Source organism: Lissotriton helveticus, chromosome 4_1, assembly GCF_964261635.1.
Source record: "Lissotriton helveticus chromosome 4_1, aLisHel1.1, whole genome shotgun sequence".
In the NCBI taxonomy this organism is placed as follows: Eukaryota; Metazoa; Chordata; class Amphibia; order Caudata; family Salamandridae; genus Lissotriton; species Lissotriton helveticus.
The window spans coordinates 569,574,314-570,151,029 of record NC_136063.1 but is presented as its reverse complement, the minus strand read 5'-3'; the positions used below and the strand labels follow the sequence as shown (position 1 = coordinate 570,151,029).

The 576,716-nt window shown below is 45.1% G+C and overlaps 1 protein-coding gene across 10 annotated transcripts; it reads left to right on the top strand.

The window, feature by feature from the left end:
* The first annotated feature begins 218,699 nt into the window (after nucleotides 1–218,699).
* On the top strand, nucleotides 218,700–531,141 carry SULF1 (sulfatase 1). 10 transcript variants are annotated; one of them, XM_078687184.1, is made up of 22 exons: nucleotides 218,850–219,161; nucleotides 296,903–296,969; nucleotides 365,002–365,224; nucleotides 382,522–382,761; nucleotides 395,121–395,272; nucleotides 410,458–410,627; nucleotides 440,475–440,625; nucleotides 443,436–443,611; nucleotides 446,670–446,798; nucleotides 451,093–451,149; nucleotides 456,671–456,800; nucleotides 463,781–463,997; nucleotides 472,753–473,011; nucleotides 474,958–475,054; nucleotides 475,146–475,240; nucleotides 477,641–477,706; nucleotides 479,508–479,680; nucleotides 487,241–487,383; nucleotides 487,483–487,606; nucleotides 500,459–500,492; nucleotides 520,849–520,955; nucleotides 528,853–528,989. In XM_078687184.1, exons 3-21 carry the CDS (start codon nucleotides 365,053–365,055, stop codon nucleotides 520,952–520,954), a joined length of 2,691 nt encoding a protein of 896 aa, XP_078543310.1. In that variant the 5' UTR covers nucleotides 218,850–219,161; nucleotides 296,903–296,969; nucleotides 365,002–365,052; the 3' UTR covers nucleotide 520,955; nucleotides 528,853–528,989. The 10 variants fall into 10 exon arrangements, 9 of the variants coding, with proteins under 9 accessions (XP_078543313.1, XP_078543310.1, XP_078543304.1 ...); XR_013610526.1 differs by lacking the exon at nucleotides 487,483–487,606 and having other exon boundaries at nucleotides 218,848–219,161; XM_078687185.1 differs by lacking the exon at nucleotides 520,849–520,955 and having other exon boundaries at nucleotides 218,855–219,161; nucleotides 528,853–531,141.
* Nucleotides 531,142–576,716: the final 45,575 nt, after the last annotated feature.

The window sequence follows — 576,716 nt, the reverse complement described above, 5'->3', positions numbered from 1 at the left end:
GGAGTAGATAAGTAGCAGTTTAAGTTAAGTTTGTTTTGCCAAGGGACTGACTCAAGAATTCTCTGCAAGGGGTTATTCAGTTCTGTACCTGAGATCTAGAATGGTGGAGGGCTGGTATCTCTTATCCCAGGTCTTGATATTCCAGCTGCCTGCGAGGGCTGCTTGGAAACGCCGGAGCTGGATTTCTCGGCAGGAGAAAGGTAGCATCTCTTACTCAGCGCGTCAGGAAGGCGGGGCAGCGCCTGTGGGCTTCGCTCTCTGCTGGGCTCCTCGGCAAGTCTTGCTGCTCCAATCTCGTCACCACCGCGTGTGTTTGCTTAAGGCAATGTCGGTAATATTTATACCTGAAAGGTGCCGAGATTGACGTAAGGATGGACATATATACGTCAATAAGGATGTCATACGAACGGGTTCGTTCGCACATTCTTTTACTGAAGTTCTCGGTGAAATCAAAACAATGGCTACGGGAATTTCCCAGGTCGCTGTAGGTTTGATTTACAACGCCTCAGAAACATCGGAATACAAGGAAAAGCACTCGAATGGATCACCTCGTTCCTCACCGGAAGAACCCAGAGAGTCCGCCTTCCACCATTCAAGTCCGAAGCCACTGAAGTCATCTGTGGCGTACCACAAGGATCCTCACTCAGTCCCACCCTCTTCAACGTATACATGAGCCCCCTCGCGGCCATCGCTCGCCAACACAACCTCAACATCATCTCCTACGCGGATGACACTCAACTGATCCTTTCTCTCACCAATGACCCCAGCACCGCCAAAACAAACCTACACGAAGGAATGAAAGAAGTTGCCGAATGGATGAAACAAAGCCGTCTGAAACTGAACTCAGATAAAACAGAAGTCCTCATCTTAGGTACATCCCCCTCTGCATGGGACGACTCTTGGTGGCCGGAAGCCCTTGGAAAAGCACCCACCCCGACAGACCACGCACGGAACCTAGGCGTTATCCTGGACTCTTCTCTCACAATGAACAGACAAGTCAACGCCGTATCCTCATCCTGCTTCAACATTCTTCGCATGCTCAAAAAAACATTTCGCTGGATCCCCACCGAAACCAGAAAAACAGTCACCCATGCTCTGGTCACGAGCCGACTGGACTACGGAAACACCCTCTACGCAGGTACTACCGCTAAACTCCAGAAGAAACTCCAACGAATCCAAAACGCCTCAGCCAGGATCATATTAGACATCCCGCGTAACGAACACATCTCTGGCCACCTGAAAGACCTCCACTGGCTACCCGTCAATAAGAGGATCACTTTCCGACTGTTAACCCACGCACACAAATCACTCTACGACATCGGACCAGAATGCCTCAACTCACGACTGTCCTTCTACACCCCCTCCCGCCAACTACGTTCTTCCAGCCAAGCCCCCGCCACTGTACCCCGCATCAACAAGACCACCATGGGAGGCAGATCCTTCTCATACCTGGCAGCTAAAACATGGAACTCACTCCCCACCTACCTTCGCCTTACCCAGAACCACCTAGCATTTAGAAAGCAACTTAAAACGTGGATATTTGACAAGTAATCCTCCTCCCCTCCTCAAGCGCCTTGAGACCCTCTGGGTATGTAGTGCGCTATATAAATTCTTTGACTTGACTTAACTTGAATTTGTTTTGAGAACTCCGTATGCCTTATCAGGGGCTGGAGGAATAGTGCTTGCCTAATTAGATGGCATGCTTTATGACCTAATCAGATAAGGTGCTTCTGTGCCGTGGTGTGGCTTAATCAGATAACGGTTTTTGCACCGTTGGATGGCTGCTAGTTAATTATTAACCAAACCAGGGTCAGGAATAGGGGGATCGATACAGTACCTATAGAAATACATCACACCCACTCCACGTAGACTATGTCCATATTTACAAATCTAGGTATAGTGAAACTAGTAGCGTTTGTGTATACCGTACCACCCCAAAATACATTCATATGCATTCTGAAAATTGGAATTATGAAATATACGAAACACAATCACATGTACTATATGCACAAGCAGTATAATAATGCTAAACATATAACGCATATTTCAAACTCAGCATGAATAAATTGTGAAAACTACACATGAAATGGCTCTTTTATACAGAAGAAAAGTGCGAGACCATTTCATCACAATCATAAGGTTTTGTATGAAAATGCTAGAGGGTAGCTAATGTCTCTTGACTACCTAAAATAGAAATTCAGTTCTTTAAGAATAATGTCTACTTTAAGCAGAAGATAAGTGTCCCAAAAAATTGAAAATATTTTGGAATTGAGGGAGGTGAGAGAAGAAAAAAAATATTGTTCCATTTCATTGCTCTACTTTTAAAGTTGAAGGCCAAATTCAAGTTTGCAGGGAACTCCGTGTGCTAGCTTGCTCAAAGTCATTCCTTCTGCTCTGGTGAAAACATCATATCATTTAGACTGTCGAAAAAACTGTCAACAGCTTCTTGCGAAAGTTCCACTAAGTCTGAAAAAGTTGTTATCATGCATTCGTGAGCATGATTGCCTTCATTGATGTTTTGATCAGCATAGCAGACTGAAGGTCGTACCTGATCGATGCTGCTTTCATCTCGTACTTCACTACCCCTCAATCGTAGTGGTGAAATCTCCACGAATGCCGTCATCAGGATAGGTAGCCGCTGGGGGCAGCACAATGCATGAGCCGTTACCGGACCCAACAAGGTTTCTGCGTCCAATGGCACATCCGATTGTAGTGTCAAACAGGTGTCCAACACGCATTCTTCGCCGCATAGCAATCACCTTAATACAGGCATAACACAACGTTGCCACATTGGTCTAAATGAAAGAAACCAAGTCATGTTCAAGTCCCGTAGCCGTGCTAGTCCAAGGACTCTAGTTATGCGGTCCCGGTAGCCAATGGCTAGGATCGTTTCTTCCCTTGTCGCAGGTGTTTTGTCTGTGACATGGTTTGCCATAGCGAAATAACAGGATCAAAAATAGGATGCCTGCCACCAGTCCCAAAAGGAGAGGAAGTCCTCCAAAGATGGAATGGACAAAGTCTGGAAAAATACCCAGGATGGCTTTGAATGGGGTTAAAGCTCCTGAAAACACTGTCTTAAATACATTTGAGACACCACTGGTATCAGAAATATTTAAGATTTTGTTCAGTATTTCTGCGAAATGTATGGGGGAATCTCTGCCGTTGTCCTTGCAACTTGGAGATCATACGTTTCTTTTGATGACATTAGCCTGGTCGGCGTCTGTAGGAGCACTGTCTTCATTCTGCTTAAAGTATCAATTCGAATAGAAGCAATTTTCAAATTGGGCCATAACCTTGCCTCCCTGTCTGGAGAATCGTTCGGGAACAATACTCGTTCACAGCACATGACCTTCCTAGTCACGGTTATGAGATAAGGTTTTCCGGGCAGCAAACTACAACATCTGCGATCTACTATTAGAATGTAACTCCCGTTCGAGAGTCTCCTAAAGAATGGTTCTATTTGTGTTGCAGGTGTGCCTAGCTGGTAACATGAAAGGTTATTAGAAGTCCCCTCACAGGCTCCATGCAAGCTAATACCCTGACACAGAAGTGTACCGCTTAGTGATCTTGCACAATTATTGCCACTAAGAAACACTTTCTGGCCTTTATTACTGACACATTCGTGTGTATAGGGCAAGTTCCATGTTGACTTAATGTACCCTTTACCCAACCTTTCATACTGGCCTGCCTGTATATATTTTTGGCAGTATTGAAACCTGAAAGTAGATATCGGAATATTTATTATCCCATGTATTATCCATTCAATGACAGGTCGTTCTGACATTGTTAATGGTAATCTTTCTAGTTTTTCAATGCTCAGGATTGTATAATCAGCACCCTTCTGTGCCATACTGATTTGTTTATCAGTAAGGTTAAAGATATTAAATAATGACGTTGTGTTGATTAAACGCCAAGGCACATAGCCTGAACGCAGATTTTGTAACGTCCAGCCAAGCTGTACAATAGAACGCAATTGTGACTGACCGTGTTGTAACATCAGTAAGTCTTGCGATATTATATCGATTGCTGAAGACACAATGCTGTCCAGAGAATATATTCTGGAGGACAGAGTCATTAACCCATTGTCCACCACAGAAAGTGATTTTTCCAAATTAATACGGTCAATTTCCCGTATTTTCTCTGCTGTCTCAATTTGAGTTTCTTTCCAGGCTTCGTTATAAGCTGCATATATAGAGGCCGCTATGAAACGTTTTTGACGCTGTTTGCGTGGTCCCATAATGAAATCACGCAAGTCAGCACCTTCTGTAAGTAAAGTTAGGTGTTGCTTAATTTCTGCCAGTGTGGACGTTTGTAGCCATTGAAGGCAGAGCTTGCCCACGCTGCAGGTGGTTACTATCCCTGGATGTTGTCTTTGGGAATATCTAGGGTCTGGCCTGGTCAATGTGAACCCCTGTACTTTGTTCAGGAATCTGTCTTGACAGTTATTTGTATCTGTGAGCCAGATCAACCATTGTTTCCATTCAGGATGTGTTCTCTTTTGGTTTAGTATATGGTTTACGTCTATCTCAACATCTATAGAGCGTTCACTGTTGGCTTTGGAATAGACGGTTTGTTTAAATCTTTGATTTTGGCTAAGCCAAAACAGGTAGTTTGTTGAATAGTGTCATTCAAAAATATAATTTGTTCTGGGATCATGCAGGCTCTAAACAATGATTCTATACCTTGTACTTGCCAATCTCTTGTACCCCAAACAGTTTTTGCTTCAATATTATTGTTCCAGAAATCAAAACCAAATGTATTCATTTGCTCAAAAAATGAATCTGAATATATCAATTTTGTATTTGTAAGCATGGTCTTCATACCTGTCTTATTTGACAATTTGAAATAAAATGTTTCTGCATTACTTGTGTTAAACCCTGAAAAGTATGAATATTTATCATAAAATGTTTTCGAGCTACTTTTTGGAGCAGTAGCACAATGTTCCCATTGGTTATAATTTAAAACATTTCTAGGTTGTGCAGATTTGTGTAGATAATGGTTACCATAGTGGTTGTAGCAGAACATCTGATCATAATTAGACGAACCCTGCAAATAATCATGTTCTGTAAATTTAGACCCATGCAGTAAGGATCGACTATCCTACAATATCCGGGTCGAAACGTAGACATCTACAATCAGGAACTCCTAACCCTAGTTTGATATATCAATCACTATAGGAGTATCTTTTATGTGCAAAATTTCTGTTATGATATATGTCATTTTCTATGGCTTTTCATGTATGTCAAATTATGTTTTGAATTGTGGATTTACGCTCAATGCTGTTTGAATGTTGACTAGTGATGTATAATTTAGTGAAATATATCCCCCTCCCTTCACCTCCCCCTCCCCCTCACTGTGGGCGCATTGAATTTTGTATATTTTACGTCTGATTTTTCTAACATTGATTGCTTGAATGGTACAGTGAATATTAAAAACACTGGTCACCTTCATTCAGTGTGCTTTTGAATTCATCCAAATAATGTGTGTTTTAAAATAAGAATTGTGTTTTGGTCTGGGACCCCTTATATACAACGCAATTGATCACCCAGGTCCCACTGACTATATGGGTATAACCCCCCTTGTTACAACATGCCTAATTAGATGGCATGCGTTATGACCTAATCAGATAACGCGCTTCTGTGCCGTGGTGTGGCTTAATCAGATAACGGTTTTTGCACCGTTGGATGGCTGCTAGTTAATTATTAACCAAACCAGGGTCAGGAATAGGGGGATCGATACAGTACCTATAGAAATACATCACAAACCTGTGCCCAATGGGAACAGTCCAGCCCGATCTGCTAGGCCTGGTCCTCCCTGGACTGGAAACAAGCATCCCAGGACCGGTTTCGGGGTTTCACCCCTCCTCAGCCAGGATAGCTTGACTCCAGTGGCATGGAGAGCACAGGCCCACGTCTGGGCATACCCGACCCACTCAGGGGGACAAATGCAAAAATAATTGATGGACAGAATGCAGAACAATGTCAAAACATTCACCCCAGTACAGATATCTGGGCCTAAATCCATCATTTTTTTAACTCACCATGCCATTCCAGTTTGAACCCACCCATATGCAAATCAGTCTTGACCCTGTGCCCATTGGGAACAGTCCAGCCCGAACTGCCAGGCAGGTCCTCCCCGGACTGGAAACAAGCATCCTAGGACCAGTTTCAGGGTTTCACCCCTCTTCAGCCAGAATAGCTTGACTCCAGTGGCATGGAGAGCATAGGATCCACGTCTGGGCATACTCGTCCCACTCGGGGTGACAAATGCAAAAACAATTGATGGACAGAATGCAGAACAATGTCATACAGTCACCTCAGTACAGAGATCTGGGCATAAATCCATCGATATTTGCTCACCATGCCATTCCAGTTGGAACCCAGCCATATGCAAATCAGTCTTGACTATGTGCCCAATGGGAACAGTCCAGCCCGAACTGCCATGGACAGACCACAATTACGGTCCATCATAATACTGAGCTGGACATTGCAAACATTACGTTCTGGCCACGTGACATGGTGTTACATCATAAGCACAAGTCTGTTTTTGGCATATTATCTAACTAAAAGGCAGATTGTGATGGCACGAAGAGATTCAAAATATACCATGTTGCACATTGAAAGATTAGACCAATTACCTTTCACTGTGGGTGAGATACCATCCACAGACTGGATAATCCATGGTTACATCACCCTACCGGTCACGACTTTCTAATTCCAATAATGTCTCTAATACCAACAGGTAGGCAGATATAAAGCATTAGGGGAAGGTTATGTGCATGAGTATTGGGAATTACTGTTCAGGTTTAGATGCAGGAATGGGGACACAGATGTTTTCCTTAGTGGTTCCGACTGTGAAGATGCTTTAATCGGGTCATTAGTTTGCAAATACATTTCTCTTCACAGGGTCTGCAATGCTACAGTATCAAAATTGTCTTGTTATCTGAAGTGTAGGAAGGTGTAATCTGACTATATGGTTACCCCCACTTTTTTCCTGGTGTTTTGCTGGTTTTCGACTTAGTTGGCCTGGGACCCTGCTATTCAAAGCCCCAGTCTATCTGCTTTCTCTATAAAATGGACTCCATGTACTTTAGGTACATACCAGATTTGTTACTCGGTCACCCCTGTGAGCCCCTGTACAGTGTACCCTAGGTACCCAGGGCATAGGTGCACCGTAGGCCTACCAGGGGCTGCAGCATGTATTGTGCCACCCCTGGTTTGGCTTCCAAACTGACACCACAGGTCTGTTCACATAGCCTGGGTAAGGTGGTGTAATCACCCCTTACTTAGATATGGTATCCCTATATCTACCTATACATATAGACACATATACACCTATAAGTCACTCCTATGGTAGGCCTCGACAATCCTGGAGGCAGAGTGCTTGGTTTTATGGGAGAGGGTGCCCTAGCATGAGCTGAGCACCTCTGCAGCTTTCGGAACCATCTCCTTAAAGCTGTTCTATGATACAGCCATACCATATACTCTTAAATGCATTATAATCCTTGCAGTTAATGCTAACTTTGGTTTGGCTTTATCAAAACATGTCGTGTAAGGTGTAAAACACTTTGGAATACTACCCCCCCCCCCGCCAGTCCTGGTGGCAGGGGTAGCATTCCACCCTTCTAGAGGGAGAGGACATGTAGTTACTGCTTTACCCGGTTAAAGTTAAACAGAGGCTCAGCATCACAAAATAGATGCTGCTGCCACAGACACGAGTCTGACCTCCTGTTGCTGGATGAAACTCCGGCAAGGGAGGCCTGGACAATAGGTTTCCTGTCCAGGGAGGTGCTGGCACCTCCCCAGACAGGGGTTTTGTGTATTGGGGCAGGGAGGGCTGCATTCAGTGAATGCTTCTAGACACTGCCTGGGACACACAAGGTGCTCCATGCATAGCCCGGTTCAAACCAGTTGCTGGGGCACACAGCCCCAGCTCAGGCATGAAACTGGACAAAGGGAAAGGGGTGTAACCACCCCCTTCTCAGGTCCACCCATAGGAGGGACCTAGCCAGGTAGTCCAGCCCCCATCCTTAGTATAAGTACAGGAGTTGTGTCCCTAGGACTTTAGATTACCCTGGACGACTCTTTGAAAGACATATCCTGGACCTTCGACATTACATTCTGACTGGAAGACGGAAGATATCTCCCTTGTGGTCAAGGAGTGATTACCCTGTTCAAACAGGCACCAACGGCAACTTTGCCAGTCTGCATTTTCGAGGCTCCCGCCGGATCCCGAAGAATCTGCATCACAGGAACTGGACTTCCAGACTTCTCTGACTCCGACCCACAATCACAGCAAAGCTGAGACCCGTGGCAGACACGAGAGACGTGGGACCGGAACTCCTGGACATCCTGCATTTTGCAAGCTGCACTCCTTCAACAAGGTATCTCGAAGTTGTGCTTCGGGGTGCTTCAAGCCCCAACCACGAGCACCATTTGCACCGGAGCCCAGGCCCCCACACTCCACGAGTGTCCCGTGGGCCCCGCTTTTACATTTGAGCTTGAAGCGTCTTCCCAGTTCCTAGTCCATTGGCTAGTGAGCCCCCTGAAGACCTTTCATTAAACGTAATTTGCTTTTCTGGTTGCTCCAGGTTTGCTCCAGCTAGTCTGCAACAGAGCCAATCTCGACATCCTGCGTGGGTTGCGGTTGCCAAGGCTGGTTGGGTCCAATCCAGAAACGGACACCGCAGTCAACTAGATACATTGTGGGACAGCTCGAATCCAGCGCCTGGTCAGCGTCAATGCCTCCTGGACCTCGTGGCTGAAGAGACAAGTTTGACTACTTTACCTGAAATCACCCGACATCGCCTGGTTCCTTCCTGGTTCCTTCCTGGTAACTGGCCAGTGACCCAGACTCTGTGCCTTCTGCTTTCAGGTTCTTCAGATCTTCGATCCACCCTTGGATCCACCCGCACACTTTTCCTCTGGTCGCCTGCAGCACTTCTTTGCAGCTCTCCATAGAAAATGATGACGAAACCCGACACGAAAAGACACCTATGCACCCGGCTTCCCTAGGTGAGGTAACACGAGTACTTTGGTGCTCCCTTGGGTCTTGACTCTCGAAGTGTCCTAGTTTAAAAGGGTTCCATCTTAGTCCATCTGGAAGTGTCCTTAAATTGTATATTTGTAACTTTTACGATCTCCATAGAAAGTCAATGGTAACCCGCGCCTGTGTTTAGACATTGCACGCGTCTCCCGTGGGCTTCCTGCTTCCTAACCTTTGGTTGATTAGTGTAGCTCCAGCGATTCTACATGCCCTAGGCCTGCTTTCTAATTCTCTTGTGGTTCTCATACCACTTTCTTAGTATATGGTTTGTGAGGCCCCTAGGGCATAAATGTAAATGTACAGGAATTTATATAGCGCAAATCACCGAGCGGTTTCTAAGCGCTTGCTTAGGGAACCTGTCCTGGTATTCCCCTGTGAGATAACCCCGGCAGGGTATCCGCAAGGTGAAAGCCAGGCATCCCGCCGCGAGGGGCCGTTGTGGAGATTAAGCAAGCTATTGCCCAGAGTCGCAGAGTGTGAACCCGTGAATCGAGTAGGCACCGGAGCGAGAATTGGACATTTTAGGACTCAAGACCCCGCCCAGCCGGGAATTGAACCCTGGTCCCGGGCTGACCTCTAGCTTCCAGGTCTGCCTCCTCTAACCAGTGAGCCACACTTCTCCACTTAACGGTAAACAAACTACTTAACGACCGCATCACGGCTGCGCTGGACCAAACGGCCCCTTTAGACCATCCAAAGAAGGGTGGTCGTAAACAGAGATCGGCACCATGGTTTAACGAGGAATTGCGGGGTGCCAAGAGGGAGTGTAAGCGTGCGGAAAGGCAGTGGAGGGAAGCCTATGACAATCAGGCGAGAGAGAGATATCTCATCCACAGACGAGCATATCACAATCTTATCAGGATAACGAAAACTGCCCACTATGCCGAAAGAATTTTGGATGCAGAGAACTCAGCGAAAGAACTGTTCTGTGTATACAAATCTCTTGCTGTCCCCAAATCCTCAGCGGGATCAGAGGACTGCTCTATGGCTGCCTGCAACCGCATTGCCGACTACTTTAGCGACAAAGTGTCCAAAATCTATTCCGCCTTCCCTGCCCAACCAGCGGTAGATGGAAAGTTCGAGGCGTCAGTTAGAGAGGAAGATGGTCACAAGCTGTTGCTTAATTTCTCTACCCCGCCAGCTGAAGACCTGATCAACATATGTAGATCAGTGAAATCAGGTTCCCCACGGGACCCAGCATCTCCTAAACGGCTGGGGGACAGCCTGACAACACTAGAGCCATATATCAGGCACCTGTTGGACATTTCCTTCAGGTCCAGCACTGTGCCTTGGGAATGGAAACAAGCAGTGGTGCTCCCCCTCCGCAAGAAGCCCAATATCAGCTTCGATAAGCTGGAGAATCTGCGTCCCATCTCCCTCCTTCCCTACTTCTCGAAAGTGGCGGAGAAGTTGGTGAATCGGCAGCTAATGCAGTTTGTGGAAGAGTCTAATCTCCTTCACGCCACCCAGTTTGGATTCAGACCTCGACATTCGACTGAGTCGGCACTCCTCATGGCTTCCGAATCCATCAGGCAGGGGGCCGATGAGGGCCACACTATGGCCCTGATCCTGCTGGACCTCAGCGCTGCGTTCGACACTGTAGCACATTCCACCTTGCTACAGTGTCTGAACAAAGCAGGGATGGGTGATGCAGCGCTAAAATGGATCCAGTCGTTCCTATCGGGCCGAGGTTTCCAAGTCAGGCAGGGCGACTGCTATTCCAGGCGTGTGGCATTGGATCAGGGGGTTCCACAGGGCTCGTCCCTAAGCCCAACGCTTTTTAATCTATATGTGGCCCCGGTCGCCTCCATAGTGGAGAGCTACGGTCTGCGCATGGTGTCATACGCTGACGACACGCAGCTGGTCATCTCCCTATCGCGTGCACCCGGCCTTGCGGCAGACATCTTCAGAGCATGCATGCAAGATCTTGCTGCCTGGATGTCTGCCAACTGCTTTAAACTTAACGGCAACAAGACTGAGGTGCTGGTGGTAGGGGGAGACCGGGCGGCGTGGACGTCAGCGTGGTGGCCTCCTTGCTTGGGACCAGCACCTACCCCCTGCCTGGAGGCGAGGAATTTAGGTGTCTGGTTCGACTCCGATCTTACCTTTGGCCCCCAGGTCAACCGGGTGGTCGGCACCTGTTTCGGGATCCTCAAGACTCTCAGGAAGGTTTTGGAGCTCCTTCCCACCAAAGCCCGCCGAACACTAGTGCATGCTTTAGTCACGTCCAAGATGGACTATGGCAACCTTCTCTATCTAGGAATCCCCGAGAAGAATCTGAGCCGCCTACAGGTCTTGCAAAATGCCGCTGCCCGGCTAGTTCTCAGACTACCTAGAAGATCAGCCTCCAAAGCCGCGCTCCAGGCCTTGCACTGGCTTCCGGTCAGGAGCAGGGTAGAATTCAAAGCCCTCTGCACCTGTCATCGGATCATTAATGGCAGGGCACCCCTTCCTCTTCAGGGTCTACTGACACAATACGAGCCATCCCGCGCGCTAAGATCCTCTGGCTCAGGGCGCCTAACTATTCCAAAGGTGTCCAGAGCAAGGATGGGTGGCAGATCCTTCAGGTACCTCGCCGCATCCTGCTGGAATAAACTTCCGGTAGCTTTACGTCTGGAACCATCAGAGTCTATCTTCAGAGCCAAGCTGAAAACATATCTCTATACCAGATAGCGGGCCCTCCCCTCAGAACTCCCTCGGAACACGCTCACATCTCAGCGCGGGGACACGCCGTTGTGCGTCACCATTGCGCTCTACAAGACCGACTATTATTATTATTATTATTATTATTAACGTATACTGTGCAACTTATCATATATTAATTGCGTGACTTGTATTGTATTTTTACCTCTAACCTCATAAAGAGTGCAGAGGGGTTGTGTTTAGATTAAATACATATATATTTGATATATACCTTGTGTGGTGTCCTTTCATTTGGTACTCAAGAGATTATAATTGGTAAAACAACTTGATTACCTCACCTACTGAAGTCTTAGCCTGAAGACTGCTGGTTCATGCTACCACTAGGATAGCTTTCTATAAGGTTGACTTTACAACCACCATCAATAAGGGTCGATTAGACTGGTGCAAGATGCTCACTAGAACTAGTGGACATCATATGCCAGGCTAACTTCTCACATGAAGGGTTCACCAGCTGCTGTGGTTCATCCAGTGTTCAAGCTGCTCTCGAATGGGAGCTATTTAAAGCTGAATGATCAAGGTTGCTCTGGGAAGGAACCGGGCATCGCTTATATAGTAACGGTTAATCCCATAGTAACTTGTTGCCCACAAGTACTGTTTCCACCAGCCCGCACAGTTAGGGAGGCAACACTATGGCCTTCGATAAATGTTTCCAACATACAGTTTGATTCTCTGAGCAAACTGAAAGCCATGCTTTTTCAAAAGGATGTGGCCTTAACTTCAGCCAGAGAGACATCCAGGTTTCAAGGTCCTCGTCTGAGATACAGACACTACTCCACACCACTGCATTTGGGGAGCTGGTCAACCGTATGTTTAATATGTCTAATACAAAGGGAATGTATGGGCTCTGGACTGGTTAGCACCATTGAGACGATTTTTGGAATTATACCATCTTTCATACACTCCGTGTTGCGAAGTGTTTTTGGAGGGCTCCTGCTTGTCCTGCTACTTGTGACGGGAATACTGATGTACTTTAAATGTTCTGCTACACAATGGACTTCCAAGTTTAACCCAGAATGAAGGCAGCACTGCTTGTGCTGCAATGCTGTGAGCGCATGGTACACTGCTTTGGCACACCTCAGCTTTGAGAAATGAATGAGCATTGGTTCTTGTCCTTCAGGCCTGTTTGGCTTCGTTGTGTACAACCTGTAATCCGATGCCTGCTTTGCAGCCAAGAATGTGTATTGGACCTATGCCTAGGATCACAATCGGTTGTGCCACTAGATGCTGAGGTACTGATGGACCCCTTAAAGGCCCATGGGCATTGTTGTCCCCAGTGTATTCCATTTCTGATTAATGCATTCTTCGAGCCTCCCTGGGATGCTTTGTCTCCTAGTGAAATGGACACAGGCTCTACGATACGCTTACAGGATGCAGTCCCTCCCTCAGCAGCTGCTGTGGGAACTGGATGGAATCACTTTTGCTCCACAAACATGCTTTCAGGTGCACCTCTGGGATCGTCTCCTGCGGTTGTGGGCAAAAGCAATGTTGCGTCTACCACTCGGAACACATAAACAATTGGCTTTTGCCTTGTAGGAACAATTTGGCCTGTTTTTAAACAAAATTAACCAAAACAGCTTTTGCTTTCTTTTCTAGGCACCATGGCTTTCTGAGTGCTTGGGAGTTCAAATGGTATAATGACTTAAAGGCTTTTAACCCTTTTGACATGGGAAGAATTCCACTATGGTGTGGGGGAATTCAACACGTGCGCAAATGGGACGCACACGCCCACCTTGGCGGCCAGGGGCAGTCCGACCAATGCAACAGGTTAAAATTAATATTTTAAAGGGAAGCTTGCTTTTAGATGCTAATTAGAGTAGTTCTGAATATTTTTTTTAATGGTCTGCTGGCTCTTTTAGATAGGATTTAGATATCGACCCTTTATACAGGACGGGGTGTTATATTCCTAGGTTAGGCCCACGTGGCGAAGCAGCTTATTTCTTACATTGTCCTCACAATAAAATTTCAGCCGTGAACTTTTGCACATATTTGCGTGTGAGACAATGTTGGATTTGTTTCTCTGAAACTAAACTTGTTTAAACATCTAGCTTCGCACAACATTATCACAATGCCCTGAACATCATGTACACGGTCTGTTTTCACACTATGTACAAATGTCATCTCGATCTTCATCCATGGGGACAGGGCTATCTATATATCCATAGCATCACTAATCTATATGAACATTGCAAGGCTGCTTTCTATTATAAAAGCGGAGCCCGATAGTTCAGGAGAAAAAGCACTTCAGCTGACACCCAGAGTTTCTTCATTCTGAGACTTCATTATGCAGTGGTATGACATCTCCAGGAGGGGATGTCCAATTGGTGAACAAGACAGACTCCTACATTCTCTCCCATCAGGTAATAGGGTTGTATCGTCCCTTGGGAGGATTCTTGGCTCCACACCTAGGTACACTTAGAGTAGGGTTCTCATAGTAGGAGTACGCTTGATTACTGCCTTGTTATTTATGCCTGCGTATATAAGCTGTTTTAGCACCATGCTAGAGCTACATCTACTATTTATGCTTTTGGTGGTCGTAATTACTTTAACTGCTTCTGTCTATTAATCATTGCAGCACACATATTCTATACAAGAATAACGTTGATTCAATAAACCTATTGAAAATGTCCCAATCTATATTCTCTGTATACTTCTCCGAGAATAAGCGAGCAGGAGTGACTGATCGAAAGGTTCTATACTGTTACCACGATCCATGGGGGGTTCAGAATTGTCATGTTTGGTGCTTGTCAGAAACCATTTGCTCCCTGGCAAGGTAAAGGGGCTTTTGGTGGCCCTGTGAGCTCGGAATCATGCATAAGCACCTCACCCAAAGTGTATGCTGTCCAAACAAACGTGCAGGTCTTACGGATCAGTAGGAACAACAGAACACTTCAATACCCGAAAAAGAATGGTATTCATTGTGGAACTAAAAGGAGCTGTTATACCTTGATACTGTAGCTGACACACTATCCACTGGCAGTTTAAAATAATTAAATTCAGTTATGTCTTCTCGTGGCCCCAAAGAACACTACCAGTAACCAAATCCAAATTTTTAAAAACACTACAAAAATAGCAGCATGAAGATAACCCAAAAAGGTACTAAAACTTTGGTAAGAAGATAATTTTTATAATATTACACCACCTTATCCGGCCAATCGGGTGCCAATTCCATTTACTTAATTGGATTACCATTTTTGTGAGTATAGGCTCCTATTTGTATCCTACTACTAAGTCAATATCTCAAGCGAGTTTGACTCTTAGATATATAGGCAGTTAGACGGCTTGGACCTCATCCTTGTTCCACTCTTAATTGTCTCCACAGAACTCTGGACTAGGACCACGAGCAAAGAGTCACCTGTAATACACCTGGAAACCTGCACCTGGCAAAGCTTTCAAGGTGTACCATTGGGAATTTTGAAGAATACACAAAAGTGATATCTGAACCCGCTCATAGACATTAATCAACAGGTGCAGATTTAAAACTAATTTAAAACTCAGGATAGCCAGATTTATGTGGGCTATAGTATCCTACCCAGCAATATCAGCAATATTCCATTGGTGTCCAAAAGAGACTAAATCAGTAATTATTTTATTAACCATTATCACAAGCATTTTAAAAATATTTTCAGCATTCATAAGTGATATTGACCTATAATACCCAGAAAGTTTCATGAGTCTTTCCAAGGGAATATCATGGTTTTAATTTCTTACTACAACATAGGTGTCTTGCAATCATCAACAAAGGTTTCTATTATTGGGATAGAGGAAGATTCCCTGCATGGCTGTAGAGCATGTGCGCCTTTTTTTAATACACAGTAGCAAGCTGCAGCTTTTTGACCCCTGGCTCAGCACACATGATGATCATGCAGTAATGACCCCTGCCGGGTCTGGTGGCTTAGTGGACTAATGCATCCACTGTAGTGGCTCTGTGTGACCTCATGGTCATAGGTTCAAGTCTGGTGGGTCCACTCAACCTTTCATCCTTCTGAGGTCAATAAAATGAGTACCATTGAGTTGGCTAACTATAAACATCTGTTATTCATTGAAAAGATACCCTTGGGTGAATATGGGCTTAAAAAAGTGTTATGTGTGCTGGTAGTGCTTTTTCAGATAGAGATTCACACCCAGAACAGGGTTCTAAGGTCAGAGCCATGTGCACCTTCATTTGGATGAACGTGACTGCTGTTACCTCACCGGCTTGCAGATAGCCCTAGAGGACTCACAGTGGTGGTACCAATATGATTTCAGTTGCATGACAGGACTTTTTTCTTTTTGCCTCTGGAGACCATGACCTACCTAGTCTTGTAGTTTTAAAAATGGTCTGTCCGTCCCCTGAAACTGGGTCCTTTGCCCATCCATGTGGTGCATGGATGTCGCATGTGTGTACTGTTTAGTGGATGCATAGGATGGGTGTTAGTATGGGTGAATATGATGTCAATGTATAGATGGAGGCCTGACAATGGCAATACCAATAAACACAATGTCCATGTATGCCATAAACTATGCCCGTATACCAGTGTCAGTACCTGTAGAAACAATGTCAATGTAGGTCATAATCTATGCATGCATAACAATTTCAATATCAGTAAAAACAATATCGATGTACACACAATACTGAGGATGTTGATAAAAATTATATCAATGACCACCACATTATTTGTAGAAGTTCTAAAGTTCTAACAAAGTTGTATCATTGCTGCCGGATTCACCCACGGTTTCCTCTATATCAACCCTGAATCAAAGATAAGTGGTCATACAGGCCCTGCGACCCCAACCCACACCTATCGAGTGACAGGTCATAGGTGGGGTCTCCCTTAGCCCAAAGATAAACACACACCCAGTGAAAACCCTGATCGATCCCACAGATAGACAGTTGCACCACAAACAGGTCAGAGGATATTGACGCCAATAAAACATGTTTGGCCAGAGCACGCATTCCCCAAAAATACAAGCCTAGATGCCACATGTAGTTAGTAACACTCAGCACAACACACATAGTGATCACATGCTCCCCACATCAGACACATACACACTGGCCCACACTAGCTCTCCCTGAGGTCGAGAGCCACCTGTGTACCATTATCAGATGACTGTACTTGTTATTTATGACTAAGATGCTTTTCCAAGAATGTGGAATTGGTTTATTGTACCGCACAAGATGTATATATTGTTGTTTGAAATTCTGTACGAGAGACTTTTTTAAGACGCAACTCTGTCGATACTGTCCTGGCCGCTACCTTTAATTAAACCAACTTGTTCATGTTTTGCCAAACTCCTCTTGTCTTTTCATTTCTTTAAGGTAATTTCCTAACCAGCAACATGGGCATACGGAGTGGGTATCACACAGGTGGCAATACACACACTGGGATCTATTTTGCATTTGCTACCTTCTAGTGATACCAAAGATGGAGAATGGAATCCTTTGCAGTGGGTCAGACTAAGGAGTGTTAAGGCGAGAGGGCTAGTTCCTTTGATGCTAGGGAGTTTCCCCCTGCCTTTCGTAGCTCATTGTTCTCGAGAAAGACTATCCTTCAAGGTAAACTGGTAATTAATTGGGGCAACTTCGCATACATTTGTGCCTTTATAGTGGGTTTCTCCTGACATGAGACTCCCAGTTGTACCCCACCATACTGCTCACATCTTCTTTTGACAAAGACTTGGGTAAGTCCCATGTGAATGGAATAAGAAAAAGGGCAAGACTACAGAACAAGCTGTTGTAATACAAAACTACTGCCTGCAACATTAGCAGAAAGCAAGTATGGAAGGATTTATCTACTTGAATCGGGAGTTCCACACCCTGCAAGGAAAAGCGGCCTTAGAGCCCGGGGTGGGCGGAACTTGTGGAGTTTCAGTCTGCGGAACTCCGCAGAGTTACATATAACTCAATGAAATTCCATGGATTTTGGTGCGAAGGCGGACATTGGTACATTGCGCTGATCATTTTTAGCGCAGGGAGCTTGTTACATACTGCACAATCAATGTTAAAAGCACCACACAGCATGCCAAAGGGTGCTGCTTCTTTGTTGCTGCTCGAGTAGATTTTTTACTCGAGTGGCAGCTTTCTCACCATGAACAGTGCGACTGCCCCGTATTTAGAAAATGTCATCAGGTGCTGTTCTAGTGCCCTAAAATCAAGCTATGAGGTGTCAATTCTCGCTCACTAACTTAATGTTAGCAAGCCATGTGCGAGAAAAAACTCTGCCACATTGAGTTTGGCAGAGTTTCGCCAGAACTCTGCTTTACAAGCGTAACACGGAGTGCGCAAAACTCCCTACTTAGAGCATGTCTTAAAGAAAGGAGCTGAATGACTGTTGTGGAGGGGTATTGGAGGTGTCTTTGCATGAGGAAGATACGTCCTACAAGAGGACAGCGAAGGAGCTGAAGCAGTGATGAAATGCAGTAGGCACTGTGACTAGGGGTGGACCTTTACCACTCACAATGATGGATGATGTCCAAGTGACTAGAGTGGAGCATGTGCTGTCTTATAGAAGGGCTTGAGAACATTAGACTTGCTGAAGATCCATGAGCTGATTTGTAGAATTGTGATTTACTGATCAACTTACGATTGCAGTCAACAGTTGCACTGGACTGAACTTTGAGAGACTGCTTGGAGAAGGGACCACCCCTGTCTGTGGACCAGGATATAAATTGGCTCACTGCTGTATCTGGATTGGGCTTTGAACTTTGGGTTTGATGGTTGCTATTAGGACATGAGGAAAAAAAGGAATGCAAGACTCACTGGCCAGCAAACAAGTAGCAAAACTTCCACACAGCCACTCCACTGCTGGTACTGGCACTGTCCACACTGTCCTGACTGCGTGTCCACTGGTGTGTCTACCATGGAGGGTATTCACCATGGTATCAGGCTAGGAGTAGGAGCAGATAAGTCATGCTCAGATAGCCATACACTCTGCACACCACATCGAACACAAGCCCGCTGGCAACAATCTTGAAGTGTGGCCTGCCCAAACAATACCTGAGAGACAGAAAAGTACTGTGCCATTGTGACTCCAAGTGGAATGGAAGCAGAAACTACAATTTCTGAGGGACTAAAAGACAAACTGTTAGACACAGGGTATTCTGTAGGCCCAGGCAAAAGTTTCATCACATCACTGTAATCTTACAACATTTCTGGTTTTTCGTGTTATGCTTGTTACACAAAATAACTAAAATTATACCATTATTTCACATTGCGTAATTTCAAGTCCATTCAAGTAAAAATCCCATTTTGAGAGCAGGTAAAAAACAAGAATGAACAGAAAATGAGAAGATGTTGTTTGGGGCACTGGTATTTTTTGCGCTTTTTACTGTGAAATGATGCAAGGACGCTTTTGAGCTAAACTTTTGTGCTAAATGACATATTTGCATTATGCGTAAAGGGAAAGTACACAAATGTGCACACTCCTAGTAATCTGAGCAGCAGAGGCTCCCACAGACAACTTCTCCACAAATAGCTGTGCACTAAGGCCCTATGGGTATTACCACATAAAGACCTGACCCTAGGGCAGTCTTTTCTGTTGACAGAAATTGCATTGGTCACTGTAACCAATACACCACTTGCAGTACTCTCTGGCATTTCTGTGCAGCATTGGATGTAGAGATAAAGTAATTTTTTGTTTCCTAAAGTTCTTGCTCGACCATGATTTATTAATTGCTGTTGGATATTGTATTGAGTTATGACTCTCTAACCTCATATCTCCTCCCTGCTCTACTTCACTACCACGAGTGTCATGTGATAAAGGAGTGCACATGGTGCTTGTACTCATGTTCAGTAATAAGGTTTAACCCCAGTGGTAAACATCTCTGATTGACACAGTTTGAGTCCAGTAACAAGTGATTGCCCTGGGACTCATGACAAATTTCGTATAATGTTCATGGCTGCAAGGCAGTTGCCAATTGTTCTTTGTAGAATTCATTGGAGATCACAAGCCTTTTCACATCTTCTGCCATAAAGAGATATTCTGGAAACTGTGCATCCTCTAAGATAAGGATACCACGTTCTGCTTGACCTTAAATATCTTTAAGGAGAGTTATCATATATAAAGGCAATAGAATTCTGGACATCCAATTCTTTAGTCTTCCGCGCCAAAAACGTACCCATGGACCCACTTTAGTTTGCATAGCCATTGGATCCTTGCTGCCTTAAAGTATGTTTTTTGCTAGATACATGGACTCCTTCCCCCTAATCCAACACCAATATGGTGACTATCTCTTGATGTTTCTAATGTGCCTCATACACAGGAGAATGGCAATGCTAAGCCCAAGTTCTGTTTCAATTAACTGCCGTTGCATCCCATCCAGCTCCCTTCTTAACATGTTGTTGAATTGTAAAACTAAGATTAGCCCCCTGGATGACAGCCTTAGGGGTGTCCAAATTTTGTGGCAGAGGCTGAACCCAAATCTGTGTCTATGAATTTGCTCGGGATATCTGCCATTCTCTGCCTGCTTGCTGGATCTGAAAGCAAACACAGAGTGAATATCCACCTTTGGGCTGTACCATGACCAACTCTTGGACCTTGTCCTAATACCAGAGAGGCCCGATTATGATATGAGAGAATGTTCGCATGCAGATAAATCTGTACATGAATCTGCAATCAATTTGTAAACAATATTAGGTCAAAACATGAGTAGTGTTGATGTAGTGCTAAATAATCTATGTAACCAGACACCATTACCCTTAAAAATAGCTACCTCTGCTCTAAACTCAAGACCTTCATATATTGATGAACAGCTGCTCATACTCACATCATTCTATTATATACTGTGTTGCTACTATTATCAGTAGCCAAATTTATAATCACATTAAAATCCGTGCAAATCAAACAAGACAAGCATTGGAAATGCAATAGGTCTCGCATTTGTTGGAGCTGGAGCTACTGGCATTGTAAATGACAATGTTTTGTACTTTGCAATAGGTCTTGTATTTGTTGGAGCTATTCACATTGTAAATGGCAATGTTTTTTATTTATCCTTGGGGTTTTATATAGCGCGAACTTAACAGCCTCAGTTGTGAACTTCGATTCATCAAAGTTTTGTGAGCCCTGAAATTTGCACAAGTAAAGTGCTAACAGTATAAATATTGGCGCTGTTTAATAAACGAAGCACTGCAATACAAGAGCAAAGGTGACTGAGTGACTGCTTCTGGGTTGACGGAGTTGCTTACAGTCACTTCCCGTTAAAGTTAGCAGGCCCACTACTATGAGTTTATCAAACTTAATGCTATGTTTTCTTATGTTATGCTATGCTATGTTATGCTATGCAAGGCTATGTTTTGTTGCGTTTTGTTATGCTATGCTATGGTTTGTTTTGTTTTGTTATGCTATGCTTTATTATGCTATGCTATGTTTTGTTATGCTATGTTTTGATGTGTTCTGCTATGCTATGTTTTATTTTGTTATGCTATGCTATGTTTTGTTTTGCTATCCTATGCTTTGTTTTGTTATGCTATGCTGTTTTGCTATCCTATGCTTTGATTTGTTATGCTATGCTATGCTTTGTTATGCTATGTTTTGCTGTGTTTTGCTATTCTATGCTTTGTTATGCTATGCTATGTTTTGTTATGCTCTGCTATGTTTTGTTGTGTTTTATTATGCTATGCTTTGTTTTGATATGCTATGTTTTGTTATGCTATGTTTTGTTTTGCTATGCTATGTTTGGCTATCCTGGTGTGTGGCTGTGTGTGTGTGGTTGTGTGTGTGTGGGGTTGTGTGTGTGGGGTTGTGTGTGTGGGGTTGTGTGTGTGTGTGGGGTTGTGTGTGTGTGGGGGGTTGTGTGTGGGGGGTTGTGTGTGTGGGGGGTTATGTGTGTGGGGTTTGTGTGTGTGGGGTTGTGTGGTTGTGGGGTTGTGAGTGGGGTTGTGTGTGTGTGGGTTGTGTGTGTGGGGTTGTGTGTGTGGGGGGTTGTGTGTGTGGGGGGGAATGTGTGTGTGGGGGGGAATGTGTGTGTGTGTGGGGTTGTGTGTGTGTGTGTGGGGTTGTGTGTGTGTGTGGGGTTGTGTGTGTGTGTGTGTGGGGTTGTGAGTGTGTGGGGGGGTTGTGTGTGGGGGGTTGTGTGTGGGGGGTTGTGTGTGTGGGGTAGCATAGAAAGCACAGGTGTGTGTGTGGGGTTGTGTGCGTGTGGGATTGTGTGTGTGTGGGGTTGTGTGTGTGGGTAGGGGGTTGTGTGTGTGTGTGGGTTTGTCTGTGTGTGGGGGGTTGTGTGTGGGGGGTTGCGTGTGTGGGGTAGCATAGAAAGGACAGCAAAAGTGGGCCTTGCACAGTGTAAATTAGACCGGGAGCAGTAAAGTTTTGGTTACACTTGAAACCCCATCAGCGGCAACAATAAAGCATTATTAAACTGAACCGAAAGTGTGGGAGAGAAGGGACGTGAGAAGCAGGGGCACAGAACAAAGATCTAGGGTGAGGAGAGGAGGGGGAACAGGAGAGCAGAGAAGTGACAGAATGAGACGAAGGGATAGAGAAGAAAATGCAATGACAAGGCGAACGAAGGAGAGAGGGGAGCATGTAAAGGGGTCTAAAGGGACGTTAGTAAGAGAGACAGAGAACAACAGAAGTTAGTGGAAGGCAGAATGCTGAGAGGAGGAGAGAAAATAAAGAAATATGAGGTGTTAGTGGGAGAAGAAGGGAGGGGACAGCAAGGCAGAAAGAAGGAAAGAGGAATAAAAATGGAGCACGTGGGGGCTGGAGAGAAATCGTAAAAGCGAATGAAAAGACATAAAAATAACAAGTATGGTAGGTAGCTAGCTGAGAGCTGGCTCTCAGTCAGTCAGCCGTCTGTTTAAACCAGAACCCAAAAGCCAGCCAATAAAACGCTTTCAGTGTGCACAATATCCGCAAACACTTGCAATACATGTCATTTGTGTTAACAATTATGCTGAGCTGATTCTGAACTTCAATAAAAAACAAGCTTTTGTTCTTGTTGTGACACAACGTTGCATGCTATGTTCAGTGACTTCAGGCTATAATTCCTTCTGTCTCCAAAGGCTTAGTATTTCTTAATCAGTGACTAAACATCTCCAGATGCAACATTTTGCACTGCAACAGAAAGGATGATTCCCATTCAAAATGTAACTTAAGACCTGCCTGTATCTAAAAAAGTGAATTTGACCTTGTGAAATGTAATCCAGTGCTCTTGTAAAAGTGATCTACTGCACCAATGTGCAGGGGGGCACGTAGGGAGGTATAGCAGAAGGGGAGAAGACAGCCCGCACACATATACTCTTGTAGAGTGCTTGCAAAAAAGCAACAAGAATAAGTAAACAAATGCTGTAGGGAGTCCTTGGTAAGCTCCTACCTAGTTGGTGCAAATATTGGCATAAAGAAAAGACTCGCATTGGGTTAGATAGAATAAAAGTGAACACATAATGCAGCCCACAAAAACCAAGTATGATACCGGTAAGCCAAACTTCAAACAGTGGTGTGGGGTCTGGAGCAACGGAGCAGGACGCAGTCACCAACCTCTTGCATTTACGGGATCTCTTACAGCTAGACAAGGACTTCCTGGGGAATAAGAACTAGGTAGTGTCTTTCCAGGTCTGGCCATTTTTTAATAATAATTAGAGTTAGAGCAAAAGAAACCGAAGTAATAACTCTGTAAGATTTACTAGAAGAATCAATGTAAAAACAGAGCATTAGCATGCTGTGAAAGAGCCATTTAGCATTCTGTGTAATCGGTAAGAATATTATGTCGAAATTCAATGATGCAGAGTGGAACTTATGAGGAAGTATGTAAACTCCCAAGATTCGGCCAACTTGTACTGAAGTGAGTAAGCACAATGGGAAGGATTGGGCCGAAAGGTAATTACATTCAAGCGATGCACAGACGGTGAAAGGGGCGCACCGAAAACACAAGCAGAAAACAAATAATAACAACCAGCGATGGGCGGGAGGGGGTGGTGGGTCGGCAAGGCAAGGGTGATTAAGTGAACTGCAAGCGGTGACGGACACCAACACTGAAGACATAAGCAGGAAACAAATAATAAAATAAATTAGGGAGGTATAGCAGGAGGGGAGAAGACAGCCTGCACACATATACTCTTGTAGAGTGCAGAGACGGCCTGAGGCCGTCAGCCGAAAGGTAATTACATTCAAGCGATGCACAGACGGTGAAAGGGGCGCACCGAAAACACAAGCAGAAAACAAATAATAACAACCAGCGATGGGCGGGAGGTGGTGGTGGGTCGGCAAGGCAAGGGTGATTAAGTGAACTGCAAGCGGTGACGGACACCAACACTGAAGACATAAGCAGGAAACAAATAATAAAATAAATTAGGGAGGTATAGCAGGAGGGGAGAAGACAGCCTGCACACATATACTCTTGTAGAGTGCAGAGACGGCCTGCGGCCGTCAGCCGAAAGGTAATTACATTCAAGCGATGCACAGACGGTGAAAGGGGCGCACCGAAAACACATGCAGAAAACAAATAATAACAACCAGCGATGGGCGGGAGGTGGTGGTGGGTCGGCAAGGCAAGGGTGATTAAGTGAACTGCAAGCGGTGACGGACACCAACACTGAAGACATAAGCAGGAAACAAATAATAAAATAAATTAGGGAGGTATAGCAGGAGGGGAGAAGACAGCCTGCACACATATACTCTTGTAGAGTGCAGAGACGGCCTGAGGCCGTCAGCCGAAAGGTAATTACATTCAAGCGATGCACAGACGGTGAAAGGGGCGCACCGAAAACACAAGCAGAAAACAAATAATAACAACCAGCGATGGGCGGGAGGTGGTGGTGGGTCGGCAAGGCAAGGGTGATTAAGTGAACTGCAAGCGGTGACGGACACCAACACTGAAGACATAAGCAGGAAACAAATAATAAAATTAATTAGGGAGGTATAGCAGGAGGGGAGAAGACAGCCTGCACACATATACTCTTGTAGAGTGCAGAGACGGCCTGAGGCCGTCAGCCGAAAGGTAATTACATTCAAGCGATGCACAGACGGTGAAAGGGGCGCACCGAAAACACAAGCAGAAAACAAATAATAACAACCAGCGATGGGCGGGAGGTGGTGGTGGGTCGGCAAGGCAAGGGTGATTAAGTGAACTGCAAGCGGTGACGGACACCAACACTGAAGACATAAGCAGGAAACAAATAATAAAATAAATTAGGGAGGTATAGCAGGAGGGGAGAAGACAGCCTGCACACATATACTCTTGTAGAGTGCAGAGACGGCCTGCGGCCGTCAGCCGAAAGGTAATTACATTCAAGCGATGCACAGACGGTGAAAGGGGCGCACCGAAAACACATGCAGAAAACAAATAATAACAACCAGCGATGGGCGGGAGGTGGTGGTGGGTCGGCAAGGCAAGGGTGATTAAGTGAACTGCAAGCGGTGACGGACACCAACACTGAAGACATAAGCAGGAAACAAATAATAAAATAAATTAGGGAGGTATAGCAGGAGGGGAGAAGACAGCCTGCACACATATACTCTTGTAGAGTGCAGAGACGGCCTGAGGCCGTCAGCCGAAAGGTAATTACATTCAAGCGATGCACAGACGGTGAAAGGGGCGCACCGAAAACACAAGCAGAAAACAAATAATAACAACCAGCGATGGGCGGGAGGTGGTGGTGGGTCGGCAAGGCAAGGGTGATTAAGTGAACTGCAAGCGGTGACGGACACCAACACTGAAGACATAAGCAGGAAACAAATAATAAAATAAATTAGGGAGGTATAGCAGGAGGGGAGAAGACAGCCTGCACACATATACTCTTGTAGAGTGCAGAGACGGCCTGCGGCCGTCAAAGTGAAATGCGACACGGCGGGCAGGGGAGGGGGCGGAGCGGGGAGAGCGGCATGAGGGTGTGAAGCAGCAGGGGCCTGAGACGAGGCCGCCTTGCCTTTGATGTGGTAATGCGAGGCAAGTGGCTGGTGGCATTGTGCACGCGCTTTCACGTGCACTGGAAGAAATCGCCTGGGAATCGCCTGATCTCGGTAAGCTCTGTTTAAGCCGCAATAGATCGAGCTCCCGCTCTCAATGCGCATGCGCATTGAGATAGGTCGCTCGACCTAAAAAGGGCTACTTCGAAAAATAAGAACAATCTGTATAAACATTGTTAAACTTTGCAGGACAATGTCAGAAACAGTTGGCACATAATGCCTAGAATGGGTCTATAATAAGCCTATCATTTTGAGTAAACTCCATCTGTGCCCAATCACTGTGTGAAAAAAGTCTGCACTAACTTAAAACCAGATTTTAGCAACAGTTATTGGCCTGTGCTTAACTATTTTCTCTAAACAGACTATTAATACAAATTAATATGGCTCATGGTTCGGTTTTCCTTTTGAATCCTTCCTTAGCCTAAAAGAAAACTAAGGGTCTTGCTGGATCAGACAATCTCTACTTTCTTTATAAGCCTAAGAACTGCCTCCTGGAAAAGCTGACCATAAAATGGAGAAAATTAGTTTGGATGGCACCTTTTGAACCTAAATTACACACAAATTATTGGAGCGCTCATTGGTCACTTAATCCTAAAATTTCCATTGCCTATGAAGAAACTTTTTGTCCTGCTCTTGTAGGTGCTCTGTCAAAGCAGCATTTACTATTTCATCCTCTACTTTCTGTTGTCCCAAATCAACCACTCTCTCCAAAATACTTCCCACATGCTTTGCCATTATAAAAAGGGCCACGTGTGTTTCGATATTTACTTCTTTAATAATCAGGTGAACCTTACAATATTACTCATGATGTGTTATTAGCAGGGCATCAATCAAATACTATGAGGGTGCATGTTCTTTGTGCCACACATACAATGAAGAGTTTCCTCGCTTACCACCGGAATGTGACCCCTTATTAGACTTGGCTTGGTTTAGTGAACTTGTTTGACATCCACTGTCCTATCAGGTAACTCCAATTTAAACAGGCCAACAAATTTGATCCACTGTGGATACATTATTTCTATTCAATGCTGTGACTTTTACCCCTATTTAACATGTTAATAGTCCAATACCATGCCCTCTCCTACTGGACAAGACCAAACTTGAGTGTAATAGCATTAATTGTTCTACCATTGTCCTATAGCCAAATAGTGCCTTTGATCATTAAGTCATTTCTTCCAAAACCCACATAAACCCAAGCCTGTTCCCCTGATTTATGTGGATAGTGGGAATTTGACACCAAAATGCCTGTTATGTACTTTGGACAAAATGTATTTTCCATTTGTTGATAGCCAAATTAATTCCATGACATTTCAACAATATAGTGGGTATCTTCTAACCTTGTAACATTTTCAACAATTTTAATTCAAGTTCTGTTCATTTTTAGAGGAATACACCAATCACTGTTTCGTCTTGTTTCATGCAATTTCCTAGATACATTTCTCCTGGTGTTTCCTGGGAAATGTGACCATGAAGTAATTACTGCACATCTCAAAACCCATATTTGTGAAAATACTTGTTTGCACTCAAATTGGAATTTACCTAAATACTTAGAAAACGTCCTTTTTCCCAGCTATATGTTAAACCCTACAGTAATGTAATAAAACTTCAAATTTGATTTGAAGACTGAACCGAAAGACATGTCATTCCATTATAGTTTAAAAATGCCTCCAGTTCAAATCACTTACTACTCACAGGAATACTGAATGACGTATCCCTAATATGGATGGAAATCATTTTGAGAGAGCTACATAACTTTTATCCATTTGGTGTGATGAGCAAATAGAGCATCCATCTTTGGGAATATCTGTTGTCTGTTACCACCAGATTAAAGGTCATAGTTACCCTGCAGGGGAAACGGGTGTGTAGTAATTATGCAGGAAACCAAGGTAAGTGGAAGTTTTATTGTAAAACTACACAGTTGTGGAGACAGTTAAGATGACCTTCACCATAAACAGATTTACAATTAATTGTCATTATAATTCAATATATAACATTCTTAGAACACCTAGAGCAACCCATCACCCAGCAACCCAACCATTCTGTATCAGAATGTAACTTCTCAAAGCCTAGGAGTAAGCAGTGAACAGATACAGACTCACACAGACAACAAGATATAGCATATACCTTATCTTCTTCCTAAATAAACACACAAAAACATAACAATAGAATATAATTAATCCAGAAACGTGTTGGGAATAACAGGAACCCTTGAGCTCCTTCTCAGAGCGGCTTGAATGATCCCTTTATCTTTGACAGGATATTTGTCAACTGAATCAGGTTTGCCCTTGGTAGAGGACTTAACCTTGACAATTTTAGAAATATTCCACTAATGTCCACCCATGACCTGAACAGCATTGTTGCCTATCTTAATAACTTTAATGGGTTTACCATATTTACATTCTCCTTTTTTTACATGAATGGGAGTTTTAACCCTGATCATGTCACCAACAACCAAAGGAACAGTTTTAACACATTTCTTATTATCGAACCATACTTCTGTTTCATTTGAGATTCAGAGAGATTAGTACAAGCAATTTCCATAAGTTTCCCAACACCAGAACCAACTTTTAACCATTTATTCATCCAACCAGGTTTGAAACTGGTGTTGGCTCTTCCTCCTCTGAGTAACTCAAACTGAGAGACTTTGGTTCAAGAATGTGGGGTAGGTCTGTAAAACGACAACATACTGTTTACAGATTTGACTATATCATGATTTCCTGACTTAGCCCATTTTATGCAATCACCAATCACTCTGTTCATCCTCTCAACCAAACCATTTGTCTGGGGATGATATAAAGAACTTTTGGAGTGTTTTATACCACATGAAACAAGAAAATTCTTCACCTCAACACTCACAAATTGTGTCCCATTATCTGAGACAAGTGTTTCAGGGAAACCTTCTCTCAAGAAAACATCACTCAAGAATGAAACAATGTTAAAAGCATTCGCTTCTTTCACAAACCCTACTTCAGGCTACCTAGAGCTGTAATCCATAAGTACAATAACACATTTGTATCCATATGATAAACTGTCAAAAGGACCCATGACATCAATGCCTAATTTCATCCATGGTCCCGTAGGACACTCAATGGGTAACAAGGGCAGGGTCATTATTTTTAAACATTTATCCGAAGTGCCACAAACACAACAATTAGTGGCAATATCTTCAATTTCTCCGTCCATTTTTGGCCACCAAAAACTTTCTCTAACACGTCTTTTAGTAAGAGTTATGCCTAAATGCCCTTCATGGCATGTTTAATAATGATGGGACATAAACTGTGAGGAGGAATAAACGTATCACTTCTCAATAAGAAACCATCTTCAATAGATATTTCTCCCTCAACTTTCCAATAAGGTTGTAACAAAGGTGACGGTGCTTTTTCATGAGGCCCCCCTTTTCTCACAAAATCAAAAACTTCCTGAAGTAGATCATCATCCTTTAGGGCACTTTTCCAATCCTCCTCCGAAAACAGAAAAAGTTCTAGTAAATCTAAAGCTGCAAAAAAACAATCATCATAATCATCTTCACAAAGTTCACTAAAGCAAACATCATAACTTTCATCTTTTTTGTGAGGGAAACGAGACAAATAGTCAGCACGAACATTTCTCCCACCTGCAATGTGAGATATCAAAGTGATATTGTAACAGCTAGCAAGAGAACAACACAAGTGCCAGTACTGGACTATATTAAACAATATTTCCAACAACCTTTATGAATTAAACATACCGGTCCGTCTTTTGAATTTACGTCACTGAATTTTATTAAATAATTTTTTTAGTGGTGAAACCATATTACTTCATAGAGACTTCACTTTTTTTGTTTTGCATGAACAAACATTTAGAACAAAGATACACTTCAAAATTACATGTACTAAATATACATTACATTTACATATTTACAACACATCCTCCATCCATACTGAAATTCCATTCGTACCTCTAATATCATTACACACACACACACACAACCTAATTTAAGGTCCTAATGTCAAAGAAACAAGTTAAACGTCTCTATTAATGATGTCCCATTTGTAATTTGGTCAAAAACAGTCTTACTTGGTTGGGCAAGTCATTGAAGGAATAAAGCCTAGTTCTTCAGAACAATAATTTCTTTGTCTTAACTCCAATTGACAAAAGGTACCAGCAGACTGGTCAACAAACTGGTCAACGCGTTTCGAACCCCCAATTGCGGGGTTCTCTTCAGGACCAACACTTCTAATTGTGGGTCAAAATCCCTCGATGTTAATGAATGGGGGTAGACACAATGGACAATCTATTGCCGCATAGCAATCTACATTCGCATGAGAGCGTGTTAGTCAGAACAGGCTACTGGCAGAGAAGTGCAGCGACAAGTCGCAGACCGCCAAAGCCGCACCGAATATTAAACTCAAGGAGTCAGCGGTGATTATTTCACGACGCGGTTGCAGGCTCGACTACTCTTAATCTAGAATCCGGTTCCCCAAACACGCTCTCATGCGAATGTAGATTGCTATGCGGCAATAGATTGTCCATTGTGTCTACCCCCATTCATTAACATCGAGGGATTTTGACCCACAATTAGAAGTGCTGGTCCTGAAGAGAACCCCGCAATTGGGGGTTCGAAATGCGTTGACCAGTTTGTTGACCAGTCTGCTGGTACCTTTTGTCAATTGGAGTTAAGACAAAGAAATTATTGTTCTGAAGAACTAGGCTTTATTCCTTCAATGACTTGCCCAACCAAATAAGACTGTTTTTGACCAAATTACAAATGGGACATCATTAATAGAGACGTTTAACTTGTTTCTTTGACATTAGGACCTTAAATTAGGTTGTGTGTGTGTGTGTAATGATATTAGAGGTACAAATGGAATTTCAGTATGGATGGAGGATGTGTTGTAAATATGTAAATGTAATGTATATTTAGTACATGTAATTTTGAAGTGTATCTTTGTTCTAAATGTTTGTTCATGCAAAACAAAAAAAGTGAAGTCTCTATGAAGTAATATGGTTTCACCACTTAAAAAATTATTTAATAAAATTCAGTGACGTAAATTCAAAAGACGGACCGGTATGTTTAATTCATAAAGGTTGTTGGAAATATTGTTTAATATAGTCCAGTACTGGCACTTGTGTTGTTCTCTTGCTATTATAGGTTTAGCCTTACTGGGTCTGAGCCACGACCCTGTGTTGTTTTTTCAATTGTAACAGCTAGGACACCATCCTTAAAATCCTGGGCATACAACATTTATTGACCTCAGCACTCAAAATAGATACCAATGGCTTGTGGTCTGTAAGAAGACTAAAATGTTTACCCCAAATATATATGGGTGAAACTTTTCTATAGCGCAAAGACCAGCTAATAGCTCCTTTTCAATGACTAAATATTGTTCTTCAGCAACCCTTAAAACTCTAGATGCAAATGCCACCGTATCCTCACCATCACCATTCTTTTCTGTCAATATGGCTCCCAAACCCACTTGATTTGCATCAACTGTGATACAACAAGGAACACTAGGATCAAAAGGTTTAAGTGCATTACCTTTACCCAAACAGAGACTTAATGAGTTCAAATCCTGAAACACATTCTTCAGACCAACAAAACTTTACTCCTTTCTTAAGTAAGTTGCTGATGGGTCGAATTATTGTGGCAAAATTAGGAACAAATCGAGAATAATATTCACAAAATCCCAAAAGCGATTTTACTCCAACTTTGTCAACCGGTGCATGTACATTTACGATTGCTTCAAGTAAACCTTGTCTGGGTTTGATACCTTCCTGAGTAAGAAGATGGCCTAAATATTCACCCTCAGTACAAAAAAATGTACACTTTTCAGATTTTAAAACAACTCCTTTTCTTTGAAATGTTTCAAGGACTTTGGATAAAATAACATCATGAGAAGAATCATCTTTTGCATAAATTAAGACATCATCCTGGAAGACCAGAACTTCTTCAATTTCTTTCAGTATCTCTTATATAGCCCTCTGAAAAACAGATGCTATGGATGCCAGACCGAAAGGCATCCGTCGGTATTGGAACGTACCTAGAGGAGAGACAAATGGTGTCAGATGGCGTGATTCGGGATGTAACTCAATCTGGTGGTAGGCACATGCCAGATCGAGCATAGAGAAGTGCTTAGATCCTTTGATACAGGCAAATAGATCATTGATTTTTGGGAGAGGGTAAGAATCTACCCATATCACGTTATTTAAAGACCTTAAGTCCACACACACACACACACACTCTAAGGTGTCCACAACGTTTTCTATACACAACCAAAGGAGATAACCACAACAATGACTCTATGGGCTCAATGATCCCTCTGTCACACATACTTCTCAACTCAATATCTAGATCACCACTCACACTGAATGGAACTCCCCTTAAATTGTGTTTCACTAGTAATGCACTATCTATGACTATGATTTTATGTTGGAAACCATGAATCTTATCTCCCAAAACTGAAGGAAACTTATTTTTCCAATACTGACCGCTTTCATCACAGCTGGCAATTACAATCATTTCAGCTGCGCCTGGTTTTAATATTATACCAAAAAGTCCCTGGTGAAACCATCCCAAAATATTGAGACCTTTAACCGCAACATAAACTTTTCTTCTAATCTTTTGCCCCTTAAACTCCATCTCATCTTCAATATACCCAAGTAATTCTATGCGACGTCCTTCATATGATACAGGACACCGGTCTGGTGGTTCTAATTTTCTACTACCCCAGGTCTCTTCAAATAATTTTTCTGTAATCATGGTGATTCTGGCCCCAGAGTCAACCAACAAATTTAGTAATTTCCCACCAACACACACTTTTTTTGTTTAGGTCTACTAACACCAACCGCACCTATAATTTCAGAAGTTTTGTCTTCAAATTCTTTCAACAAAATAATAGAAGTTTCAATACTTTTGGCCACTTTTATGGTTTCATCTAATGACGGGTTCCCCATCAACAATAGTTTTTGTCTAATTTGTTTCTCTCTATACATTGGCAGACAAACTGACCACGGATTAATTGATCAGTGAAACCTTCAAATAAACAAACTGCAACAAGTCTTCTTAATGCAGAAATATAAGTATCAACATCTTCCCCTTCGTTTTGCTTTCTCATAAAAAATGTATGGCGAAGAACAACTATACTTGGTTGCTTATCAAATCTGTTTTTTAACTTAATAAGAGTTTCTTGATATTCATCTATATTTTCTACTTCAGTTCTTACAATGTCAGGAAGATGTTTAAAAATAGACCTCCTTCGAATCCCAGAGAGTGTAGAAGTAGACATTTTTTCCTTTCGGCACAAAATCTAGATGCTCCTATGGCTCCCAAATAAGTCTGAAATGCATCGAAACAAACCTCCCACCTCACAGGAGGTGCTCCAGGATTGTCTAAGAATGAAGGCGGTGGTGTTACAGATTGCGTCATACACATTATGTAAAACCAAGTATTGTATAAAATAGAAGGTTACTTGAAGAAAAATAACTTTCAAATTAGCAGAAAAAATGTGGATGCCAAATGAGTAATGAATTATCATATAAGTTGAAGATGTAATACAGAGAAAGGAAAATATTTCCCTTCTTCTGTTTTTTTTTTTTTCTTTTTTTTTTTTAGGTTTCTGAATCACTGTGATCCACAAAAATTTGCAACAAATGGTATACTTAAATATGATAAGACATGCATATCGGCGAAAATACGTTGTAGATTGTAGAATATGATAAACCGTGTGTATCGGTGAAAGTACGCTGTAAATTGTAGAAATATGTGTTCTTGAGTATATCCAATGTTAATAAATTCTTAAAATAGCCATGCGTATCGGCGTTGACATGTTTACAAAGTCATTCACTACTAAGCAAGATAATGAAAAACAATTGCTGTGCGTATCAGCGTTGTTGAAAGGAATGTGTTGCCAGGATAATCTACATAGATCTTGAATAATGGCCGTGCGTGTCGGTGTTGCTAAGAGAATGTTGCCAGGCGGCGTAAAAATTTATAAACAAAATAGCTGTGCGTGTCGGCGCTGACACGCAAAGTGACATAGAAGTAAATCGTTATGCTATTTTCCAACAGCATTGCCCATGCGAGAACTATGTGACTGAAAAGTTAGAAACATCTGATGGAAACATCGACAAAATACAAATCACAGCGGAATAGGCACGCAATGTCGCAATGTCGAATCTCTTCAAATCGCCACCTCCAACTGAGCACAGACAACAATTCGGGTGCCACAAGAGATAGCAGACAGGAGAAAGGACAAGAAACGTGCACCGAAGTAGCGGAAGGCAGAAATAGGGAGGATGTTAAACTTTAACGAAGAACACATGAAATAAAATGTACGTTTTCGGTAGGGTGGGAAAACTTACGGTAGTCACGCTTCAGGCTCAATTTTGTAAAACAAAAAGTCAACTTGCGTCTGTAGAACCAAATCATAGCGCGTAGAAACGGTGAAGAAAATCAAGGCAGAAGATGACAGGTGGTCTTCTTGAATCCTCTCACAGCGGTCGTTGAAAATAGCAAGCTGGACAGCAACAGTACGCTGAAAGGCTTGTCCGTGTAGTAGATCATCGCCAACAAATTGTAGTAAGTACGCAGGGAACCAAGGTAAGTGGAAGTTGTATTGTAAAAGCACATGGTTGTGACGACAGTTTTCTTTTTTAATACTGTATTTTTCCGTTTCATGCATACATGAATAAAATATACAGTACATTGCGGTATATGGCATCGGCAATAACAATAAACATATGTAATATGACACGTGTTATATGATATCTTACTGGTACAGGCGTTCGATGGAATGAGGGCCAATAAATCAAAGACATATAATAAGGTGTTCAGCAGCGTGACTTGCAAGATATGGAAAACACAAGTACCCCGAGTCTCAACCTAGCACTGATAACATCACAATAAGAGTGGAGGATATCAAAGACTCTTCGACCTAGAGTACAGACGTTCCATGTCATGTGTCTAGCCAACCCCCTCAGGGACAATACCACTAGCTATCTGAGAGGCTTGTTCGGATTGTTTCTTAGCAATGTAATTCCTGTATGGGCCCCAAATGTCCACTGGTCGCGCTGAGCTAGGGATCAGTGTAGAGTATTCCTCTCAATTAATATTGCAAAACGCTAAGCTGCGAAGCCATGATTGTAATGACGGGACCCGTTTGCTGCCAAACAGTAGAGCAATCTCACGTATGGTTAACAGGAAACCCAATGCTGCCAATCTCCTGACCTTCTTAGGGAAATTAACCACGTATCCCAACAGTGCGATCTTAGTAGTGGGTATCAGCTGCATGGAAATTATGTCGCCTAACGTGGTATGGACCTGGGTCCAATCTTGGTGTATATTAGGGCATGTCCAGGAGAGATGGGCAAAGTCGGCAAATGGAGCCAGGCATTTTTGGCAGTGGTGGGGCCTAGTAGGGTCTATCCTATGGGATCGTGCAGGCGTGTGAGATATTCTGCGGCGAAACCTAAAATGAAGCAGCTTATGCCTGCTGTTTAACGATACCTCTTTGGTTGCCCTACAACATTGTTCCCATTGGTCATCGGTTATCGGCCTGCCCAAATCTACCTCCCAAGCTGTGCGTACTGTAGTGTCAGAGAATGGTCTGGATGTTCCACATTGCTTGTAGAGTTTGGAGATCAGATGTGTGCCTGTAGGGCTTTTGATGAGCAGTGTCAGTGGTGGGGCTGGCAGGCTCAGGGGTCGATGGGAAGGAAGGGAACGTGGCTCGAAGCATAGAATACATACGTGTCAGAACAAAGGTGTCCATAAAGGAGCGTTCACTGAATCGGGCTTCCTCCGACACCGAGAAGACATGGTCGTCAGGAAAACGATCGCCTATTGTGTGAATGTGGAACTTCTCAAGTGTGCGTTGGATCAAGACCTCACCCGTTATGGGAAGCAGTGAAGGATTTGGCAGGGGCAACTCTGGGGAATACAACTGAGCAAGGCCCAGCAGTCTACGCAGCCTGTCCCATGCCCAGCAGGTGGTGGAGACAGTTTGAAAGTCGCGGGGATCCCTAGGGAACCCTGTGGGTAAAATGGTGGAGAGATGTCGTGGGAGCATCAGGTCAGCCTCAGGCTTCAAATATGGGACAAGCGCGTCCGGATGGTACCAGGAAGATGCATAACAGCATTGTGCTGTCAGGTAATACATATACATGTCTGGAACCCCAAAGCACCCTATCTCATAAGGCAGAGTCAAGGTCCGCCTGCTCACACGTGGTGTCTTGTCCCCCCAAATGAGACGCAAGAGGAGTGTACACAATTGAAGAAAAAAAGTCTTGGTAAGAGGAATGGGAATGTTATTGAAAAGGTATAGGAACCGGGGGAGGACCACCATTTTAATTATCGCCACTCTCCCGGCCAGTGACAAAGGTAGCCACAGCCATTTTACAATCTGCGATTCCAAGGAACTAAGAACCCTACCATACTTTTGCCTGATCATAGTAGCGGTGTCTAGATAAATATATAGACTCCGAGATATGTGACCTCATCTTGGCTCCACTCAAGCGGGAGTTCACATTCCCAAGGAGTCGTGCCAGTGGTTAACGGAAAAATAACCGATTTGTGCCAGTTGACACTTAGCCCAGAAAAGCTGCAGAATCAAATAATTTCCCTAATCAGGGGTTCGAGATTAAGATGGGGCATTCTAACATACAAAATAATATCATCTGCGTAGAGAGAGACCAGAAGGGGCCCGGTGCAAAATTGTAGGCCACGGTGTAGATGTTTTTCCTGAAAGTGTCGAACTAGAGGGTCCATTGCCAATATAAAAAGTAACGGGAACAATGGGCATCCCTGCCTCGTGCCACGAGACAGAGTAAAAGGGTCAGAAAGAGTACCATTCAGGCGTAATATAGCTGTTGGTTCAGTATAAAGGAGAGCAACAGTAGAGACAAAGCATTTGGGCATACCCATACGTTTCATGATAGACAGGAAGAAGGGCCACTCAAGGAGGTCGAATGCCTTCTCCGCATCAAGGAGAACAGTGGCGGTGGGCGTGCCGGGATCAATTCTGTGCAGCACTGTGAATAGGGTCAGCAGATTAAGTGACGTGGACCTATGAGGCACGAAACCCGATTGGGCCGGTGAGATGATCGATTCCATTAATAAAGATAATCGTATTGCAATTACCTTTGCCAATATTTTATAATCAAGGTTCAGTAGGGACAACGGTCTATAAGAGCTACAGAGCTTAGGGTCTCAGCCTGGTTTGGGAAGAAGAATAATGATCGCTTTACTGAATGTTGGAGGAAGAATGCCCACCTTCAGTGCCTCAGCAAATACTTTCACCAATCTCGGGACCAAAATGTCTTTATAAGCCTCAGAAAAATCAGCCGAGAAGCCATCCAGGCCAGGAGCAGAAGAGCCCCGCAATGTCTCAATCGCCTCCAAAATACTGTCTTGAGATATGGGAACGGACAAAAAGTTCTGCATATACCGCTCTAGAAAGACCATCGCAATTTCCGCCAGGTACTCCCCCTGTTCCTGCAGGTCACCCGTGACTCTGGAAGTATATAATGTTTTGTAGTATGAAAGGAACGAGTCGCATATGTCTGGGGTAGAATGTAATAGGGTGTCATTTGGCCCAACAATGTCAGAGATGTAAGCTTTATCCCGCGGAGGTCGGAGGGTGTGTGCCAGGATCCTTCCAGGTCTTTCGCCCTTGCCATATCGCCTCGGAACATGTTGTTTATTAAGGAACAATAACTCTCGCTCCACTGCTTCTCTAAATTCGAGCAATAAAGCTAAGCACCGGGCCTCCCCGGTTTCGGATGTCGTTACCATTAAATCTCGGTCCGGAGCAGCGATATCCGCTTCAATGCGATTTAAAGATCCCGCAGAACCCCAGCATATTTAGCAATACAGACACCCCTGATGTAGGCCTTGAACCCCTCCCAGAGTACCGCCCCAGTGTCCACTGACCCAGTGTTTGTTTCAAAGTAGTCCTCTATAGCCTGTCTAACTTCCTCTTGAAAAACCTGATCCAAAAGCGCGCTTCCAGGGAAGCGCCACTGTCTCTCATAGCCTCCCGGTCTGGGGATGTTAAGCTGAAGTACGACTGGAAAAATGTGTTTTTATTTTTATTTATAAAGTTTTATATAGCACAAACTTGATCCCGAAGGATATCAGAGCGCTTTACAATTTGAGGCAATTAAATAACTTCCCACCCTATTCCCCTATAAACCCACATACCACTATGGAACTAAAAATGCAAAATTAGAACACAAAAATGTAATAACTACTACAATTTTTACACAGATAATAAAAACAAAAACAAATCTGTGTATTAGAGGTTTACTGTGTTGTGAAGGTCAACCGTTCTTTGATTTGGGTCCTGCATCTGTTGGTCCACTTCAAAAAGTATCCACACAAAAATAACATACAGTGCACAGTTCTTATTGCGGCCACATTAATACAAGACACCGTCACCTAAAAACGTTTGCACGTGCAACCTCTTTTGGTGTAATATGTGGAACCATCTCATAACAACCCAAAGTATGAGCTGATGGTTGGCCTGCTGTTCGTATTTATAGATGTACCATAGTACCACTGTTCAACCTTTATTCAAAGGTTTCAAATACATTCTCAGTGTCTGAATCGCCAGCCTTTGTTCTTTCGTAAGATTTTTCTTTACATAATATTTTTGTCCTGTTTGGGCCCTAAGTTTCATTAAGTCCTTAACTACTAGTTTTTACAATGTGTCAGTGTTATGAGTCATGTTGGGAATAAATGTGGGGCGAGGTCTGAAAGGTCTCTTGCATGAATTGTCCACTTGAACACCCATTTTAGGAAGGGAATCCCTGATTCTAATGTGGATGATGTGTCCAATGTTAATGTCCTTAGTCCCTAGTGGAACAGGTGCCGCGATCTCGCGCTGCCCCCAGGGCAGAGCATTCATGTGAAAACATGGAGCAGCTGCCTGCACTTTCAAAGGGGTTTAGAGATCCCATTGCAGGCGGGAGCAGTCAGTGACTGCACCTGCCCGCAAGGGGATCTCTGGGGGTCCATGGAACACCCTATACCCCCTGCAAAGGGCTGCTGTCAGGAGGGACACTGACAGCGCACCACCTTTTAAATGGCACACCGTCAGTGCGTCTCCTGAGGGCTTCTTTGACTCTGCGCCCGCATCTGTAATATGGCACGGGCGCAGATCAAAGGAATTCCCTTGTTTGCATAGGGCATACCCCTAAGCAAATGAGGGAAAGCCCTCTGAAGGTAGCACTGGCGCTTTCTGTGCGCCAGGGCTATTGGTATTATAGAAGGGGATGCACAAGCATCTGTGCCCCCCTCCGTAATACCAAAGTGCCCTGGGGGTGTGCAATTTTTTTTCATAGCTGTACGAAAGGACTTGATCGCTTCACTGCCTTGTTCCATTTGTAACTCATCATTAAGCTTTTTTTTTTTTTTTTTAGAGTTTTATATAGCGCAAACTAGACCCGAGAAATCAGGTATCAGAGCGCTTTACATGGGCTCTTAAGAGGAATTATTTCGAGTACGAAGAGCAGATATACCTGCAGATTGGAGGTACATCGATGGGCAGTACATTTGCCCCAAGTGTGGCGGGCTTATATGTCCATGATTTTGAGGAGAAATACATCCTGAGTGACACCAACCCCTATAGCGCAAACATCGTGTTATGGAGACGGTACATTGATGATGTGCTGACGATCTGGAAGGGAACTGAAGAATCCTTATTGTCCTTCTTCGATTGGATCAATGCATGTGATGATCATCTGAAGTTCACATGTGTGAAAGATCCAAACACGTTGGTCTTCCTGGACCTAACAATAACAAAAGAGGATGGGAGGCTGACAACAGTCACTCACTATAAACCCACTGCTAAAAACAACTTACTACGGTTTGAAAGCTTTCATCCTACACCACTACGTGAAAACCTGCCCTACGGCCAATATCTGCGCATTCGCAGGAATTGCAGTGAACTTGTTGACTACAAAAGACAGGCCCAAGATCTCACTGTCAAATTACAGGATCGGGGTTACCCTGAGAAGATACTGCACAAAAGTCAAAAACGCGCCCGTAATCAGCCGAGAACTGCTCTTCTGGAGAATCAAACTAAAAGAATGGAGGAGCCTCCACTGACCTGTGTAACGACATACAACACCATCTCCAACACGGTTACCAGAATAATAGGTAAGCATTGGAGCATATTGAACACAGGAAATCTGAGGTGGGAGAAACCCCTTTTCTCCTATAGAAAAGCACGAAGTATAAAAGATGCTGTAGTCAACACCAGACCCAAAAAAGAGATGAGAGAGCAAGAAACAGTCCTCAATGCATGGGGTTTGCCAAAAGTGACAGGCCACTACAAATGCAGGAGCTGCAGCGTATGCCCTTTCACGCATAACACGAAGACTCTACAACTTGAACCCAACAAGATCTGGACGATCAAAGGGCAAACTAACTGCAACAGTGAAAACGTAGTGTATAGAGTGACCTGTCCATGTGACCTACATTATATAGGTATGACAAGCAGAAAGGTCAAGATACGTATTGGAGAACACAGGAGCAACATTCGTTGCAAAAAATCCAACACTAAACTGACTGAACACTACCTGGCAAAGGGGCACACACCGGACGATCTGCAATGGACTGTTATTGAACAGGTCAAACCAGGAGCCAATCTGAACCAACGCCTGTTCGAGAAGGAACAGAGATGGGTGTATAGGCTCTCAACCCATAAGACTCGTTTGAACGATAACATCCCTTGGAATACGGTGATGTGATAGTTAATTTCACGAACAATCCGAACTGTCTGTGCCAGTATTATAGACTGTGAATTATGAGTAATTTTTAATGCAGTATAGCTCTCTTTTTTCACCACATGAGCTATGAGCTATGTTAATTAATGCGGTAAATCGCTATTATTCCGTCGTCCCACAGAGACTCCTGATACTCCTCTATTCCTGCCCCGTTAAATGACTCCCTTTCACTACCAACGTGTATGTTGCCACGATTCCAATTGCACAATCCCCAGTAGAAATGCGCGATCACCATGGTAACCAGACCGCCACACGTCACACTGCCACAGTCACGTGCGCGGAACCCAAGGATAGGCACACCCCTGAGGCGCGCTAGGATTGGCTATTGAGACGGTGACGCTTCGCGCCACGCCCAACCAGGAAATACCGATCAGTTTATTTTACAAGCATCCACCGAAGCACCGATCACGCTACGGGGCTTCCGAAGCAGTAACCAAGTAGGTTTACCGCTAGATGACTGCATACCGCAAGTAAGTACAGACTCAGCAGGCTCGGGCTCAACGAGATGTGCCTGCTCTGCACCTGAGTACTACGTTTGTGAGTCTGACACGAGCTTTGTCATTGATCTGTATATGCTTGTGTTTTTAAACTTCCCCAGATGACGGACATTTGCCGTCTTGGTAGCTAAGAAGCCCATGAAGCGACAATCATCGCTTCGAGTGTAAGCATTGCATGAGTTGGGTTTTTCTTACTAGCACTGAAAAGCTACTCGTAGCACGTAACAATGAATTTACGAGTCGAATGGTTATCGGCCGGTTACTAGTCTTATTTCTATCGGCCGTTATCATTTTCATTGAGAAACTCATGAGCATCTCGTTTCACAGCACTAAAACGATCGTTTTTCACTCCTCCCCTGCCAGCTTAAATAAGCCCAGAATCTCGTCGCTCATCACGGCACTTGTCGAAATGCGTATTGACACTAGAGCACATTTCGATCTTGCACGAACAATGTACCTATGCGTTCGCAATCCATAGGCTGTCACCTATTGGGGGTGACCGCACCCAGCACTTTATATATTATATGTTAAGTGTGCACCCTCGTTTATGTCTGCCCATGTACGTAATCCCAACCCAGTTTCCCCATTTTCTCCTTACAGGTTTATCCCGGAACAAGGACAAAAGACACACCATTTTAAGTAAGACCACAATTTTGTGGTCTTCATATTGCGCGAGGGCTGGGCGCACCTTAGCGTGTGCGTACCACCCCGTGCAATTTCCACGGTCCTGACGAAAACCATAGAATTTTTACGATGGTTGAAACATGTAGACCTTACTAGTTTTCTTTGTAAATATACACATAGCACACTTCGCTATTTTTAATAAATACACTACACTTTTTGAGACACCAAAGCCTTCCTAATTAGGCACAGGTGCCACACTGGTTTTATAGGGGTTCAGGCACTCAGGAATAAAGTCTTGAAGTGAGTAGTACTGGCCCCTTTTTAATACACCTGTTCACTATAATTTTAAGCACATATAATAAAGAAACAATAACCCGCTCCACTGTAGTCAGGTGTCATAGCACACCCTATGGGCACTCGGCCTATGGGGTGGGACCCCGATGATGAAGCATGTCACCAACTAGGTTGGTGAGTGAGGGGTCTTCTCAAAGGACATATATTGTCCGGTAACGGGTTGGAGCACATTGTGCTAACCTGGGCCTTCTGAAATAAGTAGAGAATACGTCTGCTTCTTTCCCTACGGGGGGCACTCCTTCTTTGTTGTTAACGCTTTACATGAGCATCAGGTTCGTTACAGATGGACACATTCATTTTTTTGTTTGCCCAGAATCACAGGATATTGAGCGTCGTTGCTAAGACTCAAACCCGGTTCCCCAGCTTAAAAGTTGACCGCTGTTGCCATAAGGCTACATCCTCTTCCCACTTTGCTATATGTGCACAAATTGCGCCCAATTAAATTTTTGCATATTCAGTTTGGAGCCCCATCATACTTTTACACTTTCTTCCTAACAATTCTGCTCATTCTTTGAGTATTTTAGGATTCAGATTCTCATATGTGGGTATTATGAAAATATGCAAGCCTTGAGGCACTCTTCCAATTGCTATATAGTTGCCCAATTAGATAATCTCCCGCCACCTGTTGATCTCCTTGCAAAAGAGTTTTTCCAATAACTGCAGTGTTTTTTTAAGGAGGATACTTCCACATTTTTATCACCTAATATGTTTGCAGCCCCATCACCATCAGTTAAGGTTTCTATTCCATCAATTATTTGTGCAGCAGTCTCTCTTCATTTCAGAATTGTATCCCCTGTATTTGAAATGTTGCGTGCTTGCCATGCCAGCCAGAATGGCCCGAAAAAGTGCGAAGGAAGGTACGCAACCCTCCCAGCCAGCCAGCAACACCCGGGGAAAACAACCAGTAATCTATCCTGGTCCATGTATTGTGAAATACAGAATAGTGCGTGTGTTCCGTGAGATGTGAATGTAATTTGTTTTCAATATCTATTAAGGAGAAATGGTGACAAATGTCGTAAAGCGCCTGTCATGAACGGGGTTTAGTGTCAGGAGAAGTGGAAGTGCTGTCTCTGGCTGGATCCAACAACAAATTGAAATCACCCCCTAGTATCAGAAGTCCGGGGTCGAGTGTCAATAGCCGCACCTGCAACTCGTGGAAAAAATCTGGGGAGTCCACGTTAGGGCCGTACACACAAACCAGGGAGATCTGGTGACCCATCAGTGAACCAGTAACAATCAGAGTTCGGCCCTCGCCGTCGACCAAGACCTTGTCTAAGGAGAAGGGGACTCTTCCATGTAGGAATATAGCAACTCCCCTCGCATAACGACTGTAATTGGAAAAAAATCTATGGGAGCACCAATTTGTTGCGACAGGTGTGTGGTCAAAATAGGACAAATGTGTCTCCTGCATGAACACAATATCAATATTATGTCTGGCGATATAGTTAAGGACTTGCCTACGTTTTCTAGCATTGTTTAAACCTCTAACATTCCATGTAATCAAAGAGAGCCCGGAAGGACCGGGCTGGCACCCTAGCTGTACCATTGGAAAACCATCACCTCAATCGCACCGCAATGCATATCAACCACACGCCGAATACCAGCAACCTGAGCACTGACTACAAAAGCAACATGGAAACCAAGCAAATGTCACCCCCACCACCCCCCACCGAGCCTCCTACCAACCCCGGAGAGGCATACCCCAACTGTCTTAGCTAAATGCCCGTGCAATGGAATCAACCACATTAATGTAGGAAATAAATATGTACATTACAAACTAAGCATGAGAAACAAAGAAACCTTGGTATTCACCATGAGGCACGGCAACGCCATGCCGGTCGGGCAGTAAGAAATGTAATAGTATCAAATATGAAAAAGATGCATATACGAATTAAGCACCGCAGCACACAACAATAAATGCAATAACAGTTCAACCAGTCCCTGGATTAGAGAAGAGTTCGACACTGGTCTGCGACCCATTTTGTGGCGGGGAAGGGGGGCGCGGAGAGGCCGACGCCCCAGAGTGATTTTTCTTGTATCCTTGGCAAAATTCCTGTGCCTCCGTCGATGTATCAAATATACGGAATCTGCCATCCACATCCACTTTTAACTTTGCCGGGTAGAGCATGCTGTAACGAAGACCGAGATTTTTCAGGGGGGTTTTGACTCCATGGAATTTGCGTCTCACCTCCTGGACCATGATGGTGAAGTCAGGGAAAAAAGACAACCGACTCCCCTGCCATTGGATATCCCCACGGTGACGAGCTGAGCGGAGAGCTGCATCTCTGTCCCTAAAGTTCATGAGTCTGGCAATGATGGGGCGAGAAAGAAGGCCAGGACGAGGGCAGGGGGCCAGCGTCCAATGAGCGTGTTCTACTACAAAACCCTGAGTGAAGGCTTCTCTCCCAAACAATTGGATAAATAGCTGCTCCACGAAGGTGTCCATTCGCCCAGTATTGGTTGCTTCCGGCACTCCAATAATTTGAATGTTATTTCAGCGGCTGCAAGCCTCCAAATCTTCGTTTTTAATAGCCACATCCTTAAGGATCTTCTCTACCCTGTCCAGCCACTTCAGTGAGGCTGATGATCCGTCTTCGATGTCAGAGACCCTTGCCTCCACCACATCCAGCCTTTGGTCATGTGCTTGAACTTTTGCACCCATATCAGCCAAATTCATATCAAGCGCATCAAATCGACCGTCCAGTGCCCTGAACCCAGCTCTCATCTCTTTCAGCATAGCTGCGGTAAGGGAGGCAGAGTCATCCGCGTCGTCTGAGCCCAGTGCCCCATCTGCCAAGTCAGGAGGGTCGACTGAGGTGGGGCCGGGGGCCTTGTCAAATTGCAACGTGCGTTGTTTAGGGTCTTTCCTCCCCATGGTACAGAGAGGGAGATGGGAGTTATCGTTTTCGAATTAGTCCAGCAAATACCACAAAACCAGAAGGCCTATGAAGTGCAGGGTCGATGCGTGGGGTCACCCCCCCAGAGAAAGCCACTCAGTGAGATCTCCAAGTGGCAGCCAGTGTAATGGGCCTATGTGGCTGCATTTGTCCTATGATGGGACGCAATTAGAATCCCAGTAAGGCGGGGCAAAGCCCCGCAGGCCAGGCCGCTTACCCAGAGCAGAGCGCCAAGAAGAGCGTGGGATGACAAGTCCACGCGGTGAACCCAGCCCAGTTCATGCAGAGAGTGCCTGGAAATGGCGGCAAGTGGAGGCGACAGAGCACAAATGGTAGTCCAATATTTGAGGAGGCAGTACCGATGTCTAATGTATCTTGGAGATATAAATCCCCAGTGGCAGCCGGTATGCAGGGGGGATTAAAGTGCCTGGAAGCAGGCGGCGTATCTGCCACGACGACACGCCGGTTAAAGGAGTCCTGGCGTCGCAGGTATTGTTGCGCACCTCACTATTAGGCCAGGCTGCAGTCCCCCATCAAGATCGAGAATCCGGGAGGGGTGGAGTGTGAAGCTGGCCCACTCGATGGGGCACAGCGCCAATGCAGCTCCCAGTCTGAGCGCCAGGGCCTCCTCACTAGCCCGCCTCGCCAGAGTCGGTACGCCAACAAGACCTGCATGGCCTCGGGAGTGCCCCACTCGCAGCGGGATCAGCGGCAGCCACAGCAGGGGGCACCGGGGGGGAAGCCAAGCAGAAGGAGGGGGAGCGTAATCAGCGCCTGGCACCCACCTGGGCCACACTCATGGCACCTCCGTTGTCAGCTCCTCAGTCGGGGAAGGCCGCAGGGCCGCGCTTGTCTAGCGCACAAGTCCGCCGCATTTCAACCTCATCTCCCACAGCAAGTCGGGCCGGGCATCGGGATGCTCCTCTCGTCCTCCCGGAACCAATAGATGGTGTCTGCAGGTGTAAAAGACGCTCCTACATCATGTAAATCTGAGTTTGTAGAGCCCGGCCGGCGGAGCTTCAGGCAAAGGCGGCCATCTTGGTCGCCTCCGTGGCCACACCCCCGGTTGTGGAGACAGTTAAGATGACCCCCACCATAAACAGATCTACAATCAACTGTAATTATAATTCAATATATAACATTCTTAGAACACCTAGAGCAACCCATCACCCAGCAACCCAACCATTCTGTATCAGAATGTAACTTCTCACAGACTAGGAGTAAGCAGTGAACAGATACAGACTCACACAGATAACAAGATATAACAGGGTGCAACAGCTATTTGACAGTGAGTTATTCCACATTTCTCTGGTGCACACCCTAAGTAGTGACATCCTATAGACATTAAAAACATCTGTGTAATCATTTAATTTTCCAAAACAAACCGCCCTGAAAATATATTGGTCGGAATAGGAGAAGTATTCACTACACATTGACATTACAATTTCGCCAGGGTTAGTTATTATAGTGGCTGAGGTAAATAGCTCTTAGTTTCTGTGTTCAACCAGGAAATGAGGAATACCATGACGAATCAGAATTTAAAACATCAAATTCTGCATGTTTTAACTGCCAAAATCTAGCGTTCTTTAGCTGTAGTTCTTAAAACAAAAATCAACGTTCCAGTTTGCGCAGGGCCCAGAATTCTCTTCAGAACCAGGGCCTAAACAACCCTCGAATTTTCTTCAACTCCTTTCAAAGAATAAGAGACATACAAAACGGGGGCACTTTAATAGAGTGATAATACAACGAAGGATGCAAGGCTTAGACGGGCATGACTGCCAAAAAGGATAGACACAACATCAGAGATGTTCTCAGAACCTGCCCAGGCGCATCACCAGGTGTTCTTAAATGTTGTCGATTTTTAGTCATTGGTTTTCATACACGAGTCAAAACCTGCTCACTGAGCCACTGCGTGATATGTGATAACTTCAGCAGTCTGCAGCACTAAATAAAAGGATCAGGTTGTGTTTGGAGACAACACAGGGAGCTATGCCAGAAACTAGGGGATTAGTTTAAAACAGCTGAACATGATTCTGCTACACAACATCTCAGATTCCCAAACCACTATTAACATTTCTACCACAGTGTTATGAGTAAAGCAGAATTAACACGAAGGTACTAGCTTAGAAAATAATATTATGAGAATTGAGATCAAACTTTAAACAGATGTCTGAAAAAAAGTATAAAAAGCCAATATGGGTTAAATATTACTAAGAGACTTTGCGGGCGCATTTAGGACTTTAAAAGCGCGTATTTCAACGTAAATGCTATGGTTTGGGAACTGACTGCTCCGAAGGGGCTTGGGGAGTGGTGTACAATTGCAGCACTTAATGTTCTTTTTCAACAGACCTGCTAACTCCTAAATTCTTTGCTGATAAGCTCGCTCCCAATGTACATTTAAATCATTTGAAGCCCCGGTTGAATACAGCTGGGTTCTGTAATCTGTCATACTGCCTCACTTAAAGCTTCAAAAGAAAACAACTCGCTATGTTGTCCAAACTGCAAAAAAGAAGGTATGACTTTAGATAGGGCCGTCGATGCCCTGCTTAAAATACAGGGCTGGGAGACAGAACTTTAATTCACCTTTCCACTGACATTTTTGTGATCATACACTACGGGAGAACGTGAGCATTTTTTCAGGAATGAAGTTTAAAAATAATTATATAAAAGTACCTTGTGGTGAACAGAGGCGCATGAAGGGCGGCTAATGAAAGTTTTAGTTTGATCTACATTTCTATGTGGAGGCAAATCAATTACATACAGTGAAACACCTCTTGTCTGCACTGTGAGGGTTGAAAAGGTTGTACAGTTTTCCTCAGCCAATCTACTAATGTGTCCAGTCCCCCCCCCCGCCCCTCCCCAAAAGGTTACAAGGCTATATAATTGGGGAAAATAACATCCAGCAAAATCCTGCTTTTCTGAGAAAACATAAATTCAAAATTAGGTTTACTGTCAGAGAATTTAATGGCAAAACATTTGCTGGAGGCAGAGACTTTTCAGAGAATTCTTTTTGCCTACATTACTGCTTGCTACCAAAGTTTCGGAAGTCTTCAAACCTCTGCAGCCCGCACTAACTACAGGTGGCAGACTTCACGAATTGTGAAGACTGAAATCTTTGCAAACTTTGCGGTCAAAATGTAAATTTTGCCCACGACTAGTCTAAAGACAAAGGAGGAAAGGGTAAGGAAAGCATGCTGACCAGCCATTTGCCGCTGCTTTGTGAGAAGGCGGCATGGCAGTCTGTGATCTGGTTGTGCCACAGCGCTCTCTCTTTCCTCTTGTCAGAGTGTCCAAACATTAGTTTGTATGATACCATAACAAGGATCCTGTTACAGGGGCCTCCAAAATATCATTTTGTTGAGCAAACAAGAACAAGCAAGAGATTGATTGAAAGCAAACACCCAACAGGTAAATCCTGAGACAAGTAACTGCTTTAAACTCAGCTGATGAGTTGTGGGTTGGAAGTCATGGGTATTCAATGAATAAGACAGACGTTTTTGAATCATGAATAGGAAGATTCAAGCACAGGGCAGGGAGCCATGAACTGGTGTGATAGAAACTGGAGTACGGCCAGTCTCCCTTACTTATGTGGATCTCTTGCAGTTATGTTTACAATGTGCATTTTAAACCATCCATATCGACCTTACATATCTGCAACCATGATATGAGGCTTTGTACTTGGTATACCTGGCATATTCGTGACGGGAAAAGAAGAGAATTTCAAGATTCAAGTGAAGTAGGCAAATTCATAATGAACTTAACGGACAACAAGATGTATGTTGTAACACCCACACAAAACACGACCGAGCCACTACTACCATGAAAAATACCCCTACTTGCTACAATATAGAAACAAACCCACCCCCACACATGACAGACACACATAAAGTTAGATCTGAAGAACAAAATCCCTCAAAATGAAAAGATATGTCCGGGCCCCCATCAAAGGCATGATGTTGAACACATTCTAATATTTGCCTACTACAGAATGTGAACCATACTTTGAGGCCAATCAGTCATTATCTGTATTAGGCACGCTCACAGGGACTCAAACTACTATCATAAACCCATAAAATTCAACACGTAAACATCCTCCCATTTCATGGTGTCACATTTGCAAATAGTAGGCCTCTTGCTCCCAGTGGTCTGTAAACATGGTGTTATATTTATAACAGAAAAATACAGCCATTTGTTGAAATGGAAATAATTTAACGTGAAGAAACATGCTTCATAACTATTTTTCTTCACTTTAAATTTCTACCATTTAGAAAAAATGATTGTATTTTTCAGTTATAAATATGGCACAGGGTTTACTGGCCAATGGGAGCAAGAGGCCTGCTGTTTGCAAATGCAACACTTTGAAATGGGAGAGAATTAAAATGAAGAGTTACGTTAACCATTAAGTTAACTTTTCATTTTTTATTTTCACCCATTTAAAAGCATTCAGAAACACCATTTTGTTCTTATGCTCCAATATTGAGTTACAATGATTTTTTTTAGGAATTAAATACCTCAGTGCCTCAGTTCTTCAATTCTGTGCCCCAGTCTGGGTCATCATTATGACTGAGCACTACTCATTATAAGGCCCTGCTATCTGCAGCCTGATGATAATAATATAAAATAAGCACAGCCTTCCCTTATCTTAAAAAGGAAAATGTGACTCTGTGCTTATTGAAAAATTAACTCAAGGCTTCAAGCTACTCTGAAGGTGTTTCTGCAAGCTACTGGTACCTCGGGATCGACGCGTTGGAGACACCTGGTTTATGATGAGTTACTTCCCAGTGAATGGTACCTTGTTTATGCTTTAGAACACTTGACACCGACTTTATAGAACTCCTAGACAGTACTTAAGTTTCCTATTATACTTACTCTATTGCTCTGGCCTATGTCCCTTAATTCCACCTTCGACACTGTACAGCATCAAGGTCAACTTTTGCAACTATGACCCTTCACTCCTTGGATATTACCATCAGGAATCTAAACAGCTGGTTCCTCAATGTTAAAGGCCTGCCATCATTCATTAAAAGGAAGAAAATACTAACATACCTAGTGCATGGAAAATCTCACATTGTCTTAATACAGAAGACACAACGCACACAGGAGGAATCAGGTAAATGGAAGAGAAACGAGGTGGAAAGGGTCATCTTCTCAGCAGGCACCCATAAGCAACAGAAAAAGAGGCATGGCCATGCTCCTACATGAACATTACAGTCCAGAATACTGAAGACATAAACTGACCAAGAGGGACAGTGAATTTGCCTATTCAGGGACACAGTTGGGCCTGTGTTACCTCCAAATATCAACAAGTGGGCTTTCTTCTCCAAACTCAATTAATTAGGCACAGAATTTACTTAGGGTCGTGGACCAGGGTCAGCGGACTCGACAATTCTCGCCTCGGTGCCTACTCTAACCTGGGGTCCCACTCGGCAACTCTGGGCATTAGCTTGCCTAATCTCCACAATGGCCCCACCAACGCCGGGGATGCCTGGCTCCACCTTGGGGATTCCCAGTAGGGACCATCCCACAGGGAAAGCCAGGACGGGTTCCCCAGCGGTATACAGCGCCGGGACGCCCCTTTGCTGGGGCAGCTGTGCGCTTTACAAGTATACAACATTAAACATTAAACATTAACATCGTGCTAGCAGCACGTAATAGAGGCCGTTTATGACACAATGATTTCTTAACTTTGAATGATGTAAGCATGTATTTTAAAGAATCTATGAAATATGTACAATGTGACTTGATGGCATCGTCTTCGGTTGCAAAGGTTTTAACTAATCATGCAATAAAGTCTTAACCTATCACAAACAATTACCAATTGGAGAAAATTGAAACATAACAATCAATCCATTACTCAGCCACTCTGAAAAACCTGACCTCAGTAACAATCAAGATAGAAATATGATCAAAGACCTGATGGATCATGTTATGAGAGACCCTTGACATATGTACCACCCCACAATGCATATTTTGCCTGTCTGCATAAAACGGAGATGAGAATTGACTTCTCTTTAACAAATACCATACTACTCCCTGAGGTATGCACCTCGTATTCGAGCAGCAGACCTTTCAAACCATGTACTGATAGCAATATCATTGGATCTTTAGATCATCAACCCCAAACAAAGTGTGTAGGTGCAAGTTACTTACGGAGGCCGCAGAGACAACAAGAGGTTCAACGCAGACACTGACCGAAAGTTTCGTTCCACTCCTCTGCCGGACTACTCCATGGGGCTAATTTGGCAACAAGCCAACTAATGATCTAAGAGGGAATCCCCCTCACACCTGTAAAGCACCTTAGCGAGTTCTACACATTTTCAAAATTACACAATCACTTAAAATTAAGTAACTTGCACCTACACACTTTGGTCCTGAGGAAAGCCAGTTTAAATCATAAAGGCCTGGCTGAAACATGTAGACCACACCTGGATGTAGGAGACCCTAATTAACACTCCTATAACATCCAACAGCCTTTTTTTAATGCTACCAGTGACCCAGTTATGAAAATATAATTTACCCTCGGGTACTGGGATCCCTGTATAACTTTTAAACTTTCACCTTCACGTCACTACACTGCACTCTCAGAAACATACCTGCTCCGCCTTATTCAGGCGTCGAAGCACACCCGGGACACACTCGGTGTCACTGGGTGGGCCCGATGATGAAGCATGCCACCAACCAGGTTGGTGGGTGAGGGCTTCATGAACAAACGAAAGGGTTTGTACCCTGTCCTACAGTCTTGAGTCTATGTAAATTCACAAATAGGCTAGTCCTTATTGATTTCACAAATTGTATTCAGATACAGCCTCCCAACCATAGAGGTGTACTAAGGTGAAGCATTATTACATGAGCCATCAACTATTGCAACCAGCACATCACTTTCAAAGTAGTCTGGAAATCCCTGAATGGGTCCTTATTAAATTATACCATCAAAATGGTGTGACTGGCATATAGATGCTAAATAGAATGCACAATGGAACTAAAGTCCTACCAAATCTGATGTTACAATACTTGATGCAAATTAGGAGCTCTAACCAATGTTTAATTAAGCAGAATGGTTTCTTGAACCTTGAGACTCCTACATGGCACAATGCAAAGCTATACATTATTAATTCCCCCTTCTGATGGGAAGATTGGGATTCCAAAGGCATCCAAAACCTACACCAAGTCATGAAACATGGGATATTAAAATGCTTCTCTACTTTGCGGAAAGAATTTGGACTCAGAGCGAAACAACCCTTAAGTTATCTACAACTGAAAAGCTATCTTGACAAAAAATGTGGGCAAAACACTCTCTGACATGCAACCCTCAACCTTGCATAATTATCAAGTGGAATGGGCTGTATAAAAAAATATATTTGGGTGTTCAGCTCAATCATAGAAGAGGTATACTAAAAGTCCACAAGGTGTCAACTTCTACACAAATGGTTAACATCTACCCAGCAAGACTATATAGATGAGGGGTGGGCCCACCTCCTGTCCACATATAATAGACCCCTTGGTGAAGCAAGGCTGAAATTCAGCTAATTTAAGATATCACATCAATGCTGCTGGATCCTAAACAAGCTCCATAATGCAGAGTTTGCCCCATGCACAAATTGTTGGTGCTGTGGACATGCAGGTGGAGACCTCATACATATTCTGTGGGCCTGTCTGAACCTCGCACCTCACTGGGAAGAGATTTGGAAGAAGCTTCGCCCCAGTAAGTGCATGCACCATGCAGCCCTTAATAGAACTAACATTGATACATGATACTGAAAACATTGTAGGAATAAACTCCAATAGCAAGAGATGGCTGGACTCCTCTCTAGCAAGCTATATCTTGTGTGTAAATTGAAGTCACTCACTCCACCGCTTATACTTAAATGGTCAGAAGCAATGGCAACATTGGCCTCCTTTGAGAAATCAGTTGTAGGAAAGTCATCCTTTTTGCTCTGATAACCCACATTTTTTGACTGATGTTGGTGGATACGGTCTCTGAAAGTACCCTGGGGTCTGCTAACCAGGCCCAAGGCCAGTGCTCTCTCCTTAAAAGGTATATGGTAATTGGTATAATTTTAATTGGCCAATACAACCTATCAGTAAGTCCCTAGCATACGGTAGGGCATGTAGGCTTAGAGAACCCAGTGGACTTAATTCACTTAAGTGTGCACTGCTGTGGTGTCTGATGTCATTTAAAGCCAGGCCTGCTATGCGGGATTGTTTTCATTTGGTGTCCAGATTCTACTTTGAAAATAAAATTACTTCATAAGTACAAAACATCCTTTTTAGGTCTCGCCTGAGCCAATGTGCTTGCGCATTGCTCCGGCGAGATTATAGTAAGCGGAAAAGAAAAGTCTACCAAAACGGCTGCGGATCGCATACAGTTCATGTGATCTATGCACGTGCACAACATCGCCAGACACATAATACACCACTATTTGTCTGTGCCTCGGCATCAGACTTCAAAGGCTGCCGCTCCCCCCCCCCCGCCACAGCAATGCCGAGAGCTTGTTTCTGGACGAAAGTGAAAGCCTACTGTGCTTGTTTACAGTAGCCTTGCTCCTCAAATGCTGTTGCTGTGTTGCCATCTCTCTAGGGACACTCAGCTTAAAAACACTCGACTTGCTAGCTGCAATGCTACATCCGCTATGCTTTGCCTCTAGACATGTCGATCCCTTGCAGACTGTGCTGTCTCTGCCCCTCCTGATTCTGAAACTGACCAACGCAGTCACCACACAGTCTCTTCTCTCTGTCTTATGATGTCTGCCCTGCCACCATTTACTTTGGACCCTCACCCTCACACCTCCTCACCCTCACACACCCTCATCCTCACACACCCTCACCCCCATCACCCTCACCCTCCCTTACCCTCAAATCCCCTCAACCTCAGACACCCTCATACACCCTCACTAACCCTCACAACCTCACACCCTCACACCCCTCACCCTCACAACCCTCTCACCCTCACTCAACCTCACCCCCTCATACCCCCACACACCCTCATCCTCACACACCATATCATTCAGGAACACCACCACATCACTCAGGGACACCACCACATCACTCAGGAACACCACCACATCACTCAGGAACACCACCACATCACTCAGGGACACCACCACATCACTCTCGGACACCACCACATCACTCTCGGACACCACCACATCACTCGTGGACACCACCACATCACTCGGGGACACAACCACATCACTCGGGGACACTACCACATCACTCGGGGACACCACCACATCACTCGGGGACACCACCACATCACTCAGGGACACCAACACATCACTCAGGGACACCACCACATCACTCAGGGACACCACCACATCACTAGGGGACACCACCACATCACGCGGGGACACCACGACATCACTCGGGGACATCACCACATCACTCGGGAACACCACCACATCACTCGGGGACACACCAACATCACTCAGGGACACCACCACATCACTCGGGGACACCACCACATCACTCGGGGATACCACCACATCACTCGGGGACACCACCACATCACTCAGGAACACCACCACATCATTCAGGGGCACCACCACATCACTCAGGAACACCACCACATCACTCAGGGACACCACCACATCACTCAGGGACACCACCACATCACTCAGGGGCACCACTCAGGGGCACCACCACATCACTCCGGGACACCACCACATCACTCAGGGACACCACCACATCACTCAGGAACACTACCACATCACTCAGGGACACCACCACATCACTCAGGGACACCACCACATCACTCTGGAACACCACCACATCACTCAAGGAAACCACCACATCACTCGGGGACACCACCACATCACTCAGGGACACCACCACATCACTCTGGGACACCACCACATCACTCTGGGACACCACCACATCACTCAGGGGAACCACCACATCACTCAGGGACACCACCACATCACTCAGGAACACCACCACATCACTCAGGGAAACCACCACATCACTCAGGGACACCACCACATCACTCAGGGACACCACCACAACATCACTCGGGGACACCACCACATCACTCCGGGACACCACCACATCACTCTGGGACACCATCACATCAGTCTGGGACACCACCACATCACTCTGGGACACCACCACGTCACTCTAATACACCACCACATCACTCTTATACACCACCACATCACTCTGGGACACCACCACATCACTCTAATACATCACCACATCACTCAGCCCAACCACATCATCACTCAGCACCACAACAGCACTGTCCTTGCTTGCTATCAAAAAGCATTGCCATAGCCAATAGGACTCGTATTAGGAAAGTGTAAGCTATTGGCTTTGTGAATAACAATGCTATTAATTTATATATTTTCAAAGCCACCACATATTAAAACTAATTTTCATTTACAATTGCAATAGCTCTCACTTTCCTAATGTGAGACCTATTGCATTGCAAATGCTTGTTGTTGCATATAAGCCATCCCCATGGCCTGCCCTAGGTGCCCGAAGTGTATGGTGCCTTGTAATAAAAAGCAGGCACAATGTAAACATTTTTATATGCCCTGGTGGGGAAATACAGCCAAAGTCGTTTTTTCCATTGTAGTGCTGCTAGCCCCATAGGCTAACATGGGAAGGTTTTATTAAACTTAATAAAGTCTAACTTTTGATGGGAGGTAGCTAGCAAATGCTTGTTGTTACATATAAGCCATCCCCATGGCCTGCCCTAGGTGCCCGAAGTGTATGGTGCCTTGTAATAAAAAGCAGGCGCAATGTAAACATTTTTATATGCCCTGGTGGGGAAATACAGCCAAAGTCGTTTTTTCCATTGTAGTGCTGCTAGCCCCATAGGCTAACATGGGAAGGTTTTATTAAACTTAATAAAGTCTAACTTTTGATGGGAGGTAGCTAGCAATTTCGCTCAAAGTATCAAAACAATGTTTACAATAAATCCAGCCACTTGCAAAGGTCGTATATATTATAATTAGTACAGGAAAGTATCTTTAAAACGTACTATCCTGAAGTTATCCAAAGCAGCCCTGTAGCAGCCATTTCTGGTTGGTCAGCCTATCGCAGCCTGAGGCAAGCTGCCATCTGAGTAGGTGTTAAGAACCCTGAGCTGCAACACTGCAAAATTCTGCCTAAACTAAAGTATGTGTCACTAATATGCTGACAATTAAGTGTTATATGTTGTATGTCACGTGGTGTCTCTACACGAGAGCTTTTCGTTATGTATCTAACCACTGATTTATTACCAGGCGTTGCGAGTGTGAGTTTCTTAACACGCTGGATGTTCGCACTAATTATTACTTTTAATTACACCCACCCACTATTGAGGAGTACATTGATTAAGTTAAGATGCCGCATGGGTCAAAGACCTACCAGCCTGGCTAGGAGGAAAGAGCGTTTTTAATTCTTCATTGACTTTATATCCTCAGCTACTACGTATCAGTGATGTATTACGTGTTAGGTGTATACACAGTAGGTGTGCACCTCATAAATTCCTAATTATAGGTTTGCTTAGGAGTGGCATGCACGGGGCTGATCCTCGTCTGGTCCTGAAGAAGAATTCTGAAGGGACAGCTTAAAACATGTTGTCCCAATACTAGGGACTCTATACTCATTATAGTTCGACTTTCCCTATTATTAACCCCTGATTTTAGTCATACCAACTAGGTGCAGGAATAAAATATTAGACCATTAATTACGTATTTTTAACTTTTTGTTTTTCCACTCCACTTTCACTGCACTACACATTTTCCACAATTTAGATCTCCTACGTAGTTCCGCATGTCGCAGCACGCCTCAACCCACAGCGGATTGAGAGGACCCCAATGATGAAGCACGCCACCTAGGGGAAACCCTGGTGGGAGAGGGGACTCTAGAAAATAATTTTTCTTTCTGGAAAGAGGATTTTCATACATGTTCAGAGAAAACACTGTTCTTCCCCACGGTTAGGTTTTTATTCTGGTATTCCAGATTTTTTAAAACTTCATTCAGTTAGGAGGGTGAACCTAACCTCAACCTCTATCTCCCCCCATCTTTTATTTGCTGCAACACTACAGCCATTTGGTGGGAGGAGATCTGCTTCCTGAAAAGACAGGGAGAGGAAGAGGGCTAGGGAAATAAGCTGGACTTAAAAAGCAGGAGCACAGATGTCACAGCTCCCACTTCCTGGATCCCCAGCCAGTTGGGAGCCCCCATTTGATTAGATAAAGAGAGGGCCTGGAGGAGGGGTGCAGTTCAATGTTAGCCACGCCTTTGTGTTGAGTTACACTGACACAAACTCCAAGAAGAGAATTTCAGATTTTTGATTTTGTCACAATAGTGCATTCTGGGTCACAGATATGCCACACTTCACAGGAAATGTTCATAGCAGAGGTGTCATAGCAGAGGGTAGCAAATTTACACCTATTCACTGGGGTGTCCAGACCCCCTCTTGCCAGCCCAGAATGGAGAATAAATATGAGAGATCTGTAAGAGCCCCTCAGATCACTGCCTGGAACACCTCAAGAAGATGGACTGCCTTGCTGGACCCTTGGACTACTCCACAGAAGGCTTGCATTCAGTAGGACTGCAACTGCTACACTCTCAAGGCTCCACAAAGAAAGGACTGCGCCTGAATCAAGGAAAAGGAATGGACTCCCGGAGCAGCAACAGGTAGAAAAGTGCTGGAAGAAGACAGAGAGAATACTACTCCAGCTGACCAGCTTCAACAGGATTTCCCTGGACTGCTCAGGTGTATTGAGTCCAAGACCCCAGGAGGCAATCTAGAGCTTTTGAACCCTTGGCTGGTGCTGCTGGACACTTTTCAACACAAAGGAAACACCCAAGAAAAAGTTCAGAAGGTTTGGGAACTATCTACAAAGTTTGGTAAAAAGTTCCAGAAGAAGACCGGCTCGACGTGGGGAGTCAAGGAAATGTCATCTACTCGAGAATTTGTCTGACATCGCTGGTGAAAGCTCCAAAGCTCCTCGCCATTGATGCAGAGAACAAAGACTTTCAGGGACTCACGAGGGCCCGATTTACAGAACTAACTTAAGACAAAATCCTAAACTTACTACTTTTGGTATTCATAGAATGCACTTACAACTTTTGGCATTCACAGAATGCACTTACTACTTTTGATATTCACAGAATGGATTTACGACTACTAACTTTATGTCTGCACTCGGGCCGGAGATTCCGGCCCGGAGGCAAAGATTCAGTCCCGAAGGTGGGACATCCGGCCCAGAGGTGGTGATTTTGGCCATGCCTAAATCTCTACCACCAGCTGGAATCCCCACCTACGGGCTGGAAGTCCCACCTCCGGGCCGGAAGTCCCACCTCCGGGCCGGAAGTCCCACATACGGGACGGAATCTCTGCCTCCGGGACGGAATTTCTGGCCCGCGTGCGGACGTAAAGTTAGTAGTCGTAAATCCACTCTGTGAATACCAAAAGTAGTAAGTGCATTCTGTGAATACCAAAAGGAGTAAGTTTAGGATTTTGTCTTAACTTAATTCTGTGAATCGGGCCCCAAGGCATCAGGCGGCATCAGCCAGTTGCCGTAAAAGCGAACTCCGGAACTGAGGAACCCAAGGACTCGACATTAAGAGAAAAGCTCAAAGAAAAAGACTTGGGGTCTGATTTTGGCGGTCTTGGAGCGGCCCACTGTGCCAGGGTCCCGCTCCAAGACTGCCAAACCCTTAGTCAGTCTGCCCATCAGATTACAAATTGTAATCCTGATGGGCGGTCCTGCAGCAGTGGTCCCACTGCAGTGCCTTTCCAAGGCTCATAGGGTAGCCTTAGAAAGGCATCGCCGTAGGAGCGACACAGCCCACTCCTGCACAAACAGAAATGCACACTGTTCTGCATTTCTGTCCATGCAGGAACAGGGAGTGTACAAATACAGGGGGGGACAGCATGTGCCCTCCTGCAATGCAACCCCATGCACAGAGGCAATAGGTGGCCCGGTAAGGCCCCCTTAGTTTACTCACTGCCACCCTTTTCATGGCGGGCTCACCACCATGAAAAGGGTCGCAGTGAGGAATCTCGTAATATGCTTGGCGGTGCCGCAGCGGCACTGCCAACATAGCTGCGGCACCACCAACATATTACAGCCTCACACCGCTGGGCCATCGCCGAGGGATCAGGGATTCCCTGCAGTTGCAGCGGTCCTATTGCGGTCCCACTGCAGTAGTTGTAATACGGCGGGTGGACCGACAGTTGGGCGTTCCAGGAACCACCACCATCGGTTTGTCAGTCCCAGTTCGAAGGCAAAATCTTGAACAGGACCTAGCGCTCAACCTATCTGATCCCTGGCTCCATCGTGATCGGCCTAAAACTTTAACTTTATGCCTATCCAGAAAACCAGAAAGCCCAAAGAGGCACTTTAAGCTTTTGGCACTAGAATGCACAATTTTTAAATGTAATCTTTAAAAATTCATATCTGTGATTCCCTAAATTGGATTTTTATTGTTTTGGTGTCATGTTAAAGATAAAATATTCTCTATGTTTATTAATTGGTGCAGGGTTTTTATTGTGTGGTTTCATTTACTTATTTAATGTTTTGGTGATATTAAATGCTTTACACTTACCTGTTTCCTAAGTTAAGCCATTACCAGGCTACCTAGGGTTGAGGAAGGATTAATGTATTGAGACTTGATTGGACATTATTAGTGATTGTGGTTTTGTGTTACATACCTCCTCCTACTAATAATACACTTCCCTACATCAAACTACAAACTAAACGATCAATTATACAAATCTAAAGCAATATGGACCCCCTTCCTTGAGTACCATCTATGACTGCAGATGCAAGTGCAACAACTGACACACTGTCAGTTCTTCTTCATAAGCCACTAACCTCAGCTATTTTAAATTACCTGGTGTAATTCTAGTGATTTTAACCAATCACATTGCATCAGACCATATATTAGAACATATGGCAGAGATCTTTCCTGTGGAAAATTATAGATCACTGTAATAAGCATTATTAACAGAGACAAAAACTGGTTTAGATAATCTTGTGTCACTTACCTTTCTAGTTAACTGTTTTTGCCATCCTCTCAATTCTTTAATGCATAATAGGTAATGTTTTTTAATATTGTTTCTTGCAATGTTTGGTCCATAATTCTGTGCTTTCTGATTACAACAATACTTACAATTGCTCAAATGCAATGGTTTTCAATGTATTATTATGTTATATACTACCAAAAAATATTCAAACAGACATGCGGTGCTGCAGCTAAGAAGGTCTCCAGTAGGTCATACAAAGGATCTCTACTGAAGACTAAAGTCCTATCCCTTCTATATTCTCCCAGATGCAACAAATCCCTTATCTCACTATTTAAATTCACCCAGAAAGGTATCAAGAGATTTGATGGAAATTGTTCCAAGCAACCTGGCCTTTCCATTAGCCAAAAACAGAGAGCAATCTTTTACACTGTTAAAAAACGAAAACAAAATCCAGACAGGGAGAGGTGGGAAAAGAAAATGACAAGCTGGTGGGAGGATGGGCGGGTAGTAGCATTAAAAGGGCAGAGGTTGAGAATTGAAGGTAGAAGCAGTACACTAGGGAGGGAGCAAGAAAATACATGCACTCCTATGGGGATGTGAAATAAAAAAGAACGTAATCAGTGGAAGGATACAAGTCATCAAATGAAAATGATGGCAAGGAAGCTATGCTCCAGGAAAGCGAGAATCACAAGTAGAGAAAGTAAAGCCATCCACCAAGAAGTAAGCAAATGAGAATAAATAGAACACCAACCAATGGAAAGCAATGGGTCGACCCTAATCCCACTGCCAGTATTGGTGCTGTCCATAAGAGGTCTTTAGCAATAGTGTTGACATTAAGTAAAAACAAGCATTGGCAAAGCCAAGAGGTCTCGCTTATGAATGAGCTATTAGCTTTGCCAATGAGTTTTAGTTAGCCATGTTGTACACCAGCATGGCTGCTGCTGTTCTGCAAGGCTAAAGGTTAGTGGCATAGAGGAGAGTGTTGTGGAGTATCGTAGAGTGGAATGCCGAAGAGTGGAACAGAGGGTTGTAGAATAGAGTGGCAGAATGTGATGTATATTGTTGTGGCATAGAGTGGTGTCGCATAGAGTGGCGTACAGTGGAGTGGTATTGAGTAGCGCAGGTTAGTGTAGCGTGCATTGATGTAGAGTGTTGCAAAGTATAGTGGCACAGATCCGCGGCACAGAATACAGCAGCGTACAATGCAGTGTCGTAGAATGAAGTGGCCTAGATTAGAGTGTTGCATTGTAGAATGCAGTGGTATAGAGTGCAGTGGTGCAGAGTGGAGTGGTGCAGAGTAGATTATAGTGGTGTAGAATCATAGAGTGCAGTGGGGTAGGGTGGAGTGCTGCATAATGCAGTGATAGAGTGGAGTGATGCAGAGTAGAATGGGGTAGAGTGGAGCGGCATAGAGTGCATTAGCACAGAATGTAGCAGTGCAAAGTAGAATGGCGTAGAGTTCAGTGGCATAGAGTTCAGTGGCATAGAGTTCAGTGGCATAAAGTTCAGTGGTGTAAAGTTCAGTGATACAGAGTAGAGTGTTATACAGTTCAGAGTTGCAGAGTAGAGTGCCATAGAGTTCAGTGGTGTAGAGTTCCATGTTGCAGAGTAGAGTGTCATAGAGTTCAGTGTTGAATAGTTCAGTGTTGCTAAGCAGAGTGGCGCAGAGTTCAGTGCAGCGGCATAGAATTCAGCGGTTTACAATGCAACATTAAAGAATGCAGTGGCGCATTAGAGTAGATGCAGTAGAGTAGTGTATAGTAGAGCGCAGTGGTGCCGAGTGGACTGTTGCACAGTAAAGTAGCATAGAGTACAGTGATGTAGAGTAGAGTGGCATAGAGTAGAGTGGTATAGAGTAGAGTGTCACAGAGAGGTGCAGAGTTCAGTGGCAGAGAGTGGAATGGTATACAGTGAATTGACATAGAGTGAAATGGTGTAGAGTGGAGGGATGCAGAGTGCAATGGCGTAGGGTGCACTGATGCATAGTAGAGTGGTGTAGAGTGCAGTGTCATAGAGTGGCACAGAGTGCAGCGGCATAGAGGGCAGTGGTGTACAGTGCATTGGTGTAGAGTGAAATTGTGTACATTGCATTGGCATAGAGTACAGTGGTTTTGTGTAGAGTGTTGTAGAGTGCAGTGGCATAGAGTGGAGTGGCGCAAAGTGGAGTAGTATGACATAGAGTGCAGTGGCGTAGAGTAGGTCATTTCAGAGTGGAGTGAAGTGGCAAGGGTAGAGTGCCATAGAGTGGAATGGCGTAGAGTAAAGTGGTGTAGAGTGTAGTGGCATAAAGTGCAGTGGTACTGAGTGGCTTAGAGTGGCATACAGTGAATTGGCGTAGAGTGCATGAGCGTAAAATGTACTGTTATAGAGTAAAGTGCACTGGCCTAGAGTGTTTGGCATTGAGTGCAGGGGTGAAGAGTGCAGTGTTGCAGAGTAGCATAGAATAGAGTGGCGTAGAGTGAAGTTGTGCAGAGTAGATTGGAGTGACCTAGGCTAGAGTGCTGCAGAGGGCAGTGATGAAGAGTGCAGTGGTGTAGATTAGTGTGGCGTAGAGTGCATTGGTGTAGAGCAGTACCGAGTAAAGCAAAGTGGTGTAGAGTGCAGTTGCATAGAGTGGAGTGATGCAGAGTGAAGTAGAGTGCAGTGGTGCAGATTGCAGTGGCATGCAGTGGTATAAAGTGGAATAGTGCAGAGTAGAGTGCAGTGGGGTCGAGTGGTGAAGAGTAGAGTGGAGTGGCATAGAGTAGAGTAAGCATGATGTGGTAGTACACTGCCATTACATTTTCGATTGAAATGGCCATTATATTTTCACAGACATACAGCTTTACTAATAAACCTATACAAAGCACAAACGATAATCTATGGAAATGGCATCAGCTAGTGTAACGATTTGTTTTGACCATATTTAAGTATTTGTTTCCAAATTAACAAAAAATGTGTTTCATTTGTGTTCTCAGTTCTGATATATTCTGACATACTTGCACAGTTAATTTAAATGTTGAGCGATAGAAAAAAACACCTTTCCTTCCTGCAGCTCCCAGGATTATCACATAAAACCTCTCCCTTTGAAGTCAGAGAAAACAAAAGTAAAAAAGTAAACACCAAGTCCCTGAAGACAGAGTCTGAAATTCGACCTTGGTCTTTGAAAGTATAACAAGTACAACAAATGTGACAGGATAAGATGAAGATTTACAGGTCTATTTAAAGAAAGGACCACTCATGTAAGAAAACAAGGGGAGTTGGTGTGAAAAGGCTTTGCTCCTTGGGAGGGACACACTCACCCTGGACAGCCTAAAACAAATAAAGCCAGCAAACAGAAAGCCAGAAAATGTGAGTTACAAACCACAAAGCCAATGGTAAGCAACAGGCGGAATGCAATCATAGGGAAGCTTTCTGAATGTCCCCGAGATGTCTTTAGCAAACTAGACAGCACTGTCTGGTAGGCTTCGACCAAAAAACAAGAACAGGGTGTGCAATGTGGTAGAAATTAAACGTACTTGTGTTCCTGCAGGGAAGCAAGTATTTTCCAAAGGCGAGATTTTCACACATAATTACTTTTACAAGCAAAGCATTGGTTCAGTCACACAAGCAGTGGTCCTTTGAATTCCTCACAAATGAACAGCAGGTTTTTCTGATCCTCCCATTACTGCTGGCAGAGATGAAAACAAATACATCCACTGCTTTACCCAGCCATCCCAGGCTGCCTACAAAGCTGTTCAATCACTTAAAGCGATGTTTCTACTTGCTCTGTATGTTTTTTCAGAAAATATTCCGTGCGATTTATAGCATTGTCTAAGTATAAAATACAGCAGGAGTAATCCGCGTGCAGATATTGCCTATTTACACTTCTCTTCAGCGCGCCGTTTGTTGGCATCTTACCATGATGGCAGAGGCCTTCGAGTTAACATAGTTTGTGCATTGGCCAGTGATACAAGCTATTTAACTGACTGTTATCGTTCGTTGCCAAATCAGTCGACATCTAAAAAAAACAATATTTAGAAGTACCGGTCTTCACTTACAAAAATCGGTTCTGTAAATTCACTTCAAGGAAATGAGAACTGAAAATACCTAAATAAATCAGTTCATATCATCAGCCAGCTGGCCACGACTAGAGTGTGTCATTCCTTATCTGGTTTTTCATGTCACCAGAAAACACCACTCCAAGTTCAGGACATTCATCTAAATCGGTCCATTCTGCGGGTTGTAGTGATAGTTCAATTCGGATTGTCTCATTTGACTAAATCAACAGATAACAATTATTTGTAAAAGAGTAACTCTGCCCTTAACTACCAGTAATTTAGCTCCCTGTCTGAGAAATAGCATTTATCTAGTAATGATTGGGCTTTCGTTTTCAAATGTTCTTTTGTATGTTGGTCCAGTTTCTAAAAGGAAATACCTGGATTAGATAACTTGTATCCTCCTGATATGGAATGGATTATGTAGCAATTGGCAGCCCTAACTATAATAAAAAAACGGTTCCAAAGTTTTCAAAATTATTAACTCTAGGACAGTTGTTCTTAACCTGTGATGTGCAGGTCCCTGGGGGTCTGAACGCCTATTCAGGTGCTCCACGAGTGTTTACATCAGCAGATTCGTGAAGTATATACACATAAAAAATGCCAAATAGAAATTTGTATTACTCTGTACCTATGAAGGTATGTGAAATTGGAGGTTTAAAATGACGTTGGTATCCTATGTTGATTAGTGGCCACAATTAAAGCACTAGTATGCACCGACAAAATAAGAGTATGCATCTATCATATTGCTTTGCTTTTAGAAAGAAAAAAAATTATGAAAGGCTCCAACCTTCCTGCTAAAACTAAAATTACGATGTCTGTATATTGTTTTGCTTGTGGATGAAAAACATTAGTTTAGGATCTGTATATTTATTTAATGTATACTTGTTTCTGTAGATTTGTGTTAATTTGTTTTTGAGGTTCAACCTATAGAAATTGCTTAGGCTAGGGTCCCTGGCTTTCAATAGTCATTCAGTGGGGGTCCACAGAAGTCAAAACATTAAGAATTGCTGCCCTAAAGGGACCTCTCAAGAACCAGCTAACCATTATCGTATAAGAACTTTATTGTTGGTTAATTAAAACCCTTGAAATATAAAAACACTTGCAACATATTCTTAAAAGAAACATTAATTAAAATTATTGAAGTTACAATTAACATTTTGCTTAAAAATCTGCAAAACTTCTCAGCAGTTAATGTTCAACTCGAGGGCCGGGTTCTGGTCAACAGTTTATTAATGGTCGACAAACTGTTACTGCGTCCAATGATGGGATATCACGCTGCTGTAGTAGGGCGTGGTTAGCGGCACCGATGACTTCCAACAGATTTAACGCCTTGATAACAAATTTTGTTAACCCGATATTCAACTTCATATTGTCTGGGGTTAAAGGCTGCTATTATGACTTAGCGGCATGATCGAATTCAGAGCCTTATCCATTCTTCTTGCAGTAAAAATCGTCTAGGGCCAGGAGACCTTCGGGTAGCAGTTTGAGCTTTTAAAAATACTACAACATAACATAACCTAAAAGTAAGCATTGTGGGGCATAAGCAAACTATATGTTCCAATCCTTCAGTGTGGTAGCCGCACAGCCTACATTGAGTATAATTGTCTTGGCGGTGCCATTCTGGGAGATTCTTTAGAAAAGGCCATTCACTCAACCTCAGGGCCAGGAACTTTCATTTCAAATAAAGTGCGAACGTGCTTATAAATGAAGGAGTACAACTCCTGGTTTAAAGATGGTAATCACTGCCCAAGCATGTTTCCTTCTTGACAATATTTCCCTATCTGAGTGAAAGAACCACATCTAACACTCTTCTTGATAACTGCTTTTAATGCTAGCTGGGAGGGGTTTGTGCCCCGGAATTCTTTAATACCAAGTAGTTGTAAACTGTGGTCCAGGTGGAGCCGATATTTGTGACTGCCATGACTTTCTGGATTTCTTGCCAGTGTCTGGCCTCCAAGGAACCCTCCTGGGTGTGAAGCAATCTGTTGCAAAACTTTATAAATGCTCCAGCCTCAACGCCGTGATGGTCAGATAGACCGAGTTTGAGGCGGACTTGTGACGGTGATGCTGATTTTGGCAGGTGAAATGCACGTTTAAAATTTTTGATTGTTAGTTTATTTAGAAGAGTATTTGTGGTTCCCTTCATGATCTTGTGTCCATGAGTCAATGAGTTAGTTATCTTTGCCTTCATCACTTTCAACACTGGGATTAACTGGCACCAAGTAGTTTTTTGGACAGTTTTATAGCAGGGGTCTCTAATACCAGGGATTTGGTCCTCAGTACTACTTTTTGCTTGACAAATGAGCTTCTGGTGTCAAGGAATATTCCCAAATATATGCAGTGAGGTGTTGGATTGAATTTTACGTTATTAAAATGCCACCCTCCATGCATCTTCTTTTGCTTCCCAAATGTAATTGTTTTTGTTTTTGATAAGTTCAGCTCTAGGAGTTTGTTTTTAGTGTAAGGGAGCAGTTTATCAAGTAGCCTCTGTAAGCCCACCTTCTTCGGCGTATAGGAGGTTACTGATATGTACTCCGTCTAATTGGGGGGATGGCAATTAAGGCTATCAAGAATTGGCGAAAGATCCGATATGAACAGATTAAAAAGGAGTGGAGCCAGCATGCAGTCTTGTTTTACTCCGCTGCTGGTCTTGATCTTCCTAGAAACATGGGAACCTTCTCCCAGCTTGATTCTTATCCATGTTTCGGAGTGGAGTTGGACTATTGCAAGTATCAAAGATTGGGGAACGCCCAGCCCTTTAACTTTTGCCACAGTAGGCCCTGGGGCACACGGCTAAAGGCCGCTTTAAAGTACACAAAGCAACAGTGCAATTGAGTTTGTTGAACTGTTCCTTTCTCTATTAAAACGGATAATGTTAGTAGATTGGTTATTGTACCAGAATTGGTCACAAAGCCCGTCTGATTGAAAGGGAGGCACTTTGTTTCGTTAGCCCAGGTCAGCAGGTCTTCTAATAGGGTACTGGCATAATATTTGGACTCTACATCAAGGAGTGCTATCATTCGATAGTTGCTGGGGTCGTTTCTCTTCCCTCTTTTATGAATAGGATGTTGTTTAACCAACATTGAGAAAACAGGGGGGTCAGATGGTCTGACCAAAATTTGGCTTCTGATTTAAACATTGCTTGGGGGAGGCCGTTTGGCCCAAGTGCACCATCTGCCCTGGCTTTCTTTTTTGAGCGTAGGATCTTATATTTTAGTTCTTCAAGGGTCACTATTGTCGCGGGAGATGAGTCCATGTTGTTCCCTCTGGCCACGTTTGTGGGCTCTTCAGATGTACTAGTGGATGAGGAACTGGGGCACGGCCATGTTGAATTGGTAGGTTTCCAGTAATAATAACTTTGCATTATTTATGCTTGGGAGGTTGGGGCAGTTATCTTTGTTGTTGGCAATCTCGAAATGGGATGATAAAAAGTGGGTCCATTCATCAGCACTAATATTTGCGCTGCCATAGCCACTTCCGCCTCGCTGACCCCTGTTTACCAGGGACCAGAATTGCTTTGAATTTGATTTCTTACTTTTTTAGAAGAGCTTCAGCCACAATTGATCGTTTTTCTCTGCGTACAGCAGACTTGAGGATTGTATCTATTTTTATTTTTCATTTTAGAAAAGGTACAACAGTTACAGTCACACAGTAGGGTGGAGAAGGGGGGGTGCTGGGGGTGAACGGGGGAGAAACAGAGTTATACATATACAATTTACATACAAGTCAAATAACCGCTCATGTCTTTACATATAGCACCTCTAATACTCCCTGTGCCCCTCCCTCCATGTATAGTTCTTATGAGTCAGGCACAGTATCTGCAGTAAGAAGGAGCACCCGCAAATATATTGGGCAGGTAAGCTCCCTAAAGACAAATATTTCAGGCAGGGTCCCTACATCTTTTCAAATTTGGGCAGTGTGGATCTACTACCGCTGTCAATTTGTCCATGGCTAATAGATCCCAAAGCTTGCGTTTCCAGTCTGCATGTGTGGGTATGGTATCTGTACCCCAACGCAATTTTGATGGCTACTATTCGCCCCAGCCAGGAAAGTGGGCCCCCATGGCAGGATTGTATTAGGGAGCATGCAATATTCAGTAGGAAGGCATAGTCGTGGGACACTGCTTACTCTGTGGCTGAGAATAGTTGAATGCCTAAGTAGGGAATTCCCCGTGTAGCCCAAGTGAATGAAAATGTCGTGGCTAGGAAGGCCTGTTCAGTCTGCGTGATGGTAAGGTGGAGAGCTTTAGATTTGGTGTTATTCATTTTAAACCCTGAGGCCTCCCGAACTGCTCGAGTACCTCCAGCAGAGAAGGCAGTGATTGACACTGCTTAGTAATGGCCAAAAGCACATTGTCTGCATGTAGCAGTATCTTATGGGACTGGCCCCCATTCAAACCCCTTCAATAAGGAGGTGGTCCTGCACACGCTCCGCCAGCGACTCCATATAGAGCACGAACAAGAATGGCAAGAGCGGGCACCCTTGTTGTGTCCCCCTAGATATAGGAAAAGGTTGAGAAATCAAGCCATTATCACGGACCGACGCCACTGGGTTAGAGTAACTGGCCCATATACACTTCCAGAACTGGGACACAAGGCCAATATTCCCTAGAACTAACTGTAGGAAAGGCCAATGCATGCGATCTAATGCTTTTTCAGCATCGATTGAGAGAAGCATCAGGGGACCTGGGATCTTACATTTTTATCTATTAGGTGGGAAAGGCGTTAGAAAGCTGTGTGTAAAACCGGCCAAATTCCATCACTATTTTTGAGTCTCATGTGAGAGGATGGGAGGTGTGACCTAGTATGTGGGAAATACGCTGTGTGTGAATCTGTGCACGTAGTCTATGTGCCAAGAGTCTTCCTGGTTTGTTTAACCTTGCATAGTATATTTGTTTTGTGCAGAGTAAGGCGTATTCTGCTGAGTTTATATCTAGGGCTGTGGGTTCTGTTTCCTAGCTAAAGAAAGTTGGCGTTATGGGAGCCCACCCGCCTATGTGATACTTTTTTTTTTTTTAAACTTTATTTTTGTTATTTTCGTGGACACACAGATTTACATCAGAATATGCAGTAACGTTACACAGGTGAGGCACAGGCACAGTACAAACAATGCATGAAAGGAAGAGGAAATAGTACATTTCGTCCAAAACACATCAAGGTTGGCATAACAATCAAAGGACTCAGGGCAGTCAAGTAGAGTTCGGAGCCCAATGGTTCCCTTTTCCTGCATAACGCAGATCCCAGGAATCTCTAACAATTCAAACGTACACAGTGGATCACAAGGGCAGTCCCTTCAGCTGGGCCCAGAGTCGCAGCATGGTGTGCGAAGGTGAACCAGTCGCCAGTGTTGTCCCTCCCACCCCGCAACCACAGCACACGTTAGTACCTCGCACAGGCTTAGCATTGGTGTATCTATCTTGATGGTCAGGTATGACGTTAGGTGGGTGCCCCCTCTACAGAGTTTGCATCATTCCTGGCGAGGTATCCACATAGCGGAGCCCAAATGTCACATGGTCTAGAAGCAATCGGCAATAATTCCGAATATGTATTTAATTGATCTTGACAATATATTAAATCATTCATCCAGTCTTTAAATTTAGGAGCTCTGCCTCTGCCCCAGCGACACGCCACCCTCTTTTTGGCCACCAGAAGGGCCAGCGCAACAAATCTGCGATGTGTCGCAGCTACGACCACTTTCGCAGACTGTTAAAGACCCTTCTGTTTCACTCGGCATTTGAGTAAACCTGTTGCCCAAGCTACCGTTTTATCAAGAGCGCCATGAAACCGCTTGGTGAACGTGCGCGGTATAAATGCTTTTAACGTAACGTAACGTATGGGCTCTACGTATCCCAGTAGTGCCAGAACCGGGGAAGGATGTATTGTAGTGTGAGTCATCTCAGAAAGTGCGTTAATCACCTGAACCCAGTATTGGTTTATTGTGTCACACGCCCAGGCGAGATGTAAGAAGTCCACCCCAGAGGCATGGCATCTATCACAGTTGTCCGTTGCTCGTAGCTGAAGTCTGCACATTCGGGCTGGAGTGTAGTATAGGCGATGTATGAATTTATAGTGTATAATTCTGTGTCTACTACTAGCCGAGATGCGTTCCGTGTGCTGTAGGGAGAATACCCATTGCCTGTCCGTGAGGGGGCTACCAAGCTCTTGATCCCATCTTAGCCTAGCGGGTAGAGCCGTGTAGTCCATCTGCATGTGTACTGTCCTGTAAATTGTCGATACCAATCTATATAGAGCATCCAGTTGGAGCAGGGTCTGCAAGGGGGCCAACACCTCCGGTTCCTGTGGAAAGTCAGGTGTAAGTGCCTTCACACCTTGACGGAGCCGGATATATAAAAACACTTCAAGTGGAGTGGGTTGTATCCCTTCATATAATTGCTCCATGGTGCAGAATGTACCGTTGCGGTATAGACCACCCCAGATCAAGACTCGTAATTTATGTAACAATTTACGGAAGCCAGGTTCTTGCAATAGGGGCATGTCCGGATGATAGCTCAACGGTAATGACGGAGCATATAATAATGTCTTGCCCATTTTAGCCAGTATTCGGGCCCAAGCAGTGACCGTGCTAAGTACTGTCGTAGGTGTTTTGTCCCTGCCGGAGACCCCCGCGTAAAGTGCACCATCTATGGGGATAGGGTGGGCTAACCAGTGTTCAGCGGCTAGTTGGGGCATGTACCTGGGCTGGTGCACCCAAAAATAGGCATAGTGGGCTTGCGCCGCTTGATAGTACAATTCAAAATCGGGTACTCCGAAGCCTCCATGTGAGTAGGGGCGAGTCAGGGTGTCCCATTTGAGCCGCGGCGACTTCCCCCCCATACCAGTTTGATGAGTTCAGAGCGAAGCTGGCTAAAAAAGGATCTACCCGGGTAGAATGGGATGTTCAAGAATAGGTACAATAATTTTGGAAGGATTACCATTTTTATCAGGGAGGTCCTGCCTGCCATCGATAAAGGCAAGATGATCCAACGCGCCACATTATCCATTATGCGATTCATGGCAGTGCCATAGTTGGCGCGCATGAGCTCCTCTCTGTTCTGCTCTATGTGGACCCCTAGGTATTTAAAGTCACCTTCGCTCCAGGTAAGAGGGAAGTCTAGGTCAAACCGCTCAGTGGAGGGTGTAAGCGGAAAAATGCAGGACTTACCCCAATTAATCTGGACCCCTGACAGTCTACCGAAGCGCACAAATTCTCTGAGGATGGGGTTAAGATTTACACAAGGATTTCGGACGTATAAAGTGATGTCATCAGCATACAGTGAGATTAAGATTTGTCATTGAAAGCAGCGGAGCGCACTGTCATTATGATGTTGTCTCAGTTTAGCGGCCAGGGGTTCCGTGGCAATCGCAAAAAGGAGAGGGGAAAGGAGGCATCCCTGTCTAGTCCCCCTCGTGATGGGGAATGTGGCAGACAGTTTACCATTAATAAGGGCTGTGGCCATAGGGCGTTCATATAGGAGTCGAATCCAGGCGATGAAAATTGCCGGGAATCCCATTCTCTCCAACACTCGGAACACATAGTCCCATTCCAGGGAGCCAAACGCCTTGGTGGCGTCAAGAAAGACGGCCGCCATGGGCAGGTCTTCATGCACCGAGTTGAGAACAGAAAAGAAGGTACGCAAGTTGTGGGAGGTAGCCCTGCCAGGAACAAATCCAGACTGATCTGGGAGTATCAAATTGGGAAGTAGAAGGCTGACGCGGTTAGCAATGAGCTTGGCTAGTACCTTAACATCGCAATTTAATAAGGACAGGGGGCGGTATGAGTCACACATATGTGGTGGCTTGCCTGGCTTAAGGAGAGAGACAATAAGAGCTGTTCTCATTGAGGGTGGTAGGTGGCCCACCTCCAGGGCATCCTCATAGACCTCTCGGAGTACAGGTGCCATAAAGTCGATGTAGGTTTTGTAAAATTCTATCGGGATTCCGTCCAATCCCGTGGCTTTCCCTGACTGCATTCCCATAATTGCGTCTCGCACCTCATCCAGCTCAAAAGGCGCACTCAGGAAGGTTCTTTGGGCCTCACTGAGCCAGCCCAGTGATACGTCTGCTAGATAATCCTGTAATTGCAGTTCCCCCACTCTAGAGGAGGTATATAGTGCGCTGTAGTGGGAAACAAAGGAGTTGAGGATTTGTGTCGTGTCCCGAACCACCATACCATCTGGACCTTCAATTTCAAGTATGATGTTGGGTTCACGCATCAGTTTAATCGTGGAGGCTTGCGCTTTCCCAGGACGGTCGCCTTCCCCGTAGCGGCGAGCAGTCCAGTACTTGCCCCGGAAATTAGATTCTCTTGTCGCTTCGGTCGTATATTCAGAGATTTTATCTCGGATCATAAGTAGCGTAGAGTCGGATGGGGTAGTGGCCAATGCCGTCTCCAAATCTTTAAGCTCTTTTTCGATAGTTCGGATGCGGGAGGTAATGTCTTTTAACAACCCAGACCCTTTAGCGATGCAAATCCCCCTCAACGTCACTTTGAATGCATCCCAAATAGTCTCAACATCCCTAACAGAGTCTTTGTTCCTTCTAAAAAATTCTAAGCATTCATCACGGAGTTCCTCTTGAAACGTGTCGTCTAGTAGTAGTGAGGGGCGCATCCGCCAAGCAGTAGAAGGGGGGCCTAGTTCCGCTGAGCGCAGTGTGATTTTCACAGGGGAATGATCCGAGTAGGTTCTCGGGAGATGGTGTGCACGATGAAGTGATGTGTAGAGTTGGGACGTCAAGAATATATAATCCAGTCTGGCCCATGATCGTGCTTGTGCAGTGAAGTGGGTGCCTTCCCTGAGATCTCCATGGAGGCGTCTCCAGGCGTCCACTAAGCTATAATCAGTAATTATTGCGCGAAGCTCCGCACGCGCCTTGGTATAGTGGTGTGGGGAAGGGTGTGACCTATCTAATGTGGGGTCTAGCGTCGTATTAAAGTCCCCCCCCATATGATTTGGTGCGGTCCCGTCCCCATAATGGCTGCCCAAAGTTCCGTAAAGAATCTCGGGTCATCAATGTTAGGTCCGTAGCAGCACACAAGGGTGACTGCCGTGTGCTCCAGTCTTCCCCATAGTATACAGTAGCGTCCCTGAGCGTCCACTTTGGAGCCAGCCATGACAAATGGTGTGTTCCGCTTTACCAGAATCGCCGCCCCCCTAGCGTATGTAGAGTAGGAGGAAAATACAGCATGCATTGCCCATCTACTGGCAAAGGTGTGAGTGGTGGACCTGTTAAGATGCGTTTCCTGCAGAAAAGCTATGTGTATTGAGTGCCTATCTAAGTATGATAGTATTTGCCGTCGCTTCCTGGGATCCCCGAGGCCCCTAACATTCCAAGTTAAAATATTGAGATCAGTGTCACCCATCAGTACTGTGCAGCATCATCCCAAATGTCATCCCCATTGTTATGTCTCATCCATCTGTAATCAAGGAGATCTTGAAACGTACCTCAGTGTGTATAGGTAATCTGTGACCTATGTGTGCAACCTGTACCGCATGCCCTAAGTCTCGCATACAACAAGGTAAATTAGTCAAATCACCCGTTAGTGATAATGCAATCTGTATCGCAATCCTCAGTAGAACAAACCAAGTTAACCAAACAATCCCATCCCCCTCCCCCCAACCTTGCAGAAACCGTAGTGATTTAGCGTTAGCAACTGGCCAAACATGAGGGATATACAGTGCATTATATTCCGCTGAAGTACATACTGCGCGGCCCCACTTCTCCATTGAGATACAAGAGCCCTCAAATATATCGGGCAGCGGCATAACAACAGGGTTAGCATATAGGCATGTATTATAGCAGCCTGGAAGTGCCCATAGTAGTCTGATCATACAGCAGATGAAATGAAATACCGAAGCCTTACGTGTATAGCACGACATGGATACAGCACTAGAGACACTATATGGCACAGCAGAAACTGACCAGAGCCCGCAGCAAAATTAGCCAAGCATAAATATCACAGTAGATAGGTGTCTACAGAAGGGCAGAACACAATTAACAGTCCAAAGCGCATCAACGTTAGCGCCCCCACCCCCCACCCACTGGAGCAATCCCAACTTGCCAGTAATCCCTTCCCTCCCTCCTCCCTTAACAAGTCCTAAACTCCCCAACATTTGTATCAGTTGCAGTGAATTCAATGGGGTACACCCTGCAGGGTGCAGTCTAGTAGAGCACTTAGCCTCCCCCCACTCCTTGGCCCTGTTTCTGATACCCATACCAGTCCCGATTAAGGTAGGGGGAGGGAGGGTGCCTGGAATACGTTACCACCATCGTCTAGTGATCATCTGGACAGCAAATGTAGTGTGAGGCTAAACAGCAGATTGGGTCCCATACAGCCATGTTGCAGCCTCCACATTAGTGCAGGGGGACTCGCATTCAATGAGTAATGTCATTCATCTTCGTTAGCTGAGTGAAAGTCTTCTTGCCTGTCTTCTCCATGTCGTCTATGTTCCGCGCGTTCCCATTTAATTTGTTTTACAAAGTCCTCGACCTGCTGCGGATTAGTAAAGAAGTGCTGCTTCGCTTGGTGTGTCACTCTTAATTTGGCAGGATACAGGACCGCATAGTCAATTTCAAGGTTCCGCAGCTTCTTCTTGACTTCCAAAAACTTTCGCCGTTGTTCTTGCACCACTGGCGTAAAGTCCGGATAGATGGAAAAATTTACTCCGTCACAGGACAGCGTGCGCTGGGTTCGGGCTGCCCGTAACGCAGCGTCTCGATCTCGATAATTGAGGAGGCGGGCAATGATGGGTCGTGGGGAGGCTCCAGTAGAGGGCCTCGGCGCTAGTGACCGGTGCGCCCGTTCGACAATAAATTGTTTGGAGAACACCTCAGGGCCAATCGCAGCATTAAGTATCTTCTCAACATAGTCTTCCATGCGCCCCGTGTTGGTCGTTTCCGGCACCCCTACTACGCGTATATTATTACGATGGCTTCTGGCTTCCAACTCCTCATTCTTCGCGGCTATGATCCTGAGCACATTGTCCATTCTCGCGATTTGGGTCGTGTGTGTAGCCGTGGTGTCATCATTGTCTGATATGCGTTGTTCTGTGGCGGTGATACGCTCTTCATGCACATCCACTTTATGCACTATTGCGTCCATTCTAGATGACATCCTGTCCACCTTATCAACAATGGTAGCGAACCCTTGTCGCATCTCTTGCATCATCTGCTGGAAGTCCGAGGTGCCAGCTGGAGTCTCAATGCCTGCCAGAGTAGGGGCTTGGGAGCTGCCCGCTTCTTGCATGTTTCGTAATCCCTTTTTGTTGGTAGTCGATTCAAACGACAATTTGGGCTGCCTGTTGTCCGGTTTACCCATGTTGAGAGTCGGACAAGGCCTGTAGCCGTTGGGAAGGTGTGTTGCTCGAAGCAGATAAAAGGTAGTTGTCGTCCCTAATGCTCACCAAACACAGCACTGATCGCAGAATCGTCAGTGACGTAGCTCCTGCCTCGGTCTTAAAGCCTGGGAGTGCCCATGACCATGTGGGTAGAAGTGTATCCCCTGCCGCCACTCCAGTGCCAATGTTCATCTACCAATTCCACAAGCAGCTAAGTATCTGGGTGCAGATCTGCCTCAATCAGACTTCTTGGCAAATGTCAGCGGGCAAAGGAAGAAGTAGAAGGGGAAGCAGCCAGGCGCTGCACAGCTTCTCACAGGGAAATTAGAAGTTAGTGCACCAGTGAGCACATCCACTGAAAAGTTGCTTTCCAGCCTTCACTCGTCACGCTGGGGAGGCAGCTCAGCGCATTGACAGCGTTTGCAACGGGTGGTGGGGCTTCAAATATACATTCAGTCACTCACCGTCACGTTTCCCGCGCTGTACCTTTGAAATGCAGGCCCGAGGCTGGTCACAGGAGAAGGCAGTCACGATCAGCGATCTCGCAGCGGTGTCTCAGACCCAGCCGCTCCGCGTGTGAGGGCAGCCCGCAATGGTGCAGGTTCGAGGGAAACAGCCGGCTCAAGCGCTCTTTTATTCTCAGTCCTCCGCCACCTCAGTGCGAAATGGCCGCCGTCCCTCTCGGCCGCCGTCAGCCAGCCAAGTTGGTGCGTCCGCCCTGGCAGGAGCAGCGGAGATCCCAGCGGCCGCCACACAGACCTCAGCGCCAGCCCATGCACAGTCGCTCACGTCGTGCGGTTCGGATCTCTCACCGCAGCCGTACCTGTGGGGGTATTACCTGGGTTGCAGCGCCGGGCCCACTTGCCTCGTGGCCCGCAGCGGCCTCGCGTAGCTTGGCAGGCCGGTTTCTCTCTCCGACCGCTTCGTGCTCCACGCCTGGCAGATCTGTCAGCAGATGTTTCTCCGGGCAGAAAGGTACTGGAGCGCTGCTACTTTCACCGAAGCCCAGGTTGGATACCCTCTCTAAATTAGCGCTGTCTCAACAATCCGAGATGGTGAAAAAGTAGGATAATTGGCGGATATTTATTCCAGGCTGCAGGAGCCTCACATCAGTGCGGCCATTCTGCAAGTGCGCCCTCTAGCGCCCCGCTTGGGCTTTTTTATAGTTGAAAAATTAGATTTTGTTGTCTGGGCTCTTCCTTAATTGGAAGGGCTCGATTTCTGCTGAGCTTTAGTTTTTTTTTTGTTGCTGATGAAATGTGTGGTTCAAATTCGTACTGCCCAGTTTTCCTCTTGAGTGGGGCTGCCTCTAATAGTTGTTTGATAAAGCTAGCCCAGCTACTGATAGCAGAGGCGTCAGTGTCTGGTGGATGGGTTAACAATGCTCTGCATTTTTCCATCAAGAAGGGAGCCATGTTGTCTGACCATTTAATTTGTTTTAAATTCTCTGTGTGGCAGCCTGCATGGGTATAGGCGAGCTCCTGGTGATGCAGGGATTTAACGAGAATTGTTATTATTTGAGGCTGATGGTTGCTCTCACCTTGTGGTGCTATGTAATAACTCTCAATCAGAGGAAGAATTTCCATACTCCCTAGGGAAAAGTCCAGAAAAGAGAAAGTTCAGCCGTCTGATCGTGTCCAGGTTGGTGAGGAATCCGTATGGAAACGGCTGTTCAGTACGGTATAGCCTACGCTGCTTAACTGGGTGACTGCATACTCCCCCAATTTGGATGGTCTGTTTCCTACAGGGATTGACTGTGTGGCAAGATGTGATGGAACCGTTAGGGGAGCAGTTTCTGGATCCTCAAAAGGGTTGCAGTAAAGATTGGTGTAAAAATCTCCTGTGATTATACTTGGTATACTGCCGTGCTCACTGAGCAGGTCGCACACGATGTTGCTCAGACAATCCAGTTTCTATTTTTTCTCAGTGGTGCGCGGTGAGATATAAACATTGAGGAAAATCAGCTGGTTGTCGATCTGTCGACTTCCCAAAAGTATTCCTCTGAGTCAATCTTCCCTGAAGTTTAGCTGCTTAATACACATAGATAGTTTGGTTAACACATAAATTGCCAGGCCGCCACTTGGCCTGCCAAACTTGAATGGTCTTGTTGCAAAGGACGCAAATTCAAGATAGCCTTTGATGGGTGTGTTGTCTACTGCCCAGGTTTCCTGCACTAGGGTGATATCATGCTCCTTTAAAAAACCACGGGTGGCTGCTCATTGAATTTTTTGTCCAAGGCCATTTATGTTCCAGGAACATATTGATATGCCAGGGTTGAGAGTGTTTCAAATATTTCTGGCTTCTAACTAGGGCCCCTGGGAGCCATGACCAGTTAACCGTGTCGGGGTTTTGCTGGCTTGTCTTGTACTTCCGGGTTGCTGTAGGTGAACGACTTCTTGCTGATTTTAATACTGAAAAAGGCTCTGGACTTGCACTGGGAACCTGGGCTTGATTGTTTTCTAAAATTGATGGGTAGCTGGGGCTCTGAATGGTGATATTGTTCTGCCCCAATTTTTAAATTGATCAACTTTTGACTGGACCAGTTCTCGAATTGCTGGGGTTGCCAGTGTTAGTTGGGTTGTTTCGCCTCCTTTGGTTCCTAATGATGGAATAAATTGAATGGCAATTATATAATTAGACTGCAGGGCGCTCAAGTCCGGGATTGATTTGAAAAGTCTTGGTTCCACGATTTAAAATGAAAAATGGAAAAAAAATGAAAATACCAGTATTTGTAAAGCGCACGGCTACCTCCTAAGTGGTGTCCCGGCGCTGGGGGCCCTCGGGAAGATTAAGCGAGCTATTGCCCAGAGTCACATGGTGCTGGGCTGACCTGCCGCCGGCACTGGGGATCGAACCCTGTAGTCCGGAGTCAGGCACCCTGGCCGCTGCACCACACCTCTACCACCCAATATCATGGGGGGCCTCTTGAGACGTACTCTGGGGTTAAAAGTAGTGTGGTGCCCAAGTTGGTGATTGGCTGCTTGGGAACTTTGTCGTCGATTGAAGACTTCGGTTAAATTGAGTTTTCGGTAAAAACCTGCATGGGCGTGCATGTGACTGCCGATGAGAGAGACGGCTCGCAGTAGTTATTAATTGGTGGCAAAGCGAGGGATCTTTTGCTTGTGGGTGCCAGCAGTTGACTACTTGAGACAATTGGAAGATTCTGGTGGACTGGCTGATTGACTGTACGTTGCAAAGCGTAATAATTGCACTCTGCTAATGATGCGCTGCTGAGGCAGGTGTCTAAGGGCAGTGTCAAAGGGTTTTCGATTCCCGATTGCATTGTAGCTAGTGCAGAAGCGGCTGTTATACATTTGCCAGATCATGTTATACCTTGCGTGGAGTGCTCTAAGGACGACTGTCGGCCTTGAAACGGTCCCTCTTGATGTGTATTTAATTGCGAGCGGTCGTGATGGGGGGTCAGGACTTGTACTGTTGAATTCGAGTTTGAGTTTGCTCCTGGAATAGGCAGCAGCTCTCGTACTTGGTCTGAGTTGATAATGACGGGGCTTCTGGCATTTTATGTTTTGGTGTCTTTTGTATATTTATTCCAACTCTTTCGTGTTTCTTGTTTTCCCCTTTTAGACAAACTGTGTTTATTGTGCTGTTGAACTGATTTAGTGGGGATTACTTTACAGTCTTCTAACTCTGAAAAATGCGGGTAGATGGATAGAGAATGATCTTCCATAGCAGCAGGTCCCTCAGCTGGATTTAAAGATGGAGGTGAGGGGACTGACAGCCCTGCTGACGGTAGCTTCTTGATTTCTGTTATCACTGATGAAAGAAATTGTGGAAGGGACGATAATGTATCGATAATGGGGAGCATCAGCATGCTGATTGGACCAATTTGGCTTGGGATTGGGCTTTTGGGATGAACAGATTAAGTGCCTCTAGTTTTTGGTCTATTTCGGTGGTGTACACCGCAAGTGTTTTCAAAAGATGCACCTGCAGGTCCATTTTGTCAGAATGATAAGTTAAAGCGGCTGCCGCCAAAGTTTGAAGAGTCTGCAATAGCTGGGACCAAAGATCGTTATGGTCAGTTGTTGAAGGAGTTTCATGGACGACAGGTTTTTGAGGTTCGTTTGAAAAGAACGAGAGGTCTAAGAGAGTAAGGATAATATTCTCTCCCGGCCCCTCTCGATGGGACACAACTTGAGGGATCATAACACTGACGCTCGTTTTTTGACTTTCAAATAGGGATGCAAATGAAAGTTTTGATATTATTGGAGAAAACTGCCTTAAGGTCTGTGCTGGCTGGACGGTTGGCAAACTAGCGTCTTTGGAATTCAAAACTTGGGTTGGGCCCTGTTCTGTTTTAACTGACTGTTGGTCCAGAGGGGGCAGTTCTGAGGCTTGAAGCAATTGGCAGCCTACTAAGGCTACTGAGGTGACCAAGTTATGTAGTTCCATCGTTGCCATAGGGCTTAGCTGCAAACAGATTTCACCTTCGTTGGCAGCTGCATGAATCATAGGCTGGATAAAAATTTGGTTAGGAGTTGCGACTGCCGCTGAACTGGAGTTATTCGTCAGGGCTGCCGATGGAACTAGGTTCCTAAAATAGTCCCTTAATGAGAGTTGATTAGTCGCTAAATTTGCGGGAGCTGTTGAACTCCGGTTTGGCACCTTGTTTCTCCTATGTGCCTAGAGGCCCATAGGAATCAATGTGAATTGCATGCGCAATTTGCGAGTGCCCAATAGGTACTAGCAAATTGTGCATGCAATTTCACGGGTGCGAGGGTGTCAAAAGGACACCCTGTTGCACCCATGAAATTGTTATGTACACCCATGTTGCGCACACACATGCCCCAAGGCAACTTAAAGTTGATGGTAATATGCATTTCTTATTAGCAAAATCTGATTTTTTTTTTGATCCATTGCATTAGGGAATCGCAATTTGCATTTCCCTAAATGCAATCGCAATTTAAGTAATCACACATTTTGCGATTACTTAAATAGCGTTTTTTGCATTTGGGATGATGCATCCCGAATGCAAAAATTGCTGTCGCAATTAGGGGTGACTTGTAAGTATTAAAAAATAAGGTTTAGGCATGGCATAAGCTTTGCCAGATTGAAATGGCAGTTCAAAATTACACCCCAATACCGCAGTGGTAAGCCTGAGACATATTTCACAGCGCACAATGAGTGTTGCAGCCCACTAGTAACTCTTAATGTACAGGCCCCAGGTACTTGTGGTAATATTTACTAGGGAGTTACAAGTGCATTAAATGTGCCAATGAGGAGTATGCCAATTCTAACATGTTTAGCGAGGACAGCACACATTCTTTACCACTGGTTAGAAGGAGTAAAGTGTGCAGAGTCTTATGGCCAGCAAAAAAGGGTTCAGCAAAGAAGTTAATACCTGGGGGAATACCACACTAAAGATGGTAATTTCCAACAAAAACGTTCTATCTACAGGATTGTTTTAGTAGCTGTTTAGAGTTTTACTCACTGGACAAGTAGCTTTGCATTCTTCTTTGCTTGGTACTGGCACCTACTGTACTCCTTTTTACTAACCCTAGCCAGGCAGCCTCATGGAGAACATGATTAAAACTTAAGACATCCAGAATTGCTCAACTCCTTTTAAGAACTGTGTTTGACCGGGGATCCCTGGTTGGCTGAGGTAGGTACCTTAGGCCAAAAAGGGACCCACGTTTCCACATAAGGGAAAAGAAGGTCACCTTCTGAGATAGCCCACGCTCATCCCTTGGTAGCTTGGCACGAGCAGCCAGGCTTATCTTCAAGGCAAATGTGTAAAGTAACCCAATGATGACACCACAAATAGACTCCACATGAGTTTTGTAAAAACGAGTATAAATTTTCTGTAAAAAGATATACGAGAAGACCACACGATATAAATCCAGCATATGAGTATGTTTACAAGTTCTCGTGGCCGGTTGTTAGGCCAGCCAGCCCTTGTAAGTTCTTGCGATATTAATGAGCACATCTAAACATTGCACTGTAATCCAAATACCATGTTATACAGTTCGTAATGCTAGAATCATGCACTTTTGCAATGTAAAAATAATGCAATGCGTAACACAACAATTAGGCACTTTGCAATGTAAAAATAATGCAAATGCGTAATACAACCACCAGGTATGTCGTTATGCAGAAATAAGGCAATGCGTAATAGACTAATCAGGTAGTTCGTTATGCAAGAATTATGCAATGCATAATACGCTAATCAGGTAGTTCGTTATGCAGAAACAATGCAATGCGTCATACGAAAATCAGGTAGTTTGTTATGCTGAAATAATGCTATGCGTCATACACTAATCAGGTAGTTTGTTGTGCAGGAATAATGCAATGTGTAATACACTAATCAGATACTCAATTATGCAGAAATGATGCAAGGTGTAATACGACAATCAGATACTCCATTCTGCAGAAATAAGATAATGCGTAATGCACTCTGGCACCGATCACGGTGCCTTAGGCGGTCTCTCCACCACTCCTTCTGACTCACAGTCAGCCTCTGTCAACAGTTGCCCCCAACAAGGGTATGGTGTAACAAAAAGTGCAGCTCCACACTCCGGCCCGGTACTGCCACTCCCTTGGCAATACGGGCCATGATATGACCAGAAGCAGAGGCTCGCGCTGCCGGAAAGAGAGAGCGTTTCTCTCCGAGCCCGCACCCCGTCCCAGGGGTCCACACATATTACCTGGGGGGGGGCGCAAACTCACTCTCCTCTCCTCAGCCAGCGACTTGGGCTTCCGATGCAATCTTTATGAATTGGCAATGGCAGGCTCGGGCTGGGGCCTCAGCTCCTCCAGGGCTGCCACTCTGGGCCACTACTGCGACGAAGGTGTCAGGCAGCCACAGGGCACATGCACACAGCATCACTGAGACTCCCTTGAACTTCGGTGGCACGATCACCCGGCACTCCACACGAAACGTCTCAGGCTGCTCGAAGAACACGCGCACAGCGTTGCTGAGACTCACTTTAACTCTGGGTGCACGTTAACAAGGCAATCCTCACAAAGGTCTGCTGCACAAAGCACACGCACACAGCATTGATGAGACTAACTTGGATTCCGGGTGTGCACGATAACAGTGCAATCCTCACGAAGGTCTAACGCTGCACAAAGCACACGCACACATCGTCGATGAGACTCACTTGGATTCTGGGTGTGCACGATAACAAGGCAATCCTCATGAAGGTCTCACGCTGCACAAATCATACGTACACAGCGTTGATGAGACTCACTTGGATTCCGGTGTACACGATACCTGGACAATCCTCACAAAGGGTTCAGGCTGCAAAAAGCACACGCACACAGCGTCGCTGATCCTTGCTTGGACTCCAGGTGCCCACGATCACAGGGCACGGCTTACGAGGGTCTCGGGCTGCAACAAGCACACGCACACAGCGCAGCTGAGACTCTCCTGGAAACTTTTGTGTTCCTGAGTTTTCGCAACGGGGAGCCATCTCACCTCGGGCCCTCTGGGATAATTTACTTCAGGACACTGCACAGCAAAGTCCTTTCAAGCAGGGGGACACAGCACACAGCAAAGTCCCATTGGCCTTTCCTTGGTTATAACAGCTAACTACAGGTCAGCCCCAGAACACACAGCAAGGGTCAGTCAGTCCTTTCCTTTCCATTCTCCAAAGTTCAGGGGCTTCAGCTCTCATAGTTATACCCCTCAATGGCTTTGAAGTCTTTGTGTCCAGGGGGGGTCCTGTTCTCAGTTCAAAACAGTTCTGGGTGCCTCCCTGCCAGTGACACCTTCTTCCTTTGATTAGTGGGGGGCTGGAGTCTCAATCACTCAGCAGGAGATGGGGCAATTGTATAGCAGCAGCCCAGGCCTCTTGACCTCTAGGGGCTACTCCTCCCCCTACACTCCAGATGCAGGTCATCCTGTTGCTGTCTCACCTACTTCCTTGGATCAAGACATTCCCCAGATCCTATTGCTTTCAAATCCAGACAGTCAATGCACAACCAGGCAGAGACACACATAAATGTTAAAACACAAAAACCCAGCCACTTCTAAAAGAGTGGCTTTTAAACACACAATGCAAAAACCACCTTCTTAAAAAGATGTGTTATTACATTGTGAGTTCAGGCATACTAAACTACACCACTCCATCTTAAGCCTTTGGGAAGATAGGCTGGAAAACATATTACACAGTCTTCCCATTCTATCCTATGGGCAAGCTGGCCTTTTAACAGTAAAAAACGAAATAGAGATTATTTCACTGTCAGGACATGGTACATACCTTGGTACATGTCCTACCTTTCACATGCACTGCACCCTGCCCAGGGGGTACCCTGGACATACCATAGGGGTGTCTGATGAGCATAGAAATGGAAGGGCAAGGTCTGGCAAGTGGGTGAGCTTGTCAGAACAACATGGCAGTTTAACAATCTGCGCACAGGCACTGCAATTGCAGACCTGCATCCCCTTTTTAAGGCTACTTGTGTGGGTGGCACAATTAGTTCTGCAGGCCCACTAGTAGCATTTGCATCACGAGCCCTGGCACACGTAGTGCACTTTACTAGGGACTTTACTAGTAAGCCAAACATACCAATCATGGACAACCAATTACCATTACACTTTATACAAGGAGCACTTGCACTTTGACACTGTTTAGCAGTGGGAAAGTGTCCAAAGCATCTAAGTTGGCAAAACAAAATCTATCACAGCACCAAAAATAGAGGAGGTAGAGGAAAAATGTCACGGGTAATCACGCCAAGAAATGCCAGGTCTAACAAACTGCCTACATCAAATGTGGCACCCCCTTTTTACACAAACCCTTTGTTGTTACCAAGACTTCAGTTGTTGCCCACCCTGTATTTCTATTGCCATCCCAACATGCCTACTCTGACTTCCTGTTATCCTTACACTTGTGAGGTCTCTCTAGATTAACACTGCAACTGTGCAAGGGTCTCCCCATGTGTCAGTCTTTGAAATGCAGATCAATGTCCCTGACTGTACATGTTCCATGGCTGTAATGGGAATTTGTGCCCAGTGATTTAGCTCCCAAGCACTTCGTATTATAGGAGGAGCTACAGATCCTTGAGCAGCCCTGTGTGTAATATCGAGTGTGTAGACACATTTTGAGCCTCTGCAATGCCAGCTACATGGGAAAATTGCCCTCACTTGATGGCCACATCAGAAGAGAAGACTTTAGGCACACATAAGGACAGAATTGTAAGACGAAGGACTGCTGGATCTCTTTCTTAGCGTTGGAGCAAATCCTTTAACACTCCATGTTCTCCCTCTTTTGTCTCTAGTTTTTCCTCCCATTATTTTCTCCCTCTTTTCTCTCTTTCATCACCTTTATTTTACAAATTTTGTTTTGGTTGCAGCTCTACCAGTTTTTCCTTCTTTATTTCACACTTTTTCCATGTGCTTTCTTTTTAGAGCACCGGAAGTGAAGCAATTTTTTTCGTAACGTCATAGAACTCTGGCTTTTCCGAGGCAGCCATGAGATTTGAAGACAACTTGGGTAACAGGAACGGACAGTGCAAATTCCTGGAGTCCCTTGTGTCATTATATAGTCTGAGGAACAAGACAATGATATAGAAATAGCCGGTGATGATGAAGACATCATCAAGCCACAGGAAGTCTGTTAACTACCCTAGTGCAAGGTAAAGCACAACAGCTGCATAATCAACACAACTACCTACTGGAGACACAGCATTCCCACCATCACCGCAGAAGACGCAGAAGAAGAAAAGGATGTTGAATAATTGTATGTCACAAAATCAACCAGAAAATTATTGTGATACAAAAATATGGTTACCTATTTATCACCTACAGCAATAGTGACATTTAATACCACCAGCACACATAGCCTAATAGCGAGAACACAAATATTGACCCCAAAAATTGTCAAACAAAATGATTGACAACAAAAATATTGAAACCAAATTTTCATTTTCCAAACATCATAACATCAAATACCCAAATATATATATATAGCTATATATGTGTGTGTGTACACATATACATCTATGTGTGTTGGTGTGTGTGTGTGTGAGTGTGTAGAACACTATCTTACACATGAAAATGAGAGAGGTAATGAATCCTAAACTCTTATCCTCCCATCACAAATAAACATACATCAAAAGGGTCCACAACTTTCTCAAAAATAGCCATCAATCCACACAGAAATCTCACTGGGAAAAGCAGGGCCCCCTCCCACAGTGAGATATGGAATGCTTCATCATCGAGCTTCCCACACCCTGGGCCCAAATGAGTCCATGGTGCACTTTACCACACAAAGTGGGGGAGCAAAGGTTTTTTCGTATTTAGGCAGCGTATTAACTACAGGGTACACACTCTACATCAACCAGAGAGGTGAAGAAAGAAGGTTAAAACTACCTAGAGCTATCCTTTTTTTTTAAAATATTTTTATTTTTGCAAAGGATTCAAACACAGGTTGTACAAACACAATTGAAACCTTATTACATACTCTTTCGTGTACATTTCGTTTTCCAAGGGGGACACAAAAAAAAAGAAAGCCTACGAAAGAGAAAAAAATATATTTAACACATTAACCCTGATTCATACCATGCCAAATAGCATTACGTTTCCGTAGTACCTTAAGACCCCTAATCTTAGCCAAAGCTTTTTCTTGTTCAAAGATTTCTATAAATATGCTCCACCACTCCATTACATTGCATGGCTTCGAGGAGATCCATGCCCGGGCTATAGCCAATCTAGCAGAGACCATGGCTACAGTTATTAAAGCCCACTTCGCTCTATTAGTATTCTCTCTGTAGCCGAGTATTATCTCAGTTGTAGTAAGGTCCACGTCCAAACCAAGTCGATTTCTTAATGCGTTCAAGACCTCCTGCCAAAAAGCCGCTAACATAGGGCACACAGCAAACACATGAACAATATTTACTCCATGTTCCCCACATTTAGGATAAACCGTCCTATTGCTTAAATGCTGATTAGTTGTTTTCCCCCATCTAGCAACTTTATCAGGTGTGTAATACAACATACATATGGTTTTAAATTGTTGGAGCCTCAAATTGATAGATCATACTGCATCTTTGGCTGTAATAAGTGCAGCCTCTAGGGTTGTAGCAGATATTTCCTCTCCAAGAGTTACTTTCCATTTCTCAGCTCAAAGATCAATAGGATCCAGTCTTTCCTGACTAAACATTTGATACACAGCACCTATTAATTTTCCCTGAAAAGGTTCATGAAAAAAAGTCAGTAGTTGGTGGGGTTCCAAAGTCTGAAGTCCTTGCGATCTTAGAAAATAATCCCTAAATTGGAAATACTTATAACAGTGCTGGCATGGTATAGAAAAATAATCTTACAGGTCTTGGAAAGTTCAAAAGCCCTCCATATCGTACAAATATTCTAGTTTATCTGCCCCAAGACTAGCCCAATATTTGGCTATACTATCTTGAAATATATCTGGAAGAGCTGGATTGTCCCACAGCAGAATTTTAGTAAAGTAAGTCGACAGAGAATAAGTAGTAGATATTCATCGCCAAACCATAATTATACCCATCAACGTCTTGAAACGTATCCTCTTAAAGTAATTAGGGTCCTGTTCTCGATAAAGAAATCTACCGCTATCCTGGTTTAGTAAAAGTCTATGGCAAAAATCTTGGTCTTAATTCCAAAGAAGACTGCGAAGTTTGCTTGTAAATGAGGCCCAATAATATAATTTAAAATCAGGAAGTTCCAAACCGCCTTGATTGAATGGATATTTTAAAAACCTAATAGCCCGATGTGCACGCCTATATCCCCAAATAAAACTACCTACTATCCCGTCTAATTTATTACAAAACAGATTTGGCAGTTTCAAAGGAATATATCTAAAAAAATAAAGAAACCTAGGAAGAATTGTTATTTTGACAATATTACATCGTCCAATAATACTGATAGGGAGCTTGTGCCAATTCTTAAGTTTCCTAGCAGTATCAGTCAGTAGCGTTTCATAATTTAATATAATAATATTTTGAATCTGAGGGGTGACATGAACTCCAAGATATATAGTTTCTGAGCAGTGTCCCTTTATAGGGGTTTCTGGTAAATAATTCAGCAAAATCTGAGTCTTATTAATATTCAATTTGTAACCCGAGAAGGTACCAAATCTATCAGCCTCCAGGTTAATTACTTCTACAGACCGTGTTGGATCTATCATAAAAATTGTGATATCATCCACATAGGCATTACGTTTTAGCTCATTAGGTCCACAAGATAATGGCCAAATGTTCTCATTTATCATAAGTATTCGAATAAATGGTTCAAGGTAAAGGGCAAACAGCAGGGGTGATAAAGGACACCCCTGTTGAGTGTCCCTATTTATCAAAAAAACCCTAGACTGTAACCCCTCATAACTTAGTTTAGCCTGAGGTGAACGATAAAGTGCCTTTACCCATGTCAAGAACGGATCAGAGATTCCCATTGCTGAGAGTGTGGGCCATAAATAGGCCCAGGCCACCGATCGAACACTTTTCGGCATCAAGAAGTATCATTCCTAATTTAGCATTGATTTGATCAGCCAAATCAAATGACATAAAGGCAATATTTATGTGAGTAGTCGTATCTCTTCCCTTGATAAAACCATGATGTTGCTCTGAAACCAATTTTACCATAAATGGAGAAAGGCGATTAGCCACAAACTTCGCAAACCACTTGGCATCAGCATTAATAAGTGAAATCGGACGATACAATCCACAAAGTGCCGATGACTTTTTCTTCTTTTAAAAAAAAAAATAGTGGGAGGGAGGGACCTCATCTGTTTCTCCCATTTCCTTAATAACTCTTACGAACAATGGGATTAGGATATTTTTAAAAACTTTATAGAATTCAATCGGAATCTGGTCTTCCCCCGTAGCCTTACCCATGGGAAGAGATACCAAAGCTGATCGTATATTCCCTACCGATATCTCTCGTTCTAATCCCACCTACCCAACATTCCCATTAGAACCGGTCTCGTTCCTTCCTTTAACACTACTTATAGAGAAGAAAGATAATGCACATGTGATATCCAAGCTATACAGGGCCACTGCTGCTTTGAAACCGGTGCACGATAGTAAAATTCGCAAGCACTGGGAACAGGACTTGGGTATTACTATCACGGATGAACAGTGGGCCCAGTGCTGCTCAGTTATAAAAGATGTGTCTCTGAATAGCAGGCACAAGCTCCTCCACATTAAATTCTTGCGTCACATTTATTTTACTTCGTTGCTTGCACACAAAATAGATCCCACTAAGCCTCACACATTTCGTAAATGTTCCGCGCCTTATGCTGATTTCGCACACCTCACCTGGACATGCCCAAGTTTGCATAGATTCTGGGAACGGGTGCACCACACACTTAGTTTGATATTGCATATTACACTGACCCCAATTCCATAGGTTGCACTCCTCGGATACACTGTTACATTCCCTAAGAAATTGCGCAAATTAGCCTCTCTATGGGCTAGATGTAGGTAAATGGCATTTACCGATTCATAAATACCGAATTTTACCGATTCTGTATTTACAAATCGGTAAAAGCCATGTAGGTAAATATTCGGTAACAATTACCGAATCGTTAAGATTCGGTAATTACCGAATCGGTATTTACCGATTCGGTAATTGCCATTAAAATTACCGAATAGTCAAGGGTGGCAGGGTGTCACTTTGACACCCTGTTACACCCCTGATTCAGGCTTGTGTGCCATGTGACATACATACATGTCCTTAGGGCATGTATGTGTGCCACATGGCACAGGTGTACATGCACAGATTTGCATCTACACATTTATAGTTGGTGGTAAATAACGAATCCTTAAGGCCCTGTGGCACTGTTTTCAGTGCCACCTACATCCCATATTACCGATTCGGTAAATTATCCGATTCGATAATTTACTGAATCGGTAAATTTACCGATTCGGTAAATTTACCGAATTTGTAATTTTTAGGCCCCCTACATCTAAAACTACAAATACCGGTCAGTAACGGCCGAAATCGGCCGTTACCGACCGGTATCTGCCCACCTACATCTGGCCCTATGTCTTCTATTAGCAAAACGTGAGGTGGCATTACACTGGGGTCGCCCCACGGCCCCTACGGTTCAAGGATGGTTGCACAGTATTGCATATTGTAATGTAAACAGTGAACTTTACGCTGGCATGATGCCAAGTACGTCCTGCCCTAGGGATGTCTGGGGCCATACAGGGAATATGTAGAGACGCTCAGGCAGACCAATAATTTGCAGCTGGAGCAAGGAATACTCCCAGAAGATGTGGGGTAAACTGGCCTGTGATGTTAGGTACAGACTTAAACACATGCAGTAGCATTTTCATCACTTTAAGAGATATGGGCAGTGGGTGACGTTAAATATGATTATTGGGAAAACATTGTTTGTTTTTTGTTTGTTTGATGTCTGCATTATGAGTGGGGCAAGGTCACGGACCCTATTGTGCTTTGTCTTTTCCTGCTGTTACTGGTCTTTTCAGTTGGTGCTATGTCAATACATGCTAAATATTGAGGTGGTTGTTACCACAAAGCTGTAACAGTCCTAATTGTGAAATGCTGTATGAACATGCTTATTTGCCTCACTGTCTTGATAAAACTGCAAAATAAAGTAAAGAAAAAAAATATATATATCTCATTCTAATTGGGAAGTCTCCTGAACTGTTAACAATGAGATTCAAGCCTTATCTAAGTATCGAGAGACCTCTCCTGGTTCTACTGGATTTGAAGGAGCATATAGTTCTTCATAAAAAAGTGTAAATTGTTCCAAGATCGCCTTAGCTCCAGTATGTGTCACATTATCCGCTCCCTTAATCTCAGTCTTTAGACTTTTTAACAGCAAATTTATAGGCTAATACTCTCCCCACTTGTTCGCTATATTCGTACTGTTCAGAGCGGAATTTATGGAAGACTACAGCCGTTCTTTCCTTAATAATCCCTAGTGCCTTCTCCTTTGCTTCCACAAGTTTAAAATGAATTGATATTTGATCCTCATCCTGTCTTCCAACAGATTGTGCATGAGAAAGCTCTAAATCCGTTAGAGTCCTGAGAGCCAGATTCACGGCAGCCGCCTTTATTCTTAGCTAGTATAAATTGCTGAGTAATACCTCTGATAAATGCTTCCATAGAATCCCAGATCAAATAGGAAGAGGTAGTACCAATATTAAAGCTCAGGAATTCGGCCAAAAGTTTTCCCATATGCAGAGTGTACTAATCATCAGATAGCAAGTAGGGTGGAAAAGTAAAAGGTCGACCTGTCTTAACACCGATTATCCGTTGGATTATTAATAAGATTGGGTTATGATCGGATGTGATCTAACTTAGTTCATATCTCCATCTTTGCTGTATTAAGGATTGTATTACTAACCCAAGCTATATCCAGCCTTGAGTATTGCCTATGTGGACAAGAGCAAAAAGTAAAGCCCGGGGAGTCTGGATATAAAACTCGCCAAGCATCCTGTATGTCATATGACCTTGCAAGTTCCAATATTGAATTCCATACTTTCATTTTCCTTACAGAAGGACGTTGGGAAGTAGTGTCTAAAGTTTGATTCATATTGCAATTAAAATTCCCCATAACAATTAGATTTCCCTGGAATTCAAGTAGATTAAGCAGAAGCGTATTTAAGACAGCCGGGTCGTCTATATTAGGCCCAAAGATCACCGCAAGAACATATTTGGTTCCATGCATCACTAGTTGGGCAATAGCCCATCTTCCCCTCCCATTGGCCATAACCTGATAAATTGTATACTACGGAAATTTTCGAGCTAGTATGGCCACCTCCCTTATTGAAACAGTTTGAGATGAGCAGGCAACAGTTTTATACCCTAATTGGTTAAGTAATATCCGATCCTTAAACACTATATGAGTTTTTGTTACCAAAACAAAATGAGGGCGATACATCTTTGACTTCTCCCGGACAAGTTGGCATTTACGTCTGCCATTCAGCCCAGATACATTCTAACATAAACATTTGATCACTGCCATTTTATAGCGACAAGCACCTAATTTAGTACACATTTTCTTAACCTCGGTCCAAACACCGCACCCCCAAACAAAACCAAAAAATGTCCTGTTTAAATCCCTTGCTTTTTCCCTGTTTAAATCCTGTTGCCAAGATTTCAACACTACCTGAGCCTGTTCCTCCGGAAATGCCAGGTTAGTGTGGCCATTCCTTATTATTTTTAAATACCCCAACCGCCTTCATGAGTTGACAAAGTTTCCAGCGACGATCCATAGTGTCCTTACAGAAGTCTGATCTAACAAACATTGAGAAAGATTCTGTACGTACTGGAGTAGTAGGCCTGGCTTTGATGAAAATTGCTTGCCATAGTAAAAAATTACCTAGACAGATTAAAATGGGTCTAGGAAAATGGCCAGGGGGTTTGTTAGTCAATAATTGTAATCTATGAGCCCGTTGTATTTGGCTATCCCAGTCTCAATCAGCCAAATCTGGGGAAAATTTCTGAAATAGATTAACCATGTATACATGACAGTCCGTTCCTTCCGTTCCTTCTGGCACCCCAAATACTCGCCGGCTGTTACGTCGTTGTTGATTTTCCAAATCTTCAACCTTTATCTGCACAGATCTTATTTGGGTTTCGTGCATATCTGTACGGTTCAATGATTAGCCCATATGATCTTCAGTATCAGCTACCCTCTGCTGGCGTTCAGTGATATCAGAAGTAATAGAATCTATCTGATTTTTCACTCACCTCTGACAGGGTGAGTTTAATAGCAGAGCTATCAGCTATAGCCTGAGTGTAGTATACTTGAGCTTCTGCTCTTTGTGCTTGTAGTGGCTTAAGAATTTCTTGCAGTGAGGTTTGTTCAGCTGGCTGGCTAGAGCTATCCGTCTGATCAATCAGAGCTTCCTGATTTTCTTGATTTGTAGTAGTACCCGGTGAAGGTATTGAAAAAGAAAGTGTTGTCACTTGCTTCTGACTACTAACATCTCTAGCCTCTTTTCTACTACTAGTACCAACACAGTTGTTGCCTTGCCCCCTCCCTATTACCAAGGAGGCTGGGATAGCCCGGGTAGTTTGAGGAGGCAGTTCAGGGCTTGAGCCGGAGAGACGCAAGATCATTCTCGTTACCTCTCCCTTCTTCGTGACCCACTTTCGAAGAGGGCTACTAGTTGTCACAGATTTAGCAGATTAAAGAGAAGTATCACATTGCGCAAGAGTCTTCTTTTTGTTTTGTCGCTGAGCTCTTGGTTTAGCAATCCCCTTATTCTGTTTGTTCGTCGGAGTTCCCTCTTCACCGTTCTCCATGATAGATTCATCACACTTAACCGTAATCCATTTGTTACTAGTAGGAAAAGTGTCATGCGGACTTACCTGAGCCCCAGAGTTGATTTCCAGAACACCCGCCCCCGTGACATATAAAGAACTGACATTTTGACCCATGTTTTGGAGGGCAGCAATCCTATTATCCTTGCTAGTTGAAGTAGCCTCGGGATCCCCACTCTCTAACACTTCGGTGGAAAGAGATATAATGGTAGGCTGATTATGCTGTTGCTGCGAAAGCTGAAGGGATTGTGGCAAGTGAACAAAATGAGAAACCTCAGTATTTACAGTGGAGGAAAGTTGGCCAGGCTCAGTCAAATTCTCCCTTAAGGTTATTAATACTGTTTCTTTCGTAGATTTAGATGCACTTGTGTCCATCATCTGTGTCTGTGTCTTCTCTCCCAAAAGTGGTGACACAGCATCAATTAGTTCACTAATCATATATGCTTATGTGTGTTTGGTAGCTGTGCCCCCTGTGTTGATTATAGAAGAAGCCTTATTAGATTGCAATACCTTTAATATGGACCGACCTACCCTTGAGGCAGAGTGAGTTGGGTGAGTTTTTTCTCCTTTCTCCTCTACTCCCTCGTTGATATTCTCAGCAGCCCCTGTATTCGCCAATACTACTGCTGCACCAGCCTACCCTCCCTTCGAGGAGTTTGCTTTTGGTGGCCCCATCTTCCGTTGCATACAGTAAAGGAGGCCAAAAAACGGGCTACAGTGCAGCTGGGAGAGACGGCGACAGGAGCATCCAGGATAGTGAGCAGCCAGCAGTAAAACCTGGAGTGGACTCCGGTGAGCCAACAAAATCATATGTGCTACCGCTGATATACACAATATCCTCCAGATTAGAAATAAATGTATAAACAGATCTCATGTCTTGTCCTTATCCAACTGTTTCACAATCTGTCAAAAGTCATAAGTCCAAAGGTCCAGCGGCCCGCCGAACCGCTAATCCGCTGAACCGCTAATTACCGCTTCAATCTCCTTCTTCCCTGAACGGCGGGAACAAGTCAGCGCAGTCAGCACAGAGCAAAGAGAAGCAGGAAAGTTATTAGTTGGTAGCAGGTAATGATAAGCGATAGACATCTCTTCACTTCTTCCAAACTTTAACCGATTTCTGCAGCTGCTGTCTTCATCGTCATGCCTTTAGCCGATATGTTTTCACGGGGCACCACTGCAGTGACTTCCCAGCAGCGGCATCACTCCGCCATCTTCCTTTCTGGTCACATCAGCGGTTATTGTAAATAATTCCTTGTATAAGTTACCTAGAGCTATCCTGATGAATTAATTTAATAAGTGGATGCCCTGATAGGATTACAAATATTAACAGGAGGATGAAATTGAGGAAATTAGTACCCCTGTCATCCCTTAATGGTCAACGACATCAGCTGGCCTAAAGTCTCTCGCCAGTCAAGTGCCAAAATCCTCTACTAGGAGGTCATGTACCTCTAAATCTGCCATCCTCTATATAGCCCTATGTGATTGTCTATTAGACCCTACACGTTTGTGAAATAAACAACATAAAATGTGTAAGATAGTTACTCTTACATCATTGTTCTCCGGAGATCAATGATCTGGGAAAAGGAAAACTTGACTAATCCGGGGAACCCAAGAGAGCGTCGCTCTTTTGTCACACTTACTCCAAGAATCTGCTGGTAATCAACAAGGTGTTCCCATTTCCCTTGCTTTTCCCAGAAAGATCTTTGTGTGGATTAACACCAATTTTCGAGACAGTTGCAGATCCCCTTTGATGTGTTTTTATAAATAGAACTCACCACAAACAATCATGGCTCTTGCCAAACCTACCTGAGAAGAGAAGAAAATGTAAACCTGCATGACAGGAGCAACTAACATTCAACCTGAAGCACACATTTATACATTTAACAATAAGAAATATGCTTAGTATAAGACCTCCTAAGAAACTAAAAATATGTTTGTAAAATAAATATACCCATATCGTATTTCTATTGCGGATACATTAGATGATTTCAAATGCTATCAAAGAAGATTTATAAAGACTGTATAATAAAAGTAAAAGATTAAGGACTCTAGAACAAACAGCAAGTAATTAAAGTGAATTTTAGCTAATTATAAAAACAAAATTAAAGGCTAAATCTTCTAATAACTAAACATACCCCATTAAATTTTTCTCATTCAATATGTATCATTTTCAGATCTAGAAATGTCTTGGCTTCTTGAGCGATGGTGCTGTTGTAGACATCCCACCATGGTATTTGGAATTTGGGTTGCAATCTGTACCCATAGCGGTTCAGTCTGCCAATCCAAGTGCCTCTAACGTAATCCCTTAAAGGATTTAGGGCCTGATTCCGAGTTTGGCAGTGTTGCAGCGTGCCACCACACCAGCCCTCCATTGCAACACCGCCAACCCCGTAGTCAGCCTGTCCTCCCGCTGTATTCTGACTGGAATAGAGTTCGGATGATCTTGTGGCGGCAGTGCCTTTCTAAGATTCATAGGAGAGCCTTAGAAAGGCACTGCTGTGGGGGCTTCACAGCCCATTCCTGCATGGACCAAAATGCACAATGTTGTGCATTTCTTTATGTGCCTGAAGAGAGGGTGCATACAGAAAGGGGGCACACTATGTACCCCCCTGCATGAACCCCATGCACAGAGGCAACAGGGGGACCTGTAGGGGCCCCTTAGTTTTGTCAATGCTACCTTTTTCATGGTGGGCTTGTCGCCATGAAAAGGGTCGCAGTGAGGAAACTCGTGATATGCTTGGCAGTGCCGGAGCTGCACTGCCAGCATATTACAGCCTCACACCGTTGCACCACCGGTGTGGTATAAGGGATCCCCGGTGGTTGTGCGGTCCTGTAGAGGTCCCACCGCCGTAGTTGTAATAAGGCTGGTGGACCACCACACTGGCGGTCCAGGGGCCACCACTACTGGTTCGACGGAACTCGTAATTAGTTAGACCTTAGTTTGTGTTCGTTTTGATGGTAGAATGGGCTTTTCAATAAGCAAATTGTAGTGGTTAGCTACCTCTATTACAGGGCCATAGGCTAGTGCAATCATTTCTTTTAATTTCAAATGCAAACTGGCTGTTTGTTGCATATTCTACACTTAGTGCAGATTGTTAGTGGTTTCTCCAAATGCTTTGGTTAAAATGGCAATAGCAGCCTTGTATGTGTGTGGTTAGAGCTTAAAGATAGATTTGATCACGGCTTATTCAAAGTAGGTTATTAATGTATGTGGGGAGTAGTTGTTTGTTTAAATTTTAATGGTAGTTTAGTAGTTTGTAGTAATGAATAATTTGTTTATTAGGTAGCAGGGAGAATATGAATGTTATATTAGTGTTTTGATAGTCACCACGTATGTCATCAGTGAAGTAATTTGAGATGTCATTAGTTATGTCCTTGACCCTGTCATGAGTGATATAACATGTGAGGTCATAAGCAGTGCATTGCTGGCCGTACGTTTTTTTAAATTCTATTTCTAAACTATAACACCCCTGTAACTAGGGCTGGGCAGTGAACTCTGCTCAGTTCATGGAGTTTGCAGATATTTCTGCACTTCGCAGAGGATGTGGAGTTCTGAAAAATAAATACCTCGATCGCCGTTGAGATTTTCCCTCACTCACGCTCACCAACTTGAAGTTGGCGAGTGTGAGCGAGAAAAATCCACCTCTCAGCGAGATTTCTCAAGGCGGGCAGTCGCAGGCAGTTGCAGGTGGTCGCGACTGCTCGCGTTAAGAAACCTTCTGTTTGCATTAAGTAAGCTGCTGTTCTAGTAGAAAATCTACACGAGTGGCAGAAAAGAAGCAGCACCCTCTTGCGCAGCCCATGGTGCCATTTGCATTGATTTTCCAGTGAGGGGCAAACACCCGGACCCTGAAAATCAATGTGAACTGGCGTGACCAAGCGCACTCCGCCGCTCAGGAACTCCATGGAGCTTGGCAGAGTTTTTTTGTTGCTTCGTGGAGTTCTGAGTAGAGGAACTCCACAAGCTCTGCCCAGGTGTACCTGTAACCATTGTTTTTTATGGGACTATATATATCCACCTCACATCCAATGCGTTACTCGCCGGTTACAGCAGGAAACCAACAAAGGAGCCGTGGCCACAATTTCAAAAGCGTGTTTATTTTGACAACGACTAGGTCCGACCCGTTTCGGAGTTTCCTTCACTCCTTTGTCATGAGCGATGTCACTGGCCATGTCATGAGTGATGTAATATGTGACGTCATCAGCAGTGCATTGCGGGCGCTCGAGTTAGAGTTAGCTGAACTAACTATAACGGGGGAATTTCTATGGTTTTGTACGACTGAAATGTCCAGCTAACTATAACACTCTTGAAACCTATGTTTTTTTCAGTGAATATATATATATCTCAGGTACATAGATGACCTATTTATGGTCTGGCAGGGTCCCCAAAAAGAGGTGCAGTCATTTGTAGAACAGCTAAATATCAACTACTTGAATTTATAATTTATCTCTACAATTGACAGGACATCTGTCTGCCTTTTGGATATAGAGGTGTACATAGAAAATGGGGGATTTGCTACCAGGTTACATAGGAAACCGACAGCGGGCAACACTGTCCTCCATGCGGCCGGCCAGCACCCCCACCACCTGATACGCAGCATTCCTTTTGGGGAAATGTTGCGTATCAGGAGGATCTGCAGCACTGAGCAGGAATGTTTTAGGGCGCAGGAAGCCAGTAAGAAGCGGTTTTAGGCCAGGGGATACTCAGAAGAGATTCTTTCTAAGGCAATTGATCACTCTAGAGCCATTACTAGAACACAGGCTCTAACATCCAAATCTTCCCATGAAGCAGATAACAAAGCTATCACATCAGAGCAATCTAGGGTAATTGTCACATACAACCGACAACATAAAGAAATCAGAAGGTATTTCGAACCCATAACAGTGACCCCAAGCATCTGCAATATTATGTCATCGATTGTGTGATGCCATTGAAACGGGGTGGCAATAGGGAAGCACTACTACGGGTCCTTGAAACCAGATACATACTAGAGCTCGATAGCAGAACCCCTGGGGGCCTCAATGCGAGTGAGGATCTCCACACTTGCTTGTAGTCTTCCAGGAGAGTCAACCTATTAGGGTGGGATGTATCTAGATCAATCAAAGGGCCATGTTAACTATATTTTTGACACTTAACATCTAGAGTCGTAGTGAAATGAAACAGTATAGATTGCCAATAGTAACGTCAGTATGAACGAATACAAACATAAGCTCCTCTTTATTCATAATCAATTCTCTTTTTTATATGCACAATACACTTTATGGCAAAAAAAATTGCACTATTTCTGCACTACTGTTCTGCATTAAAGGATGAGGTACGAATGGTTTGCATACTATAAGAACGTTGCACAGGCACTTTATATTAACCCACTTGGGTTATATGGATATTTCTTGCACTTGGAAATTTGTAAAAAAATGACAATACAAACTAAAAAGACGGCAATGTGTACATAGATATTGTTATAGTATATGATTATACATTTATTTATTAACATTGCGTGATTTGCACATATTTATTACATTGTATAAAATATGTAAGTGGTTGGAAGAAATTTTCAAGGATGTTTTTGCTATTATAGTTGTTAAATGGATTACCAGCCACAGTCTTTTTACAGTTTTCATGTTGCCAGTTTGAACACAAAAAATGGTGGCAGGATTAACCCCCCTTTTATGTTTACTATAAGTACCTCCCTCTGATGTAACAAAACACATCATGTGATCAAGTCTGTGGATACAGGCGAAACGTGTCATGGCGGACATGCTGGGCGTTGAAAGGCACGAATAAAGCACCTTTGTTTGGCACCAGATTGGGTTTCTACTCTTCGTCATTTCTTAACGGCAGGAAAGTTGATGGCGCCGTTGGCATCTGGTGAGAATTTGTTCATATATATATATATATATATATATATATATATATATATATATATATATATATATATATATATATATATATATATATATATATATATATATATATATTCACTGAAAAAACCATAGGTTATAGACCATATATAGTTAGGAATTAGCATTTACAAAACCTTGAAAATTCACTGAAAAAACCATAGGTTATAGACCATATATAGTTAGGAATTAGCATTTAAAAAACCTTATTTTACTCACACAAAACCATTGAAATTCCATATTTAGTTAGTTGCACTAACTATATATCGCGCACCCGCAATCCACTGCTGATGATGTCACATATTACATCATTCATGACATGGTCAGTGACATCACTGATGACATCTCAAATGACATCACTGATGACATCACTGATGACATCATCCAGTGACTGTGTGTTTCTGTAAAGTTTAAATATGTTTTACATATTGAAGAATGAGTAGATGTATAAGTGTCTGGACGAAGGATTTAGTAGGTGCATGACTGAATGTATGAGTGAGTGATTAAATGTGTCTCACTGAGTGCATGGGTTAGTGACTAAACTGTCTTAATTTGTGCATCATTATGTCTGTTGTTCTGTAAACTGCTGCATGTGTTGATCAGTAGCTATATGATTAACTATATGGGTTATTGATTGATTGTCCAAGTATTTGTATGGGAGACTGAGTGTGTGCGTGGCTGGCTGGGAGGTGTGTGACTCTCTGCAGATCAATGTGTACTTGTATCAATGATTGTATAAGAAAGTAAGTATGTGTTAGTATATGTTTGAAAATGTAAGGTGCTCTATGTTTAACTGTATAGACAAGAAAATGGAAGTGTGATTGATTCTTTACAGGACTGACTAGGTGTGTGAGTAACTCCATGGATGAGTGGCAGAGTGTGAGTGTCTGTATAGGTGTATGAGTGCATATGATAGTGTTGTAAAGATGAGTGATTGTATGTATGAATGATTGTATGGGTGAATGAGTGAATGTGTGTGTAGACGTAGGAATCAGTGAGTGCGTATGTAGTAACTAGTATTGGTGTGTCAATGGTTTCAAAAATTATACTCTGTATTTAACACTGGGTGAAACAGAGGTTATATTAAAATGTGAGGAGATGCATTGTATTGTCACATGAATGATATCATCAGTGATGTGGTCATTGATGTCAAATGAGATGTCATCAGTGATGTCATCAGTGATGTCATTTGAGATGTCATCAGTGATGTCATCAGTGATGTCACTGACCATGTCATGAATGATGTAATATGTGACATCATTAGCAGTGGATTGCGGGTGCGCGATATATAGTTAGTGCAACTAACTATATATGGAATTTCAATGGTTTTGTGTGAGTAAAATAAGGTTTTTAAATGCTAATTCCTAACTATATATGGTCTATAACCTATGGTTTTTTCAGTGAATTTTCAAGGTTTTGTAAATGCTAATTCCTAACTATATATTGTCTATAACCTATGGTTTTTTCAGTGAATTTCAATGGTTTTTTAATAGCAAATATCATAAGCTGTCGAATGTCAAGTACGTGGTAAGTGAAAACATTTTCGTGTTTATGCACACTGATCTGCTTTGAATGGTGCCCCCCCCCCCTCATTTCTATTAGGAGTACTCTCTCTTTGCAGATAGTGAAAGGTAGTTAACGCAGGCCTTTGCCCCCGTTGTAATACGTCGTGCCTGCTTCTCTCTCCATTTGATTGATTGTTATCCAAGCATTTACTGTTTTAGAATTGGTTCTCTTTGGTTCATTCTCTATTTACAAACAGACACAGAGTCGCAATACTCTGTTTAGTCTTTGCAGATAACGAAAAATCGTGTAAAAAAAAAGAAAAGGAATCGAGCAAAATCAGTAGGCCACTAATGGGATCTCTTTTTGACCTCGCTAAAATAGAAACATTAGGAACAACCCCTCATGACAAATACAAAACTAGTGAGATGAACTGAACTCCACACAATGATGGCTGCAAAACAGCTCGGCTCCGCCACCCACCCCGCCCAAAATAACGATAAAGAGCGGCTGCCATGATTGGTTGCGGAATGGCCACGACGGAGCTACGAAATGGTGGTGCTCTCATGCTAACCCCAGCTTCAGTCTGAAACATCCAGAAACACTGTAGACTACCAATTCGATCAGTTCCGGTAGCGCCCCAATGTAACCCGGTAGAGAAGAACTAGCCCTCCCCTCTTTGACTGATGGTTCTTGTTGCCTGTCCCTTCTGTTGTCATTTAACAGAACTATTTAGCCTGCTGAAAGGGGTTGTGTTCCGACCGCTGGTTGGTGGAGACATTTTGACTATATTCTGGACCTGCGTTGTCGCGTAATGCGTCATATGACGCGCCGCGTTAGCGCATCCGGAAGTCATCCGGGGCGCGACGCGCAGCGCGTAACGTAAGCATAACAAGTCATGTGACTTGTTAATAAAACTTTTCATTGGTTCATTTTACTTTTCTTATTCTAATGATGAAAGGCTTGGTCATATGACCTAAAAATTACGCTTTTTATTACTTCCGAACATTATTTTTTCTTAAATATATGTTATAATGTTCCAGGCTAATGTACTTTCCCGGAAAATTTACAACTGTCCTGCAAGTAAAATATATTCTTTTTTCGAGAAAAAGAGTGTTTCTTCGTCCCATGACGGAGCCGTTGAGCAAAAGAGGGTCGACCTGCTGTCTTAGTCGCCGATACGCCTGAATATGAGATTCTTATCGATCACTTTATGTTGCAGGAGTAGAAAACACAACAGCCCTTGACCATTTATCTTTACTGCGTTCCTGCGTATTATACCTTTTACCCTTCATGTAATTGGTCTGCTTTATTTCACTTGCCTTTTAATGATTCTAAAACAGTGACTATTATTAAAAACTTTACCAATGTATATACTACTACCATGTTTTCTTTTAAAAACCTTTATTGTGAAAATTTCATTATACAAATACGAGCCTATAACCACGTGGGCCGGCCACGGAGCAAACTGTAATCGTATATGATGAGTAGACATTTACACTGTAGAGGAACGTAACGGGCGGGCCATTAGGTTGCAAGAACTAAGGTGTCTAACAGTTGCGGAATCGGTGGACGTACATTGTATAATTAAAATACGACAGGGCCAGTTACAATAAAATTATCTAGATATACATTTGCGGGCAAGTACCATGGGTGACGTTAATTCGAACTTTCAATAGTACAGTAATCAATAACACATCAGAACTTAATATCAATAGGGATGTCGAAATATTCAATCAATTCTCGTCCCCGCCCGCCATATGCTTCAAAACTGCATACGTATCTCGTGATTTCAAGGTTCTGCAACCAGTACACAACAAGGAGTTACGAGTCCCATTTATTCCGGCGCCATTTTGGGCGAGGACGGGCAGGTCCAGGATATAGTCAAAATGTCTCTACCAACCATCGACTATGATGATGTTCATATGCTGTATTTATTAGAGTAACACTCATCTGTCCACATGAAATTAATTTGCCACAATCTAAACATGTCATTTTAATCTTTCCAAAGTTCTAAATATTTGGGACCATTTCCCTTGCCTCTGATGCTGTCAGTGCCACTTCTTTGATGAATGTACTGGCAGGTCGGGGGTTCTCCTCCAAATCTCTCTTTTATGCAGCACTATAATTAATTGGTGCCACCTCTCCATATGACGATGCATGCTATAGTTACCATAACTATATTTTTTTTCGGTTCCTCTGGAGAGTACATCGTGGCAGATGAAGCGTGTAACGTACCGGGCATTTACCTTTTTTTGCATGTACAGGAAAGGAAAAAAAAAAATCGAGCGTCCGAGTTCTAAAGTGTCCCAGGGCCATTTTAGTAGACCAGGCCCAAATCCAAAGAACAAGCCGCCATTTTGAGAGTCCTGTTGCAGCCGCCTGTCGCTGTAGCATCAAGAGCAGCCGAAACTCAGCTGAATGGCAACTGAAACGGTAAAGGGGCGCCCCACTACAGCAGACGAGCCTCCACCTAGGAAGGCCCGTTCACGCCGCCTCCCCCCCCCCCTTCGGGCACCCCACACCGTTATTCGGAGCAGTATTGTAGGATGGCCACACCAGTGCGGCAACTTGCTAGACATCACCTCGGTGGCAACCGAATCTCAGCGCCTTTTGGTGTCTTCTCTTCAGAAAATATTGTTGCGCTGCCTTTGGCCCCATTCGCACATCGGTCCGCTACTGAGGCCATCTCACAGGCTAATGGGGCGCCCCACGCCGAGTTTCAGCATTGTAGGATGACCACACCAGTACAGCAACTTGCTAGACATCACCTCGGTGCCATCCGGATCTTCGCATCTCAACGCCTAGTGGTATCTTCCATACAGAAAATATTGTTGCGCTGCCTTTGGCCCCATTCGCACATCGGTCCGCTACTGACACCATCTCACAGGCCAACAGGGCGCCCCACGCCGACTTTTACCATTGTAGGATGGCCACACCAGTGCCACAACTTGCTAGACACCACCTCGGTGCCATCCGGATCTTGGCATCTCAGCGCCTTGTGGTGTCTTCTATTCAGAAAATATTGTTGCGCTGCCTTTGGCCCCATTCGCACATCGGTCCGCTACTGACGCCATCTCACAGGCCAACGGGGCGCCCCACGCCGACTTTCAACATTGTAGGATGGCCACACCAGTGCGGCAACTTGCTAGACACCACCTCGGTGCCATCCGGATCTTGGCATCTCAGCGCCTTGTGGTGTCTTCTATTCAGAAAATATTGTTGCGCTGCCTTTGGCCCCATTCGCACATCGGTCCGCTACTGACGCCATCTCACAGGCCAACGGGGCGCCCCACGCCGACTTTCAACATTGTAGGATGGCCACACCAGTGCGACAACTTGCTAGACACCACCTCGGTGCCATCCGGATCTTGGCGCGTTGTGCTGCCTTCGGCCTATTCGCACATCGGTCCGCTACTGACGCGAACTCACAGGCCAACAGGGCGCCCCACGCGACTTTCAGCATTATAGGATGGCCACACCAGTGCTGCAACTTGCTGGACACCACCTCGGTGCCATCCGGATCTTGGCGCGTTGTGTTGCCTTCGGCCTATTCGCACATCGGTCCGCTACTGACGCCGCCTCACGTGCCAACGTATTTTCTCCGCATTTTATACCCTATGCCGCATAACAGGTCATGTGACTTGTTTATAAAACTTTTCATTGGTTCATTTTACTTTTGGTTTCCTAATGATGGAAGGCTTGATCATATGACCTAAAAACAACACTTTTCATTGGATGAAAACTTTTTTTTTTCCCCAAACGATGAAAGCCCCACCTTGTTTCTGGATGTTTCAGACTGAAGCTGGCGTCACCATGAAAGCACCACCATCTCGTGGCTCCGTCGTAGTCATTCCGCGAGCAATCATGGCAGCCGCTCCCCACCAGAAGCCTGCAGGAGTCGGGGGCCCCCAAAACTTTTGATGAATCCTCAAGGCGGAGGGGACGCTTTCGAGAATGGGGTCCAAGACCTAGCAGACAAGCATCCGATTTCCAAGGTGTCCCAGGGCCATTTCAGTGGACCAGGCCCAAAAAGGAAAGAGCCTGCCGCCATTTTGAGAGTCCTGTGACAGCCGCCTATCGCTGCACCGCAAGAGTGGGCGCAACTCAGCTGAATTGCGGCTTTTGACACAGTGGACCAAAAGCGGACGGAATGGCAACTGAAACGGTAAAGGGGCGCCCCACTACAACAGACGAGACTCCACCTGGAGAGTCCCGTTCACGCCGCCTCCCCCGGGGCGCCCCACGCCGTTATTCGGAGCAGCATTGTAGGATACCAAAACCAGTGCGGCAACTTACTGGACATCACCTTGGTGCCATCGTTCTGCTGCCTTGGAACTATTCGCACAACAGTTTGCTACTGATGACCCACCCCCCGCGACGCCCCACGCCGGATTCCGAAATCAGTGAAATCTGGACGTTGTGCTGCGTTGGGACTATTCGCACAGCCGACCGCTACTTCGTTGTTTTTCCCTAAAAATGTTTATATGTTATTACTGTTTTTGTTTTCTTGTATATATTTATAAGTTATTAAAGTTTTATAATCTTACTACTTTGTTGGAGTGCTATCTATTTTTAATGTGACACATAATTGTAAAAACTTTGATGTACAAAGAGTCATCCCTGGAATCTTCCGCTTCAGGCTCGGTCCCCTCCCCAATCACAATACAGGATGGTTTTCAGATAATAGGAACGCGTCTGCTGTGACGGATCTCATCGAGTGTGGGCCTTGATCTACTATAACTCCTTTGAAGAGGGGTGATTCTTTACAGCTGGGGCCATAAACTACATCTGCAGGGCTAGCTGATACCCTAGGACCGGCCTGGACAATCGGACACAGAGGAAAAGGAGTGTCAGAGGGTGCGGTAGTGAATAGGGCGAAAGGGAGGTGTCGGGCGGGCACAGGGTGTGATTCTCAGGGAAGAGCAGCGCAGATGGGGGGTGGTTTATTACCCATGCATAAGACAGAGAGCAGGGGTGACCACTGCCTGGGGGAGATGCTTGCGAGGGTGGGGAGCCATGCTAAGGATCGACAGCGTGCAGAGAGTGGGTCTGGTCAAGGCATCTAAAATGACTGCCGTGCACGACAAAAGTGTGGCATTTGAAAAAAGGCAAGATGGCGCAGACAATGTTTTTCAACACTTCCTGATTTCCTTCGAATCGAACGTTAACAGACGTTGGGGCATATTACCAAAGTTAAGCGATATTTATCCCTAACGATGCTTAGCAACGGATTTTTTTACCGTCAGAAATTATCGCAGATAAACCTTGCTATTATCAAGGTTTATCGCAAATACGATAAAAAACGACCGCAATGCATTAATATCGCTGAAAACTCTGCGATATTCATGCATTACCAAGCTAATGCTCTTAGCCATGTTATCCACCTCCCATTGGATAACATGGCTAAGAACTGCTCAGGGCAGGTGGTAGCTTTTGGAGATATTCGCGCTTATCGCGAATATTTCCAAAAGTTGGTAATAGGAGATAGCGATGTTAGCGACTGTTTCCAGTCGCTAACATCTTGGCATGCCCACTTTGCATGTCATTAGTGATAAATATCACTCACATGCAAAGTGGGGCCCAAGATGGTCGCTATCTCCTACTAGCCGTCGCTAACTGGTGTTAGCAACAGCTAGGTAATACAGAGATAATTTTATCTCCGCGAAGCGGAGCGCTGTTACAGATATATATCTTGTTTTTGAACGTTAATTTCTCAAAATCCACTGAAGCACATATATTGAGACCTAGCAAAGGCACATCGAGCTACCAGTCCCTACAATTTTGCCAAGTTTCGTGCAAATCCATTCAGCCGTTCGATTATTATTATTATTATTTTTTTAGCCCCGCGGGGCCCTTTTAAAACCTCCACATCAAACCTAAGAGGTCAAGGAGGATCTACTATGCCCCCTTATGGTCATTTGCCCCTTCGCTTTGACCTCCTCTTGTCTCTCGATCCTACCGAGAGACAAGATGGCGGCCGCTACGGACTGTTTGCAATGTTTACAGACGCCGGAGAACCAATCAGCTTCGCAAACCTCCGTTACGCGAAGCGGAGCGCTGTTACAGATATATATCTTTTTTTGAACGTTAATTTCTCAAAATCCACTGGAGCACATATATTGAGACCTAGCAAAGGCACATCGGGCTACCAGTCCCTAATATTTTACCAAGTTTCGTGCAAATCCATTCAGCCGTTCGATTATTATTATTATTTTTTTTTTTTGCCCCGCGGGGCCCTTTTAAAACCTCCACATCAAACCTAGGGGGTCAGCGAGGATCTACTATGCCCCCTTATGGTCATTTGCCCCTTCGCTTTGGCCTCCTCTTGTCTCTCGATCCTACCGAGAGACAAGATGGCGGCCGCTACGGACTGTTTGGAATGTTCACAGACGCCGGAGAACCAATCAGCTTCGCTTCACAAAGCTCCGTACCGCGAAAAGTACGCGAACCGGAGCGCTGCCCGGTCCGCTGTTACAGATATATATCTTTTTTTGAACGTTAATTTCTCAAAATCCACTGAAGCACATATATTGAGACCTAGCAAAGGCACATCGGGCTACCAGTCCCTACAATTTTGCCAAGTTTCGTGCAAATCCATTCAGCCGTTCGGGCTAAAAGTGAGGCCAACCGCCCTATGGAAAACTCAATGTTAAAAACACGTTTTGGGACCCCCCTTTTTTCTCGGCCCCCCCTTGACGAACCCCCCCCAATTTTTCAAGGGCTGCTCAGAAACAAAATGTGCCATTTTCCTGAAAATTTCAGCCAATTCCGTCCACAAACGCCAAAGTTATTAGACATAGAATTTTCAAAAATCCCATAGAGAAAAAATCCTAACTATATATACCTACTGGCGACCGCCAGTAGGTAATATATATATATATATATATATATATATATATATATATATATATATATATATATATATATATATATATATATATATATATGTGTGTATATCTATATAGGTAAGTGGATTTGTATTCTTTATAGGAGAAAATTTCGGTTGTTTTCATTTCTGATATTTATTCCCTCTTTGTCTTGGGGTGGGAGCACCGTTCAGGGTCCTGGTAGGTCCCCTGTTGACCCGGTTACTCAGTAGTGAATTTGGTTCCACTAAGGTTGTACAGTCAGGCAGTTAGAGGATCGCCATTACCCTCTTTGTTCGGTTTCGTTTTAGGCATCTTCCCTGGACTTCTGGTGGCCATCAGCTAACTTTAAACTCAGGCGGACCTCACCTACCCTTCGGTAGGTAATTGTGCTATGTATTCCTTGGGATAATTTTGTTTATTATTTGTTCACCTTTTATTTTTTGTTTTGCTGTGTCACGGACTTTACCGGGATTTTTCCTTCTGTCCCCAACTCTTTTCTTTTGCGTTTTTTCTTCTCTATTTAGTACACTAGTCCCCATTCTGTGCACACGGCTTATTTTTTTTCTCGGTCTTGGTGGTGGTGCTCCAGCAGCGTATTGAAGTTGTGATTATTGTCTTGTATTTCTGACATTGTTTTCATTGTCCCAACAGAGACTGTATTCATTCACTATTTCCAGTCGCAAGAAACAGCCCTACGATACCCTGGATTCTTCTTTTCAAAAGATTTAATATTGTTGAAATATTTGAAGTAATCCAATTAACCCAATTAATTGTATATATGATATTGTTTTCCTTGCGCCCTGACGAAGGAACTGTGGATAATTGTCCTCACCCAGACGCGCGTCGGCGCTTTCTTTTGCTTGTTTATTTTATGTCTTTTTCCCTTTTGCTTGTAACTATGTTTGTCATGATTATTTTGTTCCTTTATTATGATGTATGGTGTTGTGGTTGCTTGAGAGGATGCCTGCGAGTATGAGTACGATTGAGGGCTGTATGATGTTGATCTACTTGAATTAGTTTGCACATATTTGTATATATATCTTGTATGAAATTGTTGCTATCTATGGATCATTAAGAATAAAAATCATATGTTTTTCTAAAGAAACTTGCTTATGTGGGACTATGATGCTATATATAAAGTAATGGATGTTTCACCTATAGACTGATAATGTTCTAGGAGAGGTTCTTTGTTTTTTGATAGTTCTTCCCTGCCCTCCTCTCCTTGCATTGCCTTATTCAGGGACCCTCTTTTGTTTTTTGAATTTTTCAAAATATCTGAAACCCCCATGAAGAAGCAGAATCTTTGCACAATCAGAAATGCCAATGAGTATGTACATATACAAAACAGGGAAAAAGTTTAAAAAAAGCCCTATTTATATAAAATATCATACAAAATCAGATATATAGAAAAAGAATTCCTTGTTTAAAAGCAGGTCCTCCTAATGCGATTATAATATTGGTGTGCAAAATAGAGCAATATGCAATACAGAGCTACCCAAATGACATACTTTGCGAGCGTGTCCCCATTATACAGTTATAATGGCATAAATGCCTGGCTGATATGAGAGTGCAAAACATGTGCAAAAAAGTGCAAGGAATGTGTACGTGAATAAATATTTCATATAGATAAAAACTCATACTTAATATGTACATACTACTTCAAAAGCGGAACCAGAATAGTAAACGCAAGGGGAGAAACCTCAAACCAAATGACTTCCCAGGGCCAGATGGTTAACAGGGTGCTGGGAAGGCATTAACTAACTAATAATGCTCATATCATAATCTCAATGGTGAAGTGGATCACAATACTGATTACAGACATGTACAAAAATATTCAGTCGCATTGAGGCCTAAGGGGGTCTTAGAATCCAATTCCACGATGTATTTGGTTTCCAGTGCTCGCAGAATCGCCTCCCTATTACCACCCCTTCTCAGGGGGGAACAGCATCTATCACAAAGTACTGCAATAGCTGTCTTTTGTTTCCATGCTTTTCTTTAAAATGTCGAGCAACTGGGTACGCGGCATCGTTGGTGTATATATATATATATATATATATATTCCAGGAATAATCCGGTGTAGCGCAGAGCTCTCAGTGAGCTGGCAAAAACGGACTCGAACCCAAAATTCAGTGCAAAGATGATTTATTCAGCAAGTAATGTTCCCATAGTCATCACGACGCGTTTCGTGCTTCACTGAGCGCTTGATCACATGACACAGGTAATCACCTGACACACGTTTAAATACAATCTACCAATACAGGCCAAACTACAAATAAGATGGAAATAGAAGAGTTGGCTCCCTGAGAACCACTCAAGTTTTACTTAAATATCTGCGAATGCATTTATAAATTGTAGTATGCTGGAGTATATTTACAGCATTAATATTTTAGATGACCAATTATAGACATAAAAAAACGTGCGGAATAAATATTTGGTGATGATAAATTGAAAGTGAGTTAAACCAAAAAAAGTGTTTTCGATTTAAGACAAAAAAACAATTAAAATTCATTGTCGGTTAAAGTGCGATTTTCTGTGATGTTCGAGTTCTAGTAATCATATCAGTATAATATTTTTGTCAAAGGAACCCTACTGTTGTGGCAAGTACCCATGTGGAGCCCCACATGTTCATACAATGCCCAGTAATATGTGCAGACTTAAAAGTCATGGAGAGTGCTATAAAGTGCTAATGCAAAGTACCTGGACAGCTTCCAAAATTTCTGAGGACATATTCTCCACTAGTAGCAGCGATAATGCACAATAGGTAAAAAAATAATCTCTGTAAAATACATGATAATGCCCAAGTGCTTGTCGTCCTACCAGTGATAACATGGACAGTATGTACAGTACTAGAGAAAAATATATAACATCATTCATGTAAAATCACTTGTACAATATACCAAAGATGGCCCAGTGATCTAAAAGACATAAGACCATTCCTAATTCATACATGAACCTATAAAAACCTTAAAATGGTTGTTTTTATATAAAAAGGCTGAAATAAATAAGTATGGATCACATGCCTAAGATCTTCAAATAAATAGATTTGTTGAAATAACAATTATTTGATATTTATGGTAAAAAAGTACAAAAGGACATAAATAATCTAAAATATTTCTGTATGTTGAGGAGGCCCATAAGGTACTTGAGTATATTATATGTTAAGGGATATTCATATTATCTGTACATTTTTGTCATAGGCAGGTGTATAAATCCTCTGTGATATTTAAACCTGAGGGAGCTTGGTATTAAGCTCAATGATATATTGCGTCTCGAGGCGGCGTAGTTTGTCTTCTCTGTTGCCTCCTCTCCTACTGGCCTGTACACAATCAATCACATAATATCTGAGGTCACTACTTCTGGAGTTGTGTTTTAACTTAAAATGCCTCGCTACAGGATAAATGTTATCCTGATTCCCAATTGCCCGAAGGTGCTGCAAAATTCTTTTGTGTACTGGGAGCTTGGTGCTCCCAACGTACAGCAGATTACAGGGACATATTAACACGTAGACGGCAAATTCCGTCTTGCATGTTAATAATTTGGTGATTTTATGTTCCCTGCTGTCAAAGGGGGAATGGTAGCTCTTTTTGTTAGTAGCTTGTTGGCATGCTTTGCAGACTTTAAAATTGTAAAAGCCTGCATGGGTTAAGTACCAAGTTGACTCTTCCAGTACCTCAGGGCTGGTTTTGACCAGTTCATCCCTCATCGACTGCCCTCTACTGTACGTTATACTGGGTCTCTTAGGGAGATCCCTCCCTATCACTGGGTCACTCAGGACTAATGGCCAGTTCTTACAGATGATTTTAGCTATCTCCTTATATTGGGCATTGTACTGTACAATAAATCTGAATTCACAATTTGTAATGGCGGTATCCTCAGAAGCTGTTATTAGAGACGAGTTCCCAACCAATAGAATAGATCTGTCTTTCTGATTAGCTTTTAGGATTGCTGCATCTATGATTTTGGGGGAATACCCTCTGGCCAGAAATCTTGTTTTCCTGTCCCTCTGTGCCAAATCTAGATCAGTTTGCCTGCTGTGTATCCTTTTAAGGCGTAGCATCTCGCCATAGGGAATGCTGTTTATGAGGTGCTTAATGTGGGAACTGGTAGCGTGAAGAGTAGAGTTACCGGCTGTTGTCTTGCGATGTAATCTAGTCTCTATCTTATCCTGTTCTATAAACACCTCAGTATCAAGAAATGTAATGGACGATTTGCTCAATGTGGCTGTGAACTGGAGGTTTAGACTGTTGTTGTTGAGGTCAGAGATAAAATTTAATATATATATATATTACCTACTGGCAGTCGCCAGTAGGTAGTTATAGTTAGGACCTATTACCCATAGGAAATCCTCAACATTATATTCCCAATAACTTTGGCGCCTGTTTACGAATCTGCGCAAAACTTTCCACACTTTTGGCAAGTTCCGGTCCGCTCCTATCCTGAAAGTTTCACGATGATTCATTAAGCGGGGGCCAAGAAAAAAGGAGGTCCTAAAACACGTTTTCCCCATGCAATTTCCCATAGGACCTTTAGCTGCAGCTACAGCCCGAACTGCTGAACGGAATTACACCAAATTTGGCAAAGAGGTAGTCCTTGGTTCAGACTCGTGCATTTTGCTTATTTGGTGTAAATCCGTTCAGTAGTTCCTGAGAAAATGACAGTTAAAGTCATTTATATATCTATGGGCGCGGTGGATCTGCGTACCTATCCGCGTACCCTAAGCGCAGCCTGCACACACACTGCCGTGCACTGCACGAGCTGTATGCTAATTGGCTGTCAACAGTGAAAATCAGGAAGTGTTGGCAGCCATCTTGTGCCTTGGTAGAACTGAGGCACAAGAAACCCAAAACAAACGCCACAAAACGCGAAAAGGGGGCAGGGTAGACACACGATGACCCCCTAGGCCTGCTCAGGAGGTCCCACAAGAACCCCCAGGGCCCAGAAAAATTCTTTAAAAAAAAATAATAGTAGGATCCGCGCATCCTGGCAATAAAAAAAAGAACTGCGGTCTCTCGCGGTAAATGTGGTAATTTGCCCACTGGGGGGGGCAAAATCCCAGGGGCATTATGAAGAAAATAGTGTGGGGGTCCCAATCCCACCACACTGCCCCAGGGACCGCCACCACCCAGGGCTCTTACTTAATATATGTGGAGGGCTCACGGGGTCCCTGCAGCCCGGGGACCGCCAACCCCTGGGGCTTATTTCAAATGGGTGGGGGTCTCTTAGGCCCCCCAGCCCCGGGGTCCGCCAACCCCCAGGGCTTAAAAGCATTAACTGGGGGGGCTCTGAGGCCTCCCCAGCCCCGGGGACCACCCCCCCCGGGGCTCTAATTTAATATATGTGGGGGGCTCACAGGGCCCCCCAGCAGCCCCGGGAACCGCCACCCCCCGGGGCTTGTTTTAAATGGGTGGGGGGCTCTCAGGCCCCCCCAGCCCCAGGGACCGCCACCTCCTGGGGCTTAGTGAAATTGGGTGGGGGGCTCTCAGGCCCCCCAGCCCCAGGGACCAGCACCTCCTGGGGCTAATTTAAATTACGTGTGGGGGGCTCCGAGGCCCCCCCAGCTCCGGAGACTGCCACTCCCGTGGCTTGTAACAAATGTGGGAGGGGGCCACGTGGCCCCCTCCTGGAGCCTTGTCAAACCCCCTTGGGACCGCCACCCCCCAGGGCCGGCTCCTGCAGTGTCCCAGGGTGCCCACCCCAGGGACACAGCTGTTTGCAATGGCAGGGCTTGAGCCTTGCGGCTCCCATCCTGCCATTGCAAACTAGCTGCTCCCCATATGGAAAAGCAATGCCGGCTCCCACTGAGGCGGGGAGCCGGCGGGACCGTGGTGGGATTTGGGACCCCCCCCACGGTCCCCAATGGTGAGGGCCAGCCCCAGTGATGGGGTCCCCGGGGCTACCACTGGCCCCAGAGGGGGGCCATGCGGCCCCCCTCCCCATTAAAAAACAAAAAGTCTGGCCCCGGGGTATGGGGTCCCTGGGGCCTTGAGGTGGCCTGAGGAGGGTGGCTATGCAGCCCCCTCCATAAAAAAGAAAAAATGAATTGGCCATGCCCTGGGGGATGGGGTCCCTGGGTCAGAATTGCCCACGGTAGGGGGGCCACGTGGCCCACTTCTCATAAAAAAGTGAAAAAAATTATATTTGGGGGTCAGGCCCTGGGGGACAGGGTCTCCAGGGCCCAAAAAAAGTTGGAGGAAAGGGGGCCACACAGCCCCCCTTTCAAATCTTTTTTTTTGTAAAAAAAAGACGCGATCGACCATAGGCCCCGCCCCCTCAGAAACACACTGTGCAAACGCGCCCTGTGGCATGTTTTAAATTGGGGAATTAATTCCCCTTCAATACTAGGGATCCCTGGGTGCCAACTAGCCCACCAGGTACCTCCAGTAAGCGCAAAAGGGCTGCGTTGCAGAGTGGTGCTCCAGACAACTCTCCATTTTACACCTCTCTGCAAAGCAGCCTTGTGGCGCTTACTGGAGGTACCTGGTGGGTTAGTTGGACCCCAGGGACCCCCAGGATTCAAAGGGACTTAATGCCACAACTTACAACATGCCATGGGGGGCGTTTGCACAGTGTTGAAGGGAGGGGGCGGGGCCCGAGTTCACATGTGTGCAAACACGCCCTGTGGAGCAGTTTAAGTTTGGGAATTAATTCCTTGTCAATACTGAGGGTTCCTGGGGGCCAACTAGCCCACCAGGTACCTCTAGTAAGCGCCACGGAGCTGCATGCAGAGTGTTGTAAAAAGGGGCATGGCCCCTGAACACCTCTCTGCAACACAGCCTCCTGGCGCATACTGGAGGCACCTGGAGGGTTTGCTGGCCTCCAGGGACCCACAGGATTGAGGATGAATTCATTCTCTAACTTAAAACGCGCCACAGGGTGTGCTTGCAGACACATCACTTTAGGCCAAGCCTCCTTCCTTCACCACTGTGCAAACGCGCCCTGTGGCGCGTTTCAAGTTGGGGAAATAATTATCTTTCAATACTGAGGGTCCCTGGCGGCCAAATAGGCCAACAGGTATCTCCAGTATGTGCCAGGGAGCTGCATTGCCGACAGGTGTTCAGAGGCCAATCCTCTTTTTATACCTCGTTGCAACGCAGCTCTGTGGCGCTTACTGGAGGTACCTAGTGGGCTAGTTTGACCCTAGGGACCCTTAGGATTGAAGGGGACTTAATCACCTAACTTAGAACGGTGACAAGGCGCGTTTACACAGTGGTGAAGGGAGGGGAGGGGCCTGACGTGATGTGTGCAAACACGCCCTGTGGCAAGTTTTAAGTTGAGGAAAAAATTCCACTCCAAACCTGAGGGACCATGCGGGCCAAGTTGCCCACCAGGTGCTTCCAAGAAGCGCCACTGTGCTGCGTTGCAGAGACGTGGTGCAGGCCGTGCCCCTTTTTACATCTTTCTGCTACGCAGCTCTGTGCGCTTACTGAATTTATTTATTTTTTTATTTTTTTACTGGCTTGTATAGCGCTGGTCTCGACTCCCTAGGGAGCATCTCCGCGCTTTTGACATCCGCCACATTTGGAAAGGGAGCACGTATGCTGTCTATTGGCTGAAAAGAAAGGTCTTTAGCATTTTCCTGAATGGAAGATATTCTGTACACAGCCTTAGGGTGATGGGCAGGCTATTCCAAAGAGACGGTCCAGCTATAGAGAGAGCTTTGCTGCCCTGCCTTGCCTTTCTTGCTCTGGGCACTACTAGAAGGGCTTGTTCGCTAGAACGAAGTGGGCGTGGGGGTTTGTAAGGAACAAATTTGGTGGCCAGGTATGCCGGACCCATACCGTTGAGACTCTTGTATATGGTACAGCCTACCTTGAATTTAGCCCTTTGTCTGATAGGCAGCCAATGAAGCTTTTCTAGAAGGGGTTTGGAAGGTGAACGGGGGGGTGCGTTTAAGACCAGACGGGCAGCCGTGTTCTGGACCACCTGTAGTCTTGCCATGACTCCCTCATTGGCAGCCAGAAACAGGGCGTTGCAGTAGTCTAAACGACTCATGACTAATGCCTGTACCAAAGTTCTTCTGCTGTCGTCTGGCAGGAGGGGGAAGATCTTCCGTAGCATACTGATTATGTGGAAGCAGGATCCCACCACCTGGTTGGCATGTTGCTTGAGGGAGAGTTCCTGGTCCAGCCGGACCCCCAGATTTTTTACAGATGGTTTAGGCTCCGGTACTGGGCCAAGGTCTTGTGGCCACCAGTCCGGAGACCAAAGTTGTCTTGCCCCCCCAAACAACATGACTTCCGTCTTTCCAACATTGCATTGCAAGTAGTTGGAAGACATCCAGTGTGCTACCGCTTTCATTCCGAGGGAGAAGGAGTTCCTAACTTCGGGTGTCAAGGTTTTGAAGGGAAAGAGGAGTTGAGTGTCATCCGCATAGGATATTGGAACAAATCCATATGCTCTCAAGATGTTTGCCAGGGGTGCCACATATATGTTGAAGAGAGTTGGGCTCAAACATGAGCCCTGTGGCACCCCTTTAGTGATCTCAACTTCCTCTGACCGAAAATTGCCCATGGTTACTTGTTGGGTCCGATTAGTCAGGAAACTTCTTACCCATTCGAGGGCATCCTCCTTTAGGCCGATGTTCTCCAGCCTGGCCATGAGAATAGAATGAGATACGGTGTCAAACGCCGCAGACAAATCTAATAGCACCAGGATGACGGAAAACCCCCCATCCTGGTACATACGCAGATCGTCTGCGACTGACATAAGAGCGGTCTCTGTACTGTGCCTGGGCCTGAAGCCCGACTGTGATGGATCCAGCACTCCTACAGACTCAATGTATCTTGACAGATGTTTATTCACATGTTTTTCTGTGATTTTGCCCAAGAAGGGGAGTAGGGATATTGGTCTCAGATTGTTAAGCTCACTCCAGGGAATGGTGGTATTCTTCCTGAGAGGTTTGACCAGTGCCTTTTTCCATCCAAGCGGGACCTGCCCCGTACTAAGTGAGAGATTTATTAATCCCTGGATGGTGGGTCCTAGGGCTTTAGCTAAGGTGGGCATGATACGTGCAGGAATGATGTCTGAGGGGGAGCCACTCTTTATCTGCGACATGAGTGCTTGTACCTCCTCAATCTGGATGGGGGGAAATGCAGAAAGGGAGTTTTCAGGAAGGAGGGGGCTATCAGAGTTAGTTGTGAGGTCATTAGTAGCACTGTAAGGCAAGTTGGAAAGAAGGATTTTGGCATATATGGCGTCGATTTTATTCGTAAAGAAGTGGGAAATACTGTCGCACAGATGTTGCGACGCCACTTCTGGACTTTCACAAGCAGTGGGTTTAGTGAAGGTCAGTAATATCTGATACAAGGTCTTGGAGTTATTGCCAGCCGCCAGAAGCTGTGAGGCTATATGGCTTTTCCGTGCTGATCTAATCTCCTTGTGATATGCTTTCAAAGACTCTTTGTAGGTGTGTTTATCATTGTCTAGGCGGGAGATCCTCCATTTCTTTTCTAACCTCCGTGTGGCCTGTTTGGATAGTCTGAGATTTTCTGAGAACCATATCTCTTGTTTAGGGGCAGGTTTAGGTTTAAAGACTCTTAAAGGGATAGTCTTGTCAATTGTATGAGACAGCAATTCTTCGTATTCATGTAAGGCTTTGTCTATATTGTCATTCTCGCTCATAGTCGGCTTTCCAAATGTTTTACAGAACATTTCATGGGTTAATCTGTGCCAGGGTCTTCTTTTACATGGTAGGGTGTGGGGTATTTTGGCGTAAGGGATGGGGAGGGGGGTACAGAATTCCAGAACATAATGATCTGTCCAGTCTACATGGTAGGGGAGGGAACATTCGATAGCTAAGGAATTAGTAAGAATAAGGTCCAGAGTGTGGCCTGCCGTGTGGGTAGGCCCGATGTTGACCTGCCTTAAGCCCAAAGAGCTTAAATCACTAATAAAGGTGTTGACTTCGGAGTTGTTCTCGACCTCACTGTGAATGTTGAAGTCTCCTAAGAGGAGGAAGTCTGAGGTATCGCTTACATGAGGTGCCAGAGCTTCCATTAATGTCATGGAAATGTTTTTACATGGGCCAGGGGGTCTGTATACTAACGCTCCTTTCCTGCTAGCTTTAGTGGAATAGTTAAGATTAAAAATCATAAGTTCAAGTTCAGGGGTGCACATTTCCTCCAGAATTTTCACATTGATTTCCTCCTTGTGTACTATTGCAATCCCACCACCAATTTTCAATGGCCGATCCATCCTGGCTATTTTATAGCCTATAGGGATCCCCAATGTTATAACGGGTGTTAAGTGGGGTTTGAGCCAGGTCTCCGTCAGGAAGCATAGGTCCGGCTCCTTACTGGAGATCAGATCCCATACTTCGACGGCATGCTTTGATAGAGACCTGATATTGCAAAGCATGTTTTTGTTGGTGAGGGCGTTTTTACTGGTGGTGTTAGTCTTAATGTGAGTGGGATAATCAGATAGAAACTTAGTTTCTGGTTGGTTTATGTGAAGGCGAGGTTTAAAGATAGGAGCCATGCTCAAATGGGTTTCAAATTGAGTTCTGCAATGGCGACAGGAGAATGGGCCCTCGATATTGTCCTTCATCCTGTTAGGACAGGTATTGGAGGAATTATGTAGTATATTCAGTAGTACCTGTGAATGTACTACGAATTCCGATTTACTCACCTGTTATCAGGAGAGACCTCAGTGCAGCATCTTTGAGCCCTGTACTGATCCTGAAAAGTAATTCTAACTATTCTTACCAGTAACTTGAATTTCCTTCCATAGGCTAACATTGACTGGTTTCACTTGGAAATTCTTCTTAGTGTGGAGTTTTGCAACTTTTAAATATTCACCTAAAATCATCCGAACAACGAATTCCGATTTACTCACCCGTTATCAGGAGATAACCCAGTGCTGCATCTTTTAGCCCAGCACTGTCCCTGAAAAGTAATTCTAACCATACTTACCAGTAACTTGTATTTCCTTCCATAGGAATCCATTGTCTGGTTTTCACCAGAAAAGTTTCTAAGTGTCTATTTTTACAAACTGCAAATGTTCCTTAAAAAATCGCCTGTATGACTTAAACGCATTCTTTCAACTGTTTACAGGAGATGCACCAGTGCTGGATCCAGGATCCACCACTGCGTAAGAAAAAGTAATGATAACACTACTTACCTGCTACGTGAATTTCCTCCCATAGGATAACATTGGTGATTCCATGTGAAAAAGTTTCTGTCAACTTTTAAAATAGAATAATATTCCTTAATAATCACTACTGTAACCAAAACGCTTTTAGTCAACTGTTTACAGGAGATGTCCCAGGACTGAATCTAGGATCCAGTCCTGTAGTTAGAAAAGTAATCCATGAAGTAACGAGTTGCATTTAACTAGAAATTCCCATTTAGCTCAATTTTGCATTGTGTTTGAAATTGTGTTGCCCATTGCTACAACTGTAACTACTGTACTTAAAACTCTATTGCCTATTTGCAAAGAATTTAAACTAAAGTAATTCATTCTGAGAAAGTATATTTTGTAATGTAATGTAATGTATAATGTAATTATAATGTAATTTAAAAAATAAAATATCTAAAAATAAATAGTTTAAAAATATTTAGTAAATCAGTATCAAAAAATAAATATAAGAATTAATACATTTAAAAATTGGCATTTACAAAACCTTTCAAATTCGCTGAAAAAACCATAGGTTTCAGACATGTTGTAGTTAGGAATTAGCATTTAAAAAACCTTTGAAATTCACTGAAAAAAACCATAGGTTACAGACACGTTATAGTTAGGAATTAGCATTTAAAAAACCTTAGAAAGTCACAGAAAAAACCATAGGTTTTAGGGGTGTTATAGTTAGTTGGACATTTCACTCGTACCAAACCATTGAAATTCCCAAGTTATAGTTAGTTGTACTAACTATAACTCGCACGCCCGCAATCCACTGCTGATGATGTCACATATTACATCATTCATGACATGGTCACTGACATCACTGATGACATCACTGATGACATCTCATATGACATCACTGATGACATCATCCATGTGACAATCTAATACATCTTATCATATACTAGTATAACCTTTCAACACTCATTATAAAATATGGAGTACCATTTTTGAAACCATTGACACACCAATACAAGTTTCTAAAAACCCACTCAGTGATTCCTACATCTACACACACATCTAAACACGTACCTATAGATTTACTCATACATGCTAACAAAGATCAATAGAACACTATTAAATATACTTATACACCTACATCGACATTACACACCAGCACACATCCTATTCACTTATGCAGTCATCCTACTCACTTATGCAAACAATTGATCATACTTACATTTACTAAGCTACACACTTACACAAACACCACTTTATTTATTCATATAGATAGTAACTCACACTTAGGGGCCGATTATGATGGCGGAAGGACCTGAGTCCGTCCGCCACCATAGAGTAGGAGGGAACCTCCGCATGGTCTGCGGAGTTCCCCCCTGTGCAATTAGGATGTGACCGCCACCCTGGCGGTCACATCCTCTATTTTTACCATTGCGGCGGGTGCGGCTTCAAGCTGCATCCGCCGCAATGGTAAAAATGCATAGATTGCATTTGTTTGCAGAAAGCGGCAGGCACCGTGCGGTGCCTGCCGATTTCTGTATACAAATGCAGGGGGGTACCATAGGTACCTCCCATGTGCACCTCCCACCCCCCCTTCACCCAGGGGGCCCGCAACGGGCCCCCGAAGTGAAGGTCCGTATGCTTTTCCACGGCGGAAAAGCCGCCGTGGAAAAGCATACTTTCAAACTCCATCATAATATGGCTGGCGGTGTCTGATAGACACCGCCAGCCATGTTATAGCTTTTCCGCCGCGGTCGGAAGGCGACCGCGGCGGTAAAGCTGCTGACTGAAAAACGATCCCCCAGCCATCCTAATTTGGCGGGGGTCTTTTTCAGTCCGCAGCGGTTTTCCCACATCCTCCGGGCCGGCGGTGGCTTCCGCCGGCCCGGAGGATGCGGGAAAACCGCCATCATAATCGGGCCCTTAGTGTGTTATAAAATCACTATTACAAGTATACAGTTATCCATACATCACTCATACAATCACTGAGTCTTATGTATACTTATTTATATACAACTGTCACATACACTGCCTATTATATTTCTAGTTTGTTGGACATGTATCATTGAGAAATATATTTACTCATCACACCCATAAAGAGATTCACTCACCAAAACAACTGTTTACACATACAGTCTTAACCTTATATACCTACTAAATCAACTATTTACACATCTTTGGACAGTCACACACCTCCCACCCAACCACACACATTCATTCACTATCTCACTTAACTAATTAATAACTAATATAGACTTTCACATAGCTAGTAACCAACTTATGTAGTAGTTTACACAACAAGAGATAGAGTGATACAGGTATTCACACAGATTATTCACTATCCCATATATTTAGTGAGACACTTTAAATTTGTCACTTAGACAGTCAATCACATTGCTACTAAATCCTCCATTCAGACACTTATACATCCACTCAGTCTTCAAGGCAGATTGCTATATATATATAATACTTATTTAAATATCAAAGCAAACCACATTCACTGGATGATGTCATCAGTGATGTCATTTGGGATGTCATCAGTGATGTCATGAGTGATGTCACTGACCATGTCATGAATTATGTAATATGTGATATCATCAGCAGTAGATTGCGGGCGCGCGAGTTATAGTTAGTACAACTAACTATAACGTGGGAATTTCAATTGTTTTGTACGAGTGAAATGTCCAACTAACTATAACACCCCTAAAACCTATGTTTTTTTCAGTGAATTTCTAAGGTTTTTTAAATGCTAATTCCTAACTATAACATGTCTGAAACCTATAGTTTTTTCAGTGAATATATGTACATATAAAACAAATATTTTTATTCTCTGATATACAGTAACCGGTATCCTATGATATAGCTAATCAGCTGCAATATAGGCACCTACTAAGGTCACCTAATGCCTAACATGACCTAATCGTGATGCACAAAACCTTTTGAGTTGATTTGCGAGAACATCTGGAGGTTCAGCTTTGAGCAAGTGTTGGCCCGATACTATCATACACTTTGGCATGCATAACTCACTGATCACAAGCAACAGCATGTGTAAGCAACAATAGCCTGGAACTTCTCTCCAAAAAGGTAACTTGGAGATTCTGATAGGAAAGATTCATTAGAGGAAGGTATCATGGAGAGGATCACTTCACTGTCCACCACAGTCTCAACTTCATTTTATTGATGGTTTTGTTCAGAGTCCATTTCAAATTAGGCTTTGGTAAACTCAAACTTTCACATGTTGCTCCCTGCAAATCTAATGGATTCACTGTAGTCAGGGATGCAGAGCACTTGTTTCCAAATGCATAAAGTCTCCACAAAGGATACAGAAAGTAACAGCTTTTATTACAGCCCTGGTGCTCCCACCATCTTCTTCCTAACACACAGGAACAGTCTTACGAGTATTTGAAACATATCATTCTTTAACCTGAAAATAAGAAAACCCTTATACAGATTTATCAAGCACAAAACTAGCCACATACATCTTTAATGAGCAAAGTTTATTTTTGGCTAAAGAAAAGCAGTTAAGTTAGTATTTTGTCTTAAGTTACTATTTTGTCTTAAATTAGTATTTTGTCTTAAGTTTTGGTCTTAAGAAACAATCCTAACTTAAGACAAAATACTAACTTTACTACTACTAAATGCCTTCTGTGAATACTGAATGTAGTAAATTTGGGATTTTGGCTCTGATTAGTTCTGTGAATCGGCCCCTTTGAAAATAAACTAAGAAAATGCCCTAGGAAAACAACCTAAGCCCCAAGATGGTTTAACAGTGCTTGTTCCACAGTCTACAGATCACTAAAGCACCCTCTAAGCTTACGCCCGAGAGAAAGAGAGGGAATAGCCAAGTCTAAGAAATCCAAGAAAGATATCATGGCAAAAAAAGGAAACTGGAATTAGGAGAGAAGGTCTGGGAAGATCTAAAAATTGCATGTATGGCAAGTGATCCGCGAGCATTCTGGCAGGTCGTAAATTCCACAACTTTGTTGGGGGATGAACAGACTAAGCTAGAAATAGTTGTACCAGCCGCGGATTTGATAAACCATGTTTTTAAAATATTTTGTCATACGCCGCAGATTCCCACTCCTGACTCAGTAGGCCCTCTTGAAATGAGCACAGCCTTGACTCTGAGCCACTAATTTGAGGTAGGAGATATTGTTTTAGCCATAGAATGCAGTCTCTCAGAGAAAGCTCTGGGGTCCGATAAAGTATCAATGGACATTTATAAGCATCTTCAACGAGTCTGGGCCCCGATAATAACCAATGTTATAAGAAGTGGAATAGTAGGACCCCTAGTTAAGACCTGGCAGGAAGCCATTGTTGTGGCCATTTTCAAAAAGGGGGATTAGAGCCAACTACACTGCTACCACCCTATGTCCTTTCTTGACAGCACAGTGAAAATAATAGGTAGGGTCATTTTGGCCAAACTGGAATTATCCGCTACAGAGAACAAAGTACTGTCGGACTTCCAATTAGGGTTCCGACCGGAGTTGGGAATGGTGGAACAGACCTGTGTGTTTTGCTGTTCACTCTATGTGGGAAGGGTATGCCCAGACGTGGGTCCCGTGCTCACTAGGCCACTGGAGTCAAGCTATCCTGGCTGAAGACGGCTGATAGCCAGAAACCGGTCCTAGGATGCTTGATTCCGATCCAGGAAAGACATGGCTTGGCAGTTCGGGCTGGACTGTTCCCATGAGGCACAGGGTCAAGACTGATTTGCATATGGCCATGTCTGAACTGGGGTGGCTTGGTGATCAAAATAACGATGGATTAAACCCAGATCTGTGACTGGGGTGAATGTTTTGTTGTTGTGCAACATTCTGTCCATCATCTTGTGTGTTTTGCTGTTCACCCTATGTGGGAAGGGTATGCCCAGACGTGGGTCCCGTGCTCACTAGGCCATTGGAGTCAAGCTATCCTGGCTGAAGACGGCTGATAGCCAGAAACCGGTTTTAGGATGCTTGATTCTGGTCCAGGAAAGACATGGCTTGGCAGTTCGGGCTGGACTGTTCCTATGAGGCACAGGGTCACGACTGATTTGCATATGGCCATGTCTGAACTGGAGTGGCTTGGTGAGCAAAATAACGATGGATTAAACCCAGATCTGTGACTGGGGGTGAATGTTTTGCCATTGTGCAACATTCCGTCCATCATCTTGTGTGTTTTGCCGAACAGAGCCTTAACCTCTCCTTAATAATCCAAAAGTATAAAAAGGCTGTGTCCATCTAGCCTTTATGGATTTAACATGTGCCTTTAACACGGTGGATTGACACCAATTATGAGCATTCATGTCAACGATGGGGGTTGAAGGAGCCATTATTACACTAATTATCAGGATTCACAATTAAACATCAGTAAGAGTCCGTTATAGCAGGAATGGTGACCTAACAGAAGAATTTCCCTCTATGTTGGGGTCAGACAGGGGTGTGTGTTGGCACCATTCTTCTTCTCCCTTAATATTAATGGGCTAGGTGAGTATTTGTGTAAGAAGGGGAAGGATACTCAGAGGGTAAATGCATGCCAAATACCAGTACTCCTATATGCGATGATGCTGTTCTCATCACCAGACAGCAAATGGGCTCCAATCCCTCCTTGATGCTTTTAATATATTTATGACTGCTCTGGGGCTTAAAACTAATCGCACTAAATTATTTTAAATGAAATGTGGCCCCAAAAAAAGCTAAAACAAGGACGTTTATGTTAGGAGGGGAAGAAATTAGGGGAAAAAATCACTTTTGGTACTTGGGTGTGCCTTTTGATACAGATTTTAATTGGAAGTTTCTAATGAGTGTTAGGGCAATGCAATTTCAAAGGTCTATAGAAGCTGTTTTTAGATTTTCTAAAATAATTGGGTATAAGCCAATCAAGGAAAAAAGCAAATATATGTCTGTTGTTTCTTTTGGCACCATAGTCTGGGGAGATATAAACTGTAAAGCATTGCAAACAATAGAAAAGAAATTTATCAGAAGATTTCTGGCAGTGCTGCAATGTACCTCTGTATGTGTTTGTCATAAGGAGGTTGGGCTGGGTTACCTAGAAGGATATATAAAACTGCAACCCTTATTGTTGTGGGCAAGAATTTGGGAAAACCCGGAAGCCCAATTCGTCAGAGAGATACTGAGAGATTGTATAAATCTAGATAACTGCCTAGAGATCCCATGGCTCAGGTATATTAAATACACCTTTTTAAAGATGGGTACTCATGAGTATTTTTCTCACCCAGATACCCGTATTAATGTTTCTTCCAAAATAATGTATTATTTTTTTTTCATTACTCTCAGGCACACTATCTTGATGATATCCCTTTTAGACAGGCAGAGTTATACCACCATCCCAAAAAACAGCCTGCACTTTACTTACAGCTAAGTTTAAAGAGAGGCAAAAATTCCTGCTGACTGTCGGGGCACTGTACATAGAGGGTACACTAGTGGACCACGACAATTTCACCTGCGCTCAGGGGGTCCCCTCGACACTGTTTCTTCTTCATGCTACCATCATCCATTATATCAAACGCCATTGGTCCCCCGATGGGATAGAACCCACAAAGCACGAACTCGTATTTTCTACACATCTGATGGGTACCGGTCGTCATCTCATCCGGTGGCTTTACAGGGGGATTTGCGTACACTCAGAAATGTCGCTGACTCCACTACGGACTAAATGGTCACTGGGTTTGGGGAGGGAGCTAACAGACAGAGAATGGACATCTAAACTAGAATTTCCCAAGAAAGACTCCTGCAATGCTAAATTTAAATACATGGAGAAGTGTGGCTCAATGGTTAGAGCGGCAGACCCTGATGCAGAGGTCTAGCCCAGGACCAGGGTTCAATTCCCCGCCTCGGCGGGTCTTGGGCTCAAACATTCCACAGACCTGATAATTCTCGCCTTGGTGCCTATTCCAATCATGGAGTCCCACTCTGCAACTCTGGGCAATAGCTTGCTTAATCTCCACAACGGCCCCCACAATGCTAAGGATGCCTGGCCTCCACCTTGGGGGTGCCCAGGAGTGGACACCTCACAGGGAATGCCAGCATGGGTTCCACAGCGGTATTCATACAAGCGCCTTGAGACCCTTGCGGTGAGTAGTGCGCTATACAAGTATCAATTTACATTTTACATGATTCTACACAGGGCCTATCTTACCCCACATCGTTTGAATTGTATCTACCCGGATGCTCAGCTTTCTTGCGCCAGGTGTCGGGAAGTGGACACGGACCTGCTTCACATGCTGTGGAATTGCGAGCTTACTGGCAAACAATTGGTTATAGAATCCAGGAGGTCGCTGGTACGGCTGACTGACTGGCTGTGGATAGCTGTCTACTAGGCCTGCATAAACGACCCAAGAAACAGAAAGTTCAGTATAAATTTGCAGATCTGGCTGTACTTGTGGCGAAACAGTTTAGTTTGAGTTTAAAATTACTTATAAAGCGCACATACACCTGCGGTTTCTTGGCGCTACAACTGATAAGATCCGGGGCTAAGAGACAAGGGAAGCTATTGGGAATTTAGTCACAGGCCTTAGTGAACAGGCCATCACTATGAGATGGAAATCCGCCTATCCCCCTCCAGCACTGGCCTGGCAGACCGAAATTATCAGGTGGGGCTCTGCAGAGAGCGCAATCATTAGGCAGGAAGAATTTCGAGGCCACAGTAAGATTCCTATTTCTACGGAATGGGACCAAATGCTAGAAACATTTAAAGCCCTTGACTCACTTACCCCTCCGGTGTCCCCAGCAGGACCTGTGTCACTCACGGCTCCCACATCTTCTACAGTTAACCTTCCCGAAGTTGAGTAACATCATGCTACGTTCTGTTGTTATTGCCTAGGGATGTATGCATCTGTATGTAATATTGTATAGGTTTGTATATTCTTACAGCCAAACCAGTGAATGCAATTTTCTTTTGAGGTACAATACGCAGCATGGACCAGAGGACTAGGGGGGTAACTTTGATTGTTTTTTCTTCATCCTTTTTTATTTGCTTTAAGTGATGCACTGTTTAGCTCACCAGAAAAGCGCAAGTTCTCTCTACTGCCTGGATAGTCAAGTAATTTACAACAAGGGGTGGTGATGGACAGAGTCTCTGAATTAAGCAGAGTACTCTCACCCAGTCAAGAGATCAGGGCTAGATCCAACACCGTTTTTTAGCTCATTGCACCATCCCAGTTTCAGAACCTGGCTGTATGCAAATTAGTCTGTCCCTGGCCCAGTGCATCATGGGAACAGGGCAGACCAGACTACAAAAGCCAATTCTTACACTGGGAAGGAAACAAGCTTCCGGGGACCGGTTTCTGGCATTTCAGCCGTCTTCGGCCCGGCTTGGTTGAATCCTGATGGTGCAATGAGCAAGGGACTCACATCTGAGTATACCCTTCCACGCTTAGGGTGGACAAAATAATTTACAACAAGGGGTGGTGATGGACAGAGTCTCTGAATCAGTCAAGAGATCAGGGCTAGATCCAACACCGTTTTTTAGCTTGGATAGTCAAGTAGGCAAACGGCTCTGCACATTTCTGTTCCTTGAAGGATTTTTGGCTGTATCATATATATAAAAAGCGTGTATTATTGTATATAGAAGCTCAATAAAAATTATGTTTTAAAAAAAATACTATTCTTGGGGACTTTAACTTTCATCTAGATAATCAGCTTAACAAGGATTAGATTGCCCTCATGAGCCTATTAACCAGTGTAGGATCTAGCACAAATTACATGAGGCCCCACCCATAGAGCTGGTCACCTCCTAGACGCTGTCTTTTCAGACTGGCCTTTCCTTGAATTCAAAAATATCCTGCAGCTCCTCTGGTCCGACCACACAGCAGTTATGTTAACTCTCACTCTGACTGCTACAGCTGGCAATAGACCTCCTACTAGAAGTCTTAGGGGATACCTATGGTATCACCTAGATCATGGGTACTCACAAACTTTCTCTCGGGGCCAAATTTACAGTGTGGTTTGTGTCCCAGGGCCGCACCAGTGGGGCGGGGTCAGTGGGGGAGGGGGCAGGGCTAGAGCAACAAAAAACATGTGAGGTTGAACACAGGTCCCTGCAGCGGACGCCTTCGTCCACTGAGCCACCAGACCCGGCATAAACACATCTCTCTCTCTCTCCCTCTCTCTCTCCCTCTATCAACCTCTCTCTCCCTCTCTCCCTCCCTCTCTCCCTCCCTCTCTCTCTCCATCTCTCCCTATTTCTCCCTCTGTCTCACTCAGACTGTCTCACTCCCTCTCACTCCCTCTCTCTCCCTCTCTCTCTCCCTGACTCCCTCTGTCTCACTCACTCTGACTGTCTCACTCCCTCTCTGTCTCTCTGTCTCTGTCTCTCTCTCTCTCTGTCTCCCTCTCTCTCTGTCTCCCTCTCCCTCTCCCTCTCTCTCCTTCCCTCCTGCCTCTGTCGCCCTCCCTCCCTCTGTCTGTCACCCTCCTCCCTCACTCTGTCTATCACCCTCCTCCCTCCCTCTGTCACCCTCCTCCCTCTGTCTGTCACCCTCATCCCTCCCTCATCCCTCCCTCTGTCTGTCACCCTCCTCCCTCCCTCCTCCCTCCATCTGTCTGTCACCTTCCTCCCTCTGTCTGTCACCCTCCTCCCTCCCTCTGTCTCCCTCCCTCTCCCTTTCTCTCTCACTCCCTCTCCCTTTCTCTGTCTCCACCCCTCTCCCTTTCTCTGTCTCCCTCCCTCTCCCTCTCTTTGTCTCCCTCCCTCTTTCTTTCTCTGTCTCCCTCCCTCTCCCTCTCTTTGTCTCCCTCTGTCTGTCTCCCTCTGTTTCCCTCCCTCTCCTTCTCTTTGTCTCTTTCTGTCTGTCTCCCTCTGTCTCCCTCCCTCTCCCTCTCTTCATCTCCCTCTGTTTGTCACCTTCCTCCCTCTGCCTGTCACCCTCCTCCCTCCCTCCTCCCTCTGTCTGTCACACTCCTCCCTCCCTCCTCCCTCCCGCTGTCTGTCACCCTCTGTCTCCCTCCCTCTCCCTTTCTCTGTCTCCCTCCCTCTCCCTTTCTCTGTCTCCCTCCCTCTCCCTTCCTCTGTCTCCCCCTCTCCCTCCCTCTCCCTCTCTTTGTCTCCCTCCCTCTCCCTTTCTCTGTCTCCCTCCCTCTCCCTCTCTTTGTCTCCCTCTGTCTGTCTCCCTCTGTTTCTCTCCCTCTCTTTGTCTCCCTCTGTCTCCCTCCTTCCTCTGTCTCCCTCCCTCTCCCTCTGTTTGTCTCCCTCTGACTGTCTCCCTCTCTTTCTCTCCCTCTGTCTCCCTCTCTTTGTCTCCCTTCCTCTATCTCCCTCCTCCCTCTGTCTCCCTCCTTCCTCTGTCTCCCTCCTCCCTCTGTCTCCCACCTGCCGCTGTCTCCCTCCTCCCTCTGCCTCCCTCCACCCTCTGTCTGTTGCCCTCTCTCTGTCTCCGTCTGTCTGTCTCCCTCCCTCTGTTTGTCTCCATCTGTCTGTCGCCCTCCCTCTGTTTGTCTCCCTCTGTCTGTCTCCCTCCCTCTGTCTCCCTCCCTCCTTCTATCTGTCTCCCTCCCTCTGCCTGTCTCCCTCCCTGTCTCCCTCTGTCACCCTCTCCCTCCCTCTGTCTGTCTCCATCTGTCTCCCTCGATTGCTCTCCCTCTGTCTGCCACCCTTTCCCTCCCTCCCTCGCGCTCCTTCCCTCTCCCTCCCTTTCCCTCCCTCGCTCTCCCTCTGTTTCCCTCCCTCCCTGTCTCACTCCCTCCACCTCCTTCCCTCGCTCTCCCTCTGTCTGCCTCCCTTTCCCTCCCTCGCTCTCCCTCTGTCTGCCTCCCTTTCCCTCCCTCCCTCCCTCTCCCTCCCTTTCCCTTCCTCCCTTGCTCTCCCTCTGTCTGTCTCCCTTTCCGTCCCTCCCTCGCTCTCCCTCTGCCTGCCTCCCTTTCCCTCCCTCCCTCTCCCTCCCCTGCCTCCCTTTCCATCTCTCCCTCACTCTCCCTCTGTGTTTGCCTCCCTTTCCCTCCCTCCCTCACTCTCCCTCTGTCTGCCTCCCTTTCCCTCCCTCGCTCTCCCTCGCTCTCCCTAGCTTTCCCTCCCTCCCTCGCTCTCTCTCCCCCTCCCTTTCACTCCCTCCCTCACTCTCCCTCTGTGCCTGCCTCCCTTTCCCTCCCTCCCTCCCTCGCTCTCCCTCTGTCTGCCTCCCTTCCCTCCCTCCCTCGCTCTCCCTCCCTCTGCCTCCCTTTCCCTCCGTCCCTCGGTCTGCCTCTGTATCTGCCTCCCTTTCCCTCCCTCCCTCCCTCGCTTTCCCTCCCTTTCCCTCCCTCCTTCGCTCTCCCTCCCTCTCCCTCCCTTTCACTCCCTCCCTCGCTCTCCCTCTGTCTCCCTCCGTTTCCCTCCCTACCTCTGTCTCCCTCCCTCTACCTCTCTCTGTCACCCTCTTCATCTCACCCTGCCAGTGTGTGCCCGGGCTGACACAACTTCCGGGCACACACACACAGCCGCACCCGAGCACTTCACAGGTCTTTAAAAGACCATTTGTATGTTAATGAGGCTTTTGTATTTCACCTCTTTGCGCCCCTGCAGCTCCACTCTGACTATCACTGGAATGCCCAGCCCCCACAGAGCAGCAGAGTCTCTCAGAGTCACGGCACGCAGTGTTTGCAGACAAGGTCCGTGGGCCGCCGAGGAAGGCTTGCCGGGCCGCTGGCGGCCCGCGGGCCGTACTATGAGTACATGTGGCCTAGATAAAACCAAGTTCAACTCTCAACTAGGCATGAGCAGACCCATCCTATTCCAAGATCCGGAAGCAAGCATCCTTAGACTATCATAACTGGATTGGGTAAGCAGTTCAAGCAACAATTCCTCAAAAAGCAGGGAAAATCAAAAGGACGGCCCCCGCCGAACCTAGGTTTTCAAAACATCTTAGACTTCTTAAGAGAGCGATGCCACAGACAAGAGAGGCGCTGCAGACACCCATATGATATAAAGGAAAAAGAACAATACAATGAACTACTACTTCATTACAAAGGCATGATCCAGAACACCAAGATCAAGTATTTCTTGGAGAAAAATTGAAGAAACAAAGAATAACTCCAGAGAATTGTTCGCTACAGTTCAAAAACTCAGCAGAGTACAAGAACCTAGACATAATACATCAGACCAGGCCTTTTGTAATACCTTAGCGTCCACCTTTTGTCGTAAGGTAATGAGTATCTATGATTTGTTCGGGGCTCAGTCGATATTGGATAATTTTACCCAGTACGCACCCCCCGATGCTGGTAAAGGGGATTCTCAGGACTTTGGTATTCCCATAACCTCCTATCCTCACTCTTCACGCTCTGATGCAGAAAGAATGGGTCTTCATTACCCAATATTCTTTACTCTTCACATCTCCTTGAGTTTCCTCCCATAACGAGTGCGCAAGTCATCAAATTTCTTTCTGTCACCAATTGCGGTTCACCATTTGACCTGTGCCCTCCCAAGATTATATACTCCACGACCAAGTTAGTCGCTTGTCATCTTACTGAGTTATACAACCTTGACTTCAAAACTGGAATCTTTCCTAAAATGTTGAAAAAGACAGCCATTTTACCACTTCTAAAAAAACCTAACCTGGACAAATCAGACCAATGCATCTACCGTCCAATCACCCGACGGCCTTTACCAGCAAAGCTTCTGGAAAAATATATGAATCAAGTACTGGCCTCATTCATCAACCATAATCACATTCTGGACCCTTCACAGTATGGTTTCCTGAGTTGTCATAGCACTGAGCTTGCTCTGATCACGGCGTCAGAAGAAATCATGCGCTCTGAGGATAACGGGGGCATGACGGCCTTGATATTCCTGGATCTTTCTGCTGCCTTTGATACGGTAGACCATAGCCTCCTAATACATCGCCTCCATGAAATAGGCATACCAGGCCCTGCTCTATCTCTTTTCAAATCCTTCCTTTCGTACTGGGAACAATTTGTGGAAGTGGACGGTCCCAGAGTTCTAAACTTCCATGTGGGGTCCCTCAGGGCTCATCCCTAAGCCCAACTCTCTTTAATATATATGTGGTCACCTTGGCTAGACTGATCAAATCTCATGGCTTTGCCATGGTGTCATATGCTGACGACACCCAAATTACAGTTTCTATCTCAAACAACACTCGGGACAATACTCACAACTTTCATGCCTGCATGCGACAGGTGAGCAGTTGGATGTCTGAGAACTGCCTCAAGCTGATCTCTAATAAGACAGAGGTTCTCCTTTTTGGCAGAGATCCATCCATCTGGTCCTCGGATTGGTGGCCCTCGGAGCTGCCCCCCCACTCCTGACACTAAGGCGAAGAATCTGGGAGTCATTTTGACACCACCCTGTACTTCTTCCATCATGTGAATTTGATCACTTCATCCACCTGCTATACATTGAAGATTCTGAGGAAAATATTTCTTTACATACCGTCGGACGTACAGAAAACGGTGGTTTCTGCATTAGTCTTGTCAAGGCTTGACTACTGTAACGGCCTTCTGATTGGCATAAAGAAAGCAACATCTTGTGAAATTGCAGGTTTTACAGAATTCTGCTGCCTGTTTGCTCTTTCGTATCCCAAAATATTCTGCGGTCAAGCTGGCCCTCAAAGCTCTACACTGGCTTCCAGTGGAAAAGCGGATTAATTTTGAGGCCCTCTGCATCACCTTTAAGGCACTGCATAATCAGGGACACGCTTATCTAATCGACTTCTTCCGCGGGTATACCCTGATCAGAAACTTGAGATCCTCCTCACACATGTTAGTGGAGGTCCCCAAACCACGTTTCTCTAGCTGGGGTGGTAAAAGCTTTTTAAACATCACAACCAGACTTTGGAATCGCCTGCCTTACAAACTAAAAAACTCGCCTGACTTGATTTCTTTTAGGAAAGGCTTGAAGACCTGGTTATTTACTGCATAATTTCTGTCTTTTCAGACCCTGGTCTTTAATATAATCTCAGTGATGGCCTGATGTTGGTTGACAAATGCCTAGACGCCCCAGGGTATTAGCCGAGCTATACAAATAAATAAATAATGCAAGAACTTCCCGATCTTGTAGGATGCCTCTTGTAAAGGGGAGCTTTAAATAACTTGGGATCCATGTAACCAGAGATCCTGCAGAGTTTGCGACTAAAAACCTCCTACCACAGTTTGAGAGGTTGAGAGGGGATGAAAAACATTAGTTTACGCTGCCACTTTCCTTTATGGGAAGGACAGCATTATACAAAATGATGACACTCCCACAATTAATCTATGTGCTCCAAAATACTCTCTATAAAGTTCCACATGATTTTTTCCTAAAAATTAAATGTTAAGTCTATAGATTGTTGTGGCACGGCAGAGCACCGCAAATAGCGCTCTCTAAACTTCAGAGAGGGGCACATAAATACTACTGGGTGACCCAATTGCAGGCAATCAGTGACTGGGTCTTCACATACTGGCAGGATTCAAAGAACTAGGGTTTACCCTAAATGTGCCATCATCCATAGGATTAGTCAAAAGCAAGGGAACAAGAACAATAGGCACCTTTGGAAAAAGGCATTTTACAACAGGAACTCCAAGAGGGCCACTCAAGCATTCAACAGAGACCAGTTATAGTTGTTTTGCCAACCAGTGAGCTCAAGATTCTATGTGAAGCGCGTGCCCTCTCCAAACAGCGCACTTCACTGAAGTGATTTCCTGACTACGCACCTTATAGTTTTGAGTCAATCGGATTAGTTGTGAATTAGTTTACGTCGAGTGCTTCGTGTTTTAGGAAGTCGTCGCAGAGTGTAGAAATTATTCGCTGACCGTCGGGCTGTCGGCTTTCTTTATGTACCCATGTGAAGGAGCCACTCTTTGGAACCTGAACCTGCCAGCTGGGGAAGTTTCCCTTAATACGCATGTCAAGAATCAACTTCAGGAAACCGAAGGGCTTCTATGCTCTGAGCCTACCCAGAGGAGAAGCGTCTTCCTTTTACGCGCATGTCAAGGATAAATTCAGGAAACCAAGGGGCCTCTTTGCTCAGAGCCTGCGCTGAAGAGAAGCGTCTCTCTCCTTCTTCAAACTCACCTTTTTAGGTCGAGCTATTTATAGCTCTGAACTATTGTAGTTGAAACAACCCTCTTGAACAAGCGGATTTCTCCCAGTGCATGTTGTCTACTGAAGCGTGAAGCTTCGCAAGGCGCGCGCTTGTCCTCACTCACACCCCATATGCTTGTTCCCTCCCACTCGCTTGCTCCCCTGCTCCCCCGCCCCCCCACCCAACTTGAAAGGAAGCCTCGCACACCAACATTTGTCTCTCACACCACCAGACATCAAAGGCTGCTGCTCCCCCGCCCACCCACCACCCACAGCAATGCCCATATGCTCTCGCCTCCTGTCTCTCCCCCCTCTCTCTCATGCTCTCTTCTTCCCTCCTCTCATTTACTCTCCCTCACACACTCGCTTATGTTTACTCTCCCTCCTTCCCCCCTCCCAAATCCTCTCCCTCCAAGCCTGTGTCCTCTCATTAATGCCCACTTATCTTCCCTTGGCCTGCTGCTTCTTAATCGAGTGCGCTTAATTTACCTCTGATTTTTCTCTCACTCGCCCTTTCTCTCTCTCTCTCCCTATTCACAGCCCTCTCTCTAATTAATCTTCTGCTGTCTCTCAGTCTTGGTAATAAGACATGCTGCTGTTTTCTTTCTTTCTACCCTCCTTTTCTCTTCTCTCATTTTCTTTTCCCCTTCTATGTTTTCTCTCCCTCGCTAGTTGCTACGCCCTTCACCACCTTTCTTTTTTTCCTACATCTCATCTTTCATTCTCTGTCTTGTTTCCCTCATCTCTCTTTCCTTCCCCTTCCATTTGTGTAATTTCCTCCGGTTTCTTTCGTTCTTGTTAGTGTTTGTTTTTTAGACACGGAAAAATGAAGTGATTTGCCCAGAATCACAGGGTGCTGCTCAGTTTCAAAATCCGCGGCTCTGGCGTAAGACATCCTACGCTTTTATGCAAGAGACCAGAATCTACTACAGATTAGACAGGAACACTTTCCACTTGGCTATGATTTCTGTGGCTCGCTTTCCATTTTTTTCACCCATGCAATTCAATTTGAGAATGCTTTATTGACAATGCAGGGCGTTTAAAATTCACAAATAAGGGTATACTGCGCATCCGATTTTAACAGCCCTTTGATGGTGCTTCAAACTGGAAGGTATTTCACCTCTTCCTGCCTCCCTTGAGTTCTTATCAAGAATTAGACTGCTTTGGATTTACGAAAATGAAGGCTGGTGTCCCCGTTCTGCTTGTACTCGGACAGGATGTTGAGACGCCTTCCGGGCTGCCTGGCTTCTTGTTATTCACTCCCTCTCTCTCTCACACACACACTCTCTCTCTCTCACACACACACACACTCTCTCTCACACACACACTCTCTCTCACACACACTCTCTCTCTCACACACACACTCTCTCTCACACACACTCTCTCTCTCTCTCACACACACAGTCTCTCTCTCTAACACACGCTCTCTCTCTCTCACACACACACTCTCACACACACTCTCTCTCTCTCTCTCTCACACACTCTCTCACACACACACACTCTCTCTTGCACACACACTCTCTCTCACACACACACACACTCTCTCTCACACACACATGCTCTCTCTCACACACACACTCTCTCTCTCACACACAGTACAGCCTTCTACCGCCACCACTCTACCACTCTCTCCATCAACACTCTACCACTCTATGCGCCACCACTCTATGCACCACCACTCTATGCGCCACCACCCTATTCACCACCACCCTATCCACCCTCTAGCGCCCACACTCTAGCACCCACACTCTAGCACCACCACTCTACCCGCCCACCACTCCACCCTCCAACTCCACCCTCAAAATCCACCATCCAAGTACTACTACACCCTTCAAATACACCCTCCGACTACACCCTCTAACTCCACCATCCAACTCCACCCTCCAACTCAACACTCCAAATTCACACTCCAACTCCTTCTTCCAACTACAAATCCACCCTCGAAAAACACCATCCAACTCCACCCTCTAACTCCAACATCCAAATCCACCCTCCAACTACAACGCCAGCCTCCAAATCCAGCCTCCAAATCCACCCTCCAAATCCACCCGCAAACTACAATCGCGGACTCCAACTCCACCCTCAAAATCCAACTCCACCCTACAACTCCACCATCCAACTCCAACCTCCAAATCCACCCTCCAACTCCACCATCCAACTCCACCAACCAACTCCACCCTCCAAATACACACTCCAACTCTACCCTCCAACTCCACCCTCTAACTCTACCCTCCAACTCCACCCTCCAACTCCACCCTCAAACTCCACCCTCAAACTCCACCCTCCAACTCCACCCTCCAACTCCACCATCCAACTACACCATCCAACTACACCATCCAAATCAAAATCATACATCCAAATGCACCCTCCAAATCCACTCTCCAAATCCACCCTACACCCTCCAACTCCACCCTCCAACTCCACCCTCCAACTCCACCTTCCAACTCCACCCTCCAACTCAAACTCCACAATCCAAATCATCCCTCCAACTCCACCCTCCAAATCCACCCTCCAACACAACCCCTCAACATCACAGCACCACTCAATGCCACAGCACCACTCAATGCGACAGCACCACTCAGCGCACAGCATCCCTCAACGCCACAGCATCCTGCAACGCCACAGCATTACTCAATACCACAGCATCACTCAATGCCACAGCATCACTCAACGCCGCAGCATCACTCAACGCAACAGCATCACAGAATCACCCAGCACCACTCAATGCCACCGCACCACTCAATGCCACAGCACCACTCAGCACACAGCATCCCTCAATGCCACAGCATTACTCAATGCCACAGCATCACTCAATGCCACAGCATCACTCAACGCCACAGCATCACTCAGCACCACTCAACGCCTGTCATGGTTCATGGGGAGGTAAGGAGCAGCAAGCGGTATAATAATCCACATTTGTAAAGCGCAGAAGACGAAACGGAACTACAAATCCAAGTAGCGGCCCCGGAAGAACTACAAATCCCGGGATGCCGTGCACGGCGCATGCCCAAGCCCAGATGCGTATAAATCAATTGCGGCCACCTGAAACAACGTCGGATATTGTCGAGCTGGTGCCGAAGGTCTGGGAAACGTCGTGAGGTAAGGAACAGCGTTCCTTTCAGCATTCCGACGAAGCGTGCCGAGGTGCAGGAGTCCTACGAGAACGAGCGGCTGCTCCTACACGACCCGCCTGGTGCGTGAGTACTCTGGGGACCTTGTTTGTATGGTCTGACTGGGGGCCATTGTTTACCTTTGCAGGAATACTCGGAAATCAGTTGGTGAGAGCGGCTGCTGAGGCTACGCGCTTCCCTGGCTTCTAATTTTAAACTTTTATAACTTGAAATATTGCGCTGTGTTTTAATTCTATTTTGTTACTTGTATTGCTGGTTGAATTGTTGAGTTGAGAACAATCCTCCTACCTGCCTCAGATCGCCGCTCCTCGGCGCAACGTTTTCCTCTACTTCTTTGTTCTTTGGCTCCAGGCACCGATCCGCCACGGCTTGTGCCGTTTGCAGCGGCGGTGGCCACACGAGCACGAAACCCCTCCTCCGCCCCCTCATCCTCACTTCCGCCCTGCTGGCCGAGTGGCAGGTCAGCGGGCTAGTGGTTGGAATAGGTATTTAAAGCACTGCGCAGCCGGCACTCGGCGCTTACAGTTGGTGAGAGCGGCTGCTGAGGCTACGCGCTTCCCTGGCTTCTAATTTTAAACTTTTATAACTTGAAATATTGCGCTGTGTTTTAATTCTATTTTGTTACTTGTATTGCTGGTTGAATTGTTGAGTTGAGAACAATCCTCCTACCTGCCTCAGATCGCCGCTCCTCGGCGCAACGTTTTCCTCTACTTCTTTGTTCTTTGGCTCCAGGCACCGATCCGCCACGGCTTGTGCCGTTTGCAGCGGCGGTGGCCACACGAGCACGAAACCCCTCCTCCGCCCCCTCATCCTCACTTCCGCCCTGCTGGCCGAGTGGCAGGTCAGCGGGCTAGTGGTTTTCTTTTTTCCTGTACTTAATGACGCAATGGCGGAAGCGCAGCGGGAGCGCCGACTTCGCGCCGAAGTCGTGCCAAAGTCCTGCCCGTCTGCGCCCGTCCGAGCCAGGCCGGGACCAGGGCCATACCATCTTGCCCATGTGCGTACTTATTCCTCGCAAGTATTACACTCTTTAGACGCTGGCTATTTACTTGACCCCGCCACACTTGCATGTATTACAGCACACGGCATTGTCTGCCCTGGTCCCTGCTCGCCTGGGCTCCGACCTGCTCCCTTGTCTATCATACCGCCTGCCCCCAGCCCATGTGTCCCTGCCCCTATCCCTGCCATTTCTGCTGTTATGCTGAATACCAGATCCGCAGTGCGGCATCAAACTGAAATTTTCCATCTGTTGGAAACGGAGAGCCCCGACTTGCTCTTCCTAACGGAAACTTGGTACCGCCAGGACTCTCTCCCTGACGTCCTGGCGGCCCTTCCCCCTTCGTACTCTGCCCTCCGTGTCGACCGCTCAAACGGAAAGACAGGGGGTGGAGTTGCTCTAATATCGCGCGAGGGGCTACACTTTCAGACACTGGCTTCTTCTCCCTCGCCAATGTCAGATTGTCTAGTAGTACGGTCTACTTCCTTTAAAACTCCTCTTACCTGTGTATTGGTTTATCGTCCTCCCCAATCTTCACCTGGTTTTATCATCTCACTGCAGGAACTCCTAGGCACTCTGTCCATTAATAATGCCTCAGTGATGGTTCTCGGAGACTTTAATTTTTGGCCCGGTGATCCTGCTGAGGATGCAATATCTAAGGAATTTACTGCTTTACTCCTCAGCCTGAATTTTCTACAACATGTCCACACTCCTACACATAGGCAGGGGCACATACTTGACCAGATATGGTCCCTTAACATCCCCATCTCGGCGCCTTCTGTATTACCTTGCGCTTGGTCGGACCACTACCTCTTGTCCTTTTCGCTGGCCCTTAACACCCCAGTCCCCTCACGCCATCCTAAAAACATTTGGACCCGGAACTGGAGTCGAGTTAACATCTCCACCTTGTGTAGCTCACTCCGTTCTTCCCTCCCGACCTTTGAGGGTCTGACTCTACATTCTCATGCTACCACATTAGATGATTGGCTTGTTACAACTTGTGACCATATAGCCCCCCTTAAACGGGTAACCATTAACCGTGCTCACAACGCTAATAAGTGGTTTGGCCCAGCTTTAAAAGCCAAGAAACTTACAGTGCGACAAGCCGAACGCGCCTGGCGTCGTGCCTACTGTCCACTAGCCAGGCAGCTCTATGTTACAGTCCTGTCTGAATACAAGCGAGATATTGTAGCCGCAAAAAAAGACTACTGCACTGGACGCATCCTGGCGGCTGAGAATCAGCCTCGAGAGATTTTCGCGATGGTCCATGAGCTGGCGGCTTCCGACAGGACTCAGTCAAAAATCCCCCCCTCACAGATCCTATGTAACTCTCTCAATGAGTTTTTTGTAGAAAAAGTGGCTATTATTAAGGCAAATATTCCCTCCCCTTCATCTTCCTTTTGCGAGGGCCCTATTCCCATCAATAGCCGGTCTCTAGCCTACATTCCCCCTCTGACTCTGGACTCACTTCCCTCTCTTCTCAGACGGGTGAAATCTGGTTCCCCCGCTGACATTTGCCCAGCACATATATTAAGCCAGATCTTTCTAGACTGTCCTTCCCCTGCTCTTACCCTGTTAAACAAATCATTTGAACAGGGTAATGTTCCTCTTCCTTTTAAGGCCGCTACGATCATCCCCATATTAAAAAAACCCGGGGCAGACCCCGGTGTCCCGGCTAATTATCGGCCAATCTCCCTCCTCCCTTTCCTGGGGAAGATTGCTGAGTCCCATCTTACGCAGGTCTTAAGTTCCTTCATCGAGGATAGCAATTATCTTGCCCCCTGCCAAGCGGGCTTCCGCCCCCGCCATTCCACAGAGAAGGTGGTCATTTCAGTTCTGGACCGACTCAGGGAGGGATTGGACTCCAACGTGCCCCAGGCCCTCGTTTTATTAGACCTGTCCGCCGCCTTTGACACGGTGGACCATTCCATCCTTTTACGCCGTGTCAGGTTGGCGGGCATCGAGGGCCCTCCATTGGCCTGGTTGGAGTCCTTCCTGTCTGACCGCTCCCAGGCTGTCCATCTGGCAGAATTTGCTGCTCCTTCTCGTGAAATTACGTGCGGGGTTCCCCAGGGCTCTTCCCTTTCCCCTTTACTTTTTAATTTATACATCTTCCCTCTTATTTTTGCTTTGCAGCACATGGAGGTCGCGGTGTACAATTATGCCGACGACCTCCAACTTATTTTTGATTTGTCCCCGGCCTCGCCAGGTCAAACCAGCTTCCAGTCCGTGATGCTATTTATCCGTGACTGGATGAATACGAACCATCTCAAATTAAATCCGGACAAAACAGAGCTGGTTTTGATGGGCGGGGTCGCAAATCCATGGTCACCCCTTTTTTGGCCTTCATCTTTAGGCACCCCCCCTACTCCCTCCCCTTCAGTTAAAATGCTGGGCATTACTCTTAATCATCAACTCACTCTCCACTCACATATTAGCTCAGTTGTTTCTTCCTGTTTTTTTTCCCTACGGACTATTAGGAAAATCTCCCGTTTTTTTTCTGTTCCCGCCCTCAAATTGATCGTAATGGCCATGGTGCTGTCAAAAATTGACTACGGGAACATCGTTCTCAATGGTGCTCCCGCATATGCTCTCCATCGTCTTTAGCTGGTCCAGAACCAGGCAGCTCGCCTGGTTTATGGCCTGGCTAAGTCACATCACTCCACCCCCCTTTTAAAAGCCCTCCACTGGCTCCCTATTAAGCAGCGGGCACTGTTTAAATTGGGATGCCTTACATTTCAAGCCCGAGCGGGCACTGCCCCGGCATTTATCAACTCTGCCGTTACAAACTACTGCCCGCCGAGAGCTCTCCGTTCCTCTTCTTTGGGCTTGCTGGCAGTACCACGCTTTAAGAAGAAAAGAGCTGGTGGTCAGAACTTCTCAGTTCTGGCCCCCACCTTTTGGAATGCCCTTCCCCCTTCAATAAGACTTCAACCGTCTTAGAAGGAATTCCGCAGGGCCTTAAAAACCCTTCTGTTCCAGCAAGCGTTTATTGGTTAGCCACTTTCCTCTGTTTGCTTGTTTTTTACCACTGTTGCTCCCAGCGCCAAGAAACTGTCTAGTATATGAGCGCTTTACAAATGCTTTTAAATTCAAATTCAAATCCAGACGCTTGTCGAGCGGCTGCTCCTGCGCGTCCCGTCATTAGTTCTAGACACCTGAGGGCATACTTACTAACTAAACATTGATGGCCAAGTAAGTAAGAAGCCTCTTACAGTGTTGGTCCTTGCCTATGGATCACGAACCAGCAAAAGTCAAACCGCTAGACATTGTTGGGGAGCCGATGTCAATCGCTTCTCACCAGGAGTTGGAACACGGTACTATTGGTGTATTGCGAACCAAGGTATCACTGTACCCCTCGTTGGCGAGTGCCGGGACCGGCATTCTTGCGGGGAACGGCCAAACCAAGTATTTACCGGTAACTATTGTTAACAGACTGACAAGGCTCGAGTGGCATTGTCGGACATTTCTTAGCACAGTGCTCTCCATTGGGGAGTGCCAGGAACGGCATTCATGCGGAGGACGGTGTGAATACCCATGAGGTATATCGGGTGGCGAGAACCCGTTTCTTATTATTTTCATGACATTAGAGCGCGTTACCTGGAACATTATTGTTATTTCTATAAAGCAGTATAAACGCATCTGGCCTATTGGTGCCTTATTTCTGTATTTTAGTTCTGTGGTCTTGGTTCTACGGCCAGAACCCAATCCCGAGGTCAGTCAGGGATTACAAAATATCCGACCGTTCTTTCCATAATCAGCCTCCCGGTTGGGTTAGGAACCATGGCCTCAATGGACGATGTGTTAGCAGCCCTGCTTGCCGTCCAGACAGAACTAGCAGCCACCAGGCTAGGAACCGCGGATATAAGGGCTAGGATGGAGAATCTGCAGAGAAACCCATTTGATGCAGGGACACCAGTGGTGGTACCGCCTGCTGCTGTGGTGGTGGAGATGCCGGTGTCTATACCGCTTGCTATGCCTGAGAGATACAGCGGTGATCCAAGTACCGTTCAAGTCTTCTTAACCCAAGTAGCTGTTCACTTTTCATGCAAACCCAAATCATTTGCCACTGACCAGACGAGAGTCGCCTTTCTAATTTCCTATCTGGCAGGGAATGCCGCTCAATCAATGGGCAGTGCCGTTAGTGAGTAGAGATGACCCTCTCCTACACGATTGGGAATCCTTCCAAGAGGAGTTTGTCAAGGTGTTTGACAGGAGAGCAGATTCGTACACGGCAGACAGGGAGCTGCTGGAGTTACGTCAGGGCAACACCGGGCTTGTACATTACATGAATTTGTTCCGACGTTTGGTGTCAGAAACCAAGTGGCCTACAGCGAAGAGAGCGGCACTCTTCCATCAAGGTCTGAGTGAGGAATTGAAGGACGTAATAGCCCAAATCGACCCTCAACCTGCTACTTGTGAGGATCTGATTAGCTTGGTCCTTTGCCTAGACCACAGGCTGGGTGAACGCCGGGGCGATCACAAGAAAAAAGACAAACCCCTACCATTACACGGGCCAGCAGGGGCCATGGAAACACCACCTCCCACACGCACAGAGCCCATGGATATAGGGGCGATACGAGCCAGCCTGACGGCTACTGAAAAAGAATCACGCCGCAAGCAAGGACTGTGCCTTTACTGTGGCAAGAAAGGCCACTTTGTAAGGGAGTGTCCGGTCAAGCCGAAGATGGGTCGCTTCAGGAACCCAAGGATGACAACAGCAACCGTTGATAGCGTGGCGGAAAACTGAGGGACTCCAGGAAGAGAGAAGGGGACTCTGGGAGTCGTTGTTTTATCCCTTCCTTGCAGCTAATGACGCCTCCAAACCAGAGGCATCTGTTCATATCCATCCACCTTCTGGTTCGGGAGGAATGGATTCCGGTGGAAGCTATGGTGGACTCTGGAACCACAGGCCTCTTTATGGATGCAGAGAAAACCCGTTGCATACACATCGACCTTATACCCAAGGACGTTTCGGAGGATGTCTTTGCTGTGGATGGGCGACAGTTGGCCTCAGGGCCCATTAATCAACACACCGGGGAGGTTCGAGTGAGGTACGGAAAGGAGTACCTGAAGGTCATCGACTTCAGGATCACCCAAGCCCCCAAGTACGGCGTCATACTGGGGTTACCCTGGTTCCAGAAACATAACACCTCGATTGACTGGATATCTCAAGAAATACGCATGGATTCCGCTTACTGCGTACGTCATTGTGGTGTGTCCTCAGAACAAACGGTGTTGGCGTGCAACACGCCACAAACTATCGCCACTGCGGCGGAGAAAACCGTCAACCTTCCCAAAGCATATCAAGTCTACGAAGATGTGTTCGATGACACACATGCCGAAGTGCTACCCCCACACCGGATCTATGACTGTCAGATCGACTTGGTTCCGGGGTCGAGTGTACCCAGTGAACGACTGTATGCGTTGTCAGAACCTGAGAACGTACATTTACGCTCATACCTGGACAAGATGCTAAGTCTTGTATTCATACACCCCTCTAAATCCCCGGCAGCCTCTCCCCTGTTCTTCATCCCTAAGGCCAATGGGGAACTCAGCGCCTGTGTGGACTTCAGGGCCCTCAACATCATTACCGTCAAAAACCGGTACCCCTTGCCCCTCATCAACGTGTTGTTAGAGCAAGTAAAGACGTCCAGGATCCATACCAAACTCGACCTAAAGGGGGCATACCACCTAGTGCGCATGAGAACAGGGGACGAATGGAAGACGGCATTCAAGACCCGGTTCGGGTTATATGAATACATGGTGATGCCGTTTGGGCTCTGCAACGCCCCTGCGGCGTTTCAGTTCTTTCTGAACGATGTGCTACACGAACTCCTGGACGTCTACGTAGTGGTGTACATCGATGATATCCTGGTGTATTCCAACGACGAGGAAGAGCACATACATCATTTTCTACTGTGTTGCAGATCCTGCGGGAGAACCAGTTATTCTGTAAACTCAGCAAGTGCGACTTCCATGTCGCGTCTGTGGAGTTCCTGGGAGTCATGTTGAGCCCAGTTGGTCAGACGATGGCGGACAGAAAAGTCAAGGCAATAAAGGAATGGCCGCCCCCTCGGAACGTCAAGGAGGTGCAAAGTTTCATCGGCTTTGCCAATATTTATAGACGTTTCATTGATGGGTTTTCGGGATTGGTGTCACCTATTACGCAGCTTCTGAGAAAATCGCAGGAATTCGTCTGGACCCTTGAGGCGGGGGACGCCTTTTCTGCCCTGAAAGAAGCATTCGGGACCGTGCCTGTGTTGGCCCACCCAAACACGGATCTTCCGTTCATAGTCGAGGTGGACGTTTCGGACGTGGCTCTGGGAGCCATCCTGTCGCAAAGACATTCTGGATCCGGTGTGCTCCATCCGGTGGCCTTCATGTCTAGGAAGCGGAATGAGGCCGAGAGGAATTACCATATAGCCGAGAAAGAGCTGCTGGCTATCAAGGATGTGTTCTTGGAATGGAGACATCTCCTGATGGGGGCTAAACACGTGGTTTCTGTCTTAACGGACCACAGAAACCTACAATTCATGACAGCGGCCCGACATCTCTCTTCCCGACAGATGAGATGGATGCTTTTCTTCTCTGGGTTCAACTTTGTTATCACCTATAGACCTGGTGCAGAGAACCAAAAAGCGGATGCTCTTTCCCACCAGTCATCAGTCCCGACGACTCTCCCAGCACCGGTGAACTTGATCATCCATCCAGAGAAAGTGATTGGGGCAATACAACCTGACGACTTCCTAAAGAGGGTACAGAAGGGTATTCTCACATACGAGTGGAAAACATGGCTAAGTCACCACACAGAGTGGCAAGTAAAGGATGGAATCCCTATGAAAGGGAGTTGCATCCTGTTACCCACCCCACGGCTTCGGAAACAAGCGTTCCGGTGGTGTCATGAGTCGCCGAGTGCAGGCCATCTGGGGTCAGAGAAAACAGCAGCATACCTCTCGCGGCAGTTCTGGTGGCCTAGTCTATGGAACGACGTGACGGAATGGGTCGCTTCCTGCGACATTTGCGCCGCCATGAAAACTGATCATCGCAGACCGCAGGGTTTGCTGCAACCCCTTCCAACGCCCTCACGACCATGGGAGAACATATCCTTGGATTTCATAGTGGGGCTACCTGTGGACCAAGAGAATACCGCCATACTAGTGGTGGTCGACTACCTCACCAAGATGGGGCACTTCATAGCCTGTAAGGGGGTGCCATCGGCCGGAAGGTTGGCCTCAATGTTGCTGAAGGAGGTGGTGCGGATACACCGTCTGCCCAGCGTGATTGTGTCAGACAGAGGATCGCAGTTCACTGCACGGTTCTGGAAAACCTGGTGCTCCTCGTTACACGTCACATCTGCAATGTCCACCAGCTACCACCCTCAAACAGACGGCCAAATGGAGAGACTCAACCAAACCCTCAAACAGTCCTTGCGCTGTTTCATCGATCAGGGTAAGGAGGAATGGGCTGAGCAGCTATGGCTTGCTGAAATAGCCTACAATAACGCCACTCACAGTTCCACCAAGGTGTCGCCATTTTACGGCAACTAAGGACACCATCCTCGGTTTATTCCGTTGGTGCACCCAGCGGCGATCAAGGGCCTGCCCGAGACAACCAGGAGAACAGCCCGCATCAAGGAAACGGTGATGCGCACCCAAAAGTGCTTGGCGGAAGCCAAGGCTAGGTACAAGACACAGGCGGATCTACATCAGAGACCTGGTCCATTGTACAAAGCGGGGGATTTCGTGTGGGTTTCGTCCCGCAATATGCACTTCCAGAAACACAGCCTATTCCATCCTAAATTCATAGGCCCCTATCGTATCGAGAAGTGTATCAGCCCGGTGAACATGAAGCTTTCATTGCCCTCGACCATGCGGATCCATCCTGTGTTCCACATCTCTCTGCTGAAACCTTCTGTCTCTGGGAGGCCCCCTTCACCCTTGGCCATTCGGTTGGATGCTGAACATGAATACGAGTTTGAGGGCATTCGTGATTCCAAGTGGAAGAGGGGCAAGCTGTGGTACCTTGATGCGTGGAAAGGGTATGGTCCCGAGGAGCAGTCTTGGGAACCTGTCTCTGGTGTGTCGGCACCGCGTCTGGTTGAGGCTTTCCACAGGAAGTATCCCGCGAAGCCCGGCCCTTGTGGGGACCCTGTGTGAGGAGGGATGTACTGTCATGGTTCATAGGGAGGTAAGGAGCAGCAAGCGGTATGAGAACAACCGTACCGCAACAGAGGACGAAACGGAACTACAAATCCCAGTAGCGGCCCGGGAAGAACTACAAATCCCGGGATGCCGTGCGCGGCGCATGCGCAAGCCCAGATGCAGATAAATCAATGGTGGCCACCTGAAACAACGTTGGATATTGTCGAGCTGGTGCCGAAGGTCTGGGAAACGCCGTGAGGTAAGGAACAGCGTTCCTTTCAGCATTCCGACGAAGCGTGCCGAGTTGCGGGTGTCCTACGAGTCGAGCGGCTGCTCCTACACGACCCGCCCGGTGCGTGAGTACTCTGGGGACCTTGTTTGTATGGTCTGACTGGGGGCCATTGTTTACCTTTACCGGAATACTCGGAAATCCAGACGCAAGTCGAGCGGCTGCTCCTGCGCGTCCCGTCATTAGTTCTAGACACCTGAGTGCATACTTACTAACTAAACATTGATGGCCAAGTAAGTAAGAAGCCTCTTACAGTGTTGGTCCTTACCTATGGACCACGAATCAGCAAAAGTCAGACCGCTAGGCATTGTTGGGGAGCCGAGGTCAATCGATCCTCACCAGGAGTTGGAACACGGTACTATTGGTGTATTGCGAACAAAGGTATCACTGTACCCCTCGTTGGCGAGTGCCGGGACCGGCATTCTTGCGGGGGACGGCCAAACCAAGTATTTACCGGTAACTATTCTTAACAGACTGACAAGGCTCGAGTGGCATTCTCGGCCATTTCTTAGCACAGTGCCCTCCGTTGGGGAGTGCCAGGAACGGCATTCATGCGCAGGACGGTGTGAATACCCGCGAGGTATATCGGGTGGTGAGAACCCATTTCTTAATATTTCATGACGTTAGAGCGCGTTACTTGGAATATTATTGTTCTTTCTATAAAGCAGTATAAACTTATCTGGTCTATTGGTGCCTTATTTCTGTATTTTAGTTCTGTGGTCTTGGTTTTACGGCCAGAACCCAATCCCGAGGTCAGCCAGGGATTACAACGCCACAGCACCACTCAATGCCACTGAACCACTCAACACCACAGCACCACAGCACCACTCAACGCCACAGCACCACTCAACACCACAGCACCACTCAACGCCACAGCATCACTCAAAGCCACAGCATCACTCAGCGCCACAGATTCACTCAGCACCCCTCAACGCCACAGCACCACTCAATGCCACAGCACCACTCAACGACACAGCACCACTCAGCGCACAGCATTCCTCAACACCACAGCATCACTCAACGCCACAGGATCACTCAACGCCACAGCATCACTCAACGCCACAGCATCACTCAGCACCACTCAACGCCACAGCACCACTCAACGCCACAGAACCACTCAACACCACACCACCACTCAACACCCAGCACCACTCAACACCACAGCACCACTCAACACCACAGCACCACTCAACGCCACAGCACCACTCAACGCCACAGAACCACTCAACACCCAGCACCACTCAACACCACAGCACCACTCAACGCAACAGCACCACTCGACGCCACAGCATCACTCAGCACCACAGAATTACTCAGCGCCACAGAATCCGTCAGCACCACTGAATACCACAGCACCCCACAATGCCACAGCACCACTCAACGCCACAGCACCACTCAACGCCACAGCACCACTCAGCGCACAGCATCCTTCAATACCACAGCATCACTCAACGTCACAGCATTACTCAACGCCACAGCATCCCTCAATGCCACAGCATCACTCAATGCCATAGCATCACTCAGCGCACAGCATCCTTCAATACCACAGCATCACTCAACATCACAGCATTACTCAACGCCACAGCATCACTGAATGCCACAACATCACTCAACGCTACAGTATCACTCAGCACCACTGAATGCCACAGCATCACTCAGCACCACTGAAGGCCACAGCATCACTCGGCACCACTGAACGCCACAGCATCACTCAACATCACAGCATCACTCAGCGCCACAGAATCATTCAGCGCCACAGAATCACTCAGCACCACTGAATGCCACAGCACCCCAAAACGCCACAGCACCTCTCAACGCCACAGCACCACTCAGCACACAGCATCCCTCAACGCAACAGCATCACTCAACGCCATAGCATCACTCAACGCCACAGCATCACTCAACGCCACAGCATCACTCAATGCCATAGCATCACTCAGCACCACTCAACGCCACAGAACCACTCAACGCCACAGAACCACTCAACACCACAGCACCACTCAACACCACAGCACCACTCAACACCACAGCACCACTCAACACCACAGCACCACTCAACGCCACAGCACCACTCAACGCCACAGAACCACTCAACACCCAGCACCACTCAACACCACAGCACCACTCAACGCCACAGCACCACTCAACGCCACAGCATCACTCAGCACCACAGAATTACTCAGCGCCACAGAATCAGTCAGCACCACTGAATACCACAGCACCCCAAAATGCCACAGCACCACTCAATGCCACAGCACCACTCAACGCCACAGCACCACTCAGCGCACAGCATCCTTCAATACCACAGCATCACTCAATGTCACAGCATTACTCAACGCCACAGCATCCCTCAATGCGACAGCATCACTCAATGCCACAGCATCAGTCAGCGCACAGCATCCTTCAATACCACAGCATCACTCAACATCACAGCATTACTCAACGCCACAGCATCACTCAATGCCACAACATCACTCAATGCTACAGTATCACTCAGCACCACTGAATGCCACAGCATCACTCAGCACCACTGAAGGCCACAGCTTCACTCGGCACCACTGAACGCCACAGCATCACTCAACATCACAGCATCACTCAGCGCCAGAGAATCATTCAGCGCCACAGAATCACTCAGCACCACTGAATGCCACAGCACCCCAAAACACCACAGCACCACTCAACGCCACAGCACCACTCAGCACACAGCATCCCTCAACGCAACAGCATCACTCAACGCCATAGCATCACTCAACGCCACAGCATCACTCAACGCCACAGCATCACTCAATGCCATAGCATCACTCAGCACCACTCAACGCCACAGAACCACTCAACGCCACAGGACCACTCAACACCACAGCACCACTCAACACCACAGCACCACTCAACACCACAGCACCACTCAGTGCCACAGAATCACTCAATGTCACAGCATTACTCAACGCCACAGCATCACTCAATGGCACAGCATCACTCAATGCCACAGCATCACTCAGAACCACTCAACGCCACAGCACCACTGAATGTCACAGCATCACTCAGAACCACTGGATGCTACAGCATCACTCAGCACCACTGAATGCCACAGCATCACTCAGCACCACTGAATGCCACAGCATCACTCACCACCACTGAAGGCCACAGCATCACTCAGCACAACTGAAGGCCACATCATCACTCAGCACCACTGAACGCCACAGCATCACTCTGTGCAACCATTCAAAAACAACTGATTCTAATATGTTCTCTCAATGTTTCAAGATTTATTACAAATGTCACAAAAAGATGTTAATATTTCACTTCTGTTCTTGGATTTTCATCACAATAAAATACACTGAACATAATCTTCCCAAACGTTATTTACAAAAGTTTAAGCTATTGCCATTATAAATTACAATAACTTTTATTTAAGTATTAATTATTTAAAAAAATAAAAGGCATTGTTATTTGTAATATTAATACATCTAAGTCATGTAAATACAACACATATTGCATTAGAAATGCTATAGGTGTCACGTTTGCGAAAGTTAAAACTATTGGCATTGTAAATGACAAAGCTATTAATTTCGCTATTTTCAAAACCAACACATAAATAAAATATTTGTCATTTACAATACCAATACCTCAAACTCTCCTAATGCGAGACCTATTGCATTGCAAATGCTTGTTTCGAATTCCTCAGCGTTTCCTGAACTGCCGGTAGCGTTACAGCTGACCGTTTCAGAGTCTGCAAATAGAGGATGAATCACTGAGCACTGAGCAGTACCCTACGATCCTGAGCTGTCCAGCTAAGTACTTCCTTTATTGAGGAAAGTTTCATTTATGAAAGTTATATTTTTGCCATTGAATATTTAATAATACATTTTATGAATATACTGAAAAGAGGAAACAAGAGTGATACTAACCAGAGTTTCTTTTCTCTGAAGACTCTCCTGTTGAAGACATAACAAAAATAAATAATTATATAAGAATACTAAAGAAGAGTAGTTATTTTTCCATAATAATAAGACTACTATACACAAGATTACTATACAGGAAAATATCTTCTCATCTCAATAGAAGAGGAGCATATGTCTAGGTTTACTGAATATGGTAAAGTTGATAAGCAAACACTCCTAAATTGTAGAAGTGTAGTAATACACCTAGAATTCTATTGTTAATTCACAGAAGTCTAATCAAACTCTTCCTTCTGACTCTTTTCCTCAAAAACCCCTTTTACATATCCAAAAGCCTCCTCCTACTGCTATGACCTCCAAAAGAAAATCACACTCTTCTGTCCCTCCACTATCCTTTTCAATCAAAATAACAGACTAACATGTTCACTTCTCGATTTCCATATTCCACTATACTAATTCACCACTAATCCTTTATGGGTTCCAGAATAGCGTGCTACTTGACAATGAAGCGCCTCAAAACCCCATCAAGGGGTAGCAAGCGCTATATAAATACAAACCTCTTTCCCTCTTCTATCCCGCAACCTACCCTTCTGTATCCAAATAACTGAATAACATACCCACCACTCAAATTACTTCATACTTCACTATACTCATTTTCAACACTAATCCTTTATGGGTTCCAGAGTAGCGTCCTACTCACAAGAAAAGCGCTTCAACACCCATCAGGGGTAACAGGTGCTACATGAATGCAAACCTTTCTTCCCTTTTATCCCTCCGCTACCCTTCGCGCTCCAAATAACTGACTTATATCCACAACTCAAATTACTTTCATATTTCACCATACTAATTCAAGACTAATCCGCTATTAGTCCCGGAGTAGCGTGCTACTCGCCGAAAAAGCGCTTCGACACCTCATCAGGGGTAGTAAGCGCTATATAAATGCAATTACAATACAATACAATACAATGTCCATCAAGTGTTCTTTTGTGCATATGCCTTAAAACAATACATTTTCTGGCAGCCTTTCCCACCCAAGGTACGTGGTTTTAATCACTTTAACCATGGCCCTGTGATGGCTCAACATATCAAAGCACTAGGCACTTTATTTTATTTTGTACACTTTATACCCCTCAGAGAAGGCAATTCCTTTGGCCGTTGTTATTATTAGGAGAGAGAGTCAGGAATCACAAGACAGCTATGGCTTACCTATCATCCCTAGATAACATAGATACTATATATGCAGTTCTAAGTTATGTTTTAACAGTACTTAGGATAAGGAGTAAATTCTAAACAAGCATCATGTTCGCTCTCTTTTTAATGAAAGTAATATGTATTTATTTATACATTTTATGTGTAAATGGATGTAAATGAATTAGATTGTGTGCACACTTTTATGACTCAAATAGAGCCAAAAAAAGTATTTTGACTGACTGACACCCATTAGCAGTATGATTCACAAAGATAAGTTACACCTTTGATTAGGTTTACACTTTGTAGTAAGTTTACTGCTTCTGGTACTCACAAATTCAGAGTCTACACTTACTACAAAAGTGTATGTTACATTATTCCACCCCCAGAGTAATGCAATTTGATTACTCTATTGTGGATGGGTGACATCCTTCCCTAAAACCCTCCCTTAGACTCCATAAACCTCCTACTCCTCCCTAATTCCACCCCCTTTAGTATTAAGACCGACTATTTTCCCACCCACTCACTTCAATCCCGCCCTCATTAAGTACTAAAATGTATACTTACATGTCACATTCGGGGCGGAGAACACCGGACTTATAAATATAGACCATGAAGAGTCTTAAAACTCAGTATGTAGTATGTGAACTGCATTTTGTACAGCTATAAAACGTACTACAAAGTGCTGTTTGAGAATCTGGCCCAAGGTGTAATCAGAAAAAGTAAGGTGGAGTGAACACTGCATAATGCCATCAACTATCAGATTCAAAACATAATCATACTTCTTCAGATCCAATGTCAAATATGTGAGCATATACAAGCCTTTGTATCAAACCGGCTAGGATCCACCCTTCTCTGCCTTTACAAGGAATAGAAAGCCTATCTCTTTAAGATGCATCTTGTAACACTGTAATCAATTTGATGACAGATAGGTCCAGAATTTCATGAGTGATGTAATATGTGAGGTGATAAGCAGTGCATTGTAGGGGCATGAATTATAGTTAGCCTCAGGTAACTATAACTGCTGCATGTATGTGGTTTTGTACAAGTGAAATGTCAGCCTAACTATAACATCCGTGTCACATTCATTTTTTTCAGTGAATTGCTAAGGTTTCTGTATGGGTCTGTGACTTGGTGCATACATATCTGAGTGGATATGTGAGTGGGTGCATGAGTGTCTCAGTGGGTATGTGAGTGGGTGCATGAGTATCTGTGTGAGTATGTGAGTGGGTGTATGAGTCTCTGAGTGGGTATGGGAATGGGTGCATAAGTATCTGAGTGGGTCTGTGAGAGAGTGTATGAGTTTCTGAGTGGGTATATTTTATTATTTATTTTATAGTTTCTGAAATGGCTTGCTATTAATCTTCGAGCCAACTTCCGCACAGCCTGCCTCACACACAAAGCCCTCCATACAGGTAAACCGGAATATCTGGCCAATAAACTCAAGAGAGCCGGTCAGTCCAGGACCCTTAGAAGCTCCAACACGCTCCTACTCATACCTCTGAAATCACAGAAACGCAAAAGATCTAACAGGTCCTTTGCGGGAAATGCTCCTAAGATATGGAACTCCATCCCCCCACACATCAGGATGACAACCTCCTTCCTAAAATTCAAGACACTACTCAAAACCTTCTTTCTTGAGCGAGCTGGATCGTAACGAGAATCACCGTCTGACTTTAATAGTTCACTGTCTCTTTTGTCCCAGCGAGAACCTGATGACTCTCCCTTGTTCTCCGCCATGTCGCCTTCATGCTGTCAATGTATAGACATTTACTTCCTACTATGCTTTCCCATACTTTCCCTACCCTGCTCGACCTACCTGTTATGTTGATACTTATCTGTATCCGTTGTGAAGCGCTCTGATACCTTCGGGTCTAGCTAGCGCTATACAAAACTTAAATAAATAAAAATAAAATAAATATATGAGTGGGTACATGAGTCCCTGTATGAGTATGTGCGTGGGTGATTGAATCTCTGTGTGGGTACGTGAGTGGGTGCATGAGTATCTGAGTGGGTCTGTGAATGGTGCATGTGTCTGAGTGGGTACATGAGTCTCTGTGTGGGTATGCAAGTGGGTGCATGAGGTTCTGAGTGGGTATGCCAGTGGGCGCATGAGTCTCTGATTGGGTGCATGTCTCTGACTGGAGTCTATGAGTGGGTGCATGAGTCTCTGTATGGGTATGTGAGTGGGTGCATGAATCTCTGAGTGGGTATGTAACTGGGTACAAGAGTCTTTCAGTGGGTCTGTGACTGAGTGCAAGAGTGTGGGTGCTCGGACTACCATGGGGCCGCTGACACTGCCAGTGAACTGCCATTCCCTGGAGTGACACAGTGGTCTTGAGGCCACAATATGCTTGGTGGGACTGCTGTGGTCCTGACAAGCATATTACGAGTTTCCTCCCCACCAGGGTTTTCATTGCTGTTCCACCTTCAAGAAATCCCTGGAAGAGACAAAATAAAGGGGGCCTTACGGGGTCCCTTGTGCCTCCACCCCATGTGGATGCACAGGGAAGAATAACATGTGTCCCCTTTGTGTATGCATATAGGTTCCTCCATTGCATGAACTTTCGAGTCCATGTCATGCAGGAACCTTGTGGTGCGGTCCCATTGAGGTACTTTTTTCAAAGGCCATGCCGCCTTTGAGGGCACCGCTGTGGGACCGCCATGCCGCCCGCCTGCCAGGCAATGCCGCCTTTGATGGCACCGATGTGGGACCGCCACGCTGCCCGCCTGTCAGACTACTTAAAAGTCATAATCTGGTGGGCGGCAGTGCCCTTTGACCGAGCGGTGCCACAGCGGTTTGTACCACTGCACCACTGCTTCAACAAAAGTCTTAATTAGACCCTTAGTGTCTGAGTGGGTATGTGAGTGAGTGCATGAGTGTTTGAGTGGGTATGTAAGTGGGTATGTAAGTGGGTGCATGAGTCTCTTTGTGGGTATCTGAGTGGGTACATGATTCTCTCAGTGGGTCTGTGACTGGGTGCGTGAGTGTCTGAGTGGGTCTGTAAGTAGCTGTCTGAGTCTCTGAAAGGGGCTGTGAGTGTAACACCGACGAAGGCGAATGCCGAAACGCGTCTGAAACACCGTGAGCTGTAATAAAATCTGAAGCTCGCTACCGTGAGTGCTGGTCTTTTGTAGTAGACACTACGAATACTTGGAGCAGTCATAGAGGCGGGGGCACCACCCGCTCAAAGGCACCCGTTCGTGCGTGCTGGGAGATTGGTGCACAACGCAGGAGCAAACATATATATATATATATATATATATATATATATATATATATATATATATATATATATATATATATATATATGTATATATTTTCACGAATATTCGCAACGACGTTGATGACAGTACACAAGGAGGCCGCACTGACAGTCACGTCATTATCACAAATATAACGTGTGATTAAAAAAAGATTTTGGACACATAACTTGTATTACTAACATCCCCATTTCTCAAACACAGGGTCAGAGTACCACCACCCTGACCCCTTATGTTAGCTGTCACTGAAGTTTTCAGCCCCGGGAACCATTCCCCGATTGATAAAATAACGGCCACATCTTTCTATTCAGGTTGCGGCCACCCAATCACAGCATTCCTGTTGGCATGTGAATTTGCATTTTAAAGGGGAGGGGGGCTGAGGGCCTCCCTCTCCGAAAGACTCATTTAGCCCTGATGACCCCTTTTCCCATGGCTGAATTTATTTTAATGGAGAGGGGCCACGTGACCCCCTCTCCCCGAGTTTCCCCCAGGGCCAAAAGAAATAAATTGAAAGAATGCTGCATAACATATTGCGGCCAAGCCATGTGGCACCCCCCCCCCACTCTCTGAGCCATTAATCCCCCGGGAACGCAAACCCAGGACATAGCGGTTTTCCTGCATTGAAACTGTGTTGGCTCTCGCTTGGCGGGTCCATTTTTTAATTACCAGCCGATTTAATTACAAGCGAGAGCAAACACCAAGACTGCGCCCAGCGGGCGGGAGCTTTGAAAATGCTCCTGCCCGCTGGGAGCAGACTTCTGATCTGTCACCCTGCCCACACTTAAACAGGCAGGGAAACAGGTCCAAATATTGCTCCCACCCAGATGGAGCAGCGTTAGGAGCTGCTCCTTTAGGGGTGGATGACATGCTGGCTCGAACTGTATGCAGCGGTCACCAGTGATGTCATAAATGATATCATAGCTCAGCTAACTACATTTCTGTTTTTTTTGTTCAAAACATTAATGATGTCCCTGACATATTCACCTAACTATAACGTTACTTTATTTATCTATATATATCTATATATATATATATATAATACAAATAAGGTGTATTTACAGATTAAGATGGACAGAATGTGTAAAGCTGTGAAAGAAACAGCCAATGATTTTAATAAAAACCCAAACTCTTCTAAGACACCTTTGATATCAGTAGATTTTATTCTTAACTAATTTTCATTTTAAGCAACTAGTTTATTTTATTGATTTTTTTGCTGTGTGACTAAGAGCAGATTGCATACATAGTTGCTCTAGTGACCTCTCCCTCTTTCTGCCACATCTAGGCAAGCGTTTTCTTCACCATTCCTTTCTCAATATGGTTTAGATATCACCTGGCAGACTTGCATATCTCTGTCAGACTAAAAGCAGTAACTTCCTTGCACCTTTTATAATGACTATTAGAACATTGCAATGTTGAGCAGGCCATTGAAAACAATGGAGTGCTCCGGGCTTTCAATGCATTCCAATGTTTAACAAAGACCTCATGTTGTGAGGGGATTTCAACCCCTCAGGCTCATTGATGACTTTGTTTTACAAATTAGAACATTCTGACCTCTAGGGTAGGAAAGTTCTAATAGCCTTAGAGCCCTCCAAAGTGGCCCCTATGGGCCATTAAAGGCTCGCTCCCTTGCAGAATGTAATGCCCAGTAGAGCCCACTATGGCAGTCTATAAGGCTATAGTACTATACTGGAATGGAAAATAAAGGGAAGATAAATTCAACCTATTAACCCTGCAGGACTGAGGTTTCCATTACCAGGTGTTCCGGTAGACCAGAGAAGTGCATTATGGAAATTGTGATGCCATTATCTGGTGAATGCTATTTAACATTGACTACTAACAAATGTACCTTAGAAACAATCCCCTTCACTTTCCAACCATGGAAGGCCAAAACCTGGCATATCAGCTGGTCATGACTTATGACCATGGCATTGGAGCTGCAAATAGTAGACATAGGCGTAGGACTTCAGTTCCAGGAGGTGTTTCACATTCGACAGGTGCAAAACCACTCTTTAACAAAGTAAGCGATCACAAGCATGCTTTAATTGGTGAGCAAATCACCAAAAGATTGCTTTAGCTAGTCTAGAGATCGATTCTTGGACTTCAGCCATTAAGACGCAGGCTGAGAAGCTTGAATTATATGTTGTTCGTACAAAGCATTAACCAAAGAAAGCTCTAATTTCTTTTTACTCCCGCTCAACCAGAAACCCATTGTGAGGTCTGTTATTTTAAATTCTCCCTAGAGCTACCAATTTTTGTAAGTTTCAATTATTATTTCTCACTTCATCACCAAAGCAACAAATGTTCTTTCCCTTTTTTAGAACTTATTTTGCTTTAACAACTTCATTTTAACGTTTGGTGAGCTGGTTATTCCAGCACTTAACATAAAATGATCTGCATTGTAATAACATCATTTTTTTGTCTCCTAAATTGTATAGAAAAACCTTGATGCTCTGTCACATATTGCCACCACAATGCATAGGTTTGAGGTACTTAAAATGGATCTATGTTATGTTATGTTATGTTATTAGCACTTATAGAGCGCGTGATTACCCTTGGGTGTCCTGGCGCTAAGCATTTGTTTCCTGAAGCTAGCTGAGGTATCACTGTGAAAAAAGCCACGTCTTCAAGCTCTTACGAAACATGAGGAGATTTGGAGCGTTTTTAAGAACCAATGGAAGCTCGTTCCAGGCTCTTGAGGCGCAGTGGATAAAGCTCCTGCTTCCCCAATTGAGTTTTTTTATCCTTGGAGTTTGTGTTAATTTGGCACTGGCAGATCTCAGTGTCCTCCTGGGTACATACCATTGGAACTTATGCCTGAGGAATTCAGGACCAATACCTTTGATAGCCTTAAAGACTATACAAAGAACTTTAAAGCGATATCTTAGTTTTAGGGGAAGCCAATGTAGCTTCCTCAGCTCGCCTTTGACAGAGGCAAATTTGGGGATACCAGAGAGCAGCCTGGCTGCTGCGTTCTAGACTAACTGAAGTCTATACATCTGACATTTTTTGCAGATTCAAGTATAGACTATTACAGTAGTCCAGCTGCGATGTTCTCAGAGCCATGACCACTGTCTTCAGATTGCTTTCTGTCACTAGGCTAATCTGGTCCCCCATGATAAGTCTATCATCCACAACTACCCCCAGGTTTTTAGCCTTCTTGGTTGGTGTGGGACAGGGACCCAATTCTTCTGGCCACCATTCTGGTGTCCACACCAAGGGATTGTTCCCAAACTTTAACACCTCAGTCTTATTAGAGTTGAGTTTCAAACAATTGGAGGACATCCAACAGGATATGGCACTCATATACTCATGAAAGTGCTCCCCGGTCTCTTTCTCACCTCCCTTGCTTATGGACAACACAATTTGTGTGTCCTCGGCATAGGGGGTGAGCTGGAAGCCAAAGGATCTAATAACTCCCGCTAGAGGTGCCACGTAGATTTTAAAAAGTGTGGGGTTCAAAGAAGAGCCCTGTGGCACCACGCACGGGAGTATGAATGGCTTAGATGAATTGCCATCCAGATCCACTGTTTGAGACCTGTCGGCTAAAAAGGACTGTATGAGTTTCCACGGAAGTCCTGCCACACCGATCCCAGACAACCGGTCCATCAAAGTTTTATGATGGACCATGTCGAAGGCCGCCGACAGATCCAACAGGATCAAAACGGCACTTTCTCCTCCATCTATGTCCATCTATGTGCTTGGTTCTGACTTGGTGGTTTGGGTTAACGACTCAGCTCAAAGCCAATGATCTTGGAAGGAGCAGAAAACCTGAGATATATTTCCCATGACCAAGCCATCACAGCCTGTGTTGATAGTAGATGTGTATGCAATCATAAATGTCAACGGGGCAAATGCTAAAATCAATCTGAACTACTGATGATTGCTCTGAAATGCATTTCATACAATAATTTTAGCTCATCTGTTCCACTACAGACACAGAACAGGAATACAAAAAGTGATACAGTCAGTGTTGTAAACATTAGCCAAGAGATCATCAAGGTAAATAGAAGGACTTAGTTGCTTTTTCATATGTTTTATAAATCTAGGAGCCTCTATATTGCCCTAAACTTCTCCGGCAAGAGGTTCCAGATCATTCGCTCATCCAAAATGGACAGCCCAGTCCGGAATGAATAGCTGTAATATTATAGGAACTTGTGGTTTCTTGGCTGTTGGACAGGCCGCATGGTCGGGCTGCCCCCCCTCCCCGCAGTAGGACCTGGACCCTGGCTCTCCCTGCATCCCCAGCCAGAGTCCCTAAACGACCACCCGAAGTACCCTGCAATCCCTCCACTACAAGACACCAGCCCCGGACCCAGCTGGCCCGGGTCACCATCCACACCACGACATCGAACCGGCCGCCATCTTGGGGCACTGCAGCACGAGGCCGCGTGGCCTCAACTCGACCCTAACCCTGGGCCCGGCCGGCCCCGACATCGGGGCACCAACCTCCCCCCAGGAGGCAGAGTGACCACTTGGCAAATCAATGGGAGAAGGAATCGTCAACGGCTCCCCTCCGCCAGGTGTCGATCACCCCCGGCCGCCCTGGGCGCTGGCTCCACCCCCCTGCTGGGTGTCTGGACTCCCTCATCCCGGACCTCCCGGCCCCCAGGCGCGAGGGTCCGGACATCAAAGGGGACCAGACCTATAACTGGGGCAGTGCCAGACCAGGAAGGCAGTTGTATCCTGGAGTCGAGAGACCCGAGAAGAACTCATCCGTGACTGGCCTGCTGGCGCTGCCGCGGCCCTCTGCCTAGTGAAACCATCTTGGCCTGCTGGCGCTGCCGCGGCCCTCTGCCTCGTGAAACCATCGACTTGGCCTGCTGGCGCTGCCGCGGCCCTCTGCCTTGTGAGACTACCATCTTGGCCTGCTGGCGCTGCCGCGGCCCGATCCACAGACCCTCCAGCTCGAGGATTGTGAGCTCGCCCCTTACCACTACCTGTACCGATCCGGTACCAAGACTGTCCCGCTACCCCCTTTCCCTACAGAGACTAGAAGTGAGAGGACCCCCGGGTCCGAGATATCCTGTATCGCTGATATCCTTGCCTTAAGAACCTTATATAAAGCCTTGAACTCGACTTGGTGTGGTGCCTGTTTGTGGGGAGGGAGGTAACTTGTCTGTACGATCACCGGAGACGGTCCCCCTCGGGGATCTCTCCCTCAGTATCCGGCCGACCCTCAGGGTCCCCGTCTAACATTGGTGGCCAGCGACGGGATCCGAACCTACGCATAATCGTACAGAAAGTCACCCGACCCACGACACACGACCACCATGACAACAGAGAGCGGAACAACGGAGAAATTCCAGATGGAAAAATTGGAAGACTACAACCACCGAGAACTGAAGCAATATTGCATGGAACTTGGTCTCCCAACCATGGGTCTGAGTACGAAGGAAGACTTCAAACGAGCCCTAGAAGCCTGGGCGGAAACGGGTACGGCCGTACCCCGAACACAAACGACCGAAACGAGCCCCGCACCAACTAAAGAAAGAGCGGGTCTCTCCCTGGAAGAGATCCGAGAAAGAGAAAAAACCAGACTCCACGAATTAGAACTAGCCCGACTTCGCTTGGATGGAGAACTCAAGCTGGCCGAACAAAAAATAACCCTGGAACACTTACGGCTCAAGGAAGAGCGAGAAGACAAGCAAAGACAGAGAGAGCTAGAGGAAAAGAAACTAGAGTACGAACATGAGCGCGATCTCAAAGCACTGGAGATCCAGAAACAGAATAAAGACCTCGGGCTCCCCGAACGACCGACCCCGTCTGCCTCGACCGAACCCAAGGTTCACATCCCCAAAGAGGTCATCCGGGAATACCACAAGAACGATGATATACAGCAGTGGTTTAAAGCCTATGAGGTGGCAATGACCTCCCACCGGATTCCCCGAAGCGATTGGGGAGCCGGATTATGGGGGAGGTTTGTCAACGAAGGGCGGGACGCCCTGCTGCAACTCCCGGACCAGCTGATGACCTCCTACGACCACATGAAGGCCGCCCTCCTCACTCGATACGGGCTCACACCTGAGATGTACCGCCAACGGTTCCGCGACTGCAAACGGATTCCGGGTACAACTTGGGTGGAGTACGTGAACTTTTTTAGCCGAGCCTTCGAGGGGTGGATCAAGGGCAACAAAGTGACCACCTACGAACAACTCTTTGACCTTATCGTATGGGAGCACCTGTCAAACAACTGCTTCGTGGAGCTCCGGCAACACCTCCTGGACAGTAAGCTAACCGACCCTCGACAACTCGCCGTCGAAGCCGACCGGTGGGAAAGCACCCGGGTTGGCCGGAACGCACCCAGCGAATTATCCAGACCGTATCGCCCCCGAGGGGGAGGAGGGAGTCAGGGTCGGGGGAGAGACCCCGGCCCCTCGTCACCCCCCAGAAACCCCTCGACCCCGGTTGGCCGAGGAAGCCCTGCCGTCCGGGCCGGTTTCCGGGCCAACATTACGTGCCACAGGTGCCAGCGACCCGGCCACTACGCCAGTGATCCCAACTGCCCAAAGAATCCGAACACTACCCCCCGCCAAGTTGCAGCGGCGGCCCTAGGGGAAGAAATAATCCCGGAAGACCAAGAAGAGTACGAGACCGATCCCTCTGAATGGGCGCCCGCCGCCATGGCACTGGTCTGCTTAGGGGAGAGAGACATGATTCCGCGGGCCCCCCTTCCCGCCAACACCCAGAAGTACGGTCAATGGGTCAACATTAATGGCCGCCGGGCGGAAGCCCTCCGCGACACCGGGGCCAGTGTAACGGCGGTCCGACGCCACCTCGTCACTCCCGACCAAATCTTGCCGAACATTCTTTGCCCTGTCCGATCAGCCGACAACTCCGAAAGCCTATGCCACATGGCCTGCGTCCCCTTCGAGTGGGGAGGAGTAACAGGGATGTTAAAAGTAACTGTCCGCGATGATGCCCCCGTGGACTGCCTCCTAGGAAACGACCTTGAAAGCTCTCCATGGGCAGCTGTCGAACGGAGGGAGCACCTGGGGATGCTTGGCCTCCCCGAATGGGTCTGCGTCACGACCCGGTCCATGACCGCCCGCGCGGTCCCCAGCCCAGAAGAGCCCGAGTGGCCAGAACCTCCTCCCGCGCTCATCCCAGAGGAGGCCGCCCCAGGAGCCAGTCCATTGACCCAAACCGAAGAAGGATCCGACCAGCTTCGGGACGTCCCTGACCTGGCACAATGGCGGCAGGAGGGAGGCCCCACGCAGGAACAATTCCGGGCCGAACAGAAAACCTGTCCCTCTCTCGAAGGACTCCGGCAGCAAGCCCTGGCCCAGAGCACCGGGGATACCTCGGGGGCCCACTGGATCTACTGGGACCAAGACCTGCTCTACAGCGAGCAGAAAGTGGCGGAACTAGGGGCCAGTCGGGTGCTGGTGGTGCCCCTTCGCTTCCGAGACTTCCTCCTGAACTTAGCCCACGATGTCCCCCTTGCCGGACACCTGGGGCAGGATAAAACCTACGACCGCCTGGTGACCCATTTTTTCTGGCCCCACATGCGAAAGGATGTCACCAACCACTGCAAGGCCTGCCCCACCTGCCAGGCCAGCGGAAAAAGTGGCCGAAAAATCAAAGCACCATTGCAACCCTTTCCTGTCGTCACCACCCCGTTTGAACGAGTGGGAATAGACATTGTGGGGCCCCTCGACCCTCGAACAGCCCAAGGACACCGGTTCATCCTGGTCCTCGTAGACCGCGCCACTCGCTATCCCGAGGCCATCCCTCTTCGGACGGTGACGGCCCCCGTGGTGGGCCGGGCCCTGATGGGGATCTTCTCCCGGGTGGGGTTCCCCCGGGAGGTCGTCAGTGACAGGGGCACGAACTTTATCTCCAGATATATGAAGTCTCTTTGGCAACAATGCGGGGTCACCTACAAATTCACGACCCCCTATCACCCGCAAGGAAACGGACTGGTCGAGAGGTTCAACCGCACCCTCAAGGGGATGATTATGGGCCTAGAAGAACCCCTTCGACGCCAGTGGGACGTGCTACTTCCCTGCCTCCTGTTTGCCTATCGGGAGGTCCCGCAGAAGTCCCTCGGCTTCAGCCCATTTGAACTCCTGTACGGGCACCCCGTCCGGGGCCCCCTCAGCCTAGTCAAGGAAGGTTGGGAGCAGCCTCCCCAGAAAACTCCCCCGGACATCTACAGGTACCTCCTGGCTCTCCGCAACCAGACCCGGCAGTTCCGAGACACCGCCAAAGCCAATCTCGAGGCCAGTCAGGAGGACATGAAGAGGTGGTACGATCAGCACGCGTCCTCCATTGAGTTCGAACCGGGACAACAGGTCTGGGTGATGTCCCCGGTTGAACCCTGTGCACTCCAAGACCGATGGTCCGGGCCCTTCAAGGTAATCGAACGCAAAGGGCCCGTCACCTATTTAATCGACATGGAGACTGCCCGGAACCCCCTACGGGTCCTCCATGCCAACAGGCTAAAACCCCATTTTGTGCGATCCGAGCTCAGCCTCCTGATGGCTACCGATAATGGGACAGAAGAAGACTCCGAACCCCTTCCGGACTTACTGAGGGCCTTCGAGCAGGATGGCTCAGTGGAAGGGGTCCAGCTCTCCGAGGCCCTGTCCCCGGAGCAACGCCAAGACTGCCAAGCGCTCCTGAGGCGGTTCGCCTCCCTGTTCTCCCTCACCCCCGGAGTCACCCCCTGGTGCCTCCACGATGTGGACACCGGGGACAGCCCTCCTATCCGACACCGGGCATACCGCGTACCAGACCGGGTACGAGCCTGCATCCAGACCGAGGTGTCCAAAATGCTGACCCTGGGAGTGATCGAACCCTCAGACAGCCCCTGGGCAAGCCCAGTCGTCCTGGTTCCCAAGGCGGCCGCCCCGGGCGTTGCCCCTGAGCTCCGGTTCTGCGTGGACTATCGGGGGCTGAATGCAGTTACCAGGACCGACGCTCATCCCATCCCCCGGGCCGACGAGCTAATTGACCGGATGGGGGCCGCCCGCTACCTGAGCATCTTCGACCTAACAGCGGGCTACTGGCAGATCGGCCTCACCCCTCGGGCCCAAGAACGATCCGCCTTCTCTACCCCAGACGGGCACTACCACTTTAAAGTCATGCCCTTCGGCATGAAAAACGCCCCGGCCACGTTCCAACGGCTGGTAAACCAGGTACTGGCGGGCCTGGAAGACTTCAGCGCCGCCTACCTGGACGACATTGCTGTGTACAGCCACCAGTGGACCGACCACCTCCGCCACCTGCGGGAGGTTCTACACGCCCTCCAGCAAGCCGGGCTCACCATCAAGGCCAGCAAGTGCCAGGTTGGCCAAGGGTCCGTGACCTACCTGGGACACCAAGTGGGAAGCGGGCTAGTGGCTCCTCTCCAACTCAAGATTGCTGCCATCCAGGCCTGGCAACCCCCTATGACCCAAACGGAGGTCCGGGCCTTCCTGGGGCTCACCGGATACTACCGGCGGTTCGTGAAGGACTATGGCAGCATCGCGGGGCCCCTCACAGAGCTCACCTCCAAAAAGGGCCCCAAAACCGTCAACTGGACCCTGGACTGCCAATCGGCCTTCGAGAAACTAAAGACCGCCATGTGCACGGCCCCCGTGCTCCAGGCTCCCGACTACAGCCGGGAATTCATTGTGCAGACGGACGCCTCCGATCATGGTGTGGGGGCCGTCCTCTCCCAACTCAACGCCGAAGGGGTCGACCATCCGGTGGTCTTCATCAGCAGACGCCTCTTGCCCCGAGAACAGCGCTGGAGCACCATTGAGAGAGAGGCCTTCGCCGTAGTCTGGGCACTCAAGAAGCTCCGGCCATACCTCTTCGGCACCCACTTCCGGGTGCAAACAGACCACCGACCCCTGCAATGGCTGATGCAAATGCGGGGGGAAAACCCGAAGCTGTTGCGCTGGTCCATCTCCCTGCAGGGGATGGACTTCACGGTGGAACATCGTCCAGGCCAGGACCACGCCAACGCCGACGGCCTGTCACGCTTTTTCCGCCTCAGCGAGGAGAGTCCCCAGGAAGATGGCTAACTCTCCCCGCCTTCAGCTGGGGGGGACGCATGTTGGACAGGCCGCATGGTCGGGCTGCCCCCCCTCCCCGCAGTAGGACCTGGACCCTGGCTCTCCCTGCATCCCCAGCCAGAGTCCCTAAACGACCACCCGAAGTACCCTGCAATCCCTCCACTACAAGACACCAGCCCCGGACCCAGCTGGCCCGGGTCACCATCCACACCACGACATCGAACCGGCCGCCATCTTGGGGCACTGCAGCACGAGGCCGCGTGGCCTCAACTCGACCCTAACCCTGGGCCCGGCCGGCCCCGACATCGGGGCACCAACCTCCCCCCAGGAGGCAGAGTGACCACTTGGCAAATCAATGGGAGAAGGAATCGTCAACGGCTCCCCTCCGCCAGGTGTCGATCACCCCCGGCCGCCCTGGGCGCTGGCTCCACCCCCCTGCTGGGTGTCTGGACTCCCTCATCCCGGACCTCCCGGCCCCCAGGCGCGAGGGTCCGGACATCAAAGGGGACCAGACCTATAACTGGGGCAGTGCCAGACCAGGAAGGCAGTTGTATCCTGGAGTCGAGAGACCCGAGAAGAACTCATCCGTGACTGGCCTGCTGGCGCTGCCGCGGCCCTCTGCCTAGTGAAACCATCTTGGCCTGCTGGCGCTGCCGCGGCCCTCTGCCTCGTGAAACCATCGACTTGGCCTGCTGGCGCTGCCGCGGCCCTCTGCCTTGTGAGACTACCATCTTGGCCTGCTGGCGCTGCCGCGGCCCGATCCACAGACCCTCCAGCTCGAGGATTGTGAGCTCGCCCCTTACCACTACCTGTACCGATCCGGTACCAAGACTGTCCCGCTACCCCCTTTCCCTACAGAGACTAGAAGTAAGAGGACCCCCGGGTCCGAGATATCCTGTATCGCTGATATCCTTGCCTTAAGAACCTTATATAAAGCCTTGAACTCGACTTGGTGTGGTGCCTGTTTGTGGGGAGGGAGGTAACTTGTCTGTACGATCACCGGAGACGGTCCCCCTCGGGGATCTCTCCCTCAGTATCCGGCCGACCCTCAGGGTCCCCGTCTAACATTGGCTTTATGGAACCCGCCATTATTTAAAGGGGCCTGAAACAACCTTTTAATGCAGGTCACATAACTTTCATAAGAAGATGAGGCATTGCTTGAACACACATCCATTTCAAAGAAGCTGTTGTAATAGTGGAAGGATGTGATCCGTCATGGCATTCAAAACTGTACTTCACCATTCAATTAGATATGGAAAACCGCTTGGGACACCCAACTTAAGCAAAGGCAGCTATCTCGGAATTATGCCATCTAGGACATTCACCTTTACGCTGAACTCTACAAAGCCTTTTTTGAACCTGTGACCATAAATGGCATTGTAAGGCTTCATTCACAGACTGATCTCTACTGAACAGTAATATTGTAAGATGTATTGGGCGCTAGGACCAGCATGGAAGGTCTAGAAGTGGGAGGAGAATGGGAGGCGGAACAGGAGGAGTTGAGGGTCAGTAGTCAGTTCGGAGCAGGGAAGTAAGGTGATAAGTTGCATGCAAATAAAGCACCTCACCTTAGATGCATGTCGGTGTTGTCATTCATCCAAGGCGATACTACATCTGGCGACGAAGGTGGTCGTGGACCGTGGCTGCCTTCCTTGTGGTCTGCTGAGCGCTCCGCTGCCTCAGAGCTGCTGTGCCGTGCCGCGCACCAGGAGCTCACTCCGGTCGTGTTGTACCCCTGCAGCTGATGCGGCTACGTCCTATGCAAATGTGCGTAACGCACTAAACAGAACATTTCTTCTCAAAAGGAACATTGATTATAAAAGCTACACATTCAACCTGGCATCCCAAGAAAAAGATGAGCCCATGAGTACATTCATCACAAGACTTAGACACTTGGCTTGCTACTGTGACTTTGACTCGTTCACAACGGAAGACGGTCTTCGACTGCGAATAATACAAGGATGCCAGTCTGAGTCGTTACGCAGACGTCTATTAAAGAAAAGCTATTCTCTGGATGTAATCAAAGAAATGACGCGAGTACATGATCAGGCAGAAGAACATGCCAAGCGAATGGAAGCTGGAAGAGGCGAAAAACGTGAACAGGCATTCCGGCTCCAATCTCGCAACACCTAATAGGTCTTCCCTTACAAGGCAACGATCATCCAGATCCAAAGTTCAGTCTCACTACACAAGCCATCGTCGTCGCAGTAGCAGTCGGACTGACAAACAACAGGAGCGCCAACTTAAATGCTATCGCTGTGGATATGACTTCTTTCACACGGAGACTTGTCCTGCATTAGGCTAAAAATGCAGGAAGTGTGGCAGGGACAACCACTTTGAGAATGTCTGCGGAGCACCTCGCGGAGACACCCACAGAGACAATTACAGACAATCCAGACAATCTAACACTCACCATCATGCCAAAGCAGTGTGGGACTGCAGAGATTTGTCCACTGGCTCTTCACAGTCTAGCCGTCATTTTCATGGGACATGCCAATCCCGTCGATCACAATCTCGTGAGTCAAGGTCGCTGTGGCCAATATTGCAAGACAGTGATGAATATGTCTGCATGGTCTCAGATTCTGACAGGCTGAAGAAATATCTGCGACTACATATTCAAATGGACACACACTTGGCCAAGTTTGTTTTTGACAGTGGGGCATCTCTCAACTACATTTCCGTTGCATTATACAAAAAAATGAATCCGCAACCACACTTGCTCAAAGCTAACGTACGGGTATACACATGGATGTCAAAGGAACCTCTTCCTTGTCTAGGACAATTTCAGACTAATCTCACATACAAGGATAGGACTATTCCAGCCCGTATTCATGTCATTAATGGCCCTGAAGCAGATTGTCTTCTCAGGTTGCCCACGGCCGAACAACTTCGACTAGTGGAAATATTGTACAAAGTTGATGACGAACCCAACATAGTTCACGAGTTTCCATAATTATTCACTGGACTCGGAAAGATGGCTCATTGTCAAGTTCGATTGCATATAAATGAACGAGTGACCCCCCCATAGCACAAAATCACAGGAAAATCCCATTTCATCTTCAACAGTCTTTAGAGGATGAACTGCAGGATCTTCTCCGGGCTGACATTATTGAGAGAACATCAGGACCCACCCCTTGGGTCTATCCAGTGGTTATAGTACCAGAAAAAGGCTTGCCTGACAAAGTGCGTCTCTGTGTGGATATGAGAGCACCCAACACCGCCATTGAAAGGGAGAGACACCCAGGACCGCACATCAGTGATATGATTGCGTCACTCAATGGTGCGCAAATATTCTCCAAACTAGACCTCAACAAGGGCTATCACCAGCTGGAACTCCATGAAAAACCGAGATATATCACCACATTCTCGACTCACCAAGGTCTATTTAGCCTCAAAAGACTCCGTTTTGGGGTTTCATCTGCCGCTGAGATTTTTCAAGAGGCCATCAGGAAAGTAATCCATCACATTCCTAACACCCTAAACTACCGTGATGACATTCTCGTCTATAGAGCAACAATGCAAGAACATGACACAGCCCTGGACCGAATTTGCCATGCATCGGTTGGATGCCAACCTCACACTAAACAAAGACAAATGTGAATTTCACAAATCCACTCTAAAGTTCTTTGGCCACATATTCTCAGGCGCCAGCATGAGACCTAATCCTGAAAAGATCGCAGCTTTGAATGATACCCCATGACCCAAACTACTGTGCACGCTACATCAAGGATTATGTCTCAATGAGTTTTCTTCTGAGAAAATTGACCAAACAGGGCCATCCATTCCACTGAACCACAAGATGTGATCAAGCTTTTCATGCGATTATGGCTTCTGTTGAATCTGCCAACAACCTTGTGTATTTCAATCCTCGACGGAAAACTGAAATTACAGTGGATGCGAGTCCTGTGAGACCTGGAGCTATATTAGCTCAATATGACAAGGACAGTGATCAACGTTACATTGTAGCCTATGCCAGTTGGAGGCTCACGGATATGGAGAGAGCTTACTCTCAGCCCGAAAAGGAAAGCTTGGCAGTAGTCTGGGCCTGCGCACATTTTCACATTTTTATATATAGAAAACACTTCACGCTTATCACGGACCATCAGGCCTTGATAACCATTTTTGGAAATCCCTGAGCCAAAATGCCACCTCGTATAGAGCGAAGGGGCATTCGACTTCAAGAGTACACATACACCATCATCCACAAGCCTGGAAAAGCTGCAAATCCAGCTGACTATATGTCAAGGCATCCTAAGGAAACGTCCAAATCCAATCCATCGCTAGCCGAGGAATATATCCATTTTGTAGTGGCTCAAGTCAAACAACCAGCAGTCCCGTTGGAGGCCATCCTTGAAGCCACCAATGAAGATGTCATCCTACAAAATGTAAAACATTGTGTCCAGACAAACAGTTGGAGGCATCTGGAGCAATCCGACAGAGTGAACAAATTGACAGTCATGAATTGTACTCTTTTAGACATGTCAAGGATGAACTGTCCATCACCTCGGACGGTCTTTTACTAAGAGACAAACGGACAATCTTTCTAAAACAGCTGCGCCAAGGAGTTATTAACTTAGCACATGAAGGGCACAGAGGTATTGTAGCCATGAAGAGAGCGCTGCGGGAGCGAGTCTGGATCCATACACTTGATCAGATGGCTGAACTTACTCTGAAAGACTGCCCACAATGTCAGCTAGTAAGTCGAGAGAATCCCCCTGCGCCCCTCCAAATGTCGGAATAGACGGATGGCGTTTGGCATCATGTTGCAGTAGGCTTCTTTGGCCGATTGAAATCTGGCAAGTACATTCTGGTCATCATGGACAAATACTCACGTTTCCCAATTGCGCACCTCCTCGCTTCAACCAAAGCTGCCACCAATATACCTGTGGTGGATGAGGTTTTTGTAGCATGGGGCATACCGAAAATAGTAAAAACAGATAATGGCCCACTATTCAATGGGCAAGAATTTGCTGCATTTGCCAACCATTTGAATTTCAGACACCGGAAGATTACCCTCTTGTGGCCGCAATCCAATGTGATGGTAGAACGATTCATGACCACTCTCAAAAAAACCATCCAGCAAGCATAACTTTCAAAGTGTGATGTGCAAGTGGTTCTAACTGAGGTGTTACAAGCCTATCGTACCACAATACATAATACCACAAACAGATGCCCTGCAACTTTAATGTTGGGTCGCACAGTGCGCACAAGAATACCGGCTTGGGAAGATGTAGCTGGTGGTATTCTTCAAGGCTTTGATCATGAAAAATTAGCAACAAGAGACAGACTGAAGAAGGAGAGGATGAAGGAATATGCAGACTGACGGAGAAGAGCTACACAGCCATCTATCCAGGAAGGAGACTGGGTATTTATTGCAGCAAGAACAACAGAGAAAAGCAGACTGTCGATATCATGCATGCCCACTGCTGGTGACAAACCAAAAAGGAACCATGATTACAGCCACGTCATAGGACAAAAGGATCACAAGGAATGTGACACACTTTGAGAAATGTACGCCCAATGTCAGAGAAGCATTGACTGCACTTAGCAGTGCGTCTAAAGAGGCCACACCTGAGTTAGCAAGTGATCATCGGCCATCCACATCTCCTGATGAAGGGGAGCAGCCGACTCAGGAGGCAGCTCTCCGGCCACTGTGAATTCACAGAAGACCGGTTCGCCTGATTGAAGAACTGTAACTATGTTGTTTTATTTTTTGGATTAATCTGTGTGCACGGACACTGAGGTGTTTTCTTTAAGCTGTTTAAGAAGGGGGAGATGTAACATTGTAAGATGTGCTGGGCGCTAGGAGCAGCACACAAGGTCTAGAAGTGGGAGGAGAAGGGGAGGCGGGACAGGAGGATCTAAGGGTCAGTAGTCAGTTCCGAGCAGGGAAGTAAGGTGATAAGTTGCATGCAAGTAAAGCTCCTCACCTCAGATGCATGTCGATATCGTCATTCATCCAAGGCGACACTACACATACATCTTGTTATATTTGGCGTATATGTCCAGGTTTCAGATAAATTACACAAATGCACAGTAATATGCAGTGAAATCTACGCAAATCATAGATTTTCATGCCCACACCTTCAATTCCAAACCTATTCCTATGGGCCATCCATATGCCACGAGTTAGTTAAGTGGAAGTGCATACAAAGACCCTTTCCTCCATTCAGACACCCTTTCGAGGTGGAGTGTCCCCTTTACCTTGATAAAAAAGTTACTTTTTTAAGGGAGGGATTAGGTTTTTTACACCCAATTTACACAATTACCCTAGCATTTAAAACACTTACTGTGGGTGACTAAACTTGGTGTGAATTCCACTGAGTACGTTTGTGAATAAGAAAAAAATGCCTGCCTTCTCATAACCACTCCTGCAGCTCCCCAAGACGTTTTATGTTTGCCCCCTAACATTACACTGCTCCCACTGTGGTACATATGTCACGGTAGGGGGTTTAAGGCAGTAGTAAGTGGCACTTACAGAAAACACAGACACAAATCCTAGTTCTGTGAATCGAGATTGTTTCTTCTGCTTGCAGATCCAACTTTATTTTAATGCAACTAAAACTGTGGTCGGGGTGTATTGGGCCTTATAAACAATTGAGTGGTAACTGAAAAACCTCCGATTTGAGAAGAAACTGCAAATCAGGAGCAGACCTTCCTACATGATTGTGACAGCAAGCACAGTCGAGGAAACTGTGCTGGGATATTCTGCTTGCACCTTCGTTCCTAATCCCTGGCAGGCAGTGTAGCATCGTGCTACAATAATCACAGACACTGTGGATTGCTAACACTAGAGCTTTATTACTGCACATCCATGCTTGTCCCTGTCCCTACTCTGACTGCCCCTTCCTGTCCTGTCCCCACCTCTTCCCCTCTGCCCACCTAGCTCCGCCCACCCCAGCTACTGGACTGCTAACTTCTTTACATCTCCCCCTTTCTTAATAAAGTAACAAATGAAGTAGAGATTAGTCCATCTCTGCGATCAGTCTCTTGGGAGGCTGCACGTGACGGCGGGGTCTCGCTGGTGCGGACACGGCACCTTCAGTTGAGGGTTCCTTTACAGGTGAATGTCCGGTGTCGGGTGCAACAGATTCAGGGTTGTCCCGGTTTTCAGGTATGGGGACTGCAGTTGCACTTTCTTGGACTTCAGGGGAGCACTTCTTAAAATGAGAAGCGTTGCGAGTGACTCTCCGTGTTTCTCATTCCGCTGTCACCATAGTGCCCTTTTGTTGGGTAATTGTTAGAGGCTCATCCTTGAAACGACAATCAGTCTTTTGGCGTTGTTCCTGTCTGACAACGACTCTGTCGCCTTCCTTCAGGGAGGGGGATCGGGCTCTTCGTTTGTGGTCCGCATACTCTTTCATTTTGTCTTTGCGGTGCCGATCTGTTACGGCCATTTCTCTGTGTTGTTGATCCGACGGAGGCTTTCTCAGTGCTCCGTCCCATGTGGGGATCCGATTCCTCATTGTCCTCCCGAGCATGAGAGTCGCAGGGCATTGGCCCGTTGTGGAGTGGGGAGTGGTTCTGTAGGCACTAAGGACCTCGTTCAGCGCTGACTGAAGATCTTTCTTCTCGGCCGTGGCTTGCTGGAATGTTCTCTTAATGGTGGACATGAATCTTTCCACAGTGCCGTTGGCCTGGGGCCAGAGTGGCGTGACTTTGCGATGTTGAAAGTCCATGTGTTTCGCAAAGTCGCTGAATTCATGACTATTGAATGGGGGCCCGTTGTCCGTCTTGATGACCCTGGGGACACCCCAAGTCGCGAAGACTTCTTCAAGTACCTTGAGGGTGCAGGCGGCACTGGTGGATGATATGAACTGGGCCACTGGGAACCTTGAGTATTCATCCAGGATGACGACTACGTACTTCCCGGATTGCAGGGGGCCATAAAAGTCCATGGCAACTTCTTGCCATACCCCATCAGGCAATGGGGTCATCTGTAGAGGTGCAGGTGGATTACTGTGGCTGGTCAGTCGACATGGGTGGCAGTCTTTCAGCGTATCTTCAACCATCTGGTCGAGGGCTGGGAACCAGACACGTTCTCTCAGTGCTCTTTTGGTGGACACGACCCCTCGATGGCCTTCATGGGCCAAGTCGATTACTCCTTGCCTCAGTGCCGCTGGTATGACTAGTCTGTGATCTCTGAGGAGGAGGTCGTCACCGGTTACAGAGAGTTCGTCGGAGACATGTCGGAAGGCTTGGAGTTCTTTCTTGACGGCAGGGGTTTCCTCTTCCTCCTGCGGGTGGTATCTCCATTTGTTGGTTCGTGTACGCTTTATTACTGTTTGTAGGATGTTGTCTTGATTGGTCGCTTCCCGAATGGCGTGCATGGGGATGGCTGGTGGACGAGCATGACTAGCCACGAAGTGAATGTATTCTTCCGCGATGGAGGGCGCAGTCTCTGAGGAGTCCTGGGGGTGGCGGGACATATAGTCAGCTGGATTCTCATCCTTCCCCGGTTTGTGAATGATTGAGAACGTGTACTCTTGCAGCCGCAAGCCCCATCTTTCGATCCTGGGGGGCATCTTGCACTTGGGATTCCCATAGATCGTGACAAGTGCCTGATGATCGGTAATGAGTGTGAAGTGTTTCCCGTATATGAAGATGTGGAAGTGTTCGCACGCCCACACGACGGCCAGGCTCTCCTTCTCTGGTTGGGAGTACCGTTTCTCAGGGCCGGTTAGGCTCCGACTGGCATAGGCGATGATCCTCCTCTGATCCGACTCATGGTCGTACTGTGCCAGGATGGCCCCTAAGCCCACGGGGCTTGCGTCCACAGTGATTTCCGTTTTCCTCTTGGGATTGAAATAGGAGAGGCACTCAGCTGATTCTACAGCGCGTTTGATGTCCTTGAAAGCACGCGCACACTCCGGGGTCCACACAAATTGCGCGCCAGTTTTCGTGAGGAGCCTCAGTGGGTGACGCACAGTGGCGTAATCACGAATGTAGCGGGCGCAGTAGCTTGCCATCCCAAGAAAGGAGCGCAGGTCGTTGACGTCCGCCAGACTCTTGGTGTTGTTGAGCGTGGCGATCTTGTCTGGGTCTGGTTTCATGCCACTCGCTGAGAAGATGTGTCCGAAGAATTTCAGGGTCGACTGATGAAATTCACATTTTTCTTTGTTGAGAGTCAAACCAGCTTCCATCAGGGCGAGGCAGACACGATCGAGGGCGGTGTCATGCTCTTTCGTGTCCGATCCGTAGATCAAGATATCATCACTGTAATTAAGGGCGTTAGGTATGTGGTGGATGACAAGACGTATGGCCTCCTGGAAGATTTCGGCGGCCGATGAAACGCCAAAACTGAGCCGTTTGTAACGGAATAGACCAAGATGGGTGGCAAACGTCGTGATGGAACGAGAACTGTCGTCTAGCTCGAGCTGATGGTAGCCCTTGTTCAGGTCCAGTTTAGAGAACACGGTTGCCCCGTTGAGCGCCGTGATCATGTCGCTCAGGAGTGGGCCTGGGTGTCTCTCCCTCTCGATGGCCGTGTTCGGCAGACGCATGTCCACACAGAGACGGACTTTGTTGTGGGTCCCTTTCTTGGGGACGATAACCACCGGGGACACCCAGGGAGTGGGGCCCTCAGTGCGCTCAATGATGTCAGCGTCCAAAAGTTCTTGCAGTTCACATTCGACCGCGGATTGCAAGTGAAATGGCACTCGTCGTGGGTGTTGAGCCACAGGTTTGATTTGCTCGTTGATATGCAGATGGATTTGACGGCCTTTTAATTTTCCCAAACCCCGGAAGAGGGAAGGGAATTTTCCAACGCAGTCCGAACTGGCATGGACGTTGAAGAGGATGTGCACCAACCGAAGACGTTCAGCGGTGGGGAGACTCAGCAGACAGTCGGCCTCAGGTCCTTTAATGACGTGGATGACTGCTGGGATGGAGATGTCGCTATGCGTGAGGGTGGTGTCAAACTTGCCCAAACATTGGAGAGGTTTCTTCGCCATCCAGGTGTACACACAGACGGGCGCGAAACGCAAACGTGGTTTGGGGTCCATGCGATCATGTTCGGTAACTGATATGTAGTTGAGCGATGCTCCGCTGTCCATCATGAACTTGGCAGCGTGGTCGCCCACTTTGATGTTGAGACGTGGGTAGCGTTTGAACTGATCATGGTCAGCAAAGTTTACGTATTCAGTGGTGTATGACGACTGCCTGGATGAGGACGATCTTGATTCTCTTGACGGAGAACGACGGTCCCATCTGGAGCGTCGAGAGTCATGGCTGGAGTGTGAGGATGTGGGGGATCTAGGAGGCTCTTCTTGAACCGCTCTGATGTGATGACGCTTGGCCTCCGATCGTGAGGGCCGCTGTGATCCATCGTGTCTGTCACTGTCGTTGCGTTTTTCTTTGTGGTAATCCCCACACATGGCCTCAAAGTGGTTGGACCGTCCACATTTTCTGCACCGTTGGCCCATGGCAGGGCAGGAGTCGATGTGAGGGTAGTCGTATCCACACCTGAAACATCGCCTCGTGCGTTCAGGTCGGCGATCCCTCCTTTCGGATACTTTCCTCCTGTAGTCCGGGCGTCGCCTGGGCGAGAACTTGGAGCGCCGTGATCTGTCTCGCGGGTGGCGTCTTCCACTGTCGCGCCGATCCTGTCGTCCCTGCCGTCGTTCAGTAACACGGTTGGCGTGTTCACGGCTGGTGCTGGGTCCGGTTTCAATTTCCGCCGCGTTTTCTTCAGCTTGGTCATACAGTCGGGAATTCTCTTCGATGTCTGCTAGTTCCTGTGGTTTTCTTAGTAGTCGCCGCCTCAGCGATTCCGAGTGACACCCGGTGATTATTTGAGATTTAATGGCCGCATCAGGTGAGAAGTTTGTAAAGTCACAATGTTGGGACTGCCGTCGCAGTCGATGTATGAAGGAGCTTAGTGGTTCTTCCTTTCCCTGGCGCTGCTGGTGGAATTTGTGTCTCTCATAGTCGACGTTTCTCTTATGCAGAAAACGGTTATTTAGAACGTCTCTTACTTTGGCATAGGTGTCACCATCTGTGGCTGGGATCTCTCGTACGATCTTGCTTAGCTCGCGCCCTCCTAGATTGCGAAGGGCTATTATCTTGTCTTTGTCTGGTTCTATTTTGGACCCTTCAATGTAGCCCTCAAAGTCCTCTAGCCATTCTTGCCATTTCAGGCCCATGCTGCTTCCTGTTGTGACTGACAGTGGCTCCGGGGCTCGCAGGTGAGTGCCTCCCTTGACTTCTGTTTGCGCGGGAGGGTTAGACATCCTGGCAGTGAGTCTTAGGGCCTGTGTCTGCTTCTTGTTTCAGTGACTGGCGCGCGTTTCCAGAGGTCGTTCTCGCGCAGCTATCAATGCTTGTTTGTTTCTGGCTAGTATCTGTCCTTGTAGGCACCAATGCTTGTTTGTTTCTTGTTAGTATCTGTCCTGGCAGGCACCAATGCTTGTTGCCTTCCTTTTACCAATGTTCATTCACTTTCTGACTGTTGCCTGACTCCAAGATGGCCGCCTATGAATCACACAGGGTACGTCCTTGAAATCCGCCTGACTCAAAGATGGCCACCGCTATGGGGATCTCGTTTCCCACGAGATCTCAGTCTCATTCAAGCCTCCAGACTCACGTCTCTTCACTCGGCACTCACCGGCAGCCGACGTCTTCAGGCAGCTCACTCTCCGCTCCTCTCCAGACGCTCTTCGGACACCGGAGCGGTCAGACACGATCCGGGCGAGCTCCCGATTCCGCAGGCGATGTCTCACGCATCAGGGGTGAGCTTTTTTTTTTTCCGTTTTGGCGCGAACCACGCTCTCGCTTCTGGGCTCACACACGGGCTTCAACAGCGCTCCAGGCGCCGTCTTGCACTCAGGGCATTAGGCAGGATCGGGGTGGGCTCCCGATTCCTCCTTACTTTGAGTTCTCGCTTTCCTTCGCCGGCACAGTCCAGCGCTCACTGGTCTTTGCACGCTTCCTGCGTGAGTCGCGTTATGGCGCGAAAGGGTTCTGCTTCCTCGAGCGTTTTAACGCTCGGTGCCTCAGCTCCCTCTTGGATCCCTCTCAGCTGCTGGGGGAACAGGGTCACCTGCTACTGGCTTCTTGCTTCAGATAGCAACTTCGTTTTCCTCAGGCGGCACTTCCTTCTCCTCGAGGCTGCCTGGGGACAGGGCTCTTCTGTGGGGTTCCGTGGGCTAGGTTCAAGCCCATCCCACCCTCGTCGCCAGCTGTAGCATCGTGCTACAATAATCACAGACACTGTGGATTGCTAACACTAGAGCTTTATTACTGCACATCCATGCTTGTCCCTGTCCCTACTCTGACTGCCCCTTCCTGTCCTGTCCCCACCTCTTCCCCTCTGCCCACCTAGCTCCGCCCACCCCAGCTACTGGACTGCTAACTTCTTTACAGGCAGGAGCTGTGTGGTGTATGGACTCTCACAGGAAGCGTATGCTCAGTTGTGAAAGCTCTAACAAATGCAAAGATTTCCAAAGCTTTTCAAGAACTCTGGGTTCTCTATTTTTACTTCCCTTTTCATCACAAACTTCCCATGTGTCATGCACTCGGCCCCCAAGCTCAGTGAAAAATCAAGGAATAAATGACGAAACAGCATATCTCAAAAATTGCAATGAAATACTTCAAGATGCCGAGCTGCAGACATTTTCAATTTCAGCGTACAAAAGGAGAACTTCTGCACTCTTTTCTATCAGTGGCTATCACAGGAATTTTACAGTATGCAGACGTTATGAAGTTTTGCGCGATTTATTAGGGAAAGGTTTAGGAGGTCTTGTAATTTACAATCGTTTCCATAGTTGTTTTTGCTGTGAGGGCAAAAGAATAATCGCAAATATGTAGAAGGTCTCTTAAGCACTATGAGGCTTAAATTGTCATTCATCTGAATTGGCTGGCTGTAGAACATGTGATAAAGAAGATATGCCTGCTTAACTCTGGCTTTCTCCATTGCACTCAGTAACATTTAACTGATGTATTTCATGGTATCTACTTAGGATGTGTAACAGGACATGGATAATTTATAATTCCACTTATCTCTCTTTATATTCAAGAAATATGAATACTAGTTATGTCTGGCCAGAGTTCTAAAAATATTTGCTAGCATATGTTTAATTTATGTGCATAAATAATATTTGTGTTTCAAAATTCGACATTCTGATTCACAAAATAAGGGTTAGTGGAAATTTCGTAACATAAACTTCATTCATGAAAGCAGAAAATCTGACAGTATAGTGGATTTCCTATGGTACCTTTAGTTGTCAGGGGCACGAAAGACAGTATTTATGCAAAAATTACATGAAAACATTCATAAGCGGGTGGTTATGCTTTTCTTGCAGATCCTTAAGAACGGAATACTGGAATTGCCATGGTAACATTAAGTACAGGATTGGGCTCACAGGTGCAAGAAGCATTGTCACAGTCAACAGATTTGGCTTTTGTACAGTGAATGCATAGAATAGAGACACATTCACACTGAGCAACACATCTGTAGATTCCATAGGACACACAACCAATCCACATAATGCACTCATGCTTTCAGAGAACAGCATACTGACACTCATGCACACATTTTCCAAAGTTATTCCATATATTTCTCTCTGTTAATGTAATGATGCATTTCCTGCTTCAACAGTAATGACAAAATAGCAGACTTTATCAAACAGATTAAGGAAAATGCAGAATACGTATTCTGCGGTCTTGATGTCACCAAATAATCTGTGTTGAAGAACCTCAAAGGAAAGCTGTCATCTTAAATCTGCTGAGAAAAGACCCAACAACGGAAAGCACAACAAATGATGTGAGAAGGGATGCAGATAAAAGCTTTTGTGAAATAAAATACTTGATGTTGAGACAAAAGAGGCCTCAGACACAATTTATCTTCTGTATCCCGCTCTTCAGGCAGGCACTGCTCTGAAGTGTCCACAAACTGTTATAGCAAATAAATAATGCCTTTCATCACCCTGGCAATTTTGGGGACATGGACATAATTCCCACACTAGAACATGAGAAATCTGATACTAATGATGAAAAAGCTATACTGCACATGTCACACATTCCTCCCCCTCACACACCCTAAAATATTGCATTCTGGACCTGACTCCTTTCTTCTTATATCTTCAATAGTTTGGAAAGAATGGTGCAGAAGTACATATTAAAGTAACACCTATTGAAACATCGGCTTCTCAAGTAAAATAAAGAACATCTGAAAAATGCTAAGAGATCAGGGTTAGGGTTCACCGAGCATGTTTGCGAGGAGGATATAGAGTCACTCATGCCCCTGGTCCTTGGGGTACGCCTGAACATTCTTGTGGAGTTGCTTTGCACATACCAGATTTGGCAGCCCCAATGACATGATTGAAGGATTCGTCACAAACTCTAGTACTTCTTTGATACTTATGACGAGCACAGTCAATGGTTCATAGTAAGGTGTGTCTCTAAGACACTAAGCTGTCACACTGTGACGGTGTGTGAGTGCAGAGCTCTAGGGCTCCTCATTCTACAACTCTGACCTGTTACCGTACTTCTTGTCGTTTCTATGTGAACTTTGTAGACTTAAAGGTTCAATCTCTGATCAGCTACTTCATTCAGCAAATCCAAGCCAGAGGAATCTGAATCAATTCTGCTAACCCTATCAAGGCATTATGAACAAGCAAGCCCTAAACATAACTCATCAAGCTCAAGTTCTCAATACGTTTGTGGCTTTTTGTTTAGTGTTTTGCCACTACTGTCAAGAGGTAATTCAACATTAGCCAACACATATGTTGGACAGAAAATGAATCTTCTGGAAGAAGATATAATTTCTTCAGAAAGGTAAGGATAAACCTTTATGATCAACCCTTGAAAGTTTGCAGCACTAAAATCTTTATGTTCCATCTGAAACAATGGATCAGTTGCAAGGATTAATGTCTTTAGTACACAATGGACCTCATTACGATTTGGTTCGGACAGCAACCAACAGATTGTGGTCCGACCAATGCATTAGGATGCTTGCGGTCAGAGGCAGCATTTGGAGAGACCAACCACAGCCTTCCGATGGGCTAATGGAGCCTGTCGTAGTCGGAGAGACCGACTGACGCCTTCCGATGGGCTAATGGAGCCCGTCGTCGGAAGCTCCTTATAATCCCTTAAGGACAGTGTTTCCACCTACGGGAATATGATGTTGATTTCTGACAGCCTTTCCATGTCGGCCTTTCTGACATTGAAAGGCTGTCGGAAAGCGACCTTGACGGGCTCCTAGCAGGGCCCATTCTCCCCCTGGCCCTCCGCATCGGGGCCTGGGGGTCACTGAAAATCCCTGCACAGCCTGCCACACGGTGCAGGGATTTTAACAAACTTCCATTTCTCAATGTAAACTTGTGCTGCAGGCGGCTTCCACCCACCGCACAGGCTCCCATAAAGAAACGCGAGTTTGCGACTGCACCATATGCGGTCATATTGTAATCAGGTGTTCGGAACCGCCGACCTATGGTTGGGCGGTTCCCTCACTGAAACGGTGTGGCGACATCGTAATCAGGGCCTACATGTCACAATAGATTGTATTACTGATACTTTGCAGAACCACACTTCTGCACTTAGGTAATTCCAAATGTGCATTCACTTTTGACACTTAAAAAGAGGTTCCCGCTAGCCCTACAATTAATGGGGATCTGCTAAAGATTAAAGGACTTAAGGAAATACTTTGATTCAGTTTACTTTTATTTCAATGCAGTTTAATACTGATCATGCCAAATAAGTGTATCTGGAAAGTATATTAAGAAGAGCTGCCTCTCGTGGGCAACATCGATGGTAACTGCTATTGACCATAGTTTCAATTTGTATGCTATTCTTTTGGGCTAAATATATATATTTCTTCAATTAGCTTCCTACAAAGCCCTGTTGTTTATAAGAACACACACAACTCTCGTTTGAAGATCAATTGGTAAAGAAATAAAAGTTTAGTTGGAACACTTAATCCTGATCCGCACTATTTCCTGACGAAGTAAATCTTTGCAGATTAACCTTCAACCATGGAATGGAAGGCCAGAAAATATCAAATTGAGTTCATCCTCAGGGTCATGTCTAGCCAATCACAAGGGCAAAGGCAGAGTTAAAACACTTCAGCAGCTTCATTTTCTTCCAAAGAGGTAATGGAAATAGGAAGGGCAAAGGTGTCAATTTTTTAAAGATGCTGAGACATCGTCAGGGTTTGTTATGCCTGTAAAGTGGTCTTAAATGGTATATAATTCTGTAATTTCCTGAGAGAGAAGTTAATTATCCCACGGGTAACATCAGATTAGTTCAAATAAAGGGACAACATTCACTGCATTGTTTTAGTTACCATTTATAATTTAGGGGCTGATAACGGGGCGGTCGGAAACGGCTCCAACCATCGGTCGGAGCCATTCCGACCACATAGTAATCAGACGGTCGGATTCCTTTCTGACCAACCCATTACGATGGAGTTGGTCAAAAAGGAATGCGATTGTTCATTCCGACCAGAGAGCCCGTCCCCCAGTCGGAAAGCTTTCAGTAAACCCAAGGGCGGTTCTTTCCACCCAAGGGATTATGATGTTGGATTCCAGCAGCCTTTCTGTGCTGGCCTTTCTCGAAACAGAAATGCTGTCAGAAGTCTACTTTGGGGACCCCAACAGGGCCCCTATGGTTGCATGGCCTCCGGTTGTGGGCCGAGGGGCCACCTATGGTGCCCCCGTGTTGATCCCAGCACCCGTTGAAGCCACCTTGTCGTGCCTGCCACAGGGTGCAAGGATGAACTGTGCCTCCTATATTACAATGGGAGCATGCATTCCAGCCGGAATACATGCTCCCATTGTAAAGTATAGGCATGCGACAGAACAGTGTTCGGTCGCATCCTAATTAGTTGGTCGGGACAGCTGACCAGGTGTCGGTCAGTCCCTTGACCAAGACGATTTCCGAGGGAGGAAACTACGCCCGACATCATAATAGGGCCCTTAGTTGGATGCTGACTATTCTTTATATGAACTATTGTTGTTGAATTCTAAAGCTTCTCTCATCCAAGAGCTGTACCTCAGGTAAAGCTGCAGGCCATAATATATCAAATAGGTTCATCTTTCGCAAATGTCTATCATTCATTTAGCTCCTGAGAGAGATGCCATATGTTTTATTGTTGACATTTTCTGCCATCATAGCTTGTCTAATAACCATATATTTTTGGAATGAGAAAGCAGATGTGGTTTTTCAAGAGTTTCAGAAGACTTGCATTGTAGCTCATGTTTTGTTTTATTCAAATTCTACAAAGTAATGTGTTGTACAAATGCTTCGAAATGTGCAAAAAAATAGCATGGTGGATCGCCGTCAAAACTAAACTCGGTAGTCCACCAAACATTTTGTACCTTGACAGGAACTGCCATGATGGCAACTCCTGTCAAGGTACATAAATCACCACTAGATCAGAGGTGATCTCTAAGTTTGGTGCACTATAGTCATTCAAGTGGCAGGTGTAATGTCCTCTTTAAACCTCGCAGATGGAGTGCTGTCCACATAACTCCAGGTCTGGCACATTGGTTTGTAATGCTGCAGAGATAATTCTACCCTTGATTCAGTAATTCTGAAAACTGACCAGAACTGCTTTAGGATGAGAACTAATTTTGTTAAGCATGAAAGGTACTCCATGCACCTTGAAGATCAATAGAGCATCCTTTATAGCAGGTAATGCTTTTGTTATAATTAAATCCTCACGTGTTTCAATAGCTGAGAAGTTCAGTTCTCTTCTCTCCAGAATACCCAGGACCCAGTGCTTAGTTTGTAAAAAAATAAAGGGCCAGGGTTTTCATGAGGAGGCAACTGCAGCCTGCCCCTGCCATGCTGCCAATGATAGTAACAATACAACTACCAACCATCACTCTCCTGTACGTTTGACAATTCGGGCTATTCCAGGCCACCAAAGCTATAAAAATGGCTTGGGTGGCAATATATTTTGAATTAATAATTCACTGTCGCAAGCACCCATGTTGACAATTAAGTGGCGGTGCCAAGCTCCGGAAACCACCGGCTCAAATTAAGTACTGACAGGATCAATGGTTCTCGTGCTCCAATTGTTTGAATCTGAGAGTGCCCAGTTCCCTGGATTGTCCTTTACATTTGTTTTTGGACATTTCCATATTTATCATTTATATCTGAAACTCTCTGTTTCAGTTCGCAAAATTGAGACCAGTAGTTCTCTATATTTGCTTGAATATCCTGCACCTAACCTTGCAAGTAAGAGGCTGTTTTATTTTGATCGAGGTTGGTAGATTGGCTGTCTGAAAGAATATTTTGAAGAATTGTTAGTATTAATGAAACCTGGTTTATTTGATTCAATTCAGAAAGATTGTGTGTTGTGGTCAATATTTGAGTTTCTTTGGACAGACTTACTAACTTGTTTACCCTTGGTTCTCCCTTCTCTGTATATCTCTCTGAAGAATGGCAATCTGAATATTATGCTAAGGCCATATTTTAAAGCAAGGGCTATATAGTTACAGGTCTGAAAACCTTGCAAAACTACACTTTGGCTCAAGGGGCCTTTGCCCGATTGCTTGAGGCGTTGTATCCACGTTCACTGGTTATCCTGGCTGTTTGTATTTCATTCCTGGACTTAGGGAGTTTGTTTCAATTATTGACTGTGACTGGAGGCTGTGGCACCGATTATTAAACCAAAAATGTTAGCTAAGACTGTAGAGCTAGGCTGATAGCTGACTCCGGGTTACAGTGTGAAATGATTAATGGCACATTGTTACTGAGATCAAGTAACACACTTGATATTCCACCATCTGTTCCATTCTTTGTGATCTAGCCGTGTAAGAGTCTCTTGCATGCTTGAGATTCTGATGTGCTATTTAAGAGTGACTTAGAGTGCCATTTAGAATGGCACGATATTTAGTTGATGACTGCATTTAAAAATATTGCACACTTTCAGTGGAGTGTACAACTGAGCTCATTCATTGTGGCTAGAGATATTATCTGGGTTTTGATGGGGATTTTTCTCTGATGTCATACACCTTTACTGATGGCTAATGGACTGGCCTTTGTTCACCATATGGAGATAAATAGCAGATGATATGGCCAAGTCAATTTGTTTATATGTCTCGAAGGCACATGCAATCGATGTACTTTCATTCAGCTTCCATCCAAAAACTCTTTGCAAAGTATTATCTTTTCTCAAGTGCTATCAATGTTGTGTGGTATAGGTCAGAGCAGAGTTCTCTTTTAAGGAGCTCTGAATTATAGACAAGGGAAATAAGGGTCAATGTTGAAAAAACTACTTCGCTCCTAAATTTCGTGTGTGGTGCTCTGAGGGCCATGTCCATGCTAGAGCAAGAAGTGATGTGACGGCTCACCCAATCATCAAGCTACTTGATTTTCCTTTATTTTTGCAGCTGTTACCATCATTAATTGCTTACTAGGAATGTTTAACACATAATAGTGGTGTTCTGTCTATGAGTGTGAAGAGCAACCAAAGGTATTTATGTCACTCACCGAGGCTCCAAACATTTTAAGTACATAGCTGCACAAATATAGCAAATTGAGGAAGGCAATAAAGCTCAATGTACACTTTATGGGTCATTTAGGCCCCAGTAATATTATCAGACATATATTTCCACTAGGCATCTGACTTATGTTTGCATCTGATTAACAGCTGGAGTTAAAAATTAGTTAATAGTGGGTGTAACGTACCTGTGCAAAAATAGAAGGAAATGCTATGTTTTCAACATCTGCTGGCACTGCTGTCAAGACTGGTGAAAATTCGGTTCATGACTTGCCACCTGAGTGTAAATTATCCCATTATATGGACAGGGTCTGAACAGAATCTTGGTTCTCTGGCTCCACTTGCCACAGCTTATAACGAGTAGCATAGGCATAGTACTATGTTAGAATAATATGGTACATAGACCAATGTATATGCTGATGAACACTTCCTGTGACCATCCAAAGAGAATAGTTTAGGATGAACACTGATTGTAATGAGGCCAAAAATAAATCAATGAGTTGTGTAGAGTGTTTCACTACTTTGAGGATGTCCAATGAAAAAGAGAATCTTTATGGGCCTGGCCTATAACTAAACGACCTTATTTCAAAGTTGGAACTTGTAGTCTTGAAGTCACATATTCAGAGTAAACGACTCACATAAACTATTGTTTGCTACATTTGGTGTCCCCCAAAATATTGAATCAAAAATATAGTTTGACCATAATATTGTGGTGAAAATATCTTGAATACAAACATAATGTGCACACAAATAAAGATAGTAAGTATATATATATATATATATATATATATATATATATATATATATATATATATATATATATATATATATATATAAAGAGACGCATACCACACAGTTTAAGGGCAAGAAATCTTCCGTTTATTCGACCCCCAACACAACGCGTTTCAAGCCCTGAAGCCCTTGTTCACGTGTAAAAGCTGTACAAAACGCCATCTTACTTTTAAAGTTTAAAAGTAAACACACCCCCTGTTTGACATCACAGGTCACATGGTAGTATACATAAACAACAGACTGCTCGTTATTCGTTGTACTGATATATAACATCAGACAAAGCATCTAAACAACACTTATCGCACATTATTATTTAAAATACATGTAAATACTAATAAACACATGTTTATGTGCAAATAAGTGATATTAGTACCATATGTTAACGTTTTACTCTTTTAGTTGGATCAATCCAACCTAAGCCCATAACGAACAGTCATTAATGCTTAGCAAGTTTCTAACTGGATAAATCCACCCATGCATAAAAACCACCTGTGTGCCCTATTTACAGCGAATTCATTTTTGTTCAGTTTTTTCCTTTTTTTATTGCAATCAGTGTGTACTGTGCAAAATGGTGCAAATATAAATATAAAGTGCTAAAGTAGACGACATTAGAATTGTAAACAATCTAAGATCTGATCTTATATTTTAAAAATGCTGGTATAGATCTTAAATATATCTTTCCTTATGTAAAATGTCAACAAGGGACACCATACTATTAAAAACATATACAAATATATGTCACCATGCATTATAAAACCTCAAAAAATTCATTAAAAACCAGATCATAGGAGAAAAGAGAACACTGTGTTTATCTACAAAAAGTGGAAATAAAAAACAATTCATCAGAGTCAATACCTGTATACTAAATATCATTTATCTTTCTGTAGGATCTCACTGCATTATAGATATGCACAAATTAAAAACCATTCCATTGTTAGATTTATAAAAAAATTGTATATATCGTCAGTTGTGTTCAGACCGTTGGGCCATTTACAATCGAACTCTAAAATATATTTGGTTTCTAACTGCCTTAGCTGGCGTTCTCTGTTGCCCCCTCTTCGTGATTTGGCCACAGCATCAATTACATAGTAAGTGAGGCAGTTGATATTATTAGCATGAGCTCGTTTAAAATGTCTGGCCACAGGATAAGTCGCATCACTGTGGATGATCGCCCTTAAATGCTGCAATATCCTGACGTGCACCTGCTGCTTTGTACTACCAATGTAGTTTAGCGGACCCTTTTCGTGTGTAACATTCCCTCTTCCAACTCACAACCATGGTTTGCGGGAGATTCCCTGTGAGTGGGTGTGTTGTAAATTTGTACATAATAGAATTTTGTGTATAGAATTTTTGTGTTATTTGTATCTAATTGTATCTTTATGCACAAAAAAATCTTCAATTTTCGTAAAAGGTGTTATGATTGCGAAAAAGTGAATAAATCATTTAGTGACGTAATTCAAAAAACGGACCGGTATGTTTTATTCATAAAGGTCTTTGGTAAAAGTTGGTAAGTTTAGTCCAGTATTGGCATTTGTGTTGTTCTTTGCAAGCTGGAATCAGGCGGCCCACGTAGTAGAGGTATGCAAACTGGGTTGGGTTCCTGGAGAATCGGCAGAGGCATCATTTAATTTCCCTTGTATGCCAAGTGGAGTCCCAAAGTGTAGAACCCCCGTGGCTAACACTGCTGTCGCAAACAAGGATCTGCATTGCCTGCCGGGGCATGAAAGGGCCTGAGGGAGCCTGCACTGTGATCGCTGGGGAGGTGCTGCTGACTGCTAAGGCAGGCAGCCAGGGCCCGGGAGTTGGAAAAGGCCTTATCTTCCTTCTCCCCTTTTTTATGGACTAGGATTATTGCTGACTGTTGCAGGTGTGATTCGATGGAGGGCCCTGGGGAGGATGGGGTGCTCCCCTGAGAGCACTGGTTGGATCTGGACTAAACAACAAGATGCCAGAAAGACCTCAGGAGGAGGGGCAGGGTTGAGGCAGTTCATTGGCCTCTTCTGCCGGCAACACAACCAGGGGTTGGGAGACCTGTGAATCTGGTGGATGGTGGGGCCCTGTTGCGGTTACCTGGATACACACATTGCTGATTGGCCCTACTTTTCTCTGCATGGGTGACACACTGAGGCACTGACGACATCACTCTTGAGTGTGGCAGTAGGCATACCTCTGTTTAAGGGAACAAGGGTTGCTGTCCCACCTGTGACTGTCCAGACAGGCTGGGCCTGAAGTCCCAGGGGGTTTCACTGGCTGGAGATCACAGGGGTGGCATCTCACTACCTAGAAAGCGGAACCTGGCTGGGAGTGATTTATAGAGGCATCTTTCTGAAGTAACTTTGCTTAGAGGGTGCAAAGATGATCTAGCCCAGAGCAAGAGACACCGGCGTAGCCCTGGTGTCTCAGGGCCCGTCCATGACCAACGACACACAGCACTGGAGTGGCATGGAGCAGATGTCCCCTGCGCTTCAGCAGATTCTTGACAAAAACCTGTCTGCTTTCAAGAATTCAAAAGCCTCTCTGCAGGTGCAGATTGAAAATATCTCAGAGGAATTGGGCCATTTGTGGACTGACCATCACAAACTGGCAGATGGGTTCAGGGAGACAGAGGTGGTTATCGGAGAGCTGGGGCCAGCTCAACAATCCCTGCAGGAGCAGGTGACAGATCTTGCTGAGCGAATGAAAATTCTGCAGAACAGAGGAAAGGACGCTGAAGACCGCAACCCGAGAAATAACGTGCAGTTTATGAGACTGCCTGAGGGAACAATGGGAGCTGCCATGTTTGTGTACCTGGAAAACTGGATAAGGACTTAAGTAGCAACAAGAGAACTTACCGCCTTCTTTGCATTTGAACGTGTACATCGAGGCCTTGTGAGGCACTCTGCCCCGGACCGTCCTCTGCGTCCAGAGGTAGCCAGGCTGCTGCATTATAGAGACCACGATATACTGCGTTAGAAAGTCCATACTAACGCAGTTTTTTAAAAATCTTTTTATTGTGTAAACAAAAACGAAGGCAACACAGACAAAGAATAATAAAGTGCAGTGTAGTGCAATCTTCATCATTTTCAACAATCTCATTGCAGTAGTAACACAATTTTCAAAGCAAATCAACGGAACTATAATGCGGTCACGTATCACATGCATTACCTCATATGCAAGACATTACTCAACGTCGTGGTCAGCTGACAATGGGGAAGCGTCATTGAAAGGAGTTCATATCATCCCTCTGCTCACGTTCCATGGCCCCCAGATTCTAGTTCATTTTTGTGGGCATCCTCAGCCTTCATAAATCACTCTTTCGGCCTGCATGCACCAATCCATGTCAGATTCCCAGTCCCTGAACCTTAGCTTCGTCACTCCTTTCCAAGTTCTGGCTATGTTGCGTTTTGCAACCATACAGCCCAGGGAGACCCACAATCTCTCAGTTCTGGACAAGTCGGTAGCCTCCCAAATGTTAAGAAGACAAAGGCGTGGTGAAACTTCAATAGGTTTATGACAAGTTAAAGACAGCGCTGATGTGACCCTTCCCCAGTGCTTCTGAAGGATTGGGCACTCCCACCACGGGTGGAGTTAGGTGCCGGTGTGACCACACCCTCTGGGACAGGTGGGTAGCCGAGTACACCCATCTTGACTAGCCCTGAGCTAGTGTAGGAGGCTCTGTGTAATAGTTTAAGTTGGATCAGTTTAAAACGGTATTGAATCGCCACCTCGCAGGGAGAGGTCAGAGCTGCCTGCCAGTCTTCATCGCTAATGTCCCCGACATCGTCCACCCATCTGGCGCAAAGTTTCTCCAGAGTATCTGGTATGTTAGTGAGTATTTTGCGATATGTCAGTGAGATGGCTTTTTCCTGGAGATAATTGTCCAGCAGTCTATCTTCTAACGGTGAAGAGACCGGCGGGTCAGTACCTTTGGGTATCACTTTTTGTAGTGCACTTCGATCCTGTAGGTATCGCAAAGTTTCCCCGCTATGCAATTGTTAATCCCGCTGAAGGTCACTGAACAGGATCACCTTGCCTCCCGCCTACATATCGCCAGCCCTCAAGAGACCTATCAATTCCAATTGATCAAATCCCAGTCCTTTCGACAACACTCCCAGCAGGAGACGACCATTACAATTCGGTCTTTTACACCGCACTACCATTACGACGCGGTCATCACAACGCAAGTCGTTACAACGACATGTGCTGGATGGCGCTATATACTAAGGAATAGTATGATTTACTATTCCAACACCTTCCCATCTGTTATGTGGGCTGGAGTTGGAATAGTAAATCATACTATTCCTAAGTCCAGCGCCTACAGCACAAGTAGTTGTAATGACTTGCATTGTGATAACTGCATTGTAATGGTAACGCGGTGTAAACACTGCGTCGTAATGACATACACCCCTCCCAGCTGGTATGCGTTGAGCAATGGGGTGACTTGTGTGACAATACCTCCGTCGTACCAACTTTTTGTGAGTTTAGCCAAAGCTATTCGAGGGGTATCATTATTCCACAGCAAGGCACGTACTTCTGATTCAATGGCCTTAAAATATTGTGTTGGGACCAAATAAGGTGTGTTTTGTAGGTCATAAAGAAAACGGGGAAGCGCCATCATCTTATAGAGAGCGGCTCTGCCAAGCAAAGTGAGGGGCAGTGTTTTCCAATGTTGCACGTCAAAATGAAAACGGCGCAGAGGAGGAGCGAGATTGAGGTCATGGAATACTGCGGGATTAACCGTAATGTATATACCCAAGTACAAGAAACCTTCGGTAACTATTTTGGCCTCGCAGCCCGCAGGTAGAACTGGGCACTCCTTACTCTGAACGTAAACCAGGGATTTATCCCAATTAATAGTATAGCCTGAGTATTTCTGAAATAGGACAAATATGTGCAAGACATGGTAGATGTAGAAACTAGACCTGGTTAAATAAAGCAAAATATCGCCAGCGTAGAGGGAGATTTTGTCCATCCAGTCTGCCGTCCAATTGAAGCCCCTAATGAGGGGATCCCCCCGGATCCAGATTGCCAGGGGCTCCAAGGCTAAGGCAAAAATTACGGGGGAAAAGGGGCATCCCTGCTTTGTTCCTTTCTGCAATGCAAACGTTGCAGATCGCCCCCCTTCACTGTAATGCGGATTTTGGCTACTATTTTCACTTCCGGGTCTAGGGGGGAGAGAGGCCTGTACGACCTACAGTGCTCGGGAGATTTGCTCTTTTTATGTATAACGACAATGTTGGCTAGTCTCTGCGTTTCAGGCAGGACAACCCTGTTCACACTCTCCTCGTACATTTGTATGAGATATGGGGCAATCGTAGAGGCATTAGAATTGTAAAGTTCAATTGGGAGGCCACTAGAATCAATGGCCTTTCCGGACTGCAAGGCGCCAATCGCCTTGGACACCTTCTCGTTTGATAGGTCAGAGTCTAGGTCCTTTACATCCTGGGGCTCTAGAACAGGCAGTCCGAGAGTGGCTAATAGTTCTGCCAAATCTGTATGGGTGGAGGCCAGAGTGGAGGTATAGACCCGCACAAAGTGGTCCGCAAACGCTCCCACAATCTCAGACCTGTCCTGCCGTTTCGTACCGTCATGGCAGATAATCTCAGCCACCCATCTGTTGGATATTTCCCGTTTGTCCAACCAGGCTAACTGTTTGTTACCCGTATCACCAATATCGTAAACCGGATGTTGAGTGGCCCGTTATTGGACCTTAGCTACATCTTCCGCGATGTTCCTATACTCGGCTTGCTTCAGGAGCAGTTTGTGTGTGGTATCTAGAGTGTCCGATGTCGCGAGACTGCGTTCAAGAAGGGCAATTTTTGCTCTATCTCCTCCAACCGCCCTCGCTGTTCTTTCTTTTGACCCGCCACTGACGCCACCCCACTACCTCGTACCACCGTTTCGTATGATTTCCATAGCAGCACGTCTGAATCAATCGAACCGTCATTCTCGGTGAAATAATTGTTGGTAGTCTCTGTTAGTTTAGCTCTAATAGTCAACACCTTGAGGTACCAAGGGTTGACAACAATTTCGTGGCATGTGAGGGGAGGGGCGCCTTGGAGAATATGCAGTCTATGCAGGACATACTACCATGGACCCCGGAGAGGAAGGTGTATTGTCTGGCCACGGGGTTGCATACCCTCCAGAGGTCTATCAGGTCCAAAGCCCCAAGAAAATCTGTCAGTGGTTTCCCAGATGTCTCCCCCTGTCTGGGCGGTCGCCGGCCTAGGTCTCCATAAAGGGCTGCATTACAGTCACCTCATAACAGTAGGTCACCCCAGGTAAATTTAATATATGTGAACCTAGATCGGTCAGTGTCATGGAGTGAAGCCTGGGAGGCACATATAGGGAAGTCACATTAAGGGACCTACCCTCCCACAGGTCCGAGGCTGTGACAAATAGTCCCAGGGGGTTGCGTGTGACCGCATGGATTTGGAAAGGGAAAGTGCTGCGCATGAGAATACGGACCCCTCTAGACTCTCTAGCATAGCCTGAATGGGCCATCAGCTTAAAACCCCACCTATTGAGTGCACAGTATGTGGATCCCTGTATATGAGTTTCCTGTAACAGTACCACATCCGGGGCATACCTTTTCAGCTATTGCAATACAATCCCCTATTTAACTTGATCCTCTAAGCTATTTAAATTCCAAGAGAATAATTTAAAACGGCTCAGTGACAGAGCATTATAGTGATTATCACTCATTTAAGCACAGTGTAGGGGGCCATCCACCATTCAGGGCCTTAGAAAAGCAAGGACGAGAGTCAAAAGTACCACCCCCACCCAGCGACCGTATCCTAGACAGTTCAAACCTGTTCTGTGACAAGCTATTTCCTGCATTTCTGTCAATTATAAGTGCACCAAGAAAAACACAGCATTCAAGCCTGCATCTGACAAACAAATTCAAATTACAACTAAACCCCTTGAAACACCCCGGATCCCCACTCCACCCTGTCTCCCTGCAAAGTGGACATAGAACTGCCCGCCCCCCAATTTTGCAGAGTGCCTGTGTACCCCGAACTAGTATACTTAATGAAGAGGAACGCTACACAGCCAGAGCTTCCCAACTTGAGAGCCCTGTTTCCCCATATTCTCAACTATATGAGCCCGTTATTAAGCATGCTAACAACTGTAATCTATTTCTGTAACATAACGTATATGGCATCGGTAAACAGTCCTGTCTCCCAGAACAGCACGCAAAGCTAGGCCACGTGACCTGGTCACTTCTGGCATGTCTACGCAAATTAAAACCATGAGTCTAGTCTTTCACGTTATAGTCACCCAGTTCTGGATGGTACCAGTCTACGCTCGTCACCCATTCGGCACTCAATTCAGCTCCGTGGTTCGTGGAAGTTCGGCTAAACAGATGGTCACAGAAGGTCAACCGCCTTCTTCACGATTGGACCTGTCTTGGCGACTGTCGTGTCTTGGCGAATGGCTAGAAGAGTTATGTTTCTGAGCGCCGGAGGTTCTCCATCCCTCCAGCCAGTCCCAGGTTTCCTCTGGAGTCTGAAAAAAACAGGATCTCCCCTCTGCTTGCACACGTAGCTTGGACGGAAAGAGCATTGCGTATTTCAAGTTCTTATCGCGGAGTGCCCTTTTCACCTCCAGAAAGGATCTACGCATCTTTTGTACTTTTAATGTGAAGTCCGGAAAGAATGTAATCATCGAGTTTTCAAACTTGAGCGGGGGTGGCATGCGCTGTTTGAAGGATAATGTCTCTGTCGCAGAAATTGAATATCCTCACTAAGATGGGACGCGGAGGGGTACCTGGCTTCGGGTGCCTCCAGGCACTCTGTGAGCTCGCTCAACTGAGAAATATTGTGACAGGGTTCGGGGCTGGAGATTGGTCTGAATTAGTTCTTCGACCAAGAGGTCTGTGGTTTGCCCCTCCGCTCTCTCCTGAACCACCAAAATGCAAATATTGTTTCTTCGTGCGCGCCGCTCGCAGTGCTCCAGTTTAGCCTCCAGTTCCAAAGTTTGCGTCTGAAGCCGGTTGACCATTTTTTCTATTACTTTCGTGATATTTTAGAGTGTTGAGATTGAATCTTCGGTCGCTTTGCCCTGGCTCCCAGGTTGAGTAGGTCAGCGTGAAGGAGGGTTACCTCGGTTGTCACCGTGTCAATTTTGTGCTCCAGCGCCGATCAGACCTCCTATATGGCTTCCATGACATCCACCAGGGTTGGGGCCTTGTCACCCCCTTATTGTTTAGCTTCGGGCACAGCGTTTTTCTCCTCAGTGGTATCAGCCTTGGAGTGAGCGAATTTCGCTAGTTTCAGCAGATGGGTCTGCTTGGACCCTTTTGCAGTGGCCATGGTGGCAGTGGCGTCTGAAAATCTCTCCTGTGGCACGTGGGGCTCAGAGTCTGCAAGTGCGGGTGCCAGGGGCATCCAAAGTGCAGGAGGAGGTATTAATGTCCAATGCCCCGCTTCACTACACCAATGATCCTTCCGCTCACGGGATACCCCAGAAACAATGGCAGAGTTGTGGTAATGGAGCCCCCAACTTCACCCCAGATTGTGCTGGTACATTGCCTCATACACTCCCGCGCTGTTAGTACTGGGCCGCTGGCGATAACTGTATTGCCCAAAATAGTCACTAGCAGCCCTGGCCGCTTCATCGAACCAACGCACACAATGCCCCCGTTGGGGATGGATATGGCCCTCGCATTGTTAACCACTCTCGAAAAATCAGTCTCCTGCTCCAATCGGGCAGTTTTTGGGTGTGTGGTGCCGATTGTGGGGGAGGGGAACTAGCTAATGTTCTATTTTCGGCTTTTGGGGGGTAGAAGTAGGCTATAGGCCCCAGCCACCAGGCGCGGTGCTCAGGAGAGGCAGAACGGGGGGGGGGGAGGAATCAGCGCTTTCCCACCGCCGTGAAGTGTGAAGTCGCTAATGCAGCGTGGAAGGCCCTCCGCGGCCCGCAGAATACGTCGGGGGTGCACCAGGCTAGCCCAGGCTTACCCGCTGACCGCAGTGTCTCTTCCAGGGCCATCGCAGGAGAATCACAGTGGCTGTGCGGGAGGAGTGGCGGTCGTGAGCGTGGTGGAGGTAAGCGGGCCGCACCGCCGCGACATGATCCGGAGCTCGCAGGCCTTACTCTCAGCGTCCGATGCGATGTAAGGTGATGCCCAGCGCAAGCGTTGCCGGGCCCTCGCCTGTCTCCCAGTGCGTTACAATGCCGGCCGCAATATCTCCACTCGTAGCTGTCGGAAGGTGTTCGTTTCTGGGCCAGCTGTTCAGTAGACGTTCGGGAGCACAGAACCAACAGGTTTATCAGGCAGAAACTGATATTTTTACGGATGTGGGGGAATCTATCAAGCTGTCGAGCGGAGCTCTACTCTTTTGCGGCCATCTTAGGTGCCGGTTGAGTAAATAACGTAGTTTTGACCTTACTTCCAGGCGTCACCTCGGCTGTGTAGGCTAAAGGGTGTCCTTCTTGAAGGTTAAACGAGAACAGCAGGTAGTCTGCCTACCATACTCCATCCTGTTCCTTGCTAAACAGCAGGTCTTGATGGATGAAACCGCACACATGTTCCTGAACCCTGTCGATGCCTGAGCGAGTATAGGGTGGAGGGCACAAATCAGCGGCATGCCGGAAAGTCACTCTTTCCTGCGATGGTTTTCGAGGAGGAGACACCTCACTCAGTCTAATACGAGCCATGTGTGGGGTCCCACAAGGGCTCAGGTGCAGAAGGAAAAATGAAGCATCCTGCTGAGAGCAAAGGGTCTTACCAGAGGGCACACCTTGGACTCAAATACAGAGACTCACTCTAATCAACACTCTGTAAACTCTACCTCCAGAGACATTTAGATGAATATGGCACTTGTGACACCACAGATGGCGAATATCTAGCAATGCGCTGGTAATGCAGATACACGGATACATGCTGAGTCACAGGGTGCCCATACACCAAGGACCTTTAAGGTGCCACTGAGTGACTTTGTGGGGGCCCTCCTTGATATGGGCCACCGCCGTCTGGGACCCCTGTGTCATTGACAATAATAATGTTCTCCTTATCATGGCTTTGGGTCCTTGTTGGAGGGAACATGACCTACGTCATTGCTCCGGCAGCTCGGAGAGATATTCTGTGATCAGTTGTGATCAGCCTGCTTGCTCCTGTCCCCCTTCGATGATTGTATGTGCAGTCCAAGTTTGTAATGTTGCTGGGGTGGAGTGAATGCTGTTGAGCTGCTTGTGTGGCTTGCCTACCCCATACACACACCCCTATCCACTGATCAATGGATAGTGGTTTCATGCTTTGTGTTTCTCTTTTCATCATGCCTTAGGTTGGGCGGCTGGCCATTGTCAGACTGCCCTGGGGTTAGGGAGTTTGAGGTTTGTATACCAATTATGTGGGTTCACGAGTTGGTGGAATCATCTTCCCGGTGATGTGGATGGGTGGTCAACAGGAGGGTGGGGTCCTGAAACAGTTTACACTGAATGCCTAGGGCTACAACACAGGTTGAAGTCAAACTATTGACCTGGAATATTTGAGCCATGGGACAGCAGCCCAAAGGCACACGATGTGCATGTTCATCAATGCAGGGCAGTACATATACTCTTTGGCAAGAGATGAACCTCACCACTGTGGAAGTGCAGCGCCTCCAGTGGCATCGGAGGGGACAAGTCTATGCTATTGGGTATTCCATGTGTTCTCAGGGCTCTTTAATATGGATCTGCATGGGTGTTCCCTTCGAGGCTACACAGGATCCTGTAGACAGAGACGGTAGGTATATGTCCTAGTAGATGGGAGATTAGATGGTAAACACCTGACACTTGGGTGTGTGTACGCTCCTAACTAGGACCAACTATAATTTCTGACCTGCTTGTTGGTTCAGCTGTGTTCTCTCCATGCCACTGTAAGAGGTCGAGCTGCAGGGCCAGATACTGTTCCGGCTGATGTCTTTCTATCAGACAAGGAAGGATGGGCACACTATATTTTGATTTTTGCAAATGCCATCGCTGCGGGGAGTTTCCTCTCAGAGTCCTGGAAAGGCGCCACTGTGATTCCTGTGTACAAGAAAGGAGAACGGTCTGCCCCAATTAATTATAGACCCATAAGTCTTAATGACTGCATTCAGAAAATTTTCTGTTGATGCGTTCTTGACAAGATCCAGGACTGGATGACTGATATGTCTATTCTTAGCCCTTTTCAGGCAGAATTTCAATCAAACATTTCCACAATAGACCAGGCTTTTCGTTTTTTATTGATTTGTTGGTGCACCCTTCTAATCAGCAAATGCAACTTATACAATGCCTTCGTCAACTTATGTTCAGCGTTCGATGTAGTCCCACATTCTAACCTTTGGCAAATACTTGGTGACATGAAAATGCCATTGCATCTGTTGTCACTGATAGCTTGTCTTCTTGAGGATAATTTTTCACAAATCAGATAGGGAAGACAGGAAGAGTTGACAGATAAGATTTCAGTTTGCAGAGGAGTACAACAGTGTTATGTGTTGGCCCCTACACTATTTTGCTATACATAAATCCTTTTTAACTCAAGGTAATTCAGATGACCCTCTTAGGCTCACGTTAAAACTCCAATACTTTTATTTGCAGACAACACCCTTTTGGTCTCTAAGACTCCGAGCGGATTCCAGAAACTTCTTGTAAGCTTTGAAGAGTTTTGGGCTGCTAGGGGCCAGGGGATCAATACGAGCAAAACTAAGCTAATGATGTCTAACCCTCGCAAGTCTTTTAAAAAGGGCTTAGTACTTGGGGGGCACCCCTTGAAATCGTCCTTAGTTTTACTATCTGGTTATCACTTTTAGTAACAACATGTCTTGTAAGCCTCACCTGATTAAACCGCCTTAAAACTTAAGCAACTATGTCAAGTCCATGTATTATTACCCTGAAACCCTATAAAGTTGATTATCAAAAACCAAAAAAAAACTTAAGCAACTAAAGGGGGCAGTTCTCAAAGAGTACAAAGCCTCCCACACCAAAACCATGAAGCCTGCCCTTCTTTTATCTGAGATTAGGGCTTTGGAATCAGCTCTTTAAAGAGCAGAGTTATGGGGACATACAAACATTGATGGACTTTATACCTCTGAAAAGAAATTCTTTCATAAACTGGTTACCCTTTCTTTTAGCACTCCTCTGGTACCATTCCTTTTGGACCTGGGTACAAGAAGCCTCCACGACAAAGCTAGACTCCGTTCCCTGCTAAACTGGATGCAGTTATGGTCCACTCCAACACTTGCACATTACACCTCAGCCCTCAAGGATATCATGCTAGCACAAGTATTCCACCCATGGCATCTGTGTTGGTATCTACATCGCAACGGAGATATTGTTTTATCGTTTGGTCCACCCTTTCGGTTTGTCCGTCCGTCTGTGGATGAAAGCTTGTGGAAAGAGCTATCTGGATTTGTAATGCAGAGCACCACACCTTCCAAAAGCGTGCTGTAAATTGGGACCGCCTATCCGAGACTATCTTTTTCAGAAGTCCATGTAATCTAACGATATGAAGCAACAATAACTTGGCTACTTGCCCCTGCTGAGGGTATTTGTTTGCAGGCTAAGAAGTGTCCCTTTTTTGTGAGATTGTCTACAACCACAAAAACCGTGATGAATCCTTCTTCTGGGGGAAGACCAACTATAAAATCAATTGAAATATTCTCCCATGGCGTATCTGGAGTAGGTAACGGATGTAATAGTCCTTGTGGTTTAGTGTGGTCTGTTTTCATTTGTGCACATACTTCGCACGCTTTAATCCAAGAAGCAAAGTCCCTTCTCATGGCAGGCCATCAGAACTGTCTGTAAACCTTTTCCATTGTTTTTTCCAATTTGGTGTGACCTGCACTAGGTACATCATGACACCATTGGTATACTTGTTTCTGTAGTTGTTTAGTGGGAACCAGTATTTGGTTTCCTTTTATAGGGATTCCTTGTCTTATTCTCCACTCCCTGTGACTTCTGAGCCAGGTTTTCCACCTGAAGGTCTGGATGCCATGGGCTACTTTCTGTAGAAAATTGCTTGTTTGTACAGTACATATCACCTTTTCAGATGGTATAATGACGTATTCCAGAGGTTATTCCTCTTCCTGTACTGATTCTTGTCTGGTTAAGGCATCAGCCTTTTTATTCTCCTTTCCAGGTCTGAAAGTAGCGATGAAATCATACTCTTCAAACAACAGTATCCACCTTAGTTGTTGGGGTGAGTGTCGAGCAGAGCGCATACATTGGAGATTAAGGAGATCGGTGTACACTGTCACTCTTTCCTTGGCCCCCAGTAGGAAATGCCGCCATTCTGTAAAAGCTGTTTTTATGGCCAGTAGCTCTTTCTCTGCTATTGTGTTGTTTTTCTCTGCATCATTAAGCTTGAGAGACATAAACGCTATGGGATGCAACTGACCTGTGGACTCATGTTGCTGGGATAACACTGCGCCAATCGCTAACTCAGAAGCATCCGCTTCAACAATATAGGGTTTGTCAGGATTGAGATGTGTCAGGACTGGTGCGGATATGAAAGCGGACTTCAATTCGTCGAATATAACTTGGGCCTCTTTAGACCAAAGAAACTGGGTTTTCTTACGATGCAACTTAATAATGGGGGTAGCTAGTTTGGAGAATTGATCAATCAATCTCCGGTAGAAATTGGCAAATCCCAAGAAGCATTGTACGTCTTTAACGTTCTTGGGTTCTGGCCATTCCTTGACAGCTAATACTTCTCTATCCGCCATTTCTTGGCTGTTAGGTGTTAACATGACCCCTAGGAAATCAACAGTGTCAACATGGAATTAACACTTGCTTAATTTACAGTAAAGGTGATTCTCTCTCAATGAGTGCAAAACGTTACGGACGTGTTGAATGTGTTTGTCTTCTGTTGATGAATATATAAGAATGTTGTTAATGTAGACAATGGCGTATAAGTCCAAAAATGTCCTTAGTACTTCATTAAGGAAATACTGAAAACCTGTGGGGGCATTCAATAGCCCGAACGGTATCACCAGATACTCATAGAGACTGTAGCGGGTTTTAAAAGCAGTTTTCCACTAGTTGCTGGCTCTCATCCTTACTAAATGGTAAGCCCCTTGTAGATCGAGTTTGGTAAAAATCACTGCTTGTTTTACTCGCTCTAGAAGAACAGGTATTAAGGGCAACGGAAAAAGTTTCTTTACTGTTATACCATTCAACGCCCTAATGTCTATGCAAGTGCGCCGCTTCCCATTGGCCTTCGAAATGAAAAATAAAGGCGATGCTGCAGGTGACTTCGAGGGACGTATAAATCCCACTTCCAAATATTTATCTAGATAGCGTCGCAAGTGGTCGTTCTCTTATTCTGTCAATGCATAGACTCTCCCGCAGGGTACCACTGCCCCAGGGATGAAATCTATTTGACAATCTTTGTGCCTGTGAGGGGGTAATGTCTCTGCTTGTGTTTCATTGAAGACGTCCTCAAAATGTGAGTAATGATCAGGCAAAACGGTATACTTTTCCATGGCTGTGGCAATCCGCTGGCATGTGGATAGAGCCCGGGATGGTGGAATCGAAGAGCATATACAATTCTCAAGACAGTATCCGCAGTTAAAAGAGATCGTTTTGTTTACCCAATCAATAGTGAGATTGGGTTTCTGTAACCAGGGCAAGCCTAAAATTATACCATATTGAGGGGCTTTGATTATCTGGAATGTAATAGACTCCCAGTGATCCGATTCATACAACACCTCAATTGAGCAAGACACAAGTCCGGACTCCAAAATTCTTCAGTCCACTGACACCACAATCTCCGGGTGTGTTTTCTTCATCAGTGTTATTCCCATCTTTTTGGCTACTACTTTATCCATGAATATGTTGGTGGCTCCTGGATTAATTAAAGCAGGTCTTTCTTCCCAGTGCTCTTTAAGCTTCAGTTTAATTGAGATGAAGAAAAACCGCTTCAAAGAGGTTTCTGCACAGTTGTTTAGCGAGGGAATGATACTAATGCTCAAGGGTTCCCCTTTTCTGTTTCTCGGGCTGTCTAGTTTTCTGACACCTTCTGGTGGATGCTACTTCATTCCTCCTCGACTGTTTTTAGGTTTTAGGAAACATTCTCGAACAAAGTGGCCATTTTTTCCACAGTATAAACAAAGGCCATTTTTCCGGTGCGTGTCTCTTTCTTTTGTGGTTAAAGCTGCTAGTACAGTACATATTTCAATGGGTTCTGGAGCGGCTCGTGGAATTTGCTCCCCAGTTCTGGGACGTTCGAATTTACCATATGGTCTGTCTTTTCTTTGTGTGACCCTTATCACTTAAACAATCTTCTAACCTCAACGTAAGGTGTACTACTTCTGTGCAGGTTCTAGGTTGCAAATCTATTTCAGCAATAATATCTTTGAGTTCGTCCCGTAACCCCTGCTAATATATTGCAAATTGTTTTTCCACGGGCCAGCTGGACTCTGCTACCAATCTCCTGAAAGTAGTGATGCATACATGTAATTCTTTGTTACCTTGTCATAATTCTAGCAGTTCTCTATCAGCGGACAGGGTGTGCGTTTTCCTATCAAAGATTTTTTCAAACTCGGTTCTAAAAGCGTCCCAATCGTAAAGAAGAGGGTCATCTTTCTGCGCTAAAGGAACCGCTTATAATGCTGCATCCCCAGCTAAGTAAGTAATTAGAAACGCAACCCGTGCTTGGTTGGTAGCGAACACTTTTGCTTTACAATTGAAGTGTAATAGCATTTGAGTAAAGAATACCTGAGTTTTACTGGCCTGCCCATCAAATTTTTCAGGGGGAGCCAATGGGATAGGGGTAGGCATCTCCACGGTGATAGGATGTGGTGAAAAAGGAGAAACCCCTCCTAAATCAAAAGGGTTCTTTTGTATGCGATCTATCCTGGCTTGTAAGGCAGCGGTCTCTACTCTAGATGCTGCAAGTTTTTGTTGCACCACTTGTAGTGTGGCCAACATATCCTCTAAAGTAGCCATGTTGGAGCAAAGAGTCCGATCAGGGGGAGTAAAATTAGTGGGCTGATTATTCTGTCGTGTCACCGACTCCCCAGGATCAGAATGAAGCTCAAAAATGGCCCACCATTCGACTGCTTCAAGTCTGTATGCTGTTATAGCACAGATCAGTCAAGTGATTGTGTGAGGGAAGGAAAGGGTGGGGACAGCAGGGAAAGAGACCTGAAATGACACCACGGAGGAGCTGCACTTGGCAGAAACTGATGCAAAAAGTCAACAACAGGGCAACTGAGGTGGTCGGTTGACGGTGTTATGGAGTTCTCTCATATTGCAGACTCAAGTGACGGTAGTGGTAGCTTTACTGGCCACTAACAATCCTTGGCAGCAGTAAGGTCAGCATGTAAATACTTAGAGGCCGGGGGGGGGGCAATAGCCACCTGAAATTGCAGGCGGTCAGGACTACGTTTCCCACAATGCAGTGGACGATCTCATTTTGGATGATCCCTCGGAAGTCCCAATGGCCAGTGATTCTTTGCTTCCTGGTATGTGCTTTCACCTGCCGGTTGCAGGGGGCTAGTGCCACTACTCCAAGGGAGTCTGGAGTTGTCTTTGGCTCTCAAAGAGTCCCCTCTGTCCTGTCTGGGGATCCAGTCTTTAGTCCGCGACAAGTCGCAGTCATGCAGTTGCAGGGTGGTTGCCACAGGTGCAGAGAATTGCGCATTTCTTTTATGCAGGTCCTGAAGTCACAGATTCAGGCTTCTTCTTTGCCCTCTGTTGCAAGTCGAATCAGAACTGAGGTTCTGGTGCCAGGGGTGCCCCTTAAATCCTAGATCAAAGATGGTTAGGGGTGTGGCTGCAAGTAGCCACATGTTCCATTTTGCACAAATCGAATATCAAGATAAACTTCAGAGAGTATATAGCATCACGATCATAATAACTATTCGCCATAGTCGCTATACATATGCGTCTCCACTGGCCAGTGTCATTTAACAGTCACAGGATGGATCATCCAGCACGTTGTTATTGACAGATGCAAGTGAGTACAGGGTAATGTGTGAACGATCCGATATTCATAACATTATAACAACAGTTAAAACTAAAGCAATAATGAGACACAAAATAATAAAAGCAAGAAGAAAATAATAAGACAAATAAAGAAATTATTGTTGTGCTATCGCGAGTGCTAGACATTAGTCGTGGGGTATGCCATGAACGAGAGCAAGGAAACATGCTGCTACTGCATTCAGGGTCTGTCGGGGAGGGCAGTGTCGGCGTCGTGTATAGTGCCAGCGTCAGGCACGCGGTAGAGTGGGATATAGGCTGCCAGCGTCTGGACCAGCTAAGTGTCAATGCAGTGTAGCAAAGAAGTCTGTATGCATGGGTGAGGCACAAACAGATCACACGAGCATGTAGTCCCCGGTGCTACCCCCTTCCCCCTGATTAGGGCCAGGTAAGGCATGTCTAGTTTACTCCTCTTCGAAGGCATGCTTGATGAAAAGTCTTCAGGGTGTCATCACAGGACTGTGCTATGGGGTATTTCCTTAGTCCCGCCGTTTCTTCTCTGTGAAGGGTTATGCTTTCCACCCTCACCCACTTATCAAAAGAGCTGCGCCAATGCGCCGCTTGTGGAGGTTCGCTGGATTTCCAGCGCTTAGTGATTAACCTCTTCGCTGTAATAAGCCCATGGTCACAGAATCTAGAGGGGACCTTAGTTTGCTTTGTCCGTTTATACAGACCCAAGATGCATGTTTCCCATGTGTGTTGCATTTCCCTGCCCACACCTTCCGTAAGGGTAGCAGTCACGGTATGCCAATATAACTGTGGGGCAGGGCATGACCACAGCATATGTTAGAGGTCTGCATCTACAAGTGTACATCTCGGGCATGTGGATGTCGCGGTGTTGAAGTATCGGTTAATTTTATCAGGCGATAGATATGCGCGATGTATAATGTAAAGCTGTATAAGTTTGAAACGAGAGTTGCACGGGATACTTGTAGCGCCGGCCAGCACAACCGCCCATTCTTTATCCGTCCATGCCCGTCCCCTGTCCACCGCCCATTTGTCTCTAAGGCTCTGGAAAGGACGCTGTGCATGGGTAAGGAGTGCCTGCGCAAGCCAATGAACCACATGTGAACCATTCCCCATAACGTGTAAGTATTACACCAGTAAATGTGTTGGTGGCTCTCTGGAGAGGTCGCCCCAAGCTCGTGTTAGCGTGCAGTAATTGCTGCATGTAGGAGGAACTGTCCTGCCGGGAGTCCCGTGTCCGCAACTAATGTCTCAAAAGGAAGTAAAACCCCTTCTGCATATAGGTCTCCCACTGTGTCCACCTTGGGCCGAACACAGTGTTCCAGTGCTGTCTCTGTGATGACGTCTCTGTCCCTGGGTGTTCCCAATAATGGAAGAATCGGGGCATATGGAATCACGGCGCTTGTGAGTTTCAGGCCTCTCGTGTAGCATTTGCGTGCAACTGCCAAGTGTAACTGCGACGGGCAGGGAGCCCTGGTTAAAGTGTGAAACAGTGTGTGGACTTGCATCCGCATCCAAATCGTGGAGTCCGTGGCGGTATCCCCAAGTTCCTCCCGCTCAGCCAGCCAGTCACTCATTGCAGCTGTGCCGCTAGATAATAGAGTTCCTGGTTAGGGCCCGCCAGGCCTCCAGCATCGGGGGGTGCATAGAGTTTCTTTAACGCTACACGGTATCGACCTGTGTTCCATATAAGTTTTCTGACTGAGGTTTCTAGCTCGCGAAATATGCGTGTTGGGACATATATACCGGGAGGTTGGCATAGTAGTACAATAGCCTGGGTAAGACTATCATTTTTGTCAGCGTGACTCGGCTGGGCACATTAAGAGGGAGGGTCTTCCAGAAGTTCATTTGCGCTTGCAGGGAGGATATAGCTCGTACCAAAATACCTTCCAACACATCCGCTGGGGTCCTATAAATATATATTCCGAGATAGCGGAACGTAGTAGGGTACCAGGTGAGGCGTCCACCATTGATAGTGTTGAATTTTAACGGGGTGTGCCCTGAAAAACTCTTGGACCTGGGTCATTAAGTAAGTACAAAGGAAATGGTCCAAGTTTGATTCATTATTGAAAAATTACTTTGAAGCTGTACAAAGCAGGACAAAGTGATTACTTCAGAAGTAATGAAGGCACGAATCAGTATGGTGTAAGGTGCGGACCACAGGCAGAAGGTAATCTACGGATACCAACGTGTTCCACCACCAGCTTGAGGAGGGTAACCGGATGCTCGAGCTCCACCCCAAATCTTGAGGAGCCCAAGATGGCCCATGAATAGACGGTTGAGATATAGACCGTCCCTACAATTGTGCCCCCACATCACTTTGTCCTGAAAAAGACCCCAACACGAGGCACGACTAACCCTTAACTATTTACGGGGTCAAAACGTAGACTACACCAACATGACACACCATAGGATCTAATGATTTGGATTAGTCTAGCCTATGTATGATGTGACTAGGGAACATGTGTACAAGCTAGAATGTAAAGGTCTACTGATTTTACTGTGATACTATTTGATGTCACACCACCTTTACCCAGTCCCTCACATACCCTACCACGCCCATTTCTTTCTTTTCACTGTTTTCACTGAGAGCACTACTCAAGAAATGTTTTGAAAACTATGTGTATAACTTTGATTACAAAAAGGTATCCTTTGATGTGATTAAGCAATTGTGATCCAGACACAATAAATGCAACTGGACTTTGAACTTAAAATTTTTTTTTAGCAGTCTACTATATCTATTGAACTTTAAAAAAAAACTTTTGCAGTTTCACCATTGATAGTGATCTCACATTCCTGCGTGTCTGCGCTAAAGGAATACACCCCAGACTTGGCCCAATTAACTTTAAGCCCCGACATTACTTCAAAAGTATGAAACATATCGGATAGGGCCAATGGCAAACGGGTCAGATCCCTAATATACAAAAGCAGGTCATCGGCATATAAAGATACCATGTGGAGGCCATCCGCTAGGGGGATACCCCAGTCTATACCATGCACTCGCAACTGCTCCGCCAGGGGCTCCATTACCAACAACCTACAATAGGGCTTTCACTGGAGCTGCACCAAGAATATGGAACTCCCTCCCTCCTGACATTAGAAAAATCCCTTCCTTTGCTCGCTTCAAAAAGGAGGCCAAGTCCTTTCTCATGGGTAAATTCCTTGGCTAAACTCATTCCGTCAGCCACCTGAGAGAATGTTGCCCTATCCTGCGCCATTGTACACCACTGTATTTGACTTTTTGTATTATTTGTATTATATTCATTGTACTTTACTTATCCTTGTTGTATAGCTTCTCACATCCCCCAGGTACAGTACCCTCTGCTACCCTGTCCCACCTTCATCCCTTGACTCTCCGTAAGCCCTCCTTTGTACCTAGTTTTCATCGTTTATCGTGTGATATGTCCCTGTATTATTCTACTGTATCTGTAAAGCGCTCTGATACCCTCACGGGTCATGTTCGCGCTCTATAAAACCTTAAAATAAAAATAAATAAAATAAATTAAATAAATTAAAAGAGTAGTGAAGATAGGGGACACCCCTGTCTGGTGCCCCTTTTGACACGAATGGTATCTGACAACAGCTTACCGATGCGAACTCGTACCGTGGGTTTCTGATACAATAGGCCCACCAGTTGAATGTAGTCATCTCCAAGATCACATTTCCGCAACACTTCTACAAGGTAGGGCCACGCCACGGAATCGAATGCTTTTTCGAGATCAAGCACCAGACACCCCGATCGGGGCCATTGCTTCGTGGCAAAGCTTTGCACTCTGAACAAGCGTCGGATATTAAGTGAAGTGCTACGAGTTGGCACAAAGCCGTTTTGGTCGCTGTGTACGAGGGTAGACACCAAGGGGGCCAGACGTTGAGCCAGCGCGGAAGCTAGGATTTTGTAGTCAGTGTTTAGGAGGGCTAGTGGGCGATAAGAACCTAAGAGCGCAGTCTCTGCCAGGCTTCGGGAGGAAGATTAGGATGGCATCATTTTGTGTGGGCGGGAGGAAAGAGTCAGACAAGGCCGCCGCATACACCCTTAAAAGTTCTGGAATTAAAATATCAGAGTATGCTTTATAGAATTCGGCTGGCAGCCCATCTGGGCCTGGGGATTTGCCATTGGAGAGGGAAAAAATTACAGTACGTAGTTCGTCAGGCGTGAGTGTGGCCCTCAACTCATCACGCTGCATATCTTCTAATTGGGGTAGTGGTATGTCGGAGAGGTATTCAGCTATGCTGGCAGCAGAGACCTGTAATCTAGAGCGGTATAATTCCACATAGTGGTCCACAAAGGCTGCATGTATGGCATTTTGTGTATATACCATGGCGTCCCGGCTGGTGCATATTGCGGTCACCGGCGCCGTCACTGTATCTTGTTTAATCAGCCAGGCCAGTAACTTGCCTGGTTTGTCACCAAGATGGTGGATGCGTGCCAAATGGGCTGTATAGTTTAAATAGCGCAATCGGTCAAGTAGCCGCGTATGTTCCTCTTGAGCCTCCAACAATGCCCTATAATCCCCTTCCACCGCTTCCTGCTCCTTCCGGAGTAAATCAGTTTCAATGCGCGTCAGCTCTTTGTCCAAGTGTTTCTGCATACCTGCTTGTGTGAATAGGCAGTGGCCTCTGGTTACAACCTTAAACATGTTCCCACTCAATTTGGGGGGTGGATGCAGTGTGGTTGTTGTCCTCAAAATATTGTGTAAGATGTGTAGACATGGAGTTGCGAAAGGGTGCATCAAGCAGCAAGTCTGGCTGGAGCCTCCAGGTGGGTATCGGCGGGTGTGGGCGTTCCCATGTCAGTTCTAAGACATGAGGGTTATGGTCAGAGTGGGTGCGACCCATATAGTAAGTGTCAGTGACTTGGGGGAGCAGCTCGCTCGATAACATGTACCTATCCAGCCTCACATGTAATGTGTGTGCACCTGAATAATAAGAGTATACCTTGGTTCGTGGGTTGCGACTCCGCCAAACATCATGTAAGTCCCACTGTGAGGCCCAGGTCGTTAGAGCTTTCATAGCGTTGTGCACGGGCGTGCCAGAGAGGGGCGGAAAGAAGCGGTCCAGGGCAACATCTAGAACGCAAATATAATCGCCCCCCAGCACCAAAGGGACACCATGCCATGGCGCCAGGACTGCAGACAGCTTTGCAAAAACAAAAACCCTGGTCCGTGTTGGGAGCATACAATGAGGCTAGAACAATCAACTGGCCATCTCGCTTACCCTGCACAGCTACATATCTGCCCTCAGAGTCTATCCGGGAATAGGGTCCCAGGCCGTACCTAGGCATAACCAAGTATCCCGTTGCGTACAGCTGCCCTTGCCATCTGCAATGCAATTTTTGGATTTCCGTACCAGCCAGATGGGTCTCTTGTAGAAGAGCTGTGTATGTGGTGCCTTTTGAGGTAAGAGTATATTTGGTACCTATGTGACGGTGTGTGCATGCCACGCACATTCCACGTACATAACTTAACTGTAGACATAGTTATCCCCGGTGACCATTCCACTCCCACTCCACCACAGATTCACAGTAAGGAGCTGGCCCAGTGTCCCTACATTCCCCACATTCATGGCTTCAGAGGATAAAATAGCTAACACTCGCAGAATTTGCACATTATAAAAATACAACACAATCATTACATATAATAAAAGAAACAGATAATCAATACCAAAAGGTTGACAGCGAAACATGCAGTCGTCCAAACTCTCCAATGAGGCAACAAGTACATAAGTCTAGGGGGGGGGGTCGCTGTGCACCTGGCACAACTGTATTACTGCGCCTGCAACGCAAGCAGAGGGAGCACCCCTCCCCTCAAGCAGCATGTATCAGCCCCAGTAGGTGCAAAATGCTCCGGCCAGAAAGTTCAGACTGCAAACAGTGTAGTTCATCGCAGGGGCACCACAGGAGAACAGAGCACCACCCATGCCCCCCTGCCCAATATGTGAGGTTCCATCGCTATCAGGCTTGGCCACCAGCTTGAAAGTGCAGCGAGGGTATCACCCACCCAGAGGTCAGTTGCACAATATTAGTACTCACTGCGCAGCACACTGCAGAGGGTTCATTGCACGCCCAGGCTCAGTCACAACAATTTTTGAAGGCTCGGCCAATATCAGGCCCGGCGGTGCATCAGGATCGCCCAGCGACAAACAAACAGTACCTAACAGTGAAACTGGAGTTAGTGAATCAAGTCAGCTGTTTGCGGAGTAACATCATGTTGTTCCATGGACATCTGAGAGTCTGGCAATCCATAGATATTTTCATCATCATTAGGCAGTTCACGTGGGCTAGCATTATGAGCCACATCTGTACTCGGGGAGCCACTGAGTTCCGCCACCCTCCGGAGGGCGTCTCGCTGCTCACTGAGGATAAGGTCCGCCTGTGGACCCATCTCCGTCACCACGCGTGGTCTGTTCACCGGAGGTGACCTGTTTCTGCGTCGACACCGGGGTCCTCTGAAGCGTGGCAAAGGCGCTGGCACCGATGCTGCTCGGGATTCCACGGCCACACCAGTGTCCAACCAGGCCTCCACTTCCTCCGGAGTTGCAAAGAAGTGGGTTTGTCTTGTGCCACCACCCGCAAACGCCCTGGGAAGAGAAGGGAGTACTTCAAATCTTGTTGACAGAGCCGTTGTTTGACTGCAAGGAAGGAATGTCGCTGACGCTGAACATGGATCGTGTAATCTGGGAAGAACATGATCCGGGTATTATCGATGCGGACTTCCTGTAGCTTCCTAGTTTCTCGCAGAATGGAATCGCGGTCACGATAGTTAAAAATTCTGAGGAGCATTGGCCAAGGGTTAGACCCTGTTGGGAGCGGCCGAGTCGGTACGCGGTGTGCACGTTCTACGACAAAGTGTGGCGACCGTGCTCCGGCCGGCAGCAGGTTTCTCAGCCAGTCCTCCATATGCGTCGCAGGTTCCCTCCCCTCCCATCACTCCGGCACACCTATAATGCGCACGTTGTTCCTACGTGCCCTCCCTTCTGCGTCCTCAGCACGATCTTCCAGAAATTCCACTCTGTTGAGGAGGTCTTGCACATGTTTTTCTGTCTGGGCGACCGGGGGCGCGAGGTCTGCGACTGTGTCCTCCAAGGTGGTGGTGCGGTCCGCCAGTTTCTTATGATCAGCGCGCAGATGCATGAGATCAACAGCCACACCATCAATCTTGGACTCTGGCGAGGCGCGGGTTAGCTGGATCGATTCTTCCAGCCGCTCCAGGGCGGCTAGCATCATGTCAAGCTTAGATGTTGTCTGATCCATGTCAGCTGGCTTTGCCGATTTGTCCATTTTGTCCTTCGTTTGTGTGCCTCCAGTGCCTGTTCTCGTCCTGGTGCCCCCAGACATGAGTGGCGCTGCAGGTAGCCAGCCGATGTCTCGTATGAAAATGTCCAACAGTCCTCGGGTTACTGGCCAGCACCAAGAGCAATGAGAGAGGGAGGTAGCACCGATTGCCAATTGGGGTAAGGGAATCAGCACAGCCGCAGCGCAGTCCCGCGCAGCTTGGCCAGGTGTTTAGTTACCAATGATCCACAACAGCAGAAGGTGCGTGCAAGAACCTACTGCGGCAAGGCAGCAAACAGCCAATTGTAGTGGTAGGCGGGCGCTGGAAGGTGAGTACATGCAGAGTTGCACTGTCGCTGGATGGGGCAAGCAGGCCGTGTCCTAGTAACCTGCAGTGAGAATATGGTGAAGTGCGGGGGGGGGGGGGGACAGCCAGCACACCTCCCCAAGCTGTCCAATGTGCCACACAGCGCTGAATGTGAGTCTCTAATGTTGCAACCGCAGGTATTTTCAGCAGTCAGAGGCCAGCGTCGGTGAGTAGCTGCAGTGTGTGGAGGTACAGGCAGCAGTGCATAAGTACTGCCCCTTCCTCACGGGCAACATACAATTGTGCGCGGACCCAGGCAGCACTGACCTTATGTGTGGCGCTGTAGAGGATCAAGTCCCAACACGGTCTAGGCGCCGCCACCAGGAACGCGGCGGCGCAGGCTGGAGGGCCATGCGTGATGGGCAATAGCGATGAGGGTAGTCCGGCACCAGCGCACCTCTCCGCCGTGCAGCCAGAAACCACTGCCGCACCGCTCCGCTGGAGTACACAAGTTCGTCAGGCCATGCGTGTAGTACCAGGCCTCCAGGCCACAGGGGTGCCTCCAGAAGGCGCTCGGAGTCACAGACTGCCCCGCCCGGGCCCAGTCCCCGTATTCCAGCTCCCGTATGCGAGGCCAGCTCCCCAAATCCCAGGAGCAGCGCCGCCCGGCAACACAGGCCACACCGACTCGCCTCGCGTAGGCTGCAGGACCCGAGGACCACCTCGGTGCAGAGCCGCCGAGACAGGTCGTTACATATAAAGAAGGCAACGCCACCGATGTCCCACAGCCGCGTTGTTGTGCAGGCTGCAGATGTAGGGCCTTGTGGGCGGATCCAGCCCCCGGCCTCGCGTGGATGCACCTGCCGGGTAGGAGGCGGTAGCACACCACACAGAGCCCCCGGGGCAGCCAGCAGCATTCCACCGGTCCCAGACGCGGGGCAGTGGCAGGCGACAGCTCTCCGCAGCTACTTTGGGCTGATTACGGATAAATGTGGCAGATCTATGACCTGAGGGAGGGGAGCTCGGAATGGAACTCTACCCCAGTGGGTCCATCACCATCGCGTGCCTAGCCACGCCCCCCACAGCTGGCCTGGTATATGATGTCCACTAATTAGAGCGGGCGCCTTCCACCAGTCCACACAACCCTTATGGTGCTTTAAGAGGTCTCAGACAACCTTAGAAAGCTATCTAAGTGGTAGCTCTGGAGAGCAGCCTTCAGACTTGGTCTTGAAGGAGTGTAAAGCAGCTTGCTTTACCAGAATGCAATCTTATAGTACAGATTAAATTAAAAGAGAACCACATAGTGTTATATAATAAATAACCATTTTTATAACTGCTATCTAAAACGTTACAGTATATCCCACATGGAGATAGACACAAAGCACACAATACTTAAGCAAAGAAATGACAGTAAATATCACTAATACACAGTAGGCACAGAGGAGGGGGAGGGGGGACCAAACCATATACTAAGAAAGTGGTATAAGAACCACGACTCGAGTCAGGACAGTGTTGAAAAGACATAGAATTGCTGGAACCACACGGAACTACCCAAAGCGAGTAGATAGTGATCCCACGGAGTGCCTGTGCAGTGTGAGGACACAAATGCATGCTCCGTACAAGTCTATGTACAAGTCGCTGTTGGAGTTTTAAAGTTTAAGTACCCTTCACAGTGGCCTGCGAAGAAACCCCGTTGAAGACAGAAGGTTGGAGAGCCACCCCACCCGTGGATACCAAAGTACCCAAGTTAAATATCCCAGAGATGCCGGGTGCTTAGGTGGAAAATGGTGTCAGAAACCGCTGTTGCATCCAATAGAGGACTTCGAGAAAGTGCCACTGCTGGAAGGGAAGAAAGTGTCTGTTGGAATCCAAACATGGATTCTTATTGAGGAGTACCTGAAAGCAGAGGGGATAGAGTATGGATCACTTGAAAGTGACCAGGGGCTCGGTAGATCAATGCCCATTAATGTCGGGTGCTTCAAGAGAGTCGACAATGAACTTGACTCTGCAGCTGCGGGGACCAGGCGACGTGGAGGACCAGGAACCGGATGCGAGATGTCCGACGAAGGACGTCAAGTGCTGAGGGGTTGGTGTCTGGCAGGAGCACCAACAAGCCTTGGAAACGACAACCCACGCAGAAAGTCAAGGAAGTGTAGGGTTTGGACCAGCAAGGTCGAGGACACTCACCACAGACAGGGGAGTTAGGGCAAGTTCTGAGCAATCCGGGGAGCCCAAGCAAAGCAAAGTTGACCCTCAATTGGACCCATAGGCCTGAGGTACAGGAGTAACGAGAGGACATCTGGCAGTTTCACAAAACAACAGGCCACGGAGCACTCTGGGTGAGGTGGTTGAAGATCTTTGAAGGAGAAGTTGCCAGAGGTTGGGGCTACTAGGAGCTCAATGCACTTGTTGCAGAATTGCCAATAAGCACTTGCAAAAGTACGCTGTGCATAGGGGTTCAGGTATTGCAACCCCCACTAGGGATTCTGGCCTCAAACTGAGTGAGAGGGCAGCTTGCACCTCAGGGGCGTAGGAACTCACCTACTGTGTTACTGAACCCTTTGGAGTCCATAAGAGCTTGGGATCAGCAGACCGGTCAGCAGTGTTGAAGTGCCTGCGAATGCATGGGAGTGACTCCTTCACTCCAAGGGAGATTATCTACAGGTGTCTTGGATGCTCCACAGGTCCTACATGGTCCTGTATGATGGACAGACGATGCAAAAGACTGAGAGGGATACAAAGTCAGGCCCAAACGAAGACCAGCGAAGTCCAGAGTGCCCAGACGGTCAAAGTGCAGTGGTTTTAGTTATGAATCTTGTCCACGACTAATCTAAGGTCCTACAACCAGGTAAGCCCTTAAGTGCCCAGGAGAGAGGGTTGGAAAGATTCAGGGGACCCTCCCAGGGGAGGGTCTGGAAAGGGGGCCGGTTACTCCCATGTAATTTCACCAGTTTCTCGCCAGAGTGGGAGCCAACGGATTCCAGGACTGGTTTGAACTGGACTATGCACAGGGAAACCAAATGTGCCCCTCTAGCAGACTTTCAGGCGCTGGCAAGTGCACCCACCCATCCCTATTACACTAAATCCTGTCTGGGAGGGTGTCACACCTCACCGTGACAGGATGCCTATTGTCCTGCCTTCCCCTGCTCGAGCTTGGCTCAGCAGCAGGAGGGCAGAAATGTCTCTCCGGTCGGCAGTAACCATTTTGTGCTGTTCGGGACTCGAAGGTTGGTACCAGGAACACCAAGAGCCCCACGAAGGGTGTTTCTGATGGGTGGAATCATAGCTCCCACACCGGTTACCAGTGTGGGGATATGATTCCAACATGTTTGACACCAAACAGGATAGGGTTAGTTGCAGCCATTTTAGAATTGGTCTGACGCAGTTGGATAATGCCCCCCTATATTAGTATGTGGCTGCTTCACAGACAACCCAGGAGAATGTACTCCGTAGGCTGTAGGGGTGTCCTGCTCATGCAGGGGCACCCTCTCACTTAGTATCACGCACACTGCCCTCAGGATTGTAAAGGCCTGCTATAGGGGTGACATAGGTTTTAAGTGCAGTGACTCTTAGATATAGTAAACCTATATCTTTAGTAAGTGGGGAATGCACCAACTTACACAGACTGCAATGGCAGACCTGTAGTTCCATTTGCATGGCCTCTCATTGTTGGCATAATACATGCTTCAGCCCATGGGAGGCCTCTGTGGTACCTATGTCCTTGGTACATGGGTACCATATACTAGTGACTGAGAAGGGTAGCCCAGTATCGAATCTGGAGTGTACCTAAGTACATAACAGTTTAGGGAAAAAGCATAGACTGGGGTCCTGATTCGCAGGATCCTAGTCAGACTAGTCAAAAACCAGCCTGGCACCAGGCAAAAAGTGGGGGTACTCAGCCATAAGGACCCTACCTTGCTACATCAATGTACAGACTTATGGTGTTGCTTGCAATCAGATATCCAATGGAAGACTGACAGCAGAGCAATCAGCCATGGTGGAGAAATTTAGCAACAGGCAAAGTGGTCATGCCATGTGTTACTAGAAATTTTTTTGGTTTGCATCTGGTGATATTATAACTAATGAAAGGAGTCCTTTATAGTAAGTGCCCCAATAGTAATGCTGGAATGGAAAATGGTACCTTATACCGAGCTGTGAATGGGCTAGAATTTAAGAAGAAAAGTGATCAACTGTTGAATGTAACGTTTCACTTACTTCAATAAGTAACAGGGTGCTCACATATAACCCTTCCCCAGCTCAGGTGACATCCTTTTTCCTAGAAGCATCTCACATTCACTCCAGACATTTTAGACCATATTCACATACTACTGTACTGTATGCACTACATCTAAAGACGTCATCATTCTTTTAAATGAGTATGCACTGCTAGAGCCAGAGATTCCTGAGGCGGAAGCCGGGAATCAGGGAACGTACCCTTTTTAATTCGTGTTGAATGCATTGTCTGTGTGTGCTATTTTAAAACCTTGCACTTATCGGTCCAAACTTTTTTAAATAAATCGTTCATCCTCCCCTACCATACTCGCTCTCCCCAGGGGCTGAGAGCGCTTCCAAGGGACGATTTGGGCTCTCTTTGGTCACGGGTTCAGACACTCGGGCGTATATCCACGGGCACCATCTTGGGAGGAGTTTGAGGTCGGCGGGCTAGTGCTGCGGGCGAGTTTGGTCACGCACTACATATAGGACCCTGAACCGTAAGCACTCACTGATAGAGCCAGAGATTCCTGAGGCGGAAGCCGGGAATCAGGGAACTTACCCTTTTTAATTTGTGTTGAATGCATTGTCTGTGTGCGCTATTTTAAAACCTTGCACTTATCGGTGCAACCTTTTTAAAATAAATCGTTCATCCTCACCTACCATACTCGCTCTCCCCAGGGGCTAAGCGCGCTTCCAAGGGAGGATTTGGGCTCTCTTTGGTCGCGGTTTCAGAGACTCGGGCACCTATCCACGGGCGTCATCTTGGGAGGAGTTGGAGGTCGGCAGGCTAGTGCTGCGGGCGAGTTTGGCTACGCACTACAAAATGAACCACGCATTGCGTTCGCACAGCGGGCGCGCCAGAGGCAAGCCCGTCTGCGCCAGTCCTTGCCCAGGAACCCCTGCCATTTCCTCCAATCACATTACCACCTACCCGCGCGAAGCACTGCTTCAATGGAGAACGGAGAGAAACCCCGCATGTAGCAACTTGCATATCCCAGACAGTTCATATACCCATTGCAGTTTTTGCAACTACCTTATGCCTGTAAAAAAGTCCACCAACCATACCACGACCTGCCTACGCATGGCTCTACTGAACTGTAGGCCATTGCCGAAACATTCCCTAGAGATCAACCTTCTGATTCAGGACCATAAACTTGATGTATTGTTCCTAACGGAGACGTGGCTGTCCTCAAACTCTGAGCCGGATATAGTTTGTGCTCTCCCCCAAGGATATCTTATTCAGTCCGAGAACAGGCCCAACGGCAAAGGGGGTGGAATCGCCATAATGTATAAAAACCATCTTTCCTGCAGGATGGCCGACAGTGGCATCTCAGACTGTGAGAACTCTTATTTCACTATCCAAATTTCTCCTACAAGAACTATGTCAGGTCTTCTGGTGTATCGCCCTCCGGGCAGTCAGGGGCACTTTAGCAGCTCGCTATTGGAGACAGTTATCTCCTTAGCCACCACCTCGACCAACTTCATTGTAGTGGGAGATCTAAATCTTCACATTGATGACCCCCTAGATAAAGTGGCGGGTGAACTAATACTCGACCTAAAATCCTACGACCTGTGGCTCAAAAGCACATATGCTACACATACTAAAGGGCATCTTCTTGATCCCATATTCTCCAATATTCCACTCTTGGAATCCAGTCATCCGCTACCTATCCCCTGGTCCGATCATTTCCTTATCCAGTTTAACTGGCAAATCCCCACGGACATACGTCAAGTCCCGGTGATACGAAGCCAAGAAAGACCTTGGTCCAAGCTCTCACCTGAGAACTGGACAAGTGTATTGGAGCAGTCTGCCCCTTCACACAACTCAGATCTGCTGGTAGCAGACACAAACTTCACAAACTGGCTCGACAGCTCGCTTGACTGCGTCCTACCTAGGAAAAGAATGGAGAAGAAAAGCAGATCGTTTAAATCTCCTTGGTACACGTCAGAATTTAGGGACCAGAGAAAAGGATGCAAAAAATGAGAACGGGCATGGAGCAAAGACTGGGCTAATAACAAGAAATCCGCCTACAGATTAGCCATTAGATCCTACAAAACCTCACTCAAAGCCGCCCAGGCTGCTTTTTTCGAGGAGAAAATTTGAGCCTCCTCAAATTCTTCCAGAGAAACCTTCCGGATAGTGAAGGAACTCTTGAAAGTCCCTGATCCTCCACCCGCCCCCGATACTTCAGGGTCCAGATGTAATCTACTTGCGGAACTTTTTGACAGCAAAATCCAAAACATTTTAAAAACCCTACCCTGTAGCGACTACCCACCTGAACTCAGCAGTTCCAGCGCCCTAATGCCGGGTCCACATCTGGATTCCTTTGCCCCAGTTACCAGGGAAGAATTCCAAAAAATGCTTGCATCAATAAAACGTGGGTCTCCTAGTGACCCCGCCCCAATGCACATCATGAAATTGGTGACACCAACTATCACCCCATTGGCCACTGATCTAATTAATTCTTCCTTCTCCCAAGGTATTGTTCCACCTAGCTGGAAAAAAGCTATAGTAAAGGCCTTATTAAAGAAACCACAGCTGGATCCCTCCGAGTTGGCCAACTATCGGCCTATCTCATTACTCCCGGGGATTAGTAAGATCGCGGAGAAAATAGCCAACCAGCAACTGTCCTCCTTTTTGGAAACAGGTGAGCTGCTACGCAGCTCCCAGACCCTGGCGCCCTGGCCAGGGTACAGATACCGCCCTCATAGTGGTAGTTGAAGAGGCGAGGCAGATCTTGGACAGCAGCAGTGATCCTCCTGGACCTAAATGCGGCCTTTGATACGGTCGATCACCGTATCCTCATCCAGTGCCTCAGCAGTGTGGAGTCTCGGGCTCAGCTCTGTTGTGGCTAAAATCCTTTTTAAATAATCAAACTTTTCAAGTTTGGCAAGGTAACGCTCACTCCAAATCGATCCCTCTCCAGTGTGGTGTACCACAGGGCTCATCGTTGAGCCCGACACTTTTCAATGTATATATGTCCCCATTGGAAGATATTGTCACTCCTTTCGGGATTAAATTAGTTACTTACGCTGACGACACACAATTGGTCGTCACGCTTACACAATTTTACACAATCAGACTACTGCTCTGAAAACCTCCGATCTTGGTGTCAGAAATTCATGGCTGGATGAGTAAATCCCTGCTTAAATTAAACGGAACTAAAACTGAGCTTATGCTCCTAGGACATAATACGACATCCATAGCCGACTCCATGTGGCCTACATGTATGGGAGCAATCCCCACCCCAAAAAGAGAAATTAAAAGTCTCGGAGTATGGCTAGACCAAGATCTCTCGCTCAGAACCCAAGCTAAGAAAACGGCTGGCATCTGCTTTGCCTACTTTGTACTGCACGAAAGTCCTCCCTCTCCTACCTCCCCATTCCAGGAAGCTCCTTATTCAGGGCTTAATCCTGTCCAGGTTGGATTACAGCAATGCCTTGTATCTCGGTGGCCCAGAAGCTACTATAAACAAATTACAACTGATCCAAAACTCAGCAGCGAGACTGCTAACCGGATCATCAGCCAAGCTCTAAGCCAAACCTGCCCTTAGAACTCTCCACTGGCTGCCAATACGCGAGAGAATCAAATTCAAATCTCTGTGCATCATGCATAAATCTTTACAGGGCAAGGGCCCCGCCATCTTGAGGAGTCTGGTGGGCCCCTATAAAGCCAACAGGGCACTCCGATCTGACCACCTGTACCTTGCTAATGTTCCCAGAATAAAGAAGGCACGTCCAGGAGGACGCCGTTTTTCCATCAATGCTGCGACACTGTGGAATTCTCTTCCACTTAAGATCCGAACTGAACCCAGTCTCCAGAAGTTTCGTAAGCTTCTTAAAACTTTTCTCTTCCCTAAGGTTCCATAAAATATCGCTTTCCCCACAGTAATCTCTACTCTTTAGCGCTGGGACGCTCACGGGTAACCATGCGCTTTATAAATCCTCATCCATTCCATTCTTCCATTCCGTATGCGCTAATGGTACTCAAATACATGTTCATGTTGACAAAGGTCTTGACATTTTCATTTCTTGCCCCCATGCTTTTTTAAAGCATTCTGGTAACACATTAAAACTATTACATTTCATCTCGACTAAAAACAGCTTTTTGAATCATGAACTAGTAACCTTCTGGTTACTGTAACTGAAGCAATGCTGTTTTTCGGTCTTATACTGTTGTTTTGTAATCTTAAACTTTCCAATACCATATGTTAGCCATCTGCGATTTTAACTTACAAATATACACAATATACTTTATACAAACAAAAAACAACAGGTGATGTTTCTTGACTTAGAGAAATATGAAACATGTAGTTTGGGTAGCTGGTTAGCTCTTTCTTCGGCAGGCTATGTTTTTAATCACATGGAAATGTGGATTGTGTACTCTTCTACATGCCTAGGCTTGCAAGGGCCGGCCAGGCTGTGCTGACATATTATGCAGTATTTTCTAAACCACTCCAGAATTAACCTAGCCGAGGGAGCTAAAGCTGTGGTCTTTGGTTTTCACATATCCTTACGATGGAGAGAACGCTGCAAGAGGCATGGCATATTCATCCAAAAAAGGACGAATCGTTCCACTTATTTTGTGTTGTATTTGTATATTTTGCCTAAAGTGCATGTTACCTCCCATCAATCTAGCAGTCTTGAGTATGTTTTTTTGTTATTTAGCAAGACGTCAAAGAAAATATAAGGGCAAAAAAAGTTTTTTAGTTGCTGTCCCTTCGTGTAAGCAAACACACAAATGTTTCTTATTTTGGTGTTCGGCTACCCCCCCCAAAAAAAAAACGCGGATTATTCGAATTGCGCTTTAGCTGAAAAACAAATGCTTACAGTGGGAAAAAGTTAACTCCAATGAGCTAAATCTTTTGACTAGAAAATATAGCATCAAGATTCAGAATATGTCACTATGAAGCCCATCCATCACTCAATTAAAAAATCCACATACACTGGATGACGTTTCAGTTTACATATTCTTTCACGAGCTGAATAAGCCATCATTATTGTTGTAAACATAATTTTAAAACTTTAAACATTTTCTTTTCAGGCACAACTGTTAGTGGTTGACCCAGCTGAAAAGATCAGAGAACTTGAGTAAGTACTGCCTTCGCATCATCTCCACACGCCATCTAGTTTTACACGCTCTATTTTTTTATACTGAGAACATAATGCTCCAAAATGTTGACGCGTTCAAAAATAGTACAGTCTTATACCCTTGAAAAGTAACTCAGTATCAGCTACATTTGCCAGTATTGAAAAAAAATGAATGGGTCTGTGTTTTGCAGGTTTCTTTGTTTCACGCTGAAAGTTGATGGTTTTGGTTAAACACAAACACATTCATTTTAGAGACAGTGCTCGGAATGATGTCTAAAAGCGCTCCAACTTCCCCACACTAATGCCCACAGATCCGCTGCAACTGATCCCAGCCTGCAAGTGGAATCCGTGTGCCTGAGCAGTGCCTAACACACTGCGTTCAGAAAAGTAACTGTAAACGAGGGCTCTCAGTGTTCGGAAGATGTGTACTTGGTCCGTGGGACGATGAGTCCCATGCAACTGGTCAAACCTACAAATCTACATAGAAAGGGCTAGCCAGGGCGAAAATGCAGTACCGACGACGCCTGCTTTCCGATATACCACCTTCCCTCCATTCCTGTACTTATTTATACGAGACTGCCTATACTCCATTCAGGACTTTACCTTTTAACCTTGCGTTTCGTAGTGAGGCGGATATGTTCCAATACGTCTAAAGCGGCGACAAAGAACGTGCAGCCTTTAGCAACTCAGTCATCTAAGCCCCGACTTACAATACAATTTAAAAAAATATATATATATATATATATATACACACACACACACACACCTATAAGAAATATAAAGAATAAAGTCGTGTCGTGCGTGCAGTGCTCCTACCTCACGCACAGCCACAAAAAGGCGAGATTAGAGCATCATAGCAAAACACATTGGGTTGGAAACGGACTAGACATTCTGAGAAATGAAAAGCAAAAAAGTTTGTGATTTAACGTTTTGTTTCCTGCCCCGAGGCAGATGGCGATCGATCAGACAACTGGAAGAGTATTTAAAATGCAGATGTTCGCGTCCTTGTGCAAACGACCCCCAACATTAACACGTTGTCTGCATCTCGGACTTCCCAAGAAGGAGTGTCTCCAAGAAGGAAATGGCCCACATGGGTAGTAAAAGGCGTCCTCGGGGTGTTGCCGCTGCGCCTCTCTGAGTCCTGCTGTGGGGCTGGAGGGGGGAGGGGACCCCTGGGATTACAGGGAGTTGTGAGAAGTAACACAAGTCACTGGTCCTCTGCCCGGACCCGCGCCCTCCTACCTCCCCCTGGCGCCTCCCCTTTCGCCTCTTTATAGCGGCGCTTTCTCCAAATCTCAGGTTACTTTTGCTGAGAGGTCTCGGAGCTCCTATCCTCGCCTCTCGTCGCACCCCCAGCCTCTGAGGAGACACCGGGATAGGGCAACCCCATCCAGCCGGGGCGCAGCGCGGCGCCGCAGGACGTGTCTCGGCAGATGGTCGGGGTGAGGGGGGTGTCATCACAAACTAAGGCGGAAGGTGCAGACGTCGGACTGCGCTGTCTTCAACTACATTAGGACCGAGCGCCGTTCAAGAGGAACCAGACGCTAGGGATAGCCGGGATTGTCTGAGGTACAGCGGAAGCCAGCGCGGGCTGCGTGAGTACGTGCTTGCGTACGCGCGCGCGCCGGGTCACGGTGCGTGCTGTCAGAGCCAGTTGCTGAGTCTTATCAATGCTGCTATTGTGCGCCCTGCAGATAAGAGCGGCCGGGGCCGGGCTCGCCCTGCGGGTGCGGCGCTCGGGCCACCCGGAGGGGCGCTGCCGGCAGGGGCATGAAGGTCTTGCCCTCGTGTGCTTTTTGTGGCCGGCATTTGACATGCTGCTCACTGGCAGTACCACGAATGTGGAGCTAGGGTCGAGGCACTGAAGGGAAGCGTGTATTGGAGTTTGGAACAGCAGGCAGTGCAAAGTGTTGGGTGCACTCGCCTGCTGCAGTCTCGCAGGTGCTCGGGACCTCGTTCACACATGAGTGAAATACGCATTCATTGAAAATTGGGGTCAGGAAGGGTAGAGACTTGTGGTGTAGTTGATTTAAGATGTCTAACACCCCTGAATGAGTGTCCAGGCTTCATTTCTAAGGGCGGCAGAATAGAGCGACCTGTTGAACGAATGCAGACTTATTGAAGTGTTGTAGTGTCAGTGGCGTAGTATATATATATATATATATATATATATATATATATATATATATATATATTTTGGATCACTTCAGTGGACGCACATGGCAGTGCCTGTATCTCAGCAGTGAATGCAGGTGTTTTGAGTGGTGACCCTATTGAGGGTTGCTTGGATTGTGTTCACATTTAAAAGTGTGCAGAATAAGGCTTGCTAGAACGTTGAAAAGGGTGTTGGAAAAGATGAGTGGCAATGGACGGATATGCTAACAACGAGGTTTCTTTAGTGTGTTCACTTGTTTAGATTTTTAAACATAACTTTGAAGTAATTGGGTTGAGGGTCAGAGTTATACATAAAACCCAAAACATTGACTTCATGGTGTATCTGTCTAATTGGAATCTATTTTTTGTTATGTAACCCCCCACATTAAAAGCAGACGTGGGGTCCTGAACATGTTTTCGAGACCATACACTATCATCCCTGGAAAAACGCTGTGACTGATGATTCTAGTCTAATTCTCTTGACCATTGTAGTAATTGACGTTTTTTTTATTAGAAGAATACGTGCATTATTTTAACAGGAAAGAATGTATGCAGCAACACTTTTTTTTAGTACATAAGTACATTGTTTGGTGGCTGAAGTGAACAAGATAATGTCACTGCTCATGTGTGGCTGATGCAGGGCATTGCAAACAAATATGTTAATTTATCTTGAAATGTGAATGTTTATAATGCGATTGAGGAGACTGAAGGGTGAAATTAGGATTGTGATGAAGGATTGGCCAATCTTGTTTGAGAATGTGTTTTTTTTTTTTTAAAGCAGTGCTTAATTTGAAAAATAAGTGCTGAAGCTCTTGTCAGGAGGCCACTGCAGCTTGTACCACCCATTCCCGCTGCCAGTGACAGTCCTAACACAACTACTGACCATCACACTCCTACAAGTGTGACAGTTCAGAATAATCCTGGCCCCCAATTCTATACAGAAATTTCCTGGGCAGCAGGTATTAGTAATTTTTTAATGTGCTTCGAATTAGTAAACAACTGTTGGTGTGCTTATCTCTAAACTAGAAAAATGGCAACTCCATGTGGCGTACTATCATAATTGCCGGTGTTGACAATTAATTGTTGGTGCCGAGCACCAGAAAACAACCGGCTTAAATTAAGCACTGGTTTTAAACCTGATCTTAAAAGTGAGTAGCGAGGTGATGTAGTGGAAGTTAATATTGATTCAGTTCCATTAATGAGGTCTAAGCAAGTTAAAATACTGCAAGCTTAAAGTCCTTTATTATGGTTTTTCGGGTGGATAGAAGTGTCTGATTTGTAGTGTAAAGATTAGGGGCCATTAGGAAGTGTCAGTACAGGATAATGTTACTCGCTAGGCAGTCACAGCTTAGAATAGTTTACGCAGGTCCCTGTTTGGGAAGATAGGCATCCAGTAAGTGGTAGGGTTATTCCTAGGATAGTGATAGAGACCTACTGGTGAAATGTGTTCCCTTTTCCAATGAGCGGACATAATACTGGGGGACCTAGTGATACACTGTTGCAGTTGTCCGGCTTGCAAGATCACGGTTTTGGCAGTATGGAAGGGGATGTTAGGATGGATTTTGCAGATGCGCAGTAGTTGGTACCTAGCAACTGAAGCTGTGGTTGTTCTGAAGGAATTAAGATGCATAGTAGGTTTGAAAAGTACATCAAGGTTTCTAGACAATGCTGTTGGGATGAGGATGCTATGAAATATTTTATGTGGTGTGTAAGAAGTAATGGTGCGGTTTTTTTGCCAGGAAATGGATCGTTCACAAACAGTAATTGCATGGGCATGTATGCTGAGTTTGTGTTGCTAGCATCCTCTAGTAACGTTCCTGGGTATGTCCACTCTGGTCTGCAGTAGTTTGATTAAAAAAGAAATTTGAAGCAGCAACTGAAAATAATACATTCTGTTATAAGTGGTTCAAGGCTCGTGTGCCATATTTGATTTAAAAGTAAAAATACTTTCATATCTGTCTGGTCAGAGCTTGCGGGAGACTGCCTCACTGGATAAATCTGTTAACGTCCTGAAGCAAACAGCAGCCCAGTCACCATGTCACAGGTGACGGCGTCTATATTTAGCAAAACACATAATCCCACTCTAGAGAATGTGTAGGAGGTCTGTCAATGAGGATCATTGGCTGCTGCTTGCACATTTCTACAGGCTGTAATGTTGTGCAGGACACACAAGAAGCATATGTAGGAGTGGATGGTAGTGTTTGTTTCATATGAAGTTTTTCCGAATTTGTTGAATTTTGCCCATTCTTGTCTGTGCTCTTGCCCACAGCATTGAATTTTGCCCATTCTTGTCTGCGCTCTTGCCCACAGCATCGCTTTTTGAATTTTTTTTATTTTGGGTTTTGTAAAGTGGTGCGCACTACTGGAACCAATCTCTACTCTTTGAGTAGAGGGATTGCAGTTAGGTTGCACAGATGCAAGAAGATATGATGTATCACATAACTTTGAACCTCACATATAATTGCATGTGGCAGTATTGCTTTTTCAAAACTACAGCATTGGTAATCCGAGACCATGGTATGCATCAGTACTTGGGACTTGGTGGAAAGGAGGACTCAAGACTGTTTTTTCACATATGGCTAGCTGGGTAAGAGGGAAGGCTTGGAAAGGATGCAGAGTGAGAACCGTCAATGTTGCATACACGAGGTAGATCAGAGGAGAAAGATCACACAATGAACAGGTGCATCTCCTACTCGAATTGAAACATGGGAGAAGTATTCTCAGTTGTCTCTGGAATTTTTCTAAGACACTCTCTTGTCTGAGGTACTGGAGAGCCTTCAAGATTGTGTATCCTCAACGTGGTCTCTTAGTTTTCGTACTCTTGCTGGTCAGATAGCACATAGATTTAAATGTGGCTGACCTCAACCCCTAGGTGCCTGGCATAGCTGGTGAACCCAGGATAGTGATGCAAGAGTGTGACCAGACAATGTCTTGTGAACTAGGCACATGGTCGTGTACTGCACTGTGTCTCTTTCCAGGAGCCGTTGTGTTTCAAAGCTGTTGCAATATCCTCTGCCACCTCATTCTAAATATTAACCAGCCAGCATGATTTTGTGATTTCGAGGGCTGAACAAGATTAGTTTTTTGGCAGCGCATTGTAGAAAGCTTTGTTGAAGTATGCTGGAATTTGTCTATGGTGAGCACTATATATGTTTTATTATTCAGAGGTTCCAATTTACTCTTTGAACTTCTGAGTTGTAAGTGATGGTGTTAATTTGAGGGAAGGTGAGGAAACCAAGTTGTAGTCTAGTGACAGTATCTGGACAGGTGTTCTCTCTTGTAATCTAACCTGTGTTTAAGACAAACCCTTTAATTGGCTAATTTTCTTGTATAAAGATTATGCAAATTCCCAGTCACATTACTGACACCACCTATAGTTCCTATAGACACCGCCCACCATTAGAAGGGTGAGACAGCGGCATGGATTGACTGTTCCCAACTGCCTGTTAAAATCTGTTGACCTGGAGATTGTAGTGCAAGGACAAAGTAACAAACTGTATTGCTTAATAAAATGGATCTGCACCTCCTATAGGTGAACAGATGTAAGGCGTGTTTATTGCCTGGTTTCTGTAGTGGGGCAAGGTAATTGGTGTAATTTGTAGTTTGTATATGGTGGGGACTGAGGGTGGAAAGGGCAAGAACAGAGCTCTTGGTTCCCCTAATGAAAATCCCAGGTGGGCCTCTCTTCCCAGAGGAAAGAGCCAGGTCTAGGACCTGCCTCAAGTCTGCTTAAACATACCGTAATCAATATTTCTTGGCAATTACAAGCAAAATTCTTTATTATACACAAGTGAATTGATGTGATAGTTGTGTGTTTTTTAATTCCCAGCAGTAAAAACTAATTACCAGCTACAGCATTATTACTTGGAGGTTTAATCCCTCTTCTGAAGATCTTCATCTTCTGTATCTTAGTTCTGTTGTCTGCAAACACTGGACGGAAACTGTCTCTGAGACAGTTTTAGGAGCTGCATGACGACTGTACATTTGTAAAAGAAATAGAGTTGCAACACAAGATGTAAAACTCGGAAACACTGGTGACCTTAGATTTCAAGCATGCATTATTGTAATAATCTATTTTTATATAGTGCTCCATCCTGCAGTTTTATTACCTCAAAGCTGGTTAAATAACGTGCCATTATTAATCAGTTTAATGGAGACCTGAGCTGGTCTTGCAGTCTTTCGAACCTGGGACCTATAGGTCACAAAGCAGCTGTTGGCTTTCATAGAGCAATGTGTACTCCTCGTGTCCTCCTCGTGTCCTTGCTGCTACAGCCTTCATGCAAATAGTGTTCAAGGGTTTCGGCCTAGCAAGACGCTCTCACTGACCTCTTATAACAGAGAGCATTTTCTTAAAACCATGAACAACCCAAAACTAGTTTTTTCCCAACTTGCATTGAACTCGCTTGCAGCGCTGCCAGCAATAGCATTGAGGCAATTTAGTTTGCAAAGCAGAATTCCACAAGTATACTCATTCATTCACTATCTATACAATGCATTACAGCGTTATGCTCGTCTTGCAAATGTCACTGAAACATGTGAAGGTGCTTAAGCAGTGCGCCAATATAGCATATTATTAACAAATAGTCCAACCAAGAGTGTCAAAACATGAAGATAAGTGTTATTCCTTAATTACAAAACCGTAGTCTAATGAGAAAATGAATTGTGCATTATTTTCCTTCTCCTGCATTTGTAACCTAAAGTGCAGGTTAAGCTGAGGGGAATTAAGCATACCACCCACCCATGGCATAAGTGTCACAACTCTTACATTTAATAAAAAACATGTCTCACTTGGGAGGAGATATGCTCTACTGTCTAAATCAACGGTTCATAACCTTTTGACATCTGTGGACCCCCACCTAATCATTACTGGAATCTACTGGAATCTGGGGGACCACTGGCCTAAGCAATTTCTATGATTTGAACTTGAAAAAAATGCATTAAAAACAGAAACAAGTATACACCAAACAAATGCTCCAATATTTAAATATTTTGCATTCATTCACAAGCAAATATTGAGGTTTTGACATTTTCCATGTTGCTTCCCTATTTGTATATATTTTTTATTCATTTTAATGTATTTTTAATAATAATATTGTAGAATCGTTGCGGACCCCATGAGTAGGCCTTGCAGAACCCCACAGGTCCTTGGACCAGAGGTTATTAACCTGTGGTCTAAATTGTTGACAGTAGCTATGGGAGACCTGAGAGCTAATACCTGCCTCTCCAGCACATGTCTATATAATGCAGGGATCTTCGGTCTTTTCTGTAATAAAATTTACTTATGTTCAATATACTTCAGAACTACTAATACTATTAGAGATGTATTTGTTATTAAGTTAGACTAGATTACATTAGTAGTCACCATACGCAAAGGTTACCAGCAGTGCATCAGGCACCTGTTGCTTACAGTAAATAAAGATGCTTTGTGAAAGTGGAATACCTCTACATTGGAAAAGATAACAGTATAGATGCAAGCCACAGGCATTGTATTAATAATGTTAGTAATTAATCTCTGAAACACAGATTGGCTTTTAGCATTCACATATCAACTTCAAAAATATTTTGGAAATTCACCCATTCTTCTCCACACATCAGCCAGCGTATGAGCTCTGAAAATACACACATTTCCGTCTGAAATAACCTGCTTTTTAATTTTTAATTTTGGTACACATGTATTAATTCAACCAAGCACAAGCTTCTAATTTAGTTGTTTTACGCTGCGCACAGGAGAGCTACTCGCAGGTAGCTGAAGAGCTGCTAGTAGCTCACAAGCTACTCGTTGGAGAAGCCTGATATGTGATTCCAGGCAAATTACTTAATTTCTCTTCACCTGAAGTCCTATTATTGCTAAGTATTGAGAGCGGATAGAAACAATCTATATCCAGGTCCACTGGAATTGTGTGAATTTGCTGCATTTGCCACATAATCCATCTTCTGCTGCATGTTCTACAGATTTTAACAAAAAGTTGTTTCTAATTAAAACAGATAAAAAGTTACTAAAATGCTGCGACGCATGTTGCTGCTTAGCAGAAGGCCCCTTCCAAACCTTAACTCGTCGTTTTTTTTCTGTTGTGCATTGCTATTTGGGGGTATTAAACTGGTACTAATGAGGTGCAACCTTTACCTACACAGTGCTATTTCAATATTTTGGCATGGTAATACTACCACAAAATATGCTGTATTATTGGACCTCTCGTGCTGCGTGAATCTAGTGGCCCTGGCAGTACGGACATGTGAAGTGCTGTGTAATTAACTAGGCAGTCGGGGTAGAAGCAGCACACCATCATTTTCTTAGAATCCTGCGTCACACTGCGACTGTATAAAACAAGCTAAGTGGAAAATATAACAAAATGTGCCCCTCGGTTACCGGAGTAGTCTTTTTAGCTTCTTGGCAGTGGCATGCGTGTGTTTGCTTAGCCTCAGCTAATCTTGTTTGCAAGTGCCTGGGAACGCCGGAGAGCAGTGCGGTGTACACTGCTAGTCATGCGGCTGCCCTGTGGGAAGCGGCGCGCGCTGGGAATACAGAGGCAGACTTGGGAAGCGATCGAGTTGGGTTTAGCAGTCGCGCGAGATGTCTCAGTGACGAGGCCCGCGGGCAGTCCAGCTTCTTTCCAGAGTGTAATGTACGGCTCCAGGTGGCGAGAAGGCTTCTGCTCGATTTATTTCATAGCTCGCTTTGACAGGTGGCTTATGTCTGGCAGCACCTGTGGTGCGAGCCAACAGGTGGTCCATTTATCAAATCAGCCAGGGGCAGTTGGACTCCATGTGCGCGTACGCCAAAATGTGGGAGATATTTAATGTTGGGATGCATGATATCGTGACACCCAAGGAACAGTGCGGTCTGAACACGCATCACATAAATGTCTGCCACTGTTTCCAGAACAGACCAGGAACTCGGTGCTTTCCCTCATGCTGTGCCTGTGTGTATGTCAAGCGTGTGCCTATGGAGCTCTTTAAGCTCTAAGCTCTATTGCTGCGCACGCTTGGCTTCTACCTATGTTTCCGTTTGTTTGCATTCATTTTGTATTTATGTTGCTGCTCATGGGCTACTTATACGTTTGCTCACAATGTGCCTATATATGTCATTCGTGCTGCACATATATGTATGTATGTTTGTGTGGATATGAATATATGTGTGTGTACATATATATACACACGTGTCACCTTCTCCTGCTGAATATTTTGTGATCGGCGAGCATGCACTCTAAATATTTTCTGTGCATAGCGACATGTTTGCCTGCGTCTTCTGCGTACCTGCACCTTCATTAGCGAATGAGTGAATATCTTATTTCATGTTGCAGGGTAACCACCCAGAATTTCAGACCAACCGTGGAGTGTATCTCAAACCTGGAACCCTCTGTTGCACCTCTGCCACTGTCATCGCTGCCCAGGCCCTTCCATTAAGCCTCCTCTCATGACCGTCCCCACTACACCACCCAGGGCTCGAGTCGGGGTACCACGCAGGTGGATGGCGTCCCCCCACTTATTTTACCGGGGGGACGCCGTCCCCTCTGCCAAACAGCTGGACTTCACTTTTTGGCCTCTCTGGGACGAGATCGTTTCCTTTACCGCAAACACTTTTTACACCCCCCACTGCATTAAGACAGTGCGGTTTGAACGTTGTTACCACATCACCTCCTGCAGGGATTATCCAACTCCCCTCTCTCCTCTCCTGCACTTGCAAAGCTCTGCCAGCACAATCACAGAGAACAGTTGTTAGAACCCCCAACACGTCAAAGTTATGACCAGGGTCCTCGATCGTTTAACCACAGGCTAACATCAAAATGCATTGAACTTGAATACGTTTTTGGAAGACCTGGTATGAAACTTGTCACACATTTCTGGGTCGCAATGAGCCCGATGGTGCAAGCCACCTTTCGTGACGTCACTTCCTGTCGTGACGTCACTTCCGGTGACCGCGTCCCCCCACTTCTTTTTTTTAGGACTCGTGCCCTGACACCACCCCACAGCTGACACTGTAGCACCGCCCCATCTCTTCTGCACTACCACTGTTCCCCCAACGTGTACCATATTCTACTGCTAGTTTGCCAAGGTTTATCTATATCCTGGGTACTTACAACATTTTTTTCAAGAGTCTCAAAGTTATGTCTGTGATGTGAGGCGGGCCTCATTGATGCCAGCAGGGTGGAGATTGGGAAGGGGAGGGGAGGGAAGTGAAACATATACATCTAGTGGCCGAATTGCACAATGTGAAACCAGAATGGCGAGATTGGTCCTTGCTGCCCCACTTCACCAAATTGTGTGGAATTAATAAATTTTTTAGAATTTTGAAGAAATGTTCTCATATTTTTACACTTTTGCTGCAAGATAGCTTTGAAAATGAAGGTGTTCCTAACGTTAAGTGGTGCAGGACTCCCTAATAACTTACTTTTTCAAACTTAAATTAAGCTTTAAATAAAGGCTTCCCTCTATATTAAACATCTTTTTAATGTTAGTGCTGATTTCAGTGTACAGCAGCCCAGTGCTGCTGTTGATCAGGGACCCACTTGAAAAGGTGCGACCCGGGCCGTACTTTGAGTGTCGCTGATTTACATGAGCATTCACCCACAGCTCATTGAAGCTGACGCGTTAACAGCATACACTCTACTGACAAGCCGACACCGGGTGCAGTTTGTTCTGTGATAAAACTTGGAACCATATGGGTAGTCATTCATTGACCACCATAAGTGCTGTAATGCTACTTCCATGGCAAATTGAACGCTACAAAACACTAATAACATTTATATACATGTATGGTGTGCACACAAATACTTATGGTTACAACCTCAAACTATACATCATTGAACCTAGCTTGCATGTACCTTAAGACATAGGCATTTCTCTTTCAGGCCTATATCTATCTGCTTTGGCAGCCCTGGCGAGGTAGCACCTGGAGCATGTGCTGCTCTCATTCAACACATGAAGATACACCCACCTTTAGGCCCATGATGTGCTCGGTAAGAGGAGTGACAGGAATTTTAGACCTTTCTCTGTGTCTCTAGACAGGTTTAAATGGTACTGCTCGAGTAGGTCGGTAAACAAAGTCTTTTGCCAGTTTGGCAGGGAGTGTTAATGTAAGCTCATTAGCAGAGAGAGGCTGTGATCTGCATCTGAAAGGCTTTCTTTGCCCTCTCACCCACTGGGCTGTTTAACCTGTAATTGCTTACGAGAAAGAAAGCCTTGGACAACATTTTATTTTGCGTTTTACATGTCTGCGTTTTGCTACTACCAGTACTATGATGCAAAACAGCATCAACAATTTTTTGTGTTATCCAGCCAACAAGGTGTTACATTGTGGGGCATGTCGTTTTGCTTTTATCATTTCTATTTTGGGCTCAAAACCCTAGCATGCAAAGTGCTGTCTGCTAAAATGGCAGAATTTGCTGGAGGTATTGCTTTCTCAGTGGGTTCCACATCTAGCGCTGGTCTACATATGTGAGTACTACTGTTCACTGGCTGTGCAGTCTCCTAGTTATGGGTTCCTTAGTTTAGGTAAGGCTATCCACAAAGACACGTATTTGCCTAGGACTAAACAGTTTGGTCAAGCTTGGAGGCCAGGATTCATATCATGTTTTCTGATTAGGCCATGTGCATGGCATGGAAGGGTATAACATTTGTTCCTCCTTGTACTCTGATAACAATTTTATTTGTGACCCAAGAGGTAAGTCAGTTGTTTTTGCTTCCTATTCCACACCTTATTTGTTGTTATAGATGTAGCAACATTATGGTATATTAAGTCAAATACAAGAGAAGTTTTTGCACAGGGCACATCCTGAACTGAATTATTTCAAGATGCTCCTAAATGTGATGATCACTGAAAAAGAGGCAGATAGAAGAAAACTAATTGGGTAAAGCTGGGAAGCGGTGATTGAAACCAAGGTTCTCTGAATCGGAGCCCTAGAAGTAGTTTTTGCCATAGGTTCAACAACAGCCACTTACTGGATTAGGCATGTTGTGCAAGGACATTCAAAAGGACCTTTTTGAATAAGATGGGACAACAGCAGTGGAAACACTCCTCTTCATAGAACGGGTACATCTTGTGCAGAAACATAAGCTTCCCTCCTTCAGATGCTTAGTACAGCTAGGACAGCAGAATACTTCCTCGCACAACAAGTTCAGCAAGAGAGTAGCAAAACCTGCTTCATCTCTCTCACGGAAGGGAACAAGAGAAACCTTCCATTGCCTGCAGAACAGATCCAGCAGGGTAGAGTTGTACAAGATTTCTTTGTTCCCAGCACAGGTACAGTTAAGGCATGGTTAACTTGTAGGTTGCAGACAGATCTCTGGAGCAGGAGCCTGAGCAAAACATATAAATGAATGAGTGAGTATTCAAGTTCTGACAAACGTCTCACTCAGGTGATATTCCACATCCGCATCCTGAAAGTCCTGCTGCTGTTACATGTAGACTTGCTTTTCGTGTTGCTTGTTTAGTGATCAACGTATTGAGAAGGAGCAGTTACCTACTGGTCACTGTTATTTGGAGCAGCCTTGACACAGCCTAAGTAACTATGTACTGGATAGGCCAAAGGTGCCAACCACTTGGAAAGGTTTTTAGTTTGTGTGCACCAGACCCTATGCAATACCAGATTGGTCCTGTGCCTGTTCAAAACTTTGAGGGCCACCAGTGCCTGCTTTTACCTTTTAGCCTTGAAGTTATGTTGGTGTGTACCATGTAGGTGTCCTGGGAATGTACCTATATGTACTAATATTCTATCTCCTGGTTGCAACTCTGTACCTTGATGTTTACGTACATATATGCTAAGGCTGTACTTATGCTAAGCTATGGTTGAATTTGTGTGAACATTTTGATAGCATTCATATTCGGCTTTCATTTGTGCTTGTATGCACCTGTAGGTCCTTCATCAATGTGCCTTGTGGTTCTAACAGTGTAAACTATCGGGCTGATCCTGTATGTACCATGCGATAGTACTTGCATATACCTCTCCTTGTACCTTCTAATGCATTACGGCTCTTCATGTACGTACATTTAGGATTTTCCTGTATGTCCTTTTATGTTACCTACTACTTGCTTGTACTTTGATGTTACCATGCATGTGCCATTAAGATACACAATTAAATCTTAAGGTCGCACAAGCACGATTTTATCACGTTATACCAAATGTATACTGTACAGTGACTAAAAACAAGAAATGTTCTATCAATTAACATTCTGTAAAATAAGTCCAATAGCATTCACCACTATTTTTTAGTTTTCGAAATATTTGTTCGCAACTGTGAGAGCAGCATTATGCTAATATCACTCTGAATGAGTCAACATTATTCTGAACTGCACCACAGGAAGCATGAGCTTGCGTTTCCTTTTGGATGAATACAAATTCACTGCGTTATTTAGCAGCTGCTACTACATATGGACCTCTGTTGGCAGAAAAGCGGTGTTGATGTAGCAGTGAACTGCTCCTGTCACTTTGTGACCTGGAGGTTGAAACAACCTGGCCATTCCCTTTCACTGGAAATACTACACACCCCACTGTTCTTACTTTCATGGTTCTGCTTTCCAGTGACACAACATAAAAAAGCTTTGAAAAGTCTTATAAGCCAGACCTAGTATTTATTAATAACCTTTGTAGTGTGTTGCTTTTGGTTATGTTGTACAAATAACAGCCAATTTATACAGAAACGTGTGTGTTAGTTTTCTAAGTGAAAAGGATCTAGTCCCATATTATTCATTGCAATTCTTTTGATACAAAAAAGTCAAAGGCATGCAGAAAAATGCAGTTTTCTTGCCCTTCTTAAATGCATAATAAGAAAAACAAATGGTTCTCAACGTTTTTCCCGGACAAGCCAGGGAAAAAAATCTTCTTTAATTAAATATGCTAAGTCACTTATTCAGCACATTTATTTATAAGGTTGTAATTAATACATGAGAAAAATGAATACTCTTGAGTACGCATCGAAGAGAAAGAAGATACAAACACTATATTTGCAGGAGAGAACTTGATTTGTATATATTATCTTATGACAAAAACATTACCATATTGACAGTATATCAAAGTGGGAGGTAGCTCGAGGGAAAGGGTGCAAAGGAAGGTGCTCGTGTATGGAGTAAATGAGAGAGAAAAACCTCAAAGGCATTTTTAAAGACCGTAGTTTCAACAATTCGGAATCAACACCGGCTGTAAATGAAGTGTACACCTGTGTGGTTTGGCCTGTCTACAAAGCAATATATTGGTAATTTATTCTTAGCCTTTTTTCAGTAAGCACAGAAATGCATCATCCGGTGATGGGACGGGATAATCTAATGTAGTACAGGCCCAGAAGTGGTGGGGGGCAGAGGGGGAGGAAGTGTCCGACAGTTCGGCCCGACTTATTGCATAGAGGGTAATTTAAAGCCTCCGCTTGCGGGTCTTGTTCAGGACAAGGGGTAGTGCGCGAGGCAACCGATATCTGGCACCCTGTAGTGGCAAACCAGGTCACAGCTCCCGACGCTGGGTAGTCTGCATGGGAAACCCCCAGTGAAATCCAAAGTGAATGTATCAGTTATGCGGAAAAACTATCAAATCGGGAGAAAGGAGTCTGGCATCCTTCAAGGTGGCAGCGGGAAGGAGAGCACCTAGGTTAATCTTATAACTGTGGTTGAGTCACAGGGAAACGCTCCTGCCCCCTCAACGGCTGTCAGGATCTGGATCCTGACATCCGTTGATGGGGCTTGAGCCTTTCTCCTGATTGGATTGTCTTTAGCTACACCCACATTTCCATGTGGACTGCCCAGCGTCGGGAACTGTCACCTGGTTTGCCAATACAAGGCGCCAGATATCGGTTGCCTCTCATGCTACCCCTTGTCCTGAAGAAGACCCGCAAGCGGAGGGTTTAAGTTACCCTCTATGGAATAAGTCTGGTCGAAACGTCGACACATACCCCTTTGTGTGCTAGTACTACATTTGATTATCCCGTCCCATCACCCGATGATGCATTTCTGTGCTTACTGAAAAAGGGATATAAATAAATGTCGGCCAAAATTGTTCTTTGTAGACACGCCAAACCACACTGGTGTTCGTTTCATTTACAGCCGGTGTTGATTCCGAATTGTTGAAACTACTGTCTTTAAAATTGCCTTTATTTGATGTCTTTATCTCTCATTTACTCCATACACGAGGATCTTCCTTTGCACCCTTTCCCTCGAGCAACCTCCCACTTAGATATACTGTCATAGATGGTAATGTTTTTGTAATCTGATAATATATAAAAACGAAATTCTCCACTGGAATTTAGTGGTTGTTTTTTATTTCTCTTAGGTGCGAACTCCAGAGTAGTCATTTTTCTCATGTGTTAATTACCATGTGCTGAATATTCGAGTGACTTAGTATAATTAATTAGAGAACATTTTTTCCCTGGCTTGTCTGGGAAAAATGTTCAGAACCATTTTTCTTATTACACTTTATCCAGGTTCTTGGACGTTGATTGGGTTACCCCATTAGTCTGTAATGCTTCTTATATGCATGGCAGCACCAACTGCAGCACAAGTGTGTATTCTAAGTATACACTGCCGGCAAATGGAGAGTCCAACCTTCTATTTAGTTTCTGACTTCATCCGCCAGACGTACAAGGCTTCTATTGGGAGAACATTTACCATTGAGCGTAGTTGTGTGAAAAAGTTGACGCTTGTCTCAGAAATGAACCATGACATAGGGATGAGCAATCGTATGAGCTAAATATTTTTATTCAGTTTCAGAGCGAAAACGTCTATACAAATTAAACCGGCTTATAGTGTGAGCAATTGCAATAACTTGGTTAGAAAGTTACTTGAGCAATGGGCATTTACAGCACGAATCATGGACACATGTTTCCCATTCAGGGTAATTAGGTTTTTCTCATGGGGATGAGTCTGGGATCAACTTTCATCCACCTCTAATTATTGTTTTGATGAGCGGCATTGCAAACTAGAATGTGGGGCTTGTATATTTGTAGATGACACAGCCAACACAAGGAGATGATGGATGGATCACTGATATTTTTTTCGGAAACCTACCCCCATTCACAGATCTGGGTTGAATCCACCATCGTTTTTTAGCTTACTATGCCACCGCAGTTCAGACCCAGCCATCTGCAAACCTGTCTTGACCCTGTTCCTCACTGGGAATACTCCAGCCCGAACTGCAAAGCCGGGACCGGAAACCAGCATCCTGGGTCCGGTTTCAGGGTAACACCCCTCATCAGCCAGCTAGCTTGAATCCAGTAGCAAAGTGACTAAGGGACCCACGCATGGGCATACCTTGCCAACTTAGGGCGAACACAGCAAACACAAGGAGATGATGAGTAGTTTGCTTAAACTTTTCAGACACTCACCCCCAGTCACAGATCTGGGTTGAATCCATCATCGTTCTTTAGCTCACCACGCTACCCCAGTTCAGACCCAACCACTTGAAAATCAGTCTTGAACCTGTTCCTCATGGGAACAGTCCATCCCGAACTGCCAAGCCAGTACTTCCCTGGACCGGAAGCGAGCATCCTGGGACCAGTTTCAGGGTAACACCCCTCATCAGCTAGGCTAGCATGAATCCAGTATTTGTAAATGACTCAAACATCTGTCAGTGGGTTGATAGCTCTGAAAAATCGTCAACTTAACAGTTGGAAGAGTGCCAAGTGAGGCGTGTTGTCCTCCAGTACGAAGTGTAGCAAGTAGGGCAAATACGTATCATGTCACCATGTATGGTGACATGAGATTCCAAATACCAGTAAACTTGTAAGTATCCATGAGTTTTTTTTATATATATTTCATGGTAGTATATGATCTATTCAGGTTGGGTGTGGTTGAAATATCAAACTTTGCTGTTGAACCTGGCACACTTTGCACAATTTGTGACCTTTGCAGTTTCCTGTCTTGCCAGCTTTGAGAATGCTCCAACTAAAATAAGTTATTTGTAGATGTTTTCCTCGTGCACACCTACTGGTGAAAGCTTTCTCCTCCTCTTTGTTTTCTCAAACTGTGCAAACTATGGGAAGAATTCTTAGATTGCGAAATTGAAAAAAATACTCAGCATTGCAGAGGAAAATGGGCAGATGGTATGTCACTGAGAACGAAACCTGCTGTCATATTCTTTATTTTAAGTAGAGCGCAAAGGCAAAGCCCAACCATAAATGAAAGACTTGTAGTAAAACTCACAGGGCAACAAAGTTAACCAGTTGCACCTGGCAAAACTAGGTTTCAGCCCTAGTATTGGGACCAGTAGAAGAATGTTTACAGAAAGGACAGAGAACTTCAAGTGACAGCTTTTCAGATCTCCACAAGAGACGCACGATTCAAGAGTGCACACAGGAAAGAGTTCTGATGGCTCCAAGAAGGGATTGCCTGCTCCTTCATAATATAAGTAGAAAGAAGCTCGCTGCCAATAACTTATTATATTATCAAAGGTGCTGGTAGAGCCTAGCTCGTGAGCTCTCTAAGGGATAAACGAGTCAAGCCTTACTGAGAAAATGCCATTTTAGGTTTTCATACATTATGTGTATAAAGTTCCCACTCTGTATGGAATTTGTCAGGCCCTGGAAATCAAAGGGGCAGCGCACACCTGCTTGTTCAAATGATGATTTGCTATAGCACTGAGCACAAAACCGAGAACCGCCTTGTGATTATTACTGAACTATGCAGAAAGCTGAGGCACACAAACCTCTCATTGTTCTTTGGTTCTTCCTGACCGGCTAATGCCTAAAAGAAAAGTGCGTTTAAATATCATAACGTTTTTGTTATTTCAAGACTTTGCCTTAAAGTATTTTTTTCCGGTTAACATTATTAATTTTTTTACCTCAAGACTTGGCTCTTGTGTGGCTGCATACCTGCATTATGCCTAACTATAACCTCTCACTTTTAGCTAGGGTTCAGAAAACCCTAGTTTCGTTCCTTGATCTTGTTTACTGCCTTATGTATGAGATGATGTAGAAGAAGGCTATAGAGTGCTTTGCCCGCCCAAACCAGGGGAATGAAATCCCTTACGCGCTCCTTAAACTCTTAGTTTTGCCTACATTCGTGCATTTTTATAGTTTACAGTGATGGCCAGAATAAGCCAGATCTGGAAATATAACTCCACCAGTTGTGGCTTTACGTCCCATTTGTTGATTGCTATTTATTTGTTTCTAATTAGGGTTTTTGTGTGGTGCTCACAATGTGTAGCAGCTGCTTCATGGCACACGCCCCCACATGCCCATTTGTTTTGTATCCTCCGCTCAGCAGCAGAAGCCACCCCCTCTCAGGAATTTAAAGAGTAGGTGCTAGCCTAGAAAGGCAAACTTCTTTCATTAACTCGGCACCAAAAGGACTTCACCTTTTTTTAGGTACGAAGTGACGGCGCCTGCTTCTTTCATGACCAGCTGTTGCAAACAGTACAGGACAAAGAAGGGCCAGGTGGGCTCATCTGTAGGTTTGTTTCTCAGTTGGTGTAGAGAGGTATGCAAACGTCATGACTCAGAAATAACTTTTAGATCTTCTACATGCAAATGTATTACCTTTTTAGTTTTCATTGGTGGGGCACAAGCACTCGGTGATATAAAAAAAATGCGTTAGTATACAGAACACCTTCATTCCGGCGTTTCTCGAGATGGCTTTGGGCATGGGTGAGTGGCTAATAATAACATGTTTAAGCAGTGATTCATTACTTGGAAGCATTTGCGAGAAAATGGAATTGACTAAATATGCAGTATGCCTGGAAAGCTGTGGCTGACGCATCTTTCCTGTCCTACTTCTAGGAAGTTTTGCAAAATACCAAATATTGTAACTGTACCCATCCAAGGGTGTAAACCTGGTTGTATGACAGAGGCACGCATGCCTAGACCACGCGTGCCTCTACCACGCAGCCTGAACCACGAATGCATCTTAACCACGCATTCCTTTACCACGCATTTTCGTTGTGAAGGCATGAAGGGTAAAGAGGGTATGCATGGCTAAGGCCACCACTACTCCTGCTACCCCCTGCCATAAGCCCTAAAATTTGAACCCCCGCCTCTCTTCCGCCCTCCGGCCTAAAACCTGCCCTGCCCTTAAAACTAACCTTTCCCCTCCTCCGCCCTGAGGCCTAAATTCATGCCCTTTACCATATACTACCCTGCCCCCATGAGCTGTCTCTAAAAGTACCCTTTCCCACTGCCCTGAGGCCTTAAACCCTGCCCTAATTAAAAAACATACCCAATACCCCCGCCCTAAAACCGCCACCCACTCCTAAAAACTCCACTCCCACAAACCCAGTCCTTAAAACCACATTACCCCCGCCCTGAGCCCTAAAAAAACTCCCCCTTTCCAAAACTACCACAACCCCTTCTACTGCCCTGAAGTCTAAAACACAGCCAACAATAAAAAAAAAAACACCCTCACTCCCCCCTCCCCTGCCCCAGCTGCCCTTATTCCCTAAAACCGCCCACACTCCTAAAAACTATCCTCCCAAACCCGGCCCAGCCCCTCTTACCTGTTCGTGCCTGGCGCTACCTGTTCCGATGCTTCTCCGCCGCCCCGAACACTGGAGCGCTATCTGCCTTAACCACGCATAAACATGTTTAAGGCAGATGCGTTGTTCAGGCAATTCCCCTGTAAACCTATAGTTGGATATTGACGATTGACCAAGAGAATCTGTTGCCTGTTGTACAATGTTTGATGTAGATGAAACGGTCTTGTAAATCTACGTGTCATAGGTTGGTCTTAACAAAACATATAATAGTAATGTTACTTTCATGATTATGGGAAGGTGTCCTAGGATGGAATGTGCAATCAGGTGGCGCCGTATTGTTACTGAATTGTGATCATTCCAAAGTGGATAGTGCTTACATTTACATGGCGAATGCTGTAACTCCGCACAAGGGAGGTCAAGCATTGATTACCTCAAATTTGATTTTGTCACCAATGGGTCTAAAATTCGGCGGACATGAAATCTGCATGCAAGCCTCCTTTACTTATTTCTGTCCGATTGTCAGCTTGTATCTTTGTCTGTGCCTGCTTGTGTGCTTTCTGTATGTGTCAGCCTCTGCTTGTGCTAGTTTATATACATTGATCTTAGTGTGGTGACTGACCTGGCATCTCTTAATAGTCTACCACTATAACTCTCTCTCAGGCTTATGGATTACATACTGATTCAAACCTCCCAGCTCCCGATTTACACCTCTTGTCCTGGTCTACTCCTTGCTGACCAGTTTTCTTTCCTGCTTCCTCCAACCAAATCCTCAAGGTTAAATATCACTCCATTTCAGATTCTTCTATCCACTGGCCCCTTCCTCATTTCCTCTCTTTTGCTCTCCTTTCCGCTTTCACATCTTTTTCCTCGAGGTGATCTTTGAACCGAGTTTTATAGATGCACCCACACAATACATCTTAGTCTGTGTGTGGATGACTGCATGTCGGGTCGCCTGTAGGTCTGTGTGTATTGGTGCTCATTTGCTTGAGTATGTGCATGTAAGTCTGTTGGTAGGCTACTGTGTCTTCCTATTTGCATGGATATGTCATCTCTGCAATGTGTGCAGGGATGTTGTGTCTGTTGGTGTGCCTTGACAATACCTATTGATTTTGCTATGACCCCATTCCATAAAGGGAGATTAGGACACAGATCATGGCACAGACTAAATGCAAAACTTTGCCTGGTGGAGTTGCCATACACCTTGGTGTGTAAGCAGCCAGGTTCCGTGCCCATTAGCACATAATCAGTGGTGGCTCTGAAGAGATGAGCCTCTTCAGAAGAAGCCTCACAGTCCTCCACGCACTGCAGGTGCTCTCACAGTTCATTTAGCGTATCTCTCTGTACCCACAGCTCTTATTCTGGCCAAGACCTTTGCACCTTTCGAGCAGAGTTGAATGACTATGATTAGCATGGGTCATAGCGAAGCCTATGGATGCAAAGAACGCCTTCGCACCTCTCTACAGGCTGAAGTAGACCCCGTTACAAAGCCTTTTTACCTCTCGGCTGGCGATCGCAGCGCGCATGCGCTGCTCGTTGCATTTGAGAGCTTCTTGGAATCAATACAGATTCCGAAGTTGTGTTTCTGCTCCGCCTGCAGTTTTTATTTGTGCGCGTCGTTTAGCGTCACAAATTATGCAAAAGCGGGTGCAATAATTGTACCAGCGGTATTTTAATCCCTCCTGGTTGCCACCCTGTCCACTTTTGGCCCTGCCCCCGGGACTGGATCTTTTACTGGCAGCAGAACACGGTGGATTTTATGACTGTTGGCACTTTTTTTTTTTACCTTTGTTTGCGTGTGGGCTGTGCGTTTACTCCTGGGTGACATTTAATAATGTGCTTTACATGAGTACCAGTTATCTTACATTGGAGCGCTTTACATGAGACCCAGTTATGTTACACACGGACACATTAGATTGTGGTAGGCACGGGGTACAAAAATAGATGTGCCGCGCTGTTGGTGTAGTTTGGCACATTACCCGTACCTTTACTACGAACGTCACATGATTCTTGACCAATTGGAGCAATCTGCCTGAAAGAGTCACAAAAGCACCAGTAAACACAGTTCGTATATACAGTGTGACATACATCCAGGAAACGAAAGCACTCACAGCGGTCATACGAGCTTGCGGGCAGCAATGCAATTGGCGCCCAGTGATACCAGCAACATAACAGTCCATAATGAATCGCGCGCGGCCTCTGATGGTTAGTCTAGGTGCCAATACTGCACTTAGAAACTGAACCATTTTAACAAATCTATAACCCTATTCTTTCGCCCCAACCACCACCACCCCGTCCACCATGTCCACTGATGGAGCGAGATAGAAAACAAAATTTTGTTTAAACTCGCGAAGTCACATTTCCATAACATGAATAATAATATTAATGATTTGTGATATGTCGTGCTAATACAACTTAGATTAAACTTTACACATGGGGGGACTAACATGTGTGCTCATAAACGTGCATAATTGTTGCATCTTTTTGTTCGTGCAAAATAATAAAATAATTTATTGTTTTCGTTTTTGTCATTACTAACTGCTGCAAACTTAAAAGAAGCATGTGCTTGTTTTGCTTTTCCTTGTCTGTGTGATGTCATTTCTACTATTCTAGGTGCATATAAGTCTCATGGAATAACGGAGACTGGTAGATATAAACGCTGCTTTATTTGTTTGCAATGGCTAGGTAACATTTTGATTAATCGGGTGGGTTAATTAATTAGTAAATCTTGGGGTGGATACAGAATCTACATTATTTCTTACATTAATACTTTTCTTGTGTTTGTTTTATACTAGAAAGCCTAAGTTGCCTGCTTTTGGGCCTAGTCACTTGAGTCGCAGAAAAGAGCTGACTTGTAATTCTGCAAAAGTCACGAGACGCCCATTCTGAAATAAATTATTCGTCAAAAGCTGCGTTCACAAAGCAAAAACTAACGTGCTATCGTCATTCTGTCGGACATGGCCAAGGTCGAAAAAGAACATTTTGTCAGTCCTTAACTTGGCATCCGCGGAAGTCAATTGAAAGTCAATGGACGCTGCGAGAATGACTTTATACAATTGTTGCAATACAAGGAAGCTCCTGGTTGCACTCGGAAGGGACAATGGTCTCTAAGAAATATGACTTTATGGAAGTTTTGAAAAGTGGGTGACATGTCACTTGTCACTCTCAGCCAATGGGACGTCGAAGATTTCTGAAAACTTTCCTTTGCGTAGTTTAGTTAGCGTAGAAAGGTATAAAAAGTCATGCCCTTAGGGATGGGCTGGCTGCTGCTTTCTGACTTTCCGATGAGGGTGATGTGCTGTCGGACATTGCGTGGAGCACGTAAGAATCCTCAAAGAACTTTACTTTAATTTCTATCTATTTAGCTCAGTTAGGGAATTAGGTTTTAGAAATGCTAAATTTTAAATATTCACTTTGATTTTGATTCACTTGCTTAAATTGTATTTTTCTCATATTTCTTTACAATCATGCTTGCTTTATTGCTAATAAAATTCATTTATAAAACTATCAACTTATATACCATAATTTAGTAAATAAAATCTTACTTTTGACAAACAAGCTTGTCTTGGTTATTCAGGAGTGTAGGTTACTATTAGCTAGATCACGTCGCCAATGGTGGTCATATAAATGGTTAAGTTTTATTCTAATGACAATATTCCTTTCGCAGATGTATAAAATGTATATAGTTTGTAGATAATGTGTATATAGATTTAATTTGACCACCTGATTCAGTAGGCCCAAAATATGTCAGGTTTATAAATGGGTCCATATTTAGTATAGAATTTTGTTTATAGGTTATGAAGTTGGGTAGCGTTGTTTATGATATATTTTCTATAGGCCGCTGGATCAATTCTCTGGTAGCAGAAATTGATGGTTGCTAAGAGTAACCAAGGTAATATGGTGGTTGATAAGGGTTACTAAAGTATTATGGTATGGAAATAGGATCGATGTTTTAACACATGTTGAGTTCGTTTTTCGTGCTATCTGTAAGCTATACCGGTATAGATTGTGTGGCGAGAAATTAGTCACGCAAGCCATCTGTTCTGTTTGTAGTGATATCGCCGAGTATCACAAGAGGTATCGCCGAGTACCATAGTGTTGTCGCCGAGCAGCACAGTTTTAGGGCTAGGTCTGAATCTTGTATAGTGAGGGTTTTCTAAGAAATTAGAGCAGCATGAGAATAGGGACAAAGCGCCTTCCATAAAACTCACTGTGATAAGAGTATTAGTTATATCCGAGCTTGAGTGAAGGGTAAATTAGCGTCGGTGCATGATTATCTATAAACAGGTTAGAGTCCTGTACGGGTACATGTTTCATATCTATAAACAGGTGAGAGCCCTGTACGGATAACGTCGTTATTTTACTAACGGTGCATGATTTCTATAAACAGGTGAGAGTCCTGTACGGATTTCATGTGTGTTTGAAATTAGGGAAATTTCAGTGTGAAAGTGCGAATTTGAATTGTATTTTATGTTCAAGTGGAACTCTTAGAACTTTCACTTCGCGGTGGGTTCAGAGCAAAGCGAGTTCATAATTATACGTGTTAGAAGGGTGGGGTAAGGTTACTCTACTGACAATTGAATATTATCCTTAGTGTGAATAGCGCCGTCTATTCCGAAGTGTGGATACTTGAATGTATGTAAACTATCCTAAATAGTGAAACGAACAGATGTTGTCTTTATAGTCATTGTTAAGAATTAATTTACACTGAAAAGTGTTCTTAAAATGGCGCTGTGAAAAGATTTTGTGAAGAAGGGGTAAGTGCCAGGAGTGAGAAACGAGAAACCGCAGCTGCTGTGTACGTCACAGAGCCGCGCTGGGATTGGGTGACCTACGTCACAAGCTATATTCTGATTGGCTCTTGAGTCTCTGACGGCCTGTGAGCTGATTGGTCCTTCGGAAAAACTCCAAATTTATTGGTTGAGCAGAAAAGTGACGTAGCTCAACTGTCATTGGCTTGTTGGTGTGTTTCGCGCACGGATTGGTTGTTTTACGGAACATCCCGGAAATATTTTACGAACGATTTTGTGAATTAGATTTAACTCTTAAAAATGAGTTATCATTTTAAACATGTTGAGAAAAAGCCAACATTATTTCAGAAGTTCAAGAATTTATTTTCACCTGACAAGAAAATCGAAACGCGAGGTGGTAAACTACTTCATAAGTATAAAACACCTGCAGCGTATATGGAAGGTGAATATGGATATCATACTGTCTTATGGTTCGATAGTTGGAAACGCTATACTAAAAACGACGGTGTTTTAACTTGGCCTGATGATGGTTCATTTAATGTAAAAGTCTTAAGAAATTTACGAGAGAAAATGAATGCTCTTGTTCCGAAACCGAGACCAACTCAATTTAAAGCTTTAGTTGAGTGGGAAGACGAGATGTATCAGTTACAAAGAGAAGCTAGTGGAATTAAAAGACCTTCTAAAAATCCACCTTGGAGAAGAGAAACTCATGAAGATAGATTGCGAATGTGGAGACAGGGAAACATGAGTGAAGGATTGTATTTAATTCATGAAATGGTAATGGGTACTCCTACAGGGAAATCTATGGAAAGTGAATCTGAGGATGCAGTTATGGAAGAAATATATACAACTGCTAGAAAGAATCAGCCTTTGAGACCTCCTAGATCATGGTCTACTCAGGTGGTTTCTACTGAAACTTCACCGAGTGCACCTCCAATTAATGAAGCTCCTAAACTTTATCCAAATAATTGTGAAATCATTGAAACTCCTAGAAGACCAGAATTCGAGAATGCTCGAAATGAAGGTAGACATTTTACAATGGCTCCAAGAGCAAGAGAACCTCCAAAAGATTATTCAAGAGAGGCAAGAAATGTTGAAGATGTTGATTATAATGAATATTTAAGATCAAAAGAAGAATTAATAAAAAGAATGACAAAAGGCATGGAAGCTGTGACAGTTCCAGTAACAATTGGTCCTGTTCAGCCCGTATTTGATCAAAAGGAAACAAACAAAACTGGATTAACTATTCCTTTAAATACAGAAATTCAAAAGGCTGCTGAAAAATTTTATTCAGACTTATCTGAAATAAACTCTTCTAAATCGAGAATGCCTGATTTAACCTTTAATGAGGATTTATCTCCAAAAACACCAATGGGTGCTATATCAGATATAGGGAGTCCTGAAGTCAGGGTAACCACACCAAAACTTGATGTGGCCAAATTAAAAGCGAATATCGAAGAATTAATAATTGGAACAATTGGTCCAGATAGTTTAAATTACTATCGAGATGATGAACTACTGTTCATTTGCAAAAGCATTCAGTGGAAAACGAAAAACAAATATGATCAACTAGAGGATCTAGCAGCAGAACTTGAAATCGATGTGAGTAAACAAAAGAATTTTGCGAAACATTACAGATTAGACTTTTCAGAAAGTGACATTGAGAGTTTAAACTCAATGGGAAGAATAGTTCATATTAAAGATTTGATTGTCTATATCAAAAAGCTAGGAGAACTGAACAAATGGAGAGTAAAATGGACGAAAAAGAAGGAAGATGAAAGATTGGAAAAAATTGTCAAAACAATTTCCAATGAGAGAAATTGCAGGTGGAGGATATGTTCATGTCCCTTGGTCGAGACAGGACATTCTGTTGTTTACAAATGACTTTCCAAAATTGAGGGAAAAACCAGTTGAGTGGTACAGGCAAGTCGATAGATTTATCAAAGTGTCAAAAGTTCTGTGGATTGATTTAGATGGATTTTTTGACATTGTCGTTCCATCAGATCTTTGGACAGAATGCAAAATATCGATTAGTTGGATACATGACATCAACAGGATCACCAATTAAAAATGCAGTTTTCATTAGGAGATTAATTGAAGCAATACAATTGCCAAAAGAAATCGCCATTGTTAAGTGTGCAGCGCACACTAGAGGAACTGATTATATTTCAAAGGGAAATGCCTTCGCAGATGAAACAGCTAAATACTGCGCAAGGAAAAATTATTCATACAATCGGGAGAGGAGTAAAGAAACTGATTCAAATTCATTAATGCTAACAACTGTTGTAGAAACATGGCATGAGATTAGAGATTTACAAAATGAAGCAGAAGATGAAGAAAAAGACTTATGGTTAAGATCAGATTGTAGACCACGTGAAGAAGATGGAGTGTGGGTTTACAAAGATGGCAGAGTAGTCTTACCAAATTGTTTGATTGCTGACATGGCCAGATTATATCATGGTCCAGCACATCTCGGAAGAGATTCTATGGTTAGACTTTTCAGAGAAACATGGTTCAATACCAAGTTTAGAACTATTGCTGAATCTTTTTGTCAAAGGTGTTTGTCATGCCAACAAATGAATCCAAACAGAAAATCAGTGGTGGGGACAGGAATAATTGGTCGAGAAGGTGGTCCCTTTACCAGGTTACAAATGGATTTCATTGAAATGCCCTTACACAATTGTTTGAAATATGTGCTTGTAATTGTGTGCTTATTTTCAAGATGGGTAGAGGCTTTCCCTACACGACATTGTGATTCAATTACAGTGGCAAAACTAATGCTCAGAGAAATCATCCCAAGGTACGGTTTTCCAGTCACTATTGAGAGTGATGGAGGAAGCCATTTTGATAATAAACTGATGAAGTTAATTTGCGAAGCTTTGAGCATTGAGCAGAAAATACACTGTGCATACAGACCAGAGGCATCAGGAGTAGTTGAACAAATAAATGGAACAATTAAAAACAGAATTGGAAAAATGTGTCTTGAAACAGGTATAAAGTGGACTGATGCTCTTCCACTTGTTTTGATGTCATTAAGAAGTACACCAGATAAAAAGACAGGTTTGAGTCCTCATGAAATTTTAATGGGAAGAGTTATGAGGCAAGCTTTTGTACCTGTAGGTAAACTGTTGAGCATAAATGACAGTGCTATTTTGGATTACTGTAAAAGGTTATCTGATATGGTAACTTCTGTGTCTAATCAGGTGGGAACTGAAGCTCAATCAGATGAAAAGGTTTTGACACATGATCTGAGACCTGGCGATTGGGTCAGAACGAAAGTACATCGGAGAAGGAATTGTCTAGCTCCTAGATGGCAGAAACCTAGGCAGATAATTTTGATCACTACTAATGTTGTAAAGTGCAGAGGATTGAAACGTTGGATTCATCCTAGTCATACTATTCCAGTACCAACTCCTGAGAGTTCTGATGTTGAAAGTGATACCACAGACGATTCTGATTCTGAAGCAGAAGGCGAAACAGAAGGTGAAATAATTCCAGATTCTGAAGATCGACAAGAAAGTCGACATCTGGAAACTGTGCCAGTGAATGGAAATTTGACAAGAAAAGACTTGGAAATAATTGAAATAGATTCTGAAGGTGAAGAGAATCTGTTAAAAGGAAAGATAACTGAGGATTCGGTTGTCTCCATTGAAGACAAAGAAGCTGAACAAAAAGAAGTTTCAGACCAGGAGAGTATCGAAAGGCAGAGAACAAACTCTGAAGTAAGGAACAGAAATCTGAAATCTGGGAAGTTGGGGGTAATTGAGGAAGAGGAGGAAAACGAATTACCGAGTACCAGTGATGGAAGACAAAGTGAAGTTCCTGAAGGAGTGAAATTGCCGAATAGAGAAGTTCCTGAGTCAATTGAAATTTCAGACTACGAAACTGAAGAAAGTGACGTGGAAGGTGGAAGTGAAAACAGAAAGAAAAGGACTTGGAAGTCAGAATCAAATAATTCTGAACCAAAGAAGAAGTATGTGAGAAAAGCAGACTACTGGCCAGGTGGAAGATTGAGAGTCAGATTGATCAAAAAGCCAAAAGAACAAGTTGAAGAAATTAGTAGTCAAAAGAGTCCTGGAAAAGAAGTTGGAGTTGGAAGAAAAATTGAAGTGATATCGAGAAAAGGGAAGAGAATAATAAGACCAAACCAAAAATACAAGTCTCCTGAGTGGACTTACTTCGTAATTCCACCTGTTATTGACATATATGATAGTAGTGAAGAAGAAAACGAAATCCAAGAAATTAGTGACAATGATTGAAGTACAGAAATATTAAATTGGCAAAAGGCTGAAGAAATTTTGTTAGTTGACACAAGGTCGAAGAAAAACTGTTTAGTTGAAGAAAACTTATGTATGACATAAGGTCGAAGAAATCTTGTTTAGGGTTTTAAAAAAAAAAAAAAAAAAAAATAAATATTTTAAAAGGGGGGTGTAAATATTTAGAATTTTAAAATTTATTTTTATTTTTGAGGCTAAAATTAACCAAGAATGCCTTATGTTAAGGAGAGCACTTCAAAGTGTTCTGTTTTTAAAAGATGCTGTAAGATGACTCTGGTGTGTCTGCTCATTTTAGTTCTGCTCTGGTTGGTTCTAGCTGTGATTATCCCTTTGGAGATGAATAGAGAATCACACAAAGTTAACATAACAAGCAAAGCTCTGGTTAGCCAAACTAAACATAGTGCGTCTGCAAAAGTTATTGATCATCAGCCTAACATTCATCAAGATAAATCAATAGGTGATTTCTCAAGTAATACATTCACAAAGCTATTGAGTGAATATGTTAAGGTAATGGATGCAAAAGACTGTTACGTCTGCGTTAAGTTACCTGCTTCTGTTTCTGAGGGAGTAACATATAATATGCTTCCTCTCACTTATGCTGTAACATGTAGTGTATTAACTAGTTTATTTTATCAAACTGGACGTTTAGAATATTACTATTCAAATTATGATGAAATTTTTGCAAATATTAAGATTGATAATGCTTTAAATAAGCATAAGAAAGCAAAACAATTGAGAGAATTTTTCCTTGTTACTAACGAACTCACTTACGAGTATGCTTACAAGAATAATCTAACATGTAAATTAAGTGCTGAAGGAAAGAAATTTTTGAACATGGTTGAGGAGAGAAGAGCAATTTATAAGAGGAATGAATTAGTCAAGCAGACTAAGTCAGGCTTCTGGCAGAGAGAGGATGAGAAATTAAATGGCAAAATGCTTGAAAATATTGCAATTCACATAGACAAACCAGTTAGTGGAAAACTTTGCATTAGAAGAGATAATACACTTTTTGATAATTATTTTGTAGGTGCAAGTAACTGTGAAGATACTTATCAGATTTTGGGAGGTTGGGGATTCAAAGGTGGAAAGGATCCAATCTTTCCTGGGATTTATTTTGTTTGTGGTGACAAAGCCTACTACAACCTTCCAGACCACTGGTATGGAACTTGTTATGTGGGAATTGTTTTTCCTAAAGTGTTTCATGTTGACAGAGATTCAGAAGGATTGTTTAAAATTCATAATTATGTAAATAGAGTTAAAAGAGAAACTTTTACTGAAGTTCTGGGAGATATTTTTCAAGCTGTAATACCTTTTGTTGGTATAACCCTAAATGCAGGGAGAATCAGAAAATTGTCCACTATAGTTGATAGATTATCAACTGACACAGCTGATGGATTTCAATTAGTGAATGTTGAAGTTATTGCAATTAGATCTATGGTAATTCAAGACCGCCTTGCTTTAGACATACTCCTAGCAAAAGAGGGAGGAGTCTGTGGCATTTTACATGTACAACATTGTTGTACATATATACCTGATGAAAGTAAGAATATTGAAATGTATATTAAGAATATTACACAAATGCATTCAGAGATAATTCCTTTAGAAGAAGATGATTTTACAGGGAAACTTTCAAAAAGGTTTCAAGCAATTAAAAACTGGTTTCATAATATCGGAAGTTCAATTCTTGGCAAGATTCTGGCACCTTTGATTATAATAGTATTCATTTTTATTTTGACCAAAATAGGTTGTTTGTTACATAAAAGAAAGAAACAATTGAAAGAAAAGAAAAGAATCTATAAACTCAGAAAAGAAGAAGAAAGGGAGATCGAATTACAGGAGTTACATAGAGAGCGTTATGCTAATTCCAAAGATTATGCAGAAACAGACTTTTAGGTTTACTGATACAAATGAATTTGAATCGATTTCTTGAAAATTTAAATTATCAAAATTTTGAGTGCTGGTGTGGTGATTTGTTAATCACCAGATGAGGGAGTTGATGGAGCGAGATAGAAAACAAAATTTTGTTTAAACTCGCGAAGTCACATTTCCATAACATGAATAATAATATTAATGATTTGTGATATGTCGTGCTAATACAACTTAGATTAAACTTTACACATGGGGGGACTAACATGTGTGCTCATAAACGTGCATAATTGTTGCATCTTTTTGTTCGTGCAAAATAATAAAATAATTTATTGTTTTCGTTTTTGTCATTACTAACTGCTGCAAACTTAAAAGAAGCATGTGCTTGTTTTGCTTTTCCTTGTCTGTGTGATGTCATTTCTACTATTCTAGGTGCATATAAGTCTCATGGAATAACGGAGACTGGTAGATATAAACGCTGCTTTATTTGTTTGCAATGGCTAGGTAACATTTTGATTAATCGGGTGGGTTAATTAATTAGTAAATCTTGGGGTGGATACAGAATCTACATTATTTCTTACATTAATACTTTTCTTGTGTTTGTTTTATACTAGAAAGCCTAAGTTGCCTGCTTTTGGGCCTAGTCACTTGAGTCGCAGAAAAGAGCTGACTTGTAATTCTGCAAAAGTCACGAGACGCCCATTCTGAAATAAATTATTCGTCAAAAGCTGCGTTCACAAAGCAAAAACTAACGTGCTATCGTCATTCTGTCGGACATGGCCAAGGTCGAAAAAGAACATTTTGTCAGTCCTTAACTTGGCATCCGCGGAAGTCAATTGAAAGTCAATGGACGCTGCGAGAATGACTTTATACAATTGTTGCAATACAAGGAAGCTCCTGGTTGCACTCGGAAGGGACAATGGTCTCTAAGAAATATGACTTTATGGAAGTTTTGAAAAGTGGGTGACATGTCACTTGTCACTCTCAGCCAATGGGACGTCGAAGATTTCTGAAAACTTTCCTTTGCGTAGTTTAGTTAGCGTAGAAAGGTATAAAAAGTCATGCCCTTAGGGATGGGCTGGCTGCTGCTTTCTGACTTTCCGATGAGGGTGATGTGCTGTCGGACATTGCGTGGAGCACGTAAGAATCCTCAAAGAACTTTACTTTAATTTCTATCTATTTAGCTCAGTTAGGGAATTAGGTTTTAGAAATGCTAAATTTTAAATATTCACTTTGATTTTGATTCACTTGCTTAAATTGTATTTTTCTCATATTTCTTTACAATCATGCTTGCTTTATTGCTAATAAAATTCATTTATAAAACTATCAACTTATATACCATAATTTAGTAAATAAAATCTTACTTTTGACAAACAAGCTGGTCTTGGTTATTCAGGAGTGTAGGTTACTATTAGCTAGATCACGTCGCCAATGGTGGTCATATAAATGGTTAAGTTTTATTCTAATGACAATATTCCTTTCGCAGATGTATAAAATGTATATAGTTTGTAGATAATGTGTATATAGATTTAATTTGACCACCTGATTCAGTAGGCCCAAAATATGTCAGGTTTATAAATGGGTCCATATTTAGTATAGAATTTTGTTTATAGGTTATGAAGTTGGGTAGCGTTGTTTATGATATATTTTCTATAGGCCGCTGGATCACCACCACCACCATGTCCACCACGTCCACCACCACCACATCCTCCACCACCACGTCCACCATGTCCATGTCCACCACCACCATGTCCACCACCACCACCATGTCCACCACCACCACGTCCATCATCACCACCACCACGTCCATCACCACCACCTCGTCCATCACCACCACCACGTCCATCGCCACCACCACGTCCATCATCACCACCACCACGTCCATCATCACCACCACCACGTCCATCATCACCACCACCACCACCACGTCCATCATCACCACCACCACGTCCATCACCACCACCACGTCCATCATCACCACCACCACGTCCATCATCACCACCACCATGTCCATCATCACCACCACCACGTCCATCACCACCACCACGTCCATCACCACCACCACGTCCGTCCACCACCACCACGTCGTCCACCACCACCACGTCGTCCACCACCACCACGTCGTCCACCACCACCACCACGTCGTCCACCACCACCACGTCGTCCACCACCACCACGTCGTCCACCACCACCACCACGTCGTCCACCACCACCACCACGTCGTCCACCACCACCACCACGTCGTCCACCACCACCACCACGTCGTCCACCACCACGTCATCCACCACCACCACGTCATCCACCACCACCACGTCATCCACCACCACCACGTCATCCACCACCACCACGTCATCCACCACCACCACGTCATCCACCACCACCACGTCATCCACCACCACCACGTCCGTCCACCACCACCACGTCGTCCACCACCACCACGTCGTCCACCACCACCACCACGTCGTCCACCACCACCACCACATCGTCCACCACCACCACCACATCGTCCACCACCACCACCACGTCGTCCACCACCACCACCACGTCGTCCACCACCACCACCACGTCGTCCACCACCACCACCACGTCGTCCACCACCACCACGTCGTCCACCACCACGTCGTCCACCACCACGTCGTCCACCACCACGTCATCCACCACCACCACGTCATCCACCACCACCACGTCATCCACCACCACCACGTCATCCACCACCACCACGTCATCCACCACCACCACGTCGTCCACCACCACCACCACCACCACGTCGTCCACCACCACCACCACGTCGTCCACCACCACCACCACGTCGTCCACCACCACCACCACGTCGTCCACCACCACCACCACGTCGTCCACCACCACGTCGTCCACCACCACGTCATCCACCACCACCACGTCATCCACCACCACCACGTCGTCCACCACCACCACGTCGTCCACCACCACCACGTCGTCCACCACCACCACGTCGTCCACCACCACCACGTCGTCCACCACCACCACGTCGTCCACCACCACCACGTCGTCCACCACCACCACGTCGTCCACCACCACCACGTCGTCCACCACCACCACGTCGTCCACCACCACCACGTCGTCCACCACCACCACGTCGTCCACCACCACCACGTCGTCCACCACCACCACGTCGTCCACCACCACCACGTCGTCCACCACCACCACGTCGTCCACCACCACCACGTCGTCCACCACCACCACGTCGTCCACCATCACCACGTCGTCCACCACCACGTCGTCCATCACCACGTCGTCCATCACCACGTCGTCCATCACCACGTCGTCCATCACCACGTCGTCCATCACCACGTCGTCCATCACCACGTCGTCCATCACCACGTCGTCCATCACCACGTCGTCCATCACCACGTCGTCCATCACCACGTCGTCCATCACCACGTCCACCATCACCACCACATCATCCACGTCCACCACCAGCATGTCCACCACCAAGTCGTCCACCACCACCATGCCCACCACCACTTCCTCCACCACCACGTCCTCCACCACCACCGTGAACGTGGTCATGACCACGTCCACCACCACATCCACCACCACCACCCGTTACAGGTAAAGTGTCACTGGAGGGCAGGGGAAATAGGAGTGTCAACTTCGACTGTACATGGGACAATTAAGGATGCATTGGGTGCGAGAAGTCGGTAATAGGGGCTAGAGGTATCACACCAGGCCCAAGATACATTTTGAAGAGGCGCAATGTCACAGGGGCTCCTGTATAAGCACTCGCAGCATCTCTACCTCACAGTGGCATAAGTGCCCGAGCCACTCACTCAAAACAAGCATCGGCATAGCCAATAGGTCTCGCCTTTGGGACCTTATAAATGTTTAGCTATGCAACACTTGATGTTGTTGCACCAAGGATATTGTGCTGGATAACTAAACACTTATAAGGTACCAATGGCGAGACCTATTGGCTATGCCAATACTTGTTCCACTTGATAACATGATAGGCTCCAAAATAGTAAGCTTTCTTGCTCCTAAGCACCGGAGAGGTAGGCTACGCTGCTCTGTGCTCTTTAGGTTTGATGTATATGGCCCCTGTGCTATTCATGGCAAACATTGGTTTTTTCCCCCTAAGGGGCTTCCTTTCTGCCTGCTTCAATCCTTTCGGTCCTTTCAATCTGGAACCTGCAGCTACTGGCTTGAGAATTTTTCAGTCCTATCTTTGCTCAGCACAAGGAGTATTTTAGTCTCTCCGTTCTTCTATTGCCTCTGTGAGTGTGTCCTTCTACCTCTTTGGAAACTCACAATGCACTATTTTATATAGAAAATCAGCCTGCACGTGGCCTGATACTAGCATGGGGGCGAGTGCTAATGCATGCTACATGAAAACAAGCATTGGCAAAACCAATAGATCTCATCTTTGCCAGTGCCTTTTGTCGTGGCTGTACAGCATCAACAAAAAACATTTCTTGTCAATGCTGTGTAGCATGACCAAAGGAATGGCATTTTTATTTGCAAATCAAGATGAGACGGTAAATATAAATACAAAGTAACAATAAGGCAACAATATACTGCCTGACCCGCGAAAATGTGCTTTTCAAAACCCCTTAAGGGTGCATACTTTATTTGTAAAGTTTCAATTGAAGACATGCTAAAAAGGGAGACATTTGAAAATTGGGATTTCTTCCCTTTTCCAAGCTGCCAGGTATTTACTCCTGACTCACAGGAATAACTTTGTGTTTCCATGGCAGAAAAAGACTTGCAAATTGTTGGTGTTAACTGCATTTTGGGGGGGTCATCCCATGGTAATGCCCAGATTTATGCCTCCACACCTGCACTTATGAATTAAGACCATCAACTATGCTAGGGCTTAAGTGCCCTTTACACAAATAAGTTTCCTCAAATTCTTATTTTGTCAATCAGCATGTGGTATTTAGTTCCTTCCTTAGTCCTGCCTAAGCGGAACTAAGGTGTGCAAGAATTTTGTAAAATGTGCACAGGGATGTCACTCATGAGCAATGTTCCCTCTAATTTTTTTCCTCTGTGTGCGGCAGTGGAGGGTCTCTGTGCGCTGCAACCATGGCTATGTGCGCCAGGAACCAAACCGCGCGTGTCTGCGGCGCCAAATGGCACTCTCGCCGCTCGGCCCCGCGCTGCGGCCGTGTCTCATTTCTCCTCCCCCTCCCCACACCAATGCCCTCCGTCTTGTTACTCTCCCCTCGCCACTCTCCCCTATAACAACTATCTTCTCGCATCCCACCTCACCAGTATGCACTCTCACCACTCTCCCCTCTCACCATCACTCTCCCCTCCCTTCTCTTTTTCCCCTCACTCTTCACTCTCCCATCACTTTCCCCTCCCCCTCTATCCCCACTCTACCCTCCCTCTCACCACTCTCCCCTCTCACAACTCTACTCTCTCCTGTCTCCTCTCTCTCCTCTCTCTCTCCCCCCTCTCCCCTCCCCTCTACCATCTCCCACCACTCTCTCCTCTACCCTCTCTCCTCTCTCACCACACTCTCCTACCTTTCTCCCCTCTTTCCTCCCTCTCCCTTCTTTCCCCTCCCCTCTCCCATCTCTCCTCAAGGTACACACGATTGTCAATGAGCACTAACACAGCATCATTTATACCATTTCGGCATTAGTCAACACCACTAGTTTTTCCCTGTTGCTCTCATCTTCATCTCCCCCATGGTTACTCCTTTCCCTGGTCTATCTCCATTGCTCTGCCTTCCACCTCTCATGCCTCTCTCCCAAACTCATCTTCTCCCTTTCTATGCTCAACTCTCTCCCTTTCTATAATCTCAGACTCCCTCTCCTGCTTCTCTCTTGGGCTCCCTGTCCGTACTTCTCGCCCCTGATACACTCTGTCTCCCTCTCCATGCTTCTGTCCCCTGCTGCACTCTCAGGCTCCCTGTCCGTGCATCTCACCCTTGTTTCACTCTTGGGCTCCCTCTCCATGCTTCTCTTCCTTGCTGCACTCTCTACTCCCTCTCTGTGTTTCTCTCCCCTGCTGCACTTTCGTGCTCTCTAGAGATGTGGCCTAACGACCAGAGCTGCCATCTAAGTCACGTAAATAGAAAACATGTTGCATTCCAAATGCTATAGGTGTCACATTCGCGAAAGTTATAACTATTGGCATTGTAAATGGCAAAGCTATCCATTTAGCTATTTTAAAAACCAACACATAAATAAAATATTTGTCATTTACAAGACCAATAGCTCCAACTTTTCTAATGCGAGACCTATTGCATTTCCAATGCTTGTTGTGCCTTTCTGTCCTGTGTCCAACTCGTTTTTGGTGCCCTTCTGCCCCACTCGTTTTTTGTGCCTTTCTGTCCTGTGCCCCACTCGTTTTTTGTGCCTTTATGCCCTGTGTCTCACTCGTTTTTTCTGCCCTTCTGGCCTATGCCCCACTCGTTTTTTGTGCCTTTCTGTCCTGTGTCTCACTCGTTTTTTGTGCCTTTCTGACCTGTGCATCACTCGGTTTTTGTGCCTTTCTGTCCTGTGCCTCACTCGTTTTTTGTGCCTTTCTGACCTGTGCATCACTCGTTTTTTGTGCCTTCCTGTCCTATGCCTCACTCGTTTTTTGGGCCTTCCTGTCCTGTGCCTCACTCGTTTTTTGGGCCTTCCTGTCCTGTGTGACACGCGTTTTTTGTGTCTGCTGTGGCCTTTTGTTTAAATATTGCTGACAATCAGAGCCCCCTCACGGGCTCCGATTAACAGCAATACTTAAACAGTGAAAGATAGGGCTAGTCTAGACAGAAATATTTCGGTCACCTAAGCGGCAAAGCGGTCAACTTACCATATGTAGCTTGCGTACAATTGCCAATAATAGTCAGTGAATACCGAAAAAAAACAAGTTTTCCTTGTCTGCAGTATGTTATCATTTCTTCCAAGGTACATTCGTGGTCATAATAATAGTCCAGTCAAATATGTATTCTAAGTGTACACGGCGTGTCTTCCAAGCGCCTTGTTTTCATGAACGCACCGACCAATTTGCAGACAATGATTTTTAATTCAAGCGGCGTGGCAGAAGGCAAAACAGAACCTAAAGATTTTGTGCTGACCCGTAATTAAATGTCTCCAAACCCCCATGCATCTCTCGGCGAAAGCAATCACCGGCATTGTGGAGCGAGAATTAGAAAAGGAAAACACCAGAGCGCCCGCGCCCCTGCTGCTAGACACTCAAGCATGGCGAACATACACCTCTCTGGATGGCTAGTTTTCCTTATTAAACAAGCACAGTAGGACTCGCAGTAGGGGCACGCACTAAAACAAGGCTCTCGAGTCATTTCCGTCAGCCAAATTTCCGAGGACAGTAACTTGAAAAGCTTTTAATCTTGTGACAAGGCTTTTTAAGAAGGCTTTCTATCGGCAGTCTGGAGAATACTCAAACCCCTGACAAGCCAATTCTCCTGCTCCCACACTGCCATAATCCCCACAATAACCACCAGTTCCCCCCGCCTCCCGCCTCCCGCCTCCCGCCTCCCGCCTCTCGCCTCCCGCCTCCTGCCTCCCGCCTCCCGCTCCTTACCTGCAACTCCTCACGCCCGCACCGCCGCCACCACTGGAAAAGTGCCGCATGTCATGTTCGCGCCACTCGCTTTTTACAAGCGGCGGGCGGCGCGAATCTCTTGCGACGGCCTGTGTGCGCGCTCCACGCTAGGTGGTGCGCGCTGACGTCAGGGAAGGTGCGCGCGCGCGGCCTAGAGGGAACAGTGCTCATGAGTAGGGTGTAAAATGAGCTTCCTTAATAGCCTCATGTTAGACTATTGTCAGCACTGTGCCACTGTTAATTCATCAGGGGAAACGCTGATTTTAGGAATACATTTTTGAAAGAGTGTTACCCTACAGTTGTTGTTGGGGGCTCGGGCGGCCCACCGGCTCTTCTTCAGCTTGCTTGCTCTCACACTTTTGAGAGAGTGCAAACCTGTAGTTCTTGTCATTGCCTTTTTTGGCATCACATCTCTGAAGAGGCAAGGACTCTGCATCCTCTGACTGAGGTGGCTCCCGCAGCCAGGGTCTGCTGATCCAGGAGACTCCGGATCATACAAGGGCAGGGTAAGCAGGAGATCGCACCATTCTTGCTTGGGCTGATTAAGTCTTGAGATGGTGTGGCCATGTACGGACCGGTCTCTGGATGGTGCAGCCACACACAGATTGGTCTCAGTATGGTGCAGTCCTGTTCAGGCACGTTTTGGTTGAATGGCGAAGCCTAACATGGGCCTCGCTTTCTGGGAGATGTCGCTCCAGTCCTGTTGCAGTTTTGTCCTTGGGTGCTGCAGTTCCAGACAGGCAATGCTTCTCTGCTGGCACAGTGGCTTAGGCCATACTGATGGGGATCACAGCCCTGACTGGACTATGGTGGTCTTCAGTCCTGCTACGGGGGTAGGCTGCTAACTGCGACACTGGGACAAGCAGATTGCTCACTACAGTCTTCCTTTTCTGGTAGACCCTACAATGGTGGTACTGCAATACGCCTCTCTCCTCCTGGGCAGTCAGCCCTCTTGCAGGTCAGCAGGCACCTCTCTCTCAGAAGGAAGGCTGGCTTATAGATGCCTCAGTACAGGTGAACAGCTCCTACAGCAAGATGTAAACTCAGGTGATGTCTCTTCACCTCTGGGTAGCTAGTTGTCAAGCAACCACCATCTCTGGTTGCTCAGCAGTCCTCTGAGTATTCTACTGAGCACTCCCTTCTTTGGTCATGAGGAACTTGGAACTGGAACACCAAATGGGTCCCACTCTTATACAGTCCGAGAAGATAGGAGGTGCTAATCCACTGTTTGCACTTTCAGAACCAGATTGAGGAGCTCTCCTTTCCAGTGTCCTTTCCAGGATGCTCTCCAGACACCGACTTCGTGTAGAGTGATGTTTTGCATAACAGGTTTGTCTCCAGCCTGGAGCATCCACAACAGAGATGAGGTGTGAGGTTTCAGCAATAGGCTGTCTTTAGCTACTGAAGAGTGTAATTAGGGTAAGTCAAAAGGGCGGGCCTCATCTAAAGGGTCCATTTCACCTTGAACAACAGAGTCTGCAATCCCACCCTTTAACCCCCGCCCTATCTACCAAATGGCAGTAATTCCGGAAGACTACTCTGCAGCTCTTTGCAAATTAAAATGCATGATTAAGTTTTTGAAAGTACTTTGTTTCTTCTTCCCTCACTTCATTGTCTAGGTCTGCTCCCTCCAGCTTCAGGAATGCCAGCAGTACACTTCCACTGTCTGGGACAGGACCTCACCCATTCATTTTGTGGCAAGTCAGACTTTGGGCATCCAGAGTAGATCTTGCAGGCCTCCATTACTTTTACTCATTTAGACACAGCATCCATATGCTACGCAGGTCACAAACACCAATCGCATTCAGATACATTCTGAATGTCAGTTCAAGGATATGGGTAAGCGCACAGAGGCGTAACTTCACATGACCCAGATAAAAAGTTCTGGTCACGGTTATGGATTCACGGATAGCGGTACGCTGCTACCACAGCTTTATGTCCTAAACGTATGAAGTATTTTAATATCCGTGCAATGCGGGGCACACTTGGTGTGCCCCTTCAAGTCACAGCACAGGTTTAGGACCTCACATATGTCAAGGGATGGGCCTTGACCTTTGTGCACAGTCTAGTTCAGTGTACGGTTAGGGCCAAAATCAAAAAACAGAATACCAGATACTCTCAGTTAGGCACTTGGGGCAAGATAATACTGCTGTACATCATGCATGGGGCATTTTGTCCTAACAATATTGTCTTGCATAGTGCTAGTTTTTGAATTTTTATGCGCATGATTTATAAACTGCTCTGAAACCCCACAAGATTTATACACAATCTTATAGCTAATAAAGTGAATCTACATGCACTAGAGTCTTTAGTGGCTTTGACTAAAATGCCAGGGCAGGGTCAGTGGGAGCAACCAATGGGAGCAACCACCGTGACCATGTTCTATTTGGCAGGAACGCATGAGAAGCTTTGCATAGGGAGTGCACAGGACAAACCTTGGGCGGAATCTAGTAGTGACCAGTCCATCAAGCATCCTTTGGCTAGAAGGTTAACGTCTGTTGTTGCTTAGACAGCCAAATGTATTTTTTAAGTCCTCATGAGGGCTGTACACTTGTATGAACATAGTGCTAAAGTTGCAGTCGACAGATAGACTTCCTAACTCAGTAGTGAGAAAAAAATCTATTTGCATGGAAACGCATGCCTCTCTGAATTGTATGTCACTGGAGAAAGATGTTGTGAAGCACAATGGTTTTACCATATGGCAATTGAGTCAAAATAACTATGATCCAGACGGGTATTAGGCAGGATGGGTTGAAGAGTTTGGATGTGTGGGGAGAGAGAGAGAGAGAGAGACGTCCAATAATATTTTTAGATGGTCGCATGTCACCAAGAACATGTTTCTATTCCTGAACCATTCTTATACTAAGCATTGTAATATGGAACACCAATACATTTTAATTTTAAGTGGACTAAGAATACAACTCCCAGAATGCATTAAGAAGTTAAATGAGAGCTGAAGACTTCGTAAATGAAGTCATCTGGTAGCCCTGCCATCGGTCATTCAACCCCTTGCTGCCTCAGGAGATCAGTCATGGATATTAAATACTTGGACCGCCTGCATCTCTTGGTTAGTTGTATCTCATGCAGGATGCTCCAGCAATGCCCATACCACAGATTGTCTCACAACTGAACACAGGTGGGTTTACTCTCTCTGGCTCAAGGCTCAGGAGGTCTTGGGACCCATGCCTGCTTGAAATCCAGAAGTGGTCCTGCACCTGAAAATGTCCCGCCCTCTTGATTACTGTGCCCAAAAAGTAGAGGTATCAGTCAGACTGCAGGCATAAGCGCTAGCTGGGTACTCAGAAACGCTCTGTAGTAAAACTATTACTTTTAATATTACATGTCAAATGGAAAATAGGTGGTGGAGCAGGAGCATGTGGTAAATCAAAGAAGTGGAACGTGTTTCTAATTTAGGCTGCAGTTGTGGCCACTGGGGCGTAACTTGGGCAATAAGATTTGCGAAGGGGTTGTACTGTTAGACGGGGTGTCCTGGTCATTTCTACGTTTTGATTTGTCCAGGCTCTTGAAGTGCCTTTCCCGCAGTGGCACGGCCTGATGCAGAATCCAGACCAGCGTTGACGTCGGAAATGTTTGAGATTCTGCAAAAAGTGGAAGGAGTGATGTATGGGGCCCATGAACTTCACAGACCCTTCTAGCAGCTGCAAAAGCATTCACTGTTTTGTCGTTCTTGCTGCACAGCGAGATACAAATCTGGATTCGTGGCATGTGCTGGGGGGCGGCGGGGTGGGGGGTTGAGAAGCCAAGACCCCATACGTGTATTATTTCAGCAGTTCGCTCACTGGGTCCCCTTGGCTTTTACTTCTTTCCAAACACACATTGTTTTGAGTGACCCTCTAGCCTTACAGGTTTTGATCGGAGAATGTAGGTGTGTCGTGACATCGGAACGGTGCGCTGGCCTTGGGCCCTGGAAGGATGGCCACTGCGGATCCCAGGAGACGAAACACCTGACTTGAAAGGCATTTTTGGCCCAGATATGGGATCTCAGCCTGGGGAGATAGGCCGCGCATGCCATGCGTGTCTGCGGCACCGACAGTGCTTCCCGGGCGCACGCGGGAGCCCGCACCCAGCACGGAATATTTGTCATTTCTCCCCTGCACGGCTGAGCGCGGCCCGCAGACGCAGGGAAAACAAGCCCTTCTCTTTGAAGTGCCCGTGCAGCGGCAGCTGAGAGCACCTGCACCCGGCCAGAAACCTCGTTTGTGGAAGCGCTGCGTAATTACGTGTCAATTTATAGCACGTCACTGGCTTCCGCTCTTAAACGCGTCGGCTGCAGCTGGGAAGCCCAGGCAGACTGTATTGAACTACATGCATGCTGGGCTCTGACGCTGTAGTGACGTGGGGTTTCTGCCTCGATTTGGCGCCAATAGCGGCGTAGAGGCAAACCTTGCACTAAGCGCGCGCAGTCCTAAGGAGGCTTTTTGGTATAAACAGTCTCGTCTAACAACACTTTGCAGTCTGAGTCTTAACATGTTGCGTATGTCTCAGTGGTGCTGCCTTCAATGTTACTTCTATGAACTCCCAGGGGTAGTGAAAAATCCAAGCGTCGCTCAAAGAGCAAGTGTTGCAAATGTCCCATTCAGCAGGAGAGTGGTGTAAGGGTCTCATATGTAGCTGGGGTTACATTTAAGAGCACGCTGTCACAAATGTATTAATTACTAAAGCATAGTAACACACTGTAAATTTCAGAGAGCACATTTCCATTGGAATTGCCACTACATTTGCACAGGCATAGTTTTACTAATACAACTATATAGCACACAATGTGTGGAAATTGGGTGTCGGTGAATATTTGTCATTTGTGCATTTCCTAGTGAAGTGCCATGATTTTGTTTTGATCCTATTAAAATCTTTGTTTCCATCAAGCATCAGAATTATAAAAATAAACACTGCTTCAGCTTCATTTGTGCTTTTCTAGCTGTTTGTTTTGAAATATGTGTGCAGTTCCTTTATAGGTATTTAAACTCTGTTGTCTGTTAGAAGAAAACAACTTCCTACAGCCTTCCCTTTTGCACCAGAAAGGTAGTCGCACAATTCAAGTTACAAAATCCCCTCACTTTGCAGTAGGAGAAAGAAAAGGAAAAACATTTTCCATGTTATAAGAATAAGCAGTTAGAAGACTAGACGGACATATCACCTCTGTCTTTGAATGCACAGCAAATGTGACCAGATAAAAAAAAAAAAACAGTTAAAGAAATCTTTAATCCTTTTTCACCTTCAGAACTCCAGCATGGTTATTTTCAGGGTGCTGCAGCACCCCCCACAGCCATAATTCCATCACCTATGGTATTGTCTTTAACGCCTTAGCTGCGGCCTTTATTTCGGCGCAGTGCTGGCCGTTCCAAAGAGTGGGCGGGCTGCGTCGCTGCACCAGCCAGGTAGTGCTCCGAATGTTCAGCGGCCGACGGCAGCAGCTATGAGGTTAAGTGCTACCTGCATTGACTGATGCTGTTGGTGTGCTATCCCAGATGAACATTACTGCTGGCACATAGAAAAGTAGTCAGTGAGCAACAACGGTCTTAATATGATGCACAGGCCAAAAAAGGCTGATGTGTGAACAGGATGCCACTTTGTTATCTAGCTAAAATTCTTTATAGAGCTTCGTGTTCTATTTGGTTGTGCCTTTTGCTGTGAGCATGGGGTGATGCATTATATAGTGTACGTGAAACAATATCCATTCCATTAAAGAAAAAAAAGGTATCCCTTGCATGTATGCGTTGGTATTTATGCAGCATGAATGTTGCTCAGAAGCAACAGAGCAATTAACAATTCCTTTATTACATTTCACATTTTTAGGCGTAGGGAGATTGTGTTTTGCAACTCATCACATGCAGTTGATTCAAGTACCTTTTATTTATTATTGGGGGAGGTGAGGAGTAGCATACACTCAAAGCTTCAGCTCTTATAACGCCTGGCCCATTCGCACATTCAACAATTCTAATAAATCTGCGAATCCTTACATACGCTGTTGCATTGTCATCTGCTAAAATAAACACTGAAGAATACTATTCTTTGAGCAGATCATCTCTCATTACTTGTACTCATATTTTGAGGAGAGGTCCACTGCTTTGATTTATTAATTTTTTTGTACTGAAACAGCGATTTTTTTACAGGTAGTAAAGTGGCTCTAGACTGTGTGGAATTTTCCTTATGGCTACTGAAGGTACTGCTCCCTGGGCACTGTCTGCTCAACACAGCGGATCAAAGGAATATCTAAAGTCAGCAAGAGTGAGGAAATATTATCAAGCCAAGACATTAACTTCCAAATGTTTTGCGTCACAGGGGAAGGCTGTACCACTGAACCTCAACGCTGCCCGGCTGTTAATGACACAGCAATTCCGATGTGTAATTTGTCTTTTGGTACTCCTGGTTAGCAGAGTTTCTCTGCGCATCCTAATCCAGGTGGATGATCATTCTCCACAGTGCATCATTATGTCTGTAAATTGATTTTGTTGGGCACAGCATTTCGAATACATTCTAATTCTGTTGTAACTGCTCTTTGGTTGGTTCGAGGGTTCCTGTCAGCGGTGGTTCCTCCGTAATGGCAGAGGAGTGTCTCCCCACTACTCCGCGTCCCCAAAGAAAAATAAAATGATGATAAAACAATGTTATCATTTTATTTAAATTTTCCTGACTGAGTGAGCCGATGCCGCAATTGTAGGGCGGGGCCAGGCCATCCTCCATGGACAGCTGGGAGGAGGAGTGGTGGGCACTTAAGTGTGCATTGTCGGTTTGGCCGGCCGTCTTAGGGCAGCCAAACCAACATGTGCACTTTGATTTCTCCAACCCAGCTGTGTTGTACAGCTGGGTGGAGAAGAGACGCAAGCTCCCTGTGCCTGAGCGAGCATTAAACCACCCCGCTCAGGCCAATCCCCGCGCTGCTCTCTTGCTGGGTGATAGCATGAGAACAGCATCTGGAATGTATGGGGATTTTGAGAGCCTGTGCAGTGTGGCTGCTGGGAGTAGGAGAGCACGGAGGTCACCGGAAGTGACAGGTATGTGTTTTTTATTTTTTTTATTTTCCCCCGCTCTGCCTCACCACTTTCTGTTGCCAGCATCTGTCACTGGTTCTTGTGTGTAATGTTTCTGCCACAGAACACTGTGTTTCCTGTCACACATGCTGCTTATTTACCTGATTCATTTTTTTAAATCACGCACATGCCTTGTGGATATATTGGAGCCAGTTCAGTCATTCTCTTGGAAACTTGAGTGTACTCACAGAAGCACAGAATTGTTAATTCTGAGACGTTTGAAGGTCATCCTGTCTGTAAAAATCCCGATTTGAAGAGGAAGTTGTCATCCCACTTTATGATACTGGTTTTAGAAAGTTTGTATGAGAGGACTGTGATCTAGTAACTCATTTTAACTATGAGGAAAATTGGTCTAGATCCTCCCAAAAACATCTTCCACCACTAGACCGCTGAATAGAGTGACAATGCAAGGAAATTCATAATTGAGCGTACTGTTGAAGAGGCTTGTAGTACACTAACGATGCCAGCCATAGTGCCTGCTGACACATTGTGTGATGTTTTGGATCTGAGAGGGGGACTCATTTCAACCTTTTATAGAAATGCACTGGGAACAAACACACACAAGACCCTCTGATTTGAGGCTGAACCTCACAAGAAGAGGCAACTAGGTGTCTGCCCAGTCTGCTGGTTAGTCAGTGTATGTGTGGGGTTATCAGACCAGAGTAAAAACAAACTAGTCTGATTTTAGATCACTTCCATCCTGTTTAAAAGCACTGTTGCAATGAAAAGGGTCTGTTCACTGCTGCAGTATTCAACAGTATTCTCCAGATTTCAAGTTTCTAAACTGTTGCAATTAGTAACTTAAGTTTGGATTCATGTCTGCTGTGGAACCGTGCAGTGGGAGCATGACGCAAGAAGGCTCCGAGCTTGAGTGAGTATTGCATGTGAGGGATATCATTGCGGCACTAACTTAACCCGTTACCAACAAAGTACCATAATTCCAAGATTTTCCTCACTCCTTAATCCCCAAAAAGCAGGCGCTACACTGTGCTTCCTGCAGCCATGCTGTAGGTATACAGCGGTGCTACCTTGAGCGCATGTTAACAGTCGGCCACCTCCTCCAGCATCTCGATCTGTTCGGTCCCTTCCGTATTGAGAAGGGTAAATTCTTTAATGAAGGAAGATAAAGGAAGTGGGAAGTCGGTGACCGGTCCAAGGAGAAGAGGGTGGAAGAAATCCTGTAATGCTAATTCAATTCACAGACTTTTCACAGCAAACATTGGTCTGAGATTTGAGAGCGAGTGCTACATGGAATTGGTTTGTAATATTTTGATTGTTTATTACATTTTAATACAGAGAGAGTTTTTATGGTATATTGAGGATGAAGGCTTCAATGGTGTACATATTGTTCGAGATAGATCTCGTAGTAGAAGAACATCACTCCTTTGGTTCTCTAGGACCTGATTGTAGCCCTCGATTCTGTTTCATTCAGTGGACCAAGTAAATCTTACTAAATCCACTACCTGCATGCCTTTTGTTGTTCCTTCCTTTAGCAACATAGAATAGTTTACATTTTCTGTATTTTTGTGCCTTCTACAAACTGCTTCAATTGGAATACTTGGGATACTGCTTTACATCTGACACTCCATCATTGCTCTGTTTTTCACATTCAATTGTTTATCACCTATATGCATTACAGAATTGCTTCCATCCGTACCTCTTCATCCTTGAGTAGCGATATTCTTTCATAATAATGTCCTCGTAGCACATACAAATGTCACGTGAACAGATTCTAGTGAATCGCAACACTCACTATAACATAGGAGAAGAATTCTCTTCCTGCTAGGACTGCTCATGTGATTCATTCCTGAGGCAGCTCTCATGAGTGTCCCGGTCTCAAGTCCTTTCAAGAACTGGTAACAGAAACGGCCGGGTAACCCTTGCACCATTAAAAGCAGTACTTGATGGTGCTGCATGCTTAATCTCCGACTCGCCACACTGGTTCTCAAACCAGTTGATTGGTTTGGCGCAGAGACCAGGTTTATCTTCATAATTGCTCATCTGACTTACAAAGACGTACAGGGTCCCCTTGGTATCGGTACCATGGCCTGTGATGGATTAGAAGTAAGGGAAACCTCCTGTTGGACACTGAGGATCAGGAAGCAAAAAAAACTCCTGAAATCCTCCTCGCATGTGCTGCATGCAAATGGAATTCTCAACACTACGTCAGGCTTACAATCATGCCTTCGAGAAAAAAGATCTCCCTTTTTCGAATATCTGCTAATCTGAATTACTACTGGTATCAAATTGTCGTGCTTGCTTTCGTACATGGCCTGACTTTCTCAAAAACAAAAATTGTGCTCATGGTGTGAAGATTGTTAGAACAAAGCTATATCACTTGTAGAATGATAAGCTGTGGAAAGTATGGTTGATTTTTGATATAAATATATATTATTATGCTCATTCACCTTTTTGTGGTTATGGTGACCTTACTGTTGTTGCATTGTAACAAAACTCTTCATTTCTCCTGTCGCAATCCTCACTAACTTGCATCTTTGCTTACCCTTCAACTGCACAACCTGTCTCATTCATCGTTTGCTCTTTCGCGTGCTTTTCATATGTCAATTGGTAAAGGATTTTGTCGTGCATTTTTATTTTCAATGCTGAACCTCAGAACTTAATGAATTATGTACATTCATTTATTTCTATTTCGAATTGTGTAAAACACTACATTTCCTCTCTGCTACAATATTCTTGTACTTGTTAAGTAATGTCCTAATGAACAAATGTAATGTGTACACATTATAATTATGGTTCTCTTCTCAGTGTGCTGTCCCAACATGGTCTGGACCATGCTATACAAAATCACAAACTACGTAAATAAGTAAAAATAATGCAAGAACCATGTAGTGCACAATACGTGCGTTGTCCTTAATCCGCTATACTAGGGTATTGGTGTTGCTATTACCTTGTTTGGCAGTTTTCCTTGTAGTTGGTGTTTGGGTGAAACAGTGAATCCTTTTTCCTTCATCTGACTCACATTAAAATGTGGTTTATTTAGCCCACATCCCACTCTCTGCTTTCCTTCTTTCCTGTCTGAGCAATAAATTTGTCTATGGTTCTTTTGCCACTGATTTTTTTCCAAGTACCCTTCACCACCTAGCCTTCGAAATAATTTCCAGTCCCTGCCATCTGCTTCCGTTGTTGGGTGTGAAGCTCACACACTGTCTTTACCAGCCTGTTTATAAGCATTCAGGACCACATGAGGTGTCAGGGAAATCAGCAGACTCCAACGTTAGACTGGACAGGTTTCTAAACCCATTCCTTGCTTCGCTTTATCGTAAACTGAATTGCAAAAGGTTGAGTTGGACTGATGGCAAAGCGGTATCTGTTACAGTGTAGGACACACACAGAAGGGTGGATAAGGGGATTCCTGGCCACCACATCAGTTGTGTTCTCACTGCCAAGGGAGAAGGGTGGGGTGATGCCAAATGACACTTCACCCAAGAGGTCCTTGGGTGCCCACTAGAAAAGAAAAAAATCTACATGGCTCCTAGTGTAAGAAAGGACACCTGGAGTGATTTCCTTTAAATGAATGTCTACGCTTTTATCACACTGGTTGAGCTGAGCGCATACAGAAACAAAATGTTCCTTTCCCAAATGCGATATTGATCTGCCCTCTTTTCAAAATGTTTAAACTTTCATTATGAAGATAATAGAGAGTTGGGGCAAAGAATTGCCCTATAAATGAAAAGTCCACTTTCTGTAATAGTTCATACAGCTGTTTCACGAGTTTCCTGTTTCTCCAGAACGCCCGCAGTGCTGGTTCTTGAAGAATATCGGTACCGGTCCGACCATTCCTACATTTTAAGAAATTCTCAAAATCACCTGTTATTCGAAACTTCAGTCTGCTTCTCAGAAGCCACCCGACAATTCACCTCCGGCTGTCTCCCAGCATTGCGGGTGGGCCGGGAGCATTTATAACTGCGTCATGGGTTCGTGGAGTTGTATTCCCGCCCAGCTGTTATGTGATGTGGCGTTTATTGAACGTGCTCGTGATGCATGTACTCACGAGACATTTTTCTTCCATCCAAGTCCAAAGAGGATTCTCTCGTGTTTCTGTTGGTAAATGGACAGGAAGCGACCACTGCGATTTGCGCTGTTGCCTGAAACTCGGGGGGGTTCGCTTTCTGCCGCCTCCCCTCCCTCCTCGAAACCCCGCGGCCTTGTGTTATTTTTTCCGCCAACAGCGCGTTGAACTGGCCTGCCGCAGAACACCAGAAGAACAGCCCTATTCTGCCTTTTATCAGCTAAGTAAGCACAGCCATAATTGATGTCCATCAAATAACATGTAAGGAAATTTCCTCTTCGACTCTTGCCTATCGGTTCACGTTTCAAAACTGTTTTCTTTTCGCTGTTTTTTCAAGGGCTCAGCAGGGGAACTCCGTTTGCAGGACTCGTTTCTCACTTATGGCGATTTTCCACATTAGTTGGTGCTTTTTCGTCCATCGTTTTAAATTGTCTTTAATCTTGCAAAACACACATGGCTAGCGTTTGGTTTGTCTTGCTAATTCACGTTGACACGATGCAAAAAGTCTACTTTTCCTCTGGTTTGGTTAGAGCATCTGTGTTTCACGGCACAGTCTTACCTCTGTTGTACTGCAAGAGCTTGTTGCAAGAGTTATTGCAGCCTTTTTAAGTCGAAGGCTACCAGCGCAGCTGTCTGGTTTGCAAAAGACATCCTGGGGAATTTCAGAACAGTTCCCTGGGAATGCATCTTGCCCCTTGCTTAACATTGGGTTTGTTGTTTGTAACTCACATTTCCTGGATTTTTAAAAAATATATATTTTTATTGTTTTTTTTTCAAACTTACAACATATGGGGGGCCGGTCAGACATTTCCTGGATTTCTATTTGCTGGCTTTATTTGTTTTAGGCTGTCTAGGTTCACTTGTCTCTCCCAAGGAGCAAAACCCCAACTTCCCTTGTATTAGTCCATGAGTTCTGCTTTCTGTGAACAGGCCTGTAAATCTTGTTCTTATCTTGTCACTTTTGCTGTGCATTCAAAGACCGAGGTCAAATGTCAGGCTCTGTCTTCTGAGGGAGCTTAGTGTGTACTTTTCTTTCTCTGTCTTCAAAGTGAGAACATTTATGTGACATCTTGATGGATGCTGGGAGTAGAGGAAAGGGTTTTCTTCTAGCACAAAACCACATTTAAATGAACTGTGCAGGTATTTCAGACTATATCAGAATTAGCAAAGCACAAATGAAGTATTTTTTTTTTATTCTGAAGTTTGTTGGAAACAAATACTTTAATATCCAATCAATACACTAGGTGATGCCATTTCCACACATGATCGTTTGTGCACTGAATAGTTTTATTAGTAAAAACTGTATGTCTGTGCGAAATGATCATTTCAACTGAAAATGTGTTGTCTGTAATGGCAGTGTGCTCTCATACCATGCATATTCCACTCTACGCCACTCTATTCTGCACCACTCCACGCCACAGCACTCTACTCTGCACCACTCCAATTTACACTGCACCACTGTACTCTAATCCAGTGGCTCACTGGTTAGAGGCGGCAGACCCTGAAGCAGAGGTCAGACCCGGGACCAGGGTTCAATTCCCGACGCGGCAGGGTCTTGAGCCCAAATATCCACGGACTCGATAGTTCTCGTTTCGGTGCCTACTCGAGTCACAGGTTCACACTCTGCAGCTCTGGGCATTAGCTTGCTTAATCTCCACTACGGCCCCCCCGCGGCGGGATGCCTGGCTTTCACCTTGGGGATGCCCAGTACGGGTATCTCACAGGGAAAAACCAGGACGGGTTCCCAAGGCAAGCGCCGAGATGCCTACGGGTAATCGAACGCTATATAAGAACGCTTAATAATAATAATAATAATAATCCACTCTATACCACTTCACTCTATGCCACTTCACCCTACGCCTCTCTACTCTGCACCACTGTACTCTGTCAATGCGCTCTAGGCCACTCTATTCTACACCACTGCACTCTTCGCCCTGCACTCAATTCACCAGTCTAGGTCACTCCACTCTACACAACTCTCCTTTACTCTACTCTGCAGCACTGCACTCTACGCCATTGCACTCTATGCCAATACACTCTACTCTGTACTGCTCCACTCTATGGCAATCCACTGAAGGCCACTCTAATTTACTTTGCACCACTACCCTCTACACCACTTTACACCATTAGTCTACACCACTCTACGCCACTTCATTCTACCCATCACCACTCCACTCCATTTTACACTGCTTCAATCTACCCTGCACCACTCCACTCTACAGTGGCATAGAGTAGAGTGAAGTGGCGTACTCTACTCCACTGCCCTCTAAACTGCATAACTGTTGTCTACGCTGCTCTGCTCTATCAATGTACTCTACGCCACTCTACACCACTGCGCACTACAACATTTTACTCTGCAACACTGCATTCTCCGCTACTGAAGTCTATGCCCCTCTACTCTGCATTACTGCACTCTACACCACTTCTCACCACTATACTCTACTCTGCACCACTCTACACCACTGCACTCTACACCACTCTACTCTATGCCACGGCACTCTAAGCCACTCTACTGCACTCTGCGCCACTGCACTCTACGCCACTGCACTCTACACCACTGCTCTCTAAACTGCATAACTGTGGTCTACGCCGCTCTGCTCTGTCAATGTACTCTACGCCACGCTACACCACTGCGCTTTGACATTTTACTCTGCAACACTGCATTCTCCGCCACTAAAGTCTACTCCACTCTACTCTGCCTTACTGCACTCTACACCACTTCTACCCACTATACTCTCCTCTGTACCACTGCACTCCACACTACTCTACTCTGCGCCACTGTATGCCACTGCACTTTAAGCCACTTTACTTCACACTGCGCCACTGCACTCTACGCCACTGCTCTCTGAACTGCATAAGTGTGTTCTACGCCGCTCTGCTCTGTCAATGTACTCTACGCCACTCTACACCTCTGCGCTTTATGACATTTTACTCTGCAACACTGCATTCTCCACCACTGAAGTCTACGCCATTCTACTCTGCATTACTGCACTCTACACCACTCTACTCAAAGCCACTGCACTCTATGCCATTCTACTTTAAGCCATTCTACTCTGCAGCCTACGCTACTGTATTCTACGCCACTGCACTCTAAGCCACACTACTCTGCACCGCTCCATTCTTCACCACTGCACTCTACGATGTTGCATTGTACAACACTGAATTATACGCTGCTGTACTCAACGCCACCATACCCTGCAACAGTCTATGCCAATGCACTCTTCACCAGTCCACTCTACTTTACGCCAAACCACTGTACGCCACTGCACTCTACTCTATGCCAACCTAATCTGAGCCACTGCACTCTGCGCCACTGCACTCTGCGCCACTGCACTCCACGACAATGCACTCTATGCCACTGAACTCTATACCACTCTGCACTTCTACATTCTATGCCAATGCACTCTATGCCACTGCACTCTACAGCACTATAATCTACCCTGCACCTCTCTACACCACTCTATTCTATTCACCACTCTGTCACTCTACTCTGCACCTATCTACTGCATTTCACTCTGCACCATTCTACTCTGCACCACTCTACTCTACACCACTGCACTTTACTCCACTGCACTATTACTATACAGTACTTAATCTACACAACTACATTCTATGATTCTGCATTGTACGCCGCTGAATTCTATGCCGCTGCACTGTACGCCACTATATTCTGCAACAGTCTACGCCAATACACTCTACTCCAGTCCACTCTACTCTGCTCCACTCCACTGTACGTGACTCCATTCTATGCCAATCCAATACATGACACTCTTTGCCACTCCACTGTACAACACTTTACTCCACTCTTCGCCGTTCCACTTCACACCACTCTCCTCTATGCCACAAACTGTTAGCCATGCTGAACAGCAGCCACACTGATGTACAACTTGGCAAAAATATTGGCTAAGCCAAAAGCTCTTGCATATGTGAGACCTATTAGCTTTACCAATGCTGGTTGAAATATGGAAAGTAAGCGAATAAAGAAAGCTCCCTCTTGACCTATAAATACATTTCTTGTTGGAGTTTACTCTAAACCACAGGGCATATGCCAACGAAATCTACACAAAGTGTGAGTTGTTTTTCATTTTATTTCATTTTTTGTAAAAATTAGTTTTTTTCAATTTTATCATACTTTGCATTTATAACACTTATAAAAATATAGACATACTACAAAAACATTTCCAGAAACGATTGCTTATCAATTTTCCCGATATACAAATATGTCTTTTTAAATTTATAATAACACATTTAAATATCTACAATTCACAGGTAAAGAGCCAATCACGCACACACATATACTCTAACTGCACATCCATCCAATCACAAAGACAACAACAATCATGTCCTATAGCATTGAGTCTGGTGTCCACTACATGACCAAAGTCATGAGATTTTTTCAAAATGAAAGAGGTCGACGCGTTTCGGTGGAAATAGCAAGGATGCGGACCACCTTCCTCAGGACCACGACAGATACAGTGCGGTATAGGGACTCTGAACCTGAAATATACAACTTTATCAAAAGATGACCAGTGTAGTAAATATTTATTTTTTCTAGGGATGGTCACTACCTTTCAGCTACATCTCAACCGTAGTCTGTCAATTAGATGCAGGCAAATATACGTAGTTTTTAATCCGATTGGTACAGGTAGCCAGCATCTATTTTGATCTGCCAAGTATCACACAATGGCGGGGGACGGCTTTGATATTTTTCCTCGATTCAATAGTGTGGAAGGGGCGCCACCTTTTCTTTATCTGTTGTACCCCAGCAAGTTGAGTTTTGTAATCGTCTTTGAAATATTCCAGCGTTTTCCAAAGGATCCAAAATTTCAGGTCCCCTTTAGCGCGCCGCCACCACCGCCGTCATCCTTCTGAAATGGTTCCATTTCAGAAGGATGACGGCGGTGGTGGCGGCGCGCTAAAGGGGACCTGAAATTTTGGATCCTTTGGAAAACGCTGGAATATTTCAAAGACGATTACAAAACTCAACTTGCTGGGGTACAACAGATAAAGAAAAGGTGGCGCGTGATTGGCTCTTTACCTGTGAATTGTAGATATTTAAATGTGTTATTATAAATTTAAAAAGACATATTTGTATATCGGGAAAATTGATAAGCAATCGTTTCTGGAAATGTTTTTGTAGTATGTCTATATTTTTATAAGTGTTATAAATGCAAAGTATGATAAAAGTGAAAAAAACTAATTTTTACAAAAAATGAAATAAAATGAAAAACAACTCACACTTTGTGTAGATTTCGTTGGCATATGCCCTGTGGTTTAGAGTAAACTCCAACAAGAAATGTATTTATAGGTCAAGAGGGAGCTTTCTTCATTCGCTTAGTGTTCTCTTCCCCTCTACTCCCTGACCTGAAAGCAAAACTTGAGGGGGTCCCTTTTCTCTCACTATTTTGAAATATGGAAAGTGGCATTGCTCATAGTGAGTAGCCACCCTCCATTCCCCACTTGCTTTAGTACATCATGATACCACAGTTTGAAATCACCTCACACGCTATATTAAATAAGAAGGGATCAACTGGGATAGTCGCTGGTGGCCGCCGAATACCCCCTCCACCCAGTACGGTGGAGGTAGTCAACAATCTTGGGGTAAAATTTGACACAACTCTATCTTTCCTTCCACAAGTGCTATCAGTGGCTGGGAAGTGATTACAGCTGATTAAATCCCAGAAAGCTTTTTGACCCTCTCCCAGTTACAACAAGGAAAACTTTCACAGCAGTCCTAGTCACCTCCAGATTAGACTACTGAAATAGCCTTTATGCAGGTGCCAACGAGTCAATCTTCAAAAAGCTCCAGACTGTTCAACATGCAGCAGCCTGCCTGGTGCTTACATTGCCACGTCGCTCGTCTGCTACCTCAGCTTTCAAATCTCTGCATTAGCTACCCATCCACAAAGGAGTGCTACTTAAGATACTCATCATCACTTTTAGAGCTTTCAGGGCTTAAGGGCCTATATATTTAAGATCTAGATTTACACCCTATGTCACCACACACCCTCTTAGGTCTTCCCCAGCTCATCTTTTAAAACCCACTCTATCCAAATATAAAACTAAGGCGTGAAGATCAGTAACCGTTCTTGGAGTAAAAGTATGGAATATACTCCCTAGTTATCTTCGTTTCATCCAATCTGAGTCCTGTTTCAGGAAATCTTTGAAAACCTGGCTTTTTAGAGTTTCAAACTCACTCTGCTTCTCTCTTATTTAACCCTCCAGCAATCTGAGACAGCAGCACCATCCTGTGCCTCCCGTCTATTTCTGCACAGCGCCAAGATACTCCTGTAGGATGATAGTTGCACTTTAAAAATAACACATTCAATACAATAGGCTTTTTAATATCCTAGTGCCATTAAACTGGCCACATTCGGAGGATACATTGCAAATTGAATTTCATCTTGTCACTTAAATGACAAGCGTTCCTGTAAGATGGTACTTCTTTATGAACCTCACCTGGATGAATGGCTTGGTTTATTCTACCGATGTCTGAACAGGTGGCAGGGCCGTTTCTAGGTGTTTTGCCGCCCTAGGCGAGAATTGAAAATACCGCCCCCTCCCTTTTACTACCATCACTGTGTTCCCCTGGCATGAATGAACTTGAAGGATAACATTAATCTACAGGAGTTCCAAGGAAAGGGGGGGACTAAGGGCCAATTTTGACTAGGTCCAGTATACACGCCCAAATGCAATCCAAAACAAAGTGGTATGCCGTTCCTACTGTGTGGTACAGGTGAGTAGTAAATTAAGCAAGCACTCGTAGTGTGCTCACTATTGCAGGAGAAAGATATCCTCCTTTTAGAAAGGGACCCTCACACACCCAATAAGCTAGGTGTCTTGCTTCATCATTGGGTCTGCTCCTCGTCGGGTAGGCGCTGCAATACCCGATCGGCTCCCTTGATGGGGCCTTTTAGCGGAAATCTTTTTTCCTGGCCGTTGGTGCAGTGCGAGTGAGGGCCCTAGTGAGTATAGATGTGGAAAATTGTGAGGTTAAAATAGGAGTTAGGGATCCACTCAGAACTATTTTAATGAATGTGGCCCCCATCCTAAAAACAATAGTGTGTGCGCCCCTGCTCTAAGGTTACAGGGTATTGCGCTTTGAAATTAGACTAACATGTTTCTTGCCCAATGTCAAATGGACAGCAATTCTTCAGGGACGATGCAAGATCTATCTACACTTTTTGGTGGTGGTCTAGAATGTCAAACTCAAGTGGCCACCGATACAACATCCTAAAAAGTGATACCTGTAGATCTACAACATCACCTGTAAAGGAGAAAAACTCAAACGGATTACTACGTCATTATCCAACAGTTTACAGTGTATATACATTAGTGCAGCACTCCAAACAAAGTGCATGGAAGCATGCATCACACTAAAGTGTCTGTGCTTATGTGCGAGGAATATAAATCTAATACGACATATATAGCTGGGAATGCTGTGTGTGTTCTCACACGTTTAAGAACTCACCCAAGTCGGGTCTGCAGTGTGTAGCAACGTGTACCGGCAAGTGTAGACACTGGATAGTACAGTGTCCTAATAAAAAGGCAGTAAATGGAAGCAGGAGATCAAATAAAGAAATAAACTCATGAGTATACAGGCGATAATAGCCTGTAGGCAGTTACTCAAGTCTGACTGGAATGAGGGATGGTCCCAATTGGTATAGACCCTCTTTCCCAAACAATCAGCAACTTAGAATGTGGATGCAAGTGCCCCCTGCGTATATCTGCAACGAGGTCCAAAGGGGGGGCTCTACACAGTATGCATCCTCAACTCCACCCGGCCCCAGCAATGAGTGTCAGGTAGGGAGGAGCAGGCACACCACAGAACCAGCACCAAAAGTCACACGGAGCTTCAAATAGCACATAGGTCATCGCATAAATAAACGCTCTCACAAAAGAGTCCATGTGCGTCACTGGCCAAGACTAGCGCACTTCTGTTCCCGCCCGGGTATAACCAGTAGCCCATCATGCTTGCTGTCTCTTAATAAAGTGTCATGTTAGACGGGATAGGGTAAAGAAGTTTACCGCCCACCACAGCTAACCAAACTGCGCCCTCTTTCAGGTGCCGTTAACCCACCAGATACTATGTCGAGTTGAAGGGATTAGGGTCATACCGCATCGGTTAAAAACAGCCCAAGCGTTGTGTACTTACGTACTGTACTCTGTGTCTGCTGCGGGTCACCTACCCCTCGCTTTGCCGGTCCCGGATGATATCAGCTCGTACTCAGAGTTGCGTAGTTATACCTCCGGTCTGCGATGTTGTGGAGGAGGGACTTCTGGTTTCTGGCTACAGGGAGCCAGCGCGCCAACCCAAAACACATAGGGTGCCATCTTGGAAGTACACACTGATCATCCCATGTCGGTTTGTTCAAGAGTTACCCTGGTATGCTTAGTTGGGGAGGCAGAACCTCCGGTTTCTGGCTCCAGGGAGCTAGCGTGTTGCCCTTGACAACAGTGGATGCCATATTGGAAGTACGCGCTGCGTGTTCCCTGTATGTTACCTCGTGAGTCATAGTAGTCTTGAATTCAAAGAAATCGGGAAAGTAAGCCAAATGGATTGTGTTTAAGATTGGATGCTAGGTATCTATTCTTGTTAGTGTCTCACGTGCATCATGGGCAGAGTAATACTCCAATGTGCAGTTCACAAAGGGGGGGGTCGGGTGCACTCATTGAGATGTTATATTAATAAAGTGCAACTGAGAATGTAATACAGGTCAGAGTGTGTTGTGGGAACATCTCTAGATCTGGTCATGTCCCGGTGCTGGCGATTGAAGATGTTAGATGGTACCTTCACACATGGCGTGTCCCTTAAAAAAGCAGTGGGTGTGAAGATTCCATTTTATCAAGGAGGAGATGCCCCATTCTCCATATCAGTTTGGAAGGCTAGAGAAATCAGATGTGGTTGATTGGTTACATGGTGTAACATGATCTCTGGTGATCAAGTCAATAGGCTCCAAGGGATCTCTTCGTTCAATCCCTCCTTGTCAGGGGCTAGTCTCTGTACCCATCTCTGCTTGATGCGGAACAGTGAGTTCTTGTTTATACCAGGGTGTGCTTCAAGAATGATCCAACTGATTGAGTTGGGTGAATGTTTCTGATGTTAGAAATGTGTAGTCATCTTGGTGTTAGTTTTATGACATCTGAAATTACTCATGTGTTCTGTGATATGGGTTTTTACCGGCCTCGTGGTCATCCCCACGTATAGGAGTCCACACAGGCAAGTTAATACATAGATACAGTTAGGGGGGTTGCAGTTTGTATGTTTCTTACAATGCCAAGTGACCCCATCTCTTTTGTGACATGGTGAAAGGACTCACTGAACAAGATCCACAGGGGTGGTGTCCTACAACTGGTGGTAGATCCCACAACGACCTTTGTGTATTGATCTGTTGGTTTTTAGGTCTTGTGTGTATGAGCACATCTTTTAGGTTGTTTTTGTGTTTAAACGCAAACCTAGGTACAGGGAACATTAATCTACACACACATTTTGTTTTGGGGGGAAGCAAATATTGAGCCAAATGCAGAACGATTGTACTGTTAAATGCTCTTATACTACTCCTGTCTTACGTTGGCTTATTCTAGCACCAAATAGTATTCGTGGTTTTCATCTGGAACAAAATAGTAAGCAAGGAGAACTCTAAGAGTAAGTCACACCTACACATATCAACATCTTGGTAAATCAGATCCAAAATAACTCAACCTATACATTGCAAACACCTTGCAATGAATGCTGTGAACTCTTCAGACACATCACACTCCGTTTTCACAATAGCGGACATCTCAGGGAAGGGTATGGTGCCTGAATGATCATCATGGAACATATATTGCCTGCATTATACGTTAGAACATGTCAACAAAAACATCTCCAGGCATAAATATTGTGTTCTGACCGTTTACAAAAATATCGTCCCATTCAAGTTGAAAATAGAAAACCAAACTCACCGTGGCACTAGTTCTGCAGAAAATATTTAGGCCACAATACATGTAAGGAAAGATTTTTGTGAACACATTTTGACATATAAAGCAGATTTTATCAGAAATAACAGAACTGTCAGTTTCTTTGGAGAAAAAAAACTAGCCAGCTATAAGCCTAGTAACTCTTTTTGCCCTGTTCACTGTTGGTGTGTTGTTGCGTCGCAGTGAAAGGGAGGGATCATAAATATATGTAATCTAAGTTGTGTATGTGATTGCCAATTCATCTGATTGAAAACAATGACATGCCGTGTATATTTAGAAAACAGGTAAACGGAAATCATGGAGAACTCATTTTGCTAATTACTTTATGGAGTTTTATAGATCGTATTTCTAATCCGACTCCAAAGCTATCTATATAAACAGTAAATGCACTACGGAAACTGAAACCTAGAGAACAAATGTTTTCCACTGATTTATTTCTCACCTTATATCCGCCTCTCCGCCGTCCCAATTAGCATTTTGTACAAAAGTATGCAAATAGCAGCATTGTTCAGAAACAGCAGAAATCACCAGCACTGTACATATTCCATCAATTGAGCCTTGGCAAGCTCGCACCTTTCCCTGATGGTTGGTATAATGTGCTGATAGCACTTAGTTATTTGTAATCCTGAAAACATTTTATTTTCGATTTACCATCATTATGAACTCATATTTTTTGCCGCCCTAGGCGGCCGCCTAGTCTTGCCTAGTGGTAGAAACGGCCCTGACAGGTGGCCTGTAGGTTGAACACCGATCTGAACTCCTGACACTCGGGCTGTGGAGCTGTGAAACTATCATACGTGGCAAGTGATTTCACCACACCACCAAGCCACATTTGTGACACTTGGGGAGGAGCAAGAGTTAACGTAATATTTTCTGTGGAATGTTAAATGTTTCAGAAAAATGGTTGCTGGGTTATGCTCTGCCTCACTGTTAATTCAAAGAGCTTAGGATATATTGTTTTATGGCCAGCTTGATTGTTTAAACCTCTCTCCATTAGGAGCGCATGATACTAGGTGGTACATGCACATTGAGCAGTGAACCTTTTTGAGTATTTATGCACACTGCTTTCTATAATGGATACATGCATATTTAGGGTTATTCTTGTATCCTTGAGTTTACATTCGAATATTGTAGATAAGCTCTTAGTCCCCACCCCCAATCTCCCCAGTATCCAAATCCTATGACTTCTGTGCTGTCAACGACTGGGTCCCCACAGTTGCCCCACAATAACATATTTTGATATTTTTAGCTATTGCCTTGACAGCACACGTGCTGTCACTACGAGGCCTTTTATTTTCTAACAGTGGACTAAGAGGCCGCCCATTTGTTGGCTTCATTGTAACCTCATTTACTTGTTATTTATTGGTCATCTGCCATAGACTTCCTTTCTCTTTGTTTGTTTGTCCCTCCCCTGGAACATGAACGCATTATTTGTGGCCATCGACTGCGTACTATGTCCTTCCCTCCATTTCTAGCCCCTCCTTAAACTTCAGCCAATCGCATTGGGCCAACTTATACAATCCTAACTAATGAATCCGTGTGCCGGGCTTGCACAGCAATGGGTACCACTGCACTTATGCCAGACAATATTAGAACTAATAAACAAGTAACTACCACCACTGGGTTATTCTCCAAAAACATTCAATACGAACCCCAAACATAACTTACTGTAGAAAATGTGCCCATTCAGCATCCCCAAATTAGACGTCAATCCCCAAATTAGACATTCACGTCTGACGTCGAATTTGAGGAGGGTTGTGAAAAAGGAACAGAAAGCATGAGTGCATGCGTTCATTTGCGTCTTAGGGGTGAGTAGTATCATTGAGTATGTCGGTGTTAGTTAGTGGGAATACAGGCCTATATCCATTGCTCGCTGTTGGGCTAGGGTGATTGTACAGAGCACTGAAACACGTGGTGTGTTGAACAAAACCTAGAACTAAATTAACTTTTCGATACCAGCACAGCTCATGAGCTGCCATCAACTCGAAGTGCCGCGGATTGTTTATATTGGCGGGAAAACGCCGCGCCATCTCCAGAGGTGCCGGAGATGAACGTTCTCTCGGTGCTGATCGCGCGCTTCCTGGCACGCCGCCCCTGTGTTTCAGAGACCGTGTATCGGTGGTAACTATTAATATGAAAATCCGAAGAGGAACTGTTAAGCCTTCTTACTGAAAGCAATCAGCAGTTAAGAGATTTGCAAACACTTGACGGCTCTGAGACAAAGCAGATGTCTTATACACTCGCTAATCTGGTACTGAGAAAACTTCGCATCAGCCAGCTGTGCTGGAGGGGAGGGGGATCAAAGGCCTTTCCCTCAAGTATCTAGCTTTGAGATGCCAAATACCCCCACTTAAGCCCACCCTGCTTGAAACCATTGCCGCCTGCGCAAGGCATGTATTGGGTCTATGCATGTCGACCCTCTCCATAGAAAGCGCAAGGTCTGTTCAGAGCAGAGGCGCAACTAAAGCCAAATTTCGGGGGGGGGGCTAAGAAAAAATTTCGGGGGGGGCTGAACTTTTAATCAGTAGGCCGAGTGGAGCTGCGGGCGTTCTAAAAGGGGTGAAACAACTGCAAGGCCTAATTAACATTCAAATGGTCTTGTAAAGACCTGTGAAACGGTTGCGCACTTGGTTCAGAGCGTCCCAAAAAGGGAAAATACATTAAACAACAACACACAGACTAATGTCCGTTCATTTTAGTAGGCTCCTCCCCCTCCTACATCTAACTGTACCGCCTAACACCCTTTATAGGTTACTTTCTTAAATATTTATAAACATTTCATATAAATTACTAATGTGATGTGTGTGTGTATATGTATATGTGTATATATATATATATATATATATATATATATATATATATATATATAATATTTTGTGTGTGTCGGAAAATAGATATTTTACATCAGATGTCGACATTCTGTGTAAAAAAACTAAACGAGAAGAATATAGGGTCGTAATGTTCAATGGATGGAAGTTGATGGTGTAGTTTTAATTCAATCCAAATATAGGTGTTTCCAATTACTTAAACTGTGAAACCATTTTTACAAGCATTCACAGGAATGTGTGTATATATATATATATATATATATATATATATATGTGTGTGTATGTATGTATGTGTGTGTATGTCTGTGTAGACAAACGAATAAGCACTGGATACAGGCGTGGCCGTTACAGGTAAGAGCGTGGCCGTTACAGGTAAGAGCGGTTGGGCAGGGCGGGGGCGGGCGTGGTGGATGGGAAGTCGACAGTTGACAGGATAGGAAAAAGGAAATACGAAAATAAATAAAGCCACTTGCTTTTGCCGAATCTGTGATACAACGAGCACAGGATAAGTGGTTTTATTTATTTAATTTTACCTATCCCGTCGTCTGTAGAATTCCGCGCCCCACCTATCTTACCTGTGGCGGCTGCGCCTGACCGGATACCAAAAGTGTATGATCGGAGTATAGTGTCAAATTGAGTGAGCGGGGCTTGATGGTGAAATTTCATTTCATTACAAGGTGAGGTGTGCTTGATCAGGAGATGATCCTTGCAGACCCTAGTGAGTTTATATTCCGACATGAAGGAGTTTTTGCACACAACTCAACATTCCTCATCATTAAACCTATCTTGTAACAGATCTTTGCAGGCTGAGCTATCAAGACTATTTTTCCACAACTGTTCCACTGTCAAATCCTCATTGTACTTATTATATCTCTAGAAAACACATACATGGCTTTTCAGCCAGCACTGAGCTGTTGTCAACTGAGAGTCCCTTTATTAGGGACTATAGGGCTAGTATACATTTGATAAAAATGCAAAAGGACAAAAATGTTAAGAGTGTGTCCAGATACATATACTTCCATAGTTGCATCTTATTCATAATTCACCACTGCCACATTGCCGGAAGAATTGCCCCACATGCCTATTTTCTCTTTCATGGTGGCACTTATGCTGCAGGCAGAGTATAAAACAATGTGATATGCCTGTACCTACAGTATGCTAATTAGTATTATCCTTCCAGTGACTAGCCTGTCAGTGTTTCCCCTTACTGATTTGTGAAGATTGCTCCCAGAACTTAAGTAGTGGCTTACAATTTTTGGTAGGAAGACCTGGATGTTAGGTATGTGACTCCTCTCAGCTCAGGAAGCCTCATGAACTAGTACCACCTCTTTTAGGGTGTAACTAAGTGAAATGCACAACTCTAGGTCCACTGTCCTCCCATATGTAGTTGGTGGGAATGGTCATGACCCAACTTCACCCTATGGGCTCCCCTGTAGGCAGAGCCACTGGAATTATGCAATTGTGCGGCCCACATCGATTTTCACATAATTATTGATTTGCCGCATAATCCATCATCGCTGCATTATCTGCAGAATGATATTTTAATAACATATTTTTATAAGGCACATGGTAAAACAAAAGCAGGTTAGTACACCACAATAGTTATGCATAAGGACAGCAAGTGTATACAATGTAGTCCAATCCCAGACAGACTCTCTTCTGATGTTACAATATATTCCCAGCCTGGTGTTAGTCAAATGCAGTATAGCTGGTATTCTGCATTTGACTATCTGCAGATTTAACGTTAATTTCTATTCAAACGGTTCAAATATTTCTAAAATTGCGACGACACAGGTTGTAACGCATTGGAAGGCCCTTTGAAAAGCTGGACTGGTCACCTTTATGTTGCTTATTGCTATTTTGGATGTTAAACTGGTACTAATGAGGTGCAACCAAAGCCCACAGAGGCGTACTAAGTTTAAAAATGATGAAATAATGAAGTAATACCATTTCAAAATGTGGTTCATTATAACACATTATTTGCTTTTTCTTGCCACAGAATTTACTCAACCCTGCTGCATACTTTGGCCCTCTAATGCCACATAATTCCAGTGGCCATGCCTATAGGGTACCTACAAGAACAGAGCCTAGAACTTGCTGCATACATGAGTTTGAAAAGGTTTACACTTTAAGGGAATACCACATCTATCGACACACTGCCCACTGTTTCCATATATGCACATAAAGGAGTTGCAAAAGGTTGCAGGTTCCAATCCCCTATGAACTCCACATTAGTGAAAACTGCAGCTACTAAGCACATTTTCCATTAGACATTGTTTACAGGTACAAGGGTGTTGTGAATGTTCCATGAACCAACCAACCTACATGGCTCCAACTGTGGAGAAACACACAACCAGCAGATAACACTGTTGTCAACTGAGTCAGATGTCTGCGAAAAGAGGCAGTGAAAAGGGCAGCTGTAATGCAGCACATTACATTTAATATAGGAAGATTCATTCAAGTATCCTAAAATTGAGCTGCCTGGATACAGAAGAAAGGAGCGTGGCTCTTGCCAAAGGTATATGGTAGATATAGTCCATGTAAGTGTTATCTATCGGTTTCTTGGGATTACAGATAAAAGTAAACTTTCCTCATTGAGAATTTCCATACCTACAGCATCTTTATGTGCTCTATTTGTGAGGCAAAAGCCTTTCATAGAGGGGTTGTCTGGTGGCGGTGTCCACATGTATATTTAATTTCTAGTGCAATGAACCATAGTGGAATAGTAATTTAGCTGCACCTCAGAACAAATGAAACGCTTAGAAATTATCTCGGAGAATTTATAACAAGTGGACTGCTAATCCTGCCCATACTCTGCAAGACTGCCCTCACGCCAAAGCTAAGACTGTGAAATTGAAAAGGGCGTTGCTCTCTTGGTAATGTGCAAGAAAGTTCCAGCTGTGGAGAAACGGAAAACAAAACAAATACTGTGGACCGACTGATGAGCAACATCTGTGTGAATGGATTCATAGCCCACTGGAACAGCGAGATTCTGGATTATCTTTAACAAGCTGTACAACGGAGGAACTCTCCTAGGAGCTGACATCTAGGCAAGGGAAAAACTGAGCTCAGGGCCTACATTTCCAAATTTGGGGCTTATCCAACCATTTAGTGGGTAATTTTACTCCACATTCACCTTCTTTTCTAGCAAAAAAGGTTCTTTATGATGATTTTCATCCCACAAGATAATGGTTGCCATTTAAGTGTACTCCAGGCATGTAAGTAATCCCAGGAAGGAGCAGATTTCCTACAAGTGATGCATTAGAGCTTCACCCAATGTTTTTTTTTTAGCAAAAACTTGAACCGGTTCCCACAAAAAGGGATCTAATGCTATATGTATCTATCTGTCGATTATCTAAGGCAGTGGATTACCCAGTAGTTTGAGGTTTAAAAGTACACAAGAATGATCTCACTCTTCTTTCTTCTATTGAAATTCAAGAAAGTGCTCTGCAGTCTCTCTAGCACTAGTGGTATTTTTTTAAAATACAAGTGTGGGTCCAAAACATTTCTTTTGAGCTCAATTCTGGTGATCGAGAATGCCAGGGTTGCCAAATTTCAAGGCCACCTAGTATTGATTCCATCTCACGCCTCTCTCTACCACTACCCTACACTTCTTGTCTTTCTTTCTCACTTTTTTTTTGTATACTCCTGTACATATATGCCTTTTTGTTTGTTCTGTTCTGTAAACCTTGTAAAGCGCTCTGATACTGTTATTGTAGCTGGATACGGAGATGAGATGAAGCTTATGGTGTCTGTTAGACGGACCGGGAGGGTCGGCCGAGGATACGGGGAGAGGTCTCCGGGGAGAGCCGTCTCCAGTGAATCGTACAGACAAGTAACTTCCCCCCCACAGACGGACACCACACAATGATAAAGTTCAACGATACTTTATAGACAATTCTTCAAGTACGGTAGAATGGTACAAGGAGGTCTGGACTCAGGGGTCCCCTCTATTCTGGTCTCTGTTCGGGGAAAGGGTAGCGGGACAGTCTTGTTACCAAAACGATGGAAAATAGCTCTCAATCCTCGAGCTCGGTGGTGTAGATGAACGGGCCGCGGCGGAGCCAGCAGGTCCCGAGATGGATGAAGGCAGACGACGGTCCGCGGCAGAGCCAGCAGGTCCCGATGAAGGTGGTGGTTACAAACGGTCCGCGGCTACGCCAGCAGGTCCCGACGATGATGAAGGATAGGGTGGTTCCCAAAGCCGCGGCAGCGCCAGCAGGCAAGACGAGGGTGCACAAGACAGAGCTACGGCAGCGCCAGTAGTCCGTCAAGGATGAGTTCTTCTTTGCGTCTCTCGACTCCAAGATACAACTCCCGTCCTGCTCTGGAGCTGCCCCAGTTATAGGGCTGGTGTGCTTTGATGTCCGGACCCTCGCACTTGGAGGTCGGGAGGTCCGGGATGAGGGGGTTCAGACACCCAGCAGGGGGGTGGAGCCAGCGTCCTGGGAGGCGATGGGCGAGCGGCACTTGGCGGGTGAGAGCCATCGACACCTCCTGCTCCCATTGACTGACCAAGTAGCCCGCTCACCTCCTGGGTGGATGTTGGTGCCGGAATGTCTGAGGCCTGGCCAGGCCCAGGGTTGAGGTCGATCGGGGGCCAGGCGGCCTCGTGGTGGAGTGTCCAAGATGGCGCCCAGGATGGGCGCGCAGGCCGGTAGTGGGTCGGCCTACGGGGTCAACAGGTTCGAGTGTAGGGGTCCCTGCGGGGACGGTGGACGTGCAATGGTGGTGTGTGGTACTTGCGTGGCTGGTTCGGGCCTGGTTGGGCCGGGGGAGAGCGGCCCTTCATGTGGCCTGTCCAACATGCGTCCCCCCCAGCTGAAGGCGGGGAGAGTTACCCGTTCTCTTGGGGACTCTTCGCGTCGAGGCGGAAGAACCGGGACAGGCCATCTGCGTTGGCGTGATCGGGCCCAGGCCGATGTTCAACTGTGAAGTCCATCCCTTGTAGGGAGATGGACCAGCGTAGTAACTTCGGGTTTTCCCCCCGCATCTGCATCAGCCACTGCAGGGGTCGGTGGTCGGTCTGTACCCGAAAGGGTGTGCCAAAAAGGTAGGGCCGGAGCTTCTTGAGGGCCCATACCACCGCGAAGGCCTCCCTCTCTATGGTGCTCCAGCGTTGTTCCCGTGGTAGGAGTCGCCGGCTGATGAAGGCCACCGGCTGGTCATGGCCTTCGGTGTTCACTTGGGACAGGACTGCCCCAATGCCATGGTCGGAGGCATCCGTCTGGACGATGAACTCCCGGCTGTAGTCGGGGGCCTGGAGCACAGGGGCGGAGCACATGGCGGCTTTCAATTGTTCAAATGCAGCTTGACACTCTGGGGTCCAGTTGACTTTCTGGGGCTGATTTTTTGACGTGAGCTCTGTGAGGGGCCTCACGATAGTACCATAGTCTTTCACGAACCTTCGGTAATAGCCCGTGAGGCCCAGGAAGGCTCGTACCTCGGTCTGGGTAGTGGGGGGCTGCCAGGACTGGATGGCGGCAATTTTTAGCTGCAGAGGGGCCACCAGGCCGCTTCCCACCTGGTGCCCGAGGTAGGTCACAGACCCTTGCCCAATTTGACATTTGCTGGCCTTGATCGTGAGGCCAGCTTGCTGAAGGGCGTGCAGTACTGCTCGGAGGTGGTGGAGGTGCTCGGACCACTGGTTGCTGTATACAGCGATGTCGTCTAAGTAGGCGGCGCTGAAGCCTTCGAGCCCCGCCAGGACCTGATTGACGAGCCGTTGGAATGTTGCTGGGGCATTCTTCATGCCGAAGGGCATGACTGTGAAATGGTAATGGCCATCGGGCGTGGAAAAGGCAGAACGTTCTTGTGCCCGGGGTGTGAGGCCGATTTGCCAGTAGCCCGCCGTCAGGTCGAAGATACTGAGGTAGCGGGCAGCTCCCATGCGGTCGATTAGTTCATCTGCCCGGGGGATGGGATGTGCGTCTGTCCTGGGGACCGCATTCAAGCCCCGGTAGTCGACGCAGAACCGGAGTTCTGGTGTGGTGCCGGGGGCAGCTGCCTTGGGGACCAGTACTACAGGGCTGGCCCAGGGGCTGTCTGAGGGCTCGATGACCCCGAGCGTGAGCATTTTGGCTACTTCCTCCTGGATGCAGGCCCGTACCCGATCTGGCACGCGGTAGGCCCGGTGGCGGATAGGGGGGCTGTCCCCCGTGTCCACATCGTGCGTACACCAGGAAGTGACACCTGGGGTGAGGGAGAACAGGCTGGCGAATTGTGATAGGAGAACTTGGCACTCCTGGTGTTGCTCTCGGGTGAGGGTCTCTGAGAGTCGGACCCCATCTACGGAACCGTCTTTCTCCCGCGTTCGTAGGAGGTCCGGGAGGGGCTCGGAGTCCTCTTCAGCCCCATTGTCTGTGGCCATCAGGAGGCTGAGTTCTGTCCGTACAAAGTGCGGTTTCAGTCTGTTAGCGTGGAGGACCCGGAGGGGGTTCCGGGAAGATTCCAAGTCGATGAGATAGGTAGCCGGACCCTTGCGCTCGACCACCTTGAAGGGCCCTGTCCACTTGTCTTGTAGGGCGCAGGGTTCGGTGGGGGACATCACCCATACCTGTTGCCCAGGTTCAAACTCGATGGAGGAGGCATTCCGGTCATACCACCTTTTCATGTCCTCCTGACTGGCCTCTAGGTTGGCTTTTGCTAGTTCTCGGAATCGCCGGGTCTGGTTGCGGAGTGTTAGGAGGTAGCGGAACACATCTGGTGGGTTCTTTAGAGGGGGCATCTCCCAGCCTTCCTTAACTAGGCTGAGCGGCCCGCGCACGGGGTGTCCATACAGCAGTTCAAATGGGCTGAAGCCCAGGGACTTCTGGGGAACCTCTCGATATGCGAAGAGAAGGCACGGCAACAGTACATCCCACTGGCGACGGAGGGGCTCTTCCAACCCCCCGATCATCCCTTTGAGCGTGCGGTTGAACCGCTCAACGAGTCCGTTTCCTTGAGGGTGATAGGGGGTCGTGAACCGGTAGGTAACCCCGCACTGTTGCCAGAGAGATTTCATGTATTTCGAAATAAAGTTCGTGCCCCTGTCACTGACGACCTCCCGGGGGAAGCCCACCCGGGAGAAGATCCCCATCAGAGCCCGGCCGACTACCGGGGCTGTCACAGTCCGCAGGGGAACAGCCTCCGGGTAGCGGGTGGCGTGGTCCACTAGCACCAGGATGAATCGATGGCCTTGTTTTGTGCGCGGGTCCAGGGGCCCTACGATATCGATTCCGACCCTCTCGAACGGGGTGGTGACCACGGGAAACGGTTGCAGGGGGGCTTTCAGTTTGCGGCCGCTCTTCCCACTGGCTTGGCACGTGGGGCAAGATCGGCAATGCTGGTGTACATTGTCCCTCATTTTGGGCCAGAAGAAGTGGGTCACCAGGCGGCTATAGGTTTTGTCTTGACCCAAGTGTCCTGCCAGGGGGACATCGTGGGCCAGGTTTAGCAGAAAGTCTCTAAAACGGAGGGGTACCACTAGGACTCGGCTGGCCCCCAGCTCCGCGATTCTTTGCTCACTGTACAGCAGATCATTGTCCCAGTAGACCCAGTGAGTTCCGGAGGTATCCCCTGCGCTTTGGGCTAGCGCTTGCTGGCGGAGTCCCTCGAGGGACTGACAGGTCCTTTGTTCTTGGCGAAATTGTTCTTGCGTGGGCCCCCCCTCTTGAGGCCACTGGTCGAGGTTAGCGAGGTCTGGAGGTTGAGCTGGTTCGGGGGGGACGTCACGGTCGGTGGTTTCGGCGGGGGCGACCGGAGGCGGTGGCGCCGGCCATTCGAGTTCCTCTGGGCGGGTGTTGGCACGGGCGGTCATGGACCGGGTGGTGACGCACGCCCAGTCCGGGACGCCCAGCATCCCCAGGTGCTCTTTTCGTTCGACTGCTGCCCATGGAGAGCTTTCCAGGTCATTACCCAGGAGGCAGTCTACGGGGGCATCATCTCGGACCGTCACCTTCAACATGCCGGAGACCCCTCCCCATTCGAAGGGGACGCAGGCCATCCGACACAGACTTTCTGAGTTATCGGCTGAACGTACAGGGCAGAGAACGTTTGGTAAGTATTGTTCGGGGGTCACCAGGTGACAGCGGACGGCTGTTACACTGGCCCCAGTGTCACGAAGGGCTTCCGCCCGGCGTCCATTGATGCCCACCCATTGGCTGTACTTCTGGGTATTAGCGGGTAGGGGGACCCGCGGGACCATGTCTCTCCCCCCTAGGCAGGCGAGAGCCATGGCGGCTGGCTCCCATTCTGGGTGTTCCTGTTCATATTCTTCTTGTTCCTCTGAGATCCGTTCCTCCCCCAGAGCAGCAGCGGCTACTTGGCGGGGTCTTGGGCTCTGGTACTGGGGGCAGTTTGGGTCGTTTGCATAGTGTCCGACTCGTTGACATCGATGGCAGGTAACATTGGCTCGAGGTCCCGGTCGCGCTGGGGTGCTGCCCCGGTTGGACGGGGGGGTGGGGCTGATAGTGGGGGTGACCGGAGCGTTGCTTCTTCCGCGTCCTTGGCCTCCACCTCCTCGGGGACGGTGCTGACCATTGTTGTTCCGGTTCTGTTCGGAGGACCCATTTCGACTCACTCTGGTGATCTCCCACCGGTCAGCTTCGGCTGCGAGCTGCCGGGGATCCGTTAACTTGCTGTCGAGGAGGTGCTGGCGAAGTTCAATGAAGCAATTGTTCGACAGATGCTCCCATACCATAAGATTGAACAGTTGTTCGTAGGTTGTGACCTTGCTTCCTTTGATCCAGCCCTCGAAGGCTCGGCTAAAGTAATTGACATAGTCCACCCAAGTTGTACCTGGGATGCGGGTGCAGTCTCGGAACCTCTGACGGTACATCTCGGGTGTGAGGCCATAGCGGGTGAGGAGTGCCGCTTTCATATGGTCATAGGAGGTCATCTGCTGGTCCGGGAGTTGCAGCAGGGCGTCGCGGCCCTCATTGAGGAATCTCCCCCACAGACCGGCCCCCCAATCGCTTCTATCGATCCGGTGTGCAGTCATAGCGATTTCATAGGCCTTAAACCATTGCTGGATGTCGTCCTCTCGGAAGTATTCTCGAACGACATCCTTGGGGATGTGTACCTTCTTCTCTGTTGCCCCTGGAGTGTGGGGTTGCTCGGGCACCCCTGTTTCTTTATTCTGTTTGCGTAGGTCGATTTCAGCTAATTTCCGTTCATGTTCATATGCCAGTTTCTTTTCCTCGAGCTCCCTTTGTCTCTGTTTCTCCTCTCTTTCTTCTCGGAGACGCAGGTGCTCTAAGTTGATTTTCTGTTCGGCCAACTTTAGTTCAACGTCCATTTTGAGCCGGGCCATTTCCAGCTCGTGTAGTCGGGTTCTTTCTCGTTCCTGGATCTCGCCTGGCGAGAGACCCGTTCTTCGCTCTTCAGGGCCCATGGGGGTTTGTGCTGTGATGTCTTGATCGGGGGTTCCGGCAGCCCCGGTTTCTGCCCAAGATTCCAGGGCCTGCTTAAAGTCATCTTTGGTATTTAGTCCGGTGGTAGCGATACCTAATTCGATACAGAACTGTTTAAGTTCACGATGGCTGTACTCGCCCAATTTCTCCATCTGGAATTTCTCCGTTGATCCGCTTTCTTTAGTTGACATCGTGATTCGCCGTGGGGTGAGCTACTCTCTGTACGGTTTATGCGGTGATTCGGATCCCGTCGCTGGCCACCAATGTTAGACGGACCGGGAGGGTCGGCCGAGGATACGGGGAGAGGTCTCCGGGGAGAGCCGTCTCCAGTGAATCGTACAGACAAGTAACTTCCCCCCCACAGACGGACACCACACAATGATAAAGTTCAACGATACTTTATAGACAATTCTTCAAGTACGGTAGAATGGTACAAGGAGGTCTGGACTCAGGGGTCCCCTCTATTCTGGTCTCTGTTCGGGGAAAGGGTAGCGGGACAGTCTTGTTACCAAAACGATGGAAAATAGCTCTCAATCCTCGAGCTCGGTTGTGTAGATGAACGGGCCGCGGCGGAGCCAGCAGGTCCCGAGATGGATGAAGGCAGACGACGGTCCGCGGCAGAGCCAGCAGGTCCCGATGAAGGTGGTGGTTACAAACGGTCCGCGGCTACGCCAGCAGGTCCCGACGATGATGAAGGATAGGGTGGTTCCCAAAGCCGCGGCAGCGCCAGCAGGCAAGACGAGGGTGCACAAGACAGAGCTACGGCAGCGCCAGTAGTCCGTCAAGGATGAGTTCTTCTTTGCGTCTCTCGACTCCAAGATACAACTCCCGTCCTGCTCTGGAGCTGCCCCAGTTATAGGGCTGGTGTGCTTTGATGTCCGGACCCTCGCACTTGGAGGTCGGGAGGTCCGGGATGAGGGGGTTCAGACACCCAGCAGGGGGGTGGAGCCAGCGTCCTGGGAGGCGATGGGCGAGCGGCACTTGGCGGGTGAGAGCCATCGACACCTCCTGCTCCCATTGACTGACCAAGTAGCCCGCTCACCTCCTGGGTGGATGTTGGTGCCGGAATGTCTGAGGCCTGGCCAGGCCCAGGGTTGAGGTCGATCGGGGGCCAGGCGGCCTCGTGGTGGAGTGTCCAAGATGGCGCCCAGGATGGGCGCGCAGGCCGGTAGTGGGTCGGCCTACGGGGTCAACAGGTTCGAGTGTAGGGGTCTCTGCGGGGACGGTGGACGTGCAATGGTGGTGTGTGGTACTTGCGTGGCTGGTTCGGGCCTGGTTGGGCCGGGGGAGAGCGGCCCTTCATGTGGCCTGTCCAACAGTGTCCGTGATGGAACTTATCATGGCTCCACCACTATAAAAAACAAAGATTACTGCTTATATTTTAGATAGATTGGACTATATTCTTGGTGAATCTTGTACCAAGAATAACATAAAGTAGCTAGCCTATACTTTAACAACTAAAGTGCTAAATACGTTGGTAATTAGCCTTGAGGAAGCCCGCAAAGGTCGAAACGCTTGTCTGCTGTGAAGCACTTTGTTTTAACCGCATGCGCACTAGCGGTTTTCCCGCTGTACGCGGCGGTTTTGAAAAACCTGCGTTACATGACGAGCTCAGCTCGTCATGAGTGTACGAGAGGCGTAACTCATGACGAGCTCAGCTCGTCATGAGCATCGAAGGGGTTAAAAGAAATAAAAACTGCATTTTCTACACAACGCAACTCTCTTGGATTGAAAAGGAGTGTCTCTGTGAGAATACGAATTGGAGAAAAGTGCTGACTGCAAAAGGATAAAAGTGAGATTATGTGATGTGCGCTGGTGTATTTGTTCTAAAGCGCTCTGATACCCTCACGAGTCAAGTTTGCTCTATAAAACACTTAAATAAAATAAATAAATAAAATAAATCTGGCTGTGCGCTTGGTGGCTAGCCAGGCAGCGTCAAGAGACTGAGTCGGATAGTGCATGCCATGCAAGTGCTGTTTGTTGTTGAACAACCAACAACTCCCGTAATTTTGTTTTGTGGTGGCCAGTCATGGTACAACATTTTTTAACCATCCCCCCAGGACAGTTGGAAATGCCAACTCAAGGTGGTAAGCACATGTTACAGTAGATCCTTTTGCACTCACTTTAAAAATGGTCCGGATGGAACTGGGGAAATGTTTCAGTCATTATCCAGCAAAGGATTAAAGTCTTTTATGTATATCAAGCGGCACTCAAGTATTGTATAATGCACACTTGGATTGAGGACTGCAATTCGCAGACCCAAAACAAAAGAGACATATAATACAATATGCAAGAATATTGTGCTTCTACTGTTAAGTGAGGCTGAACATCTTAAATGGCCCAACCATAAATACACCACGCCTCATGTTTGCATAGGTGTGCAATTAAAGTAGACGGTTCAGAAATGGTGAACACGGTCAAAGTCAGAACCTTCTGGATATCTACAACCACTTGAATGACTTTTATATTACGGGCGACAAGTCGTGTTATTGGTGCTGCTGCCATCGGGTAGATTGCAACTTATCAGGGTTGTGAATGTGGATTTGCTTTAAACCTCGAGTCGAGTCCATCTAAATATTTTGTATGACCCTTATCATGGGATCCCTTATGTAACTATGGAGTGGTAATAACACATATTTGCACTTATTTTTGCCTATGGCACTTTGTCGTCCTAGACTTTTATGACATGTTTGTCAAACTGATTATGCTGATGCTCTTATTCAAGTGAATCCAGTTACAAATTCACTTCAATTATTAGTGTGGGTATTCTTATATTATCACGCAACGCTGTGTACTCATCTTATGAACAGATTAATATACATCTTCCAATTATCATTTATGCCTTGATGAAGTCTCTGTGGGAGACGAAACACGTGTTGGCGATATGTATGCTGGAAAAACCTGTTTTTTATGAACTTTGAATAAAGAAGAATAACACTATATGAAGAGGACCCTTCTTTTCCTTTGTTTCTTGACTTTATATTGGATTATTGTGTACCCTTATACTATATGTTTTCTATGCTGCTCTATGGAGTTTACTGGTGACAATTGTCAAATGTTCATCTGTACAAAAGGCACATAAAGGCCAAAATAAGTTCAATACTATTAGGTGTGCTGTAATTAGAACCTCACCTCTAAGCATTGTTTTTGGTTACACACCTGTGTGCACCAATACAGTACCTTATGGTAGTAGGTACTTTGAGTTTCTTAAGCACCCATTGCATACTGTGATTTTGTCTATTTACAATACGCATTTAACTAATGACATGATGAAATATGTCTCTCTTTGAATGTTGCTGACTTTTCAATTTTTGGACACTACTACCGCCTTCTGTTAGACTTTTATATTCTGCTCTTATCAATCAATCAATCAATCAGGTCATTTGTAGAGCGCACTACTCACCCGTAGGGTCTCAAGGCGCTGGGAGGGGGGGGGGGGTGCCGCTACTGCTCGAACAGCCAGGTCTTGAGCTTCTTCCTGAAGGAGAGGTGGTCTTGGGTCAGGCGCAGATTGGTGGGAAGTGAGTTCCAGGTCTTGGCGGCCAGGTAGGAGAAGGATCTTCCTCCTGTTGTCGCTCTTCGGATGCGGGGGACGGCGGCGAGGGCGTGGTTGGTTGATCTGAGGAGGCGCTTGGGAGTGTAGAAGTTGATCCGGTTGTTGAGGTAGCTCGGGCCTTGGTCGTGTAGGGCTTTGTGTGCGTGGGTGAGGAGGCGGAAGGTGATTCTCTTGTTGACCGGGAGCCAGTGCAGATCTCTCAGGTGTCCGGAGATGTGGCTGCGTCGGGGGATGTCGAGGATGAGTCTCGCCGAGGCGTTCTGGATCCGCTGGAGTCTTTTCTGGAGTTTGGCAGTGGTTCCGGCGTAGAGGGCGTTGCCGTAGTCCAGTCGGCTGGTGACGAGGGCTTGGGTGACCGTCTTCCTCGTCTCGGTGGGGATCCACCGGAAGATCTTACGTAGCATGCGCAGGATGTTGAAGCATGATGAGGAGACGGCGTTGACTTGCCTGGTCATGGAGAGGGAGGAGTCCAGGATGAAGCCCAGGTTGCGTGCGTGGTCCGTTGGTTTGGGTGCGGTGCCTAGGGCGGGAGGCCACCAGGAGTCGTCCCAGGCGGAGGGTGAGGAGCCCAGGATGAGGACCTCCGTCTTGTCTGAGTTCAGTTTCAGGCGGCTGGTCGTCATCCATTCGGCTACGTCTCTCATCCCTTCGTGCAGGTTGGCTCTGGCGGTGGTGGACAACTCTCTACTCAAATATGTGTAAAATTGTAGGATAGGGCCATTAACGCATCCATTTTTAAGGACTGTAGGGAAATGGAGCTAATCACACTGGAAGATGTTGTCCAGGGAAAGAAAATAGGCAAACGCCCATGTCCGCATATGTTGCTCTCCACAGAGAATCCACTGGAGCGTAGTCGTAGGAAGCAGCCATAATCATGGAAATGTTCTCAGCAAGAAGGTGTTAGTCTATCAGTTTTATATTTTTATTTTTACAATTTCGTTTGTGTAAATTGTTTTAATAATTGTTTGTACCAGTTCCTGAAATCTATGAACAAATTATCTGCACATTGGTTTTAAAGGTACACTGAAGCCATTTAATAAATTGCGTGTGTTTTATACTTCTGTTTAACAAGAAAATGAACTGGTTTAAATGTAGTAGTATACCCTGGTGTTGTCAAACACCCTTTCCCACCATGGATAACATCACAGGAAGTGACATCATTTTACATCATTGTACGAACAACATAGTAATCCTATTACACAGTGCAATCTCGTATGTAGTATAACAACGGGTAAATGATGATTCCAATTAATTACTTGAAAAAAGTCTTGTAAATTATTAATCAAATCCATTTTCTGTTTTAAGTGGCATTACTCAATTAAAGAGTTCATTTGAGACCTAGACAGACCTTGTTTATGAAAGACACACAATATGTGTTCCATTCTTGCACAGAGGTCGGTGGCAGGTATGTGGTGGCCATAATTGTGCAATGAGCACAGCCTCACCCACAGATGAGGTTCTTTGATTAGTAAAACATTAATTCAGATAACACAGATTTCCATAAGTCTAACATGTGAGTGGTGATCTATAAATCTGGGACATAATCCAAATCCGTATGTTTATTGTAGTCACTAGTTATTGATTCTAGTAGTCTAGTTGATGTTTCAACCCCATTGTGTTCCTCTATGGGTCATCATCACTGTATTATACATTCATTTACATCTTATGTTGATGAATATGTTAAGATCAAACGGTTAAAAAAATATGACCCTCAGAAACAAGCAGGTATGAAAAGTGTGGATATAGAAATGCGAGCCCTTCAAAATCTAAATTTGATTACTCAAGGGAGATATCCCTTGGTGGTTCAAGACAGTAGGGTTTCTCAGACTGAAGCAGTAGTAAAATACCTTGTTGTAGAAATAACAATTATTTTAAAAAAGTCTTTTCATTTCTAGTTTTTTGAAGCACTACCACTAAGTACATCTGAGCAGCCATGCTTCTCACTGTACCTTGGAACTTCATCCCGGGCATGGACACAGACAGTGAACATTCCCATGTACCATCTTTACTCCTGCTACTGTTATATCTGTGTCTAGAGTCATGTCAAGATCTTACTGGAGATGCATGCCTTCGAGAAAGGAAGGAATATTGCTCGTGGTTGCTGACCTACGTGTCCCTGGAATATTGCTCTCAGCCAAACTGATTTTCGCTTCTACATAAAGACTCTTTTTTTGCAAGCCCATTTGATGGCATCTCAGGGAGAAAAGTATTACGTTTTGTCAATCTTTAAAATATCATTAAAGTTCCTCAGGAACCTCTGACTAACTTTACTGAAAGTTTAAAGATCTATACAGATATTCATATTACACATTTGATAATGTAGTGTTTTCTAAACCCATAATTCATGAGAATCACACCACACCTATGTATTAGGGTGTTTGCATAATAAAGAATGAAAAACCAAATTTGACCAATTGTGTCTTCTTGGGTTAAGGTGAGATTCACAAACGGAGCTACCTTTCTTTGGCCTGGAGATTTATCATCGTGTCACCAGAACCCCTTCATGTGCCACTTTCATCCATCCTATATGTCCTGTGTGTGTATAATGTAAGGTGTAACATGCATCATTCTGTGATTTATTGCACTGTAGGGCGTCCATTGTCCTAAACCGAGCCATGAGATGGCGAGTAGTTTGTACAGCAGTCGCTTTCGAAGATACATGTTTGGATCGGGCGTGGAAGTGCAGGTGCCATGAGTCCTTATGTGATCATCGAATAAAGAGCTGTAGCAAACTATACTGAAAAGAGGGGTTTAGACTCCATCCAAATGCGGATTTCCTTCCTGCATGCTTTTGATTAGGCAGAAGGTGTACGCTGCAAAGGAAAAGAGTGCTTGTGATTGAACATGTTTGCCTTCTAGGAAAGCTTATGCCTAATAAGGTAGATTTGAGTTGGTTATGGTATCAAGCCAATGATCTGGGCTATTCTGTTTATTATAAAATTATACTGTAAATACAGTAGACCTGCCCTATTTATTGCGCAAAAAGTATGGTAAAGACCATGTGACTTTAATGGTGGATTATTAATGCATTGTGCTAGAGCTTGCAGCTGGGTATATTTTATGACATATAATGTCACTGATTCCCATAACAGGCATGGATTTTGTGTTGGTTATCCGCTCTGGCAAATCCTGGGTATTTGAAGATTTGCACGGTTACACTTTTGACTTTTAGACTGTTGCACTGTGTTTGCACTCTTGCTAGAACCTCTTAAGAGGGACTGTGTATTGTTTTGTCAACTGTAATTTTATATAGATTAGTAATTATATAGCTGTAAGCATGATGGTTGTTTTGTGGGAAGTATAAAACCACAGAATAGGCCTCATTGGTTAATTGGGCTTAAGTTATGCAAGAGGCGATAGATCTGGGCTGTTCATTAGGATAAGTTTCATTAAAGGTAGCCAGGCTCACATATTTATTGTAAAAAGTGTATGTTAAAACCAAAAAACCTTTAACAATAGATTATTACAGCGTGTATTCAGTAGGGTCTAGGCCCAGTATCATTCCAGTATGGCTGCCCACTGTTGTATTAATTGTCTAACGTTATTTTTTGTTGCAAACAAATGTTCTTCACCTTTGGGTTATCCTTTTTAAAAAAAAGAAAATCTAACAGTTATTCTTTTCATTTATCCTGTATATGCACGTTGGGTTCGTGCCTGTGTTTTATTTGGATTGGTTAATGGGTGATGGCAATGAAGAACTGGATAATGGATGCATGAGGCAAACATGAATAACAGGGTGCCTGCATGAGTTACTGAGTGCCAATTCATTACTGACTAAAGAAATATACATTACACCTAATGGTATTGACACTGCTGGTTTTCCTCTTAGTGTGAAGGGAAGCCCTCAAAAATTGTTAGTTCCTGCTCATATTACAACCTTATTTCTCTCACCGCCCCCCCCCCCTTACCCCTTCACCATTTAGAAATATGCATAGCTTTTGAATATGTTTGTTACAGATTTAAAATGCTATTTGCTATGCAAGAAATAGACCAGGGCTGCCTGTTTCAGTATAAGAATGCTTTATGTATGGATACTGGACAGATCCTATGTGGACTTCTAACATTTTTTCCGTGTGTCCAGAGTGTCTAAAATCACTGTTATGTGTGTGTTTAAAAAAAAATATATATGAGCAACAAATGAGAACCATCGCTTGTATTTTTGGAGCTTGTTGGAGCAACAAAATTATAGGAAAATGAAAGCACGTTTTTAGATGTTAGCTTACTAACAACCATACATTGGAGTGTGGGCAGTGCTGCCGGACATCCTGGTGCTGGTAGAATGTGCTATCCTTAAACATAAACAGGCAGGCAGAAGAGCCCTTCAGCATGAACAAAGTCTAAGAACAGCGCTATTTATCTAAAGAAATACCATTGCAGGAGTTAAACATCCTTTGCTAGTTAAATGTTCAACTGGTGTAAATAATCGTAGGAGCACAACTCTATATTTCATCTCCATTGACTCACAAGTTATGCTTCTTCCAATAAGAGGAAAGACTAAAATGGATTTTTTTTATTATTTTGTAGCAAAAGAAGATGAGGTTTAGCCGTCCACTCTGACATTTGCTTTTCTTGGTCTTCTTTCAACAATATGGTAAGTTTTTTTTAGTTTTTGTTTATAGTGTTCTTGTCTTCTGATTATTTTTCCATTTCAAAGTAGAATGTAGGCTGTGAGTCTTCCCCCTTTCAGCCATTGCTGTTCGCCTTTCTCTTTCCGACATTGACTTGCGACTTTGTCAGTCACATCTGTGCAGTATTCACTCTCCCCTAATGCTATTGGATGTTTGGGTCTATTCGTCCTCCTCCAAAGAGATACTTACTTTGAATTGTTTGAGGTACTACTTTACAAATATAGCCCTCTCTGGCCACTCCTGCTGGCTTCCTCATGTGTCACATTCTATTTGTGTTTAGCACAATACACCCAGAACTGTCGGCTTACATTTTGTTTTAATTGCTGGTGAAACGAGTATTTCTTGTGTTGTTTTGTTTGTTCTGTAATTCATCTAAGCTATAATAAATCCAAACCTTCAGTCATGCACTCGTAGTCACAAATTACTTAATTTTAAAAAAATCATTCACTTGTATTGTCTTCATTCCGAAAATGTAGTTATTCTCACAATCACTCGTTCAGCCACTCAAGGAAAGTTATTTTCTTCTAATATAAACCTTACAAAAAATCTGGACATATTGACTTAGCCAATGCTTGTATTCAAATCAGTCTGATAATCAATGTTTATTGATCATACTGGCACACCCTTTGGCCCAACTACACATAGCATATATCCAATTCATCCAACTACTGTACTAACAGTCTTTTATTTAGTGGGCTTCAGGTTGATGTAAATGTGCATCTCATGCAAACGATATGTTGGCCACGGTGACAAGGCAAACTTGTGTGGTAGTCAGATTATTTGCGAGAGGCCTTCTAATGAATCCTTTCGGCAGATGGCAATGGCGTGTGATATTCTGCATCATATGTAAATATCAACAAAGTCTAATGCTCAATACAAAGTTACATGCTTACAGTGGTGTGACGTAAATAAATGTGTTAAAGCGCCCCTGAGAGTCCCACTGAAGGGGTATCCCTCCAGGAACTGGGGGTGCATTATGCACCCAAACTTTATGCATCCCAAACCGCATCCTGTTTTAAGGGAAAACCTTATGTAGTCTTACTCTTTGGCTGGCACTGAAATCACGTAACAACTACTCACTCATGTTTGTATGATTCAGGATTTTGCTAACATTATCTGATCTGCGGGGCACCTGTAGGTGCTAGAGTAGGTTGCTTTCAGTGCTGCTCTATGGAACTACCCAAGTCAAGCCCAAGATATTGAATCATTTATCTGAATCTAAGCGAAGACGATATAAAGATTAATTACTCCTTTTAACGTGGGTTTCACACGCATAAGTCAAAACCGGTATTGTATTACATGCTTAAAATTATCACACTATGAATTATGGTGTATAGTATAGCTTTATCAAAACTTTAAATATGTTTATATGGGAATGTAAAACTACAAGCTCATTGTACATAGATAACACCCATAAACACTCTTTCTCCACCTTTTGAGGCAATCTCATGATAATGTCTTGCCCTTTTCTTCGCCTCACCTCTCCCCTATGAGGCTAGGATTATTGGAAATCTAAGCTAGTAATGACGATGAAGGTATGGCACCACCAGCCTCTGTGTTCTGACTCCTGTAATGGTCAAGTTTTATTTGGCGCTGGATCAACTCCTGCTTTATTTTGGCACAACCTTTTTCATTGTTAGCTGGTCTTGTGAAGACATATGGATGTGCTTGGATGGTTTGACTGAGAACAAGATAGTTAATTCTTCTGACGGTCTGGGAGGGTCCCTATTCAATGCGTACTAAGGTAACGAGTTCCACTGTTTGGTCATGTGAGATGAAAAATGATTTCCCTCATGACCAGAGTGTATCTCTCTCTCTGAACAGTTATATTACGTTATTTTATATACATGAGGGGATGAGGAAAGGAGAGAAATAAGGGGACGAGGAAGGGCACTTCTGGAAGGAGTGGTTTTATGCCAAATGCTAGCATCTTCCCATATGGAGTGATTGTGTGCATGTTTTTGTATCAAAATTAGCCATATAAAGGCATGACGGGGACCCCTGCATGCTAGTGAGATGAAGAGAGGGAGACATTTCAGGGAATTCTGAGTCGGATTTGGACATGTGCGGTGCCATGCTATTGGCAGAGTGTGTGCTATAGAAGTGCTAAGTAACAATCATATGTAGCGTGACTGGGAAATGGAGAGTTATTGGCCATGACATAAAGTCCTCTGAGGGCACTTACACAAGTGAGTAACTTCACTTGTGTAACACAGCATTGTGGATATTTAGCAATCTCTTGGACCCTGGCCTCCTAACACAGTTTACCAGGATCTTGAGTTGTTTCTTGAAAAATACTTTAGCCCTTTAAATGTAAAAGTTTCAATAAAGTGGAGTTCTTCATTTTCCACTCGGATCTACTAATAGTGAAGGCATGAGAAGCCCTGGTGAAGGAGGTGGTCTTAAAGCTACTTCATATGATGACTTCACTAGAGACACACTACACTGTTGGGGTATTGAAGAAAAAGTGTTTGAGTGTTTCACTAGGGCTAGAAATTGGAAGTTTAAAATTCTTCCCAATGACCCCCTCCCCTTGTATATAGTCCTATTTGACATACATATTCAACAGTGTTGATTTTCATCAACAACAAAATGGTAATACCATGTCATCCCCAATAATTTGATCAGTTTCTTCCCCTATGCAAACCAAAAATGATTATTTAATATATGTTAATCACATTATTAGAGGGGTTTACATCCTGTCACACCTAGGTTAATGCCTTTTATGAATGACTGGAATGGACAGAGTAAAAAACTAAAAGTTCACCATGCCAGGATTTATTTGAATGGTAACATTTACCAACACAGTGTAGCTGCTGAGGTCAAACTAAATTGGCACCCATTTGACTTTATGGATATCAAACACAGCCTATCTGGCCTTTAACGACACATAAAAAGTTGAACTTTAACATCAGAAGAGCATCTACTGAAAACAGCAGATAGGACTTTCTGTCATTGGTGCAGAAATGTGGAACAGGATACTAGAATTTGTGTTCTAGATCTTCTCTTTCCCATTTTTAGGAAAAACTGATGTGATATCCACTTCCAAAATAGTGAACTAATTAATACGGACAGATGGTTCTGTCACTGTTGGGCTCATGATATCTGCCTTCTTCTTTCATTCCTTTTGTGAACTGTCATGGCCAGAACAAGGGCCTGGCTTTCAAAGAACATGGCTTAGAGCTGATTCAGTTCATAATATTGCTTTACAAATATGCACCTGCCCACTCACTCACACAATGAAGGAGTAGATGGCCAGACGGCTAAAGCTGCCGACTTAGGAACCGGGTACCAGGATTTACATCTTGGCCCCAGCATCCTGGCGTTCCAGGTATATCACTTAATTCACTTGTGTCAAAGTGCAACATATTCTCGTTCCAGGTATATCACTTAATTCACTTGTGTCAAAGTGCAACATATTCTGGTGCTCTTGTAAAGTGCTCCAATGCCCTGTGGTCATGCTCATGCTAAATAAAACCACAAAAAATAACATAAACAACCACTTAATCACAAGTTATAGCTGCTAATGGTTCTTTTGAATACATTGCCATCGACTTCCCAGTAGTCAATAGACCTATGCAGAGAAACGTGCTCTGCTTACACAGTCTTTGTAATTGATGCAGTAGTGATGTTGTGAAAGGACAAGTGGTATTCACGTTTTCCAAAGTGCTTGTGAAACAACAGATCAGCGGCATAGAGAGGGTAGATGAGAGCAACATGTGAAGATTCCTTTGTAGTGTGTTTGTCATGCTGTGTTCAGATGAGCATAAGGAGACCAATGCATAACGTATTCCATCCTTTTTGTGACAGAAAATAAGGCCATGATTTCCGCATCAGTCTGCATCACTACCCTGCCCTTTCAGCCTGATGTTTCACACTCATTTACATGGTGAATATTGTACCATGGATCCCCTCTTGTCAAAGTGAATCAACCTAACGTGCCCTGCACACCACCCCCAGGGAAATATACAAGGACAGAGACCTCTAGATGGAGAATAATACATTGAGTCAGGCAAGGGCATTGTGAACCCCCTGCTTTAGCAGCTAAAGCGGGGTGGCGTTCTCAATGGGTCTCTTCTGTCTGGAATGCGGAAGACAAAAGTTTATAATTAACAGTACAAGAAGAAAGATGCATGGGTTGAATGAATAGGGGAAGAAGGATGGAAGATTGAAATGAAGCAAGGAAGAAATAAAGCTAGGAAAAGTAATAGGATAGATGTGATAGATTAGTGGGTGAATGGATAGGTGGATGGATGGGTGAAAGGATGGCAGAGTAAATGGAAATATGAGTGGATGGATGGCCATAAGGATGAATTGATGGATGCAATGCTTTATTGATAGATGTGTACGTAAAAGGATGGATGTATTGGGTAAATGGATATATGGGTGGATACATATATGGGTGGATGCATGCATAGATGATGGATGCGTGAATGGATATAATGGTGATAGACTGCATGATGGATGAAAGAATAAATGAATGACTGAATATAAAGGTGAAATGGTGTATATCTGCAGGTGGATGGAAGGGTGAAATGATGAATGGATAGGTGCACGGATGGACGAGACAAGAGAGCTCTTCAAGAGAGGGTCAGGTTTGCCTGCTTAGCTTGCTTGATACTATCAGAGCTTTGGGTCAAAATGGGGGTCATTTTAATATCCTGGCTATTCCCTTGGAGTCAAGGATAACCAATACACAGCTCGCCCCTGACGCAGTGTGTGACTTTTGTTGTATTCTGTTCAGCGGTGCCTCGCTGGTTCGACTGTTACCTCTGAGCTATTAGGTAGAAGGTGTACCCACACAAATTGCTTCGACTGACAAAAACAATGAGCCAGTTCTGCCAAGCGTCACGCATCAGGTGTGACGCTCACGCATTTCAGTGCGGTGATCCGCATCACCGTACTGAAATACATTGTCACGGATTTTGCCACCCGCCCAGGCGCGCCACCAGCGGCGCCTGTGCCAGGGCTCTCTGCTGCTCTCGAGACCGTGCTGCTGGCTGAGCTGAGTCCTAAATAGTTAACAGGCGATCTGCTCTCAGCTCTGTAGTGGCTGAGAGCGCTATAATGTATCTCTGCAGTGTACTGACTCAGCCCAGGCAGCTACCTGCTGTGTTAGTTACCCTGAAAACAATGAATCAATGCGGAGAGCAGCTGCGGCACCGTTGCGGCGCCCTGCAACAGTCAGAGTCTCATCACACTCTCGCACTAATTAGGGGGGAGAGGGGCTGCCCTCTCAGCAATCGATAGTACTGCTGTCAATCACCGTGGCACCATGGGGCCCGGATTTTAATCCGAATGTGCCGGCAGTAGAGTGCCTTCACGTCCGGAGGAGGAAAAGGAAGTAGGCATAAGCGGCGGGAAATCCGAGTGAGCAGCAGGCAGCACGAGAGACAGACTCGAGTCTCATGGCCGCCCGCCGCCGCGCAAGAGGGGGAATGAATCAAATTTGCGGCGGGCGGCCGGCTGCGTCGCGCAACACTGCAGCCTCAGTGCCCTACCTTGAGGACTACGAGCTGCCGTGCCCGGGGGGCGAGAGGATTGTCGACTCGAGTGGCGATCAGCTGCCTGGATGAAGACAGGCTGCGGCAGAGTGCAGACATCGTGGCTGGGCAGTGAGTGCAGTAAGTGACCAGTAGGGTCGTCACTATACTAAGTGAAAGTCCACGCCGCCGGTGTTACTATAGGTACATGGCACGTGCATCATGAATAGGGCTCCCGGTTTTCCGTTTTTACGGATTTTTACATATAAATACAGACGGAAATCTATATTTCCTTTGTCTGTATTTATACTTAAAAACGGGAAAATACTAGTAAAGCCCCTGATCCGCCTCCCCCCGGGGCCGGTCCGGAGCTCAGGCCGCCGCAGCAGGAGCCGGGGCAGCGTTCACCATGGAGGCCGAGGCCGGGCTCAGCTTCCAGCTGGACGTTCCTTTTCCATCCCACCTGGAGGCGCAGATTGCACACAACAGTCTCGCCCCTGACAAGGAGCCACGAAAAGGTGGCATCAGCAAGAAGCTGCTGGTGACCGACAACATTCTGCATGTGCAGTGGAAAGCTGCTGAGGCCAGGATCCTGCGTGTTTCTATTAACTCCTTCCTGGACAACCTCTCCCTCGTCCTTCAAACCAGTGACCGTTTCGGACCTGTGTTGGAGAGACCGTGACACTGACTGGAGAGCTCTGGGGCCAGTGACCGCAGCCATGCCGGAGGATTAACTACAAGAGCACATGGCGCAGCTGGAACCTTGAACTGTTTGAAGCTCGAAAGCTTGGCTGCAAACATGAATGGGTCCGATAATCTGAGCTTTCGGGCACCAACATCTGACTGGGCAGGGGCACAGGGAGGGCGCTAGCATATGACTGGGCGGGGGAACAAGGGTGGACGCAATCATCTGACTCGGCAGGGGCACTAGATAATAGGAGGGGCAGAGAGTGTTGAAAGAATAGTTGCTGCATCAGTGATATCTGAATAGGCGCTAGCACTGATATCGGAAGAGGCCCAACACCTGCAGGTTTGCTCAAAGCTGAAGTGGCAATGACGACAATATGTACAGGGCCGCTGCTGCCAGTTGCAGTGTTTGAAGACACATGACGAGTGTTAGTACATTCCCTTGATCTCGTGCCTGCTTGCTTTTTCTGTCGTGGGGAAGACCTAGAAATTCCTCTGGGCAGGCAATGAGATGGCTAGCCAGAGGAAACCCAGCGGTCCTTCTCCCATGATGAATGGTGGGATTGAGAAATGTCCACTCTGGTGTCGTTATGGGACACTTCCCTGCATCCGTTTGAGAATGTACAGGGGTCCCACCCACATTTCCTAGAATTGTGTAAAATACCGGCATGTTAGAGCATATATATTCTCTCACAGTTACAGGCAATGCAGCCCAAACCTGCACCTTTGCTTGTCAGTCTGTCGCCTATTCTGAATCCTCGATCACAAATCTGCCCACCTAAGGTAACTCTTAAATCAATGTTGTATTTCAGCTTTCACTCTTCAGCTGCTTCTGTTTCCTGTTTTATTGTTTATTTGATCTGTTCGGATAATTGTGCAGCAGCATAGCCTGTTTGATATCTGCAAGGTGTGCTGGTGGGGCAAAACTTGTTCCAGTTCCTACCACGAAGTTGGAGAAACCTTGAGCAGCCTCTGTAAGCCATAAAATAAAGAAATCTGCACAAAGAAAAAAAAAAATACTATCAAATTTTGCCACGCTGCCGTCGTTCCAAATAAACAATTCTGCTGTCCCGTGTAAAAAGGCAGCTCCTTACGTTTCGTTGTTTAAGCCACTGAGCACAGGGGGGTCCTGTAAACACTGCCCGGCCCGCAGTCTGGTGAGAAGGGGTGAAAAAACAATAAAGCCTCGTTAACTAGTGAATGGTCTTTTTAAAGATTTGTTAAGTACTTGGGTGCGGCTGGCCGTCAATCACACTTCGAGATCTGTTTATCGGCATGTGGTTAAATTTGTGTCTTTTTGGCTGAAAGTGCTCCTGAAGCTATATTGCACACGACCCCCGCACACGTAGATCCCCACAGGCACATTTTACTTCTAGTGAAGGGCTAAAAGAGAGCTCTTTGCCCGTCCAGTGACTGTGAGATGGCTAAGAGGGGCATGGAACCAAAATGAAAGACGACGGTCGTACCGCAGTGCCTTTGTGCTGGCAAAGGGACAGGAGCCACGTTTGCAAAACAAGCCCTCAAAATGCAGACTGTTTTTCACTACTCACCTCCCTCCTACTTGCTATACTTCAACTGGCGTCCTCTTGTTGCTATGGTTACCACCTGAAGTGATCCACATGTGGGCCCAACACCACACCACCCATTAGCAGCATTCATCTCCTGGTAACTCTGAGGCCCTTCACTCCTGTGTTGGGAACTATGTGAGTTCAGAAAGTGTAATTTTAGGAAGAGCAAATTTGTAGTGTTTGGAACTGTCGCACTGTTCTCAACTTGAGCACTGTGCCACCTAGTGACGACACTGCTTCAAATGGCTGTTTAACCAAAGTGTACCTGTTACGATAAATGCATGCACATCACTGCTGTGTTCCTTTCCCTTTTAGCAGCCTCTCTTAGATAGTCTGTGTGCTTACATTAACGCTGGACGTTGATGGAAGGCTGATGGAGCAAGTATGACCCTAATTCACAGATGCGTTGGAATGCAATGTGTGATCCTGCAAGTCTTCTTTTTAGGTGCTCTAGCTTCAGCTGCCATGCACCTACTACCTTACGCATTTTTTCTTCCTGGCCTTTTGAAACAAGAGTTTGAGCAGATATTTACAGCCAACTTCTGTTGGGTTGCAGGCAAACCTTGGTAAGTGGTGTGGAGGTTGCAACAAGGACTAGAACCTAAATACTTCTGTTGGGTGTCTTGGTTATAGCAGATTGAGGCAATACTTTTATGCAGATCTTCTCCTTAACAACCCTCAAACACTTGAAGCTTTAGATGGCACCGGCCTAGCCAATGTGTTTGCTTGTCCGGTTCTACAGGGCAGACAGTGGTACTGGAGTCCCTGGTTCCAAACTTCTTTGACTGCCAACTGTATCTAACAGTCAGCTCTAGTGCTGTGCACTCTCTGTCGGCAGACCCTTAAAACGGTCCTACAACCATTTGACCATCATTGGACGCTGCTCTTCTTTATCTCATAGTGTGCCCCCGGGGTAAGGGTCGGATTATATAGGCCCAGAGTTTTTTGTTAGTATCCCCAGGGTTACTAAACACCAAAGGCTCTAGAGTCAAGCTACCACCTCACGCTTCTCTCTCCACCCTACTCTTCCTGCCCTTTTTTTAACCAAATTGTTATTCGCTTTCGAGTACAATATAGCCTATATTATACTAGAAAACAAATACAATTGTCAATTTAAATAAATGTGGAAAAATACTAGCTGTAGCGTCATCTTTTGCTTGTGGCAAAAATAAATGTGGATAAATACAGAAAAAATGCCACAAAAATAAATATGGATAAATACAGACGGAAATGGCAAAAAAAAAAAATACCATAAAACCGGGAGCCCTAATCATGCTTGCAAAAATATTTGGTACAGGTAGCACTGCTGATTAAGTATAAGTGAAAACTAAAGTAAATGATGTGGAAACGAAAGTAAGTTGTGTTAAAACTTTCAGGTAGCAGTGACTCAGAGATGGTGTTGTATGTATGTAGGTTAGGTAGCAAAATCCAGACTATAGCAATTATGAGCAAGGCTGGCGGTCACAAATGGTTAAACCTCACTCTAAAGCAGCACGTTCCTACAGACAAACCGGAAGCAAGTGATGCTGCAGTAAAAAACTAGAGTAAGATGTCTAAGCAACAAATCACTTTCCATTCTCGGCCAGCCTTCTTGGATAATTAATTAGTGTCCTTCCATTTGTGGTGCTCTGCAACAGTTTCAAGAAGTTCTTGGAGTTTCTTGTTGCTCAAATGGCTGTCATTTCTGATATTTAGACGTTTCCCTCGTCTTAATTGCATGATTTTTGCTCGCAAGAAAGTGTCACTCATAGTCATTGAAATGTCACTCATAATTTCACTAAAAAAATGTATATGTCACACATGGCAGCACAACTAGATTAAATTGTAGAATCGTGTATTACCCCTGCACCGTGTTTGGGGGTTGGGTTACAAGTGAGAGGGGGGCGTGAGGAGGTAGTGCTCCACCCCAGGCGCCCAACACCCATTGGGCTCACCGGGCCTCAGCCCGGGCTGAGACAGCTTCGCGGGCTGGGGCTGGCGACCCTCTAATTTCAGCCGCACCCGAGTACGTCTGTTGTGTTTTCATCCCTTCTTAGAGCCACTCTGCATATGGCTGGAAGAATTAGCCCCCCCCCAAAATCTTTTTCAGCCCAGAAATAATTTGGCTCTAGTTGCCCGCCTGCTCCTCCCCCGTGAGACCCCATCGTTCGTCTTTCATTGATGCAGTGCTACTATTTATTAATAAACAATAGAATATGTGAAAGAACACATGTGCTAATCGACGTTTCTGTTGACACCATATTCACCCAGTGTAGCCTCCTATTGGGAGCAGATGTCATGGGACGCGCTTTAAAGCCTGCGGGCAGTAAATCGAATGTGATAATCCGGTCCCAGCCCGGGGCCTGGCTTGAGTTTGCCCGGTGTCCTGCGCTAGCTGTTCGCGGAGAGCTGGCCGGCCCAGCCTCCTGTGGGTTTGGCTGCATTTCCCGCTTTTTCGCGGCTGCAGATTTCACTGCGGATGAAGTCATGTTCCGTGTTCTCTTGTCATCGTAAATGGCCGCTGATTTACACTAACTCCTCCTCTGGGCTTTTCATCAAAAGCTACGGTTAGCGGTCAAGCATTAGAGATAGCAAGCACTTAGGGGGTGTTAGAATAAAGCACGCCCGGGAAATGCGTGACATATGGTGCACCTCACACTGACAGCCGACGGGGCCTTTAAGCCAACATACTCATCTCATGTTAAGCGTGGTTTATGTGTCGCTGCCTTAGATCCCTGCTGTTTTATTTTGTGGAACTGCTCCATTTAAAAGGCAGTTTTGTAACGAAATGCATGTGGTGTGGACACAGATAAGCGTCTACAGATTTTTTTAAACATATATAAGCATTTCCTTATGTTCTAGGAGAGTAGTGCAGAGCAGGAAGGAATTCAAATATCCTGTTCTAAATCAGAAAGTTTTGCAAGATAGCGTGCAAAGAAGTTCCCATACTCAGGAGTGTTGGGAAAAATGTACCAAAGAGCGCAGCAAACGGGACTTGGAAATGATAACACCCCTTCCAATAAACAAAGCTTTGCCTGATTGTCGGTTTTCTACCCATATTTATTTATTATGTCTAATACATGAATATGGGTATACCATACCGCCTTACAAAGAACTAAATATCTATCTCCAAGCCCATTGCATTGGCTAAAATTACCCCCAGTAGCCCTGAAAATGATAATTGAGAAAATGAGCAATGCTTCCTGGGCTAAATAGGTTATTCAAAGTAAATCCAAACTTTTTAAGGGTGGCCAAGTGCCTGCTTTATCTTTCACAGCATCAGCCTCCTGTAATATATGCGTTCTCTTACTAAGCATGGGCCATCAGGTCGGCCCACTTCAGCTCTTGGATTTATTACTTAGTGACATCAATTTTCCTGATCACGTGCACATTCACTCAAAAAGAAGTGCGTTTCAGTGCCAGGGCTGTTGGGCAAAAATGTTACTTTGCCAATGCTTTTTTTCTTTCCATTCTGTAACGTTAGTAATCCTTGTGTGTTTAAACTATGTCGGTAGATTAGATTACAGCTATTTAAAGCCAATGATACATTTTTTCTGTGTGTTAATAAGAATCACATTTTCCTGAAGTCCATTAGATCTATAAAATGTTTCTTTTTGGATATTTTAAAGGTCCCGCTAACATCTGAGAAGAACACATCTATTAAAATGATACGCAGTAGTTGCTTTTTTAATTTCTAACATTTTAGTTTAAACATAAAGACACCTGGTTTGAAAGTAGACTTGTTTTCTTTTTTTCCTTTTTATTTTATTGCATATGCTTATAATAACTGATCAGTTATAAATGAATAGCGCCAGCTTTGCAAGGTTCGACCTTTTGGCTTTACCAATGCTTATCTGAAATAAGTACTCCCTGGAATTAGAGTTCTAAATTAGAAAACTTGGAAGACAAACTAGGAAAATAGAATAACCGCATATATATGTGACATCAACCCTACTGCGTAGCCAAAACGTTTTAATTTAAAAAGGGCTCAGTGTTGTACAGTTTTGATGTTTTGATAGCAGAATGAGTCATTCAGAGCACACTTACGACCATAATTCAGCAATATGTCGTTTTCATACTACAGGGAATTGATGCCTGGAGCTGGAAGTATGTGTCTTTACATGTACACTTCTGCTAATGAGGCTTATGTTTGTATGTAAATTATTATGATGAAAAGGAACTTCCACACGAGCCCCATGACTAAAGTTTGTAGTCGTCCACCTTTTTATATGACTGAGTGTGGTGTGTGTTCACTGCTCCAGATACTCATCTGCTGTAGTCCTTAGCCCATCATGCTCTGGTGCTGGTGTTACTTGGTATTTCACTTCTCCCGCACTCACAATTGTGCACTACCGAGCCCATTGCCAGCGTTCAAAGGTGCAAAGGACATTCTAAGAGGTTAGGCCTCTTGCCTTCCTTCTTTTTATTTTTTTTAGGCCGAACCTACCAAACAGCTCAACGGTTAGGTTGAAAAGGACCAACTGTCAGCTTAACAAGAACTTACCATGGGCGTGAAGCCCGCCCGTTGCTTACCGTTGGATGGCTTGCTTTTTATTCAATGGCTTGCCTTGACCATAATGTGCTTGTTTCTCCTCTGGAGAATAGCCTTTTTACTTGTTTCCTTCCGCTGCTCACTTTTAGGGAACTTATTTTTTCCTTTTTGCTCAAGCACTCTACGAGTGTGCATGAGTTTTCCAGTTTTCTCCCTTGTGTACTGATCCTGCCCTGCGCTATGTCGTTAGCGCTCATTGTGGGATTCTCCCACTCTCTGTATTGCTCTCTTCCATACATGCGCTTGTCTCCTCCCCCCCTCCCAGTTGCTCTTGTTGGCTTGTGTGCTTCTGCCTGTCTGCCATGTTGCTTTCCCTTTGGTACTGCTTTCTCCCCACTCACACGCAATTGCTTCCCGCCCAACAACCTCTCCTCCTTTCCCCCACTCCACAGCCCTATTTTTTTAATTGAATTTTTACTAATTCTGTATACTTAATACATTTCTTTTAATAGTCACTTTCGTGTCATTTTGGAAGCAGGCAGGTAACGCATGTGTGCTTTCATAATTATGTGGCTGCCGTAGGCTACTTCAACGAGTCTTTTTCTTTCACCTTTTGTTCATGCTATACGTTGTACAGCATGATCAAAAGACATTTGCAGAAACAATATCTCTCAAAGGGGAGACCTATTGGTGTTGCCATTGCTTGTTTAATTTTGCATAGGTTTTCGAATTCCATAGCCAGCCCAGAAGACAGAGAGCTTGAATGTGTCTTCCGAGGTTCCATGCTCTTTACCAGGTAGAGAAAGATCCAAGTATCTTCGATAGATCAAAACTTTTCGAGCACAATGAGTCTCTGCCATTAACTATTAGTTTTGTAATTCCTCTCTTTTAATCTGTTTGCATCAATCAACCGCTTATTTTTGTACTCCATATAAATGGTATGTTTGTTTTCTATTTTCTTTCTGCATACACTCTGCCCCATATTACCCATCCCAATTTTGTATACAACCGCTCCTTTCGTGCATTACAGAACATTATGCTCCTCACGCTCCTCTAAGTTGAAAACAGTCCATAAATGTAGTCCACTTTGGACAGGGAATGCCCATACATCCATATTTTTCATTAATCAACAATTATTAAGGGTGTGTGTGTGTGTTCTTGTATTCATACAATCGCTTGTAGCCACCGTGTTTCGTTTAACAAGAACTTCTTCAGGGCACAAAAGTGTTAAATGTTGATTCTCTCATTATACAATTATTTTCTGGTTTCACCTTAGTTGGGCCTTTAATTTGCCTTCCCGTCTATTACACAAATGAGTAGGTCATTCACCAGTGATATGATCTAGATCTCTTCCTGTAGTCAGCTTAAGTATCAAAGTTTGAAGTATTCCAAATGCACGTGTAAAGTGGCACTCTTCTGCATACGTTCACTCTGTGCGTCTATTCCTTTCTTGCTTTTTCTTTGCCGTCTTCTTTATAGTTGTTTCCCCTCTGGATAGCCAGCTTTTATGTAAGATTTCTGTAACCGGAGAAAATTGTGACAGTGTCCCAAGAAGACAGAATGACAGTGGAGAAGAAATCCCTTTGGATTTGGGTTCTTCCTATACGAGTTCGATTACTGGACGCAACCACTAAGTATCACAACCAATGCTGTAGTCAGAGAGATATTAAGAACACCATGCAATAATGCTAGTATCTATATCAAAGATAGATTACAAAGTATTTGTGACAGGAAAAGGAATACAAAAGTTGTTTTTAAAAAAGGTAAACACAAATTTATTACACATATTCAAGATGCTGAAAACACAAACTTTAAACAAATTAAAAGTACATTGTAATACACCAAAATTTCATAAAATGTTAAAAATGTTCTTGAGAACACAGGTCGACGCGGCGTTTCGGTTTAAAAAACCTTCCTCAGGACAGTGTCTCAGGATATTCGTTGCGATATACCTCTTAGTTTATAATTCTGAGGTCTGATGTCTGGTAGACAGTAGTATATGTGTCCTGTTTTTGGTCCACATCCACAAGTGCTGTGGTCCCAGTTATTCGGGAGATGATTTAATGTGCCTTAATCGTAAATGTAAGGCCAGAAAAATTTTCACTGTATCGGAGGGGCCACCAGTAAGGATAAGTGCATCAATAAATTCGCGTGCACAATAGTGTTGCTTTTCAAATTTCTGCAGCCGCGTGCTGAATATGCTCCAGCGGCCAGCTTTTGGTCATTTCAATTGCAAAAGCATTTGGATAAAAACGGCTGGCCTCCCTGCTCCTCCGTATACAGCGTCTGGGGGTTCTGTGTTTCCAGTTTTTATCCAAATGCTTTTGCAATTGAAATGACCAAAAGCTGGCCGTTGGAGCATATTCAGCACGCGGCTGCAGAAATTTGAAAAGCAACACTATTGTGCACGCGAATTTATTGATGCACTTATCCTTACTGGTGGCCCCTCCGATACAGTGAAAAATTTTCTGGCCTTACATTTACGATTAAGGCACATTAAATCATCTCCCGAATAACTGGGACCACAGCACTTGTGGATGTGGACCAAAAACAGGACACATATACTACTGTCTACCAGACATCAGACCTCAGAATTATAAACTAAGAGGTATATCGCAACGAATATCCTGAGACACTGTCCTGAGGAAGGTTTTTTAAACCGAAACGCCGCGTCGACCTGTGTTCTCAAGAACATTTTTAACATTTTATGAAATTTTGGTGTATTACAATGTACTTTTAATTTGTTTAAAGTTTGTGTTTTCAGCATCTTGAATATGTGTAATAAATTTGTGTTTACCTTTTTTAAAAACAACTTTTGTATTCCTTTTCCTGTCACAAATACTTTGTAATTTATCTTTGATATAGATACTAGCATTATTGCATGGTGTTCTTAATATCTCTCTGACTACAGCATTGGTTGTGATACTTAGTGGTTGCGTCCAGTAATCGAACTCGTATAGGAAGAACCCAAATCCAAAGGGATTTCTTCTCCACTGTCATTCTGTCTTCTTGGGACACTGTCACAATTTTCTCCTTTTACTCCCCTTGGTCCCAGATCATACCTTAGGGGGCCCCCTATACCTTTTTTGAGATTTCTGTAACCTACCTTTTCCTTGTATGCCTTGTTTTAATTTTTTGTTTTATCACCATGCCATCTGCTATTGTGTCCATTCTCATGCTTCTTATATCCACTTCCCCTTGCTAGCTCATTTATTGTAAGCCCAATGGTTCAGTTACATTGTAATTTTATCCTTTACCTTTAACTCTGACTAGATTAATTTACTTAATGAGTTTATAATGGGGGTTTAATCTGTGTTTTGTGTAACTTGCTGTGTAATTAGGTGAATTAGATTTTTTTTTTTTTTGTGAAGTATCAAGGGCCCCCTGGTAAGGATGAGAATCCTGGGTCAGGGAAAACATACAATGTGAAGGTAAACACCCAGGCTATCTGTCTAACAAAACACTAGCTATGTATTTAAATGCACCGTTATCAAATATAGAGAACTTAAACCATAACACAAACAATCATATTGATATCAAAAATAGTATGTTTTAATAAAAACAGGGATACATTTTTACAATGTAGTTATACGGACATGATGAATTGATGATGGAAAATGATATACTTTTATATTAAAAAACATGAATTAAAAAACATTAGAAGGACAGTGATACATGTCCTATCTATTGTTGCTGTGGCTGTTGTATGTCAGTCAACGCGTTTCGACACGTCGTGGTGTCTTCCTCAGGACATTTATAGTTTCAGCCAATTTATCTATAAAGAACAGAATAATATTAGTTCTTATTTTTTCTAGAAACAGTGTCATGGTTTACAGTTACATTCTGTCTATTCATGGTTGATGATAACAAACCCCAGAACAATTATTCATTTCATTTCTGCTATTCAATTGACTTCAGTTAGCATTGGGATATCTAGTGCAGTTCAGTATTCTATCTAGAATATTGCTTTATACATAGCATAGTGTACGAGAGATACATTATTACTGGAGCTACCTTGAAGTGAACAGGCCTAGACAATTATAATTATAATATGTTCTATTTTGTCTATAACATACAGTTGTTTCACTGTTAGCATTCTTTAAAAATCCTGTTCCAATTTTTATTAAAGAACGTCAGTTCTTTATCCTTCTATCAAAAAAGAGACCCAGAAAAAAGTTAAAGCAGCAAGATAAGAGAGAGAGAATTTTAAGGTTACAGAGATTCAAAAGTTAAATCATCTTTTTCAATGAGATTCAAGTGTTAACCTCGACCACGCCTGTAACTGGTGTCCTATATTATTCTACGTTACTAATATTGCGTTTCTATTCTAGCCAACATTCTATACAATTTCAGTCTGTGTATACCTATTTTTATTCTCCCAGAATATTAAGATTCCCATGCTTTTACCTGACGAGGCTTCTGTTTAAGCGGATCGTCTGTAAGTCCTTTAGTTTAAGACAAACTAAGTGAGGCACCGTTATTTTCTTCTTTTAAAAAATGGCATGTGAAAACCTGGAAAGGACATAATTTGTGTTCTTTAATAATACACTGTTTATTTTCTTGTCATGGTAGAGGTCGGCATCTAGTTATCCTGATTTTCTCTTTGTCATATTGCATACCTCAGCGTTAAGGATTCACTGCTCCCATCTCACTTAGCCTGTATTCACTCTTTCAGTGGTTTTCTTTGAGCGAAAGAATACTTCTTGGCTATAAATAAAACCACATAAACTAAACGTTATGTTATGACATAAAGTTTTTGCTGGGATAAATTTAATTTGGCTTTATAAATGGTATCTATCTCACCATGTGTAATAAAGTCTTCCAACTATTCAAGGCGACACACCAAAGGGCAGTAACTGGTGCCGATGCAGATTTTCAAGCTAACCCGCGAGGTGTCAGTAGAAGATTACGGCTCCCCGTGAACAAATACAACGTTACCATATAGCTGTTAGGAGAGAATAAAATAAATAGCACGTATGAATATTCTGACTTCCCTTTTGTAACAGACTCCTGTCGATGCCCCGTAGATAAGGAAAGCAGCCTGTATTCATACCTTTGTGATTTTTTATTAAGAAGAAACGCCGTTCGGAGTTTTGCTCCTGCAGGCGAGGCTGCCGTCGGAAGAATCTCTTCGTTTCTCCCTTTATAACCGCGGAGACCAGCAGTTTGTTTTGCTAGGCGCCTGCTTCTACCGGGGCTCTAATTTCTAGCAGAGTCCCTGGGGAATTTAAACAATAGTTTCATTAATTTGTGAGCTATTTTAAAGCTATTGCGCTTAGCAAGCAGGGGCCAGGGGGGGGGTTCTTTTTGTGCTTACCTCCTTGGCGCTCTTTCTCTCTTGTGAAATGGTCCAATCAGCGGGCGGCTTGTCTCGGCAAAAACGAAGGGATTCACAACCCGCAATTCAATTGGTATTTATATTATGCCTTCGTGACATCATTTCTCTAAAACTCCTCCCCTATTTAAAGCTATATTCTCCTCTCTACCTATTCTGTTTTTTGAAAAAAAGGATGAATGAAGAGTCTTCTAGCGTTCTCCTACAGATTAACTTATCCTCTTTCTACACCGGTTAGTGCCTCATCCACCTAGTTTGGCAACATTACTACTTTTATGTGAGAGGGGTTTAGAGGTTTAATGATCAACTGATCATTCTATTGAGATGGAATTTAGTTTGCATTTTAGTACATTAAGTCACACAGTTATGTGGGGGTCTTCTGTTATATTTGACAATTTTATCATATTATAGCATTTGCCCAGGGACATTCTAAGTTCAAACCATGCTCGTATGTGTCAAGGGTGAAAATCCAGTACAATTCTCGCTTTTTCCTAATTTTTTCCCCTCCCTTGTCATTTGGTAAATGTATTTTTTCTAAGATTCGCCATTTTATTTCTTCAGGAGAATGTCCGAAGTCCAAAAAATGGCTAACTAAAGGTGCTGTAACTTTTTTCGTTTTTATTGCTGACCTGTGTTCAGTCAGCCTTGTTTTTATTGCTCTTCCTGTCTCGCAAACATATCCTAAGTGACAAGGACATGTAATAAGATACACCACATTTTGTGTGTTACATGTCCATAGGTCCTTTGCTTTTATTTCAACATTATTTAGGGTCATTGTTTCTCCGAGGTGGATATTCTTGCATGACTTACATGAGCCACAACTCGATGTGCCTTTTATCGGGTTATTATTTGCAAAGGACCTTTGCACAAAAGGTGGATTTTCAGGACTTTTACTAAATCTAGAGCGGACAATCTGATCCTTCAGGTTTTTATTGCGCCTGTGCGCATACATAGGCTTGGACATTTTTTGTTGAGTATTGTTCAGATTCAATAAGTGCCAATTCGAATTGATGATTTGCCTAATGGTCCCATCTAAGGTAGAGTGTTTGGTTATACAAACCAGGTTCGGGGCTGTCTTCATTCGTTTTGAATTCAAGAGGGCATCTCTGTCATAAAACCTGGCTCTCTTGTACGCCTCTCTAACTAGGCGACGAGGGTACCCTCTTTGAATGAATTTAGTTTTCATATTCTCTGATTGTAGGTCATTATCTCTTAGATCGGTGCAGTTGCGCCGTACCCTAAGGAATTGTGAGAACGGAATACTATCTTTTTGACATTTCGGATGGAAGCTTTTGAAGTGTAACATAGTATTCCTAGCGGTTGGTTTGGTGTATAAGTCAACCTTTAGGGTGCCTTCGTTGTTTTTGATAAAAATATCAAGAAACTCTACCTTATTCTTGTTAGTATGGGCAGTGAACCTCAAGTTCACATCTGCTTCGTTCAGCCACAGGAGAAATTCCTCAAGGGTCTGTTCCCCATTGGTCCATACAAAAAAGATGTCATCTATGTAACGGTACCAATGGGAAACAGACTCGAAGAAAGGGGCCATTTCATTAAAGATGTTTTTGGTTTCAAAAGCGATCATATATATATTGGCTATTGACGGAGCCATTGAGGCTCCCATGCTGACTCCCTTCGTTTGTAGGAATAGTTGTTCCCCGTATAACTACATTGTAAAAATGTATCCCTGTTTTTATTAAAACATACTATTTTTGATATCAATATGATTGTTTGTGTTATGGTTTAAGTTCTCTATATTTGATAACGGTGCATTTAAATACATAGCTAGTGTTTTGTTAGACAGATAGCCTGGGTGTTTACCTTCACATTAGGTGAATTAGAGGCAGGTTGTGTTTGGAAGTGAATAGTTTAGCTGAAAAACCCCAGAATGCTCAATAGAATTTTTGTATGGATTGGAGGCAATATTCAATATGCAGGCGTAATATTAATCGTAATACTGTACAAACACACCACAATAGTTCAACAACTCCCAGTTTAATTTGTGGTGAATCCTCAGATTTCAGGGTGACAATTCATATGGCAAGCCCAAAATCATCAATTTCATGCACGGATTCTTATTTTATGGAAAAAAGTGGTAGGTCCGCGTAGAGGAAAAGCAAGAGTCTGGAATGCTCTTTTACCAAGTTTCCATTTTGTTTTTGTGCATCTGCGACTTGAAGGATTTTAAGTCCACAAAAGGAAAGGTGCAACACAAAGTAATGTGATATTTATTGACAGATACTACATCCACGAGCACCGCTGCATGTTGGGGGCCGGTAAACCGCTTATCTGTGGACGGTATCGCAAGTTACCAGAAAATTGCAATTGCTGTGTTAGTTACCCATGTCCACCCAAAATATGGGGGCTAGTTGCAACATCCACATACTGCACTTATGCTTGTCCGCTCTCTCCTTTGTGTGTCAGTTCTTAGCGTTCCTCAACTTCATATTCAAAGACAGAAAGAAGTTATGAAAATATGAATGGTTCGAGTCAAAACTAACAACTGTTTGGAAAAAAATCACTTTTCAAAATTTGACTGGGCGATGTGATGGCGAGGTTGTTATAATTTGATTTTTAGAAAACAAAACCATTTATTTAGGTGTTGGAGGCTTACTGTGATTGTTTGTATTCACTTTTGGTTGATATTGATGAAATATTAAGCCGATATTTAAAAAAAAGACACAACAAACCCCTTGCCCCAGTCATTACGTTCAACACCAGAAAGCAGCCTCCTTTCTAGAGGTGCAATTCACACTACATTTGTGATTGCACAAATGACATCATACTTGAAAAATGATTATAGCCACGTATTTAAGTGTAGTCTGTCCTTCTTAAGTTTGTGAATCACCGCCGGGATTTTTTTTCCCATTTTCTCCCATTGCACATAGATTCTTCTTTTGCACAGCTGAGTCAAAGTTAGTTTGTTAAAGCATCGAGAACACTAACATAAACGGCTTCTTTCTACCATGACGTCTGTTTTAATATCACCTTTCTAAATGACATGAGCCACCCCGCCCTGATTTTGTCATTTTCCTCTTGCTGGGTTGATTCGTCTCCCTTGATTTATCCTGTTACCTTGGATTCTGCACAGCGGCGTTTAACAGCCATGGATGACTCCTCACACTTCTGTAAATCCTCTGCACACACACAAACACATTGCACATTTTGCTATCCATTATTTTGGAGCTCATTTAACAAGCCCCAAGTCTTTAATCCTTTTTCAACCATTACAAAGAAAGGCTTGGTTTGTGTTTGTTGCTTGCGGAGAGGTGATTTGCAAGCTTGTTGTCCTCTGACACCATTTCTAAACATATCCTGGAAAGATACATGGCATGAGCCCCGTCTTGTCTTCACCCTCATGTCAAACAGAGCCCTACAGAAACCACCTCGGTCTTGCCAACAGTGGCCTTTGTGACTGTATTTGCAAACATTGTTCTTGTTTTATCTCTGGCAAAGGGATAAAAGGCTGAGTCAACATAGCCGAGATTTCACCCGGTGACGCGGAGGCCGCAGAGATACCACAGCTGCTGCATTGACCTGCTGGGCTATTTGGCGCCCCTATCAATCCTCCAAGTGCAGGAAATGAAAAGTAAATGAAGTGCAAACACGCTCGCCGGTGACTGATCATCCACTCAAGATATACACGGGTTTCACTCGATGTTAGTCTAGTTGCCTGGCACAGGGCCTGTAACCCCTTGCCCTCCCTCCCTTCACTGCCTCCGCCCCCTCTTCATCCCTGGCAGTGTCCTTTGCTCACCTCTGACTCGGACGGTGTAACTCTCCTGTACTCTGCTCTATTTCTTCCTAGCCTGTTTCCCTCTATAGAAGTGCCATACATGCATATATGCATGCAGAATGTCAGTGCATGGCCTAGTGGAGGCAAATTATATTCACGCTGTTTTTGCTGATCAAAGCAATCAGATGTTACTTAATTTGGAGGTCTTTTTTCCCAACTTCCTTTAGAGATCACCTCATTTTAGTTTTCTGTTGCTCAGCCCAGACCCCGTGGAAAACAGAGCCCAAAGTTGCAAGGTTTAGTATGTATTCCACAAACAGGCGATTGAGGTATTATCTCTCAAAGAAATATTTCACTGGGATTTGGCAGAGTTGACTCGGACAGTCGGATCAAAAGTACTCCTGCTCCTTTTTGGATGGATTACCCTTATTCAGCAAACAAGAAAGGAGGGCCGCCCATAGATTACCATATCTGACAGGAAAATGGAAGACTTGAATGCTGAGGAGAGTTCATCTCCATTCTCCAAGGTGGAGCATTTACATTCCGATGACAATGCAGAGGTCTCTAAGCCAAGAGTGGGGGGGCTAAAGGGGAAGGCCTGGAACAGCGTCCAGAAAAGTCCTCCGGCACCTCCATTCAGTGTAGAGATGGAGAAAATGGAACCTCGTTAAATGCTCTCACCACCCACGGCAGTGTATGCCCCACTGTGTGTCTGGAGCATGCCTACCATAGTCTGCAGAACTCCTCACCTTCCTGGGCCACTCATGGTTCATCTGTTAGTTTTATGACAGGTGCTGTATGGGCTTACCTCCTCAGGCCACGATCCATCAAGACAGCACTCCACGAACCGCCAGCAACGGCTGGGTGCTGCGATGCACGGCCCAGTCTTCCGGACGGCACCAGTACTCCTCTTCGGCAAGGACACCACCACCTGTGTAGGCCCTGGTGGTCCACAAGGTGTGGAAGGGACTCTTCCGGGTCCTGCATGTCGAGGAACCCGTCTCCACCGCAGCCGCCCGCGTCAGCCTTCCCAGGCACCATCAGTCCGGATTGCTGCTGCTCTGGCCAGGAGCAGGCCATAGGAGCCACTGCGCCAGACTGGGCATTCAGCCGTTGCCCTACTCCCAAGGACACCATGGGTCTAGGAAGACATGGTATCAGCACAGATTAAAGAGGATTAGTGATTCTTTCACCCACGTGCGGCGGAGCCCACTCACCACATGTCTGTCATCCTTGGTGCCCTGGCTACACCAGCTGTGAGCTATTGTGATGAACGTGGTCACTACTTCTTTTGCACTGTTCTGAGCAGTCCGCCTTGAACGTTATACGCACAAGTCCCTAACAATATAAAACCCATTTCACCACTACGTTAAGTAAAAGGCTTCACAGCATATTCATGACTAGATCGTTTAGAACCTGCACTGTACAGCGACCGAATGCAATATTTGACTCTACTTGTCCATGCAGCCTAATACATTGCATAGGCCATCCTTTGAAGGGGCCCAAAGTTAGATCGCAGCTTAAATTTAAATTCACTGTTCTGTTTCATATTTTGCAAAAAGGAGTCCACTTAGATGGAATAGCACACCAGAGCCTTTTTTTTACCAACCATTTTATAATGTATAATGTCTTAATGATGTTTCCCATTAGATCCGATGTTGGTCGAGTTATTAAAGTGCATTGGCTGGTGTAGTGTTTTGGTGTTCGCTAGATGGCATCGTGGGTGGTTGTGTGTTGCATATTGTTTTTCACAGTCCATCTGTAGGTGTTAATGTACAGGGGGTGGTCAAGTGGTTTAGCTTTATTAAAAGCATAGCTTCGGGTTTCCATGGAGCCCTTCTCCGTGGTGTCTCTCTGTCCATGATGTCTTCAGCTGTGCGGCTTGGGGGCAAGGGCACAGCTGTTAATGGTGCATCAGGTGCAGTGCCTCCGAGCCCTGGTGGCCTGAGGGGCCCTATGAAGACTGATTCATGTTTTATTTTGCTACTCAATACAATTTAGGACCGGGCAACGCCTTGGGTAATTCAGCCCATAGTCTGTCATTGGCTCAGGTTGGATATTTGTTTCTCCTCTTGGTGGACAGAAAGGCCAGCACGAGTCCATAACATATGCTAGTCCTTTCGAAAGCGCTGAATGTAAATGCCTTGTATTGGTGAAGACATTTACGTTTAAAAGAACTCAACAGTGGCATTTTTTTTTATCGTGGAAGGATTTTTACATTATGTCTGCATATTCATGGATCCGTGGATTGATCATCACAGCTACTGTAAAAGCCTTGAGCCCAAAACCGCAAATTACTTCTCAGCCGTCTGGGAATCCTGATCGTCCTCTCAAATGTCTGGAAGCCCAGGTGACTTGCTTCTCAGACAGCTGAAACATAAACACAGCAATTTTTACAGCGTACTTTTATTATAGATGTTCAGAAGATCGCAATGCACTTTAAAATGCATCCCTTACTCATTAGGATGCACATAACCTTTATTGGCATGAAATCACTTTCAAAGATGTCTACTTATTGTATGGTTTCATTTTATTTTCTAGTGTAGAGAGACCAACATTTAGAAGAAATTAAGAGAAGATTATAAAGGGATGGGCACATTACTAATCTATAAATCTACATTTATCTATTTTTGCAATTTGTATCGTACCTGAAGTCTGGAGGCACATACATAAAAACATGAAGCCGCACGTCTTGCATCTTAGTGTTAAGTGAAAAGTTGTGCTTCGGACGCCATCTTACGTTGGGACTCCATATCTGAGGACTGTTATGGAGATCCGCGTTAACCCAAAGGATACTGTTTGAATCCAGGATCTCACTCGTTAGATCTACGTTAACCCAAAGGATACTGTTTGAATCTAGGCGCTCACTTGTGAGATCTGCGTTAACCCAAAGGATACTGTTTGAATCTGGGCGCTCACTTGTTCGAGGTTCTTCGGAGTAGAAAAGCACTGGTTAATACCACCCGTTTACCCTGGTTTCTTCTTGGCCCCTTGCTGACCTCTTCCTGTATGTGTGTGGCAGTGGTATAGCAATAGCTCCATAGACCCATATGCTAGCAAGGGAATTAGCCACACCATCTGCTGGTTTTGTAGTAAAAATGGCCACTAATTGGGTTGCTGTGGGCCCCTCACACCACGTGTCCCTGGTGTCAGTGCATCTGCTGCACTATTGATAGCTACTTGCCCGGTCTTTAAAAGCAGTTGGTGGAGGGGTGGCCTTGAGGCAGGGCTTCCGGCTTTAGAATGCTTGGACGCAGTTCCTGCTGTTGCACTTAAAAAAAAGTCTGTGAATTTGGGCAAATCAGTGTATTTATCTGTGCTGCCTTTAGTTCATCTATATGTGTCAATCTGTAATATAAAGCATGCAAATATGCATTCTTTCGTGAAAATTAACTATATTGTGTGCTGTCCCTTTTACACGCACTCGTTTCTGTAACCTGGTTTCAATCAGATCCTTCCTTCCCCCACACCCATGATCCTGTCCTGCGCACAGCACCTCATGTTTCAGATACTTCTACTGCAGTGGTATTCTCCAAATCTGTCTGCTGCGCTTGGGTCTAGGTCTGTGCTGTATCAAATGGCAAAAACAATTTTTAAAACATCTGGTTAGTTTCCCTGGTTATTCCCACAAGGGATTGTGGATCTTGTGTTCACCTTTTAGGTTTTTGACGTCAGTGTACATTACCCAAAGAGAAGTGTTACCTCAGGATTTTAACTACGCGATTTGACAACATTTGTCTTAAACGCTAGAAAGACCCGTCTATTCCATTTCTTGAAAGTGAGCATGTTGTCTGCGACACTGGTGACGCTCATTGTGGCCCATGAGAGGTAAAACTCCATCCGGGTCTAGGGCTGTAAGTGGCCATACTCCTATCAGGGCGCAGCGCGGGCAGTTTTAAAAAGCAGGTGCTGAGACGGGTCCCTATCGGTCTCTCCATTGTTAGCCTCACCCTCTGGGTGAACAAAAATCTTAATTCTGCAGCAGTACCACCCTTCACTGCAGGGGCGCAACTAGATCCGAACTTTTTTGGCGCCCCTCCCCGATTTCCTCCTTCTCTATGAATTCCCTCACTACCCCTCACCAACAATGCGGCTCATCTCTCTATAGCACCTTTCTGACAAACATTTCATTTTTTATAGCACTACTCAGAGTTTTCTCACACTCCATTATGATCTGCATGGTACACGTTCTTTGTAGCAGGCACATTAACCCTCTGTGCTGTGTGGGTGGCAGGAGTGCCCGTGTGAGTGCATGGTGAGTGATGCAACAGTGTGAGAGTAGGGTAAGAGGAGTGACTGCAGGGTGAGTGAGGTGACCATATGAATTTGGGTGCAGATGTAAGTGCAGAGTGGGATGGCTGAATGCATGGTTAGTGTTGGGCTTGTGTGAGTGAGATTGCAGATTGGACAGTGAGGGTGGACAGGTGAGTGAAGTGTCACATGTGTGCAGGGTGAGTAATGTGCTCATGTGACTGCAGGGTGAGGTACAGGGTGAACAGTGCAAGGGCATTGTGAGTACAGAGTGATCACTGTGAGTGCAGGGTGAGCGTGAAAGTGGAGGGCGAGAAAGAGGAGTGAGTTGTCTGACTGCAGGGTGCATTCCCAGACACTTGAAGTAACTCAGCATGGTATTTACAGCGGCGAAAGGTTTCAGATAAAAGTTGAACTATCCCTATTATGGCATTAATCAGGGATCGAGGGTGAAGGAAATAATGTGCTGATCCTCCAACAAACTGCCAGCTCACTATTCTGATGTTCCAGACAGTACAAAAATAAGCAGTCTCCTTAAGCCGCATTTTCAGCACTTATGTGTGTATAATTCGAACAGCTAATTTAATTAAACTGCTCTTTTAATTGAGTTCTAGGGCTGCCTGAATGATCCATGACTGATCATTAAAGGGAACAAAGACAGAAAAGTCACATTACAAATGAATACATACTTTCTTATTTATAACCCTCTTTAGTATCAAGACGAGATCTTTGCAGGCGTTTTAAACAACACATGGCTGGCATTTTACTTTTGGCAACCCTACTTTATTTTTCTTTTAAAAAAATGCATTCTCAAACTACTGCAGTAAATGTAAAATACAAATGCAAGGAATAGGCAGGGTGGGGGCCTAGGGGGTACTGGAACCAGAAAAAAAAACTAAGCCTCACTAACCAGTTTACAGAGGTGTTTAAATATCCAAATGGTTTTTAAAGACCTATGAAAAACTCTGGTGTGCCATAGTTAAGACTCCAGACACTGCCCAGCCGAACTGGAGCCCATTTAGTCCTTTGGACGTTGCGCACCTGCTTCACTATCTGTGATGTAACTTCAAGGAGACTCGTCATAGTTCTTTCACAGTCTCATCATTTCAAGCCTGAAGTATTTTCAATACTTTATACAATAAAGCCATACTTGTTGCTTATTTATCTACTGCAACTAACAACCATTGACAAAGCCAATAGTCCTGGTTTTTTGTAGGTATAATGAATGTTACTTTTTCTATATCTTGATGCAATGACAAACAGGAAAATACCAGTCGGCGGCTCGTTATGCTAAGCACATGTTTTTATCTTGAGGGATTAAAGCTATGCCCTTAATTACATAGGCCACGCCACTTTTAGAGATCCCGCCCCCCACTTAAAGCCTGTGCTGGCTCCCGCGCAGTGTTATGTGAATATTTAACATGGAGTTCCTATCGGGAACGAAGTACTGCCCGACTCTGTTATTTCTCCAGAAACATTGCTGCATTTTGTTGTAAAGGAGCAGCGCCTCAAAAAAGGAAAACTGTATATGTGTAAATTAATTATTGAGTTTTATCTTTTTTCTATCAATATACGTCCTCCGTGCAACCACCAGCCCAAACCCTGATATTGTACCATCTGAATGCCCAATACATTTTAATTTGTAACTTGCTTGATGTAACCTAAATTCACTAAAATAGTGTCACTGGAAGCTCGAATCCTGATTTTGAACCCCCGTCATGACTGTGGCGCAATACAAGTTACTGTTAGGGTCCCCTGATCTCATCGCCCCTTGCTTTTGAAGAACCAATTCCGAGGAGTTTGTGTTGATTTAAAGGCATTGTCTGCTTTCCACATGTATTTTAGAGCTAGTGTTTACACAGTCAGACTTGGGGTTGCCAATGTTGTGTTCTGTAGAGTGGTGCTGATGAGAGTATATGTGATACAATTAAGAAGAATGACATTAATAAACTGGTTTCAGTTGATGATCGTTGTGAGCATAGGTTAACACACGCACACCTGCTTCAACTCCCACCTGTGTATGTGGAAGAGTGGCAACACGCACTACCTTCAGTGACGCACCAAGAATTCATTTCAAGGCATTGAATCCAAGGGGATTTTTGTCTTCTTTCTAACAAGCCGGAGACACTTTTTTTAGCAAGCGTGCCAGAGAGGCTGTAAACTGTTTGACATTCTGCCTAAATATGATGTCTTTCATGTGCGTAACATGTCATTAACACAAACACATTCTAACAGAACATAATTATGCCTTTGATCTGTGATTCCTAGTAAATTGTGGCGTGGGAGATATATCTGTCAGGAAGGGCTACCTACTTTAGAAAGAGAGAGGGAAAACCCTTAATTTAATCACCGAGGTGAGTCTGCAGTACATTCCGGGCGGAAGTATGTCCCACCTGAAAGGAATGAGCCATGCCTGCCTGCACAGAGCCCTGGAATCCATCTTCATGCAGAGAGCGAAGTACCATTGATCCAGAGGGGACGCCGCTGCCTGCATTTATGGTGTGCAGGAGAGTCGGAATGGAAGGCCATGTGTGGTATGGAGTGGATGCACCAAAGATGACAGGTGTGTGGTGAGTAGGCTCTGCCGCATTCAGGTGGAAGAATCACTAATCTTCTTAAGTAAAACAGAGTATGAGCATGTGAAAAAAAACTATTTATATATTTTTTTTATCTTCACCAATATTCACGACAAGGTTGGGATAGTCTTGGTGTTACACAGGGCCGCGCAGACGGACACTGCTTCTTCGCAAATATCACGCCTAAAGAATTATTTTTTTGACACAACTTGTGTTATTAACACCTCCATTTCTCAAAATATGGGGTCAGAGTACCTCTGCCCTGTACCCTAATATCACCTTTCAGACACATTTTCAGGCCGAGAATCGTTCCAAAGATCCATAAAATGGCAGCTGCAAGTTTCTATTCACGTTACGGCCATCCAATCACAGCATTCCTGTTGGCTTTTGTTATCGTGAATAATCGTGATGTCGCCACGCAATATCCCCGAACAGAGATATCACTAACTTTTTCTTCTTCAGTTCCCCAAAAACTACTGAACGGATGTACACCAAATATCTAAAAGCATGTTTTGCATAACAAATTCTACCTTTCTTCCATATTTGGAGTACCTCCTTTCAGTGGTTAGGCTGGAGGCGTGTTGGCGGGTCCTATGGGAAATAACATTGCAAACTCACCCTTTTTTAACCCCATTTTTCTCAAACCCCTGCTTCATGAATCACCCCGAAACTTTCCATGCACAACAAGATTCACCAGAGCACGTTTTGGGGAAACTTTTGTAAAGATTTGTCAAACAACACCAAAGATATAGGCAAGTAAAAAAACACTTTCCCTATGGAAACTAGGTCCTGACGATAACTATCCACAGCTTCGTGTCCGAAACGCGTCTGAGGCATGCACCGTTTCATTCGAAAATAAAATAATTCTGACACCAGCTTATTTTCGTGTCCGGTTTCCTGTCTGTGCGATGAGGCACTTGGGAAGCTTGGAATTGATTATATATATTTTTTCTCTTTTGTAATGTAGTCACTGGCATTGCGGTCTGCTTCCCTATGACGGTATCCAATCGAAGGGAGTCACAATTTGCAAACTACCTCTGGAAAAGTAAAGATGCAGGTCAAATTGCTCCCCACTCTGAACGGTAACTTTGTGACACAATGTAACAGTAAATAGGTCACGGTCTGTCCGAAAATCTGAATTGAATCACAAAAAGGCAGTACAAAATTTGTGACCACTTTCTTTGCATTCGATTCTTAGTACATCTGCCCTTAGGTACGTATGTGAATGCTAAGCTTTATTCACCCTAAGGGGCTTGCGAGGAGAGCGCTACATATACCACAAACGACGATATCCATGTGGAAACAGAGTGGCATACTTGTTGTTCAAGAGCTTTTAGGTATTACTTCACCCCAGTGAAGCTTTTAGAGCGGGAAAATCAACAATTTGTGCAGTCTCTTCCACCCACTAAGGAGGTTTTTTCGGTCAAACAGTCTGCGTTTTTCAGGTATAAAAAGCTCTTGAGTGAACCTGGGCCATATCATGGATACGAGCGAATCCGGGCATTTATTTTTATTTTATTTTGAAAGTTTTATATAGCGCGAACAAGATCTTTGCAGATATCAGAGCGCTTTACAAGGGCATGGGGATAAAAATACAAAGTAATAAAGTGTATATACAAAGTAATATTTGAGGTAGTTAGGTACAAGGTGCTAGTTACATAGGTAGGTCAAAGGACATGAGGTAGGTCACAGGTGAGGTAGTGTCGGTACACTGTGCATAGACAAACAATTGCGTCAATAGTATAAAGTACAATAATAAGGAGCATATACTTGCTTAAGTGTGTTTAAAATATTTAGAGTTTAAAGGTGGGCAAAGTTGAGGTGGGTGTGTGCAGGATGTATAGTCCCACAGGTGCGACAGTAGTAGAGAAGTAGGGATCGTTGAGGTGGAGTGGGTAAAGTGTGCAAAGTCAACCAGGTGCGTCAACAATATAACAATATACATAGTCAAACAGGTGCGTCAAACATTATAAGAAAATACAAAGAGTGAGCGTATACAGTCAAGTAATTCGATAATACGGGTGGTACAATAGACCAGGGGGGTCGGGCAGGTCTTACAGAGCAGATTCATGAGTGATACGGTATAGTAGATCATGTGTATTTTGCCATGAGGATCGCTTTAACTTCTTTCTTAAAAAGTGTGTTGGAGGAGATGAGCCTTGTTTCAGGAGGGAGTGAGTTCCAGATCCTGGGTGCCATTCCTGAAAAGGAGCGTTTATAAGTTTTTTCCTTCCGAAATCTTCGAGGTTTCAACAAAAGATTGTTTGTGCTTCTAGTAGTTCGGGAGCCACCCGAAATTGTCAGCTTTTGAGTGAGGTAGGCGGGTGAATTCAGGTGAACAGCCTTGTGTGTCATGCATGCGATTTTCAGATGTATTCTGGCTTCAAAAGGTAGCCAGTTCAGTGATTTAAAGTCCGGGGAGATATGCGAGTGTTTTTTTGAGCCGGTGACGAGTCTCGCTGCGGCGTTAAGGGACGCTCTTAGGGGTGCCGTTGTAGTTAGGGGGAGCCCGCAGAGGGCGGTGCTACCGTATTCTATGTGCGGGATGACTATAGATTGTACTGCAGTTTGGAAGTCTTTGGCAGGAAGGAAGGGTTTAAGTTTTCTCAGGGTATTGATTTGGAAGTTCGCTCCTTTGGTTGCCTTGCTGATGTGCTGCTGCATGTTGAGATTGGTGTCAAGTGTTATGCCTAAAGATTTTGCTGAGTCTACTACGATGGGCTGTACATTTAGAGCCGTTAAGTGCTTAAGCCATGTTTGAGCCGTGGATATTTTAGCGGGAGGTGAGATCAGGAGGAACTCGGTCTTCAGAGCATTGAGTTTGAGGTGATTCTCAGCAAGCCAGGATTGGGTGTTTCTGATCGTGGTGTTCAGAAGCATGATGTCCTTGGGAGATTGTATTTTGAGATAAAGTTGGGTGTCGTCGGCATACATGTGAAAGTGCACGTTAGATGCCTGTAGCAACGTAGTGAGAGGTTCCATAACTAGGTTGAACAGTGTTGGGGAGAGGGAGGATCCTTGAGGGACGCCTAGCGATACAGGTACCGGAGAGGACAGCAGGTTGTTGCTTTTGATTCTTTGTGTCCGGTTGTGTAGAAATGAGGTGAACCACTTTAGAACAGTCCCAGATATGCCCATTCTTGTGTTTAACAGTTCGAGTAAGTTCTCATGTTTAACTGTATCGAATGCTGAGGAGAGATCCAGAAGGATGAGGAGGCAGGTATCGTTTTGGTCTAGGATTTGGAGGGCATCGTCCACTATGTGAGTCATGGCAGTTTCGGTACTGTGCCCTGCTCGGAAGCCTGACTGATGAGCGTTTAGGAGATCAAACTTATCTATGTGTTTAGTCAGTTGTAGCTGTACGCATTTTTCCAACAGTTTAGCGAGAGTGGGAATGTTTGTAATAGGGCGGTAATTGTTTAGATCAGTGGGGTCTGCTGTTGGTTTTTTTAGTAGCGGTGTGACTTGCCCTACTTTGAGGGCGTTGGGGATGGATCCTTGTTGAAGAGAGCTATTGATAATCTTAGACCAGAGTGGGAGAAGCCAAGGGGAAAAGTCTTTTACAGCGTTAGCAGGAAGGGGGTCAGAGAGGTGATTGGATGGTTTCAAGGTGCTGAGCAGTCTGCCAATATCTTCTTCGGAGTAGGTGCCAAAGGATGACCAAGTAGCATTGTTTTTTGGTTGAGGCACTGCTGTGTGTCGGGGGTTGGAGTACAGGATAGCGTCATTGAGGAGATCGCTTCTTATTCTCTCAGTTTTTTGGATAAAGAAGGCAGAGACGTCTTCGCAGGAAGGAGTAACGTCCATGGAGCTGAGTGTCTGGGGTTGCTCTTTGGATTGTGTTCTGACTAACTCAAACAGTTTTCTTGGACGGTTTTTAGCTTGGGCGAGCTGGAGGCTGAAGAAATCTCTTTTTGAGCGTTTTATTTTCCTGAAGTAGGCGTTTCTCTGTTTCTTTAGACTTTTTAGGTGCACTGCAGAAGGGGCTGACCTCCAGGTGCGCTCTGCCATTCGCATGGCCCGTCTATCCTCATTGAGGCTTCCGTCATACCATGGGTTGGAAGTCTTCTTGGACGAGACTCTTTTCAGTTGCATGGGCGCCGCCTCATTGATTATTGTGGACATAGTATTGAGATAGTAGTCAGTCAGAAGTTGAACGTCCGTAACGCCGGGAGGGGGAAGTAGGAGATTGCAGCTGTTAGGCGGTAAGGAGTTTGGGTTGAGTTTCTTCAAGTCTCTTTTCCACGCTTTGTGCTTAGGAGGTTGAACTGGGTTAAGTCTGATTTTTTCCTTGATGAGGAAGGAGACAATATGATGATCTGACCAGTCACAAGGTTGGATTGACTCCAGTTGAATAGCGCCCTCTTTGGAGATGATAAGGTCAAGGGTAGAACCTCTCTTATGGGTCGGGCTATTGCATATTTGGTTGAGATCAAGTGCGTTGAGAAAGCTTTTGAGGCTGTTTACCACTGTGTCACTGCTGTCATTCCAGTGGAGATTGTAGTCGCCAAGGAAAATTTGGGTGTGCTGCCGTCCTGAGTTGGCTGATATTGTATCCATGAGTTGTTGGACGAAGGAGAGTTTGTCCCCAGGTGGGTGGTATATAATGTGTAGTGAGCATACCGGTTTGCTTTCGCTGATGATATCGAGGCAGAGGTATTCACAGGAAGTAAGAGAGGGGACGGCCACTTTGGAGACTGAGAAGTTGCTTCTGTAGATGCAGTTAGATGCATTGGAAAGAGTTATAAGAGAGCCTGAGCATTAGTGACCAGTGATACTCATTTTAGCAACTTTGGAAGAATGAAAAGCTGTTTTGACCTTGCTGGGTGCTCAAACATGCAACCAGCAGATCACAAGCCTTTAAATAAAAGGCTAACCCAGCTGAGCTGCTTGACTAGCACCTAGTTTTGATTGATTCTCCAGTTCTGACACCAGCGGCTTTTGCAACATCATATAATTGCGTCAATGTCCTTGAGATTGCAGGACAAAGGGTGCTGCTTTCTTTCTTACTCAAAGGCCTTGTTTGCATGTCAGAAAACCATACAGAAATATCTTCTGACATCAATATTGCATCCTAAATATTGTGCCACTGTGTGTAGATGTTCTATTATTAACTTAAATGAGGATAGTATTTAGGACACAATGTTTGTCTACCGATATCCTGACAGCAACATTCATGTAACACACACGCGTTGTCCAAGGGTGTAATGCTAATAATTAAAAAACCTTAAACATTCTACCCATTTATCATTCAGAAATATTGACTTGGGCTGGCACAGAAGGGACATAGTCATACTTGGCATGGAGGGGGCATTGTAATACTTGGCAGGGAGGAGTCGTTGAAAGAGCAATTAAAGCAAATGGAAATGTGCATCAGTTTTAAAGAACTAACCTTCTAGAGCACACTCGAGCATGTATATCCCCAAGTGGTTATGGTTGGGAGGGTCCATGAGGAGATCTGATCATGAGTGCCCAGGTGGGGCTGTGTGTTCCTCTTGGTATCGATAACATTGCTATGATGTTGTGGAGCATGCTGCCTAGAACATTCACGAGTTTTAGGGCCACTAAGGGTGGTCATTATGGAAAGCTGTTCTACTGCTACTCTTTTATTTTCAGTGGCGCATGATAGGCACATCTGTGTTAACTAGCAACTAGTGATTTCCTTACCAGGAAGTTGGTCCCCTTTCTATCGTATAAGATATGATTCTTCTATTATCTTCATGATCTGCATCTAAAAGCAGCATGGTTTGCAATTGATCAAAAAGTTAACATTCATGTCCTTAAGTTTTCATTCTCATCATGACTTGTAGTGCATATGGCGCACATGATTGGTCGGGAGATTGTGTTCAATAGCCTATGCCTAATGGGACAAGAAGTGCATATCCCACACTTTGGTGGTTTTGCTGAAGTTTTGTGTTGTGCCTTGTGGAAATGATGTCCTTAACTTTTATTTAGTTTCCGATACTTGGGTAGTCTTGGAGGAAGAATCTCCACCCCCTTCTTCCCTGCGCTCCGCTGAATTTCCCACTCCTACTGTCACCATCATGGTTCAAAAAGTCTAACTAAAATCCACAGAAGTCCTTGACCTTTTCTGACCAGCCTGACCTACATGCCTGCCTTAAAGGAAGGAGTGAGACACATAATCGTTTCACTTCTTTCTGATTGCATGAAAAAGTAACCACTGACCCCACAATGGTATGTAGCGTGTGTGACCGCAGTAATTTTGAGCAGTATACTGATGGCATGCTGTGCTACTTTGTAGCTTCTCTGGCCTAAATATGAGAAAGGTACCTTTTAGTTCTCCTAGAGAAGAACTGGTTCGATGCAACTATTGACAACCATTCCAGTAAGGCAACCTACGTGCCCTCTTTTAAGTTGTACACCCACTCCCTCTGCCTCTTGTCCTACTTCTCCCTCACCTGACACCGCAGCTTTGTGAGCACTGTGTCAGCAGCCTGGCACCAGGAGTCTGGCGTCTAGTGAGGTTGGTCATACGGATGACTGCATGCCCTGGCATTAGTTTGCTGGTCCAAGGAATGGGTGAGCTCTTGGGGAGAATGGGAAAAGGACATGGATTAGGGGCCTTCTATGAGGGTGGGCGAAAGGTACCTACAAGGAAGGATCCTAGTTAAGGATGCTCAAGGACAAATGAAAAGACCGCAATGGGGTTGGAATGGAAGGCAGAAGAAAACAAAGGGGGCGGTTAGTTTGAGGCGAAAGATAATGTGGTGTGAAAGCGAGATTGTTAGAATTGACATGCTAGCAAGTGGGTTGGATTTGGGAATAAAATGTTAATTCGCAAAGTCTATTGTGGGCCGTTGCTGTGTACGCAAGTTTAGCCTCTGAGACCCGTAGTGGCCGATCTAAAGCAGTGACTCTATCAAACATCCTAATTGGATGTGCAAGGATCCAACTGTTCTGTCCCATTGATTAATAAATCAATTTTCCATAATTCCTTCAATACATTTTATCCTCATTGAGAATTCGGTTTTCCTGTCAATCTTTAGGGACTTGATTCAGAAAAACAGTACACAAATCTATTCATCATAGACTTAGCAAAAGATTTTCAGCAACATCGATTTTTGGAAATTCACTGAATCCTGTAAAAAATGTTTGGAAAGTACGCAAATAGTAGATATTCACGTCCTCCCAATCCTGCTGAATTGGATTAGCTGCATGGCGAACAAAGCACTTGGATGTGCATGGCAAAAAGTGCAAAACCAGATTTACTTATATATCCATGGAAAGCTGCTTTTTTTCTCCAGTCCATTAACTGCTACCTTCACAGTTAATAGAAACATTTGTTTTTTAAGTTTATATGCAGATGCCTTCACATTTCCTGTTTTGTAAGAGTAAGTCTAGGAGAGTCGTAGTCTTGTTTCTGAGCTCCTAGATTTACTTCTAAATGTATTAATCTTGCTCACGTGATTAAACGGTGAAGGGTTTCAGTACAATATTAAGATTATATAGTCCAGTGGTTTACCAGGAAAGCAGAGGAGCCAACCGAATCCATCTTTTATTAACACTACTATAGGCGAGTTCCCCTTGAACATATAACCAGCCTTTGCTAAACATCCGCACGTTTTGTTTCTGACTTGACGTGAATGTAGTTGTCGTTGCTGCACGCTGCTTCTGTCAGCCAGAAATGTTCGCCTTTCTTGTAGGTTGGACACACAGCTCCAGTCGCCCCTCCTTCTTTTCCCATGTGATAGTTTCTCTTGAACTTTCATGCAGTATCCAAAAGAATGCCGTTCGTTCCCGGTGCTTGATGTGCGTGCTTTGCTCCTGTGAATGTCAGTAGATCATTCACTAGACGGCAGTCCGTGTTTTACTGCCTCGTGACAGCAGGCCACCTCGGAACTGATGCTGCTCAAGTGAAACAGGAAGCGAGTGCAGCTCCGAGCGACAAAAATAAGGATTTGCGATCCCGCAGAACTCCCAAGCATTGGATTAATTAATGTCTGTGTCGAATTGGTGGGATGTTCAGCTTGCTGAAAGTTCCCTGGGGCTGGAAAGGTGCTGTTCACCGGCAACAGAGGTCACGTGCCCCAGAGACTGACTACCGTGCAAGTCACCACAAGTCGTCGCGTCGCCTTCGCGTGGGCCACGCTCTTCTTTCTTGCTTTTAGTGCAACTGGCAGACTCCTTCCGGGAAGAGCTGCCCTTTGACCCCGCGGGAGTGTGAAATCTATACCGTCAGTTCGTTCATTTCTCTGTTGGAATGTGTGTACGCCTTTGGCTATACAGCATAACGTCTATATCTGTGCCAGGCTCTGTGCACTTGGAGTGTTTTCAGACTAATCTTACAACTGAACAAGGGAAACATCAGGTGGCTGCCCTGGAACCATGCTGATTACCTGTCAGCACATTTTTCTTGTGCAGAATACTCGCGGGGCTTTCCAGATGTGGCCCTCTCCTCCTGTGCAGACAACTCTTCACGTGCCTCACTTGGTGCTCTAATATAAAGGTTGTCCTGCAGTTGCCGAGGTTCACATTCCGCAGCCGTCTTGTCCATCGTGATGCATGCTGGGACAGCAAAGAAGAAGTCTGGTGGGTCTGTTTTTCAAGGCCGGCTTAGCTCACCATCGGGTGCTGATGTGCTGCTGTCTGACCCAGCTATAAGAACTATATAGCAATCCTTTGTTCTTGTGGGGTTGCTGTGTGTTGAGTGGTCTTTGGAGACTGACAAATTTGAAGGCGACAAGATGGAGTAGTGTTTTCTTTAGTCCGCTTATTAAGTGGGGTGAAAAGGTGGGGACCAGAATGGGTGGGAGTGTCTATAAAGGGGTCGTGGCCAAATTTACAAGAGGTGTGACTTATATAATTATTGACAAGGCGTAAAACCTGACCCAGAGACCACTGCTTGGCTCAGCCTGGCACACGAAGCTCCCTGGCCAGCATTATGGTGCCTCTATCTGACTGCATCCAAATCCATCATCCAACGATGAACACCTACACTCGCGAGTCACAAGTCAGACATTATTCCTTTCATCGATGTTTGTTAGCACTGATTTTTATTTGATATCCAATATATACAAACTGTCAACTTCCCGTCACAGCGCATTCCTCTCTATTCCCTCATTCTCTGCATGAATCTCTTGCGCCGCGTTTACTCCCAACTCTCATACTGAATTCTCTGCATCTGCATGTCCCACACTTCTCTTTCTTCTCCACAGCTTCTTCTGCACATACTTCCATTTGTCACCACTTCTTCACCATCCCCTCTCATACACATCACCGGCACTGCACTTTCTTATCCTTTGTTAGTCCATGTTTAGGCCAGTGTATACACACTTTCCTACAGAATCATCATTGGAGCTGGCATATATGTGACCATTTCAGTCTGCACCCTAAAGAGAGACCAAGGTTTAGATGTGCTCCATCTGTGCCAAGAGCGGTACCTCGATCTGACCTGAGACCTCACAGTTTCAGAGAACGAAGGAATGCTCTATGCACTGCCCGAGAGCACATTGTTAGACGCAAATAATACTAGATTCTTTTGTCGTAAATGAGCTATAATTTAGGGTCTTTTGGTCCATCAACTCTAAACATGGATGCTTCTTCAGAGCTATTTATTGATGGAGTCCCAAGATAATGACCATTTTTAACCAGGATTCACCTTTATATCTTTTTAGTGCAAAATGTCGTGAATGATTAGGTATAGAGTGTAATTCTGTTAATGGGAATCACTTTCTGAATCTACAGTTTCAATTTTCCCTTTTCAGTTTCGGACTTGCAGTAATCAGATCCCATATGTTTTGCAGCATCGAGCCTTTCAATAAAACAATAAGGACTTTTTGAAATATAACTTTTTGTCTCTGATTTGCTTTTTATTAACCGTGTTGCTATTACCCCGTTTAAAGTTACTTTAGTGGTACGTTTTTTTGCTACCTTGCAAAGATCATGAATTACTAGGATTTAAACATGCAGATTACAGATCGTTGCAGGAAATTTAACTTATTAAACTATGTGATTAGCCATGACATGGACTCTTCGCCGCCTTCAGGTTTTTTTTCAAGCTTCCCCTCCATATTTATCTAAAAATGTGTCACCTTATGTTGTGATTATACTTTTGACGCATTCTCTATGTGGTGTACTTGGGAGATATGTCTATACTGTCGTAGGGAGTGGCATTAAGTGAGCTCCACTAGAGACCATTGTTTTTTTTTGTTTTTTTTTAAAACGACCGTAAAGAAAAAAAAAATACATTCTTGAACGAGGATTGACCTGTTCTCAGTGTCTGGGATTGCTCCATCATAAGTTGTGCTAATGTTAAGCTCACAATCACTTGGAAGCCCTCTCTTTAAAAAACTTGCTTTATTTGTAAATATCCAGCATACCCCGATTATATCCCAATAGTATTCATTACTTCAATGCCTGGCGTTCCTCGTCAGTCTTGAATACTTGCCCTCCTTGCACAGTCCTACCGACAACCAGCCTGTAAAAGCACTTCGTATTTCATGAAGTGCAGCACAGGAAGTCCTTCTTCTTGCCACTGAAGAAGGGGGGAAGATTGAAGCTTGGGAGCAAAAATTGGATTCAAAGTTTAGTTAAGGTTAGGATAAGTAAATGCTGTTGGTTTAACCAGGTAAACCTCACGATGTAAGCAGTAAGAAGGCTGATGAGGAGGTAGTGTTTTTGTTCCTTTCTACACAGGCCCTCATAGTTGCTCGATACTGGGCTTCTTTGAGGTCTGCCAAATTCTGGCTCTATTAATCCATTCTCCAACTCTACCATGACTGGAAGCTGTGGAAATGGTACTACATAACTAACAGAGGAAGAACCGAAGGCAACCCATCAGAAAATATACCATAACACACTTTTCCTTATGATGGTTAGCAACGAATCCGGTGTGACTCTAGAATCGGTTCGACAATAAGGAATATGTTAAAGCGAACATAATATGGATAACATTTTATCATATTCATGAAAATACACGTAGCCCTATAACACGTAGCCCTATAAATTGGATCAACCTGGCAAAACGTGCTCTGAAATATTATGGCAGAGGAACCCGAGTGTCTGTCTCTCCTAGATGCGGTTGTCTGCGTGGTCTCATGAACACCCTCTCTGCTTTGCCTCCTGGCGCTCCCACACCAGGGTGCATGCATTTGGCTGTGCAGGCCACCCAGAAATGGATAGAAGTCGTGAGGGTATGATGTGTAAAATGACAACTTGATGGACAGCATTTGCCTCTTGCTGAAGTCTATCTCGTGTTGCTAGAAACACGCACAGCTATTCCATGACTTAAAACACCTTTAAAGTAATGTAAGTAACGTTTTAAAAATATGATTGCTAGTTTAATGTCAAGAAACACATGCTTAGGGCGTTCTCACGCGGAAGCCATGCATAAATTAAAAATAGTACATATACATCCCTACTGTCTTTAGATGGGTATGACCCTGCTCCCAGGTAGACATCCGAGTGACTCCAGGAAGGTCCACTCCCCAGAGTACTCAATCCTTCATTTTCTCAGTCCCGGGCCTTCTTGCTCCACATTTCACTGCACATTTTGGTAATGCTGCCCATCGACCCAGTCTGACTTCAAAGGCACAACAGCAACACGTTTCAGCTCAACCTACGAGCCAGGGCGGTGTGAGCTACATGTGGGAGCTGGTCAAGAGCCAGGGCCAGCTGCGGATAAGATCTGGAGGTGCCGTTGACTGATTTATTAGCCCTTTTCTTCAGGGCCTGTGATGTGATTTAAATCTCAAATTAAATGCTTTCAATGTTTCCAAACAGCGGTGCTCTTAAATACTTCTCAGTTCGAATCCTCCATCAGGCACTCCATCTTATGATCCGATCTTTTCTCTCCCCCATTTCCGTGGCAGTTTATCACTGGAATAGCCTTGCAGGTGCCATACCTGAGATGCCAGGAGGCTGGTCAGGACCCGTTAAAGGCTGTCGGGGGGTGGGGGGTGGCGGGGGAGGGTGGGGGGGGTGGGGAGGGGTCGGTCATTGGATGAGAGTGTGGCTCTGTTCTGTCTCAAGCCAGAGGCCCACAACTCTCTCAATTTTGCACTGTGCAATCCTGTCACTTGACGGCACAATACCATATGATTTACCGGGAGTTTATTGACACCGTCAACAGGGTAGGAAGCAGAGCGGTAAATATGTTTTGGAATCCATAATATGTTGGGGAATGCAAAGCCGTCCGGCTCCCACTAGCCTCTTTTGAATCTTGAGTGCAGGATTAAAACAAGCCCAAACACGTAGCATGTAATGTTTTGACTAATGCCAGATTTGTGCAGTGAGGTTTTAAATCCTTATAGTAAGAATGTACCTTGCTGCACACACTTAACCCCTTGTTGACTGTTAGCGGCTATTCTTTCTTAATTTATGGTCGCTTTGCTGGAACCCCAGCCAACTTTAAAAATAAGAGAGAACCATTGCCCCCTTTCCCCAAATATCACTCTCTGGACGAGCCCTTACCAATGTCTAAAAAAAAAAAACAGGTCTGATTCACAAACAAATAGGGAACTTTACATCATAGATTTACACAGATTTGCTCAATTTAAAACACCCACAAAACCCACTAATTAGGCCTTGGAGATCTATCCATGTGCCTATTCCCCCCACATTTGTTCTTGTGGATTGTTCGTAGTGCATATATTTTGAGGTGTAGGTATTGACGCAAATCATTTTTGGTACTTTTAATTATTTCTCTTTTTTTCCAGTAGAAAGCGTTTTTTTCCAAGTAGCTAAAAGTTTTCATTTACACGTCATGAAAAAAGCATTGGCAAAGCCAATAGGTCTCACCTATACGAGAGCTATTGGCTTTGGCAATGTGTTTTAGCCATGTTGTACAAAAGTGTGACTGCTTTTCAGCATGGCTAAAAGTGAGTGGGGTGTAGTGGGGTGGGGTAAGGTGGAGTGGAGTAGTTTGGTCTGGAGTGTAGTGGGGTAGATTGGAGTGTAGTAGGTTGGGGTGAGATGGATTGGCGTGGTGCAGATTGAGTGGGGTGGATTAGGGTACAGTGGAGTGGGACCGGGTGGGGTGGAGTGAAGTAGATTGGGGTAGGTTAGTGTAGAGTGATATGGGGGGGGGGTGGATTGGGGTAGAGTAGATTGGGGTGGAGTGGAGTTGGGTAGATTGGAGTGGAGTAGATTAGAGTGGGATAGAGTGGTGAGAATGATTGGACTGGTGTTTATTGGGTTGGGGTGGAGTTGGTGGGGTAGAGTGGAGTGGTGTAGATTGGAGTGTGGTAGAGTAGAGTGGAGCAGATTGGGATAGAGTGGAGGGACGTAGATTGGGTTGGACTGATTTGCATATGGCCATGTCTGAACTGAGATGGCGGAGTAAGCTAAAGAATGATGATATATTAAAGTCAGATCAGTTGACTGGGGGTGAGTGTTTGATTTGCTCAAGCTCTCCGTCCATCATCCCCTTTGGTATCACTTTGTTGGCCCCGAGTTGGCGGAGTATGCCCAGATGTGGGTCCTTTGCTCACTCTGCCACTGGATTCAAGATAGCCTGAATACCTATTTAGTTATGCAGCATAATATCCTTGGTGCAACAACATAAACTGTTGCATGGCTAAACACAGAGTGAAAGTGCACCTATACCGAATCAATTAAAAATACACTATAAATATTAATTTCATAGTACACCAGGTGCATGGTTTTTAAAAGGAAGAATAACGCAAAAGTGTTTTTCCGCAAACCCCGATTATATTAGGACTGGGCTGTTGCAAAGAATGTTGGTTGGATTGCAGAAAGGAATGTATTTATACAGCTCGAGTTCTAATTGAATTGCAGATGACAATGTAGGATGGAGGGGTAAATCACTCCTACACACAAAATGGGGATGATAAATCCTAGTTTGTTTTAAGTGCTGAGCTGGCAGGTTTGCAGTTGCACCTCTAACCTTTCACTGCAGTTCTCCCTCTTGTTCAACTCGCCTGTATGTGACTAATGGCTGCCCCTGTACAAACCCGGGTGTGCTCTCTGTGTGTGTTCCTCATGCGGTTTCTTAGTAAATTACAGCAGGCACGTTTCTGACACTGGCTTCCTCTCAGATCCCACCCCCTTATCTTTATTGGCCAGGGGCGTGTTTACTTACTAGAGAGGCCCGAAGGTGCTGAAAGCACCCTTTCTTAGAACGACTGTAAATTATTCCCGCGGATACTCCAGGCTCCTCCTCTTGCTTTGCCTACTACTGTCCTCTGACCCACACTGTCCTTTCCTGCCTTCGCTACCCCCTTTCTTCTGTCCTCTCTCCAGCGTCTTCTCTTGATTGCAGTTGTCCACCTTTTTTATTCATTTTTTTTTAGCCCGCACATAGGATTCAGTCTATGGTCCCATGAATGTATCTGACAAAAATCATAAGAATTTCGTCAACATGTCTTCACAATAAAATAAGTGGTCATGCTAATCTCAATTCTTCACATATTATTCGAGAGTTTGAATCTGTAGGCACTAAAACAGGGAACAGCCCTCAAGGAGACCTATATATTAAACTTGTGGGAGTAAGCATAGCGGGCATAATAAGCAGGTAGGCTGATACAGCACTTAACATACACTGAAAGAATGCTTTCTTGTGGCCTTCAATATTAATTTGGTGCCTCCACTTTTTGGTACTTTATTGTTGTTGTCTTAACTCCCAGGCCTGCCTTCGGCTGGCTGCTATCGTTGCACCCTAGAACAGATAGTCCCTTTTTTGCAACATACAAGCTCCCCGTGGCTTCCATTCCTTTGAATTCAAATTTGACTACTCTATATCCACCCATAAGACTAGGTTCCCACTGAAGATTTCAGGCCGAATATCAGAGAGTAACAGTTTATCACCTAAAATGCCTTTAAATTTCTCATCCCATAATTAGCAATTCACGATAGTTTTCAGACATCCCGAATCCGAAACTATCTCTACAGTGATACACCCCCAAGGTATTAGAACATAAAGGTTTGGACCTCTCATTCTCCTCTAATGTTAAAATACTTGTATCTGCACAGAAAACACAATTTTCCTTGTCACCGGTTTCAATATCAGATGCGGAATTATGTCCAGTAAGAATTTTTACTGATTAATCAGCACTTTTTTCCTTCCTGCAGCAAACTTTTGCATAATGACCAACTATGCCCCAAAATGAACACTTTATTTTCCGTACTTTGCAGCGTATGTCTTTAGCAAAATGTGTTTTACTGCCACACCTACAGCATGCACCACAGTTTCCTTGTTTGCTTTTCTCCAAAATGTTGTCTTTATTTGTGTGTGTGTGTGTGTTTTTTTTCTTTCTTCTTGGTATCCGACGAATCAATCTTGCAAACATTTTCTTCCTTTTTTTCGTAATACAACAAGCTGCTGTCGCACATCTGTTTGATAATTTTGCCTTCGTAGTTATGGCTTTGGCCTCCTTGAGATTCAACTCCCCATATGCCTGCAACCGTTCCTTGAACATTAGAATCATGTGTGTGCATGACAATCTGGTCTCTTACTAACTCATCATGTAGATTGACAAATCTGCACGATATTGCTAGTTTCTTTTAATTCTCCAACATTATCTTCAAGTGTCTCTCCTGCTTTTTTACTGCTTCCTTAAAAAAATTGAACTGATCAATGGCTATGCACACAAATGGTGAAAAATGAATGTCTAAATCCTTCATGGCGTTCTTAAATACATCACTTTCTGCAGATGTGCACAACTTTTTTCCATTCTGGACCCAAGTTGTGTAATAATAATCTTTTTTTTCCTACTAGGAGACAATTCTTGTCCAATATCATCTTCAATGGTAGCAATGTAATTTAAAAAAAGACACCTTCCATTGAGGCCATTTCATAATGGGCTCTCCTGTGCCAGGTAAAAATGCCTGTGGTGGAGTAACCCCAATGATTGTGCGCACATGTTCACCCCTTATAAGTACACCAGGTAAGATGAGCACTATCACAAATATGTATTATAAAAATACCAGTACACGTTATGTATCGCCTTGTGGTCTCCGCTTACCAACACAGGATAAGTCTAATTTTGTTGCCTTTTTATCCCTTGTCCATGTGATTTTAAATAAGTGGGGTAGTCATGAACAGGCCAGAATTTGAGGCAATGCGGTTTGCCCTCATCGAAGATGGTGCTGCGTCAGTATGTCACCAAGCCACCTGGCATTGCGCACAATGACTTCTGGGGTGCGATACCTTCCTCACACAACAGTTACAATGTCGCTGCATGTTGACCCTTTTTTATCTTATGTATCATTTTTGCACGCACTTTCTTTACCTTCTTACCCTCATTGTACCCACTCCCCGCACACCCCCATGCACCATCCGGCAGTCCTATAAAAGATCTCCGACAAAGTGTCCCTTCGGGGGGCCCGTAGGGAATTGCAGCGCCGGCCCTACGAGGAGCAATTGCCCGATGATGAAGCATGACACCCCTTGGGGTGTGTGAGGGCAATAGAGGACAAAGGTTTCCTTCCCCTCACCAGTGGGTACCCCCTACCTAAGATTTCTCTTTCCTTCTTTTTGTATAATTGCTTTTCTAGATGTATGGGTGACTTTTTTTGCACCCTTAAGTATGGGTGACTTTTTGCACCCCACTTTAGGAACTGTGTCCTTTCATTGGTATATACGTATGAATTAGGAGCATGGACACTGGACCTTTATCAGCTCCTAGGTCCCCCCTTTTTGTGTGATATATGTTGTACGGCTGTTCAGCCGAGGGACCTTACTATTCTATAATCCTTCTTTTCTCCCAGGCACACGAGCACCTGTCACATCGATACAGGGAGTCCCTACTCCGTATAATTGCATATGCATATTCCACTAGTGCTGTACTTTGTATTTAAATTTGGCACTTCCCACACGTGACCGCTCCATCCCTCTAGTATTGCAGTGCATAATCACGACCTTTTTAACTAACATTTTATATGAAGGGCGAGGTGTGGAGGAGGTAGCTATAGATAATTACAAACAGCACTTTGCTATTTGGAATGTTAAATGCGCATGGAAAGGGGAGTAGTTCTCCCCACTTCTGCACATGCGCACCTCATCATTGCTGCTGCGCATGCGCTGTATCTTAGATATCCGATAGTCAAGCGGAGAACCGGGAGCCGGAAAAGGACGCCGCCCAGTCCCCTTCTATTTTACCTAGATTCTTTCCGGCAGTTCAATTACCGGCACACACAATGAAGGGGGATACGCGACGGTGGCAGCCCGTGTATTAACCCCCCGGCCACCGGCGGGCTAACATCACGCTTGCACCTTGATGACCTGTCTCAGCAGGGCTAGGTAAGCACATTCCGGGCATTACTTAACTTGTGCGTTACCAGCCTAAGAACCATGTTAGGAATCTTAGTAGGCAGCATTTGGCTGTCAGCAATAGAGCAGAACGCTAATAAAGGAGGGGTCTTGATTAATACGATGGGCAGGTCTCGTGTGCCTGGTTATTCTTCATTTTCTTGTTACTTAACCAATATGCACATAGCTGTGGCATATCTTGTGGCATCAAGTAGCACTGGTGTCCAATTTTGTGGTTTATCTTGTTTTTTCTTTTCTAGGTATTAATCACGAGTGGTATCCACCATACAGCCGTTGCCACATTGAGGGTAAACAGATTGCTGTTCCACCGTGATTGAGACAGAGGGTATTTTATTTACTGACATTATTCACGTGCACTTCACTTACTTGAATTACTTTGGTCCTGAAGAAGCGCAAACGACCCTATATGGGCGAGACAAGCGCGAAACATGTCGACCTATGACCTTTTGTCACCCGGGCATAGTGTGTTCCTTTGGGGCAATATTTTACTTTATTTTTGCGGTCTTCGGACTGCCTAGGGTACAACAGTTACAATGTCGCTGCATGTTGACCCTTTTTTATCTTATGTATCATTTTTGCACGCACTTTCTTTACCTTCTTACCCTCATTGTACCCACTCCCCGCACACCCCCATGCACCATCCGGCAGTCCTATAAAAGATCTCCGACAAAGTGTCCCTTCGGGGGGCCCGTAGGGAATTGCAGCGCCGGCCCTACGAGGAGCAATTGCCCGATGATGAAGCATGACACCCCTTGGGGTGTGTGAGGGCAATAGAGGACAAAGGTTTCCTTCCCCTCACCAGTGGGTACCCCCTACCTAAGATTTCTCTTTCCTTCTTTTTGTATAATTGCTTTTCTAGATGTATGGGTGACTTTTTTTGCACCCTTAAGTATGGGTGACTTTTTGCACCCCACTTTAGGAACTGTGTCCTTTCATTGGTATATACGTATGAATTAGGAGCATGGACACTGGACCTTTATCAGCTCCTAGGTCCCCCCTTTTTGTGTGATGTAGTCATGAACAGGCCAGAATTTGAGGCAATGCGGTTTGCCCTCATCGAAGATGGTGCTGCGTCAGTATGTCACCAAGCCACCTGGCATTGCACACAATGACTTCTGGGGTGCGATACCTTCCTCACTGCCAGCACTTTACAATGCGCTTTGACGTTGTGCGAAAAGCCATGTAGTCACGATGTACGTATTTCACTGCTACTGGCAAACACTGTGAGGGGTGTGTTCGGCTAGTTGCCCGTCCACTGGTCTCTTTAGTTAACCGTCACTTCTTCACCACGTCCTTTAAACGAGTGCTTAATTGTGGAATCACCGAGATCTTGCAATACTCGTCGCATTCTGTGACATTAGAATCACGCACATCCATGTCCTCGTCTTTGCGTGAATATGTATTTATTCATAGATTGCAAGTTCAAATATGAAAGCAGTTAACACAACCACCACATCCTGCTCTCCAAGTCCTTCTCATGCCATTCCTTTTCCATGTCGTCGTATTCTGGATCTAGAACACCACAGGGGCATTCTGTGTTTTTCCCTATCTGAACCACCACACCTTACACCACCGTCCTTGCTATGGAAAATGAATGATGGTGTGACCCACCTTAATTGGATTGGGGTGACTGGCAGTTTGACCTGATGACATGGTGGCCAGTAGACTGGCAGAGAACAGGTTTGTGATGGCAGAGGCTTAGCCAGTATAAAAACAGGTTTCCCCTGACTGCAAATAGAGCAGCAGAGTGAGGAGTTTGCTGGTGCAGGCGCACTGGCAAACTATAATTGACCCTCTAACTCTAAATTGCGTATGTAATGCATCAGGGATAGAAATCTATTGGGAAGATGTGGGAATACTAGAAACGTTTGCCTTTTTACATTTCCTTTCCTGGTCCGCAGCTATTGCCTGCCTCTTGCCCTGAGAACAGCCATGGTCTCACATTTATTGCTAAACCTAGATGTGCAGAAAATCTTGAACTAGCGAATCTCGGTGTAGAAATGTTAGATACTGATTCTGTGAAGGTCTTGAAGGGCTATTTTTCGTGAACCACCTCAACCCTGCACTTTATCTCCCTTTCTCATATCTAACATTTGAAAAAGCACAGAAGCATTCCATTTGTAGTTCAAATTGTGATCAGAATTCTAAAAAGTGTAGCAGTATTACTACAAAAACAGGTCTGTGTTTATATTTTTTTATGCACAGGCAGTATATTTGGCAGACATCCCAAATGGAGGGGTGCTATGCAGAGGCGCGTTTAATTCATCTCTCATGTCTTAACACAACAATCCACCCCTATATGTTGTTTCTTTCAACAAAGCATAAACAAAAAATGTCTGTGCTGTTGAGATGAACAGGATATTGTTCCATTCCTTTTCTTTTGAGACACAACAGTATGGGGGTTATCACAACAGGCAGAACTCACAGCAGCCTATGAGGTCTGATTAAAGCATGTGCACTGCAAAAAAATGTACAAATAACTTAGTCAACAGACCAAACAGACTATTGTCCCAAGCTTTTTGTTCCAGCTCACAGAGTAATTAAGGTGGTAATGGATACATGTTTTAAGGTTGGAAAAATCAACTCATCCTGTAGCATGCACTTTTGCTCCATGTGTGGTCACGCCAGTCCTAAAAACCATTGTGCTTTATGGGCAGATGGAGAGACTCTGTAAGATCTACTACCCTGGTGGCAGAAGCCTGAAAGCATCATATATGCCCAACTCATCCCCTGCATCTTCCATCTTAGTTTTAATTTTAATTTAGGGGAACCCGGTGTGCTCCTGTTGGGTAACGTTTGTCTAATGGACAAGATTTTTTTATTTTTTATTTGAGTGTTTGGGTTGTACTGTCCCTTGACTACTGTCTACTTGTTCTGAACTACTCTAGAAGATTCTCCCAGGAAGCCTGTGGCTTGACTCATTCTTTTGAACTTATGACGTTTTGCACAGTGATGATTAAGTACATGTTCTTCTGCGAACTAACATCAGTTAGGATGTACAGAAGTGGTATCGCTTGAATATGGCCTCGCCCAAATATCATGTTTGCGGATGTGGTGGGCCCCTGAAAAGTGGATGAGATCCTGGAGCTAAAGTTGTGTACCCCTTTTATAGCACAGTCACATAAATGTGCCAACGACAACTCCAAAAGGGCCGTAAGGTGTAGATGGTGGGTTTATATAGATTTGGGTGTTTGCTATGCCACCAGTGCATTGCCCCATGTGCCCAGATGCAGCTTTACTGCCAGATTCTGAATTGCTAGAGAAGGTAAGGCCCTATTTTGAAGACCACTGGATTCCGACTGAGAAAATTATTGATTGACACTCATCCAGCAGGCACCAGCTCTCCCTACCCCTGTAGTTTCTCTTGGAATTGGTTGGGTGTTACTGATCATCTCATATGTTTCAAGTGAAATAGGGAGCCTTCCAGCACTAGCTTTGTAATTCATATAGCCGAATAATTTCTTACAAAGCATTTTCTCTCAATAGACTGTCCTTTGGTGTGGAGTTGGTGAGGTCCTTGTTCAAGCATGGTCATGCTCTGATTCTGGTACAATAAAGGTCCGTCCTGCTTTCCTTCAGCTGTAGCAATAATTCAGTATAGGAGATATGTTTCAACACCATGACACACTGTCTGTGATGCCCTTTCGGCCATTGTCACTAAAAAAAAAAAAATGCATTTGCGAATTTGTTACCTCTCATGAGTGCAAATTTACTGATTTGGGGATTTCACAAAGGCAGCCGCGGTCCGTGCAGGTTAGAGCGGTGGGGCTGTGGGGCCGGGGGGTGGGGGGTTATTTTGTCAAGACGGTGAAGAGAGAAAAATAAAGAAATAATTCATTTTCCCCCATCGTCTTTCGAAATCAACCCCCCTCCCCCCACCCGGCCTACCGCTCTTACCAGCGTGGGCCGTGGCAGCACAAAGGTTTGCCAGAGTTCACATGGAAATCTGCAGCAGTTGAAGTACTCCATGAAAGCTTTCGTGAATTGTAACATATGATGATAAAGAGCTATTTCTGCAAATGTTATTCTACATGGTGTCCACCTGTGCTTGGGAAACAGTTTTCTTATGTGTGCATTTTTGGTTCAATTTTTCTCTCCAGATGAAAAGTATTTTCACCGTGGAGGAACTTGTACTTTTACACCTGTACCAATTTCCAATTGTCCTTTCCCATTCCCACCCTGGAAAAAGTTTTGCTCTTGGCCTTGGCAGGAGCATATCTTTGTTTCCAGAGTGTGAATACCCATACGTATGTCAGTGTGTGCATTCTTTCTGGTCATTGCCACTCTAAGAGTTGATTTGGTCACACAAAAATTTTTGTAAATAATTTTACAACTGTTAAACCGCATTTTGTTGTTTCCAAATGTGATTTATGCCTTGAAAATATTATATTTGCTATATGTAAGCTAAGCTTGCGCACAATAACCAGTTAGTGAAATGGACACTCTTTTCACAGCCTGAAGATGGTCTATTCTTTGAAGACATCTTTGTTGTTGCGTAGAACTCCATGATATTGAGCGAGCCACCCTAATGAATCCTATGCATTGAGGAGCTTCATACTCTTCAAAGCACTGAGGTGTCTTTTAGGAAAACACCCGGTCCCTGATTTTATCCTCGAAGTAGTTATCAAGAACTCCCCATAAGTGGTAGAGGCCACCCAGGGGGTATCCACCTACCATGGCGTGGAGAGGTTAACCTATGATGAAGCATACCACGCTAATCTGTGGGTGAGGTGACCTCTCTGAACCTCTATGGACATGTGTATTGTTTCAGAGAGTAATGTACGTGTTTACTGTCCTGGATTGACCGACCCTAGCACTTTTGGTGTGTTCTGTTTCCAAGGAGCATGCGCATGGATCCTCCGCCTCCATCTCTCTCCTGTTGTGTGTTCACCCTCAAAAGGATTACACTGAGCGACGGCTGCAACTTTGGCAAGGTCACTCTAGGCAGGATAGGTAGAAGCTTTAGTTGGGCTCAGATTGCCAACGTGATGCAGGCTCTTCTCTGGTTTTATGGTAACACCTAGTGGCGGCTAAGGCTACCTGCCTTATCGAGAGAATATCACAAAACCAGGTATAGATTTAGTAGTGACAGCACGGGCCCTGCAAAGACCAGGGCGTGTGGCAAATAGCCCCCCTCCACTCCCCTCTTATGCTGGATGTGAAGCCAGGCCAGCAGATTGCCCCAAAAAGCAAAAAAAATTGACCCAACTGCCAATGGAAAGAGCAGCAAAATGCCGCTTCATTGCAAGTGAGAAGCTAAGCCCTGTATGTACTCCACCAACATTCAGTAGAGAGTCCTATGGGGCATGTTTTTGTGCCGTGTTGGGTCATTTCCAATGTACTGTGACCCCTAATTTGTGGCATTTTGCATGGCATGCCCGCACAGTGTTAGCTTCTGCAATCTCCTGCACCCATATTTAGCTCCAATGCCCTTGTCCTGATACAGCCTCGAGGCCGGCTGAACTGGGCTTCTTTCTGTATTAATTAATCCTTTTTAGATTACTCCGCTCTGGTCGTAATAATGACCCGCACTCCTGAGCACAGCCGGGAAACTTCAAAGATACGTGGCTCGAGGAAGGAATTTTAAAATTAACTAAATTCCTCCAGTCTAAAAGGTCACTTCATAGAATTGCAAAATCATTGTTGCAGTGTTTTACCTACAAATGTTTCCAGGTAGCACAAAGCAAAGATATGATTAACCTACTTTCTGCAGCAAACTCCGGCTTTCCATTCCAAGCCGTAAGAATTGAGCATGGATAAACGGTTATGGAAACTAAACAACGAACAATAAACTGCATCTTGTTATCCTGCCAGTTTATTATGCTTTATAAGTGTGATTGGCGTTTTTATTTTTATTTAAAGATTTTTTTTTTTAGAATGCAATTGGAAACCGGAAGGCATAGCATCTTAGATGCAACATCGGGTTTTCATAAACATTGTGTTGGCAGCGCACATGTGTTCTAGGAGCGCGCGGGCCCGGGTCAGCAGAGGAGGGATTACTCTCGATCACTTGGAAGCCTGCATTGTGCGGCGTGGCCTCTGGTGACCAGCTTTCATGAATGGCCGGTTTCACTGCTGGCCACGTCATCTTCTTTCATTCTATCGGCCTCCTTTGTGCGCGCGCGGGAGCGCAGGAATCCGGTATCTTAAAACAAAGTAAATTGGATTGTGAGAAAATAAATGTAGGAAGCAGCAGCGTACTGGAAATCTGCAGTGTCAGAAGCGGCAATCTCGGCCCGATGACGGATGAGCGCTTTCACTGAAGGATAGCCGAGGACACTGGAGGGTTTCCTGGAACTAAACGCCACGTAGGGATTGGCTGAACCACATGCATGCTCGTAGAAACACAGGCCGGTTTATTGGGGGAGGGGGCATTATCTCTCTCTGATTTTAGAGTTGTGGGGGCCGCAGAGGAAAATGCCCCAGGGCTCCCCCATCCCCCAGTTTTGAAGTGGAGGGGAAATTTAATCTTAACCCATGCCAGAGCATGTCGCTCTCCAGCCGTCCTGCGCATCTCATACATTTACTTCAACCACTACGCTGTAACCTCGGGAGAAAACTGTGAGGGCTCCCAAGACCTCTTTGTTTTCTTTGTTTTGTCAATTATTTAATTGTGGTCATTGAGGTGTTTGTTGAGTCTTTCCGAAAATTATTCTGCACAGTCCAGCGCAGTCGGCTGAGGCTGTGGTGACCTTAACATACCAAGCATTTCAATGCAATAGGTCTTACATTTGCGAGAGTTTAAGCCATTGGCATTGTAAATGAAAATGCCTTTTATTGATCTGTTTTGATAATTAACTCATAAATGTAAGGCATTGTCATTTACAATGCCAATAGCTCAAACTCTAGCAAATACAAGACCTATTTCATTTTGAAGAAGCGGCCGCCATTTGTCCTGGGCTACTTGGAAAGGGAAAGCGTGCATGGTACGCTGAATATTGCAGTAAAGTATGTCATGCCTGCAGTAGGAGAAACTTATTAAAGAAAATAGTGCTTACAGACTAAATAAGACAGACTGTGTGACAGAAGTAAAAGGGCCTGTCCTCATGGGAGGTTACAAATGAAGACAAGGCGGTACTAAGGAAGGACTAACCAGCCTATTAACGAATCGGAAGCCAGCATTTACAAAGGACAATGACACAAGCCAATTAAAAATATGGGTGGGGAGTGGACGGAGCTTCAAGTCCATACTCAAATACAGCAAGCCTCACAGAGCAGGGCATGCAGAGCCCAGGCTCGACCTAAAAAGCATTACCTTTCTGATATATTGGCTTTGCCTTTGCTTTTTGCCAATGCTGTTTAGCATTGGGAAATAAAAGCATGATGACTCACGCTAAGTGAATTGGTGGACATCTTGTTTTTGGCTTTTTATTTACCGATTGCCATTTGGATTGGTAAATGACAAATAATGTAATTTGAGCTACTCAGAACTATGTTTTGCTTCGCCCAGTGACCCAACCGTACATGGCAGCTGCTGAGCCCGCCAACATTTAAAAAACATTTTGAAAGGACTGGAAGACGCTCTGGCAGCAATAGAGGAGTGGGTTGGGCGGAAGCAACCGGGAGTGGGTGGATACAAGAGAGTAACAAAGGTGCTTAAGGATGGGCCTGGGACACACTGAACAAAAAAAATGAAATAAAAGTCAGGCACAGGGTGAAAAAACACAACAGGTGCAGTCCTGGGGAAGAAGGACCGATCAAAACGGAGCGTGCCGAAGGGGGAAGGTGTTTTATGGGGTGGAATCCGGCACACGAGGGAGAGAGTTAAAAAATGTGCACATTGGCAAAGTCAATAGGTTTTACCTATGTGAGACCTACTGGCGTTGTCAGTGTTTTAGTCATGTTTTACAGCAGCGCAGGCTGCCCAACACAGCTTAAAGTAAATGAGAACAAAACAGTATACTGTGGCAAACATTGACTGCATCATAGCCTTTTTTTTGTTTAAGTTAGGCCATGTTGCACCACAGCTGTGGTGCTATGCAACATGCTTAAACAAAAAATTGCCGTCCGAGCTATCTGGCTTTTTAATTTGATTTTTTGTGTTAGAGGTGGCATGAGGGTGGTGGATAGCGGAAGGAGTGATTAGTGAGGGAGGGGTAAGCAACACAAGGGTGGTGTAGTGGAGAGAGTTGGTGGAAGACAAATAACAGAGGCTAGAGTGTAGGAGGGCACAAATAAACTGACAGTGGGGGATAAGCAACACTGCGAAAGGTTTGGGACAGACCACTGATGTCAAGAGTTGGGAGGGAGTCTGGAAAAACACAGACGTTGGGTGAAGGGCAGATGGACTGCAGACACATACACTTCTAGAGAGCGCATGTCTACATTTTTAAAAAGAAGTACCTCTGGAAGAGTGTGGCCAGTGAACGAATACTGGCAGCAGACAGGAATCTGTAGTTAGCCAATGCTCCACTGCAGAGATAGAAACCTGAAGTCAGGAAGAAAGCAAGGAACCACTGATGAAGGAAATTAAATCAACGTGCAAGCAAACCAATGGTAAGTAACTGGCAGGCTCTAAGCTCTCTTTAAGCTTTTAGTCTACAAGAGATTTCCTCTGAACAGCGCAATCTCAAAAGTAGTTCTTTGAATGGGAACAGAAGAAAAATACAAGTCATCCAATCAAAATGATGGCAAAGTGCCTATGCTTCATGGGAGGGACAAACACAAGAGGAAGGCAAGCTACGGAATAAGAAGCAAGCAAATTAGAGTGGCTATGAAACTAACCATTGGTAAGCAATGCTGCTCTGAGCCCACACATGTTGTTTTTGTGATATGGTTAAGAAGAAACTTTCACTTACCAACAGCTTTGGTAGGTGAGAACTAAACATAGCATCACCAGCCTTCCTTTACACAACACTTTTAGTGAGTGTGTGTGCATGTGTTTAGAGAGAGAATGTATATGTGTGTATGCAAACGTTAATCCCAATTAAATGCATGCACTATATCAACTGTCTGATCTTCCTTTAAAATGGGACTGCCTGCATGAGAATGGTACATGTTTTTCAAATATAATGTTACGTTTAAAGGAAGACATGAAATTAATTTCTGCTAATGTTGCTGTTGGTTTGTCTGCAGGGCCGAGCTGGACCCGTAACCAGCCCTGGCAAACAGCTCGGCCGGCCAACCTGGGGGGGGGGATGCAAAGCTTGTTCCTAGGCCCGAGCTTGTTCCTAGGCCCGGTTTCTGCTGATTTGGTTACGGGGGGCGATATTGCGGGCCCCCGGGTACAAAAATGGCCGGCAGATGCCCAAAACTGGCCCCCGAAAGAGCGGCCCACCGGGGAAATGCCCGGTGCTCGCTACCGCCAGTCCCTGTATGTCTGACTTAACAGAATATTTTTAGGTGAGATGCAGCACCTCAATGAGCACAATCAAATAGTTAACAAAACCTGAGAGACCTTGGAGCTCCCGCGTAGTTTGTTGCTTGGGTTAGAGCACTCTAGGGAGACGCATGGGATGTGCTCAATAGCTTCAGACGGACAACTTAATTCACTGTGTTTGATCTTCATATTTTTGTTAAAAATTCCAAGCAGGAAAGCACACCTTTAAATCGTGTGACTATGCACATATATATGTGCTTATAGTTCCAGTTTGATTTAACCCCTTCGCTGCGGCGGCTATTCCGCCGCAGCGCTAAGGGGGAGGCAGGGCCGCGCGCGGTCCCGTGCTCGTGACGGAACCGCTCCGTCACGGCCCTCGGGTGAGCTGTGCTTGTGAAGGAATGGTTCCGTCACGGCCCCGCCCGCCCATGAGAACGTCAGCACAGGCGCGGAATTCGCGCAGCGCAGGCGCGGCGAGCGGGCCGTGACGGAACCGTTCCGTCACCAGCACAGCCCACCCGAGGCTCGTGACGGAACGGTTCCAATTTAAAAGCACATTTAAGTAATTCGGTTCAGGATATGCACCATACAAAAACCTCACTTGTATATAGGTTAGTACAAAATAAACTTGCTTCACATTTAATAACAATATTTGGTATATAAAGAGAACTTGACAAATTGACAGGTGTTGGGTAACTCTTGGCAACCTCTAGAGGGCATTTGGATTTCTGTGAATGCTTATTTAAAAAATATTACGTTCTATGAATGTCATTCGATTCAGTGATATAATCATATGTACTTAACCAAGTTATTGTGAAATGTTGAAAAGGTGTATGCTTTTCATTTTAAAGAGTCTGTATTAGAATCTGTCTTGACATTTGTTGTCCAAAATACATCATTTGAGCCCACATGTACAAAACGTCAATTTTGCATTTCCTAAATAACGAATTCTAAGAAATCGCTATTTATGAAATCTGTACTAAAATTGTGATTTCCTAATAGTGATTCCTAAAGGGTCGCAATCAGGAAATCGCTATTTAGGAAATCGCTATTTAGGAAATCGCTATTTAGGAAATGTAAAAGCATGCCCAAAGGTACAAATTGTTTTGCATTTGTAAATTAGCAATTTCCTAATATTGATTGCAACAAGGTCTCAATCGATAATACTAAATCGCAAATTTGGAAATGCAAAAGCACGTGTACCTATGGGCCTAGGGCCCCTTACATCTAAAGAAAAAGAAAGTGGTGTGCGGGAAGTGTACGCACATGGCACTGCAAAAGTGCATTTTAGATGCCTTTTTCCATTTCGCACATGGTTACCATCTAATTGGATTCAATGATAAATAGCATTTGGTAAAAATGCCCATTTTGTATTTAGGAAATGCTTTGTACATCTGATTAGGAAATCCCTATTTGCGATCTCTTATTTCGGTAATCACAAAATGCAAATTTCCACAGAGTAGAAATCGCAATTTGCGAGCGCAATTCTGCATTTGTACATATGGAAAGCCTATTTAGCATTTCTTAATGGCCCGAAATAGCGATTGGGTCCATTAAGAAATGCTAAGTGGCTTCGTACATATGGGCCTTGATGGCTTGGCTCGTCCTCTGGCTCTTCGAGCCAAACCCCAGGCTGGGCTCTGGCTTGGCTTTCACCAGGGCTCTCCGTGTCCTCCACCATTTCGCCATAGATATGTTAGTGTCTCATACTCCGACCCTTCCACACGCGCCATTAGGAGAAACAGCAGTACGTTGCAGCAGGGCAGCACCTATAAGCTGGTGAACTTTTTAGCAGGTCGTGTTCTAGCCGGAGCTGCTTGCACAAATCTTCTGCAGTATTTAGTCCCGACCTGCACACTGGCGTTGAAGTGTGTAGAGAAGAAACGTGATTCCCGGTTCAAGCCTCGGCAGGCTCCTTCTCGGCTGGGATCAGGTGGCCACCGCCTGCCACCAGCTTCAGAGTGACAGCTCGACAACTATGGGAAAAAGAGCGTGTTAGGAATCCCTTTCACGGCAATTATGTGTAAGAGATATGTACAGTAGCGAGACTTAGCGCGCCTGGCGGGCACCGTCGCTTCCGGTGTCAGTGCCTGCTGTTGCTAATGCAGTTTGTGTTTGGCTGCCACTTCGAATAGCTCTCTCCTGTTACCGCTGTTGCATGAACCTCAGCGCTTGACTGCTCAGCCCCACTGAAATGCTAAGATTTGGCATCCAACGTGTTACCTTGTTTGTGCAAAGTTTGGGAAATTCATTTTTTGTATTTCAAGTTGTGGTGCTTGTTTTGCTGCTTGTGTGTTCTAAGAATTATTTTAAGCAAGCAGGATGGAAAATGCAAATTTCCTAAAAGATTTCACTCTGCAATGTCAGAGTAGTTCTCGTATTAAATATAAAATGCGGATATTCTCAGGACAGTCACCAAGGGCAGGTCATCTAAGCTCTTTGCTATTAGCAGGTAGCAGCCACACAGCATTACAAGTGACATAGATCATATTATACTAAGTCATGTTAGATTACCATAAGGTATTGCCAGTAGCAATACATTTCAGTTCTTGAGGCAGAGCCATGATACCAGTTTTTGAGGATCCCACCAATCTGGATGGGACGCAAGTCCATCAGCAGACAGAACTATCTGTGTCCACTGGATGCGGGCCTCCTCTTTTGCTCAATGAACCCAACAGTTCTCCAAGGGTAGTAGCAGCTGTCTGACTGCGGGAGCTGTCCACCCATTGTAAGGTGATATTGTGAAGAATAGAGTGAAGAGCAAAGTGAACTCGGACCATGTGTCCATAGAAGTGTGTCATTTGTCCACAGTCTTCACCTGTGAAGTGTCAGCAGGTTTCCTACAAGTGCCCAGATCGTAAGGGCTTGACTGCCCCAACTCTTCTCAGCCACTGATAGGATACTTCAGAAAGGGTCTATTGGCTCTTTCTAGGTCAGCACTTGTCTCCTCCCTTGGAAGAAAATGCCATTTTGCCTCACCCAGCCAAACATGCATATCCCGTCCGAAACCGAGTCCAGCAACTACTATGGTGTTTGAGATTGGTCTCCTTGCCCTGGCATTGGACGGGACAGCATCCTTACTTCATGGGGTGTGGCTACAGTGGTGGGTTGAGAGTACAAGGATTCCAGCATTCGGGTGTGACTGTGCCCCTCACTTGCAGCTAGCTTGGATTGTGCACAACCCCTCTGCGGCATAGAATGCTTTTTACCATCTCCCATAACCTTGTAACATCCAACAGAAGTAAGATTGTGATGTGTGCACTTTTTCATAGCAGTAGCATGCAATCCAAAAACGAAGTGGGTTAAGCGGAATTCATAACTTTCTTGTTAACCTTGCTCCTGCTGTAGCTGATTGGGCTGTTTGATTTCCAAGAGAGGTGTGACATCTGCGAAGAATTAATAAATGATTCATTAATACTGATCCTAGGCCTTCGCATGCCTCGCAAATCCTGGGCCTTGAATTGTCATTTCAGCCGACTCCTAACTTTAATTAATGCACATGGCAAAAAGCTTTGCCTCTAGATTTGATATCCTCCTTTTGATGGCTTCTCAAGTATTGAACTCTGACCCCCTCTTGCATAATACAGAAAATGTGCTGGGTGGGGGTGCTTTGCTACATCTTTTTTCCTGAATCACTGCAGCCTGGCAGCCCACGGAAACATGAGTTGCTGGTGAGACATGAAATGCTTCCCACAGAAAAAGTGAACTCTGGCCCAGATTACAAGTTGCACAGTACTGGCGGGATGCAAGCTGTCCATCCTTAATTACGTGTACCATGCATTAACACGCCACCAGTACCTGCAGTTACGAGTTATACCCAGGGCCATTGGAATCATACAGCAGGGGAGGGCCAAATTATGCACCAGGGTTGAGTAAATTATGTTGCAAGAAAAGGCTAGTTATTTTGCCTAATGCGGCATATTTTGTGATCGTATTCCTTCATTATTTTGTGTTAACATTGTCTGGGTAATAGTTTCGCCTCATTAGTACCACATTAACATCAAAATGCAGCAATAAGCAACAAAAAAGTAGTCAACCTTTGCAAAAAGCCTTTCACAGTGTTGCACTGCGTTTTGCTGCATTTTTAGTAAGTTTTGAAACATTTGAGCTAAAAACTATTTTTTTTTTGCTGGTAAAATCTGCAGATAAAGCGGCAGACAATGGATTATGTAGCAAATGCTGCAAATCTATAATCATGCCACAATTGCCACAGCTACACAATCGTATAATTCCTGTGGCCCTAGTTAAACTTCATGGAATGGGAAATAACTGTGCAGGCCCGGTTTAACCAGGCAGAAATCCGCACAAATACCTTGGGTAAAAGGAGATTAACGCTCCCATTTACCACCAGGGCCACAGCCCCATACCATCGAAGCACTTTGTGCTTGGGACTGGGATGTGCTTGTCGGGCTGGTAAGTGCTTGTGTCAGCAGCCCCTGCCCGATCCTTAAGCGATTTTAGAGCCAGATTTTCAAGCTAGTAAAATTAGGCCCGGTGTTCCTGCCCCTGGTAAATCTGTTGGGGAAACATCATGCCAGTCGTGATCGGGCAGTGTCGTATCCCGCCTATGCAAATCCTTCTGGAAACTCTTAATCGTGTTCCTAGATGTGAGAGACAATTGCCAACATCCAGTAAATCTAACTAATGGATTATTAATGCACTTACAGGCATATGCATCAAAGTAAATACCGGGAGCAAATGGGCAGATTCTCAGAATCTGCACCTTTGCTCCCGGTATTTTTGCATTTGGGATGCATCATCCCAAATGCAAAAATCGCAATTTAAGGAATCTCTAAACTGAGATTCCTTAAATTGCGATTGCATTTAAGGAATCCCAAATTGAGATTCCTTAAATGCAATGCATGAAAGTCAAAAAAATAGCGAATTCGCTAATAGGGGGAGCAAATTACCATGAAGTTGGACTTCATGGTAATTTGCTAAAACTTTGCAAAAAACAATTTTGTGCATTTTTCAAAGTTTCATGTTGCGCACACACATGCCCTTAGGGCATGTGTGTGTGCAACATATGTGCATAGATCAATTTCAGGGGTGCAACAGGGTTTCATTTTGACACCCTTGCACCCTTGAAATTGCATGAGCAATTTGCGAGTACCTACTGGTACTTGCAAATTGCTCATGCAATCTCCAATACATTCCTATGGGCCTGTAGCCCCATAGGAATGAATGGGACAGCATTCCTTAATTGCAACTAGCAATTTGCGAGTAGCAATTAAGGAATCGCTATTTTAATAGCGATTCCTACATGCATAGGCTTTTGCTATTCCTAAATAGCGATTCCTTAAAAATCGCTATTTAGGAATAGCAAAAGGCTACGTTGATGCATCTGCCAGTAAATTTGTAATCCTCCCAACCTGAAATTAGAATTACTGTGAGGTTTTATTATGCGGTATGGTTTTACTGGATGCATTCTTCACGCTTAAAGTACTCCTTTACCTTGTAATAAAAGCAAAACATCTGTTAGCGCTTTCTTTATGTACATTCACCAGGCACTTGAATGTTATTTTAAAAGTGTAATAGAGATAATACTTAACATGGTAAATGTTTGTCATTTTTGAATTGTTAAGGATGGTGGCTTTCTAGTCGAACGTTTACTATTTTGCTAACATACTAATGACTCGGGCAGGCAAATGTCCAGGGTAATTGATTCACGTTCAGCTCTCTCTACCTAAAATGTGAACCAGTGATAATGTATGCGTTCTCAGCTTTTGATCGGTGTGTGTGATGTCATTACTGGTGTGTTCAGCTGGTGGGGGGATAAAGGCTTGTGAGGTAACTTGCTGTTTCTACCTAGAATAGAGTTATCCGTCTGCTGTAGGCATTAGGGCTTGGCAGTGTTTCTGGATGCTGAACGTTTCTGTTAGTCTAGAAGAGATGCAGAAAGGTTGGTGATGTTAGTTTGGGCTGGTGTCAATTTTATTGAGGTAAAGTTTCACGCTGTGGGGGTCACTATTCAAACAAGTCCCTGCCAGTGTTTGCACTGCGCAGTCAGGGTGACTGAACTTTCTAGGTCAACATTGTCTGAAAAATGTGCTGTATTGTACAAGAGGTTCATTCAAAGGCTGCCTACCCTTTTTCACACACATCTTTTCCGAGTGTGTGGGGGGCTAGAGGAATGTTTTCATTTTTCAGAATGTTGGAAAAGGGAGCCCACGCGTCAGATTGTCTTCACAGGCTGTTGCATGGACAACTGCATCACAAAGCAGAAGGGTGCAAGTTAAAGTATAACCTTCATTTATGAATTTCATCTTACCGATTTCAGTGGGCCTAAAACGATAGTGTTCATTCACAGTAAAAGTGTGTGTGTATGCGTGTTATATACACAATTTTACTGTGAGTGCACAATGATACACTGTGATTTTGTGCACTTCTCTCACAACATGTGTATCTTTTAGGAAGAGGAACTGATTCTTCTTAGATTATTGATTAGACACTTCTGTGAAAAAGAAGGGGCAACCCTAAGCTTGTACGATGTTAGGGGCATGTTCCTCTGACTCTCAGAGCTCTTAAGTGTCCAGTAAACTATAACTGTGGTTGTACAGTTGCTACAGACGTGAACATCTGGCAGTACAGTGGTCCATCACGTGTTTGCGCACCTCAAGAGATAGGACCTATCTATTACGTTGCTCAGATGATTCAACCAAGCACTGTAGGCCATTGAGCAATCCTGCTGGAGACGCAAGAGGTGCAGGTAGATGATGCCTTCAGGGACAAGATTCAAGCTGCTGCTGTAACTGCAGTGTAAACATCAGTACTTTACACTTGCATGAGAACTGTGGGGGTTCCATCCCTCCTCACTTCTATAAATGATTGAAAGGTGTGGACTTGTTCGAGAATGTGCTGACCTTAGTGTCTCCCATCCCAGCTCTGTGTCCCTTCTTTGGTGTGCTGTGCCACCCTGCCAGCAGCGAAAAAAAACAAAAAACAGGCGATAATACCTTTATAATAATTTATAAGTTTATTATCCTTTTATTTTGTTTCCCGGACGAGTCTTGGGATAGGGGAAGGACAGGCACCGACGGGTAGTGGTATTCACTGCTTTCTGTGCGCATGTTGGTTTGGCCGGCCGTCTCCAACTGAAGCTGTCTCCAACCTGAGCTGCGTTGCCTGTTTGGAGACAGCAAGCACAGGCTTCCAGTCTCCCTGGGAGCACAAATCGAGGGCGCTCAGGATTTTCGCAGGGGAGTCTGGGAGCCTGTGCCTGCTGCAGAACTACGAGAGGAGCAGAAAACCAGCAATGGCTGGCTGCAGGAGGGGAGGTAAGTTCTTTTTATTTATTTCTCTTTTTTTTGGTGTCAGCGTCATCTCCTCCTCCCACCCACCACTGTCCTCTGACACTGGTCGCTACTAGGCTAATATCGTGAGGCACTGGGGTAGAGAGGCAGGGCATTGTGCAGCCTCGGCAGATGTTAGCCTATAAAAGAGGCTGCCTGACTGCTAGGTAGGATTGATAGAACTGCGGGTTGACCCTCCCCACTACCCACATGACAGCCACATGACATCCTACCAGGAGCAAGATGTGCTTGAGGTTCTCAGTTTGCTACTTGTCGTATACAACAGGGTAGTCTCTTGGGCGAACATATGCGCTCTCTTGGATGAGTTTGGCCCAGTAGTGGAAAGCAGGGCTATCTCTCATAGTGGCATGCTGCCAGCAATCATGGTGATCAGGAAGTGACTGGAGCATGTCAAAGAAGGGCAAATGCACAAAAAAGCCTCCGAAGCATACTTGTTCAGCCGATGCCAGTGTCTCCGTCCCAGCTCCATGGGTTTAGGCAGGTGCATGGATCCTTTTGATAGTCAGCAGTTTAATTTGAATTAAACACCAGGCTCAGGCCCATCTACAGGCACCCACTTCCAGGATACACAGAGACGCTGTCTTATTGTGTCATGTCATTAGCAGAGTTGTGTTCTGCACTGCCTCAGTGAGTCCACTCACTCACTTTGTTCTTTTGTATGTTCTGCCTTTCATGTTGTGACTGTCTGTGACTGGGGGTGAGTTTCTGAAAATGTCAGCGCTCCGTCCATCATCTCCTTGTGTTTGCTTTGTTCACCCTAAGTTGCCAGGGTATGCCCAGACATGGGTCCCTTGCTCACTTTGTCACTGGACTCAAGCTAGCCTGACTGATGAGGGGTGTTACCCCAAAACCAATCCCAGGAGGCTTGTTTCTGGTCCAGGGAAGATCTGGCTTGGCAGTTTGGGCTGGACTGTTCTCATGAGGCACAGGGTCAAGACTGATTTGCATATGGCTGGGTCTGAACTGGGGCGGCGAAGTGAGCTAAAGAACGAGGATGGATTCAACCCAGATCTGTGACTGGGGGTGAGTGTCTAAAAATGTCAGCACTCCATCCATCATCTCCTTGTGTTTGCTTTTTTCATTTTGTGGTAGGCATGCTCACAGTGCCTACTACGACAGACCACCATAAGTCTTTTCTCTCATAATCTTCTTTATGTTTGGCAGTCTACCCTTCGATGAATTGAAAAGAGGGGGCTGCCCCTTTGTCATTGGTCAGGTGTTCCATGCGCAACACTACTCTAATCTCAGTCCATCGGACTGAAAAACAGCAGAGCTCTCTTGTGTTGCAGCTCTGTAGCTCTGGGCTTTGAGGCCACCCTGGTGGCATGTAGGCACGTTATTGAGGTGGGATTAACATAAACCATAATAAAGCATAACTGGGACACCTCTGCATTCTGATGAAGCATCTGGAGCATGAAATGCTTAACATTATATGTTAATAATAATAACTTCTTCCATGCATAGCTTTCTTCTGAGTACTGTAAAGTGAGTTAGATGTGGTGCCAGCATTTAACTTGATAGTTCTCATCGTATCGGCCTAAGCAGGATGAAGTGCTGGTGGGGCACTGGTGAGACTTGTACCTGTTTTACACATAGATCACAGGGGGGTGAATTAGGCTACTGAGCTATTTAACCTTCTTTTTAAAATAAATAAATAAACATACAAAATAAATGATTACAATTCGTTTTTTAATGCAGGCCCTTGCAAATCGTCAGGCGCGGGTTTCTGGCCAGTCGTGGGTGAATTATGATTGTTCTATACTGATCCATAGCACTCTCAAAGTGCTTCACAAAGTACAAAAAAATAGCTATCTTTTTGTTGCCATGGCATATGCTGCATATCTTGGCTTTGAAAGTAGGGACTTTCACAGGAAGTGCTCGGCTTAAAACAGGACAGATAGCCCGTGGTACATTTCCAAGTCTGGTTAGTCAAACCAAGGCAAGGATGAAAAGAAACACTTTGTGGTTAATCATCTGGAAGTAAGCCAGTTTGTTTTCCTCGGCATATTTTAGCATGTATAATAATAGTTTCGTTTGCTGTTCTTCCAGTGAATGATTGCGGTTTGTCTCACTTCACTTCCCACCAAGCCCCCGGCCCATGTGGTGCCATTTTGCACACTTAATTAGTTCTACCTAGCCGCATAGCCCTGGCTAATGTTGCGTGCCTAAACTCTCCCTTAATAGACAGGCTCAGGTGTGGAAGTGCCGCCTCTCTGATGAACCCTAGCATATTATGATTAAAGGCTGCTGCGGTGCAATTCCCAGGCCTGCCCTCTCGAGACGGCTTCTTAAAGAGTGATGGCGTATTTCTGTATTCTGGCCAAGTCCAAAAACGGCACTGCTTTTAGACGGTTAAAGCTGCAGCGTTTGGGCACTCGTCCAATCTTCCCCCCATGGGCCTTGTGATGTGTTTTTTTTCTCAGACAGCCGAGCTGGTAATGTGAAAAATGTTAAAATGTAGCAGGGCGACCTTTGCTCTCCATGCCTCGCCATCACACGCAGTTGGTAGGATCGGTGTGCGTCAGGGCCTGCAACCGGGCGTGCTGTTTGCCTGCCAGTCGCTGAGAGGACTCGACGTCTCTGTTACCTGCAGAAGGACCACGGGCTCGCCAGAGGTGCTGTGCATTATACATGACGGCCGGTGACTGATGGGAGCAGCTCCGGGCCCTCTCGGCGCGCGCCGTCCGTGCTGCCCTCTGCAGTGAGAGCGGCGTCACCGCGGGCGCGAGCTGCTCCGCGCGCCCAGGGTGCGTCACAGGCCGGAGCCCGCTGTCTCGTGCAGGTGAGTTAGCCAGCACCGCACCTGCCCTCACAGTCTGCTTCCCGCGGGTCATGGCGGGAGCTGTGACGTGTCTCTGCACGCTGGTCCCTCCACAGCAGGCCACAGAGCAGGATGCAGCTGAACCCGATCTGCAGACGGATTTGTTTCCCGAGCTATATTACTTAGGTCGATTGCTGTATTGCATGGCCTCCTTGGTGAAGGGAAGCTGCGTCATTTGAGAGCACACCGGTGTCTTTGCTCCCTACCTGGCTCTCAGGTCCTCCTTTCTTTTACTTTCTAAAAGGACCTCTTCGTCTGCCAATGCTGTGAACACCACAGACTCCAGGTATGTAGGGACCTGGGTATACTAACTTCTATGGGAGTGTGCTCTGATGCAGAATGGAAGCGCCTTAACTTCAAAGTGAGATAAAACAAAGCACTAGGAAAACCTGCTCGATTGTCTCACAAACTGATAGGCGAAACATTCTCTCCAGCGGTGGCAGTTGTCATATAATACAAAAAACTATATTAGTCTTGTGGGATCAGTAGAACTTTGCACATCTTGTCTTAAGTTAGTTTAACACTTTGTAATTGGTATCAAAAGGGGAAAGTTATGTTGTGTCTGGAGAATACACTGACCTTTTGTAAGATGGGAAATTTCGAAATTGGCTGCGGCCTCTGAAAAGCTGGTGGGTCTGAGGGAGGGTCAATGGCACGTGGTTGATTTTGCGTCAGTCCAACCAGACTTTGGATGAAACATTTTATGTTTTGTGGCTTCCATTCAGTCAACTCCATGACTTTATGACGTCTCAAGCATTGGGTGACTTGAGAACGGGCCATCTCAAATCCGCATTCAGGAACAGATCTTTGTTGTTCTAAGACAACCCTGTTTTTCCTTTTATTTTGAACGGATGAGGGGAAATCACTTTTAATAATACAAAAAATAAATAAAAAAAACTGAAATCCCCAGTGTCTGTATCTGTAACAGCAATGCAAACGTGCCACTGTGCTTTTATGGCCAGGAGCTTAACCAACTGAAGGGTTGATGATTACGGTAGTGTCACATGGGTCTCAAAGTAAGTAAGATATGGATCTTGAAAAGGATGGCACTTATTGAACAACAGTTTATTTACCAATTTATCGATATTCAGAAATATATATGATGACCAGTAGTAGCAGGCAAATAGTGCCACATTTTGAAGCTCCTTCCCCATCAGGAAAAACCCGCAGGTGTATCACTCTTGTAGGCGGACACTGTGCTGCATGCAGTCTTGGAATGTTTTATATAGGACATTACACATTCATTGTTGATGACTTCAGAAAGAAACAAGTCTTGCAAAGACTAAAGGATTACCCATAACAAGCTCGTGCTCTGGTTAGTTTCTTTTTTGCATGCATATACTACTAAAAGAAAAACGCATATTGCTGAAACATGGCAGCCATGTGATTCACACTGATTTTTTTCAAATAAAAAACGTACCATGACATATAGTTTAAAACTGTATGGGTGCCTTCATTGGGCCGGTGTGCTTAGAGCAGTTTAATTGGGAAATATGATTCTTTCTGAAATGAAGAAAAGGTTCCTTTGGCCTAGGATGAATGTACCATGAAGATATAGTATAAACATCCAAGGGTGACTGAAAATAAATAAAAAACGATGAGCAATGGAAAGAAAGAAGCATTAGCAAAGTAAAGTAGTCACCAGCCAGGGCTGGCACTGAAGTGCATTTTACTGCAGGATATGAGCACATCCGATCAGGCAAAAGGCTATCACTCACAGTGCAAAAGAGGCTTGGGCTGGAGCGGGCTGACTCGTTGCCCTGCACTGTACACTGTGGTGGGCAAAAGTAAAATATGAATGTCCTTTGTACAGTCGATTGGATGAATAGTGTTGCCCCAAAGTATGTATGTATTTTTATTTTTATATTAACTTTTTAATCACACAAGGTTGGTGAGCCAATTAAAACTGTCTCAAGGCCAGATCTGAAAAGGCAGGGGTTGCAGCAGAATATGTTTTATTTGTGATAGGATACTTTTTTCTAGAGGGTGATTGTTTGACAATTGTTTGAACAGAAACTCACTGGCATCATATTTTGTCAGATGTCAGGCTGCAATGATTTATTCAATGGGACTACTCCCCTGCTGTCTAAGAGAACATCGCTCGGCTCACAAGTGTGCGACCTGTTTTTTTCGAAGGTTCGAGTGACATTGTCGAAAATGGATGGAGTGAGCACCTTATCTAGGATCCCAACTAAGCAGGAAAAACGGTTTTCCCAGATTATTGATCCACACTCACTCGCTCACCACACTCACTGCAGGTTTCACACCAGCCGCTTATACACACCCAGTAGGAACAGAGACTTCACATATCTGAACTTTTTTAGGAAGCATGAGTTTTAGTTTTGCTTGTCAGATGTTTAAACTTTAAGGAATTTATTGGGCAAAAAAGCAACATAGATTATTCAAACATGAAATAATGTTATAGCCAACTACGACTTTCAAAAAGAAGGTGAGAAGCAGTGTAATGGACTTGATGACGTCTATGCATCTTTTATGTGTCATTCCAGACATATGAAGTCCATTGTTCGTTGAAGCGTTTGACGGGCTATTACAGCCATTTTTCTAACAATGAGCAACATCAATCCAGTGCTTTTCAAAGAAAATAAGGGACTGAAGATATTTTAAGACTAGTAGCACGTGAGTGCAGTAGCAGATGTGGTTCTAAAACACTGGAAAGGGCAGGGCAAGATGGTGTTTATGGGAAGACTAGACATTTGAAGAGAAGAGTCTTCAGAACATGCCAGGACTGGAGTTCGGTGACCAGGGAATGCATTTGGGATCAAAGTAGTCTGTTGTAATAAATCAGTCTACAGGTATATTTTTCTACGTACCACGGTTCCACTTTGTGCTATATTGGCGTTTTTCTATCTCATGTACTGAACTTGATAGTAAATTGGTATATCGTTATAAGCCTTGAAGATAGTTCAGTGAGTTAAGTGCTCACTGCTCTACTCTTAACTGCATCTTTGAATCTTAAGTGCATTGACTTAGCCTTTTTCTCTGATACTTCTGAGATTGATGAAATTAGTATCATTTTCAAATGCTTAATAAATTGTATAGAGCCATGTTCTACGTAAAACACTATAAAAAAGGAGGTGTTCTATAAATTACAGAATTTTGTTGCCCTTATGTTGAACTGGACAGCTTCTGAATAGTGTTCCCTCTTTTTCCCCCATCTTAACAGAGCCTGAAGGACCAGGATCTTTAAAAGTGGTGTGCTGTAGACTTTAAACCAATGGCTCATTCCTGCGCTGCACTGGTCCTGGCTGTACTCTGTGCTGCACTGCTCGGAGGATACTGCACTTCCGTCAGAGCGCCAAGGTTTCGAGGCCGTGTGCAGCAGGAGCGGAAGAACATTAGACCAAACATCATCCTCATACTCACAGATGACCAAGATGTGGAATTGGGTAAGATGCACACATGCAATATTACTATACGAGCAAATACAAAGCCGGAGATGAGTTAAATTCTGTGGGTGTTGCAGGAGATCAGGGAATGGTCAATGTATGGGCCTGGCGGTAATGCACTTTCTTTTAAACTGTTACTATCGAAGCAATATTCACACACTAGATATTTTAAATGGTGAGTAGTACTCTTGCAGGTGGTTCTTTTATAAGGCCTCTCTTTAAAACGGAGTCTGGGGTGAGCAGCCACCCACTACTGAGGGTTTTTTGGTATTTTATTTATAAAGTTTTATTTAGCGCGAACACTGCTTCTCTTCATTGCAGTCAGGGAGATTTAAAGCTTCTTTTGTATCTGGAAAATATATATATTTTGCTATGCACTCAATGTGGGGAACAGCTTCTGCACTCCATCTCATTGAACGGTGGTATAAATAATTGAATGAACGAATAGACTTGCGAATTTCCGTTTTGAGAATTGAAGTGCCATGAGGTGCTTCCTGGATTGGAGATGTGGTTCAGATGGAAAAGTGGGGTTTTTCATTTTTCTGATGGTGGATGTTCTCTATGTGAATGGCTACTGGAGTGGCCTGTTCTGTACAGGAACATACCTTCTTTTTGGGTGCACTGAATGTGTGCTAGACTTTAGTCTAATGCGGTACAAACGGGGGTGGTGATGGACGGAGCATCTGAAACACTCAAACACTCACACCCAGTCAACAGATCTAGGTTTAATCCATCACCATTCTTTAGCCCACTCTGCCACCCCAGTTCAGATATGGCCATATGCAAATCAGTCTGACCCTGTACCTCATGGGAACAGTCCAGCCCGAACTGCCAAGCCATGCCTTCCCTGGACCGGAAACAAGCTTCCTAGGACCGGTTTCTGGCATTTCAGCCGTCTTCAGCCAGGCTTGCTTGAATCCAGTAGCAAAGTGAGCAAGGGACTCACGTCTGAGCATACCCTGCCAACTTATGGCGAACAAAGCGGTACGAAAGGGGGGTGGTGATGGACGGAGCATCCAAACCAATCAAACACTCACACCCAGTCAAAAGATCTGGGTTTAATCCATCACCGTTCTTTAGCCCACTCTGCCACCCCAGTTCAGACATGGCCATATGCAAATCAGTCTGACCCTGTGCCTCACGGGAACAGTCCAATCCGAACTGCCAAACCATGCCTTCCCTGGACCGGATGGCTTGGCAGTTCGGGCTGGACTAAAAATTTATAGCGCAAAGTGTCAGGCGATTGCTCTATATGGGGCGGGCGTCTGGGGTCACGTAGATGTTAGCGCCCTTCAGGTGGCAGAAAACACCTTCCTTAGATTCCTTCTAGCAACACCGAGACGCACCTCAATCTACGCATCCCATTTGGAACTTGGTATCCCCTATTTAGAGGATTTGTTAAAGATCCAACCTTATTGCTTTGGCGGCGCATCTGGACCTCTGACAAAAATGCGCTGACACAGGCAATCGTGGTAGACTCAATGGCTCTTGATCAAACCCCAAAAATAACATGGCTTCGGTATATCAGAAACTTCCTCAAAGATTTTGGCATTGAGAAGTATTATCTTCAACCCGAAGGTATTATTGATCTACCAAAGAGAGCGTTGAAACAACTGGCTCTGAGACACCTAGAGTCCTTGAGGTTGACCTCTGAGTCGACAAAACCCTCGGTCCTCCATGCCAACATGATCCAGGTCACATACTTTATCCAGCCTTATTTAACATTACAGATTAGTACGTATGATAGAATGTTACTGACAAGATTCAGACTAGACTTTTTCCATAGATTAGTAGCTTTTCCCGACAGAAATAGATGGGACCCAATTCTCCCTGCTTGTCCCTGTGATGAGGAATCAATACAGACTAATTTACATACAATATTGTTTTGTAAATTCCATCATCCACATCGGAAAATCTGGCTACTACCACTATTAAGGCGATGGGGACTTAGACAATGTCGTCCTGCAATGCTACGTCTCCAACTGCTAGAATCTGAACCTGTTTGCTATCATGTCCTTAATTTTCTAAAATGCGTTATGAAGCATAAGAAAAACCTGTAAAATTCATGCTGGATTTAGTCCCAGACGACGCAATGAAATAATTTGATTCTTTGTTTTAACCATATTAACTTGCCTTTGTCTGAATTTTATCCTGTAACATGATCTTTTTTTTTTCTTCTTTTTTTTAATATGAAATTGTATTATCAAATGTTGCTTTTATGGTTTTCCAATGTGCAAAGCCGAATAAAGAAATTATTATTATTATTGATTGGTTTGGATGCTCCGTCCATCACCACCCTCTTTTGTACAGACTTTAGTTTAATGAGCACTGAAAGCGCTGAAGGGTGTAGAGTTTTGTCTCTTAGACATCTTCTCTACCCTGTAGTTAAAACCGAATGGTTTTTAAGACACCCTTAGAGTTAAAGTGGAGACTGTGGAGCACACTTGTGATCTGACAACTGTGCCCCAGAGTTTGATTGGCCAAAGATGATAGTTTTACCAATGGGACGCTACAAGAGCTAGGGTGGAGGCGTTTTGGTATTTGAGTGAATATTGGAGGATGGAGATGAGGTTGGTCACCCCCAAACAGTCTGAGCTTTGTCACAGTAGGCACATTTGCACTGACGGCACCTGCAATTGATGGACAGACTCAAGACTGTTCAGAAATAGGAGAGGCGCTATGGTTGTTGGAGTTAAAGAAAAGTCCAAACTTTTAAACCTCTTTGATCCTGATAATGTTTGTGACCTTCCCAGACTATTCACCCTTTGTCTTCTGAACATTCAGGCCTGATGATGCTCTGAAGTAGTTGTTTCATTATGGGATGATTGCCCTCCTTGATGCAAGTAAATAATGTAGAAATGCTTGTGATGATGTGGATTCTGGGTTTGCAGCGAGAGCAGAAGGATTCAAGAAAGCCAGCAGAGAAGCAGCGAAGCTGCAGTATTGTGCAGCCTTGATTTAGTTCCTTGTTCAAGGACTTAGCATACTTTCACTGAGGATGGAGAGTCTGTACGCCACCGTGTCCCAGTGGTCCACTTTAGGGGTCATTCTGTGCCCCCCATGGTAAGGTTGGTTTTGGAACGGGTTGTCTATCCAGCTTTGCTAACAGTCTTCTTTCTCTAGAGCTATCACTTTAGTTCCTGATTTCCAGCAGCTCCATTCCAATATGCACATAGTTAATAAGTTCTCTAACGTGTTGCACTCTTTGGATGTATTTGTAACTAGCCAGGTTTTCCTTGAAAAAAATGACAAAGCAACAGCTTGTTTTTAATGCGGAAGAGCAGGCAGCACATTGCTGCGTGGTCCTCACCCCCAAAAATAAAATAAAGCAAAGTACTTTTGAAAAAATGATATTGGGCTATGGCGGAGTGGTTGGGGTAAGCAATGGGGAGTTGGTGAAGGGGAGCAGCACACGAGGAAGAACTGTGCAGGTAGGGTGAGAAACACATAATTGAGAAAGCAACACTGAGTGCGGGGTAGGGAGGGAGTTTGGCAGAGTAGAAGCACACAAGTGAGAGCTTGCTACACGAGGATGACAGCAACATGGAGCACGAGGTGGGTATTTGGTGGTGAGAGAAGCGCACAAGCATGAGAGCTGGAAAACACATGCACTCTCATGGAGTGTGTAAGCAAAAAGAGAAAAGTAGTTCTCTAAAAGTGAGCAGTGGATAGATAGAAGCTAGCTAGTCCGAAAGATAATAAAGTGATTGCGCTTCAGGGGATGGGCAAACACAAAATGGACAAGCTTGCACAAGGAAAGCCATTGAATAGGAAGCACAGGGCCAGCTTTAGGGCAATGTGACATGTGCAGCTGCACAGTGCACTGACCTGGAGGGGGGGCTATGACCTCAGGGGGGATGCTGTGTTTAGGAATAGTGTGGGTGTTAAAAGCACCTGCTGCAGAGTTCTTTATGTGTTCATCTTCCAGGCAGCAATAAAAACGTCAAGATAGCTCTTGTGATTAATGTTCCTGCCTGAGAGAGATTGAAGTTTTGTCTATTGGCTGTGTTGACTAACCATAAAGTAGCGCAGAGGGTTAATATGCCTGCTGCAAAGAACAAGTCTGTATTTTAGAAGGACAGCTGAGTGGATTAGTAAAGTCAGCCTTTACCAGCGCTTTAAAACAAATGAAATGTATGTCAGAGAGGGGCTATGAAGAGATGAGGGGCACTTTTGCTGAGTGGTAGTGAGGGTATCCGAGGAGGAGGTCTTGAGGGGTGCACCATAAAAGATTGCCGCGCCAGGCACCACCAGTGGTAAAGCCGGCCCTGAAGAAGCAAGCAAATGAGAATGACAAAGCCAGCCAATATGTAAATTCTTGGTAAGGCCACAATAAGTCCAGGTTGCAGCCAGACAGTTTGCGCTCTCTGGTAGGCTCAATGTCTATTTTTTTTTTAAGCAGCCCCATTTCCATCAAGGAAATTAGGCTACGTTAAAAAATAAACGAAAAAAACGTTTCTTTTTATTTTTCTAAAGTTTTACTGAGTGTTGGCACTAGTAGTCCACTTCGTAAAAGGAACGGGGTTCAAAGGGGATTTATTTGATAGAGAGAGAACTTTGGTTAAAACGAGGTTCATCCCATTGCCTTGTCTGACCCGATCTCCCTAGCCCCATTTGAACTTATGACTGTATTTTCTGGTTGCTTTATGCTCCTTTTAAGGTATTTTTTTCTAAAGAGCTTCGTCATAGCACCGGGTTTGGTGAATGGGCGATGGCAGTTGTATTAGAAGCTCACGAGAAACTCCGCTGACTGGTAAACTCGACCTTAAAAAGGAGTAGGTAGTAACCTAAGAATTTGACTTTCTGTACCACCCCCACCACCTCCCCTCCAAGCCCCATCTCTGTAGTTTTACATCTGAATTATTCTATTTCTTAAAGTATTGGATTTATAGTGTTCTACTTCATGTTTAGGAGAAAGTCCCAGGTAGTGTTAGTAAAATACCAACTGTAGCACATGGACATGGACAGAGTTCCCAGGAGCATCAGGCCTTTAGTGAACTCTTAGCACACTGGTGTTACCCGAAATCAAAGATCAGGCATTTGCGTTAATCTAGTGTATGCACATGTGACAAAAACAGGGGCCGCTTTAGTATTTCCCCAAAATCTGGAAACACATTCCCCTGCCATCAGCCTACTGCTGGAATGAACACGGATTGCTTTCAAGAAGTCACAGAACTTTAATGAAAATGTCAAAGATTAGGAAACAATTAAGGAAGATTCCTGTGCAGCTCAGCCGGAAAGATTGCATGGTGGGCAGAGCAGGAGCCGACAATGGGCCTTTGTCTTCAGGGCTCCTGTAATAGAGCTATCTTAATGCCACTCCGAGATACCGGCCACCTTTGGGACACCCAGAAGCTCTCACCAGTGTACGTGGGGGAAGCCCGGCCACGAGCGTAGGACGTCAGTGCGTTTTTTGCGTAGTTTGTGTTCTGTTTCGTACTTGCATCACTAGGTGGCTGCTTCACAGCACTAACCGGGGTCTGTAAAGGGAAAACCTCGATATAAGGGAGCCAAATGAACTGCAAGTCAACTATGCAAAGGGAACAAGCGCCAGAGGAAATACTTTAATAAGTGCTTCGACGCTCCGAAAACCAACAGGGTTTTGGAGGATAACCTTGGCCTTCTGGTTTGCTGATAGCAGGTAGACACTCTGGAAAGGTAGTAGGGTGCCTAGACATTCCAAATGTTATTCGTCTCAGGGTCAGTACTTTGTCTGCTCGGCTGCCACGCAAACTTCCTTAAGACAACAGTAAGTGGCATCATTTTGGTCATGAGGAACGTGGTTTAAAGTTTTAGCAGGAAATTAGGTCGAGATAACATTGCTGAAATCAAGCACCGACCTGTCAACTTACAGCAGCAGCATAATGCTATGAGGCGTCAGTAGTAACGTAGGAGTGGTAAAAAGCAGACTTGACGGCAGCATTGCCTTATTATAGCGAGAAAAGATTGACATCAAAGGTTATTACGCGGTTGCGGATGCAGGGCCTAGAGAACATAGTCACACGATGGAAGCAGTCTCTCCTGGCCTCAAAAAATGACCTTTTAGTAATTGAAAAATCACCTTAAATTGTAACCTATTTCCAGGGCTTTAAGTGGGGGGAAAAAAACTGGGGGTGCTCTAAAATGGGCGGGGCAAACCTCTTAAAGGGGGCGTGGTCTATCCAAATAGGGGCGTGGTCTAAAACAAGATAACTAGCATTGTGTTAGGGCTGGGGCAGGATCACGCAGACTAGTTCCTCTCTGCGTTTCACTTGTTGCTGGGTTACACTGCAGCCTTGACGCTCAGTGTGAAAGGTCAGAGCAGGGTTGTGCTGGAGCAGGCTGCTCGTGGTTGTCTCTCTCCTAATCATCCCCGATGTGAAGGCTGGCACCACGACGACATTGCACCTGCGCTGCAAGAAGGGAAATCCTGAGAGAAAATGGCTCTCTTTATAGCCTACAACGCGGCTCACCTGGCATGCTCACTACCTCCACTGCTCAGTAGGGAGCAAAATGAGCATGCGCACATTGATGTGCATGCTCTCACTGCAGTCGAGGAAATAAAAAAGACTACCTTTGGAGGCCTGAAAATAGAGCCTGAAAGAGACCAATTGTGAAGCCCCCTGAAAATAACTGCTGGTGCTCAGACCGAGACAGACCCGGCCCACTTAAAGCCCTGCACTAAACATGCAACACAAACAGTGCTCTGCCAACCGAAGCTGAGAGTGAGCAGTTACATTAAGTACCTTCAAGAAGCAATAACCTGTTGCACAAAGTACATAAAACAAATGCACTTTTAAAACTGACTGCCCAAACGAAGTCTACAATACAAATGACATATGTCAAAATAATGTAGCACACATTGGCTTTGTTTGAGCGCTAGGATGCGGGGGGCTTTTTTGTGTGTCCTGGCAGGGCAAGTTTCATTTACTATCCAGTGCTTCAAACGGGCATGTGCTCTCCGGTACAGAGTGCCCACCCTTTTGTAACTTGAAGGATAGAGAGAGAGAGTACCTGTACTTCTCAGCAGTGCTGCAATATTTTTAATGCTAGAGTACTGGCACTTCGCAGCAAACAGCCATTCTGTAGGTAGTAGGTACGTGAACATTTCTATTTCCATGAAATTAAATGGAGTCCCCTAGCACAACAAAACTCCTGTCACCACTCAACTCAATGGGCAGGTGCACGTCTATGCTTTTCCTCATTCGCTGTCAATCCTTTTCAGAATGGGGGTGAGGCTGTTCAGCATTAGCTTACCCCATATCTGCACGTGCTGTAAATGAAAGAATCGCGTGTGCTAAGTGACTAGATCGGAAATAATTGTGAAACTGTCCAAACATAGGCAGAAATACACTTGGTGGAAGGAACCACCCCAATTTACTTTTCATTTTCATTGCGGCCGGTACCTAAGTGCGAAGCAGTTGCAGCAGTTGGGGGCAGAGGGATCGGTGACTTTGGTTTTTCGGCTGACGGTATGAATGTGCCTGCACATGGTTTTTCGAGGGCCTGCACAAATTATGCTCATTACTTTATATCAATTAATACGGCGAAGGACGCACACTGGTATGTATGAATAATATTTGAGGGTATGTTGTGCCTTTCTGATCCGAGACAAAAAAATCACAGTCATTAAATGAAAACGCTGTTCTATTTGGAAACACTGCCTTTGGGGTAGTTTTGTGATCAGTTATGGAGGTTGGAATGCAAGCTGAAAAAAAGCTTCTTCACATGGACAACATTAATTCAAAGGGCTTTTAGAGGATCCTATGCCAGTTACCACGCAGTTGCCGACCGCTTGTCTTCCTGCATGTTGGCGTTGTGACCCCGTGGCACTGCTGCTCCTGGCTTCAGCTGCCGAGTAGTGGGGGCGGGGAGAGGGAGTATCGTGAGTCCGGGGATAGCACCACACCTACTGTACAAGTGAAAGTGCGGCAAGGGGCGCTGTTAAAAAGTAAGAAGTCAGTGCTTCTGAAGTTGTTTGTGAGCATTGGGCACATCGATGTTCATGCTCTCACTGCAGTCGAGGGAAAAAAAAGAAAACGGACTACCTTTGGAAGCCAGAAAATAGAGCCCGAAAGAGACCCGTTTCGAGGCCCCCTAAAAAGAACTGCCGGTGCTCAGACCCGGCCCACTTAAAGCCCTGCCTATTTCTGGCCGCAGTGAATTTGGATTTACAGGAGGGCAAACATTAAAGCATGGACCACTCCCACCAGGCAGATCCCATCAGTCTAAGGCAAGAAATGGAGATCTGAATTTGGATTGTAATTTGCTGCAGTCGACCCTGATATGTGCAGCTGTGCACCTGGACATCCCGCCTGCTTTAAGAGGAAACCCCAGTGACAGCCAGCCCCTGTTAAATACTAGCAACACAACATTTATTAGTTGGATTGATTCGGGACGGGGCCAGTTCTTTGGCAAGGTAAGACAAAGAGGCTGTCAGAGTTCCACCAGCAAGGGTCACCAGGATTGCACATAAATATCCAAAAGTTGCTCCTGTGAAGGGGATGTGGGGGCAACAAAATATATATTTAGCATGAGCCAGAATATTCTTGCGATTCCTGCCAGAATTTATATTTAATACAGAAATATATACAGCAGGTATGGGTTATCATTGGAGTATACACTGAACCTAGATATTTACTTTCGACTGATGAAGTTGAATAATTACTGTGACATATGTCTCATTAATTTCAAGTCCATTCAGGGTTAGGGTTATAAGTGATAATCTGAACTGCTGAATCCAGGGAATTAAGGAATTACTGTTGATGACCAAGACTATTTTTAGATAAGCAATACACATTATTTTATTCATAACCTACGGATATAAGTTTCCTGCAATTCATGTAGCCTTTTGCATTGAAACATTAGATGTGCTGTTATCCTGATATCAGATTTGCAAACAAGGCAGATTTGTAGATGCCTGTTTGCATCTTGCTCAAGGAACTGAAAGGTGCCCATCAGAAAAGGCATGAAGGTTGCAGGCTCAGGAAATTTAAGACAATCTAAAAATTAAGAACATTCAGAGGTCTTGTATTTAATTTGCAAACACAATCTGATAATTTCTTCAGTTAGATTTCATGCCATATAGTAATACTAGTTTAAAAATCAATAAGATAATTGATTTTTTGGGTGGATCCTGAAACCTGTATGTTTAGCTTAAGTGTCTCCTTAGCCCTTCAGTAATTCCCCAAGATATCACTGATTAGTTTCAGAACCCATATTTGAAATTATATTTTAGTAAATCGCATATGTGTGGAGCATCCACACTCTCTTGCATTTCCTAATCAACTTCTACAATTTCCTCTTTATATTAATCCTAGCTTATTATTTTAGAATACGCCTTCTATTTTTGAAGGAGAAAGAGTTAGTCTACGAGTTTAGTTGGCTGTTTTACTGGCTTGGTTGGTCTAGCGGATTAGTTGCTTACCTTATTTGTCGAAGTCTTGGGTTCTAATCTCTGCAGTAAACTGCGTTACCCTGGGCAAAAGTTTTTATCTCCTTGGTCCATAAATTGTAAAATTTATAAGGAAATGTAAACATTTGTAGACTGTGTGATGTAATAACAAACTCTATTCTCAAGGGCTGTCTAAATGACTTTATTCCCAACCTCCTTCTTTACAAAGAGACGCCTCACACCACACTGATCTGTGTTCAGCATCCCATGCTTAAAGCTTGTTTCAGAGGCACTAGCAGAACTTTCTCCACTGTGTATTTTTGGGTGGCCGTGCTGCCTGGAAATATTTACCCAATTTAGTCTGCCATGTGCAATATCTTTTATACGTGTATTCGTATTAGCGTTTGTAGGTCTAACCAGTTTCATGAAATACATAAAAATATAAGCACAAATAGATAGATACATAGGTACATATGTCGAGGGGCCATGGGTCAGCCCTCTTCCACCTTTGGTGTGTTAAACTGTTGTTCACATTTTCCTACTACCCACCACAGGGTACGGTGTGGAGCAGTGGGTCACCCATCTGGCTTCGGCTGTGAGTCCTATCATTTACCCCAATCCTTTCTGCACATTTTCCTAAAGAGAAATGCACTTCTGTACAGGACTGGTGTGCCAGTTACTTAATTTCCGATGTTTTTTTTCCCTTGGCATTTGTAATCCTTTTTTATTTATTCCTGTGTGTTTACATTATTTCTTCACGTTACTGTAATTGTAACCAAAATTACCATTCCTTTTCACCAATAACAATAATATTTTCTTTGATGTGCATTAAAACAAAAAAGGCTTTCTTCATATGTTCTGAGTACACCTGCCTGTTAAGGTACTATTCTAATAAAGTTAAATTCAATGGTTATTTTTTAAATACAATTTAAAATGTTTACAGCAAGCACATGGCCACCAGGTTTAGGAAGCGACATATTTTCTTTTTGTGGAATATGTCCTCAATATAACATAACACCAAAAGATCATCCTCACCCCAGCATTCCATGGCAGACATTTGGATTTGAGGATGCTTGTTGTACATCACTTTAAATATGTATCCATAAAGACCTATTGGTTGCATACTGAGACAAAAACCCTTTTCCACGTAAAGTGGAGTGTGTCTTCATTCCTAACTGGTAAACGCTAATCAGCTGGCTGGCAGGGCAGCCCTTGTGATACAGTGAAGAATGCTCTACTGAAGACTGCAGTAAAATATAATTTAAGTGTTGCACAGATTAAGACAGTTTTACCAGAGCATGCCTACATTGAGGTATGTACATCAGAGCGGGTGCAGAGTGAAGCATTTCTCGATAGGTAGCATTTTATCGAACACAGTAATATGGCATGTATTTCAATCTTATACAAGAAGTTGGAAAAGAAAGATAATATCTTATTTTAGGGGACAGGGTGTGGCCCTCCAGCCAGAGATGCTGATTTTGGACCCGGGAACCTGGTTCTAGTCTCGGCATCTGTTCCATATCATGTGATTCTGGGCAAATCACTTAATCTTCTCGTGCCAAAAAATCCTTGTGTAATGTAACTGGTTCTCATGTTAAGTGCCTCAATACCTGCGGGTGGGGTTGACCTGTATAAAACTGCAAAAAAAAATGCTAATGTGATTCATAACGGCCGCATGATGTGTCACAAAGTTGCACTCAAATGTATAGCAAAGGCAACAAAAAAAGTTTTAAAAAGGGATAGTGTGAAAAGAAATGCTTAAAATAATCAGTCCTGGCTCCTACGTGTGATGTAATATAAAACGAGGAGGCAACCCTAACACTGGATCAGATAACATCACTTGCTTCCTAGCATGGCAGGGTTAGCTCGTGAATTAGGAAACTGGGATATAAAAATATTTTTAGACACATTCCAAGTCTTATTGCTGTGGATAACCCTGGCACGGAGGGGCACTTAATTGCTGTGTCAGATTCCTCAGATGCCACACGAGGCAGTGTGACTAAAATGTGCTGGCGATGCATATTATTTTTTAACATGGCAGCCAACAGAATGCCTTGTCACTTTATTTATATACACTATGATGTACCTCCTGGGTCTGGAACAAACCTGCTAGTTAGTAATTGTGGAGCTTCGCTGGCTTTTACAGAAGTCACTGTACCAACACCTGAAGACTGACGCATAACTAGGGGGATGTTTCAATGGCGCTGTGTCACGGGTGGGCTCTCGAACCGGATGTAGCTGCTTTCAGTGCACTGTATAGCAGGCAAGAAGGTATTCTATTCTCGAAGGTAAGAGCTGGTAAAGATGCATGGTGGGTTATTGTATATGAAAATAAAGTTAGGCACACATGGAAATTGCTGCCTCTTCTCTCTTACCCAGTGTTAAGAGAGCGGCCCCACGTACCAAAGGGACAGGGCATAACAAGACCAAGAAAATAAAAATTCCCTTCGGTATCAGAATCCTATAGTGCTTATGTTTTAAAACCTTCAACCACTCATATCAAATATACAATTGCAATGCCACAAGAAAACTACTCAAATAGTGATGAAATATATAGTGCGTTTTATTAAACCAGTAAAAAAATACATCATGTAAAAATGACTCATAAATTGAAACACCTTTCTAAGCATATACACATTTGATCAATATGATATATTTCACAGACATTTCATTTTATAAAAATGAGTAATATAAAATCCACAGGTTCTAGTAGAAATAGTAGCCTCACACACACATATATATTTTTTTTATAAAATACACCACCTCCATATACTAAAACAATCACATTTTGTTTCTCACAAATGAAGAATCGAGACAAGAAGAAAGAGATCGAAACGTATACAATACACTTCTTAGTAGTTCGTGAACTTATCCAAATAGAAAAATCAAGGGCCAAACATATGCTCGGTACAAATTCCTTATCAAATATTTTGGCTTGTTCAGTGGATTTAGCTAATTCAAAGCGTCAACGCGTTTCGGTGGTATTCACAAAATAATGACCACATTTATCAAGACAGACTTTATATGTCCCTCTTTGGGACTCCGCGGACGTATAACCCAGGATACTAAAACAAGTGTCCTAATAACATTGTAGAATCCGTATAGATAAATAAATCCTGCGCTAGGCATTATTGCTCCATCGTCCTAATCAACGTTCTGGTGTATATATTCTTTTAGTGTTGTACAGCAATTTTGGATAAATATGTCTGCACTCTCCCTACTTATAGCTGTATTTCCAAGTTTGAAATAGCATTGGTCAAAGAATAAATCCCTGCTTTATTTTGCACTCACCCAGCACGATATTAAATGACTCCTACCCGCTACAGAGCTTTAACATTTAATGAACACCCTGTACTGATATTGGAAGCCACACCACCTTGAAATCAGTTTACACGTTGTTAGTGTTTGGGTCAAACAATTTCTGAACCAATGGCTGTTGGACGGGATGAACACTGTGATTATGCAGGGCTACTGAATGACAGTCAAAAGCCGCCCTCCATGTAGATACGTGGCCCCACTATGGATAGTGAGCAATGGTCGAGGTTTTGATCCTCAGGGGGTGATTGTAGGTGTGTACATTTCCGTGCAATTGGAGCTGGTTGGCTTGAAATTGCAACTGCGTTAGAGCAATGTCAAGGTGATTCACACATTCGCATCTGTCCTCATTTATTTTGTACCTGTTCACCTTGGTACGTTACTTGTACTTCTCAATCCTACCACTGGTAGACTGCTAGCAGAATACTCTATCAAGACCAACTTGGCTAATCACCATTTTCTAGATCGGACGTATAGTTATAAAATGCCAAAGTCATCCCGTAAGGCATTTCTAAAACAGGAAATTAAAACATCCGGCTACCTTTTAGGCCTCAAGAGGTCAATTAAATTTAAGAACACAAAATACGCCTCAGCATCAAATTCCTTGCCGTAACCACCATACATTAATTTTAATGTGGGTGCCAAGGAGGAAAAACAATATCTACGTTTACATTTTTTTTACTTGCCCTTTTATCAATTTGACGCTCAATGGATCATGTAACCCAGAGCCAACTATGCCATATGGGACAGGAAACTTTGGAGCACATTTTCTGACTGTGTCCTGAGCTTCTTGATCTCCGTAGGAAGGATATAAAATTTAAACTTATCTTTAACATCGAGGAGTTTAGAACCACAACTGAAGCAATTTTATATTGTTTCAGGGGTACCACCCCAGAAGTTGTTGGTCACATAACAAACAATTTGATACAAGCAATTAGGAGATAGAAAGCTATATCGAAGGGGAAAAGTTCAGTATTACAGGCTGTTTGATTGTTGCTGTTTTTATATGTTACATTTCTCACTTATCCTTAATGAGGTAATTTGTATGTATTTTATTGAAATAGATTATAGATTGCATTTGGTTTTATATTGTATTTGGTTTAAATATAAAAAAACAGACACAAAAGCCTATGTACTTCCTCCGAAATAACTGGGTACACTTACATTACTATGCGGACATTTCACGAGACACCATGAAGTTGGCTCTTAATAGCAAGTTGACTGATTACATTCTAACATCTCTGCTTAGTTTCCTGTTACCATGTAATGCTGTAGCTAAGAGCATCCCGGTGTATTGCAAGAATTTATAAGGTTTTATCGCTGCGAATAGAATATTTTAATGGCTTTTGTTTTTTACAGTATGTGTTGTAGTCTTCGTTATTAATTTAAAACTTTAAACTTTTCAAGTAAGTTACAATGTTTTAGAACTGTATTTCTTTCCCATATTTCTTGTGGTGATGAAAGACTCCCGCTGATGGAGACACTGGATATCACTTACAGGGACAAGACTCCATAGATTTGCATGCCTTCATCTGACTATTCCTTAGCATGCACTTGTTCAATGTCATTATTCTATCAATGGACTCTATTAAAATTGCATCATATTGATTTACACAAGTTATTTTGCATATCTTTAGAGTAATGGTGAAATAAGCAAAGCGATACACATCATCAGGGTGTAGTGACTGCAGGGGTCGTTTATAGACTCTGGTTAATTGTAAAGCTTTGCAGCAGATATTCCTAGCCACAGTTTTGATAATTCCAAGCTGAGATGGTGGGTTTGCCAGATCAGTAAATAGAAGTTAGTGTATCTGAACACTTAGCTGTTTAGTTACGTTCATAGTTACAACAGTTTTTAACTTGTGGTACTCAGAACTACGTAGCCTTTGTACGATAGAACAGTGCATTTTCCAGCCATAAATAGTACATTTAATACAATAATGACTGGCTATTTAATTCTGAATGTGTGCTGGAACCTATCTAATACTGCGACCACTTAAAAGACCATTGACATCACAGGTTGGGAGACCCGCCCTGCCGTCCCCTGTGTGCTCTCCATCTGTTGCATTGGCACCAGGCTCCACACATGCCTCCTTGTCAGGCCCTTGAAGTGCAATGGCATGACATATGCACCGGGCCTCGGTTTCTGAGATGTTTGTCTTTAATATTCATAATGACGAGAAGTGCTGGTTCAGTTCCAGAAGTCACACAAAATGCCTGGAAAGTTGGACCAATAAAGTTTCACAAGTTGAAATTGTTGGCAGTGCGGTTACATTTTATGAATTCATTTTTGGCCATGCAATGTTGAGTTTCTCTTTTATCTCAGACTTGCTACTTTTACAAGGTTTGCAAAACCATTAAACCCAGAGAATATATAGACCTGGAGGTTACATATTACATTGCTCCGTCTGCGCCTGTGATTTTTTGTTGTTGTTTTAATTAGAGGAATGTAAACAACATTATTATTCCGTTGCTACCGCTATAGAGTGGGCTACTCATACTTTAATGTCCCATAAGTTGTTGTTACAACCTCTGTATCTTTATTAATGTTCATATGCACATGTGCAAGACTTTGGGGAGAGGCGGAGCACCTCTGCACCAATGCCCAGCCCTAAGAGGTGGAACCCAGTGCTGTACTGGGGCGATGAACTCTGCAAGGGATGCAGTGTGCACTCTTCTCCTAGAATAGTCACCCCGCATACATTCCCTGATGCAGCAACTGGTGAAAAGATTGAGACCAGTTTCCTATTCCAGTCAATAGACAATATTATTTTGTACCCTTAAACATTCCAGTGATGAACATTTTTTACCCTTATCGTCAGTCAAACATTGATTTCTTTAATATTATTAAAAGATATGTGGTAATTATAGTTTTCTGTTCTTTAAAAAAAAATATTGCTGACATGCCAACCACTTCATAGAGAACAAGAGGTATTTATTTCACATAAAGGACAGTATATATTTAGATCGCTCCAAAACTGACATAAAAATATGGACCTTTTGTATTATGCGTAAGAGAACATTTCAGGTGTGTGACTGTTTCTTTACAAACAGAGCACTAAGTATGTGTGGCCTACGAAGGCAGGCAGACACCCTGCCATTTAGTAATATACAATGAATAGGCAAAGGAAGTGTCAGAAACAGAATATTGGGGCAACAGATATCATTGGGGTGGAACCCACATTCAGTCAATCCAGATGAGTGTGTGTGACATCATTACGGATGCACCAATCTTGGACACTTGCATGTTAGTCGCTTATATGTTTTGGTGTAGTTGGGGCTTTGGCTATGACAAGTAGTGCCTACAGAGCATGAGGTCCTACAGAAAAACTTAGCAAGGTGTCCTTGCTTTTGAGCACATGCAAAAATAATTTTCAGTACGATAATCCGGGGTTACTGGACTACAGATTGGTAAGGCTGATTTGATAAATCGTGGTTGGTGGTCGAAAGTGGTCTCCTATCACCCCCACAGAGGATCTTCCTGCCATGAGTGAATGTAGAGCAGCTGAGGGTGGCGAAAAAGGAATTCCTCTCGAGATCATAATAAACATTCTGTCAAGTTACATGTTCATGCTAACCTGGGCTGCGATAACATGAGAAGGTAAGGAGATACACTGACAGCCAGGAGAATAGAACATGGCAATATCTTCAAACTCCCACAGTGATCCCACATATTCCCAACATAGGCAGGGTTGGGTCCATTGTCAAGTGCATCTAGCAAAATTACAGGTATCTCCGAGCAAAAAGTTAAAATAAGGAGTAGTTCACTTTTTTGTTATACAAATGAAGCATACTGAAGTTCAATAAAAAAGATAACGTTAAAATCTTCTTTGATGGCTCTCCAGCAGAAAAACCCATGCAACATGTAGCCCATGCAAAGATATTAGGGGTGTGTGACATTTCGTAGGTGGTGATGTGCCATTGCCTGCGGACTCCCCGGCGATTGCGGAGGACCCCGAGGGCCTGGGCGACCTGCCGGCCCGGGGCGCACAGCGTGGAGGCGACGGCCGGCTGTGTTGTGGAGGAACCCTTGGGCGTCCGGGTTGCCCTGGCCTCGGCATCACGGGTGGATGGCAAATGGACTTCAAGCAATGTCTTTTTAGATTTTTGTTTGTAGACCATTTCATTGACTTTGTACTGTGAATTTTCTTGCAAAAGCAGTTTCAGCATCTTGATGTAGGCACCGTCAAAATAACTTTTTAGCTGTGTGAGGCGAGGAGGGATGTTGCCTCTCCAAGGAGGTCCAGAAACATGTTACACATTTATGTTGGATACACAGTAGACCGCTACGATTGGCCATTCTTTGTCTTGTTAGAGTTTTCATTTTTCATCTGATTTGAGATAATTTAAAGGCCAGTAAAGCCACCCGATGTTTCTCAAGCCAGGAAATGTAAGATTATTCTCACGGGTGCAGGTAGGAAATGCCTCTGATTACTCTACTAATGTGACATAGATCTCAAGTCAAGGAAGCCACTACATTTGGTTTGTTATTTTCATGTCCTTGCTCATGGTGGTTTGGGCAGCTTGATGGTTGTGGGGTATGTGTATGGTATGTGTTGTAACAGTTCAGAAGTTGCTTATTTAATATTTTTTATTTACTTTGTCCCAGGTTCATTACAGGTGATGAACAAAACGCGGAAGATCATGGAACAAGGGGGTGCAACCTTCATCAATGCATTTGTTACCACACCTATGTGTTGCCCTTCCCGATCCTCTATGCTTACTGGCAAATATGTCCACAACCATAATATTTACACCAATAATGAAAACTGTTCCTCACCGTCATGGCAGGCCACGCATGAACCCCGTACCTTTGCAGTGTACCTGAACAACACTGGGTACAGGACAGGTAAGAGACTACAATTTGCAACAATGGTGATCTGTATGTGTGTAAATAAACAAACATACATACACACACACACATACTATATATATGTGTGTGTATATGTGTATATATATATATATATATATATATATATATATATATATATATATATATATATATATATATAAAAATGCACGCATTCATATTCATATTGAATATACGTTAAAGAAATCTCCCTAAAAATGTAAACTACCCTTGTTAAAAATATCCACATTTCTTTAAAAGTACAAAACACAACACAAACTGACCTGAAGTGGATGATTACTTTAATAAATGGTAATACTCTTTTTGAAGAAAAATATTAAATAGGTGGTGTGAGCGAGTGACCCATCACTTAGTGGTAATGACAGACTGTAACCGAGAGGAATGTATTGCCTTATCTGGTCAACTTGAACATGTGTGCTTGACTTGTGGCATTCACTATGGTTGGCAAAACCTTTGGTAGGTACTCTTGCCTGTTTGAAATGTGGAGAGTTTGAGTGGTAACCATCTCCATTTAGAGCGGAGACAACTTACTGTTGAAACAGTTGTTCTTTACTGAAAGTAACCTGTGCAAAAAACGGGTGTCAACTAGCAAGAGCATGCCAATTGCTGCCATGTTAAATAGACTCTGTGATTTAGTTGATAGTTCTCTTAAAAGGCAGAGGAAGCATTCCTGAAAGAAAAGTAGATAAGAAATAAACGAGTTAAGTATTATTGTTTATCCAAACCAACAAATCAAACACAAGTCTCCTTTTCAGAGTGACAAGCCCTCGGTAAAAGGAATGTATGGTATGGTCGGAGTGTGTGTAAAAAAAATAAATTGCTTAAAAAGCAAACGGGACAGTGGCGGTTTCTGCATGAGGGCGTCGGGGCTCCGCCCCCTTTACTTTCAGCCCCTGGGTCAGCTATTACAAAAGTATAAATATAAATAAATTATTTTAATAATCAGTAAAAAAAAGAAAACGATTTACACAGACCTCTAATTGCTTGGGGCCGGGCTCAGGGCTTTTGTAGCTGCAATGATAAGTGATCACAAGTGTCATGTCACGTGACCCTGGCAGCGAAATCTATGCCTTTCGTTTTGGCCCGAGTCTACTTTGCCGGGCTGATGAGCTCACTGCCCTGGCAAAGACATAGCCTCGAGGACCAGTCTCCACCCACTAATGACGTTTGGCTAAAGTTTGCCCCGGGCGTTTCAGGTTCAAGCCCTGTAACGCCAGTGGCTGCATGTCAATCAGCGAATGTAGAGGACGGCACCACCCCACCCTTTCCCAACACGTCACAGGGAGGTGGGTCCTGCCCTCTGATAGAAAGGGAGTGGTAGAGGCTTCAGGTGGGAAGCCGAGTCTGCGCAGTAAGTCATAAGGACTTTTTAAGACACACTGCGCAGACACGCTTCCCGCGCTGCTGTTACAGTACAGTGTGAACGGCCGCCATTATTTATTTGCAGGTCGGCGTTTCAATAGGAGGCTCTGACCACAGCTTGTGAAGGTGCACCTCTTGTTCAATAGCCTACCTCTCCCCTCTCACGTCCGCCTCTTTTCTACCCATTCAAGGCCCTTCCCTGGGTCTCCTCAGGCCCCTGACACCCCCTGGGTCTCCTCAGGCCCCAGACCACCGTGCTCCTGAGTGCTGAGTAAAAAAGTCTGACTGCAGCTGGCGAAATCCTGAGTATACTTCTACACGCGTTAACAAGAGCTGCCAGGGACGCTGCAGCCACTTTTCAAATTAGCACAATTCTAGTTCTAGAAGAAGCAAGAGAAAAGCAGGTCAAACACCTGTTCCGAGTGAGGTGGACAACGAAGGCCCAGTTGTCCGTAATCAGGTGAGGGACTCCTTCAGTCTGACTCTGTTCTTTGTTCGATATAATTGGCAAAAACTGTTAGTCTGTCTTTGGCGGGACCTTAATGAGGTGTTCGTCTTCTCCTTTCAACATCTGATACCAGGGACCTGACCTGACTTCGTCCCTTCAGCTAACAGGCCGCTGCAGAGGAATCCGAGGGCAGGGTGCATGCAATGGGGAGGCCAGGTTCCCTTTCAAAAATGAATGTGTCCTTGTGTTACGCAACAAGTGCTCATGTAAAGCGCTTTGATATCCAAAGTCTTTGGGTCAAGTTCGCGCTATATAAAGATCTGTTAAAAAAGGAGAAAACAATGCTCCATGGTTGAGCCAAAAGCTGATGGCACACAGATGTGTACGTGTCAGTAGAATGTCTGTCATGTTATATTTTATAATATACAAAACTATAATCTAGTAAAGTGTAGATTTTTTATCATCACCTCCTATGGGACATACTTTTATAAATTGTATTTAGGACACTATAGTTTCTGGTATACATTTTGTTACTACCATACTACCTGTAGGGACTTTAATCATTGACTCCTTTTAAGAAGGCAGTAGCTTGTACATAAAGAATGAAATTAATCTGTGAGTGAGTATGAGTGAATTCAGAGCTTTGCAACAGCTGTACTGTAAGTTCATAATGGTAGATGAAACATTACATTCATCAAATTGCTCACGGTCCAAGACCGTGCACAGGACACCAATGGTTATTTTTTTGTAGTTTGGGGCTATTGATCCATTTACAGAACCTGAGCATCCATTGTTTGACCTCACTTTATTAATACAAGTTAAAAGTCAGCCACAATGCTGTCATGTTTGTGTATTTATTAAAGCAGTATTGGCTTGTAGTAAATATATTAAGTATCATAATATTTCTACATTGGGCATGCATGACATGACGAAATGTAATGTTGCATGATTTTCACAAATATAATTTCTTTCCTGCCTGTCTTGGAATCTGCGTGCATGCATCCATTTTTTATCATGACATGTGAGTATCTGAAACATCCCTGTACACAGTGAATATGGCTGCAGAGAGTCATAATTGGGTGCAAAACAGAAAGGTCATTTATTCTAATAAAAGTAGTCAGAGTACATGCAAGAAATGGGTCCTGGGTTACAGATTGGCAGTGAGATCAACATTGCTGATATGTAGTGGATGTTGTAAAGCTTCTCTTGGCAGGATTGTTGTTGGTGGAACTATTCCTGGTGGAGTTACTGCTGCCATGTTGTAATATATTGGTGGTAATACCACATAAGCTAATTCCGCTCTCGATAATTCTGGTAATTGAGTATGTTTCCTGCTTCAGCCGTGAATGAGTGGAATCACCACATCAGGGTAAGAGCTGTGCCTTTTAAAGAGCACTTTATAACGAAAAGTAGTTGTATTGTAATTGCATTTATATAGCTTTTAATACCCCTTACAAGTTGTTAAAGCTCTGGGGTTGCAGAGTACCATGTTACCCACAATAAAGGTAGTAGTTAGTTAGTGCTTAATATTGTTGTAGATTTGTTGGGTATGGGATTACTCTTGTGCTATGAGGATTCTGAAGCATTTCATCTAGTTTCTAGTGGTGGATTGAGTTATTAGGCTTGCTGCTCTTTTATGAAAAAAATGAACTCCTGCATGTAGGTTCCCCTTTTGGGTTGCCTACTCCTCTAATGCTAACAGGGAAACTGAGCCCACAGGCCCCCTTATAAAATAAAACATTAACAATTTGCTGGAAAATGCATAATTTTATCCCATTGTTTTAAAAAAAAGATTTGAACTGGGAAGGGCGACCTGCCTCCCAAAAAATGCTGCGTCACTTTAAAGAGCACCTCAACAGCCCCCCGCGCTTCCAGCCTCACCTCTCTCAAACTTCACCAGCCGCCACTGAAACGGGAGAAGGAAAAAATGTTCTCAGTATGTTAAAATTATAATCCTTTGAGAGAATTTGAATAGGGTCAAGAAGTTAGGTAAGAAGAGTAAAATTCAAAGTCATTGGAAGTTAATACCTTTTCCAGTGAGCAGCATCCTGTACTTGGCTGTTTCGTAACGAGTTTTACCAGGATATAAAATGTATTATTCTTGAATTGGCCACAGATCTAAGTTCCTGATAACTTTTCATGGCTATATCTGAGGACCAGTTTGGCTCGAGCAGCACGGGAGTTGCACTCAATAGCAAGTATGGATACCCTTATTCTGGCGTGCTGTCCTGTATTAGAACCCACAGTGCCAGAAAAGAGAGTGCAAAACACTGATGGGGTTTGTAAAGTAGTAGTGCTCCACGGACAAGACATATGTTTGACTTGATGAGCGCTTATCTGTTCCCTGCTGCAGTTCTTGTGGTATTTTATCAGTGGAGATAGAGGATGTGAGTGTGCTTTGTGGTAATGTAGGTGCAGAGATGGAGAGAGGAGCAGGGAGCAAGGCATGTGCAGGGTTGATCTCCTCAACTCCCTTGGCATATCACTCCTGCACTATACTGCAAGCACCTGGAATTGTGTGGCATTGGAGAACCAAATTGCGTGGCAGGCTTGACAAAATTATGCTGCAAAAAAGGAAACTTATGCGGCATAAGGCAGCACTTTTTTCATAGTATTTCATTATTTTGTCATTTTCAAGCATGTGAACACTACATGGGCAAAGGTTTCACCTCATTAGTACCATTTGGACAATATGCAACAGAGTGGTAATGAGTCAACCGTTAAGGGGATTTCACTGCACAGCAACACATGTCGCTAAGTTGTTAGTAACTTTTGATCCGTTTTAGCTAGAATCATTTTGTTGTATTTGAAATCTGCGTATTTTGCAGCAGATGATGGATCATGTAGCGAATGCAGCAAATGTATAACTATGCAGAGAATGCTGCAGCCATTAAACCACATAATTCAGGGGCTCTGACTATAGTAGTGGACTGCCTTGTGAAAAGCTCGAGGCAGAGAATGGCAGCAAGGCTCAAAAACACTGCACCACCCAGTCTAGTCACTCCTGTATTACAGCACACCTCAAACGACCAGCTGCCACATGGTCATACATTGAATACAGTTTAGACCGAAAGATGAGAGGCAATACAAATTATAGGGCGATGCTTCAATGTTCAATAATAGTTCTTTCACTGGTTTCTTGTGTACATAGAAAGATTCTTTATTTCTTAAATTCCTTTCACAAGTAGGCACAGCCAACGCGTTTCACCTTAGAAAGGGCTTCTTCAGGTCAATGTATTTAAGTAAGCAGTATCCAAGCATTCCTGGTGGGAAATGCCAGCATACAACTGTGCTTGTACCGTCCCTTGGTCACTCATGTAATTCTTCTAGTGCATCAAGTGTTACACTATAGAACACTTTGTTAAAAGAGTTAAAATATGGGTCAGAAGGTGATTTGCTTAACGTATCCGCCGGTTCCGAGTCTGTCGGTTATTTACTGTGGGCTGTCAAAACAGACACTAAAGACGAGATGAAAATGGTGAAGAATGGACAGTTTTCCAACTTGTGCTTATGACTTGATATACCGCCTCCGCATTCTTCTGGAACGTTCTTCTCCAGTGAGGACCGATGGCTTCCTCTCGGGTGAACCCAGGGCTGTGGAGGAAGCCACCGGGCCTCACTGGAGAACTACGTTCCCAAAGGATGCGGAGGCGGTCAAACAAGTCATAAGCACGAGTTGGAAAACTGTCGAGTCATCACCATTTTCATATTGCCTTTAGTGTCTGTGCTGACAGCCTACAGGAAATAATCCATGGACTCGAAAAGCCCGATACTTGAAGCGAAACACCTTCTGATCCATATTTTATCTCTTTTAACAAAGGGTGCTATAGTGTAACACTTGATGCACTAGAAGAATTACATGAGTGACCAAGGGACGGGTGACTACTTGGATAGCGCTTACTTAAATACATTACCCTGAAGAAGCCCTTTCTAGGGCGAAATGCATTGACTGTGCCCACTAGTTTAAGGAATTTAACAAATAAAGAATCTTTCTACGTACACAGGAAACCAGTGAAAGAACTGTTATTGAATATTAAAGCATCGCCGTATAATTTGTATTGCCCCTGATCTTTCTGTCTAACCTTTTGAAAAGCGTTGATGCCTTTTTTGGTCCAGACAAGATCAATGAAGTAAAGTGAAGAAAAAAAAGAAAAGCCGCTCGGCCTTTACTTAAACAAAAGATAGCAGCAAAACTGATAGTTTTGCAGCGTGAATCTTTCTGGATTCACTATGCTGTGCATTATTCCGCGGTCTTGTGGTTGGGTCCGGATTCGTAGTCTTTTCTTTGTTTTTTTTTTTTTTCTCTTTGCCCAGGTGGGCGTCGGCGTCACACCCCCTTTGGGTGTATTTCCGGTGACGTCGGCATGCTTCCTGCGGAAGCTCCCACTCTTGGGCGCCATCTTCAGATTCTTTTTTTCCGCGGTCGGGTCTGGATCGTTCCCGTTTGGGCTCCAGACATTTTTGGAGAAAGAAGAAAGAAAATACAGAAAAGACGAGGAGAAGTCATCTGAAGACTCCAGGGGACTTCACCGACGAAAGACAAGCAAAGATAAGGCGTTTTCCATCCAGATCTTCGACGACCGTCGACGAACACGCGACCAGAGAGGCCCTGGACGCTCGAGGATGGACAACACGCCGTTCAAGTTCTGCCGTAACTGCCACCACAAGTACGCGCAGAAGGACCAGCACCCGGTATGCAACCTTTGCCTACCGGTGGACCACGAAAGCGGAGACTGCAACGCCTGTTCCGCCTTCACCCCGAAGACCCTTCGTGTGAGAGAGAGGCAGAGGGTAGCACACGCCGCCCTGCAGGGGAAGGCCCCGACCCCGTCGCTCTACGAGCTGGGGATGTCCTCCGAGGAAGAAGACAACGCTGCCGCCGAAGACGACAGCTACACGGTCGTAGAGACCGATTACACGAAGACTTCTGACAAGGTAGGAGACTCTTCGGCCCCCAAGAACCCGAGAGACTCTGAGTCTCGAAAAATCGAGGGCAAGACCCCGAAAGCGCCGACGCCAAAAAAGGCGGCGTCCGCGACTACTCCCAGGCCCAGCGGATCCTCAGAGAAGGAGTCCCCGGCGCCGAGAGCTGCTGATCAGCAGAAGACGTCGAAAATCGTCCCCGAAAAGGATCGATCGACGAGGGAGAAAGACCCGAAACTGTCGACGACGACCAGAGACCCGATATCCGGTTCGACGTCGAAAACTTCGACTCCGAGAGGCACGGCGACGAGCCATCCGTCGAAGAGAGCGGCGGAACCATCCGACGCGGAACACGCGGCCGAGATGGAAAAGAAAAGAAGGCGCCTCGAGGCAGAAATGGAGAACTTCATGCAGCGGAAAAAAGATTTCGACGCAAGGATGAAGGCCTTCACGATCCCTCACAAGACCAAGCCACCAGTGCTGGAGGCGGTCGAGGAGGAAGAAGAAGAGGTCGCCGAAGTCACCGAGCAAGACCAGGACGTCGAGGTGTTCGACGACCAGGAGGAGTACGAGAATCCCCACGAGAGCTACAGCTATGGGGAGGAAGATGAGGGCAGGACAGACACAGAGTCGGCGCCCTATGACCTTCAGGAGGTAGATTACATCGATGTCGACACCGACAGCCCGGAGGAGGTGGTCGACACCTACCCCTCGAGGCCCTCGCCGCCGGACGACATCGGGGCCTACAACGCGGTGATACAATCTGCCGCAGCAGCTTTCAAGCTCAAGCTCGACGAAGAGAAGCAGAAAGCAGACTTCCTTCTGGAAACATTGCTCCCAACACAAACGAGGAGCCAGTTCCTCCCGATGCTCGAGAGCGTCTTGGCTCAGGGGAAGGAAGCTTTCAGGGAGCCCGCAACATGCAAGGCAGTAACTCCCAGAACTGAGAAGAAGTACAAGCATGCCGCAAAGGACCCGGCCTACATTCAGGGCACGGTCTCCGCAGACTCCATTATCACGGCCACAGCAAGGAGGAGGGCTAACGTACCCACTACCTCGGGCCCGCCACCGGATAAAGAGAGCAAAAGGATGGATCTGGTGGGCAGAAGGATCGAACGGAATGCCGCGACCCACTGGCGCATGGCTAATTCCAACGCCCTGGTAAACAGACACATGTACCAAATCATGGAGGGACTGGGGCAGTTGGTGAAGGACTTGCCCCAGGATGCCAAGCAGAAAGCCGAAAAGCTAATTGAAGAGGGGAAGAATGCTGCAAATTCTTGCCTTAAGACGGCCCTGGATGGGGCAGACACCGCCAGCAGGCTCATGATGATGGGCGTCACGGAAAGGAGACACGCCTGGCTCAGGATATCCGGTTTCAAACCGGAGGTGCAACACAGCATCCTGAACACACCATTCAACGGCAGTACGCTTTTCGGACAAACAGTTGATGAGCAACTCAGCCAACTTAAGAAGGATAACGAAACAGCAAGATCCATGGGAGCATTGCAGTTCAGAGGGAACAAGAGGGGCACCCCGTCACGGAGGCCCGGCGGAAGAGGCGGAAACCAGCCAGGTACATCACACCAGGCTTTCCAGCAAACGCACCAGGCAGACTCGCAGGGTCAGCAGGGCCATCAGAAACAGCCCTGGCAGTACCAACAAAGAGGCCAGTCCTTTCGAGGGAGAAATGGACGGGGACAAAATAGAAGAGGGGGCCAGCAGCCCACCTCCAAGTGACTTCAAAAAAATCCGTGTGCCCACCCACAAAAAAGATCCCAGGGGGCAGCACGTACAGATGGGTCAAGACAAACTAGACACCTACGACCACAGGACACCAGTGGGAGGAAGATTAAGATTCCACCTCCAGGAGTGGAGAGGAATCACATCAGACAAATGGATCCTCAACATTATCCAATTCGGATACTGCATAGAGTTGGAGGCGAGGCCAACAAACAGAAAACCAAGAAGAAAGCCGCTAGCAAGCAAGCAGCTGCAGTGCCTTCAGGAAGAAGCAAAAGAACTCCTGCAGAAGCAGGCCATAGAAAGGGTACCCTTCAAGGAAAGAAACACAGGAGTATACTCAACATACTTCCTGGTACCAAAAGTAGACGAGACAATGAGGCCCATTCTCGATTTACGGTTCGTGAACAAATTCATAAGAACGCAAAAATTCAAAATGACCTCCCTGCAAGAGGTGCTCCCACAGTTGCAGACCGGGGACTTCATGGTCACTATAGACCTCAAAGACGCATACCTGCACATCCCAATGAACAGGAAGCACAAGCACATGCTCAGGTTCACCGTCGGAGAAAGCCACGACCAGTTCACGACACTGGCCTTCGGTCTAAAATCGGCACCAAGAGTTTTCACAAAGTGCCTCGCAGCAGTCGCAGCGCACCTAAGAAGGCAGGGAATACATGTATACCCTTACCTGGACGACTGGCTGGTGAAAGCAAACTCATACCAGAAATGCAAGCTGCACGCACATACAGTGACCAGCACGCTCATAAACCTGGGGTTCTCCATCCATTGGAAGAAATCATCAATGGAGCCGGAACAAGTGAAGATCTTCCTGGGAGCACAGATCAACACCTTACAGGGCAAGGTGTTCCCCAGCGAGAAGAGGGCGAGGGCGCTGGTGAAGGAAACTCGCCTCTACCGGAAGGGACAAGCTCGGACAGTGAGGACGGCGAGCAAGATCATGGGGATGATGGCATCATGCATCCACCTGGTACCGAATGTACGACTCCACATGAGACCCATTCAAGAATGGCTACAGGAGCAATGGTCACAAGCTACAGGCAGTTGGGAGGATCTAGTGGTTGTAACGCACGCAGTGCAGAAGGAGATGACATGGTGGACCATGGAGAACATAGCAAGGGGAAAAGCCTCTAACGCCCCCAACGCCAACAGTGACCATCACCACAGACGCATCCCTGAAGGGATGGGGCGCTCACATGGAGGAGCTCAAGGTGAGGGGACTGTGGACACCGACGGATGCCACAAAGCACATCAATTACTTAGAATTGAAGACAATCTTCCTTGCACTGAAGGCCTTTCAAACAAGACTGTACAAGCACAGGGTATTGATACAAACAGACAACACCACTGCGATGTTCTACATCAACAAGCAGGGGGGCACACAGTCCGCACCGCTTTCAACGCTGGCGCAGGAGATATGGAGATGGGCCATCCCTCTCAAGATAGACCTGCTAGCCATACACCTACCAGGGAAGGACAACATACAAGCCGATTGGCTCAGCAGGCAGACATCGGCATCCCACGAGTGGGAGCTCAATGCTCAGGAGACAAGATACCTGTTCGACAGGTGGGGGACACCATCGGTGGACCTGTTTGCCACACGCCAGAATGCAAAATGCCAAAACTTCGCATCCAGGCAGCCCGAGGAGGGGACACTGGGGAATGCCCTATGGATAGATTGGTCAAGGACATTTGCCTACGCCTTTCCCCCGATACCACTGATGCACAGAGTACTGAGCAAGTGCAGAGCGAGCAACATGACACTGATACTGGTCGCACCGCAGTGGGCGAGGCAGACCTGGTACTCGCAGATCATGGAGATGACACAGTGTGCACCCCACAGATTCAGCAGGAGGAAAGATCTACTGTCCATGCAGAACGGAGAGGTACTGCATCCAGAGCCAGAGAGCATGAGCCTAGTAGCGTGGCTCCTGAGGACATAGAGTTCGCACATTTGAGACTACCAGAAAGCACCCTGAGGGTACTTCGGGAGGCACGAAGGCCCAGCACTCGAAAGTGCTACGTTGCGAAATGGAAAAGATTCACAATATGGTGCAGACAGGAAAGACTCCACAATAAGATGAAGAGGGACTCCACAGTGCTAAGGTACCTGACGCACTTACTGGAGAAGAACCTTAGCTCATCCTCGTTAAGAGTTCACTTGGCAGCGATAGTAGCCTACACAAGGGGAGAAACGTGCAGGAGCTTCTTCACATCACAGGTGGTGAAGAGATTCCTAGAAGGAGCGAAAAGGATCGCACCACCCAAGCGGGTGCCGCCACCTGCATGGAACTTGAACACAGTCCTAACGGAACTCATGAAAGAGCCCTTTGAACCACTTCACAAGGCCTCCCTAAAGATGCTAACTATGAAAACAGCCTTCCTGGTTGCGATAACGTCCTTACGCAGAGTAAGCGAGCTTCAAGCGCTGACGCTACAAGAACCATACATACAAATACACAACGATAGAGTTGTGATGAGGACTGACCCACACTTCATGCCGAAGGTGGTATCCAATTTTCACATGAACCAGTCTATACAGATACCGAGTTTTTTCCAAAAACCCACAACCAGCGCAGAGAGAGCTCTGCACACCCTGGACGCCAGAAGGGCAGTCATGCACTACATTGAAAGGACAAAGGGGCACAGGAAAACGAAACAGTTTTTTGTGTCCTTCGCAAACAGCTTCATGGGCAAAGCAGTAACCAAAAGGACCATTGCACGATGGATCGCACAAACAATCCAACTCTGCCACAAACGGGCAGGACAGGAACTGGCTGAGGGGACACGTGCCCACTCCACCAGGAAGAAGGGCGCTACAATAGCCTTCCTGGCTAACACACCCATAGAGGACATATGCCTGGCGGCAACATGGGCTTCGGTGCACACGTTCACGAAGCACTACTGTGTGGACATACAAATGAACAAGGAAGCTCAAGTGGGACAGAAGGTGCTACAGCACATATTCAACACCCAACGCTCATCTTCCACCCAGCCGCCACAGAGATGAGAAACCGCTACAAAATCTATGCACAGCATAGTGAATCCAGAAAGATTCACGCTGCAAAACGAATAGTTTTCTTACCTGTCGGTGTAGTTTTGCAGCTTGAAGATCTTTCTGGATTCACTAGCGAACCCACCCACCTCCGCCAGAAAGATGAGGCTGGAGAGAGAAGAGGTGGTTAACTAAAGAATAGACTTTGAAAATACAAAGCGGTAAATACAAACTAAGAAGAACATTGCCATTACTTCGGAAACGAAAGAAACACGGAAAAAAAGAACCCGAAGATGGCGCCCAAGAGTGGGAGCTTCCGCAGGAAGCATGCCGACGTCACCGGAAATACACCCAAAGGGGGTGTGACGCCGACGCCCACCTGGGCAAAGAGAAAAAAAAAAAAAACAAAGAAAAGACTACGAATCCGGACCCAACCACAAGACCGCGGAATAATGCACAGCATAGTGAATCCAGAAAGATCTTCAAGCTGCAAAACTACACCGACAGGTAAGAAAACTATTCGTTATCATCTTAATATACTCAGAAAATGATATTTAAAGAAGTGTAATTCTGTGTAAGCTCTAGAAGATTGTTCTGACATTTATCAGATACAGACAAAATGTTACAGAATTGATACAATGTAATGCTGTTTTGGTAATTGTTGATCGATTTCACATTTTGAGTCGTAAAACAACTTATTTGAACCTTTCTTTGTCTCTAACACGTTTCAATATTCCTAATGCTCTTCTTGAGACTACGCTACAATATTTTAAAATTAGGTATGTATTGCCTGTGTCAGCTTGAAGCTTTAGTGTTTTAATGTGAGGCATTTTTCATCATACACAGCTTTTTTTGGAAAATACCTCAATGAATACAATGGAAGCTATGTCCCTCCTGGATGGCGGGAATGGCTTGGATTGGTAAAGAACTCTCGCTTCTATAATTATACAGTCAGTCGGAATGGCTACAAGGAGAAGCATGGATGCGATTACGAAAAGGTATTTTTTTTTTACTTGGGCTGCACGAGCATGCTAACAGTTATTTCCATGAACCAAGTCTAACATAGCTTCACTCTGCCGAATGAATTGGACATTGCAAATAATAAATAATGCATTGTTGTGAGGGGAATTTACTGTACATGGAAGTTTCTTCTGTGCTTGGAGTGAATGATTAATTATACGTGAATTGTAAGCAACACACAAGTCTGTTCTTGTTGGGTAATCTGTGTGGACAGTAGATAAAGTGATTCCAAGAGGAGATATCAATTCTAGTTATTGTGTGGCGATAAACCGGTATTTTCAGCTATTAAGCTTACCTTGACTTGTGCTGTCTTACATTATATTGTGTGAAAACCAACTGTGAGTTTAAGACTTGTGTTAAAACAAATGCAAAAAGGAGTTGGAAAATGTCTACTATTGATCAAGCTCCAGACATGGCCATAATTGTGCAGCTATATATATTTTAAACCAAACAAGGGAACCCACAAGGTAGATAAGGACCTTGGGTATTAGTACTATATAAAAACAGCGGTCCTTAAAAGAAAAATAGGGCTGTGATTAATATAGACTTGAGCCGGTGGTACCTTGACGATGTCCAGCCGGACAGTCAATTTAATGAATTATAAATGCAAAAATGAATAGGAGCAAAGCAATACAGTGGGGCACAATCCTGCGCCCTACACATACATAAAGCAATTACATTTGAACAAAAACATTTCAGTTAAGACAAAGGTAGCTTGTGAAAAATACGAATAATTGAGATAAGCTTAGAAACAACAACTAATGCACTTGTTTAATCACATTGGATTAATGTGCATGCTGTTCAAACAAGTCAATGACACTTCAATCCTTTTTAAAACAATGCTAGGATTATCATCAGGACGGATTTGATACAAGACTGAATTATAGTGCCTCGTATACTAGTATGGGTGGGATCAAAGGGAACATTAAAGGCTCAGATGAAGCCGAGATGTCGCTTAATTTGCGGACCTTGAATGAGTTAGGTTGCAGCTGCTGTTTATAAGGGCAGAGAAGAGATGCAAAAGGCGATGCACTGATAGACCTGAGCTTCGATAAGGGCTTGGTGGCGATGCACTGTGAGCCCAGTAAGGGAAGAATCGGGTCTGGAGCTCGGTGGCTAGGATGTGAGACCTAATTGTGCGGCTGGCAGCTCTGAAAGAGCTCTGGGTTCTTCTGTTTTAGAGGTTTCCATATCACAGCCAGGGACATGGGTTGGTCACCTGTACAAACATGTGTAGACTCTAAAGCGCGCAGGGTTCTGGAAGCAAAGCAAGAACACAAAAGATTGTAGAGGAGACACTGAGGCAGTGCAGGGAGAAGTGTCTGACACCGGAGAGCTCATCAAAACCGAGAGGGAGAAGCCAAAAAAGTTTTCAAAGGACAAGTCTAAGAAGCTCTAGTTTCAACCCATCCATGTAACACAGGGGTGCAGAAAAGCCGGTCCAAAGCATTCAGACCTGAAATTGAAGGCTACTCCAACACCACAGACAGCAGTGATCAACGATACACATAAACAAATGTAGCCCCATGGATCAAGGTTGAAAGACACCATTAGTGGTATACCCTGAGAATAGGCCTGTACTCTGAAAGGTGATCAAGAGTGTGGAAAGGAACAACCATTCCTGAGAGGAGGAGGCCTCGGCGCTAAAGAGGAGGAACTTGGCACTTCATGTGGAACTGCGAGCTGTTGCTGTCAGGAGAAAGAAATAGACTTGAAGCCGAAATGGAAGCCCTCATAAAAAGAAAGAAAGAGTTGGACAACTCTGGGTACACTGTACCCTGCTCAATCCTCAAAGAGAGAGAGAACAGGAGGTGGATCAGATGGAGCTAGTGTCCCCAACATCACTTGATGCTGAGTAGGACTAAGAAGAGTGATTCTTCTATGATGAAGCAGACCCCGAAGCAGGTCACTTTGACCAGGGTACTCTCCAGGACCCAGACTGAACTGAAGTGAAGAGGGATGGCAGGACTTCAAGACCTGCTCCACTGAAGGAGTAGACACCTATTCCTCCAGACCATTACCCCTGACAATACTGCTGTCTACAACTCCCCAACCACTAGATGGCAGAATAATGTTCAGCACATGAGTACAGAAAAGTCTTTAATATACAAGACTACTTCTACAAATAACAAAGCATTAAGAAAACATTTTATTAAGGGGAACAGAAGGTAGTAATTTTTGTAGTTTAAAGTCAAAAAGTGCCTAGAAAAAGTAAAATGTCACTGGAAAAAAGATAGCTTGTGATTAGGACCAAGGCATAATTTCAGGCTCATGTGGCTACAGCGGCGTTTGGGCACACCAGCAGGTCACCCCAGCCTAAGATTTTACCTTCCTGCAGCCTCTAGCTCCTGAGGCCTGCCTTCTGGGCACCAGGTCTCTCTCCAGCCAGGCCTCTTGCTAGGTCTTTCCTCTTTGGTCAGCTGGGTACTCTTAGACTTAGGAGTTCTTCTGCTTTTTATGTCCCTGAAGCGGGTATACAAGAGACCAACCAATTGATCGTTGAAGAACAGTTCCAGTCTCTGGGTGCCAGCAAGAGTTAGGGCTCCTTGAACAAACCTCCTTCTTCCCTCAGAAATAAAAAATCATCCATCCTGAAGAGCCTTTTTCTGGTGAAGTCTTCCCAGATCTAAGAGTGTTCTGACGAAGTGGTGTCAGATGAACCCTGTGCACTCACCAGTGGTTAGAGAAATTCTGCTACATAACCCTAATGATTTTCTTTCAATCCCTCTCATCCTTTTGCAACACTTTTCCTCTGTCTTACTGTAAAGTTATGCAAGATCCAACACATCAGTGTGGCAGAACCCTTCAGCCACAGGCATGCCTGTCTTCAGCTCCTTGACCTCTCCCCTATTTAGATAAGCTCTCCTCCCACCTCCTATTGTCCAAACCGGTTCTCTCTATTTCTGTAACTTGAGCCACTTTCTCTTAGAGTCTCCAAGGAATGAATAGGAGAACAGCTCCCTGGCATCTCAAATTCAAAACAGGTAGTGCAAATATTTTCCTTCGTTCTGCCTTCTGTTTCTGTCCACTTCCAGCTAGCTAATCCTTGTTATATTCCCAGCACTTGACACCTCCCTCTCCTTCTTTGTATCCTTGGCAGGCATTCAATTTTGTGTCATGGTTTTTAACTTCCCCATCCAAGGTTGTGCTTACTAGTTCTGGAGGTCTTATGAGTGGTAGTACAGGTGTTAGGCCTGTTAAAGTGCGTTTAACAGAGTTACTTTTCTCTTTAGGAAAAATTGCCTTTAAATCCAGTTCGGAAATGTAAGTGGGAAATATATCTGGAAACATTTCTAGCTTTTTTCTTGGCATTAACAGGAAATAAAGATTTTAATCCTTCAGGGAAGAATCACGCAGTTACCACTCCTTGAAATAGCTTTTGATGTTTATTTCATGGTGAGAGCATACAAACCTTAATATGTGCTGTTTTTTTCTATATTGACAACAGCATTGAAAAGGTTGTGTTCTCATCAGATTCATTTGCATATTCTCAGTTAAATATGTATGCCATAATCACACAATACTGAGCAACTTCATCAGCATATTTGTTTCCTACAGTCGCATAATAAATTCCGCTCCTCTGGACTGCGCATTTAACTACTGCAATTTCTTGTGGCAATTGTAATGCTTCCAACAGTCTCATTACATATTCTTTATTCTGGATAGAGAATCCTGACAAAGTCATAAGACCCCTTTGTGACCATAACTGTCCAGAATCATGGATCACACCAAAGCCATACTGACTATCAGTAAATATTGTCACATGCAATTGCTCTGAAAGAGAGCCTGCTCTGGTAAGGGCGACCAGTTCTGCCACTTTTAACACTTCCAAGCCGGAGGCTTCCACCACTTCTGAATTGTACAGACAGCATAAGCTGCTCTCAAATTCTCTTTGTTATCTTTTACGCCTGAGCTATTAGCAAAGATTACATAGCCGTGACATCGAGACAATCCTGCTCAACCACCTTCCCATCAATTTCATGTTCAGGTAATGGTAACAGTGTAGCTGGATTAAGAGTTTGACATTGCTTAAGGATAACCTTTTCAACTGCAAGAATCAATCGTTCATATTTTGCAAGTCTGCTGTAAGTCAGAAATTGTGTTGTTGTTTGAGTGAGCAAGATCTCCTCAGAGTGAGGGACCATCCCTATAAGAGGATGTCCCATAACTATGCTCTTGCTTCTCTCAATACTGACATCAACCTCCACAAAAGCTTTAAGGCAGCCAGGCAGTCTTGTGGCAACAGGATCATGGGTAGTAGAAAAATATGCCACAGATCTTCGAGAGTCTCCATGCAATAGAGTAAGCACAGAGAGAGTGCAGCCTTCCCACTCCTTGCAAAACAAAGTGAACATTTTATTGTAATGAGACCTTCCTAGTGCCGGGGCACAACAAAAACTTTCTCTCAGCTCTAGGAATGCTTTTAAACAATCATTGTCCAATGGAAGTGGATCAGGCACATCTTGTATCCAATTGGGTATCCACTGTCTACAGTAGCCCACCAGTCCCAGAAACATCCTGACTTCTCTGTCGCTTTTAGGTGGAATTAATGTCAAGATTGCTGGCATTTTCTCTTGTGACATCTTCCTTGTTCCTTTTTCAATGAGCTATCCTAAATACAGAACCTCTTTTTGACAGCATCACAATTACTTGGGGACACTTAATGTCCGTTTTCAGCCACATGATTCAGCAAAGGAAAGTCATCCTCTTTGCAAGCTTCTTGTGTACTTGAGGTTTCAAATAGGTCATCAGTGTGTACAAGAATTGAGTTGCAAGGCATTTGAAAAGTCCCAACATCATTTTTCAAAATCTGATTGAAGATCGAAGGACTACCCTTGTGGGACTTGGCACCATGCCAAAACTCTATTTTGAAATCTAAATGAGCACAGAAACTGGCTTTCCTCATGTAATGTGATAGAAAAAAGGCCTGGCAGACATTGACAATGGTGAACCATTCTGCATCACAGGGAATCTGAAATAATATTGTAGAAATATTTGGTACCACAGAACAACTATTTACATTTTTTGTAAATCCTGTAAGATGCTATACGACCTGTTAGGTTTCTGCAAGCCCATAATCAGCAAGTTGCAAGGACTACCAACTATTTCTCTCAATAGTCCTTGTATTAACACCGGTTCAGTCACCGGAGTGATTATAGTCAGTGTCCCAGGTGTAACATTGTATGGTGGCGTTCTTGGAAATTCTGCATTTCGTTTCATCATTATTCGGCCTTGTTCAAAACCCTTAATGAGATGGTGTATTTTCCTGAAAAGTCTAATACTTTGGGTTTTACAGCATCTCTTAAATCGGGAAGTAAATCCTCTCCCGTTCTTACAGGGAACAATGCAACAGCTGTTCCTTAGCTGACCATTTTAAATTCAACATCTTCATCATGTGTTTGGAACATCATCTGGTGTACAGTAAATAGTGCAATTTAATTTACTCAAGGGATCCCTTCCTAACAGATTTACAGGACTTGAGTCACACACAACAAACTGGTGATCTTCTTCAAATGAGTCTATTTTTACAGGAACGATCTTTGAAACAAGGTTAGTTATTTGCTTATTTGTGACACCTACAACTTGAATCTTCTTTCCCAAGAGGGTAGCTCAGGAGGTTCCACTGTTCGAATAGTGGAACTGGTAGAACCAGCGTCAATCAAAAATGATACTTGGTGACCATTTACCTCACCTCCGACAAATGGACCACTCTGGTCTACCTCCAAGACTGCGTCAAGTATGCAATCTTCCTCATCCCTCAGGCATCCTCATTGCGAATTGTTGGATTCAAAGCGCTTGTTCTCAAAGATAGGAAATTGTAGAACTGGGTTCTGATTCTGGAAAGGATTTGGGTTCGCATTTGATGCTTGATTCACATTAAATTAGCCATGCTTTTTGGGGCCATTGCAGTTTGTGGGACCTGCATCATAGGGACTTATGACTGATTTGGTGTTTCTATTAGTTAAACTGGTACCTGAACTGGAGAATTCTACACTTGAGTAGAATTCACTCTTCCCCATCACTACTTACTTGGTTAGGATTCTGTCTACACTCCCTCTCCCAATGCCTGAGCCTGTTGCAATAATGACAAGGGGTCAACCTCTTCAACGTCGCAATATTTACTTCTGAATTTAGATCAACTGGAATTCCTTGACGATTTATCTGTGGAACACAAACTCCACCATTTGACCTTCATTCTGGAAACCAACACATTATATTCCACCGACATTTCCTACATACAGCTGATTTTGAAAACCTTTCTGAGCCAGCTTAATTTGGGCTAAAAACACGGGCGGTAGGGGGACGGGGCGGGAGGAGAGGAGGACGTGGGGCAAGGGGGAATAAAAGAATAAAATAACACTTACCTTCTTGCCGCTTCTTCACCTCCTTAGTCCTCCCTCACTCGGCCTTCCCGGAAGCACACCCAGACGACCAGTCAGCCAATCACAAGGCTGCATTAGCAGCATTGTGATTAGTCTGAGTGCTGTGTTTCAGCGCTCAGACGCTGACTGGGGGCATGTGCATGTTCTCCACATAGGCTGTAATGCAGTTTGTAAGGAGAACATGCGATATGCGCAATATTGTTTGGACTGGACAATGGAGCAACATGAGTTGATTAACGTAAGGACAACAGAGCATCTAAAATCATTTCCAGAGTCACCATCAGTATCGTTTTTTTTTTTTTGCAGTCGCTTCATCTTCATTTCCCTGCTTTTGATTCTTTTTAGGCTTTTGTGTTGTCAATGTAGGATACATTTTAGCTCTCTCAACTACACACTTCTCCATCGCGTTGTTTTTCATCACATTTAGAATCAGCATAATGATACACTGCTCTCATGCTCTATTCTGATGCCTTTCTTTCTCATTGGTATGAGCTGCATGTTCCCATGTATTTAATGCTTCATGCTGTGCGGGTCTAAGAGGTAGTTTCAGTTCATATAATTTTTCTTTTAAATTGTCAATAACCTTTAGGCCAAACATACCATATTGTGGAAATCTTAATGCTCCCTCCTTTTCGGTGATCTTGTGCCATCGAAGAAGCCCCAAACATGTATGGAGCCTTCGCGGCGACAATTGTTCATTTTCCGGGCAGAGCACCTACCTTGATGAAAGTTTGACTACAGGGGGTCTCTCCCATTTACTTGCCAGTTTTAGCATTGTTTTGATGAAACTCGATAATCGAGTGTGCGTTACTTGGGGTACCTCCCCTTGGACGTAACAGATTCCAAGGAAACCCAGCCCTGGTACAGAGGATAAACACGTATTTGGGATCCGATTGGTCCTACGAATGCCGGTGTGACCCAGCACTGTGGGCACTTGAAACACAGCAGAAACATGTCGACACTTTGGCAGTAAGGAGAGGTGAAGGAACTCTCGAATCTCTCCTATAACCACCATCCTTCACATTTTTAGAGCTAGCCGGTGTATCCAGGAATAAATTGTTGAAAAGAGACAACACCGAGCTAGTTATAACCTTTACTGCACTTTTCTTTCGGTGATCCCAACACATATTGATATATATATTTTTCATGTTTGTATTGACTTCCCCTCCCTTTGCTCCTCCCTATGTTGATCTGCGCAGGGTTTTATTGTAAGGGGTGTATTGTAAGCTAGCCAAATGATGAAGCATGTCACAATTTTGTGAGTGAGGGCAGTATTTTTCACAGAGCATGTGCCACCTTTGGTTCACTATTCGCTATTAGCTACTCCTCCATCTGTGTTAGTTATGTGATATGGGAAGGCCAGAGTAGAGACATTTAGCTTCTTCCCTTCTGAGTGTGTGAGAGCCCTAAATCTGTTGCCTTATAATGACCTGTCGTACCTTCTGGAGGAGCCTCCTCATTCTCACGAACAGGGAATCCCACATCCTTATTCATGAAATATTTATGGCCTTGAAACATTTCATGATTACAACGATTCAACAATAAATGAGCAAAATTCAATTAAATTATTTTGTTAAAATCACAGTTCAGTACAAATCAATATTCTCTTCCAGTCACAATGCAGTCTTTCCTTTGTAAACCAATCACAATATTACACCTGCTGCCTCACCAATCAATCTCATAGTGACACTGCGCACCGATTGACCTATCCCTGCACAGTACTATCTGATACCATTCTCACTATATGTCCGTGATTCACCTTCCTTTGCAAGCTTTTTGCACACTAAATTTCACAACTTTAAGCGAGCATAATAAACAACTCTTCCACTAAAGAATTCAAAGTAGTTTGCTCATTCAAGAAATAATCGACAATATCACCTTCCAACTTCCGCACACACAAATTAAATCTCTACCAGCGGGAAATCACCCTGAATAATATACTTTCCCCTTTGCGCAGTAGGTTCCACTAACACCATTTACTATTAGTACAATCACAACAATTTGTTATGGTCCCTATCTCAATTGTGCGGTTGATGACACCTCACGAGCCGACACCACAAAACCTTAGCAGACGAGTAATACCACAATGTCTCTTATTTATCCCTGGATCTTGTACTGATAACAACTTCAACTGCTCAGCATCAAAAGTGTATGCAAATCTTCGTAACTAAACCATAGACATTACCAAAACGCAAAACACATAACTTCAACACAATAACGTGAGCTCAACATAGACAATTACGATGCACAACCCTATTGATACTCACACCATCATCACTGCAAAATGCCTTTGGAACTGCAAACTCCTTCAGTCATTAAGTTCAAGCTATGAATCTTAAGGACATGAGCAATTCAAAACTTGGACAATTAATTTTAAATTTGCTCCTTTTCTCCTGTGACATTAGCCGTCCTATGCTATCACTTGCCGGAGTGGGGGATTCTTGTATCTCATTATCTCATTCTTCGAGTATAATCATTAAATAGCCCTCGCCATTGGTCGTATGGACCTTATTTTGTTGACAATGAGAATTGAGAAGGAGGAATCATTTACTTCAAACACCATAAATAGTGCAGTCCAATTGGGGCTTCACATGAATTAATAAAGAGAGTTGATGTGAGTTAAAAGGGTTTATTAACAGATTAATTCAAATCAATTTATTTAATGAGTAAACATCAATATTTAGTCATACTCATTGAAAAATTAAAATAGTACATTAGTCGATATTTCACAATAAGATAAAATACCACCATAGTAAGGATTACAAATAAAATAGAGAATATACAGCAAGTGTGTTCCATCAGGAAATTCCTAATCTAAATAAATAGAGGTTTATGCATTTGAGGTCAGTGTCTTCAATGAGCAAGGTAAGGTGCCAGATCCAAAACCCCAAAGCAAAGGTTCAGATGAGAGAAAGAGAAATGCACAGGCAAGAAGCCTTAGCACTTAAGCAATAGAAATTGGGAAAAGCTGGGAAAAATTCTCAATTGTAAATGAGCAGGCGTACCTAAAAGGGAATGGCTCAGAGGGGTCTCTTCTGAAGGATCTGCTCTGCCACCAAAATAAGAAACACACACTACTATAAATATGCCACACTTTTTTGGTAGCACTGTATTCAACAACCAATGAATCCTCAGCAAACTCATAGCGCAGGTAAAGTCTCTAGTTTCACTCATCTTCACAATGAAGCACATATTTTCAGTCCTTTGAATGATACACTAGGCACATCTTGTGTTTCAGGCAGTTTTTACCATGAGTCGCATTTCCTGGCATCTCCTCCTTGTGGTATTGGCTTGTGAGTGTTGTGTGAGCGTGCGAGCGTGAGGTATATAGAATGTATGGGGTATGTGGAATGTTTGTGGTTGAATGTGTGGTTGGGTGGATACGTTAGTAGAACGATAGATGGTGGGAGCAGAGGAAGCTATCTCCGGTGTCGCTGTACCATCTTACTAAAATAAAGAATTCTGGACCACCTACCTCTACTGGATCTTCTTCATTTCTACACTCCTCCCAGTGAGAACCTCATTATCAGTTGTCTAATAGATCACAAATGCCTATTAACTAGCCAACACAGGGCTTCTGGAAAGTTACAGCATCTGTAGTGGAAACATCTTGTGCAAGACAACAGTTTAATGCAAAAACATCCCTAACGTGTAATATCAATATTTCATATGGCATCAGTAATCAAGCTGTCTTACGCCACTACATTATGTTATTTAAATTGTGTCCTTGCAGTGCTTAAGTATGATATGATTACTACCTACAAATTTTTATTTATTATATACGTGCTATTTAGCATTACATTTTGCTCTTTTCAGCTATACTGCGTTTAATTTGCAAAATGATAAAATTCACACCATCACTTATGAATATGTAAACATAGGCCATTGTTACATGGCAAATGCACTTTTCTCTACCCTGTCACTGCAGGGCATCTAAATTGCAACCTATCTAGAACATAGTGGTGCTTTTTGGAGACATATACGTTTGTCCCATAGTAGGTGGTATAAATACACACTGTAGCCCTCATATTTAATATTCATGACATGACAAGACCGATAAATAGACCAGTTGGGTGAAAACCATATTAACAATACTGTTTTTGGGCCAAAGCACATGCTAACACTGATTAGCATGGTCCAGAAAAAGGCGAAACATCTGGGCTAATAATGCAGAAAACGCAAAATTGCTTCAAAGAAAGTTATCCTTTTTAAACGAAACTCATTTTACTTCAACATTAGCACACACATCTTATTGATGGGATGACCAGAAGTATACAAAGGATGGACAGATCAAGACAAGGCAATAGTGACATATAAATTGTGGAGGTTCTATACAAATTCCATTAACAGAATATTTATCAATCAAATTAAGTGTTATAGAATCTTGAGACCTGACTGTATTTGCTTAGTTCAATATGTGATCGAAGTTCAATATGTGCTTTAAATTGGTCAGTCGTTTGTTATTTGAGCCTGTTTGAATTAGTTTTTTTTAATGTGCTTCACTGTCAAGGGAATCTAATTGATGTCCATCCAGTTATGGAGTAATGTGGTTTCACTTCTATCACCCTGAAGAGCTGCATAATTTTCACTGAGTTCTATTTTCAATATGGCAGATAAAGTGTCCTAATTCATATACAGAAGTACAAGTATTTAATAAGGGAGAACCTGCTTGACTGTTTTGCATGTATGTAACAAAAATTACATTATACATTGTATTACAGTTTTAAGTCAATTTTCGACTATTTGCCTACCAGTTTCTGTTCCCTCTAGTTTTGGAGCTCACCCTAAAAGTGTGAGTTATTTCTCTTTCTATTTCTATTTCTTTAAGCATGGCTTCCTTAGACCTGTGTTATATTTACAAAGCTGTGGGAAAGGCCCTTTTAATGAATCAATAAATATTTCGAGTTTAAAAAAAACCTGTAATATTTATCAGTTGTTTATTACACTCACTGAAGTTGAGTCAAGGCAGCTGTGCAAATGTCTTACATTTTTGTGCCACATTATAGCCACGTATGCAGATTACAGGAACTACGAATATACCACTGCTACATTTGGCAGGCCCTTTTCTGTCAGCAATGAGACTTTAGTTTTACTCCCATGGTCCTCTCACCCTGCATCTTGCCTCAGTCTCAGTCGTTTTTTTTCAACCTTCAGACAGTTTTTACCATAGTTCCTCATAATGTTGGTGTCAATGCTTTGGTCTTCTAATAGTAGAACTCCTAAAATTACTTCTATCTTTCTGTAAGACCTTTAAAAAGTGATGAGCGAGCAGGTCACCTGCTGCAGAAAAGGAATGGAAGGGATCATTGCTCCCCTCTACACGGCCTTCATGTCACATAGCTCATTATAGAAAAATATATTTATATTGTTCCCAAAGCATATTATGCTTCTGTCTTACACCATTACTACAGTCCAAAAAGTTTAACTAAGCAAGTGGCAAAGCATTTACTGTCCTGTCCATGCAGTTTAGAAACCCTATTTGTTTTGAGTGTAAGGGATTTCCTACATCACTAATAATTCTGAAAGGCAATGTAACTCCTATTTTTTTCAGTGAGGTGTGCTTTGCGTTAGCAGACTAAGATAATTCAGGTCTTCTTACACTATACCTATAGATTTCCTCAGTGATAAGTGGGTGCGTTGTTAGTATACATATATGTAACTTCAACGTATGACTTTCTTCAAGCCTTTGAATAGGACCCTGTATAAATGTATGTTTGAGTCCAATCCCTTACACTTCTATGTCAAGTCTACTCTGCTAGGAAATGTAACTACATGTGCTCGCGAGTTGAGTACCTATAGTATTCATAATTTCCAAAATGATTGAATTGTATGCCAAAGTGATTACCATCCATGCAAACAAAGCGGTTAAAAAAATATTCAGGCTACAAATCTTGGACACATAAATGGGTATTTTTTTTTGTAAACTAGTTATAATTTTAAGTCTTTCGCGAGAGATTAGAAAATTGGTATCTGGAAAAAGTCAACTAGAGTATAGCGGTGAAAAAGGGGACTTTGAACCTGCAGCAGCGAATTATGTAAGCAGAGAAGAAAGGTGCAACGTCCAGATACACTCAGGAAGTCCATGCTTGAGGAATGAAGGTCACAGCTGCTTGGCTTGTCCTTACAAAGCCATTGCAGAACGACTATCCCTTAGGCACTGTTTTTGCAGCTGTTACTGGGCCTGAATCCCCAGCATGTGATTAGTCATGCCTGGAAGTCCTTGCAATTGCTCGCATAGCCTCTGAAATCCTTCAATGAACCCTGCACGGGACCCCCAGGCCTCAAGTGATTGTTCAGAGAGGGCAGGTGCTTTCATTTATATTTTGAATCTTTCTTTATTGATGCTTTAATCCTTTGCCTCTTTCATCCTGCACACTTTGTACCTGGACTGGGAGTTCATATAGCTCAAATTAGAGCTTTCATTTCAACTACTACCGTTCCAACAAAGTGAATAAAATACTGTGGGAAATTCACCATATATAGATGTGGACCGTTTCCTATTTTGAGCCACTCGCACCCTGTTAGAAACATTACTTTTGTAATGTAAGCATGTGATTCCAAAGCATGTCAGTTTATGCAGACAAATCCTGGGAATGCAATTATGTAGAATCTCAGCATAAACCAAGGTAAACGGTTGGAATTTACTGTAAAAGTAGGTGTGTATCCCTACACCTTTGCATGTTCTTGAGGCTATTAGCTTAAAATATTTATTTGTCTACTGCAGCACGTATCCGTCGTCCTGCAGAACATTTCACCTTGTGGCGTGAGGAGGTCTTTCTCTCACCATTTGATCTAATTTACATTAACTCTAGTTCTCTTTACGGAAACTGTTGTAAATTCCAACTTTGGCATAAGAAGCCCTTATAAATTGAGAAAATGCTGCTTCACAGGCACAATTGTCACTCATTGGATGGAAAATCCACAGGACACCATTTACGAAGACCCATGCCCCTAAATGTCAAAAATTCAGAAAATCTGTGTGAATAACATCAAATAATTCAAAGGCACCAACATACAAACAAAACAGATCAATAGTAAACCTATCAACAGCACACACGTGCATCATTTCTGCATACTTGCAAGGGCTGGCGGGCCAGCCTCAAAACACCCGCCCCCACACTACTGACGAGAGCTCTATGGCATAGCCCACAACCTGCTGCAAGTAGCCTGGTTACAGAAAGGGGACACATCTTAAACAGTTGTCGCATAAGCTCCGCACAACAAAATCAGGCACAAGTGTTATACACAAAGATACAGAGCGCTCATGCAGACACAAACCCACACAAATACACACACCTGTTTATTAGGATCGACCTCAACATTCCAGGGATGCAAAGGAATCTCCTACAAAGGAGAATACCTTGGCTCCAGCATTCCGCATAATTCAAGGAAAAGTGCAGTAGATGACAGCAACGGATATTTTTCCGCTAAGTATTGTAAAACTAGGACAGGATTACCATTGGGGACTCTTAAATACTGACATAGGTTGAGCCTCTGAAAACTGAAAGGGTCTCTTTACCCTGGTATTTTAGCCCTACGAGCATTGAAACGGTTATTGATCAGAGGGTTCTCAAATAATGGGCACAGATGATCGCCCTCTCCAAATCCCACCCGTGCGTATTATGCTCCTTACTATTGAGTCTATTCCGAAGCATTTCTAGGGATGCTACAAATGTTTTATTCTGAGGATTTCTCATCACCATGAGAGTGAACGTGATGGTGCAGGAATCAGCTTCAAAAAGAGTATGGAGGTTTTGATTAAGGATGAAGTTACCCTTACCACCCCTTGAGAAGAGGTTAGTGCATCATAGGGGAATGGTGATGGTTTAAGTACATACGTGAAGACATTTCTGTAACCTTATGAATAGTTGTATTATTAGTCATGTGAGGTGTCGTTTTTGAGGATCCACTTCATTACCTGTACTGACAGGGTCCCCTGCTACCTCCTCTGCATGCTTCTTGCCTATAGGATGCCAGTGTATAAAATGCATACCTTTTGCCTCTGAGCTGGTTCGAGGAGGGTGAAACATGTCAAGTAAGGTTTCTAAACACTTACCCATGGACATTGTTTGGGTGGTAGCTTCACTTTGCTTGTTGGTACGTCCACACTGGTTTACAGATGAAATAGCTTAATGCTAGTACAGAAGGTCATAAAAGACCTCAGTAGTCCGAGGTTTGTGCGCCCACTGAGATGCATAACTTGTGCTATATTAAAGTCCTCTTGCGTTGAGGTTTATTTTATTTAGTATTATGCCTGAAAGATGGACGCAGTGCAGTTACTCCCTGTGCAGCTCTTGGGGGGAGGGGATTATTTTGTCTAGTGAACACAGCACAAGAGATCTGATGGTTTGATCTGCTCTTGAAAACAAAAGAAAGCGAATTCTTTCGAATTCTGCCTCAACAGAAACCAATAAGCTGTTTTAAGCTTCTTGTACTGCACTGTGTATTTGTGTACACCTGGGAATAGAACCATGAAAAAAATAAAATTTGAAGATTCATACCAAATATCTTGAGCCAGCAGGGTAGCTCAGTGAGTTAAATGCTCGTCACAGGCTAATATAGAGAGCGGTAGTCATAGGTTTGAATCATGCAAGGTCGAATTAGCCTTCTGTACTTCCAAGGTAGGTAAGGTGAACACGATTGTACTGGATAATGGTAACATCTGTTGTTTATGGACATTTGAGTCAGGGAGAATCCAGTACACAGTGCTTTATGTAAAAACAACTTGCTATTACTACCGTTTACCATAAACCTAAGCTTTCCATACACCTGTGTTGCAGGACTACTTCACGGACCTGATCACAAATGACAGTATCAGCTACTTCAAACTTTCAAAGAAAATGTACCCCCACCGACCCATCATGATGGTCATCAGCCACGCTGCTCCCCACGGCCCGGAGGATTCTGCTCCTCAGTTCTCTGAGCTCTTCCCAAATGCTTCTCAGCACATGTAAGTAAAACTAAAATATTGGCTAAACTCTGCTGCCTTTGTTTTTGCTTTGGAAATATTATTGTAGTGCTGAATCGGGACTTCTAGCTGGTTATCCCACCGGCTGCCTCAAAACAACGCATCTTTGACAGTATTTGTACTGTGCAATGAAATGTGCCATTCAGCAGTTTAAAAAAAAGCTGGTGTAGAGGTGCCACTTTCAGGTAATGTTCAATCACGTGCTTACACTGAAAAAGGGGTTGTGCCCCCAAGTTGGGTATGATTCCTTCCTGGGAAAGGACATGCTTGAATATTCTTTGCACCGGTAGGAGAGATCAGTTTTCTAGTTTATTGCATCGTTGCTCCTATCCCATATCGTAGTCGAATATTATGACTGTTTTGTTTTACCATATACTGTTTCTATTTGTTCCCTTATCCCCGGACTCTCCTCCCCCCTTTGTTCTGTATCCCACCTGATACTACTGTAAAGCACTCTGATACCCTCACGGGTCTGGTTTGCGCTCTATAAAACACTAAATAAATAAATACATTTAAAAAAAACATGTCCAGTGCTCAGTCCTGTGATGGTCATAGTTTGGGTTTCTGGGGCCTGTCAACAGGGCAGATGGGATTCTCTTCTGGACCAAAACTAGTAAATAACCCAATTTCATACTCTAAATCCAAAGTGATACTCAGTGGCAGTGAAATACTTCTGTTAATTAGTGTTCCCTATGCACAGGGGCACTGGAAATATGCAGTAGTGAAGAATTTAATTACAATGTTGAACTCCCCAGAAAACAAGTTTTCGTGTGCGCTTTTTTAATATAATATAAAGTGACTTTTTTATACTCCATATAATACATGGAATTCTGCAATCCCTGTAAAAAAAAGCCTGTGTATAATTATTTTACTATGGGTAACTTGTGATGTACCTAGTCACCTGTTGTGAGGAAAGTGGTTTATTATATGGCGTGGTTTTGCGGCCTCACTGTGCAATAAGGACACAATTTCGTTACAAGACCAGTAAGGCTCGTTTGAAAAACCTTAGCGCAGTTCTGGGTACCTATGGCTCAGGGCAGACAGGATTTATCAACAAAACATATGTAGAGCATTAAGGAGTATCAAAACAGTTGAATACGAGGAAACCATTGTAATCCACAGCAACTCACATTTTAGGATTAGCCGCAACTAGTGATTTGAAAATGGCTATAATAGCACTCTTGTGAGGACAAAGTCCGACGCATCCACTCACAGGAACCCATAAGGTCCAGTTCAACAGTTCCCTTTTAGTTAAAACAGTCTTCAGCCTAGTTCCATGGTCAATGGGTGAACTGCCATAGCAATCAATAAAGTTATCCTGATGCAAGGGATTCAGGATTCTCAAGATGCTCAAGAATGCTGAGTCGGTGTCAGGGTCTTTCTGTGGCCACTACTTTATACAGAAACACGAAGGTTCGAATTTGGCCTCAGGAGTCTGTCCCTTGAAGTCCAGGTAAAGTCCAGTCAGAAACAGTTGCCACTGGTCTACTGCTCTCCAGTTACTGTGAAACCAGTGGTTTCGCTTTAACTGGCAGTAACTTCCTTACTTGGGGACCAAACTGCACTCTGGTGATTCCCTGGATCCAGCAGACTCTGGTGCAACTTTTGAGGGTTGGAACTCCTTCTCTCAAGCTGCACCGTGGCTTTCAGCAACAACAGACTTCGGGGTTGGAATCTCAGAGGAGCACGCTTTTCCTGTTTTATGGCCATGAGGCTGTAACAGGGAGTCAGCCAACTGACTCTTGGAGTCACCTTCTCTACCTGAGATTCAGGGATGGCTTTTCCTTGAGCAGGACACCGTAGGCACAGTCCTTTCTTTGCTTGCCCAAGTTACAGTAGGTGCAGTCCAGTCTTCAGTGCAACTTCTCTTTGCTGGGTCAAGGGAACTACACCGCAGTTCTTCGATCCTCTCTCCATGACAGATGTGATCTGAGGGCTGGGTGCCGGGTTGCCACTTTTATGCCAGTTTTGCAGCGTGAATCTTTCTGGATTCACTATGCTGTGCATTATTCCGCGGTCTGGAATCGTAGTCTTTTTTCTCTTTTTTTTGTAGCCCAGGTGGGCGTCTACGTCCCACCTTCTGGTGTCCTTCCTGTGACGTCGGCACACTTCCTGCGGAAGCTCCCAACTTAGGGCGCCATCTTCAGATTATTTTTTCCACCGTTGGGTCTGAATCGTCACCCAGAGGTTCCAGAGATTTGGGAGAAAAGAAGAAGGAAAAGACTGAAATCGACCGAAAAGATTAGAGAATACATCCAGGAACAAGACCACTGAGCCGGGACGACGAAGAAGGAGGAGAACATCGAAGACTTCGACGTCCAAAGTAGAATGGGCACACAGGGGGCCCCCTGAGCGCAGGAATGGTCAAGACCCCGTTCAAATACTGCTGCAATTGCCACCACAAATACGCGCGGATGGACAAGCACCCGGTTTGCAACCTCTGTCTGCCGGTCGACCACGAAAGCAAGGATTGTAACGCCTACTCAATCTTCACCCCGAAGACTCTCAGGATTAGAGAGAGGCAGAGGGTAGCCAACCACAGCATGCAAGGAAAAGGCCAACCTCTGTCGCTTCGGGACTTGGACCTTGCCAGTGACGAAGAGGACAACATCGCCGAGGGACCAGATGACTTCACGGTCGTAGAGACCGATAAGAAAACTACAAAAGAGGTAGGAGAGACGTCGACCCCTAAAACCCCGACAGACTCTCGAAAACCTGAGTCAAACTCTCGAAAGACAGAGTCTAAGTCCACGAAGGGAGCACTGGCGCCGAAAATCTCGATGGCCGCAGCTGCACCCAGGGACAAACAGCCCAGTGGATCCTTCGAAAAGGACTCCCAGACGGTGAAAGCTGGCAAAAAGCCATGGTCGTCGTAGCACGTCCCAGAAAAGGACTGCTCGACTTGAAGGAGAAGGACCCGAAGGCTGCTTCGACGTCGACGACTACGTCGAAGAGGTCGGCCGAAACACTCGATGCCGAACAGGCCACCGAGATGGAGAGAAAGAAGAGAAGGCTGAAATGGATAACATCCTGCAAAGGAAAAGAGAGTTTGGCGAAAAAATGAAAAGATTCACGATTCCGTCGAAACTGCCGACGATCGTCGAGATAGAGGAGGAAGAGGAGTTCGACGCCAAAGAACTGCCGAAAACTCCAGAGCCCCAGGAACACTTAGAGGAAGAGGGCCTATACTACGATGAAGAAGGCGACGCTGACCAGCAGACGAGTTTCGGCTCGGCATCGTCGGTGGCACAGGACCTAGAGGGCAGGACCTCGACCCCGAAAGCCCAGAAGAACCCGTGGAGACGTACCCTTCGAGGCCTTCACCGCCAGATGACATTGGGGTCCGCAACATGGTCGTCAGGAACGCAGCAACGGCTTACGGAGTCAAACTGGAGGAATTAAAACCAAAGGCATGCTTCCTCTTAGAGACCCTGCTGCCCACTCAAACAAGGACTCAATTCGTCCCCATGCTTCCCAGTGTCTTGGACCAAGGGAGGGAGGCATTCAAGGACCCAGTGAACTGCAGGTCTGTCACACCTAGGACGGAGAAGAAATACAAGCACTCCTCTAAGGACACCCCTTACATCCAAGGATTCGTCACAGCCAAATCCATTATTGCGGCAACAGCCAGGAAAAGGGCAAACGTCCCAACAACCTCAGGCCCACCACCAGAAAAAAAAGTAGGAGGATGAACCTAACTGGGAGAAAAGTAGAGAGGAATGCCGCGGTACACTGGCGCATTGCAAACTCTAGTGCCCTACTAAACAAACATGCATACCAGCATTGGGACGAGGTCGGACAGCTACTCAAACACCTCCCGGAGCAATACCAACAAAGAGCGTCACACCTGGTGGAGGAAGGCAAGAATATAGCAAATTCATGCCTGAAATCAGCCTTGGATGGGGCGGACACATCCAGCAGGCTCATGATGATCGGGGTCACAGAAAGAAGGCATGCCTGGCTGAGGATCTCAGGCTTAAAGACGGAAGTACAGAACAACATTCTGAGCACCCCATTTAATGGAAAAACACTGTTCGGGGCACCGGTGGATGAAAAACTCACCCAGTTCAAAAAGGAGAATGAGTCTGCAAGGTCCATGGGGGCCTTGCAATTCAGAGGCATGAGAAGGGGGTACCCCAACACGGAGACCAAACGGAAGGGGGGAAAACCAGCCGGGAACGTCACACCAGACATTCCAGCAGGCCTACCTGAGAGTCAGTCACATCTCTTTCCAAAAGGGCAGAAGGTTGTCTCGAGGACAGCAACTTGTGTGCCATCGTAACCAGTCACTGAAAACATTGGGCAACAAAGTGGCAACTTGTTAAAGTTAATACAATTAATTGGATAGATGCACAGCGAATTTGTTACCCTGCAGTTATGATTAGTTTGGTTGAGGTTTTATGGTGCACCGAAAGGTGGCGACGAGGGTCCAACGGCGTCTTAAGCATAAGTTGAGAAGTGGGTCTAGAGGATCTCTAGACTCATCCCTTTACGGGCACACATATTAGTTGTCTTCCTTTGATAAAGACTTCCACTCAGTTGTTTGATTTGTTGGTGTGTTTTTTATTTCTTAAATACTTTTACTTGTGGTTTGCAAACATACTTAGTTATCCTTTAGCATTTTTCAAACATGTTTATCTTTCAGGCAATGTCCTTACAATCTTTCCAATGCATTTCGGGCATTTTAGGTCATGCCCTTCATCAGGGAATCGACAATGCCTTGTTCAAAGGAGATGTTGCAATCTGGAAGAGGGGTTTAGACGTGCTCAGGTCCGTTACTTGTCTTCAATAGCGACGGTATTGAAGACAAGTAACGGACCTGAGCACGTCTAAACCCCTCTTCCAGATTGCAACATCTCCTTTGAACAAGGCATTGTCGATTCCCTGATGAAGGGCATGACCTAAAATGCCCGAAATGCATTGGAAAGATTGTAAGGACATTGCCTGAAAGATAAACATGTTTGAAAAATGCTAAAGGAGGGGGCGTGGCTAGCAGCCGATCATGGCGGCAGCATAAGGGACAAGCTCCGCGGCTGAAGCAGTCTCTCCATCGATCCGACACACAATCCGTCCTTTCTATAAGCCCTTCAGGCAGGTACCGGAACCCAGGACCGGGCGGGGAGCGCTGAGACAAGCGGCGGCGAGATCTGACGTCGGCTGCCCGAGATTCGCCGGGGCCGCGGACCGGCCTTTCACCGTCTCCTGAGCCGGGACCTCTCCTGGTTGTGGACCCAGCAGGAAGTGTGAGCTGGCCCGGGGACCAAGACCGGAAGTGCCCGCGAGGTGCTGGAGCCGGCGACTGGCAGACAAATGGCCGTTCGGAGGTGAGGACCCGTGCGGACCAGAGGAGCGGTAATTGGAGAAGCGCTATCTGGCGCTCTGACCGTCTTCGAGGGAGTTATTAGAGGCACCGGGACCTGGGGAGCCGGGGACAGAGAGGACGTCCGCCATCATCTGCCTTGCGGGAGTGGGAGAGCGCCCCGCGCTACGTGACCGCCTCTGGCCCTCCGGACTGCTACGCTAAGGCCTGATCACTGCGGGGGTTGAACTGGAAAGGGGTCCCCACCACTCCACGCATCCTGGGGCGCAGGGGCACGAGAAGCGCGACACTTCACGGCATGGCGGGGAGAGGCGCTAAGGGTGGTTCCACGCAGACCCGCATTGAGCGCTATGCCTCAGACAAGCACGCCGTCTCCCCCATGGGAAAGGAGCAGGGTGGAAAGTCACCCGACACGGGCAAAAAAGCGACTTTGGATGATGTCATGCTCGCCCTGGCCCAGCTACAGACTACCGTAGGCGCCATTTCCACGGACGTCTCCCTCCTGAGGGCAGACCTCCACAAGATGTCAGACAAAGTGAAGGACATGGAGGTGGTTACCAAGTCTCTTGTGGAGGACGTTTCGGAACTTCAGCGGGAAATGGGAAGGATGGCGCAGGACAATAAAATGCTCCGGGAGAAGCTGGATGAGCAAGAGGGACGCTCAAGGCGCAACAACATCCGCCTTATAGGTGTGCCGGAGACGGAAGGTATACAGGCCATGGATCTTTTTGTGGAGAACCTGATAACGGAGGAACTTAAGCCGAAGGGACTGTCGAAATTCTTTTCAGTGGAGCGGGCACATCGGGTCCCGGGAGGTCAGCCAAAACCAGGGGCTTCCCCACGACCTATAGTGGCACGTTTGTTCAATTTCCGAGACCGGGACGCGGTCTTACAGGCGGCCAGAACCTCCCCTCCTCTGAAGCTTCAAAACGCTACCGTCGCCATCTTCCCCGACTACACTGCGGAGGTCGCCCGTCGGCGGCGAACATTCTTTGAAGTGAAGAAAGAACTGAGATCTAGGGAACTGCCATATTCGATGCTCTTTCCTGCGAGACTACGGGTGGTGGCGGAGAACAAAACGTGGTTCTTCGACAACCCTGAATCCGTGCTGGAGTGGCTGGAGGGCTGGAGACCGGGACAGAACCAACGACGGCCGAATCGTCCAAAGAAAGACCGAGCTGAAGAACACCGCCAGGACTCCCGGGCCTCGGGAGATGGACCGGTCACCGGTGATTCAGGAGGTGCTGAGGGTGGCAGGGAAGAAATCGAGGAACCCTGACCACCTGTTATTCAATTTGCACCGGTGAACTTGTTGCTATGCAAGCGCTTCCCGCCACTGGACACTGGGTGAAGGGCCTCCGAGGGTGTGACTGAGAGACTGCCGGCGACGGAGAGTCCCTCACCCCAACGCGCAAGTACACTTGTTTGGGATGGGGATATGCACTCTGCTCAGTTGGGGGGGCGGGCAGTTCCGAGTCCGTGCAGCAGGGGGGCAGGGTTAGGGGGTGGACCGGGAGTTGGGTAAGTTTGAGGCATGGGTCCTGTTGGTCCTGCAGGTTTTTGTTCTAAGCACACATAGGTCTATGGACATGTTTCCCGCAACTGAGGCATTCTGGTCTAGTAGGGACACTGGGAGTGTGATTTATTGGACATGGTCCCGCCGGCCTTGCACTGGCCTCCACGGGACGCCTCGCCAGCGGCGGGGGGGTCCGGGGGATGTTCACTGTTTTTCTTATGGCTGTAATGGATAGACGCACCACACCGAACCCGTTGATTGTCATGTCATGGAACGTCAGAGGTCTAGGAGATAGGATTAAGAGGGGATTGGTACTGCAGGGGATTAGACGACAGGGACCTGCTCTCATTCTCCTGCAGGAAACACACTTGACTGGGGCGGCCACGAAGGCCCTGGATAGGAGAGGTTACCGCATGATAGTACACGCTGAATTTACTTCGGGATCCCGCGGCACGGGTATCCTGCAGAAAAAATCGTCCCAATTTATTGTAAAGTCCACAGCCACCGATACTCATGGCCGCTTTGCTGCAGTTCATGGTCAGTGGGAGGGTAAACTGATAAACGTAGTTTCTGTATACATACCACCAGCGCTGCACTCTGAGGCACTGCCAGATCTTGGGAACTTTTTACTGACACTCCCTGACGGGGACCTTCTCGTGGGAGGGGACTTTAACATGGCACTCACGGACACCTTTGACCGATTCCCCGCGCGCGCGCACGCAGAAGGGCCTAGTAGGCTACAGACCTATTTGGATGCTCAGGGGTTGGTGGACATTTGGCGCACGCTACACCCTAACAAGCGACAATATTCCTACTATTCGGCCACACACAACAGCCTTTCAAGGATAGATTATTTCTTTACATTGTCCAACGGGCATCTCACAGTAGGCGAGGCGACTATTCACTCACGGGGCATATCAGATCACTCACCACTCACCTTGACAATCACCACCACGCACACGAAACAACATAGGGTATTCCCGATCTTCCCTGGCTATCTTAAAGTTCCCCGAATCACTAAAGACCTGAAGAAGGCTACGCGGCTCTACTTTGAGGAAAACCGTTCCTCGGTGGACTCCCCCTCTACGTTATGGGAAGCGTACAAGACCGTCTTTAGGGGTCAGGCCATTGCCGTGATTGCGAACCATAAACAGGTGCACAGACGCGAGGCCCTCGCTTTAGAGTTGGACCTTGAGAGGGCCAATACCGCTCATGCGGCGAACCCTTCGGAGGACACGCTCCATGAGCTCCAGGTCCATCAGCGCCGCCTCACTGACCACTTAAGGAAGATTACGGTGTCGGACATTGCGGCTACGCAACACAGGGTCTACGATATCGGAGACAAAGCCAGCAAGCTTCTGGCGTGGTTAGATAAGAGGCATGGGGGAGGGAGTAACATCCTTCAACTTACTGACCCGCGTGGTAACGTTCATACGCGCCCAGACGAGATCGTGGAAGTCCTAGCGGACTATTTTGAAGGGGTGTACACTCCTGAGACTGTGGTGGGGGAGGACGAGGTCAGGATTGCCCTCGAGCACGTCCCCCTGCGGGAGTTGACGGCGGAGACGTCGAAAGACATAGATGCGCCACTAACGATAGAAGAGGTCCAGCTGGCTATTGGCGCCCTCCACCCGGGTAAGGCAATGGGCCCCAACGGGATCCCCATTGAATGGTTTAAGACTGAGTCCGAGTTCCTGAGCACGCCCCTACTACACATGTACGAAGAATCTAGAGTGAAAGGTGGGCTGCCACCGGATCAACGGATGGCGTCCATCGTTGCAATACCGAAACCAGGTAAACCCCCCGGCGATTGCTCGTCATACAGACCGATTTCCTTGCTGAACCCAGAGGCCAAGGTTATTGCTAAGATATTGGCGAGCAGGCTCCTGCCGTGCCTACCCCAACTGATTCACCCAGACCAATCCGGCTTCATGCCACATCGTAGTACTGCTTTGAATCTCCGCAGGGTACATGGGGTGGTGGCACGCATCCCTCTGCTACAACGTCCGGCCGCGATCCTTTCACTGGACGCCAAGATGGCGTTCGACATGGTGGAGTGGAACTATCTTTTTGCGGTGCTCGCGCGCATGGGTTTTGGCCCGGTTTTTATCTCCTGGATACGCATGCTATACGGGGACCCCATAGCAAGAGTGGTGGCGAATGGCCACACTTCTAGGATTATCTCTCTGGGCCGTGGCACTAGGCAGGGGTGTCCGCTTTCGCCCCTCCTTTTCGCTTTGGTGTTGGAACCGTTGGCAGTTACGATTCGCACCACACAACTCCTGAAAGGTATTCAGTGGGCTCCGCACTGGGAAGATAGAGTGTCCCTCTACGCGGACGATATGCTCATTTACCTCACGGACCTGGGAGAAAGTCTTCCTAACCTCCTGGCCCTCTGTACTGCACATGGACGGATCTCGGGTTACACCATCAACTGGGCGAAGTCCATAATTTTTGAGCTGAGGGGACCGCTCCCGCCGCTCCCGGACTCCTGTCCGCTAGCCCTGGCGCACACGTCCTTTAAATATCTGGGGATTCATGTCACCCGGGATGAGGCGGAGTTCACACGATTAAACTTGCAGCCTCCTTAATCCGCCTCCGTGGTGATGTACAGTATTGGAAAGAACTCCCCCTGACGTTACTAGGAAGAGCAGCACTCTTCAAAATGATGGCCCTGCCGCGCTTCCTCTATGTCCTAGAAAATGCTCCATATTTGGTGCCAGATAGCTTCCTCCAGAAAATAACGGCGCAGATCTCAGGCTTGCTCTGGGGCAGCCAACCAGCTAGGATCGCTCACACAAAATTGAACAGGGGATGGTACGACGGTGGTATTGCGCTACCCAACATACAACTATACTATTGGGCGGCCCAGCTGAAAATTATTAACCAGTGGATACACGCCCCGCAGGAAGACCCGGCGTTTAGGGCAGACAGGGAACAATTGGGAACGAACAGTTTGCTGACCCCACTGTACCACCGTGGTGTCGCGGCGAAGCTGACGGGGCCTACGAAACACACAGTGCGTCTCTGGTACAAGGCACAGGCGAAGTTGAAATGGGACGGAATCATCACTAAACTTACCCCTTTATGGGACGCGAAGGCGTTGGGCCATTTGCGGCGCTATAAGGGCTTTGAACAGTGGGATAATATCGGTATTTCGACAGTGGGGGATATGTGGGAGGGAGATGGTGTGATATCATTTGCAACCCTACAGACACAATATGAGTTGAGAGAAACAGAACTGTACAGGTACATTCAGATCAGACATGCACTGCGAGCGGCGATCCCGCCTGACACATCCCCACCTGAATCCTCCCCCCTAGAAGACCGTTTGCTCACGGACTACTTGCAGGAGGGGGCGACTTCGATAACATACCGTAAATTACTCAACAACATACCTGACCCACTGGGGAGACTGAAGGACAAGTGGGTGTTGGAGGTGGGGGATCTGGATGACACTGAATGGAACGCAGCATTGGCGTCCCCGCGCGAAGCAGGCATTTCTTCTAAATTCCGCCTTGTACAGTTGAAAATCCTACACCGGATTTACTATACTCGCACGACACTGCACAAGCTGCACAGGGCTGAGCATCCTTATTGCCTTAGGGGCTGCGGGGCAGAAGGTTCGTTTCTACATACGATTTGGAGCTGTCCGCGGCTGATTAGTTACTGGCAAAGAGTGTTGCGCACCATGGCCCAGGCACTACACACCACCCTTGCTATGGACCCGCGGTTGTGCCTGTTGAATGTCTGGGGGCCGACTGACCTCACCTTTTATGCAAGAACATGGGTGACGGTGGGGTTGGTGACGGCAAAACGAGACATAGCGCAGAAATGGGGATCGGCTGACCTGCCCACGCTGGCCCAGTGGACCAGAAACATGGATATACTCATGCTGACTGAGAGGGCAGTGTATAAGCTGAGGAGTAACCCGCGCAAATGGAATGGGGTGTGGCAAACGTGGAACTCCTACAGAGGGGACATATGCGAACCACTAGAAGAGGATGATCTTGAAGAATCTGAGAGCGAGGGGGACCTCTGATTGAATGTGAGGATGACTGTTGGGTGCTCTACATGGGTGAGAGTTGGACTTGCATGAGGGGGGGTGGGGTGCGGAGAGGGGGTGGGACAGGGGACATGGAATCGCTTGATAAGTTCCTCGCAGTGGACTGGGATGCAGGATACAGGAGATACTACCTCACCAACATGCAGAGCTATGTGTGCAGTTTTTCTTGTTTAAGTTGTTTATAAGCAAACCACATCGAAAAACCTGAAAATGCAACCGATATCTTTTATAATGTGTGTATACTGCCTTTCACCATGTCACTTGATTTGCCACAGTTCTACACGGCACTCGAGGGCCGGTATGTATTCTGACTCAGCGTCTAATGTGACTCATGGGCGCCTCATGATTGTATGTGTTCAAGTGAATGATGGTGTATACTTATACTAACTGTGTTTTGCAACAAAAATAAAAATTTAATAAAAAAAAATGCTAAAGGATAACTAAGTATGTTTGCAAACCACAAGTAAAAGTATTTAAGAAATAAAAAACACACCAACAAATCAAACAACTGAGTGGAAGTCTTTATCAAAGGAAGACAACTAATATGTGTGCCCGTAAAGGGATGAGTCTAGAGATCCTCTAGACCCACTTCTCAACTTGTTAAAGTTGCCATTTTTGCAAAAGTTATATTAAATTCGATTTAAGCAACAAGTTGAGTTTAATGCACCGATTCCTATGACACCTTGACGTGCCATATTTAGTAATTCCATTCGGAAGTTAGCACTGCTGAGCCGTCCGCATGTAACTCTGTACTGGCTAATGCGTCTACTAGCCTTTTCACAGTACAAAGAAGAATGCAGGCTTTTTACTGCTAGGACATGTAAGTTATTAGACCATATGTCCATCTTTTTAATATAATGTGCTCTCCCTTTAGGGCAAAGTAGCCCTACCTGAGATGAGACCTATAAATATTAAAAACGAAGGTTCTGGCTTTGCTATTACTTTAAATGGGAAAGTCCAGTTATCAGTTTAGGAACTGATCTGCCTGCCAGCAATGGCAAGCTGGGTAACCATGCTTTGCTTTGTCACACTTGTTGTGGCACATATAACTGCTGCAGTCGATGAGGGACATTTTAATTTACAGGTCCTCGGTTACCCATGTACCATATATTAGGAACTTATAAGTAGATTAACTTACACCAATTGTGGATGAGCCAATTAGATATATACTTTTTTGTAAGGGACGGAGCACTGGCACTAAGGCCTGTTTGGCAGGACGGAGCGCACTTACAGAGTCAACAAGCATTTGCAATGCAATAGGTCTCGCATTTATGCAGTTTGAGCTATTGACATTGTAAATGACAATGCCCTTTATTTATGTTTTGGTTTTAAAAACATAAATAAAAGGCATTGTCATTTACAATGTCAATAACTCAAACTCGCGTAAATGCTAGACCTATTACATTGCAAATCAGTGCCCAGGCCAAATTGTGATCCCAATCCGACCCTGCCTGGCTCTTGAGAGGCAAGGACAGGATCAGCAGCCTGGGTCCAGGGCAGGGGAGGGAAGGCACCGGTCGGATCAGACCATTGCCTGATCTGCCAGCTGCTCCAACGCCTTCCGGCTGCCGCTTCTCGTGCTCTCCCATCCAAGGTGCTGGGATCTTAATGTCAGGTGCACAGAATGTTAGAACGTTTATGAATTAGAAAAGTGGTATTCAAATGTTTCCTTTGGAAAGGTGAAAGTTGCTGATCCCTGCCAGGGCTACTGGCCGCTCTTTGATGCTCATTAAAGACTTCCACAGATCCTTTGGAGTTGCCTCTTTTTATAAGCGCACAGACAGTGCATGAATGCCTTATTTGCATGACTAGGTTTCTTTGACTCCCGCAGCCCGCATTGTGCTGCAGCACCCGATGTGTTGTTTCTCCTGACACTTCTATACTATTCACTTTGACAAAATCATGTTTAGTGCAGTTCTGCACTTGCCTGATAAAGCCACTCCAGAGTCTAGACGTAGACCTGGCAGTGGGAAAGGTAGCAGTGCACGGTGCAGGGAAAACACAGGACTGGCAGACAGGAAGTCAGCCCAGTGACTGCTTTAGCTGTGCACTGACACTCTGTGTGGTTGATACCATGTATAGATAACATGCGAAGCACAGGGCTGGCTGTGCAAAGTGGGTGCACAGTGCAAGCCTGGTAGTATGCAGAAGTGAGGAGTGCCAGGTAGGCGGCAGAGCACAGCATGGCAGGCTGAGCAATGAGCTACTTTGTGGTTGTCAGTATTCCGGGTTGGCAGTAGACCGAACTGGCAGTGCTTACACCCACAGAACGGAGGGGATTCAGGCCTTGATGCGCAGCATGCGGCTTCTCTGCTGCATAATGAAGTTCTGTCTGGCTGAAGGCATGGCTGCTCCTAGGACTGTAGGTGTGAGGGCAGCGAATCATCTTGGCGTTTGGTGCACCAGCTTACCTGTCCACCCGCCTGCCAGCGTGCATGTCTACTAGCAGGTCTGACTGCCCTCCCTAGGGCTGTGGACGCACAGGGTTCTTTCTCCGTGTGTAGGACTGCCAACAGAGCATTCTCAGAGGACACCTGTATTTGTAGGGCTGCTGTTGCACAGGGCTTGAAGAGCACATGGCACCCATTCACAGGGCATCCTGTGTCCAGGATGCCTGTGTTCAGGGATGGACGAGAGCTCTTAATGCAGGGCATACATCTGTGAATGTGCCAGCCTTTCCTTAGTGCGTATGTAAAACAGCATACACACACCCACTGCTGCTAATGTGCAGCTCTGTCAGTGCACTGGGCTGTCTGCAGGCCCAGCCACTGTAGAGGGCTCTCTTGTACAAACCTTGGGAAAGGACAGCGTCACTGTAGGATGAGGAGGATGGCGCTTGGGTGGAATGCAGAGAGTGGAAAACAACAGCAGCCGACCAGGAATGAAGAGGTTTTGAACTGAATGTAATAATGAACAAAATTATTTTTTAAGTTCAATTGTTACCCAACATGGTTGTTCTGCCCTCTGAAGAATGCAAAGCAACAAAAAAAGTGGAAGCGAGCGGTTTCCGCACACCATACCCATGCACATGTCCTGTCCAGGCGCGTGCACATCTCCTGTCCGAGATTATCTGAGCCGACGGGGAAAAAGAAGGGAAAGTAAAGTGTGCCATGCACGTGTTGTGCTGAAACGCAGCGAGCCGTACATGTGCACATCGCCTAACTGGGCATGTGCATATCTCCAGTCCCCCTTCAGAAGCTAAATCGACAACAATAGATTTCACCAAAGCGAGCAGAGCATGCGCTGCATCGCTAGGCGAGACCTAAAAACCAGCAACATCAGTCCAAAACTTAGGGGTGATCATGCAAAAAGAGGCATTTCCTTACGTCCATTATAAAGAATTGCCATCAGAACTCCACTACAATAGCTTATTACAGTTTAGTACCGATGCTACAATGCCTGGTGCCAGAACTATTAGCCAAGAGGAGAGGTCACCGAACATGATTTAAAGCAGCTCTGTAACGAACTTCCTTTTTAGGGCTCGGCTGAACGCGCGGAAGCGCGTCCCCGCCGAGGCTCTTTTGTCGGCGTGTGTGCTTCCCAGGAGACAATCCTGGCCGAGCGCATCGCCTTGGAGGCGATTTGAAAGTGGCACGCGCCGACTGGCACGCGCCGCGCTCGGCCTGGCTGTCTCCTGGGAAGCGCAAACATACCCAGGCACACCTCCCCCTGCACGCATGCGGCCACACACACAAGCGCACATACACGCACGCAGACAGAGACACTCCCCCTCCCCCCGCCGTCGCACACAGACACACACACACAGGAGCGCACATACACGCACACATACAGAGACACATGTACACACATCCACACCGTGATGCCTTTGAAATGTGACGCGCATGCCCCTTGCGGTGCAGTTTACCCTATTTCCAGACGCGGCTCGCACCCATCCATGCCCGGCGCCCTCTCCCGGTCCCTCCTCCGGGTCTTGCTCTGCTTCCCGCGAGTCTCCGGCTGCAGCGCGCCCGGGTCTCCCGTCTGCGGGTCTCCGTCCTCCGTAGCTCTCCAGAGCGACCCCTGGCGGAGAGTGTGTGTCCATGGCCGCTACCTCCGGCTTCACTGGGCAGCCCCGCACTCCTCGCTGCTGCTTGATCTGGGAGTCCTTGGGGCCGCCCCGACCCCCTGTTAGTCCTGATTTCTCGCCGCGCTCCGGGCCCCTCTCTGCGGCTGCAGCCCTCTGCTCTCTGCCCCTGACCTCGGCCTCCCTCGGCTCACACACTCTCCGATCCCTCTCTCAGACCCCGGAGGTCTCCGCTCCTCCTCCTTCTCCCGGCCCGCACTTCCCTCCTCCACAACTCCTCCTCCTCTCCCCCTCCCCTGTTTTGGACGTCCTTTTCCAGGACCCCCCTCCCCTGCACCTCCTCCTCCTTCTCTCGGTCTCACAGTCGCCTGCTGGGCAGCCTCGGGCCCTTCATGCAGCTGTTACTGGAGTTTGTGCCCGGAGCCAATGTCACACAGCTACTACTTTGGGTGCAAACTTGCCATCAGAGAACAAAATCGTCACACAACTTAATTCTACTCCGATTCTAGCATGCCAGAGATTGTAGCTTGTGACGAATTTCATGATTAATCCCTCCCGCACCCCACTACCCAAAAAATAATAATAGGAGCGTGTCATTAGGAACAAAAGGTTAAAAAGCCTGCAAATACTATTCCACATTTAACCCAAGCGCAAGAAGTCGCCATGGAGACTGCAATTGTTTCAGACGTATTATCGTGGTGAAATGCACGCCTTTCTTTCCAAAGACAATTCATAAACAAATTCTGATTTAAATATCGAGCTTAATTTAATCAGTTAATTAATGCAGTATAAATGCTACGCAAAACGCTCGGCCTATTTTTATTCTAAGCACGGTTAGACGCATTTCTGATTCCGAATGATTCTGCTGCCCTCGGCGTGCCCCTGCGGCTAACTCACTCTTTCTCGGTCTCTCTCTCGCACCTTCGCCTCTCCCGTTTGTCTTGCTTGGTGGTTGGTTGGATTTGTAAAGCACTAATTTAGCTGTCTGGCAGGCTTCGCAGCGCCCACAGACTCGGAAATACTTCAGTGTATTCTCGCATCCGCTGCGGTCATCTGTGTTGACACCAGCGTCACAGGTTCACATCCCTGAATTTCATCCTCCTGAAGTCCATCATACAATAACTGCAGATCGGGTAACTGAAGGCTAAAGAGAGGCAGGCAGTACCTGTCCGCCACTGAATGCATGCCGCACAGCTCCGAGATCCCCTCGTATCGTTACCTGAGGCGCAAAATCTGGGGTCTCTATCAAACCTTTTTTTAATTGCGCCATTGAGGTGTTGCACCTCTCCTAAAATCAGTGCTTAATTTGTGCCGGGGCGTGTGCTGCTGCTGTACGGACCGTAACAAGTGCTGCTGGCTTGTCACTGTGTTAGAAAGTTAACATACCGTACTACTGGTTGTGTTAATAATGTGCTGATGACTGGAGATAGGAATCAGATTGATGGCATCATGGCAACTTACTGTCTTAAATGGTCAGGTGATGCTATTCATCCTCAATGATTGCAAGACTTCCGGCTCAACGGCCACGGATTAGTGTTGCCGGCCCAGTGGGCGGGTCACCTAGTTGGCGGCGGCGCAGGGCTTTGCCTGGGCTGCCTGGTCTTCTTCTGCGGGGGTTGGGGGTGTGCGCAGATTTTTCAATTAAATGCGCCATGCTTAATTATGTTACCATATCACTGCTGTAGTAGCGCAAACACAATTTAGGTTCTATAGTAAAACCCAGCGGGTACGTGATAGTACTCTGCAATGTCACGCGACGAACCCGCATGTGAGTCTGTGGCATCATGTTGCAATGGAAAGTGCGGAAAAGGACCCTCCACCATATTTGATGGGGAAAACGGGGGTCTCCGCCATGTTGGTGAGGGCGGAAGCGGTTCTTGGCGCCCATTCCTGCTCTCTGATTGCAGCATGGCAGCTCTGAGCGGTATTACCAACGGGAAGCTGGAGGGTGGCGACGGGGGCAACCGGGTGACAGTAGTGCTGGGCGCACAATAGGGTGACGAGGGCAAAGAGAAGGTAGTCGACCTGCTTGCCATGGACGCTGACCTGGTGTGCAGGTGTCAGGTAGGAGCCTGCTTAGAGGAGACAGAAAGCACCGCCCATCACAGAGGTGGGAGTTTATTGTTTGAGGGGTAGATGTGAAGGTCAGTTAGTCAATTTGAAGGACAGTCCACTTTATTGAAATGTACATTTTAATGGGAGACTGCGGTGAAAGGATAGCCATTTTCAGGTCGTACGTTATCTTTTGCCATATTAATACACATCTCACACGGCGAATACGCTATAAGCTACCCATAATGCATCGTCAAAAATTCGCAACTCTGATTAAATGCTGCATCATTCTCGGACGATGTGCCGACATTGCCCACTAGTTTTATTTGTGGGCGTGGGGACATGACATGATTTGCTCAGAAGCTCCTGTGTATTACTCTTTACCTTCTGTCTTTGTACACCTCACAAGAGAGTTGTCAGTAAGTCATATGCAAAGCTATCCCTACTATACCCTCACACACCCTCACGCGCACATACCCCCACCCTCACCCCCCTCACCCTCCCTCACACCTCACTCCCCCTCACCCTCACACTCACCCTCACCCTCACACCTCCTCACCCTGAAACTCCCTCACCCTGAAACTCCCTCACCCTCACACCCTCTCAAACTTACACACCCTCACTCACCCTCACACCCTCACACGCCCACACCCTCACACCCCCTCACCCTCACACCCCCTCACCCCCCACTCCCTCACACTCCCCCACACCCTCACACCCCCCCACACCCTCACACCCCCCCACACCCTCACACCCCCCACACCCTCACACCCCCTCTCTCACCCTCGCTCCCCCTCACTCCCCCTCACACACCCTCACTCACCCTCTCACACCCTCACACACCCTCACTCACCCTCACCAGCATAGCATAACAAAACATAGCATAACAAAACACAGCATAGCATAACAAAACACAGCACAGCATAATAAAAAAGCACAGGATAGCAAAAGATAGCATAGCATAATTATTCCCAACTCTCCTTATTATTGAGCAACATCTGACAGTTTGCAAATAATCTTTATACACCAATTCAGAGTTTTCGGAAAAATCTATGCAACGCATTGTCATACACAATGCCAATAACTCAAACTTTAATGCTGCGAGCCCTATTGCATTGTAAATGCTTGTATTTCTTCTGATCAGTTTTTCTAGCTTTACCGTGGAAAGCAGAAGGTCATATTTATGGCAACATGTTTATTTGTTGCACTCTTCAGGTAATTATAGAAAAGCCTTTACATACTTCTACACATTCCAAGCAACTGTGCTTTTTGCAACAAATATCCAACAGCTTTTTTGATGTATTTAGTTTTGCAAATGTGCCCTCGCTTTCTCATGAAAGAGCTATAGACTAAGGATTTAAGTGGTTTGTGGGAAAGGTGATGGTGTGGCGATGTATTATATGGAATACAGTATCCCCTGCTGTACTTGATAAGAATACTGCAAGTCACTTTGGACACTGGCCTTCAGCTTCTGTATGGTCATGGAACTCTTCATTGACTAGCAATAGCCTGATAATGTATGTCAGGCGGTACTTTATCCCCAATACACCAGATACATTTTAGAACAGGCCTTCAGTTTTGTTGTTATGCTCTGCCACACTGTGGGTCTCTAAAAGCGCCTCATTCCATTAGAAAAACAGCCTAATAAAACAGCAATGTTGGATGTAGAAGTCTGTCACCAGGACGGATTGCAAGCTTCAAGGCATTAAACCTTAAAAAGAGAAAAAAAATGTTTAGCCATTTCTCTATCATCAAATAATTCTGTTTTAAGAACAGTGTCTGAAGTGTAATGAAGAAAACATGCTAAGACAAAAAGGAATCCTTATGGGCACTTTTTGAATCACAGTTAATTAGGTCTGGATTTTTTTCATGCTGCAGATGAACGCCCTTCACATTTTATCAACTCTGGACATTAATACTGTTTATAAAAATGTTTCACTTCATTAGTACCAACACAGCCGTGCCATATCTAGCATTCCTTGATGTTGTGATAATGGTGAGAATAAGAGTCCCTGCCTTTACACCTTTTCACCAAGGTGCGAGAAAGTGCAGGGCTGTAGTTAAAGAGCACAGTCTACTTACTGTGTAACTGTCTCTGTTGCCTGAGGTTGAAAGGGCAGTGATATGGATGCAAAGTGTTGCTTCAAGGCCACACTTGCTTTCTATGGCTTCTACTGAACGATGCATATTGTGAATTGTTTATTTTTGGCATTTAGAGCCAGTGATGGCCCCATCTGGTTAATTTGATGTACTTGTTTTTCAGAGGATCTGCGTGCGTGGCATCTTTTGCACAGATGTGCTGTTGTTACATAAGACAAAGGTCCTCCTTTCCAAAAACAGCTCATCACTGTACAACTTTAAGGAGCTTACTTCATTGCTGTATTGCTTTTCACATATAGCCTATTGCAGGGCTTGGCCTTAGATGTGTTCAGTCATTTTTTTCTCCCGTGCCTCTTTACTAATGAACCCCTGGCCTTCTTGCCTTGAAGAGGGGGTTGAGGACAGCCCCTCCCGGCTCTTCTGTAGCAGTCTCATGGCTATACCTGCGAGTAACAGTGTCCTGCAGCTGAGTTCATCTACCCACAATGCAAGAGGGTGAAATGCTGCACTTGTCCCGAGTGTGCACTTGCTCTAGTGTGCTTTACAGTAGGACAGCCGGAGATCACACCCACAACAGTATGATGAAGACCACTACTCTTATGTGAAGAGCGAAGATCATTCAACCATTGGTGTGTTGAAATAAAACTAGCGTAAAACGAATGGTAAAATATAAATATGATCTTTTCTGTGTTCTGAGAATGTCTGGCATATGTGGAATGTGGCCTGTGTTGTACAGCAAGGGTAGTGCATGGAGTGGAACGATCTAAGACTCAGTGGGGATAAAGCTGAGTTTTTAATTTTTGAAAACCATCAGGACACCTGGTCAGAGGCTTGGTGGCCGGATATGCTTGTCCCCTTGCCCCTGCCCTGGCCCCAGTGCAAAAAACGTAGGCATCATAATTGACAACTCCCTTTCCTTGGGCCCCCAAATCAATAGAACAGTTTCCACCCGCTTTGCGATTATAAGGACTCAAAGAAAGATCTCCCAATTTCTCTCCTTTTCCTCCCGAAAACAGGCAGTTGTGGCCCTTGTGTTGTCTAGACTGGACTACTGTAATGCCCTCTGTTTGGGTATTAATAAGGGGCCTATGCATCGTCTTCAGCTAGAGCAAAATACCCCTGCCTGGCTGGGGATGGGTTTTCCCAAATATCACTCCGTCTCGGCCACTATCGGTTATCTGCATTGGCTTCCGCTTAGTCGGAGAATTGTATTCAAAGCTCTTTGCCTTGTTCATAAGGCTTTCTACAGTACGGGGTCAGAAGGTATTAAAAAACTCTTTCGGAGATATGTCCCCTGCCAAGCAGTTAAAATCGGCTAGCAAAAACTTGTTGATAGTTCCAAATTTCAGGAAAGATAGATAGGGGGGTGGGGTAGAGCTTTCTCTTTGGCTGCAGCTAAACTTTGGAACTCCCTTCAATCTCTGCTTTGGAAACTCATTTTCTCTTTCATAAAGCTTGAAGACCTGGCTTTTCACTCTTTCAACTCTGTAAGCCTTGTACATATGTGCACATCTGTCTCCTGGCCCCTTCCCGTAGCACCTTGACACCCCTGGGCAAAGTTTGCGCTTTACAAAGCTAATATTCCTTCATTCAATATTGCCCAAGACAAAAATACATGTGATCAACTGTATGTGAGGAGAGTGGAGTGGTAGCCATGGTTGGAGTGAGAGTAACCTCTCTGCAGCGCTTAGCAGCGTTGAATAATGCATGGACCCGTGCTTGGAGTAGGCAGCTGTGCTTATCACGTAGTATATTCTATTTTGTCACCTACGCCTCTGTTTCAGATAATAAGAATCTGTGGAAATCTCTGTAGCACAGGTAAACTCTTGAAAAGCATGTGTGCTATGATGCTTTGACCTGTTACTTTTGGTATCTGATAAGTCAGAAGCAGGCCACATGCATCTCCACCAAGCTCAGCCCCGGTGCAGATACTAGTACAGTATTAGTCTGACATGTTGGGGAAGACTGTTGGGTGGTTTCTTTTGAGCACCTCTTTGTATGAATAACTGCAACGGTCAGGAGTCACCTGGCAAACAGAACTGTCAGACGAATTACTATGTACCTTGCCTCTTCGTTTACATTAAGCTACCATAGATGGGATTTCAGAATCGATTAACACGATGGAGGACCTGTGACTTGATGTAAGCTGTTTCAGCTAAAAATGTGTGGCCAGCGGTTATTGCCAGAGACTCTCCATCTGCTATTTGTGTCTATTGCTGCCTCTTCCAGGCAGCCATTTTAGTTCTTGTGTAACTTGTGTAAAAGGCTAATTCTTTCCTTTAGTAAATGGCGAGTTTACCTCCGAAATAAAGTGAAAGCTGGAGTAGAAAAGGGCAAACCATACTGTAATGAATGGTGGGAATTAAAGGCTGGAAATCATGGGTTTTGCAGCGTGAATCTTTCTGGATTCACTATGCTGGGCATTATCCCGCGGTCTAGTGGTTGGGTCCGGAATCGTAGTCTTTTCTTTCTTTGTTTTTTTTTTCCGTAGCCCAGGTGGGCGTCGACGTCCCACCTTTTGGTGAACTTCCTGTGACGTCGGCACGCTTCCAGAGGAAGCTACTACCTTTGGGCGCCATCTTCAGATTCTTTTTTCCGCCATTGCGTCACTGAGAGGCTCCAGAGTTTTTAGAGTAAAAAGCCGTATTCTACACGAAAAGGAGTAGAGAAGACACCGAGAAACGAGATCACTGTACCGGGACGACGAAGAAGGAGGAGAACTTCGAGAACTTCGACGTCCAACGGAGAATGCGCACACAGGGGGCCCCCTGAGCGCAGGAATGGACAAAACACCTTTTAACTTCTGCCGTAACTGCCACCACAAGTACGCGCAGAAGGACCAGCATCCAGTTTGCAACCTCTGCCTAGTGGTCGACCACGAGAGCAAGGATTGCAACGCCTGCTCTGCTTTCACCCCGAAGACCCTCAGGGTTAGAGAGGGACAACTGCAACATGCAAGGAAAAGGCCAACCTCCGACGCTTCAGGACCTGGGCCTCTCCAGCGACGAAGAGGACAACATCGCAGAGGGACCAGATGGCTACACAGTCGTAGAGACCGATAAGAAAACATCTAAAGAGGTAGGAGAGACTTCGACGACTCAAAAGCCTGAGTCAGACTCTCGAAAGACAGAGTCTAAGTCCACGAAGGGAGCACTGGCGCCAAAAATCTCAACGGCCGCAGCTGCACCCAGGGGCAAACAGCCCAGCGGATCCTTCGAAGAGGACTCCCAGATGGCGAAAGCTGTCGAAAAGCCAAGGTTGTCGAAGCACGTCCCTGAAAAGGACCGCTCGACTCGAAGAAGAAGGACCCGAAGGCTGCTTCTACGTCGAAGAGGTCGGCCGAAACACTCGACGCCGAACAGGCCGCCGAGATGGAGAGAAAAAAGAGAAGGCTCAAGGATGAAATGATGCTTAGAGTTAAATACTGACAGAAAACACCTGTTTCTCTGTATTTATTTTTGAATTTGTGAAAAGACGGAAAAAAGTCTTCCTTTGAGTTATTCTCAATTCCGTCTATCTTGAGTGCAGGCAATAGCTGTGCAGACTGACAGACAAGGAAGGTAAAAAAAAAAAGAATGGAGGGTAACATTTTCTGATGCAGCTTTAAATAGTGGAGTTGTGCATGTGTTTACAAGCTATTTGCATATGATTTTATAATATATACGTCTTCTTCTAACAGTAAAATCCATTAGGCATACAAGTGTCCTTATTTGAATGAAAGCAGGAAATATACTATTTGCAGTTTCCATTTTTCAAAAACACAAAATCAGTATGGAAAAATAGAGGCGGTAAAGTGAAACAAAAATACATACCATAAAACAGAGCTAGTTATCGTAAATAGCACTCAGTGGATTAGAAATGCTCAGTTTGATTATGAAACTTAATGATGAACGCAATCAAATAACCAAACATGGTTGTTTGTTCTAAGACGCTCCTATTTTAGCAGATTTGCATTTTATATTGTGTATTTATGGTAACTGAAGTGATAAAGCACAACCATTACCCCAAGCAATTTAAATACTTGTGGCGGCATATGCAGCTCCCTTCACCCTGACGCAGACATGGATGCATGCCCTGCACAGTTCAAGGTAATACAAACAGTCAAGTACCTGTTTGTGGACACAGCTACTGAAGCCCGGATACACTGCGCGGAAGCTATTCACCTTGTAATTAAAACTCCTTATATATAAGAAAAAAGATGCTCAGACATCCAGGAAAATGTGCCTACAGACACATCAGGGGATTTGTGATATCATATCACAGTTTGATATTCTCAATAGACCAACAAACAGTTCACAGTTGTGTTAACTGTGTGTGGGTGGTCCGTGGAGTGTTACTGTGTACCGTCTGCACTAACTGAGTTACAGTTCCTTTGAGAATCTCTGCAGACGTGTCTGCGAGGCAAGTGAGTGCTTTTAAAGGTGGTACTCATTTTATCAAGCTTCAAAGGTTAAAAGTTTGAGTTGGCAATTCCTGGATCCAACCATGTAGCCTGCATGTTATACCTAGGTGTCAGCAGTGAGAGCACAGCTCCCTAGTTTTTTTTTTTTATCTCAGTTGGTATATTTTTAGCAGCTTGTCATTTCAGAGCAAGCGTGTCAAGTTCACCGTAGAACCTTAGAGAACATAATGTTACATTGTGCTGGTGAAGAGTGTCTTTGGCCAACATCTATGGCTCAACCTAAACATGTGGAGGCAATATATCTGCTAGACTGTAGCCTTAATGATGAAATGTCTCTCCAAAATAATAACGAGAGCCAAGTAAAAACTCAGTTTCTCCAGTTGGCGGCCCACAAGAAGATCAACACTGAGCCAGCAGAGGGGGTGAAGAATGTGTTTGTTGATCAAGATTTATCTAAGATGTGATAAGAAAGTAAATGTGAAAATGATACCTTGAAACGTGATTTCTTTAAATTGGTCCATCATGGAGCAATGCGTATTCAACCAAGATCAGCTAGGAACAACAAAGCTTAAGTTGGGAGCCGATGTTACACACTGGGAGGACTTTCCCTTCGGAAACATTGCTTTAACCACACAGAGTCTTCACAATATGTCGTTGAAGATGAGAGTTGTCAGGGATGCTGGTGAGAATTAAAAGAAGGTTAAGGGTGTAAGATAACCAGCCACACGCTTCCAGCCCATTGCCTCCCTTTTAGCTCTATTGGAAACACCCATCATTTTCCCAATCTAAATTTGACTAATTTGAGACGGTTCTATTTCGCTCAGCAATGTTTAACTCTGGATGTGAGAACTGATGGTCTAATTACTACAAACTGCTTTTAATATGAACTTATATAAGCACATTTGAAGCTAAAATTATAGGGACAAAGCAGAACAAAATTCATGTTAGGCTTTTAATACCAATTTAGATTAAGTTTAACCCGAACAGAAAGATATCACATGCACCTTTATGGGCCTTGGTCTCACACGATTAAAATAATTAGACATCATACATTACACAGTTCTCTGGCCCGAACAGTAGGGCGGACTATGTCAAAGAAATACCCATGTGTCGTGAAAAATGAATAAACCTGAACAGGAATATTCCAAACAATTATTTCACTGGGACAGAAAATGTAGGCATTTATATGGCAAGAAAAAATGGCTTAATAAATTTTAAGGTTTGATTTCTACTTTACGTTTGGTGTATCCTAGTGTTTTGTAAGGAGGCTTATATTGATTCATTCAGTCAATCAATATTTAGTTCATTTAGATCACAGGGCGTCTTGTAACTGAAAACATAGTCAGTTGTATGGGGTAGACGGCTCCCTAACCTTCTAACATATGTTTTTAAGGCATTACATAAAGCTAGGTTTAAAATCGGGCAGCGAGAATGTGCCCCCTCACAAGGAAACAAGAATAGATTAAGCCAGCCCTGAAATCTCTATAGTAGCTCCCAGCTGAGTTCAGGCTCACGTTAAAAACACTGTGCATTTGTCACAAAAAATATTCAGGACAAAGACTAGGCTACCTTCAGTAGCTGGCACAGCGAGATTCCCCTGCCAGGAACCTGGCTCAGTAGATGGAAAAGCATTCATCTAAAAGACTAAAATGAGGTAGAAAATCTTTGTGGGCCCAGGGCCCAAAACTTTGGACCAGCCTCAGCCTCAACTTCGACATCAGGTGAACGTGCCACCTGAAGTTTAGAAAACGCATGAAAATCAAACTTTTCAAACAGGCTTTGAGTTAAGTTCCAATCTTTAATATCCGCGACAGAAGAATGTCTGGTCAAGGCTCTGTTATATTCATCTGGCTTCACACTATCTCCTCAGTTTCACAAAATGGCATCATTTTTCAGTTTCCAGCCGTATTTTATTTTTGGGTCTGCTGTTAGTCAAGATCTTTTATTTTTTTCCTAATAATATATTTATAATATACGTGTATATATAGTTTGTTACTGTGTAATTCCCCCTTTTTTCTGGCAACTACAGCATGCAGCATGGGACAGATTGTTAGTCCACTTCATACAGTGGCCAACTTCACTGTGAGTGGCGGTATTCTGGGCTTTAAAAAGGTGCACTTACACACACAGTAGTTCTCTTAAACGCTAGGGACTACTGTGTCTATGTGTAATTTTTGAGACCCCCAAAAATATTTTTGCTAGTAGCCAATTTATTTTAGATTAACGAGGGCCAGGTATCTTTTCCAACAGTAAGGTTTTGCAAAATGCATGGCAAAACAAAACAAACCTTGGCAAAGCATAAAGGCTGGCAGACAAAGCCAGCCCTTTTGGCTTTGCCAATGATTGTTTCTTCTGTTACTGTGCTCTTAAGTGACCAGGTAGGTGGCGAGCAGTAATACTCCTAATTACAAACAAACACATAAATACAAATGATCACTAGTTTTCCAGATGGTGAGTGGATGTAAGTTCCAGCATTTTGTGTTTCAAAACCCTCAATGAGCATTTGTTACATTGTGCTCTTTTGTGACAGAACAGGTAAGGAGAGACTTGCATAAGTTGTAAAATGTGTGTAGTGTGAAATGAAGTAGACTTTCAGTTGCACACTACACCTCTTTTATAGTTTCACAGATCATATTCACTTTCCACAGTATAGGCCTGTGTGCAAGAATGTGCTGAGTCAAATGTCAATCAATCAGTATTTGTAGAGCGCAACTAATCACCCCCAAGGTTGTTCAGGCGCTGGGTTCAGTCAAAAAGCCAGGTCTTAAGTTTCTTCCTGAATTCTGCTAGAGAGGGTGCTGACCGGAGGTGGAGGGAAACGCAACATTATGTTTTATACATTAGCCTTTGACTGTCCTTAAAAGTGGTGGCCAAGTATTACCCCATGTAAAGTGATTGGTATAAGACTATTCTTTTCATTCTTACCAACACTTGTCTTTGACATGATATTTGCCCATTATGTAATTGTATATTTAATTCATTATAGAGTGAGTCTTGTCATATATTAATTATTGAGTGATTACTATTGTGACATTAGGAGTCTTATCTAACAATTCTTATAAGTAGGTTGACAACTCCCTATACAATAGAGATCACCTTTTATTACCCTGGCACCTTACTAAGCTGCTGCATGTGGTATTAGAAGCTGTCCTAGATAAGTATGGACATTACTCTTGATGGTGTTGTGCTCCAGTAAATTGCAGGGCATCCAAACATAAACAGCCAATTGAGAGAACTTCGACTTCTGTTGAAGCTGAGATTAAGGGTGGTTAACCCCTTCTGCGCTGACGACGAGCTCAGCTCGTCATGAGTTTTACCTGCCGTGCGCTCATGACGAGCTGAGCTCGTCATCAACCGCGGGGTTTTAAAACCCGCCGCGCGCATGTGGTTAAAAAGTAGAAGTAGCTTTACCCCTGAATCGAATCACAATACCCCACTCTAAAGTCAATTTGCTATTCTTCTCTACTTTCCAACGATCATCAACCCGGAGCTCTGGACACTGCTTCTAAACCCAATGGCTGAAAAAACAATCTGAAGGTGGCGACTGTGTACTCTGGCTTTGAGAGTCATGTTCGACATCGGAGGGGTCAGGATGACTCCTTCTTTGGTTGACGCTCAATTTATTTTTGTTAAAAGAGGGAATTTTTCTTGACCCAGCCACTCTATTGCAGAATAAGGCGCGGCATGTGAATCCAGAATAAATCCACGCTGCAGAACTATTGTTACAGTTTCTACTATTTTGCCAACAAACGGTAGCAGAGAAACTGGGTTTAAGTTAACTTCAACCTTGAGTCCAAGATGGGCTTTTTAAGCTGGAATGTAATTGTAGCTGTCAACCCTCATTGTGTCCAGAGAAGGCTTTTAGGAACTAGCTCAGAGCAGGGACCAGTTATGGGGCAGTTGTCTTCCAGACAGGGGCCAGACTTATCATCCACACAACCCTATATATGTAATGACAATAAAGAGAGAACTTCACTCTCAGAGATTGTAGGCAGAGAATCCTCTGGATTGTTTGGGCTGATCAAAAGCACATGGCAGTGTTAGAATAGGGCAGGAGTCTGAGTATCAGGTTTGGGGTCTGCTTAAGTGTCCCCAGCCTTAAAGGAAGAGGTGTGGCGCCGCGGCTAGGGCGACTGACTCCGGAATCTGGGGATCACGGTTCGATCCCCGGCACCGGCGGTAGATTAGCCCAGCACCATGTGACTCTGGGCAATAGCTTGCTTAATCTTCCCGACGGCCCCCAGCGCCTAGAGACCCTTCCGGGTGATTGTGCGCTTTACAAATGTGGATTATTATTATTATTATTATAATGCTTTCAAAGATTATCTGGATTTCCCATGAAAGAAGTTATCCAGACTGTCACATAAAACGTGAGATGGGAAATGGCATTAGCAGCACAATAGGGTAGATGAGTTATCTTACAGCATTGAAAAGCACCCTGAATGAGTTGCAGGCTTCATTCATTTTATTATATGTGGAACTTAGTATGCAGACGTTCTGCTAGTCTTGCAGATTTTCCACAGTACTACAATTGTGGGTATGGGAATTACTGGCACGGATGGCATAGCCATTGGGAATTCCAAACCTCTCAGTGGTTATTCACAAACCTTTAGCATCGCTTTTATCACCCTGAAAAGACATAGGGAACTACTTCTGCAAACTTTTTGTGTGAAGGGATAGAAGAGGAGATCACCCCCAAATTCAACATGGATTAGCGATTGGGATTTCTCACCTGTAGAAAATATTTTCTTACTGGAGAGAAAAAATAAACTGGAGTAGGTTTGTGGTCATGGAAATCTGACTTTTGTAGATTTCCAACATGTTTATATAAAACTTTGTGAGTCCCAGAAAGTTGTAAATATGATACAATCATAGAGGACTTGCCTATAATTTATAGATTTCTGACCATCTGGAAGGTTTGTGAATTGGATCGAATTCTGAAAGTCATATCACCTTCTGGAGTTGAATTTTATGCTTCTTAGTTTAAGTATGTCTTGTGACAAAACATTTTGACTAGCCATATTCTACAATCAGTAAATAAAATATCATATTTAATAAGTATATGGGTTTCGTTTGTCAGTCCATCTATATACAATAACAGACCCGTTGTGGCATAAAAACCCACTTAGTGCAATTTCTGCTGCTTATCATTTCCTTTAAGAAGGCATGTGGATTACCGTCTATGTCCATGGACCCAACAACTCTATGGTGTGAAGGTGTCAAATGATTTGAGTAATGCCTTAGCTACCCACCACGCCCTAAAGTGAGTATATATTCCTTCCATCTGCACATTACACTAACTGAATAATCTGCTTGGGTGAATCTCAAAGTTGATAGGTGATTCTTGCTCACAACAATCACAGCCAACCAAAAGTGTAGGACCTTAAAATCCTATGATGGCATGGTGGTTCACCCTAAACTCTCTATTTGAAAAACACAAAAGCATCAGTGTTGGTACCAGTACAGCAAATGTGTTGTCATAGACCGGTATTGCTGCTTATAACAACAAAGTGTCCCATTACTAACCCTACCTGCTTAAGTCATTCATGCTTCTGTGTTCCAGTTCTCCACCTTCTGGGCTGCTTCGGCAATACAAGATTCCCAACCCCATATGGCCGTTTCGCAGGCACCGATCATCCGCTCCTCTGGAGGGCATGCAGTTGTTATACAGCACACATGTCCCCTGTAGTTCTGACCTTTACATAGACTTAGCCAAAATGCCATTCACCATGTACTCTGAGCCATTCTCCTGGTTCACTGTCTGTCAACCCAGAGACAGCACGTGGAAGCACTTTCTTTATGCCACTGGAGATAGTAGTTACAATACTATTGAACTGACTAATTTATGGCTCTTTTCCACTTACAGAAAGTGTCCACTAAGGTCTTGCTCCTTGGAACGCTATGATGCAACTGTGTATTTGTAGTTCTCGTTCTATTATAGCTGTTAAAAGCTTTTTCTTATTGATGTTTAAAAATGATGCTTTTAATAAACAGTTTGTGAATGGGTGGGTTTACTGTGATCAACCTTGTTTATATGGCTTTTAAAATGTGAATCACTGAAGATCATTGTTGACTCAAAATAGTTAATGACATAATATAGTGTGATTGTCAACCCCAGCTGTAGAAGAAGTTGGATTTACTCTTTCATTCATGCGAAACAATGCATTGGCCTTCACTGCGTGAATGTTATATTTGTAAAGCTAATATTGTTGCATTTCTCAATGTTATTTCTTTTTTATTTCTTGGAATGTTTGTCGTCTTAGGAATAAGAGTAGTAATATTGCGGAAAGGAATTTTCCCTAGTGTGGCATAATGTGCACTTCACAATATTTGTATTTATTTTCATCAGTACTCCTAGCTATAACTATGCCCCGAACATGGACAAACACTGGATCATGCAGTACACAGGGCCCATGCTACCAATCCACATGGAGTTCACAAATTTCCTACAGCGGAAAAGGCTGCAGACTCTGATGTCCGTAGACGATTCTGTGGAAAAGGTGAGTGGATTTCAAGATTCATGTTCATTCTGCAATTTGTTGCATTGATTATATGTAGCTTGGTTACTAAGTATCAAACGCTGTTTGAAATGTGATAGGCGTATTTTATTCTTTCAGCTACATGGAGCATCTCAAGCTGCTGGCAGTATGGTCCCTTTCTCTTTTGTAAATTGGAAGTCTAATAGTCTAACAATAAAATTGCCATTCCAGTATAATATTGGCACATTTTCAAAAACTTCGTGTGAGCAGTAGCTCCTTGCATTCTGCTCTGAAATGGTTCTTTTTTTATTTCATAGTCCCATCCTGTATTGAGATATTTTTAGGGGTTAAGCTTTGCAGGTCAATTCTCACTATTTGTTCCACAACAATGTTGGATTGCATGTCTGCAGTTTGCACTCCAGTTAATGGGTCTTTGTGATATGTAAATAAATGTTGGTTCTGTAAATGCAGATTATCATAATTGTTTATTGGCTTCCACGAGTCAGCGGTTTGTTCTAGATCCTAATCTTGGGGAATGTTTGCATAAGCATATTTTAAATTGTTTAGTTAATTGTTGACATGGGATCGATCTGAATGAGGTGGGATCTTAAACAGCAGAAGGACTCGAGTACAAGGGTTTTATTATCATAGTTTGGAGGTTGCCTATGATACGTATTTTGTAACTTTTGAAATACAATAACAAGATGTGCTAAGGTCTCTCGTTGAATACAATTAAATAATAACAATTATAAGTATTTTTGCTGCAGTATACACAGTGAGTGCTAGGTTAGCTCATATTTGGAAACCAAAACCTGCTCAGTTTAAATGCAGCTCTTTTATTTCTAAATATTCAGTATGACATTTACTTTGTTATAGGTCTTATATCACATAATGCACACTTTATAAAAGTGTATGCAAAAAAGGACAATTTGGATGTCTTCAAGTTGCTTAGTTAGTAGAATTATCCTTAATCAATTGATGTCGTTCTGTTCTGTGCTAGTTGCCAACACTCTGTAACAAGCAAGTCTGGGACTATTCAGTATTAAGGTTGTTATAATGTAAGGGGTTGCAAATGATTAAAGTCCTGCAAGATTCGGATAACATTGTGTTTTTACCTAGTTTACTGAAATCAGATAATGTTCTCAAGCTTGATCATTATAACTCATCAGCACTCCTCTGTAAATGCAGATGCTATCCTCCATTAGATTCACAACAACTCCTGTCCAGCTATATTTGTAAGGTGCATGTAAGTCCTTTTACAAGAATGTTATTTGTTATCTGTCTTAAGGGAGTAACACACTCTCCTTCACACAACAAGCATTAGCAAGACACTGCTAGTAGGGTTTAATATGATGATTCAAGGAAACTCAAGCATGTTGAAGCCAATACTGGTGGTTGATGGAATTGGCGGTCCTGTTTGTATTATTGGTGTTATTGATGGTTGAATTGGTAGAGTGGTGGTGCAATAATATAAACAATTTTGATGTTATTGTTAAAGTTATCAGTGGTGATATTGATGGTAGTGGTTCTATTGGTAGACGTATAGGTGATATTGGTGGCTATGTTTGGGTCAATTTGTAGTAGTGGTGGTGCTATTGGTGGTGGGGTTGGTGATGGGGTTGTTGGTGGCATTGGTGTTGGAGGAGCTATTGTGATGGTGATTAGATTGTGATATTTAATTATTTCCTTGATGTAAAATGCTCCCTCAAAGTATGGGCTGAGATTGCTGAGATTGGGACAAAAGTAGAAGGATTCATTGCTCATCTATATTGTAAGTCATCAGTCATGTATGACATGTTTTCAAACTTACTCCATTCCAAGCTACCAACCTGCATTTTCTGTGCAATGGCTACACTAAAATACTTCTGTACATGTCCATTCTGACTTCACCCTAAAAGTATGTTAGCAAAATACCTGTACTTGCAAAACAGTAACATTATCTTATATTGTTTAAATGTACGGAATGTTAGTCTAACAATAAGATTTGTTATTGTATATCGGTTCCTTTTTCATTCATGGATTGTACCATCTGGATTAACTGCTTTTCCCAAAAATGACTGTGATTAAAATATCAGCCTATATGCTGTCAGGCGGTTCATCATAACTATTAATTCAGAAACAGTAAGGCCCTCTTTATCTGCTAGCTGATCTAATAGCAGATCCAGACAAGTACTTACAAAGCCAATAGAACGTGGTTGCCAGCCTTCGCCTTTGTCAATGTTTGTATCGTCATCGTTTTTGCAAATCTTTATTGTTGGGGAAGCTTTCATGCCCTTGTCAATCTAATAAAAGAAAAAAAGTTGCTAGAAACAAAAATATTTTGTTGTCTTTAAAAGCACATATTGCCAAAGTATAGTCATGTCAGCGGAGAATACCATCACTCACAGTGAAGTTTGCCAATGGCTGAAGTGGACTGACACATTGCGTCATGCTGTATGCTGCAGTAGGCAGAAGAAAATGTGACTGACACAACAGCAGATCAATGGATGAACAGGGCTAGTTGTTATTTTTGTCTATTGCTGCGGTTTGGCCACAATTGATTTGATTTGTGGTTTTGTAAAGCGCGCGTATGCCCTTGGGCGTCTTGGCGCTGCAGAAGAAGACGTGGTGTAATTGTCTCCCCTTATGTAAGTTGCAATTCTCTGTAAAGTACTCTGATACCCTCTAGGGTCATGTTTGCGCTATACAAAACCTTTTAAATAAATAAGCCCACATAAGTATATTATACATATAATTTAAGTAAAATCAAAAGGTCTTGGCTAATGCCAAGCCTAAAAGGATATACAAAGCAGTTTTTCTTTTGTCTGATTTCGTACGTGTCTCTCTTTCAGCTGTATAATATGCTAGCGGAAACGGGAGAGCTGGATAACACCTATATCATCTACACTGCTGACCATGGCTACCATATAGGGCAGTTTGGACTGGTGAAGGGGAAGTCAATGCCATACGACTTTGATATTCGGGTGCCTTTCTTTGTTCGTGGTCCAAACGTAGAGCCGGGATCAACGTGAGTTCTCATGTCTGGCGCGCAGCTGTTGCCTTGTCTGTTAGATGCTTCCACACACTGGTTGGTATGCCAAAGACTCTACACGCAAACACTGCTTCATTATCTTGACATGGCTTTTTAGTGGTTTATGTCTGAAGTTTCAGATTAAGATATGAACATCTTATCAAGGTATCTATTTAAAAATCTATTCAACTTTAGGCATATGTTCACATTGCAGATCAGTTACACTAAGCCCTCTAAATTGAATGCAGGACTTTAAACTAGAACACAATAGCAATTGGCAAAGGGTCTGTTTCAGCTTACACATGCCAGATAACCACAATAAGGCATCCAAAAAAATGAACATTTATATAGCTTTTTTGCTACTTACACCATGCAAGTTTTTCATTACTACCAATATTTAAGGTATGATTTTGATTTATGGTGGGTCTATTTGTGTGTTAAATAAGTTGCTTCTTAGAGACATGTCAAAATAAATTGTGAGCTCGGGCTTCTGGAATAAAGATTCCTAAAATATGATGTCAAATATACATATAGCTGTGCAAAATACATACATTTTGTTTCACAAAATAATTTCAACATAGTTTATCACATTTACTTATATGTGACGCCAGCATGTTAAGAGAACAAATATATAATGGGTCTGGGGTATTGATACACCGAAAGAGCCCTGGCCTCCTGACTGCTAGTTGAGTCACTAGTGCACCATAGAAAGTTCTTCCTGAAATCTTAATGAACGTACATGGGTCGTTTCTGCTCTAATGGAATCTTGCAGAAATAGTATTAATTGTTGTGAATATTGGGGCTTGGGAATTGTCCAGATAAAATGACATTTTACATCTCGGCTTAATGTCCCTGGAAAATGATACCCCTTTTTCCAGAATATATTTTCCACTCTAATTCAATTTGGCATTACTTTTAAATGTAAAATTACTTTTCTTCAGTCCTTCCCAACGCTTTGCGGGAGCCTTAAGATTGCATTAAGTACGTTACAAGCAACTGCTGTAACATAGTCTGAATGTTCAAAATGACTGAAAATTAATTGCTATTGTTCTGGTTGGCAGAAACACAATTCGCCATGGTGCTCCTCCAATCACATTCTGTGAAGCATAAAAGTAGGCATACACAAAACAGTAAATTATTTCATATGTGTATCATGATTCTGCAACAATCCGCAACACATTACATGCCCCAAGGTATCAGGGTAACATTTTAGGACTGTCGGGTTAGTTTGGCTAATACTCTGTTGAATATTTGAACCATCACTGTGTGTACAAAGCCATTTCTTTGTTATTGCAGCCATTGTTCATACTAACCTTACAGTTGTATACTACTCATTACCATGTATTTTCACTAATTGTATGTGACAGGTGGCCACGCCCCTTTGGTCCGCAGGGCTATATTGGAATCATTCCATATCTGTTTTAAATAAGTCCTTATAATGTTATGATGAGATGTGTTCTTTTTAATTGGTCCTTTTGATAAGATTGGCATCTTTCAATCTTTTGTAGGATAATGATAATTTGTGGATCAAGGCTTATAAAATGATACTGTAATGAAAGCAAACGTGTATAAAATGATAAGCTAAGATTTTGAATCAAAGTGCATGAAATGATACTGTAATGAAATTAAAAGCGTATAAAAAAAGATCAGATCTGTAAATTTCTGAGGCACTTGCCCATGCGTGTCTTGTTTTAGGTGTGTTAAGGGACTCTGTAAGCACAATATTGTTTGTAGCATAGAATGCTGTAATATGCAAGTTTCCGATCACATTATTGAAAAGAATGATAATGCGTTTTAGGCAAAATAAATTTTATTAATTGTAAAATAAGCACGGATGAAGTTTTATATTTATGCAATATTTACAATTTAATTGAAAACCTCTTTACATAACAGAAAAACACAGTATTTAGGAAATTACAGTGTCATTATGTGGAATTACATATATTTGCCCCCATTTAGTCACAGTAAAAAAGATATACACGCTTATAGTGGTGAAATGCGGAAGTTATTAAACACATATGTCCGCGGCATATAAATCACAGTATCAATAGAAAACATAAAATCTGTTATTTCTATACCATGGGGCATAATGTATTTGATAACTACCAATACCTCATGATTCCACTATAAGTTTGAATATCTTTTTTTAATGTCACTAAATGTGGTCCTATATATGTAATTCCATATGAGACTGTAATAACCTAAAACTGTGTCTTTATGTTATGTAAAGAGGTTTTCAATTAAACTGTAAATACTGCATTAAAATAAAACTGTTGCCGAGCTTTTTTGTCATTTAATAAAATCTATTTTCCTAAAACGCGTTATCATTCTTTTCAATAATGTGATGATATGAAATTTACCAAATATTACAGCAATTCAATGTTACAGCCACAATATTTTGATTAGAGTCCCTAAACACCCCTGAAACAAAACATGCCCGAGCATGCGCCTCAAAAATCTACAGATCTGATATCATTTTATACACTTGATTTAATTAAAGAATCATTTTATACGCCTTGATTCTAAATATTAACTTATTTTATATGATGCTGATTTTATTACAGTATTATTGTATAAGCCTTGATCCACAAATTATTATTCTATAAAACATCGAAAGACACCGATCTTATCAAAACATTATAGGGACCGATTAAAAACAGATATGGGCCGATTCCAATATAGCCCCACAGACCAAAGGGGCATGGCAACCTCTCATATTCAATTGGCAAAAATATATGTTGATGAGGTAGTATACAACCTACACTAATCCGGAGCCCAATACATTTGTAGCACTTTAACGCACGTGTGTTCTCTGTTTGGTTTGTGTATATATATATAGTAGTTGGACTAGAGAAAGTCTCTAATTTACTAACATCTTAACTCCCTTTGAAGCTAGGCAAATTGGCTAGAAAAGATACCAATCAGTGTTTCATTACATAGGAATGTTTATTGGGCCAAAAATTTAACAATTTAACAAATGAGTGCATTGTGGTGTAGTGAAGGATGTTGTTGTCTCGTTCATACTCAAATTGTGAATGATTGTTTTTCCTCACAGAGTACCCCAAATTGTGCTCAACATTGATCTCGCTCCAACTATTCTGGACATTGCCGGCCTGGATGCACCGCCCGACATGGATGGCAAATCTATCTTAAACCTTTTGGACATAGATAAACCAGGAAACAGGTTAGTTTTCAGACAATTGTTACAGTGCACTACGTGCAAATCCTTCGCATCCTCACTCCACTCCTTGATTATCCATCTGCCTCAAATATCTTGTTTTGCCTTCAGATCTCCACAATACACTCTCACTCTATGTGATATCTGTTGTTCTGGAAGTGTTCACCACAAGCACCTTACAAAAACTGAAAAGCCTGCAATGTGTCCTAGGTGTTATTGTCTGTTATAAGAACATTTTGTTGAAAACATTTTTGCTCTTGTGCCTCCCAGAAGTGGCCTTTATCTGGCATGTTGGTACCAATCTTCTAATATTAATTAATTGTTAGACCTTGAAAGACCGTGTTGCAGACAGGCAAGGCTAAAGGGTGTGTTGGTGTTGTGTACTGAAATGCGAAGGTGGGCAGTTATGTTTGCATGATCGGGAAATGAGGGTTACGGGGAATTGGGTTAGCAAACAAAGGCTGTTCAGTCTTTGCCATAAGCCCACTATGCTTTAATGGTCACAAGCAGTGAGTTTTGAGTTGGCGCTGGGGTTTTGAGTAGTTGATGCATTAAATATTTAGGTATTTTTAGTGATTTGTTCTATTTGTCCTGTATTTTTTCTATCCTTGACTCTAGTATGGATATGGTGAGTTGGAGCATCAGGTGAAGCAGATTAGCTCCAGACTAACCGGGAATAGCTTGGTTACCCGTCTGTACATCTTTTCTTTATGGAAGAGAGTAGCTTTGAGCCGTGCCATGGTATACATATTGTTTTACAGGCCGCCTCCTAGATGATGAGTTTACTTCCTAGCTTGGGGGTGACTAAGGGATGAAGGGAGGACTTTTAAATGGGCATGGTCTTGTAAATGTGTAGACCATGAAGATGGCTGACATCTCTGTCTCTAAATTGGAGTGGTGTGCATGTTGTGAAGATCGTGCTCTTTTTACTTGTAAAAAACTGACACATTTCTCCAGCAGTGTGCTCACACAGGGAAATACTTACGGTGTAGTTGCACTCCTCAAGTGGCATACCATATAAAACATGCCAGGCATCTGCGTGCCAAGAACAACCACTCTGTGTACAGGATACATGCTCTGCTGACTCTGAATGCCTTGCTTTGTCCCACCAGTGTTGACATTGGCAGTGCCTTTTAAGTTTCCAACAATGAATTCAAAGTGCTACATTATAATCAGGGAAGGCACCGAATTGAGGGACGGTCTGGCTTATTCTAACTGCATTGTGATTTGCAGTCTATATTTCTGTCTGCTGACATATCGTCAGCTGTGATATTTCCTCAAGGTTAACTGGCCTAAAATACAGCCTCAGTGCTCTCTAGAAATGCATTGCTTTACACAAGGAGCAGTGTACCTGATGGCAGTATGAGGGTCCCCATGTTTTTGTCTCTTAAAGTGTATCACACATTTGTGCCCCACTCTGAAACATCTGCTTACATTTGTATGCTGAGAAGAAGGCTTTGTGTACAACGGTATAGTATCCCTAAAAGGCAGTCCGCAACCTACCTGTCCTGTATGTTATGAAAGTATTCAGTCTTCTTGCAAAACTCATATCCGTGCCACCATAACAGTATTCTTTGTGCACAGATTCAAAAAATGCCCACTACAGTGTTCATGTTATAGTGTGGGACACACACGTTACGTAATGCCATGTCATTTGTAGAATCTAACATATGTCTGTCGATAACCAGGACTAAAGTGCCTTCTAAGCTATTATAGTCTATACACATATATCTGCCTGTGAAATTTAGACAGCCTTATTCATCTTTCTACATTTGTCCTTGCATTTGGATGTCAGAATATCAAGGACAGAAATATAGACCTAGGCATATCTTGACTACTGCTAAGTTGTTAACGTAAGCATGCATAGGGAAGTATAGATTTACTATTCTAACTCCACATCTACTTACCTTGAAATATAGTGCAGGTGGACATCGTGGAGTTGATACACGTGCTGGTCATTGTTAAAAACTCAACATTTTGGTACCATGCCGCATTTGCTGTGCCATCACAATCAACCACTAACATTATTTTTGATTTTGGACTAGAGATTTATCGAAATGTCAGATTCCCTTGTTTGAGAAGCCAAAATTCGAACTGATAAGTATATAAGTAGGGATTAGGGCTTGAGTTTTAACTATTTATATGTATTTGTGCATATGTCGATGTATGTATGTATATTCCAACAAACTGTGATTCACCTTCTTATGGGTCACATGTGACCACCAAAATGACGAAACATGCTGTGGCTCCAATTTACAAAAATGCCTGTTTGTTTAAATAAGTACAGCAACAATCCTGACGCGTTTCGGAGCTTCCTGCTCCTTCATAAATACGTTGTTGCTGCACTTATTTAAATAAACACATGCTTTTGCAAACTGGAGGCGCGGCATGTTCCGTCAGTTTGGTGGTCATATGTGACCCGTAAGAAGCTGAATCACAGTTTGTTGGGATTAAAGAAGGTTCGCTTCCCCCACATGTGCTCACTGCAACAAAGAGGCTCGAGTTACAGCTACAAGGTGGATGGAAAAAAAAATGTATGTATATATATATATATATATATATATATATATATATATATATATATACGTGTGTGTGTGTGTATGTATATATGCATATATGTGTGCATATATATATGTGTGTGTGTGTGTGTGTATATATATATATATATATATATATATATATTAAATCAAAGCCAAACTTTGTTTCAAAAATGAGGCGCTGACTCCGTGAATCATAATCCAAACGATATTTAATTGCTCAGTAGCTGCATAGACGCGTTTCGGCGGCTTGCTCCCGCCTTGTTCACTACATCTGCATGAACATTTGTGTAAACTATATATAACCATACATGTTATATATTTTTTTTTTATATGCTGTAGTTTTCCTCCAAACATCCAGTGAAAAACGATAGAAGAATAGGTGACACAAAAAGTTCTTTGTGCCAAAGATATTTAGTTTAAGACACCCTGCATCGCCGCCATGACGCGTTTCAGTCCCACCTGGACCTTGATCACATGACGCGTTGCGAAAGTGAAAAGCCATTTTTAAAGCACCCGTGCAACATTATTTACAACAGCTGTGCAGCAAATTCATGGAGAACAAAGACAGACTGCGGCCGTGTTTCCAATGAGAACATGAATGATGAATAGTAAAAATGTAAAATCATTACACATATTTACAATTTAAAACGATGTTTGCTTAAATGCATTAACATTAAATACAATTTATAAATATATCGAATATAAATATATAAATAAATAAACTTCTATGTACACACTCCATATATATAATAAAATATACAGTGTAGTCATAGCGGAATCATATCATATATTTATATATGTGTGTGTGTTGTAGAGATAAGTAGTATACACACACACAAAGTAATAGAAGGTGCTTTTGTGTGAAGAGGTTTAACCTCCCACCCCTGATTAAAAAGAACCCTAGTAAAGAAAACACGCACACACACACGTGTGTGTGTGTGTGTGTGTGTGTGTATATATATATATATATATATATATATATATATCACAACCCTGTGCTATCTAAAGCCCAACTAATCTTTCTGGGGCTCTGATGGATCATTTTATAATACTAAAAATACATCTGGTGCTTATTCTTGCTTTTGTAAAAATGTTAATTAAGTGGACAACAAAAAAATGATCTTATTGTGTGGGTGTATATATATTATATATATATATATATATATGTATGGATGTGTAGGGTTAACACGTAAATATCACCAACCAAATTAAATACTAAATATTAAAAACTACAAAATAGTTAAAATATTTACAAAGTAATTTAAAATTAAAGAATAATTATAAAATCAATATATATATTTACTATGGCTGAAATTATGGTAACCCAAAATGAATGACTGGAGATAATGCTAATTTGTTATTGTGGAGGTTGAAATAGTAACATACAATCTGCATTTTTTCATCTTCTTCTTTATCAGTCTCCCTATCTTTCCATTTTGTCAGCCTTTTTGTTAATCTGTCTCTTGTGGTCTCACACCCTCCCTGTTTTCTCTCTTAATGCCAATCTCGGTTTCTTTATTCTCTCTGAATCCCTATTTATCTACCTTTCATATGTTTATTCTGCTTTACATTACTTTGTTTGTCTTCCTTTCTGTGTTTTATGTTTACAATTTCACACACCCTTGGTTTTAGTGTACTTGTTTTTAGTGTACTTGTTTTAAAATGTTGGTATTCCGAAATGATACACTCATCACAGTAATATATTTGAGCACACTTGTGTTCAGATTAGATGGCAGACGTATTTGTCATTTTAATTTCAGGTTTCGAACAAACAAAAAGAACAAAATTTGGCGTGACACCTTTCTGGTGGAAAGAGGGTAACTATGAAATTCATAGTGTGCTATTGTATAAAATGTTTGTTTTTGTTGGCTAGTACTTTCAGAGAGTGTGAGTCTGAAGTCAGAAGACCACAGTTCCTGTGCGCTGAGCCTGAGGCTCACTGATTGGGAAAGTCAGCTTTGACTGGCCCTTGCCTCGTTCTGATGATGATAACAAGAAGACAAATTGTAAGTGTTGTCACTATGTACAAGCTTTGTGTATACATATTGGATAACTATGCCGATTAACATAAGCAGCTACGCTAGCAGTCAGTGTTCAAACTTTTAGCAAAATAGGCAGAATTTTCAGACCTTTAGACAGACAGTGTCAAGATGTGCTGCTAGACTTTGAATACGTAGGGTTTATCCTATTATTTATTGTCTTTAAATATCTGGCTCAGTATCAAGTAGGGTGAGCGGTATAATAAGCACATGGTTGCTGCCCATCCACAATTTATTATTCAGTAGATTATGTGTGATAAATGTGGGAGAGGGACTGCTTATTGAATTTAGAAGACAAAGACCAATGTCATGCCCTTAATCCATAAAAAATCTTCTAGTATCTACAGCAAATGCAATACTGTAATCAACTTTTCGAATCATGTCAGAACTTTAGTTCATGTAAAACCTGGGACAAAGTAATTTATAGCAGATGGACAGAAAGTAAAGAGCAAATAGAAAAACAGCAAACCAATAGAACGAGAAACAGTCGAGATGGAGAAGAAGCTGCTTTGGCATGGAATGCACTACCCCTGGCGCTGCGCGGCATACAAGATCGTACAATCTTCAAGAAAAAGTTAAAAACCCTTCTCTTCTAGCAGTTGCTCTGGCTTAAGTCTCATTTTCCCAAGTACGCGCCGGGACTCTGCTGAGTATCTGCGTGCGATATAAATATATATAACATAACATAACAGAAAAGGCAATTTCTGCCTCATAGGCCCTATCAGAAAGCAGTATCTGAATTCCTGGACAGGGTCTGCAACAGTGTTGGCACTGTCACCTTTGCCCCAAGAGTCAGCCCAAATACACGACTAACTAGTCATTCTAGCATTTTTCTCCTTGGGATGCAAGCTAGGGGCCTAGTATCAAAGGTGGATTGGCTGCCATGACCCAAACATGCCCTATTAGCCCTATTTTGGTCATGGTCCCCTGATGTGTGGGGCTGATTTGAAATGTTTTGCCAGGGTAGAGATTGGTTTCCAGTATGGACCTACCCATATAGCAGACACTTTTGCAGTGGAGAACAGCAACTTAATCTTACTCCTGCAATCCCTGTCACTAAATCTCAAAACCAAGCCGGTGTCGCTTCCTTATTCTCGAGCCCTAGCTAACTTTATCCTTGCCAGTGGTTAGTGCCCCTGAGAAAAGCTCTCAAACCCCCATGACTAATCAAATCTCGCTAAATATGTCATGGCTTTAAATGATCCCCTTTATTATTTATTATTCATGTCCTGCAACTTTTTGTTCATCAAAAACTTACTAGAAAACAGGATTTACATATTACAACTCACTACAGGCCGCGGCTCTTGCTTTCATCAGGCCTAGGATAATGGCTAAGTTCATAGCAGCATTGTACTATTAAATATGGAGTTCTTACAATACATTCTTACTGCTCACTATTCATACCGTCTTTTAAACTTTTTTATTTAGTTTAAAGGAATCAACATAGCATAAGTGTACATGCGGAAAAGTATCCATCAATGAAAGAGCAAGCATATAGTAGCATACAAAGATTATGCAGAAAGTGTCGAAATATTAGTCATGTAATCACAGCATTGTATAAGAAACAAAGGTATTGAGAATTCAAATAACATTTAACAAAGAAGCGTAGTTACCACACATAGATACACTGTAATCCGTTCTACAACAGGTGCTTGAAAATAAACAAGGGGAAAGACTAGTAAGTACAGCTATTTCCTCTGTAGCAGAAAGAAAGAGTCCCACGGTCCACACTGTCGAGGGTAGACGATAGGAATGGAAGAGTCAATATATTACTGTCTGGGGAAGGAAGGACTAGGAGAGGAAGAAGGGTAGAGGATTAGAGAAATGTATGGGGGGCAGTCTGTGGAGCCCCAAGGCTTTATCCCGGGCGTGGCGTCTGTGAGGGGCTAGCATAAGGGTCTATGGAGGTAGACGGCCATGAAGTGAGTTACCAATTAGGATAGGAATGCTTCGATAGTACAGAGCGGGCATCTTGGGACTAGTCAGTGGTCATAGTAGATAATCGCATAAGGGTTGCAACATATCTTTCATCCTAGAGGTTCAGATTGGAGAGAGACATACAGCTCACTAGTAATGTCATATTACATCATGCTGGCGAGCCAGTTGGCAGCGTTGGGGGGCAGGTGCTTACCCCTATGCAGGACAACTTCTTGTTTGGCCAGTAGTAGTGCCATTGCGGTGAACTACTTTTAGGAAGATCTTCTACAGAACCCAGCAGGGCGATAAGGGGATCTGCTTCTAGGTCCATCTCTAACATTTGGGCTGGCTGGGGAAAAATCTCACCTGAGTCATTTTCTATTTGCCTACATGTTCATGTCATGTAGAGAAAGTCTGCACCAAAGGTGTGGCCTTTAGAACAATCAGAAGATCACGACTGGCCATATTTGTGTTGGTCATTAGGACTAATGTAGGCATGCTGCAAAAATTTGAAATTAAGTATCCGACAATGGTTGGGCGAAGCAATCGGGATTGTGCAGCATATCTGTTATGGGTCTCCCTAGATTTCTTTCCCAATAGGTTCTAAGTTTTACATCTAGAGATGGGAGCAGGTCTATACTGGCATTATACAGTTTGGAGACTAATCATCTTCCATCGTGATCGTTAATTACTAATGTTAGGGGAGGTAACTCGTCTGGTGCTATCGGATAAGTCAATATGGTAGTTCTCAATGCGTTCTGTACGCAATGCAGGACTAAAAATTCCATGAGTGGAGTCTCAGTGAAGCACATGTCCCTAGAGTGTGTTAATGCATTTACCTCCAGGAATAACTCTCCAAAATGTAAAGGCCATAACGTGACAAGCTACATTTTACCAGGGTTTCGTACGTCATGGAGATCCAAGGGTCATCTGTCAGTGTTAAGGCGGGAGAGTGCCACCCAGAAGTCGTTTTAGTTTCCTCCATGCCCAGCAGGTAGTGGAAAGGGTTTGAACATCCTTCTGTCTGGAGGGATCCCATTAGGAAGTATGGAGGCAAGCGGAGTAGACGCAGAAAGGTCACCTCGGGTTTGCTGCACAGCAGTCTGGCATCCACATGGTACCCATGAAGGGCATATTGGCATTGAGGAGCCCGATAATAAAGTTGGAGGTGGGATACTCCAAACCTGCCTCTCTCGTAGGGGAGCACCATCATGTCCCAGCTAATGCGAGGTCGCCTACCGGCCCAAATGAGTTTGAGGAGTAGGCTGCGCAGTGCAAGGAAGAACAAGTTGGTGAGCAGTATGGGAATATTAAGGAGTAAATAAAGTAATCCGGGGAGAATCACCAATCCTACCGGCCCTCAGAAGTCATACTTCATGTCATCACCATCTTTTGTGGAAACAAATTAATATCATTCCTGGGTTTTACCCACCTATGCCATGTAATCCTGAATCTCTATATACCCTTGGATTATACCTGTTCAAGATTGCACTCAACTTGCCATCTTTGTATTGTTCATCTGTTGGATCATCACAGCAAGAATGTAGCATACATTGCCTAGGTTTTTTGGTCTCTTATTGCCCCCATCTGTTTTCCTTGCTTAACTTTTTCTGATGTTCTGTTTTTAATTTATTTTCTGTCTCTCCGCTCTAAACTCACCTTTCTCTGTTTCCATATTTTGTGGGTTAGTGTTTTGACTTGTAACTTAAATATTGGACCTCGGTTTACCTCAGTCTGCTTTGCAGCAGATGTAGGTTGCAGAAAGGAATTGATGACCTGCACAGTGAAAGATTACATAGGCGTGAGATATTCACTGTGGCAAACAGATGCTTCTATGGCAGCTTCTCTTCTCGCTTGCGTGTCAAATTCTTTATAGGAGGCCAAAGAAGGATATGTGGCTCTCAGATCAATACAGTGGGGTTATTCCAGATAGTTTTCTGGCAGTCAGATTTCTTACAAATGATTTTCAGCTGGGGGTGAGTTGTAGGTGGCTTCCAAACAGGTGTCCATGAGCCTGGATTAACTCATTTAGGATTCAATGGATAGCTTTATTGATCAAGAAAATACTGCAAGTGTGGCTGGCCTCTCTGAAGACTGAAATATGTTGCAAGATTCTCACACCAGCACAGAGGTTTTTCTTCAATCTTAACTCTTGATAAAACAGAAAGCTCTTCAGTATAGTACGTAATGCTCTGTCTCACAACTTGGGATGATGGCAGGAAATCCTTAACCTTGAATGAGGGATTTATTTCCAGTAAAGTAGCCTATGAAAAGATCCCTTAAAGGAATCACTCTCTGTTTTCTTGACCGTGGGAGAGAATGGCAGCACACTGAGGAATGCCTTGCTTCTTTCTGAAATCTCATGTTCACTTCTATCAGAAATACTTAAAAAGAATTTGGAACAAACACTGCATCCGATTGGGCCCTTCTTGTTGAAAAGATCAAAAACTGTTGACTTGGGTGCCTGGCCACCTTCCAATAAACCTCCCAGGGTCCCATTAGCGCTGCCCCATGAGAACAAAATGTGACCGCACTTCATTTCCAAAGGCAATTTCATCCTTCAGTAAGAGACATTTTAGACAGCCCATTCTTCAGTAGATCATAACTTAGCAGCAACATTCCACAGTTTGTTTTAAATTATACTTTTGCAAAACTTTAACTGAACTAGGAGTTTTAGTATAATCTCAAACTGTGTCCAGGTTTGCCTGGTGACTCCATTTTCCAGTCCTGAGCTTTCATTTGATGATGCCTACTAGCATCTGTAGTCTTCCTTGGATTTAAAGACTAGAAGACAATGATTTGGAAAAGTTGTTTCCAGAGCTTGGGATCCCGAGTTGAGTGGAGCTTGCGAGCTCAGGAGTAACATCAAGAGATATCCAGGGATATAGCGGCCTCTATTAGATATCTGCACAGGCTCAGACCTGTCCACTTGAATCAGTTGTGAAGACATGCAGGCCTTAAACTAAAAAGATTAAAGGCCAATATCGTAGAACAATTTATGTAATATAGAAAAATGTTGGTGAACATCTAGTCAGTGTTCTTAATCAGCTATGGTCATTGGTTAACTGTATCTATCAATGATGCTTTTAATCTTTAATTGGCTGTCTTGGACATCTGCATGCCATTGATTCAAAATATTATTTTTCACATTAGCATGTTCCTAGATTTTTGTTTACTTGTGTCTTTGTTGTATCCCAGTTTCTAAGCCAGAGTTGACTCATCTATTGTATACTTATGAAAACAATTGGTTTTCACCATGCGTCATTCCTTAAGACAATGGAGTCACTTTATCTACATATTTATTACTTAAGGTGTCACTTTTTCAGAGGTAGTTGAAAATGTTAGCTACACAAACTGCTTAATGTCTCACTTCCATTCAAAGAAAATTCTTGCGGAAGAAGGAAGAACCCACCAAAAACACCCCACAGTCCAATCACTTACCGAAATATGAGCGGGTGAAAGAGCTGTGTCAGCAAGCACGTTACCAGACTCCTTGTGAGCAGCATGGACAGGTAAGCACAAAATGTGTCCTAGAATGTAGCACCTTCCGATGGTGACTAATAGACAAGTATTGTACTACTAATCTGCTAGGCAACCTGCTCGCACATCTATATTTCGTTAGGTTGACTTACGTTTCATTCGCCTCTTTGAATGAGTAGCGGTGGCATGAGTAATTCAGCACTTAGAAAACAAATGAGTATCTAACTCTGCTTAATAATGTGATATTGTTCTTTTATTTTTACATCAGCACCTATTCTTTAGAGCCCAGCACGCTATATAAATGCTGCATGGAATTCAAGCAATAACGTAATGTGTTAATGAGTGCTTTCCAAATGGCTTAACATGAAATTGCTAAATTCCAGTGGGTGTAACATTCCACTCATAATTAACTGTAACTTACGTAAGGAGTATTGCTAAGACTTTAGGAACATTTTGTAAGAATTTGGAATTGCTAGGTATGAAGTATCATCCTAGATCTTCCAAACATCTGAGTAGTGTTTAGGCCTCTGTGAACTTTAAATTACGCCGTGGTAATTCACCTAATTTTGGGAATGTGTTAAGCATGTTTTACGCAAAATCCCCGAAATTACACCATTACACCACTTGATCTAATTGTGTGCCATTCACTGGCGACTTTTGTTTGCGACTCTTTAGTTTATAGCCTCACACCAAAAATTGACGCAAGGACACATTTTGCGCTAAAATAGAGCACAAAATTATGGATTTGCATTTCGTATAATTTTGCTTAAATTTTGTATAAATACGTGAAAGCAACTTATGTGAAATTCGTATATCTCTTGTACTTTTATTGGCTAATAGAACTGACTGCAGTAGGCTGGAACAGCCATGTCAATATTTGGGCATTGTGACCTGCCTCTCCGTCTTTCTGCTCCATTTTAGATTGTCAGTTGACTTTTCCCCCCAAAAAATGCAGAACTCGACTGCACAGCAAGCGCAATCATCTGCATTGGCATAAGGAACCCTTCTCTCTGCTAGTCCGTAGTGAGAACTGCAACGAGATGACTCGCTGCTGATTGTTGATCACAGGTTGGAATCTTCATAGCTGCAAGGGCCACTTGTGTTCTTTAGCACAAGCATGTTGGCTGCACTCTTATGCTCTCAGGCTTAGAAATAGGCGCTGTGCTGAAAGGAGGAGTCATCTGAATGCTAAAAGCATGTGGCTGTGTCTCAAACATCTTAGATTTCACCATCACACCCCATCTCTGCTGAGGTCAAAGATCATGTAATCAGCAAGTCAGGGCAGGGTAACTGCCCTCTGTTCAAACGGCGATGATTCAGCGAAGGAAGTCCTGGAGAGAAGCAAGGAAGCCTAGTAACATTAATTGCACCACATCACCTAATTACTCAAAGGAAAAAGTGAAGGTTTACCTCGAACCTACTGGGACGATTCACACGACAAAGCGAAAGTGTTTGTTGTTCGTACTGCTTTTAGTTTTTTTGTACTATTTTTGTACCCACAAAATGCTTTCTCGTTTCTAAAGTGGACACAAGAACACATTCCATACTAAAACACAGCGCCAGGTGCCAGTTTGGCATTTTGCGCAAATACTCGAAATTTTGCAAACATGTTTCATAATTGCACAGAAGTACATTACGCAAAGCAAATTTCACACTCCCCTAGGTAAAACCGGATTAGCAAGTGTGTGCAAAAAAGCAAAGGAATCGTAAGAAAGTTGTGGCAGGTGCTTCAAACGGATGCAGTCCTTTTATTTATTTACTTTGGTTTTGAATATGCCCAGTAGATGAAGCTATCTTTCTGTGCCCCCTTCCAAGACAGATTACTGTTAAAGGAACCAATAGTGATATCATTATATGCAATGCATGAGACCACAAACTCTATAAAAAAAATATAATTTTTTTTTTTTTAAATGTTTCCCATGAGCTTCACTCTCTTATACTAATCTGCACAATACCAAGAACCCATCTAGCTAGGCCTAATGGCTGATTTGTGCACCCACGTCCTTTAATGTAGAACAGTCTTACCTTCCTTACTATGGTGTGTTTAGACTCAAAACTTGCAGCGTCTGTCTGGTGCGTAAATTGGAAGAAGGAGGTGAAACTCTACTGTTAAGCTGCTGAATCCACAGATGATTTTTAATGGGCACAATTAAAAGGGAGCCTGGTGCTCTAGAAAATCACACAGGGGGCAGGAAGGAGAGTGAAAAGAAGCACAGGAAAAAATTTAATCTGCCAATCCCATAGTTTTGCATGCAGCTGAATGAAGTGAGTGAGGTTAGTGAGTAAAGATTCAGCCTTAAAATGGTCCATATCATTTTTTTACATCACAGTTTTTCAAATATACTGGCTAAAAAGTGATGGATTTTAAGGTGGTTCTCAAAAATCTCATGAAAATCCAGTACCTGAGAGTGTGTGCAGAAAGCATGACAACTCTGTCCCAGAAAGTATTTCTATCCTCATAAGAAAGCTGTCTGCCAGTGCCCCGGTACTGTACATGCTTGAGGAATGCATAAGACCAGAGCTTTAAATGGGCCGGTACTGTCAGGTACTGAGTACCAGCACTTTTTGTTTTGAGAAAGAGAGTGCCTGCACTTCTCAAGAGTGACATAATACTTTTCATTGGAGAGTACCGGCCGTTATCAGAAACAAGAGGTACTCTGGTACAGGGTACCACCACTTCTACTTATCCATTTCAAGCACTACATAAGACCATCCAGCCATGAAAGCAGCTCCTGTCCCCAGGCCCACCATGGCCATGTGCCGGCACAGCCCTGAGTATATCCATACTATCGAGCGACTCAAGAGAGACAGAGTTGCGTCTTAATTTCATGAAGAAAGTGTTCCTAAGACCTTGCGAGCAACGCTTCTATTGGTAGCTATAGCATTTGCACAACAAACTTTTTGGAATTGTTTTTTTCGTTTCTTTATCATCCCCCAAACCGGTAATCTATCAGTCTGGAGCACAGTAGTTACTTAAAATATTTACATTGAAGGGAAACATTTTACCAATGCCCACAATCCCCTCCTCCTACTTTTCTATATCAGGCTCTGTATGCCCCTACCTGATGCTGCCACGAGGGAATGCGCTCTCCACAGCAAGGAGCCCGCCCCCTATAGGTCAGGGACTTATTTCGGTGATCTGATTAGGTATCTCTGAAAGGTAACATGAACAGCCTAAAGACTGGATTTTTTTAGGTAAATGTCTCCACCCCAGGTCTCAGAACATATAACCCTAAACTTAATATGCTGAGACCTTTTTGCAGCATGAATCAATGATAGGTTCAGATATATTTGTGCCATATTAAAATCACCTACATAAACTAAAATATCCTAAACTAAAATGAATATTTAGCATTGTATTTTCCTCACATTACAACCCTCTCTGGATGTTTAGATTGTTGATAACTGGATAAACTGCAACCGCCTAAATTTAGAAAATATCACTGTAATTTGTTGCTGGGACTTGCGTCAATATTTCTTTGTGTGATTTTTTTCTGGAAAGGTGCTCTGTGTAATGTGTCCCCCATTACAAGCCAAAGATCAATTGGTCAATAAAACCAGGCATACAAAAGTCACAACTGGAACGGTAATGCAATAATTTCGTTAAATGCGAGCAAAGTGTTTCAGCATCGTGTCATTTTAATTTTGAAGAAATATGGCCTTATATGTAGCAATTTGTTTCTCTAGCGTACCTCAACAATACAAGATATAACCCCGTTTTGAGCCCTAAAGAAGCACGGTCTGAGACGTCTGAATATGAAAGGGTGGTGGCACAAAAAATGCCACATGAGCGGAAAAGCAGGAGGCAACAGTTACTTACTTGTAATTAAATTACTCCTATTCCGTCTCTCACTTTGATTAATTGCATTAGGAGGCTGTCTTCTAACGTAATTAAGCAAAGCGCGAGGGGTGGGGTGCTGAGACGCAATTCAATTGTCCCGTCGGGAACTTTGCCTCCCTCGACTGGCTGCAGCCGCTGTGCCTTACTAGCTCAAAGCTGCTTCCTGGGCTCAGCCAAGGGGTGGTTACAAATATGGTGCTGTTTTTAAATGTTTGAGGCTTGTACCCTGACACGAAAGAAGGACCGCCTGGAATATTTTGGATACTATTTTAACCCTTTTCTAGTTCGCACTTACAACCAAAGCTTCGTGTTTTACCGTCAAATGCGTCTTAAATTGCCCCTGTCCTGAGCCAACAAGTTGTGGTACCTGTCGGTAATGCCCCTGTGGACTGAGCCTCACATCGCCGGATGGCTCGCTTCAGTGTGTTTCTTTCACTCATATTGTGGCATACCCTAAATCTGATTTCAGACCAGCAGGGGCGAACACGGGCCCCTGCGGCCTGGGGGGGGGGGCGGGCTAGCGTGGGCCCTGTTGCAGCCCTCTTCACATTCTTCCTGGGGGCCCTCGTCATTTTACGTTACTCCACTGATGTCAAGGCCGCCATTAAGGGCCAGAGCAGTCCAAGGCGTACACCGTCAATCAAAGAGCAGATCATTTTCTGCGGGGCATTCGGAGGGAGACGTGTAGGTGCGGCGTGGCGTGCCTCCCGTCAGCCATGTTGTCATAAAATAAATACCCGCCAGACCATGCGGCTGTAAAGGTCAGCTTCACGGGCAGCTGCGAGGATGAATAAAAACACACAGACCGTGAGAGCCGGGCCGAGGTGTCGGGTGACCAACCCTGAGATGACAGCCAGCATTTACACGCTGTTAAAGCCATGTTGGCGCTTTGACAGTGTTCGGGGGTTTGCGCGCAGGGCTGGCCGATGAAAGAAGAAGGCTCATATTCTTTCAGGAAACCGCCCGGCACCGGCTGCGATGACAGAACCTGGCGCTGGGACCTGCAGATCCCCTGCAGATCGCCTCGCTCTGCTGGCATCAAGGTCAGCCATCATCTGTGCAGCAGGTGCAGTGGCGCCAGGCTTGGGGCGCGAGTGACCCTCTGCACCCCAATTAAGGCTGTCCGTGACTGCCCAACTCGGAGGCAAGAGGCCTGGAGAGCATTTACTGGTCGCTTTACGGCCAGTGACACCAGCTGGGCCGCGGTCTGTCACATGTCCACCCAGAGACGGCCGTGCTCGGACAGTGCCCTGGTCAGACAGACCTGTGGCGCCCTCGCTACTGCTGAATAAAATGAGGCGTGGGGGGGTGTGTCCTAATTACAGTATTGGCCTCTGAACACAAACACCTTCACTCCAGCGCCCCCAACGCACAATAAACACCCATTAGCTCTGGCATGCTAATTCAAAGTGGTTCCTACTGAATCACGGAGCATGAGGGGGCTGCTGTTTGACGGTCTGTAATGCAGACAGTTCTGCAGCCCCTGTAGATTGCCCCAGCTCTTGAGGGCAGCTGAGGTGTCTCGCACAGCGCCGCCGCTGGGCTGGACCATTCCTCTCAGGCACCTGATCTGGACCACGGGGGCCACTCATGCTTGCACGGGAAATACTGAGCTGCACAGTCCCGTATGGATCCCTCCCCACTCATCAGCTCTTTACACTTTCCATGTCTTTATAATGGGCAGGAAAGCAATTTAGAGACCGAGAAATGCCGGCAGAAAGTTTTTTTTGCGTGGATTCTGTTTACACCAAAACCTAGGAGCAGCTTAATTCGGCCTCATGCCTGGACCGAGCCCCACCCACGTCAGGTCTCCGATGATCCCTTGCATTCCCTGCAGGCATGTTTAGTGCCAGAGTCCTACAGCACAGCCGCCGCCCTCTCTCCTGCTGCACTCCTCCTGTGTATCACTCAGGGCAGTCAGAAGTGTCTCGCTGGATGCGACGACAGACACCGTGAATGAATAGCCCGCGGTGACTGCCTTATGGGAACCACGAAGGTGGGGGTTTCATCCGCATTGAGAAGCTGCGCCCCTGCATGGAGGGCGCGGTGGCTATTTTAAACTGGGCGTCCTGCTGTGCCAACCCAGCTAAAAAAGACTGCTTAGGCCCGGTGTCAGGCGTTAAAACAAAAAACTGGTGTCTAAAGTCAAAGATTCTAACAGCCACTGCGCCACTGATTATGCACATGGAGACTTCCGCTGACCACAGCAATGCATAAAAGGTGATTCGAAGCCTTTTTTTCCAGACATTCTTTTATTCTTATTCTGGTTTTGGACAAATGAGTTATTCAGAGAATGTGGTTCTTCATACTTTCGTGTGCGATTTCCCCATATCTAGGGGCGGCTGGTACCTTTTGAAAATGGTGGGCGAGTGAAGTGCCTCACCACTTCCCAAAAAACAAAACACCTCCTCCCTCCAAAAGCCAAAATAAAATACCCCCCCCCCTCCAAAAGCCCAAAATAAAACAACCCCTCCCTCCAAGGGTCGGAAAAAACAACTAGCATAACATTAAATAAGTAAAATAAATGGTACTTTGCCCATAGCTGCACGTCCTCCTCAGTGTTCCACTTCTGAATCTGCAGTCGAGCTCCCCTAACCAATCCCGATGCTGCTCTCATGCTGTTAACCAGCCTGGATTGGATGGAGTGGGCTAGCTGGACGCTCCTTCAGTCCCATTAGGCCTGTGCTTGGTCTGAACCCAGCTGTCTTACACAGCTGAGTAGAGAGCTTCAAAGTGCACATGTCACTTTGGCCGGCGTAAGACAGCTGGCCAAAGTGACAAGCGCATTTTGGAGCATCTTGCCAGCCACTGCTCCTGCCCGTCTGCATCAGAGGACACGCCTGCATGTCTCTGGGCTCGGGGTAGGCTGGCTGCTGCAGTAATAAAAACTAAATGTCAATAAAATCTTTTCATTGCCATTTTGTTTTTTTCTGCGTGACTCTCAGTGGGGTGGGGGAACAATGCTCCCCCATCCTAGTGAAGAAACCGCCACTGCCATATCCACATGCTTACGTTTTGTGGTCCACTGCTGTTTTATTTCTGCCCACTTGGTTTGTAGCTCACCTTTATTGTAACATTAATATGCGAGTCTGCCCACTGTCTGAGTACATGTGACAACTTGCCCATGTTTTGTGTCCTTTCATCATTGGCCTCACTCTTTATCACTTGCAGAAGTGGCAGTGCATCGAAGATCCGTCGGGCAAACTGCGAATTCACAAGTGCAAAGCGTCTACAGCGAAGCTGGCCGTCCGGAAGCGAACTCGAAGTATCAACACCCGTGCCTATGGTGGCCGGGACAAGGAGTGTCACTGCGGGGACGTGGACTACAGGCCGGGCAGAGCCCAGAGGAAGGGCCCACGACACTTTCTGAGAACACCGGGCACAAGAAGTAAGTGATGTCAATGTACACAAGTCTTGTGAGTTCTGCTATAGGCACAGTTGTTCCAAGTGCTTCTGTGTTCTCGTTCCACTGAGTGGGGGTGAATGGGGTGTGTTTGTGTTATGTTTATAGCTTCCCTAGTTTCTTAAACTAAACTTGTCGTGGGTTTATGAGGAATCCAGGGCTGGACTGGCCATAGCAGGCACCGGGCATTTCCCAGATTGGCCGCCAGGGTGGAGGCTGATTTTGGGCCCGAGGGGGCCGGTTTTGTTACAGGGGGCCGGTTTTGCAGCATATCTGCAATATCGCCCCCCTGTAGCAAAATCGACTGAAACAGGCCCTGATAAACAGCTCTGTCGCACCCACTCACCTCACTCCCTCACGGGGGCTGGCCGAGCAGTTTACCAGGGCCGGTTTCCAGTCTGGCTCTAGAGGAACCTGTGTGTCGAGGTTAAGCTGCGATATCTAGAAACCATACAGCATCACGTCACACATTCTGCTGTAAACATGGTAGGTGCCTACAAACTTGAAATAGTTGTACACTTGTGCTGCACTGGAGAGCCAATGATCTGAATGGCTAAGGCCCTCTACTGTTTCGCAGCTTAGGTAATGCATGCAGTGCATGACCTGAGGCCTGGTGATTGCGTTGGAGTGAGGAGGTGATTGCATGTGATTGCTTGGGAGTGAGGCGCAGACAGCCAATAGGGCTCCGAATTGTGGGAGTTCTGCATGCTCTCACAGATACACAGCACCAAGAGACAATGGCTGTCTCTTCAAAGCACCAGACACAGCCTGTGCCTACCTGCTCCACAGGATTGTATGGAATTTCAAGGAAAACGATTCAATATCACATAAACTGTCTGTTGGAAACTTTCAGGATGAATGGCATTTAGCATTTCATAGAAACCGATTAATAGAATGACTTTTTTTTTTAAATTGGCTTTTGCATGCCGATCCTTTAAGGTGTAAATCAAACCCTCCAGGATTTCGCGATTGCAAGAAAATCACAATATTGCCACTTTTGTAAAAAGGCAGCGCTTTTTACAAAAGTGCCTGTGAAATTTGGAGAATGCTTAAACTTTTGGCCTCTTGAACGCCCACCAGTGAAGTCGGAGCACTACATTTCTGAAATGTTTTGGTGGAGCAGGCCCTGCGTCTTCTGCAGCAGAGCAACTCTTTCTCTCCTCTTTGGCGCAAATATCCAAACCATTTTAGGTTGGTGTTTGACTCTCTGACTACCACTGGGTGGCGCATTACCCCAGCGAATTCAGCAGCAGAAGTAGACTCCAGCCCCTGACGGTGTGGCCAATCTGTGCTTTCTCTGTTTGGTAATATAAAACCTGCGAGCCTGTGAAACCGAATAGCTCCTCTGCACATCTTTCTGGACTGATTCGTTATGATTCAAAATGTGCACACTCGGCACTACGATGGGGAAGGAGGGGGTGGAGGAGTGGTAATACGTCAGCAGCTAGCAAGATGGCTCAGCAAGTGAACCGCATGCGTGCGGCGGTTATTTTTGCGCTGTGCGGCTTTTTTCTAAAAGCCGCGTTATGCGAGCGGCGCAACTCATGACGAGCTCAGCTCGTCATGAGCACGGAAGTGGTTAAGACAGCTAGTTTAACCTGTAGGTCAGAAGGTTGAATCACAGTAAAGCGGGTCTTAGCTTTTCATCCTTACAAGGGCAATAACCAGAGCCCTCTGTGAGTAAGTATAGCATCTGTTATTTCAATTGCAAAAAAAACAAGTTACTCTTATTTTAGTAATGCTTCAGGTGCCAATAACTTTTATTTGTGTAAGATTTTTGAAAAGTGCTCTAATAATTGTCTGTTCTCACATTCTCCATGTATCCAATGCTGACATTCAGTGTTCTAGTGTGCAGCATTGAAGTAACAACTACCACGCAGCACTGTACCCTGCCTTCTCATCACACCTCATTCCACCCTGGCCCACTCCTTTCCATCCCACTCTATATTACACAACCCTACCCTGTCCCATCAAACCAAACCCCCACCATGCCATCTCATCCCTTCCCTTCCCATCTCTTCCCTCACATCTCATCCCATCCACAACAACTCCCACCTCACCATCCTCTCATTCCATCCCATCCGAACGCAACTCGATCAACCCCAAACCCACCTACCCTATCCTTCTCATCCCATCACCTCGCACCAAAGCCCATCCCATCCCACCCCACCCCTTTTCCCTCCCCATCCCCTATCCCATGGCCTTCCAGCCTACCATTCTCCTATCTCTTTCAATCCACTCACATTCCATCCATTTCACTCCAGTCCCCATTACTTCTCCCCACCCACCCTTTTTCCCATTTCATGCCATCTTCTCCAGGGCACAAGTCGTAAAAAAAGAAGTGGGGGGACGCTGTCACCGGAAGTGACGTCACGACAAGAAGTGACGTCACGAAAGGTGCCAAACTCCTCGTCCCAGAGAGGCCAAAGAGTTAAGTCCAGCTCTTTGGCAGGGGGACGGCGTCCCCCCCAGTAAAATAAGTGGGGGGATGCCGTCCGCCCGCGTGGTACCCCGACTCGAGCCCTGATCTTCTCACGCCCCACCTCACTCACCTGATACCCTTCTCATCCCACCCTGCTTTTACCACACCAACCCCTATTGGATAGGTACTCACAAACCTTTTTCCAGGGGCCAAAAAGTATGGTCTGTGGTGTGACCAAGGGCTGCAATGATCCCAGCAGGGTGGAGCCCGGGAGGCAGGGGGTGGAAGGTGATCATAGTGGAAATGGGGAACCGGCGGACTCAGAGGGCATTATTTTATCAGAATAGCAGATTAATGTGCCTCAAAAATGCAGCAAAATACCCAAATTTGTGCCACAAAATTTGCTAATCCTTGCCTCAATATCCTGGGGTGGGGAGATGAGATCTGGAACATGCAGTGGTAGGAGGTCTTAATTTCAGAAACATTTTTGTTGGAGGAATTTATTTAATTTATTTCAGTGCTTTACTTCAAGGGACATTATTTCAGATCTGTGTCTTTTTCATTGTAAAGAAATTCTTTCGGATGCTTTTAATTTGCGGACCCCTCACCGCGCCTAAACACCATTCCATCCCTGACCTCCTCACAAACCCTAAGCATCATCCATAGCTTCCACCTAAAACCCCCTCACCGCGTCTAAATTACATCCATCTCTGACTATCAAGCTCCACCCATTCCTGAATCCTGAAAGCCCTTTTTAATCCTAAGTGCACCCATCCGGAACACTAGAACCCATCAATACTCCTAAACTTCGCCTGTTCCTCCCATGCCTGGACTCTAAAAAAAACCTCACCACTTCTAAACTCCACCTATCCATGACTCCTAAACTCCACCCATCGCTGACCCCTAAAAACACTCACCCATCCCTACACTCTACCCATTCTTGAACCATAATCTAAACTCCACTTTCCCTTGAACCCTAAAACCCTTCAACACCCTCAACTCCATCCATTCCTGAAACCTAAAACTCTTTCTACCCATAAACTTCACCTATCACTGACCCCTAAAATTCCTCACCACCCCTCAGTGCTATTTTAAGGATTGATGGGGCCCTGAGCAAGATATATTTGGGGCTCCCTTTTTGAAATAACTTTGAATTTTATCACCCATTTCCTGCTCATTGAAGACTGCAAGATGTCAAACAATATTGAAATAGGTGTTAAGTAATCTGAAATGCGGTGGAATGAAAACCAGTTAAAATGTGTTTGGGTGGGTGTCTTAAAATCCTTAAGAAGAGACTGGGTAGGGTAGAGAGAGACCGAATGTGAGGTAGCAGTGGGCAGAGTGAAAATACGTCTTTAAGCTAGAGTCATTGAGTAGATAAAAAACTGAAAAATCACTTTCCCAGAGGACCCCTATTAAGGTGGGGGCCATGGGCAAATGCCCGCTTTGCCCATGCCTTAAAACATCTCTGCCACCTCTAACCTTCATCCATTCTTGAACCCTAAATAAAACCCTTCATCTCCCCTAAACTCTACCCATCACCTTGAAAAACCCTCACGAGCCTGAAACTCCGCTCATCCCTGAACCCTAAAAATCTTTCTATGCCTGAACTCTACCTATCGGTGAACCCTATAAAACCTACCCTTCCCCAAAACCTCACACAGCCCTAAATCTAACAAACTCTTACTACCCCTAAACTCTACCCATATTTAATGCAATTTTTGAATTTGTCCTTCAAATTCATTCTTTTAGAATGCTTCTTTTAATTTTCGATTTATTTGTATTTCTTAAAATTGGGTTTCCATTATTTGGTTTCCTCCAATGTGGCTTCTCAGGTTTCGTTATTCTATTATTTCACATACATCAGCTCCACACTGTTTGCGTCCCTGTGGTCAGGCATTCGTTGGTACACTGTGTACCCAGCTGGCTTTGGCACTTACTACGAGTTTGGCAGTCCAATGGACCGCCAACCTCGTGGTGGTGGTTCGCGGATCGGCAGACTGGTATTCCGCCCGCCCCATTTGGACTGTGGCAGTTGGAATGCCATGGGACTGCTACTGCTGCCAGGGATCCACGATCCCTGTCGTTGGGCAGCGGTCTGAGGCCCCTCATATGTAGGCGGTCCCCCTGCAGCACAACCAAGCATATTAGGAGTACTTCACCACCACACTTTCATGGCGGAGCAACCGCCATGAAAAGTTTGGTGGTAAGGAAGCACAGGGGCCCTACAGGGCCTCCTGTTGCTTCTGCACCATGGTGCTCATGCAGGGGGGCACATGTTATGCCCCCCTGTGTACATGCACCCTCAGTTCCTCCAGGGCATGGACTTAACATTCCATGCCCTGCAGGAACTGCCTTTTCAGCTCCCATTGTGGTGCCTTTTTCAAAGACACTGCAGTGGGACTACTAGAGATCTGCCCGGCAGAGAAGAAAAAAAGTCTTACTCTGGCAGGCTGTCTTTAATGGCTTCGGCAGTCTGGGAGTGGGGCGGCAGCGTGGCGGCCCCACTCTGGGACCGCCAAAGTCATAATAAGGCCCTTAGTCACCTGAGATGAGGTAGATGACCAAAACCCAGCTGTGCACAATGCAGGGCGAACGAGTCTCTTCAGGTTCAGCTCCTCCAATCCAGTCACTTCTAGGTTTTCTAGTAGACCAGGTAATGGAGACATGGCATATAGCTGCAAATAAGATTTGCTTTTTAAGTGGCCCTTCATTGGTGGAATGCTGAGATGCGCCTTTTACTGTCTGACTTCGGGTTTGCTCGCTGCCACAAAGGCAGTTCCCCTTCTAGTGCACACAGTGGCGGGTGGTATGGAACAGGGGTGGCGGGACGAGGGATGGGTTGACTTTTTTTTTTTAAACACCTTTTCCGCCACCTCTCTCCTCTGTCTCCACATTTCTTCTTTTCCTGACTCCAGTGTGGAAGAAGCTGCAAGAAGCACACAGGCTCCTCTGAGCCAATTACAACGCTGCAGCGTTTTTGTTTTTTTTTGGTCCGCTCAGATGAGTTCAAGGTGCCCGTGCATATTCCCCACCAGGCTGTGCATTACAGCCTGTTGAGGAATACGCAAAGTGCGCATGACTGTTTGGCCGGACCAAGACGTCCGGCCAAGCAGTCATGCGCACTTAAGTGTGCACAAACGACTCCTCCTTCCTGAGCCACAAGCCCCACCCGCCCTAACACAGCCCTGCAGTAACGAAAAATTAAATTAAAATAACGTCATTATTTAATTTTTCCCGGCGACGCTTCTCCGCCTTTGACGAGAAGCCGCCACTGGGTCATCAGCTGCACATTCTTCTTAAAAGATAGGCCTTAGTCTGTGTAAGGTGATCTTGTTGACATGAAGTTCATTGAGAGCGCACAGGCCTTCCGTATTTTCCCACACCTCATACAGTTGTCGCTGTAGTACTCTGACAGTTCCCAGCATGGTACGGTCCGCTGCGCGAGGGGACGGGCAAAAGGGACCACTCCCAGCGAGGAGTGTGTGTTTGTGAGCTGTCAGTGGAGTGAAACTATGGAATGTGCTTCTCACGACGTCCAGATATGCAGAGTCTAGGGTTACAAAGAATGTTTGCCTAAGGGCGTGGGACAGTACGAATGGCGGCTGATGCACTGGGCCGTGCTGCCAAGTCTGTGTGATGGAAAGCGATGCTCGGTCGCAGCCTTGCAAGGGTGCTTTAGAGGAGTGTGCTTTTCCTTTGTTTTGTACACGATTGCTGAAGTTCGACGGTGGCTTGTAACTGCTGGTTGTATGTAGCTGGCGAGTGCTGCAAAACTTTAGTGCTCGCGCAGCGTTCAGTTTACATTCTCTCTGTGTTTCAGAAAATACGTTTAACTCTTGCGCCCCCTGGCGGATGATTACATAATTCTGTCTATTCCCAAATTTAATCTCGGATTAATTAATACTGTGCCGTGATTGCCTGTGCCTGTATTACATCTATGCATGTCGACCATCATCGTTGTTTGGAAAGCACTCCTTAAAAGCAGCGAATCCATCTATTGTACTAGCGGTTCTGATTTTTAATGATGCATTACTCTGTTTATGGAGGACATGGGTCTTTTGTGCATATTTGTAACAACCATCTTGGTGGTTTATCTTAATTTCTTGGTTGCTTTCTACAAATGTTGCATTGTGACTAGTTCTGCATACTCTTAGTAGAAACGCTCTTTCTGCGTTGTGAATTTGCTTCTTTGCACTGCGCTTGATGATCTTAGATTTTGTACGGCGCAAAGTGAGTGCAACAAATATTATGTATCAGTCTGCTACCCAACGAGGAGTGTGGCGACCCTAATGAGATATGATATGAGCAGCATTTGCAAAGCTCATCTAATGTCCGTAGGCGTCAAGGCGCTGTAGTCTTGATTTACTGTTCGTCAAAGATACTGGTTCAGCACGATTGTTAACGAACTAACTCCCCCTATATGATGAACACCGACTGCATTACATGTGGACTTAGTTACGTTTTTACAACCACAATGTGATCGGCCTTTGGAATAACATGTCCTACCTTCTTTTGATTATTACAATCTGTTCCCGCTTTCTCGCTAAGCATTTTGAAAAGTGTGTCCTTTCCCTCATTTAAAACACTTTGTTTTGGAGCATTACACAAACTGTTCAAGGTTCTTGTGCCACGCAGTTGTACATCCAGGCTTTTGTTCAGGATGGCATGTTACAAGGGCAGTGGAGCACAACTTGTACTTGTAAGACTTGTTGATGTGTAAGCCTAGCAGAAGATGATTGCTGTAACCTTGAATGTATTCTTCATTGAGTATTACACTTGTATTGTATAGTAATAACAATGCAGTGTTGTGAGCGTTCTCACACCCGATTGCACACATGGGTTCTAACTCGAGGATTCTGCTTAAGGGCAGTTGATGGTTGCAGCTGGACTGCATAGATGCACGCTCGCCGATGGGCTCGCTTCATCTGCTTATGAACTGCAATAAATATCATCTTATGAACTCACCCTCTGACGAGTCGCGGTGATAGGAAGAGTTCAGTCCCTGCAACGCAAGGCACATTATTATTATTATTATTAGATCGGTTTTGTACAGCGCTCGGTTACCCGGAGGCATCCCAGCGCTAGCACATGTGTTTGTTATGAAAAACTAGTGGGTGTTTTCACGCACAGTTATCCAGAAGTACCACACCACGGCGCAGCGCATACCGAGAACATCCAGGCTCATATTTTAGCCAAAGCACAAGTGTTGTGCAGGAACACACTGCAGTGTTGCTTCTTGTCAAAATACTGGCTTATTCACACTCGGAGGTCGAGCGTGACTTTTCTCTTTGCCCGCTCCTCACAACTGTATAACAAGAACAATGGTCCCTTCCAGTACTGAATAATTAATAAAACATAGAACTACACTGAAATCTACATATGTGGTCTCCAAATGGAGAAAATCATTTATTCAGTCAAACAATAATGCAGAACGAGGAACAATAATTAGCACAAAAAAATGAGTGGGCATAAAACCTCGGAAATCAAGAGATTCCAATGTCTCAGGCATTGCACATTTAAGTGAACGAGAAGGAGATGCACACTCTGTTAGTCACAATCCACTAAGGACCTTAGTGTCTTGACTTTGACTGTTATGTATGTATTGTCTAAAACGCAGATACTCTTATGTACTGGAATGACATGAATCCTCATAGGATGTACTAGGGCAATATGCATCTGCATAAGAATTAGAGGGAAGGCACACAAATGTGTAGAATGCACTGAGACATCATACATCTGCATGGGATTTACAGGGGAGGCACATAAGTGTGTAGAATGTACTAGGGTGACCTACAGCTACATGTGATTTACATGGCAAGCACCAGCGTGCATAGGATGTTCTAAGACTACATCTGCATAGGATGTACTAGGGCAAAATGCATCTACATTTGGCTTACTGGGGAGGCACACAAGTATGTAGTATGTGCAAGGATGACATACATCTTTATGTGATTTACATGTAAGGCACACAAGTGCATAGGATGTACTGGGATGCCGTACATCGGCATAGGCTATACTAGGGCGATATACATCTGCATGGGAATTACAGGAAAGGAAGACCATTCTGTAGGATTTACTGAGACAAAATACTTGTGCATGTTATTTATATGAAAGACGCAAGTGCGTAGGATATCCCGAGATGGCATAGATTTTCAGAGGATATACTAGGGCGAGGTAAATCTGCATAGGATTTACAGGAAAGACACACAGGTGCATAGACTGTACTGGTATGACATACATTTGTTTTAAATCGCCCTTGTTGTTTCATACTAAAACAGTTCTCATAATGTCTTTACTTTCTCTACTTGTCTACAGAGTTCAAGCCCCGATTTGTACACACTCGCCAAGCCCGGTCCCTCTCAGTTGAGTTCGAAGGTGAAATCTATGATATCAACTTGGAAGATGAGGGGTTACAGGTTATGCAGCCCAGAAGTATTGCCAAGCGACATTATGACATTGATGACGAAGAAGACGTTGTGTATGAAGATGGCGATGCAGTTGAGACTGATGAAGAAATGCTTGCTGATGGCACGAATGCAGTGGGCCTTTCGGATTCAGTCAAAGTTACTCATAAGTAAGATATTTTAAAACATACTGCCTCATTTTCTCATTTATCTGGCAAACACTGAGTAGCAACAGGTCAGTGATTTGTAGTTGAAGACATCATTAAACATTTAATTGAGTCAAGGCGTTATCCAGTTTCAAAATTTAAACCAGAGGTGCACAGTTCTAGCCCCCAAACTACAGTGCCAAGCCGCAGTGCAGGACCAGCTACTGGTATGCCTCTTGTTTCTGATCAGTCAAGTGTGGCTGCGACAGCTGGAGCTATGGGCTAAGGGCCTCCAATGCAACCCATAATAAACAAGAGTAATCTTAAAGCTATAACCCTGCATTGGCTCCAAAACCAATGCTAGCACCTCTGTTTCCATACATATGGAGTTTTTTCACCTAGAGACAGTCGCAGCTCGCATTACTCGCGGGTGGGGGGGGGGGGTCGGGCGGGTATTAATTGAAAAAGAGAATTGAAAGCTTACCTGACCAGGTCTCGCGCCACCTCCGCTGCTGGAGAACAGGAAGCAGGCATCCTCCCTCCCTCCCTCCTCTAAACCAATCACAATACTGAAATGGCAGCGTTGTGATTGGTGCGGACGGCACCCAGTCGGGCGCCTGTAGGGACTCCATTTTCTCTATGTAAGCTGCATGCGCCCATGTGGTGCATTCATATTCATGAAGGCTGCCCTTTTTTTTTCTTTAGACAAGCCGCATCTAAAGAAAGGGGTGTATCCGTCATTAAAGTGAAACCGTGGCATGGGGGCTTTCACAAAAAAAGCATCCATTTGTCAAGTTGACAAACAGATTTTTTTTTGGGTTGGTAAAAGCGCACATTCAGTGCTTTTACTTTAATGTCGGCCACGTACCTTTCTTCAGACGCGGTTTGTGTAAAGAAAGGGACACGGCCTCTATGAATGTGAACGGGCCGCATCGGCGCTAGTAAACAAATAAATAAGCGCGCCCGGTAAATGCGGACTACACTGCTTAAATAAATAAATAAATAACGCAGCCGCTATGGTGAAAGCGGACCGCCATTAGTAAAAATGTAAATAAAAGCGGGCGGTTTGCTGTGAGGTAGTGGGTGGAATATGAGAAGAGCATTGAATAAAATAGAGCTCACTGACTTATAAAGCAGACAATGTAAGAACACCAGTAAAAGGTCCAGTCGTTATGGGGGTAACAAATGCAGACAAGGCTGTAGCAAGGAGGGACTAACTAGCCTATTAACAACTCAGCCAGCGTTTACGGAGGACAAAGAGGTAAGCCAATTAAAAAATATGGGCGGAGAGCTGCCGAGGCTCGACCTAAAAAGTAGTTCACCCATGGCTCAAAATGTTTGTAAATCTGGCCCATAATATATAACCATTGTCTTCCATAGTAACACAATGAACCTAGGGCTACATTACACCTAGTATCCCAGAGAGCAACTGAAACTTTCGCCCAATTTTGGCACCTCTGGGGTACTATGGTATTATAGAAAGAGCCACAGATGCTTTTGTGGCCCCTTCTGTAATAGTGATAGCGCTGGTGCACATGTAGTGCCAGCACTGTCTTCAGTGGGCATTCCCTTACTTGCATGGGGACGAAGCCCCATTCAAATGATGGAAGCCCTTTGCCCCCACGCCATATTACAGATGCAAGTGTGGAGGCAACATGCTCTTAGAAGGCGCACTGAAAGTGCGCTACAAAAAGGTGGTGCACTGTCAGTGCACCCCCTGAAAGCAGCCCTGTGGAGGGGGGAAATGGGGTCCATGGGTCCCACCCAGACACCCCCCTCAGACAGGTGCTGGCACTTACTGCGCATGTGTGCAGTGGGATCTTTAACCCCCTTGTTCTTCTTTACCTAATGTAGATCATTCAGTAATAGTGGCTATATGGTATTGCAGCAAAGCAACACTGGGTTTACACTGTGGTACTGTCACATTTTGAAGGGCCTGTAATGGTTACTTATTTTCAATATTTTCGCAGGTGTTTTATTCTGACAAATGACACAGTGCATTGCGAGCGGGAACTGTACCAGTCATCCAGAGCCTGGAAGGATCATAAGGCATACATTGATAAAGAGGTTAGTGGAAATCTGGCAATCTGTTATGATTTATTGCGCTGCTTCTTGGCCAAGTTAGCAGAGTTTTACCTGTCCGTGAATCTTTTTGTAGATTGAAGCACTCCAAGATAAAATCAAGAATTTAAGAGAAGTGAGAGGACACCTTAAAAGAAGAAAACCTGATGAATGTGACTGCAGCAAACAAGGGTAAAATATATAAAACCATTATGATATGATAAACCACAGCCGTTTCACTCACAATGTAATTTGTTAAGATTAATGGTCAACGCATAGATTGTTTTACCCGAAACAGTGTATGCTTATACAGTGCACTTGTGCTGTGCGGACATTGCAAATGCCTACTGATTAGAGGCATCTGTCTGCATTCATTCACTCTTTTCAGATGTTAGTAGTTGAACCAATTTTTCTCCAGACTTTAAAATGCAAGTGAATGTAGAGGCTGGGCTGAAATCCTGGTGCAGTTTTGAAAGTATATATTTTGAAACATCTTTACTTTCGAGTCTCCTGCTGTATTGGGCATGGCTTAGAAACAATCAGGTGAACTGTAGAAATCTTTGAATTATAGACGTCCTACACTTTTTTAGATGGCCACATATCAGGGGATTTACAATATCCCCAAGACCATGCTTCGAAATCTACATACATGATGGGTTCCATGCGTATACCTAACCCTAAGCTGCTGAAAGTCCACAAGTTCATATTTACTTTTAGGCAGCTAATCCTTAACTTACATTCCTTTATTTTCCCCGCAATGTTTTCTATATTTCAGACAAAGTCCTGACATCACCCCTTTAAAGCCAAAGGCCTCATTATTAATGAAAACCCCTTTTAGGTTGTCTATCCACTGTTTTAAAAATGGCTTCCCATTCAGGCCAGAGGTAGCTTTAAGGTGATGTGCATCGTTCACAAAGCAATCTCTGGAAAAGGCTCCCCTTTGATCCAGGCGATGGTTCAACTCTATCACCCTAACAGGTTGTTGAGATCTAAGCATAACCGCTTACTCGTAGTGTCTACGATTAAGCGTGTTCGAACAGGAGGTCGGCGGTTTTCATACAATGCAGCCAAACTATGGAACCGGATTCCTGAGCATTTTCGTTTGGAACCTAATTACCTTAGTTTCAGGAAACGGCTGGAAACCTTCCTTTTCTCCTGAGATGTGCTTGCTGAGTGAGGCGTCACACCAAAGCGCTGGGATGACCTTGGGTAGCCATGCGCTATACAAGTGCGTATTCATTCATTCATTCCTTCTCAGTTTCTCAAGCTGCAATTCTTCAAGCTTCACTAAATTGCTACTTTTCAGGGAAGTGGATCCCTGTGTCCCGGAGTCTGTTTTGTTTGTAGCTGTAGCTTTATTTCAGTTCCAATACATATCTGCCTTTAGATTTAGCATTCCGCCGTCTCCATATCTATAGCTATCTGAATTTGTCTTATCCAGCATATTCATGACATAGTGTTTTTGTTACATAGGAAGACATGGCTGTTGTGACACCTTGACTTACCAGTAGCATGTTGTGGAGAAGTTATCCATTGGGGCTGTCAGTAAAACCATTGAAGCAACATGCCTTACATTATTGATACTGCAAGCCTTGAATGAAGTAGCAAAGGCACATTCAGTTGAGGGGAGCTACATTCAGGGCAGGACACACAACTCTGTGTTCTGACATGCACGTAGAACAGTAGAGTTTATGAAAGACACCCAATGATGATCTCTCCGTACTTTGAAAATGTTGCCAAGCATTGGGAACATTGCACATGCTGGTTCACTAATGGTATCAGCATACTTGAATTCGCTTGTGAAATGTAAGTCTGTATGATGTTGCTCATCAGGGATCCTGGCCTCAAATATCACCTCCCGATCGCTCAGTCAATCATAACTGTAAGAATCCTCTGATCATATGGGAGCTACAGAAAGATTTGGCGAAACTACTCCGTGTACCTCATTAAAAATCAAGACATCTGTCTTTCCATGAAATAGTAATTTGGCTTAACTACTTTCCAGTTTTTCATTATTCCATTAAGCACCAAGTTCCACAATGAGCCATGGAGCATCAGTTGTGGGCGATTTTGTTTGTGCCCTGTCTTTTCTAGTTAGGGCCGGATTTGCAGTTGGGCCACTCTTGCATTTCTTCTGTATGCTACAGGCAAGGGAGCTGCTTTTAGATGAGGTCCCATTTTAGACGCATCTCCTACAGTGCGAGGCTGGTTTGAACATTTTGAGTGTGCTGATTTTTCCTTTAAGTTCAGCCTTGGTTCTGGTTTAGGATTAATGCAAATGGATATCCACAAATTGCTCACAGGGTTTCCTGTGACTATTTGGAGTTTTTTGGTCCGAGAAGAAAATCAGTCTCCTAAATGTAGGCTCCATGCCTGATGCTCTTTGAGTCCTAACCGTACAGATTTCTTAAAATTCTTTGAAAATGGACTCAGTAAAACTCCACATGTACGTAGTCCCAAGAAACTCAAGGTTTACGAATATAAACAAATGGACTATTCTGTAACCATCCTTCTTGTAGTCTACATGAATTTGATTTCAATGGTCAGATGTCAAGTTTGGAACCAAACTAACAATTTGATTGTTGCCAGCAGGTATTACAAGAAAGTTAAAAGTTCAAAGTCAAAAGAAAAATCGAAGAACCACATGCATCCTTTCAAGTGAGTGGTGTGTTTGTGCTGTACTTTCTATTCCTCTGTGTGATCTAGCATTGCATATTTACCAAAATACCTTTCTTGGCCCTGCTACCCTGATTCTTACCAATATCACTTCTCTCCCAAGGTTTCTCACACTGTGTGAAAGAAGGGACATCATGTATGTTAAAAAAGTTTCACTGAAAATATAGTCCAAATTAAAAACAAAATCTGCAGTGTTCCTAAACCTATATGCATTTTATGTGCAATTTTGTTTGTAGATAATGTACATTGATGATAAACAAAAGGTCCGTATGTGATCATTTTACTTGAGTAGCATACATATGAAGCATGCATTTCAGCACTCGTACTGAATGTATGAGTCTACACTAAATGTATATGAATATAATTTGCACACATGTAAAAATGTACCCAGAACTAGTTTGCACATCTGTATACATATGCTTGTGAATTGGTTCAGAAGTTTGTGAGCCAGGTTAAAAACATTCTTTGGAAATGTCAATCTCTAGTTAGAGCAAGCTGCAGGTACAGTGTGTTTCTGTGTGTTATCTGCATAGATGTGTGCCTGCATCTGTGTTGTAAATGCTTGTTCTTGTGTGCCTAAATTGTGATCAGTGCTTATATTGGGCTTAAAGTCTGCCCATTGCTTACCTTTGGTTGGATTTATTGTCACTCATATTTGCCTGCTTCTCATTTAATGGCTTACCCAGTCCATCTAATGTGTGTCTCTCCTCTGGAGCATAGCCTCTTGTGTGTGCCCACTGCTCACGTTTAGGGAACAACTTTTTTCTTTTTGCTTTAGCACTCCAATACAGTGTTTATTTTTTCCAGTTCCCTCCCTTGTGTGCTTCTCTTTCCCCTGCACTCCATGTTATCTCTCATACATGTGCTTTCCTCCCTTCACTCACCCCTTGTGCTTTCTTGCTAGTATGCTTCTCGCCCCGGCGTTCCTTGTTGAGTTTTCTTGCCTGCTTGTTTTTCCCTCATCCCCTGTCTTACTCTTCCTTGTGTGCTTCCTTCCCCCTAACCCGTCTGCACAGCCGTTACACTCCACCATTGCTGTCATCTTTTTTTTTTTAATTACATTTTTACATTTGTTATACTTTTTAAAAATAAAAGCACTTTTGGATTGGCAAATAAAAAGAAGCATCTGCATCTTTTTGGAAGCACACATGCATATGTCATCACACGAACACGCATTTACATAATGACCTAGCGGTCGCATCATCACATCTTTTTTTTCTTCTGTTCATATTATACAGCATTGTCATGACCTATTATTGGCTTTGCCAATGCTTGAATCATTGCTTATTCAGCAGTCACGAAATCTGTTCAAAATCTCATCCTGGGCAGCAAAGGAAGAAGTTAGATTCCTTCTCAGTGTAACTACATTTGATAAGACCATTTCAATCAGGTTACAATAGAGTGCACTTAAATCATAGGACATGTTTAAATATGATGAAGGAATCATGGCAGAAACATTGTAACTGATACAATATTTATCTCTAAGTAATCAACAGGCTAATAGTCTATAAATAATATGTAATTAAACAGTAAAGTAACATGAGTCGCTAGTTATGTTTTGTAATAGCGCATTAATGCTCTTGGTGACATCGGAGCCCGTGGAGTGCTGAGAGGTAATGTGTGAGAAAGTGCATTTAGCTTGTTTTAAAAAAATGAAGATCTATAAATTATCCAACCCTTCTAAACTGTCCGAATATATATTAAGAAAAAGTTCTGTATTATTATACAGTAGATGAGCAATGATTATAATGAGCCTCATGCCCCATATAATGTCCACTTTCAGGGAAGCAACGCAAGACGTGGAAAGCAAACTCAAGTTATTCAAAGAGAGCCGCAGGAAAAAGAAAGAGCGAAAGGAGAAGAAACGACAGAAAAAAGGAGACGAATGCAGCCTACCTGGACTGACCTGTTTTACCCATGATAATAACCACTGGCAAACAGCACCTTTCTGGAACTGTGAGAATCTGTGTTTATTAACTGTTTATCGCTCTACCAATTTATGCCCTTTACCATCTAGTCCTCTTTTCCAAGGACATACCATAGATGACCTAAAGCCTGGTATTTCTGTTTTTCAGTTTAGCACTCAGAAAGCGTCTTTTGAAAAATGCATTAGTAGCAGAGCCAATATTCTCCCCACTGTACTGGTTACAAAGCATCCTGCTATACCACCATTAATTTGGAAAGAGGGTAGATAAATCATTCTGCAAAACTGGTTCAGTCCCACCTTGCACACAGACCATTCAAAAGCACATTGTGCGTTTAGTTGACCACATTATGCTTTGCACTTTCATTGGCCCATGTTGGCATAATGGAATTATTCCTATGCTGCCTGCTGCTAATGAGGATATATTTCAATGATAGGATTGTTTTCTCCCTTCTTGGTACAGATACCCTTATTGTGCACTTCCATCACCACAGGAAAGGATGTGGGGAGAGAAGATACTCTTTATATGAGTACACATTGTGAATTCCAACAACAGGCTATTGCAGACTCATGCCACTGTCGGTTGCATAGTTGCCCAGTAATTGTAACTCTTGAGAAATCTAGGATGGAAGGTCCTAGGGCAGTCAGAAGGTCCGACCCCAAATAGTATTAACTTGGGCCTTTTGCCTCGGATATCCTGGGGTCCCTGTACTGTAGAACCACCGATTGGTAAACAAGTACCATTGTAGCATTGTAGTGAGGCAGAGCAGTTCAAGGCTTTCTCATGGGAGGTCCTGTGGGCTGCGGATTCAGAACTCAGCAACGCTATAAACAGCACTCAAGCCACTTCCAGTCACTGCTATTATTTAAAAAATAAAAGCAAAAATACTTTATTTCACACAAAATATAAAGCTAGAGACGCCTGTAATGGTTTGCTCACCTGCAGAACCTAACCCCTAGAACAGAATATACCTCCTTGTACCTAACACAAACTAGAGGTGTGAATTAATAAAAAAGATAGGCTTACTTGTCAGTGTGTCACCATAATAAACAACGGTTACATCATAAGCCTTTCAAATTGTAAGGAGTTTCAGTTATGGAAAACATTACAGATGGTGCCTAAAATATGCACTGAATTTAACTTTCCTTATTTCCCTTAATAATCTTTTTTTGGCCCATGAGACTTAAGGTGTCAAAGCAGAAAGTGCACTGGAGCTTGCATTGTAATTACACTGCTGCTATTGGGTGGTTCCCCAAACTATGGAGATCATCTTCGTGGTGCCTCTACCCGTCCGGAGCACCCCCACACAAGATATGCTGCTCATGGTTTATGGTTCATATTATAAAGCCCATAGCCCTTTGAGTCAGCCATTGTGAGCTGGTAATTTTTTCCTTTTCATTTGTTTTTGCGGTTTTCCTTTTTAAAGCACCTGCTAATCTTACATGAAGCGGGTGCCACTTCCTCCTAAGTACCTGAGCAGTCCACCTGCTCTGTGCAGGGTCTTTGGGGCCACACTGCCATGCTCCACTTAGCTGGTGAGTTCTCCACCCAGCACTCTCCGGAAGGGGCTGGGCAGGAAAGCATTATTTCTCTTCTTCTCCTGCTCTTCTGAACTTCGGGCATGGAGAGTGGAAGAAGTACAGAGGATGCCCTCAAGTACTTTCTCCCTGCTGGTGGCACACAGCCCTCCCCCTCTAACTTGGGGGGAAATTTCAAACCCAGAATGCAGTGCTCTCAAGACCTCATTGACCCATAGCTCGCAGACATCCCAGGACCTTTGTTACAATGGTGTGATGGATTCCTTCACTTCTATGGATGCCTAAATACCTTTGGTGCCAAAGGGATTCTTGCAAAACGCCACACACAAACAGCATGGCTAAATAATATTTGTGATCCATAGGGGCCATTTGCACTGGGTTTGGTTTATGATACACCTGATGGTTTGCTCCTGCCACCATTAGTGTTTATTTGAGACCTCCTACCCCAGCAATTCCACCATATACTGCCCCAAGAGGAGGTGAGTAAGGTACAGCTGCTTGCCCTAGGGACCACAATAGTCCAAAAGTACAAATCCAGAGTTGTTCCGCTCAAAAGAGGCGTTCAGCTGCAAGCCAGTCGATCTTTCCTCCTCTGTGGTTCCCTCGTCTCTCATAATCTCTGCCATTGTGAAGGGGTTTAAAAGTTGAGATGGACAGTTATAAAAAGTGGGCATCCCTACCCATTCCAGAAATCCCACTTCACCCCTCTATATCGGACTGGCATTCCCTGAGGCCAGCCAACAGTCTGGCCCACCTCCTGTAAAGCATTCTTCAAGACATCCTCCCTTAACCTGGATCCTCCTCTAACTAACACTGCAAAACTGTTTTCTTCCCTCCAAGATGTCAAAGGGAATCCCTGGTAGGACTGATGCCAGAGATCTATCTGTTCCCTCTTTGTGCTTGCCAGATTGTCAACTAATCACCCTATGCAAATTCCTACCCAACTCTTGCTCTCCTGGGAGAAGGCAATTCCTTCCCAAATGGGCCCACTGTTCAAGGAAAGACTTTGAACTACCAGCTAGTCAGCAGAGTAATTAACATGGTCAAGAAGGTTATACCAAAACTCAAATCTCATTAGGGCCAGTACAGATAAATATTACACATGTTGAAGTAAACCAGAGGACAAATAGAAGCCAAAAATAATATTTCTTCTTCAAAATTTGTTTACTTTGGATTACAAATCCATAAAATGCATACATCAAATCTAGCAATTCAATAAATACAATGTTCTCAGATTAAAAAGAAGAAAGGTATAACACAATAAAAATCTACTAAAATTCTTGTAATGGTAGAGCCGGAGTTGCAGACACAATTACTAACCAGTAATGAGTGAGGGACCCAGTTCAGATGATAAGATGGGCCTCTAGGAAATTTTGACCTACAGAGGTTTTTTTCCAGCCACCATTCCTACATGATTACGTATTATCCAAGCTGCGTGTAGCCATACTGATCACTAGCACTTCTCTAGTGTCAGATTTCAGGATCCTTAGGGCTGGCTGGAGAGACCTTGTGCCCAAGAGTCGACACACAGGTAGGATTCATTTCTTACGGGGTTGTCTAAGAGCATGGTAAAAGAAAACAAAGAAGTGTGTAGCATCAAGACATTAAATACACATTGGGCAGGGATAGCTAAGGTTGCTAGAATTCCCCCATCTCCCTGTAATTCTGATGTCTGGGTCGCTTCATCTAGTCTAGCCCACATGACTTCCAGGGCAAAAGCTATAAACATTCTTTTTTGGTATGAGAGGCAAGATATTCTCAAGTGCCTCAGTGTATTTAGGAGTTCTCTAAGGCGAAATCTATAGGACTCCTGTTCAGTTGTTGACCAAATCCTGTGCTAAAACAATAAGGGTCTTAGCTGGATTGTAAAGGGTATTGGGTACCAGACCATGTCCTGGAGTACAGAAAGTATTGTTGTACTTTGGGGGAGAATGAGAAGTTGTCTGGAAAAATGATTTTCTGCCACTGATAACTCGTTAGTACAAGAGTGGCCCCACAGTTCCGCACCATACAGGGTGGTGCTTTTTGCTTTATCTATATAGAGTTTTGAGTGCAGAGGTTAAGTTCCTAGATTTAATCTTTTTAGCCATCTTAAGAATTACCCCAACTCTTGTGGGAGTTTGAGTGCACTCTTACTGACCAACATTCTTCATTTTACCAGAGTATTGTGTGCGAAAAGCAGAGTTGGTATTTTTGTATGTCCAATTTTATGAGCATCATTATTTTCAAAATGTAGGGCCTCAGCCAAATCGTTAACATACAATGCAAATAGTGTCGGAGCAAACACGCATCCCTGGTGCACTCCCCTCTCTATCCCAAACGCATACAAAAACTCTCTGTTCTTTCCATATCTAACTCTGGCTGTATTATTCCCATGTATCCTTCTAGGAATATTTTGAATATTAGCTGAAACTCCCATTCTATCCAGAACCTCCCACCGTTTCCCTTGAGGAACCATATCAAACGCAGATTATAAATCAACGACAATTACAAAGAGATGACCTTTTCCCAGCACTACTGTTTTCCAATATAAAGTCAGAAATGTAAAAGTTTGGTCAAGGGTGCTTGTTTTTGGCCTAAAGCACACCTGGAGATCAATGGAGATGTCATTTGATTGGACCCACTCTATCAGTTCCCCTAGCACATGCCAACAAAAGATCTTCTGAAGCCCTTCCAAAAGGCTAATGGGCCTCTAATTCCCTGGCTTATCCCATGGCCCTTTCTTGTATATTGGCACTATCTTGGCATTGCACCATGATTTAGGTATGGGCCACCTTTTAGTACAGTCTTTTTTAGAAGATTTAGGTAGGTTGTCCAAATTTCAGGCTCTGCAGCATGAAGTTCAGCCAGAATACAATCCGGTCCCGGATCTTTCTTCAGTAATTAAGTCTAGGGCCCTATGGCAATCTATACTAAATATCGCAAGGAGGGGAATATCCGTATAGTTAGTACATCCTAATCTGATGCATTCAGAGTCACCTCCCCCTTATTTATATGCGGAGTAAAGTGGTTGACCATGGAATGCTACTGAGGAAGTTGAAACATGACTGTCATATACTATTATGAGCCAGAATGTCTTTGAAGCCCCTAATTTGGCCCAGTGGGTCAGATCTGCAACAAAAAAACGCCTCCCACTCCGCTATGCCTGTGGTGCCGGCATAGCGGGCAGCTACGGCCCATGCAGGTAAGAGCGGTGGGACCGGGTTGGGAGCGATTTCGACAGACAATGACGAGGGAAAATTAATTATTTATTGGTTTTCCCTCTTGGTCGTGTGTTGAACCCCCCTCCACCCAACCCAGCCCCACCGCTCTTACCTGCACGGACCGCGGCTGGTAGCGGGACCGAAATTAAGTATACACTGCTATTGTTGAATATCAGTTTGGAGACCCGATTGGATGCTAGGGAGAGATATCCGTAAGATCAATGGGTTTGCATTCTTGTGTGTGCCCACAAGGCTGTGATTTGGTTGTGAGGGCTTAAAGCTTGTAATGGGAGTCCTTCCTTGGCTCACTTGATATTGGATTCCAGAGCCTGTTACCACACTGAAGAGTTACAGAGGCTCCAAGTATTTGAGATTGGATGGAGATTAGAGTGATTTGTCTTGTTTTGAAGGGCCGGGGTACCAGTGGTACCTTCTAAAGCCTGCTTCTCCAGCACTTGTTCCAAACAGGGGCAGCTACATGACTAACAATTTTGGTTATTTACTTTGGCCAACGGTTGTTCATCTAGCAGGGCCTCATATTTGACTATTTACTGCTGATTGAGTCTAAGGGACTCATTTACCATAACTCTTAATGATTCCACTTACTCCTTTAAGCTATCCAGGTCTGCTCTAATAGAGGCAATACTTCCAGGTAAGGAGCCTCGGTCCTTGCCTTTGCCCTCGACCGGCTCATCGACCTTCTATGCTGTTCTCACCCAGAGTTAAAACGGGGTAAACCGGTTAGTGTAGATAACAATTGGAGTGCGGCTCTCCTCTATTTTGGGCCCGCTTGGGTGATTCCCCAAGGAAGAGATCACAGCAGACGGAGACGAGCAGCTTGAGTTGTTGGGTGAAGGTTGCGTTTAGCCAAAGCAGTGCTAGTGGTTTTAGTTTTGTCAGTGGGAGCCTTTCTACTGTCCACCTTAAAATAGTGCGTAATATTGGGTTCGCCTCCCTTATTCTTGACTTACGTTGGTTCATTGCCCATGATACCCTCCACCTCCGCTATCAGCTCATCTATTGCATGATGGGTGCAGTTGTCCACTACATGGCGTTTCACACTCTTCGCTACATGGTCTTTTCCTGCAATCTGGTGCAAAATAATATTTTATATTTGTTCGGTACCCGGGGAGATAGAGCTAAAACCATGTTATTACTTTTTTTGCATTGAGCCAATCCAAAATTATATTTCATGTAGTTTACCAAAAGTGTTAAGCACTAAAGACCTGCACTTTAATAATAAAGAGAAGGGCAATATCAATTTGATTTCCCTATCAAATTATAAGGCCTAAACAGGCTGAGACAAAATTATCTTGGGCCCTATCTGCAAAAGGGCTATCTGTATGCAGATACCAGGCTGAGTCAAACAGGCTCCCTTGCTAGGTCTGCACAGCTGTGCACATGTATTCACATGTATATAGCACATGGCCTCTTTCCCCAGCTGCAGAGCAGCAGCTCTCATTTTATGAGGGCACTGATGGCTACAGCTTAGAAACAATTGTGACAGAAGCTTACAGTGGGTGCGACTCTGTTATGGGGCCTCACAGCAGATCAAACAACCAGGAGGTCCAACATATTAAAAGTGTCACGGCCCACTTCCTCACATACCACACTGACTGTCTTTACTTGATAGACAATGAGTTGATTTTAGGAGACACATGATAGCTTCACAGTTTGAATTAGCGTGTACATTTTTATGGGGTGGCTATTGAAACTCCATGAGCTGTTATCCAGGCACAAAACAATATGGATTATGAATACTGAATCTTGGCGGGCTTCTTTACTGTCTTTACTGTATTCTAAAATAGGGTCGGATTTTAATTTCTGCATTGTGTCCAGTGGCCTTGTATGTTAGTAACATAGCTTGATGAGATAATGTATCATAAAATGAAACTTTTTTTGTAGCCTGCAGGTTCCATATTTGAACCCCAGGTTTATCCACACTACCTCTCACCTTTCAGAGATTGATTATCTGGCTGGCAAGATGGATAAGCAAGCTAAGTGTTCACTGCACACATTTGGGGAGTTTGAATCCTGGCAAGGCCAAGTCAGCCTTTCATCCTACAGAGATTAATACATTGTATGCCAATAAATATGGTAATAGAACCTCCATTTGCGTACAGCACTTAGAAGCTACAAAACTATTGTTGGATTTGACAGTAATAACACACCGTATTAACAGTCAGAGAAAACATATCTTGTCAATTGTGCTTACTACATGCACTGATTGTTATTCTTGCTAATTACATAAACCACACTTTCATATTTTAATATTCTTTTCACCATCACTCAAAAGCTCTTTAACCGCATGCGCGCGGGCGGAATTCCGCTCGTACGCGGAGTTTTACGAAACCGCATGTTACGTGACGAGCTGGGCTCATCATCAGCGTAGCAGGAGGCTACCTCATGACGAGCCCAGCTCGTCATCAGCGTGGAAGGGGTTAAGGAAATTATTTTCTAAGCTATAAGGTAATAAACATAGGCATAATGAAGAATTAGTCGGCACAATTAGCTATTCAACTTTCATAAATTACCCAGTCCAGTCATACTGTCGCCATTATAGTTTTGTTTAATTTCTCAAGTTGAAGTGATACTATGAGAAGGAATCAAACACAAAAAATTAGATAATACAATAAATGCCATCTAACCGGAAGATCTGCCTAATCTTTCTAGTTTAAAATTCTCAGGAAGTGTATCTTCTGTTCAAGGGAAGTCGATGTACTGGTGCTGTAGACCGAAGTGATCCATATGTATGGCCTTCTTCTGCCTTTAATTTTTTAATTGATTTATGGACGTGGTCCATATTGGATGTAGTACTAAATCAAGATCTGTTTTTTGTATATCTTATAGTGGGGTCCTTCTGTGCCTGCACAAGTTCCAACAACAATACCTACTGGTGTTTGCGGACAGTGAACGAGACTCACAACTTTCTGTTCTGTGAGTTTGCCACTGGATTCCTTGAGTACTTTGACATGAACATTGATCCCTATCAGGTATGTCTGCTCCACATTGTAATAATCTCAAGAACCCAGTCAGTTGATCATTAGTACAATGTTTGCAAGTACTCTTGTTTTCTGCTTTCCCCCCGCCAGATGACGAATGGAGTACATATGGTAGAAAGGAGCATTTTGAATGAACTTCATGTACAGCTGATGGAATTAAGAAGTTGCCAAGGCCACAAGCAATGCAATTTAAGACCTAGAGGTCTTGAAATAGGTAACAATATGATTGATATGCAATTTTTTTTATGTGCTATTACCTGGGAATTGGGTGCGTTAGTGCCAAGAGGGATTGGTGCACAGGGAGACAGTGTGTAGGGAAGCAGATAGATTTTCAGAAATTTTCAGAATTACAATAGAAAATTTGCAGAGAGACAGGTGGCAGAGAATTCCAGGCTTTGAAAAAGGAATATAATCAAGTGCTTTGCCACCCAGTCTAACCTTATAGACTTTTGAACTAGTACCAAGTTTTCAGAATAAGAGCAGAGACATCAGCAAGGACAATATCTCTGATAGTAGAACGGGAGGCAGCATGGTACCTTAGGTAGTTAATGAGGATTTTTGAAGTGAGAAGAGATCCTGGATCTTTTATACAGGCCAAGAATCAGACAAGCTGTAAATGTTTGGATAGTTTAAAGACACTGTAGAATTAAGTGCTAAAGCCCTAAACAGAGAGAGCTACAATAGTCTGTTAGGGAATGATTAAGGGACTGTACTGCGGTTTTCATTACGTTCAAGGGAAGAAAAGGAAGATACTTCCTATGCACTTTTAAGAACAGAAAGCAAGATGACGTCACTAACTAAACCTGGCTGACAGAGTTTTGAGTCAGAAATGACCTCTAGATTGCTAACAGAATGCATTGGTGAAGGAGGCGGAGTGTAACTGAAGGTCACTAGTTAGGACTCCACATTGATGGGGTGCCAAAAAGCTGACTTTCTCTTTTTGATTAATATAGGAGAATAAAGTTTGAATCCAACCAAGAAGAGATGGCAAGATCTTGAATTCAGTTTGGGAAGGGAGATAACAATCTAATTGTACTATTGAAAACTGTCAGCTTAAGCAAATACATCAAATCCCAAGGAATGTATGAGAAGGCCTGTGTATTTAAAAAGTGTGAGGCTGAGAGATGCCCCCTGCAGTACACCACAAGTGATCTCAAATCAATAAAATAAAATGTATAACGCACACGATACTCTACAGAGTGTCCCACTGCTAAAAGCATGTTAACCATTGACCCAACAACTACATTAGAAGACTCTATTAAACAGCTAGGTGTTTAGGCTCAACATAAAGGAATCTTCATCCTCAGAAGCAAGCAATTAGAGCGGAAAGGCATTTGAGCTGGAAGCAGCCAGCGCAGAAAAAGAGGTTCCCCCTCCACCTATTTCTTCTTCTTAAGTTTTAGGTATCACCACCACCAGCAGTGCATCTGAGGAGCACAAAGGTATAGCAAAATGGTAATGAATAACGGCCTTTTTCCGAGTATGGAGGTCCTATGACCGCAGTACTTGCAGTGTCGGTCCGGTGACCACCACCACCACTGCAGTACTGCGCACCGTATTTTGAGTGTGGCGGTCCGACTGCCACAGGACCACTACATCCACCAGGATTCAGGATCCAGCGGCGGTGGTGCATATTCCAAGTTGCATTTCCACCATCCATTTCATGGCGGTGAGCCTGCTATGAAAAGGGTTGTGGATATGCAACTAAGGGGGCCCTAACAGGGGCCCTGCCACTTCTGGGCCTGTGAGTGCCTGAGGGGGGCACATATTGTGCCCGCCTGGATTTGCACTCACATTGCTGCACGGTGTGGCATGCATGACATGGTGCATTCCACACCGTGCAAGAATGTGCTGCAGGCGCTGTCATGGTGGCCTTCTTCTGTTAAGGCTCACCTGTGAGCCTAACACAGCCTATGCCGAGAGCTCGCCACAGCACTGCCCGCCCACACGACCCCCCGCCCTGGATTCAACTCAGAATCCAGCGGGCAGTTTCACCACAGGCTTGGCTGTCCTCCTGCCAATGCAGCAAACATGATGCTGCAGGAGGACCGCCAAACCCTAAGGCTCTAAGTATTTTGGCCAGATATGCAGGACCTGATGTATAAAAAGCTCTGTGGCCCAACACCAGCACTTAAACTTAACTACTCTCCCGCCCAAATTGGCAGTCAATGCAATTCTTTAAGATGATCATGGATTGAATCTTTCTTCGTAATATTTAATAAAAGCCGATGTGTGGTGTTCCGTACCAACTGGAGTCTCCTAAGTTAATACAATGGAAGACCCAAGTAAAGAGCATTGACCTAATCCAGCCGCGAGGTTATGAAAGCATGCACTATCATCTTCTGGCACTGGGGGGAGCAGAAACAGAAACTTTCTCAAAGATCTGAGAAGTCTAAAACAGGTCCTCACCACACTGTTCACCTGGGAGTTTAGGGAGAATTTGTCAGACTTCACCACAAGATTCTAAACTACTGTGTCGGAGGAGACAAAGGAAAGCGGCCAAACTTCACCACCCTGTGAAGGGGTGGGGGGGGGACCGAAAACCAGGACATCGGTTTTGCTGGTGTTGCACTTGAGATGACTCCAGCTCATCCAGTGGAAAATGTATTTATTTATTAATGTATTTATTAATATGAGTTTTATAGAATACTGTTGACATACATGCTTCAGATCTATTCTTGGCAGTAGAAATGTTATGTTAAAAGAATCAGTGTGTGGTCAGCATATGAAATGACCTGGACTCCAAAAGATTCCACCAGGACTGCCCTCTCCAACGGATACACATTAAACAATGTTGGACTTGATGTAGAGCCCTGAGGAACACCGAATTTTAATGGTTTGGAGTCAGAAGCAAATGGCGGTATCCAAACCGATTGGCATCTGCTCAACAGAAAGGAGTTCAACTAGGCGAAAGTGGCCCCACCTATCCCAATATTCCACAAACGTTGTAACAGGATAGAATGGGAAACCGTATCAAACACCGCAGAGAGATCTAATCACGTAGGGCAACTTGTTTGCCACTGTCCACAGCCTGATTGATAGCATCATTATACCTCTACCAGACTAGATTCAGTGCTGTGTCCCAGCTGAAGGCCTGGTTGTGATGGATGCAGCAACTGATTTGAGTCAAAGTAGCTAAACATTTGGATATTGATTAATTTCTCTAGAATCTTCAAGAACACAGGCAGCAAAGAAATATACCTATATTTGGCTAGAACAGACTTGTCTGCCAGCTTGGCCTTCTTCCAACAGCTGGGGACAATAGACTGATACAAAGAGTTATTAAAGGAGAATTCAAAATAGGATCTATTTAAAAGACATTTAAAAAGGGGGTATCATGACCACTTGTGACTGGTTTCAAGTAAGAGTATGTTCCAGTCCAGAGCCCAGCTTTCAACGCTGGATGGATGCAAGCTATGTAGGATGTTATGGGAGGCTGTGACAAAGGCCACAGAGGCTCTCCTCTATCCAGGCAAATGGGAAGTTCATCAGAATCTGCTGATAGAACTGTTTTGGTTCCATACTCCAGTCTAAAACCGGGTTGATGGGAGTTAAAACAAGAGGTGGAACCTAGGTGATCAGAAAGGTGGGATTTCTGTTGACCCAGTCTCCATCAATCTTAGCAGTTAAAGAGATGATTGAGAAGGGCCTGTACTTAGATATGGGCTTATGCTTTGATTTACTGAAATTTGTGGCACCTATCTGGTGTTTGTAATCCATCCTTGAGAATGTCAGCATTGCACGTGTGGTCAAGAAAGAGTATGTTAAGTTTTATAAGTAAATGCCCAAAATGTTTGACGCATCTGAGTCTGATTAGATAATTGTGGTGTATGTGCTTGAGAAGGTGAAGAAAGAGGCAGCTTTGACTTCAAAAGTGGTGAATGGAAACTAGAGACAAAACCTGCCTTTGGGTTAAGTGCAAACTCCAATAATGGAGAGAGATACTAAATGTCTGTCCCCTGGGAATTGCAGAAAATAGTTTTCTTGTTACATATAACACACTGGTCCCCTTAGTCACCTACACAACCTTTTGATTCCTTGCTCCCCAATCTCCAAAACATGTAGCATTTTTATACTTTAATTGATACAATTGAATAAAAAAGCTGGATAGGAAATGGGTCCAAACCTGTACATAAAACAAGTAGTAATTTTGTGTTAGATTGAACAGCTGTTTTCAGAGATGATCTCCTACAATTTATTTCCAAAATGTGTTATGCCTGTAACTTTCTGTAGGCAGGTCTCTGCCTTAAAAGCAAATGCAGATGTGAAAGTGCTAGCCTGTTTAAACAACATTGTTGTCTTGTGCTTGATAGGTGCTGTTCAGTTCTCTCATTTGAAGGCACTACATAACCAGCTCTTTTTAGCAGGCTTAAAGGTTCAGGGTTATGCATAGTAATATAGTAATTAATAACAGGTAGTCAAGTGCATGTTGCCATTTATGTTTAAGAAGTTGAACTCCTACGTGTTTGGCAGCAATTGACTGGTGCTGAATGAATTACTTTTTGGAACCATATGTGCATGATTCATACTTCTGCATACTTGGGGATTACCAAAGTCCCCAAAAAGGATGACTGGACATGCATGGAAAATATAGATTTCCAAGTATTCTCCTAATCTTCTGTGCATATGTATGTATTGGTATTTTTGCAGCGTGAATCATTCTGGATTCACTATGCTGTGCTTTATTCCGCGGTCTAGTGGTTGGGTCCGGAATCATAGTATTTTTTCAGGTTTTTTTCGTAGCCCTGGTGGGCGTCGACGTCCCACCTTTTGGTGTCCTTCCTGTGACGTCAGCACGCTTCCTGCTGAAGCTCCCACCTTTGGGCGCCATCGTCGGATTCGTTTTTCTGACGTTGGGTCTGGATCGTCACCGAGAGGTTCCAGAGTTTTTGGAGAATAGAAGAAGACAAAGACAGAAAACCAACGAAAAGACTTGGAGAATACATCTCGCAAGCAAGACCACTGAACCGAAAACTTCGACGTTCAACGGTGAATGCGCACACAGGGGGCCCCCTGAGCGCAGGAATGGACAAAACCCCCTTCAAATTCTGTGGAAATTGCCACTACAAGTACGCAAAGAAGGGCCAGCATCCGGTTTGCAACCTCTGCCTGCCGGTCGACCATGAGAGCAAGGATTGCAACGTCTGCTTCGTTTTTACCCCGAAGACGCTCCGGGTAAGAGAAAGACAGAGGAGAGCCAACTACAACATGCAAGGCCAAGGTCAATCTCCGTCGCTCCGGGACTTGGGACTCTCCAGTGGGGAAGAGTACAACATCACCGAGGGACCAGATGACTACACGGTCGCAGAGACCGATACGAAAACAACCAAGGAGGTAAGAGAGACGTCGACCCCTAAGACCCCGACAGACTCACGAAAATCTGAGTCAGACTCTTGAAAACCAAAGTCTAAGTCCTCAAAAGGAGCACTGGCGCCGAAACATTCGACGGACGCAGCTGCATCCAAGGACAAACAGCCCAGCGGATGCTTCGAAAAGGACTCCCAGTCGGCGAAAACACAAGAAAAACCCAGGTCCTCGAAGCACCTCCCCGAAAAGGCGCGCTGGACGCCGAAGGAAAAGAACCCGAAGGCAATGTCGACATCGAAGAGATTGTCTGAAACTCTCGACTCCGAACAGGCCGCCGAGATGGAGAGGAAAAAGAGAAGGCTCAAAGCCGAAATAGACAACATCCTGCAAAGGAAAAGGGAATTCGACGAACGGATGAAAAGGTTCACCATCCCGTCGAAGCTGACGACCATCGGCAAGATCGAAGACGCAGAGAAGTTCGACGCCGAAGAGCCGCCGAAAACTCCGAAGGCCCAGGAACACCAAGAGGAAGAGGGCCTATACTATTACGAGGGAGAAGGCGAGGAAGACCAGCAAACAAGTTTGGGCCCGGCTTCCTCGGTGGCGCAGGACCTGGATTGGCAGGACCTCGATGCCGAAAACCCGGAAGAGGCCGTGGAAACGTATCCTTCGAGGCCTTCGCCGCCAGATGACATTGGGATCTACAATATAGTCATCAGGAATGCGGCAACAGCATATGGGGTGAAACTGGAGGAAGATAAACCAAAAGCCTGCTTCCTCTTAGAGACCCTGCTCCCCACTCAAACTAGGAGTCAATTCCTCCGGATGCTCCCAAGTGTCCTGGACCAGGGAGGGGAAGCATTCAAGGAACCCTCAAGCTGCAGGTCTGTTACACCTAGGACGGAAAAGAAGTACACACATACCTCTAAGGATCCACCTTACATCCAGGGATCCGTCACAGCGGACTCCATCATTGCAGCAACAGCCAGAAAGAGGGCCAAAGTTCCCACAAACTCAGGCCCACCTCCAGACAAAGAAAGTAAGAGGATAGACCTCATTGGAAGGAAAATAGAGAGGATTGCAGCAATCTTCTGTCGCATTGCCAACTCTAATGCCCTACTCAACAGGTATACATACCCGCATTGGGAGGAGGTCGGACAGCTACTCATACTCCTCCCTGAGCACTACCAACAGAGAGCAACACACCTGGTGGAGGAAGGCAAGAACATAGCAAACTCATGCCTAAAATCAGCCCTGGATGCGGCAGACACATCCAGCAGGCTCATGATGATCGGGGTCACAGAAAGAAGGCATGCCTGGCTGAGGATCTCAGGCTTCAAGCCGGAAGTCCAGAATAATATTCTGAACACACCCTTCAATGAAGAAACCCTGTTCAGAGTACCAGTAAATGAGAAACTGGCGCAGCTCAAGAAGGAAAATGAAACTGCAAGGTCCATGGGGGCGTTGCAGTTCACAGGAATGAGAAGGGGCACTCCGACACGGAGACCAAATGGAAGAGGGGGAAACCAGCCAGGAGCATCACATCAGACATTTCAGCAGAACTACCAGGGCAACAACCAAGCGCAGCAGGGCAGCAACAGCAAAACTGGCATTACTAGCCTAGGGGTCAGTCCTTTCGCGGGAGGGCGAATGGAAGAGGACAAACCAGAAGAGGGGGCCAGCAAACCACCTCTAAGTGAATCTGCTCCACCAAACATGCCCACCCACACAACCCCTCTAAGGAAGGGGCACAAAAAAATTAGCAAAAAAGTTTTACACACACTCAAATCGGGGATCTACGAACATATAACAACAGTAGGGCGCAGACTAAAACACTTCTTCCAGGAGTGGAAGAAAATAACAGTCATATGGATACTGAACATCATACAGTTCGGATACTGTATAGAACTGGAAAAGAAGCCTCCAAACAGAAAACCAAAATGAAAGGCGCACACAGCAAAAGAACTGGCGCTGCTCCTAAAGGAAGCAAAAGAACTCCTCCACAAGGAGGCGATGGCAGCAGTACCATTCAAAGAAAGAAACAAGGGAGTGTACTCAAACTAATTCCTCGTACCAAAGGTGGACGAAACGTTAAGATCCATCCAGGATCTATGGTTCCTAAACCAATACATAAAGACACAGAAATTCAAAATGACATCCCTACAAGAAGTCATCCCTCAGATAAGGGACAGAGACTTTATGTCCACCATAGACCTCAAAGATGCCTATCTACACATTCCCATAAACAGACAACACAAACATGTACTGAGATTTGCCATCGACAAAGCGCACTACCAGTTCACAGCCCTGGCCTTCGGACTAAAATCCGCACCAAGGGTCTTCACCAAATGCCTCGCAGCGGTAGCAGCGCACCTTCGGAGGGAAGGGATTCATGTATATCCCTACCTCGACGACTGGTTAATAAAGCAAGTTCCTACAAACAATGCCAAATACATGCACAGCGGGTCACAGAGACGCTGACAGAACTGGGATTCTCAATCCACTGGGGTAAATCCTCAATGGAACTAGAACAAGTAAAGATCTTCCTAGGCACACAGATCGACACCATATAGAGCAAGGTGTTCCCCAGCGACAAGAGAACACTTGCCCTGCTGAAGGAGACACGTCAATACCAGAAGGGGCGAGCTCTGACAGTGAGGACAGCGAGCAAGATCATGGGAATGATGGCATCCTGCATACACCTAGTCCCCAATATACGACTCCATATGAGACTATTCTAGGAATGGCTCCAACAACAATGGTCACAAGCTACAGGGAGTTGGGAAGATCTAATGGTTGTAACGCACACAGTGCAAGAGTAAATAGCGTGGTGGAACAAGAAGAACATAACAAGGGGGAAGCCTTTAACACCACCAAACCCAACAGTGACCATCACCACAGATGCATCCCAGAGGGTATGGGGAGCACATGAACCAGCTCAAGGTGCGGGATCTGTGGACTATAACAGATGCGATCAAGCACATCAATTACCTGGAACTAAAGACCGTGTTCCTTGCCCTAAAAGCCTTCCAGAAACAACTGTACAAGCAGAGAGTGTTGATACAAACCGACTACACAACAACGATGTTCTACATCAACAAACAGGGAGGAACACATCAGTTGCACTATCCAACCTATCACAGGAGATATGGAGATGGGCCATACCACTAGAAATAGACCTCCTAGCTATACACCTGCCAGGAAAGGACAACGTAGAGGCGGGCAGGCTCAGCAGACCGACATCAGCATCCCACGAGTGGGAGCTCAATGCATAGGAAACGCAAAAGCTATTCAAGAAGTGGGGGACACCAAAAAGAGACCCATTTGCAACACACCAGAATACAAAATGCCAATACTTCGCATACAGGCAACTAGGGGAACAATCCCAGGGGAATGCCCTATGGATAAGCTGGTCGAAAACATTTGCCTACGCTTTTCCCCCGATACCAATGATACACAGGGTACTCGGCAAATGCAGAACCAGCAACATGACACTGATTCTGGTGGCACCAAGGTGGGCCAGGCAGTACTGGTTCTCTCAAATAGTGGAGATGGCGCAGGGCCCACCCCACAAGTTCGCAAAACGAAAAGACTTGCTCTCCATGCAGAGCCAGAGAGCCTCTGCCTAGCTGCATGGCTCCTGAAGACGTAGAGTTTGCACACCTCAAACTCCCAGAGAGCACACTGCGGCTGCTACGGGAGGGAAGGAGACCTACCACACGTAGGTGCTATGTGGCGAAATGGAAAAGATTCAGACAGTGGTGCATCAGGAAAAAACTGCACAAGAAAATGACCAAGGAATCAACTGTGCTAAAATATGTAACACTCCTGCTAAAAGCGAACCTAAGCTCTACCTCGCTGAGAGTACATCTAGCAGCGATAGTAGCCTACACAAGAGGGGAGACGGGAAAGAGCTTCTTTACATCCCAGGTAATAAAGAGATTCATGGAAGGGGCTAAAAGGATCGCCCACCAAAAAGGATGCCGCCACCGGCATGGAACGTTAATTTAGTTCTAACAGAGCTATGAAAGCGCCTTTTGAGCCCATCCATAAGGCCTCACTACAAATCCTCACAATGAAGACAGCCTTCCTAGTAGCAATCTACTACATCCAAATACACAATGACAGGGTGGTAAAGAGAACGGACCAACAATTTATGCCAAAGGTGGTGTGAAGGTTTCACATGAACCAAACGATACAGATACCAAGCTTCTTTCAGAAACCATCCACAAGCCCGGAGAGAGCACTGCAAACTCTGGAAGCTAGAAGGGCAGTAATGCATTACATGGAAAGAACTAAAGAGCACAAAAAACAAGCAGTTCTTTGTGTCCTTTGCAAGCAGTTTCCTGGGAAGACCAGTAGCAAAGGGCACAATCGCACGATGGATCACACAAACTATATAATTCTGCCACAAGCAGGCAGGTCAAGAACTACGAGGAGGGGCACAAGCCCACTCTACCAGGAAAAAGGGAGCAACAATAGCCTTCCTGGCTAACACACCCATTCAAGACATATGCCTGGCGGCAACATGGGCTTTAGTGCACACGTGTACTAAGCACTACTGTGTGGATATACAAATGAATGAACAAGGAAGTACAAGTAGGACAGAAAGTGCTTTAACATATATTCAACAACCAACGCTCATCTTCCACCCAGCCGCCACAAACATAACAAACCGCTACAAAGTCTATGCACAGCATAGTGAATCCAGAAAGATTCACGCTGCAAAATGAATAGTTTCTTACCTGTCATGTAGTTTTGCAGCTTGAAGATCTTTCTGGATTCACTAGCGAACCCACCCACCTCCGTCAGAAAGATGAGGCAGGAGAAGGGGGAAATACAAAGACAATATCCAATCATACACTTTAAAGAGACAAATCTAGAATTCCTTTACATTAAGGAAGAACTTGAAAGGATTGGAAAAGGATGGACAAATATGACACAAAAAAAGAAAAAAAGAATCTGATGATGGCGCCCAAAGGTGGGAGCTGCTGCAGGAAGCGTGCCCACGTCACAGGAAGGACACCAAAAGGTGGGACGTCGACGCCCACATGGGCTACGAATAACCCCCCCAAAAAACAGAAAAAATACTACGATTCTGGACCCAACCACTAGACCGCGGAATAATGCACAGCATAGTGAATCCAGAAAGATGTTCAAGCTGCAAAACTACACCGACGGGTAAGAAACTATTCGTTCTATAGCTTGAATCTAGCTGAGAAGCAGCGGAGCACTTTACATTAGACTAGGTTTTAGGAGACTATCATAGATTGTGTACATCAGGTGGGGATTAGATAAATACATTTTACCCACATTTAGGCACAGTAAAATTGCATGATTTGCCCAGAATCACACCATGTTGAGTCTAGCACGGAACCCAAGTCCCAACGTTCAAAGGTGGCCACACTAGTCATTAGGCCACATCTTCTCCCTCTGGATTTTCTGTATGCCACTGGTTTTTCTACCCTCATGAAACGTCGAGGTATAATTGGTAACTTCCTTCCCTCGAAAGAGTCCAACTCCTGCTCTTCTGAAGAGTAAATCTTCTGAGTGAAAATGGACCTGCAAATCGTTTGTAATTACTCACAACCCTGTGTACTATTGAGGGTTCATAAAAGGTGTGCTGTGCAGTTACTCAGGAGTACACCCTCTCGTTCTCCTAGCTGGAGATGTACGCAGTGAGCAATTTGTAAAACAGGGAAAAGTGTGTTCAGGGAAAGAACCTGTTTATCAAGACTAAGAATTTCTGCCTGCAGATTATTTTTTTCACACAAGCTCCACGTAATTGCACAAAACCTTTGAGTATCGAGATACATATATTATCTGCAGTTTCACATGCTCTCTTAGCCTAATCTGTGCTTCCACAATCTTCCAAGCCTGTGCACTGAGAACCAGGGGATGGGCTGCGCATGTGCTCTAAATGCCTCAGGAGAATCACAATTGGTTTTGTTTTCTGTCAGTGGTTTCATTCACACTCTGTATGCTGGAGAAGAGGTTAGGGCTTTGAGGATGCATTTGTGTCCTATGACGACCTCTGTCCCTCCGTTGGGAGAACAGGGCTCTTCATAGGGTAATACAAAGCTGACCTCCCTATGGATATGTGTGAGCGTGCACTGGAGAGCCTGAGAACTTTATCAGGTACCTTGCTAGCTGGGCACCAGGCCGGCCTCGTATTTGGAGGCCCCAGAAGAAGCTAACTATACTGCAGGATGAAAGGATGATTCAAGAGCAAAGGATCACAGTGCTATTGTTTGATTGGCTGACTCTCTGGTCTTTGGAAATGCATGAGTGGAACTTTAAAGTCCATAAGTGAGAGGGCCCCTGCTCGTGGTCTGTGCATAGGATTTACATGAGACTAGGTTGCGCACTTGCATCATTGAAACAATGAGAGTCTTGAAAATATTGGTGAAAAGGACAACCAAGAGTAGTAGTTTTATTAGTCCAGCTGGCTTCCATGGAGCTTCCCGTGTTGGTTTGTTTATGCATCTGTTTACACATTTCCTTTTTTTGGCTAGATAGCTTGCTCTCCTGCTGGGAACTAAAAGGAGACCGTCTGTTTTAAATATTGCTCCTTTCTGCGTGATTAGTCCAGAAACATAGATTAGCAGACCACATATTTGTGCTTTTTATATTTTTTCCTTTGTCTTTTCAACATTCACAGCAATCATTGGCTGTTAATAGTATCATTGGCACCAGGTCGGTGGTGGGAACATTAGGTCTTGATGAAGCGTGTCTTGAAGCATGTGGAGTAATGTACTGTGATAACGTTGAATTCTGTGCTATTGGCAGAGCTTTATTGTTAATACTACTATCTATTGTTTGTAGCAGGTCAACAGCTTTTCTTCTTCTTTTTTTTGTTTTTTTTTTCTTCTTCTCACAGTTGCACTCTAGGTTTCACCTATTGAATCATTTTATCAGTTTTTTACTGCAGTATTGTATACTTGTATGGTAAATCGAGGATAATGGTGGGGAGGGGAATAGACAGAGGAGTGACTGTTGTAAGCCTCTTGTGAAAGTTCCTCAACATTCAGATTTAGTTTAATACACAATGTTGAAAGCATCACGTTCATACAAAGAAAGGGGTGCCTTCCTCATTGTTCCAGAGAGATCTTTTTCGCATGTTATCTGGACCAGAGAAGGCAATTGTTTAAAAATGATTTGCTGCCTTTATAGCGCTCATAGATTTTTGCATGTGTCCAGATATCCGTTTCAGGATTGTATTTTTTTCTCTTCATACTTTAAGATTTTTCTTCTCCTAGCAAATGAAACTGTTTTTCTTGTTTTAATTTTTTTTATAATACTATTTTTAGTTTTACCTGTTTTTTGATGCCCATACTCGTGCTTGGACGTCTTCCTGAAAACCATGACTGTATTCCTACTCTGCCTGTCCACACGTAAGACCTGCTATAGAAAGTGGTGGTAGTGTACAATACTTCAAAAAGCGATGCTGATGTAGGTTCCTCCTTACGTGTAACTTTTGGGGGAGAATTTTCTACAGAAGGAATTACCCTCATCATGCAATAGCATTTTAATGGTAATTCTTGCAACAGAGAATCATCAAGTGATATTTATTTTAAAGGGATCTCTGTTCCAAATTCTTTTCTGAGGATTGCACCTTACCATCCTTCTCGAAATCAGGTACACAGTGGTGTAAATGTCTTTTTTGGACTAGAGGTGCTGTGCATGGAAAAACATACATTGTGAAAGGTATAGCATTCTAAACATTAACACGCGTTACTCTTGTATTTTCATGTATCAGGAATTAAAGATGGAGGAAGCTATGATCTGCACAGGTATCCACACTTTTTTATTATGCTCAACAGCTTCTTCTCAAATAATTGCATGATCAAGATCATTTCAACTAATGTGTGTATCGTGCCATTTTGCACACAGCGTATCTTTTGGTGCATGCCAACGCTAACAGCATCTCCTTGGTCTCTGGTCTCCGATCTGCCATTTCGCATTTAATTCTGCTCATCTTCACAGCAAAACCTCATCAAGGCACTTCTTTTTCTTCTCATCTTGTCTTGTGCTTTTTCTGAATGCTTTATGCTGGAACTCAGTTTAAAATATGGGAAATGAAGCTCGGTGTTGTCATGTGTTTCCAATGCCATACCAACTCTAACCATATAGTCTAACACGACAGGACCAGAACGTATATGTGTTTGTATCCACAGTGTTATCTGAGCCCAGACCTTGGTTAATTTAATTTATTTTTCAAATTATTTCAAATGGGTTGTTGTCTTGGGTGCTGCCCAAACTCAGTAGTTTTTCATTCTAAAATCTTTTGTGCAATAGTTTCCTTATTTATTTTGTATTTAGTTTTGATGTTTTCTCTAGCACCACGTACATCACCTAGGGGGTGACTGTAGAATGCTTTACTACATACACCTGTGCACACCTTTGATAGACACTTGACACTCGATACTCTGTTCGGATTTCGCGTGGTTAGTCCATACATTTAAGTTTATATGTTTTTTTGCCACTCAGGGGAGATAGTGTTTTAAAAGTGCATAGAAAGAAGTGAAAACATTTCTGGGCTGCCCGACTATTGCACACTACAAGAGGCATTTTACTTAATTTCTAGACCTATTCTTTGGAAACGAAAAACTCCTAATCAAAGCATGCCGCACCTTCACTGTCATCCTTCTAACCCTAAACCCATCACTCCATAGTGCACTGTCATGAATTGGTCAAATTTCCAACGTATGTGAATGAGAAAATGAAACTTTCCACAGAACATCCATGTACGATTCACCGCTTTGTTGTGTTAACTGATTGTAGATTGTTATGTAGTGTTTATGTTAACATGAAAGAGTCCATCTTATATACTGCATTTAGAGCTATATTTTTTGCTCTTGAAAAATGGTCAAAAATGTCACTTTTCTCTTTTAATTTTTTACCTAAAATCAAAAAATAGGCACCGTTCAATTACATAAAGAACATTATAGTGCCCTTAAAAAAAGTAATGTGGTTATCAAAGGTGTACATTTTTATTAGAGACTATCCTGCTGTCTCAGTTAAACATGGGAGTACTTCACGCTGTATTGTAGGTCTCTATTTAGAAAAAGCATAAAAGGCTGTGCAGGAGCGTCTTGATGGTCAGCATCAATGACCTTGGATTAGGTTGAACTAAGTATCGCTTTAATTCAGTATGGAAATATTATTACCATATTAGTTTTGGAGTACAGAGTTCATAAGACATTTGTGAAGATGATGCCATTTTATTTTTAATCCATTTGGAATGGAGCAAAGGCTGTGACAACATCAATGTCACCCTTTGCAGAGTTCGTGGATATACCTTTTGAATAGTTAAAAAGACTAGCTTCTGATGGGTTCAACTTTCCACAGATTTCTCACTTTGTGAATTCTCTTTTGGCTTTTCTGGAAAACTTTTCTTCAGCAATGGCTCTGTAGCACTGCCAGGTGGCGCCAGCCGTGAATTCACCTAAGGACATGACGACACCAGCGTATATTAGGTGCTGTAGTTCAGTTCTTGTTTTCTGTGGTTCCTCAACGCATATGCAGAGCTGTCCCTTGATGTCTCAAAGATTACATTCCTCTACATTAGACCGTGATTAGGTCAGATGTCCCCTTCAAAACGGTTACGTTTCAAGCCTTGTTGCAGGTGCTGCAAAAAGATGTCTCTTTCAGATCCACATGATAAATACATGTTGTTTGTAGGATTGGAGCACAATATCGCATCCTGCAATTTGAAAGTGCTGTCCCATGAAGTAGGGCAAAAAAAGAGGGGCTGCCCAAAATGTGCTTCCCCATGTTAGCCATAGGGCCTTAAAAGAGGTCTACAGGCCGACCCTGACCCCATGGGTGTATTACAGGGATACCAGAGGAACCCATTAAGGCCAATAAAGTGCCCTATAATGTTTTTTTCTCAATGTGCTCGAATCCACGGATCCCAGCGGAGCTCAGCAAGACCTCCGTCCACTGTGGAACCGCGAATACTGACGCAGACCGTCAAAGGCCTCACCCCCTTGTCCACCACTCTGCAAATGTTACTGGTTGGGGTATGAAGTCCCCTTGGATACTGAGGGTCCTTGGGGGCCAAGAACCCCTCCTGTTACCTCCAGTAAGTCCCACACAGCAGGATTGTTGAGAGCTGGTCGGAGGGCCCACCCCCTTTTTCCACCACTCTGCAAATGTGCCTCCTGGCACACTTCTGGTTGGGGGATGAAGTCTCCTTGGATGCTGAAGGTCCTTGCAAGCCCAGAACCCCTCCTGTTACCTCCATTACGTCCCACGCAGTGGGATAGCCCCGCACCCTTTCTCCATCGCTCTGCAAACACAACTGCTAGTTAAAAAACACCTATATTCACTTAAAAACCAAAGGTTACAGGGATGTTATAGTTAGGAAATAGAATGTTTGAAAAATTTAGAAATTCACTAAAAAACAAATGTTACAGGGACATTATAGTTGGTTTCATATTCCGCTCATTCAAAACCATAGAAATTCAGCAGTTATAGTTACCTGGGCTAAATATAACATATGCCACAGGAATGCACTGCTTATGACCTCACGTATTAAATCACACATGACATGGTCAGTGACATCACTAATGACCTCTCAAATGGCATCACTGATGACATCATTCACAGAATCACTCGCAAAACCCCATACAACCACTCGTACGCCCACTCTGACACTCAAACAACTAGTCACACACCCATTCACTGACCCATATTAGTACTCATACATCCATTTACTCATCTATAGAGCCACTTGCACACCCATTCACTCACTCATACAGACACTCGCACAATCACTCACTCAACCATACAGCTTCTCACACACCCACTCACTCACCCATGCAGCCTCTGAACACAGCCACTCACTCAACCACTTACATACCGATTCACACATCCATACAAGTGCTCACACATCTGCTCACTCAACCATATAGCCAAATAGAAATTCAGCAATTATCATTTATTGAGCTAACTATAACTTATGCCCCGGCAAATACCACGTATGACCTCACATGTTACATCCCTCAAGACATGGGCAGTGACATCACTGATGACATCTCAAGTTATGGATTAACATATGGTAATTAAATAAGCGGGCCTTGTGGCCAACCCCCAACTGCACACAGGGTTACTGGAACATTATAGTTGGGTTTAGATTTTGCACACACAAAACCATTGAAAAACGGCAGGTATAGTTATTTGAAGTAACTATAACTTGTGCCCTAAGGTAATTATAACTTGCGCCCTCTCCATGCACTACTAATTACCCCACATAAAAGATCACTCTTGACCTCTTCAATGACATCATTGATAATATCATTTGCAGTAAAATTATTGATGAGAAAACTGTGCACGGCTGGGGCATGAGTTATAGTAACCTTAGGGCATGAGGTATAGTTACCTGAGATAACTATAACTGCCAAATTTATATGCTTTTGTGTGCATAAAATCTGAACCTAATTATAGCGTCTCTGTAATGTGATATTTTATAGTTCAACTTTGTCAAACAAATATTTTATGGATTTGATATATATGAAGATTAGATGCATCCAAATAGATCTTGAAGTCTGGCCTACATTTTGCAGACATCATCGTTTGACCCAAGGGATTCATGTGACACTGGCATGCTTGGATGCATTCTACTCACTTCTCCACTGATATTCAAGCCATACTCATAGACATGCCTCTCTGGAGCACTTAAAAGACAGTAGATCTATGGCTTGTTTGCTTGGCCTAGCCTCCCAGAAAGATTGATTCCACCAGCAAAATAGAAAATTTGTGGCTTTTCCGTAGCAGTATAGTCCCGGAGGTTGCATATCAGAATATTGATAATAAAAATATCTGATATAAACATTATTGCCTAAATATAATTTACAAAAAGTATCCCTCCATCGGATGTAGATTTTTATAATACTATATTGTCAGATCACATCTTGGCCACAATATTATGGGATTTTAGCTTTCCAACCGAGGCGACCTTCTTCCCAACAAATATACTGCTACTTTCTGGACAGGGGAGAATGAAAAGGATTAAACCAGTTTCTGCTTCAGTAGATGCAGTTTCAACCATTTCTTGCTGGCTCTGCTTCCTCAAACTCCCTCTGATTTCCTCCACCACAACCCCCAGCCATCATTCTCCAGTAGGCAAGATGATAGCTAAGGGGATTGGAAGGATATTGTGATGCTTCACTTGGTCATCCAGCAAATCCACGAGGGCTATGCCCTAACATTCCTCCAGACTATCTTTCTTCCTTTAAGATATGTTCTGTGACACACTTCAAGTTTGGCAGGAGTCCTTTCCCTATTTAGCAAAGGGGCCTCTAGGGGAAGAGGCTCGTGATTCTATTCCCTCTCCTTCTGGGTCTCTAAAAAGACAAAGATGTAGTATGGGTTTCTGACTTCATCCTTCTTAAACATATTTATTTGACATCACAAGGTCAAGATGTTGTCCTTGAGTCAAGTTTTGCTGGCCATGAATGTGGGAGAGTGGTTGGTGTCTCTGGAGCTCCAGGATGCCTAGTTCAATATTTCGATTCTTCCCTTTGACACTTGTTGCCTGAGTTTTATACTTGGGTTCCCAGCTCATGGTTCTACCTTTTGTCTTCTTAATGAAGTAAAAAATTGCATCCTTGCAACCAGGGAAGCCCCTCACCAAATCTGTCTATGCAGCTTGCTGGGCTAAGTTCCTCCAGTGGTGCAAACTGGAAAGTATGAACCCCTTTGCTGATCAACCACCAATGTTTAGATCACCACGAATGTCAAGTTTTCTGAAGGGTTTGCTCTGTTTGTTTCCTCTCATTCTGCTTACTGTTCTTTAGGCGCGTTGGTATGTTGTAAACTTTCATCATGGCATTCCCATTCAAGCTGATGCACAATGGCCTAGTTCAGCTTCTTACCTGAAAGACCATTTTGTTGGTAGCATTAACTTCTGCTCACTGGGTCAGGTCCTTAGAGTTCATACACTGTTCACATTTTTTTTTTACCCAGATAAGCTAGCCCTTCACACTTGCCCATCCTTCTTACCCAAGGTGGCGTCCACCATTCCTACATCTCAGTCTTTACTCTTTTTTCCCTCCTCAGCTTACAATTATAGAAGAGGAGCGTGCTATGTTTTACAACATTAACTATATTTATAAGGACAGAATTGATGTTAGGCTCTTTGTGACCTGCCTTGAGCTAAAAAGGGCAAGGCAGTGGCCAAATGCACCATTTCATTCTGAGCCATCATAAATATATCAAGATCTGCTATGCCTAGGCCAAGAAAGACCCTCGTTAGGTCTTTTGCACCCTCTGCATTAGGTCCAAGGATGCCCTCATCACTCTTTCCAGAGGCGTCGTGGTTGCTGACATCTGTACATGATCTTAACATACTTTTGGCAAGCACTGTTGACTCTCAACTAAGGCATGATTTGATAGGTGCCTTGCCTGAGCTCTGTTGCATAACTTGCTTGTTCAAACTGATAGTACTCGATTCTTCTTCGCAGGGAGTTACTGGCTTGGGACTCACAAGGTGAGGAATTTGCAGAAAGATGTATTCATCAGAGGTTTTGCAGCATAATCCTTTTCTGGATTCACATGTTGTGCATTATTCCGCCATCTAATGGTTGAGTCCGAAATTATCTGTGTTTTGTTTCTTAATTTTTATTTTTATTTTGTGGGCATTGTCGACCACCATTTGCTGGTAAGTCCATTCCTTGAGTGATGTCAGATGGCACCCCGGCGTTCCTGTGTGTGGTCACCATCTTCAGATTATTTTTTTCCACTGTTGGTTTTGGAAGCACGACAGAGGAGCTCCAAAGAATCACAGAGACTAAACGACAACTTGTTCCAAATTCAACAAGGAACACTGAATACCATGAGAAAATCCAAGGAAAGGAGAGGCAGAGCTTTCTCAGCCCTGATAGAGGACCATGCCGGTAAGATCCGCGTGGCCAGAGAATGAAAAATGGAGAGGCATGAAAGGGTCGTGGAAAATACCACTTTTAAATTCTGCCCCAACTGTCCCCACAAATTCACCAAAAGAGACCCCCACGAGGTCTGCAACCTTTGCCTGCTGAGGGACCAAAAGGACCAGGACTACGAGGCCTGAGCCGCATTCATTCAGGGTATGATATCGACAGAGACTAGAACACTGCACCATGGCTAGCACTCAGAAGATGCAGGATTCTCAGAAAGATCTTGGCCTATCCAATAACAATGAGGAGAACCGGCATGTGGAGGGGAGTCGTTGTTGAGGATTTATGAACAGGGGTGAGCTATTAATTCTGCTCTGCTGGCAGAGTTTGCAGAGTTTTGGCGACTCCATATTATGCATTTAACGCAGAGTTCTGACCAAACTCCACCAATTGCCTGGTAGCTGAGTTTTTTCTCATGAACTGCTTGCCAATGGTAAGTCGATGAGCACAAGCAAGAAGCAGCGCAGTCTAGAGCACCATAGTGCTGTTCATGCTGATTTTTCAGCACAGAACAACCTCCCGGCACTAAAAATCAGCTCAGCGTGCTGCTTTCTGCCCATTCGTGGAACTAGGCAGAATCGTGCAGAGTTTTCATGTAATTCTGTGGAGTACCGCCAACCCCTGCCCCTCAATTGACTTTGAAAAAAGACAAGTGTCAGGGAAATTGCTGAAGGATGCAGAGAGAACAGCAAATGGTAATCAAACCGCAGAAAGGCACAGACATTAGGCCCCTGACTTCAATCCTCAAAGGCAGCCTCAGCTTTGAAGCACCCAACAACCAAAGGTTAGCACAAACAAAGAGAACCACAAGGGTCCCGACCAAAGGACACCGATGGGGACAAATCATCGACAATACCTTCAGGCAACCAAGTGTTCGAGAAGGAGCGAGAGAGAAGGGCAGGGAATCGAGGGTGGGAGAGCCACCGACACAGAAAAAGAGAGCTCCATCAATGGTCTACGCTGAAAAGAGACTGTTGGAGGTCCAACGAAAGAAGCAAAGGCTTGATGTTGAAATGGCAGCCTCGCTTCAGAGAAAGAAAGAGTTTGATGACTCCTTAAAGGAATTTTCATACTCCGACAAGTCCGTCGGCAACCACCGAGGTTGAAGACAACCAGATAGGATTGGAGGGCCCTGCAATGCCAGAGCCACATGAGGAGGAGAATGAGGAGATCTGAGGTCGAAACAAAGAAGTAGCGGTGTACGAGGACCAAAACCAATTCGAAGACACATGGCAGGACCTTGATGCCGAGTACCCTGAAGGAAAAAGGTTGAAAGCTGTCCCTCGAGATCTTGGCTACCTGACAATTTGTCCCTATACAACAACTTCATCAAAAGGGCTGCAAATACCTATGGGGTACAGCTAGAAGAGGAGAAAGGGGAAGCATGCTTCCTACTCGAAAGCCTGATGGCCCTCATAAAAGGCTAACCTCTACTTGCCCATTCTTCGTAGCATTCTAGACCAGGGGAAAGAGGTCTTTCGAGAACAGGCCACTGCAAGAGTGATAAAGCCTCGAGTGGAGAAGACATACAAGCACTCCAGTCAGGACCACAAATACATAATGTTCCTGCATATTCCATCATTGTCTCCACCGTGAGGAAAGGAAACAATGCCTCCATATTAAGAGGGCCACCACCAGAGAAGAGAGGGGGCAAGATGCGCGAACTAGATGGGAAAGAAGATGGAGAGAGAGAGGCGGCCCCACAGTGGAGATTAGTGAGCTCCAGTTTGCTTCTTACTGCTATAGAGACCAGCAATGGGACGAGATAGAGGGCCTAATGAAGCAGCTTCCTGAAGTGTACAGCAAGAGGGCTGAGACAGTGATTCAAGAGGGCATAAAAATTGCCAATACCTGCCTTAAATCGGCACTGGATGCAACAGATACTGGCAGCAGGCAAGGGTGCACTGGGACAACACTCAGGACACAGGCCTGGCTCAAAGTCTCCGGATTCAAGACAGAGGTACATACCTCAATTATCAACATGATGCCCCTCACAGGCAACGTTCTGTTAGGACAGGTGGTAGACAATACACTACAGCAGTTAAAGAAGGATAGCGGTACTTTGAAGGCCATGTGAGCACTCCAGTTCAGAGGAATCTTCAGAAGAGGAGGGACTGCAAACAGATGGCCCACAAGCAGGGCATTCACAATGGGTTAGCAACAACCACAGCCCCAAAGCCACACAAGTTTACTGACGCGAAAAAACGCCACACCATCAATGGCAGCACCCGGTGAGACAATCCTTATGAGGAAGAACAAGAGGAAGAGGCCAACCTCACAGAGGTGGAGGCTCAGTTGTCAATTGACTTATTCCTCACTGAGCCCCACCACCAAATACCCATGGTAGGCAGAATAGGGGGGGGGGGGTTCCTCAAGGAGTGGAGGACAATAACATAGGACAATTGTTCCTAAACATATAAAGCATTGCTTCTGCATAGAACTCCTCAAAACGTTCCCGCACTTGCCCTCCCTTGAAAACAAAAAACGTCCGTGGACAGGAACTCGCACAACTCCAATAAGAGGGCAACGAGCTCTTCCGAGAGCCATAGAAAGGGTTCCTTCAAGAGAAGTATGCAATGGGATCTATTTTCCATACTTTCTGGTACCAAAACAGGATTTAACACTAAGACCAATCCTAGACCTCCGATTGCTAAACAAGTTCATACAAACTCAACACTTTAGGATGACAACACTGCACGGAGTAATCACACTATTAAGGCAAGGGAATTATTCGGCCTTCCTAGACTTAAAGGATGCCTACCTACACATACCTAGACATCTGGCTAGTAAAAGCACAATCAAAAGAAAAGTCCCACAAAGACCTACAAACAGTGATTTACAATAAACATCAAGAACTCCTCACCACAACGGATTCAAGTGAAAGTGTTCCTGGGAGCAACCTTAAACTCAAAGACAGCACGAGCGTACGCAGTCCAAAAGAGGGCAGAAGCAATTGTGGAACAAAGTCACCTTTACCAGTGGGGTCAGTTTCTGACAGTGATGACTGTCATGAAACTGATGGGCATGATGGCATCATGCATCCCACATATGGCACATGCAACACTGCATATGTGCACCACTCAGGAATGGATCTGCAACAGATGGTCATAGGCCAAGGGGATCTGGGAGGATCTAGTGGTTGTCACAGCAAAGGTACAAAGGGAAATGAAATGGTGGAACCCAACAACTGTGAACATAGGGATACCATTTAAGACACTAGTCCCCACAGGGACCCTAACTACAGATGCATCCCAGAGAGTTGGGGAGCACACACAGGCAGCCTGAAGATCGGAGGACTCTGGAATCCCACAGATGCCATTCAACACATAAACTGTCTAGAGATGAAGACAGTTTTTCTTGCCTTAAAAACATTCCAAGCTCATATAACATGTCAGACTGTACTGATCCAATTGTACAACACAACAACTATATTCTACCTCAACAGCCAAGTCCTTCCCTCTGTCCAAGCTAGCTCAGGAAATATGGAAGTGGGTGATTCCAAGAAGAATCACATTACAGACAATTCACCTGTCAGGGAAACAAAACACTGAAGTGAACAGAATGAGCAGACAAGACAAAACCTTCCATGAATGGGAGATAACACAGGAGGTGCTAAGCAATATTTGCAAGGTTTGGGGCACGCTAAACATAGACCTTTTCACAAGTCCACAAACAGTATTCAGACCTGCTGGAGATGTCCAAAGGGAACATGATCCCAATCAAGGCAGAACAGGACCTGCTAACAATGCTAAATATAAGTGTACCATCCAAAACCAGCCACACTTGCCCTGATCTTTGGACTGGGTAAGAGTGGTCTGCTTAATTCAGACACTCTGTTCATCACCACCCCCTTTTCTGTAACACTTACCCTAGCAGCATGACCCCAGAATACCCAGAGGTCGGCCACCTGCGGGTACCTCCCCAGTACAATAGAAATCCTTAGGTAAGCAAGAAAATCAATCACAAGATAATGCTAAATGGAAAACTGGAACAGATACATCCACTGGTGCACAGGTAACAGAAGGATGGAAACAAGAACAGACCAAGAGACGGTACTAACATACCCTACTCACCTGGTGGACAGTGGCCTGACCCACGCATTGCTAATGCTTCACCTAGCAGCAATAGTAGGATACACCAGAGGTACATCAGGAAACAGCCTCTTCACACTTCTAGTATTTAAAAGATTCCTGGAAAGTTAAAAAAGGATGGCCCCACTAAGAGCGGTACCAGCCCCCATGTGGAGCTTAAACACGGTAGTAACGTCGTTGGTAACAGAGCTTTTTGAACCTATGCACAAAGCAGATCTATCGTTTCGAAGCCTGAAAACAACATTCATACCGATGACAAGGAGCAACCATTATTTAATTTGAATCTCAGTGGACCACTCTGGCCCCAAATTGCAGGGCCAGCGTAATGCCATATATAAACGTCCCTATCAGAAACTAGATCATTCTACCTTCCGAAACATCCTGGCCACTACTCCGCCCACCCTGTTATCAGATTTCGAGATGGCTAGCAGTAGCTTCGGAAAGTGGATTAACCAGGCACTAGATCAGTGCACTCCAGCCTAATGGATCAATCCCAAGACAGCCCGATCTCATGAATGGTTTGATGAGTCACTTGTCACGGCCAGGAAAGATTGTAAAGCCCTTGAGCTCTGTTAGAGATGCTCCTACAATCCCACGGCTAAAGCTGAATATGTGACCGCTAGGAAAATCTATTACAAACTGATTTGTGCAGCATTTTTTTGCTAATAAGATTAACACAAGCAATAACCCCTCAAACTATTTTCTCCTAGTAAAGAATATGACGAAGTCACCAGGGAATGCTGATAGTTCCATCACCTTTAATGACCAGTGTGAGCTGTTGGCCACTTACTTCATCAATAAAATGGTGGGCATTTATGACAGCCTCCACGTGAAGAGTGAAGCCACTGTTGTGTTGGGGAGTGATGCTACTGATAATGGGACCCACTTTATGTATGCCTTTCCTCCTATCACTACAGATGGCCTTACGGCTCTTGTCACTAAGAAATTAATCAGGTTTCCATGACGACTCCCTCAAACCTGAATTGTTTGTTAAACATCAGGTCTGCCTCCTTCCCAGCTGTCTGGATCTTATTAACCTCTGTCTTTCCAACTCAGAGGATCCGAAAACTTGGAAACATGCCAAAGTTATCCCTCTCTTGAAGAAACCTTTATTAGATGCTTCCAGGCCGGAGAATTATCGCCGATCTCCCTATTGCCGTTTTTAGCCAAAGTAACCGAGTCCTATGTAAATGGCATTTTGACGCAGTTTTTGTAGTCTCACTCCCTACTGGATCCGTATCAAAATGGGTTCCGTCTTAAGCACAGCACAGAGCCAGCCTTATTCACTGTAACAGAGCATCTAAGGGCCTCCATGGATGGGGGCAGTATGACAGTGCTTATTCTGCTTGATCTCAGCGCTGCCTTTGACACGGTCTCGCATAGTATCTTGATCAACAGGCTGCATTAGGTCGGTGTCAAGGGTAGAGCTCTTGATTGGTTTGCTTTCTTCCTGCGTGGCCGATCTTTCCAGGTCATATCTCCTCCCTTCCACTCACAGACACATCCCCTGTGTTGTGGTGTTCCCCAAGGGTCGGCACTTAGCCCGACCCTTTTCAACATTTACGTTTGTCCGCTGGCCCTGTTGACCAAAACCTGTAATGTTCGAGGCATGTGGGCTGCTAAATTCATATCTTTTGCATTAGATCGCCGCCTAGTGTTGGGTCCGGATGATCGCACATTGTTGTCCTGGAAGAGTCTTCGAAGTATCCTGAGATAGGTGGCTCCTCCCCTGGACTACAGTGCGCATGGGCATCGGCTCCATCCCCAGATTGTTTTTTTACACCATTGGGTTCGGATGCGGTCTCGACGTCTCTGTCGGAACCGAGAAAACTAGCTTCTTTAAGGCCAAAAGGCCTTCGTTTCATTACGTCGGTATTGTTTGCGTACGGTCTCGAGTTCTTCCGTCTCTTTGAGTCGGAGTCTGCGGAGTCGTATCACTCTTCGGACATCGAGGCCTTCTCATCGCAACACGACCACACCTTTTCAACATGGAGCGGAGCCCGTTTAAATACTGTCCCGTCTGTGGGTCCAAATACCCACATATCGACGTGCACCGGGTCTGTAACAAATGCCTCTCGCCAGACCATAACGAGGACAGCTGCATGACCTGCTCCAGATTCAGGTCGAAGAAGACGCTCAAGCTTCGGCGCGCGGTGCGCCTTGAGGCCAGACAAGCGGCCCCGGCTCCAGATAACATCTTCGGCGACCAGGAAGAAGAGGGCCTAAGCCATCATCTTGAAATCTCACCGCCCGCGACGGAGGTCGAGGCAGATCCGGAAGACGACTACGGGGTCGTGGATCAAGGCCTTGAATACGTCGACGAGGTAGGGGACGTCGAAGAAGTTTATGGGGCCGCGGAAGATAGCTCAGGGGATGAGCTATGCCCCGAAAGTTACGCGGATCAGGCTCGGGTCACGGGATCGCCACTCGGCCTTACCCAAGACCCTGTACCGCAAGCCACGGCCCCGCCTTCAGGCCCGGCCACGGACATACTCTCTACGCAGCCCGTATCGAAACCGAAACTGAAACCATCGGTATCGACTGCTCCTAAAATGGCCGACCCGAAAACGAAACCGAAACTAACGGATTCGAGTGCACCTAAGATGGCGGTCGTTCAACCAAAAACACCAAAGCCTGCTACCTCATCGACTCCGTCGGCCTCCGGTCCACAGAAGTCGAAGAAAACTGTCGATTCGACAGTGCCAAAGTCGTCAGCGGAGGAGGCATCCTCTAAGAAGGTCGTCCGGCACGGGTCGACCGGGACGACGCCGTCAAAGTCCGCCAAAGTCAGCGACAAGACTCCGGTACCGACTGGGACGTCGTTAGTCGGACGCGTGGTTGAGACGGAGTCTGCAAGATCACACGGATCGAAGGGCGGAGGCTCAACACATCGGTCCAAGGACTCTGTGTCTACAGCTGCAGCATCGACGTCTAAGGTTCCGAAGGGCCCACAGGACGTCGGAACCGAAGGCATGGTGAAGGCCTCCTCGTCGGCGCCAAGTGCCGCTGTGAGTGACGCATCCCTCATCGCCACTTCACTTCAAAGAATACGGGATAAGGCCTCTGCGACGTCGGCTCCGGCGCCGTCGCACCAGAAGACGATGGACATGCCGGCAAAGCCTGCTGGCAAACTTCTCTTCATTCTGCCGCCAAAGGAGGCACCAAAGGCCTTTGCGCCAAAGACGGCGCCAAAGACATCGGACTCGTCCACGCCTGCTGGAGTATTGGGTCGACAACTCGACTCAGGAGACGATTCTGAACGTTTTATCGACGCGGACACGGGCAAGTTGACCCTTTACAAGAGGAAGATCACTTCCCAACCAGTGGACTCCTATGTTATCCCTCTTAAAAAGAAAAGGCCTGCACAGGACACTCCAGCCCTGCTTGAACCTATTCAACCTCCTCCTAGAAGGAGTCCAACACCTTCCCCTGACCACTCTGAGGGAGAGGAATATGGACAAGATGACCAGTACACTTTCCCCATCAATGAGCCCGATGCACAACAGGATTCCTATGACGACATAGGTGACCAGGGAATCCAAAATGTGGGGCAAGACCCACAGCCTTTCAGTGCACGTGCATCCCCAACAGAAGACTCTTCAGGATTTCATGCACTCATTGAACGGGCAGCTGCTAATCATGATGTGGACATGCATGCTGACCCAGTGGAGGAAGATTTTCTGTTTGACACTTTTTCAGTCTCTGAAAGGACAGTCAAGACACTTCCTATGCTCAAAGGTGTCCTTAAGCATGCTGCGGAAATCTTTAAAGAGCCTACCAGGGCGAGGGTGGTCAATCCACGCATCGAGAAGAAATACAGACCAGCACCTGCAGACCCTGCATACATTCGGGGACAGTTGCCACTAGACTCTCTTGTGGTCGCAAATGCCCGCAAAAGGGCAAACTCCCAGACAACGGGTGAAGCTCCTCCCCCAGACAAGGAGTCTAAAGTGCTTGAGGCAGGGGGCAAAAGAGTAGCTGCGCAGGCTGCCAATTTCTGGCGTATTGCGAACACACAGGCGCTATTGGCACGTTATGATAGGGCGCATTACGACACCCTAGAGCAACTTTTACAACACCTGCCTTCGCAGTTTCAAGAGGGTACCAAACTGCTTATAGAGGAGGGAAAACTCATCTCCAATGCAGCCATAAAGTGTGCACTTGATGCCGCAGACACAGCAGCTAGGGCTATTAACACTAGCGTCATGCTGAGACGACAAGCGTGGCTACGCATATCAGGGTTTAAACCAGACATTCAAACGACCATACTCAATCAGCCCGTCAATCCTGATAGACTGTTTGGCCCTGATGTTGACACCACCCTCGAAAAGATTAAGAAAGACAACGAAACAGCTAAGTCTATGGGGGCCCTTCAGTCACAACAATTCCGGGGCAACACTTTTCGTCGCTCAGGTGCACGTGGAGTCACCCGAGGACAGATGGGTCAACAATCACAGTTCACTAGAGGTGGAGCACAGTCCTCGTACCCCAAGCAGAAAAAAGGGGGTTATCGAGGAAACAGCACCAGAGGACGTGGCAGAGGAAACAACAACTCCCGTTCCTCTGCCCCAAACAAACAGTGACTCTCTGTCACTGCCCCCCGACCATTTAACACCTGTCGGGGGGAGACTCCAGCAGTTCCTGCCAGTCTGGACAAACATCACCACAGACAGGTGGGTACGACAACTTGTCCAGTACGGTTATTGTCTAGAGTTAAAGTCCACTCCACCCAACATTCCACCAAGGCAACGGCCTATGTCCGCAGAGCACTTGCACTTATTGCAGCAAGAAGTAGTGGTGATGCTGCAAAAAGGCGCAATCAAGCTCGTGCCAGTGGAGGAGGAAGGCACAGGGTCTATTCCCTGTACTTCCTTATTCCAAAGAAGGACGGATCTCTCAGACCCATTCTAGATCTGCGTCCCCTCAACCTGTGTATACTATCAGAACATTTCCATATGCTTACACTGCAACAGATTCTTCCCTTACTGAACCAAGGGGACTTCTTAGCAACCTTAGACCTCAAGGATGCTTATTTCCACATACCACTACACCCGTCCCACAGAAAATATCTCAGGTTCACTATCCAAGGCAGGCATTATCAGTTCAAAGTCCTACCCTTCGGAGTGACCACCGCCCCAAGAGTGTTTACCAAGTGTCTGGCGACGGTAGCGGCGCACCTCAGGAGGCAGAACATCCATGTCTACCCCTACCTAGACGACTGGCTCGTTCAAGCCAAGTCGGAACAACAGTGCGCCGCGGACATGTCGACTACCATTCACCTCCTTCACAATCTGGGCTTCTCGCTGAACTACCCAAAGTCGCACCTTCAACCAGCACATGTGCGGCAGTTTCTGGGCGCGACGATAAATACCCTGACAGCAATGGCTCAGCCAAACAAGGTCAGGATAGACAGCATGCAGTCTCTAATCCAAAAGTTCAGACCACAACACTCGCTTCCAGCGAGAGTATTCATGCAGTTGATTGGCATGATGGCCTCCTGCATCTTCATAGTCCCTCACGCAAGGTTACATATGCGTCCGCTCCAGGAGTGCTTAGCAAATCAGTGGACACAGGCTCAGGGACAATTGACAGACCTAGTGTTGGTTACCAGTCGGGCGTACAACTCTCTGCATTGGTGGAATCCACACAACCTTTGCAAGGGCCGACTGTTCCAAGAGCCAGTGCCACAGATTACCCTGACAACGGACGCATCTCTCCAGGGATGGGGAGCTCATCTGCTCACTTACACTGTGCAGGGACTATGGACGACGCAGCAACAGAAGATGCACATCAACTATCTGGAACTGATGGCAATCTTCATGGCGCTCAAGTCCTTCAATGTACATCTGTGCAACAAGGTAGTGTTAGTCCGGACGGACAACATGACAGCGATGTACTACATTCAAAAGCAGGGAGGCACCCACTCGCCGCAGCTGTCTCATCTGGCTCAGAGCATGTGGAAGTGGGCCATTCAGAGGAACATTTTCCTCATGGCAGAACACCTCCCGGGCAAGGACAATCAGATGGCGGATCTGCTCAGCAGATACAGCCATCAAATGCACAAGTGGGAGTTACATCCATCAGTACTCCTCCCGTACTTCCAGCAGTGGGGTCATCCGGAGATAGACCTGTTTGCCACAAACGAAAACGCAAAATGCCAACACTTTGCCGCCAGGTTCCCTCACCCACAGTCGCAGGGGAATGCGATATGGATGAACTGGTCAGGCAAATTTGCGTACGCTTTTCCACCAGCACCTCTGATACCGCTGGTGGCAAGAAAACTAAGGCAGCACTCGATGACACTCATCCTAGTTGCTCCGACGTGGGCACGCCAAGCATGGTACACCACGTTTCTGGAGCTCTCGGTGGTGCCGCATCAAAGGCTGCACCTAACGCCCAGGCTTTTGACGCATAACCATGGAGATTTCAGCATCCAGATCCGCAACAGCTCAACCTGGCGATCTGGCTCCTGAAGTCCTAGAGTTTGGCTACCTTCACCTACCTCCAGAATGCATGGACATCATCAAGGAGGCAAGAAAGCCGACTACCAGAGCATGCTATGCTGCAAAATGGAAGCGTTTCGTCCTTCACTGTACAGCCAATAACATAAACCCGCTAGATGCATCTATCCCTAACATCATTTGCTATCTGTTACATCTTTACAAGTGCAATCTAGCGTACACTTCCATTCGGATACATCTATCCGCCATAGCAGCTTATCTTCAGAACAGGCAGCATCTCTCTGTCTTTCAGAGTGCCTGCCATTAAGGCCTTCCTTGAAGGTCTGAAACGAGTCATTCCCCCAAGAACACCGCCAGCTCCGGTGTGGAATCTCAATGTGGTCCTCACCAGGCTGATGGGACCACCTTTTGAGCCACTACACTCGTGTGAACTCCAGTTCCTAACATGGAAAGTGGCTTTCCTTATTGCTATCACTTCACTGAGACGTGTCAGTGAGCTGCAAGCGCTCACAATCCAAGAGCCATTCATACAAATTCATCCAAATAGGGTGGTACTACGTACTAACCCCAAATTCCTTCCGAAGGTGGTGTCACAGTTTCATCTCAACCAAACTATTGACTTGCCTGCATTCTTCCAAAACCCACAAACGGTGGCGGAAAGAATGCTCCATACTTTGGACGTTAGGAGGGCGTTGATGTACTATATTGACAGGACACAACACTTTAGGAAAACAAAACAACTTTTTGTTGCCTTCTCGCCACAGCACAAGGGCAACCCTATTTCCAAAGCAGGAATAGCCAGATGGATTGTTAAGTGCATCCAGATCTGCTATCAAAAGGCTAAACGCACCTTAACAATACCCCCAAGGGCGCACTCCACACGCAAATTGGGGGCATCCATGGCTTTCCTGGGGAACATTCCTTTAGAGGACATTTGTAGAGCAGCCACATGGGTTACACCACATACCTTTACAAAACACTACTGTGTTGATGTGCATTCCAAACAGCAAGCAGCTGTTGGGCAGGCTGTTCTCAAGACACTTTTTCAGGTTTCTGCAGCTGGCACGGGCAACCGCCGCTAATGGAGGGACTGCTATATATTCTATGCAAAAGATATGAATTTAGCAGCCCACATGCCTCGAACTGAATATGCTACTTACCAGTATGCATCTGTTCTTGGCATGTAGGGCTGCTAACATTCATATCGCCCACCCTCCTCCCCGGTGCCTGTCGCAGCTGCAGACATACTCTTGCATTCAATCATTAGCATGGACATCCTTTACACTTTACACTCCATCTCTGCCACAATGGCTAAAAACAATCTGGGGATGGAGCCGATGCCCATGCGCACTGTAGTCCAGGGGAGGAGCCACCTATCTCAGGATACTTCGAAGACTCTTCCAGGACAACAATGTGCGATCATCCGGACCCAACACTAGGTGGCGATCTAATGCAAAAGATATGAATGTTAGCAGCCCTACATGCCAAGAACAGATGCATACTGGTAAGTAGCATATTCAATATCTTTGGTATCATATGTGGATGATAAGCAATTGGTTCTTTCTTGCACCAAGGACTCCAGCCAGGACGTGGCTAAATTCCAGGAAGATCTATTAACCATAGCGGGCTGGATGGAGGCGAACTGCCTTCAGCTAAACTTGTCTAAAACAGAGATCCTCTTACTAGGCCGAGTTCCCCATCTTTGCTGGGCTCTCCTCCCGTGCCTAAAGTCACACTAAAAAACCTTGGAATTCGATTGGACTACACCCTCTTTTATGAGAATCACGCCAAGTCTGTGGCAGGGACTTGTTTCGGTATTCTGAGCGACCTCAAACCCATTCTGGGTCTGTTTGACACTCATACTCATCAGCTGGTAGTTCAAGCCACAATTCTGGCTAGGTTGGACTACTGCAACAGTCGACTGCTTGGGGCTAGTAAATATGTGAGCAATAGGCTCCGCACACCATGAATGCTGCAGCATGTACCTTACTTTACAGCGTCAGTACAGCTCGGTCTCTGGTACGCTGCGTCACCTCCATTGGTTGCCCTTGAGCAAAAATTCCGGCTCAAAGCACTCCGTGTCACATATTGTTACTGGCGACCTAGGTCACAAAAATATCCCTACCCATGGCCTGCGAGCTGCGGATCTCCACTTGATGCGGTTGCCACATTTCCGTAGAGCCAGAGTCGGAGGCCGTTCATTTAAAGTTCTCACTACAACTCTCTGGAACTCACTGCCTCTCTCCATTAGGAACATCCCATAACTTCTGGCATTTAGAAAAGCAGTGAAGACCTGGCTGTTTCAGTAGCAGTATCCTCATTTCCACCTTCACTCTGACTTATAGCGCTGGGACACCACTTTGTTGGGACAGCCATGCGCTCTACAAATCGTATAACATGATCACATCACTATGCAGAGTCAGCGAGCTACAAGAACCATACCTGCAAATCTATAATGACAAAGTTGTCTTCAGAACAAACCCACAGTTCTTATCAAAGGTGGTATCACTATTCCACGTCAACCAAAGCATACAACTGCCAGCTTTCTTTAAAAAACCAAAGACACTAAAAGAAAGAGCCTGCACACACTGGATGTTTGAAGGGCATTAATGTACTATCTGCAAGAACAAAGGTTTTCACAAAGGAAACTTCTTATTCATCTACTTTGCTAGGGCAAGCAAGGGATCACCAGTGACCAAGGGAACACTCGCACAATGGTTAGTGGAGACTATCAAAACCTGCTACTCAAGAGCAGGAAAGCCATTGCGTCCTAGAGCACACTCAACCAGGAAAAAGGGTGCAATCCTTGCATTCTTAGCAGATGTATCCATCGACGAAATTTGGATGGCAGCTACCTGGTCATCGCCACACACCTTCACAAAAATCCAAATAAACAGGGAGGTAGAGGTGGTACAGAAAGTACTAAAACATCTGTTTGCCAACCCATCCACATTTCAACCCAATCAACCCAGGGGACAGGATACTGCTACATAATCTAATGCACAGCATGGGAATCCAGAAAAGGATTCATAATGGAAAACGAAATGGTTACTTACCAGTAGGAATAGTTTTGCAGCTGTAAGAATTTTCATGATTCATATGCTACCCACCGTTCTTCTCAGAAATGGGAGATGAAGCAAACAGGTGGGAATAGAGAACAATATTTGAAAAGGATAAAAAAAAATCTGAAGATGGCTACCACACACAGGAACGTCCGGGACGCTGTCTTACATCACACAAGGAATGGACTTGCCACCAAATGGTGGGCGACAATACCCTCAACAACAAAAAAACAAGGACAATTACCGACCCAACCACTAGATGGCGGAGTAAGGCACAGTATGTGAATACAGAAAATTCTTCAAGCTGCAAAACTACTCCTGCTTGTAAGTAACCATTTCATTACTTACCATCTGTAATAATATTTCTGGCGAATACATACTTTTTCTGCAGATTGCTCACTGCCTGCCCTCTTCCATGAGTCTTTGGTGGATTAGTAATAAGATCCCAAGATATGCATACATGTTATGTGTTGTAATTGTCTTTGTTGCTCTCTTGGTTCCTCTCCACATGCTTCACTAGTGAGTGGAGAAGGTCCAGGGACTGACACCAGTGCACCAGTTTATGCCTAATATACTGCAGTCTTGTCCTGTCCAGCAGTGGAGTTGAAGGTGGAGCCTCAGCCCACCACCTGGTGACACTGAAGAGCCATCACTTGGGAAACATTTTCCAGACCAGTGTGAAGCTCGAAGAGAATTCTTAAGGTGAGGCACCTGAGTGAAAATTGTGTATACATAAATAAAACTGTTACCAAAGGTAAGTAACAGGTTCTTTTGTTTGAAGATCCAAGACTTCACACCCTATTTTATTAATCATTACTCCATAATACGTCTTATACCAAAAATAAATTTGAAAGTGAATAAAGCAAACTAATGTGCCATGTTAATTTTATGTAAAATGCGTATTGATGCTAGAAAGTCATTCAAAGAATGTATTAATAAAAACTTGTCTTGAACAATTATAAACCATATACTTTGTCCTTTATTCACTGTCAGATTTATAAAGAATTATTTAACATTTTGCCGCATTATTCTCTTACACATTCCCATGCTGTAGTGGATAATCCTGCCATTTAAAGTATGACCAGACCAACTACTAAAAAAATGCAAATAATTATTTGAACATGTGCATGTTATCCTGACCTGGATTTGGCTGCAGGTTTAGAGTTCATTGCCATCAAATTAATTCAGGCAGTGCATGGCTCTGTACAATGAGGCAGGAGTCTGCAGTAAAGCCTAACACATATTTTCCATGCAGCTGCAAATGTGGTTTTAATAATTCTTGAAAAACATAGAGAATGTAGGTTCAAGGTTCAAAGACACTTTATTCGGATAGCATCGTATCCATAAAAGCACAGTAACAAGTTTAAAAATGTACAGTAAGAGAGTCATAATAAAATCATCTGACGTGCTCGAACAGCAATTCTCATAAAAGTGATTGTGTGAGAAACCAGCTCTTCGTCAGCCAGGGTAAGCGTTTTCCAGACTGATGGGCATACACTTTTATTAAAACGGGGTTTATAGCCACTTGGTGTACTTTAGGTAATATTTACAGAAAAACAGAAAGTGTAAAATAGATTATCCGCTCTGACCATCACACTGGCAGGGTAAGTGGTCAAAATTAGAGTGGTGGCTGAGGGGAAAACTTAGTGCCTTCCCTGAAGCGAAATAGAAGGCTCCTCTCTCAATGGCTTGTAGACAAGGTAAGATAGTTGGCCAGCGGATGCACAGGCTGTTCAATGGACATTTAGCTAAATACAAGGGATTTTTTGGATTCCTTTTCAATCCTTTCCATTCTATATAACGTGTAAAGTGCACTCTTAAGCTCATTTTCATCCAATGTCTCTGCTGTACTTGGATTTCAGAAAATACTTTCTTTGTTAATACTACATAAGCTTCGATACACTCCTGACAGCCATGGGATGTCCTTCCCTTTCTCACAACCAATATAATCGCGGATGATCTCTCTCGTTAAAAATGCTGCAGGGTTTTTCCAAACAGATAACCAAAAGAGGGCGGGGCGCGCCCTAATAAAATCTTCTATAAAATTTAGGTTGAGTTCCCTATGACAGATGTATTGATATGTGGAGATTGGGACGCCTAATAGCTTCTTGCAAAATCTGTTCTCTTCCTGTTGGATACAGAAACTCTTGCCAATGCCCCAAACCTCAGCTCCGTACGTGGCAATTGGAACACATTGTGACTTAAAAATGTTTAAGATAGCTAAAATGGCACCTGTTTTCTTTGGACGTGGAAGGCTAAGAATCAAGTTGGTGGCCTTTGAAAACTTGCTCCTGGAGTGAACCATGTGCTCAGTCCGGGAGCCGTTCGCAGCAAAGACCACCCCAAGATAAGGAAAAGTGCTTGTGCTCGTCAGTTTCTAATTATCCACAGATATAAAACTATGTTTGCGTTTCCTAGGACCACACAACATTATGAAAGACTTTTTAAAGTTGGTGCTTAAGTCTAAACTGTCCATGTGGTTAAGTTATGTTATGTTATGTTATTTTATTTTATATAGCGCGCAGATGCCGCAGCCAAGTGGCGTCCCGGCGCTTTAGGAGATGATAAAACACAACACAACAGAAATAACCAAAAAACGCATGAGACTAAACTATAGAAAATAGGAAGGTTTTTAGGGCCTTCCTAAAAAGGAGCAAATCAGGGATGGAACGGAGACGGGCAGGCAGAGAGTTCCAGAGAGCGGCCGCCAGCACTGAAAAAGAACGTCCACCCATTCTAGCTCTTTCAAAGCGTGGCACGATGGCAAGATTTAACCCTGAGGATCGAAGGGCTCTGGAAGGGACATAGTGAAGGATTGTCTGCGAAAGGATAGGAGGGGAGGCTAATTTAAGAATTTTAAAAGTTAAGCAAAGAGCTTTGAACTTAATTCTTTGCCCTACAGGCAACCAGTGAAGATCTTGGATAGTTCGGCGGGCAGAGACAAACTTCGGAAGGCCGACCAGCATCCGGGCCGCCGCATTTTGCACCCTCTGAAGGCGAATTAGTTCTGCCTGATTCATACCCAAAAACAGAGAGCTGGCATAGTCCAATCGGGTAAGAACCAGAGCTTGGACCATGATCTGTCTGGTGTCCGCATCAAAAAACTTAAAAATGGGTCGGAGACACTGCAGGGCACCAAAACATGTACCAGCTACACGTTTAGTGTGGGAGGTGAAAGAGAGTTTGTCATCGAGCCACACCCCAAGATTTCTGACTTCGGCAACAGGGGTGGGAACAGGGCCCAATTCAGATGGCCACCATTGATCTCCCCAGAGCCCACTTTCCCTACCAAAAATAATAACCTCGGTCTTAGAGGCATTAAGTTGGAGTCGATTATTCGCCATCCAGCCTGCCACAGCTTTGAGAGCTGACTGAAAGGTAGGGGCATCCGTGTTGGAATCACCATTAAGTGCCACCGCCAGCTGCGTGTCATCGGCGTATGACACCATGGTGAGACCAAAACTATGGGCTACCTCCGCCAGCGGCTGAACATACAAATTAAAAAGGGTAGGGCTAAGGGCCGATCCCTGCGGGACACCCTGAAGAATGGGGCGAGGAGCAGAGAAAAAGGGAGGTGTAGATACTTTGAAGGTTCGATCCGTGAGAAAGGATCGAAACCACTCAAGTGCTATCTCACCAACTCCGGCCTCCGCGAGACGTCGCAAAAGGATCTGGTGGGAAACCGTATCAAAGGCGGCACTAAGATCCAATAGGATCAGTGCCGCCGTCTGACCCAGGTCCAACATCTTCCTGATATGTTCCACCACAACCAAGAGCGCAGTCTCGGTACTGTGGCCCGCACGAAACCCATTCTGGGAATTGTCCAGTATATTAGCTTCCTGCAGATGAGATGATAAGATATGATTAGCATGTGATTCTGCTAATTTAGCTAGCCAAGGGAGGAGGGAGATAGGCCGATAATGTTCGGATTTGGTAGGGTCCAGGGCAGGCTTTTTGAGAATAGGAATGATAGTCGCCTGCTTCCATGCCATGGGAACACTGCCGGTGTTAAAGGACAGATCAATCAAACTGTGCATGGCAGGGTAGCAACACTGGGCGAGTTCCCGGAATTGAATAGGTCTCATGGGATCATCCGGGGAACCAGATTTGACTTTTGTCGTCAAGGCTTTGAACTCCTCCAGAGTAGGACTGGGGATGATTAACAGTGGTTTAGAGACCATAGGTGCAGTAATATTCTCCCTGATGGGGGACTGAGAGAATGACCTATATATGGCCTCCACCTTTTCAACAAAAAACGAGGCCAGATCCTCACAGTGAGCCAGCGAGGCTTCAAGAGTAGTAGTATCGGTCTTTTTACTTGTGAGGTCTTTGCATACCCTGAAGATAACCTTGGTGGGATTGGTGCTGTTCTTTATCTCCTGAGAATAGAAAGCAGCCCTAGCTGAACATATAGCCCGATGGTAGACTCTGGTGCAGGCCCTATAGGCAGACTTGAGGTCGGCATCATAAGTTTTACGCCATGCACGTTCCGCTTTTTTGCAGGAAGATTTGAGCGTTTTGAGGGATTCGTCATACCAAGGACTAGAGGGACTTGATCTGGTCTTGACAAAATCCTGCACTAGGATGCGTAAGGAATTCGGAGTGCGGCCCATAAGGACCACATCGTCCTCATAGAGTAGTACAGGAAGTGTTTTTCCATTGAATTTGGGGACGTCATGAGTCATTGATTTTAATGTTTTATGCAGTCCATTAATGTAGATAATGAAGAAGAGGGGGGCTAGAACACAACCCTGTCTACCCCCCTATCTACCTTAATAGCTTCTGTAATCTCACCCCCCCAACTGATCCTAACCCTGGCCTTAAGATCTTTATGAAGGTGCGCCAAGAAATGCACCAAGGACTCATCCAATGCTTTGGCCAAGAGGATAGACCACAGCTTTGACCTATTGACAAGGTCAGAAGCAGAGGTCAAATCGATTGGCGAGGCCCGCACAATGGTGTATTTGCCCATAATTAAATTAAAATTAAGGCATTGTTCGTTGGTGCCAACCTTACTTCGAAAACCCAGTTGACAAGGCTCTAAAATACCGCTTTCCTATTATCAATTAAGGAGATAGGCCTATAACAGTTGGGTTGGGAATGGTCCCCCTTTTTAAAAATCGGGACAATAATACTCAAAGACCAGGTGCTGGCTAATGGAGCGTGTGTTAAATTATTAAAACCATTTAAAAGAAGGGGCGCCCAAAAGTCTGGTATGCATTTAATAAAGTTAATGGGTAACCCATCTGGGCCAGGGGCTTTATTGCCCACACTTAGTTGGATGGCTTCTTCCACCTCAGAGAGGGTTATATGTATTCTAGTTAATGGCCCAGGCTCAAAATAGTCTGCCTCTTGTGAGGGGGCAGCATAGATCTTTGTGAAGTGCTTTTCCCATGATTCACTCACAATGGTGCAGCTAATAGGAGTTAGTAGCTGCCCCATGGATCGCAAATCCCTCACAGCTTTCCAGAATGCGTTGCCCTTTGTTATGCAGGCGCTTTGGATAATGCTTCCCCGCGGTCTTTTAAGATTTCCTCGTTCTGATTAGAAATCACAGTTTTGTACCTCTACCTGACCAATTTCACTTCTAGGTTACACCTTGGGTTAGATGATCGGGCACAACGCAGTTGTCTATTTGCCACAGAGCGCTTGTGATTGAACCATCTAGGATCCTGTTTCACGAGAGAGATAGGTTTTGACAAGAGGTTTTAGTTGCTAATCAGAGTTTATTAAAGTCATGGACTGCCACAGGGCAAGGATCTTGGGCTGATAAACATGAGTTTATAAGGTGCATATTGGCCTTTACCAGTTTCTGGAACAGTTCATTATTATCAATACCCCTCCATATCAGTCTTAAATTGTCGGTGGAGGGTGTTAAATTCCTGGACCCACATTCAGTAGTAAACATGGGCCGGGGGTCAATCTCAACACTGTTTTAATTGGATTATGGTCCCCTTGGCTCATGGCGATAGCTTCTGCTTCCATTAAATGATCTGCAAGGGGGGGGGGGGAGAAACGAAGACAAAATCTATGGTGGAAGAACACCCCCTTCCTCTGAATGTTGGCAGAGGTTGATTATGGGCGTGTGATGCGCCCACAATGTCCATGAGGATGTATTGGCAAGTGGGTCAGAAATTAGGTTCGAAGCTAGCAAAGGCAACTAGCTGCAGACTTTGTAACTGCAGCCCTTGGAAGGTCCACCACCTTATCCCTATTAAAGGGGTACCACCACATGGACAAAGTAAACAAATGGAAACTCTTGAGGAGGAACATTTGAAAAGGAGACTCCCTTTCACTAAAGATTGTAAATGCAATTACCTTATTGACTCCAGATTATAGACGTTATTTTGATAAGATAGAATACATTTGAAGACGTTCCCAGATGACAAACAAGAAGTAGTTTGAAAAATAAGGGAATGTGGCTGCAAACAACTGTAGATGCAGATCACTGGAGGCTGCACAAGGTGAGTCACAAGAGGCATGGTACTGATTTGAGACGCATGGATGAGAGTGTCCAGTATCTGACCAGAAGTACAAGCCAATGCCACTCGCATGGCACTCAATTGTAAGAAACCTCAACAAAGATGCGGTTAAGCCACAAGAAAGTCCACACAATCCATAATCTGACCAGGCACATTTTCTTTTACCACACTACCCTATCAAATTACAATTGAAGGATGATCCACAATCACTACAGATTAAATAGTGTTGTTTATTTATTTGCTTTTGCTTCCCCCTCTAGCAGTGCATTTAACTCGCTCTACAAGCCTGTAGAAGTTTGATCAGTGGCTGCAGACCTACATAATAAGAGTATGTTGTTTCTCTGTTTTATCTTGCTAAAATGGAATTATTGCACACTTTCACAATGGACAAAGTGTGAATAGAAGGGGATTGCCTGAAAAAGAGTTTTTGTGTAGTGTATAGTTTTTGTATATATATATCTCGCTTTACAGTTTCTTCAGGTTTCTGCATGAATGATCAAAGTTGCTTGATCTCATATTCCTTCATGTAGGTGTTGTGAACTCAGTAGTTGCTCCTCTAGCCTTTATTGTGCTCAGCTGTTCAACCAAAGTGTCCATGAATCTAGTATGGGGCTGACATCCTGGTTAGAGTGGGTAGTGTTAGAGTTGCAGAGGATTTAGAAATAGCACCTCGTCTGTGAAAGTGCCCAAACTTTGAAGCTTGAGATGAATCCCATTCTGACCTTGCCATTAAAGTGCCAGAGAGATTTCTTGAGACCGTTACCGAATTTAAGGTACATTGCTGGGCATCTCTAGTTTGGGTCCATCAGGTACGTGAAATCTCACAACAATGACGGTTCTTCATCTGTGACTCTTTTGCTTTGACTTGCTTTGCCATTATGTATAGATGCCAGGATACCTAAGCATATCTAGTAGAAAGTTGACTTTTGTGGTAGAGTGGGCCTCATTTATAGAAGGTCTTGGGCATTATACCTTGACGTTGAACTGAACTGATTCATTTGGTGAAGTGTAAGCCAAAGTAGTGAATTCATTGTATGGTATGTTCATGCAGTTTCAGATTCGAGCACTTCCTGAATGCTTGATTTGGAACTGAAACATTTTTGCAGGGTTACCTGAACATAGGGCCCAGTTTTAGACACACTGAAGCCTCTTGCTAAGTGCAAACTTACTTACCAAACCAAGCCAGGGATTCTGGTGCGCTTTAATGCACTACCCTCTCAAGCATTACCTGGATGGTGCTTATAGGGCAATGATGAATCCTGTGAGACCACTGTGTCTTAACATCTGTCCACAATAGAAAGTTTATATTTTGATTCTGTGCTTTACCATGTTTTACCATGGATGTACTACCTCTGTTTGCAGTGACATGTTTCAACTTCTTGAAATGTCAATGCAACCACAAACTGAATTTGAACTTCCACTGTCTTCACAATACCAGTCGCAGCTATTTTTGGTGGACAAGCTTTAGATTCTAAGTAAGCCCACAAATGCACATATCTTTTTCTGGCTAGCTTCCCCATCTTCTTGTTCCCTCTCACATTGCTCCCCCATTCCTCTCACTGTTTTTTATGTTCCCATGTAACATGACACGTTTTCATGAGGGAAATTTTGTCAGTTTCGGCCAATTTTCCCTGCCATATTGCCCCCCCTCCCCTGCTTGCACATTTTATGGTATTGTTTTTTAAAAATTGTATCTTGTTTTTATCTTTCCATAATTATTTTTGGGAGGTCCTGGAAGTTTTAAAGTGCTACTGTGCCACTTGTTGCTTTTTGGTGGTTCTTGACACTATTTTTATTTTTTGTGGCTATCGGCCATCTTGAAACAGTAAATTCAAAATGCCCTCCTATGCGCATGCATGTACCGTCCTGCACAGGCACCCATTTTGGAACTGATTAACGCCAACTGAAACTAATAGCGATAAAGCCAATAGCTCGGCCTTTTGAGACATATTGGTTTTTGCAATTGTATTAATTTAATATCAAGCTTAGGAGTTTGCATGACTGCATTGACCTTGTATGAGAATTCACAAAAATGCATAGGCTCCTGAATTAAGCTTGTTAGTGGCTAGTTTTCAAGGTATTTATTGAAATGTCTATTTTTTTTGTCTTTGCAATAGAGGACAACTATGGGATGGATGGGAAGGTTAACCTGCCAAATTTTACTGAGGACATCGACTGGCAAGGACTGGAAGATTTGTACAGTGTAGATGACCGCATCTACCAACAGAGAAAAAACTATAGACTTTCTATGGATGACTGGACTAATTACTTGAAGGATGTAGATAGAATGTTTGCACTGCTGAACCATGTTTTTGAGATAAACAAAACTGAGGGGAACATTGCCGCTGGACATGATGAGTTCTCAGGAGCCTGGCCAATACCATTGACCTGGGTGGAAATGACTTCAGTGGAGTCCAGTGAAGAATCAAGCGGAATGGCAGCAGAAGAAAGACAGCCAGAGGATGCAGCAGACTTTGGCATCCGTGATTTCAGCAGAAAAGCACATAGTCAGGAAATGCCTGAATTAAATAACAATATTCCTGACCAAAACGTTGAGGTTCCTGCACCTCGGAGCAATAGTCAAGCTGCAATATGGATGGAAAATAAAGGGTTTGAGAGCCCCGAAATAGAAATCAGTGGAAATGGTTGGACAGAGTTAGAGACCAGACATAGTTCCATTTTGCAACCATCTAGGACTCTTCAGAAAGACTTGCTGCTTGACAGTGATCCTGCAGGAGATCTTTTTGAAGAGCAAATGTACCTCCACCTCCGCTTCAATGGGCAAAGGGACCACAAGGCTGAAAATCATTCTACAGCTGATCGGACAACTAGCGATATGAACATGGAGAGCTTTTTGAGCGAAAACGAACATCTTCCTGCAGGAGGGATTCCACAAATCCAAAATATAGAAGGAAGTGCCTCATTCCCACTATCCTCCAACTAAACACAATTTAATCCATAAACATATATTTTTTTAGCTAGTAAAAAAATAACATTGCACTTGACATTCCATGTTTATTGTAGAGATCTGGTGTAAAATACACTCTATGGGTGAAAAAACAGTCCTATAGAACGTTGTTCAGATATTAACTTTGGTTCAGTAACTACTATATACACGCATATTCGTTTCCGCACCGTGGGGGGAACATCGAATGCCACACAAATGGCACCCTGTACAAGCTTAGGTTGACTTTGTTTCTAAATGGTTGTTTTTCTCTGCTTTTGTAGACTTGCATTCTTATGTGAATATCTTCTGTCCCCACACTGACCCCATAATGTGTTTTTAACGAATGAGGTTTTTCTAACCACTGGACTTTCTGATGTAACACATTTAGGTAATTTTTTTGCACTTTTAGTAACTCGATTACCACAACTTTGTGTCATTTCCCACACTTAACGTACATCATGTTTATTTTTGCCACATTTACAACTAGGGTGCTGGTGTGAAATAATCAAATGTATGCTTAAAAATAGAATGAGGCAATATTTGGGAGAGGAATTTGGTTGGAATGTTGTAACAAAACTGCAAAAATAATACTGCATATTTTACTACCTCCACTCCTTCTAGAAGAAGTAATGAGTGTTGGCACTTGAAACGAAAACTGTATTTAGTTGTGTATTTATTAATACAATAATGACTTGGATTTGACACATACATTGCAGAAAATCTACACCACACTGTTCCGTTGCTTCAGGGAATGGCTTTAAGTATTAACAAATCATTTATAATTGGTGGTGTCTTTTGTGAGTTAGTGGAAAATTAAACCACACATTTTTATATTTATTCCAAAAGAATTTTCACAGGAGAAAGTAAATAGAGAGTAGCCGTCTTTCCCCGCTTGCTGAGCTGCAAACAATGTTGTGGTTTTGTACTAAATTACTTACTTTACTTACAATATACGTCAATTCTATTGAAATGGTAGCACCCGTTGTCACAAGAAAAAAGCATTTTGAGTTACCTCACATCAAATTTGTAACGTGGTATCTAGTTTACATCAAGGTTTGTTATATGTCATGTATCATTTCACTTTGTGTTGTATTTTTCAAGAGCACTGCAAAGAACCATGCTTTTAATTTTCAAAAGCGAATTCAGAAAACTGCACCACAGGCAGTTCAGTCAGAAAGTTAGAAATGTTCAGTATTTTTCAGCTTTGTTATTATTTCTGTAAATACGATAATATGATTTTGCTGTTGATGTAATAGTCAAGGGCTGAGTGACGGAACACACATATTTATGGTCCTATTTGATCCTATTTGTAAATAGAATTCATGCAAATAGACAACAAACTGTTTTTAAACTTGTATAATATTCTGTGATCCTTTTATAGAACAATTCTGACTTCAGGAAAGTCATGAGGCAATATCTCTAAAAATAAAAAGGTGTTTTAACTTTGCAAAAATCAAAATGGTGAAAATGTACCCGTTTTCAAGTTGGATGAATGTGGTATGCGATTTCCCCCTCTCAGAGCTTTAAGTGGGATGAAAAAAGTGGGGGGTCTCAAAAAGCAGCATAGAGAATGTTTTCTAAGGGCATGGCTTAAACATTTATACTAAGTTTCTGTAATTCCCATAATGTCCCACCCGACCAGTATTTGATTAGTCCGAGCTTACTGTTATTGCATCCAGCTGTATAACCCAACAATTGGCTTTCACCTAAAACCAGCAAGGACGTTGGCTTTGGCAATGGATGTTGGCTCTTTAAGATAAATGAATAACAATAATGATTTTGCTGTAAACAATATTGAAAGAATTTCAAATCTGAAATTGTGATTCTATTTATCAAAAGTTACTGAGTCCTGTGGAGGGGAAAATTGGTCATCAAAGTATACCAATCACTCCTATTATATCCAATCTATGTGCCCCTTTTCTCTCCACATCACATCCATTTGCATATCTTACACCACATCCTTTTCTTCTTGTGCACCCTCTTTTCACTCTCCTGAATGCTCTTCCTCACATCTCCTAAAAAACTTCACTACCTCCAAATACAACACACCCACTCACCTGTAAGCACTGCATTTTCTTTTACTTTTGCCTGTCAGAATTTTAAAAACTCTGTACCTAATAAACACATATTTGCAGAGAACTACAATTACATTTGGAATACACAACCATCGCCCTGTGCACTCTGCAAAGAGGCCGATAATTGGTTGACCACATATTCTGAAAACCTTTTTGTCTGACTGAGAGGCACTCTGAGAACCTTGCACAGCCTTCAGCCTCAACTCCAGAACTCTGTCTTTGCCCATTATAAACACCTGGAGGTGACTACATTTAAAAGTATTCATTAAAGAAGAGTACTATGCCCCACAGAAGAAAAATGCAGAAACCGAAAATCCTGGAGATAGCTAACCCTACTATGGCATGCAAGATAAAGTAAATCGTGAAAAATAAACAGGAGCTAAATTGCTGACATGGATTGAAAGTAGAGGAGGCAAAATCACGGAATGTAAAGAAATTGGAATTTGTGACCCCGATCTTGGTATTTGGTGGCTGATACTTTCAAAGATGCTTGGGTTGAAGTTGTAAAGTTGAACATCTGCTACTCTTTTGAACTCAGTTGAGCCCCCCGTCATGCTCCCTACCAAAGCTTTTGGTAAAGAAAAAGATGTTTCAGACCTGCATACTTGATGAAGTTGACCTGCACCAACCCTTTTCCTCCATATGACATTACCATTATTGTAATCTGAATTAAAGCTTTGTATGAGTGAGGAGCAAGTTGAAGAGCATTGCCTTTGGTGCCTAAGTTATGATTTGCATGGCTGTTTTGCTGGTTATGGAATTTCTATCCAACTGGCCTGCTCAAATGTTTTTAGTTTCTTTTTTATAACAACATGTGTACTTCAACTGTGGTTTGTAAGTGAACTTTAGAGCTTTTTTATAAACATAAAATATAAAATCTTTTCAGCATTAAACCTAAGTGGGTGAAATTAACACGACAATGTAACTTGTAGTAACAATAGCTATCAATTGTCAGACTCAATTGGGCTTTCAATCAAACAGTCCCTGGAAATATAAGTGGGCTCTATTAAACTAAAAGAATGTCTTGTAAACAAGACATGCTTCTTCTACATATGCCTTCCTATTAGTAATAGGAAACAAAGAAAACATAACAATCAATCTATTCGATGATTTTGCTGCATGAATCTATTCTCTATTCACATACTGTGGATTATTCTGTCATCTCGTGCTTAGGTCTGGAATAGTGTTCTTGTTGTCTCTCTCTCTTGCTTTTTTTTTGTGGGCATTGTAAACCATTTGGGCTCAGACCCCTCCTTAAATGATGCCAGACATATGCCCTAGAAATCCTTAGAAGCATTTGCCATCTTCAGATTCTTTTTTCCACCATTGGGTCTGGAACCCTAAAAGAGAGCTCCTGAGTTGAGGAAGAAGAAACTGCACAGAGGAAGATATGTTTCCATCAAAAACCACTGTCGAAGGAAGGGGGTCTACAACAACTAATAAAGGATTGAAAATCACCAAAAGAACACCGAATATCACTGAGATACACCAAAGGCGAACAAACAGACCTACTGACACCTTGTGGTATGAGAATGAGAAAGGGGTATGGAGTATTTAACCACGTTTGGGTTTTGGTTGAAGTGCCACCACAGTTATGTCCAGAAAGACACACACAAGGTCTGTAGCCCCTGCCTCCCAAAGGACCACAGTTGGAAGGACTGTGTAGAATTCTTGCCGAAGACCATCGGGCAAGGCAGAAACAAAGGTGGCCATGGCATCACCACAAAAAAGCAGGAGTCCCTAAAGGATCTCAGACTATCTAGTGAGAATGAGGACATCTTGGAGGAGGCCCAAGGAGAGAAACTAGGCATCAAGCAGGTGATTGAGGTGCCCGCTGGTAATGGAAACAAAAAGGTGAAAAGGGAGGAGCCTAGTCTGAAGGTAAACACTTAGGGTCTTGACACGACCAAGTGGAAAGTTTCGGACTCGAGAAAAACTGCAGCACTGTCAGAATCCTTTACACTGGAGGGCAAAGTCAGGCTCAAAGAGCTAAACGGGTCCTAGGCAAGGGACACCGCTGGAGGCAAACCCTCAAACGGCTTCGACCTCGAGGGTGGATCAAAAGCATGAGAAGAAGATTGCAAAAACCAGTTTGACTCTGAGCTAGAAGACCAGGTCCCCATCTGCACCAAAACGCTGCTTAACCCCCTGGGTCGAAGATTAGCAAGCCACAAGCAAGGAAGCACTCAACTTGGACGCTGAAATGTTTTTCAACAGCAATGTTGAATCACAGAGAAGAAGCTATCGATCTTGACACTGAAAGGAAGCCATTTGTAGTTGATTGTGAAGGAAGGCATCTCAAGGCCGAACTTAAAATGGAATTTGGGGATGGGGGGCGTGTCCTGCTGACAAGGCCACACACTGACTCTGCTGCGCTAGCCATCAGTGATTAATCCCGACATCATCCGTGCTGGTCCATTCTCTGATTGCCCTGCCGAGGTGTGGGAGTCTCAAGGGGAAGTGGAGGAGGCTTAGGAGCAGGGCCTGCAGCTATCGAGGTGGAGGTGTCCACCTACGACAGTCCTCAAGATGGAGAAGCCTGATACTGGAGATCTGGACTGCTGCAGGGCCTGAGGCGAAATTGGCTGCCTGATGCCCTCTGACCAGAGAAGTTGCCAGGCTGCGGACAGGTGGGGACCTGCGTCCATCGGTGCACAGCGGTGTGGATACCGGGGCACAGGCGGCGGACGGCTGGGGCAGTGATCGTGCAGGAGACACCGGCGCATGGGGTGATGAGTGCCTCTGGCACTTCGCTGCAGCCTGGAGTCTGCCGACTGCTGGGCCCCTTTGCGTCTGCAGGTGAGCTGTGAGGTCTTTGCTGCGTGGTGGGGGCCGGGTTCACTTTCCACGGATCGGGGAGGACCGACTGTAAGGGAGAGGACTGCCCGCCGGACTGAACTGGGTGGAGAGGACGCCTGTCACAGAACCAGGAACTGTTAGCCGTTTCGGCCTTGCTGGACCCGGGCAAGCATGTGGGGCGGTGTTAGAGCCCCCAGCCAGCATCACTGAGAGTGGGTCCCCCCTGTTGATGAAGAAGAGCTGAAGGTGGTCTCTTTGTCACTGAGAAGAGTCCCAGAGCCTGGGGTGAGGCTGGAGCAGCCTGTGTTGGTGCTCGTGGGAGCCGGTGTGCGGGGCCTGTAGCTGCTTAGATACCCGAGTGATGGAGTGCGAGGGGATAACCCTCTATGCTGGTAAGGGGCACCACGACCAAATTGGTGTGAGATTGACTCTGTAGACCCCCCTGAGGTAGCCTGTTACTCTGACCCTGGCCAGAGAGAAGACTTCTGGTGTACTTGTGACCGTGCACTGTGGGTCCCTTCCTGGGGGTCGACGATCCTGTTCCCAAGCCCTGACGTATGGTGGCTATGGGGCAGAATAAGGTCCCTCATCCCAGGCAATCTAATCAAATCGACAAATACACAGTTTCCTTGGGGACCACAGAAGGGACGAGGGGAGCCACCGAGGTCCCCATATTGAGATTCTACAGTCCAAAACTAAGCACCATGGGAAATAAGTAGCCAAATTGACGAAGCAGCAGGCAGAATCGATGGCTTGTCTGGTGATCAAGAGGAGAGAGAGAGACACAACAACATCTGCGTGGGTGCAGATTGTCAACATGTAGATCTCTTCTTATAGGACCTGATCCTTAATACCCTCTGCTCCAAAAGACTATCCAAGTCTTCTCTGTCGAGCAGGGGGCATCGGGCGTTGGGGCCACCTCTGCACCCGGGGGTCCCATTGCGCACAATAGTAGCTCGCATATTCAATTAGATGGTCCACAACACAATCCTGCAGGTGGCCTGATCCTATGGGGACAGAAAGTTGGAGAATGCTGTTATCAGATTCTTCCCAGACTTTCCACTCCAGGTACAGCGCTAATGGCACGCCTTTGACTCAGTTAAAAAGGCGTTCAGGGAAAAGAATATGAAATAAATGATGATGTTCCCGGTCAAGCTTCGTGTGTTATCAGAGGGTAAGTCACTACATTTTCTGACTCCTAAGGAGGCCTGGGATTGGCTTGAGGTATTGAGCAAAATAGGGTATGGAAGAGTCGGAAGGAAAGGGGATGGGCCTGGTCTGCGGGGCCTGAGGTCCTCTGTGGACGCACGGAGAAGAGGTTCCTACCCAGGCACAGAATGAGTGCTGCTGAGACTCTAGATGTATGAAACTGTTTTTTATGCATGAAGGGGAGGACAGAGAAAGGTGCTGTTATTATTATTATTATTATTATGAAACTAATGGTTGAGGACACACGAGGGGTGCCTCTCCCTCCCCCCTCCGGGTTTGAGGTCTTGCAGTGCATTTGTCCCTTATGAAAACCTTGGATCTATCTAACCTTCGGTTTATAGGGGTGACTTAATTACAATGGAACATTATCCAACTGCCACAAGTCGGCAGAAGTGACGCCCTCCTATTGCATGATGCACAAGTTTGGGCGACAGGCACTCTGCAGGTTGGGGAAGTGGGAGGTTTATTACTCAGCGGGGATGGAGGGAGGGGGGAGTTATTGGAGATGTTTCTTTATGTTATATTGATTTGTTTGGCTCATCATAGACATTACCTTACTATGGGCGGTACTGAGACATTGCCCACGGGGTGGAGGCAGGGAGGGGGTTTAATAGTGAGAGCTCATTTGGGGTAGCAATATAACCACATATATGTATGGTCGTGGGATGTAAATAGGTTCAGTAACAAATTTAAACTCACCCTAGTCCTCCAATATCTAAGGCGCCACTCCCCTGATGATGTCCTGTTCAAGAGACATATCCTAAGGGTAATCATTGTAGGGCTCTAGACCGTTTTGGACATAAGCTCTTGGCCCATGCTGGATATTCCACGGGCTCCCGAGGTGTTGGCATCCTAATTAAAAACTCGCTTCCCTTTGTGGTGACTAAAACATGGTGGGCTCTCCAGGGCTGTTATGTGGCCCTTATGGGCCATTGGGAAAACCGTTCCTTAAACATATGCTGCATGTACATCCAGCCCAAACTGCATGCTACAGTTTTTCCAAAACTAGGGGCCCTCCTACTTGAACTATCGATGGGGATTCTACTGTGGGGGAGACATGAACGCAGTGATGGATCCTGGCTTAGACAGAACGGGAGGGAGTTCGGGATGCCCAGACGGGGGATTACCCGGGCCTTTGTATCAGCAATGGGAATGATGTACATATGAAGGGCGTACAATCCATCTCAGACGCAGTATACATTGTATTCTGCCCCTCACAGCTCTTTCTCGTGCCTTGATTACTTTTTTTATAGTGCTCAATTGGGTGACTTTGAGCGTGCCAGACATTAAGCATGGAGCATTTAAGACCATTCCTCTATAGGTGTCACAATCAGTACTGACTATCGATTGCACCTTCTTCCCCCGATTTGACCCTGGTACCTGCGGGAGGCAGAAATACAAGAAAAACTGGGTGCGGTGTGCCGACCTGTTCTGTCAAAACCGGGGCACAGTGACCTCCCCATGTACCTTCTGGGAGGCCTTAAAGCCTGTGGTCCATGGTCAGGCTCAAGCTTTGATCGGAGGGGTAATAGCTAGACTATCGAGCAGGATATCCTTGCCCTGGAGGAGGTGGTGATAGGGGGAGCAGGAACAGATGCGAGGCATAAGTTACTACTATGCTAACACGACTTGAGATCCTTAGCGGAGAATGCGGCTAGGTCCCATGCTCTGGCCACACAACGCTGACTACATGACATCGGGGAAAAGGCTTCCAAACTATTGGCCTGGCTCTAGAAAAGAGATAGAGACAGAGTTTGGGTGGGTAGAGTCAGAGATAGGATGGGAATACTCAAAACCTTAAACGCCGACATTGCAGGCACATTTGCCTTCTATTATGCCGAGCTATATACTCCAGTCAGCACCAGAACAAGAGCCGAATGGGAGGAGTTCTTGCAGGACTTTTCACTACAGACCCTGCCGGCGGGGGTAGCAGAGGCCCTAGCGCAGATCCTACAGTGGAAGAAATAGGTACGGCCCAATGGGCCCTGTAATCAAGGAAAGCAGTGGGGCCCTGTTAGGATTCATGCGTAGTCCTCTTTTTGGGACCATGTCCGCGTGCTCATGTGACCTGATGGGGGGAGTTATAAGCTGCCTTCTCCCTTTCCACCTTGCTTGATATCTATTTGTGTGGTTTCTGGTCTTGGGCTTGGGACAGTTTTGGATTTGGAGCGCTGTAGCTGATGTTCACGGGCTCGTGAGCAAAATTTAGCGCCTTTCTTGGCTCTTTGGTTTCCTTGCCCCTCCCTATCCTGTCCCCGTTTTTTCCCTGCTGTTTTGATTCCTGGAGGTGTTTGGTCCCCACCCTTGTTGTCCCTTGTTTGTTGAGCCTTTTAGCCCGGATGGGTTATGGGGGTTGCTGGGGCTCCAGCGCTCTCTTGAGCGATTGATAGTAGTCCGGCCGGATTACCAAAGTGAACTACTAGGAGCAGTGGGAATTACGGTACACGCACTTCCGCGTCTTTTCTACCCCTTCGACATCGTTGTACAGGGGAGGAGTGAAGTTCGGGCGCTTCCGGATCCAGCAGAAGCAGCGTTGGAAGCTGGCGGTGCACAGCGTCTTTTCCTGCTCATTTCCCTGTACTTTGTGTGTGCATTCATTGAATCCTAAGGAGGTTTTTTCAGTCGTCATAACAACTTTTTCCTCCTGCAATGACTGGCTCTGTGAGTTACAGAGCGTCTCCCTAGTTTAATCTTCCCCTCCATTATTCCTGCTCTGCAATCGATACCCCATCAGCTTTGGATATCTCCACAAGACTTCAGACACAGCTATTGCGGGTAAGGAGGTTTTTGGGTGATACTGGGCATGGTCACAGGGAGAGGTACTATGTTTTTGTAGTGACTTAAGTGTTAGGCTGTAACCAATACCTGTTTTTGTAGGTGCAGTCACGTGGAGATAAGAACATTCTGGTCATTGCAGAAGTCCCTAGAATTCCTGGGATCCCTTATTTGTCTGTTCCCCTTCCCCGCCCCCTGTCCATTGCTCCTCTGCTGACTCATTGTTTCACCTTCAGTGGGTCGCTTATGGGCAAGGGTAGTGGATCGGGTCATTCATCGCTCCTGCATTGTATGGGCATAGTCGGAAGAAACCAACAGAATATCAAGCCCACGTTAATATTACATTGCCTGAGCGATAATGGACAATTCAACAGGGGCTACAGGTGGGATTGCTGTTGTTCCCACCTTACAAGACGTGATGGGTGCTTTAGCTGCCCTACAAGACCAAATACATGATTTAAGGCAGGAAAATGTAGCGTTGAAACAGGAAGTTGGGGTTATGATTAGTAGAGAGAAAGGACAACATAGGGCTCAGGCTCCTGTTTTGCAGCCTGCAACCTTCCAGTATGGTGGAGGGATTGGTCAGAGCTCTGGTAGTGGGGTTCCTTTAGCAGTTACCGTGAATACACCTGTTCCGGTGCCCTTAGCTCCGCCGGAGAGATTTACAGGGGATAGCGAAAAGTTTGGTACTTTCATGAATCAGTGCCAATTACATTTCATGTGTAAGCCTACTGCTTTCCCCAATGATTCGGCCAAAGTAGCTTTTACGATATCGTATTTGGCTGGTACTGTTTCCCAATGGGCCATACCCTTGGTAGAGAGTGATGATCAGGTATTGACCAACTACCCTGCGTTTAAGGAATTAATGCATGGATTGTTTGCAAAACATGCATTTATGCAGGCTAGTGACGCGGAACTATTAAAGTTACGGCAGGGCAGACAGGATTTGCTGACGTATATTTCTACATTTAATCGTCTAGTGTCCGAAACCCATTGGCCCGAGGATAAGAGGACCTCTTTGTTCTATCAGGGTCTTTCTGAGGATCTTAAGGATGTGGTGTCACAGGTGGTGGATCCCCCGGTTGATTGTGCTGCATTCATAGACCTTGTGGTTAAGTTAAATCATAGACTATCTGAGAGACGTGGGGAGAAGAGCCGTTTCCAGGTGTCCCGGAGGGGGGGGGTATGTGAAATCTGATAGTAAGACACCCGGAGTCACTAAGACGGTGCCTGAACCCATGGAAATTGGTGGGGTCAGAGGTCCGCTGTCCTTTGATGAGAAGAAGCGACATAGAGAACTGAACTTGTGTTTGTATTGTGGCCAGGGTGGTCACTTTGCCAGGGATTGTCCAGTGAAGCCCTCTGGTGCCTCTTACAGCAAGAAGATAGCATGTTTGTATCATGAGGGAGGTCTTGTGAGTAAAGAGGGAAAGCACAGAACGTATGAGGTACTAGACAGGGCGCCGAGGCACTTTATTATTACCGCCCATTTATTGCTTATTGGTGACAATAGAGTGTCAGTGTCGGTGTTATTGGATTCCGGGGCTACAGGGAATTTCCTTGACATCACGCTTGCAGAGAAATTGATGATTCCCTGTTGTGTGAAGGACCAGCCAGAGCCTGTGAGGGCAATAGATGGTACGGAATTAACGTCAGGGTCCATTACCAGGCGGACTGTGCCATTGTGTCTGGTGTGTGAAAATGGACACTCTGAGATGGTGTGTTTTGATCTAATAGATGCCCCGTCTTTTGGTTTGGTATTGGGTGTGCCATGGCTGCAGGAGCACAATCCCAAGATTGATTGGGTGCAACGATTAGTGACTCTGGATTCACCCCATTGCTAACAGCATTGCTATCAAGAGGCAGGTGAGCGGGCGTTTCCATTGTCTTGTGCTGTAACTGAGGCGGGTTTTGTACCATCACAGTACATGGCATTTAAGGATGTGTTTGATATGGACCAGGCGCCAGCTCTTCCCCCTCACAGGTCTTTTGACTGTAAGATCGATTTGATACCAGGTGCTCCACTCCCATGTAGTAGGGTGTATGCTCTCTCGGAGCCCGAGGAGTTCCATCTCAAGGAATACCTTGATGAGATGTTGAGGTTAGGGTTCATTCGTCCCCCCTGTTCGCCAGTATCATCGGCGATCTTTTTCATTCCGAAAAAGGAGGGCACATTGTGAGCATGTGTGGACAATAGAACGTTAAACAAAGCCACAGTGAAGAACAAATACCCGCTTCCGCTCATTCCCTTGTTGTTAGACCAACTCCGCAAGGCGACAGTGTTCACCAAGTTGGACTTGCGGGGTGCTTACCATCTTGTGCGTGTCCGCTCCGGGGATGAGTGGAAGACGGCGTTTAAGACCAAACATGGCCTGTATGAATATCGTGTAATGCCGTTTGGATTATGCAATGCGCCGGCGGCCTTCCAGTTCTTTATTAATGAGGTGCTCCGGGAGTATCTAGATAGGAGTGTCATCGTATATCTAGATGACATTTTAATCTTCTCGGAGACAGGGGCTGACCATCAAGAACACGTGACACAAGTGCTGCAGAAATTGCGAGATCATCATCTGTATGCAAAGTTAACGAAGTGTCAGTTCAGCACCACTAAGGTGGAGTTCTTGGGGTTTATCGTCTCGGCAGGAGGAGTTCGGATGGATCCTAGAAAGATCGAGGCCATCGTCACCTGGCCTATTCCAACATCGGTCAAACACATACAGGTTCTTTTGGGATTCGCCAATTTCTATCGGCGCTTTATTTCCCATTTTTCTGACATTGTGGCCCCCTTGACCGGTTATTGAGGAAGGGGATTCCTTTTGTTTGGTCCTCTGAGGCACAGGAAGCTTTTCGGCGGTTGTTGGAGAAATTTACTTCTGCGCCTGTATTGGTACATCCTGATCCTGCCCTGCCGTTTTTTGTAGAGACAGATGCCTCGTTGTGTGCGGTGGGTGGGGTGTTGTCCCAAAGGGACGTAGAGACCGGTTGTATGCATCCCATTGCCTATTTTTCTAAGACCTTGCTGCCAGCAGAGCGCAATTGCACCATGGCCGAAAGAGAGTTGTTGGCAGTTAAGTTATCCTTTGAGGAATGGAGGCATTATTTGTGGGGAGCACGACCCACCATCACGATTTACACGGACCACAAAAACTTGGAGTTTTTTCGTTCAGTACGTGCTTTGACACCTCGCCAGATGCGTTGGGTTCTTTTCTTTAATGAATTTGATTTTGTCATCACTTATAGGCCCGCAGCACAGCAGATCAAATCCGATGCCCTCTCCCGTATCCATGTTGATCCTAGGGAGATGGGACAGGGAAAGGAAGATAGACCCATGATTGCTGGTGATAGGATCATAGGGGTGGTAGCAATGGAGGATTTTCCATCCTTGGTGTGAGATCGGCTACGTCAGGTGAATTTAGCCCCATGGTTGTCATTACCCCATGTTTCGGTCCAGGATGGGTTGCTGTATTGTGAGGGTAGGTTGTTCGTTCCCCCTACATTGAGAGAAAGGGTTTTGGAGTGGTGTCATTCATCAGCTTTGGCAGCACATCCTGGGATGCAAAAGACGAAGGAGATGTGTTTGCGGTGGTTTTGGTGGGAAACGTTGGCACAGGACATTCAGGGTTATGTGGCAGCTTGCCCGGTTTGTGCCACCAGTAAGCCCACTCACTGTAAGCCGTCAGGTCTGTTGCGGCCTTTAGAGGTCCCTCCTGCTCCGTGGCATACCATCAGTATGGATTTTGTGACCGAGCTTCCATCTGTTTCCGGTTTCACCGCCATTTTTGTGGTAGTTGATTTGTTCACAAAAATGGCGCATTTCATCCCGCTATCCAAGATCCCTACTGCCAGAGAAATGGCTCTGGTGTTTATGTCCTCCATTGTGCGGATTCATGGGCTGCCGTCCGCGGTGGTGACAGACCAGGGGGCACAGTTTGTGTCCCATTTTTGGACGGAGTTGTGCTCTGTGCTTAAGGTGGAGATTAGATTGTCTTCTGCTTATCATCCGCAATCTGATGGACAGACTGAGCACACTAACCAGACCATGGAGCAATAGCTCAGGTGTTTAGTGTCTTCCCTGGCGTGTGATTGGGTGACGGCTCTGCCCATAGCGGAGTTTGCGTATAACAATAGCTTGCATTCCGCTTTGGGTATGACTCCCTTCTTTTGCTCGCTGGGTTACCATCCTAGGGCATTGGCTATCCAACCTACGGGGTGAGTACCAGCTATAGACGATGTGTGTAAGCGGCTGAGTGATATTTGGGGCGTAGCCCGGGTGCAGTTGCTAGCGGCTAAGGCTAGTATGAAAGAACAGGCTGATAAGCACAGGGCACCTGCTCCTGCCTATCATGTGGGTGAGCAGGTATGGTTGGCCACTAGGAACCTCAGACTAGGTGGGTCCCGTAAACTACAGCCTCGATATGTGGGTCCTTTTCCGATCGTGCAGGTTATCAATCCTCTGGCTATGAAACTGACCTGCCCAATGAATATCGGGTTCACCCTGTGTTTCACACATCCTTGTTGAAGCCCTATGTGCCCTCTACCTAGGTGTTGCCCCCACCTCCCCCTTTGGTTGTGGATGGTCAGGAGGAATTTGAGGTTCAGGCTATCTTGGATTCTAGACGGAGGAGGGGTCGCCTATTTTATCTGGTTGACTGGAAGGGTTATGCCCCGGAAGATCGAACATGGGAACCTGCTGGGGGGGTTCATGCTCCCCGGTTGGTTCGTTTATTTCATCGCCAACATCCATCCAAGCCTCGCCCGGTGGGGAGGGTTGTTGGGGGGGAGGGGTACTGTTAGGATTCATGCGTAGTCCTCTTTTTGTGACCATGTCCGTGTGCTCATGTGACCTGATGGGGGGAGTTATAAGCTGCCTTCTCCCTTTCCACCTTGCTTGATATCTATTCGTGTGGTTTCTGGTCTTGGGCTTGGGACAGTTTTGGATTTGGAGCGCTGTAGCTGATGTTCACGGGCTCGTGAGCAAAATTTAGCACCTTTCTTGGCTCTTTGGTTTCCTTGCCCCTCCCTATCCTGTCCCCGTTTTTCCCCTGCTGTTTTGATTCCTGGAGGTGTTTGGTCCCCACCCTTGTTGTTGTCCCTTGTTTGTTGAGCCTTTTAGCCCGGATGGGTTATGGGGGTTGCTGGGGCTCCAGCGCTCTCTTGAGCGATTGATAGTAGTCCGGCCGGATTACCAAAGTGAACTACTAGGAGCAGTGGGAATTACGGTACACGCACTTCAGCGTCTTTTCTATCCCTTCGACATCGTTGTACAGGGGAGGAGTGAAGTTCGGGCGCTTCCGGATCCAGCAGAAGCAGCGTTGGAAGCTGGCGGTGCACATCGTCTTTTCCTGCTCATTTCCCCGTACTTTGTGTGTGCATTCATTGAATCCTAAGGAGGTTTTTTCAGTCGTCATAACAACTTTTTCCTCCTGCAATGACTGGCTCTGTGAGTTACAGAGCGTCTCCCTAGTTTAATCTTCCCCTCCATTATTCCTGCTCTGCAATCGATACCCCATCAGCTTTGGATATCTCCACAAGACTTCAGACACAGCTATTGCGGGTAAGGAGGTTTTTGGGTGATACTGGGCATGGTCACAGGGAGAGGTACTATGTTTTTGTAGTGACTTAAGTGTTAGGCTGTAACCAATACCTGTTTTTGTAGGTGCAGTCACGTGGAGATAAGAACACTCTGGTCATTGCAGAAGTCCCTAGAAGAATTCCTGGGATCCCTTATTTGTCTATTCCCCTTCCCCGCCCCCTGTCCATTGCTCCTCTGCTGACTCATTGTTTCACCTTCAGTGGGTCGCTTATGGGCAAGGGTAGTGGATCGGGTCATTCATCGCTCCTGCATTGTATGGGCATAGTCGGAAGAAACCAACAGGCCCAACGGACTGCCAGTGTAGCTATCTAAAAGTTTGTCCAGTAAAATAACCTCCGCGATGCTTGATATGTTTCGGCAGCTAGAAAGTGCGTCCGACTGCCCCGAAGACCAACAAACTGCTACATTTGTAGTGATTCATAAGGCGGGAAAGCCCCCAGATGATTGTAGCTCCTGTAGGCCGATATCTCTCTTAAATATTGAGGCAAAGGTACTGGCCAAAGTATTGGCTCTCCGACTCACCCCCATCCTATGCTTGGTTGTCCATGTAGAACAGTCCGGCTTTATGCCGCACAGAAGTATTCAACTCAACTTTCGGAGACTGTACGGCGTTCTACATCTGACAGGCATGCCTCGGTCGCCCCAGTCAGCATTGATGGCCCCAGACACCTCAATGGTGTTCGATAGTATAGAGTTCTGTATCTATTTGCTATCTTGTCTAGGATGGGATTTGGCCCAAGTTCTTTGGGTGGGTCGAGCTGCTCTATCAGGCCCCTATGTCCAGGGTGAGAGTGAACGGGGCGCTGATGCCACCTTTTCTACTAGGGAGGGTCACTCAACAGGGATGCCTGCTGTTGCTCTTGATATCCGCCCAGGCACTGGATCCTTTGGCGTCCTCGATCCGAGCAGAGCCACTTATATGGGGGATTTCGTCGGAGGGTGGGTGGGAGGAACTAATCTCCTTTTATGCTGATGATATACTACTGTATATTTCTAGACCATAGCCCTCGATTGCTAAAATTCTTCATATCTTCGACCTTTTTGGCAGCTATTTTTGTTACCAAATTCATTGGGCTAAGTCAGTCATATTTCCCCTGTCATGTCCTCCTCTGAGACTCCCGGCAAGTTGTGCAGCCCGGGTTGAAATGGTAGGCTTAAAATATCTCAGAATTTTCATGACCAGGGATCAACAGCTATATTTGAAATGGAACCTTACCTCACAATTATACCCGCTTAGGACGGAAGTGGCGAACTGGTGCACCCTTCCCCAATTCCATACCCCTAGACTTCTTTAAGCAAATCGAACAAGAGCTCTGACTTACTATGGCAAGGCAGTGCACCGTGCATAAGGAAGCGCAAGCTGCAGAGGGGACTATCTGATGGGAACTTGGCAATCCTAGATGTTAGAAAATATTATTTGCCTCGCAATTGATGGCGATTAATGACTGGGTCTACTCAAGCTTGGAGAAACCAGCCTATAGGGTTGATAGATACATGATGCCATCCAGCAACTTTGAGACTATCCTCTAAATGCGCCGATCGATGAACACCCTCCAAAGTCACAAGGCTATGGTGGTTGAGTGCTGTTCTGAGGCTGAGACATACCTACGGCGGCGGAAAAGATTGACAGCCATGACCCCCCTCTGGCATAGTGATCGCTTGGCAGAAGTTTCCCACTTACAGGGGTTCTCAGACTGGGCACTAATAGGAACTGAACACCTGGGAGATGTCTGGAGGGTGTGAGCTTTTATTACTCTTGATACATTGAGGCGAAAGGACGACCTGGCTGCAGCCAAAGTAGTTAAATTTTACCAGCTGGGACATGCTCTCCATGTGCATATTCAGGAAGGGACGGCGTTGCCAGACTCCTCCCCCTTTGAGGATCATTTGCTGGGGGACCCCATTCTACAGAAGGAAGTGTCAGTGATATACAAAAAATGGTTGAACAACCCCCTTGGCCCCATAGGGAGGGAGGGCCTGAAGCGACGATCTGTGAGACCTGGAGGATGAAGACTGGATGGAGGCACTCCAGAGCCCTCGAGTCATAGCAATCCATGCCAGATTCTGGCTGATACAGCATAAAGTCTTGTTTAGAGCGTACTATCTGTGCACCTGGCTGTATACAATGGGGACAATAGACATGTCATAATGTGTGAGAAGGTGTAGACAGATTGGCTCCTTCTATCATATTCTGTGGTAATGTCCGATTGTACAGGAATTCTGGCAGGGAGTAATGGCGGTGATGTCGGAAGGCCTCTCGGTTGAAGTGGCGATGGATGTGAAGTGGGTGCTCTTTTTGATCAAGGGGGAGGAGTTCTGACACAGACTTAGTAAATTGCGGTTGGCACTAGCAGCGGGAGAGGCTAAACGCAACATTGCGAGGCGGTGAGGGAATCACACCCGCTGTCATTACTGAAGTGGGAAAAGGACATAGACTGGTGTCAATGGGCAGAGGAGGTAATCTACTGTAGCAGGGGTTGCCCTGGAAAGTGGGAAAAGGTTTGGGGCCCATGGCGGAAATACAGGGGTGAGTACCACGAAACACAATCTTAGCTGGAAGTTTGGAGACAGACACCCCTCGAAAGTGTGATCAGGAATAATACAACTGTTAAGTTCTGTAATACCTTATCCTACTCTTTATATTGATCCCCTGTATCGTGTGAGCGTGGAAAGATATTATCCAGATGTATTAGCAATACCATGTTATATTCGGGTACCAGCTTTGTAGTTTCAGATTTTGTAGTTCATGATGAGCATGTCAAATAAAAAGAGTTTAAAAAAAAAAGAAAAGGGAATTTAGACTTTCTCCAGGGATACAGAATTCGTCTGAAACAATATGCATAAGAAGAAGAACCAGAGGAGGTGAAAAACCCCATCACTCCAGAACCCCTGGAAGAAATGGAAGACGACATCTTCAATTAAGAGGAAGAACAAGAAGAAGAATTCTCGCATTTAGGAGGACCAATGGATGAATGGCCGAACATCTATACAAAGTCCTCGGACGAAGGGGTAGAATACTATCCATCCAAACCATCACCACTGCATACAACACAGGCATCAAAAGAGTTGCAAGTGCATAGGGGATTCAGCTAGAAGAGGAGCAGTCAGAGGCATGCTTCCTCCTGGAAACATTACTACCCGACAAGAAGAGGAACCAATTCCTCCCAATGCAACCCAGTATGCTGAACCAGGGCAGAAAGGCATTCAAAGAACCAGCTGCTTCCAAGGCCATAACACTAAAGGGTGGAAAAAAAGTTGATTCTGTTCGTAAGAGGACATCAGGGGGAATGTGCCAGCTGACTCCCTTATTGTGGTAAACAAAAGGTGATGGGAGGCTGCTTTTAATTAGCCTAACTACTTTCAAAAGCTCGGGGTAACACCCCAACCCATCGTTCTTATGCTCACCATGTCACCTCAGTTTGGGCCCAGCCTCTTGGAAGCAGTCCAGTCTGAACTGCCAAGTCAGTGATTTGTATATTATAATTAATCAAGTGGCTTGTAAGGTGCGGCTATTCACCCGTAAGGATCTCAAGGCGCTGGGGGTAGCTGCTAGTCCGTCGAAGGCGCTGTGGTTCAGTCGAAGAACCAGGTCTTGAGGTCTTTCCTGAATTGAGGCACTGGCGGTGATTGCCTGAGTTGGAAAGGCAGCGTGTTCCAGGTCTTTGTTGCGAGGTAGGCAAAGGATCTAATAATAACATTAAACTTTATTTTAAGTGGGTACTCATTTTCACATCCATATTCTGTGCCCTCAAGCCATAGGTACCTACATTAATGATATATTTCTACTCTAGCTAATGTAAGTCAGTTCCCAGTGTCATTTCCTGGTATTGTTTGTCAGATGATTAATGTCAAACTAGCGCAATTCCTCACAATTACTCTTATGTCTCTTCCTGAAATTTCAGACTATCTGGTGCAATGTGCTATTATTTGTTATTGTCCCAGAATATATTTTACTAGCGCGAGAAAAATTGTACTCACTATGTACCACATAATACAATGGCATTCTAGAATGTAAACAACATGTGTAGTAGTGCAACTTTTGAATGTTGTCAATTTTCTTACTTCCAAATTCACAACAGTTTGGTGCTTTCACCAAACTCTTGCAAATTTGAATGTTCACATTGTAGTGAACGTGGACAATTGGGCTACCTGCCAAATCCACTTTTGTCCCCTAACTTAACATATGACAATTTAGATGCCTTTCAACAAGCATTACTTTATTATCTTTGAAAATTGAGAACACTCAGGGAAAATCTTAATTCAATAGGGAAAGAGGTCAGAAGAAAATGTTCTATTGTCCAGCCAGTTGTTGTGAAGCCCTCTGATAAAGGGCGGGGGATATTGTTCTGATGGGTGAAATGATGTACACTGAAAAAAAAATTCGCCAATTTAATGATAACACTTGTTAGTTAATGATTGCCCAACAAACATATTGTGATACTATACCGGATTATGCAGCTAAATTGATTAATTGGAGAAACTTAACCTCGCTAGAAATAGAGGAATATCATTTCTTAAGGAAGGGCAATCCCACATTGCCTACTAAATTCTTTTTCCTAAGGCATAAAAGAACTTAACCAAACATCGAGGAAGACCTATAGTCTAATCGAAAAATAGTGTGTCGGAGATTTCTTCCATAGATATCAACCATTTAATTACCCCATTTGCTAAGGGTTACCATTGTACTTTAGAGATAGTATGGACTTTGCGTCAAGAATTGATGACATACCATGGAATTAAACTTCTTGTTTGATGCATTTATTGTGTTTTTATTGTATACAGTTATTGATCATAGGCATACTTTGATAGAATGTAAACAATTTTTTATATGAGATCTATTTATTTATTGGAACACATTAACATGTTAAGTGATGCTTCGTTTCTCCTTAACCAATAACAACTTAAGTTTTCAGCATGAGCAATTCAGACAGATGAGAAGGACAGCTATGAGCACCTGCTTCATCCCTTGCCACGCAAATCTTTTCATGGGCTGGTGGGAGGAGCAGGTGGTATGGTCAGAGAAGATGTCTAACTATACAGAAGGCATTGTCCTTTGGCTGCAGTATATTGATGACATCTTTGTGATCTGGAGTGGCAGTATACACAAAGCAAAGTTCTGATTCTTGTTGTTAGGCACTCCAAATCATAGGCAGTAAGATTAAATTCTTCATTAAATAAGAATAATCACGATTCCTGAGGATATAAAAGCAATGTAATTAGCATTGAGGTAAGGACCGATGTTTGAGCACCCAGGAGAAGTCCTATTATGCATAGTATGAGTGTCTGAACATTGTTGCAATGGAGCATATCCAAATTAGTATTATGGGTAATTAAATGGCTGTAGGGACACTGGTTAACCTCATTACCTGGAAGGTTACTATGGACTCCTAAAGGAGTAATCTTGAAAGTTTCAGGTTTATCGGGATCCACTCTATGGCATAAAGAATTGCGCATTTGAATGAAGTTGAGAATGTGAGGAGTATTAAAATGTTGGATTAAATGGAAAAGAACTGTGTTTGAGATGAGATCGTATGATAATGTTTATCATGAGGTGGAATTTATATAGTATGAATGTGATAGAGTATGTTCTTTATGTGTATGAAAATGGATAGTATTTACATGGGAGATTGGGTACACTATACTTTGACAAAGGTTTGTGTAAACTGAAACGGGTCACAGTAGCTGGTGAATACACAAGTATTTCCTGGATTGTCTGCATTGGTCCCTTTTTCTTGAGGGACTGTGGAAAAAAAACAAGCCGGCATCTGTTGTCAGGCATCCACGTTGTGAGGTGCAGAGCGCTGGGTTTCAATTGACTGGATGGAGTCTCCACCATCCTCATTTATAGGACAAACTGGATTGAAGAATAGACGCCCTCCCATGAATGGTGAAGGCATGATCAGAGAGACTGGTTCTCTGCATTCAGCGGAAACAGGTAGGGAGTATGGGGTCAGGTTGAGCGCAACAGCACATGGTTGTAGGATGCTGGGCTTTGGGCAAACCCTTGTCTTCCCTCTCTGAGAGTTGCCTGCCAGGATATAGTTCCAGGTAGGGGCACCAAGTCAAACACGGGAGCGAAAAACCATGACTGTCGAATTGGGTTAACTCCTTCTATTCACCATATTTCCACGTGGGTACAACCCTGGGAAAGAATATACACCAGTCAAGATGAGCGAAATGGATAAAAAGCAGCAAAAGCATAATTCAGTGAATCAGATGTGAACCATGCTACCAAAGAATTGAAGGGTGATGTGGTGCAATTGGAACTGAGAAACTGAAGGAAAAACTGGGAGCTTTGGGAATACCACTAAAGAAATAAATAAGTAAATAGTGGGAGGTAACATCGCTTGTGAACTTTTTGGAAGTGGGTAAGAGTCCATTAAAGATTTAAAAATGTTCCTGGTGCCCACCTATGAGAATCCTGATCTGAAATGTTTGGAGGAGTGGGAGGCCCTGGTCATGAGCACATGTAAAGCAATGTTTAGAGTTCTTAATCATGTATGCAAAGCTAGAGCTAGAAAAACGTGTTAAGAAATCCAGAATTCAGATAAAGGAGAATGAAAGTGATAAATAAATGGTCAAGTTCTTGCAACTAATGACAGAGAGGCTCATGAAACTAGAGGGGAAAACTAAGCCAAAATTCCTAAGGGGCAAACCAGATTACAAAACTGGAAGAGTATTGACCTTTGAGAAACGGTATGATGAAGTAAGTAACAACAGAGGTTAAACAAAACATAACCCAAAGGCAACTTGAGCTACTGACCATGAAATCAAGGTCTGAGGGGACTTCAGATAAACCAGCCAGTACCTTGATGGAGAAAAATACATCAGGAACGTTTTAGGTGAGTTAAGACTGCTAAGACAAGGTCGACCACCGGAAAATCAAGGAAGAGGAAGACCAAGAGACAAAAATGAGAAGGGGACGACAGGCAAAGGCAACACAATTCGTGAGAATCGAAAGGTGAAGGAAGGTGACAAGAAATGAAAGATGGTGGGGATAAATTATCTGTTATTATTCTCCTGTCCCACCATGAACTAACAACAAATGAATTAGATTTTAAAATCGGGCTTATCTTTTTGTTCTACCATGGATTTTGATTACAGCACATGCAGACTTGGCCTCGTTCTGTTCATGAGAAAACCTAAACCGTTGAAAGAACACAAAATTAGACCGAAAAGGGAAAATGTAAATGGAAGAAACACTAACCAGGAATACCTCCATTTGTGTCTTAGTGACATTGAAAGTCTCATAACACTGGCAAGCTTTGACTATAGCAATATTGGCATCATTAATGCACAGGAGGCGTTATTGAAACTGGGGGTACAGGTCGATAAATCAAGATTTAGTGGCTTCAAAATGAAATCAACATATAATCCTTTACCTCGTGACAATCTAGAGGTCTTCTGTGAGTTGGTCACTAAGGACCTATTTGAAATGTATAGAAAAGTCAGAACTGGGGATAGGAGTTCCAATTTGACAAGAGCCCAAAGTGATGCAATTACACTTTGCAAAATGACATTAATATTGTAATATAACCCTCCGATCAAGAGGGGGTCAGATGTGGTTATACTGGATGTTACTGATTACGAACAAGAAGTGTACGAGCAATTGTTGAATTCTGATAGCTATGAAAAGATTGATGGAAATGTTTATACGTTTTCCATCAGAAAGCATTATGATTATTCATGGGACTCGCAGGGTAAAGGCTTGCTTGATTATCATGAATATTGATTTAAAGAAAAAATAACAACCCTACTTTTCCCTGCGTTTATTATCTGCTGAAAGTACATTAGCATCCCACTAGGCCATCAGGGAGACCTTTAGTATCCTCCAATAGAAAACAACACAGTTTATGTAAATCATTTAATGCTACATCTGGTTCAGAACCTTCCCATTTATTGTAAAGATAAATGACCCACTACAGAAAATAGCAAACATACAATGGCAAAAACACTACATAATAATAACTTTGGATGTAGCCTCTTTATAGATGTATACAGCAAACATAGGGGTTAACAGCTTGCAAATATGTATTTCACAACAGACCCTTAGCTCTCTATGATCACAGTACTATGCTCCTAGGTATGACAACTGTTGCCTGAATAATAACATATTTTTGTTCAATGATGAATGTTCGAGGTAAACCTCCGGGACTGGGATTGCAACAAAGTAATGGCAGAACGTTTCGTAAATGGGCAAAGGCACACAACCTCAATTTGAAACAACCATGAAATATGCAACAAATTCATCAATTGTGTAGCTATACATATTAAGATACATGAGAATACCTTGGTCACAATGAATAATAAAGGAGCTGCAGGGAACTTCGTGCTCCATGCTACAAGTCGGCATCCCCAGAAAGTTAAATAGAGTATCCGATATGATGAGATGGTGTGTTCCTGTGCTAACAGTAGCACCTTTGCCATGTATGAAAAACAACAGAAGAGGATAAAAATAATAGAAGAGGATGATAACTACATTTAGAATGAGAGGCTAGATAATTAAGTACTGCAAAAGGCAGTACACAAATGTAGAGGCATGGAAAGGGAGACTGTTATTTAGACCTCAGGCATTGAAAACGTAATCTAAAAATGTAGTTCGGTTCATTGCCAGGTATAACACCAAATCAACTGGAGTTACACACATTTTGGGTAAAGACTGGAAAATGTTATGTGCAGTTCAGATTATTGGCAAGGAAATCGCCCCCACAATCCTATTAGCATCCCTATATCCCTGAAAGATAGGCTGGTCCATAGTTATATAGGAAGCATCAAGCAGAAAGTGTGGCCATCAAATCTTAAGAGGTTTAGAAAATCCCAACAAGGCAAGGCTTGTAAAACAATTACTAACAGAGTGGCAGTTATCCTTCCCAATGGAAAACAAAAATATAATGGACACTTCATTACATGAGGCAGATATTTTTGTATATATGTATCTGAAAGAAACAGGTTAGTATTAGATTCCTTACCTTAGAATATCCCCAGGCGTCAGACTGGATCCGGAAATTTTTGCGTAGCAGTACCCTTGTGCGTTGGTTGGTGTTGTCTGCGGCTCCGCATCCGGCGTTGGCGCCGGGATGACATCGCCAGAGTACTTAGACGCCGCCCTCGCGCGCTGACGTCAGTTCTTCTTTTTTCCGCGCCAGCAAGCGCCGATCCGGAAGAAGTTGTACTCTAGTCAATTTTTGACTAACTTTTTCGATCCTTTTTGATCATCTTTCGAAGTCTCTCGACTCCGACGGTGCCGGTAGGGATGCCCGGGTTCAAACCCTGCGTCGATTGCAGCTGACTGATGTCGGTTACCGACCCCCATCGCCTGTGCCTTCACTGTCTGGGCCACGAACACGACGACAAGTCCTGCTCCGACTGCCGGGCCCTGAGGTCCAAAGCTAGATGGGAGCGGTCCCGCAAGCGACTCGAGCTCCGGCAGTCAGTTCCGCGCCGCTCGAGGTCCCGGTCCGAAAGGAGGTCGAGGCACCGGTCGCGGGGCCGGAGTCACCACAGTTCCGGGAGTCGTCATCAGTCTTCGGGCTCGAAGTCCTCAGGTAAGAGGCACAAGAAGTCGAAGAGGCGACATCGCTCTTCTGACTCCCCCCGACGCTCGCGCGACGCGGCCGGGGTTTCGGGCAACACCACCCCCGTGGGTCTGCCGGAGCCACAGGCGTCGCGGGCTGCTCCATACCTGCCGGTCAATGGGCAGCACGCGACGCCGGAGGAGATCGAGTCCTTCCTCATGGCCATGAGGTCGCTCACTCTTCCGACGGGTTCCGTGGCGCCTTCGGGCCAAGCGGCACCGACTGGGTCCCCCTAGCGGGTCGGGTGCTTCGGCCCCGACGCCGTCGACGACTTCGACCTCACGACCTCGCCAGCGCCGGCTCCCAGGGTGTTGCCTCCGGCACCGTCCCCGGTCTTACCCTCGATTCGTGTCCGGCGCCGATGGGAGACTTTTACTTCTACGACCCGGCCCCATCCTTTGACCCTGGCCCCATCCTTAGACCCTAAGTACCAGGCGATGGGTAACGAGGGGGATTGGGAGGGGTCCGAGGACCCTCTGGCACGTGAGTGTCAGTCTTCTCAGGACTGGACAGGTGAGCATGGGGAGGCCAGTGGTCTGGACACTTCGCCCGACACTGGTTTTGTCTCCCCTCCTACCGTGGCTACAGAGGAGGGGGCTGCCTATAGTGTGGTGCTGACGCGGGCTGCCAAGGCGTTTGGCCTTGAGCTCCCCGTCGCGGCCGTGAGGACTAACCTCCTCACCAAGGTCCTTAAACGTCAGGCAAGCTCGCCGAGCCTCTGCTGCCTTTTAATGAGGCCTTGTCAGACGTTCTTCTGGGCACTTGGTCCAAGCTCGCTACAGGTCCGCCTGTAGATAGGAACGTGGCCAGGAGCCACCGCCCGGCTCCGGGCGACCCTTGCTTCCTGTCCACCCACCCCACCCCTGAGAGCCTGGTGATCCAGGACTCTAACTCCCAGACTGCATTACCGATGGCTCCCCCCGATCGGGAATCCAAGAGGTATGAGCAATACGGGAAGAAGGTATTCTCCTCCCTGAGTTTGGGGTTGCGGTCAGTCAACACCGCATGCCTCTTGGGCCGTTACACCCACTCTCTGTGGGACACGTTCGCGGACGTGCTGCCACAATGTCCGGAGGAGGCCCGGACTAAACTCGCCCAAGCCCTTGCGGAAGGTCGAGATGCAGCACGGTATTCCATCCAGTGTGGGCTGGATACCACAGACTCACTGGGCAGAGCAATGGCAACGACGGTGGCAATTCGTCACCACGCCTGGTTGAGGTCCACCAATTTTTCAGCTGATGTCCAAAACACCCTTATGGACATGCCGTATGATGGCCGTCGCCTCTTTGGCGACAAGGCAGACCATGCGCTTGAGCACTTTAAGGACTCCAGGGCTACGGCCAAGTCCTTGGCCTCTCAGCCCCGTTCCAGCAAACGGCTGCCTTTCGCCCCTTTCGTAGCCAAGGAAGGGGTGCCCCCACACGTCCTGCCAGCCACGGGCCGCAGACTACCATCCAGCGCGGTGGCAGACGTGGAAACCGCCATGGCGGCGGTCGGGGACAACGGCGAGGCCAGTCCACACCTGCCCCTGCAGCATCCGCCTCAAAACCCTCCTAGTCCGAGCTTTCAGGCCCATGTGACGCCAGTGGGGGGCAGGGTTCACCATCATCACTACCACTGGCACACTGTCACATCGGACAGGTGGGTGCTGCAAATCGTCCGAATGGGCTACTCCCTCCCCTTCGAGGTGTCCCCTCCAGCCATGCCAACGTGTACCACCGCGGGTCGGGGGATCACTTGACACTTCTACAAGAGGAAGTTACAGCCCTCTTGGCCAAGGGGGCCATTGAGCACGTTCCTGGGCCAGAAGTAGGGTATGGTTGTTACTCCCACTACTTTCTGGTACCCAAGAAGGGCAAAGGGGGCCTACGTCCTATCTTGGATCTGCGGAACATCAACGGCTTCCTCCAGCAGGATAAGTTCAGGATGCTGACACTGGCTCAGGTCCTGGCTGCCCTAGACCCGGGAGACTGGATGGTAGCATTGGACTTGCAGGACACTTATTTTCACAACCCCGTCCTGCTGGCCTACCGGCGTTACCTGCGGTTCATGGTAGGCCACGAGCATTTTCAATTTACCGTGTTCCCCTTTGGCCTTACCAGCACCCCACGGGTGTTCACGAAAGTGATGGCGGTGGTCGCAGCTCATCTGCGCAGGTTAGGGGTTTCAGTCTTCCCCTACCTCGACGACTGGTTGTTGAAGGCAGGCTCGCCCCAGACAGTCGTCAGCCACCTCCAGACTACAGCCGACGTCCTGCACCTGCTGGGGTTCTCCATCAATGTGCCGAAGTCACCCCTGTGCCCCTCTCAGAAGCTCTGCTTCATCGGAGCGGTTCTAGACTCGGCGCAGTTTCTGTTTATCCTCCCAAACAGCGGATTCGGGATATTCAGGCTCTGATTCCGATCTTTCAGCCGTTATCCCGAGTCTCGGTCAGGTTGATGCTGCGGCTTCTGGGGCTGATGGCATCCTGCATCCTTCTAGTGCATCACGCCCGGTGGCAAATGCAGGCTCTGCAGTGGGACCTGAAGTTTCAGTGGACCCAGCATCAGGGCAACTTGTCCGACCATGTCTTGATCTCGGAGGGCACTGCAAGACAGTTGCAGTGGTGGCTCATGGACTGCGATTGGGTCAGCGGCAGATCCCTCTACCTACCCAAACCGGAGCATGTAGTTGTGACGGACGCGTCCCTCCAGGGCTGGGGAGGCCAAATGGGAGAGGCGGATATCAGAGGCCTCTGGTCTCCGGCGGAGTCCCAGCTCCATATCAACCTTCTGGAGCTGCGGGCGATCAGGCTTGCACTGAAGGCATTCCTCCCCTCTGTCAGGGGGAGTGTAGGGCAGGTGTTCACGGACAACACTACTGCCATGTGGTACTGCAACAAACGGGGCACCTCTGGCAGTGGCTGGAACATCAGGGCGTGACCCTGGTGGTTCAACACCTAGCAGGTTCCCTGAATGCCAGGGCGGACGAACTCAGCCGTCGGTGCATGATGGATCGCGAATGGCGTCTGAACTCGGACGTGGCGCAAGGCCTCTTTCAGCAGTGGGGAAAGCCTTGGTTAGATCTATTTGCCGCAGAAGAGAACACGCAATGTCATTAGTTCTGCGTGTTGGAATTTCCAAGGCGGCACTCACTCGGAGACGCTTTTCGTCGCGAGTGGAGCTGCAGTCTGTTGTACGCCTTTCCGCCTATACCACTTCTGCCCAGAGTGCTGAAGAAGATCAGGCGCGACCGGGCCCAAGTTATCCTTGTGGCTCCAGACTGGGCACGAAGATATTGGTATCCAGAGCTATTCAGCATGTCTGTCGACCCCCCGATTCGTCTGCCTCTTCAGGAGGACCTTCTGTCACAGCAGCAAGGAATGGTCCTCCACCCGAACCTGTCCAGTCTCCACCTCCATGCTTGGAGATTGAGCAGCGACAGTTGAGGCCATTTGACTTGCCTCCTGAAGTTTGTACTGTGATTCTGGCAGCCAGGCTTCCCTCCACAAAGTCGGTATACGCCTGCAGGTGGAACAGATTTGTGGCATGGTGCACAGCAAAGGCTGTGGATCCATTCTCTGATCCACTCTCTGCCCCCCTCTCTGAGGTTCTCCTCTTCCTTCTTTCTCTTGCCCAGCAGGGCTCTGCTCTGGGCACTCTCAAGGGCTACCTTTCTGCCCTATCCGCCTTCTTGAGGCTACCTGTTCAGCCTTCTTTGTTCAAGTCCCCGATTGTTAACAGATTCTTGAAGGGCATCACTCATATGTTCCCCCCTGCTCCTTTTGTGATGCCCCAGTGGGACTTGAACCTGGTTCTGACTTACCTGATGTGCGCTCCCTTTGAGCCGCTTCATAACTGTCCTCTCCGTCTTCTTACGCTTAAGACTGCTTTCCTGGTTGCCATCACCTCTTCCAGGAGAGTGAGTTGCTCTAGGCTCTTTCCTCTAAGCCTCCTTTCCTTTCTGTCCATCCGGACAAGGTTGTGTTACGGAAAAGACCCTCCTTCCTGCCCAAGGTTGTCACAGCCTTCCACATCGGGCAGTCTATAACCTTGCCCACCTTCTTTCCGCCTCCGCATCCCTCTAAAGAGGAAGAGTGGCTCCATCGTCAGGACCCAATACGTGCGCTGTCATACTATCTAGATGACACACGCCAGTTCCGGGTGGATGACCAACTCTTTGTTGGTTACGTGGGCGCAAAGAAGGGACGGGCGGTGCACAATCGGACCATCTCTCAGTGGGTCGTGTTGTGCATCATGGCATGCTACTGTTTGGCTAAGAAGGAGCCTCCTGTTGGGCTGAGGGCCCATTCCACTCAGGCCACAGCGGCTACTACTACCCTGGGGCGGGGAGTCCCTTTGCAGGACATCTGTCAAGCAGCTATGTGGGCCTCCGCATCCCTCTAAAGAGGAAGAATGGCTCCACCGTCTGGACCGAATACGTGCACTGTCATACTATCTAGATCGCACACGCCAGTTCCGTGTGGATGACCAACTCTTTGTTGGTTACGTGGGCGCTAAGAAGGGACGGGCGGTGCACAAACGGACCATCTCTCGGTGGGTTGTGTTGTGCATCAAGGCATGCTACTCTTTGGCTAAGAAGGAACCTCCTGTTGGGCTGAGGGCCCATTACACTCGGGCCACAGTGGCTACTACTACCCTGAGCCGGGGAGTCCCTTTGCAGGACATCTGTCAAGCAGCTATGTGGGCCTCGCTGCACACGTTCGCAAGACACTACTGCCTGGACAGCCAAGTCCGGAGGGGTGGCTTCTTTGGCCGTTCCGTCCTCCAAGACTTTCTGGTGTGATCATTGGTTCGCAGACCCACCACCGGGGTTGGTATTGCTGGGGTATCTATTGTAAGGTGAGGAATCAAATACTAACCTGTTTCTTTCAGATGCACCAGTTACTTACCTTCGGTAACGATATATCTGTAAGAAACAGTAGTTAGTATTAGATTCTTTACCACCCCACCCATCCTCCCCGTTCTGCGAACCGATATCTAGGGTTAAGGTCATCCCCTTTTAGGGCCCTAGTTTTTATGGCACCAGTGTTGGTTTTTATCATGGCTCTGCGTTTTCTGGCACGGAAAAGCTGTGTATAAGAACTGACGTCAGCGTGCAAGGGCGGTGTCTAAGTACTCCGGAGCCGTCATCCCGGCACCAACAACACCGACGATAGACGCGGAGCCGCAGACAACGCCTACCGACTAGCAAGGGTACTGCTACGCAAAAATTTCCGGATCCAGTCTGACGCCTGGGGATATTCTAAGGTAAGGAATCTAATACTAACTACTGTTTCTTACAGATATATCGTTACCGAAGGTAAGTAACTTGTGCGTTTGAAGGTCCATGCAACAGGAAATATGCACAGCAGCACAATATTCCCAAATGTGAAATGGGCGTTGGAGTATATAAGAGACATTAAACATGCTTACCACAATTATCCTGTTGCTAGATATTTAGAAGAATGCCATAAAAAGGATATACACTTACTGAAGTTAAAAAAAATGATTTTTAGTATTGACAGGGGGCCTCCAAGTGCTACAGGAGGGAACTGGTAGAAAGCACTGATGAGTATGGAATTGAGATAGAAGGTACAAACAACTGTATAGGTTGCAATAGAATGAGGAATGGTTCATGCATATCTTAAGACTGTCCACAAAGAAGAACATAGGCTGAGAATTTGTCTGAACACACATTTGACTTGACACATAGGGTTTTCACAGTCAACAAAATGGGCACCATCATTATATTGTCACTTATATAAGGAGTTATCTGCAGGACAGCTACATATATTCTGATAGGGTAGCCTACTGTGATATTAATCACTTGTGTTAGGCCCTAAAGCTCTTGATTTTTCCCCAATTAATATATTCTCACTTATATAAGAGGTTTTGGCAGGATAGCTTAATAAATCCCAACAATAGGTTGGCCCACAATGGCATAAATGACTAGTGTTAAGCTAAAAGCTCTTGGATGTGTTTATATGTAAACCTTTCATCAGGAGAGGATGCCCCACAGGGCAAGGACGCAACAGGCAAAGTAATTAACCACCATGGTGATATAGAGCAGATCGCCCTCGATTGGACAATGTCCTGCTATCATGCATAATCTTTTTTAAAATGTTTTTAATTTTAATTATTTTAGTGTTCATTCACCTCAGATTTTAATGACTTGTACCCTTGCCTTTTTACTGCGAGAGAGCGATAATAAACCCCCACTGGAGGGGGGAGGCATTGGGTTAAGACACTATCCTCCTTCCGGTACATCTTTCTCCTAACATCCGATCTTACAGCAGCTGCATAAAGTGTAGTAGGGGCCCTTGTAGAAATAAGACAGAGAGTTATGCAGGTGTAATCATTGGACATAGAGTTCCTCTTGTTATCTTTACACCAATTCCTTAATTTCATTTAACCACTGCCCAATTCTGTAATATAACCCAGAATATTTTTTTCTTCTTGGACCCATTTCACAACACGTCCATTCTCGACATATAAACCATTGACTCTAACCACTCTGAATGCTGAGGTGAGGTTTCTCTTGCCCAATTGCGGCAGTTCACTAACGGCTCTGGTTACACCTTCCATCACAGCAAAAATAATTTGTGAAATGCTTACCTTTATTTGTATACCCAAATTACCTGAGAGTGTCGATTCTACTTCCTCCCAAAATCTCTTTATCTCTGTACACTGATTGAACATGTGTACATCAGTCGCCTTTTCTAAGCCATACTTTGCACAGGCTGTCGGTTTTCCTTTCCCCATTTTCGACAGCTTCTCAGGTGTTATATATGCCCTATGAAGTGAAGAGAGGTGGTTTCTTTTTTTAAAAAAAAGCAGGCTTGAGAATGGAATAAAGTGTACACATCGTTACTTGCCACATATGTTGTATATCGCCCCTCGGCAAGCATCTGAATTCTCCGTCCACGGTATCTTGTAATACCCAATACCAAAAAGAGACTTCTTTCTCTCCAGGGGGCGTTCCGGCAAGTTGCTCTTCCAAGTCATTTCCAACACCTAGTGGTACCTTCCGACCCTGACCCTGTTCCCAACCCTTCAATTGCATATATTTAAAATGTGAGATTTTTTCCGTCAAGAGATCTTTTATCTTCTTCTATAAAATTAGCTGTCCATCCTGCATGATCTCACCCCAGACAAGTACCCCCTCTTTGCTTATTAATAATGCCAATTTATCCTTCAGGCATTCCGGTGTCCCTGGAGAATCCCAGAATGGGGCTGTGAAAGAGTAATAGTCTAGTTTAGACCGCCTTCTTATCACATACCACATTCTAGTAAATGCTTGTGGTATTTTTAACTTAATCTTTTTTTTTTATTTTGGTTACCAAACTTAAAGAGAGAACCATCTGTGCCCATCCCGTTTTCTTTTATCATTGTGAGAAACATAACTCCCACATCTGAGCCATCCAGTGTTTTTAAAAGCATGCTTGAGTTAGTAATCTGAAAAGCCCAAGCATAATATTGGATATCCGGTAACGATAATCCCCCTTTCTCTCTTCTTCTCCTCCTCAACTTGTTTCATGAGACCCGGACCCCCTTATACACCCAGATGAATGAATTTATTGCCTGTTGAATTTTATCTATTACTGTTTTCTCAAAATGCAAGGGAATGGTGTTAAATAGATAAGTATTTTTTGGCAGAATCACCATTTTAATCAAATGAACCCGTCCAAAGACCGTAAGAGGAAGATGTACCCAGCTCTTCATTAACTGCCCAATATCCCTAACTATTTTCAACCAGTTTATTTCTGGGATTTTCATGTCTTCCACAATTTTAATACCCAGATGCTTCATCTTTTTTTTAATCAACGGGTTATCCTTTCGCAGATTCCAAACCATAATCTCTGTTTTTGCCTCGTTAATCAAGTAACCCGATTTTTTGCCAAAGTCCGAGGCCATCTGTATAGTCGGAGATAGTGCAACCTCCGGGTCGGCAGGTCAGAGGGAAAAATCACCAAATCGTCCGCATATAAAGCCAATTTCTTTTCCCAGCCCCCCCCCAGGAAAAAGCAGGAATGTTAGTTGTCATCTTGAGTTTCTGGGCAAAGGGCTCTATATAAATATTAAATAACAAGGGGGACAAGGGGCATCCCTGCCTTGAGCCCCTCGAGATTTTAAAGGGTGTAGATAGGTTTCCATTCCCAAAGACTCTTTCAATTGGATCCTGATATATCAGTTGGATTGCCCTGCAAAATTTGTCCCCAAACTCAAGTCATTTTTAAAACCGCAAGCAGATAAGACCACCTAACTCTATTAAAGGCCTTGGAAGCATCTAGCATTATAACTGCGAGGGGGTAGAGTAAGCTATTGTCACATCAATTGCTCCTATGAACCCATACGATAACTCATGTATGATGAATCCCTTCTGATTCTTATGGATCACCTCGCCCGCAACCTTGCTTAGCCCCTTCGCTGTGGGTGTAATTCCCTGACGGTGTGGGGGGGAGTGGAGGGGTGAGCAAGGCGCCGCGGTGCTCGTGACGAGACCAGCTCTTCACGAGTCACGGTGGAGCTGTGCTCATGACGAGCTGGTCTCGCCACGACCCCGCCTACTGATTAATTTGCTCGCACAGGCGGGGAATTAATAGCACGTGGGCGGCGCGGACCCGTTATGACGAGACCAGCTCGTCATGAGCACAGCTCCACCGTGACTCATGACGAGCTGGTCTCGTCACGAGCACCGAAGGTGTTAATCTCCCAGCAGGTGGATAGGGCTGTGCCAACCTTCCACTATGCTGTCTCTGCCCCCCCTGTGGTGTGGTTGGAGCCTGGGCGAACACTGACAATGGAGGTTGTTGTGCATTTGCAAAGTGCCCCACAGAACTGGGTGTGGCTGGGTACAGACACTCTCTGCCTTCAGAGAACAAAGCATTTTTGGGTATAAAAAGAGGGCCCCAGACTTTTAGATCACTTCTGGGAAATCAAGATGAACCTTTGCCAAGGAGCTGAGGAAGAATACTGCCCCTGTGCTGTTTGGGGTTGGCCTGCAGTGGCTACTTGCTGCCAAGAAAAGGAGATAAGGACTACTTGCTGCCAAGAAAAGGATACAAGGACTTTGCTGTGTGCTGTGTCCCTTGCTTAAGGAAGATCTCCAATTGTTTGAACTGAGCTTGCCTCCTGTTCTGAAGTCTCAGGAACACAAATACTTCACCACCAGCTCCCCTGAACTTCCTTCCTGGGAGTTCTGACCTGCAAAGAGGTGCCTGCTGTTGTTTTTGACCTCTAGCATTCTGTTTTCCGCTGGGCACTGGTAGAATCCACGCATCGTCCCGGATTGTCGCATCGCATTGAGGTGCCATGTTTGTCGCATCGTTGGGGGAAGCAGTAAGAAACCAACGCATCACCCCTCTCTCTGGTAAGGAACTGGCGCATCATCTCCATCGGAGTGAGGAACTGATGCATCACCTTCCCTGCGGCCCGTTTTGTTTGTTTGCATGAGGCATCCAAGGTACTTTGTGTGAAAAGTGTTGCATCTGCAATTTGCTTTGAATTGAATAATTTCTACTATCTGATAGTCATATTTTTTATTACTGTATTGTGACTTATTGTTTGATTTTGGTTTAGATAAAGATTACTTATTTTTCTGAACTGGTGTGGTGTCCCTTTGTAGTGTTTTCACTGTATTACTGTATGTGTTCACAAATGCTTTACACACTGCCTCTGAGATAAGCCTGGCTGCTCATGCCAAGCTATCGAGGGGGTGAGCAAGGGTTATTTTATACATATATCCCCCTTACCCTGACTAGAAGCAAGGGTCCCTATTTGGACAATGGTACCTACCTCTGCCAACTAGACACCCCAATTTCTAACACCGACCAAGCGCCAAAAGCCGGCAATTAAATATCAATCTTTGGAGGTGGCTGTTCAGACAGACTTCCTGCAGACGCATCCTACGGTAGTCCCAGTGGCAGCATCAGTAAACCACTCGCCAGTGGAGGAGCAGGTGTGCGACTCTCCACTTACTTTTTCTGAGGTAAGGGCCTCGATTCACAGAATTAACTGAAGACAAAATCCTAAACTTACTACTTTTGGTATTCACAGAAGGCATTTAGTAGTAGTAAAGTTAGGATTTTGTCTTAAGTCTGTCCTAAGTTTGTCTTAAGTTTGTCTTAAGTCTGTCTTAAGTCTGTCTTAATCTGTCTTAAGTTTGTCTTAAGTCTATCTTAAGTCTGTCTTAAGTTTGTCCTACGTTTGTCTTAAGTCTGTCTTAAGTCTGTCCTACTACTTTTGGTATTCACAGAAGGCATTTAGTAGTAGTAAAGTTAGGATTTTGTCTTAAGTTTGACTTAAGTTTGACTTAAGACAGACTTAAGACAGTCTTAAGACAAACTTAAGACAGACTTAAGACTAAATCCTAACTATACTACTACTAAATGCCTTCTGTGAATACCAAAAGTAGTAAGTTTAGGATTTTGTCTTAAGTTAGTTCTGTGAATCGGGCCCAAGGTGCCTAATTGAGGACAGCTTAGATAAAACCAAGGACTTATTACTGGCTGAATTATCTCCCGTTTTTGCTTGGTTAGACGCCATTGAGTGTATTCTTCTGGACTTAAAGCTGTTAAGGGGTCTAGATGAGCAGGCTGCAAGCACGTCTACTGCTACAAAAGTCAGGGAGAGGCCGGGGAAAGGATCTAACTCAAAAGTCTTTACCAGTCTGCCTTCATGTTCGGTAGCCTCAGTACATGCAAGCCCCTCCCACGCCACCCTAAGCTCAGGGCCTAATATTGTGAACTCCAACCCTAATGGCTAACTTTCCATCGACAACAAAACAAGTTGAGGAAAAAAAGGGTTACATGCCACTCACAAAGCTCAGGTCTCAGGGTCTGCTAAAGGGCAAGCAGATGCTCAACTGGCACCACAACCCTTTATTAATCTTCCTCCCATCTCTACATGATAAACCTGACAGGAGTACCACCTTTGCGCTCGGACCAGCGGAAAACTCAGGACGATCGGTTTAATAAGACTCTGAACTGGCTGTTTCACTACAGAAATTTACGGCTTCATTTGACAAACAACTAAGCATGGGCGGATTTTGCGGATTGGCAATCCGCGAACTTGCGTATTTACGGATTCGCAATCCGCAAAATCTGCGAACTCCCGCGAATTTGCGGATTTTTTTTTTTGTTCGCAAGGGTTTCTGCCAGTTCGCGAGGTTTGTGTACCAGTTCGCAATTGCGAACTTACTTGTCGGCTCGCAACGGCCGCGACTATGTTGTTTCTACGTCTGGTTCATCATCACAGGTTTGCGAAGTTACCCTAGCGGTCGTACATGGGCGCGGCCATCTTGTTTGCGTGACGTAATTCCGTTTCCGGGCGCTATGTGTAATCTCGCAAAGTGTGCGGCTTGCTAGTACAATTTTGCGTGTGATCGCGAGGAAAATCTTGCGCGAACTTACCCACGCGGTCGTGAACGGGCGCGGCCATCTTGTTTCTCATTGATTGCTATGGTTCTGGGCATGCTTTCTGTATCCTCTCTGAATCTCTGCCATCCTTTGCTTGTTTGAAGTTTTTTTTAATCTATTTTACTTATTATCTTTCCCTCTATTTTTCTAGCTCTATATTTTTGTGTTTCCTGCTACTTTTTGTTAATTTTAAACTACTTTTTTAAACGCTTTTCTTCTTCCCTATTCTATTTCTTCTTTATTATTTAGCTTCCTTTCTGCCCAGACCATGGTAAAGGGAGCCGGGAAGCATCCTGAGAAGGGGAAGGGTCCCGCACCCCGTGCCCGGCTCCCTTGCGGGCGTTTGAGGGGGGAGAATGTCGCGCCCCGGGAGATCTTCAGCGCGAAGGAGGTGGCCGCACTAGTTTTTTATGTTCAGCGCCGCCTCCCCAGGACCATCATGGCAGGCGGCAAGATCGCTAGCGGCTACGGGCTCCGGGAGCGCCGGAAGCGGTGGGAGAAGGTGTGCCGGGCCATGTACCAACAATCTCGGGTCCGGCGCACCTACAACCAAGTCACCCACCGTTGGATGGATATCCTGGACCGGGAACGCGATCTGCTGGACCTGCTCGGCCTTGAGATCCCCGGGCTTGGTGAGTAGTAGTAGCTATTTCTTTACTACTCTGTTTTCTCCTGCTCTGTGTGTTATTATCTTGCAAATTTTTGTTTTTTACCAAGAGCAATAATGCTGCTGATTACATTGTAGGTAAATTATATTTCAAAATCTTCTGTGCATTTCAGGTGCACTGCTCTTCTTCTCAGTAGCGCTGCTACTATGCTTATTTGTTTTCGATTTTGTGTTCATTTCATTGGCCTGTGAAATTATGCATGAGTGTAGTTTAAAGAACTGTGTAATGCTAGACACTAAGGGTCAGATATTTAATTACCGGCTCATCCCTGCAAAGTAGCAGGGATGCGCCAGTAATTGTGCGCCACGCCACCACCACCCATGGTGCGCCGTATTTACAATGCGGCGCACCATGTGCCAAAAACGTCACCGAAGCATTACGCTTCTGTGCCGTAAAGGCGGCGCATTGCTGGAGTTGCGTCGCAACGATGGTGCAGCTCCAGCAATGCTCTGGGGTGCTCTATCTCCCCAATGCTGTGTCAAGCCATACGTCTGCTTCAAGCAGGCGCAGGGTTTGAGTCACGCATCATTGTCCTCAAAGTGACCGATTAAAATCTTGTAGATGTCCCTCAGCCACTTTTAGGATGCGTTCCTGCGCAGGAACGCCCTCCCTTGCACCGGAACGCCCCCTGATGGCGCAGGGCTTTACAACGTGATGCATCTCCCATATGCGTCACGTTGTTAATATACGCCGCACCATGGCGCCTCTTTTGTTCTGCCGCTGCGTCACAAAAGTCACGCAACAATGGAGCAAAAGAGCCGCAAGGGGCTTCTAAATCAGCCCCTACAGACTCAAGTCCAGTCCTTCCTTTGTACACATGGCGATAAGAAGAAATAGTGGTGGTGGATTGATAGTTTGAGTATTTTAATGACTGGTTAATGTAGTAGGAAACTTTTTAGTGTTGTCGCTGATCTGCAATCACGATGGACTTTGTCTGTCACTTTGCGTGCTGCGGACTGCTGCCTGCCAGTCCTAGGCGAACCTTTTTAGTAGTTTGTTTAGTGAGTTACATAAGAACTTTCCAAGTAGACGGTCCGCAAATCAAGCAATACTAATAACGTAGTAGACCACATGAGATTGGTCAATATATCCCGTGGAATAGTTGTCTATTTGCTATTTCGCCAAAATATTTTGTTATTGTTCTTTTGAAATGTTTGATTTGGTTGACAACAATCATCCATGTTTTCGGGTCTTTCTTTCTTTCATGTTGTACATCAGCTCCCCCCAGGGGCAAGAGGACAGAGGAGGAGGTGGTTGCTGCTGCTGTAGAAGGCCAGGATCGGCCAGGCGAGGGCTCCTTTGCTGGCCCCAGTAAGTTTTCATTTTAATATAGAGTACCTATTTTTTCCTAGCGTTCCTCATTCAATTTTTTCTAAATCGTCTTTGATCTTCTTGTAGACTGTATCTAAATTCTTATCCTGCCTCGACTATGACTCCCTGTGGTATTACTAGATTATTCTTATTAGTCTGTCTATGTAGCTAACTAAGATTGCACATTTGGCAATTCCATTGGACTCCCATTATAGTCAGCAATAGCTCTATGCACTGAGCCTTCCCTGGAAAAAGGGACATTTTTACTTTAGATTAGACAGTCACAAATTATTACATTGTTTTCAGTTTTTTTTTCACATTTCTTTATTCCTAGACCAAATATTATATAGAAGTGAGTGGTGTATTCTAGCATTCTTAAATGTACTTTGTAGGTGGAACATCTGGTGGCGGGGCCAGCGCGGAGGTGGTGGTGTTGGATGAGGAGAACACTTCTGGGGAGGAGGCGGTGCAAGTGCCGGACGACACCAATGTGCCTGTGAGGGTTCACACGGTGGTGGCGGGCAGAGGTAAGCTATATATTCCTTACTTATTGAGATTAAAGACTACAGAGTGTGCTTTCTGCACGGGTGTATTATAAATCAACCAGGTAGTAGCCTCCTCTAAATGTACTTCGACTTAGCTGTGAAGTTTTTGGCGAGAAGAATCCCAATCAGATCTGAGATGAACTTGATGGATGGGATGAACGAAAAGCGAAAGAAGGGTGTAAGTAAGTGTGGAAGGACGAGAAATTTAATGATGACTGGCAAAGAAGAATGATATGTGTTTGCTTGGTCCCCGAGGTGGCTGGGAAGGAAAGAATATGGTATGGTGCATGGCTGGGTGAATGATGAAGCAAGGATGGGTGGAAGCAGAACAGCCTGGGTGGGTGAAACAGAAACTGTTTGTGTGCATATACTTTGAATGGATGGATGCCTGGATCATGGTACTATCTGACTCTTAGATAGCATATGTGTATCTAGAGAGAGTAGACGGTCACTGGATGAACTAAATGTTACTTTGAAGAGCATGTAACACCGCACCCGCACGTCCGTTCCAGTGTAGGAAAGACAAGGAAAAGAAGTTGTAATTTTGTCCAAATACTACCATGAATAGTAGCAGTAGTTTGTATTGCAACTGCAAGCACATCATATATCCAGTTATTACGGTGGACACTCCCTACCTCTCTTAATAAGTTTAGTTTAGTAGTAGTACGTCATTCATGTGTGGGTGTATCACTGTTCACTCAATAAAAAGCAAAGCACCTAAAGTCATCCCATATGTAATCAAATACATCCCATGTGAAGTGATAGATAATCAGATTATTTAGCTTCTTCATTTTCCTTTTCTAGTACTCATTTGCACTGTAGGGTGAAAGTTAAATTAATTAAGCAGTAGCCCTTGTAACAGAATATTCTCAGTGCCACCCGTAATAGAAAAGTAAGAGCATCACCACCTGCATGTACTGGACTGGTACAGTAACGCAAGTCTGTCTCACTCATCATGATGTGCGTCTGTTTTTCTCGGGTGCAAGTTCACTGCGCTGGCATTATGCCGGCTTGCAGAAGATAACGTATCAATTTTCCTAAACAAGAGAGGAGAAGAAGAAGAAGACTGGTGTACTGTCATAGTCGAATGTAATGGAAGTCCATAGTGCTCGTAGAATTTGTTCCTTAAACTCCCACTAATGTTAGAGCACGGATGAAGAAGTGGGAGGTTAGATAGATACTGGCCTCAATAGTTATGTACTGTGCTTTCAAGTTGCTAGTTGTACTGTGACACAACTTTCTGCTCAATCATTTTGTGTTAATCTTAAGGAGCATTGGTTACAGACTATGTCTTTCTTTCTTCATATAGTTGCTCCTTCCAAATCAAAAAAACCATCAAGGAAGGAGCAGGCTCGAATGGCCCGGCAACGGAGGCTGGATGCCACTGTCGCAGAATATCGGCGGCTGCTGGCCCTGGAGGAGGAGGACACGCAGTCTACAGGTACATCCACTGCGACAGCTGCATCCTCCTCCGGGCCCACACGGGCTGCCAGCCAGCGCAGTGCTCCAGCGGTACGGAGCCGGGCTACCAAAGCCAACCGCCACCGCCGAGCAGCAAAGACAGCAGCTGCCCCCCACAGGAGTTGCAAGGCACGCCAGCGCCGCTTATGCCTCAGAGTGTCCTACCTGGAGCAGGAGGTCTTAACTTATAAGAACTTGGTGGAGGGCCTCCGCTCCGACCATGCCACCCTCCGCAAGGAGTATGATGCCCTGGCCGCTAAAGTGAACAGCATCCTGCCGTAGTGTCCCTTGCCCCTTTTTTAGAGACTTTTGGGGGGTGGGAATTGGGAGTTGGGTTGTTTTTGGGACTTTTGAAGGACAATTGTTGGGGTTAGGGAGGGTCTTGCGGGAGATTATTTTGTTAGGGCTACACAAATATACTTTTTGAAACTTTATCTGAGCATACCTGTTTTTTACTGCTTTTGAGTCTGGTGGGTGGGAGTTTAACAGTAAGTTTGTTTTCCTGAAACTTAAGTTTGTGTCATTTTCTTCCTTTAAGTGTAAATGGCCAACTTGTTTTCAACACTAAGTGGCTCTCACAGAGTAAGTGATCCCCCCTTTCCCACCATGGATTTTCTTCAAATCACTTACAACCAAAATTACACATTCCCACGAGTGCTCTAAGACCCCAGAACTCAGTTGCAAAAATCAAGAACACCCCAAAACACATGCAATGCTGCTGCTAGGGCTAACCCTAACGAACCCTAAGTTACAAAAAGTGCCAAAAGGCTTTTCCGCATGGATTTTGTCCAAACCAGTTTTATCCGGTATTAGACCTTCCCAGCAATGGCCCCAGAGCCGTCAATCCAGGCGAAAACAAGTAGAAGACCCCCAAACAGCCAAAAAGCAAATATAAAAAAGTGGGGACTTAGAAATTTTCACGAAAATTTCCAAAATCACTCAGCGCGCGCTCTGCAGCTAGGCCCTAACTCCCCTCTGCCTCCATGGATTTCCTTCAAACCTCTTGCTATCAAAACTATCCATACCCAGCAGTGCTCCCAGACCCCGAAACCCACCCACAAACACCAGGAAGCCCCCCAAACAGGCCCCCGGAAACGCTACATTGAGCGAAATGTCAGAAAATGCAAAAACTTTTTCCTCATGGATGTTGCCAAACCAGTTTTATCCGGTATTAGACCTTCCCAGCAATGGCCCCAGAGCCGTCAACCCAGGCGAAAACAAGTAGAAGACCCCAAACAGCCAAAAAGCAAAAGTACAGGTGATTACAATTTTAATTATATTAACTGTGCAAAACAAAGAAAGACAGAAACACAGGAATAAAAGTGAATAAGTACGAAAAAGAAAATTTTTGATTCATTGGCTCATTTTCAGGGCTTGGTGTCAGGGAAGAAGAGTTCGTCCTCATACTCGAATTCAGGCAGGAGTAGGTCAGTGTCACCTAACACAGAAGAAATTCCCTCATCTAAGTTGCTGTCCTCCTCGTCTTCTTCCGTCGTGCAATCTGGTACTTTGTAATCTGGTGGTATGAGGTGCTCATTCATCTTGATCATTGTTAACCTCTCCACATTTTTGGGCGAGAGGCGGGTCCGTTTGCAAGTTACAATGCCACCAGCAGCACTGAAAACACGTTCAGAAGACACACTTACGAGTGGGCAAGACAAGTAATGTATAGCCAGGTTGGTGATCTCTGGCCACAATTCTTTTTTCCCATGCCAATACGCCAATGGGTCAGCATTAACATAGACCTCTGTTGAGTCATTCAGATAGTCCTGCACCATCGACTCAAGGTTCTCCACGGTTCCTCCACTTTGCTTACTTTTTGCTCTGACCTTTTGAGAACCAAACCCAAGCTCAGCTAGCCAATCCTCTTCACTATCATCACCCGATATTTCTGTTGTGTCTGGTGCAGATGATCCGGTTGCCGGTGTCTTTAACGGCTGAGAGGTCACTTCTGCCACAGCCACAGGTACAGAAGTGGAGTCTTTTGACTGGGGATGGCCTGCTGATGCTGATGTACTGCCTTTTCCTTGAATTTGCTGCCGTTCTATTTCAAACCTCATGGCTGACAAGGCTAGCCAATGTTTGTACTTTGTAACATCTTCATCACCAAAAGGAAATAATGCACTGCCTGCCAGCGCATTTTTGTAGCGTGGATGCAGAATAGTAGCACAAATGTAATGCTGTTCTGAGGGGATCTTTTGAAGACGTTCATCGCCAAGTAGGCGCTCGAATAATTTCTCCGCCAAAACAAAAGCTTCTTGCTTTTCTTCATCTTTTTGAAACTTAGAAGACACCGCATTCAGTTTGTGCTCCAGCATGCGCAACAATGGGATAGCTTTTCCCAAATTACAGTCCTCCTTGCTGACTGCACGCGTGAAGACCTCAAAAGGACGAAGCATGTCTGTCAGGCTTTTAAATAGCTCCCATTCCGCCACATCTAGCCTCAGGTCCTTCTGAGCTGTACCCAGTGTTAAGAAATACTGATCGAGTACCGTAAACTGCTCATACAAACGCTCAAGCATGTAGAAGGTTGAGTTCCAACGTGCTGGCACCTCCTGGATGAGTGCTTTCACTGGCATTCGACGTTCATGTAGCAGGTGCCTCAGATGCTTCCGGGCCTTAAAAGAATGGCTGAAATGGTTGCACATTTTTCGGCAGGTGACCACTAACTCGCATGCTGGACTGTCTTTATCCAAGAATTTTTTAACAACCAGGTTTATACAGTGCGCCAAACACGGCACTCTGAAATAGTTACCCAGATCCATGGCCTTAACTACATTGGCGCCATTATCCGTGGAAACATAACCAATCTCGTGTTTTTTTGGGGACAGCCAGTGAAAGACCTTTGTGTTAAACTCATTCAAAATGTTTTCAGCTGTATGACGTTTCTCCAAGCCAAACATGGCTAGTGTTGCATGTTTCCGAGCAGCTTTAAAAACTTGGTCCAGGTCAACACCTGCGTTTAGCTTTGCTTTAACCCCTGAAAAAGAGACCCAGTGTGCAGTGATGCACATGTAATCAGTGCCTGCGCCACTGGTCCACATGTCTGTTGTCAGATGTATAGTGTGAACAGCACTCTTCTGCAAAGCTGCCCCAATCACCTCCAGCACATCTTCATGTAGTGCTGGAACCGCCACTCTGGCAAAATAGAACCGGCTAGGAACCTTCCATTTAGGGCAGAGCGCTGACACTAATTCTAGAAAAGCAACCCCTTCTACAAAAGAAAAAGGGAGAAGGTCCAGCGCTAGCATTTTAGCCAGCTTAGTGTTATACAGACGCGCCGTTGGGTGGTTGCGTTCATATGGCGCGTATGAAAACAACATGGTTCTAATGTTGACCTGGACCATTTTACGGGATGATGATGATGACTTCTTCGACCCAGTTACGCTCGCTGATGAACTTTTCTGCATTGGTGTCTCACTCTGTCCCACACTCTTAGTGTGGCTCACAGGGGGTGTGCTGACAGGGGTACTGGGTGTAAGTGAAGCGTGTGACGCTTCTTCCTCCTCGTCATCATCTGATGGAACATCAACGTTTTCTCGACTTGCAATTCGGGCTTCCTTGATCTCCTTTAGGTGCGCAAGCCATTGGACAAGGTGCTGTCTCTTAAGATTACCTCTTTGGCCTCCAGTCCCATAGTTGGTACCAAGCTTACCACGACTAACTGCAAGCTTACAAATGCTACAAATGGCTAGGTTTTCCCTTGTTGTGCTAACACTAAAGAAGTCCCAAACTGCGGACTTGAAATGTCTGGGGGGGCCGGAGGAGGCGATACTGGTGGTGGTCATGCTGCTAATGCCAGATGAAGTGGAGGATGCGTATTGCTGAACTTTACTACGTTGTGCACTTTGCCCACTTCTAATTGAGGTCGAGGTGGATGGAGGTCCCTTCTGGCGAGGAAGAAATATGGAAGTGGTAGGTGGTGGTGTACTAGTTAAATTCAATGATTGTGGTGTTCCCATTGGCTCCTCGTCGACTTCATCATCACGCTCAGCAGCTTGCCGGGCTAGGGTCAAAATGTCTGTTTGCTGCATGCCTGCTGGGGCTTCAGTGACGTTAGTGATGACTGCGTCGTCGTTGTGAGAGTCTTCAGCAGCAGGAGTTTACGCCACTTCTTGTTGAGCGTCATCACACTCCATAACTATGAGAGTTTCGACGACCTTCCTTTTACGCTTAGCTACCTTTGTCAGATCATGGTGTGCCTCAGCCTCACTCTCAGGCGGCAGTGGTGCTGGTTCCCAAGTAAGATCCATATCATCAGAAGGAGGTGGGCTTGAAGAAGATGTAGACACCACCACCCTTGATCTTTTCCTTGCTCGGGATGTGGAAGACAATGAATGATCATCAGGAGGAGTGGCTTCCTCGAATGATACCTCGGCTTGATTGTCGATTTCCAGATGTGCCCCTACTTCTGGAGGAACAACTATTGTGGGCACTTGTTGTGCCCCTCCATGCACCTCTGCTTGCTCCTCTCCTTGCGTCGCCTCTCCTTCCACATGTACTTGGGCTTGTACTTGCACATGTGGTTGTTGTTGCGGCTGTGGTTGTTCAACACTCGTCAGATGAGTTACAATAACCTGTGTTGATTCAGGGACATTGCTGCTACTTTCTTGCGATGAGCCAACATCACTGGTCGATGGGGATTGAACAAGTAGACTGGCTGCCTCTGCAGCACTCAAGGGCTTGGACTTAAGTTGGTGTGGGGTGGTGGCACTGAGCCCAATGGAGCGGGGGTGCTGCTCCCAGCTTGGTCCCCAGCAGATCCCGCTGCAGCTGCAGGCGTACTTTTTTTTTTATTCCCAAAAAATGTGGCGGGTGGCAACCAGTCTGCTTGGTAACTTGCTACGGGGAACTTTTTTTGGGGCCATCTTCTTCAGATGTCACTCAGAATAGCAGGCCGCAGTTGCACAAGTTGCAGAGTTGTCTGTGGCCACACGTGACGTTGTGCTGCACACACCGCAGCAGGATTTCTTCCTGGCACTGGTGGTTCTCTTGTGCACCTAAAAGCAATGGAAGACAGAGGAACATCAGTTATACACCCCAAAAAATCGACAAAAACCACAAAATTCAGCACAATCCCAGCCCACCCATGCCCTCAATGATGTTTAAATTCAAGAAGACACCCCACAGAAAGACTAGGTCCATGCACCACTCACTACCTCTGGGCATAATGGATGAAAGTTATGCAAAATGGGTGCACCCTAAGCACATGTTGCCTGTACCAGCACTCAAGATGGCCACCACCACCCACATGGCCAGTCCACATCAACAGTACACCCCAAAAAAACCGAAAAACACACAAAAATCACCACAATCCAATGCCATCCATGATGTTTACATTAAAGAGACCCCACAGGCAGACTCAGTCCATGCACCACTCACTACCCCTGGGCAAAAGGCCACAACAGAAGCCCCAAAAAATCGACAAAAACCACAAAATTCAGCACAATCCCAGCCTATCCATGCCCTCAATGATGTTTAAATTCAAGAAGACACCCCACAGAAAGACTAGGCCCATGCACCACTCACTACCCCTGGGCATAATGGATGAAAGCTATGCAAAATGGGTGCACCCCAAGCACATGTTGCCTGTACCAGCACTCAAGATGGCCACCACCACCCACATGGCCAGTCCACATCAACAGTACACCCTAAAAAAACCGAAAAACACACAAAAATCACCACAATCCAATGCCATCCAGGATGTTTACATTAAAGAGAGTGAGAGCCCACAGGCAGACTCAGTCCATGCACCACTCACTACCCCTGGGCAAAAGGCCCCACCAGCAGCCCCAAAAAATCGTCAAAAACCACAAAATTAAGCACAATCCCAGCCCACCCATGGCCTCAATTATGTTTAGATTCAAGAAGACACCCCACAGAAAGACTAGGCCCATGCACCACTCACTACCCCTGGGCATAATAGATGAAAGCTAGGCAAAATGGGTGCAGGCCTCAGACAATGCCTGTCTTCAAAATGGCCCCTTGCACCCCAAGCACATGTGGAGGGCCTGCCTGTACAAGCACTCAAAATGGCCACCACCACCCACATGGCCAGTCCACATCAACAGTACACCCCAAAAAAAACACAAAAAAATCACCACAATCCAATGCCATCCATGATGTTTACATTAAAGAGACCCCACAGGCAGACTCAGTCCATGCACCACTCACTACCCCTGGGCAAAAGGTCACAACAGCAGCCCCCAAAAAATCAACAAAAAACACAAAATTCAGCACAATCCTAGCCCATCCATGGCCTCAATGATGTTTAAATTCAACAAAACAGTTGCATCATGCACCCATAACTAACTCTGGTCCTACTGGATACTGTGGCTACCCACAATATATTTTATTTAATGTTCTGAAAAAGTTCCAAAATTGTAGTTGCAGCAACTGTACTGCCCCAAACAAACTTACTTGTGAAAGTTGATTTCTAATCCAAAAGTGATCCAAAGAAAGTCAAAAAGGCCCCAAATCCAAATATCCAGCAGCATCCACAAAGAGTAATCCTTCCAGATCAAGGTCCAAATGAAAGTGACCAGCACACGAAGAAAGCACTGGGAGGAGCCTGCTGGACAGGAACAGGAAGTTGGAGACTGTGGGGCACTTCCTCCCCCCCCCCCCAAAATGGACTCCTTGCTAAAAAAAAGTGCAGGCAAATGTCAACCTGAGGAGTGATTCTGATAAAAATCATCATTTTCTGAAAGTTTATGCTGTTTGCTGGTGGAATTCTTGTGCAGAATTGCAAAATTTGTATTTCGCGAGTGCGAGATTGTTGCTGCCCGCCGCACCTACGTGTTCAAAATTGCGAACTCTCGCGATGCGTGCTGTGCAAGGTGGCAAGGCGCGATGACATAATCGCGGTCGACAAACTCCCGCGGGATCCCGCACCAAGATCCAAAATGGCGCAGCACTCGCAAAATATCGAGAAAAACAACTCTGCAAACGCGGAATGACAGTAAGTGAACGCCGCTCGCCGCAAAATTGTATCACCAAGAAAAAAAAATCTGCTGCGTGCGAATTTACGGATTTTCGGCAAATTCGCTAGAGTTCGCGGATTGCGAATTTGCCGAAAATCCGCAAATTCCGCGAGCGGAACGGATTTTACGCCCATGCTTACAAACAACATGTTGCTGAGAATGAGGATGGGTTGGATTGATGTAGGGCCAGGGGACAGGCAAGGGATTGCATCATTGTTAATTTTAAGTCCACATCCTTGGTCCATCACCTTCTTTTTGGGTACATGAGCAAGGAGCAAGTATTGTGTTTCTGCCACAGGGGTATTTTCACGAACCAGGCCCTTCTATCCTGAGCGTCTGTAATAGGGCACTGTGTGGGGCTAACTTTGAAACAGTCATGAGTCCCACGCCTGCCTTAACACTTGGATTATCCACCCACAAAGTTTTGAAGTGTTGGCAAACATCGACTGACTTCATGAGGCAGAGAGTGGTACCCACTGTGTCATTGGTTCCAACAATAAGTGTTTGGTCACCAACCCCACCCTTAAATTGATTTCTTGGAATGTGGTTGGGCTCCTGTCGAAGTTGTCTAATCCGGCGTTGTGGAAACGTGTAATATTTTACTTAGCATAAGCTATAGCCATTTTTACTGTGATATCCATT

Bases quoted from the DNA above. Each gene is read 5' to 3' on its own strand.
- SULF1 (XM_078687181.1), top strand. From the start codon at position 365,053: ATGGCTCATTCCTGCGCTGCACTGGTCCTGGCTGTACTCTGTGCTGCA. The intron at 456,801-463,780 runs GTAAGCACAAAA...TATCACTTGCAG, and splicing joins CTTGTGAGCAGCATGGACAG to AAGTGGCAGTGCATCGAAGA. The intron at 475,055-475,145 runs GTTAGTGGAAAT...ATCTTTTTGTAG, and splicing joins AGGCATACATTGATAAAGAG to ATTGAAGCACTCCAAGATAA.